Source organism: Pseudopodoces humilis, chromosome 1 (genome assembly GCF_049639895.1).
Source record: "Pseudopodoces humilis isolate 2021_Gansu_Grassland_sample_001 chromosome 1, ASM4963989v1, whole genome shotgun sequence".
NCBI lineage: Eukaryota > Metazoa > Chordata > Aves > Passeriformes > Paridae > Pseudopodoces > Pseudopodoces humilis.
In genome coordinates this window covers 60,213,938-60,730,575 of record NC_142200.1, presented here as the reverse complement: position 1 = coordinate 60,730,575, position 516,638 = coordinate 60,213,938, and the positions used below count along the sequence as shown (strand labels likewise).

General features: G+C 38.9%; 7 protein-coding genes across 15 annotated transcripts; 4 read left to right on the top strand and 3 right to left on the bottom strand.

The window, feature by feature from the left end:
* The first annotated feature begins 45,009 nt into the window (after window positions 1-45,009).
* On the top strand, window positions 45,010-157,060 carry TMEFF1 (transmembrane protein with EGF like and two follistatin like domains 1). The gene is made up of 10 exons (XM_005517457.3): window positions 45,010-45,256; window positions 111,367-111,476; window positions 115,482-115,611; window positions 121,221-121,247; window positions 131,984-132,080; window positions 143,609-143,757; window positions 144,593-144,658; window positions 149,861-149,984; window positions 154,149-154,307; window positions 155,977-157,060. Exons 1-10 carry the CDS (start codon window positions 45,010-45,012, stop codon window positions 156,059-156,061), a joined length of 1,194 nt encoding a protein of 397 aa, XP_005517514.2. The 3' UTR covers window positions 156,062-157,060.
* Window positions 157,061-157,350: 290 nt separating this feature from the next.
* CAVIN4 (caveolae associated protein 4) lies at window positions 157,351-172,537 on the top strand. The gene is made up of 2 exons (XM_005517345.3): window positions 157,351-158,125; window positions 170,435-172,537. The coding sequence occupies exons 1-2, from the start codon at window positions 157,715-157,717 to the stop codon at window positions 171,092-171,094; spliced, it is 1,071 nt and encodes a 356-aa protein (XP_005517402.2). The 5' UTR covers window positions 157,351-157,714; the 3' UTR covers window positions 171,095-172,537.
* Window positions 172,538-172,628: 91 nt separating this feature from the next.
* Window positions 172,629-323,694, bottom strand: LOC102112159 (dynein axonemal heavy chain 5-like). Its single transcript, XM_014255866.2, has 77 exons — window positions 323,585-323,694; window positions 323,284-323,470; window positions 320,489-320,589; window positions 318,828-319,016; window positions 318,645-318,719; window positions 316,155-316,241; window positions 315,015-315,086; window positions 314,350-314,451; window positions 313,243-313,429; window positions 312,327-312,492; window positions 312,120-312,213; window positions 310,888-310,986; window positions 309,392-309,573; window positions 307,455-307,568; window positions 306,578-306,779; window positions 305,071-305,166; window positions 304,187-304,357; window positions 304,005-304,094; window positions 303,375-303,530; window positions 302,288-302,427; window positions 300,482-300,633; window positions 298,744-298,951; window positions 298,018-298,105; window positions 297,776-297,899; window positions 297,489-297,652; window positions 296,280-296,372; window positions 294,943-295,146; window positions 293,147-293,227; window positions 292,659-293,063; window positions 292,395-292,513; window positions 290,607-290,743; window positions 289,392-289,554; window positions 286,797-286,908; window positions 286,351-286,479; window positions 284,766-284,965; window positions 284,509-284,662; window positions 281,960-282,226; window positions 281,638-281,766; window positions 281,022-281,237; window positions 279,232-279,378; window positions 277,331-277,503; window positions 274,236-274,414; window positions 266,913-267,100; window positions 265,512-265,706; window positions 259,654-259,788; window positions 258,450-258,639; window positions 255,780-255,997; window positions 254,574-254,885; window positions 249,467-249,556; window positions 249,146-249,382; window positions 248,476-248,643; window positions 244,390-244,596; window positions 242,808-243,137; window positions 240,894-241,100; window positions 240,564-240,806; window positions 239,737-239,891; window positions 237,418-238,082; window positions 235,950-236,230; window positions 235,365-235,580; window positions 232,631-232,798; window positions 225,517-225,735; window positions 222,813-222,989; window positions 219,310-219,504; window positions 217,915-218,070; window positions 217,460-217,642; window positions 214,250-214,420; window positions 213,438-213,816; window positions 212,066-212,337; window positions 210,054-210,218; window positions 206,072-206,339; window positions 203,996-204,117; window positions 202,489-202,836; window positions 197,776-197,964; window positions 190,179-190,311; window positions 181,626-181,834; window positions 176,571-176,792; window positions 172,629-175,233 (listed from the first exon to the last, which is right to left on the bottom strand). Exons 2-77 carry the CDS (start codon window positions 323,444-323,446, stop codon window positions 175,015-175,017), a joined length of 13,962 nt encoding a protein of 4,653 aa, XP_014111341.2. The 5' UTR covers window positions 323,447-323,470; window positions 323,585-323,694; the 3' UTR covers window positions 172,629-175,014.
* Window positions 323,695-324,806: 1,112 nt separating this feature from the next.
* Window positions 324,807-350,491, top strand: EXOC3 (exocyst complex component 3). Of its 2 annotated transcripts, none has more exons than XM_005517344.3 (13): window positions 324,807-324,921; window positions 327,653-327,837; window positions 331,618-331,837; window positions 333,559-334,240; window positions 338,672-338,789; window positions 341,239-341,364; window positions 342,875-342,975; window positions 343,485-343,595; window positions 344,326-344,476; window positions 345,204-345,326; window positions 347,646-347,807; window positions 348,958-349,085; window positions 349,525-350,491. In XM_005517344.3, the coding sequence occupies exons 2-13, from the start codon at window positions 327,694-327,696 to the stop codon at window positions 349,694-349,696; spliced, it is 2,238 nt and encodes a 745-aa protein (XP_005517401.1). In that variant the 5' UTR covers window positions 324,807-324,921; window positions 327,653-327,693; the 3' UTR covers window positions 349,697-350,491. The 2 variants fall into 2 exon arrangements, with proteins under 2 accessions (XP_005517401.1, XP_014113390.1); XM_014257915.2 differs by having other exon boundaries at window positions 324,809-324,874.
* A 1,101-nt stretch (window positions 350,492-351,592) lies between these two features.
* On the top strand, window positions 351,593-361,187 carry PDCD6 (programmed cell death 6). 2 transcript variants are annotated; one of them, XM_014256124.2, is made up of 6 exons: window positions 351,593-351,702; window positions 354,606-354,667; window positions 357,745-357,789; window positions 358,758-358,910; window positions 359,600-359,709; window positions 360,641-361,187. In XM_014256124.2, the coding sequence occupies exons 1-6, from the start codon at window positions 351,617-351,619 to the stop codon at window positions 360,737-360,739; spliced, it is 555 nt and encodes a 184-aa protein (XP_014111599.1). In that variant the 5' UTR covers window positions 351,593-351,616; the 3' UTR covers window positions 360,740-361,187. The 2 variants fall into 2 exon arrangements, with proteins under 2 accessions (XP_014111599.1, XP_005517399.1); XM_005517342.2 differs by having other exon boundaries at window positions 358,758-358,916.
* Window positions 361,188-361,293: 106 nt separating this feature from the next.
* Window positions 361,294-392,239, bottom strand: LOC102111982 (uncharacterized). Of its 6 annotated transcripts, none has more exons than XM_088052023.1 (16): window positions 392,212-392,239; window positions 391,915-391,990; window positions 390,850-390,918; window positions 385,798-385,831; window positions 379,002-379,052; window positions 377,043-377,120; window positions 374,058-374,194; window positions 373,376-373,495; window positions 372,811-372,841; window positions 370,780-370,801; window positions 370,221-370,245; window positions 369,330-369,368; window positions 368,131-368,232; window positions 366,949-367,054; window positions 365,678-366,529; window positions 361,294-364,901 (listed from the first exon to the last, which is right to left on the bottom strand). In XM_088052023.1, exons 1-16 carry the CDS (start codon window positions 392,226-392,228, stop codon window positions 364,846-364,848), a joined length of 1,815 nt encoding a protein of 604 aa, XP_087908149.1. In that variant the 5' UTR covers window positions 392,229-392,239; the 3' UTR covers window positions 361,294-364,845. The 6 variants fall into 6 exon arrangements, with proteins under 6 accessions (XP_087908149.1, XP_087908156.1, XP_014111584.1 ...); XM_088052030.1 differs by lacking the exon at window positions 392,212-392,239 and adding an exon at window positions 392,071-392,202; XM_014256109.2 differs by lacking the exon at window positions 392,212-392,239 and having other exon boundaries at window positions 391,898-392,202.
* Window positions 392,240-399,520: 7,281 nt separating this feature from the next.
* AHRR (aryl hydrocarbon receptor repressor) lies at window positions 399,521-482,603 on the bottom strand. 2 transcript variants are annotated; one of them, XM_005517341.3, is made up of 11 exons: window positions 482,485-482,603; window positions 463,561-463,632; window positions 456,614-456,795; window positions 426,800-426,900; window positions 411,562-411,651; window positions 410,139-410,268; window positions 408,565-408,698; window positions 407,060-407,259; window positions 405,264-405,382; window positions 404,169-404,310; window positions 399,521-401,683 (listed from the first exon to the last, which is right to left on the bottom strand). In XM_005517341.3, the coding sequence occupies exons 2-11, from the start codon at window positions 463,620-463,622 to the stop codon at window positions 400,564-400,566; spliced, it is 2,280 nt and encodes a 759-aa protein (XP_005517398.2). In that variant the 5' UTR covers window positions 463,623-463,632; window positions 482,485-482,603; the 3' UTR covers window positions 399,521-400,563. The 2 variants fall into 2 exon arrangements, with proteins under 2 accessions (XP_005517398.2, XP_087915432.1); XM_088059306.1 differs by lacking the exons at window positions 426,800-426,900; window positions 456,614-456,795; window positions 463,561-463,632; window positions 482,485-482,603 and adding an exon at window positions 414,449-414,542.
* Window positions 482,604-516,638: the final 34,035 nt, after the last annotated feature.

The following is a 516,638-nucleotide window of genomic DNA, read 5'->3' as shown; positions in this document are numbered from 1 at the left end:
ACACATTTGATTGTGTAAATAGAAGCCTGAATCTCAAATGCCCTGGCTCAGTTAGCAAAGGTGGGCTGCCAACTTCACTAGGTTAACACTGGGCTTTTCAATACTGATTGCCTTCATCTTTTTACTTGAGCCAACCATCCAACACTCTTTTGCAATGAGAAAATACGTGGTGAAGAATGATGTTTGTGGTAGCAGCATATTCTCTCCAGTTTTAGGTGCAGTGTCCTGTAAAAGGGATGTTTTGCTAGGATGACCTTTGTTGTGGCTCTTTTATTTGGGCTGAACACGGGACTGGATTTATGGTTGGCCACCCTTCCCTTTGACACAGCCTGCTTCTTTTTTTGTACCTTTGTCCTAAGAGAAAAATGATGCCACTTCAGTTTCTATATTTTGAAAATGGATTGTAATAATGGAAATCATAGCTGCTTAATGTACTATTGGAATAAATTTCTGGAGTTCATGTTACTTTGCAAAGTGAGGGCAGTTAAAAGCGGGGTTCAAAAAGCATGTATGAGCGCTGTAATTTTTACTGTATTTTTGGTTCTCTGCTGAATACAGAAGAAAATTGAAAGGCATGCTTTTGTGAAGTTGTCTTCCTAATCCCAAGTTTAAAATCAGTTCTCAAGCCCAAATGCCTTTGAAATCACTGAAGCTAATGAGCACTCAGCATCTTAGAATCTAAGCCTGCTTATTTATATTCTTCAGTCCAGATCCAGTGTTCCCATACCATTTTAAAAGCCTGTTTTTAATGTAAGCTTGAGTTCTGACCAGTAAAGCTTTTATGAATCCCATTAATGTAATGCAAGAAGTAAACCTGTTCTGACACAAAGGCTGGCTCACAGATAGAGTTGCTTACTGCATAATCTATACATTAAAAGTATTGCTGTATTTCTCTCTGGCACCTTCTGGAAAGAAATAGCAACGTGTGCATTGGGTAGCTCTTGGGACATGCCACAGCTGCTTGTTTACATTCTGCAGAACAGATAGTGTCCAAAGTGTGTTGTACTAATTATGCCTAACCAGATAAACTCTAAAACTGCATGTAGCACTTATTACACATTAGATACACTTCTTGTAACATTTCTAGAAGTAGGAGACCTGTTATTGGTCTCATGACTTACTTGTTTTGATAAACTGTTACACTGATGTCTGCAACTCTTGTTAAATTTTTGCTGCCTCGTGGTGTGTTTTTTTCAAAACTATGATACAAAAGTAACCTCATACAGCGAACAGATGCCACAATAATGTTTAGCATTATTGTCTGGCTGGTCTGTATTACATTTGGATGGTATAATATCTCTTGTGAAATAGAACACTAGTAGATAACTTGAAAACCTGGCACAGCCAGGGTTTTCAGGTTTTTTTCCTATCAAACTAATTTCCTTTGAACCTGAAGCAGCATCCATCAGATCTTGTCAGCAGAACAATGAGGCACCTACTGTATATTGTCAGTGGAATACCAATTAGCCTTTAATTTTACCACACGCCCAATCGAAAGAGCTATTGCTTTCACATGATGGCAGAAGGTCATTAAAACAAATGATCTTGCTGCCAGACAATGACAACAAAACCACAGCTCAGTAAGTAGTGTATCTGTTATTGGCCACTGACAGCGCACTAAATGCTGTGCTGTACTCACTTTTTCATTCTGCCTTGATTCAGGTGATCTGATGGCCTGAGAGCTATTGATAAAACTGTCTCCTACCTTAAACTTTTCAGATACAATTCTATTTGCCTGAAATGTTCAAGTGCACAGGTACTTTTGATGTCATAGCTGTCAAATTCTGTACCTTTCCTTTGCTTTCAGCCATGCTTGCTGGTTTTGCTCTTAACAATCTTTTCCAGGAAAAATAGCAGCCTGTCCCTTAATGTCCTGAATGTGTTTTCTTCAGCCCTGCAAAGCAAGTGCTGGTGCATTACTTAAGATGTCACAGTTTGTCTGGGTTCAGTCATTGGGATTCTCTGAGGTGTTACACTTCATATTCTGCTGTGAGGTGTGGGTAGTTCAGTGCTCTCTTCTGTTTGGGACATAAGAGAATTTCCAAGTTTTAGCTTTCTCGTGTTTCTTATCCTGCTCACTCCTGAACTTTCCTCTTGTAAGGCAGTTGCCTGTTTTTCTTCCTTCAGCTTGAGAGCAAGCTTCTTCACAACATTCCATAGTAATACAGTTCCAAGTGCATGACTGGATGATGCTATTCACAGATCTGAGTCAATTGCACAAAGCTACTAAAATGTGTTAATGTTTATACATTCAAAAAGTAACAAAACTCTATGTACTGATAATATATACTAATTCTCCTATCATTTATGCTTTTAAGATGTCTGTGCAAAAGTAAAACTGAGGAAAAAAATTGAGAATAGAGCACGAGAACATTTTTTTGTTGGCATGACAGCCAAAAAAAAATCCTTCTCTGAATGTAAGAATTTCAGTTCAAGTCTTCGTAATTTTTTTCTGTGCTGAGTTTTTTCACTGATTTTGCTCAACAATATTATCAACACTGAGAACTCCTGCAGAGCTGCTGCATTGGTAGCAATCAGAATAAAAAGAATTTTTACCTTGGCTGAAAAATAATCTAGGCACCAAGTTTGTAATCTTTTTCTGACTAACTTCTTAAAAGGAAAATTTTGCACTGATGCTCAGTTGGTCCTGTGTGTGGTTTTTGGCCTGTCTGTAAATCAAGTAGCAAGTGAGTATCCAGAAAATGAGTACTGTATAATCATTAACCCAATGACCACATTTCTTCACCCTCCTCCAGGGATGAGAAAAGTTTATTTTCTATAGAGTGTCACTGGAATATTTTTACCAGGGAAGAAAAAAAAAGGTATAGCAGTTACACAATTCAATTGTAGTCTCTGAACCTCCTGGAAATAATCCCCTCCTAAGTGGTGTCCTGAGAAAGGATGGTGCATTCAGTCTTCTTGATTCACAAAACGCAGAGATCAGATGTTTGGGTTGGACATCACAGATACATGACAAACATTGCCTATACCATCTGCTGAAACCAGTCCTCCATGGGTGTCCCTGATGGAATGGGAACGTGCTGATGTAGTGCAACACTATTAAGTCTGATTTTTCACTGAGGGGCGTTTTAGTTGCTTACCTGAAGGCGCTGACCAATGCCCAAGAATTAACTTGTACTGACTCTTACAAGTTGGTGAAAGGATGGAGCAAAAGTGAGACCTGAAGTGAGAGAAGTTCTGTCCTCCAGGGAGAATGTTTTAATCAACAATGTAATTTGTGAGAAAAGGAGAAAGGTGTTTTTTCATGATCTCATTTCTCACAGTGCTGACTCAAATTTGGCAGATCATAAAAGCCTTCAGGTGTTCTGTGTGCTCTATCTCCTAAGCAGTTACAGCTTAAATCATAGAGAGGAATGGAGACATGTAAGAATTTACATTTAATGTGTGTGTTTGGTATAAAAACCTTAATATCTACCTGTTGTGAATTCATGACTCTATATGGAACTTTGTTTTCTGGTGTCTATTTTAAAAACCCTAAGGTACTGCTTATTTAATGCCTTTAGAAATGAATATCACTGTTAGTGTCTTTAAAAAACATTTCTAATGCTTGCAGTTCCAGGGGAAAGAAAGAAAGAAAACTTGATTCACATGCACTTTAGTATTTCAGAAACGAGCACGGAGAAGGCCAAATATGACTTATCATAATTGTTAAAAAACAGTGAGCCCAATGTTGAAAACAGGATTGAGTGACTAAAAGTCTCCATTCTTTCAAGATTAAAATAATAATAAAATTTGGCTTCTGATATCAGATGATTAAGCAATCTCTACTTTCAGGGTTTTTTTTGCAAACATGAGCCTGGAAACTCAAAATAGGCTTTTTCAAATAACTCAAAGTTGAGCACCAGATATTTCTGGACTGTATTTCACACTTTATCATGTAATTCTGGACTCATGATAAAATCTCCACAATCTCTAGCTCTGCAGTCAGAAGCTGGAGAAGGCTCCTATAGAAAGACAGAAAGATGCAAAATGAAGAAAGATATAATACTGTATTTAGAGCAATGTTTTCTGTATTATTTTCTGCAGAGATTTCCCTCATCACTTTGTCTTGTGACCTGCATATTCCAGTTATCTCTTATACCTACTTTATGCTCCTTATACAAAGATGGTGTGATTCTTGGGGTTGTCCTTTGTCAGGGTTCAGACTTCGGTGATCCTTTTGGGTCCCTTCCAACTCAGGATGTCCTGTGATTCTATGTTTCTTTATCTGAGTTGTTTTGATGTATGGACAGCAGGTACGAACAAGCTCTCTGCTTTATGAATAAACAGCACACGAGTCTGCTCTAGTCAAAAAGCCAGGGACCACATTAGCAGTCCACTAAGTCGGAACTTGTCTCTCAAGACTTCTTGAAGAGCTTATTAATTCACAGTTGGTGCCAGACACTAATGCAGTCACATATATGTAATGAAAACAAGCTTGCAACTGCCCACAAGGTTACACAAAGATTAAAACTAAACTCTTTTTTGTGGGCAGCCCATTTCAGGCTCAGTAGGTTTGGGAGCTGAAGCAATTTGAATAGTCAAATATGTAAGTAAGCAGTCGTACATACATATGTGCATACATATAAGTGTTTTTTGGGATGATTTAGTTGAAGATGTAGAGGTATGAGTTGTCAGTCATCCTCTTGACTCTAGGTAAGATCTTCCTGTCCCTTGTGTTCACACCTGCAAGGGGTTAAACCACTGAGTCATTATTACTGAAAATTTGTTCAATCACCAAAGTAATGGAAGCCCTAGTGTTTGACTTCGTGCCTTCTGGCAGCAGCAATTTATCTTTATCTCGTGCCTTAGTCAGGAATCAAACTGAGGGTTGGGAAGGGTGATGGTAGTAGTCCCAGAACTTGTTAAAAACTTGTAGCTTGATGAGTAGTCGAAAAGATGGATCAGACCATTTACTTAACACAAAATAAAGAAGTGGAGAATCAGAAATTAACCTGACTTCTGAAGTCTGGTACCTTCTGAAGTCTTCCTGGGCCCTACAAGCCCTAGACAATTTTGTTTCACAGTCTTTTGAACAAGTCTTTTGTAAACAGTCATATGTGTCCTTTACTTTTGCTCCATGGTAACCCCTCAGTCACCTGATGTGTTTGGTTGCCTAACTCAAATAACAGAAGGTTCTGGACATTATTCTTCCTCATGCTTACTAAAATAAAGTAATACACAACATTGTTACCAAGTGGAAGAGGAAGAAAACTGTCGCTAATAGAATAATGGCAACCAAATGGCATTTTTGAATAGAATATTATTTATGGAATACCCTAGCTATCCAAATCCTACTGTAAATAACATTGTTAATCATGAAGCAACTCTTAATTTAAGATGTTAATTTTCACTTTTCTATGGTGATAATTTCATGCCTGAATGCATATCCTACAAGTCCATGTAGGATGGATATTGTTCATTTGAAGCTGAGACACAATGTTGGGACAGATTCTCAATAATTATTGTTCTATATATGTGTAGTATTCATTCTAATTATGGACAGCTGAGAATGCAGCTGCAAAATCATCATATCCTTCAGTTTACTGTCAGTGTTCATTACTGGAAAGGTCTTTTAATTTTTAGAATACAGTATTTTAAACTCTCTTCCTTGTATCTTTCCGCAGATGTTTTGAACATTATTTTCAAAAACTAAATTTTACTGCCTCCGGACACAATATTTTTATATTTAGGGTCCTTTTTGTGGAAAAATAGTAATTTTTGAAGAATATGTATGCAAACATTTTAACAAGGCAAAAGCTTATAATTAGGAACTGACAAGCAGAGAGTTTAAACAACTCTACAATCTTCCTTGAAAATAGATAAGTAGCAAGCAAAACCAGAAAAGCAGCTTTAAAAGTTGCTGGGTTTGAAAGCTTTAAAAATGGTAGAACAGTAATGAGTTTAGACCAGAAGGTTTGTTTCTCAACAGTGGGGAAAAAGACAAATATTGTGCATCAAAGAAAAGAAAAAAATGCTTCTGCCAATCTTTAATATTTTGGATACTGTAATCTTGTGGAAGCTTTAGTAGGTCTCCATTGTTAATACCTAAAACTCCGTTTTCTTTTTCTTGCAAATAAATCTTCTAAAAGCAGTTTATCTGTGGAGTCTTTAACCACATTTGAAATAGTTATTTTGACTGAAAGCTTCTTTACAGTTATAGGAAAAACATGGCTAATAACTCTTTCCCTTAAAAACATCAGTTCCTTTGCTACTGTTACAACTGTGTAATTTATGATGTCTCTATGTAGAAAGTCTGATGGTTTTAACACTTCATACTCCAAAAGGGACAAAGCAGCATTCTTTTCCTTTCTATCTCTTCTCCCAAGGTAGTTTTGCTTATGGTGTGCATTGATCCAAATCCACAACTGTGGATCTGCAACTCAATTCTGTGGACTTTTTCTCTCAGTAAATTTTTATATACACTGCAGGATTTGTGTCTTACAAATGGCATGTTTTACTGTTTCCTTTGAAGCATAGCCTGTCTTCCAAAAGCTCTTTACTTGAGCCTAATTTAAGCCTGATTAAATGTGCAACTGTTTGCATTTGCCTTAATTTTTATATAATTAAAAATAGTGTTTTAAGTCACGCCAATAAAGGAGATTAATAAGTACATTAATCAGGGCTATTCCAACCTGTAAAATCCACATGATCAGTTATGCAGCACATATCAGGCTACGCTGGGATACTGTGTTCAGTTCTGGTCCCCACAGCTTAAGACACATGTGGACTAACAGGAGAGCATCTGAAGGTGGGCCAGGAAGACAACAAAAGGTTTGGAGAACCTGACCTCTCAGGAAACACTGGAGTTAGTCACCCCCTGGAGACAAGAGGGCTTGGAGGAATCTCATCACAGCATTCCAGTACTTAAATGGTGGCTACAAAGAGAATTCCCCTTTTTATTCCCAGAAAAAGAAAAATTCCAGCCTGTCAGAAGCCTGTAATCTTTGGTAACTTACCAAACTAAATGTAAGCACTGCATTTTCAGTCTTCAATATAGATAGTTTTTTAGAACCATATAGTCAAAATCTGCAAGAATATTTTTTAAAGTAATTGCTTGACATAATTATTTCATTACCATATAGACATTGTGATAGAAGGAGTAGCAGCCTCTAATACAGTTTGTCTAGTGCTTTCTGTAATAAAATAAAATGGTTATAACTTTTAACAGCTCCACTTCCATCATGATTAGCAGCATATTTTGGGAGCTTGGCAGGAAAGAGTCTTTGAGTTAGAAAGGTGTCTTTTAGTGCTATTATAAAAATTTCTATAGCATTGGCAGAATTTCAAATTGTCAGGAGTCATAATTTTTCCCACATACTGTATATTGTACAGATTAGAGTTTTGCACTTCCTGCCAAAACCCTTGACATCTGAGAGCGCTGTGTGTATATTAGGAAACCATCCTAAATCGTCATTCTGTGCAGAATTCAAAGTCTGAATGGATCATGAACCAAAGGAATCTTTTCCTGTTTAGAAAGCCTGTAGGGAATAGGAACTGATCAAGTAATTAATTCATTCTATACCTTGACATTTTGTCTTCGGTATGATCAGTACCTTTGACTGCCTATTAATAAAAATATCTCTTCGTTCACAAAGAGTATACATGAGCTTGAGCAAGAAGACATCCAGGACAAATACACAAGCTACCTGTGAAGTTACACAAGGAAAGCATTACTTAGAGATCCTTGGTTGTTTAGCCCACTAAAACAAAACTGCAGATATAAATCATCTTTTAAAAAGGAAGAAACCCAAAGTCAGTCTGGCATAGTTTGGAAACCTTTTTGTGGACCTAATAACTAGTTATTGTAGGACTCCAGAACATCTAGTGATTTAATTTCCCATCTTAAACTAATGACATCATAGACCTCTGTAGATCTCCAAGTTTATATTCCACTAATATTTATTCCTCCAATACCAAGAGGCTAAGTCTGCTGATGGAAAAAAATCAGGAAAAAAAAAGATTAAGGGAGATAGCAGGCTGTTATAAATCAATCTGACATTTAGAGAAATCTGAGTTACACCCATCAGTGCATGCACCACAGCCAAAAATTTCTATCTGATAGTGTTACACAGTTTTCGTCAATAAACTTGCAGTAACTTGAATATGGAGTGGCTTTTCTGAATTATAGGATTTGATTTTTCATAATCATTGTGGAGCTGTCGTAGCAGTAGGGGCTCATTTCTTGTGCTGAATGTATTTAACACGCAGGATCACTGTAGAGTAGCTGTAGCTGGCTGGCAGGGGAGCTCAGTATATTAACTCATGTGAGTGCAGCAGCCCAGGCTCAGAACCAGGGTCAGAATCACTCCCAGGCAGGTCCCACTGCCTGCTTCCAGCAGGACCACAGACAGTTTATTGTCATGTGCAAGGTGCAGCATTCTCCAGAAAAACACTTCTGTAGCTGACCAAGCCTCTGGAGATTCATTGTGCTGCTTTATGTAACAAGAAAAGATGCATGAAGTTTTACTTTGTATATACTTGTATGTTCAAGTGTGATAGGATCTAGTGATTCTCAAAGAAGTTGCAAAGGAAGTATTGGCATTTGGACTGTGACTGCAAGGCAAGCGAATGTCTAGCTGCTAGTTACCAGTCCAGGATCTGTGCAGTTACATAGCACAGAAATAAACACCATGAATGTAGTAAGAACAGTTCTGGGAGACAGGACTGCTAAAATGATGACTGAGATAATGCAAAATATAGGATGAATTTGTGTAGCATTTTGAGTCCCAGAAGCGGCGAGTACATTACAGAACAGCAAAAGATCACAAAAAAGTTATGTGAAATGTGAACAGACAAAAAACCCCTTTTGTCACAGATTATATTGGTAATGATATGCATCAAATGTTTGAACATTTTTCATATCTGAAGTAACAATTTTCAAAGCAAAGCAATTTGAAACTAGTCTAAACCCTTACTTAGGCAGATTCAATGTGTCACGAAAGCTGCACGATTTTTTAGAAGTGAATGAATGAGCTAAACCCAGTTTCCTGTTATAAAAATTCTTAATTTTTGGCCAGAGCCTCACCATATGAGAAGTCCTTTCTTGCTCCTACCAGTTAAGTTTATTATTTATAAAGACACTTCCAAAAAGATGTAGCTTGTCTTCTACACTGGTGCATTATTGTCTGATATATTCAACCTATTTTTCTTTGAAGTGCCACATTTAAGGTCACCAAATAATTTTCAGTTTTATTTAATTAAATTTTGTAATTCTCATTTAGAAGCATGTGCTCTGGCCTATAGAATTGATTATGGATAAATTGCCAATTACTTTTGGACACAGAGATTGAAAGTGGTACAGTGATTTATTTTTCAAAAGGCCCAAGCAGCATGGACAGGTAACTGATAGAGTTCAATGGAAATGACACACATGACACAGCAAGGTGCATTTGGAAGTCCAGATATGCCCTTCTCTGCTTCTTTGGGCTGAGAGTTTCAAAAACACTGATGTGCTGAAGTGAAATGGGTACTGCTGTGTAAATGTGGCCATAACTTTGCTGGAGAGAATATTGGTCTCCAGACAGCTTGTGACAAGTTCATGCTTCTTCAGAAACTCAGTGCCAAGTACTGCTTCTCATAGAAGAGCTACTTGTATTCTTGTCCAGTCTTAATTTATATGATCTTTCCTGTACTTAAGAGATGCTGGTTACAACTATATATATGTAAAGAAAAAAAATAGTCATTTCTTTGAACATTTTTAGAGACTTGTTCTTCACCCACTTCATCTCCTCAAAGACTCAAGAAATATATTACAATCATTAAGTTTATTTCCCAGAAATTTCATTTAAATAACCATCAATTTCTCTTTACCAGTGGTTTATCAGAGCAGATTTTGTAGCAGTTTTGATAACTAAGACAAATATAAACCTCAACCAGATTAATATAAACTTCTAATTGAATTCATGTCATTTGTCCTTTGATTTATGGTTTTTGCAGGTTGTATGTATTTGTATTTTTAAACATTCTTGAAATACCTAAATTAATTCACATAGAGATATAAGGAAATTATATTATCCTTCTGCATCTACAGAAATAATTTTCTCCACATTAGTCAAGGTTTAATTACAGTGGTGAAGGTTTTTCTTCCTACACATAAGATATTGCACATTTTAATAGATCTTATTATTTGAAAGTGTCTCTTGAAATTCATCATTTTTCATAATTTGACTAACTTTATCTCTTTCACTAAATTAAAAACCCAGTTGACTTTTTCCTAGGTTTTTTGTTGGTTCGGTTTCCAGAGCTTGAAGTACTAAAGATCCTTCATCTTTTATTTTTGTCTTTGATGTAAAAGTTAAGCAGGCATTTGATTGACCATCTCTGTTTAGCTTTGACAGAGACTAAGAAAAAAAAAGGAGACCAAAGGAGCCTTTAGAACATTGACGTTTGAACTTCCAAGGATTAGTTGCTTCAGTGAACTGTTTTCAAAAGCTAATTTCTGAAATGTAACTCAAGGAGAAGTATAAGGTATTCTCTGACATTCTCAAAAGGTTAAATTGGAAAGGAAACTGCACCTCTGCCTGATGTCCTGGTAAATGGTGAGGGACGACACTGGCTGAAGTAGGAATGTTGCTTTTAGTCAATACAAGCTTTAAGTTTTGTAGTGCTTTCGGTATGAAAACAGTAAGTATTCAGAAACATGTTGCTTTGACTTAATGTGGATTGTGAAGGAGGAAATGTTAAGTAATCATTAGGTGTCTGTAAAGTGACAGTGGAGACAGGACAGAATCAGAAGGCCATTGTACATGAAGAATTAAAAAAAAAAAATTAGAATAATTAATTCCAGTGTTACGTGGAAAAAATCAGTGCAAGTGGAATAAAGTCTGAGGAGGTGATTCAGATCTTACAACCCACACTCTTTATAGTTCTCAGTGCTTAAGAATACGTTTACATATCTGACTCCAGTTTAACACCAGCCACTTCCTTCTTTCACAGAAAATAAGACTTCCAAATACAAATGCAAAGCCCTAGTACTTTTGTGAATCTGATTCTGCTCTTCCCTCTATATTCCACTATCTGTAAAATCAATATTGTCTGCCTTGGGTTAATCTCATTTCAATATGGTACAATGATTATGGAAGGGTGACAATCTGTAGATGGGATTTCTCAAAGATTAAAGAAAAGAAGGGATATCTTCAAGTAACCTTACTGGTAAATTAGGAGTTTTTAAGCAGCACAGGGAAAACAAGTGATAAATGGTCCATTGCAATAAAAATACCAAGAAGTTGTATTCATAAAATTCAAATAAGAGCTGGTATTAACTCAGTAATTCTTTCTTGCAGAGCAAGAATTGCATAATGGGAAATTTTCTATATTTCTTGCTTGAATTCAGCATTGCAACTGCTGGTTTGTCCAGGCACCTTTTTTGTCTGAATTTTATTCAACAGTGGAACATGTTGAACGAAAGCTGGAAGATTGCCTGAGAGTGTGAGCTGTTCACAAATTAATAGAAATTTGATTAATTTTTCTATTGGTGTTAAAAATAAAATCCTTATTATTGTTTTCTGTGCTAGATATGCTTTTGTTTTTAATTATGTCATAAGGGTTTATATGACTTATGCTTTGAAACTCAGCTAATATAAATCTGATACTTAAAGAAAATTGTCTTATATTGCATTTATTATTCTAGAATGTTTTTTATTCTTCGTCACCACCAAAAAAAAACCCAGTTTACTAATTTCTGATTGCAGTGTTATTTTTAAGTATTAAATATACTCAGCTGATATGTTAGTTGGCTTATTTTGTCTTTTCATCACATCTATATATAAATCAGCAGTGTTAGGTTTACAGTCAAGTTTTATTTTAGTGCTCCCATGACTTATAAGAAGGTAATCTGGTAAGGTACCTCATTTGTATACATTCTGTATAGCTTTTGCTGCAAATTACAGATCACTTCCTCTAGGTTTCAGTTGCACTGGATTCACTGAAGCTTTAACTATCCATCCTAATTATTTAGAGACCCTTATGGATAGTTATGGCCTTGATTAGTATAGACACAGACAGAATGATAAGTACAGAAAAATAATACAGAATGTATAAGGTAATAGCAGGGAATGTGTATTAATCAAATTACAGAAAAATTGAAAATTGAAAAGATCAACTCAGTATGTCATGAAATTTAATCCTTAGATTTTTTTCCTTCAGTATAGTTTTGAATGCATCCAGTAAAGTGTTTTCCACTATTTATTGATGAAAACTATTGTACTACCTGAGAGTTCATAAATCCCATGTACATTTCATTTTTAATCTTTTTACTCTTCGGATAGTGATGTAGGTTGTAAATTAGAAACATTCAAAGCTGACAAAGACTTGGCTTAAGAAATTTTAAACAAAAATACATCACAAACCTTGAGTTATTCTAAATCATTATAGCCTTGAGGCTCCCTGGATGTATACTGCAGCATTTCTAAAGACATTCTTGGCAGCAGGAAAATTGCAAATTACCTTCAGGGGTCTCCCCTGAGGTCTCAAAGAAATTATAGGGAGAAAGGTCAGTTCTTCTGAGGGCCTCCAGTAGGCATGCATAAACTGGCATTATTCAGAAGTACTCACAGAAAGCAAACTCACAGGTACCAAACTGATGACTCCACAAGAGCTGCTTGTCCAATGGTGCTTTTAATTTTCCTGTTACCCCAGTCTGCCTGAGTGTCCCAGTTACACATTCCCCAGGTCAGTAAGTTAAAAGAATTCTGTTTCAAAATAAGATCATTTCTGCACCTAGAAATGTGGGATAACTGGATGCTGCTATTTTAGGTAAGGTTTGTAAGAACTTCCTGCCTTACAAGTTGACTGAAGCTCCACCAGGAAATAGAAAGTCATAGCTCACTGCATGCTTGTTTTGGAAACCTCTCCTCTCCTCCCCTCCCCCCCCCTCCCCTCCCCATCCCTCCCATCCCCTCCCCACCCCACCCTCTCCCCCCCCCTCCCCTCCCCCCCCTCCCCTCCCCTCCCCTCCCCTCCCCTCCCCTCCCCTCCCCTCCCCTCCCCTCCCCTCCCCTCCCCTCCCCTCTCCCCTCCCCTCCCCATTGGACTCAGAATGCAAATGTACTCACACTCAAAACATCCAGTTCCATATTGTACATTTAAAGGAAACTGAAATTTTCACTAGAGTTTCATTTCCCACTTTGCATAATGTGTTGCTGATCTTTTGCCTCTAGTGTTTATTCCAAAATTTCTCCTCTGAGGGGATGTAATGGTTTTGTTAGTAGCATGGTTATAGCCTGCTGCAGATGTCTGAGTTTCCACTGCAGGTTAGCTCAGAATGAATTTTAGGATCTCGTTTCTTACCTTTTGTGCTGTTTTTGAAAGTGAGATCATTGAATCAGAAATTCATGATTTTTTTGTTGGCCTTTTTTTATTATTTTTTCTGTACATGGGGATCTCTAGCCCACAGATTAGTTGGAACCATGGCCTATGTATAACCAAATAAATGTATCTGCCTAAGATGATAGCCTGAAACAGCTGCTTTGAGAGGTGAATTGAATCATTCATGACAAGGATCAAAAGCTACTTCTTTGACACCTCCCTACAAGAGAATGCTGTCCATGTGACAAGCTAAACCTAAGCACCAAGGAGCTAAAATGAAGAAACTTTCCTGTTGCAGGCAAGGGGAGAAGAAACAGCTCATTTTCTTGAGAAGTGTCAATAAGAATGCTTTCACACCTTCTTTTCTGAGCAGGAAAGAGGTGTTCTCTGTCAATGTCAAAATCTTCCCTGAGAGTGGTATACTAGCTATTTTCAGTTTGATAAAATTGATCATCTACATTACTGCAATGTTTCTTAAGGTAAATAAAAGTTCAGTTTCTCTCACACAGCCAAAACCACATTGAAAATCCATACATCTTTGTCCATTTTAATGTCTCTAAGATTTAGTAGAACATGTCTAATTTACAAGCGTTACAATTTTTAAGAATAGCTGAACTTTTAGCTCAGTCCTCATAATAAATGAGGATTTTAAGCAGATAAACCATTAATACTAATGGGATTAATTCCCTAGGAGCAGGAGAAAAAAAACTTCAAGAGCTTTCAGAAAATACCTTTTGTTTTCATAATGTAATTAAATTGTAATTAAAGTTGCATTATACATTGCTAATTAAAGGGGAAAACCATCACTAACATTACCAATTACTCTTTTAAATAATATTAATATGAAGAAAATACTTGCGCTTCAATTTCCTTATACTAAGCATTTCAAACACGATTCTTTCAGAACAGAGAGGAAAGCTGTAGGCACGATCCACTTTTCATGCTGGGATCAGGATAAGAACCTCTGAGTCAAAATCATGGAAACCACTTTAAGGGCAAGTGTGGGATATGTTTCTGTCTCTGTTATTAAAAAGTAGTGGTGGCCTATATTTTTTTTTCACAGCAGCCTAACTTACTCCAATTTCTTTAAATTTTTGGGAGGCTATTTATATTTTTCAAGGCTAGAGTGTGGACTCTTTCAGGCAGGTGTTGCATGTTTCTTCCTGTTTACACCACAACTACTGCACTGTGAATTCAGGCAGAATACAAACAGCCCTTGAGACTTTCCCCAGACAAGTAGGTTCAGGTTGAGAGAGACATGTCATTTCCTACAGGGCACCCTTAAAAAGTTCCTTTGGGGAGTTCCCCTTTGTTCTGTATAAACTTAGAGGGATCAACTCAGTGGCAATATCTGCAGCAGCCTCTACAAGGATACAAGCCAGAGGTGGGGTGGTTTGGTCACTTGGCCTTCTGTACTGCCACTGGCTATGGGGGCCATCTTCATGGTAAATAGTATTATGCCTTTAGTGCATTTATGGAACAGCTATTGCCTCGTTTCTGGATTTCATACAACTTTGTTTTTGGCTTTGTGACCTGCTTAGTGCCATAGGAGTGCAGCTATTTGCTGACTGCACTTTACTCTGTAATGGAGATGGGGTGAGGACTAATCCATTAATTTAATGGAACATTAAGATGAAAACATTGCAAGCCATAGAATCTCATCAGGAGTCAGTGAAGAAAGGCTGGGTTGTATTTACAATCATAAGCTATTTTCATTAGAAATTTCTATTTATCAAGGCCAAATTTTTCATGCAAATGTATAAGATTTAGAGACATTTTGGTAAGGCATATTATACAGGTGTTACACAGAATTTCTGATCTGATGGGTAAAAGTTCAGGTCTTCCTCTTCTCTGGGTCAGCCTGGTCGTTTTTGTTTCTTCAATTTTTTACCCATATCTGAGTTCAGACCCTGAACTGGTAAACTCCACCAGTACCTGGGAGGCGGAAGAAACAACAGCTAGACTAATGTGCTTGGATGAAAAGAAAGAGTGAAATTTCCCAGGAAACTAGACATGAATTAGCACCTCTGTAGATGCAGTCTGGTGTTTTGGATTTCTCACTCAGGCTAGGGGGGTATAGGTGTACCCTCAAGCTAATGAGTGTGGGATGTGTTCTCTCCTAAAGAGAGAAATATATAGCTGAAATAATTAATGTCTGTCTTATTTATCTTGTGTGGGTTTCACCCTACATTTTACACTACTTATGTTTACCAGGATTCTTTTAGTTTTCAGAGAATTTAGCACTTCTATCAAGCTGTCAACACAAGATGTGTCACATAGAAGGGGAGGCTGGTGCCCATAGTGCAGGACCAGCTGTGTACCTGAACTCCCCCTGTCTCAATCAGCTGATCCAGGTGCCCTGTGGCAAAGGCAGCAGCCAGCTGTGAACAAGGTGGGAGCCAGCAGGGCACGGAGAATTGCTTCTTCCATCTCCTCAGCCACTTGTGACACCACAACTGAGGGGATGCCTCCACCCTTGGGGGTCCCTGCCACGAGATACTGATGGGGCCAGCTGACGGGCCTCCAAAGAGAGTGGAGAAGGGATTGTAGTGCCCTTGGAAAGGGATGTCATGGGGGCTGTGCCACTGAACATCTGGAGGAGGCTTGATCCTCTAGTCTGCTGGTGACACCAAACAGGGGGGACTGAAGCTGGCACTCAGATTGCCTTTAGGAACTTGGCCAGGACTGGGAGGCCTGGGAGTCCAAGACTGCTCCTGGGGCTGGTCCCCAACCCTGCAGGGACACACTCAAGATTGTGTGGGGAGAGGAGAAGACTGGTGGCACAGCGGGAGTTTCTGAGGCCTGGAAAAACAACCAGTGTGTCATTCCAGATGGGTGAAGGAGAGGGATGCAAAGTGTTTCTTTAGCAGCTGTAATTCACAGCTGACTCACGAGATTGGATTAAATGACCAGAAGTGACTGGCAGGCATCATGAGGTCAGTCTCACCTTCCAGAGGCCAGCAGTTTGTAAACCAGGACTGGCCACACTCCCTGTGTCTTGGAGGCAGCCCAGGAGAGCTGTAACTATGGGACAGCTTCCCAGCTCTCCCTGGGCTCTGTGCCTTAGTGAAATGGGCAGAAAAGTTTAACTCTTAACTCTTTGCCCTCAACCCATCCCTACTATGTTTTCATATTATGTGTCTTTGGTAGTATGTCTTATTTGGAGCTGATAATTCCTATGCAACTCAATAATTTCTCTCTTTGATGGTTTTGACCCCAACTGAGCTTCACCCATATGGTTTCTGAAGCAAAAATGTGACCCTGTCATTAGACACAGAGAACAGGAAGTGAGGAAAAGAGTTTTAGGGGAAGGATGCCAAGTTCAGCTTTCGTTTGTGTTGAATTTAAGGGTTTGTCAGATAAAGATGTGGAATTTGGGAGAAGACAAAACTATTGTTAGAGAAGAAAAATTGAAAGAAAGTAACTGAAATGGGGGCCAAGAGAGGAAACCTGTGGATGAGGATGGTATCACAAACCAGAAAATAAGATGTTGAAAACAGTCATCATTGAAGCTGCACAAATGAAAAAAATGCCCTAGAGAAATCTGTGTATGACAGAATTTCTCCTATGTTCAACTTCTATTCCCTTGGAGAAGTGCAGCAGTGGGACCTTTGCTTGTTATGTTTAGTCTCAGTTTAAGTGGAAGTTAGTCTAGATTAAAGACAGGCTGAGGAATACAGGCTGCCTTGGGGATCACAGGCAGAGGCATCACTTGGCTTAACTGGCCATAGGGTGATGCTGAAGCAGACTTACTCCTGGTTAGAGTCACTGCACTTTGATCTACAAAATTTGTTCTTGTTATTGTAGAGTCCTTACCACCCATTAGAGTATGAGGAGAATTGACCCAGATCAAGAAGTTCATTGAAGGATGTATCTTTCTGGAAAATACCATTTGCACTATAAAATGCTTAAAAATGACAAGTCCTTACAAAAAAAAGAAAGAGGACTTTTTAACTTTTGCTTTGAAAAACATGGAAAATTTTTTCCAGAAATTACGTATGTTGATAGCCCATGAAAATAAAAAATGGAACTTCTGCACATATGCTGGATTGAAATTCAGTGCTGAGGAATAATGTTCTGCAAAAGGGAAAATCAGAAAGTGCCTAGGAAGCAAATGCATACATTTAGCATAATATGGTCTACACGTAATCTATATCCTAGTCACTTCTTCCCTAAGATTACAGACCTGTATTCGTAAGCTTTCAGACAGTGCCTAATACAATGAGGTTACAAAGGTACTTGGTTCCTCTCAGTATTACTGCAATGTAAATTTTAAGTTGTACTGAGATAATGGTGTGAGAGTACAACGGATTGAGAAGTCAAATATAAAAAAATCAGAAAAATACCAAACTCATGCCTTTAAGCCTCCATGTACCTGTTTGACCCAGCAGAGCAGGAACAGTCTGCAGCTTCCTGAGTCCTGGTTTATCATGACCTAGAAGGCAAAGTCAGGAGGTCTCACAGCAAAGGCCAATGAACACTTCAAAGGAGCAGCTCTGCTTCATGACAATGAGCTCACAAAGACCAGCAATGGGTGTGCTCTTTGTCTGGGGTTTTAACAACACATTGCAAATTCTGTAGGATGCTTGAGTTGGGTATTCAGCGTGTTGCTGCCTCATGCTTCTAAACCCAAGCGGCACTTAACACCAAATACAGCAAATAAGCAAACTCTGTGTTAAAGCATTAAACCTTCCTTGTGTGAAATATCCAAAAGAACTCACAATCAGATGAGCCCTCACCTCCCTCCTCTGAAGAAGCATATCTCCTGGTGGAGGTGTTGGCCGACCGGCAAGGTCCGATGATAGACCTTCAATAGCCAAGATGGCTGCCTTCTGGTCGGTGTCATTTCCGGTTCCGGAAGTGTGGGAACCAGAAGAGGCCGGATCAGAGGAGGTGGGACCTGTGCCAGGGAGGGGCTTCCCAATGGAGGAGGAGGATCCCGATGCGGGGGCAGTACCCGACACAGTGGTGGTACCCGACGTGAGGGGAGGACCCAACGCGAGGGTAGGAAAAGGGGGAGGTGGCAGGATAGGACTCAAAATGGCAGAACTGCCACTTTGTTGTGGGTAATATGAAAGGAAGGGATTAAGGAAAGGATTGAGGGGCGATGGAAAGTGGGTTAGGGCAGAGTCCAGGGCGGTATGGCCAGTATCATCCTGTGTAAGGGACAGAAAGGAAGCGGAGATGGCAGGCGGCTGGTGGCTCGTCTGTGCATTAACACAGGCTCCATCTCCCACCTCATTCTCAGGAGTAGTGGGATTAGGGACACAAGGGGAGGAATCTGAGAACTGGGAAGTAGGGCTTGAACATGAACTTTTAACTTCTTCATAAACCAAATGAAAAAGGGGATAAAACTTAGCTACCCTTAACTTTCCTTCTGTTTGGCAAACATAAAGCTTATCTCCAACTTGTCACACTGTATTAGGAACGGTGAAGTGATGACACAGACTCTCTAGCCTTGGCTGCAAAAGAGAGCAAGTTTTATTCTTCCAGATCTTCTTTTATAGACAGTTCCAAGCAGGTTCAAACAGGTAAAACTCTCATTGGTCATGAAACTAACACATCACCATCATGGGACAGTTAGGAACATTGCCCCTTGACCCTTCCTTACAAGTAAACAACAAGGAACAAACAACACCTGCAAAGGTTGATTTCCCTCTCCAAGGACTGTTTGGACTCCTTCTTATGATTTCTCAGGCCAGAGTGAAAGAGTTGTGTAGTTGACTTTCCCACATGCTTAAGCTAGTGCCTGAAGCCTAAAAATCTCTTTTTGATTGAGTGTCTCAGATTGAGACACTGTCAGCTGCCACACCAGCTGAGTCACAAAACCCCAATGAATAAACAAAATCTCTAGAAACATCAGGAATGTTTTTAAGTATCCAACAAACAAAATGTTTTAACTCCCTTTTTGAAAATGGTTTTCCTCTAAAAATAAGAACTTCCCTAACCTGTATATATACATTCCATTCAGACATGCTAAAGACAATCCCCTTGGCTGCCCTGGATGTTACAGGGTTGCCCACCCACAAGACTTTAAAACACCCAAGTGAAATGGCCTGTATCCCGGGCAGCTGCCCACCAACTCACCTCTGGCGGGTCTGGGAGCAGGTCCAAGTACCTCTTGTGGGGTCATCTGCTGAGTCAGTCCTCTGGTGATGTGGAGGTTGCCAATTCCAGAAACCCTGATAAAACTCAGGACTTGTTTCTGGGTGGTGGTTCACCCAAAGGTGTCTTGCTTCCGATGACAATGGACCAGCCAATTCATCACCAGAGTTGCTCTCAGGGACCTCCGAAAATGGTCCCTGTTCGGGCACCACTTGTGTTGTGCAACAACATGGCCTGAGAGCGACTAGCACTTCTTCAGCCCAGAGTGCACAACTGAATCTTTATGCAGATGATTAAGGTGGGGGACGGGTCTTTGTATGGTACTCCAGGAAGGGTTTATTTATTGAAGAGGGTCCAGGGACAAAGACAAAACTGGGTGGAGAGTCCAAGGTTATATATGGGAAAGAGGGGTCAGATCGGAGGGTCAGGGTCCAATGGGAGCCAGAAAAAATGGCGCAGAAGCAGGGTTAGGGACAACAACAACAAATAGGAAAAGAGGGGCGGAGGACTGCAGAAAACTGGGGCCAATGGGGATTGAGGGAAGGGAGAACATTCTAGGAGGTTTACAAATAAGGTAAACAAGGGCTGAACAGGGTGACAAAAACTTGGCAAACCAGTGGGGGAACAAACTCAGCAATACATTAACATATAACAGTAAAGGTCTGTGGGAGAGAGGCCTTCTCTCACCCCAACCTTGGGAGGTGTTATTTGTTGCTTCCTTTCCAGGATTAGGGTATGGGGATTTTAGTCATAGGCCCTTGGGCCTCCACATACCCCAACATAAAACAAACCAGCAGTTAAATAATCCACAATATCCAAGTGAATGAGCCCATTATGATTCTGAGATTTGGCAAGTGACTTTTCAGGTGAGCATATAGTATTTTTTCTCCTTTTCTTGAAAAAGCTCATAAATCCAAAATGGAAATATTCACTGTCTCTTTACATGAACATTCTTGTTTTCTCTAGTTATGAGGCTAATAAATCTGTCAGTTTAAGACAGCTTGTCTGATGGCCATGGACAAGCAGAAAGTTTTCCCAGCACACTAGGAATCTTGACCAGGGACCATATGCAAAAAATCTCTTATAATTTCTGTCTTCATGGAAAAACTACACTGCAGAGAAATGTGTTTCAACCTTTGCATTAAACAGTTTGATTTCTTTCCATGAGATCTTCTAAGACTCAGTGTGTTTGTTTTCGTTTCTGGAGTTATTTATTTTTTTCTTAGTGGCTTCCTTGGGGCAGCCATCCAGTGCTGCAGGTTTTTTACCCCTTTTTTCCCTGACATGCTGAAAGTTGACATTGCCAACAATTACATGTGCTATATTGACCTTCATACTAATTACTCTTTATCCATTAATACTCCTTGAACATAGTTATCACTCTGTAAGTTAATATGCTGCCTGTAAGCATCTGCCAATGGGCTGCTGATGTAATGAGTATCTGTTTGACTTACATATCAATTTGCTTTGTTATTACTAGAAAAAAAAATTGATAACAGTTACAAGTTACCCATATTCTCTGCTTCTAAGCAGGAAAAATAATGTTGCTGCAGAACAGCTGATTTTACTCCATAAATTCTATCAATTCTGTGAAGAAAGGAATGGCAGATGCTGTGAGAATAAGAAAAAAGTGCCATCTAATTCCTTAATAGTCACTGAGACAGATTTTGCATTTCATTTGAGCAGAAATTGAATAATCTCAAGTTTTTGTAGCACATCAGAAGAAATGTATTTATCTAATAGTGTCTTTTGAACACAGCTCTGTAAAAACACTGTGAACTGAGAAATAATTTGAAAAATAACTTGTATTACAGTGTTTGACATAGATAAGTCTACTAGCACTTTCACCAATATTATAATTCTAATGAAATTTGAGGAGTGTAGTTTTCACCCCCAAACTTACTAAAATTACAGGGAGACCCAAATGACAAATAAATCCAATGTAGAATGAAATATCTGAATTATATACCTGTTACTTCTTTTGTTTAAAACTATACATAAAAAATTAAGTCAGCTTATATGATAGTAAGGATAGTAATAAAACTAAAAAGAAGCATAACCTTTTTAAAGCAAAAGAAAACCAAAAGAAAACCAAATTATACAACTGACCCTGACCATGTACTAGAGATAAATTCCTGCAGAAGATACATGTTCTATTTGAAAAATTCTAGAGGAGTTCATTAAAAGATTAATGAGGGTTATTTTAATGAACTTTTCTAAGAAGAGATTAGCAGTGGTAGCTTTTAGAAATACAATTTTCTTTGCCTGCAGCAGAAGCAGAGTGCCTGAGTATCATCAAGGAGCACTGAGCATCAGCCTGTGACTTGTGACCAGTCCCTGAACTGTGTCTTCACTGACTGAGAGCCTCAATTTAACATCTTCCTTTTCCTATGCACTGCTGAAAAGGCGAGCAAAATGATCAGTTCCTAATTTGCTCTAGCATCCTCCATGGTTGAGAGATGATTGTGTTGCATCGGCAATGATTCCTTATATTTTCCTTTACCAGAAGTTGGAGCATAGGTGCATTTGAGATGCTGGAAGGATTGTCTTCTACATCTGCCAGTTCTAGTCCTCTTTTCCTTCAAGTATGCTGCACACTACTGGGCTGAGCAGTGAGTTGTGGAGAAGTGAAGTAGTGAACTCTCTGTGGAGTCAACTGCACGGTTTTCTAAGAAGATAAGACGATGTTAAAGGCTTAAGCCAAAGATTAAGTTCATCCTACATCTCTCACAACACAGCATTCTCTGTCTTTCCTACCCACTTTTTCCTACACTGCTTTACACAGCTTTCTCCCTCTAAAAGCAGCTGCAGTGGCAACAGGAAGGGACAATCTACTCTATTTTTTCTGTTCTGCTGCGACCAGCAGCATAGCAGAGAGAATTTTAGGACTTTGTAGTTGAGGCAGTGGAAGAAAAGCACTTCCTTCACATTCTTCAGTGGGGCTGGTGAGTAAGTATGAAGGTTTTAGGGCACATGACATAGCATATCTACCTTTTCTACAGTAATGTGTGATCTGCCTTACTACATGAGGGGCAGAAAGCAGTGCTGGGTTATAGCCATGAGCTACAATACATATTGTCTTGCCTCACAGAGGTTAAGCAGATCAAAATCCCTTTAGCATTACAGGATAAGCTAAAGGGTTGAATCTACCTAAGGAAATATATGCAAAGTGCGACTTGTTATATTGTTTCACCATATCTGCAGTCTCAGTCCTTGGTTCATATTAGGTTGTTGGTTTTTTTTACAAACTTGACAGCTGTGATGAAAATTAAGACTGAATGTGGGAGAGGAGAAAAACCTGTATATAATAAGAACTTTAAAAGATGAATACTGGGCAAGTTCTATATATTAAATACTGTAAAGTAAGACTTAGTGAACATTGAGAAAGTAAAGCAGAACACAAAACGTCAAAGCACGGTATTTAAAATTGTCAAAGGCTATACTGCAGAAAACATGAACACTTTGTTACTGATAAATGCAATGGAGTCTAAAAGTCCAGCAGGCAGGCTTTTAAAGAGAATTGCAAAGTTTTATTGTTATGGCATGGGAATATTATGGATATGAGAGAAAGCAGGGTGGACCAGATGCAGTGTTTGTTATATATATGCTTACGCTGAAAGTGCAAACAGCATTCACTGATATTACATTATGTTTACAATATTGCAGAATAATATGACATCATCCCATAAGCATAATGTCATTACTGTCTGCCACAACTGAACTATAGCCAGGATCTAATCCAAAGTTCACTGGTTATCAATAAAAAGACCTTCAATGACATCAGTATGCTTAGGATCAGTTAGGACAGAAATGAGGGAATGGCTTATGCCCTCCAGCTTCTAATGACTTATCTAATTAATGTTTGTTTTGCTTGTTTGCAAAGACCTCTTAGAAGTGGTTGCAGCAGCTCAATGACAACCAGTATGTCCCGTGCTATGGAAATATATCTGGATATACCCAGCCCCTGCCACAGGCCTGTGTTACTACTAAAAGAGTGAAGAAGCAACTAGATCTTTTCTACTACTGAAGTACCACTAAACCAACTGTCCCAATCCCTGAACACATTTGAATGGATTCAGTGTTTCCATGTATCTTTGAGAGGACATACATAAACCTAAGGTGAAACCAGCATTTGAGCCACTACTTGACTAATACCCATCTCCTGAAAAACACACTGGAGCCCAGGCTAAGGAATTGGATGATATGCAGAGTGTGATAGCTAAATTCAAGCTGTGTGATAGCTAAATTCAAGGAGCTGTAAGATTGAATCCAGCTGTTAACCCAGCACTGCCAAGTCCACCACTAAACCATGTGCCTAAGTGCCACATCCACATGTCTTCAGAACACTTCTAGGGATGGTGATTCCATCACTTCCCTGGGCAACCTGTTCCAGAGCTTGACTACCCTTTCAGTGAAGAAATCTTTCCTAGTGTCCACTCTAAACCTTCCCTGGTACAGCTTGAGGCCATTTCTTCTTGTCCTATTGCTGTTTCTTTGCAGAAGAGGCTGACCCCTGTCTGGCTGCAGTCTCCTTTCAGGTGGTTGCAGAGTGGTAAGGTCTCCCTTGAGCCTTCTCCTCTCCATGCTAAGCACTCCCAGCTCCCTCAGCCACTTCTCATCAGGCTTGTGCTCCAGACCCTTCCCTAGTTCCATTACCCTTCTGTGGACATGCTACAGCACCTCAGTGTCATTGATGTAGTAAAGGGCCCAAAATGGAACACAGGATTTCAGTTATGCCAAATCCTTCAATGGAAGTTCAGCCAAAGCCACTCTGTTTAGGGGAAGAAGAAAGAGTCGCCTGGAGATGAAGCATGTTGTGTCATCTGTCCTCAGGCAGCCAAAGAATGGTCCTTGGCCCTGTTTTAAAACACGTATCCTCTAAGAATATCAGATTTATCAAAGAAAAATCTATATGAATAGGTTAGCTGTTTATAACCTTCAAGAAATGAACTTCATGCTGCTGTTGTCAATGCAATAGAGACTATATAATGATTAAGAGCATGGAGAAAACTTTCTTGCTTGCCTACATTAGATTTATTCTACTGCTATGTCATTATGCACATAAGTCTTAGAAATGAGAATTGTGTAAAACTAGTTGAAAATGAGAGCTCAGCAACACTGTCAGAAAGTTTTTACCACTGCACAGACATCCCATTGCCTCCAGAAAAGGTTATCACATTTAGTGTCATATGGAATGAAAAGAAAGTAGCACTTTAAAATGTTCATATAGGATATTTTTGGGCAGGAAATGCATGAGGTCTGGCTGTGCTTTTAAAGACAAAAGCACGCTCACAAAGGGCTGTGAACAAGATAGCCTCAAAAGCATGTACAAATATGTGTGACGTTTAACTGGTGCCTTTTGGGAGGTTGGACTCAATATTGTCTTAAATGAGACGCTTGGTGTTAGACATCAGACTGAAGTCTACACTGCTACACAAACTGAATTTGCACATACATTAAGGTTAAAAAACCAAAGTATCCTATTTCCTTAAGGACCTATGGAATTTCCCATTTGCCACCAATAAAAGAAGGAAGCAGTTGAAAGTGTGGCTTGCATTTGTCCCTTGAAGTGTTGTAACAATTGTTTCATCAGTTTCGTCATACTATCTGTCCTGTTTTCTCTCTAATCATGTAGAAACAAATTGTTATTTATATTCATTAAAAATAACATTTTTAATGTGTGTAAACACTAGCAGGGATCTAATTTCCTAAGGTGGGAGTTCAGCATGCTGTGAGTTTTAATAAAGCTGGTATTACCAGCGACTTAGTTCTCTCAAGTGCATAATCTTTTCCTTTTAAAATGTTAATAATGACATCTTTGTTATGAAGGTTCCCCTTCTTCAAAGTCCTACTATTGCTCTCTACAGATCTGAAATATTTGGTGCTACTTTTCATACAGCAGCCCTAACGGAGGCAGAAAGGCACATGGCCTGTAAAAGAGCCAGTCTTATCTGTAAAACTGAGGACTTTCTGCCCAACATAACGATGGCTCAACATGGCCCATCTGTTCATGGACACCCACCCACTGGACATTGCTTGCTATCAACCTAAATTGCAGCTAGAATAATGTGTCAGGGCCTCAGCTTCCACCTGCTGTATCTTCTCTCCTTGAAGTGGATAAGGGTATCTAAGAGCAGGGCCATGAGTCGCTTCTAGCCAGAAGGAAACACAGAAGTCTCTTAAGCTGCACCAGCCTTGGCTTTTAGCTACCCAGTGCTGGACTGCAGGGATTTAGGGTTTCATTGACCTCAAATATGTTAAACCTAATGTGAAGAGCACAAGCCTTTTCCACAACAAAAAAAAGAAAATCAGAACAATCTTTCAGTTCAGAGGGCTGTAAACAGAGGGTGTTGCCCATTCTCTTTTATTCAAAAACCTGGAAGAACACCAAAAATGTAATGGTCCACAGAAGAGAGATGCAAGACCAGAATCCAGTGTCCTGCTCTGGCTGACAGTGGGTAACTTGTCTTTTCTATAGCTAGAATGTTCTCCTTGGCCAGGATATGTGCAATTGTTCTGTGCAAATTAAGACAGTGAGAAACAAAAGGGAGCAAGAAGGTCCCATCTAGACTAGTTTGTAGCAAGGTTGCACAGCTACACTGCATGGGAGAGTGTGTATAAGACCTTGACTACCTGAGCAGTGTTCTAGATACCAGGATGGGTCTGCATTGCTTCAGTTTTATCCACAGATGTAAGATCTCTTTTCCAAAATGTATGTGGACAATGTATGGGATTCTGGGTTACTTTTATTTCCAGCTGATTAGTCCCCTACATATGTGCCTGACAACATCCCTCTGTTACCATCTGCTCTGATCCCAGCTCTAAAGCTATTGTGTCCCTTTCCAATCCTTCTGGCTGTCAGAGGCCATATCAGTCCATACCACTCTGCCGTGCATCAACCAAACCCTGTTTTCCAACTGCATGCTACCACTTCACCATTTCCAGGCCCCAAGGGTCCTTTTTTATTCTTTACCACATATTCCTACCTTCATAGCATCCTCTTCCATTTTGCACATCCAAAACTCTACTTTCTTTACCTTCCCCACCTTTCTCCCATGTGCCAACAAGTCTGCTCGCTCCATTTCAAGCTTCCTGCCCCATTACTCCATGCAGAAGTGCAGGTATCAGTATAGAGCCAGTTGCTGCAGGGAGTTTTGCTGATGTTTGGGGGAATTGGCAGCTGCCATACTTGAGAGGGAAGATTACAGATTCAGGAATACCTTGCTGAAGGATAAGAAATTATTATGCATCAACTGCTCCTAGCAGTGTCCTTGGTCCACATTATTTCCTCATGGCGAAGCAGAGATGGTCTGTCTCTTTGTAAAAGCATATCACATCTACTCTAGGGTAGGAATGTGCCCCTGGGCAGTTACCAGGATAGATTTTCTTCATATGTCCACCCAGCTTTCTTTATTGTCAAGCCAAATTATCATGCACCACATGACTGGTTAAACTGGTAATATCAGGCACCACTTGATCTTAGCACTCCACTCTTCTCCCCTGCCCATTATCAGGACTGGGGTCAAGAGGAGAAACTAAAACAATTTGCAGAGAATAAAACAATTCCAACAATCAGAAGAATGATGTGGTTTATGACTAAGGAGTGACATGGAAAAGAAATGCCTTAGCAGCATGTGAAATGGTTTGCAGAGTTGATGTAAATTGCCAGCATAGCTGAACCCTTAAGTGTAATTGTGGTACTAATTGCCAGCTGAGCCCTGAGCAGCTTCAGTCTTTACTTAGGCAGCTGAAATGGCAGTCAGTAACAACTTGTGCATCTATGCAATAAAATATCCTGTATTTAAATTCTGAATGTCATGACAATTAGAAAGAAAAACACCCCAAACCTGGAAATGTGTATGAAATTTCTCTCTGCAACAAAATCCATTAGAAAAAAAAAATAATTGTAATGTGATTCTCTGGCACCAGCTATTGATACTGATCCAGAATAGAAATATGAGTGGTTTTTTTTATTATTTTATCTACTAGTTCTAGCCTGCTTGCCCTGTTCTCTTTAAGAATTACGTGGAAGGGCCACTGTTATTGTGAAGTAATTGTCTGCAGTCAAAATTTAACCTGAGATACTGAAAATCTTTGCATACTTTTTATGGATTTCATATTACATTCTCATTTCTTAAGATGAATGCTGCCTTAGTCTGTAAGCAAAATATGTACAACTTGCACATGGTTAGGAGAATATAATTAGAATATAATTATCTCCCTGAATATAAAATGTGTTTGTGTTGTTATGTGTCAGTTCGCAAAAAGTGTGATACACATCTACATTTTCAGAATGACTTTGTTTCAGACAAGGAGGAGATTCTTCATAATCTTACAAAGTTGTCTCAGTCCACAAAAGGTTTTACAAACCTACATAGATTCCTCCATTTGAAAGCAGAGGTGATGGACATTTCATATAAAAGTGGATAAAAGGCTATGCTGGTTTTGGCTGGGGTAGAGTTAATTTAAGTAGAATTATTAACAAATATAAGTTTCTAAAATATGAAGATGGAAACAGCTAAAGAAAGTTGCATCTCATATGACCTAGAACCTTCAGAAACCTCCATATCTTTCTTAAAGTATGTGCATAAACTGACTCCAGATTTATTATAATTCTGTACACCACAGAAGCCACAAAATCCAGATGGGTTTGCTTTCTTTTGATCTAAAATGATAAAATTGATGATGACTCATATCTAAGAAGTGCAATATTTCTGACTCAGCATTGAGGATTCAGAACTATCCTACTGATAGAAAAGTTAGGTTTCCAGCACAGATGAAACACTGTCAAGTATAAAATAAGCAAACAAATGCAAAAAAAATTTCTGTGTGCGGTAATTAAAATCTGAGTCTGAACCTTATGAGACCTTGGAATAAAGGCAGCAATAACAGGATATGTACTGCTTACTTGGGGATGGTGAGATGCAGAAATTACAGGAGAAGTCACAAATGGAAGGCAACCAGAGGATTTACTGAGGAATTATGGGGGGGCTTGTACAGCTGGATCCTCGAGGGGTCTGCTGCTTGCTGGCCCCCTTCCCCATGCTGCTGAGGATTTACTGAGCAACCTCTGTTCCAGCTCCGTCCATCTGCCATCATGTCCACAGTGCCCTGGCAGAGGGATTGCTCTTGAATTTTTCACAAAGTCACAAAGCTTGTCAGCCACCACTGATCCTTTCTGTCATAGAAGAATGGAGATAGCCTACCTAAAGTTCAGTTCAGCTGGAAACTGACTGATCCTACCAGAGGCTTTTGCAAGCTTTTCCCCTTAGGTTTCTTAAGATTTTTCACAGTGTGTATTATAAGAAACACTAAATCTTTCAACTGAGCCTCTGTTGATAAACTTAAAGTATATTTATTTCACCTTAAAATACATAACATGCTCTGCAGATAGCAGAGGTTGGGTTAGGGAGCATGCCTGTATTTCCAGTCATAGTCTCAAGGCAACATCAAACTCCCATGAACTCAGAAGGCATTAGGATTCATGACAGCATATGATTTAGGTCTCAGCTCCCTAAAATTTTCTGATTACTCCTTTCCAGTCAGACAGGGATGTTTTCTGGTTGTGGTGAGTTGACCTTGGAGGGCTGTCAGTCATACAGTCAGCAGATCTTTCCCTCCCCCTACTCAACAGGATGAGGAAAAAATTAGATTGGAATAACTCATATGTCAAGACAAGGACAGGGAGATCACTTACCAGTCAGTTATCACAAGCAAACCAGGCAACTCGGGGGAGATTAATTTAATTTATCACCAAATAAAATAGATTTGGATGTTGAGAAACAAAGAAAAAAGCTACAATTCTCCCCCACTTCTTTCCAGGGTCAACTTTGCTTCTTCATCTCTGAATTCCCTTCCTTCCCCTCAGCTCCAAGTAGCACAGGAGGATGGGGAATGAGAGCTGCAGTCAGTCCATAAGCCCTCATCTCTGCCACTCCTTCCTCCTCTCTCCTACTCCTTCCTCCTCTCTGCAACGCCTGCCTCCTCACACCATCTCCCTGCTGCAAGTGAGATCTTTCCCATGGGCTGCAGTCCTTTAGGATACTCCTGTTCCAGTGTGGGCTCTCCATGGGTCACAGTTCCTTCAGGAAACATCCAGGTGCTGTGGCACAGTGTCCTCCAGGTGCTGCAGGGTGGATACCAGCTCCAGCACAGTCCTCTCTGTGGACTGCAGGAAAACACCTGCTCCACTGTGGTCTTCTCCAGGGGCTGCAGCGGAGCCTCTGCTCAGGCACTGGTACCTCCTCCTACTCCTTCAGCTCTCCCCTCAGGGCTATTCATCTCACATTTTTCCTCAGCCCTCACTGCCAGGCAGCATTTTACCCTTTTTAAAATACATTTTCTTTAAGACATGACCACCTTGGCGCAGCCATGCCATGCAGTGGGGCCATTGGAGATGGCTGGAAAGGGCTGTGTCCAGCACGGAGCAGCCCTGGCCACTCATCACAGAGGTCCCTGAAGCTCTCCCTGCCAGCACCTGAGCACCTGCACCCTGTACACATTTTCAATTTCTTTCCAATTCTCTGGTCTTACTGTGTTTTTAACCCACATGTTAGAGCCCAAGTAGCCTACAATCCATGAGTAAAACTCAAAATTACCTGAAGTAGATAAATTTAAAATAAGTAAGATACCTTAATATATGTATTAAATAACTTAGCAGCCCCTATATAAGAGCCTAATAAAATTCAAATATGATCTGAAAAGTCAAATTCAAAAACTTTTTTTAGAATCTTGGAGCAGAGAAATGTTGATGTTTGTGTCATGGCCTGGCACACAACTGAACAAAGGAGTTAACATGGGGGAGGGGGGGGATTGATTGTCCTGCACATCTGCAGGATTTTATAATCACAGATATATTGTCAAAATCAAGATAAGATTTTTTATCTGTGTGGTAAAGTACTACCTTAAGCAAAAATTAAAAATTAAGCAAAGCTTAAAACTGGCTCAGATAAGATACTGCCAGCATGAAGGGAGTGTTGCTAAACTACATAGACAATTGCTCTGCTAAAACCCTGAAAGGCCAAAACACCCCAAAAGTGATGAAAACAAGCAATTGATTTCTGCTTGTAATGTTTTTGTGCTCCTTTTCAAGGGCTTGAGTGAAAAGCTGTGCTTCTTTCCCAAAGTGCCATGGTAAGATAAATAATAAATAAACGGCAGTGTTTGAACCCTACAACTGAGCAAGTTCAAGGGCAGAGAGAGAAAGCGAAGGAAAGGAACTGGTAATCCAGGATTACACTCTACAGACAAATGGAAAAATTAAAGTTTATGTAGGGGGTGTGTGGCTGGTTTCCTGTCATTCAGCCCCTGTGGGAGCAGATCTTTCAAGAATGCATCTACTTATTTTTTGCAATCTGACTTGGTATGAGTACATCACATAAACATTTTCATAAGTAACATATCACAATATCATCCAGAGTCATTAGTGAGGTGTTGCAGTACGCTGTGGAAACTTTTGCTTCAAGTAAAAGGGACCTTCCACTTCAGATACACGTTTTATGGTGGCTGATAAATGCTAGTTCTCTAGACAGTGCTCATTTTTGTCAGGGTCAGGCCTGTGTGATCTTGGAAACAGAGCTGGGGTGAGGAGTGTTGGAATAGTTAGTTCAAAATCAAAGGAGGAGTTAGCCACATCTGCAGATGCCACGCATTTGTGCTTCCTGTCAGCTGGGCTTTGGCTTCAATGGAAACAGGATGATCAGGCTTTGCAGAACAACTCTTTAAACATGTATTGATACAACTCTGTTGTGCAATTCTACATTGTAAGGTGATAGCAGTACACTGGACCTTTTCTATCGTTGCCTTCAGAACAGAGCAAAGCTCACAAGTTGTGCCATTTGCTTTCTGTGGGCTCACATGTTGTGTTAATAAATATTAAATGAGTAAAGCAAATGTTCATACTTTAAGCTTTTAAGCTTTTAAGTATAATTTAAGCTATTGTGTTTGTTAGTACACATCAGTAGGTTAGTCTTCTCCTCTCTTCTTCACATCTACCCATCACTTCAATACAGCGTGGGAACCACAGATCCACAGCTCTTCAACCAGCATTTTATTTTCACTATCTTCCTCCTGGAAGCACACCTCTCAGTGGAGCAGAAAGCAGCAAACCTCCCTGCAGAGAAATTATACTTTCCAGACACAGAAAACACAGACATTTACTCTCTTTTGGGTGTATCTACCTTGTTGAGTTTGGATCACTAACACAGTCCCAGGGTGCATCTCGCAGTTCCCCTTAATGGTCCTGCTTTGATTCCATTATGTAAGTGTCCCTGAACACATGAATTTGATTCCTTTTGCATAAAACTAAACTGGAAGGTGAAGTCCAGATGCCAATAGGTGTGATGCTCCTGGGACCAACTTTAACCTGGCTGAAGGAAGATGGCCTAAAAGGCATATTACCTATTACCTATTACCTATTACCTATTACATATTACATATTACAAGGATGAAAGGTGCTCAGAACCAGCTGCTTTACAGATCTTCTCTTCCTGGCTGCAATGCCTGCTAATGTGAACACAGGCTTGTGGTGACCTTGCTTGACCTTGGCAATTTATTGCCAAGTTTTTATCTCTGCATCTACAGATGTGACTTTGAGAAACTGTGAGCTCTGTGAAGTGAGCAGGTACAGTGTGTGCAGTCAGTTTGGGGCACACATCCTATCAACCAAGGAATATTTGTGTGCTTTGAAATGGCAAAAGAGTGATGGCTATTTGGCATCTCTCCCTCCTCCATGCACAATGCTGTTTTGAAGTGCTGGAACAGCATAAAAGTGGTTTTCTAGTGTTTTAAGAGATTTTGTCTCTTAGGTTAGACAAAATAAATTATATGTAGAAGGGGCGAGGGCTTGGAAATTGATAACTTGTCTGTTACTGGCTTTTATAAAGCCGAAAAAAGGGATCCTGGTTTTTTACTCAAGGCCAACCCTGGCACCAAACAATACATCACAGAGAAAGCACAGTTCCTTAAATACCGCTACAAGCCATTTTATAATGAAAAAATGCTGGTTGTTTCAAATAAGGAGCTCATTGCTCCATGCCTTACTATGCAGAGTTTAAAATAACACAACAGAGCTTGGTGTTTCACTTCAAAAGAAAATGTTGCTGTGCTGAAACCATAATTGGAACCTTACTACCCAGAATAAATTACCTAAGTTAGGAGCAATTGAGGGGTGGTGGAAAGATGCTACAACAGAAGTTGCATGTCTCTGTGAATTAGAATGCTCGTTGTCACAGCTTTTATTTTAAGTGAAGCAGACTCTAAGCACTGGATTTTTAAGGATAGTTGGGCAAGCTGTTGACATTTAGACCTCAAAATAGTCAGACAGGCTTTCCAGAGAGCCCAAATGTGGAAACTGCTGAATGCTGGGCTCTCTCAAGCATGAGGCTTCTCTAGACTTCAGGGCATTTGGAGGCATTAGTAAAAAATTACCAAGACTATTAGTCAAAAATACCTAGGACTTACCTAAATTTCCAGATGTCATTCCTCAGTTTCCTTGTTCCTACTCTTCCAAGTTCAGCTTTCCCAAGGTAGTCTGTATATCAATACACAAAACATATGCAGTAGCTGGATGAAATAGTAGATCTGGATCTAGCCAGGACATTGATAAGGGCAGCACAGTATCTCCAAATGCAATAGTTTTTTTCCCTAGATGAGACTGGCCTTTTGTATCTTATGAGTCAACAAATTTATAAGTAAGTCTTTGAGCCTACATATGAGCAGAACCTATTTTTATATCTTCATATTAAATTCCTCCTAATTGCATATTATATTTCCTTTTCTAATTGCATTTTTATAATATTAAAAAGATTACTTATTTTTTAACATAGCTTTTGCTGTATCTCATTAGTCAGATAGCTCAAATTGATAATAAGACATTTGAAATAGCAACATCATGCTGTTGTACTGCTGGATTACTTTATTTCTCTCTCCTAGTGGAAAAACGTCCTTTTATTATCAGAAATGTATGTTCATTTTTCAAGCCATAAAAACAAGAACCTTTTGAACCAAAAATATAAATTAGTTTATTAATAACTTATCTCACTTCTAATACTTTATTGGGAAGGCATATCACACGTCATTCCTCCCAGATAGCATAAATTAACAGGAGCCTTTTTCTCTTACTCTCACAATACTCTATAGAAAATGGAAGCAAATCAGCTGTATTGTTTTCTTCTTAGATGTCTTAGAGCATATGATAGAATTATATTGGATTGTTAGTTATTTATCATAGGTATTTGAAAGCTGCTTTTCAACTCAGCACCTAAATGCTTAAGGGAAATAGATTTTTTTTCAAAGGGATAGTTGTATCATCTTTGTAAAAAACACAAAGCCAAGTCCACATAAGGGTTGGTTGGGGGAAGAATTTTCAAGCTCAAACCTTTTAATCTTACAGTAATGTAGGAAAAAAAACCACCACCAGGACAGTGATATTTTAGAAGAGTTTATAGCCTACAGGAGTCAGTCTGCAAATAACGAACATGTACAGCAATAGTTCTCTAATAAAATATATGCTCAAGTGCACTTGTGCTGTTCATCATCACTATGACTACAATGTTCCTCACAGTTCAGCGTCTTTTGTTTCAATTTTACACTGAAATAAATCAGAGATGTGATAAATTGGGTTGTCTGAACCTGTGGCTCTGGTAAGCATCAGCTATGGTGCTTCTTGCCATGCCAGCTGTGCCATGGCCAGTGTCTCAGATGAGTGGGGATAACAGCTAGGCTCCCTGTTCAGGAGCTTTCAGACTCTTCCCAACTCCAAAAATGAAGTCCTACATGGCAGATGAGGTTTTCTTTTTCTTCCTGGCCCATTTTTTGTCTTGCAGAGAGGGTTTTCAGGAAGGCAGTGAAGGATGTGGCTTTGACAGCTCCAGGTACTGCAGGTTCCCAGAAGGCAAAGAGAAGATGGATTTTGATCCTGCCTAGTGGTGCCTAGTAAAAGGAGAAGGACACCAAATCCACCTCCTAGCCAGGCACATTGATTGTCCTTTTTGGTTTTCTTGGTACCAAGACTGTCCTTCCACAATCATGAGTGGGTGAGCAGCATGACCTCAAATTATGGGCTGTGTCCTGGAAGAGGAACAAAGACCTGGATAGAAAACCCCATCCTGCGGGTGTGGGAGACTCCTGTATGCTGAGGCTGTGAAAAGTGCATGTGCAGTCTGGAGGGCAAATTCAAAGTGCCTTGTTTCTTAATGTGAGAAGAGTTTAACATTTTATCCTCAGTTACACTGACCGTATTTGGCTCTGAGCTCATCCAGCAGCCATGCCAGAGAAACTGTGATATTGTACAGCATAAGGAGACTTTAACAGCCCTTCCACCATTTGTTCCCAGGGATAGATAGAATCCTGCTAGAAGTGGGTATAATGTAAAAAGATGGCATGTATAGGAAGCTATTTCAAGCAAGAGCCCTTATCCCCAGCAGTGCATGCCAGGTGCATCTCTGGGGGCATTGGCACCAAAACACCTGATACATCCATCTGGAAAACATACTTTCCTGCATGCTAAAATGTATTTCAAAATAATGTACATAAGTAATATAGATGTTGCATATTTCAAACACCTCAGATGACAGAGAGAAAAATGGAACTGAGAAACTGTGATATATGTCCTCTTGCTGAATTTAAAACATTATGCTGAATAAATAGAAACATTTCTTATTCCAAGAATGGAGTCTTAAAAGCAGATTAGATGCTACATCATTACTACAAATTCACTTAAACATTCTTTTAGAAATGAGTTATCTCAGTGATACTGGTTACTAATCAATACGAGATTTAAAAAATGCTCCATAAAATTCAACTCAACTATCAAAAGCATCTTATTTTTCACTTCCCATCAGCCTTCATGTGAAAGTTCATTGTGCGCAGATTGAAATTCAGAACACGGTTCAGAACGAGTTCGCTTTCCTTTGGTAGCAATCCTATTGTCAAGCTCCGCACGATATTCAGAATCATGTTGTGCTATTCCTGAAGGAATATAAATATCCAGAGCTGTGTCAACAATAAGTCCACTACAGACCATGATAGCGGGCATAGAAAGCGCTTTGGTAAAATATGTCTTTTTAGAGCAATCTGCACTTTTTGTGGCTCTGATGCAATTCCATTTCTCTCTTTGTAAAAGGAAGAAGTGCAGCAAGTTCAGGGTCTTGTGAACTAAAACTCCTTTCATCATCTCAAGCATCAGCATAGCATGCATGACTTGATGAAGAACAAAGGGATTAATGTTATTCTGGAAGTTAACTATGACTCACGTCAGTATCCACAACATCATGTCTTTTGGGGAGGGAGGAAATAATCAAATATGAATAACATTTCATGCCATCTCTTGGGGCTGCACGATAGTCATATAATTTCTCTCTTGTAAGATGGAGTCCATCTCTCTTAATAGTTTTAGCTGGTGCTTTCATATTGATTGATGTATTTCAGACAATTTAGCTTGGTCCCTACTTACAAGCAATTAGTGCCACTTCCCGACACAAAACACATATCCTCGGGCAGGGAGAAGAACTCGTTTGAACCTTACAAGCTTAGAAGCAACCTGTGATACAGACAAAATTCCACATTCAAAAACTGTAAGAAATTGAGACTGTACTGCAATACCTACTGAATCTGCACCCTAATGCTGTCCATATTTTCTGGAAAACAACTCCAGCCACTAAGCACAGAGCAATACTGCTTCAATGCTGTGTGTTGGATGTGTTTACACCAGCCATGAAAAGGAAAAGGTAGCTGCCCTCCACACTCCGGTTGAGAAACTGGGTTATCTTAGGAGACAACAGAGACTCCAGGTATTTAGGTGACTTGGCAATGAGGTTTCATCTCTACAGCAGTCATCTGTGCCCATGCCAGGTGGCACAGCAGCCCAAAGAGGGAAAGCTCTTCAACTTGGTGATGTCCTGGGAAGTCTGGAGAACAGTTTCTGGCCACTGCAACCCACCAAAATTGTGGTTGGAGTGTCCCAAGGAAGCAGCTCAGTGTTTAAACAAGTTCTTTTAATCTGTCAGAAGCAGGTGGTCTTCAAACAAATGAATGTTCATTGCAATATATCTATCTAGGGAAAGAGACACATTTCTCGAGTGGAAGCTGGAACAGGAGACACTGATGGCTACAAACAAATCTTGTAATTCCAGTGAGTCTAGAGATCTGCTCTATCTGCAGACATTTCTATTCATCTCCTATCTTTCCAGGTAGAAATTTCACTATTCATATGAAGAGATTACTTATTAAATCACTCTGTCAAAAAGATTGGAGCTGGATTCAGATCTTTATTACAGTAGTATAAGTGATGGAAATGCTTTGTACAGTTCCCTTTAAAAAAAAAAAAAAAGACAGCAAGCCATTGTGAAATCATCCTAATTCACTACAAAAACTTTATTATGCAGAAACCAAAAATGCCATATTTCCAGGTACACCCTATTCAAGGTGCATCAGCTGTCACTTGTCACACAGAGTGACAGCTCACCCAATAGATCTTGTTCTTTCCTTGAACACTTCCATCAGACTGACAGAAACACATGGAACAAGATAGCGGATGTTCTGGACAATCTAAATCCTTAATAGTCTCATATTTATGGGAACAAATGCAATCATATTAGACAAGTTCCTCTGGAAATGTATTCATTTGGCTTTATTATCCACCAAAGGAGATTTCACAAGGTTCTGGAAATCCAATAAACCTCCCATTTATAAGTCAGGGCTTGCAAATACTTAGAAATGTGTTCCATTGGAAAAAGCGTATTACTATGTTAATGGACACATACTGAGCTTCCATGAGTTTCAGAAGTTCTTTCTGAATTTTTATGGAGAAACAAGAGAAGTCTATATCATAATTTAGGCATGTCATTACTCTAGACCATAGTATCTCACTAACCTTATTGTGCTTTAGGTTATAGTTGGCACCATTCTTCTTTTATATGCCACAATCACTGTTTAAGGTAAAAAAATACAGAGTTCCTCTTTCTCCTTGACAGTTCTGCTTTTCTTCTGCTTTTCTAAGTATATTGTTACATATTAACATAATGATAATGTAATTGCTTTTGTGCTTGTAAGAATTATATATAATGTGGATCAAGAACAATGCAATCTGTGTTGTGTAAACATTAAAATAACTAAGGAAATTAAGTTTGGACTGTTTGGTAATGATACAAGGGTGAGAAATATAGCTGTTCATAACAATGCGTATGGCTATGCTTCAGAAGGCTAACTCTATAATGATAGGAATCAATGTACAGCATGATGAAAATGGTTAATAAACTACAAAAAATTATGCAAAACCGAGTATGAGAACAGCAGAAGGCTGGAGAAAAATAGACTGAGAAATGCAATGAAATATAACAATAAAGACAAGCTTATGTAATTTTGAATTACACCCTGTCACAAGCACAGGGAAGTAATAGTTCCTTTCTGTATGACTTCAGTGGGCTGACAAACTGTATGCTACATCCACTTGTGTGTTTCTGCAGCAAAAATTAAAACAAAATAAAACTGACATTACAGAGGCCCTTGACAAAAATGTTTGAGAATATTTTACCATATAATATACTACTAAAACCAGTCATTGGGGGCAATTAAACACAGCATAAAACATGTCATTCTTTAATCTGCTTTTGCATTTTGATTAAGAATTGCAGATAACAATGTGAAGGGTATTCTCAAAGCAAGGGGTATAATTGGCAAGAGCCCTAGTACTCATTAACTGAAGATTAAACTTAAAGCGAACTGAATACCCATCTGATGCAGAATAGAGAGCTGTCAGGGCAATGGAGAACAAGTTCAATGAAATATTTTATATTTTTGTCTTTGAAGATGCCAAAAGCTAGAAGCAGGATTGAAAAATTGTCATGATTTTATGAACACAGTGGAAAACCTGCAGAATTGAATCAGGCATGACCTTCCTGGTACGCCCTGGCACACACAGGTTACTGTGCTGGGAATTAGCTGAGTTTAAATACAATTCACTAACAAAGAACCAAAACAGCCTGATCAATGAGTGGCAAAAGCATTTATCAGCATCTGGAAATCACTTTTACTGATCAGCAGTTAGTCTGGAAGTATTTGAAGAAGAAAGATGCCAACAGATTAGAAGAAACTGAGAAAAGGGTAACAAACTGATTAATGTACTAAAGAATTGATTCATTAGGAAAGATTAAAAGATGTGAAGGTGCTAAGTGACAGCTCATATTTTATTGTATAAACCCAACAAGAAGAAAAATTGTTTGGAATAGATGACTGAGAACAAGTGATATGGGCAAACAAATTTGTGCCAATCTTGAGAACGATTTGAAGCTTCCCCTACTGTTCCTGCCACCACTCTGAATAAATGTCAACAGAAGGTGTTAGAGTTTGGAGGAACTCAAGTGTGCTGGAGAAGCATGTGTTTGAAACTGGGTTTTGAAAAGTAAGGATTTTGTTTTGCAATGGCTGCAGAATCCTGTGTCCTGTGGTTGCTGCTAGAAAAAGAAATCTCTCACTGTCCTGGTTTTCCCAGCAGCAAAGTGGGCTCAGTAATATTTCTTGACTCATGGGGACATTGTGACAGGAAATTCAATGAGAAGAAATATATATTCAGCTTGATTCTTAAAACTCATCTTTATTGACCCAAATGGACTTTTAGTCATGCCTTTTTACTGAATAAAGATATCCTGGGAAAGAAGAGGCAAAACAACTGCAAGAAGAGAAAAAGATCTGGCACCATGGTGAATGGAAAGGGGAAAAGCATAAAACCTAGGGAAATACTGAAAAATTAAAGATTAAAATTAAAGGAGGGGAATAGAGAAGAACTATAGGAGTGGGGTGGAAAATGTAAAACAGAGTGGCATTGTACGAGGGAAAGAGTTCTCAGCTTCCCAATAATAACCAGCCAAACCAAATAACCACCAAAAATTGGTGAGACATTGAGGCAGCTTTATGCACTGGAAAAGGACAGAGCTGAGCAGGGCAGCAGGATGCTGGGAGGGCAGTAAAAAGGCCACTGCACCACTGCCTGTGTTGCCTGCCCCAGAGCCTTGATGAAGTTACATGCAAGGGAAAGGGCACAAGTAGTAATCAGCCTTCTCTCTCCCAGCCCTTGGGAGCAGCAGCGTCAAGCCCACCTGAGCCATACTGAGCTCTTGCCCTCCCCTCACTCTGTCCTCATTACTGTGACAGCAAATTCAGTTTGGCCTAAACTGGCTTTTTTTTTCCCTTAGCTTTGAGTGGGGTTAGATAATTGAATCACTTGATCAAGCACCTGGACCAAAATTTAGACATGTGAAACTTTGACAGAGGGCAAGTATTGATCTGAGACTGGTGCCACATATTTAATCCTAGATGGAAAGGAGCAAGAGTACTATGCTAAATACTCCTGCTCAGCCAAGAGCCTTCCAGGCAAGAGAACCTCTCCACAGTTATGTTTGCATGGTAAGTGTGGCAAGAACAGCCTGTGAAGGGTGTGCTGGATAGACTCCCAAACCTGACATCACTGTAAATCCTGGGCCATGCACCTGATTGTCGAAGAACTCAGGAGTAACACAGAAGAAATTCTGTGGTGCTGAAAAAAAATTAATTAATTAAATGCAAAGTTGAATAGCTAATGAGATGTACATGAAAATAAATTACACAGCCAGTGACACGTGGTTCTTTCCTGGCTTTTCAAGCATTTTATTTTATCAGAATACACTGGGACTATATACTGAAGAGACTTATTCGTATTATGCACCTTGCAAATACTGAAGGTGGCAGATTTAGGTAGGTGTCATTTGAGATTTTCAGCACAAACCCCCTAACAGAGACAGATAAACAAGTTCAACTATGGGATAAACTGAGTACTTCTGATCAAGTAAAAAAAGTAAAATAGATTGTATGAGAGAACTCCTGAGTCTTTTGTCAAGGCTGATTCTAGATTTCATTAGACAACATCTCTGATTTAAAAGCAGAGGCAATGGGCACCAAATGAAACACAAGAGATTCTCTCTGAACATCAGGAAACACATTTTCACTGTGAGGGTGACCAAGCACTGGCATGGGTTGCCTAAGGAGTTTTTGGAGTGTCCATCCTTGGAAATATTAAAAATAACTTTGGACACAATTCTGAGCAATTGGTTCAGGGTGGCTCTGCTTGCACATGGTGAGTTGGACAAGATGACTTCTAGAAGCCACTTCCAGCCTCGACATTTTTGTATTTCTTTGATTCTATGAACACTGTTCCAGTTAATACCCTTAATATTTTTTATGTTTTCTTTACAAGTACAGGAGTTGGGAAGGGGTTTTTTGGGTAAGAAGGAAAGTTGAGGCTAATAAGTACAATTCTCTGGCAAAATACCTGGCAAGAGCAGGATTCTGTCTGATGCACAAGGCTGCAGGAGGCTCCAAACAATGCTTTGATGGTTTCACTAAATTATAGATCTCTGCTCTCCAAGACAAAATGAAACAGTGCTTTCACAATTAAGTGTATCTGTATTGTATCCAGATCTCTAGCAAATGAAATCACTCTCTCTGCTCTGGCAGCTTCTCCCTGTTTGTTCATATTCCCTGCTTCCCTTTGGTTGTACATCTTCATTTCTACAACTACTGGAGAAAAAAACAGGGTGGAGGAGGGCAGAGATTGTGCATCCTTCAGCAGGGGACTTAAAAACTGCTGGTGGTATTCAAGAGCTCACCAGAGATGACAATTTTGAACAATCTATATAGCTTCCTACTTTCACAGAAGAGCAGTTGGAGGTTAGCAAAAGTGAATTTGTTGGGTAATTGCAATAAAGTTACATTTACTTGCCAAAGATGGAAGTTACCAAATGTGGCAGAGTTTAGTGCGATCCCAAAGACACACAAGATGTGTCATTTTGTTGGTGTGGCATTCCCTCTGTCTGCAACAATTTGCACCGCAGAAGCAGCTTGTTCAAATTCTTTCTGAATTATTTTTCTTTTAAAGCTGGCAGGAAAGTGTTTAGATTTTTCTTTTAATACATGTATCAGAGAACAGAATAGAAATGAATACCCAGCTGGTGTAGTGTGAATTTGCCAATCGAGCATGACTGTATCACTCACTTTAAACTAGCTAGAGATGCTTCCAGACAGATAGCACTGCTCAGATGTGGCTTTTCTAGATAAAAAATGGCATGTCATTCATCCCAGGAGTCAAAAAATTACAACAACAACAAAAAGCCAAAACCAAATCCCATAAGGTTTACTTACAATCTATCTGGACTTGTTAAAAGCTTTCATTCTAAGGGCAAATCATGTCTGACAAATTTGGTGTCCTTCCACAATGGAGCAGTGGTGGATAAGGGAATAGCAACTGGCATCACCTATCTGGACTTACGCAAAGCATTTGACACTGTCCTGCACAACATCCTTGTCACTACATTGGAGAGACATATTCTGATGGATGGACCCCTCAGGGGATAAGAAATTGTCTGGGTTGTCACATCCAAAGGGTTGCAGGCACTGGCTCGATGTCCAGTTGGAGTCCAGTGACGAGTGATGTTTTCAGGGGTTGGTGTTGGGACTGGTGCTGTTTAGCATCTTGGTTGGTGACAAGGACAGGGGATTGAGAGCACCCTTGCCGATGGCACCAAGCTTTGTGGTGAGCATGACACACTGCGGGGAAGGCATTCCATTCACACTGACCTGGACAGGCTTCAGAGGTGGACCTGTGTGAACCTCATGAAGCTCAATGAGGCAAAGCACCTGGACTGGGGCAATCCCAAGCACAAATTCAGGAAGAGAATGGATTGAGAACAGCCCTGGGGAGGAGGATTTGGGGGTGTTGGTTGATGAGAAGCTCAGCCTGAGCCAGCAATGTACACTTGCAGCCCAGAAAGCCAAACATGTTCTGGGCTGCATCAAAATCAGTGTGGCCAGCAGATCGAGGGAGGTGATGCTCCTTCTCTACTCCATTCCTCTGAGATCCCACCTGGAATACTGTGGCCAGCTCTGGGGTCTCCAGGATAAGAAGGACGTCACCTTGTTGGAGCAAGCACAGAAAAGAGACACAGAGATGATCAGAGGGTTGCAGCACCTCTTCTATGATGATGGGCTGAGAGAGTTAGAGTTGCTCAGCCTGGAGAAGAGAAGGAAGACCTTATAGCAGCCTTCCAGGATCTGAAGGGGGCTTAAAGAAAGATGAAGAGGGTCTTGTTACAAGGGTTTATATGGATAGGACAAGGGGCAGCAACTTTAAACTGCAAAAGCACATGGATGTCCCATCCCTGGAAGTGTTCAAGGCCAAGCTGGATGGGTCTTTGAGCCACCAGGTCTAGTGGAAGGTGTCCCTGCCCAAGGCAGGAAGGTTGGAACTAGATGGTAATTAATAGAAAGGAGGTTCAGAATATACCAAAAAGATGATTACATAATCTTGAGAATTGGAATAAAATAAATGGAATGAAATGCAACAATGGAAAAGATACAGTCATGCACTTAGACTTATAAAATATTATTATTATGGGCTGTAAAGACAAATACAAGGAGTAGCCTGTATTTGTCACTCACAGCATGACATGACCCATCAGTGAGATTCAGTCATATAAAAAGCAGACTGGTTGTATTAGAAAAGGTAATTTTGGAAGAAATGAGGAGAGACTACCTCCATTGCAGAGACTGGCAACAGTTTGTGAAAAGCTATTACAAACTGCAGCTATGCTGAAGAGAGCTGAATCCAAACTTTATCTAGTGCACTAAAATCTGAGTTACAGAGGCTCTGTCTTACAGGAGACTAATAAAATGTACTGATAGGTTAGACCAGCAAAGAGTGGCTATGACTGCTGCCTATAAATGTATTACAGATTTAGATGCAAGGGAAAGAGAAATGACTGGCTGGAACACTGGATGGCACAAGGACAAATGAGTATGAACTGGTCTTGGACATATTTGAGATGAGGGCTGTTCTGGTCCAGCCCTTCAGCAAGAGGTACAGGAAAACAGCATATTTATTGTAAGATGGATCTAGATGTGTTTATGGAAGGAGTTATACAGAGCATTTGCTCCTACAACAGGAAAATACTACCTTCAAAACATCTGTGCCAGTGCCATGACCCAGAGATCCCAAAGGTTTGTCTGCTTAACAAACCAGACAGCAGTATGCAAACCTAGAGAGCTTTGAGCATCTTGGCCAGTGTACTTCAGCAGCCCAGCTTCATCAGAACCAGTTCCATTTGAGCTACTGTGCCCCACCTTATGGAGAAGCAGAACTCTTCGCACATCTAGCATCACCAAGTAATCACAGAAGAACATTTTCTTGGCAGATGCAGTCAGTGCTGAACCCCTATGTCAAAAAGAAATTGCTCTCTCAGTCTTAGTAATACAGGACTTTGTCTTCATTGCTATTTAAACAATCACAGTGCCTCCCCAAAGCTTAATCCTGGATTTATGGCCAATAAATCAAATTACTCAAAGGTCTCCTCACACAAGAGCTATACCTTCATGCAAGCCAGATCTCCTCACACAAGTTCTACACCTTGCAGCCCATCAGCAGTGTGTAGTGGCAGAGAGATCAAGGAAAGAGGCATGTTTTGCTCCTGAAAAACAAATGGTTTGCACAGTGGATTAAAAAACACTCATGAAACGTGAACAACTGAGACAGGAAAAAAATCTCATTGAATGTAAAGCATCGTCTTGTGTTTTCACTATGAGAAAAACAGTCACTGGGCTGTCAATCTACAGCTTTCAGCCACACAGAAACATGCTGAGCATCTGCACTCAAGATATGTGCCTGGTACCTTCTACGTGTCCAGTGCTTCTGACCTCTGAAGTGTCTCCATCTAAAGGACTGGAAAACATGTAGATAGTAAAAGCACTCTTTTACAAAACTCACTGCCTTCACCCTAAACATATTAATTTACGTAGACCGGTACAAATGCTCCCGCTATAAATGCCGGGCTTCCGTTCAGTAAAAATTAAACACGACCCTTACAATTAATAGAAGAGATGGTCTGTCTCTGCTTTCTTTCCCAAGCCCACTCACGCCGGCTTATTAGTGAATAATCAAAAACCATCCCGGACAGTGACAAACGCTGTGCCAGCGGTCCTCCTTCCTCGACGCCCCTGGGAACGCTCTCTGCTCCATTCACCCAGGGGTGCCATCCCCGCACGCCTGTCGCCTGTGCCCGCAGCCGCCCCGGGACCCTCACCCTCTCCCCGCGGGGGCGGCCCCGCCGAGAGGGCGGGCGCTGCCGCCGCCGCTCGCCCTGCCCGCCGAGCGAGGAGAAGCCCCTCACCTCCCCTCCGGTCCCGGGGGAGGGGGCTGCCATCACGTGTGCTTCCTCCCCCTTCTCTCTCTCTCTCTCTCTCTCTCTCTCTCTCTCTCTCCCTCCTCCTCCTCCTCCCCCTCCGCGGCGGCGGCGGCGGCAGCAGCAGCCTCTCGGCTCCGCTCCCTTTGTTGCAGGCGGAGCGGCGGCGCTGCCGGGCGCCGCGCACAAAGGAGCGCGGCCGGGGCGAGGCGGCACCGCGGGCGGACGGGCGCGGACGGAGCGCGGCCCCGGCGGGCACAGCCCTGCCCGCGCCCGGGCGGCGGCGGCGGCAGCAGCGGGTCCGTGCGGCCGCTGCGGCGGGGATGCTGAAGGTGCGCTCCGGCGCGGCGGAGAAAGGAGGGTCCCGCCCGGGCGGCGCCGCGGGCTCCGGTTGATGCTGCGGGCCTGCCGCCGCCATCCCGCTGCCGCCGGCGCTGCTCCTCGGCCGCCCCTCGCCATGCTGGGAGAGAGCCCGGTCGCCGCCCGCCCGCTCCTGCGGGCGGGACCCCCGCTGGCGCTCTGCTACACCTCGGCCCTCCTGGTGCTCGCCCTCTCCGCGCTGCCCGCCGGCCGCGCCTCTCATCCCTTGCCCGGCTCAGAGTGCCAGGGCGGCGGCAAGGGGAAAGGCATCAACTGCTCAGGTAATGCCCCGCCGGCTCCCGCCCCGCGCCCACCCCTGCGGGCAGCCCACGCGTGCACGTGGAGGGAGGGCTGAGCGCGGCCCCCCTGCTCCGCCCGGCCCGGCCGGGCGTGCCGCCGCGGGCGGGGGAAAACAAAGGAGCGGCGCCCGCCCCGGCCCCGGGTGCGGAGAGCCGGCTCTCCGGCCGGCGGGGAGATGCCCCTCTCCGGGGCGCGGGGAGCCCCCTCTCCGAGGTCTTCCCGCTGAAGGGAAGGGCTCTGCCGCCGCCTCTCGGCTTTTGTTGCTCCCCGCTGCCTCCCGCCGCGGTGCCGGCAGGTGCGCGCCGGCCGTCCCGGGGGCTGCCCGCATCCCGCCCCCTCCTCCGCCGTCCTCCCCCGCCCCGTGCCCGTCCTGCCGCTAGCAGAGGGTGCGAGCCGTGAGAGCAGCCCCTGATGGCTCACACGGGCTGTTTCTTGCGTCTCACTCTAGATGTGAGCAGCCCAGACCCGGGGTAACCTCTCCGCCCGTCCGTCTGCCGGCTGTTGTATAGATCCACTCTGGACGAGGTGAAGGCAGCAAAATACCCCGTGATGTGCTCAGAATAAGCTTTTTTTGGGTTCTTCCCTGCTTTGGTTGCATGATTTATGTATAATATACATAATTACATGCTGGTATTATAAGATTGCAATGTGGTTTGGCATGACAGCAGCGCGTTTTGTTAGATTTTGAGGGATATGATAGTTATGAAGTAGAACAAAGTAAATACATACAATATAAAGTTTACACGGTTTGAGAAAGATTTGCCTGTCTTCTAAAACTACTATTTAAAAAAGGGATTTTTTTTTTCTCTGAAAAATGGCTGTGCATGCCTCCTTATGCCTTTTAAAATGATAGGTTTATTCCACTGCACGAATAGCCAGCGAGAGCTGTGCAAAGTGCCTTCTCCAAGGTGATGAAGGTTTCTCGCCCTGTGCGCAAACCCCCACCCCCCACCCCCCGTTCCCATTGTCTTCAGAGTGATTGGAAGGCAATTTACGCGTTGGAAGGAACTGTCGGTACCTTCCAGGGTTAGGTCCCCAAACTGTAGCAGAGGTTTCAAGAAATGAGTGAACGGAAGAGTGATCTTCCTCCCAATTACATTTTACAATACGGATAATGCTGCTAAAGCAGGCTATCAAATTCGCAGACCAGCAAACTGTGGCAAAATGGTCTTGCAATATAATAAGTCTGCTACACATTCTTGAAATGCTCCTCTTCATTTTGCCCAGTTTAGATATACGCTGTGTTAGTGTGTGATACCACAATGCTACTGTTTTGCTGCTGCTGCTGCCTGACTTTTCATTCTATTTGTACGAATATGATGGTTATTTTTAAAGAGAGGTTAATAGGTTAATGTGTCACTGGCGTTAGCGGCTTACCCATCAGAGACATGTGGGTCATTAAACCATGGCATGAACATAAATCAGTGAGATTAAATATGGAAGGCTGCTGAAATGTATGAAATGAGGAAGTTTCTAAGATGATGTGGAGCACAGGGATATCATTATTTAGAAACCGTCACAGAAACAGGGCTTTCCAGCCTGGAATTAGGAAACCTTATGCTATATTGAAGGCATTCAGCATGGTTTGGTTCTGCTAAAAATAGGCACGAGCAAATGTAGGTGCTGTATACATACTTGTGGCAGCCACTCTTTTCCGGGTAATTACAAAAATATGGAAGGAAAAAATTGTTTTAAATGCAGTAGTCGGATTCTGCAGTCAGTGTGTTAACTGTTTCATGCAAAATGGCAGGGTTTCGGCACTCAACTTTATTTTGAAAGAACTGACATCAACACACAATATCTGGGTCAGATTTTCCCCTCACTTACCTTTGCACAGCTTCATTAACTTTTACTGAGGGAGCTACTCCCTGAAAAAGATGAGTTTCCTGTATTTACGCATGGGGCCAGATGTTGGCATTAGCACCCTTCTCGGTGGACTGCTACCACGTACATTGCTGTGTATACTGAAAGTTAAACTTGAGAATGTTACTACTACTTCAAATGAGTAGACTCTAAATTGCTTTCCATATTCAAAGAAGCAAAATGTTTCTTCTTTCTTCTGCTGGTTTGCAAGTTTAATAAGTGTGTTGTTCTGACCTGCTGCCTTAACAGGTTTTTTGCACTTCTTGAGATGGTTCCGGGGCTGGTAACATTTTATCATTGTTAGATTATATATCTACCTTTATTTGTTATTTCTTTTCAGAAATGCTGAAGTCCTCTCCTTTATTGCTGCAGAATATGCTGCTAAAGAAAGTGTTTGCTGTAACAAAAGAAGGTTGCAAGGTGGAGGACACAGGCAGACAACATGAACATTAAGATGGCTTTTCCAGCCTTGATTCTACTCCTTTGGCACATGCATTGCAGCTTGGCCCTTTGTTAAATTATAATTGCATCATCCCTGGCCAAGGGAAGAACATTTGATAAAGTGATTAGAGCAGGAAACAGAGAATTAAGACGTATCTGGAGTTAATTGACAATGTGGATTTGCGCAAGTTTGTTCATCTGTCAATCCATACTTTGCTAAGCTAATGAAATAAAATAATCTTGTTTTACCCAGAATTAAAAACAAACAACAACAACAACAACAAAAGCTATTTCTTTTTGGAGAAGAGAGTCCCCTAGGCTAGTGTTTTAGACATGTTATATTATTCCCTGCACTACCTGTAGTCTTCTTTAGTAATATTGCCAGTAGTCCCTGACTGTCTGTGTGCTGGTGGTGTGATGCTGTGCTCAGGCTCTGGGGTAGCTGTGTCCTTAGTGAGGTGTCTGTGAACTACAGGGGGTTATTGAGCATCCTGTGTGTGGAGGTAAGTACAACACATAGCTCCTTCCTGAGCTCCTAATCTGATGGTGCTCTCTGGAGACACAAACTGGGCATCGTCAGCTTCGGTTTTAGTCTGGTTGGAACTCAGGTGTGAGATATGCTCTGGTCACCTGTGGAGCCACAGGGGTTGTACTTGGATCATAACTGACCAAATGCTGCAGATTTAGGTGGAAGGTACACAGACTCAGTGTGAGATATTTCTGAGAGCTCTGGTGTGGATGTGTACACCTGGGATTTTAATTAACAGGTATATGCTTGTGTTGTAAGCCTTTCCAGGTGCTGTTCCCTTATGTGAAAAAGCAGTCTTGCTAGTGCGCTGCCCCTGATTTTCTGAAGATCTCTCTGAGTGAAAAGGTTAAAGATAAAGTTGTTTCAAGATAGTTTATTGAGGATTGAATGAGCAAGATGAGATCCTGTTTAAGTGCAAATATAGCGCATTTGTTTTCATTACTTTCTTAGATGCCTTTGTGTCTGTCCTCCAGACCCTGTAGCAGGAATCCCCCAGGCTTACTATTGCTAGACACCCATTGCTGTTGTAGCTGTTTTTCCTTAGGTTAAAATGGGGTATAAAGCTACTCATATCTGGTATGTCTACACTTAAGGTAAAGCCTGAAGAGAATTAGTGAGTTGGCCAAAGTGAGTTTTATGTGCACTATTCCTCACTCCAAACTATTGTGTTGCCTGAAGCTTGGATCCAGGCTGTCCCCGCTGTAACAAGGGAGAGTGAACACAAGCATGTAGCTCCCTTGGCCCAGTCCACGTGACAGATGTGACCGTGGATTTTGGAGGGTATAAACCTCAGGCACTGCTGGTCTCTGGAGCTCAGCCGTGGCTTCTGCCTGGGCTCAGTGGGGGCTCTGTGAACCAGAATGAGATGTGGCCTCAAGACTGGCTTTCATCTGTGCTTATCAGCTAGAACAGACATACCCTTTGTGCTTTTTGCTCAAATTAAGTGGATGAGGGGTTTTGTTTGGTATATCATTCTAAGTTACACAGAGCAAAACTAATTTGTGCTAAAGATATGCAGCCATGTTGGTGAGAACATTAAGAGCAAGTGATGTAAGAGGCATACAGGTTCAGGTAAATCACTGTATTTTAAGAATTACATGTTGTTTTGTGTTTGCATAGTTACACTTGATCTGAAATGGTAGACGGGACTAGAATAATTGGTTATTTTATCTAAGATACTATGAGTTATGTTCCTGTAAATGAATTATAACAGTCAAGCCAAATAAAATGTGATGTGTGTTTGTGCCGATTGAACTTCTGAAGTAAATGATCTAAACTCAGTCAGGTGACATGTCACTTTGAGAAACTATCATAAGACATGAATATAAATCAACTATAAGCAAAAAGTAAAAACAATTATTAAAAAGAGAAATTAAAACTCGGACGCGAGCATGCATATATTTGTTTCCCTTTAGTGTAATTGCCTAGACATGAAATGTCCTTGCAGTACAGATTCTTTTGCTGATTAAAGAGCCAAATGGTAATTAAAGTAGAATTGAAAGTGTCAGAATAGCAGAAAATCATCTTGTAACAGGTGTCACTCCATCATCGTCACTAGTGGGAACTGGTAGTGTGATGGAGCAATTGAGGCTTGACTGAGGGGATTGGATTGAATCCAATTTTCTTATTGGTTTTTTGAAAAGAGGAAAAAAGAACCTGTGTTTGTTGTGGAAAATACTGCTTAGGAAACACTCTGTACCAAGATCTCTCTGGTAATTCCTATTAAGGGGAAAACAAAGAGTCTGGTCCTTTTCTTCCTGTTGATGTAAGAATAAATATTTTATATCTTGTCAGTTTTCTTCTAGGGTTGACAGTAGACTGGATAAAGGAGAGAGTTAATATTTACTTGGACTTGGAAAAAAGGAAGCTGTGGCCAAGGACTTTGAGTAGAGAGGTACAAATGCAGAGAATCCCACTGATATTGACAGGAGTCTGTACCCTTTTCCTCTAAAGAGATCATTACATTCCACCATTGATCCATCATCTGAAAGCACTTGTGACTTTTCCAGCCTGCGGTCAGACTTTGGCCAGGGTCCAGACAGTGGCAATAGTTCCCAGGATAACAGTAGCTGTAGCATTTGTGGAAGGAAGAATGCTGAACATCAGGAATGTTGGAAAAGGGTCTATTCTTCTGACTCGAGGCTCCTGCGTGTCCTCCTCACTAAGTCCTTACAGGCTCTGTGGAACAAGAGTGGAGTTAAGGGACATGTTGGTATTATTGAGGTGGAAGCCTGTCTTTTTCTAAACTGACTGTAATGCTCAGTAGAACTGAAGACCAAGAACATTCTTTGTAGAAGTACTACTTAAAAAAATTGTTCTATCCCAAAAATAGCTTTAGATAATAAGAAAATTATAATTAAATGATCTGCTGTAAACGAAATAGTCCCTTCTAATTGCTGTAGTTTATTCCTAGATCATCTTGAAACTCTAACAATTCAGAAATATGGAGAAACAGAGGAATAAAAAGAGAGAGTGTGAAAGAGTGGAGCTGTATTTTGTGGAACTCCTGTGTAAAGAAGAGCTTTTTTCACTAAATGAGTTGATAATAAATTTTATTTTATGAAACCATTTCTCGGTCTTCTTTGTATGATATTTTTCTTCTACAAATGGATAAGAAGTTACAGACAAAATGTGATTAGGAGTAAGTTCAGCAGTCAAAACTGTGATCTGATGAAATTAAAGTTTCCTGGAGAACCTGAAATCTGTTTATTTGTCTTGATGAACAGCTACAGTGTATCTTTGGTTCTAATTTAGTTCACAGATGGCTTCAGGGGGATGTGAAAGCAGAATTATTTAATCTTATATTATTAGGACAGTATCTAGTGGTGCCATTAGTTGAGCCATTAGGTATCCGTGATTTATGGATCATATGTTTATTGGGTTTTTTTAAAGGAGAAAAAATTCCAGGTCTTTTTTTTCTCTTCAAGATTCTTGCCAGGGAATTTCTGTGTTCTGTGGAGCAAGATGCCAGTGAAAGTCTTTGCTTACAAGAGTACCTGAAAGACTTTAGTTCTCGCTGACCCGGTTACATCCCCAGACCTGGCTGGGGAGCTGGTAGACAGATCAGGCTCTGCATTCATTTGCATATCTATTGATGTGAATTCCTCTGTTTAAGAGAGCAATTTAATGTTACACTGATATCAGTGTTCAATTTCTTTTAAGTTGCCCTAAAACTGCCTCACTGGTCATAGTGTGGTTTCTGAGGAGGCAGTGTTTGACTAGCAAATCAGGATTTATTTTAGGATAATTTAAATTCTCATTATAGCAGACAATTTCTAAGGACTGAAAAGGCAGGACTTTTCTGGTAATAGATTTTGTGTTACAGAAACAGGGTTTAAAGGATCTGGTTTAGAAAACTAAACCCTTGTAATACCTCTTTTGATTTTATATTATAAAAATAAACTTAGTTGCAGTTACAGCCTTGAAACACCCACATTATATAACTATGTTCAAGCTGGCAGGATCCTCATCCATGGTTCAAAAACTGTTAATTAAGACCAGCAGGAAAACATGTAAAAAATAAAGGAAGAAAATCTAGAACAAGACAAAACTCTCAGTAATTTTTCTGAAGTGATCTGACAATTCTTGGTAGTTGCTCGGTCTTCTCCACCTTTTTCTACCAGGCTGAGACCTCGGCGTGCTCCTGTGTATCTTAAACAGGTGCAAAACTCTCTGTACTTTTGTGTAATGTGCATGGACCATCCCCTGGAGAGCAGCCAAAGCAGAGAACGGGTACAGTGTCAACAAACAGACAAAAGGGTGTTCAGGACATGAAATGGTTCTTCTCAGGTCTTGTCTGGAGGCCAAAACTTCCTGAAATCTGGCTCTGCCTGGCTGCAAAGCTGTAGGCAGTCTCATTCCAGTTGCCTGGCTTGCTGGCAGGCAACAGCCGTGTTCCTCAAGGAAAGGCCCTGGGGCATCTCCTGTGCCTCACACAAGTCTCATGGGATTCATGTGGAAGCAGATGGGGTGAATGGGGGCAGTCAGGCAAGCCAGAGAGCTGGATCTGTGCAAACTGGTTCATCTACTCTTGATCACGATAATGTGTTCAAGGGGAACACAAAATGCTTGTCTTTGAGGGCTCCAATTTCTCTATCCCAGATTCAGCCCTGTTTCCCAGACTTTTCCACCCAGCTTCAGGAGTCTGACACATGTCATTGTTCACCTGTGGCTGACAAAAAAAAGGTTCTTTAGGAAGTGTTTTAACCAGCCTTAGTTATTTACTGATGAGAGCACTGCAGGCGGTGAGGGAAGAAGGGACACAGCCCCCCGTGAAAACATGCTGTCACATCTGCTTGCCTATGGCAGTAGAAAACCTCCTGTAAACACACATATTTCAGCAGTGGGTGACAAAGTGTCCTGTTGCTTAAGCCTGAAGTGTATTGAGGCTCTTGTTGTACCTCACAAGAGATTTACTTGCTTTCTTTTCTATTCAGAGACTCTTCACATATAACTACAAAGAATGAGTGTTTGGACAAATATCATTTGCAGAAGTGGTTGTATTTCCTCTAAGATTTTGAACTGAACAAAATTCTTAGCCAAAGCAACACAGAAGCTTAAGAGATGGGACAGTTAAAGGTGTTTGTGCATGTGCAGAAAGTGTCCAGAAAAGTCTAGGCATTCAAAATAAAGAAGTGCTTTGAAAATACAAGTTTTAATCCTTAAGGGTGTCCATAAAACACATGAACAAGGTATAAAGTCTTTAGCTAGTTGGTGAAGGTAGCTAAAATAGTGCTTTCAACAGATATTTCCCTAGAAAGTTTGATAAAAAGATAGTGGCTGGATAGCAGTTTGTTGTGTTAAAAATTCAGGGAAGCGTTGATCTAATGAAATGTTTACATTTTGCTAATTAGTATTGACTCTGATTGTGTGCTGCCTCTGCCTGATCCCTCTGGGAGAGACAGAGGTCAGTGTGTTGTGCCAAATGGGTTCTCCAGAGCAGCAAAGAGCAGCAAAAGATCCTTAGACTAAAGAAAGGGGTGCCCTGTCCCCTCCCCGTGCAGTGGGCAGATGAATGGTTCTTTTCCTGAAGCACCGTCTCTCTCCCACAGCTTTTTCTTCATCCTTCACCTCTCCCAGAATTTTGATGAGATAATTCTGTGAGGCAGAGCTCTGTCTTGCTGTCTTGATTGGAAGTATAATTTTATGGAAGTATCATTTCAGGGTTATAAAAGTGAAAATAAAACGGGCAGGCTCCTGTTGAGGTTATAGAATTGTTTTCTCATATAAAACATGGGTTGGGAAGGCAATTTATTTCATTGTATTTCTTCTCTGTTTTAATTCCAAAGGATGTCCTTTTCTTCACTTGTGCAGGTATTTACACCTAAAAAGGATGTCTTTGTGAAAATAGTTAAATGTGTTTGAAATTTGCAAAATTGGTTCTGTGCTGTAAGAAAAACCCTTTTTCATGTGAGAAGCAAGTGGCTATGGTAGGGATGAAACAAAAATTTTGGCTAGAAAGCACAAAGAGCAGATACTTTTTCATTTGTTTTGTTTTATTAATGAGAAGAGGTTTATTGTCTCAGTGCTCTTTGTTAAAACCTGTGTCTGCAATATGGAACAGTTATCCAGGTGAGAGAACACAACCTCACATTTGCAAGTGATATTCATGCTGCTGACTGAACAAACAAAGAGGATCACTGGATCCAGGCTCCGAATTTGAGTGTTTTGGATGATTTATCTACCAGATGGTAAATGCAGTCCAATGTAAAAAATTAGTCTGGGAGCAGGGAATCAATCATTCAGCACACTGATCAGCAAAGGGATTTGGGTGTTATAGTAGAAAAATTAATGAGCTGGCAATCCACTGCAGAGCAGCATTAAAACAAAAGATACTACACTATAATAAAAGGGTTCTCACCCAGAAGACAAAAGAGATGAACATCCTGCTTTATTAGACACTTGATAACCCTAATCTAAAGCAGTGCATTATATACCAAGCCCCTTATATTATTCAAACATAATGACTCAAAAATTCAGTATCAAAATCTGGAGATCAGAGTTAATTTGAAAAAGTGAACTGCTTTCACAGTTCTTTCCCAAATTCGTATGCCCTTCTGTCACAGGAGTTACTTACTAGTATTCTGTATTATGGTAATAGATATTTCTGTTCCATTTAAAGTCACCCTACAGTGCATTCAGAATTACTTAATGAAAGATTATAAGATACCAATACTAGCTTTATGCCATGATTACATCTTTTTTTAAAAGTCTTGAAAATGTGTCCCTAGTCTCTTTCAGTTACTCAGGCTACAAGAGATCAGAATAGTCTTACCACCAAAAGCTCTTCATGACTTTTCTCTGATTTTTTCTTGTGAAGCAAGAGTCTCTATCTAGAAAAGACTAAGGAAAGGAGACTTCTGTGCTCATTTTCCACTTTTAAGGTGTTTGGGTTTTTTTGGTGGGTTTCTTGTTGAGTTTTTTTTTTTGTTGTTGTTTTGTTTTTTGGTTTTTTTTTTATAATTATAAGGATTAAGTGCTAGATAGGCTGTATAGGAAATGGCATGCTCTACGGGCTGCTTCTGTTAGGGAGGAAGGGCCGCAGCAAGGTCTGGCTGTGCTGCTGTGGGGCCACTTGACATGGGTGGAAAATCTACCTGTGGGTCTCCTCTCCAGGGACAATGGGATCAATGCATTTCAGTGACTGCAGATAACTGAAAGAAATAGGTTGTAACATGTCTCTTTTCTACTGGGGAAAGCAACCAGAATCTGCTGTTATGTGTCCTCTGTGAGTAAATGCTTTTATTTCTGAAAACAGTAAAAAAGATTGGAGACCTTTTTGCCATATTGGCCTCTGATTTTGGCCTTTTCTTATTTGGCTTGTTGGTTTTTTTTCCTTGGGGCTGAAGATTGGTAGGTTGATAAACAGCTAACAAGCACACAACAAAAATCTCATGTATATCATGCAAATCTAATACCCAAATTGTCTTTCATTTTCTTAGTATTTATTAGTATTTCTCCATTAATAACTTATTAAAAAAGATTTCTACAAATGGGGGAAGGGAGCTGATGGTCTGACTGCCTAAACAGTAGAGCAAAGCCCACTACCTAAGGATTTTTTCCAGAATTGCTAGCCACTGACTAAAATCAATGGGAGCTCCCAGATCATGATCCTTGTGAAAACCAGATTTCTCTTTTTTCAGAGTAAGGAGTAAGAACCTGTAAATTTTGGTCTCATACAGCTCTACAGACTGGAGGTGTAGAAACAATGATATTCCATCTGCTTGCAGCTAAAGCTGTACCAAAGTCATTTTGTCTACAAATGTAGACATTTGCTACATTAGACAAAAAGCTCAATTGTCTACATTTCTCCAAGCCACATGGACATGTTTACATCCACTTCAGCCTGGATTTACTCATGAACTGTACCTCAGTCAGTGTTTGTGTACCCCAGGACTGAATTATCCTTTTATTCCATTTCAGAGGTGTGGGTGTGAGACAAAAGGCAGAATTCACTCATGTGCATATTTACCTGTAAGTTCATTATGGGTTTTTTTCCCTCCTGCTATATTTACATGAAGATTTGTGCTGGCTGAATATTTTTTCTGCCATTTCGGGTGTGCACAACACTGCTAAAGACAGCTGACTGAGGCTGTGAACTGAGTGTGGCTGTGGCCCTGCATTCAAACCAAAAACACAGATTAAATTCAGATTAGTAGCGACACAAGTTCTCCCAGTGCCCCAGCAGTGAGACAATGCAGAGCAGGGATGAAAACGTGCCTGGTGCCCCTCCTCACCCCATCCCCCTGGTCTGCCTGTCTGTGCCTCGGGGGAGGATGAGGTTCTGCTTCTTGCTCACTTGGCCAGCTGTCAGAACACCTGGCAAAATCAAGATGTCCTTTGCAGCATCTGGGCGAGGGTGGATGGACAGCAACAAGTCAAAGTTCCTTGATTCTTTGCTGTCCACCAAGTAGTGGCGGCTAATTTACGGCAATTAGGAAGTCTCCCTCAAGATCTGTAAGCTGACACCAGGTGTATTTTGGCAGTGCCTGCTAGCTGTGCTCCCTAGCCCCAGAGCCACTCGTGAGCTCTCTAAGCCAGTGTTCCATTTGCCGAGGGAATCCCCAGTAGGCAACCGTGAATGATTTCCACCTGCTTTGAACTGTGTAAGTGGCATGATGGGAACAGGGAGAGGAGGATGAATATGTTGAAAAAGAGGTGGCTTTCTGTCTGTCCCTTGTTTCTGACCCTGGAACGCTGACCATCATGGGTCCAGTCAGGTCCAGTGGCTTTGTCCAGCTTGTCGGCGTGGTGGGCTACAGAGATGCCATCAGGTCCAAGTGAGCTGGAGTTCCAGCAGTTCTCCACAAATCTGGTGGCTCTTGCAGCCCTGTGCCAGCCATCGTTGCCAGAGGTGATGAAACAGGACAGCATTCCTTGCTCTATGGATGCCATGCTGTAGCCCGACAATAAACTCCCAGCCCCCGAAAATCCTTTCCAGGCTGGCAAAGGGGCTTAGCAGGAGCCCTGGGAATTGCATTTCTCCTGGTGTTTCAGTATGGATAAACAAGCAGGCAGAGAGGAATTATTAGCTGTAGATTTATCTGACAAGAATGCATACAGGAGAAAAATGTTATTTCAGTAAGCTGAACAGTGATTTGGTTTTTTGAAGTGTAATAGAGTCGTTAAAGTTTGAAAGGAAGGGAGCTGGCTCCTCAGGTTCTTCCCGGCTTCTGTAACTTACTGGAATTACCAGAACTCATTAAGAAACCTAAATGATCAACCAGGGGCTTGTTTGTTTGTTTTCTCCCTGTGACTTTTATGTGGCTGGTTATTTTGTTTCTTTTCCAGTGGTTTTCTGACTGTTTAATTACAGTTTTCAAAACTAGACCTAAAAAGCATAGTGTATGGGTGTTCAGAGGAGAGAGTTTCTGCAAACCTAATTATGCTCCAGCACCATTCATACTGCTAATGTTTCAGGGATATTACCCAGGAGTTAATTTATTTCCTTTTTCTGTATACAAAATAGGAATCTAATATTATTTTACAAAAGCTTGTGGATTGTAAGAATGCACCACAATGATTTTTTAATTTATAGATCTGCTAAAGGATTTTTAATGAGAGTGAAGTGCAAGAGGAAACTGAGGTTTACATATTAATTTGGGAACGATGAAATCTAGCTGTTACATTTTAATCTCTTACATGGAAAATACCCTCTTGCTGGAATTAACTTCTATTTAGTATTCCGAAAGTGAAAAGGTAATTAGTTCTTTGAAATCAGTAACCACTTAAGATATTTTTATAAATTCTTGATTTTGATAAAGACTGGCAGGATCTGTGGTACATTTCCCCCTAATTAAGTTTTGAAGTGTATCCCTGTTGTCTTCTTTTTGAAAATGTCTGTAGCTTTAGAACATGCAGTGCTGGCACTAAATTCTTTCAGACCACAAATAACTGCAACAACATTTAATTTTTTTTTTTTTTTTTTGTTAGATAACTCACATTTAGGTAAGCCAATGTTTCATTTCCTATATCTAGTTAAGTTCTTCAACTTGCAAATAGCTATTTCTTTCTGTTCCTGTAAATAGAACATTCCCACAAAAGAGCTGTCATATATGCTGACTGTCATGCTGACAGTGTGTCGTCCCCGTGGCTAGGAGAGATCTGCCATGGCATTGAGCCCCCTTGGTCACTGTTTCTGCACTCAGGCCTATGTCCCATTTCTTTCTGATTGATCCCACCATATACAATTTTCTTAACTCTGTCTTACCAATGGAGTTAGAAATACGTTTAGAAATACGTTAAAGAGAATAGATATTAAGAATGTTATTGTAAGCATTCTTACAATAATTTTGCTCTTGAACTTTCTGTATTCAGAAATTTCCCTCCTTGGCAACATAATCAGAAACTTTTTTGCATATGTTTTCAAACATCTCTAAAACTTACACATGGGCCAGATTAGTCAGAAAACTGTTTTACTTTTTTTTCTGTTTTTAAATTTTTTTTTGGTTTTATCCAGACTTTAAATCTGGGCAAAAACTTGGGTTTTAGGGAAATAGTGGATTAGGGTGCTTAGATTTTTTAAATAGAACTCGATATATTCAACGAACAGCTTCCACTGCTGTGAATTATTGCATCCCAGCTTGAATTGCTTTGAGGAAAAAAAGCATCCAGACCATGAGAAATGCCCAATTAATGAACATGTCTGGAAAATCTGATTTGAGAAACTTGTCTAGCATTGCACAAGAACATAAAAATTACATTTGCTCAAATAACATTAATTCAGGAATCTTTCTGTTTCTGAGCACTTGATTTGCACTTTTAGTATGGCTTTGCTTAACATAAGTTTCTTCAGGAAAAAAAAAAGAAGGGAACAGACCTCTCCACTAACAATTAAGGAAAATGCAGACATTTCTAAGGATGGACTGATTTTTAAGTGGCTGTGAGGATAGCTAAGACCATTATATCCTGGCAGAGAATTCTCACTTGAATTAACGGCATAATGGGTACCACTGGAAGTAGTTCTCTATCAACCAGCCACCTGAAAAACAGACATGGAATCTTTCCACATATTTACTGGAAAGCAAAGACCTAGCAACCCTGGGCTGTCTCTCCAGGCTTGGGATCCCATGTTTTCCAGTGGCTGTCTTTTATCCATCCTTGTCCCTTCCACTCTGTGATCCCTTTCCTCTAGCTTTCCTGTGGTTTTCTGCACTTGGGCAAGGAGATCACTGAGACTACGTGAATGTGACAAGTAGGACAAGTTTGCAATACATATTGCAATACATGCAATACAAGTTTGCCAGCACTGTTTTTTGGTGCTGAAGCCAGAGCTCACCTAGGACATCATTAAAAAAAGAGTGCATGAAAGGTGGAGCCTGTGACCAGTTTCGCTGGTGGTGCATAACACATAAAACACATAAACCTCTTACAGCAGCTTAAAACTTCAGGTGGGCTGGATGTATTTTCACAAAGCAGAATAAAATGTTCTGAGCCTGGGAAATCATACCTCCTTCACTGCACCTCATATCTCAGCTCCTGAATGCAAACATGCTTGAACACAATAACACAATGGCTACAATTTAGTTACTTAAAGAAAACCCAAACTACTGAACAAAACACTGTGAATGCTCCTGCTTCATTCTTAAAGACTACACAGCTGGAAATTTTCTATGAAAACAATGAGCCTGCATGCCATGAGCAACTTAAAACTTCATCTTACGATGGAAAATGTTATACACCATTAACTAAAAATACAGCTCCCACCTCTGTGTATTATTGCAGCTTTAGAGTTAGGAAGTTTCATTCAAATCAAAAAACTCCACATTTGCCTGAGAAGTTGTTCAGAAGTTAGAAAATAAGCCAAATACCCTCATTTTCATGGGCATGTTTCTGAGATTCTTTCACAACTTATCGTACAGAAGCTATGTACAGCTTTTTTTTTCCCAGGGTGAGTAAGACTGTCTCATTTCTTACTATGAAAGGGAAAATTATAGGAGTGAAACAAGTATTTATTCTATGTATCTTAAAAATATCAGCTGAATAATATCATTAGATGACACTGTAAAAACTTCTGCAGAGCAGGAAGGGAAAGTTGTAGTTTAGTTTTGAGGAGTGGGTTTGTCTTGGTTTTTAAATGTGACAGAAATCCCACTTCAAAGAATGCTTTTATGAGAGGGGGTACTGAAGATTGACCCTGACAAGGGTTTCACCTACTTCAGCCTTCAATGCACCCTGCCCTCAACTGGCTTTTTAGCACCAGCTAAAAAGTGCAGCAAAAGTTTTCAATATTTTCTTTCCTTAGTGTTATTTCCTAGTTCTTAGTGTCACCATCCAGGGTTCAAGAAATGACTGGACATGGCACTTAGTATCAAGGTCTAGTTGACAAGCTGGAGATTTGACAAAGATAGGATTTGATGATCTTGGAGGCCTTTTCCAACACAAATGATTCTGTGATTTTGTGATTCTGTGACAAGTACCAGATGTGACAAGGCCATGACGTGCAGAGCAGGAAGGGATTGCAGGGAGGTAGAGTCCTTGACCTGGAGAAGGCTCTCCACCTGGAGAAGGTCCTGGAGCAGGAATGCCAATGCCTCATTGCCCAACTGGCAGGGCAGTGTGAACTCCAGAGGCCAACCAAATAGGAAGATAAAACCTTTAGAAAAAAGTTTTTACGTCTTTGCTTGGCTAGAGGGGCATACATGTATTTTACATATGGATTAACTTTCAAGTGGGTGTTTGGCCTTTCTTCATGAACTCACACCCCTTAGTGAAATTTTAATTTCTCCCTAGCTTGGACAGACCTCATTACAGACATAAATACATCTTATGCCACAAATTTTCATCACTACATTGAAATAATTAATTTCAGTATATCTCTTCCTGCAAAATGGGCAGAAATCTTACAGAATAAAGAAGTCTGACAGAAAAAAAGAGTTTGTTCATTTTTTTTGAGCCTTACAGACTACAGCCAGCATAGAAGCACTGCTTATGATTAATTTTCTTGTTTAATTTCCCTTGTTCTTCATGTTACACTTCACTAAATATATTTACTTTTATTCCTGCCATTACACATGACAGAATCTATCTGCACAAAAGGAATTTTAACTGCAAGAAAGGTTTTATAGACACAGAGTGAAACAGCAAAAGATGAGGCAGGAATCTAATGCAAGATGTTAGGCACTGTTGTTCCCCAAATTGAGGAGCAATTAAACTTTTTATTCCACTAAAAATGTGAAATCTGAAAAGTAATATGGTAGCATAATGGGAAGCATCTCTTAATGGGCTTATGCAGTTATTGCAAGTTAAAAGCAGTTGCATGTTTGGCTAACAAAATACAGGGAATACATTGTCATTAAGTGTCAGTGATAATGCAGTCACGGGAACAACAATATACATAAGCCTCACACAGCTATTAAATTTGCTGTATTTTCTTGGAGGAGCAAGAAAACAAGACACATGTATAGGGAAAAGAACCCCACAGGGTTGAATCAACAAAGCATGGCAGCTAAAAAAGAAGAGCAACTGAGTTCACTTTGAATGGCAAAAACAAAACAACCCCAAACAAACCAAAACATAAACCTTTTATCTCAGAGGAATCCTCTTTTTCCTAGTTCACATCTCTGGAAACACTCTTGGTGGGAAATTTTAATCATCTAATCAAACAAATAATAGAAACGTTAATGCTATTTAACCTGCTGAAACTCATTGTCTCTTGGGGTCTGCTTCATCACCTGAGCTTACAAGATCTGCATCTGCCAGCTTGGCTCATGAGCACAAACCCCAAGAAAAAAAGAGCTGTGTTTCTAAAAGAGCTACAGGAACCATCTCCACTTTAGCAAAACAGTTAATTCAAAATGCTGTATAAAATATACAGGGTTGTTTTTCCCCTTTGTGGTTATGGAAGCAGCCTTTCCAGGCACTGGACAGTAGGGAAACCGAGGACACAGTGGCTGCTCCATCCATCCTGCCCTGCCTTGCAATCTTATGTGTCCTGTGTGTTTGCCCATGGTAACTTCTGTCTCAGCACAGGCCGTGGATGAAGGTGTCCAAGGGTGTTCCTGCTGTCCCTGGCACCTGCAGCATGCCAAGCCATGGAGCCTGGCAGTCCAGTCTGTTTGCAGCCAATGGGTCCATCCCATCCGTACTTCCTTAGCTTAAAAGAGGAGATAGTATCACAAGTCTAATTACAGTGCACCTCTACTGCTCTCCCTTCGGACTCTTCCTTCATGGAAGAGAGAGGAAGTCAAGCACAATTTTCCCTTGAAAAGTCCATGCTGGCCGTTCTTGCTAGTCATCTTCTCGTGTCTTCAGCGATGGATTAGAGGAGGATATTCACCTGGGGCTGAGGTGATGCTGACCCACTAATTACACCCTGGATGCCCTTGTTTGCATTGCTTGCCCTTCCACAAAGATGGGAATAATGTAACTTTTTCCTTGTCATCAGGGAGCTTGCCCTCTGACCTTCATTTCTCACAGCTGATTGGCAACAGCTTCACAGTCACGTCAGTCAGCTCTGCCAGATGCTTGGTGAAACCTGGCCTGGTGGATTTGAACATACCTGGTTTCCTCTAAGTAATCTCTAACTTATTGCTGCTTTGCTGTTGACTGGCCCTGTGTGTTCTGAATGGGGTTGATATTTGCTGGGTCTTGGGAACAGGCTTTGTCTATGAAGACTTGTAAGGAAGGACACTGAGTGGTTCAGCCTCTTCTTTGATGCCTCTTACTTGTCTCTTCCCCATTCATCAGCAGACTCACATCTTTCCTGACCTTCCTCTTGCAAATAGCATTCTGGTAGACTCGTTTCTTTTTAACCTTAATGTCTCTTGCTAGCTCCAGCTGGGCTTTTGCCTTCCTGTTTTTGTGCCAGAGTGCCCTGGCAATGCTTTTGTTCTCCTCCTGTCTTGCCTATCTTTATTTACACTTGTGTGCTCCCTTCCTTATTTTCAATTCATTAAGACTCTTTTCAGCCAAGCGGGCATGCTGCCAGAAAGGTGAAGTCAAGACAGGGAGCAGTCAGAGCCACATAAAGGTGTGCTTGTGAGAAATGCAGCGGGTGAACAACTTCTCTAAAGGCAATAGATTTAGGCCGATGAGGGCAAGGACTTTAAAATAAGACATAGTGTTGTCTGTCTTTGTCCAAGAAGAGGACATTGATTGAAAGGAGATGAGGCTGGGTGAAATGTCAGACTGTTTGTCCTGCTTTTCAGTAAATTTTTCATTTCACGCTAAACTTCATATTACTGCAGCCACATTGCTACCAAGCCAGCTGTGCACAATTCACTGTGTGGAGTCAAAAGTGGAGAGGGCTGCAGGAAAGTAATGAAAGCAGAGAGCTTTCCTAGGAAATGGAATAGTTGTGTGTGTCCATGTAGGAAGAGTCTGCTGAAGGTCAGTGTGTAAGGCAAGACGGAGAGGGCAATTGTCTGTGTATCTGAAAAGGTGTGGCAGAATGGCAGGTGAGAAAAGCTGTTCCTCAGAGAAAAGGAATTTGAAGATTAAGAGATCAGAAGGAAGAGTTCATTATTAAGTCTGAATCAAGGGACTGAGGCAGGATAAAACAAGTGAAAAAGGAATAGTCTTCAGTCAGAAGTGAACAGACACTAAAATTGCTCGTTCAAGGTAAATGCTGAAGAAAGAGGAAGAGGCAAATATAAGGACAGGAAAAATAGGAATCACAGAATTTGGAGACATCAGCCTGGAAAGAGTGTAAAAAATCCTGCTGGCCTCCATCAAAGGAGAAAACGTGGTGAAAACAAGAACTCTTCCTGGCCATTAGAGAGCAAAACTGGATCATTGGGAGACAAGAAGCAGTGGGTGGTTGTGAGAAAGGAGGCAGTGAGGAGGGGACAGCCCTGGGCAGGAGAGGTTATGGGCAGCAGCCAGGGTGTTGGACAAGAAACTGGAAAAAGGGTGTTATGGCAGGAAGAAGAGAGTGAAGGATGGCATTGCATCTAGCTGAGCTGGCTAAGTGAAAGAAAAAGTAAATAATTAGGCAAGAGAAACATATTGAAGATTCCTGAAAAAAACACCTACATCAGGAAGCAGGAAAGGGCAAGTCAGTTCATCAAAAATATAATTTCTTTCTTCTTTTTTTCTTCTTTAAAAATCCAGAGAACTAAATGTTCTCCCTGCTAGAGGATATTTACCCAAATTCTTTTATCAGATATTGCTGTTTCCCCTTAGAATTTTTTTTTCTCTGTTTAACAGACCATGAGGAAAAATGACAGATTAAGCCCCTAATACTGAAAATATGCACGTGCTTAATTCTGCAGTTATATACTTATGTTCTTAACTGTTTTGTTAGATCAGAGCTGAAGTGCTCGACTGCTTTAAATATTGAAAATGAAGATGCTTTCAAAAGGATTTATTACTGTTTCAGACTTAACAGATATGGATATTAGATCAAGAATACTTTAAAAAAAACCCACCCTGAAAGACTCACATAATTTTTAATTTGCTGTGATATCTTAATTCCATATATTTATCATTAATGAGATTTTTCAAAGCTGAAATTACTTATCTAATGGTTATTGGTGCCTTTTAAAATCTCATAATTAATTTCAGAAAAATTAAATTAAATCACAGATGATACTGGGCTTAACATACAGTTACTGGATCAAGTCTTTAAATTTAAATTGGCCAGGTATTTTTCTGGTTTGGAATCAGAAATAGGGAGCATGCCCAAGCTGTTTTTTTATCATTCACATTGAGTTCATTCAAAACATTTAATTAATGATTTTTGATTAAGATTTTTCATTGGAACATTTAGTTATGCTTTCTAGTTAAAAAGCAATTATATTGTCAGGATTTTCTGACCGCACTTTTTTCCTAGAATACCATATTAAAATTAATGAGATTTATATGACAGAAGATTCTAAACTCATTTGGAGGCCATTCTACTTCAAAAAAATACAGTTAATTTTTGGCTTTATTTTCTTAGGTATTGCAAACTTTTGATCAAGAAAGTTAGACTGGTGATGAAGAAACTGTGCCCTTTTTTCCTTGCATACATGTTGTTTATGAATATGAAATCACCCAATGTTATATTTTTGTCCCCTGGTCTCTATGGAGAAATGTATGGCATAATTTTATACCTGTGACTTAGAAAAATAAGTCTTATTCCTCTTTTCTTTTACTTGGTTATTTCCAAATATGTTATGTTATGTTATTACACTGTCAGAGCTTAATGTAGACATGCTGATCCTCACTGCCTTTTATCTTGATAACAGCAAGATGTTCTGTGATGAAATTTAGTATCCTGATTTGAGATTCTCAAATCAATATATTTACCCAAGAATATATTATGAAGTGGACTTTGTTTTAATATTAAAATTATATGGTAAAGTTTAAATATACAAGTTGTTTTTTAATCAACTCGGAAATTGCTATATTGTTTTATGTGTTACAATATTTTTCAGAAAATTGGTATTACTTTCTGTCCAGGTCTTAAAAAATAATGGGCTTATAATTAAATGCCCTTGCTGTCATTCTGTGTTTTGATTTGGTCACTTTGTGGAAGCGAGACACCTTGTTGCATAGTAGAAGTGTGAGAGAATGCATGTTTTGGAAAAAAAATTGGTAGGGTAAAAAATGAAGAAAAAAGTGTTTCTATTTTTAGCAAGGCCCTTTTGTGAAAGGTAATTTTTACAGATGTGTTTGAAAAACATACATGAAATACAGGAGGCACAGTTATGAGTTCTTCAGCTCCTGGGGAAACACAGTGTCCTGGTGTGCTGTCCCAAAAGCAACGCAGGCCAGTGACAGATTAATCAGAAACTCTTCTAGCTGAATATTTCTCCCTTGAATGCATCTGCCAGACTGAAAAAGGATCTCCTAGTTCTGGAGGAATTTTGCTGACCCATCCTGGAAGCAGAGGGAAAGACGTTTTAATGAGTGTCTGTTTTCCTTCCCGTTGCACAAGGCCATCTGGGTCTGACTCTACTCCCGTAATTCACGCTCCACACTCTGAGGAAGACAAAGCAAACGCTTTGTTGGTGTACCTGTGGTGTGCATACAAGGATTTTTATGTTAGGCTTGTCCCTGGGACAGCATGATTTAAGTTGTCTGCCATTCGGGCAGTGTTTGGGTTTGACTGAGAGGTCTGATGGATGAATAACTTAGTGGATTAGTGCTGGACAGAGGGTATGGGCATTCTGTTGTATATAATTTTTGTAGGGTTGCCTGAAACACATGGCCTTGTGCCCATTAAGGAACATTCTCCATGTAATGTGCTCCAATAGCAATATACTAGATTACCAATAGTTCTGCTAGTGTACTACTGCTAACAGTATCCTGTGCATATGTTAGCAGAATTATGGCAGAAACAGGATACATCCTTGAGCAAGAATATTTCTGGTAATATCTCTCTTTGTGAGAAATGGCCTTGCAGGCTCTGGGAAACGGCTCATTGCTGACTTCAGGCACTGTCCCATCCTCTGGCAACAGCTCTGTGCATGAGACACATGCCAACATCTCCAGCTTTTCACAGAGGACACAAGAGTTCAAAAATTTCCTCTGCAGCTCATTGCTTACTTGATCTCTCCAGATCTTGTAGCTCCTTGTGGGCTTTTTTTATGTCTGTCTTGCCACCCATTTTTGCCACCCTTTTGCCCTCTGAGGAAAGCCTTCTCCTCGTCTTTTCCTCCTTATGTTTGGGATATTTCAGGCTTATGGACAGAGAAGATTAAGGCAGCCCTTCAACTTAATTTTCTTCTGCTAATGTGTTGCTGTGACAAGCCCACAGACACGGTATTTGGGTACCTGCCTGCTGTACATTAAATGAAATTATAGCATTTGTCATGTAGGATCCTTCCCTCTTCTCTCTCCATCGCCTGAGGAAAATTGGATGCTGATTATATTGCCATACTTAATGAGCTTATTAGTGAAGCAAAAGTTGAGGAGTAGAAAAACACAGAGAAAAATTGGAGGACCAGATATGTCAAGGCAGTAAAACTGTGTGAGGCAGAGTATGAATCCTGTCAGCAGGAGATGTAGCACCTTGGCAGGAGGAGGAGCATGCTGCCTCTGAGTCTAAGGGGTGTCACAAGCACCATCATTGTATCCAATGATACCATGCAAGAAACAATGCCTTTCCTAGTATTTGAGTGTTCAGGCATGCTCTGTGTTTGGCCATCATCTTCCTTCACCAAAACTCACTTCCAAGATCTTCTTGCACTCTATAATCATGCCTGTTCTACATTTTTTTGCCTTCCTCATCTTGCACAGAAGCCGACTTTCTTGTGGCAGGGTGAAGACCTCTTGCTGTTTGTGAATTACATCAGAAACATGCTTTCCTCTCTGTTTAATTGAAAGTGATCTAGCAATCAGGGGATCAAGAGAATTTCAAGCAAGATTTTGCTTTCCAGTGCTAGGAACAGCAAGGGGAAGGCACAGTCATTGTGTCCTTGTCCAAGAAGCATGCTTAGTCTGGGATGAGTGAGAAAGTGGAGTTATGATTTCATCCATCACTTACACTCAGTGCTGCCTTCAGCTGCTCTGGATGCCCCTTTTAGTCCTACTGCTAAAGCTGCAGTGTAAAGTTACTTGAGTCATTTTAACTGACATCCCCTTATGCCCTCTCTGAAGAATGTGGGGTGTGTGCAGGTACTTACAGCAGTGAGCAGATATTGATTGTGGCTGTATAGGGAGGGTATTTGGGCAGATTCTTGTTCCATACCCAGCCTCCTTGGGCAGGTTGTGTGAACAAATAAACATTACGTCTCTCCCTCTCCTCTCTGTCCCTCTCCAGACCTCAGAGAGCTCCAGACAGATTTGTTTTACTGTCTGGAGAAACATCATTAGAGTAGCTGGGTCCTGGAGACAGACACTCCTAATTAGGGGGGTGGTGTGGTTCCCTGCCTGCTCTGCTCTCTTACACATGTCAATAGCACGTTCGCTCTCTGTGCAACAGTAGGACAGAAAATTCCTCAGCACCTTAGGACCAGTTTCAAGGAGGATTTTAAACAATGAGTTGGGCAGGTTTTCCTACTATTTCTAACAAAAGCTAAGGGAGTGACTATTCCTGCACTTCAGTTTCATCCCTACATTTTAGTATTTCATGTTTATGAGAGGAGATTTAGATGCTATTGTCTACATTTTTTATGAAGTACTAAACATGCTCTCTTCCCTCAAACGTGTTTTGATAAAATGGAAGAAAAAAAAAAAAGCCAACAAGGCTGCAGTTTGTGAATTTAATTGTGTTGTGTCAAATATCCACAGAGGACTTGTATAAAAAATGTTATTTGCTTAGCAAGAAATGCAAATATTTTATTTAGAAAAAAATGGTAATAAAAAAAAATAGACAAAACACTAGATTGAAATACTTACCACATCAATTTACTAATGTGTAATAAAGCATACCTTTTTTTCCTAACTCTTCCTTGTAGTGTTGCTATTATTTCATAAGGTAATAAATGCGTAGTCTACTAAGTACTTTTGGGGAAAATGTATCCTTACAGAATTTACATAGCACAGTAGTCCTGTGAACTTATATTTATTGAACAATTAACATATAGTTCCAGTTGATATAAATAATTGTGTCTAATACATTAGTTTTAAATTCATTCAGTTGTCAACAGAATATGTGGAAGGATACTCATTGAACAGTACACTGCTGGTTGTGTTAAATGTGCGATTACACCAAGTTTTGCATTGCAAAAAGCACACACAGCATTTTTATAGGGCATTTGGATGGCAAAGGACTTTGTAAAACTAATTATTTATGGAAAAAGTGTTTTCTCTGTCTCTGAAGGTCTGTTTAATATTATTTTGTTATCTTATCTCTTTAAAGACAAATTCAAAGGGAATTGGAAAGATTTTGTGTATTTCTTCCACCTTAGTCTCTCACAGAGGATAATATTTTAAAGCTGGATTTTTGCAGGTAGTCTTTTGAATACAGTCAATGAAAATATTCAGAGAAATGAAAACAGCATTATTGCAGAGTTGCAAAATTCTCCTGCAAATAATAGCGTTTGAATATTTGAGTATTGAGCAGCTTCAATGTAATGTAATTCAGATTATTGCTGGTTTACAAACATAAGCCTTAGTTAAACTCTTTCAAAGCACATGGGGGTGCGTGTATTACCTTTTTTAAGCCAGGAGAAATTACAATTTTAAATAGTCACAAAGCATAAAATAGGAGGGAAAACAATCTGAAATATAATTTTAAAGCCAAAAGGTACCACTATGGGCACGTAGCCTGACCTCGCATGTGCGTGGTCTAGACTTTCATCCAGTAATTCCCATATAAACATACATAATTTCTGTCTGAGCTAAAATGTGGCTTTTGAGAAGACATTCCAACTTGATTTTTAAAGACTTGAACAGGCAGAGCGTCTGCCAATCCCCAGGTACGCTGTCTCAGTGCTTAGTCCTCCTCAGTGTGAAATCTACTCCACATTGTGGCTTTGAATTCTTTTGAGCTCCTGCTCCCAGCAGCCGAACCTTGTTCTTTTGTTTCCTAAATTAAAGTGCTCTCCACTGTCAGGAGCCGTCTTTCTGCTGAGGCATTTGCGTACAGCATCATCAGCTCCTGAGCTTCAAGCTGACACAGAGGTCGCTAGAGCTTGACACCAGGAACTGCGTAGCCGGTTTCCAGCTCTCTGAGACCCGAGGAGTAAGCTGTGCTCCGTGTCTGTGGATGTGCTGGAGGTGCTGTCCCAGACCCCACTGCCACGGGCCACCACAGGGCTCTGGGGGTGCACGTGATGGCACACCTGACTCAGCATGCTCAGATAAATGAGCACTGATGTTTAGTGCATGCGTGAAGCTTTGTTTGAACACAAGCAGCCAAGGTTCAAGAGCTTTGTCCCTGAAATTTCTGAATGCTGCAGAGCAGAGTTCCTCCTCTACTAGTCCTAGATGGGTGGGGGGCTTGAGACCATTTAACTGCCTGTGTAAGGAAAGCCTTTGCAAATCTCTTAAATCCTGCTTTGTTGCTCAGGTTTGGGGGCCCCAGCAGCATGGGCTGGAGAGCAAAGCTAGAGCAGGTGGGTGGATGAGGAGAAAAGGTGAGTGCCAGGGGCTGGGCTGAAGCTGCCAGAGAGGCACCACCACATGACCAGGGCAGTGGGGAGAGGCTGGAAGCAGGGTGTTGTTGGTCATCTTTGCTTCAGCAAATCCCCCAGTGATGGAAAGAATATGCTCATGATTCAGGGGAGTGATTCAGCTGCCGTGCATGTGCTTGGAAAATGTCATTGACATGGCTGAAAGGTCCATGTTAAGCACTGCTTTGATGTCTCTTCTCTCAGAAAACCAGGGGCGGTCTCCCTGCCTAGAGGTGGCTGTGGCAGAGGAATGCTGCCCTGCACAGAAAGAAAAGGGAACTCGACACAAAAGGAGTTGTTGGTGAGGTACAGATAATAATTTTTGTTTGTACATGACTGATAAAGACGAAAGCATATACCTCAGACATGTACGTCTTAGGATAGTGTATATGTATATACTTGGGCTTTTAAAAGTGCCAGTTTCACAAAGCTGGTAACACTAATTAAGCTCTGAGGAAAAACTATTTTCATTGAGCATGCATATTCTTTTTAAGATTAAATGCCAAGTATGCTTTACCAAATGCTTGAATATATTTATCCATCCACAGTCTGGTGCAGAGGGAAGGGAAGCAAAGTAAAGAGGTGGATTAAAGTTTCCACAGGCACATCAACAGGTCCACTTGTACTATTTTGTTTAATTGCGTGCATGTTTAATCATAGAATCATGGAATATTTATGTTGCAAACTACCTCCAGAGGTTGTCTAGCCCATTGGAGTGTGTGTGTATACACGTGCATATATCTGTGTATTTTACACATATGTGTTTATGTAATGCAAAATGAGGATGTTGACACAAGCTCATGTTAGCAAGAATTGTGGTTGGAAAAAAGGAAGCAAGAAGACACGAATGAGAAGAATTCAATGCCCAGTAGAGGTAAGAGCACCACAGAATGTTTTCAAGGCACAAGAGGATGAAAAAACCCCCAACCTAACGAAGATATTTTTTCATTACTGTGTGGACAGAGCAGAAAATTGCCACTAGTCGTACAGAAAAGTTCTCAGCTTAGGAAAACATTCAATAAGAATTTTGTTTTGAAGTAAAAAAAAAAAAGCCAAATGATACATGTATATCAAGAAACAGTGAGAAGGAAGTATCTTCCTTTTCAAAAGTAACTAGGGATAATTGTAAACATTACCTGATAATAGTTTCCAGGCTGTTTGTAAGTTTGAGTAAGGCTTAAAAATGGGCATGTTTCCAGGATTCTTTCACCAGTATTTCAAAATGTTAGATGGGATCCTCCTCTGGGAAATGCTTGTTATCCACAGCAGGACAGTTTTCCAGGAATTAGGAGGCTAGAGTGGTGGATGACTGGGGAAATGTCATTCCAGTGCAGCTCAGGAGGGCAGCCCAACTGGACACATGTCTCGAAGATCTTCATGTCCTTTGATCTAGGAGACAATGAATAAGCTAAGCAACTCAACAATCACTGAGGCAAAGTTTTTGCTTTGGAGATTCTGGGGTTTTTTTCACTCATCCCGAATCTCTTAGTAGACTTCTATCGAGGTTTGCCTTTTGAGGGCAGAAGTGGGAACAGGAATGTCAGTTCCTGTTAGCTACAGATTTCAAACTCATTTTTTTGACCTCTAAATCCTCTTCTGAGACATTTTTACCATGACAAAGCTTCCTTTTCTATGGACATGAACAACATAATTTCTTTCTTTTTACCACCTTTGCCCAAGACTTGGTATTGTGCTGTTAGAAGCCCTTTGGGAGTTCAAGGAAACTTAAGCTACCAGGGAACACAGATCACTTTGCAGTTAAACTTCTCTGTGTCATTGTTCACCCTTTCATCTGTTGTATGACCTGTGGAATTTATTTGGGTGAAGACTATATTTTCTCTATTTTCTCTCAGACCATTGATAAAAGTGTAAATGGTGTCAGGCTGAGAATAAGTATGAGAGCATCTCATTGAAAATGCTCCCTCAGGAATCACAATCCCTGATTTACAATTATTGCTGATGTATAAGACAAGAAGTGTCACAGATATCTGTATAAGATTTTTTAAAAGTAATTCTAAATGAAATGCTTTGCAAAAGCCTATTTACCAACAGAGTTGTCCTTCACAAAGGAGAAGTAATCTCACCAGAGACAGTATCAAGTTTGCTGTCAGTCATAAAACTGTCAATTCACAAAAATAAAAATAAATTAAGTAATTAAGATCTCAGCATACACATTTCATTGCCCATTTGCTGTTTTGTAATGTTTCCCAGGACAACATCATGAATTGTTAGGAGTGTATGAAGCAGTATTATTTGTATAAGGAGCTATTATACAATCTCTCCTGATTAGCTTGTCCTGTCCTTAATTTTCATTCTGCCAAAAAGAAGCACTAATCCCCTCTGGAGCTTTCTTGTCCTTAGCAAACTGAGCTAATTCCCCATGCTGAGGGAGGACCTGATCCGAGGCTGATGTGAATTTTCCCAGAATTAGAATAGATTTTGTGAAACAACAGCAAAATTTGCTCAGCTGTCTGGAAAGCAAGTGTGTCCAGCTTTGCATGTCACTTTGCATGCCAGTCAGCCTCTCGACTGAAAGAAGTGGCCCATGAGGCACAATACTCAGTTGTGGGGGGAAAAGGGGGAACCAAAGCCTGGCCATCAAGCTGGTTCCAGCAGACAAAAATCAGTATTTCCTGCAGAATTCCTCTAGTATGATCATGAAAGTGACAATGCAGATATTGTCACTTTAAATAAGAAGAAAGAGGTGATAGCAGACTGTTAAAGAGACAGCATGACATAAGAACCAGATACATCTAGAAAATATGGTGCTGCATGGATGCCTCTCCAGGCAGCAAGGAGAGTCAGAAAAGCCATCCAGCCTTTCCCTGCAACTGAAGTCAGCAAATCTCCTAGCAATCTAATTTATGCCCTAAATTTTGTGAGGAATTGGTTTCAGCTACTTCCAACAAACTTCAACAACCTGTCTGAATTTCCTCATGACCTGGAGACTTTGTATGGACCTCACATCTCAGTTTCCACAGCTGTGTTTGAATAAGCTTGCTAGTCAGCTACCAGCACCTTGTCAAGACTTCCAAGCACTGGCCCTTCAGCAAAGGCTGGAAAATGAAATTCATGGTCCCTACAAAGCCAGACTAAACCAGACAGAGACAGCCTCACCAAGTCCCTTTGCTGAAAGCAGAACACAGGAATTTTCTCCTTGGATATTAGACCCTCCTCAGTTGCTTCTTCTGTTGCTTAAAGAGGAAACTAAGCTGTAGTTTAATATATAGTCCAGAATGCTGACATAGTTTGCAATAATGAGAGCTGGAAAGTCTCAAGTCTCTTAGAAGTGAACAGACAAGATGACCTATGATGGCCAAGAGAAATACTGGGAATAGAGAAATCCAAAACAAATGCAGTGAATTTTAATTTATAGCTCCAAACAACATTTCATTAATTTCACAGCAGTATGGGAAGGTTTTATAAGCTTAAGACTGGATATATAATAGATCTTGCTGCTATTTTTCTTTGCCATTATCCTTCTTGATGAAACCTACTTTCCTCACTGTCTCATAGTAGCATAAAACATCTACCTCTATTTTGAGAAACTGGAGGATATTGGAATTTGGGTATTGGGTAAATGGATTTCCCAATCAGCTTCTGTCCTAGTAGATATCAGTTGTATTAAGCATCTCCAGGACTGGACTATCACATAAACTGTTCCACTTGAGATAGAATGAGACAAAAGTTGCTTAAACCCAGTGGTTGAGAGCATTTTTACTGCAAAGAGACAAGTCAGTTTAATTAGAAATTTTTCTTTTTTTTAAAAGCTTCTTATCTGCATAAATCCTTTATTCCTAGTTTTTCTTTTCTAGGCCACATCTGAGTTGAGCATGAGTCTGATGAAGGTTTTTGTGCTCCTGTCTTGAAAACCTGAAGAATAAGCATGTTGTATTTTTAAGCAGACGCTGCCTTCTGCAACTTTCTTCCTTTAGATTTGAAGGTAAAGAAAATTCCTTGAGGTCTTTTTAGAGCATTCTGAGAAATTCCTTGAGGTCTTTTTAGAGCATTCTGAGAAATTCCTTGAGGTTTTTTTTAGAGCATTCTGAGACTTTTGATGCTGGAGAGAGCCTGAAAAGAATATGGCTGTGGAATGAATGTTACGAGTTATACCACGGTCTTCCTCTGAGCGGTAATTATGATTATTTTACAATACAAAAAGCAGCTGAAATGATGAACCAGATCTGCTTTTCTCTCTTGTTCACATAACAAAAATGTGTCTATTAGCCTTGTCCACGTTCAACCTTCCTCAGCCTCCTGTATCAATCTACTTTAGGATACCATACAGCAGAGAACTTATTCTTAAGTGAATATTTAGATACTATACAAGAATAAACCTGTCAGAAAAATGAGCTAATTATAAATGCCTCCCCTGTAAACCAGCTATAATTTAGGGAGTTTGTGTATAAAGGGAATAAGAATAGGAAGGCACCATGCTCAAATTAGCATTTTAATCTTTACTTTAAAAATTGAGTGCTGTTGTTCCAAAGGTTTTGTTCTCACCTTCATCGTAACCATTCATCCTGGCTTTTAAAAAGAGTAGGTGTGTGAGACACAGAGTTCTTTTCTTCAAAGCTAACAGCTACTTTTAGGGGACTGCTTGCAAAGATGTTTAAGGCTATCTGTTCAATAAGCAGACTATTCTGGTGAATTATGATGGCAGGAAAAACTATGTGAGAGCTTCCCAGGCACCTGGGAAGACGAGAAGAGTCATCAGTGAATCGGTGGAGGGGAGAACCTGCCAGAGTCGGTTCAGTTCCCAGCAGTGCTGCTCCCTTGCCGTGTGCCTCCCTCTGTCTTGATCAAAACTAGAATAATCCATCAAGATTTCTGATCAATACTTCTTAGCCAGTGCCGCTGCTGCATTTACTAATGGAGGAAATTCAGAGAGGAGCATTCCAGGTTGCAGATGGCTGTTCCTGGTCAACGTTAGCCACGTTGAAGACAAGATGTTATGGGTTGCAGTGTGCCTCAAAATCCTAATCTGCACAGGCCATCTGCTGTTCATTTTACTTGTCTATAAATAGGCTTAATAAAGCAGCTGACATCTTGAGAAGGAAATGTGCACTCTTAAGGGAACGAAGTTTTTGAGTAGGAGGCGCAGCTCTTTCTGTGTGTGGGTTTGATAAGGAATTGCGAATGCCTGCAGCGGTGGGTACCCATAGACGCTGTCCTTCTCTCAGCACAGACAAGCCAATGGCCACAATGTTGGGGAATGTTAATCCAGCTTGTGGAAATGTATGAGAGGGCAAAATACAACCATGAAGTCTCTGATCAGCACCTTCCGTTTTGTTCGGAGCAGTGTGCATCAGGGAGCCTCAGGGTGCTAGCGTGGCATTTTATTTTCACGTAGTCATTATTTGCAGAATTGAGCGTCTGCCTGCTGGTTCTTGAGAAGTGATGGCTGGAGCTCAAAAAATGAGGAACACTGAGAGAGAGGCCACAGAGGATTGACAGAGAAGTTTGGTGTTCTGTTAAGCACTAACTTTCACTAAACAAGAAAATAGCATTTATAAAACCACGCTGTGAATTTTGTAATCTAAAGATTTTTACCAGCCGGTATTTAAAGACAAGGCTTTGAAGGTTAGACTTCAGCCTCAAGACATCACTAAAATTCAAAAATTCTGTGAAGAATAAGGCAGATTTTAATGTGTTTTCCATAATTTCTTGAAGCTTCTTCTAACAGGTTTCTTTCTATCCCCAGAGTTAGTTTGACCACAGCTTAACCAATTTACAAGTGTTTGTAAGCTCTCCTATGTGCCAGCTGAGCTTCATAATGTCCTCCTGATCACTGCTGTGCACTCCATCTACACTGACCCTCAGCCAGAGGACCACCTCACATCCATGTCACCCCTCTCTTCATAATTAAAGTAAGTAGGAGGTTGTGTGCAGAATACGTATCTTGCCATTATAGTGGGAAGTTTTATCAATCCATCTCCTTTTCAGGAAAAAGGTGCTAGATATGTTGGTGCTAAATTTCCAGACAAGCGATATGTTTTTTATTGAACACAATAGAAATGCAGTAAAACAAGAAAGGACTACAATAAGTGCAGAAAATAATGATAGTTTAAAATCAAGTTACTCTTGTTCACACCAACACTTAAAGGCTTTTGAAGTGCTGTGATGCTTTTATCTATCAAGGTGAGCTGTTATCTATTTATGTAGCTGTAAACTTTCTTAGATGTTTGGTAGTGTCTTTTTTAAAAGCAGTTTTGTACTAAATCATGGGAAAAAAATAAAGATGCAAAATGTAGGCATTTATTTTGTCCTGTGAGAGTAAAAACACCCCAAAAAAACCCCTCCAACCTGCCATGCTTTTTAATGCCTGTGCTATTAAGGATCCTGCCCTTTGACACGAAGGCATGAAATACTGAGCAAATGACACATTTATATCCACCCCTTCCACCTCAGGGATGGGGAGGCAGTCACTCTCTGACCTCCCACTAACCCAGTGCCTTTATCAGACCACCACCACTTTTCTTTCAAAACCCCCTATCCCCATCCCACCTGCCCATCCTCACCTGTCCTTTCTGTGACCTTCTGTCTGTCAAAATCCCTGACATCTAATTCCCAATCTCATCCTTCCCCTCACTGCTCTCATTAATTTGCTTCTTCTCTCATTTCTGCTCAGTTTAACCCTTGGCTACCATTTTCCTCTCTCAGCACTGTGTGTTAAAGCATCCAGCTCTGCCTTACTCCAGGCATATATGTCAGCCATGTGCCCCCACAGAAGAATCTCAGGACCACCCAGGGACCTGTTGCTGGAAATATTTTCTTGTTTTTCCTTCTTTCCTCTGTCACAGTTTGTCATCTGCACACTCAGGTCATATGTCTGCATGCCTTTCTTCAGAGCAGGCACCATCAATTCCGTCTGTCCTCAAAAAACCCTTTTCCCTCCCCACAAATAGTCTTGTTCTGAGCCTTCAAGACTGCCTGACCTTTCCCCTCTTACTTTGTTCAAACACAACTTTCCTGAATTCTTCTCTGTGAATTTCTCTCACTGAGGTTTCTAATGATCTGGACAAATAACCTGAACTGAGTTCTGTATCTGCCATCAGTCACTTCACTGTGGTAGCTTAGAGTCATTGTAACACCTACCTTAGCTTAAAAAAATAGAATTCCAGCAAATGGCCTTTTTATTTTTTTATCTTCCCCATGCCCTTTAGTAATTTCATCTTCTGCTGGTTGTCTTCATGCAATATCTTCATGCATATCTTTTGGTCAATTGTCCATCTATACCCCATCCTCCAGCCAGCTTATTGTGAGCCTTACATTTTTATGGACTCAGGATCAGACTCTCAGTTGCACAGTATACTTCCTTTCCTCTTGATTTGCTTTCTTTTTCACCAGAGATCCTTTCTCTTACCTGGATTTTATTTCTCATAGGGTTTCTTTCCTCTGCTATTCTCCATCACTTTCTGTTGATGCTGTTTCTTGAAATAACAGTAGCAGACAGCTCATGTGTATGGGGAGCAGTAAAGGATTGTAGCATTCTCTGGGAACCTTTGCGGGAAGCTTGTCACAAACAGATATTAAGGACCATTCAGGCTTGGAGTGGGCTTCTCTTTGTTATTACTATTTCTTCAGCACACCCCCCTCCCCAGATTTAACCCCAGGAAGCACAGTGAAAACTCCCTTTCTCCCCTCTGCTGGTGTTCCATCTGCAACTCAGCACCATTGCCCCCACCTCTGTGACCTGCACATTTAGGGTCTGTTTAAATCCTGATAATTACTCCCAAAAAACATTTACCCTGGCTGGCCTTTTGTCCCTATTCCAACAGAAAAACCAAGATCTGTGTGTTGCCTTCTGTTTCACCCATTGTAATCTCTGCTGACACCTCCACCTCCTACTTCAAAGCCCCATGAAAGGCAGCCGTCAATATCCCCTTTCTTGCCTGTCATGGTGACCTTATTACCTCCCTCTCTGAATCCTTGTGCTGACACCTTTGACTGCCTCTAGCTTAAATTTCTTGCTCCTTTGTCTTTGGGCCTCCCATAACTCTTTCCCTAGCCAAGCAGATTCCCCTTCTTTTTGTCCTACTCCCATCTCTTTCTGCTCAGACCCTTCTGCCATTCTCACTCTCCCTTCTCCTTCTCACCCTCTCCCCTTGACCTGGGCTGCAAGGGCCTCGATGGTATTGCTGATTACACCCATTCATAAGAAACCTTAATGCTTTTTTCCTCAGAAAAAAGGAAAAAAGGTTTGGGGTGTTCCTGCACTTCCTCCCAGGGCCTGACTAGAGGGACCTGATGGCTTCGCTCTGGTCACCTTGCCCGTCACTCATATTCCCCTGCTTGGCCAAGGTACATACATGGGCAGCCTTAGGGAGGGGATTCTCTTCCTCTGGACTCCGAGGTCTCTAAGAAGCACTCAGACAATGCCAAAGGAGTTTTACTAATTAATCATGGCAATTCAGTCATACAGATGCCAGGGGTGATTTTGACTTTGAAGTATTTGGTTTTCCCTAAGGCAAAGCTAATTTCCCCACTGTCTGCACTGAGTTCCAGCTCAGGACGCCACTGCCAAATCTGAGTGGTGTTTCCTGTATTGGAGCCTTTTGTCTCAGTGATGAATAGCTTCCCACAGTTTTGAAGTATGCTAATTGTGTTGTATATTTTATAGTTTGCTCTATTTGCATTTACAAATCAGAGTTCAGTTATGGATGCTCCTTCCATTGAGCTAAAATAAATTAATGCTTTTATAGTCTTCTATTTTATTCTGTCTTTTAGTCACATTGTGCTTCCTCTTGTGCAGAACTGAGTGCCTTAAAACCTTCAGGTAATTTCTAACATATTTGGTCTCCTTTTGTTTCGTGTGAATGCATGAAAATCAGAAAGGTCCTAATTGTTCTGAAGCTTCCCTTTCACCCCTCTTCTGCAATAAGGTCTGCAAAAGCCACCTGCGATTTTAATATTTTGCTGGTAACTACTCGTATCCTTTTGCCACCTGAGAGATGTCATGCAACGATATATTGAGCTGCATCTTCTGCCTTGTATCTGCAAATCCCTCAGCGTGTGACCTGCAGAGGAGAGGGCTTGGCAGGGTTCCTGCAAGGTGAGCAGCGGGTGCCAGTGCAGGAGCTTGGCTGCAGCCATGCACAAGCAGCATGTTTCTAAAAGTTCCTAATGTTACGTTATGATGGTCATGCTTTATCAAATTCATATTTACTAATTTGCTTTAGTTTTTATCTGTATTGAAAAATGTGATTTAAGGGGCTTCAGTGATAGGTTCCGCAGGACTATGTTGAAAATTGATTGTATTTTACAATGATGATAGGGTTTTTCTGAGACAAAATGACATTCAGTAGTACCAACTGACAAGATACTGTTTTTCTTTCTATATATATATATATATAATATTGGTAGTTTTATGCTTTGCTAAAGGGCTTAAACAAAAACAATATTACCCCTTCATGGATGCTGTCCAATTTTGTAAAGCTAAAACAGCCACTAACTCAAAGAGTTCCTTGATGAAATTAAGTCACTGGAATGTCTTACATTTTCCATGCATTTTTTTTTTTATGTATTGAAAATGATGTTTACAAGAATCTACTAATTTCCTAATTACCTGCACCTTTTTGAAAAACATTCTTCTATCAAAATGTTGGGATTTTTAAGATATCAGTCATGTGCTCAGCCTCTTTACGGTACTATTTTGTATTGTTTCCCTCCTTATTTATTAACAGTCATAATTTCTCACTTGTATTTCTTCCCCCTTCACAGCCACAGTGAATTTATAAGAGCCCTTTTGTTCTCTGTAATCACTTTAGCTGGCATTAAATCATTCTTCTTTTCTGCTGCCCTTATCTTTTCTCTGCAAGGCTTAGCCAATTGTAGCTTTCTTTCATTTTTCCCTCTTTCTCTGCCTCCTTTTTCACTTTCATCTGTGAGCAGCTCCTATGGAAACAGTTACCTTCCATCCTGCTTTTTGGAAACTGTTGTTTTCTGCTCCTCACACAGGTTTGCATGCAGAATTTTCAAGCCTTCTTCCGCACTCCTGTGTTTGACTGCTCCTCACCTCTTAGTGACTTACAATAGCACACATTCGAGAACTGATTTTCATCTGCAAAGTCCTTTATAAAAATTAATTGATGAATAGTAAAACATTCTCTGACCATGTTCTCTTATCAAATTCTGAGCACTCTGTAGATCTGCTCCATGCACTGAAGAGGTGAAGTAACTCATGAATATTGCCCTCAATTCTTCCTTTTATCAGGCAGGTGTGTCCTTAATCCTCAGGGACGAGCTCAGTCTGACCTCAGTTCAGGGCGAACAAAAATTTAAGGGAAACTCAATTCCTTTCAGGAGAGGTTGCCCGTTAAAAGCTCAGTTTCCAACTTGTTTCTGGAGCTAGAAATAAGTGCAAACAAAATAAGATGGAGAGAAATGTTCAAATAATTTACCTGCTTCTGTAGTTTTTGATTTAGTTTTGAAGTAAGCATTGATTATTTACTTTTTAATGGTCTTATCAAGAATGACTTTTGGAGATAAATGCCTTTGAATGAGGATCTGAATGGGCACAGATAGATCCTCTCCAGTATGAATACCTGCCATTCAGACAGGATGAATCGCTTTTCAGAATTGTGCGGTTTCTCTGATCCGCTGCTACAGTTGGGAGCAGCCAAGAATACCAATAAAAAAGGGAGACTTTCTGGGAGGATGTCAGAGGTACTCTGCCTGTGGTTAACTTCCCAGTTAAACTTCTAACCTTCAGAGACACTGACCAGCAGAAGAGTCTTCTCCTGTACTTCCTTCTCTGCTGGTTTTGTTTTGGACATTCTGAAGGAAAAGTCTTAAAGTACCACAAAAATTGCCAACAGCTTTGGAGAAGTGAAGGTAATATCACTCCTTCTTGGCAGAGCCTGCAGAGATTTGGGTTTCTCTTCCACACTGTAGATTTGGTATTTCTCAACAGCATATGTTTTGGCCAGAGAATTGTTAACTGAATAAAAAACTTCCCACAAAGAGGCCACCATTCCAAAGATAACTTCCATTTCCTGAGCTAAGGCAAGCAGCTGAGGCAGCCCTCTGAAGGCGGAGAGATTTCATCCAGCCCTTAGCGAGAGAGAGAGGCTCTCAGCCAAGGATATCTCTCTCTGAAAGTTGGGATCTGATCTCAGAAAGGGGCTCCTGATCCAAACTAAATCCACTAGTTGCCCCCACTTGCTGTGCTTTGATTTACATCATGGTGTGGTTGTGCTGAATATGCACTGGATTCATTTCAGATAAAACTGAAATGAAATGTGCACTTAAGGGTTGCCCCAACAATGCTCCAGGTGCTAATGGTCATTCTGTACCTGGGGCCATCCCTGAGCTCATCTGAAATGTCAGCTCCAGGGAACACATGGCATCGAGTTCTAAAGACCAGATACAATATTTTTGCAGATCCTCCTGTTCCTTCAGCTCTGGAAGACTGAAATTTAGGACAGTGCTATCTAATAAAAATGAACTGGCTTTTAGCCATGGTTTCTAGAGTCCTGAACTCGTAGAAGTATTTTGCTTCCAGTGTACTTTGTGTTTTTCTAACAGCAGGTTTAATATGAGCAAAGTTGCAGAAAAGTTCAGCTGCCCAGAAATAGTGCCATATATAGGTATGACAATATTAGTGGTGTTGGGTCAATCTCTAGCTTCCAGGTTTGTGATATTGTCACACTTCTGTTGAGTGCAGCAGGTAGTTTCTCTGCAATTTCTGGCCTGAAATGGATGGTTGGGTTTCATTCAGGAGAGACTGGACATTTTGTGTAGCAAGCGTACTTTGAGACATGGGATGACTATCACATCTTCTGTGTGAGATGATAACAAGTTCATTTTTCAGCATGAAGTATTTCCACTGTTACTGGGAGCAATTGTTTTTCACTGCCTCTCGCTGTCAGTGAGTTTTTCACTGGCTCTGACATATTTCAGGATCTCATGAGTGGTTTTTCCATCACTGAAGATATCTGCCTCCTGTTAGATAGTGAAAATTATGACAAGTACCTTGCACACAGGGTGCCAGTTTTGGTACCACTTGTAACAACATTCCTGCTTGCTACTTAGCAGCAAATTTAGGCATCTTAATATTACAGTGCATGTCTGCTATTTTAACAACTGTGCTGCCATCTCAGGAGGCCTACCTTCATTTAAAGTACTGCATCCTTTTGGTATTCCTGGGAATCTCATGCCTTGTCTTTCAGCCCCATGCAGACCCCTCAGATACCTTATAACACCTAGAGGCCAGTGACTAGGTAGCTAGGCCAGCATGCTTTTTTAGGAGCTGGTTATGAAAAAGATCTCCAGAATCTCTCAGGCACACTGGGGAAAAGAGGGGTTTGCAGGGTAACACATGGATTCAAGAGGATGAGCGTGAATGTGACTATTACAGGAGTCATTTTCTTTCCCCTATGATTGTGTTCCATATTAGATGAAACATTTGGCAAAAGGTGTTGCACGAGTCCCCAGGGAGATAATGTTTATCCCTGAATTACCCAGGCATTACACATTTGGTGTCTCTCTAGCTCTGCCTATTCATTACCAGTAGCTCATGCACAGCTTGGCAGCAGCATGGAATCCCCTGTTTGTACTGTTGGTCTGTACAGCATATCGAGACTTTAGATGAAATTAAGTTTATGGCATCATAACAAGCTACAGTGCTTCTTTACTAGAAGAGCAGATGGTGCTTTCTGGAAGGAAAGAGAAGTGACCTTACCTGCTAGCAAAGGCTTTGCTGCTCCATCTTGTGGCTCTGCTCAGACTAAAAGGGAGGGTCAGAACTTAGTCTGGGAGTTTAAAAGTTTTCTCAGTGGGACTGTGGGAAAGGGAAGCAGTGTTCAAGACAGCAGAGGGAGTACACATGTAAGCAAGCTCTTGGCACTGGCTAGTTTAGCTATTTCACATCAGCATCCTTGTATGCTTTGAGGGGGTCATAGGTAGGAAGTGTATTGGTGACTGCAGAATACACCTGTGCCAAAGTGCCTCAGTGTGACCCCACTGGTTCAATCAGCTATATGAAGATTTTAGAATCATGTGCTTTCCTATAGGTGTGAATCAAAATCCTCTTGTTTCAATGACAATGGACATTTGGAAGAAGAACATTTTCCAGAAACTACTGATTTTTATCATCTCTGTCACTTTGTGTGTCTTTTACCTTTTGACTTTGAAAAAAATCTGGCTTGTTTTAGTGGAATACCACAGGGGTTTGATTATGTTTGCTAGAAATGAGGTGGGAGTCTAGATGTCCATTGGAAAGTTCCATAGGGTTTGCTTGCAATTAGATGCACATATAAACTCATTTAAATATTTACAGGCACGCTGTAAAGAGAGAGAGAGAGAGAGAGACAAAGAGAGAAAATAAAGACTTCTCTAATACAGACTTCTCTATGTCACATATTTTGATGATGTTTTCTCAAATTTATCTATCTTTCTCAGACCATAAGAATGCATTATTAAGATTCATATGTTTCTGCACAGCCAAAAAATTAGTCATATGTCAGGGAACAGAATTTCTTAATATATGGAATTCACATTCAGCATCAAAAGTAACATTTTATGTATCAGCCTACTGCCTCAGGGCCCTTTCTTTCTTGTTTTCTTGCTTTCTTGTTTTCTCTGTCTCTTTCTCTCTCACCAACTTCTTTCTTTTCTTTCTTTTCTTTTTTTTTTTTCCTCTCTGCACTTCTATGAATGTGTACCTATGAAAGCCAGCTCTGCCCTTTACAAAGCCATTTTATTGTGAGTTAGCTGCTCTTCATCTACTGGGAATATGCAGGCTAGTTAATATTCCTTTTGTTTTACAAGTGGGAGACAGAACATACTAACTAATATGGGCACAGTATCAGAGAACAAGAAGACAAATGAAAAAGTAATAAAAGAAAAGATATTTCTAGCCCTCACAGAAAAAGCTCATAGAGATGTGATAGAGAAAAAAAGGGAAAGAAGAGGAAATAAACCAAAATGGACCTTTAAAGAAAGGAATTGTGCAGATACATATCTTGATTTTCGGAAGTGTTATGAATTTTTTAATTAAATTGGATCTTTTAAAACATGCAAGATTTACAGTTCCCTCATGAACAGCGTTATCAAATTATGACAGTTCTTTCCCCACTTTACACTCTCAATAGAGCTCAGCAAGAATGTATTTTCTCAATTTAAAAGCTTTCTTATTCTTATCTTAAAGATAAAGCTTGAAAAAATTTCAAAGCTTAAAATGAGGATAAAGTGGCATACTTTTACTTAAATTTTCTTGAAAGTGCTGCTGGTAAATACTATTATTTCTCATGGGACCAACGACAACATATTCTTGAAGTGAGATTAGTGATAGGCTGCAGTACTATTAGTACTATCATCTGACACCTTATCAAAATAGCTATAGACCATTAGTAATTTCACCAGAAATTTAAAATACACTGTTGTACTGTGAAAAGGAAGAAGATAAATCCAAATCAAGTGAGATAAATTGAAGTTAAAAGCAACTTCTCATAAGGTTGTTCTAACAGAAAGGAAGGAAAATTGTATATATAATATAAATGTATATTTACATCATGGTGTGTACCCTTAATAACTAACATAAAGGGTAAAGACTTATATCTGACAATAATTCTGTTGAATTGAATTAACCTTACCCCAACTCAGAAAATCACCACTGATGGAGTTTAACTTTTAACCACATCAGTACTTAGCACTAAACCACATTAACTCATTTATCTGTATGTGTTGAGCTTGGGAGAGCCTGAGGACTTGGTGGTGAATGTTGGAACTCCTGAGTTACCAGAAGCAGAAACTGCCCTTAATACAAAGAAATTTGAAGAACCTGAAAAAAATACTAAAAAAAAAAAAAGAAGAGAAAGAAAAGGGTAAAAAAGGAATTGTTCATGACTCCCAGAAACATAATTCTGTGACTTCTACTGTTATTTCCAGCTATAAGCAGGTTTCCTTTAACATGAAACTTGCACTTTTTGAAAGTTTTGAAGGTTTTGAAAGTGTGTACTTTCAAAGTGCAACTTTTGAACAGCTGTTCCCAGCTTTGACCAGCAGCTGAACTAGAGCTTAATGCCTCAGGTTTGGGGCCTTTCACTGCTTGTCATCTGTGGTTTCATCTGAGCTGTTAAGGACATGGTGCAGGATGAAGGAGAGTCATGTAGCAGCTCCCACCCTCTTCCTGGAGCTCAGGGGCCTTGCACATGGCAGGGAGGGTACTTGGTCTCTTTCCCATCACCCGTGACTGGGGTGGGACTATGCAGTCTTCTCAACCACACTGGCTCTGGCCATGCCTGGGAAGACCAGGGAGACCAGAACAGGTCTGGGACATATTGTTGGCCACAATCTCAAGGCCACCCAGTGCAGCAAAACCAGGGAAGTGTTTCTGCAGATATAAAAATGACCACCAAACATGATTGTTTACTGTTTTGTTTTGTATTATTTGGGTATGAATCAGCCTAAATAGTGCCAAATGCATCACAAAATGCAAGCCTTTAAAAGCACTGGCACTGCAGTATTCCCCTTATTTGATGCCATAAAGCATTGTCTGTGGTTTGCTTCACTCCTCATACTGCATGCTACAGCCTCCTGGATCCATCATAGCAGAGAGGTTTGTGTGGCTCTGCTTTAACATCTGATACATGCACTGCTTACAGAAATGTCCAGCTGGCAGAGTGTGTGTCTTTCCCTCTGATATTTTGAATTTAGGATGTCAGCTACTCCATCCTTATTCATGGACATGATGAGGAGTTTTTCAGAGGCCCTGATTGTTTAATATAACATGCTTACTGCGACACATCTGATTGCTATTATAGAAAATGTCAGATAATTTATTTTCATTTTTTTCCATCCAAAAAAAAAAAAAAAAAAAAAAAGAGCATTTTATATCAAGAAACATTTCAATAGCTTATAGACAAATGGACAAAATGCACAAATGTCAGATGCACAGATCTGAGCTGTAGGGACATGAGCTGAATAAAACTCTAGTTGCATTTACTAATGCCAGATAATTGACATGATAATAGAAGACTACAGATATGGGTATTGTTTGTATTCTAACCCTATTTTCTGTGATTTTCACACTGCAAAGACTATTCCAAAAATTACATCCTTTTGGTATTGAGGTTAGTTTTACAAATAAATTGAGATTTGGGAACGACAATTCAAATTAGCACTAAGGTAATGTTCTGAGGGAGGTTGATAAAGCAGATACTGGAAAACCTATTGCATTTACAATATGATTATAGTAATTTACCCAAGATAACAAAGAAGCATCTCTTTCACTTTTCTGTGATTATTGTAGGGTAAATTTTGTATTGTAAAATACAAAGATTTGTTTTCCAGTCTTATGATTATGGGAAAAGTGCTTACTTGCTTTTAAAATAAAATAGTAAGCTCTAAGAATGCTTTTCTAATTAGGAGACACAATATATAATGGCATAATACTTGAATGATGGGAGTTCATACAAAAAGACTTTGCTTTCTGTGAGTCTTTTTATTTAAAGGTTAGTATGAGCATTCCTGATGAATTTCACTGAGGTTTTATAGACAAGCAGTTGCTTCAATTGGATAATTCCATTTTTATTTTCAGAGGAACAAAATGCTAAAATAAGCCAAAATAATAGTGATTGTATAAATGTGAAAGAAAAAAAATTGTTATTCAAAGATATTTCTTTTGGATGAGTCAGTTAAATGTGAATGGAAATGTAAATCTACAGTTCAAAAGCATTTTGTGAATTATGTTTTCTTGAAAAAGGAAGCCTCTACCTTTGACAAGACAATTTGTAGGAGACAGATTTTTCATGGCTTCTGTTATTGTACTCTAGGAGCAATAAAGAGGCAGCTGGTGTCCTCTCTGTCAGTTCAGGGGCTTCCAGTCTCGGTGTGTGCTGCAAAACAATATCAGCAGCACTCACAAATACTCCACAATCTAAGAAAGATCAGCTGAGGTTCAAGTGAAAGGAATTTCTTCTTTTCAAAACCATTGGCATTGTGCACAATCCATGTAGGCACAAGAGAGAGATTTATTCTTAGCAAAACAAATGCTTTTTTAAACTTTTTTATTTGGGAGTCTGACTGCTTTATCCAAACCTGTATGCCTCTGAGAAATTGTTAAAATGCTAAAATTGCTATAAGCTTCTTACTTTATAAACAATGAGAATTCTGCCCTCTTTCCACCATCCATCTTCATCTTGAAATCAAGAGAAGAAGGAATTTCCCCCTAGTCTGGATTTCCTTTAATGTTTCTAGAGCCTTACAAGTTGCCCCAGTCTTGTTTTATTGTTAACGCTGAAATACTATGCTTAGAAAACTGCTTTATTTTTCAATTGTAAACATGAGAAATTCCTTATTTTCTCTCTTCCCACACCCAACCCAACATATTTGGCATAATTAAGCAAAGGAAAAATGCTGGTTTAAGCATTTTCTGCTTAAGATATTTTATTTTATTATTACTATTATTATTATTATTATTATTACTAAGATTCTTGATACCATAGTTGCAATGAAAGCAGCTTAAGTCTTGTCCTTCAAGTGGTGGGAATTTTATCTTCCTCAGTATTTTATGGTGTTTTGGTTGGCCTACTTCTACTCCCATTGGAAATTGCCCAGAACATGCTTTATAAGATGCTGCTGATGGAAGAACTGGCAAGCTCTCACTCCATTAAATGTTGCCAACAGTATCTTCTCAATCAGAATTCAAGTTTCTTTTGTAACAAGTGACTGGAAGAACATTTTTGTCACAACTCTTCAAGTAGAGGATTAGGTGGTACTGATGCTGTCTGTGCTCTCTTGTGTAATTCTAGGGGAAGCAGGACAGTGGACTGAGAGGCATCAACTAGTTCAATCCTCATTAGTTTTCTGCACTGCAATTTCCTTCATGCAAATAGCAATTCATGCCTTTTACCTGGCTTTCACATGTCAACCCAGTACCACCAGCACTTTCTTGCCCTCCTTCCTTCATGGGAAACACTGGGTACCTTCATCACCACAATTTCTTCCTCTCACCCTCCCAAGAGCTTTGTTTTTCAGCTTGTACCTCGTATTTGGTTTTGAGAAGTGACTTACTGTGTGCCTTAGGGTGGAGCATTCCTGAGTGACCTGCAGGTCTGTGCCTGCCTATGAACTGCAGAGTTGAATACTTATTGTTGATGATGGTGGCAGCAATGCCTGGCTCCTTCTGTCTGTACCTAGGGTATAGGAATGGCTGATGGTTCCTTATCTCTAAAGCTGAAGAGAATTGAATTAATTCAAGAGGGCCAGGGTGTCTCATGGCTTTATTCCTGTTGATGGTGGTCAAACAAAGCTAAATAGATAATGCCACAGTAACTTACCATTATCTAAAATAACTTTGCTTTGCTGAGATTGAACAATAATTAAACACAATAGTTAGAATCTAATGTCTTTGGAAAAAAGGTATGGGGATTGTAAAACCCATTTTTAACATCTGGACACCTCCAAGTTAGCTAGAAGCTATCTTTTTTGAACATCTACTTGGCAATTACTCTGATAAAGCACTCTATTAGCACAGAGGCTGTGTCCAAGGCTAGTATTTGGTTTCAATTCTGATCCAAGAACTTTTGAAGAACATCATCTTTCCCTCTGAATAACATCATAATTTCCTTTTAAATCTTCAGGGCTTTAGAAAAGCATCTCATTCTTCAGCAACATATCTCTGTTATTACTAGTCTTGAGCAAATGCTGACATTTACACTGTGTTGCATGCTAGCTTTCCAATCTCAGGAGAATACCTTGCAGATGCAACACCGTGCAACACAGCACGAGAATTCACTGGAATACTGTAACTCTCTATAACCAGAATATAATCATATATTCAGGGAGAAGAAAGTATTAAATGACACTGCATTATTTTACTGGAGAATAGGTTTCAGCATTCATTTATTTGGATTTAATACATTTGTAATGGAATTCTGCTTTACATCAAACACAGTGAATATTGAATTATTTAGATGGGGTCAAATTATAAAGCATTGTGATAATTTGAAGTTCTTACTTGTAAATGAAAAGACTTCTTAAGCTTTTCAGGCAGTATGCAATCCACTTCAGCCTTTTAATAATGGTGACCTGTGCTTCTTTACACTCCTGGGATTTTGAAAAGGACATAGTTATTCTCCACCCTTGAATGTTACCTGTGTTGTATGAGATCTCAGACAAAATATGTTATTTTTCTGTTTCACATTTTCCTTAGTCTCTGCCTCACTGCCTTTTCTCAGCTGTTCTCTGGCAGGTAAGGAAATGAGTGCTTCCTCAGAGGTGGGATACTGTTTTTTCTCCTTCAGAGAATGAAGGGAAGGGGTAAGGAAAGACATGCATTCTTTTCACCTCTACCTGCAAAAGCTTGCTTTTGTTTATACACTTGGCTGGGTGAAAGAAAAAAACAGAGTTCAAGGCAAAACATCTTAGAGCTTTTAAAGTGGTGCTATTGATTTGTACTTTACTTGACTTACATGTAAGAATACATGGAGAGCAGACAGGGCACATCCTGCCTGGAACTGACCAGAGCACTTTCAGGCTCTTTTTCTCAGACTTGAGATTCTCTTGGTGTCATCCAGACACAAATATTTTCATATATTTTCATAAAGAAAATTCAGTTGGGCACCCATCCCAAACTTTTAAAAATGGAAATAATTGCTACCAGGATGTCAAATGTATTCCTAATGTAAATGGATACAGCTTCCAACTTTAGCTCAAGAACTTCTCCTTTTAGTCAAGTTTACCACTAGTATAGGTTCTTCAAATATACTCATGCTGTTTATATTTGAAGTCCATGGGAGTAAACTGGCCAAGGAGAGCTGTTGAAAATCCCACTGGAACCCAGAGAAGGATTAATATTGAAGTTCCCAAAAGGAAAAATGAAAACAAAGGAATATGTTGTTGGACACTTAAAATGTTCCCCAGCACTTTCTAATAGAAAAATGTGATAAATGATGTGCTGTTAAAGGAATGTGAGTAGCTACAGAGAGATTTTTTTTAAGACCAACGATACAGAACACTCTTAGACATACAACTTTGAACACTGCCATTCAGGAAGGCAATGTGTTTGGTTTGTTTTCATTTTTTTTCACTTGTTTCTCCTATCTTGGAAATTCCTAACACCACTGGACAGTAACTTCTTAAGAAATCTGATTAATATAAAGAAAACAAGCCTGGAAAATTCTTCAATTAAGAAAAAAAAGAGGCAAAGAAAGTAAAATTAAGGATGAAGGAAATCTCTTGAGAAAGCACTGCAAGAAGTTATGCCTGATGGAGCCTATCTCCAACAGTTTGCCCAGTCAAAAGGACATTATCTATTTCAGCACTTTTCTTTGAATCTCACTGTTGCCATGTTGACTTTACAGCACAGATCCCATAGTCTTTGGTTTTGCCAGTGCTTTGGTATATCAAGGCCATGCCTCTGGGTGAGCTGTCTTTCAGGAAGGACTCTGCCCCTGAGAAGGGGTAGCTGGGGGGCACTCTGGGGACTAGGGCTGCTGAGCAGTGGTGAGCTGTGTCCCATTTACTGCAGGTTGTGTGTCTGAAGTAGGGACCATCTTCCTCTTCTGTAAGAATCTTTGCTTTAAAGTAACTAGGTAGTCATATCCCAGGCTTTCCTGAACATCCCTTTTGGTTTTCCTGACCTGGTCCCTTCTGCTTAATGACTTGTGCTTCCTTCTCCCCATCTCCCCCCCACCTTCAATTCCAGATTGCTTTAAAAGGCCTAAACATTTGCTTGTGTGGGGCCAGTGAATTACCAACCTGTTGTTATTTTTGCTTTCTCTGTGTGCCGTGGCATAGGGTGCTCAGTGAGTAGCAGCACATCTTCTAGGTGGGGCAAGGAAAGATTATCACTGTTACACTCATAGAGGGAAGACCCTTATTGAAAAAGGAGATGAAACATAAAGGTTGCAGTTTTTTTCACCTGATTAACTGTCATGGTATTTTATTTTAATATCTCTCCCAGTATTCAGAAGTTATGGTTGAGGAGATATTATTTATTTTACTCCCTTTGTCTTCAAGTGCTTATGACTCCAGAGAATTTACCTCTGGGCTAAAATGTGTTTATGGCAAGGCTTTCAGGTGGCTTCACTTAGGGTACCACTTTATACCATGAAAATCTCATTGAAACACCTGCCCTACTGTATAATATTCTTTGACCCTAAAATTTTAAGTCATGCTGGAGTTGCATTTAGTAACTTAAATTGCAAAATGATGCTGGGAAAGTATCTTCATTGCTTATGTGAAGTGGTTTAGTTTCAATCATTTGTAACATAATACTGATGACATATTTGATGGATCTTCATATATGAAAGCCTTTCTCTGTGGGGCCTCAAATACTGAAATTCAGTTCAGGCATTTGTAGTCCTGAGGACTCTACACTTCAGACCTCTTGTCTGAACTTCAGGAAAACATGGTCTCATATTTGCCACTAACTTACCTTTCAGCTTTATGTGTAATAAATGCCTGCTTCTCCTTTAGTCCTTCCCACCAGTTTTATTCCATATAAAATCCCTAGATCATGTATTTGGCTTAGGATGTAATGTGTCACAGGTGGCACAGAGATATGTCTGTGACAGTGCATGTGGTGAATGCTGAGGGAACTCAGAAAGCTGGAGGAAAATCCAGCTGAATTCCATCTTCCCCACAGTGGAAGGAGAGACTACCCTTTTCTATTATTGCCTGAATCATTACGATGCCGGAAGAATACTTTAGTCATACTGTGTTTATCTGTGGGTAAAGAGAAGGCTTCACCTTCTCCTTCTTGCCATTTGGACTCAGTTTTAGAGAGGTGAACTATAGAGGAAACTTGCACATATAAATGTACAGATGCAGTGCACCATCACTTCCTTATAAAGAGTGTCCCATAAATAAAACTTAAAAATATTATTCTAAAACCTATTCTGATACATGCATCATATGACTGGTTATTTTACCTTTTCGTGTAAAGGTGCACACTTAGAACCAGGAGCAGCATGTCTCAGTTTTCTTGTAATGCACACCAAGAGAGCTTGAGAAAAGCTCTCCAATGCCCAGAGAACCTCCAGGCCTGATTCAGGTAAGCTGTGAAGCACAAGAATCCATGGCTGCAGCTTCAGCTGTCTGAGAATTCCTCTCTCTCCCTCTTCCTTTTTGAGTCCTTCCCTACTTTTGTTGCCTTGCTAGAGAAGAGGCATGGTGGCTGCTCTGGGCCAGCTTCAGGAGGTCACTCTGACATCACAGCATTGCAAGGAAAGACTGGTGTTTGCTTTTTGTAGTGCCCTGCCAGCGTAAGGCAGTGTAGGAGAAGACTGCAAGTGTCTGCCCTGTTGCTATAGCATGCAGTGAGGATCTCAGCCTGAGCTGGGGAAACAGCTGAGGAGGTGGAAAACCAGGGAGAATTGTGTCAGGGCTCCTAACGGGGAAGGCAGAGGAGGATGAGGGAGTGTCAATCAGATGTATTTGGCCAAAATGGTCAATTACTTCAGCAAAATGCTGGTAGAACCAGGCTGATGGACTGGAGCTTGGCATAGTAAAAGAAGCAGTGTGGTGCTAGCTTGAAAGCTGTGCTCCTACAGCAGTGAATTAACTACCCAAGTGCCTCCTGGGAGACAGCCAAAATGCTGCCAAAATTATGCCAAATGGAGACCACAAAGCAGCATAGATTATATCCCTAGAAATTTTTTCTTTTCCTCTCTAACATCCGTGCTGAGAAAATGTTTATCTCTGAGTTGCACTGAGAGGTGGGAGTGGGAATGGACATGGCTAGAAGTGCATGTAGTAAAAAAAAGAATAAAAATAGCAGTTTGGGTTTTTTCTTTTTCTCAGGAGGAAGCTAAACAGCCTTTTTAGAGACTGTGAGACTCTTAGTGAAAAGAAGCACAAATTGTGTAGGATAATTTAGAAGATTGTGACTTAAATTTAGTTTCTGACACAACACTAAGACTTCGTAGTAGTTTCCAAAAAGTCTTTCCTCTTTCTTCTTTGAGGACACTGGATAATAATGTTATTATCTACATGGTGTTTTTCAGCCAAATGTTTCTAATTGCTTTACAGCTGTAAACATCAGGAGTCTCATTGTACAGCAGCTGCAGAAAAACATGCTGAGTTCTGCTACATATTAAGGATTACCTTTGAAAAGGAAAACAACTGTGTTTGGATTCCGTTTTTGCTACACGAGAGCTAGGTTTGATGTTTTTCATCTTCTTTTGTTGTCTCTGAACTTTTTTTTCCATTCTATGTTCCTTTTGCAATGATGGACCAGACAGCACATATTATTAAAAAGGCACTCTAGATTATATAGTGGCATAATAATGTACTCTGGTTTATGCTTTGTTCTCTTCCTAGCAATTCATAACATTCAGTCTAGGGCGTTTTACCACTATTAAGTACAGACTTGACATTTTTGTAAAACTGTCTATTATAACACCAGCATTTTGTTCTTAAATGGTAATAACAGTCTCAGGATGTATCTCTAATATGTATGTGTAAAGAAAGTTGGATTTTTCTCCATATGGTTTCCCTTTCATTTATCTGCATTGAATTACATCAAGCATTTTATAACCCAGTCATTCAATCTTGTAATGTTTCTTCAACTTTTCCATTAGCCATCTGTTTTAGCATCCTGACACAATCAGAACTTCCCACCCTTTCCAATCTTACAGGAACAGATTGAAAAACAAGGCTGAACACAGATATCTCTTGACCCCACTGGCTACATCTTGCTGATCTGAAAGTGACTGCCCATGGACTAATGTTTTTGGGGGGTTAGCCAACCTTTTCTCCATGTGACCAGCACTTTGGTGCATTAGCATTTTTATTTAAAGTTTTTGATGAAGGCTTTTATCAAGTGCACATTTAGGCATCTGGGGACCTCCCTTGTCCACCTGCTCCTTTACCCTTTCAAAGGAGTCCAGCAGTTTTCTCTGGTACAGATCCCTTTTGCAAAGTCATTCTGGCCCTTCCATATTTGTTTTGTGATTCTTTTTCTGCTTTAGTTTTGATATTTTGACTGCTTTTCCGCTAATTTGCCTGGGAACACTCTACAAGAACCCTACATAAATTGGGAAACTGTAAGTTAAGCAGTCATCTGGTGCCAAGCTTTTGTGTATAAGGAAGGAATCTCTCCCCAGTGTTCACAGTAAACACTCAGGCAAAAAAACTGTGTGTTTTGGGTTTTTTTGTTTTCTTTTTTCTTTTTTTTTGTGGCATTTTTGCCTTTTCTGAAGGCTCTTTCTTGCTCTTTGGTCATGGACTACCAGCCACTGTGTTTGTGGACACTGCCTTCCACATGACTGACTGTGGTCCTGTGTGTTAAATAATGATTAGAAATATCTTAATGCTGTAGTTTGTGGTTTCCCCTTTGCTTCTGTCATAGTCTTCTCTGTTCTCAGTCATATGGAACCTACAGGAGGGATCCTTGACCAAAGGATTTTGGATCTAAAATAATCTGAACTGTAGCAACCAGGTGTAAAACCAGTACCCATTTCCATTTTCTCCTTCCATGATTTGTTGAATTCCCTGGGAATTTTGGAGGGTTAAATTGTCTGAATTTTCACTCAGATGACAGAGCAGAAACACTCATGAGAGCTACTGCAGTCATGAACCCCTGGTTATCTATACTGGGGGGCTGGATAGAGAGTGCTGGGAGATTCTCTTGTGCCCTGTGTTCACATTTCCTTAAGCAGCTGAGGCATGTTTAAGGCATGTCTCAACTGCTCGGATACAGAAGCTGAGAGTGTTTATATTAAGTGTAAATCCCACTCACATAAAAAAATGCATTGTTTAATTTTTATCATAGAAAATATGTAGTAGAAAGCTATTGCAAAAAGATGCTAACAATATATTAATAAGATAAAAGTTAAAATATAAAGAATACAATTAAAAAGTTGTAATACTGAGTGAGCAGCATTCAAAGAATCCTCTTCAAAGACCATTTAAAACAGTTAAGGCCCAAGATCTTTAAGATTCTTTAAGAGATATTTAAAATGTCAGACACAGGAAGCATAAATACCATAATGGTGAGGAAAGGCTGCAAGAAGTATAACATTTCAGGTACTCTGAAAGAGAAAAAAATTCTCCCATGTTGAGTGCAGAAGTATTTTTATATCCGTAGTTTGTAATATATTGTACAGTTCTTTGGTTTCAGACACCAATGAAGTTAGATCTAAAATGAAGATACTGGGAAGAGGAAGGGAAATGTTACATTTATTTTTAATAACGTATCCAAAGAATTGTTTGAACCATATATAATAGGTTAGAAAAAGGGCTCAAGAGACAGATTCAGAGAATGTCACCCTCTTGCTACTTAGATAAAGTAATTTGTGCTCGACTCAGGGAAGAAAATTTGTTTCAGTTCTATAAGACATAAAATACAAACATAAATTTCACCCATGCATGTAGAAAATATGCTCTATTTGCATTCAGTGCTTCCAAAGACAGATATACTGACCTATCATTGCCTATAAGTTTAAGGATATATGAAGTAGACTCTTGTTGCATAATTGCATTTTCATATAATTGCTTTCTTGCTTCGGGTTTGCTACTGTCTTTATTGTCAACATTTGTTTTTAATGAGAATTGGTCCCCTAGTTGGAACTGTAAGTTGGTTACTATAAGTATAGCCTACAACCACTGTAATCTATTTTTATACTATTTCTTACTTATTTTCATTAAAATCATTATAATTACTTTTTACTCGCTCTAAATTGCTTTTTGCAATACCTACCCCTGTCCAGTTTCTTCTCCAAAGTATTGGGTGCCAATGTGTTCCAGCCTAAGTTCCAACATGGAAGCTGATCCTAAATTACTACAAAAATTAGGATGAGGTGGGAAATCTAAGAAAAGAATGGTAAGAGGTGGACAAAGAAAGAGTGAAGTTGAGCTAATTCACAGAAAAGATAGAATAAAATTTCCCTACCCACCATAGTGGGTTTTAAATGGCTGATGGTTTTTACACCATGCTTCTCAAAGATGAACTTTTCAGCTCATTTTGTTTCTAACTTGTATTTTAATACTAGCATTGAATTATGGATCCTTTCAACCATCTTAATTATGCCAGTTCATGGTTATTAGTGAAAATGGGACTTTGTCAAAGGTGGGTTTTTTCTTTGTATCCAAAAATAGGGAAGATGCACACTGCCTTACAATAGGGTTGGAAACAGAGAGGATGAGGGAACTCAGCTGATCACTAAGTCTTGCAGTCTTGCCTAATTTTAAAGGTCCTTTCCTTTTGCTGAAGGATGCTGTCCAGCTGAGCAATGCAAGATGACTGAGGTTATTATGAGATGAAGAAATGAATAGGATAAGGAGAGAAAGAACATATATTTGGATCTCTCTAGGGCGTCACAGTTCCTGAGCTATTTAGAAGAGGTAGAGTTCAGTCCCGTATTCCCTCTCCCCTGCATGCTGAGGGAGTGATCCCAGGGCAGCTTTGGTTCATGTGCTCAGCACAGGAGCCACTTGTTGTTCTCCCTGCAAAGCCATGGCTCAGGCATCTACAGTGCAACAGCCTTGGAAGCCAGCAGAGGGGTTTTGCATAAGTGTATCAATAAGTGTCGTGCGATGGCATTTGACACAAAGCGTTTGGTTCTCTTGTTAATGTGTTGTGTAATGGCTGTTTCCAAAAGCTGCATGAGCTGTGAGGAAAGGCATGAAGTTCTAAATGCACGAAAAAGTGCAAAATTACATGACACCAGCAAAAAAACTCATAAAAGACTCATGCTGTTTTAAACACCGAGTGCTTCTAGCCCACTTTTTCCCCCCAAACCTTCTAAAAGTTTTCACCAGCTGTGAGAGCTTTTAATGAGAGACTAAAGCCTAATAAAGATATTAAATTTATGATTTGGAATGAGTTTTAAAAAGATAACATGGCCAGTAAACAATGCTGAAAACTCTTATTATGAGGGGCAGCTAAGAGGAACTACTGAACCTCTCCTAAGAGTTTTTCTTCTTGTTTATTGTTAATGCTTGGCATCCTTTATCTGACTCTTGGCACTGCTCTCCATTATCTATTCTTTCTGTATTTTGATCTAACTGAATTAATATTTACCTTGCCTTTGAAATGTGTGTTCATCTGTTTTAAAGTCCTATGGACATCTTAGGTATTACAGAATACATATTAATAGTAATTTTGAAGTCCTCCAGTGGCACAATAGCAGATTTGTGTTTGATATCTTAATGTTTCAAACAGTCTCATGTAGACAGGATGTTTTTCAACAGCCACCATATTATCAAGAGATGAGCCCCAAACCAGTTTTTGTGGGAAACCCATGCACTGGGACATGAATATAACAGGAACAGAAAGTTGATCAAGGGACTGCATAATTACCCATAAGTATCCAATATGGTGTCTTTATAAAAGTTAATAAAATGTACTAAGGAAGTACTAAAAATGGGCTAAATTTCCATGGCATCTCTCTGTAGTGATCCTAAAAGAGTATGGAAATGTGGCTTCTCTAATAATAGTTTTTGTGACTTTTTTACTATTCTAAAGGTATATCAGCTACGTCTCCAGATTTCAGAGTGTTCTGGAAGAAACACTGTTCTGCACAGTGGGTATTACAAATGTCTGTGTCTTGTGCACAAGGGCTGAGCTCAGGTGCAGACATGGTGCTTGGGAATTAAACACTTTTAGAGTGTCTCTTCACATTGGAGAAGGGAGCTCTTTCAGTCTAATTGTGGGGCCTTTTGAGCCAGACTGCTTTAAAGATGTGCATTTAATGGACCCAGAGGCCCCAAACATATTTCATAGAGCATTGTGCGGAATGAAGAAGAGGAAAGAAAGAGGTGGCCCATGGGCTGTGCAAATATCCCCTAGAAAGTCTGAGTCTTTTATCTGTCAGGAGAAACAGTGAATACTATTTTTTTAAAAGTTTAATATTGATAAGTGTAACTGGCCTTTGAAGTAGCTATTGAGTCAATACATGACTCCAGATATAATTCAGGGGCTTTGTTCTTCTCCCGACTTTGTACAGCAAAAATAGGAACAGAAGTGATCATTTGAATAATGCATGGGGGATTATAATGGTATATACAATTAAAATTCAGTATTAGAATATACACTGAAACAGAATCCTTCTTTTAGTGTCCATCTTCACTATTGATTGAATGAGCTACTGATGTGCACATTTTAGTGTCAGGGCCTGCCATACTCATCTTGGACCCAATGCATGGTGTGTTTTCCCATCCACAAGTGTACAGTGTGATACGTCAGGTTCATTTTTATACTTTTATACCATTGTTTCAGGCTATGATTTAGAATTATATAAAAGCACTACGGCCAATATTCATTAAAACAATAAAATGTTTCCAGTTCTGTATTTATTTAAAATTTCATAACATTTTTACGTGAAGATCAGACACCAAAAATATGGTTTCCTATCTGAAGCCGCTCCCAATTTTTTATACATTTCAAAGAAGCTGTTAAGCAGTTGGCCATAATATTTAAAAATACACCAGCTCTAACTGTTGATTGAAGAGCTAGTTAGGATGCAGGTGGTAAAAAACATTGTGTTCTCCTTGTTGATTCTGTTTCAAGTAGTAAACAAACCTCAGCAGATTTTATTATTGGGGGTATCCCCAAGTAACTGGAAGTTTTTGCAAAGTACCACCCTGCTTTGTCACAGGCTGAGTGATAGCAGGACGTAACGCCATTTAAGAAGTAATTCCTGGTTCTCTTCAATATTTAAGGCATTCCACTGCTTATCAGCTGCAAATAAGAAGTAGATGGAAAGCATATGGCATCTGTTGCACACCAGACCATGCATTTCAGTACTAGGGAAATTACAAAACTAAGGAGGAGCCTGGACATAAAAGCCCCTTTTCCCCACCTATAGCAGATTGTCAGATTTCTAATTTAAAATTTTGTTGGAGTTCTGGCATACTGCCATCTGACTCCACAGCTGCAACAGTGCAATAACTCTGTCACCTCTCTTAGAAAATGTTTCTTGAGAGTAAATTTAATGCCTAGTGAAGTGTTGAATTTACAGCTGCTGGGAGCAGAATATAATGTGTAAGAGATGGCCATGAGGCCCTGCTGATTTCCCTCAGCTGGCTACAAGTAAGGTTGTGTTTCTATGAAACTGTTGTGAACAGCATTAGGGAATTGGAGGGAAGATGTTTCCAGTTACTTGTTTCCACAGGCCTTTCAGTAATCCTGTGTACGAAGAATTGATCAGCGGTGTCACTGGAGGTCTTGCCCAAAGAGCTTGAGTGAGATTATGGAAAACATTCATAATCATTATCATTGCAAGAAAACTGTTTTCTGAAACTTTTCCTTTTGCTTCAGCTCTTTCAGTCTCTATTGATGTTGAAAATGCTGGTGCAGACAGGCAGTGGTAGTGCTGAATCCCTCACCAAGTGTTCAGCTCGCCTATCCCCTTATTTATTCAGCTGAAGATGGTGGCCCACCTCTACAGAGCTGCCAGAACAGTCTCCAGCACTGAATGAGTATTTGTGACATGGTAAATGCTTTACTGATTTTCTCTGGGGAAGGCAAGGTAGACTCTTCCAGATAGATAATGGGTGTCAGGCACTACTAACTTGAATTAAATTTGAAATTTGGTTCTGGAATTAAGACCTTTCTATCCTGTGATCACAACCTGAAAATTTTGATCTGTAATCTCTCTAGTGTGAAGGTTATGCAGACGTGAAATTTACTTTTTTCTTCAGAAATTTGTGTATAAGTTTGGCAGGCTCTTCCACTTTTGCAAAGTTTGAAATAAAAGACAATAGAAATAAGACAGGTTCACAGTTTTCAGATCTTGCTAGAAGTTCAAATCCTTTGTTGTTGCCATCATCTTCTGATGACAGGTGATATGCTGACATTACTGGAAAATGTCAGTTGGATATTCTAGGTACAGCAGGTTTTTCCCCATGTTCAGTCAGCCTTGAGCTACACTCATAGCTGAGCCTTGCAGGAGTGGTTTCTCTTACAATTTATGCAAGGAATTGATGAGCTCCTGAAACTCTTAGTTGACTGGAAAGAGTGAGGGTGTAAGACAAGGTGTCTCCAGTAGAAAACTGGTCCTGAGTTTACAGGGACACCCCCTGCTCTGTCAGAGGAGATCACATAGGGTGGAGCTGCGAGCATAGGTCCTTTTCCTCACACCCTCACAAAGACGGTGTATTTTCTGAAAAATAGTGTCTGTATTTGATTTAATCCAAAATTGCCCTCCCCTTTCCCCCCCTGTCCCAACCTCCTTAGGGCAAAGCACATCCCAAAAGCTTGTTCAGGCTCCTCCATACCTTCATGTGTTGCTGCACAAGAGCCAACCCCCTACAGGGTTGTGTTCCTGAGCAAACAAGAGTTTTTCCCATGGGACTATGAGACACATTTCTGGGTTTGCATGGCACTATCTGCATTAGGCTCTATCACAGCAGAACAGTTTGAATTCTGAGCAGTGATTATCACCTATTTGAATACAGCAAATGAGTCCTGCAAGCTGCATTAATACATCAACATAACTCTTTAGATAGCATTAGTAGCCTTAGTGAGTTAGTATTCATTTTTTCTCTCATTTTTTAAATTAATCAACACGTACTGCCTAAATCTTTTTGTGTCTGCTCCATTTTTGGTGCTCACAATCATTTTCTAGCTGTGGTGTTGAAAATATTTCTATGAAAGGAAATGCAGTGAGAGTGAGAAAAGATAACCTTGTAGCAAAACAATTGGACAGGGACAAGTGCTATTGTGCCATCCTGCCTTGGCCTTGTGTTGCTGCCTTGGATAAATCCTTCCCTCTATATATACTTTTCTTCCTCATTCACATCCACTGAAAGGGAAATGATATTTTTTATCACAATTTGTATCACAATTTGTATGGCTTCTGTGCTTATGCTGTAAGTAATGGGCTGCTTCTCACCCATGCCTTTCAGAAGGGAGATCTGATCTTCACTGCAGCCTCTAGGTATTTCACATAGTGGCTAATGATAGTAACTGGGAGCAATGAGTAATATCTAAAATTTAAGCTATTTGAAGTCACATTATAGATTTCTGCCATCAAATGGTCTTGCAGACAGCAGCAGTTTCCCTGTAGAGAGTGAATAATTAAGATTAAAACACTATCTGACAACTTTTTGTCAGACATTTTCTTCTGCTTTTAAGGGAAAGTTTCAAATATGGGAAATAAAGAGTGCTTTAAAAAATTTCTCCACTCTATAATTCTATTTCTTCACTCTATAATTCTACACATTTGTAACCAATAGACAGAAACCTAAGTCAAGTTAATTGTTTTCTGCATAAAAATCAGATGCTAAAAAAATTGCTTGTGTCCTTGATTCTACGAGCACTTAAGGACATTCTTTGTCTTGCACATGATCTGTTCCATTTACCTTATTTAGATATCACAAATGCTCAAGGTTGAGTCTCTGTGCAGGCATTTATAGGATTGGAGCCTCAAATTATGTATGCCGAATGGCAAAACACCTTTTCAAATAGACTTGTTCCTCATTGAACACCATTTTGCAGAAAATAGTATTTTTCTAGAAAATTCAGCAAAAGACACCTATTTCTCATGGGGTTTGTAGCTGAGAAATGCAAAGACTTTCCATTCCAGAGAGTTTTCTGGTTTTTTAGCTCTAAAGGAAAAATGTGATAAATGGAAACGTAGGAGGGAAGGAGTAGTAGAATAGGAGCCAACAATGAAGACTGAAAATATTTTTTACTGAAAATGTGGGGTTTGAATGCATGTATATATATTTATTTCTCATTTTTAAAATATTTCTCCTTTTTTCCCCAAGAAACATACAATTTTTGGCAATCATATATAATGTGTACAATATGCAGAGCATGTGTAATAACCTGAGTTGTGCAGTATAATCTATGTCAGTGTTGTGTTGGTTCATCCATGAAAACCTATCAGTACCCTCTAAGTGCTTTCCATTATACTTGGGTGATATTTTAAAAAAAATAGTTATTGAATTTATTTTTAGTTTTTTGAAATAATGGCTCCTAGAAGGTCATGACAACCTGCGAGGCTGTTCCACAGCTGTGAACACGGTTTCTGTGGAGCTTTCAAGGACCAAGACCCAAACATCTCTCTGACACTGAAACCACAAGAAGAATAAAGGAAAGTGGGGAGGTTAATGAGTAATTATAGTTGTCTATGATTTCCTCCCAAATGTCTTCAAAATGAAATAAAACAAACAAGAAGCCAAGTCACTTCCATAGCTTTGCTTAGAGGAAAGTGTCACTCCACATACAGAGCTCAGTTCTTTTCATGCTAGGACTCGAAGACAAACCTAGATTGACATGATTTTGAGAGTGAAGAAAATACGTGGGCTTTGTGACAAATTGACATATTTCTGATGTGATTAAGTTTCTGCTGATTTCAGCCCTTTTTTCAATAATGACATAAAACATCCTGATCAGGTCCTTTAAACCATTATTTACCTCCCTTACTATTGCTCACAGAGGCGAAGGCTCCTTTCTCTGGCTGCATCCTGGAGCTCTGTAGGCAGTGATCAGGTGACTGACATGGTTATAGAAAGTCTGCATCTTCTTTGCATCAAAGCACTGCTCACACCAGAGCTTGCTTCTCTTCTGTTGTAGAAAAAATGGAAGTGAGGAGCAGAAAACAAAAGGAGCTCAGGAATTAGCACCAGGGCGAGGTAGAGCCATCAGCCATCCATTCCCCCCACTGGTATGCAAATACTGTAATTCTGGAGACCCGATAGAACATGACACCTCTATTTCAGCTCTTACTGTGGTGAGCTGATCCTTGAACTCTGTGCCTTTGAGATTTGTGCTAGGAATGGGATCAGCATTTGACTACCATTATTTTCCAATTTAGAAATCAAATTGAGTTATATATCACCTGCAGATCAAAAAAGAAAATCCCTGCAATGTTTATGGAAGATTATTAGTTGCTTTAGTGTCCATTTTTACCACTATTTTACTTGGTTTCAGGTTTTTCAGGAGTATATATGATGGCTCTGTTGTTTCAGTGTCTGAACAGTTTGCCACTCCTCTACAGGCTTAGGGAAGTAACAGTCACATTTACTTCATGAACAGGACTGAAGGGTTCACCTTGGTTTGTAATTGGCATAGAGGGTTTTCTTCAGGACAAGGATTCATTAGCCAAAGGTATAGCTGTCATGGGAGCACTGTGCCTGCTTGATGTGTTCTTGTTTGTAAGGGCAATGATGCTGGAAAGCCAGAGAAGCTCCCCAGCTTGGGGGGCAGGGGTGAGGAGAGAAGGAAGACCCTTAGCAAATTGCTTGTAAATGTTTCGGGTATTTGACCATCTACTCTGCAAACTGAGAGACAGAGAAAGAAAACAAAGGAACATTAAGGGAGCAAGGACAAATAAGATTTTCCTACTGTCTGTAATTGCACATGCTGCACAACTGTCAACAGTATAATTTACCCAAATGAAAAATTTCCTAGGAGTCCCATTAGGTGTCAAAGGCTGGTGAAGTGTAAGAGCAGTATTTTTAAAGTTAACCTACCAGAATAAACCCATTTGTATAGGCATTAGCATTCAGCAGCACAAGTATCCTGAAAGTCCACATGTTTACAAGATCCAAGTTTAAATTTCTGAGTCTCAGTATGGCAAGGACCTTGACAGTGCCATGAGTGGAAAAGAGCCAATTAGAGCCACTTATTTGCATGTGTTTGTGAAAAGAAAAACATCACATGTGTTTGTGTTCTTGTTGCATGAGCCTTGTCCCAGTGTCATGGTTTTAATCCCAGCTGGAGATTAATCACCGTGCAGCCACTCCAAATTTCCTCCAAAGCCCCCGTGAAATGTGGAGGAGAATCAAAGTAAAGCTTGTATGTTGAGATAAGAACAGTTTAATAATTGAAATTAAAGCAAAATACAGTTATAATAGTAAATAATAATGATAATAAAAAGGGAAAAAAAACCAAGCGATGCACAATACAATTGCTCACCACCCACTGACTTATGGCAGACCTCCCTTCCTGAACCCAGATCAGCCACCCTTCCAGGTAATTCCCCCCAGTTATATACTGGGCATGATGATCTGTGGTGTGGCATATCCCTTTGGTCAGTTTGGGTCACCTGTCCCAGCTGTGTTCCATCACAGTTTCTTTTGTGCACCTCCTCAGTGGCAGGGCATGAGACAAAGAAAAAAGTGACCTTGACTCGGGATAAATGTGACAAAACCCCAAAAACATCAGTGTATTATCAACACCATTCTCATTCTGAATCCAAAACAGCACTGTAACAGTTACTGAGATTAAATTAACTCTACCTGAAGCTGGGACATGCCCTGAGTTCCCCCAAATGGCAGTGGAGACAGTAGACTTTAGATCCCCTTTCTCTAAACAGCCACTTGTAGGAAGATCAATGTCCCAGGCCTCTCCTGCTGTCAGATTTGATTGAAATTGCCCAGTGAGTGCAAAAGTTATAGGAACATGTCTGGAAAGTTGCAGCTCTTGCACAGCCTTGGTTTCCTTAGAGACTGAAGATTGATAATATATGTTTTAATCAATCTTGCTGTAAATATGCTACATGATCGTGTTCCTTTTCTAATAGTTTATTTTAATTTTATGTAAAAATATGCAATGACATGCTCATTTTTTTATAATGGCCTTGCATAATCATAGTCAATAATTTTTTTGTAGTAAGACATATTCTGCTTTGTAAGCAAGTTTTGAAGTCAGTGTCCTGGATAGCTGCTGACAGAGAAGCACACCAGACCCAGGTGCTGAAGGCCAGATTGCTGTACTGCCTGACCTTGATACAAAAGTGTTTATAGAGAGAAAATAATTCCAGGTACCCACCACATCTATCCCTGTCTCTAACCAACTGCACAGCTTGTTGATTTGTACCATTTGATTACATATTCACTTAGAGATTATATAGGATTTCTGAAACATTGTCAAAGCCTTTAGTATAAGAAAGAAGTGCCTTAACTTTCTCTGCAAGAACTTTATTTTTTTCCTTGATGGAAGCAAAAATGTACCACCAGCTGCACCCAATATTTTGATGGAGCTGTCATAAAAACATTCATCGTTATGGCACTTTTCCTTACTTTTTTCACACTGAATAGAGTTAGTCTCAGGCAAACTAGCAATGTGAATATTGCAGTGTGGGAGACTCTCAGGTTCAAAGCCGGTCTTGTTACCTTGCTGTGTGAGTGCTAGTTGTTAAAAATTGCTGTAGTTTCCTATTGTGTACAAGAATACTAATTGCTTCAGCAGCATGTATGCATTCAGTTTTCCTCTGTTCAAAAAGGAGACTATGGTGATTTGAAATGTAAAAGTATAATCATCCTAGATAAATTGGACAGCACTTAAGCAATCAAAAGCTAATGCAGTCTTGTAAAAGTAGTTTTAGAGAAATATTTCAAGCTTTATTCACTCAGATAGCATTTTCAAGAGCCAAAGCACTGCTTTATTTTTCCTTTCTGCACAATTGAGCATTAAATATTGCACTGAGACACAGCAAAACAGGTTTTGCTATCCTCTAATACTGCTTAAGACTGTTTTCAAAACAGCAGATTTCCCATCAAACAGACAAGACATCCATCAATTGACCAATTAAAAAAATGTGGGGGTATTTGTATGCTGCTAGATCACAGTTGTCTATGTTTTTTTAGGGTAAATTAATTTTAAAATTTTTGGGGTTTTTTATTTCTTTTTTTATATGACCTCTTGGTTATCTCAATGAATTGTTTTCTTTTAATTCAAGTTAGAAAAAAAATTATACCATATCACATAATGAAAAGGACATTTAAATTACTTTTGACTGGTTTAATTATTTAAAGCTTACATTTGTTTTAGATTTTCTTGTGTTACATTTTCATTTTTCTCTTTTTCTTCTCTGATTGCCTTTATTTAAAAATTCTTTTTGTTGTTCTTCTCTTTCCACTCTCTTAATTTTTCTTTCTACATTCTTAATTTCTTATTTTTTTTTTTTGTTAAACTGTCACCTCAAATCAGTGGCAACAGCCATCTTCAAAGGGGATATGCAGTGTCTGAAGGGCATCCTTCTTCTCCCTGAATTATTTCCCAGTAGTTTGTCCTATTGTCTGGAATTTTTTTTTTGAAAAACATAATTTTTCATTTGAACAAGATGGTATAACCCATTCTGTCTTGCTTTGCCTTGTTTGACATGAGCAAGTATTATTTGGACAAGTAATTGCTAATTTTGTCTGAGGAGTTTTGTCTGCTCTCTTTTTCTTCACCCATAACCTATGACAATTTCTGAGAAGAAAATCAGCAGACATAAACTCAACAATGCAAATTATTGTGATTTACATAATCCACAACTGCTGAAACATGAGGATAATAAAATGCACTGGAAAACATAATGCAGAGGTTGTTTATTAGTTACCAAATACATGGTAAACTCAGGTTTTGTCAGCAATACACACTTGTTTGGGAAGGTTACAGTGTTTTAGAAATATTTTATTCTCTAGCTGATGAGGCAAGAAAAGCCACTTTCTCCTTTGATTACAGTGCTAAAGCCAGCAATGTCCCAAGGAGGGCAACAAGGATGGGGAAGGGTCAAGGTCCACACAAGGAGTGGCTGGGACCACTTGGTCTGTTTAGCCTGGGGAAGAGGAGCCTGAGAGGAGACCTCCTCGTGGTCAGCAGCTTCCTCAGAAGGGGAAGCAGGGGGACAGGCACTGATCTCTTCTCTCTGGTGAACAGTGACAGGACCTGATGTAAAGGCATGAAGCCGTGTCAGGGGAGGCTTAGGTATTTTTAAGGTATTTTTCCTAATATATACATTTCCTAGATATTAGGAAGGTCCCACAATTATGCTTTCTGTTCGATACCTGAGTGAAACAGCTCTGTGAGCATGACTTCCTGCAGGAATGGCTGTTCTGGATGTACTTTGAAAAGCTGTGGGATGGAACTGAACTTGTAGATGAAGAAATCTAAATGTAAATGTTTATGTATAGATGTGTGCATGTGAGCTAAGTGTCTGAACCAATGTCAGAGTCACTGTAGGTGATGGAAATCAGAAGTGACTGAAGCCACTGCCAGATGGGATGCTCGTGTGTCTGCAAGGGATCGGTAGGATTTACAGGAGAATTGTGTCGTTTTGTTCTGAGCTGGCAGCAGGAGGTGAGCAGAGGTATTCCAGGGACATCCAAAATACTTGCCTGGATAATCTTTTTTGCAGTGCCGCTCAGACTCACCTGGTTGAAGTGGGAAGGCTGTCCTAAGGAAGCATGGGATCAGGGGTCTGGCTCTGAGTATCATCTTTGTTGTGTGGCAAAGGTTGTGACTGGCTGGTAAAGGTTTATTCAAGAGCTTGATTTAAGACTCAGGTTATTACTGTACTGTGTGAGCACCTCAGCTTTATATTTCCCTTTATAAGGGAAATATTTTTTTTTGTGTTTATTTTCCCCCATTGAATTCTCCATTAATTTATAAATAATATGGCAAAACCAAACCAAACAAAACCAAAAAACCCCAAAAACAAAAACCCAGGGATTTGCCCAAGCCAATCCAAAATCATAAGATTGATTCCCAAAACTGAGCCAGTTATAGGTTTTCTGTTCATCAGATTTCGCCTTCTGTGACTCATCCAGCCATAACATCACTATCTCCAGCATACTTTGTGTGCTCTAACACATCCTTACACAACATAATTTCTCCTGAGTCTTTTTCCAAGCCAATGTTGACTCTATTAAGCTGTAGAGTTACAGACTTTTTACGAACTCTCCCAGGTCTATCCATGTGTATGTGTCTATGTATGACCTCCATGAGGGGTCATACATCCTAATTTAAAGCTTGGCTTCACAAAGAACAAACTGTTTGGAGGACAGAAAACCCTTGCCTTTCCCCTCTAATGCAAATGGTGGCAATTGCTTCCCCTTTTTTACCAAACCCATAGGTCAAGAGCAAAAGGCAACAAGGGGTCCTGACACCTCTATTGTTTGGAATCTTACCCACAGAAAGAGAAAACAGATAGACAGGCAGCCAGAGAGAGTTTTTTTCCCTCAGCAACAGCTGCAATATTCACATGCTCACTTTTATGTGGTAAAAGTATTTTTGGGTTCCCTATATCCATTCATCGTTACTGTGTACTATTGCTAACCCCAGGAGAAACATGAGTTTTGAAAAAGCAAAGCAAACAGATTTTCTCATCTTAAATTTTACTTTATTCTTGAGGTATCCAGATGGAAGAAATATGTCTGATGGACTTAAAGCTACAAATTTGGTTTCATCTTCAGGTTCAGCATTTTGACACATGTAATTTACCTCTTATAACAAGATCCTTATTTTGAGGCCACAAGCAAAAAGCCAATCTTCAGCTGCTTGTATCAAGCTGTACTTCACATTCTCTAAAAGGAGTCAAAATGGAGAAGGTTTTCTCATTTTTAGCAATGTAACAAATTTTCACAAAGTGAAGTCTTCTCAACAGAGAAAAAAAGGCAAACCCAGAAGACCTTGCTGTGGGTCTTTGCAAGCTGCTCTGTGCCAGTCAGGCCTCACACAACCAGGAAGTGTATTGGCTGAACAGATACTAGCAAATCATTTTTAATACCTCATTTAAGGCCTTTGGAGATTAATTTTATCATAAATTTGGAAGCCTGATTTAATTGCGCTAATTATATTTTCTCTTGGGAATTGATGGATTACTACCTAGCATATTTTCAGTGTGTGTAATGAATCACACTGAGGCTTTCTCTTATTTATACCTACTGAAAGTCAAGGAAATGAGTTACAACAGGCATTAAGAAACATGCAAGAAATTACCCTAAACTGTTTGCTACATATTCTTGCTCCTCTCATGGATCTATTCTTACGATGATGATTCTGCTCTTCTGGAAATAATTGCAGAAACCCCATTTTAATTCTTTGTCTCTGGGGAATTCACTGAAAAGAGAGCACATTTCAGACATGCAAGACATCTTCAGTTCCTCCTCACATCACTCTATTAGCATCCATCCACCCATCCGCGTGTATTCATTTTTTAACAGAATGCTGTAGGTGCAGAAGTAATTATAGCCACCACACTTCCCGGTACTTGTGATTCCATCAGATGTAATCATGCACATGTCAGAGGCCTGATTTTGCTGCTGCTACAATTTGCCTCTGAATGGAATAAGGGATTAGGTGTCACAGAATAAAGTTCATCTATCAAGTTCAAGTGCCAGTCACCAGGATATCTTGTTTTTTGTGCAACTTTGAGCTAGCAAGGTCATGCAGAGACCAGGAGACAACATGATTTTCCAGTGTTCATTTAATGCCATAAAGCTTATAATCACTATTTATCATTTATGTGGATAGAAAAACAGTCTATGCCTAAAATGAAGTAGCCATTAAATGCACAGTGTGCTTTCTGTCCTCTCAATTTCTCCTGTGGAATTAAAAAAATGCCCAAAAGTATTTTTTTTTCTTGGGGTGAGGGAGGTTCACAAGGGCTAATTCTGCACCCCCATTCTTCATATCCTTTCTTATAGTTTTGTTCTGAAATCTTCCCCTTTCTCTCTGGCTTTTGCAGGCAGAACAATAGCTAAGCTATGAAAAAGTATATCTCAAGTTCAGCCTCGAAGCTGAACTGCTATCTGGCCTCTCTTTCTGAGCCCAGCTCATCCTTCCCCTCTGCAGTCCCTTGTCCACCACTGTGGTGAAGGTGCTCCTTTCTGGATGTCTGTGTGCCCTCTCCACACTGGGGGAGCACCAATACTGAGGAAAGGCCTGCACTGCACTGCTTAGGCAGTTGGGCATTGTGTAGACTGCCAGAAATCCAAGCAGGAGTTGCAGCTGCCAAGGGGTTTCTTCTGCCAGTGGGGAGCACAGGGTAGGATGTTGCAAAGCAGAGTCCAGCGTGCTCAGCTGAGAGTTGAGCAGGGGGGACCAACATCTCATTATTTTCCTGACCTGAATAGCACTGTATTTTGAAAGCAGTACATGCTGTAATTTGACTGTATGGTTATTCCTATTTAGAATTGCATTTTCTCAAATGTGGTATCACCTAAAGGTGGACCCTTCTTTCAGATATGACAGTCATTTCCCCTTAATTAATTCTGATAGTTTGTTCATCTTTGTGGAACAGATCTTCGTGAAGAGAAAGAAAGGCACATTTCCTTCAGGAGCGAGTTATGAGCACATTAAATTGAAAAGCTGCAATGTTCTGTCACATTAGCTTGGTCCCTACAACGCAGCAGTCACGCTTGATAAGTGGCGACATTAAGAATAATATTAGAGAGCACAGCACAGGGTTGTGATGGCAACCAGAATACCTATCTGCCCATTGTTACAGACCTTGCCCTTCTCTTTTATGCCTTTGGGAGTGAGGGACATATAGGGGGAAAAAGAATCAATATGTTTCTCAATTTTTTCTTGTGGTTGACAAAAAAATATGTGGATTATAACTGGACTTTCCATTGAGCTGTAATCCTGTAACTTCAGTGCCATGAAAAAATACGTAATTATGCTATGTTAAATATAGCATATGAGGCAAAAGTGGTAAAATTTATTGCAGTAATTATTGTTTATTTGTTTATTTATTTATATGAACAATATGTGTGGGTGTATAATGTTACATAAACACATAGGAGCGGTTTTCCAGGGTGTCTATCACTGTCATACCAAAGTGCTGATACTGCTGTGAGGAGGAGGCTGATTGCCTATTTAAGACTTTTAAGTGGCAGCGAGGATTATTTTCTTCTGCTTTTGACCTACCTTTCCCCATTTCTGAATGGCTGGTGTTCAGTTCTTTCTTTAAGCCAGTTTTCTGGATAGGACTTGCTTATTAAAAGTCACAGGCATTATTTTAAATCACACCGCTGTCAGCGAATCTCTTTAGTGGATCATACTTGCTATAGAGTCCTGAAGGTTTCTGGCTTGAACTGTAGCACAGACATCTTTGAATGATATCCTCTGATTTCACTGCACACTTAACAGTGTCAGGGGGTTTTTCCAGAACCCTTGGTGCTATTTTCACCTTTTCATTGGAATCAATAGTACCAGCACTGTTCCCACACAGCCTGATGAGGTCACATTTAGGTGGACACCGACCACTTCCATTAGCCCACTTGTGCTTTCTTTTGCTCTCTTTCCTATATATAATTCAAATCAAATACTTATCTCAAAAGAATGTATTTATTCTCTTTTTAAACTAGCCTTGGACTGTGATGTCCAAAAAGAGCTTGAAGCTAGTTAGGTGACCTTTGTGCTGGAGCTAGTGGTTATGCATTTAATGTGTTTCCTTGGTTTCCCTCTTGCCAGCTGTGCCCGTGCTGCAAACTTACAGTGACAGGAGCTGACACTTGTGCTCCATATTTTTATGCAGGAGCTAAGACACAGATCTCTGGTTCATTACTCTGGCTCCTACAGTGCAAGCAAATTATAATAGTTTAAACACAGTTGGCTTTATTTTTAAGTCTGGAGGATAACAGTGGCCATGGCAGAGACTGGAAAAACAGGCAGGGAAATTCTGATGGTTCAGCTTTTCTACTTCCTCAGGACCTTTGTGGAGAGTAAACCAGAAAGAGGTAGCAGGTGAGAAACATGGGCTATAACCTGAGTAAAGGTCCTGACTCCTACCAGAAACAACTTCTGTGGAGAAGGGTTTTATACTGTGGCATCCCCATGAGGTGAAACATGGAAGAGAATTTGGGTAGTATAAACACATGCTTTCTCTGTGTCTGCTTATGTGGTGAACCAGCATTTACCTACAACCACTCTCCTAACCAGGCAAAGCTGCCTCTGGGGAGCAGGACCTGCCCCTGGAGAGGAGTCCAGAGGCAGGGCTGAGCCCATGCAGGGCAGCCTGGGGAACAGCTCTGGCATTTTTCCTTTAATTTCTATATGGGAGTAAGGCAACAGAGGTGCTCAGAGCGTTTAAGGACAAGGCTCAAAATAACTCATCTTACAATTTCTTTTCTGTCTCTTTTTTCTATTTTTCTGCAGAGTTAAATGTAAGGGAATCTGATGTAAGAGTGTGCGATGAATCGTCATGTAAATATGGAGGAGTGTGCAAGGAGGAGGGCGATGGCTTGAAGTGTGCGTGTCAGTTCCAGGTAAGGGCTGCTCACCTTTTCGTTTGCCATTTCTGACAAATCTTTCAGGTGAAGGGAAGTATTTGTAGAGTCACTGCTTTAAAAATTCAGCTCAGCAACAGGCTTATGGGCTCTAACCATAAACTCCTTTTTCAGTGGCACTGATTGGATCAGATAAAAGCAGGGTCACCAGTGATCATAAAGGTTATGAATTAGAACAATTAATTAGTCCTGCTCAGGAAAAAAAATAAATTATAAAAACATCTTCTGAAGTTTTAAAAATAAGTAAATAGCAGGTTCAATTTTTTTGCTGGTTTTTGAGCCTTTAGTTTGCAGTTTTTATAACCATCATGGCAATTCTTCTCCCCTCCTGCCACTAACATTTTTAGAGAAAAAACAATGCAGCAGTTTTTTCTTTTCACAGTTTATAACCAGGACAAATGTATGAAATATTATGTACAAGACTCACGGTAAAACCGGAAGAGCTGGCTGTGTTATCAGCAAACCCTGGAGTGGGGTGTCTTTCAGTGATTTAAAAATAATTGTGTGTTCTGTTTTCAATAAATAATAAATCAAGGGGAACCAGAATAGTAGTGGCGCGTATATGATCTTACACTGGTTTTGTATTCCAGTGTTTCAGAGCTGGCTTTTGATAGGGTTTTGAGTTCACCTGTGCTGGGGACATTGTTCTAACTGCCTTTTAAAGGGAGAAAAAATTCTTATAAGAAGAGGCTTTTTCTTATGTCTCAGTCTGTCTGTAACACTTATTTATGTAAAACCAAAGCTCTGTAATGATTAAAAAAAAAAAAAAAAGAAAGAAAATAAATTCAACCCTAGGATATCCAAAGGATTAATTTCTTTTCTGTAGATGGTAAATTTGGTGACTTCCTAATAACCAGGTCTTGAAGACATATAAAAAAGAACTAGTCCATGTGATAAACTGTTCCTATGTTTTGAACAATGCATTTTTTGAAAAAAGCATTGTTTTTAAACTACTTGCATGTTTACTTCTTGAAAAATTTATTCTATACTATTAGGAAAGAAGTCTTTGGCTGAGGAGAAGACAGTGTGTTTTTCAGACATAGCAGGCTGAAAATCTTCCTGTAACTCTCAAAGTTAATTTAGCTTACTCAATTCGCTAAAACTAACAGCACCAACATATCCAGGCAGTAAACACCCAACCCAAACTATTAGGTTCCTCATATGCAAGACTATCTGAGAGCTAGCTAATTTTTTTCTGATATTGCAAGGTTTTGAAAGGAAAACAGACAGGTCTGTGTATAGTGGTTCCACTGAAGAGGCACTGAAAGGAAGATGTGGGAATATCAGCCTGTTCTTTCAGAAGTGTGTTTCCTATTCATCACAGAGCTGGATAACTGTGACACTGGTCCCATCCAGGAAGACATTTCTTATGTTGTTGAGACTGCAATTTTTAGAAAAATGTACCCTAACAAGAGAGTTGCAAAATCAAATTGATCTGGGATCCAGGTTATGATCAGGTGAGATGCTCCTGCTGGAGGGGAAATCACAGAAGCCATGAATATGCTGAGTTGAAAGGGACTCACAAGGGTCATCGAGTCCAGTTCCTGACCCTGCACAGGAGAGACACCCAAGAGTCACACCATGTGCCTGAGAGCAGTGTCCAAACACTTCTTGAACTCTATTGGTGCTATGACCACTTCCCTGGGGAGCCTGTTCCAGTGCCCAGCCACCCTCTGGGTGAAAAACCTTTTCCTACTATCCAACCTAAACCTCCCCTGACACAACTTCAGGCCATTCCCTCGAATCCTGTCACTGGTCCTGCCATAGAGAAGAGATCAGTGCCTGCTGCTCCTTTTCCCCTCATGAGGAAATTGTGACTGCAATGAGGTCTGCATGACAGAGGGGCACAACTAACCACAGCCACCCTTGAACTGAGGCCAAGACCAGTACAAACTTTCTTCAGATTAGGGAAAATGAATGACAAATTTCAGTGTTGCTTGAAACAGCTGTAATGTCATGGCAGAAAGAGCTCTGCAGGCTGAAAGATCTTTTGCTGTATTTTGGATGAGTTTTACAAAACCTGATTGAAAAGCTGATCAACACCTAGTGAGTGTGTGTGGGAGGTAAGATGGGGTAAAGTGGGGTGAGGAGAAGGAGAGACATGATGGGGCTCTTTTCCAATCTCAGTAAGAAAGGCTTGAAAACAATCAGTTTAATAAGATAACTGCTTTAATAGGACAGAATAGGAAAAGGAGCAAAGTGAGGAAATCTTTCAACCCATTCAGAAGTTGGAAACTCTGAAATCTCACAGCACTGGATGGAGCTCAGATGGATTTTCCCATGGCACATTGTGCTGAGCAGATCCTGTGCACGAAGAGATGCTTTCCCTTTTGGCCATTTGAAGTATTAGAGGAGTTCCTCACAAGAAAACAGCTTTAATCTTAAAGGGCTCTCACAGAGAAGTTTGGGCTGTACTGTACCAAATCACTAAAGGCTTACCAAACAGCAAAAAAGGAATCGCTTTACTTTTCATTTTCTATCCTCAGGACGGAACCTGCAAATTTAAAACATCACACAGAGACTTAAGGAGAATTGAGAATTATCTATTGAAGAGAGAATTATCTATCAGAAAGTATTGTCACCCTTGGAAGTTGCCTGTTAATTATTCTCTAGAAATGACTGTTCAGTATGGCATGTGACAGGACTAGTGGCTGTGGTTGAGTGTCTGAGAGCTACTCACTATGGGAAAGTATTACAAAACTGTTAGAAATAAGTTTCAGAGCTGGCAGCATGATTTATTTCTGTCCATACCTGCTTAGTTCATTCTCAGCTGGTAATCTATGGCAGGATGACAAAGGATTGGAGGGTAATACCCTTCAAAATTATGTTTTAAGATTTCAATATTTTGACCTTTATGTATGTCAAAACACAAAGAAACTGTTGTGGGAGAGGCTCTCATTTGGAATTTGGAGAAGAAACTTGTATTTTTAAGTCATTTTAACTTAACTAATGTTATTTCTGCATGTACTCTCACGAGTTGAACTACACCAGTTTAATCATAAACTTTGTGTGGCTAAGGAATTTGGTAGCTACTCTGTATTTCATCATTGCTTCTTGGTTTTCATATTTGGTTGGGTTCTTTTTACATTGGGGTGTTGAAGATGCAAAAGGTGTCTGTCATTACAGTTACCTCTGCACCCCCAAACAGAGCAATACCTTCTTTTCCAAGCTGTGAGGCAGGGTCTGGATCCCCAGTTCAGCAGGAAGCCGTGCAGCACTCTCGGATGCTCGGCAGATTGGTGGTCCCAGCAGCTTAATGCACATTATGTATACAAGGGGTTTATAATCCATTTCTGTTAGAGTATAAGAAAACAGCAATATGTAGGTAGCTTCTGCAAGAGCTACTCTGAATGATAAGTTTTCCTTTCTTCCTTTCTTTCTTTTTATTTGTATCAAATTCTACTAAACTGAAGATTTAAATTTCTCAGTGTAGTAATAGAAAAGCATTCTTATAGTTATTGACCAAGTAAAAGACTCATGATGCTCTTGAATTTAATGAGAATGGTGATTGTTTTCCACCTCCTTTATAAGACTGTTCTGACCAAGGAGGTCAGCGAATCTCCCCTTAAGCATTGTTCTCCTTAAATTCTCCTTTGCTCAGTTTCATTCCCCTGTGCCTAGTCATACTTTCTTGTATTATCTTGAAGAAGTTCTCTCCTTCCTCAGTGTTTATCCTTCAAATACTTCTAGATGCCTGACATATTCCCTCTAGCCAGTAAAAAGTCCCACCATAGTTATTTTGTGCTTTTAATCTTTCCTACTGAATTCCTATGTTAGTCCATGTGGAGTTAGACTATTATTTCAGTGATCCAAGAGGAATACATTTAGTGATACTGAAAAACTAATATGTTTCAAATCATTCTTTAGCAAAAAGCGCTATAAGATGCTGTTAATAACACAACTATCTTCCTGTATATTAATATGCAGTTGAGATTAATCACTTGATTTCTGTATGACTAGGTTATTTTATAATTTCTTTTCCAGTGTCACACAAACTATATTCCAGTTTGTGGATCAAATGGAGACACTTACCAAAATGAATGCTTCCTCAGGAGAGCTGCTTGCAAGCACCAGAAAGAGATAACAATGGTATCAAGAGGACCTTGTTATTCTGGTATGTAAAACATTACTTTGTGTCACTAATGAATGATGTGTTATGGTTAGCTCTTTAGTTTTTCCCTTAATTCCAGCAATTAAAATTTTCGTGTTTTGCATAGAATGAAATAATGTGGGAAGCCCAAGTGCTCTTTAGGAATGGAACCTTTGGCTAGACAAGAAGTCTGATATATCTTCTGATATGCTAACAGACTAATAAATAAACATCACAAGTTGAAATATTTTGTCTGAGAAAATAGATTTGAATGCTTCTGTGTTGCTTATAAAGAGGCCTTGATATCCATTGAAAGGCTTTCAACAGATTTGGAGTAGGCTCCAAATTAGCCATTTCTTTAGGACTTTTATTTCTTGGATAAACAGAACTAGCATGGCATCCAGCAAGTGACACTGATCATCCTGACTGCGCTCTACCTATTATCCAAGGCATCATCTTTGACCTTGGGTCATTACTTTGAAAACATGCATAACTTACAAAATCATTTTACCTCATATTTCTAGTGAACTTGCCTTTTTTGTCTTTTCACACATTTAAAGCATAGATTTTCCACCTTTTAAATAAATGGGACAAGTTTTCACTGTCATGAATATTACAACATGCTCTTAGACAAAGAGCTTTAACCACTTCAGAGGTGTTCTGAACCTCTGGGTAGATTCAAAGCTGGTGATACCAGACACATGGCTGGCTTTCTCAGAATGAAATTAAATGACTCAGTAGTGTAAACAACTGCAATCTTTGGTACATAAATAACACACACAAATTATTAAGCTGTGGGACATCCCTCATCTTTGGATATAGAATGGCTGCTTGGATTAATCTAAACAAGGTTATATCTATATGGTGGCCAAAAGCATGACCATGGGTGAGATGCACACTCCTTACTAACTTTATGTTGGTTAATTGCAATGAAAATTTAGAGTTGTCAAGCTGCAGAATCTTATCTGGAAATAAGGATAAATGCACGTGCAGGGTACCTAGTCCAAGTCCTCACTGCTGCCGGTCCCAGTTACCTCACTTAAACACAGCATATTTCACACCAGTGGGACTAAAGGCCTTTGACTACAGAACAGACCCATCCTGAGGTCTGGGTCATGTTTACTAGGGTCCAAAATAATCTGTGTTGTTGGTCCTGATACTGAAGGAAGCCCATGCTTTGTGCCCAGCTCAGAAGCATAATTCCAGCATCTCTCAGGCAGATGACTGAATCCACTGTCTTTCCCAATCTCCCACCTGTAAATTATCTCCAGATGCTGCAGAAATAGGGAAAAAATGCAATCTAGTTTTAGAGGACTCATATTACTATAACAACACCCAAGAAATATGAAGGTTTGAACTGAGGATATATAAATAAAGAATATTTTTTAATTTCATGCCCAAATCATTTTAAGAAATGGACACACAACATGAAAGTTTCTTTCTATCACTGAAACAAAATTCTAGAATAATGTTTTAGGAACAACAAAAAGTGTTTGTTTATATATGCATTCTATTCTACTAAGAGAAAAATTTCAAAATGAAAAATCGATTCTTCTCAGCCTCAGGTTGCTGGCAGCTAATTACTACATTATTCAGCCAGTACAGGGATTTTTTTCCAACCTCCTCTCCTTTTCTTTAAATTCTACATAAAACCCAGGAAACGCAGCATAATTTTTTAGCACTTAGTGTAACAGATCAAGAAATGTGCTGAAACACAGTGCTCCAGAAACTACTGAAAACACACTTGTGAAACAGGGGTTCTGATTCTGGCTGCATACTGCACTTACACCGTTGCAACCAGAAGTGCCTCAGCAGAGCTCCCCTGGAATGGTACCTGCTGCTCCCTGAGTGCCTGATGTGCTTTGGGTGGTGTGAAAATATTGGATCAGCCATCATCAGGAACCTGCCAAGACAGTGACATATTTGTGCTCTTGATCTGTTACACATATAATGAAGAATCAGATACTCAAATGAAAAGATATTTTGTAGACCATTAATTTTCACTGGTTGTCTTTGAATTTGCTACTAAAATATTTTGTTCTAGGGCATCTTTGGGATGCAAGTACAGAGTCACTGGTTTCCTATCATAGTTTTGTTTTTCTAAAGCAAAGCTTCATCTGGTGGGGCACACCCAAGACAACAGGATGAAATTCCTCCTTAGTGTTGGAACAACTGTTTAATATTTAAAGTATATCAGACTTCTGAATCTCATGCAAGAGTAAAATATTCCCCGATTGTTTGGGATTGATACCTTCTGTAGCTATGGCACTAGAAAAAGCTACACTGAGTGATTTAGTCACTAAATCATTATTCTGTTTCTTGGCAGGTAATATTTTGATTAGAATTTTACAGACATAGGTGATTTGCAGTGTATTTATTTCCTTTGTAGGAAGGCTGTCAGAGTTTCAAGATTCTAAAATAAACAATGTTTAAAAAAGAGCCAATTATAGGTGCTTTAGAAATAAAAAAAAAATGCAGGTTTTGATGTTAAAAATGGTTGCTTAGAGAAATGAAAGAGAATGTATGGCTGAAATTTTGAGTCTGCATATAGAGGTTTTAATATTGATCTTGACTGCTGCCAGATTTATATTATATGCACATGAAAATGTAACCACACAATGATGTAGTACTTGATTATACTTGCAGTTTCTCAATGTACTGTATATGGATGTGTATTTGGAAGCCACAGTCCATTGCTTTCTCTTGGGATTTCTAAGTAAAAAAAAAAAGAAAAAAAAGAAAAAAAAAAAAGAAAAAATGAGAGTAAAGCTATTTGCAGAACTAGAAACAAGCACTGGTATTATTCTCTTAGGAGTGGTTTATGAAGGGTCTGCTTGCTTAAAATTTGTCAGTGGACTGTTCTAAAAGGGGAAGAGATGGCTTCAATCTTCGTGCTACTTGGAGTTAAAAGCCATCCCCCCTGAATGATAGAGGCTGCAAGTGTTTTTGGTTTTGGGGAATTTTTTCTACCTCTGCACCAAAGCAGACCCACAGTACAGAAATGGCTCCTGTTCAGAAAGAACAAGAAAGGATTCTGACTGTAGCTGAGTGCTTACAGCTTTCAGATGCTGTGTCTGATCCAAGTCCTTCTTTGTGTATTTTATCCAGAAACTCCTTATGGATAAAAGCAGCTCATAGCAGAAGCCTGTATATTTGTGTATTAGCATATTTTTATAGAATCATGGAATGGTTTCATTTGGAAGAGACTTTAAAGATAATCCAGTTCCTTCCTCATAGCCCTGGGTAGAGATATCTTCCACTAGACCAAGTTGTTCAGAGCTCCATCCAGCCTGGCCTTGAACATCTTGAAGGAAAAGGCACCTATTTGGTAAAGGGTGGCTTAAGTAAAGATAGACGTCATTCACTCCTCCTCTAATTACTGACCAGTGGCTGGGGGAATGCTGTTTGTGCCCAGCATCTTCACTTCTTTGAGCATCTCTCTTGACAGATCTTGGTGCATGGAGACAACTTTTGAAAACCCTGAATTCATTAAGGGCCTGAAAAGAGCAGGGCTGCTTGTCCAAGTAAGCTAGAAAAAAAATGCTACTCTTTTAACCAGCAGCTGCCTGGGAAAATCAAGGAAAAGAAAAGGAATCAAAGGAAAAGAAAAAAAGCAGGAACACCAGCTTAGTTTAGCATGGTTACCCTGGAGACAAGAGTCCTAGCATAGCTCTGAGAGAAAAGTTGAAAATGATACAGTGTTATAGAGGATGACACTTTTTTTTTTTTTTTAATCCCTTTTGAGAACGGGAAGTCCAGAGAAGTAGCAATGAATGAATCTATCCTGCTGCTGTGATGTCCTGCCAGGTGGACTTCATGTATATCTATTGAGAGGGATGGTGTGAGCATCAGCTCCATGATTTACAGGGTGCTTTCCATGTGTGGTACCTGCCCTGTCCCACATACACAGGATTTAGCCAGAGCCCCTCACAATGGAGCTGAGCAGCATTTCTCACCTCAGGGGAAAGGAAAACAGTCAGAGACTGATAGCTGGAAATAAAGTCACAGAGAAAGTCAAGCTTCTTTGAGACACTTTTCCCTTTGTCTTTCATATGAACTTGCTCATATTTGTATGTCAGCTTCCTCTCTCCCAAAACAGCTTATGACACAATTTGACCACCACAAATAATCCTATATATTAACCCATATAAGTAAATTATGCTCCTTCAAATTTCTCAATGAAGCGATTCTGCATCATAAGGCATATTTCTCAGTGACTCAACAATGTCATTTTTTATGGGATTGCCTTCTTCATCAGTAAAGTGGGTCACTATGGACGGAAAAAGGAACCTTCTGGTTTTTGCATTAATTTCTGTAAGGTTATGAGCTCAGTCTGTTAGGCACCAAATAGCGATATAGGGAGAAAGAGAGGAAAATTAAGGCAAAAGAAAAACAAATCTCTATTCCTGATACTCCACGTGACAGAAGATTATTTTTAATGTATGAAGTGACCCAGTAACGTGGAATTTCACACTTTCATCCACGCACTAGAGGGAATTATTCTTAGAAATACAGATCCTTAAAGAAAAGCAGGGGAGGGAACTGAGCAAACTGAGGGTTTGGTTTTTCCTCTGATGTGAACAACAATCTCATGTGTGGAAGATTCCCACTCCTCTCTCTGTCTGGCCTCCTTCTTCTTTCAGTTTTTAGCAAATAAATTCAGCTGCCTTCTCCATCACCAAAGCAGGCATGAAAGGAGAGGTGTGGGATGAGCAGAATGCATGCTGTGCTCCTCTCCTCAGCTTCTAGAGAAGCTAATCTAATGGGAATGGGAAACAATTCACTGACAGTATTTGCCATTCCAGTCTCTCCTCTTCTCCTTTGAGCAAGAAAGACAGAAGTTCTGTGACTCAGTTCATGTGTTTAAGGGCTTGTCTTTAGCACTGTGCTAGCTGAAGCCTGTGCAGTGTGCTGCCCAGCGGGATGCGCATGCAAATCTCTAAACAGATCCATAATGATCTGAAGCAGAGTTACTTGGCCAGGGGTGGTGAAGAAGCTCAAGTCCTGCTGACACTTGAACTGCTAAGGCAAATGGGATCCAGTTGAAAGCTGTCACTCACCAGATGCTAATCCAGTCAGTCAAATGTCAGTAAAATAACAATGCCATTAGAGCATCTTTATACAAAATGATTGACTCAACTGACAGAAGCTATTTTGCCATTAGATGACTTAAATCAACTTCTCTTGGAGGACTGGTTGTCTTCTGGAGGTACTTTTGCAGCCAGGTGACTTATGTATTGAAGTACTCCTTGAAGTGCCACTCCCAAGGCTAGAGGGTAAAGAAAAATAAACATTCCAAAATCAGACTTTGTTCTCTTCATGTCTTTTGGATTTAACAAATTTTAGTCTCAAACGGTTGAAAAAAGGCTAAGAAAGATATTTGGTTTCAATATTGAATAATGCTGTTCCTTGAGTAACATCTTGACAGGGAAGAGAGAGACTAGGGCACAGTGATTATGGACAAACCATATTAAAGGACCTTATGTGGGATGTTTGTTTTTACAGCTGGCTCATGAAATGTAACATCTGTGTAATGTTTTACAGTGACAAGTTCCTGAACAAACAGCTGCTCTTAGAGCAATATTTTCATTTGGTTTCTTTCTTTTTTTTCTCCCCCTCTGCTTCTTTTTCAGATAATGGCTCTGGGTCAGGAGAAGGAGGTGAGTACCAAACTCCACTTATCTTTTGTTTTGGTCTTTCTTTTAAACTAATATGTGCCAGTTTTGTACATGTATATATACACGTGGCTACTCTATAGCACATGAACTGAGGTGAAATTATGGCACTTAAAATAAGCTTTAAGGTTGCAGTGTTATTGGTCCATCTCAGAACAGTACTGGTAGAGGAATAGGTTGTAGTGTACATTTCAGCAATATTGTTCTTTCAGATTTGACCTATATAATTTTTCATTAGTTACCAGAAATGTAGTGCAATATTTAGATCCCTATTTCACCTGTATTTCTCTCCAGAAAATGACCATTCACAATAAATTACTTGCCATTTTTTCCCCCTGCATTTATTTCCTTAATGTCTAAAACATTTAGCTGTTACCTTACACTTGGTCAAGCTTGTTGCCTAAGATATAGAACAATTGCATTATGATATCGATTTATATAAAGGATTTTACTAAAGTATTTTTTTTTCAAAGCTGTATATTCAAAGAGGGGATGTAGCACAGCTGGTGGTAGTAGAAGTGTTCCCATCTTTCAACACATCTTAATCCTCTTCCAAGGATTAAATAAAAAAAAAAAAAAATCTTAATTCTATCCTTGATACTACTAACAAGAATACATATAGAATGAAAAATGTGAGACACAGATATATACAAAAACTGTTTTGCTTTTAGGCTTTGGCAGTATTAAGAAGGTGTTGCATTTCATACTGATGGGACTGAGTTTTAAAGTACCATAAATCTTGTATAACTACATGAAAATGTATTTTTGTGGAAAACCATCTATGGCATCACTAAATGTAAATCAATTTAGCTAAATGTAACAGTTAATTTTTCAAAAACCAGGAGCTAGCTCACTCTTTCTTCCTGTAGGGGGGTGAAGGGGGGTGTTTCGCTCCCACTTAATAAGCTGCTATCAGTAAATTCCTGGGCTGCTGCTAGCACAGGGTCATTCTCACCTTTGTTTCCTTTGGGGCAGTGTCTGAAGGAACAATTTTCTGCTCAAACACTTCCTCTTCTTACCTCCACAGGTGACTTTTCTGATGCTTTACACTCTTCCCCCAGCTCCGTTTGCTTCTCCTTCCCCCTTTCTTAGCCAGCCTGTTATACCACTATGACGGTCCCTGCAAGCCAGGTTTTCTGGCCTTGATAATGTTATGCAGTAGGAGACAGATAACAGTAATTTAGTCCATGTTTCATTTTTATTTTTAGAACAGTTTTAGAAAAGTTTGAATGCTGTTGAGACTAGTTTGGTTTGAGGTTTATTTTCAGTATTTTCTATCTGCATACAAGAATCCTGGTTAAAGTCCCGTGTAAATGTTACTGTGTTGATCTGGAAGGGACTGGCAGCTGACTGATAGATGTCAGGATTCTTTGGGTAACTTTAAGAGCAGTTTGGAAAAACGTAGGCCAGAACATGCTGTTTTGTTGGCTGCTCACTGAAGAGGTGAAAGGTCCATGTTCAAATATACCCATTCCTTGATTTGGAGCAGGAGGCTGAACCCAAAACCTGTGGGGGCAAGAGAGACCCACTTTGTCATTGCTGTTCTTTTTGTTCTTACTTGAAACTTTTATTGAGCCTAGGACAAAGAGTGGGAGGAAAAATTCGTGCTATGGAAATGCTTTGTTAGCTGGGGCTCAGCATGCCACTGCATTTGAATTATTCATGCAAAACAGAATGCCATCGGTTTGAGAGGTTTGATGGTCCCTCAGTACCTTGCAGAAGTAGTTGGTGCATTGTCTTGGGAGGTGGAATATGTAGGTTCAGTTCACTTCAGGCAGAAAGAATTGAATCTGGTTCCTTTGGCCCCAGGTCAGTTTCTGCACTGCCTGGGTAAGAAGGAACAATGTACCCACTCTGTCCTCCAGCAGTTTTGTGACATTAGGCCTTCATTTACTGAGGTTTCTTCTGAGTGCCTTTGGGCCAAGTAAAATGTTCCTTCTTCTGCTCTGTATGAAAACAGTTGGGTTTAGTTCTTAATTTTAGGTTAAGGATAAGGAAAATTAAATGATGAGACATTGAAAATCCTGCTCAACTTTTCTTACATGTAGGCTATTTGTGACACATGGAATTATTCCTGTCCCTTCCTTGCAGGTGCACCTTCCTTGCTAAACTGGGCACTGGGTAATACTTTTGTGGAACAGTTGGTTAATCTTCAGCATGTTGAGCCATTTTCTGTGTCTGAAAACAATCCTTCAAAATAATGGAATCCACTGCTGCTTTGGTTATTGAACTCTGGTCTGGCTAAAAATTCAAGGATATTTTTGTAATTGGAATTTTTTTTTTTTTCATAATTCAAGTAGCTACATGAATTATGAAAGTAATTTTCATGAAGTTGTTACATGAAAACATTAAAGAGAAGTCTTACTACAAGTTAAGGGAATTCAGAAGCAAAACCAGACTTCTAGAAGGGTGTTGGACCTATTGAGGATGGAGATGCATTGTTTGGAATCCAAAGAAGAAGAAATTATAGGAACCCAGGCAGAGGGTTTAATCTCATACTCTTGGATAAGGGTGCTCAAATGGGAACCTAATTCCCTGGGAAATCTCTGTGCCCTGTGGGACAGGTACAGCTGCTGTTTGGAAGCACGAGGAAGTTCAGTGGAAGTGGAAAAATGCAAGGATAAGTGAGAGAGAAGCAGTAAGCAAGCAAACATACTAGCTTAGAGACTTGTGTTTTCTTCCTAGGGTCTGCATTTCCTGATGTTAATCACAGAATCAGTGTTTGCTGTGTTTCTCAAACATGCAATTAACGTGGTTGTGTATGCACCAGTGATGCTTGCACACATGGAATGGATGAGGACAGCTGCTTGTGTGCATTCAGGAGGCATTGCAAGTGCTGTGCAGATGCTCTGTTTGCTGGTGGATTTTTAACTTTGAAAGAAAGTACTGGGAAAGCATCCGAGTCATGCTCTTCAGTTGCCATAGCTCTGCCTGAGACAGACTCCACTGCTGAAATTAGCTGTTGGTCTCATGTTTAGCTAAGATTTGTGCTACTGATTCACACTTTTCTTTTTCATTTTCTGCATTTCATTGCAGAATAATCTCATTAATGATTCTGAAAATTGACTTCATGCAGATTCTACCTCCTACTCCCAAACTGTATGATGTTAATGCATTCCTTTCTACATTAAAAAAAAAAAGTAGCTTTAGAAACAAGAAAAAAATCCACAAAACTCCTCTTCCTCAAAGATCGTTTCAGACAATATCTTTCCTTAGTAGTTACCATGTGCTACAAGAAAAGAAAGCCTAAAGACCATGGAAGTGCTGGTTGACATTCTCCACAAATCATCTTTGCTGTTACAGAGATACTAGATTTTAGGAAAATAATTAAGACTGGGAGAATTTTTTCAGTATGCCTGAATGAGGTGAAGCCATATAATTTTTAAGGATGACACAATTGTCTAGTTGCCCTCTGACATTCTGAATGAGCTATTTCCATTTTCTATGCTCTCTTAGCATTGAGCTGTAATAAAATGACCCATTTTTCTAATTTAGAAGTCTGAAACTTCAATTAGCGTAATAAAAATTGTAGTTATGAAACCAAGCAGTTGGTCACTTGTGGCAATGGGTATCCTGAACCACTTCTAGGAGGAGGATATGATTGTCAGTTCAGAAATGAGGGAAATTTCAAAAATCTCAATACTCTGCCATTATGTTTCACCCCTAGAAGGCAATGTCAGAGAGCAGAGACTCAGACTTTTAAAGAGTTGCCTAGCTGGGGTCATGGCTAGGTCATGGGGTCATGAGGATGGTGGGATCCTTTAAATTTGCATCTAAGACTGGGCTTCTTTCTGTATTTTCTCATGAATCATTCTACAATTTCCCTGTTCTGAAGAATGCAGTCATAAAATTAGGCCCTTTGTCTAATCAATATTTTGTTAGACTTTGAGGCAGAACTGGGGAAGGTACAGGCTCAGACTTGTGCTCATCTCTGCCAGTTGTAAATTGCAACACTATTTGACCTGCTGGATGTATTTCCACAGCTTGCAGATTGGGGCACAGAAAATTGTTCTGAGGCTGTCACATGCACATAAAAAAGTAGATTGCCAGCTCACAGCTGTGGTGTTGACTTTGTGATAGAGTAAGGCCTTTGCAAGAATGTGTTGAAAACCATCAGCATTTGTTACATACACCATGAAAGAGCTAACAAATGGTAAAGGCTTTTCAAGCCAGCCTCTCAGAAACAAATCACTCTCCTAGAAGAGGCAGGTTCTCTGCTCTAGTAATCAACCAAAAAGGGTGAGATTTCTAAGTGTCCTACTATGCCCATAACATTAATTTTTAATTCATTTTGTTCAGTGTTTGTCTGTGTACCTGAGCAAAATGCCCTTTTGATATTAAAAAAGTTGTAATGGTAGTTTGACAGATGGTACCCAATCATTTCAGGCTTTTAAACTAAGGAAATAACATGCTTGCAATACATATAGCTAAGTTAATTATTATTAAAATAATTTGTTTTGAATTTCTAATCCCTCTGAAATTTAATAGCTGAAGTATCTTGTGATGAACGTCTAGCAGATTGCATTTAGTAATTAATAAATTGATATACAGTATGTGCTTTTTAGCAGGCTGCCATCTGTTCCTTCCCCTCACTGGGGACAACACTTATCCAGTAATTGTCACACAGTCAGGGTGGAATAAACACACACAATTTAGAGCCTCGAATATTTTCTATTTTAATTTGTAATTGTGCCACTGATTTGTTTTAATGTGTTTTAATATGACTTGCAGAAACTTGATGGTGATTAGCACCCTGGATAGGAGGTAGCATCATGTCTTTTAGCTATTCCTATAATGGTGTGTGACAGAAAGATTTGAGTGCAGATTCCATCACGTGGCTTGTCACTGCGTATCGCTTTAGCTTCAAATAGCCCTATTTATTGCTGTCAAGATCCTACTCGATGGAGGTAAAATTAACACTGAAATAAAAAAAGCAAGAATTGTTGGTTTTACAGCAAATGTTCATAAAGGCAGAGGCAAAGGCCCTAAATGTTCAGGCATTCTATTGGTGGATACTTATTCTAAGCAGGTTTTTCAGAGATGCTGGAGCATGCTTGGAAGGATGCTGGAGCCAGAGGCACATAAAGACCAGCTCCTTTTCCTTCTTGCACGGGATATGTAGCAAATGAGGACAGATTCGTCTTACATACCCTGCACTGGGCCTGCAGAAAGGCATCCAGTATGTTCATGAGATTGTGGGACAACTCCCTTGGCATCTGGTGACTTTCATGTCCTTTGTTTTCTACCATCATCTAGTCATGCTTATTTCCCCTGGTGCTTACTCTGAAGCTGTTGTGTCTTCCTTTGGAGAAAAAGGATTTGCATTTGAAGCAGGGCACTGTAGTGAATGGGTACTCGAGCTCTCTAACTGGAGGCTTCTGCAGTGTGAAAGCTGATCCAGTCTTGCAATATGCCAGCTTTTCCTGCCGTTTTCCACGGTGTCATATGCACAGAAGCAATCCAGAAGTTCCAGTTCTCAGGCATGTGGAATCCCTAACACCTCACAAGGGCAGTGGTGGTAGGGAGCCTTACAGTGCACGTCCTCACCTCCTTAGCTTATAAGAGTACACATTGTGATTGTCATAAACACTGGGCAAGCCAATCACTTTGGCTGGGCTGTGATTAGGGAACCAATCTTCAAAGTCCCCTCCTGCAGGCACCTCAGTCATAAGCACACCCAGCACTCTCCTGTCAAGCCTGTAATGCCCGTTCTTGCAAAATCCAGTTCCAAAGGCTGGTGCCTTTTCTGAGGCGTGCTTGAAGCAGCAGTGTGTGGTGCACACTGCACATGGAAAGCCACATATAGATCTCTGATGTACCAAGCCAGGCTCTGCTTCTAAGCCAGCTGTGTGGCTGGATAAGAAAGCAGGACTTTGCACACTGCCAAATATTGCCTTTGCGCACGATGCAGCAGCACGGTCAAGAGAATTCAAGGCATTACTTGCCAAAACTTTGGGAGAGCTAAGGGTAGTGTTGCACTTGCTTTAAATATATACTTACAGACAAAAAAGAGAGGATTTGCAGCTTTGTTTCAAATTATGGGAACAATCTCCTTTTTAATTAAGTGCGTCATTAAAGTTGCCCTAAAAGCTAATGGAATGTAAGATAAGTCACTAAGCTCTGGAGTGAATTGCAGTCCTTAATGTGCAGTTCTGTGGACTGTGGTATTTTGAGAGGAATTTCCAGTGCTAGCTGTACTGAGGGAATCACAGTCAGAAATCTTTTTCAGATTAGTTGATCCCATAAGATACAGTAAAAATCATTATGATCCCAAACCAGTTAGGAAGTGGTTTTCAGAGGGGCTTTCCTAGACATTCTATCAATGAATTCTATCTATGAATTCTATCTATACATGGCTACTGAGGAGGTGCAGCTCCCCCCTCTTCCCCACTGGGAACAGTGATAAATACAAATACACAGCATAGTTCCCTTTCCAAGCTATGCCTGAGGGCAGACCAAACTTCACCTTGACACAGATGGATGCTTTTGCTTTAAGCCTGATTGAAAGCCTTCAGCAGAAACCCAGCCACATTACTATTGTAGGAGCACACAAATGAGTTGCTGAGGGAAGCAATTTACTGCTGTCCAATTCCTCTAGAGCTGCTGACCATTGGCAGGCTCCTACCCTGCAGCTCCTAAGATATAACTGGCCATCTTCTGCAGAGGAAAAATGACTCGAGGAGAAGTGTTAGGGAGCATGGCTCAGAGAGACAACTGGGAGTCACTGATCTTGTCTTTGTGCCTTGTTTCTTTTGAAGGACAGAGCATTAATGAGGCTCTGCCCTGAAACATGTATGGAAGCTGAAAAGAGAGGGAAAATTAACTTTCACTCAACATCAAATTAATATGTCAAGAACAGAATTAATCAAGATACCAACAAAACCAAGAAGAAGAAATTCTGTAATCATCTATACATCAATATTAGAATCTTGCATAATAAACAAGAGGAGCCTGAATTGCTCATTTGGGAGCATATTTTGACCTAATTGTTATTACTGAAACCTGCTGGGAAGATCCGATTGATTGGAATATTAAAATTAATGCCTACAACCTATGTAGGAACAATCAAATGTGGGGGAGAAAGGAGAGGGGAGAGGCAATATGTGCAGGGATATATTGCCTATTTGGAGATGTTTACACCAGAGAAACATGCTCTCAAATATTAATGGGTTAACATATTTTAACAGGATACAGGTGTACAGGTCTGCTACCAATTCAGGTTGAAAAACAATATTCATCTACTCTGTATTGGTGGGAAAAGCTGTGTTTTCTTGAAGGACTTGTATTCTAGTCTCCAGCCAGAACAACGTTCATTTTTGCGGTAGCCAGGAGGGGGCATGAGCAGGACCCAGAAGTTATTCTGTACCACTTCACATCATTGCTGGGGGCAGGGGAAAGGCAGTCTTTTTCTGGAAGGAATTACTCTTTTCTGGTCAGGGCAGCTTGGCTGCAGTTGGGTTGGGCTCTGCAGTGAGGATTTTAGCATGTGAATCACTCTCTCTTCTGCGAACTTTTGTCATTAATATTGTTGCTGTTACTGTTCATTTTCTTATCTCATTGCTATCTCCAGTAAATTTTTCTTGCCTTGACCAGTGAGTTTTACCTTTTATACCTCCAATTTACCTCTCCATCCCACCACATGGGGCAAAGGGGAGGGGAAAGCAGAGCCAGAGAGCGGCACATGATTTGGAGATTTTTGCTGGAGATGCTGAATGGGGGGGTACCATTCCTAAACAACAACAGGACATCAGTCTATATTATGTGCAGTGTCTAACACTGTTACTACTAGAATATAATGCTGCTAGCAGTGAAAGATGCTTCTGAGTATTGTAGGTGACCAATATACATGCTGTCCATCAAGTTCTGATCATGAAAAAAACAAAAGTCACACTTCTTTAAAAACAAACTTAATTTTAAAAGGTAGAGAAAACAATTTTAAGAAGGGGGAGAAGGACACAGAATTTTACATCAAATAGTATATAGAAGCAATGAACAAGTAGTTGTGGGCTATGATTCTGAAAATGAAAAAGTATTGGGACATTCACAGGGAGCAGAACTGGAGCTCAAGAGGAAGGGTGTGTGTATTGCATATGCTTGTGTTACTTCTTTTGTTCCATTGCAAAACTGAAATGCCAACAGTGCAGTAACAGTGCTCAGTAAAACGCTCTGGTTGCATTTCTAGTCAAGTCAGATAGTATAAATGGAGTATGATAAAATATTTTCCATGCTAGTGGTACCACAGAAGGATATCAAGCACCAAATGTTGAATAAGTGTTTCGTAATGAGCAGGTTTGCACCTGAAAGCTTTAAAAATGGGTGGTAAAGAATTCTCTAGGCTGTTGATGACTTTTTGTCTCTTTTTCTTCAGTAGAATAATAATAAATAATATACAAATATTTTCAGAAAAAATAAATATCATGATTGGGAGACAACAGCCTCTCATTCTGGCACCTATGAAAAGCACAGCAGTAAAATAGAAGGTGGAAAAATCAAATGAGTACAGAATTAAGTGAGGGGGAAAAATATTAATGCCAGTCACTATGAGTTCATGGAAAACCTTTACTGAGAAAATTGCCATTTTTTAAACTGATTTTTTCAAGAAAGGCATTTGTACAAGAGAACATTTTATTTAAGCGTACCACCGCAGAGCCACAGCCTTTCTCAGTGAAATGTGATCTTTAATCTCCCAGAAGTCTGAGTAACTAGAGAGCACAGCATCCACACAGTGCACATCTAACGTGAAAAAATACTGCAAATCAATAGATCATTAAATGTTAAGGAGTTGGTAGAAAAGGAGTGTGTTTCTAGAGACTGTTCTTGGCCTTGTGACCCCTTCCACTGGTGACCTGGGAGCAAATCAGTCAGCAATGATTTGGTGTGGATGACAGAGAGCAGGTCACTGAGCTAACAGGATGCATAAGCAGGCAGGATTTTAATGTCTGAGGACAGTTATCTGTGGCAAGTCCAGGACCTAGGTAATGTTTCCTTGATGTCAGGAAAACAGCTCGCCTGCAGACTGTTGACCCTGAAAAGTATTCATTGGGGAATAAAGTGGATAATAAAGTAAATATGATTGTCAGTGCAGAAAAATGGTCAAAAAGTAATATGACTGTTGGATATTTAAAGTGAAGAATGTTACAAATGGTATTTGGCTTTGATGACAACTTTTCTGGAACAATATGTCCAGTTCTTGTACCTGTAACTCCAGAAAGCGTCAACTTGCTGGCAAAGGGCATCAAGGGTCATAAGAACAGACAAGGAAGTGCAAGTACCATGAATGAAAGCAGTGCCATATGTTTAACTTATTCAAACTGTAGGGGATCATTTATTAGCATGGAAAAGTGAAATCTGACACTAAAGGACATTTTAAAATGCCAAACGTAGGCATAGGAATGTGGCACCTGAAAAGAAGGAGAAATCAAATAAGATGTGCCTTTGTAACGATAAAAGCAGCAGATGACCTCTACTGCAACTTGATAAGAGTGGTGATAGAATTTGTGCAGCAGGAATTTTGTTTGATAGGTATTAATCTCTGGAAAAAGCACAGCATGCTTTAGACAGAGGACAGTTAGCTTGCAGGTCTCACCTGCACTATTCTTCATGAAATCACAGCCCCACAGGTCAGAGGTCAGAGGGAGAGATTCCCTGTAGCCAAGATCTGGGGAAATTAGGAAGAGCTGTTGTGGATTTCTTTTTCTAGTTTGTACTTACAGAATGTAAATTCAGCTGTTTCACTGGTGGTGTTTGATTTACTGTTGCTACAGCACATAAAGCTGCTATGAGGAAAGGAATGGAATCACTTTGATCTCCATCCATCCGGCAGCCTTGTGCAGTCAGCTGTGCACCACCATGATACTGTGATACTTTAAGTGGATCTCAACTCCCTCTGCAGATTTCTGTGGTTCTTTTCCTTCCTTTTAAATACCTAGCTCTCCTTCATCACTTTGTTAAAAATCAAAATTGAGAGTGGCTAATGTTAGTGAAACAGTAAGAGTATCATTTATTTCCCTTGTACTTGGTGAAGACTTTTGATGCCCTTGTCAACAGTAAAATTATTGTTGATGTTTTTAGGATCAGAATATTTGAGATGTTGACTTTACTTTTTAGGACACATAGCATTTCTTCCAGGTTCTTGTTAGGATGACTTTTTTCGTTTATTCCAATAGAACTAAACACAGTAGTCTGGAAAATACACCACAGCATATGTGACATATGAGCACAGTCTAATCTCATAGTGAGGAATCAAAAAGGGTAAAAAAAGCAAGCAGTAACCTTGCATAAGGATATCTGTAATTAAAGACTGTCACAGAAAATAGTATTTAAATCCCCAGTACCTAATATTCAAGGACATCTACAGGGACAGGGTTTATACATTAACAGTGGCAATTAAGAGTAAATGTGACTGGGATTCATGTCAATGCCAGTTATGTGCCTGGTGAAGCGGGAATAAATAAAAATGACTGAAACAAGAATAAAGGAAGAGCCAATCAATGAACCATTAGTGTTTTCAGGGATGCTTTTCTATCACTGGTACGGTTCTACCAACTTCCAATTGACTGATTTTCATAAAGGGAGCACTATTAAGGTTAATAGCTTCAGTATATGATAGCTGTATGTTGACAGTATTCCTGGAGGCAAATGGATTTAGGTAAGCAAAAACAGAGTATAATTTGAAAGTCATGCTGTTACTTTTTTTTTTTTTTTTTTTTTTTTTTTTTCAGAGTATGAAGGCTCTGGGACAGAAGTTCAGAGAAAACACTCAAAATGTGGAGTTTGCAAATACAGGGCTGAGTGTGATGAAGATGCAGAGAATGTTGGGTATGTAATGTTTTCCTTAACAATATCACTGAACAAAACGGAAGAAATGTTAAAAGTACATGATTATCTGCTCCAGTAATAATGTGTTTGATACATGTCTGTAAAGAACAAACCATCTGCAGTTGCAAAGTAGTGGCAGAAAACAATAGAGAGTTGTACTGGAAAATCTTTTAGCTAATATTTTTTAAACAAAGACCCTTGATTTGTTTTATCCTGCCAACAAAACAACTCAAAAACCAAACAGGAATGCAAAATAAATACTGATTATTCAACCCTGGGATTTTTTTCTGTGTGTTCTCCTTGTTCATAAAGTGTTACATGCAGTTATTTCCATCGGTGCTAACCTTGGACCTAAATGTGAACTGGGCACTTAAGCCAGTCAGATCTTCTGACCTCACTGTGACATTTGATCTCTTACATACACCTAGGGGGAAATGAATGGAAAATATTAATTATTGTCAAAGTTCAAAACAAATTATCAAGAAACAAGAAGCCTTTAAAGACAATCCATAATGCAGAAGCAGATGTACCAAATTTCCTGCTCAAGATACATGGTTATATTACACCCCAGCTTTCCAGGCTCTGTGTGGCTCTCAGAAATGGCAGAGATATCATGAAGGAAAGGGCTTCTTCAGACAGCTCCATAAGGCTTTAAGGGGTTTTTAGGCAATTAAAAGAAGTCCTATATGCTGATGGGGTTTTGTTTTCCAAAACCTTTGTCCTGGCAGTGGCCACCAGTGTGGAATAAGGTTTACTGGGATCTGGGCTGGTGGCAGTTTTGCGGCTGCAGACACAGTGCATGAAAGTGTTTGAGAGACCTGCAAATGGTACATTTTTGTATCCAGGGAGGGAACAGCATCTCAGACCAACAGTGCCTGAACATCACCAATCAGGGAAAACATCATTCTCCCTTTTCTTGTCTTCCAGCTGGAATCCATTTAATGTTGAAATATGTCTTAATTGCACAAGGTTTTATTACAGGGTACCAGCATGAAGACATCTCAGGCAGTAAAGCAGCTTAGCACTAATATTCAAGATGTGTATTCAAGATTAAATTGTAGAATACAAGGGAAAGCAAAATGGTATTAGTGCTCATGAATTCTAGCATGACACTTCACATTTCATAAAATGCTATAGTACTGAAGCTGGCTTGCTCTTTCTAGCAGGGAGACAAATGAGCTAGAGCTGTTTTTTGTAATACTAATAATCTTTGGAACATTGCCTTGGTCTGCTTCATTTATGACTGGAAAGATTGTATAGATGAGATATATATAAATATGTATATATGTATATGTGTATATATATATATATATATTTGCTATATACACTGAGATCTGGTTTTGGGTTTGGAAAATAAATCCTGATTCCACTTCAGTAAAAGATTGCCTAGTCTTTCTGCACTTGCAGATCTGGTATTCCTGCAGCTATATAGTATCTACAAAAAAATTAGGATAAAGCTGAAGAGAGCAGAAGATTTGTTCTCTACATTCTGCTCATATAAAATGAAACTGGTTCACCTCTTCTTGACAACAGGTGAAGAGTGCTCTTTTGCCTGTAAGATTTCTTTAATCAGTCCTCATTAAAGAAATAAGTGGAAACAAGAACTTTTATGTAAAAAACGCTCAAAAGTTAGAAAATATTCCCATGTTGGTTATTTGTAATTTATTGGATAATATTTTTCAATTATATAAAGGAATTTAATATAATTTATTTTTTTTCCCTGTGCCTCTAGCCATTAAAACAGTCCTCAGTGATATTCACTGTTTAGTCACAGATAAATCAGGGTCTGTTAACACAGATTGCCTTCACAAGGCTGATTTTGACAAATCAGCCAAGTTGACAAGTCACAAACTTGCTAAAGTAGAATATAGGAGTTGGCTTATTTTTTTCATAAAACCAAAACAGTTATTTACATATACATGTAATATTCATATATATATATATATATACACCCTTTATAACTGTTTTAACATCTAATTTTAATTCTCTTTCCTGCTGTTTTTCGGTGTGGGTTTTGACATCATAAAATTACATCGTGACATATAAAGTTACTGGCAACACAAATATCTTTCATTAGGCATAAGCATTGCTAGTCTGAATTATCATTTAATTCAAATTTGCACTGGATTACAAACACTAATTTATAGCAAATCACAGGACACCCTAATTTCATAAAAATATTTTGGTTTGATTTTCCTTTTTGAGGCATAAGAATGGCCACTGGAACTTTTTTGGATAGTGTGGTAATGTCTACTGAACCACACAGAAAGAGTACATTTAGTTCCATTCATGTAGGTTTATTAGGCCTGGACAGCCCTTGTTTGCACCTTGTGATGTTAAGACACTTAACAGAGTGGCCCACGAGATAACAGAAGGCATTTAAAGAAAATTCTGCTCCATTATAGTAACTGGATGAGTTAGCTGAACTGCCCCCTAATGTTATGTAGATAATCTCAAGCCATATTTATGATACAAACAGTTAACACACAGTCATGAATTTTTTCAACCTCTTTTCCAAGCTGTGCAATCTGAGACTTTACAAACACCAGCTCCTTCTGTTCCAACTGCTCTTGAGAAGCAAAATAGTATCTGTGCAAAATGGCATCTAAGCAAAACACTCCTCATTTACCAATAAAGAAATTAATTTATGGGTAAAATGTTTAGTGAATTGGTGGGAAGGGTGCCACACATGACACCGCATGTTGAGTGGTTTGAGGTAAATGAGCTGGAATTCATGAGGAACCCCAGCACCTGCCAAAGGCCAGCCACAATGGCTAGGGAGCAGAAAAGGCAAATTTTCTCACAATAATGGAAAAATCCTGTTAAAGACAATTTTATTCCCTGCATAATGTGGTTTCTCCTTTGGGTCTGGAAAGCTATGGGATCCTATGCCAAAAAATGGTAGCACCTGACGCTTTCAGTGAAAACTGTAGGGTGATCCTTGCAACAGAGAAGCAAAAGACCATTTGTCACTTCCTGATTTTTTAGAGTTGAACTTGCTGGTCCTTAGAGTTGTGTAAGCAGGTCCTTTCTTCTCAGAGGTGCACAGTGATATCATGAGGGGAAATAAGCACATGTCAAAGCATGGTGAATTTTGGGTTGTCATAATAGAAAATGTTGCCACCATGAGGGTGGTTGGACATTCTAACACCATGTCTGGCATTTCCATCCATGGAGATGGTCTGAACTTGATCAGACACAACCTTGGGACCAACTTTGAGCAGGGGCTGGGATAGATGATCTCTACACATCCCTTAAACCCAATCTGTGAATCTGTGTAATTACCAAATCTAGGTGCACTTTAACAGCAAATTTAAAGAAGATTGGTTGTACGGAGTTGGGATACATGCTATATAGCAGATTAGTGATGTTAATTTTTTATTGCTCTTAAATTGTGTTTTCCCCTTTGAAAAAGTCACAGATTGTTAGTTTTCATGCTTGGTGTTAAAGCATTATGGCTATCTCTTGATCAAAAATGGTACGTATGGTTTTATTGTACTAGAGCACACATAGTTTGAAGAAATCAGGCTTTGCATGGGGCTTTAGATTTGTATCTTCATTTTGTTTGATTTCACAGAAACATTATCTGTCTAAACCCAAAGTGGTTACTATGCATAGTAAGCTGAATGCAAAAGTATAAACAACTTTATACTTGCCACTGCCTCTATGAAAAACATCAGCGTTGATTCTAGGTGTAGTTCAGACACATAAATAGAGTCTGAGGAGAGGATTGTCATAAACAGCACACTTGGAAAATTTGTACTCAGCTATATGCAAAATCAATAAATTATTTCTTTATCTAAACTCAGGAAGGAATCAGGTTGAGGAAGCATCACAGAAATATATTTCTCCATATTTTTCTTCTTTTTTCATACAACTTGAAAGTATTTTAAAGAGTTTTTGATCAATCTTTTCAAGGGCATGGACAATCACTTGTGGGTGCACTAGTCTTAAATTGCATAAACACATAACATGTCATTTGCCTGAACAGTGATTTTCTGTAGGTCTGAGGTAACAGGATGCAAAGAACAGGACTCACATGGGTTGGGTGGGACTTTCTTCCCAATAGTGACAAAACTGAAACAGGTTTTATATATCATGGGAAAAGCTGCTGCCTAACACCATTCAGTCATGTCTGCCTTTCTCCTCTGACCATCAAATATCTCTCTGGCCAGAGGCTTCCTCCTCTTTGTTGAAAAGACATTTGTCAATTATGCAAAGCAGTGCAAAATGTGTGCACAAGAGGTTGGTAGACTTATACTCTTGTGTGAGAAAGTGGCCAGAAACCCAAAAACATAGGTAGTATGAATGTGGTTGTGTGTTTTCTGCTGGAATTTTGAATTAGAAATGCAGTCGTGTTGAGAAGTGGACATGGAGAAGGCAGCACAAAGCTTGGGGACATCTAGAGCTGATGGGGTAAATTCTGTAGGTCACCATCACAAATATATATGGCTTGCTCTTGATATACCCTGAGGTATCCAGACTTTCACTGGGCTTTTCAGTTCTACTGACTGCTCATGAGAATAACAGATCATCCTATCAGTACACAATCAAAAGATAGGATCTCTAGAGGGTCTGGGCTCCTGCTCTGCACTGCAACCAGGGATAATTCACTCATGTGAGCTCAAGAACGTCTCTGGAGAGCTCTGACCATCTCTATGAAGAAAGGTTTCACAGCTGAGTGTACCTGCTCAAGGGCTGAATTTCTCTCTGGGATAATTTCCTTGCGTTCAATCAGAATTTCTTTCCTTGCAACGTGCAGCTTCTGTCTTTCACTCCTCTTTGTGTACCTCTAAGAGCCTCACTCTCATCTTCTCCATAACCCCTCTAGGGTTGCTGGTGACAGCAGTCATCTTCTCCAGGCTGAAGAGGTGCAGTGCCCCCAGCCATTGCTCACAACAGCCCACACTCCATCCCTCTACCCATCGCAGCATCTCACCACTGCAGCCTCTCCGGTTCCTCTGAGTACTTGCTGTTACCAGTGGGTCTTCAAACAGGACAGAGTGCTTCTCATTGGACCTCATGAGTGCTGAATGGAGGACAAGTCACCTCCCTTGCTCTGCTGGTGACCCTCCTGTGACACAGCCCCCCAGCCTGCTGCTCCCCTGGACCCTCAGGTCCTTTTCTGCAGAGCTGCCTCTCTGCTGGTCCACCACAATCTGTATTGTGGCAGTGTGACAGATATCCTGTTGTCTTCAGACCTCTGGAGGTTCCTCCATCTTGTCAAGGCCCCACTTGAGTTGTTATCTTTTTTTTTCTTTTTTTTTTTAATCTTTGATAAGGAAATCATTAACTTAAAAATAGCCTCACTGTAAAAATTCAAGTTTATCATGTTCTCAGTTTTACCTATTTTTTTAGCAGATGAAATATGGAAATGAGATTCTGAGCACATTCAGTCTTTTTTTTTAATAAGTGTACTATGCTGTCAAAGATATGTTTTGACTTATAATGTAGATTTTCAAGAAAGATTGACAGCTGATCCCCAAGTAGACCTTTAGAGATTAACATTTTATGATATTTACTTTGGAAAACAAAGATGCCTCAGCAATATATAGATTCAACTGGACTATAATTTACATAGTGTCTGTTTTCACAAAGGCCAAACCAGAATTTCAGAAGTCTCTGTATTAACAGTTAGAAATGCCAGTGTGGACATTTCAAAGTCCTATTCTCTGCCTTGTCTATATAATTTGTCCTCCAGGGAAGGATTTGGCCTGTTTGAAGTCTGGCATGAAAGTTTATGCTTGCTTCTTTTGACCACTTTTTCACTCATTTACCAACTTTTTTTTTTTTTAATTAACATTTAGGGTGTGATATTGTATGTAGGTATTCATAAGGAAGGGGATCTAAATCCTGTGTAAATGTAATTCACAGCTTTCTGATTCAACAGGAAAAAAAAAATCCTGAGTATTTGTGTACAAATAGACAATAGAGAAAATCAACCTAAACAAGGGATTTTAGATTGTGTCATGGGATTATGAATTATGAAAATCTGGGTGCAGAATATTCTGATATGAGAGGAATAGCATAATGGTCTTTTTGCTATATTGGCTATCAAGAAATTGAATAGATCCTGGATGGGTAATAATCCAGGTCTGGTTTTTTAATGTACATTTGCAGTGATCTTTGCAGCAGTGTGTGCCAAGCCTCTGAGGGTTCCTATTATTTGAGGGTGGAGGGAGGGTTAGGCTGCTTCTGAGAGAGCAAACATTGGTTCACCATGTATGCTGTGAGAAGCTCACTGCAGTAAAGACTAAATTTCTTCAGTGGTCAGAGAGAGCCATGGCATGAAAAAGGGGATGTAGGAAAAGGGATGTTTGGAAAAAATGACTGAAGTTTATGGTATTCAAAGGGTGTTCTGGATTGCTGGGCAGAAGTAAAGACGAAGTCTTTTAAAAAGTTAAAGCCAGGCACAAAGAAGCTTTTTAAAATGGAATTCTACTTCTCTTGTGCTATAAAGGGTTTTTAAAAAGCACACCAAAAACCTGATGAAGATTCAACTCTAGTCAAATAAGTAGAAAAATCACTTTGAAATCCAGATTTTCTTAGTTCAGGTTTCATCTGGGAAGAACTGCACACAAGGGAAGAAGCATCAATTTGGCATAGTTATATTCTTAACAGCAATTGCAACACCCCTGCTATTTCAATTCACCTAAATTTATTCCAACAGGCATACCCTTATCCATCTGTGTGCATTTCACACACTTTGTTTTACTCTAGTGTTTCCATTTTACATTTGTAAGCAGATGTGTCAATGAGTTGGTGAGTACCTGAGAACACTCACTGCTGTCAGCTGCTGGGAAGGGATAGCAAGCAGCACTCCCTGTGAGACCAGGCCAGAAAAATACATTTGTGAGCAAGTCCCAGGTGGGCATAAATGGAGCAGCCTGATCTGCTGGTTGGAAATGCCAGTCTCTCCTGGTAACCAGGCCTGCTCCACAAGTCAGTCATGCTTTTCCTTTCCTTTTTTTTTTCTCTTTTCTTTGAACCTACCAGGCTTTTTAAGCACACAGAACTTCCAACAGACCACATACACCTTGAAGCTTGAAAACAAAAGAGAGCCTTGAAATGTGTTCTGATCTCTGGGGATCTAATTAATTTACTAATAGCAGCAAATGCTCTTGCAGTCTGAGCCTGTCACTTCATTTTACTAAACACATTTGCTTTGTTACACCTAGTAGCCCCTAAAAAATGAGTTGTACATCCTCATTTTTTGCCTATTAAAACCACAAAAAAATCTGTTTGGTTTAATTATATCACTTTGTACTTCCTTGAAATTCAAATGCTTTTCTGTTTAACTAATGGTGTTAATGAATGACATGCATGCAACTTCTAAAAGCACACTTTCACAGCAAGCTGGTGCCTTTTTTCTTAAGGTGTCAGTTCTCTGATGACAGGTGAGAAATTTCAGGGATTTTTTCTGTACAGCCTAGTACATTAGGAAAGCATCTGAATATATCCTGTTGACTTTACTGGGCTAAGTGAGAGAAATGATGTGTTGAGGACAATAAGCAGGAACCTCCTCCAGCAAGACGTCAATTTGGCATTAACTATCTGCTTAAATCCTTTCGCTTAAAACCAATAGGAAGGTTATAGTGAAGAAAATGTTTGTAGAGCTCTCACTTCTTTTATTCCAGTGTGGTTTTTACAAACTTTTCCAGCAAAAATTTGAAGCACTTATTCACCTCTTTCTCATATGAAGCATCAAGCACATTCAAGATGTCTTTAATACACAATTCTGTTAAGTGACTTTACCTTAAGTGACTCTTTTCTTCTGAATTTTACAGTTAAGATTCACTCTCTTCCTGGGTGCCCCTCCTGTGCTTCTCCCATGTGCCCCTGCTCCCCCTTCATGGTCTCAAGCTTTTCCTGCCCTGCCTTTGTGAGCAGCTCTCTGCATTGTCCTAATGCTCTCCCTGTGCTCTCTCCCCAGCAGGAGAGAGACTTCAGGGAACAGATTACACTATGAGACTGCAATTTGGTGTTCAGTTTCAGTCTTAGCTGTGAAGCAAAGCAGTCCTTGGTGCCTCTTACAGGTTCTCCTGCTTGCAAAGACCTCTGATAAGATTTTTGTCCTTTAAGATACCACTTTTAGCTCATTCTCACTGTCTGCTGTGTATTCTCACATACTTTGTGTGCTTCTTGTATGGTCTGTGGTACAGTTCAGACCTGTAGACTCTGCTTGGTAGCCTTGAGTTTTGACTTCTGCTTGGCTTTGGCTTCCAAACGGGCTGGTGGGGGAAGCTTCCACCAAGCAGTTGGATTTCCTGACATCTCAGTACCAAGCTATTATCTGCCCTCTGTAGCTCTCTGGTACCAGGATATAAAATATTTTCAGTATTTCATAGTGGGTTTGTTGGCAGATCTTACAATACTTTCCTGAGCAGCTCTTCTCTTTCAGTCTGTGGTGGTCCTGTCCCCTCACAGGATCTCAGGATTGTTTCAAAATGTTTGATGTGCAGCATCAGAGCAGTGACTTGCTCTCCCATGGTTTTACCTTCCTTCACAAACACCAAGCAGTTAAAAACAATATTCTTTTCATGTTTTCTGTCAAGAACAGCACTTCCCATATGTCACTGCTCTCATCTCATGATTTGGAGCTTCCCGCAGTCCTGACTGTATTTTTGGTCTAGTGGATAGAAACTGTCTATGAGCAAGGACAAATTCACTGCACCCTATGCAGACTCTCTGACAAGCGCAAGTTTCTAACATGTGCTTGTGACTCCCTCTCTGCATCTGTGCATCTGCACTCTCCCTACTGCATCTGTGGAGGCCCTTTTCCCTTCAGACCATTGCACTCAAGCCATGCCCTCTCCTTAACTCATTCTCTTTCAGTCCTCTGAAAGGCTCCAGAGGTTTGTGTTGGAATAAGAGTTTCAATCTTTTATTTTAGAGTGCATCAGTCCAGTTCAACTGTTCATTACCCCACAGTGTACTTAAACCACCTGCTTTTACATGTCAGACAGCTCTGCCTAGTAACCAGTGACTAACTGGCCAGGGGAAGGCTGGAAGTAGCCCTTGGCATCATGGCCATAGGCAAAGAAGTAGCTAATGGCACCAGGCAGATAATCAGATACATGAGGAGGGGGGTCAACATGTGATATTTCTGTACATTGAAGAGGTGGTTAGAGATAAGACTGAGACTGTTGATCAGAAAACCAGGGTCAAGAATTCATAAGCACTTCTAAAGCAAGAGTCTGACAATTCTGAGAAAGTAAGCAATTAATATTAGATGTTAAATCTAAAAGCAGCAAAGCATGGAAGCATAAGCAGTTTCCAAGCAGTTCCAACTGCAGCCTGTAATGTCACCATGAAGAAGAAAAAGGTATTTTCAAAACTCGGCTTATTTGTCACCAGGAATGACAAAACCCAGCTACGATCATGATGCTACAGACATCAGATGGTGACTACAGGCAGATTTAAGGGAGAGCAAAGGTATCTGTCTACACACAGCCAGTGTCATACAAATGAGGACCAGCTTTCTGCCAGTTTGTGACAATAAATATGCATGACTGCTGAGCCATGAGCCTTTTATTTGTATGTAGTAAACCCTAATAAACCCCTGATTAGTCTTAGCATCATGTGGGAGCAGGTAAACAAAATAGTATTTCCATCCTGGTTCTAAGGTTTACAACCATTACCATTTCTAGTGAGAAAGATTATCATCTGTTCATTGTATTGATATTTAGAGGCTTCATTAGTACTTGGAAGTAGGTCCCTAAGATGTGTAGAGACTCATTACTGGGGCAGTTTTTCACTGTCAGTAGGTGCACTTAAAAACCTGTTTGCACTAGAGACATTCTGTCTAGCAACAATATGAAGTTCACAGGCATGGAAAATTACCTGCAAAATGAGCATATTTAAATTAAGCAACAAAAGGTTCTCGCGGAAGAAGAGGAAGCGAGAAGAGTCTGCTGGCCATCTTCAGTGTTTCTGAAGCATGGAATTTGGTTCTGCTGCAGATTTGTTACTAGCTTGAGGCATACATTCATCTGTTTAATAGTTTAGTATTATCTGCAACGGTGGGAAAGAACAAAAAAAACCTGGTAAGCTGGTAGCTTGGATGTTTTTCCCCATCCTGTGACTTACAAGAGTGGATCAAAATGAAGCGGGTGGTTACTCCTGGCAGTCAGACAATGAGCCCCCTGTAGAGCTTTCTGCCAAGGAGAGGATCTTGTGCTCACTGCCACCTTCTCAGAAGGTGCAGAGTGGCTTTCTCACACTCGTGACATCAGGAGGAGCTTGACTGAGAGCTGGACATGGTTCCCACCTTGCTCTCCTCCTCATTCTACAGCTACACTCCTTATTTTCCTCACCCCAAAGGTGGAGATGAACTTGCAGAGCAATGCAAAACATACACAGAAAATTTCATTCAAAAATAGAAGTTCAGTTAGAAAGCAGAATATTGATTAAAATAATCAGGGGGTGTGAGGCATGGAAGGTTGAAAAGTTTTCCTGTGCCATTCACATATGTAAAATTTCTGGACTTCTTGCTGGGGCTACAAAAGTATCTAAACATGAGCAGGTCATAGCCCTGTCTGAGTCTTTGGCTGTCCTACTTCTGTGTGGTTAGGATGCAGCTACACGCTGGGTCTTCATTTTTCCTGCTTTCATTTTACAATCCCTAGCTGCAAATTGTGTGGAAAATGATTCATCCTAAACAACCAAAATGTTAATGGGATGCAATATGAAATAATTCAGATTGCATAATCCTGTTTTAAATACAACATAATAGACCTATTGTTAACTTTCAAGGGTATGAATGAAAGTCTTGCTGAAATGCCACAGTTAACCGAGCATGTTGAGTCTATGCAGCCTTGGAAATAGAACTTTTTCTATTGTCTAAGAGAAAAGGGATGTCACCCTGAAAACTAAGCCCTCTGATCTTGTTTCCATAGTTTCAGTTACTTTCCCAGGGAAGAAACATAAGTTGTTCATCACGTTCCTTCTAAGAAACGTCCTTTGATGGACATTTCACATGACCAGTGTGCTTGGGAAGGTGGTAACTTAACTATCCAGTCCCTGGTCATTGTCGAGAATCTATAAATACTGGAGTCAGAAAATAAAGTTACTTCTTTTTCCTGTCATGCCACTGAGACATGTTCATGTGAATCATTCCGTGTCCTTTAGCGACAAAGGAAATCCTTTTTGTTTTCCCCCTCAAGGATCCTGATGCTGAAAAATGTAGAATATTCTTCTGGTTTTGTTCACACTAGAGAATAAACACTACAAACTGGTTCTTCTTAGAATGTGTTATCAATTTTCGGGTGTGTTCCATGAGATTGATATGTGAGTAAAACTACAAGAAACATTAATACATTTTTGAAAAGCACACAGAAGCATAAATTCACAATTTTGTACATTCTGCTCGGAAGTCTGAGATGCCAACGACTTCTTCAGCATCCTCATGCAGCATGGTCTCCTCTCCTGGCACTGGTGCATGAGCTAGTGCTTACTTAGGACTTAAAGTGACTTAACTTTTGTTTGCTGGTTGTCAATTTTGTTTTGCTGTATGCTTCAATTAACAGGTGTGTATGTAACATAGACTGCAGTGGATACAGTTTTAATCCTGTGTGTGCTTCTGATGGAAGTTCCTATAACAATCCGTGCTTTGTCAGAGAGGCATCATGTCTGAGGCAAGAGCAGATTGACATCAGACACCTTGGGCACTGCTCAGGTAGGATTAATATTGATTTTCTGGTAAATATAAATTCTGGCATAATTGGGCTCTTTCAATTTTTGGTCAGATGTCACTGCTGCAGTTATCAATGAGCTCATCACCTGTAATTTTGAGTTCCCCACACTACACACATAGTGCTGTGTTTACTTTTCCTTTCTTTGGCTACTGTTACCTGGAAAGACAGGAAAAGCTCTTGGGAAAATCTAAGTAATAATCCAACAGTTCTTATGTGAGGGGATAGTAGGGGAACAGAAGGAATATAGGTGTGTGGGAAATCTTTCCTCTTGTTGCTGTGGGCTGTAAAATTTGCTTCCAGTGTGAGTTGGGTTGGGCCTGATTGCACAAACTTTTACCCATTAAGGGTCTTTTCCAATCAAAGTGATTCTATAATTTCTTTCTCCACTGTTGAAAATGTCCACTGAAGCCCTCTGTCTACTGCCTTGTAGCTAACCCTGTCCATAAACCTTCATGTTTAGGACTTTCTCATGGGAATAACAACTTTCTACCAGCTTTTTGCCAGCTGCATCTAGACCTGTAACTTGAGCTGTTCCAACACCAAAACAGACTGTCACCAAAATAACCTAGGTCCATACCACTGAAAAGTTTTTAGTTCAAAACCTAAAGTGTGCCGTATGTTGGTCTGGGCACCAGCGTTACCAACAAGGTGTGATACCATCCTGGTTGTCTGCGAGGAAAAATGTAGGAGTGTGTCCAGCTTTACTGCAACTTAAAATAGTTTTTGAATATTATTCTGGCTTATCAGTGATGTACACACAGTGGTCTGGAAAGTATCCTTTCCTGATAAGTAACCATGCATGTATTTATCACCTAGAAACAGATGACACAAATGCAGTTGGAAAGAAAGATGACAGCATGCAGTATCGGCCAGAAGTGAAAGGTACGGTGAAGACTTTGTGCTTTTTGGTTATGGCTTCACAAGATGGGAAAATAGAGCATGCAAGTCTCTTCTAGTCTGCCTTACAGCTCTGATTCCTGTAACTGACACAGACCTGTGAACAGCTTCTTTCTTATAGCTTGTTGCAAGGCTAGCAGGAAGATGTGCATGATCTGTGAGTTTTTCCTGCTGTAATCCTCTAAGATGCCCAGCTGCTCAGTACCCTGTGCAGTGGTCACAGGATTGGACTCCCTCCAAGTGCTGTGAAAATGACTTTACTGGAAGACACCAAGCTGTGACATTCCTGATAATATACCATAGCGCAAGCCTCCCTGCCACGTTCCCATCTTTTCTGTTAACTTCTGGGGAAAATGGATGATTCTGTATTTGTTATGTTGTTTCAAAATATTTTCAGTAAACTAAAATGCTGAATCACATTGGTTGAAAATGTTTCACCTACATGAACCTTACCTTACCTTTTAATAACCTTTAATGGCTCAATTTTTTCTTCATCCCTGCTAATCAGATGATCATACACATCAAGTATCACTCCAATGCTTTCTTTAGACCTCCTGTTGCTAGTAACACACTTGAAAATGCCCTTCTTGTTATCTTACACAACACTGGCCAGGTTCTGTTTTAAATGAGCTTTGGCCTTTTGTGTCTTCCTCCCTGCTCATATGAGCCACAGCTCTGAACTTTTCCTGTGAAGCCTGACCTCTCTTCCAGTGGCCATACAAATTCTCTTTCCTCTTGAGCTCCACAAATAGTTCCTTGCTCAGTCAAGCTGGTCTTCTACCCTACTTGCTTGACTTACAAGCAGCAGAATTGTATGCTCCTGTGCTTCTAAGGGCACTTCTTAAAACTTGACCAGCACTCATGGACTGCTCCAAAACAGATTGCCAAGGTTCTCTGCTAAAGAGTTCCATGAATAGCTTAAAGGTTTAGTCTACTGAAAAAACAGGCTAGCAATGCCAGTGTCCTTTTTTCTCATTGCTCTGAAAGCTCAGCCATTAAACTCAACCATTTCATGATCACTATGGCCAAGACAGACTCCTAAAATTATACCCCCTATGAGCCCTCTATTCACAACAGCAAGCCTAGGAGAGCTTGGCTCACTGAGTACCGCTGACAAGAAGTTATTTTCTCCTGCAAATATCAAGAAAGTCCTGTTCATCACAGCAATATTATATTCCCAGGTGATGTGTGGGAAGTTAAAAATCTCCCATAAGGACAAAGGCAAGCAATACAGAAATTTCTCATAATTACTTATAGAATAAGTCATCAGTGCTCAAATCCTGGCTGGGCACTCAGTAGTAGACATCCACTACCACGTTTCCTTGTTTTCCATCCCTCTAGCCCTCACCCAGAGGCTCTCAACCACATCAGCACTAACTGTAAGTGCTCTACAATCACCTCTCCCTTACATACAACATGATACCTCCAACTTGTCTGCCCTGCCTGTAGGTCCTGAACAGCCTGTAGTCATGCACCTCAACACTCCACTTGTGGGACTCATTTTTACCAATTCATGCAAATACCAGTGATATTGTAGCTCTGGGGGCTGACCAGTGCTTCTGGTTCATCTTGTTTGTTTCTCATACTGTGTCTGTTGGTGTTCAAACATCTCGAATGCGCTCCTGAGCTCTCCATGTTCCCAGGAGCAGTACAAGTGTTCCCACTAGAACTTGCTACCCTCAGGTGATGCCATGTGACTTACCTGCTGCAATGGTGTTGAAATCCCCTTCCTCCATCAATTCTAGTTTAGAACCCTTTCCATCCTGCCAACTTACACCCAAAAAGTCATTTTACCTTTCCTGACAGGTAGTTCCATCAGGCCCCAGCATACCATGTCTCTTCCGTGATTTAAAATCCCAAATTTTGGTGGAAACACCAGAGTCCCAGAGCAAAGTATTGACATCCTGGGCTCACCTGTTTTTTTCAAGTTTCCCCTCATTATTGGGAGGATTGAAGGGAAACACTCTCTGTTTTCCCAAATTTTTTTAGCGTTGTCCCCAAGGCTTCTGAAATCTCATTTGATTGACCTCAGGCTTTTTGTTGCTACATCGTCATTAGTGGCCATGTGAAAGAGCAGGACTGAGTAGTACTCTGAAGGTTGCAATAACCTCTTCAGTCTTGTGGTGACATCTCTAGTTCAGGTCTCAGGGAGGAAGAACACTTCCCTGAAAAGAGAATCTAGTTTGCAAATGGGTGCTTATAGGAAGGAATCACAAATAAAAATAACTCATTGTTCTTTCTCCTCAGTGCTGGTCTTAATGCAGGTTTTGTTGCAAGGGCTTGATACCTTCTCTGTTAGCTCTGGTCTTCAGTTTTTTCTGTCATTATATTTGTTTTGTACTCCCATGGCTTCCTTGAGTAAAGCCATCCCACCATGGCTTTCAACATACCTTGTGTTCTTCTTGAAAAGTAATTCAGTGCCAAAAAGCTTCATATATTTTTCTCTTTTCTCAAATTATCTTATTTTCACTGCATACGATGTACCAGTTGGAGTGATTTAATGTCAATTTTCACTTACATTATGAAAGTATAAAAGGCACCAAATGCAATATACATCTTACTATGTAATGTAATGAAACACCACTTTCAGTTCCTATTCCAAAGAGGTAACAGACTTTTATTCATTGCATGTAAATTGCCCTTGAAATCTAGTTAGTGGAAAAACCATTGTATATAATTATTATTATTAATGTGTATGGCTTGTGTGGTCTCACATTCAGCAAATGATGTGCATGAAGAGAGTATGCTTTATGAAAAAAGGTTGTTTTGAAATTTTTTTAATACAGTGCTCAGGTCTCCTTAGATAGTGAAAGCCTGAAGTGAACTTCTTTGAATTGTTTTTTTAATCTGGGATAAGAGAAGAGTCCACCCTCCAACCTGTTTGCTTTTGCTTTCAGTTCCTGTGAGTTTCCCTTGTTAAACCCTATTCTCTGAACGGATAATATATTTTAGTCTCTATAACTGTGACCGTCTCCTCCTGCAGTGCAAGTGACTACCTAAAGTTCCATCAGAAAGGTCTCTCCAGATTCAGCTGGCTTCAGTGGTTTTGTTGTACCAAGATGAGCATCAGGGTTTCAGTTTTTATGCATGACTCTTCTTTCTGGTGAAGTATTTGAACTCTATATCCAGTCACTCTTTCAAGGCTCCTACACCAGTTAAATATTTTACTTTGAAGTTCTGAAGCAGTCTAGCAGGTCTCTCCAATTAAAAACAGATTCCTGTCAAAAGAGGGGGTAAATGTCTGTTTTACACTAGGAATCACCTCCTGCATTTAACACCTCCTTTCTTAATGCAGGTTTTGCCTCTGATCTGTGTGTGGCTGTCTGGCCACTTTTCAGGGGACTCACCTTTCAGTTTTCCACTGGGCCTCACATTCTGTATCAGTACATGTATTAAAACCAGATATGATGCAGCTCTCTGAACATACTAATATAATTGTAGCTCATTACAAGGTTTTATTGGGACCACATATGACAGTAATTAAATTCTTGGAAAAGGAGGGAGATGATAGTTTTGGGATGAGACACACCCACTCTTCTCCACTTGGACATATTGTGACATAGTGTATTCCATCAGTGCAGTGATGGACACACTGTCAGTATTAGTCAACGTTCTTCCCTTGTATCAAGTCATCTGTATCTTCAAAACAGCCTGAATTAAAAGGTTTCCTTATATCTAAACTGCAATTTTTTGGAAAAAAAACTAAACCAGCAGCATATCTCTTTTATTTTTTGTCTTGTAAAAATACATTCTCTTTCTTGCTGATGTAATTTCAAATATCTGCAATTGTATGAGAGATTTCTTCTTCACACTCCCTTTTGCTTTATAGCCCTTTATTTGTGAAGCTGTAGTCTATTGCCATGGAAATGAATACAATTCCATAATTTCGCTCACATCTTAAGATCCCTGTTCTTCAGAGAAGTTCATTATGAAATACCAACTTCTGTGTTTAGGACTTCTTTACTGAGAAATTTTTTGGGGAAAAACGGTTGAAAATGAACACAGCTTTGGATAGTTTTGGTAACATGACAGAAGGATGAAAGATGTTGGGGCAGAATGGAGTGCCTTTCTGTGCTGGGCTGAGCTGGACAACAACTAAGTGCCCACCAGTTGCTTGCTCTATCTCAGCTTCCCCCAAAAAGATGGAGGAGAGAATTAGGAAAACACACATGAGAAAAACTCATTGGTGAGGCTAAACGCAGTTTAAGAAGCAAAGGGGGGGAAAAAAAGAGAAAAAAACCAAGTGCTGCAAGTCAGTCACAATATCCCACCAGCTGACTGATGACCAGCCAGCCCCTGAGCAACTGCTGCCTTGGAAATATCAAAACTATAGATTTTATTGCTGAGCGTGATGTCATATTGTGTGGGATATTCCTCAGGCCAGTTTGGGTCAGCTATCCTGGTTGTGTCCCCTCCCAGGCTTTTGCAAACTCCCAGTCTTGCTGAGCAGAAAAGCAGAGTGAGAAGCAGAGGAATTCTTGATGCTGTGTGAGCTCCCTTCAGCAAGAATGTTTTGTTACCACTATTATTTCAGCCAGAAATCTAAACCACAGCACTCCATCAGCTGCTGTGAAGGAGGTTAACTCCATCCCAGCTGAAACCAGCACACCTCCCAAAGGAATGTGTATTTTAAACACATTTCAATATTTTTAAATTCTCTCTCCATAAAAATGTTTCTTGGAGGAAGACTGCTATTGAAGTGTGCTTGATTTCAACTTTAACAACCAGTGGTTGTTAATCAGATCAGGGCTGTATCAAGTGGTTTTCTCCCCAATAACCATAAAATGTGGTTCAGCATCTTTCTAATCCTTTTTAGAGGGTTCTTTTTCATCTGTTTACACATGGGAGAGCGCTTCCTCTATCTATTAGCTTTTTGCCCCAGTGCCACTGGACAAATCTTCTGCTCATCTTCCTGCTTTGGTTTGTTTCTGTCACGAACACCTTTCTCCTTTTTGAGAGACCTGATATAAAAAGCATATTTAGATGTCTCCAAGGATCATTTTCCAGCGCAGTACATTCTAGCAAATCTCTGTAGATGCCTCTGAAACTTCCCCCTTAAGCCTCTGCTTTATTATTCTCTATTCCTTTATTCACTGCAAGTTTTTAAGGATATGCTATTCTTGGTTGAGAGTTTTAAATTAACATCATAGACCCATGTATAATTGTTTATGTATATTTCTTTTCAAGATGCCAGTGATCAAAGAGAAGACATTTACATTGGAAACCACATACCTTGCTCAGAAAGCTTCAATGGTTATTGTATACATGGAAAATGTGAATTCATTTATTCCACTCAGAAGGCTTCTTGCCGGTAAGTCCTTCATGTCTCCAAAATGTGACTGAAATCCCAGCAAAACTTAATGAAAATATTCTCTAGACATAATGTCAGGATGTACCACTTTGTGATATCTAAGAAGTGGCACAGGAGTAGTGTCCCTGTGCTGTGGGCAGCACCCAGCTGCTCCAGACAGGAGGGAGATAGTGCTCAGAGGAGAGGCTCAGTCAGTCAGGTACATCAAAACCTGAATCCCTCTGAGGAGTGTAGCCTCAGTGTTCTCTTCTTATTTTTAACTGCTAAATCATATCCAGAACTAAAAAAACCAAACAAAACAGAAACACATTAAAAAGGCCTTTGTCTTGCATGGCTTCTCTCTATGACTGTTCTTTCCCCACTGACCTCTCAGCCTGTTCTTACACTATCTGCACATTTTATTGTTCCTGTCATAAACTCTCTCTAGAGAATCAATACCTTATTTTTAACATTTATTACCCTTTTTCACAATAATAGGCTTCATCTAGAGAATAAAAAATTGGAAAATATTTTTTAGCCCACACCTATTGTCTGCAGTATAAACTAGCAACTCAGATCACTCAGTATTAAGCCCATCAGTGTTTCCCAGAATATATGAATGTTCCTTAGCTCCCAGATAATTTTTTCCTTTACCTTTCACCAATTGAATTCTGTATCTTTGTTTTCTTCCAAATTAAAATTATTATTATTATTATTATTATTATTATTATTATTATTATTATTATTATTATTATTACATTAAAGTTGTTTATAGCATAAGGCCACTTTGTAATAAGATGCAGTGCCCTACTTATTAGGAGGTTTCACTCCTGAGCTTTTATCTTGCAAACTTGTACTTTCAGATTAATGTGGCTGAAACTGCTATAACTCTTCGCTCTCCTTTGCTTTTGAAACTTCAGCTGTAAATCCATTGGATACTTTCATATTTTCTCCCTTGATCCTTATTGATTGATGATATTTAGGTGTTTTTTGCACTGCCAAGATTTAAGGGTTTCCAGACAGATCAGAGAGCAGGAAGTCCAAACAGCAGAGCCAGTATCCTTGTCAACTTAAGCACTTGAAAGCTTCTATTATTTTTTTTTTTATCATGCAAGACTCTTTCTTGTTTATTTTCACCTTTCCAATAGGACTGTTTTGGTTTTCCTTTCATCTGGAACCAAGACAAATCAACATGGCTTTGCTTCTCTTGGAAAACTGGGTGCATCCCCAACATCCTCTTGATGAGCATTAGGCAACACTATCTGGTTACAGTACTCTTTTGATCTAGAACTGTACTTAACACAATTTATAATGCATTTATCTCAAAAATGTTTAAAGTAGCAATATTTCAAGGAAAACATTCCTGTCTGAATTAATTAATTTTTATTTTCCCAGAATTTTTTTCTGTAAGGTGTTAATCTTATAGTAATTTATCAATTTATGATTCAGTGTAAATTCAGATATTTATAATTACTCGAGTAAGAATTGATAGGCAATGTTTTGATGAATTTAATTAATGTATCATACTTTCAAATTCCATTTTATAGTTACATTTACTGTTACTGCCTTTGGCTATATATTTAAACAGTCTGAATAGTATCTCAGCACTGTGCCTAGCACAACGAACCTCATGTGGTTCCAGTCAAGAATTTGTGACTATCAGTTCTTGACCCTGAGTATCAGATCTCATTTGGATTTTTCTTGGCTGTTGAAATACTGATGGTCTCATGCTTTATGCATGTTTCTTACTGGAGCAGAATTATTAAGGAAACAAACAGTTTATAAGAGACATCAATCAGCCACAGTAGTCGTGTACCCCTACCAAAGAAAAAAATTCTCTCTTTCTCCAGCAAGGAAAATATAATGATGAATGCTAAGGGTAAATTGTTATTTTCAAGTGCTTTCGGTTCTCATACACATCTAGCATATACACTGTTTAATTTGGTCCTCATTTCCTGGTAGCGATGTATCGGATGACCTACGAAACAGCAGAAAATACTTGTGCAGAGTGAATTCTGCTTTCACTGAGGGCAATGAATCTCCTTGCTTATTGTAGAGCAGCCCTCCAGGACTGCCAGCAGGCAGGTGGGTGGAAGGTTTTGTAGCAGTCAGTTGCACAGTATTGAGTTTAGCAGCCTCTGCACAGATGGGATCAGGTCTGTCTCCTGCTGCCCCCCTTGTGCAGTGCAGTTCTGCCCTGTCCTGCGTCAAGGACACACAGTCCAGCCCTTTAAAAAGAAATCTAAACTTCTTTATGTTAAATCAATTAATTGACTGATCAGCTTATTTTGATAAATCCTCGCTGACCTCTATTGATCTATTATACTTAATGCTATATTATCTTGTTATACATTTATGCAGCAGAATGCTTTAAAATCTGTTCTACTAGTTTAGGGTAAAAAACTAGTGCCTGCTACTTTGTCCTGCCATGATGTAATTCTTAATACAAGCACTTCTTCCCCTGAATCTGCAAATCTGCATTCAGTGTTTCTCAGAGATAATTTCATATATATATATATATATATAATAATAATAAAAACATTTCAGTGTTTCTGGGGGAACATCTTTGAAATTCTTTGTGCCTCCTCTGCCTTGTTTTGCCTCCTCTGCATTAAAGCAGCTCTCACATTGATAATACTACATCTGCTAATTTCTTTAATGAAAAAAAAGCAAAGTAACAATAAGATTTAAGTCCCCTTCCTTTTTGTGTCTTCTTGCATGATTACCAGTGTGTTCACTGTCCTCATTCTTGTATGCTTGTACAGTGTTCTCTTTATTCCCTTCCTGGCTACCACTGGGCACACTTACAGTACATGGAGGGTTTTCTTTAACAAGTCTTACTGGAATTTGGTTCATACCTGAACCAAAACTCCTTACACAGCAGCTCATGGCTGGAGAAAGTAGAGTCACAAGATTATGAACATGTAAACCCCAACTATTATCCCTGCATGCAGAGGGGGATTAGGAGCTGCATTAGCAGCTGTAGAAAGGTCTTTGGTGTAATTATTTTGTTGCTCCAAACAGAATTAATTCCTACCCTAGCACAAAGCTTTTGAATGGATGAGTCTAATTTTGTGTTGTGTTCAGGCTTGTCAGATCCATTTTACAAAAGGATTGTTACTCTGCCTGCATGTGAGTATTTATCCTCCAGCTCTAGAGCTGGAGGCCAATTGTATGATTCAGTTCTCCATATCGTGTCAGTCAATTCTAAAGGACAGCTGTACAAGGAACTTGCTCAGGGTTCTAAGTGGTGGCCTTTGACTCTGCAGACTACATCTCAGTGTTTTGGGTGGCCTTTTCTTGTGCCTCAGCCTCTTTTGCCTTGAGACATGAATTATTTCAGTGTGTTTGCACTGGCACATCTTGCATTTCCAGTACTCATCACTGCTCAGGAACAGCCTCTGCTGAGTTTCTCATTGAGCAAACTACTGCTTTGCACAGGCAAGTTACCATTTAGAGAGCAGCTTCTCTTCTGCTTCCAGCTATTTCTCCCCCACCCCATGCAGATTGTTTTAGATTCTTCTTTGAGCTCTCACTTGAACAGTTGTGAGCCATTGGGTTTTCTAAGCTGACCTCCATCAAATTCTGGCTCAGCCATGAGGCAGAAGGGGGTTTGGTGCTGTTCTTGTCCAGTGGATTTTGCACAATTCCATTTCTCTAGGTTGCAGCTTGAATAAGGGGCTTTTTCAAGGTGGATTTTCAACCCATATTTCAAGGTTCACGGCCTTCCTTTTCGTCACTTCTGTCCCATGTTGACAATGGAGCTGAATGAGTTGTGCTCTCTCTGTTTTTCCTGAGCATGGTGCTTGTATTTCATTTAGCCTTGTCTACTTGTCTTCCAAGTGTCTACTGGTTCCACCCAGTTGCTTCACTCTTCCTAAATATTGTACCAATGCAATAATAACCCAAGTATTTCTTTTGACAAATCAGGACCTTCCCCATGCTGGTGTGTTTTCAGAGGGCCACTAGTAACCTTATCAAGAAAATGCAGAGCACATCCACCTGCTCTGTCTCTTCTCTTGCCACACAGAACCAAACCATTCCCTAACCCAAGCATTATCACACATGCACCTTCTCACCAGCTCCTTCTCAGCTGGTGTCCCCTTGGATTTCTCATTTCATCTGCAAAATGATTGGAGTGCTGTCAAATTACAGATTCCATGAAATATTCCTTTTCTTTTTCAGGTGTGAATCAGGATATACTGGGCAGCACTGTGAAAAGACAGACTTTAGTATTCTTTATGTTGTCCCAAGTAGACAAAAGCTTACGCATGTCCTTATTGCAGCAATAATTGGAGCTGTACAGATTGCCATTATAGTTGCAATTGTCATGTGCATAACCAGGTAGGTAAAGACAAAAACAGTGAAAAATTACACATTGTATGAATATAACTTTTCTATATTTAATTATATGATGCCAAACATTTTATTTGCTTAATACCCACTTAAAAACTACCTAATGACTGAAGCAGGATGATTATGTAACATCCTATCTGCCCCTTTGTTTCTTTGATCACAAACGACAGATTTGTTTGAATTCAGAAACCACCAGTAACCACTCTGAATCTCCAGACAAATACGCACCAGAACAGATCAGCCTTGAAACAAATCCAAGAGTTAAGCTGCTGTGCTAGACCTTTGCTGGACTTATTGAAGCATTGCTGAAATTTTGTGGAAGTTATGATCCCCAGCTACCACTCAGTGAAACCAGAGAGGCGGACAAGATGATGTTTCCTGTGGTACCACTGTAAATGGTGTTACACAGAGAAAGAAGTACCCCCCACACCATATACACTTTCTGAAAATTAGTGTGCAATCTAATCCCTCACTTAGACACTTACTGTAAGAATTTGTTTTGTGAAACTTAAAGACACACAAGCACAGAGTTCAGGTTTCTGGGTTGTCTGAAATTCTCATGGTGTGTAAAAACTGAGATGAGAGCCATGGGTTATTTCTGATGACAAGGCATTCAGTTCTAGAACTTGAACCAAACAAGCACTGAGGTGTCTGAGATAGATTAAGGATTACTTAGTTACCTTATAGGTACATGAAGTATTTAAGTCTTACACTTGAGCATCCATGCCACAGTTTGAGTTTTCCTCCTCAAGTTGTCCTTCAGTTTTTCAGCTCCACTTACATTGCGCCATAAAACTTTCTGCTACTACATTATTTTACAGCTTCTCAATGCTATAGAGGGACACCCCATGAATGAACAATACAGGCCTTTTTCCCTGTATCCCTTATAAAGTTCCACTTAACAGACACTAGCACATGTATAAAACACCACCTGCACATGTGAAAGAGTTACTTGGCTCATGCAATTGATGTCATTCCCTTTTTCACTCAACATCCTGCTGACCAAAGCAGGGGTGTGGAAGGCTATGGTTCAGCTCCTCTTTTAGTCTCTGTATGACCCAGCTCTTAGTCTCTCACATCCCAACAGGACTGTTCCATCATTCATTGCCTGGCTGAGTAAGAGTCACTCCATTCAGGATTGCTGGCTTTTGTGAATCCTTTTAGTTGTGTGTTTGGCCCCAAGAAAGGGATCACCGAAGTCACCCCACAGAGAGACCTGGGTGGGCTCTGTCTCATGGGCTGCTGTGAGCAGCAAGGCACCTGGAGGTCCAGCACTTCAAAAGGCTGATTGATCCAGTCTCACTATGCACTGGGTTTTAAATATGAAATATGTATAAAGTACATCTAATGCAATCACTTCCCATGGAAGGTGTTTGCTGGATCAAGGCTGAAGGACGTAGCGCCTTGCTGGTTTCAGTCTTGGGGTCAAGCAGGGCTCCCTTCTGAATGATCTGGGGTCCTACAGACATTCCCAGGTCACAGTCCAGTACTGAAGAGCAGGAGTGTCCCACTTGTCAGCACAGATCTTAGACTCCTTGCCATCTTTAAGTACAGAAAATTAAGTTAATGCATGATTGCTAGGCTTAATTATATGTGGCATATATAAAATCAGCCCTCCTTTCCTATTTCTCTCTTTTTTTTTTTTTTTCCTTAACAGAAAATGCCCTAAAAACAATAGAGGACGTCGGCAGAAGCAAAACCTAGGCCATTTTACTTCAGATACATCATCCAGAATGGTTTAACTTAGTGCTTTTTATACCTACATTGACCATGTGATGTACATTTTTATTATATCTTTTTTTAAAGAATGAAAATATTTATTTCAGAGGCCTTATTTTTGAACATTTTTAGTGTAACAATGTTGGTCTGTATTCTGAAAGCATCAGCTCTAACAGCTATGGACTGTTTTAGTATCTTTACTTTTATGTTTCTGAATACAGTAGTTCATTTTCTGTATCTGTATCACATGGTTATATAATAGACTTGTGCTTTATCCATGGAATGTAATATTTTTGGGAACACAGATTTATTCCAACAATGGTTGTAGACTTAAAAAAAGCCCCAACAAACCAACAAAATAAGTCCACATTACCTAACAAACAAGGCATGAACTAAAGGTAAAAATGTTTACAGCTTACTTTTCTTATGAAGAACTAGAAAACACTGTGTTTAAATACCGTAGATATTTAAATGTTTTTGGAAGTTAGTAACTGATTTTTTAGACACTGCCTATCGCATGAACTGTGAAGCTGTGTGCTGTGTGTAGTTGTAACATATTTATAAAATGTGTGGGCTGGGTCTAAGCACTGCCATCTTCATAAATAATTCCAACAATTTATTTTTAAAGACAAAAATTATAAATTTCATAATTTGGGAAGTTACCTGGCAGAACAGATGGCACAGGTCCAAAAGAAGTAGGTCTTAGTAGTTTTAGGTATTGTAAAAATTGGTGTTAAATAACTGAACACAAATAATTGGAATAAAGCCTACTTTATCACTGTTAAAACTGTTTTAATACTTCTTAAACTTTTTTAAAGAAAATACATGTTTTAACACCTACAATACAGATTGTATAGTGTTTGTGATTAAAATAAAAAAGAAATAAAAATGAATTAATTACTAGTGCTCTTGTACAGAGTATTTTCAAGAGCTAAAGAAGTCCATCCAAATTAGTCTGCTGGTCATAGTTATATTAATAGACTGTTAGTTGTTGTTTGAAAGATCCCAAGATAAAGTGTGAATAGGACGTGTTCGGCTGTTTTAACATGTAGTGTAGGCTTTCAGAATTTTGCATGTAGGATTTAATAATTTGTTCAATTAAAAAAAAAATGCTTTCAACATTTTGAACTGGAAAAGCATGTCACAATACAACGTTTTCACTATATTGCCTCTGGTTTAGTGTGTTTATTTGTTACCCCAAGGGGGAATTGCAGCACGTTGAAGACCTGAAGTTGTTTTTGCTGGAAAAGAAATAACCGTGCTAATTTTCCTGACCGCTTTTTGAATTCCCTCAGAGGAAAGCACTCCAGTAACATGAAAACAAAAGTAGATCTTTAAAAATATGCAAGTTTGCTTAATTAGCAAGTTACTTAACTTTCCTGGATTAACACTAATAACTTCATCGGTACAGAAGCGTGACCCTTTAAACGTATGTTCCTTTCCAGATATTGCTTCCTAATTTTAGGGGTTTCATGTTGCTGAAAGTATCTGAGCAATGATGTGTGGATATTTTGTAGTCAGAAGTATTTGACCAAGCTCCAGGAGTGGCGTTTCACGCCCTACTTTGAGCATCGCCGGAGCCAGCTGTCGCCCTGGCTCCCTGCAACAGCGCCAGAATCGTTCTGGCAGGATCACCGAAACTTCGCCTCCCTCCAACCTGGCTGAAGGCAGGCAAAATGGATCGCCACGAAATCACCTCGGAGGCTGACAAAACACACCAAAATCGCCTCTCCAGCGTCATCGAGGAGGAAGAGGAGCAAGATGCAGCTTACACAATTGTGACAGTCCTGGACAAAGTGGCCAACATTGTCGACAGCGTGCAGGCGAGCCAGAAAAGGATAGAGGAGAAGCATAGGGAGATGGAAAATGCCATCAAGACCATCCAGATTGACATTTTAAAGCTTGCCCAGGATCATGGCAATACAGGCTTCACGGTGAACAAGTTACTGGCGAAAACCCGCAAAGTCAGCTCCACCATGAAGGAGGTGCGGGCGCGCGTGGAGAGGCAGAGCACCAGCGTGCGGAAGGTGGAAGCAAAACAAGAGGAGATGCTGAGAAAAAACAAATTCCGGGTCGTGATCTATCAGGTAACCATGAACCTTATTTCTTGTGGTACTGTCACTTTGCCACCTCCTTGGTGACTTCTGGTAGGTGCTGGTTAACAAAGCAAAAGATGCGGTCTGTCCAATATAGGAGTTATTTTATGCTTTTTTTAACGCTGATCTGTGCTCCCCAATGCCTCTCAGCATGAACCCACTGGCAGCAGCACACAGGGTCTATTATTAGTGTGGGTAGGCTTCTGAGCCAGTCGTGTAAGATTAACTGCAGATCAGCAAGGACTATTTGCTGCCTCTCTGAAAGGTAATATGAGGCAGGCCCTGTAAATCTTGTCATACAAACCATGCCTGACATTCATCTCTGTTATTTTTTTCACCGTATTAGGTAGAAGTGCAAATAGCAAACGTGTTTTCAGGCTCTCTGAAACACAGACTTTCTTCTAACACTAATTTCAAAACATGGCTTGTTTAACTTGCAGCATATGCCCATGCTTTCATACTGCTGACAAACTGAGAGTTTTTTGATTGTCTCACTGTATAGCAGCATATGTACAAGCTAAAGCTCAGACCCACTAACCCCTCACAATAACAAATGAGTATTTGCATGCTCTACCTTGGAAATGGTTTAACATAGCACTGTTCTTTCACAGTGGGCAAGGAAATCATACAGTTTCTTTCTCTGACCTTATTTTAGGATGTCCATTGTACTTTAAAATAATTGCATTTGAAGAGAAGTTTCATGAAACAGCAAGGCCTCACTTGCACCCATACAAACAGTGCAGACAGTTCTGGGGTCTTGTCAATGAGGGCTGTGAAACACATTTGTTTAACGGTCTGATCCTGCCTTTGCTGGAACTTCCCAGCTTCCCAGGTCAGTAGAGAGTGCTTTATCTTTTGCCAGGAGCATAGTTGCTCCTTTTTTATCAGCAAGTCACCAAAGCTTCTTTCGAGTGAGTTGTATTCCTCATTAGGTGTTCTTGAAAATACCACCCGTCACGAGTAACACAATGCACCCCCATCACTCAGCTTTACGCTCTGGTCTTGCATCTGTTTGTACATAAATAGCATCATTTGCAATGAATGGAGCTGTGTGTTTCACTGAGTTTATTCACCACTATGTACAGCTGACAAATGCCTCTTTTTAACCCAGCTTTCTTAAACAGTTCATTTTCCACTACTGGAAAAAAAATAGCTGAAAAAAGGGAAAAAGCTGAAGGTAGGGAATATTACCTGTTTAGTGTTATGTTAGTACCGTATACAGCCAAATTGAGCCTCCCAGATTTTCTGACTGAATGACTTACTACAATTGTTTAGTAGAAAATACATACCAAATCTGTTCTATTATTACCACTATTGCAACCTGCATCATCATCATGGAATAGAAAACAGGCACTTTCACTTTTTGCTTGCAAATAATTTCCCAGCTAAAGGTAATAAATACTACTTTGTGACTTCCCTGGTTAATGGCATAATGCTGTTTCATTGATGGGCCTTCACCTTAATGACTGCAGCAGAATCGATGCTTTGAAAATATTTGTTCTTAAAACAGTATTCATTGCATGTTGTAAATTTTTCTGCTAGCAAGACATGAGCTGTTGTTTATTTAAAAATATAGTAAAATATGTTCAAAATTGATTTACATGCAGATGTAAAGAACAGACATTGATATTTTCAGATATTTCATACAAAAGGTGGCTCTCACAATGTGTACTTTCTCTAAGAAAGACACTTCACCTTCAGTAGAAGTTTATGGTCTCTGCTGGTTTTGTTGGACAAGAATGGCCTGCACCCTGTTCTGTGTGTTTAATTCTTAGGTGGTTCTTTTCAGGAAGGGAAACAGCATTTTTTGTTGTCTTTCTGGCTTCCTCTGCCTACAGCGGCTTAGAACTGTCAGTGAGAATATGAGTGACTCCCTCCTTAACTTACATCCCTTTTGTAAGGTAGATTGAACAACCTTTTCCCCCCTTGCACAGAGGAAAGGTAGATATGTAGATCCCCCTAGGATCCACCATTTATCACCTTTCTGGAGAGGGATAACTGCAGCACTACATGAAACCTGGAATGCTCTAGGTAGGCAAGGGTGCACTGTAACTTCAAGGCACAGGTACATTTATGAGAGTCTCTTTCAAACAAGTGCAGTGATTTTCACACTGCTGATTTACACCAGAGTGCTGCAGTGCCAAGACCTGAATGACTGGAGCTTGGCTAGGATGAGTGGGAGTCTGTTATTAGCTACGGAACCAGCGTACTCCCTGTGCTATACGTTACAAATGGATATAACCAGGTTGTTTACTCTGTGGCTGTGATTGACGACTCTTCTCTAGTGAAGTTTTTTTTTTTCTAATGAACTGTTTGGAACATTGTGGTGGGGCCAATGACCCATGTGCTGCTGGCATGGAATCCTTACACGGGTGAGCACATGTGGGTTTTACTTTTAACTTTTGCCAGAGCATCAGCGTATGAAGAAAGAGGAAACACCAATTAAATACTAAAGATTTTCTTTCAAGTGGATAGCTTTGATCTTATCACTGATGGAGGGAGTAGGCAGGTTGAAAAGGATCATTGACTGAAGGAGATTGTCCCAAGAGATATCAGCAATGATGAAAGGAGTTGGTGATATCCTCACATTAAAAAAAGACAAAGTGATCATCCTTGAGCAGAATGATCAGGGAATTGAGAGCATTCGTTTTCAGAAGGCTATGTGGTTGAGGAAAAGATTTGGTAGCAGGCAGCTCTCCTCCCTAGGCTGACTGCACGATTAAAAATGCCAGGTTACTTCAGACTTCAGACTTAGTGAAGTCTTTGACCCTGGAGTGCTATGTGTCCTGAGACTATAGCAGGGAATAGAAAGGATGTTGTAGGTTGTACGGGTCACTGCTCATTTCTGTTCAGGTTAGTCTGAATAACCAGCTGTAAGAGCTATCACTTCTCTGAAGTCAAAGAGCATTTAACAGTTTAAATCATTCTGACTAAATTATTCAGAAATTAAAGGGGATTTTTATTTTTCACCCTGAATGAACTTGTTTCAGGTGCTTTTCTGCATGTTCTGCAAGTCCCTATTTAAATGAAACTGTTCAAGCACCAGGAAGTCCATGTTACTGTTACTGGGCTTTTGTCTATTATTACTTCACGTAAGCACCATAAATGAGTAACTACTTCCTATGAAGGGATATGTGCATTTGTTTCACTCACTGCTGTCTGACATTTAAAATTAGTAGACTTGGCATAAATCAAGTAAGATTATGGCTTGACTGACCGACACAGTAGGGTTACAACTGGTTTGTTTGCCCTGTGGTTGCTCCACTGAACACACTGGGAGAGGCTCACAGAAGTGGCCTTGCGTATGCCACTGGTGTTATGCAAAAATAAGTTAAAATGTGTCTTCTCTTACCCACTGACATTCTGTGGTTATGATGACTAGGACAGTAAGAATGGTGAGATCAAGACAGGGATAATAATCCCAGTAAAGATGGAAAATCTGAGGTGGAAGCAACTTCATCTGAAGTGGCAGTAGAAATCAGGATGTCAGGAACTCAGGAGTTTGCCATTAATTTGGTGCCATTTGGACATAAGAATGGCAGGCTCAAAAATGGCCCTGCAGAACAAAATCCTTAGTAGCATGGAGTTAAATAACTCAGCCAGAGCAGCTTGTGCTAGGTGGCTCATATTTGCTCATTTTTCTGTTTTGCAGAAACATGGGAGGTCTTATTCTTTCTCATATTTATGTACCTGGTATCTTATCTCATAACAGATAATCTGGAAAAACAACAGGTGGCAGTGCATTGTGTTGAAATGTGAAGTGGAGCTTGCAATTGGTTTCTGAAAGTGTGTTTCTAAGGCTGTCTTTTTCAACTGTGTAATATCTCCTTGAAAATCTTGGTGCAGAAAAGGTGTGATATTAATAAAATGTGCTCAAAATTAGAAGCTGTCAGTTCATAGAAAAAAATATAGACAAGAAACCAAATTACTTTTACAGCTGGAATAATGCTAATTTTAGTGTACACGGCACTAATTCCTGTAATTTTAGCTCTGATCTGAAATTATAAATGGATGTCTCCAGTCCTGGAGATGACAGGGTCTGGACAAAACTGCCTCCTAGAGCTCACGGGAAGAGAAGAAACCTAAATTTTTATTAAAGTATATCCTGAAAACTTAACGGGAAAAAAATGGTGTGAATTAACTGACTACCTCCGACAGCAGAACACTGGTCTCAGCAGCCCAGTCACACAGGGGCTTTGTTGGAGTCTTGTGGCAGAAACCTTATAAATATTTTTACAGCTGGGATAGGTAATTGCCTTGCTGAGAATACAGAGAATAAAACGAACCCAATGATTGTGTCAGAGAGTGCCACGAGAGCCCTTTGTTTGGACTGTCAAGCCCAGTGCTCCAGTTCAAAGTGCAGAGCTGGCCCTGTGCTGTGCAGCAGACACTCATGGAGAAGCTATCAATCAGCTAAAGAAAAGCTGTGTTTCTAGTGACATGTTTGCAAGGAATGAGGTGAAAGGAAAATTTAAAAAAAAAAAAAACAACCCAGATGTTGGGTTGATGATGATGATGTTTCTGTGTTCCTAAAATGAAATAGCTAGCATATTTCACAGGACTTTTTTCATACCAGATTACAAACTGGACTCAACATCTTTGGATCTGGTGCCCCCAGACCCATTCCTTTGGGATGGTCCTCACAGGGGGACTGGCTGTCCTCAGAGCTGCGATTGATTATTTCTCCACCTATTAGCACTGGGTGGAGGAAACAGCTGATCTTAGTTTACATTTGCACTGGATGCAGCTGTTCAGGGCTTCCCTTGGGGTTGCTCTGCAAGTCAACAGAGGAGTGCAGTTACAACATGAGCCTCCTGTGTTCGTGCCTCTTTTCCATGGTCCTAGAGGCTGCTCGGAATTGTCACCAGGACCTGTGGTTGGCTGCTGTGGGCACATGCATATCTTAGAATGGAATCATAGAATCACTTAAATTGGAAAAGACCTCTTGAGATCATCAAATCTAGCTGTTCAGAAAAACTCTTCATTCCTGAGGCACAGATTTGGGAATGGACTTGACTGGGAACATGCAGTTGGAATTTATATTCTCAGCACTATGGAAGATAGCTGAACCTTGCAATTATTCCTTTAGTACAGGAATAAAGTTGATCAAAACAGCACAGGAACAGATATGTGAAGTCACAAACAGGAAATTTAGGATCTGGGACAGGACTCTTCTTGCCAGGCACTAATTAGACATCAGTAACACAGATGTGTGTACATTTGGCCTGTATACTCCTTTCAAATAAGAGGAGAGAAGTGTGTGGAACCTGATTCTCCCAACCTGTTGCGGACATCTGCTTCTGGATACCGTTCCTACAGTACAAGAATCTGCCTTCCCCCTGTAGTTAAAACGTTGTCCAGAAATGAGTTCATATGGAGACACATCTGCTTGGGCAGACAAGTTCAGCAGCTCCTGGTAACTGGCTTTCACTTGTACTTGAGAACTCTTCCCTGCTCTAGCTGACTTGTAGGAGCCGTCAACATGTGATGGAAGAATGAATTAATCAAAACATTACCAAATATATTTTTTTGTCTTATCACACTTTGTGATGTTTTTCCCCCTTCACTTACAAGGGGCTTCCAGAAAACTTGGAAATGAGAAATTTCAACAGTTTGATTGCAAGCCTGCAAACTGACCTGCAGACTTTATTCCCTGGTCTAGTTCCATAAAGCAATAGCAGAGCAGAGAAAGTGTGAAGCTTTTGTTTTCCCCTGAAGCTGCAGTCATCCTTTTTATGCATCATGTGGTAGCCTGGAGCCAAGGGCTTCTCCACTGATGTGGTGTAACTGGGAGCTGGCTGCTCATTGACTGCTGCAAGCCACAGACAACGATTATGGGAGAATGAGTTCCTTTGTAGTCATTGGATGCTGGTGGTTGAATTAATGAATTTCTGTCAGAATTTTAATAAAAGGAATGTGTAGTAGGCTTCACAAAGGAGAAATTAGGGGAGTTGACCGTTCTGACCAGGCTGGTTTTCCATTGTGTAAAAATAATTCTAAATGCAGCAATAGCACTTAGCCATAAAGTCTTATATGCCGAAGTGTTTACCTGATAAAATTTCTTAGGTGGCCTTTTAAAATAATCCTGTTTCTCTCTCATCTGAGTGGTTTTTTGGCCTGCTGTCAGAGATTCTGAAATGACATATTTGCAGAAGAAATGAGGGGATCACTTGAGATTTATAAAGCTTCACTCTTAACTGTTAGAATATGAGTAAAAGTACTGGATGATTTGTAATTGGTTATTCATCAGTGGTTTCTTGTAGATTTAGAGCACAATTTCAAGATGTTTTCCTGATTTAACTTGGCTACCAGTCTGAATAACAAATCATTCATCCAACATGCAAATTTCTGAGATTTGTTTAAAACATTGTGGCAGTGCAGTTTCCTGCCCATAAGCTGCCCATCACTTGCATCACCAGTTGTCATAGACACAGCAGCAGTGCCAGAGCAGGCACTGGGTAGCCTTTGACCATTTTGCTGCTTCGTGCTCTGCTTCAGAATTGTCAGGTGATCATCAGTGAGTCCCATCTGTGCTTATGTTAATCATCACCTGCACTTTCCATGTCATACACCCCAAGGCTGAAAGATCATTTGCTGTGACCTTTTCCCTGTGCAACACAATGACTCCAAGTCATTTCATCAGTCTCTCCTCCCTTCTTATGCTGTGAGCAGTTTCTTTAGGACTCATTTTGAGTCTTGATTTTATATATACAATACATATATATATATATATATATATATATATACTTATATATATATGTGTATGTGTGTGTGTGTGTGTGTGTTTAGATATATTAAAATGAATTATTTATTTGGTCATTCTGATTTTCTGGGGTTTTTTTTTTTTATTTTAAAATCCTTATTCTGCTAAAGTGTTGATTGAAATTAGGTAATAGTTGAGAGATAATAACTGCTACATTTATTGAAGCTGTTTAGAGTTTTCAAGCTATTTGGAAAGAGAACACAAAACCAGTTTGTAGCACTTCTTGTAAATATTTACGTGTAATACAGTGTATTACCTTTTTTTCTCTCTGACAATTTTGGAACCCCAATCTGAGTTTTGAAAAACAAAGCTTTGAATACATATACCAAAAAACAGGAAAGGGCAAGGGATGTAAAGCTCTTGAATTGGCTACATTCATTAAAATATTCCTTTATTTTTTCTTTTCAAATGACATAATAAAATTGTGACTGAAACTATCATTAAAAATGCTCATGTACTTAAATAAAGCCTAAGTATTGTTTTACAGTGACATTATGTTGACGCTTTGCTTTGCAAATCAAGTGAACTCTAAACGAAAAACACACATTTTCTTAAGGAAAATAAAAGTACTACTGCTATTAATTATTGATCCCATCTATGCTCTCAAAGAGTGGAAATTTAGCTGATAAGGTTGCGAGGGAATCTTTTCAACAACCCTCTTTTCTTTTCCCAGCCTCACAGTCCTTGCTGAAGGCATGACATTCTTCCAGCAGCCCTCTTTGGCTTCCTAGTGCAGCAGTAAGTGAAGGCTGCTTTTAGAGCCAACCTGATCTTTGCCAGGAAACCACGGCTGCAAAATACCTGAGACATCGCTAAACAATTTGCTCTGCCATTTCACCCTTTCTCTTCCCAGAGAAGAGGAGAGCCTGACTGTGCAGGCAGGGTTATCAAGGAGGCACATTCTGAGACAGCCTCTTTTCCCTTGCAGGTTTCAATTATCTGAGCATTGCTGCCTTGAGAGTCTCACAGTGTTGATTAGAGGCATTGCCACATTTAAGATTATTTACCTCCTGGTTTTAAGGTTTCAGTGAGGTGGAAAAGTCAGCACGTTTTCCTTTGTGTGGAGCAGGTGCATTAGCCTGCCCTCATAAATGCTTTACTATAGCCTATGGGAAAAAATGCTACTGCTTTGATCCCTTCCTTGTGGTTGGAAGATGCCTGCATTGCCTGCAAAATGGTCACTGTTCCCTCCCATGGGTGCTGAGCAGCCAGAATTTTGGCAGCTGATGGAAAGTTTGAGCTAAAGGAGGGTTTCAAAAACACAGTCTATGTCCCCTTGAATTTTTTTTAATTGTGAATGAAACTGAAATGAGAGCAGGGGGTGAAAATGCCTGTGATAAGAGTCAGACTTTGTTAGGTTTCAATATTCTCTGGCCCTGGAGCCTTCTGTTCAAATCAATGCCATGCTGGCCTCCTCCTGGCCGAGGCTTACTTATATATGTTTACTTCATATTCAGCCAGGCCCTTAAGAACTCAAAATGCTTTGGCTAGGCATATTTGAGAGGTTAAATACTCAAAAAATAGGAAAAAAAAACAAAGTACATGTTTAAGATGCTTTCTTAGCAAATTTGCCATGCCAGGAGCTTCACCAGCCACTCCTGAATTGTGCAATTGTTTCTGTTACGGTGTTATACCTTTAAGTTTTGTCTGTTTAGGTTTTTTCCTTAAGTAGTGGATCTAACTACCCTGCAAAGGTCTCCAGGATTTTCCCTTATCATTCAACCAATGTTTTCAGTCCCTCCTTTGTGACCACGAAACCTGAAGTCTTTCTCCTATCGGGCTTCATGTCCTTCCAGCCCCATGAATTTCTCCAAAACATTTTGAGTTCCAACACACTATCTAGTCTGACTGCTTTCTCTCCTATCTCCTCCTACACCCATTCATAACACACAACCCCTTTTCTCAGCATCCTTGTCCCCTCACAACCTTCATATCTACAAACAAGGTACCTGAGCCATGATGTGCTTGCTTGCAACAGATGTCAGCTTGGTGGGGACAGACAGAATGACTCAAAACCTGGCCAGCTCAGCAGAAGAGCACTTATTTCTTTGTGTCAGCACCCAGCTCCATTCTCAAATTGGTGGAAAATGCCCAAATGTTTCTGTGTTAGTGGAGGGGCCATGTAAGGGTGAGAAGGTGGGAGATGCATAATGTGATCATGTGTGTTACACTTCTTGTACAAATGGAAGACAACTTCCAAATCAACCACTTACATGACAGATTTGCCAACTTTTTTCTTGGAAGAGAAGGAAAAAATTGTTCCACTTGAAAGGTCTAAGTCTGTTTCCAGTGTGTTGTGTGGTAGATAATTTTAAGGAGATTATGGCCAATGAATATACCAGTACCAGTGTGAGCACCCTCTGCAGGTGCTCCTTCTAGGAGGAGTAATGAAAGAGAAAGAGAATTCTCAGCTTCGACAGATTTGCTTTCTGATTCTGACCTGTGCATGTTTTTGGTGTTTGCTAAGTAGATGAGGCAAGCAGAGTACATGTCCTATGCATTAATCTATATACAGCCTCTATGATTGCATGCCTCCCTCCTCAAAAACCATGTTAAAAATAATTGACTGCTTGGTTTAATATTCTATTGTGAAAGAATCTCCTGTCCTCATTTTAGATCCTCCTTTACCTCCCATGAGTGGTACTGTGGGTCCAAGTTCTTCCTAGCAAAATGCTTAAGTAGATTTTTAATAAAAAGCTTAAAATCAGCAGCATCAATGGCTTAACTCCCTTCTCACTCTTCCCTAAAAAACTGGACTGCCCAGTCCTGCTATTCCCAGTCCTATCTGCTTTATAGACAAGGAGAAAGCTCTCACCCAATTTAGAGCTTTGTTCTGTGCTGCTGAAATCAGTAGGTGTTTGGCCTTTTGGTTTTAGTGAGCTTATAAAGGAGCTGGTAGCTATACACTTTGACTCTGTTTCCCACCTGGTACTAAAGCTTCTTGTTCCTGCCTTAGGAAGGATGAGCTCCTCTCTTCTCTCTGCCCCACAGACAGATAGCTAGCGATAAGAAATTAGTTAGGAGCAGGAGAGAGAAACAAAGCAGATGAAAAAGCTCACCCACTGAGCCTAAATCACTGGATTTTTATTCTCAAACCTTCCTAACATGCTAGACAGGCTCACTAATACTTTCCACTTCAGCAACATCCAGAAATCTTGAGAGGAGATAGAAACTCACACTAATGTTTTGCCTTGCTACATTTGATTCTGCAAGATGTGTGCAGAGACCAAGGAAAAGAAGAAAATCAAAGATTTGGCAAAATTTATGCTGAGAGTCTGTAGCAGAATGAAAATGTTTCTCAGGATCTGTGGCTCTGGTCTCCTTGTCTCATCTACAAGATCTTGATCTCACATGTTCTTGCTCGTAACTTTTGATTCTAATGTGTTTAGGAAAGCTAAAGTGCTCTCTTCTGTAGATAACAGACTAAAAGTAAATACAATAAAAATCTGGCAATTGACAAAAAGTACAGACAAATTCTTCCAAAGGAAGACAAATATTGCAGAGAAAATAGTGTCTCTGCCTTCCCTCCTTTTAAAATGTAATTTTCTATGAAATGTATATTCCTCTCCCCATATTTCGTTCATGTCTGTATGTACTGAAACTTCAGAATATTCATTCTGGAAATATTTTTGCTACCATTCCAGCTGAAGGAATGGGGTATAATTTAAAAACTTTGAGGAATTGCTATCCAGCTGTGTTTTAGTTAATTTTCAGAAAAAAAGAGATTATGTTTATATGTAGAAGTCTTTATATAATTAATGTTAATTTGCACATGTTAATGAAGATTATTAGCAAAGCATTGTAGTTTTGTTCCTGCTGATTTTGACAGATGAGTTGAACAACATTCTGCTGTAATCAATGTAACATAATTTGTCCCTATTTTTTCTAAGCATTAACAACTATTTTACTGGAGGGTTTTTATTGAAGCCAAGGCAGGATGAGAGTCTCTTAAGTGGGCTTTATCTGTCAAATAGCTCAATGTATGTTATTTTATGTATTGCTAGCACTCAGTAAAATAACATGACTCACTACTAATGAGTCACTGTGAAAAATGACAGACATCTTTTTGGCTGGAAAGAAGTTCACAGCAAAATATTCAGTTAGCCTTAATTGCTGTTCATGGGTTCACAGCTTTAATATCTCTCCTATTGTCTACATTAGGATAATACTAAGGGCACAGTCCTGTCACTGCCATGCCCCAGAAATCAGCTGCAGTAGTTAGTACTAAAGGGAAACAGCTTAGGAAAGTGTCAGACAGCTGTTTGCACCCCAAAGGGCTGCTCCTCCTGGGAGAAGAACACAGGCACGTGCATGGAAAACACTGGTAGGAAAGAAGGGGGTGGCATTGTCCATCTCACACCCCTCCTACAAGTTACAGTTTTTCTACTCTGCATACACTGCACTTCTAGATAGAAGTGATTCACTGATACTGACCCACAAATTTGTACTGTCCATGCAGATCAGGGAAAGAGCTTTCTTAGGAGATTCTCCCTGTTCAGATAAATCCTTCACTCCCATCAACTTTTTTCCTTTTTTTTTTCTCAGATGTCCTTAGCCACTAGCTGATTCTTGGTAAATTTTTTGTTTACTGTGGACAGTTTTTGGAAGTTTTCCATGTCTTTAAGCTTTGAGCCTCTAGCAATTTTTCTTTAGAGAAGCTGCATGAATTCCTAGGGCTAAGATATCTAGGATAGTCACCATTTCCAAGCATGCTGCTGATACACATTAGATGTGTCATATAAATATATAATTCTTCATGCTCAAACAGGCCACCAAACTCACCAAAGGACACAGAGGTGCTTGCTCAGGAATATCATACATTTTCTGATGGAATTAATCAAGTTCACCTCAGCAATGGTTCAGGTGCTGAATGAATTGTGTGTTACTGGATTTACCAGATAATATCTCCATGCTTTAGTGATTTGTCCCCTAGTGCAGCCAGCACATGTAAATTAATATGTTTGGGTTAATTCCCTTCTGGGCTGCTTGCTAATTCCAAACAGTCAAAAATGCACAATTGTCTTTGTAATGGTAATAGACTGAAGCTACTCATATCATTGAGGCATTTGCTTGGACAGTGTGACAGTGTAGAGCTGATACAAGCCCAAGAGACTCTTTTTTGTCTACAGTTTCTGCTTTTATTGGTGAGGAATAATGGACCTAGAACTGATCCAGAGAAGCAGATAAGCTCAACCAAGGAAAAAAAAAAAAAGCCCTAGACAAGTCTGCTCTGAAAACCATTAGAGGCCAAGACATATAGGACCATTGCATTAATTAATGTCAGGTAGAACCACAGTGTAGAGAAACCTTTAATCAGGCATATAATATCTTTAGAGAACTTGGTAAAGATTTCTTTTGCCATTTGTGTTATGCAGAGATTGAGTGCCATGGTACAACCCTACCTTACCTTGTTACAATATAATATTTTAGTTAGCACTGATTAACTGCAAGCCAACCAAAAAAAAAAAAAATATGCTTGAACCACCATCTTTTTGAAACACACTTGCTGGAACGTGACTCTCTGCTTTCATTCACAGGAGGAAACCGAGTGTCCTTCATCTCTTTCTGTTATCAAAGAGATGACAGCGGGTGAAACTATAGAGGATGACTTCTTCCCACCTGATGATCTGTCTTCTGATGAAGAATATTATATTGAAGAAAGCAAAGCAACCAAGTTCAAGAAATCAGGCATGAGGCGCATTGATGACATCAAAAAGGCATTTTCAAGGGAAAATATCCAAAAGACAAGACAAAATTTTGGCAAGAAGGTAAACAGGCTTCAAACTAGGATAGTGACCCCTGAGAGGAGAGAGAGGATCAGGCAGTCAGGAGAGAGACTGAGACAATCTGGGATAAGGATCAAGAAAACCATTTCACAAGCTGCTCCAACAAAGGAGACATTCAAGATCCATAAAAAAAATAAAGAACGAACAGGAGCCGAAGGTCAGGAGGGGATCCAGGAAGCCAGTGTACACATCACCTCTGAGCTCCCAGCAGCAGAGCCCTTCACTGAAGAAATCTCTTACACAGAAGTGATCACTAAGGTAAAGAAAGACAAGAATAGCGCAACAAAAGGTGCTTCCCAGTCAACTGAAATAGGGGTGACCATCCCAGAAGTCGTCCTTAAGCAGGAAAGAAAAGAAGGAGCAGGAGGTGATGACGACGTCCCTTTGCTAGACTTAAAGCAATCAGTATAAGGAGTCAATGAGCACACACACCATACTGTCCTCACTGAGCAAGAGTGAACACAGTATGTACTCACTCAGCTTTAGAAAAACGTGTGAATTTGTGTTGTATCACAAACCCCTGTTGGTGTTGTTCTGCCATGCCCACCGGTGTCTGTAGTGTTGTCTTCCTGACAAAAGTCAAGCCATGCGAACTGAATGAAGGGGCTCACCCTCCGTCTCGGCGTGTGCCGACAGCCATCGCTAACCCAAATAGAACTCACAATGTCAAAGGGAGATGGGAATCTGCTGCATTTCCAAGATTGATTTAGCAGTCACTTTACAGCCTAATCACTCTCATCGTTTCATGTACAACAGTATAAAATTTATTTCCATTATCTTGTATCAACTCATCTAGTCAGAAAACAATAACAAAGCTATTACTTCATCTTAGCAAGAGGAAGAACTGTGGAAAATGTCATTCAGCTGTACAAATATTACCACTTAAGGGCCCTCACAGAAAAAGCAGGAGGAGCATATTCCTGCTTTACCCACAGTATGAAAAAATGTGGCAGAAATTATAGGGTTTTGAGTAAACAGTTTTTTCTTACTGGAAAATATAAACTAAAATGACGACAGGTTATCTCCAAACTTCTGGAATAGGAAGGTTCATTGTAAGTAAGCAATGTGTTTTGTGCATTTATGGAGTAAGAATAAAAAAGAAGACACATTAAATATGGAATAACAGGATGAAAAGGGAAAGAGGTATTGTTTTTATGTTTTGGAAAGATGAGATTGTGAGAAAGGAGATAATATGAAGCAGTAAAAGTGGAATAAAATGAATGCGTAGGTTCTGGATAAATGGAGAGAAAAATTAGAATATTATAACTACAGTTTCCTTGAGATCTTTTAGAAAACTATTATTCTTTACAGAGGATCACAGGGTTTATGAGCATAACAGATCAAACAAGGGAATTGTTTTGTTTTCCACTCTCTGTGTTTTTTCTGAGCTTTGCTGCAATTAAAATCTATTTTACAAAGTCACAGATGTACAGGGCCAATCCATAACCCAATTCTTTTTTTCCTATCATCATCATTATTGACCAGTCACAGCCTCAGGGATTATGAGACAGACACCCTTTGGACTATGGAATGCTGTTTATTTGCAACTCTCAGGAGCCAGCGTCCTGACATCAGATATGTTTGTAAACATGACTGCTACGTTGACATGGGGTGCAGGACTGTATTGCTCTCTTCATTCTTAAATGGAGTTGCCTTTAAAGCACTTATCTAAAGCAATGTTAGTCATTACTATCTGTGTGAAACTTGTACAATATTGCCAAAAGCTGTATAATTGTATTTAATACCTTGGGTTCATTTTAACAGAAGAGCATAACTTGGTTATCTAAATACATTGTTTGACAACTTCCAGCTAATTGTTAATCTATCACTCAAATATAATTAGTTTGATTTCAAGTATTCTGCCTGCCAGTTCTTTCATTTAGATTGGTGTACATCCCACTTGAAGTGAAACAGCTCTAGCAATAGTAACTAGAGAGCACTGGTTGGGGAAGGTCAATGCTTTACTATGTCAGTGGCATTTCAAATCAAATTAGTGTTGCCAGATTGGGAGCAGCAACTCCACTGAGTGGAAGGACAGGATAGAGCAAGAGAAGAAGATGGGTAAAGGAACACATTTCAGTCAATAATAAATTGTTCATCTCCACTCTACTATAATCACATGCAAAAAGGAAAGAGCATTTTACTTGTCAGATATACAGAATGTTTTGTTTGGTGTTCTTTACCAGTGATCAGAAGCCTTTTTGAAGCAAAGTCACTTTATGTTCTTCAGTTCTGTATAGCTATCTTCAGTGAAATACTGTATGATTTTTATGGTTCTTCAGTAATATGGTCTGCATTCTAATTCTGCAAGATTTGGCATTTTTCTAAACTGATAAACAGGGTTTAGTTATTGAAATGAAAATGTTAATGTTCAAATAAGCTATTTCTTTACATTTTTATACAGCAGAACACTATGTGCTAGAACATAATTTGCTATAGATTTTCTTCATATAGCGTTTTGCTTGACAAAGAAAAGAAGTGATACAGTTTCCATGGAACACATGATGTAGCATCAGGTATAACCTCGATCAAATATATTTTATTTTAATATTTACTTCTAGCTTCAGTTGGTCAGAGGATTATTTGTTTCACAGCAAGCAGTGAATTCTTCAGGTGTGCAAAGTATTTCAATGTACATTTTTTATTTTAAATTTGCATCACTGTTACTGATCTGACTTTTACGTGAACCAAGAGTTCAAAGTTAAATTACTCCATATCCCCTCATAAAGGTAAGGGATGGGGAAAACTCTATGGTTTGCAGCCTCAGTTTCTGTGGAACAGCACAGATCTTTTCTACTTGAAGTCTCCCTCATATTTTTCATAATTTCCAAGATCAATGATCACTAAGCCGAATCCTTCAGCCTTCTCAGAAACAAAATTCTCAATGAAATTGGTTGATGTACAGCTGCACTGCAGGGAGGTCTGGTGTATATTTTTTGAACAGTTGGTTTCACTTGAAAAGATAATCTTGCCAGCACTGTTGCTCCTAGCTTAGTGGAAAAAAGGGACCCTGTCCCTGTTTTCTCTGTTTTCCAAGAAGAAATCTGGCACTCTGTACTTCGTTGTGGGTGTGAGTGTGAATATCAAACTTCCTCGTGGAATGAGCCCTGCAATTGCTAGCTGCAGAGTAAAACTGGCTATGAAAGAGATTAACTACTTTCTTAGACACTTGCTATACAAAAATTAAAAGTGTTTACAAGGAGAAAAAAAAATATTAACGAAGTCCTGACTGCAAGTCTTTCTTTCATAACATCCAACAACAATTTATTTTGCTTCGAATTTGTACTAGTGAAAGAAGCCAAACACATTTTCTGCCAATACCCATCTGTCTATTAAAAGACAAGTATCAATCATCCTTCACTTACAGGGTAGATAGCTGTGGTGGTTAACACAAAAATAGTTCAACCATTTAGGTGAAGTATGGCCTGTGTGTCGTCTTCCTTTTTTAAAACTAAACTGATGCAAAATACAGAACAAAAAGCACTTAAGAGGTTTGAGTTTTCAGGATTCGGCACAAAAGCAAATGGAAGGAGTATTAATAGAGCCATAATGGTGTACATATATGTTTACTCTGAGAAAACTTTAAAACCTTCCCTCCTGCTAATAATGGGGGATGTGCAAACCTTCCTTATAAGTGGATATAGGTTTAGAAATGAGTTAATAAGTGCAAAAAGCATTTCTTGTGCAAAGATAAACACTCCTGTTTCTATGATTGTTTCCATTAAAAAATGACTTCAAGAAAATGGTCACAGCCATTAGTAAAACCACCCAGCAAGCTTAGAAAAGCAAAATCATAGGAACTGTGCATTGAAATATATGCAGATAAACATAAAACTTCACTATGCATTTAATTATCTTGTCATTACAGCTTTAATAATGTTATGGATGATGAGATTTTAACTACAAAGTTAAATTTAAAAATAATTATATTATATTATGAAAAATTCTTGTATTAAGATGAAAGATAACATCTACAAAAGAACCACCATAAGATGTCAGAGCAGTTGTCACTATCATAAGCACTTTTTTATGTAGTGTTTCCATTATGAGCAAATTAGTTGATTATATTCTCACTTGCTTTATAAGAGTTGCCGAATTTACATCTGCAGCTGTTTTCCCTCTGATATTCCCAGGATAAATAAACTCAGTATTTTTGCTGTGAACAGAGTAAACTGATCTATGTGCAGCTAACATAATCTCTATGTATCGCCTGCCAATCCCCATCCCCCTGTGAGAAGGTAGACACCACTTTGACAATAACAATGCAACACAGGCTGCAGCTCAATCCTACTTGGTGGTTCTTTCTTTCTCTCTTTCACAGCTGTCTGTCCTTACTTCGAACTGCAGAGCAGTGCTACGCCCCTCAAAGTCCAGTGATCAGGATTCTGCACTGTTTTCAGATACAAAGAGAAGATGTACGTCAGGTCTGTTCTCCGAGGCTTTTTGTAGACGGGGCAGGAGTAGACATTTCCGTATTGCTTCCTTGGGTCGTTCAGCGCTGTCGTGCTAACAGCGTACACATGGACTACAGGAAGGCTCGTGAACAGCACCTGAGAATGTTAAAAGATGCACAGGGGTCAGCATTAGGGAAGCAGGATAGGGCATCTGAATTCTAAACACTAGAACTAGAATTAGTGATGGCCTTCAGCAAAAACACCTCAGCAGAGGTACACATGAGAATACAAGTCCTACACTCACTACTGTGTTGACACTAACTTCAAGCCCATGGCAGCTCAGGGACAAGAGCCATCAGGAAGCCTGTTGGAAGGAAAGGAAAGCAGAAAAGCAGAGACCTGGAAAACAGCATGCTGTGGAGGTAGATGGAAAAATGTCAGGGTGGTTCCAGGAGGAACAGCAACCATTGTCTTTTTTCCCTTCCTTTGCCCCTTTCAATGATGTTTCCCATTCTTTCCCCACCTCCTTTTTCCTGAATGGCAGGACTGGAGCTACAAAAACCAAGCTGCAACTAGCAACCCTCCTTGTTACCTCTGCACTGCTGACTAACTTCTAGTCTGGAGCTTCTAACATCCAAGGTGCTTATTGGGTGTTTATCCAAACTAGATCCTCTCAGATCTCCCACCAAGATAAAGTATTCATTGTCGGGGGATAAAATATACTCAGATCCTACTGAACATTCCAGAACACTTGAGTAAGTTCCATGTTTAATGGGGTCTTTTGACAAACCAGGCAACAGAAGTTAGAGCTGGCAAAGTTTAGTTTGGAAAACTTTTCTCTCAGTCAGACACAGAAGTGCTCTACCTATGGACAGGAATTACCTCAATTCCAATCCCAGGACAGTTAGCACTGGCGTGGAAAAAGTGTACAAGTGCAGACAATGACAATTTTCCCTGGAGCGTGACTACAGTATCTAATCATTACTCCATAGCTAGATTTTAAATCTGCTTAGTCACATCAGTGAAATGTAACTCAATGCATGGATAACTGAGCATGACCCAGAACTAATACTTTTCCTCATATTAAAAAACAAACACTAGGGATTTCTAGTCAACCAAACAATGACCTCCATATCAAACGTAGCCCAGGGCTTTGGAAGATTTGATAAGGTCCCCCTTGGTCAGTCAAAAGAAGACTGACTGTGGGGGTGCACTATTTTATTCAAACATAACTGTGCTGCTAGGGCCCCTGAAGCCAAGAAGCCCAGCATCTGGTCTGCTCTAGTGCTATGCATCCTAAATTCATTTTCTGACAGGAGCCTTTTTGTTCACTTCTGGTAGGTAAAAAGCCTATCCTCTTCCCAGCACCACCAGTGTTGGTTACCCTCTTAAAACCTGTTCTGAAAACACTGCTGCAGGCGCTCAGCATACTTCCTGGTTTTCCCAGAGCACATGCATTATGCCACAGCCTGCTACACCCACTTGATCCTTACCTTTGGTGCTGACTCCACCAGCTTGCTGTTCCTGCGGTCCCAGCCTGCCCCTTCAAGGAACAGACCATGTATGTAAACCCCACCAATGTCAGCAGGAGGAGGACCAACAACATCTTCTTTCATCATCTTGGTCACCTCACTGCATAGAACAACGCTGTCCAGTTCCCACCCTTTGGCTAAATTCATGCGAGTTGTCTCTTGCCTCATGGCTGTCAGGAATCCCTAAGGAGACACAGGAATATGACATAGTGGATTTTTTAAAAGCCTTGAATTTAAACCATTTACAACTTTTTTTTTTTTTTTTTCCCTATGTAAGTGACACCAGCTGTATTAAAAATTTCATGTGCATATAAACTAAACTTGGTAGTGTAAATCCACTGGTTTTCTACACTTTCTAAGTACCATGCATCCATACATAACTGGTGTGCACATGTTTGTGTTAAGCAGCCCCCAAGTTGGCCTATTTAACATATCAGAAGTGCCTGTATATATCACCTCTCGTGCCTTTTTTACAGCCAACCAGATGGAGAGAGGTTTATAAGGCTGACAGATTAATGTGTTTTGAGAGATTCCAAACACAGGTAATTTCTAATTTCTCTAACACTGGCTATATTATTCATCTTTTATTATACTAACATTGTAAGAAATGCTTTTCAGTCAACAAATAAGCATTTTACAGAACACGAAGTACCAGCTGGAATCATGCCATTAAATACTGAAATACCTCTGACACTTTGCTCAGTGAAGTCTTTATATACTGCAGTGCTTTAGACAACAGCAAGTTAAACACAGAACACTCCAGCAGCACAGAATAAAACTAACTCTTTGTTCTAGAGAGCCACAACCTCATATGATGTTGGTATAAACTATCAAAAGACAAGCCAGGCTGAAGATGCTGGTCAGCTTCACTGATACAGCTGTCCACAGGAAAGCACAGTGCAGTACCTAGGAAGTGTCTTAGTCCATAGAGATGGGAGGAGAGACTCCTTTGCTGTTCCAGAGGTCATGCTGTAGATGTGCATGTTATTTTACCTTGTGGAAACCCATTTGTGTATCAAGGAGGTGGACGAATAAAACACAAAACTGAATATGCAAGAGCAACAAAAAGGACACCTAGGAAAGAGTAAGTTTCCTGACATATTTCAGAACAAGGAACTAAAGCACCTGGAGACAGAGAAATGGGGGTAGAGAGCCACATGAGGAACACACAAAGGTGGGAATCAGTGAGTCAACAGCACAACTAGGAAGAAATCAGGATGGGAATGAGGGAATTGAACGAGGGAATTGAAAAAGATTTTTGTTTTTTTTCAATATTCACAGAGCAGGATGCTCTGTTGAGCTACCATTAGGGCCACATTAGTGTAAAGAAGTCAGATGTGGGAAAATCAGCAAATTGTCTACTGAGCACAGGGACCAGTCTCTGGCTGATAGGACTGGAGTGCTCCAAGCACTTGGTAGCCATGCAATACCCTTTAAGTTATGAGACAATGAGGTGACTTTCACTAACTCAGATGTTTCTGCTAACTTACACCAGTTGCTTCTCATTAATATAATACCAGAGACCCCAGGACAAGTGTTTTAAAGAGGTTTTGTGATAGCACAGATAGTGGTAATTGCATTTGAAGTAGTTGAGAGCTCCAGTGTATAGCTGAGGGAGACAGGATTAAAGGCCAAATTCTTCTATCAGAAATACCATTAAATGAAAGCAGAGTCCTTGCAGTAATTTGTGGAATTTTAATTTGTAGAAACATGCTAGAACTACTAGTTTAAAATACATGAAGTGTTCACTGCCACGGAGGCCCCAGAGGGCTACTGGATCCCAGATAAACTGAAATATTAAAGAAAGAAGAGCATGAAGAGGACAGAGCCATGACTGTATTAAGGGAATCAGTTCAAAGGCACCATGGAAACACTGGAATAAAAGTAAGCTCCAAGCTGTGAGTTGTCTTCAGGGATAAGGTTTAGATAGAAGATTATTTCTACAGTGATGGCAGGACCTATACACTTTCTACAGTGGGACTTTTCATGCTTATCTGCTCATTTGAATGAATCCTAGACAGCGTTTGAAGACTGCAGCTGTGAGCTGGAGGCCCAGCTGGGTGTCCCAGAGTGGGTGAATGGCACAACAAAGAGCAAGACAGATTCAAGTGGCTTGAGGTGCCACTGTACAGCTGAGGCTTTGACTCTGCCCAAAATCCTCTGTCAGGGACAAAATGAACCACTTGCCGTGACATGTTTCAATTTCTGGTCATCCTTGCCTTTTTTTTTTTTTTTTTTTGGTTTGGTTGGTTTTGGTTGGTTGATTGGTTAGGGTTTTGGTATTTTTTCTTGTATATGTGTGTTTGCCTTTTCCTGAATTTCTCCCTGTCCAGCTCACTGAAGCCTGCTAAAGCTTTGTCCCTTTGCCTTTTAACAACTCATGTGAACTAACTCTGAACCTTCTAGTGAGGGAAAAGCAGGCACACATGGAAGCTATGACAAAAAACATGAAAATGATCTTGCTCTCAGAATCATGTTCTCTCCTTTATCTTACTTTGGAGGTTCCTTGTTCGTCACTTACTTCGCAAATTCTGAGCAAATTATAGCAGGTTAATAATTATTTGTGATCTAATTAAGTGGACACTGAGGAATGGAGGTATTGTACTTCATAGTCTGATTAGTATTCACATTACTTTGTCAGTATTCACATTTACCTTACATCTAAGGGTCATAGAAGTAGGTTGAGGGTTGATTATGCTGAGTACTACACAACCAGAAAGACAGTTTTGCCTCACAGTGCTTAAAATCTATATTTAGGACAAGTGACAAGAAGTGGATACAGAGATGCAAACAAGGAAACAATAAAACAGTGTCAGCCACTAAATGGAAATTGGGAGTTAGAAATGAGAAATGCCTAATGTCAAGTTTTTGATGAAAAAAATCCAGTAACATCATATTAAGTTCCAGGAGGGAAGAAAATTCATGGCATTTCTTGCATTGTCCACCTCAGTTATCTTGGCCCAATGCAGATACACATGGGAAATCAGGTTTCTTCTACATAGAAGTCTGAGCCAGCCCTCATTTGTATTACTAAAAATAAAGATTAACTTCTGTGAAATTACTGAATTTATCCAAGTGTATAAACAGTCCAAGAGAAGGCAGAGTCTGGTCCTATATTATTTTTTATTGCCAGAATGCCTCATTTTCCCAGTGCTATAAATCTACTTTATTGCCTTGTGTTATCAGTGGCATTTATCCATTGACTGTGAAGCAAACAGTGAGATATATGCAAGCAGGCAAATGACTTAGGAGCTGTATTTTATCTCACAAATGAAAGGATTGCTCTGACAACTTCTCAGGTATTACAAACAAGCCATTAGAATGGCAGCACTAACACCTCATCACCTCAGCTTGTTTGAGAAGTCAAAAATCAATTTTCTTAACACATGAAATACTGATTTTAAACATGGCAGTATGACTATTAACAAAATAATAGTTAATTAAGTAGAAAATTGGCCTTTGCTCAGGTGAATTGCTTTTAGAACGAGCCACTCCCACAGCCTTGGTTACAGAAAATGGTGACCACAACAATAACCATCTGATTCTCAAGCTTGTGATTGTCAGCACAAATAATTTTTTTAATCTCTGCACACAATGTATTTAGGGACTTTAAGAACTAGGGGTTATGAAGTGTGTAATTTTTGTATTTCTAGAGGCTTTCTCATTTACTACAGTCTATTAAATCACAATTTGTTTGGGGATATTTTCCACTGATTATTTGGCAGCTCTTTTCAGAAATCCAGTTATTTTGATCCAAAAAAATGTAGGATGCCCTATCTGGGCTGGCAAAATTTCAGAACTGACATAACCCCAGAGCACAAAAAAAGCCAGCTGAAATGTCCAATACAAAATCTCTATCAGCTCTTGCTCATCTCTAGTGCAAAAGCAAACACCAGCACAGCCAAAAACCTGTTAGGGTTGCATCCAGCCTGATCACTGCAAAAGTTACTTTGAAGTATTTTAGAATGCTGCTATCAGCATGTTGTTAGCAAACCAATTGTGGAAGCATAATTATTTTATTAGAATCCTACTCCTCTCCCTCATACTTGAGAACACTTTGCTCAGGGACTCAGTGAGCCCCCTTCCATGCTATAAAGTTGTAACCAGCAGACAGCTGACATGCACAGGACAGATGATAGATGGATATTTCCCAGCAGTAGTCCTGAAGAATATTTGCCACTGTTACTTTCTCTATTCTAGGCAGCTGTTTAAGCTAGCTTTTGCATTGCTAACAAGTACTGAGATTAAAATAGATCTTTAAAATAGCTCTTTCCTAAGGCTTCATCGAAACCTGTTGGCTGGATACACTCACAATGACTCATTTCCACAACTCACACTTCCCACAAACATCTGTGAATCATAAAAAGCTTTAATGAATGTGGATAGCTCTGCAAAGAAACTACACATCATCTAGGTACGTATACTTTACTTCTTTTAACTCTGCTCTCAGCTGTTCCCTTTTTTGTGTTTCATTTCATGCCAGGTTTTTTATTTTAGATGGTGCAGACAAGAGGCTGTATTTTTTATATGTCTCTGCAGACCATGTCTGGCACAATTCTGGGGTGGTATGAATAACAAACCTTCCATTTCAAGGAACTGATTTGCAAGGATAGAGAACCAAGTCCAAATCTCTTCTTCCTATATCACAGTTCTGGAACTTATCTCGTTTTGTACTCAGAAGGTGTTTCATGCAATAAATAAAAAACCAATTAGTGTAACAGAAGAGGCAATAAAAGGAAGATTAAGTTGAAATGTGAAAGCATGTACTTACCTAATTTCCTCACTATAATTAAAGCAGCCAAAATATATATTTCATTATTTCAGGAGCATTGTTTTGTTCTAGCAAAAATTTCTTCAGTAGATAGTGAAGATGTTTTATCTTATATTTATGCTAAAAAATTAATATAAATTATTAATTGTGACTTCACATAGTAAATATTAAATCAACTTGAAGTTCTCCCAGGGTCCAATTTAACTGTAACTCAAAAGTTATAAAGGCCAACGTGGCAATCTTACCTGTGGATTAAAGAATCCTGTCATCCAGAACTGGTTTGGACGGCCATCCTGCAGCCAGCTGCTGAACTGCTGGTTTCTCTCAAGAAGCTCAGTAAACCAAAATCCTAAGGTAGTTGACTCCCAGGAAATCCTAAACCACAGTTTTGGAATTCTAGCATCATAAATATTATCTAAAGCATCTTGCAATTCTTCTGACATAATCATGGTTCCTGGAAAATATGTAAAATGTTCAGAATGAACTTTCCCCTAGCTTGCAAAGGCAATTAAAACTTCCAAATGATATTCCGAGTCTAATAAAACCTCTTTTGTTGTGCCTTAATTGCACACCTGTAGCACTGCAGTCTTATCTGTTTGCAGTTAATTTGTTCAAAATTATAAGCCTTGATTCAAAGCTAAAGGCGATAAGATAAATGATGTTTCTTCTGTTGTTTTGATCAGAAACAAAGATATGTTTCTTAAACAACTTCTTCTCCCTTATACATGTTATTTATATTCATTATATTCACAGCGTGTCTGGAATGTGATTAATCATTGAAAACTTTTTTATAAATTTTAATGGATCCTACATGCATGATCAATGATAGAGATACACTGTGTAACTCATCTACAGCCTAAGCATGTACTGGCAGTGATTATATTCATGAAATTCACTGTTATTAATGAAAACTTTGTACATTTCCATTATCAAGATTCTCAGTGGGAAAGTAGCAGGTAGAATAAAGCTAGAGGCAAGATTTATTCTTTTGGCAGTGCATACTCACGTCTTCCATGCATAGTGCTGTTCTCTCCACTAGAATGTTGGCGTTTACTAAGACAGTGATTTTGCAATGGCACTCACTCAATTCCACGTGCTAGAAGTTCCTACATCTTATGTACTCTCCACAGTACTGGGAACTGGCACAGGGCCATGCCTCAAGATGACTTCTCTGTTCCAGAAACTGGTGATGTTATTCTCTTATACAAACTGATCTGGTACCCCAACTTTGATTAAATATTCATATAAAACTAAAGTTCAATGTATCCTCACATACACAGCTGCTGCAGTTGCCACAAGGACAACATGAGATACCAAACAGAATTAAGTGGCTTCCACCAAACAAAAACTGCAATGGTCCATGTAAACATACCCATAAGGAAATGTGGCCTGTAAAAGGAAGGCATTTCAAACCCCTTCCTTCCACTGAGGTTGACAGGGCTTCAGTTGAGGGGGAGGAAAGAGTATTTGGAAACCAAACACCAGCTTAATTTTGAAGAATACAGCGTTACAACCTAAATACTCCTATAGCACTGTGTGCAAATTTAGTGCTTTCTACAATATATAAATGGCAAATAGGCCTTGATTACTTCCAGCAGATAATGAGTGATCTGTTTCCATTTATATGCACCTCTCAAATTCTTTGAGAAAATCATTAACTTTTATAAAACTGTAAATATTAAAAAATACCACCTATCCTTCTTTGTAGTCAGGCTCAGAATCACATTCTGGGGTAGCTAAGAGACTTCTATAACACAGTTAATGAACCTTCTCTTTGGGTATTAATCTTCTCTAATATATAACCAAGAGAACCAACATTTAAGAAAGAAGCCACTTCATTTCTTCTCCACTTTGCTTAGAAAAATGTAGTATTAAACCAAATGCTTTATTCACCTTATAGAGACACAAAAAGTGAGGGGAAAAGTCTTGAAGTCTCCAACTTCAGAGCAACCGTACTGAGGACACAAAACAAGTGAGGAGCATCTTGGTTTAGCCCTGGGGATCACTACTATTGAATTGAGAAAGAAATAACTCTTTCAGCTCTGGTTATTCCTTGTTTTCAGGCTGATACATTCAACTTTCTCCTTTCTTTCTCTATTCTTCTGTGCAGGCTGGAGCTTTTCTAATAGGGAGATACAACCAGTCCCTGCCCTGAAGCATTGTGAAATCCCTTAGGATGTCTGCCTGCTATGACTCAGAGCAGCTGTTGGGAACGTTAAGCCAGAGTGTTCTTGAGGATGAGGTATGTTCACAGCTCAGGCCATGCCCATATATCTGAACAAATATTCCTAGTGAGGGGGTGTCCTCTCTGGCAGTAGGCATCCAGTGCTTGAATTTCAGCACTAAATGGCATCTGTGGGTGTTGGGATGCATTCCTGCAGCCAAAATACTCTGATCAAAATAAAAATAATTCACAAAATAAAATAATAGTCAGAAATAAAATCAGTACCACTGGAGAAAAATCGTGCCATCTTTCTGGGCAAAAGTGGTACAGGTGTTTGAAAAACTATTTTTGTTAAATTGAATAAGTAGTACAATGCCATAGGCTTCTTATATTTAACTTCCAAGAACCTCAGAGCACTGTACTATATGAAGAGACTGAACGTCCTATGAACTTAACATGACAGGCTCAAATGCTCTATGAATCAGACAGGCCAACTGTTTATAACTTGGTTATTTTGGGGGGTTATTCCACGATATTACTTTTCTTGAATGGAATAAAGCCCATCGGAAAATGACTGATGGAGGGTCAGGTCAGTTAAAGAAAAGAGGGCTTTTCCATACTTCAAAAATAATATCTACTATATCCACACTGCTTGCACAGTATACACAGTTTGGAAATGAGGATTCCCCTTTTTGGTTGCCCTAAATTTATACCATCTCCCTTCAAAACTGCATCTAAATCTATCCTATTGCTGAGCAGGGAATAACCCAAATAAATCTTCTCAGTTCTGAGGATAATTCATTTTTATTGGTAATTAAAGTAAATAGTCTGCTCTTTTAAAGGGATCTGGTTTTAGGGTGATCCGTTCAACAGATATAATACTTTGAATAGACATCAGGAGCTTGCACTATTTCTTGGAGTTGACCCTTTTCACTATCATGCCTCCCACAAACTAAATCTGAAAACCGTGGAATTTGTAAAATTTTGATCTGTTTTGAATTTCACATTTATGAAAGTGTCTATCTGGACTAAGAAACTTGCATATCTCATTTAAATGAGTAGCTAAAGTTAGGAACAAAGGAAGGACTTCAAATTCCAGCATGAGCCAAAGAAAGCCTTGGTCCACTGACTGATTCTTTTCCCACAGGCACAGAATGTAAATCAAAAGTATCAAGAATAATTATGTAGGATACAAATGAGATGAGAAAAAGCTACTTTCTCCATCAAGTACAGTTCGCCAATAGCTGATATCATTATAATAAAATCGGAGACTAGCCCTGGAGACAATACTTGCTAGACACTGCATCTGTTAAACTAGCCTGAAGAGTGCAGAGGAAAAAGCTCAGTGAAAGCATCAATCCATTATTGACTGTCCCAGCTGCAGCCCCAGAAGCTGACCTTTTCAGCCTTTAATCCCCAACCAAGTTTGCCTCCCAAACAACTCGCTTTGTTCTTGAAGCAGTCACACCTTGCCTCCACCACCAGGCTCCAACTTCATCTTCTATGCTGAACATATTGAAAGGAAAATACCAACTTGTTTATAACTTCCTAAGTTTTCCTCTCTTTCTGCCATGTGGCAGCAGCTAACACTTGCCTGTGTTTTCTCCAAAGGTTTTTTAATTATTCCACCCAAAGGCACAAGGTATAAAAGCTAATGTATGTTTTCCCATACATAAAACTATTTTTTTTCCCCACCAGATTTAGTATGGTTCTGCTGGCTCTGTGACCACCACTGCAGTGCTGGTAGAAGTCACCTTCTTTGCTTCAGGCAGTTCTTTGGGTATTTTTCTCTTTCTTCACTTGCAGTACTTGGGCACTTAAGTATTTAGAGGTAATTCCCAGGAAGTTCTCAGAAGCTCATTTAACTCCACCACACTGTTTTAATCCCAACGCCCCTCAACAGTTTGTTACTTTCTTTTGCTCCATCTCTAGAACAGGAAATCAGGCAGTTGAGAGCTGCAATGCACAACCCTTTCTCCATGTTTTACTTGTAGACTGGTATTCTCTCCAGCTGCATCTAACCTTTGCCCCTGCTTTGTTTTCTCTTAGTTTCCCACCTATTTTTTCTGGTGCAGAATCTTCTGATTTAATTCTTCAAGTCAGGAGAGATGAGAGTGACTAAGAAACTTGAGTAGCGTGCAATATTTCATATAGAAGAGCACAAAAATCCTAGATTCTCTTCAATAGCTAAATCCTTCAGTCAGAAAGATGGCAATTTGAAAGTAAATTGTTATGAAAGTTTACCATCTCCAGTACTAAATGCTCTTGGCTGAAGAGTCCTTTCCATTGAAAGACTGAAAATAAAAAGTTTAAAGCTGTAATTTGAAGAAATTTGAAAATCCACACACAACTCTGGAAAAAAGTCATACAAATCACTGCCATGCGTTAGAGCAATACAACAGGCAAATAAACTCTATTCTGTAGTTTGTCCTTAATATGCAATGTGTTTCACTAAACAGTTGTCCTGGCCAGCATCACGGCAAGCATATGTAACACCTATTAAGAAGTTCAGAAATTATGTGCCACACTGTGAAAGACAACAGGAGGCATTTTGGCATTCTTATCAGGATGAGAAGTAAATAATGGATGATAGCTGCTGAGCCAAGAGTAACTACACCACAAGACACACTAGACTGACTCATCCCCTTCATTTCTCAAATGATCTCCCCATTGTTACATTCCATTAATGTCTTTACTGAGTGCTCTTAATCATTTTCAAATAAAATCCTCATCCAAAAGTGATGAATCCCTCACACACACACACACACACAGTAGAACTTAGTAGGCAAGAGCTCAAGATCTTTTAGCTTAAAATTCTATTACCACTGTCAGCAAGCCAAACTAAAACTATGTTAGTGTTAGCAGTCTTATACCATTATGAGTCAAAATAGAACTTAGCCAAACAGGGGGAATGAGTCCATACTTCTTCCTTTCATGGGAAATTACCTTTCCTGTGTACTCTGGCAAGACTAGCTTCCTAAGCTTCACTTTTTCACCATGTAGGTTAAAAGAAAGCTACCACTTTTGACTCTTTTGATCTTCATTTATATCCCTCTTATAAGGTGCTACATAAAATTAACAGAAATTCCTTGCAGCATCATGATACAAATGCTACTTTCAACTTCATGGTGTTCTGAGTTGTAAAAAAGCAGTGAATCTTTACCTTGGGCTTCACACACGAGCTTGTGTAGATGACATAAAAACCTCACGTAACCCCTGTAACATATGTAGAACTACATTGCCATAGAAGAACTGTATTTTCAGGAAATGTGTTATCAGGAAAGGACTTCTCTCTCCTAACTCTGCAAATACTGTACAAATAGCAGTGGGAGTTCTGTGACCGTGTGGCATATATATATAACATGAACAGATAAAAAAATCCAAGGCTTCTCAGACATTCATGAAGTAGGCAATTTAGGCAATTCCCAAGGATTGGTTTGAAAACACAAAGCTGTAAGGTACCAGAAACCAGAACCAAGTGAATGGAGTTTTATGATCCAGGTAGAACCTAGATATAAGTAAATGGGTTAACCATTTTTTCTTTCACAAGAAGCCCTTAAATAAGTGGGTTAAAAAGAATAAGGATTAAAATCAAACTAAAAGCTGAGCTTATTTCCACTGCCAAGGATTCAATACCCAGTTTCAGTGCTACTAAAAGTATGCTCCACTTCATTCATGGAAAACACTCCCACAGAATCTCTCTTCTCACTTTCTTCACCAAGAAAAGGCATCAAAATGCTTACCACTCTTATTCAGTGCATGGAGATATAAAGACAACCCCACTAAATCTTGCAGACAGGCCACATTCAAACAAACAAACAAACTAAAAGGCTAGGAATAACTGGATGGGTCATTAGATTTTATTGCATTTAGAGACGCTATCTTCACTAGTGGGAGAGGGAATTTCAAGTACCCACTTTACAATAAAGAGTGGGGGATTAGCATTCTGTGCCAGAGGCCTCTACACTGCCAGAGGCAGGAGGTAAGCACACTGGAGCTCTACATCTTGGATAATGCCCTACAAAGAATGGTCATCTTCTGACAGGGGCTCAAGATCTGCTGCTCATAATGCAGTAAGATGTGGCATTTTTGATGCAAACCCCATGTCCTACTTCTCCTTGTCTCTGAAAAGTTTTCTCTGTTTTGAACATGGCTTTTATTTAGGGCACTCAAGAGGGCAACCATCACTGCCGTGTTCTGATTTATGGTGAAGCTCTGTATTATGCCAACTGTGAAATAAACCCTGGGCAATCAATAAGTAATTAAAGCAGAAGTAATGGCTGGGACATAAGTGAGAGTACAAAGTGCAGCTACAATATAATTACTACAATTTGATCCAGAAAAAGTATCCCTCTGGGCAACAAAGCTTATTGGTGGAGATGCAAGCTTCTGGGGCATATTTGCCAACAAACATATTGGACACATGCTGAGCATCCTCACCCCTCCCAAAAGCTGAACTGCTTAATCTGCCCTCTGGATGGAGAGACAAAACTGTGTCTGAAAATTCCTTCTACATCCCTCGTGTTCAGCTGCACATGGGCTCTCCCTGAGGAGGGCTTTACATCACCTCAAATATAACTTGGTGAGCAACATCAAAATAACAAGGTCCATCCATTCACATCCAAACTGCAGAATCAGATATTCAGACTTCCTTTCACAACCTAAAGACACACTATATTCTTAAACACCAAATTGATTTGAAATTTTAGGTCTGCTAAAAGTGGGTGCTGGGGCCTTAACAAGTTTGTGAAGCCAGAGCCAGATACATGAGCAGGGCAGATGCCAAAAATGACACAACCTGTTTAAGCAGGCACATCAGTTTACCTCATTGTAAAGAAAATGAAGCACCTCAGATGACCTGAGACTGCGGTTGACTAGTTTTGGGAGAGAATCTAGTATGAGATAGTTTGTGGTTTTCCCTTTTGCTGAGGTAGAGTGCCTAAATGTTCTTTCTATCCCCTAGTTAACAGTCTACCATATTCACTTGATATAGCATGAACATGCCAGAAGCCATTAATTGTTATAGTTAACTATACATCCAATTTTGTTTTCAGAGCAATTTTTCACTATATTTAACTCGCCTGTACGTAAGAAATTATGTTTTAGAGAATTGCATAAAAGTTAAAGCATTAACTTGATTAAACATCTGGCAGAGGACTGCACCCGCTTTGGAAGTGAATGTGAAGTGCAAATAAATTATGTTACTCATCCACCCCTCTGCAGAATATTATACATTTTGAGAATTTAAATATATCTGTCACAATCAAGGAAAGATTAACACTTTCTTGGATGGAAAATATTCTTTTTATTTACTTGAAAAAGGACTCTATTCACATATAAAAGGGAACTTTCAGCCTAGGAAGAGAGGACAATTGTTTCTTCCACCTTGATCTTTGCATAGGTTATTACAGGATATGAAAGATTATTAGCCTTGGACACATTTATGAACCTCTTTCCTAGACTCAGATTATAAGCATGAGGTTTCTGAAGCAGGTATTGTTGTCTTACTATATCATACAAATGATAGGGAAAAAAAATTCCTTTTGATCCTTACATAATAAAAATACAAATTTTAAAAAATTTCCCCTCATGAAAGACATTGTCAGAACACCAGTAAAACCGATTACAGTAATACTGTCAGCTATGTCAGAAGGGACTAATTCTGAGGCATTCTGACCTGCTCCTTGTGAGGACAGTTTGCTGTCTCAGATATTTCTGCCTCTTTGCTAGAGACCAGCAGACTTGGGTGAGAGCTTTGCCAGTGGAATCGACCCCATTCCTGCTTCATTTTGATTTGCTAATTCAAGAAGCTTGGCTCAGCAGCAGTACACTTTCCTTCCTGGGTATTTCAACTCTTGCAGATGAGTGAAATAGGAAGTGAAAACAAAAAGCAGATGGCAACATCATTATCCCTTCTTTTTCCTCGCTCCTTTTCTGATCAAATTTTCCATCTGCTTCTAGTTGCCTCTACTCTTGGTTTATCTTAACTTCATTCACCATTGCTCACTTTCAGCCAAATGCTCCTGTCTCTGAGAGATAGAGTGCTGCTTACTGCCTCCTGTGATGCCTAAAAGAAGTGTGTGTCTCTCTCTCTTTTGACTGACACTGCCACTCACTTCAGCTTCCTTTTAGAGGCAAGCCATTTGGTATAACCAGTTTCACAAAAATGTCAAATTTCACCTTAAATTAGAGTCTTTATCACCTTGCCTCCTGAGTTCCCTGTCTCTCAATTACTTAGTAGCAACACTTCTACCTTGTTCTATATCATTATGTCTCAGCTTAATTTCATAAATGACTCTAGTACATGACCTGTGGACTTAATCACACAATTCAGCTCCTGTGAGCTCTGTAGGATCCTAGAGAGAATCACAGAAGTGAGGCAGTGCTGAGGGTCACAAACTGCTATCCTGGAACACATGCATGCAGAATAAATTTAGGTGGAGTGTTAGAGATGCAATCAGGAGTAGAATTAGTGGTCACATGATAAAGAGAGAGAAAAAGAGAACAACTGTGTGAGGGAGGGAACAAAAGAGAAAGTAAGGAAATTAGGAGAAATATTTATTTATTTATGATATAAGCAACTGCTAGTAATAAATATTGCACCTTAATTAAATTTTTTGATATTGCAGCTTACCATCAATAGCCAATTTGAGATCAGTCAGTGTAGCTCGAACTCTGGATATAACAAGTTGCATCCGATCAATTTCTTGACGGAGAAATATGTTTATGGGCTGAAAAGCTCCCATCTTTTGAAGCTGGGCCTTCACCTAAAAAAGAATAGTGCAATGACTATAAAATCTAATCTCTTGTTTCCCATGCAATAATTCTTGAAAGCAAAAACATTTTCAGAAAAGAAACATTTTAGTAACAGATGGCCATTCAAGTCCTGTGCCAACTGTAAGATTTAGCACACTGTGACTCATTAGCTTACCAGAACGAGCTCCTCCATCATTCTAAGAAGGAAAAGTTCCCTCTTTTTGAAGGGACACAGCAGTTCCTTCTGTCCTTTCTAGGCTGCAGGGTCTTAGATCTTAAAATAAAGAAACCCACATGCTATACAAAAGCACTGTTTGATGGTAACTTCTTTGTATTTCCAAACTGTGCTGGGTGAACTTTCTCACTTTTTCTTGCCCTGCTGAGCTGAAATAATGCAACAAATGGAGTTCCACTTAACAAGCACAATGATATGTAAAAGATGCTACTTTCGGTAGCATGTGACTTGTTCATAAGACAAGATGCTCATGGATACATTACTAGAGAGGCAAGATTGCCAGAAATAATACAGATGCCACAGAAATCTGTTACACCATTATGTGCACCATTTTGCAAGTAGAAGCCTTTGGCCTTTTTAGTTTTTAAGGATAACAGTTTCTCTCAAATTCAACAGAGAATATTTTCAAAACTGAATCAGTTGTCTGTGTTGGTTAAGGACATGTCATAATAACAGCAGCAATAGCATTCCCTGTCTCGCTTTTGCATATGATGTGCATGGAATGTGTTTCAGACATGCACTGCATGTTCTATGTATATCAAAGATCAATGTATACTACAGTGCATGAAAGAGGGTTTAATGGCACCTGCAAAAATCATGGTGCCTACACCCATACAGTACCAGAATTCTTGATTTTTCTGACTTACAAGAGTTGTACCCCACTTTTAGAAAGCCAACAGCTCATATATCTCATTGTATACATTTTTATGTATACTATACATTTTATACAAATAATAAACATTACTAAAGATTTCATTATAACCATGAATAGCAAATTTCTGCAAGATGAATATCATACAGCAGATGAGTAGTTAAAATCATTAGTATAAATATGCAAATGCTTTGGCAATTTCCAAATCTTGAATTTCAACCCCAAGCCAAATAAAATACTTTTTCTCAACTTTCTATGCTATCCTCCTTGGGAGAGGGTTATCAGCAAGGTTATACATCATATTTTAATCACAAGGACCCATGGATTTGTCAGACAGAATGTCCAAGAAATAGGTGCCAGCCAATTATGCTAATGTTTTGCAGTGTGACAGTACATTTTACAGACTGAGTTAATATGTCCTGCCTGTGAAAGAGAAAAAAAATACTTAAATCAGCTATTACAAGACTAGAGCTGAGGCAATAAAGTTTTTGGGTAATCCACACAATGAAGTATTCTGATTATTTCGTACAAAATCCAGGGAAAACCTCTGCTTTCTGAAAAATTCACAGCAACTGGTAATTTTGCTTCTTGACAAAAAGTAAAAAAGTTTGATTTATTTTTTCAAAATACTTAGAAGTCTAGTGCATTCCACTAATAAGAAAGGAATTACACAGAATATACTCTATGCATTTTATCCTTTAAATAAGAAGCACAATTTTATTTCTAGTATACAAAGCACGTGTTCCTTCTGGGAATCATTTAGAGGAAGAATTCTCCCATTTAAGGAAAAATTGTATGGGAGATGCTATTAAAGAGGCTATTTTCCAAAATATTAATATTTATGAATCTACAAAGAGGACATGAAATAAAGATTCTAAAATATTACTGCACTGATAATTGTACAATTTAACTAGTGAATTCTCAGAACTTGCACATTCCTCTGATTTACTTTCAGGCACCTACAAAAATACCCATAATGTGTTGAATAATGGAGCTAACCAATAAAGCAGAAATTTGCTAATCCAACCTAGATATGCTTATAGCACTCAGTCTGGAGCACCAAGCATAACCAGATATCAAAACTGAAAAAAAAATTACATAGTTCTTACTGTATTGTATACAAATCAGTCCTGATCTATGGTGAGATTTACTGGGTATAACATAGTGCATTTCTTGGAAATCTTGTTGCTAAGATTCATTTCAAGTACAAGCACTGAGTATGATTAAGTTTTGTATCAGGATTCTTCTTATCAAGCAGTAAGTAAGTACTTATCAAGCAAGTAACACATCCTGTGCTCTATTTATTAGGACATAAAAATATGGATACCGACTCTCAGAAAAAAAAACCCTTAAAACACTAAACTCATTAACCAAAATAGCTTTTCTGAGATTAATATACTAATTCCATAAAGCCCACTTAGAACATCCCCTTTTCATTATGCAAACAGCTATCATCTAACATAAAACAATGTGATTTAAGAAAGGAGCTACTAAAATCATAATAGCTTTGCCTACATGATTTTGCAATGCATATATCTACTGTGTCAGATTCCTTTATGCATATTTCTTAACTGTTCTCAGGTCACCAGTTTTTTGTCAGCACATACTTCATAGGACTGTCAGTAGAAAAGCAGTTGCTGAATTCCTGCCATGATCATTGATCAAGTTTCTGTAGTAGTGACTGCCTATGGTTTTCAGTAAATGCTATTATTTTCAATCAGACTTAGTTACTTGCTACATTCTTTGTCAGCAGAAATGGGAAGTCCATCACTCTGTAGATGGATAAGCCAAAGCCCTTTTCAAGGGATGTCAAGGACCCCTTCCTTGTAGTACATAGGGAAGCAGACAGTAAAATATGTAGAAAATAGAAGAAGCTCTAGAGCTGGATGATCACCATATCTGATAGTGTTGATAAATAAAGCAGAGACACATTACAGAATCATCTATGTCAGTGTTTCAGTTCAGACCCTGAATTTTTTTATTTTTGTGGGGATTTTTTTGTAGCCAAAAACCTGCACTGAAAGCTAGATTCCAGGCAAAGGAATTCCAGACAAAGGTCTTAGCTTCACATTAAACTAACCCAAAAGGTGTGTTTCAGGGACTCTTAGGTGCTTCAATTACAAATGGGTTCAGCCTACAGGCCCATACTAGAGTTAGACCAAGGCAATTTCCCCAGAAAAATATCTAATGAAGGCCTGGGGTCCTCAGACAAATTCTTATTTCCATGCAGTGCTTGCTAATGTAGCCATAGCCTTAGAGAAATTACAGCTAAATCAATACTATAAAATATATTTAAGGAAAAAAACCACTGCAACTTGCTATTCCCTAGAAAGCTGTATTTCAAGATGCAAGGATCATTTTCATTGTAAACGTCTCTGTGTGACAGGCTGACGTTTATTCTTGCACCTGTCTTCACTCACACAGACTGACTGGACCTAATAATTTTACCACTAATCTCCTGCAACCTGTGAGCCGAGACCCAGAAGCAAAAGGTGTCATGAAAGCAGAATTCTTACTCAGAGAAAAATGAGGACAGTTTTAGGTCAGGAGGAAGGTTTATTTTGCTTTTCCATCACCCATGTCAAACAACAGGCTGAGAAAGCATGCAAAGGTGACTCATTTTGCTTCTTCTCTTTTGGGTAAGTTACTTGACTGGTGAGAAGCATTACAAGAGCACAACAAAAGAAGTGGCATATATCATGGGGCAAAATGGTTGCCCTGTTTTGAAAGTTGAGACTGAAGTCATTGCCGAAGGCTAATAATTGGGAAATGAAGGCCTCTCTGTGACAGCCTGAAATTTCTCTGGATTCACAACGTATCGAGAGAAAATACAATCCGGAGCTCTGAATGTCAGCAAATAATTGGTTTTGGTACCATCTGTCCCTAACCCAGTCTGTTGGGGTTGTAGCTCTGTGCAAATTCACTCTGTGCTTTCTAGAGGGAGCCTCAAGAACTGATCAAAGGTAGCAAAGGCACCTGCTACTTTCCCTGAAGAGAATTTGCTTTTAGTTACCTTCATTGTTTCCAAAATTTTTTGTTCCTTTTCTCCACTGATAGTATCTTTATACCTAGATTTTCAAAGACTAACATGTCATGGCATTACTGGAACACAATATTATTCTAAAATCAAATGCAAGCTGTGCTGCTAGGACTAATGAATATCCCTCTTTTTGCTGATCTTTTCCAATGAGGCATGCACATAAACTCTTTTTCTGACACATTCCCCCGTACTCTTGCAATTTAGAATATTGGTTTTATTTGTTTCACATATATTAGCTTAAATAGTAACAATGTCCTGAATAACCAAATGTTGACTTAAATTCACAAACAACAGAAATAATCTCATTCCTTTTTTTTTCCTCAGACAATGCAGGAAGCAATTACATAATCCATTTCACTCCTTATACTTGCAAGCATAATTCTGTTTGCCATATTGTAGCTTCTGCCAAACTCTGTTGCTTCTTCCCTCAGAGAATACCTAAACTCTCCCTTCTTTTCTATTCTGATCAATTAAATTCTTGGTTTTATGTTAGTGAGCATAATATTATTTTTCTATTTTGTATTTTAGTCATTTGGGTTTGGGACATTTTTCAGTTTATGCAAACCTGCATTTAAAAATTTAGCTTTCTTTACAGTTCACTCCAGCCATATCCATGCTTTCTAAGAGGTTCCAGAATAATGGAGTGGCAGTTCAGATGAGAAACATATTTGATATAGATTCTTTTTGCTTATTGTGTATATGTGGCCACACTTCTGGCACATAAGCAACACATAAGATATGGAACTGGGCACTAATGGCAGGAAAGGGAAATTCCACTACAAGAAAGATTTTTAAAGGCCAAATCAAGTTCTAAGATGTAGAGAATGAGACAGATTCTAAAATGCAGAGGAAGAGACAAAGGGTAAATTCACTAAGCAGACTGAAGAAAGAAATATTGAAAAATCACGGTCCAGAAGAAACAACGCCAAATCTCATAACACTACAGAAGTAAAATCTGTAGAAGTTGTAGTGCAGCTGAGATAGCCAAGGAGATATACAGAGGAATACATTATTAGCAATAAAAAACTCTTGGAAAACAAACAGAGGATATTCTCTAGATGGTCAGAGCAAAGGAATGACTGCCATGTTACAGAAACAAAGCATAATTTTTGGATGTTTCCGTGGAAAAGTACTGTGTCATCCATCAGTAGTGCAGACTGAAAAAAAGGTGCGGGATGATTAATCAAAGTGTAATTCACAGATCAAGATGCACAGAGCCTTAGAAAATTAGATATCCCCAGGAAGAGGTGGTATCTACACTTACTGAACTCAGAATGCATCTACAAGAAATACAGAAGAAAAAAGTATATCCAACAGCACATCCTCTGTACAAACTCAGATCTCCTTGGTTGATTCATAAGGGGACAGCTGTCAAGCAAATTAAAGCAAAAGAAGTTTCCTTTGAAACTCATAGAAGATGTAAGAGAAACAGTACTGAAGCAAAGAAATGTTAATTCTGAGCATCATTGTAATGATGATTGCTCACAAGAAAATAATACCCCTCATGTATGATTGGCAGACCATGAGAAAAGATAATAGTTTGTCATACTGCTTGATGATGAGAGTGAAACAGCAATGAAAACAATTGGTGGTGAATTTTTTAATACAGTCAAGTGAAACAGTATGCATTATACTCAAATACAGCAGTAATAGAGAGAGGCAAGAGTGAAGGATGGAACATCCAAAATAACCCTTTCACACCCTTTGCCCTTAACTACAGTCCCTGGCTTCAAAACTGGTGGTCTCCAAAGCTAGGACTTGATGAAGTGACTGAAGTGGGGAGGTATTCCCTATGTGTGGTTTGTGTGCATAATCTCAGTGAATATAGCAACAGGGAAAGAAAGTGAATGAGCCTAAGATTCAACAGAAGAAATGTCAGAGAAAAACAGTATTTGATCAAACCGTTTTGAAGCAAAATTTGGATTAAATAAGTATGTGTGCATTTTACCTGACTAAAAGGTACTGCATAGATTTCCCAGGGGTAGAACCTGAGGTTAAGACTACCCTTCGGTTACAATGTAAAGTGCAGTAAGTACTATTGATGTTTTCCAAGTATTACAAATTCTTCAGGAGGAAAAAGTTGGCAGCTTAACAAGGGAATGAAGAAATAGTCCTTTGGAGGATTTAGCAAATATATTGTAAAAACTTAGCTCAATACACATATTACAAATATGGCAATGCATATAATTGCATACATACAATACATGCTATCCAGGCATTCAGTATTTTACTGCAACAGTAAATGGAAAAAAAAATAATTAAGGAGCTGAATGAAACTAGAAGAATCTGGTTCCATAAAAAAGCTTTACTCTGATTGGAAGGACAAGGGAAGAGGACTGAGAAAAATTTAATGTGTAAATGATAGTTGTAGATCCAACATGAAAATTATTACATTTATTAAATTATGAATTATTATTGCACTTACTAGATTTAATTTTATTTTCTATTTCTAATATTTATTCACTTTTAAATAATAATATGAAAACTGGAAAACTGACTCCATTCTTAATCAAATTCTAAAAAAAATTATTTATATACTGTCATTAAGACTCAATAAGAAGGTGACCAAAAAAGGAAAGACTCAAGTAGGGATGGATGGAAAAACAACAGCATGGAGATAGATGGTAGGAAACCTCGCCTCAAAATGTTGCAGACCATAAGTAGCTTGACAACAGGGTAATGAAAAGAGAAGTTCCGAGCTGAATTATGACAGTACAAAAGTGGCTATTTATACAAGACATATTAAATCTGAGATTAATAGTAGAAGGGAAGACAGGAAATATTGCCGGGGCCCCAAGACTATTAGTTGTTACTTGAGGTGGACTTTCTAAGTTGGCCAGAGAAGAAAATACAGCATGCATAGCAAGTTGTAATTCACAGTGAGCATTTTACAAGCTTGAACTACGACCTGGGGGGATTGAAAAAAAGCACTATCAATGCAAAACAAAATTGTAAAGAATAAAGTCGTGGAAATAGAGGTTCTCAATATTTACTGTTCACGAAACACTCGGCAAGACAGTAGAACCTACTTATAAACTGATGTAAGAGTCTCTATGCTGGATTTTTCCATTAAATGGGTCTGTTAACTAAAAATGCAAAAAAAGCTTGACAAAGATACCTCTTATGGCTCAGACCCCAAAAAATCTGGAGCATGAAAAGGTCAGTGATAAAATTCACTCTTCATCGTGGTGGTGTCATAATGGGACTAAGTAAATTGAATGCTGTAATCACTATAGGATCACCAGAACTTCAAAAAAGGCACCAGGCTCCTTCTGTAAGCTACTACGGAAAACAAGAACTTTCTGAAGCCTTAATGGGTCTTCTGAGTTAAGGTGACTGATTAAGTGGACTGTGGCATTTGAAATATATATTTCTGACATAGGAATATTTTAGATAATAAACCAAAACAGACTTATAAACCCCTATGCATAATTTTAAGAGCTTTTTAAAACACATGCCAGTTAAATTTAAGAAGCACAATAAAACTTATAAACACAAATGTATATACATGCATACAAAAAACATCTGTTTTATGAAGTAGCACATACCTCATGAGGGTTATAATCTGGAGGTAACTTCTCTAGCATCTCATCAGCAAGATGCTGCACCACTGCTTCCCGGGTTTCTCCCCCTCTAGTACTGCTGTCTTTGGGCTGGATGCTCACTATGGTACTAAATGTCTCATTAGCCAGGTTGGTCTGGTAAGTTATATCTGCATTAGGGTGAAGTCCAAATACCTTAAAGTAAAAGGTATAAAAATTGGTGGGGAAAAAAGTGATTTTTCTTCTTAATTATATACATGAGACAATGCATGAAAATGGATAAACAAGGAAGAAAATTCTCAGCTCCATAAAACAATAGATATGAACAAGTCAGTGGAAGTTCTCCCCTTTAAATGGCCAAGGACCAAACCTGAATTACATGAAAACATTAACATTGGCTGCATATGCAATAGTGTTTTCATTCATATCAGTGGAGGGGTTTTTTTAACTGATCTCATTATCTTCACAAGGATCATGCTGTGGAATGCTATCAAGGGGTGAGAAGATTCCTTTCCTTTGGTTCAGACTAGAGCCTGTTGGAAATGTCTAATGTGGAAATTGACCCCTTAGCATTAGTTCTTTTGTCTCTATGGGTCTATCACTGTTGTACCAGCTCAATTGGATGCCCCTGATTATCTGACCAGTCAATACTCCTAACATGGTTTTGTACTCAGACTCTTAGGCTCATAAGTCATGGTGAACAAAATAATGCCCACATCTGAAGTACCTAAAGGTGGTGATATATTTAGGATATTTTATCGTTTAGCTATTTTGGTTGAAGCTTCCCCCTCCTTACTTCTTCTGAAATTGAATTATTTTATTTAAGATACAGCTAGCACAGAATTACTGCAAAGCTGCCCTTTGTCTGAATGATAATAGCTTTTTCAGAAACTTCCACTGAAATATCAGTAAGTCTGTAATTGTCAGATTGACAATTGCAACTCCTCTCCTGGAGGAATTATATGTACTGTGACTTATTTCACCAGCCCTCATTTAATTATAGCTATTACATATCTCTTACAAACTTTGAACCACTGATCTGACAGTGAGGAAGGCTTGCCCTCAAACTGAACAGAAAATCAAGCAATCTTCTGTTTCTCATTTTCCACATTTTTTCATACAATGAGTTTTCATATTTTACATTACATTAGAATTGGTATATTGCAAGAGGACACTTTGAGAAACCAGTATTTATATACTCTGAGGATGGAATTAAAAGGGCCATTTAATATTGTTACACTTGTAAATCTAGAAACTCAGGGACAAGGGATATAAGTGGCTGCAGCACTGCCAAAGCCAGCAAAGCTGCACTGATTTACACCACTTGGGAATCTTATCCTTACAACAGCACAAAGTACAGACCTAATACCACATTTAAGGGTGTAACTATAATAGCATGAAGGTAGATTCCAGATAGGATTTAATGTTTTGCAAATAGTGGTTTACTCAAACTGATTATTTAGAGCTGTAAAAAGAGAAAATACCAATGCACTTTATTGCACTTATATTCTATGTGGAAGGAAATACACATTTGAAGGTACATTCTTTTCTGCTTTTTCTCCTGCACAGTGAGGGCTTATTTGTTTGGTTTTGCTCTAGCAGATTTTGTGGCAATACTATAGCCCAAGTTAGCACCATGAAGAATATCTGCTATATCTGTGAATGGAGCCTTAGTCCAAGGGCTAACTTCAACATTGGAACAATATTAACAAAGAAAGGGAGATATGGGAGACAGATCTGGTCCTATGGTTTTATGCAAGTGATGCATGAAGAAGAAAGGAAAAAGAAACCAGTGGGTGGACCAGTTTTCTGAATGTCCTGTGTACTAATTAAGGACCCAAATATCTCACTCTTTTTGGATCTTTTTGATCCAAAATATCTGGGAATGTTGTTTAAAAAGAGAATGTTGAATTCTATCTTTCAGGGTTTCCCAGCCTTATGAATCATCAAAATCAATTTCTAAAGCTCTACACTCCTCTGAAATCACTCTATCATCCCTTCCTCAACTGGACAGGAGAGAGAAGTTACAACAGAAAGTCCATGGTCTGAGATAAAAAACAGGGAGAGATCAAACTCCAGTTATCATCACAGGCAAAACAGACTTGACTTGGGAAATTAATTGAATTTATGACCAATCAAATCAGAGTAGGTTCATGAGAAATAAAACCAAATCCCTAAAACACCTTCCCTCAGCCCCTCTCTTCTTCCCAGACTTAACCTCATTCATTCCCAAATTCTCTACTTTCTCCCTCCTGCTTCTGTAGGGAGACAGGGAGCAGGGAACAGGACATGTGATGAGTTCATCACATACTGTCTCTAATTCCTGCCTCCTCAGGAGCAGGACATCTCCCACTCTACTCCTGCTCCAGCATGGAGTCCCTCCCCCATAAGAGAGTTCTCCATAAACTTCTTCAATAGGCTGTAGCTCCTCCTGAACTGTTCCAGCGTGGGTCCCTTTCACAGGGTGCAGACCTCCAGGAACACTCTGGTTCAGAATGGGTCACCTGTGGGGTCCCATGGCTTTGGCCAGAAAATCTGCTCCATCACTCCTCTCCATGATGGAGTAGGTCTTGCAGGAACCTGTTCCAGCATGGACTTTCCACAGGGTCACAGCCTCCTTCAGGCATTCATCTGCTCCAGGGTGGGGGTCCTCCATGGGCTGGGAAGGAATCTCTGCTCCAGCACCTGAAGTACTTCCTGCCCCTCCTTCTTCACTGATCTTGGTGTCTGCAGAGTTGTTCCTCTCACATATTCTCACATCTTTCTTTCACTGAAGGCTCATGTGCAGCTTTTTATCCTTCATAAATACATTATCCCAGGCATCCCACCACCACTGACAGGTTCTGCCTTGGCCAGCAGTGGGTCTGCCCTGAAGCCATCTGACACTGGCTCTGTTGCACATGGGGGAAGCTTCTGCCAGCTTCTCACGGAAGCCACCCCTGTAGCCTCCTGCCACTGAAACCTCTCCATGCTAGCTCAATACACCGAGTTCGATTGCCCTTCTCAGAAGACAGTGTTCATTCTGCTCAGAGGATGAAATTTCATCAAAGGAGCAAGGACACTGCAAGCACACTGATTCAGTCTTTCTTAACTAAAAATGGAAAAGGAGTGAATCAAGTATACACTGCTTGGACTAGCACAGTATCCTTTGTGAAACTAAGAAGATTGGGAGATTAAAAGGTTAAAGGTCTTCATGAGCAATTTTGACAGATTTAAGAATGACAGAAGAAAGCCACAGCTTTCTTCCTAACAAGTGAAAATGTGAAGGACAAAATAGATGTTTGCATTCATGGACTTGCTTCTATTTACATAAAAGCCAAAGGTAAAATTCCCCTACCTCAAACCATACATACAGATTTTTTACGGGAATCAAAACACTTTAAAAATACATTGCAGCATTGTGAGATTGGTTCTCAAGTGCTTAAAAAAGCAGATCCTTGAAAGCAGCACCTGAAATCTGATAGAGCCAAGGTTCGTACACTGATAGGAACCACTTCATGAGCTGGGCTCAAATGGATCCCACTGATGCATTATCATGTCTGCATTTACACTGGCTTGGAAAAGGTGCATCATTGCTGGCACAAATACCTTTGCATTCTGCTTTCACAGTCTTCAGGGATTCAGAACTTTCCAAGCTTATTTTATGACCTTGGAAACTTCTCACCCTCTCAGCCAGCATATTATCAGTAAGTGAAAACCAGTTTTTTCTGTTCCACTCCGTCTATTTAATTTTAATAGAACATATTTCCAATGGCATTTATCAACTTAATAGAAATGAGACAGAAATTCAGACCATTCACTTCTGTTTCAATTTTCCAGAGCATTCTCTTCTGTTTTAGTTTTAACTAACTCCATCATGCGTGTCTGTACTGGAGGGAGCAGAAAGTCTCCATCCTCCAATCACTATGACCACTGTGATATGCACACGTTGGGTCATGTAAAACTGGTTAGAGCCAGGAGCTACCCTGCACCCTACCCGATCAATTCATGGCAACATCCATATCTTTCTGTTGTCAAAATGGATCCCTATTATAACTTGCAAAATTAAACCGTAGGGCTTTTTAGCTTTCATTGTTTCTAAGATTTCATGTCTGCTCAATCCCATAGAGAATTGTGAAACCACAAAATAGTTTGGTTTGGAAGTGACCTCTGAGGGTCATCTGATCCAAATCACTTGCTCAAGCAGGGGCAGATACAGCAGGCTGTGCAGTACAGTGTCCAGTCGGGATTTCAATGTCTACAAAGATGAGACTCCACAACATCTCTGGGCAAATTCTTCGTGTTTGACCACCTTCACTTAAGAAATTGTCCTCTTGTTCTCAGACAGATTTTCCTGCTGTTTAATTCATGTCCCTTGCTGCTTGTCCTTTCATTGGATATTATCAAAAAGGCTCTGGCACCATCTTTACAGCATTCCAACAGGATTTTATATACATTGATAAGAATGCTTCAACCTTGCTGTATAAACCCTCCAGAATATAATTAGGGTTGCTAAAAGTCCTCCATAACAACCAGGACCTGTGAATATGGGACTTTTTCCAATTGTTTGAAGAAGGCCTTATTTACCTCTTCCTGGTCAGCAGATCTACACTGAGTACCTGCTATAATGGTCTGCCTGCTAATCTTGACCAATGCACACTTGATTCTGAAAAAAACCCAAAAATCTCATTAAGTTATTCACCTGACAAAAACTCCCTTTAATATATTAAAATATTTTACCTCTGGTGTATCAATCACTGGCAACTGCTCTATGTGCTGGAGATAGTCTTCCACTGTATTGCCTTTTGGAATAACGTAACCTTTGTAGAAACAAAATTTTTCACTGAACATGTGCTCTCCAAACCAGACTCTTGCATATGTGTTCAGCAGTGCCTTGTCGAGGTCATCGGTTACGCGGCCACCGTACTGCACTTCTCCAAGCATGTAGCGAACACAGCTCCAATTCACTCCATGCTTGATACCCACATCATTCAAATGGTTCTGAACAAACTGCACACTGGCTGCAAAGTCTGCCTGATTAAATTCGTAAGGAATATTCCAGCCCAATGGGCCAAACTTTCTTCTTTCCTGTAAAATAGTTAGAATTAAAGGTAAAACACTGGTAGATATAAATTGTGAAGAAAGATCAAGTGCAGAAACATGAAATATGTTAATATGTTAATGCAGTAGTCCAGCTGTAATTCTCTTTCACTAACTTTTAAAAAAGAACATTTAACAAAGACAAGGCCAAACACTTGATTAATTATCTAGTAGCAAAATTTGTACAAAAAATAGGAATATCAATATTTTCACAAAGAAAAAAAATCATCTTTTTAAAGTATTTTTTAAATCTCTGAGTCTAGAACTATTGCATCAGAATTTCAAAAATTAAGCTACTCTATGATGCAAGGGTGTCCAAAATCATCAGCCATGGTCATTGTGTCTTCCTCAGGACTAGATATATTCCCATCACTGCTGTGTCTGCATGATGCAGATTCAAGTAGGAAAAGCTGCTTCTTAGTGAATCATTTACAGACTCAGCTGGCAGTATATAGCTTTTAGGACAATATCTAGTAATTCCTAAATTTTTCACAAAAAAAAAAATTGTTCCAAAGTGATACAAAGAAAAGCATACCACAGACTTCCACTAGATCATAATATATCAGAGCATAGATGCCACAGAGGTAAATTAACCAGGCTCCAAATATAAGTTAAGGATGAAAAGTTGTGGTTAATCCATAGAGCACTTTCTTCAGTGGAAGTCCTGAAAGTCAAGACCCAAATTCTGCTTTCATTTCCTCCTATGGGTTTCAGAGCAGAAAGGATTTATATTCACCCTCTTATACCTTCTTATTGTAAACACTGCAGTTTAAGGCTATGGTTTTCCAAACCATAAATTGTAGTTTTATTTAGTATGTTTTAATGATTTAAAATATTAGTAAAAGTCCAGTTAGTTGAAAGACAGATCACCTAGTCATTGTCAAGGACTTTAATAGAAGAGTAATTGACCACTGTTTGATTGTCCTTTTTTTCTCCTGAAATACATTCATTTTGGAGGTACAGGATCAACACGAGCAAAATTGTAAGTTCTAACACAGTTGCAGTAATAGATATGTTGTTTTCTTTCTTATTTCATTTGTGTTAATTTGCCAACATGGGACGTCACTTGAAAAATGTTTTTCCTTTAATAACAAGGTTCATTAATAAACTGGCTTTATGACAGAAGAGAAGAAATATGTTTTTAAACCTGAACAGTTGTGTGAAGAAATGCCACAGCATACAGCAATGGTTTCCACTGTGGCATTTTGCTCGCTCCCAGCAGATCCTGAGTAATAGCTGAGTACGTTCGTTTTAAGCCAGCTTTCACACCTAGAAATTAAATACAAAAATGTAATACATAAGTAAAAAAAAAATGCATGGAATCCATAAGTCCATAAGTCCAACCTCTTAAGCATAATTCTCTATTCCAATTTGCAGTATCATCTTACTTATATCTTCAAATAGTGTCTTAGAATCAATCAGCTGGTCATAGCAGGCAAACTTCAATAATTTGTTGTTTTAGGTAGATAACACAAAAACATTAATTTCAAGAGTCTGAAAGGAATTAAAATCCAGTAATCCTATTCTAAATGTTCTCAAAAGCAACTGAAATAGAAACATAACTATTTAGCAACTATATGGCAATAAAAGAGATACCTAACATCATATAAAACACGGCACAGGGTATCCAAGAGTTTGCTTTGATATCTTACTTACAATATGAGATTTGAGTTTTATTTAAGATAATTTTATTTAGATTTGATTCCTATAAAAATCTCAAAATTCTGTATGCAGGTTCTCCATCTGGCCCATAGGCACCAAGGTGACGAGATGAGACCCTAAATTCCTAGTGCAAATCTAAATATTTATGGAGGTTTGTTTGAGCACTGACATTTCATATCCCAGGAACAGCTTTAGGCAGTTGATACTGATCCAGTCTCAGCTTCCATGGAGTACAGAAGCTCAGCTGCTCCCAGATGTTTTCAGGCAGTGCTACTCAAGCATCCTTTGCCTTGGGCAGACAACCCAAGCATGAGTTACTGACATCAGGCCCCTCTTATGATACTTTCCACCTAATCAGCTTCATACAAGTCTAGAAGGGCAGATTTTAAGTTCAGTGAAAAGATTGTCCAAGTCGTCCTACTTCCTATGACACAATAAAAGTACTTTTGCTTTTGTTCATACTTCACAAAGATCCTGTAGAGCAATATTGAAACATAGAGCTTTTCAAAATATTGAATAGGTATTATAAGAGAGTTCCAAAATCAAACAAATGTGTCTTATTGTGTTGTGCTACCGATGTGGCGGGACAGTCTCAAGAAACTAAAACTGTCTATATTTCATCCTGACATAAAATTTTACACTGGGCTTTCTTTCAGCTGCTAAATGCAAGTTGCAAATTTGCTATAACTTGGCTTCAAAAATAGCCTCTTGGAGCTATAGGTTGTTACCATTAGAATGATCAGGAGGGGGCCACTGTGCAATAAAAAGATGCTGAGCTCTGAATTGAAAAGGGGGAGAAAATAAGAGGAAGAAGTAAGAAATTTTTATCAACAGACTGACTACCTTCTCTTGAGATGGAATATAAATGCTGAAACAGCACGTGTTTCACATCAAACATTCTGTAGATATCCTACTGATGTTCAAAGGAAGCTAAACACTGAAATAAGAGGTTTAAATGTCTGAAGCTTTAAATAGGACCTTGGATAAAAATTCTCAGCTCCTACTGACATCATCAACAGACACCAGTGGCAACACACACACACACACACACACACACACACATAAATATATAAAGGGTATATTTATTTATTTGTAGGCATTGATAAAATACCCCTTCTCTCCTCAAGGTTTAACAATAATCTTGGCCTCTCCTCCCATAGCATGTTCTCCAATCCCTTCAGCACCTTTGTGGGTTCTCACTGGACTCATTCCATTCATGTCTTTCTTACACCCCTATTAATACAGAAACATGAGTCCAAACTCCCAGTTAAGATGCAGATCTCCTACTGTGCTTCTGCACCTACTAGGTTAGGAAAGCTGCAGGCTTAGAGCTCAGAAAGCATGAGATGAACACCTGAATATGAGGAAACATCCTGGAAGTGAGGAAAGATCCTGGGTGTAAGGAAGTGCATGGAGACCCAGACGACATGGGGATGCCCAGGAACAGTAATGTCCAAGACCAGCAGCTTCAAGTAGCTGCACAGTGAAACCAAATTTACTTTCTGCCCGAGCTTCCTGGACCAGCAGCAATCTCTCCAATGGGAAGGGAAGACATTCCTACCTTGAGGAGATTCATTGGTAAATTTTATAGAGGACTGTAAAAGATTAATAGGAAACTCTGGGTGAGCCTCTGTAGTGATCCAGGTTCTGAAATCTTCACTCAGAGACTCTTTTGTTGTGATGGTGTCCATTAATTCATGAAGAAATTCCAAGCCAAGGTGGCAGTTCTGTAGAAGGAGCCATCCTCCATCTTGCATGCACTGATTTAGCAGGTGCCTTGCATGGACTTCCTGGCCCTGACCCATTGAAATTGCACGACATGGAATGTTCTAAAAATAAAAAAGAAAGTTTATTTTATATGCAATTCCTTAGAATTATACATGTGATACATTTCTTCCGTAGATACATGTGTAGTAACATTCTGCCACAAAGAAAGTCATTAATTTCAATGGGGATTAATTATAATAAAACAGAGTAAAGAAAACAAAACCAAAATAAAAAAGCAAAACCCTTCAAGTTTCCCTTACCTTCCACCTGTTGGAAGAAAACTACACCTACTGGAAATAATATGGTTTTGCTCATCTAACAAACCCTGTGGGATAATACAATCTGAAACATTTTTTCAGCTTTTTCAATATGTTTTCAAATAAAGCAAGACATAAATACAGCCTGACCATTCTTTTTCCTATAATGTACTATCTTGAGATAAGCAGATATTAGGGCTTCAGATAATAATTAATGCTCAGTGTCAACCAAAGAATTCTGGTGACTTTTACTGTCTGAACATATATGATTTAAATGTCGATGAAGCAGGTAGGACAGGAAAGATTGGTTCACATTAAAGCATTACTCAGGAAACATCCTGTATTGTTAAATGGCAGCCACAGATTCAGAGGATTCCAGTTTGGTAATCTGCTAGCTGCAGCACATCTAGGGCAGATCTAGATTCAGTAGAGAGAAATGCAACCATAGAATTCTGGAATTTTATGGCATCTTCTCCAGGGGCTATGGGAAAGTAAAAGCAGTTGTTCAGAAAACCAGAGGAGGATACAAGTTCTCACAAAGGGATCTGAAAAATATGAGGCTGAGATTAGGACCACATAAATCTGTTAGTAATGAGCAGAGCAGGCAGATTCTCTCTTGCTTATTGTTCTTGCTACTCCTGTTCTTTTTAAGTCTGGCTCAGGTTGGCTGCCTGACTCCTGCCAGGGAAAACCAGAATTATCAAACCCAGTTAAACATATTATTCTGCATACATGTTGAGGGTGAAAGAATTAATAAAGAGACTTTGTTTCATGGGCAGTTTCATATTTAAGACCTACAGCTGAGTATCCCTCATGGAGCGAGTGATGAGCTACATTACCAATCTGGGCTTATCTTCAGCTGGCTGAGAGTTACAAAGGTTAGTCTTGACCTGTACAGCTACTCAGCTTCTCTTACTGTGAAGCAAAAAGGAAGGAAGACATCCACTCCTAAACATCAGGGAGGAGGCTGCCCTACTTTGGCAGGAGAAGAAGGTTAAGCATATGGACACAAACTGTGCTGGGTCATTTGGCCTTAGGGTCAGAGAATGGGCCCTGACCTGATTTTCCAGAAGAGTATAAATACAGCTGCTGTATATGATCCCCCATATCCTGGCAAGATTTAAGGACATGAGAATGCCAAAGACAAGAAAGCAGTTAAATCCTACTCTCACTCAGATCAGTGAAACCTGAAACTGTAGCTAAAGGAAGCAAAGCTAAACAGCCAGTGAAGCTGGCTATGTGCCAGAGAACCAAAAAACTTTATCTTTTCTAAGATGCATCTGAGTACAGCTAGCACTCTCATAAGTCAAAGACTATGACTACCCCTGCATAAGAGTGCATAAATATTCAGAAGGTACATTATTCCCTAACAAAGCATCTACTCATAATTTGCTCTTCTCAGCAATGTTACCTCTCAAATGTACAATCATTAAAGGTTATAGAAACATCGAGAGAAGGGAAGAAATCTTTTTCACCATGAATTGTCCTCATTTTACTCTTTCTGAAAGAACTCTATCAAATGTCTGCATACAGAGCGTTTCTTTCAATAGTGAGTCATATCAGCATATCTATGTCATCTTAATACATTGCTATCCAGATGAAAATGCTGGCATTTTAGTCACTACAGTGGCCCTGACAGTTCTGTTGAAGTTTCTGTGCATCATTCTCTAAAAAAAGAAACTATCTCTACAATTTTTTAAAAATCTGATTTTAATGAAGTCGAAGTGCTGGCATAAGAAACTTCATTTTAATCCTGAAAGTTAAATTTTCTCACCATCTTAAAGTGAAAGAAAAGGGGGCATAAATTCAACTTGTTTTAAGATAGAGCCTGTTTGTTTATAAAAGAGATTATATAGCTCAGTAGTCACAGATATTGTTCTCATTTCCCTGGGAGAAGGCCACCTGAACAACTAAATTTTAAAGTGAAAAATAAATTCTGGACACAAATTTGAACATTACCAACAGCAGATAGCTGATTTATACTGTTAATATCATACTTAGAGGCACCATCAGTACTGGAATTCAATTTTAAGACTATAAATTATGACTGCAAAAGGGAAATAATTGAAAAAAGAGGTCCAAGTTTTTTGTCATTAAGGAAAAAATCCCAGCAGCACCACCACCACCCCCCTTCAAGATCAGGTTCCAGGTACAACTAACCCATATTAAAGAAAGCAGAGAAATCCCAAAGAAAGACAGGAACTAAGTATAATTTGTTGACATACTAGCAAAATAAACACAAAGCTCCCTTAAAAATGTTTATGAAAACTAAATTATTTCTAGATATGTGTTTCAAAAGCTAAAGAATTGTTGAAATGCTCAACTTCCACATTGTTATATACATTTTTATTTTTACAAACATCTGTGTTTAAATTTTCTTTTTTTTGGTGGCATTTGGATGGCTTTTGTAAACTTGAAATGTTTCTATATGCTGTGTGATTAGGTCTTTACCTAATCAAGGGATTAGAAAAGGACCTTGCAATTAAAGAGCTGTTGACTTTACAGGTGACACTAGAGGTGAACTTCAGGTTATGACAGCCTAGCTGATGCTGCCTTGTTCATAAACCATGTGTGAATAAACAAGGCAGTCCCTTTAGCTCGTTCACAACCTCACTTTCTATTTATTCTGTACACATTTCCTGAAAGCATGAAAACATATGAAGACTGTCCAGTGCAATATCCTTTTGGTCTGACAGCAGGCAAGAATCAAATTAATGACTTCAGATTTAAGATTCTTAAATTTAAACACTAACTGAGAGTTTGGTCATAACTTAAGCCGTCTTCAACACAGACAGCCAAATAAAGGTCCTGATTTTCAAACTGAATGAGCATCTCCACTTTTAATTAATAAGCTAAAGAGATTTGTGAGTCCTCCCCACTTTTGCAAGTATGTCTTACTCAGCATATACTAAAATCCCGAGCCATTAAATGAAGATGCATTCTAACGAGGAGGAAAATTTATGGAGATCTAAAGTAAATAACTTCTTCTTGGGAAAATTTTATATGCTGCTACATTGTGAACCATAAAACAGAGCACAGAGTGACTTAAAGTTATGCTGTTCTGTAGGAAATGTTGAATGCTTCCATCAAGTGCACAGATTGAATGCTAGGGTGTTAAAATTAGTTTCTCTTGTCACCATATTTACGATTTTTTTTCTGTATCTTCTTGAAATCATCATTACTGTCAGCTCCTACAGTGAATGCAACACAATATAAACCACAAATGTTGCTTTGTTCTCATAGCTCAGTACATTTACTAGGTAGTGGACTATCATAGTCTGCTGGATAAAGAGAGTGGTCCCACTGGAATCAAAGAACAGCTAAAAGCGTGGCTTCAACATTTTCATTTCCTAATAAATGCTTTTTGGCTAGTGGTCAAAAATTAACTTCCAGAGAACACTAGTATGAATATAAATATCATTACTTGAACAGCATTAAAATGTGGAAATATGACTTGTAGGGCAAAGAAGAGTTAAAAATGTCTTTATCAGCTCTAGCAATATCAGTATAGGAGGATACCTTTGATTTTGCAAGACGTTCTATATTTTCAGTAGGGTCAGACCCCACTGATAAAAGGCATGTCAAAGGTGTTCGACAGCCACTTTCTGTCCACATTGCTTCCATTTCAAGAATAAATCCTTCTGCATATTTCTCTCCAAGAGATTCTGCAATGTAGTGACGAGCCTGGAAAAAAAAAAAAAGTTACCAGAAAAATGTATCTATCTTTACCTTTTTAAATTTAGCATTAATTAGTGATGTGGGAGTTACCAATATCTACATTGGAGGGCAATGACTGTCTAAACTGTAATTTTTCAACTTTGGTCCACAGGAGGCAACCACTGAAATTCTCAGATAGCAAGCTTCAAACAAAGAAGAGAAAGAACTCTGCTCACGCAACAGCCATCCTGTGAACACTGTTCCTAGAAAATGCTAAATGGGGTTTTTTAAAGAACTGAAAAAAAAAAATCCATGCAGAATAGATCCAGTGTCAGCTCTGAGGACAGCCCAGATATTGACCCTATATTACTGCATGTCAAAAGTTGGTGGATAGCCAAACAAAAGAGTTTCTCTTTACCAGTTCCATTCTTAGGTCCCCTAAGTATGTATTGTTGACACTGTCTCTACAGCGTAGTGGATTAGCTCTGACCCAGTTACAATCTCCCATATATCTATTGGAACTTCAAACAAATTCTCCTGTCCAGTGGTTATCCAATTCAAGTCTCTTAGGCTGAATATCTATTTCTACAAAACTCAGCTCAGACTTGATCCTTAGAGGTCAAACCTTCTTTATGCCTCATTTTTTTTCTTTTCACAGACATTTTCTAAAAGAATTTCTAAAGCTACCTTAGTGCATGAAATTCTTTTTTACTGAGGTGATTTCCTAGCTATGTAATGACTCTCACAGATTCTGCAGCATGTATGATGAAGAGAAGCACTGAGGAAAAAGGTGGAGTGAGGAAGATGTTAACTGAAGGGGAAAAAAACTCTCAGTCACACACTATTAAGTGTAAATTTTATCCTAGACAGGTAAAATTTCTATTACTTGGGAAAACACAGTAGGAAAAGAAGAGATAAAGAAGAGATTAACAAAAGAGATCCCCTCTCTCCTCAAAAATCAAAATAATGACCTTTTCTTGCAACCATTGTTCAGAGACATCCTTTTTCAGAGAGGATTGTGCAAGACAATAACAAATAATTGATAAATGAGTTCACAGATCAGCAGTAGCAGGTGTATTATTTTTCTCTGTTTAAATTATGGCAGTTGGAGTTCCCATACTTCTCTCCTCCGTACTGACTGAGGAGCAGAAAATGAAAAAGAGTGGAGCGAGCCTTGTTGAAAAAGAGGCCCATGAAAATATGGTGTCCCTGAAATACAACACAGATGCTATCACAGCATGTAGCATGTAAAGTTAAGATAGACAGGAAAGAAAAACTACTACTTTCCAGTACAGAAAGGAAAAAAAAATGACAAGAGGGTATTCATAGGCTCATACATCTCTTTTACACCTACGTAGAGAAGAAAAATCAAAATATCACGAACTGTGGAGAAACTGTTAGTCTACTGCAGTTTCTTTTATGACATTTGCCATGAGGCAGCCTTAATTATTACTTTCTCAGTAGAGAGGGTAAGTAAACAGTTTATCTGCTGTTTTAGTGCACCTGTCATAAAAGTGAATTGTCGTTTTTTCACTGCTTCTGTGAAAAAGATCAGGGATGTATCTTTTGATTCACCAGAGGAATGCAACTTCCTTACAGGTTTCATGACTTGACTTTGAAAGCACCACAAAAAAAAAATTGGTATTCTTGCAGCTCCAACACAATTTGTTTCATGTTCTGCTTCCTAGTTCATTGCAATTAAATGAGTGTTCTCACACATCTTTTTTATGAGCATTTCAATAACTGATTTTTCAAAATAGCTCACTCTGCAACGCATATTATGGTAACAAGAAATTCAGAAAACATAAGTTTGGAACTAGCAGTTCTTCAGGAGAGGTCACATGGCATAACCACTGTACAAAAATGTATCTTACTTGGGCAACAGTGTGATCAGGGCACCAGCTGCGGACAAGGAGCAGTTTATGGAATTGATCCAGTAAGCTGTCATAGCCATCAGGAATAACAGATTTTTCAGGAGCTTCTTCATCAAACCAGGCTTTCCAAGACTTCTCATTCTTAACAATTTGCACCAGAAGTTGATTGAAAGGGTACAAGCTAGATAACTGCACAAGATTGAGCCATGTCGTGTCAAGGATCCACTTTTTTGGTTTTGGTTCCACAGAATTCATATCCAAGCTGGCACCTCCTGCAAAATGAAAAGTATTATAGACAAAAACAAACATTGTTAAACAGAAAAACAACAAAGTAATAAAAAAACATTTTTTATATATAATTCAGGGAGTAACATTTTATGTAAACCAGGATATGGAGACCTAGGATTTGCATGGAAGGAACACTTAAAACCTAATATCCCACTAATTTTTGTGCTGCTTCTACTCTAACTGTAGAGCTGGAATGAAACATGACCACCTAAAAGGATACTCAAACCCAGTTCTTCAAAGCAGATGTAGAATGGTTAGTCAGACTCCTTTCATCTTTACTAAAGAATAAGAAAGCACATGGTGCATTCATTTCCAGGACTGTGCAACGTCAACAGCCTCTTAGCTCAACCACCACTCAGCCTCGTGCCCATTTGCACACCCAGCACAGCTGAGCCACAGCTGAACAGTAACTCAGTGTTTGCCAAACAAACTGGGGTGTTTGGATGCCAAGCACCTGACTGCACTTGTCTTTGTACCAGATTGTGTTTATCTTATCTTGGAGACAGAGAGGCCAACCCCCATTAAATTTTACAAACCTTACTCAAATTTTTCTTTGTCATTGTCTCTGAGCAGTGACATACAGTGGTGACATAACTCAATGCAATATAAAAATGTTTTACAACAGCTAATAGACGTCCACTTTTTTTGTGCTAATAAGTCTGGTACAGCATTCATGTGCCTGCTCATCAGCCATCAAGAGAGCTTTTGCTGATTGTCTACAATCTCACAGACACAGATGTGGCAATTCGAAAAAGAGGCAGACAGTAGAGACTGTAAGTTCTCTTACAAGTAATGGACTTTCTCCCCTCCCCCCCCCCCCCCCATTCTGCAATGTATAACAGTTAATATAATCCTCATCTAAACATTATTTCGGTAACAAATAACCTATACTGCTCTTGCTTTGGAAAATTTGTCCCTCAATCCTTTCTTGCACTGTAAATGCTTTCATTCACAAGTTAAACAAACAGCAGATCCACAGGATATAACACGTTGTTAATGCAAGTACTGCAAAATCTGCAAAATCTGCAAAAAAAATATGAATTTTGCAGACATAAGTAAACAGGAACATTTTTAGAGAAATTACCTTTGATCAGTGTCTCAAACTCATTGTGTGAAATTTTCTTGGCCTGCAAGTCAATCTTCAGTGCCAGAAGCAATGTGAACAGGAACCTGTGATTTTCATACAGCCCTCGAACTGTGTACTTGAAGACTTCATAGGTGAGATGCTCGATTATATAAACTACCCTTTTTGCTGCAGTTTGAGATTTCTGAGATCTTTCCACTGATAGGTCAAAAATGCCAAGGAACTGCCCTAAAGATGTTTGGTACATGACATTAATCATGCTCATTTCCACAATAAGGAAATAAAGGATGCTACCACGACCTGCCACAGGCCGATACTCTTCACGTGCAGTATTGATTTTCACCTCTGTCTCCATTGCTGTGTTCAATTTTTCACTGACCTTAAAATTAATGGAAAAAACCATGAAGATTAAGTTGTATTATGTGGTTTATACTAAACGAGCAAAAACAAATGGTCTTGATTAAGATCACAATAATATTTTTAGTTGAGCTTTGCTTCCCTCTGCCAGTGTTTCAACACAGACATTGTGTCTTCATGTGTTGCAACTGTCACAATGGGAACTGATTCAAACTCACACCTGCAAAATATGCCTGGAATATAAACAGTATCCAGATAGCAGTTTAATTTTGCAATTTTTTATGAACAAAAAATTAGTGTTTCTACTATTTATTTGTTAAGAAGTCAAATATTATATAGTGGCTCTGAATGGAAAAAAAATAAAACAAGAATGAATAAAATATATACATACATCTTTATATATAACATCTTTAAATTACAATTAAAAATGTATCTGCAGTATATTCAAAATTCACCTCTTCTGCTGTTGTTTTAGTGATCCTTAAGACTTCTATCAGAGACTCATCTTCAACCAATGAGCCTTCTGTACTGGTTAGACGGCAGAGAAGATTATCTTCAAGCTCCTGCATTTTCCTCTTGTGGTATGTCACTTGTTCCATCAGTTTGATTCTTTCTGCTTCCAGTTCCTATATTCAAGAAATTTGTCATCAAAGAAAATTTAACATCGATTGAAAGGACAATTCCTTATAAAGACAAAGAAAACATATGATTTCATGCATGTCAGATTGGGGACTTTGTAGTCTTTCACATAAAATTCTGAAATATTACTAAATATTTCTGTACGAAAATATTTTATATGTATGCTGAATATATATTTTAAAATAATTGATATGTCTCCTGTGTTTATTTGATTGATGAAGGAGAATGAAAACACATCAGAATTACCAGGAAAATCTTCCTCATAGTAAGCTGCACAAACCACTATAGATAGTTTCCAATGGCAAGTGACAAAATCCACATTACATCAAGTACTTAAAATTAAATCAGATAAAGGCCTGAAAGATGCTTTGTATGGATGGATTTACATTGTAAGCAAAACTGACTGGATGACGTTTTCTATTTCTAATTCCTACGATTCTGTGATTTTGAAAGATACAGTCCTCTACTGCTTATGAAGCAGGAAATGCTACAATTATTATCTATGTCATATGGATTTTTTTGCCCTTTCTACAAGACAGATAATGACAAAGGAAAAAAGGCAGAGAAGTCAACAGAACACCAAGTGAAATGAGGCATCTATATGGCACAGTCTACACAGCTCAGGGACACTCTTGCTGGCTGTCTTTATTTAATCAATCAAGTCAACCTTCATATCTATATATCTCTAGATCTAATGATCTATAGATCTACAGATATATATAGAGAGATATAGATATAGATATAGATATAGATATATAGATATATCCTAAAAGGACGGTTAATAACAGTCTAACTACACCTATGGCTTTAGTTTATTTTCAGTTTTGTCAACATGTCAAGCTAGAGAAAAAGGAGATGTACAGAGTTACACAGTACAGGAGAGGTTCTCCTGTATTTCAAAGAAGTGAAAAATTTCTTTATTTTCACAAACTTCTCATTTGGAAACCCGTTTGAAATATATTCTAGGGCTACAGAGTATAGCTCTGTGAAAGCTACAAGTAACTGCATCCCAAAAGATGGGAATGGCTTAAGCATCAGTAACTCATCTTTCTACATTTATTCCTCTTTCTATACGATTATTGAAAAAATAAATAAATAAATTAGAATTACACAAAAAAAATACTTCTACAAAACACTCAAAAATACATTTAACTGTATACTTAAATTCCACATAAGGATGTGGTTTGTTTAAGATCAGACACTTTACCCATACTATTTATAAGCCTGTAAAAGGTATTGTTCAGAAAATTAGCAAATATACCAGGTGCAAGTTTTTGTTTGCAAGGGAACTTCACAACCATATTTGTAACATAAATAATAGTCGTTCTGAACACAAATAGCGGCAGCAACTTCGTTATCAAAGTACAAAAATATGCTGGGTTTTTTTCTATATTTACAGGATCAACGTATAAAGCTGAGAAGAATAAACACTTCTTTGATCATATTTCATTGATCACTAGAGAAATCTTTAAGAATGTCTTGGTTCCTTTAATCTATTACTTTATCTCAGCGATCATAAAGTTGTCTCTTTGTAATAGAAAACCTGTTCTTCAGAATCTCCGTTCATGTTGTGTCCTCTCTTTGAACTAAATTTTTCAGAATCCCATTGGCTCTATCTACACCACAACATTCATCTCTTACTGAGACAGAAGAGACAGAACAGCCACGATGTCTTCATATCTGCTAAAATAAGTTTAATAAATGTTGATCCGCTGCAACCATGTCCCTGTGCAGCAAGTTATGCTGATACTAACCAGGTTCCCTTGCAACTCTCTTCAGCTGATGTACAGCACTGAAGAAATATTTTTCAGCTACTGTATTTCAAAATGCAGTCTAGGTGTTGCTATGTACATCCAATTTGAATTCTCTAACAGTTCTGTCCAAAAAAAAACCCAAAAAAACAAATCACAGAGCAAGAGGGAAGAGGAGTTTTATATGTAGGTCATGAGAAACCCATTCCACTTCTTTCACTTCTATCTTGATTTAGACCTCTTTCTCCTTTCAGAGGTTAGTCAGAATACTCCCATTCACTCCTGCTGATGCTGTTCAATTTTGCTTACAGAATCCTACATCTACTGGAGTAAAGATTAAAAGTTTTGCATCTAAAGCATTTGTCCCACTCTATTATTCCCCAGTACCTGCTGTTAGTATTTTTGTTTTTCATGGAACAATTCACAGGAAGTTTGTGCATTATAGTGATTTTCCAGCCTCTGTGACTGTCAGACTGAAGCAAGGACAGCTTAATTCCAGCCCTTACTTTAGTAAAGGCTCATTTTGAGCAAAGTGGAAGGGTGTTGGCTGGAAAAAATGACAGGACCACTGAAGAACACTGGTTAGAACATGCTTTGGGGAAAGTCAAAGGAAGAATTAATTCCCTTAGGTAGGCAACTCCTCTCACATGAGCAAGCCTACCTGAGCTACTTACTGAAAGCATCAGCTCTGCTAATGCAAATCTCATTTTTTTTTTCTCTCACCTGAGAGAGGATTTTCTTCCTTATATTAACTTCCACATAATCAATGCAAATTTTAGTAAGAACAGAGTCAAGTCAGTGTTCAGGGCTCCTTAAGAATCTTTCATCTCCTTGCACACTAGAGCCTGGCTGGCAAAAGTAGTTCAAGTTCATAAGCCTTTTTTAATGTAATTCAAATTAAGTTTAAAAAGGAATTCAAAAATAAAAGAGATTTCTGACTGAACAAGAAGTCCTCTCCATACATGAAGGAATAAAACTGTTTTATGTATGTCATGTGTATGCCTGTGATGTATTTTTAATGAATAATTTTCTTTCTTCTCTTTCCAAAGCCAGATCTTAGAATAAATGTTTAGGTTCCCCCATTCAATTAAAAAACAGCTCCACATTGTGTTTCAGCAAATGCACAACCTTTAAACTTTCATTCACATTTTTGTTCTTGCATTTAATTTGAACCAAGCCACTGAATATGTATGTACTCCTGTTGCAGACACTGAACATTACTATATAATAATGCAGATATTTGCAGTACTATTCCAGTACTGCAAGACTTGATACCTGCTTTTCTGTGAGAATGACACGGCCAAGGAGCTGATCTTCCAGCCCTTTCATGGTAACAGTAAAGTCAATCACGGTTGTTCTTGCACTAATTTCTGGAGTATAAACAGGATTAGCCACCTTTGTTGTCATATAGAGGGTAAACCCCTTCGCCAGATCTACCTCCTTGTCACCTACTTTCACCTGAAAATAAAAAACATTTCTCAGTTTTCAAAAGCTGAATTCAGAAAAACTTATTTTTTCAGAAAAAAAATAAATCTATGAATTCTTCTTTTTATGTTTTCACTTACACTTTTTAAACTTTCTGATTAAGAGTAAAAAAGTCCCTCAAACAACCCCATGAGTTTGCTACTCTTTTTCTGTTTTAAAGGTACAAATCATGTCAGTATTCAGACTACCCCATACCCATCATCTGTCCTACTGGGTTTTAATTTCATGTCTACAATCCATCTTACTTTGTGTGCTGAACCAGATTTTATGAAATTTTTTTCCAAGATGTTATCTAGAGCAGGATCAAGTTCCTCCCCAATGTCTTCAATTAAGAGAGGTCGGCCAAGGGACAAGCAGTCTTCTATATGACTTCTGAAGAACTTGTGGTTCATAGCTGTAACCTAGGAAGATTGAGGCACAACACAGCATGCATTTGAAAGTACACACAAAACAGCACAAAATTGATGGCAGCTATAAAAAATTATACCATCCTGTGGTATCTATACAAATGGCTGCATTTTAGGGACCAACACTTGCCTCTGCTGACATGAACGGAAGCTTTGCTTTAAACGTAGGAGGATAGGAGATCACATTTCTTTCTTGTTACTTATTTACTTATTTATCTGCATATCTATCTAATCATTTTAATATCTTAATGTCTCCTAAATATAAATAGTTTTATGCTTAGAACACTAATGTGAAGTAGGGAAATATGTATGGAGTTCAGAAAGGGAGCCAGTGTTACATAGGAGGCCTGATCATTCAATTTTCAATTCAGTTCCACCAGTCTTTAAATCACTAAAAGTAACACAGACTCCTTTCCATTTATTTAAATTTAATATATTTAACATAATCCTTTAAGATGATAATTGAATAGCCTTTACAGGCATCTCTTAAGTCATGGTTTTTGGGTGGTTTTTTTACCAGGAAAAAAAAAAATTAGGATAGACACGTTTTTAAAATAAATCCTTGTCTTGCAGGCAAAGCTCTTTGAATAAGGTATAATTAAAATATCCAGAGGCACATTACACAGAATTTAACCAGTATATAATTTAAAAATAAATACTGCGTTCCACCACTCTGCACTTTTTGTTTGTTATAATGTAGGCACATGTGTATCCACCAAAACAGCATATTGCCTACATTTATTTCAAATTCAGCTGAGGGATAAAGCTAGTGTCTGGGTGACCAACAACATAACACTAACAAGACCATAGCAAATTGCAATATCCCAGATGTAAGCCATAATTGTATTGTGCACTTGTGTATTTAGAAACTTGACATAACTCTTTTCCTACTGGACTTACTGGGGAGAACTCAGATACAGAGCAGGAGATAAAAGTCTCCAGAAAGGTGGAGAATGAGAAACGACCTTACAACCTTTTACCTCCCTCTTTGTTTCTTTTTCACTATGGAAAGCAATTAAAATCATCATAAAAATAAATATGCCATAACATATCATTCCAAGCTATTTTGCCCTGTTATTGATACCCTGATATAGAGTATGGGTTCTGCATCAGTCTTGTTTTAGTTTCTGCATATCTGTATACCACTAAACACCAGATTCAAATTACACATGGTCAAAGTCTGATGACACAAATGACACACACATTTTAAAAAATTACAAATTAACTATTTACCTGAAGTCCATTATTCTTTTCCTTATTTTTGATCCAGCTTTTTCCTTGACCTTGTGGATCAATCAGCAAAGGATATCTAGATGCTTTTGTGACAATAATGCCATTTTGAATTGAAAGGTCATCATTTGGAAGACCCTGAAGGTTCCATTCACCCACTGTAGCATTGTCAACAAGCATACCAGTAAGGTTCAAGTTCTAATAGAAAATATGCAATTACAAAATTAGTACCAGCAGAAAACATGTAAATACAAAATTAGTGCCAGTTAGAGGAGCTAAACTAAAACATCTGCTGGGTGGTTTTTCTTCTTATTCTGATCAGAATGCATGATAGGGTATATTTGGTAGTTATTGCTTACTTTTTCTTTTCTTTAAAGTTCAGTGGCTCTATCGTTGCAGTTGAGCAGTAATGAAAATAATTTCTGTTGAGGCTCTGATGTCCATCAGAGAGTGTCAAAAAAAACTCTGAAGTCAGTTTAATATCTAATGACAAACTGATTTTTTTGCCATTTTTGATGGCAAACTCTTTTCCTGACAGTTCAAGTGGAAGTGTCATCTTGCTCACAAGAGCTTCCACCTGCTGGAAAGTGCCTTCCAGGTACAGGATGGCTGTGGGAGACTAAGAGAAGAAGCTATGGATCAGTAACCATGAACTATCATGAAAGGTTATTGCTGCTAAGTTAAAAACCCTTCACAGTTCACATACTCTCCTAAAGTCAGATTTGCACTTGTCAACTAACTTGCTTTATGTTATTCACTATGAAAAGTAACTGGCCTCTCAAAAAGGTGTGTGTGAAGAAAACCGTGCTGAAAATAGCAAACCAAACTCTCCAATTTAGAAAAGCATCTTAGTAAGGATTGAGAATTTAAAACACAATAAAATTGAAGGGTTTTTTAATTTGCTCCTTATGTTTTTCATTCAACAATTCCTACTTGTAGGCTTTCTCTAAAAACATGTTTAAAATAAAGACATGTAAGAAAGAAAGAAAGGAAGTAAAAGCCTGCAAATCTTGCAAGAATCACATAATTCAGCATCTGAAGCCTAAAGCAAAACTTCAAATACTGTGAGAGTTGTGATACAGTCATGAGACCTAATGATACCACTGGCTTCAGGATGCCAAAGCTTTTTTACCCCTTTGATTTTTTTACTGCTAAAATTATTGAAGACTCACAATGAAGCAACAAACCATTCTCAGAAGACAAAGAAATTTTAGGAAACAAGTTTCCATTTGTGCAAAAGACAAAAAAACATTTAATAGGCAAATTTTTCAGCAATTAGAAACCATGTTTAGCTCCTTCAGCAGACGAGTAGGATATTTGAACTTTTTCTTACCTACAGCAATAAGTATCAGTCATCCTGCAGCTCTGAAACTCAGCTAATTTAAGTGCCTAACTAAACAGATAGGTGGCTAATTTTAAACAGATCTTTCTAAATTGTTATGCCTAAATGACTCATACACCCACGGTCAGTTAGTTTGTGAGAAAGCAAGGCAGACATCAATCCTTTTGCTTGAACTGCAAAGCTGCTTTCCTTCCTGTTGTGTGAAGCATCAAGAAAAGCCCATCTTCTGCCTTTTGTGAGTACTTAATTCCCTGGGGAAAATCAAGACTCTCTTAAATACACTATGATGGAAATCATAATTCTGTTTTTAATGGGAACTGTCTAAACAGAACGGCAAACATGTTTTGAAACTCATCAACTATGGTATTCTCCATCTAACTGAGACATATTGGGAGGGGGGAGAATAAGCAACATGAAAACTGTAATAAAGTATTCCTCAAATTTTCAAGGATGTAGCCAAATAGGATTGTGGTCAAAACGCCTTCATGGAAGGAAAATTTTAGTTCTTTAGGTATTGCTTTCTTAGGACATTATATATCCAGTTTCTTATCCTTAAATGGTGAGAAACTTGATAGATATTCCCCAAGCTAAGTAGCTTTTAAGAACATTTTGTACACGGAATTTGAGAAAGAGCCTCCCTGGGATGATTGTATGTAGGATAACTCCCATGCCACACTGGTTAAGAATCTAGCCTGAAACTGCACTGCTCCTGGTACTTTATTAATAAATCCATCTTGGCCTTTCATATTTTTTATCATCAGCAGCTTTCAGAGAATTTTACTGGGCGAGTCAGAGTCATTCATCTTTTGGGCTGGATTGTACGTTTCACTCTGTCAGGTCAAGGTTAATCAGCATTACAAGAATTATGCTAACCTAATATAAAAAATAATAAAAGAGATATTCACAAGTAACTTCTAGGAAGTGAACACTTTTCCCCTTATGGAAAGATGTCTCCTTAGTAGAGATTTTAAGTGCCAAATCCCAAAAAACCTGAAATGAAGATGCAGATCTACCTTTAGCTGTTTCACAATGATACAACTGTACACAGGTTGCTCAGTAGTTCACAGTACTTTCCAGCAGCAACTGCTCTGTCAAAATCTTTGACAGCTGAGAACAGGAATTGTTTGAGCTTAATGCCTTAACTCCTGTGCTGAGAGGAAGAGAGAGTCCCTGAACTACTTCTCCAACCTTCACTGCTGAAAAATTGTACACAGGTACTCAGAAAACCAACATAGAAGACAACATAGATTACTCAGAAAGACAGTTTTAATTACTATGGCCTAAATTCTGCCTTCAGCATGAATATGTCTTCCAGGTACAAGGAAGAATATTAGACTGACCTCCTAAAAGTCATGGAACAGGAGCAAGGCTGCTGCTGGCCATGAGCAAAGCCATGGCCTGCACCAGAACATCTGCCAGGTCTGGCACTCCTGAGGCAGATAATGGTAAAAGTAAAGGACAAGATTAATGCAAGGGATTCCTGCCCTGTGTCATAGTCTCACCATGCTGGTTGCTCACCTTAATAAAGGTAGAATATGAAGTGGCATATTCTATGGAGGAGATACTGCAACGTCAGCCTCACTGGAACAGCCTCAGTGGTGACAAAGGTGCATGGATTTAAAAGCTAACATTGGAGCAAGCTGAAGTGATGAAGCGCTGCAAACCAAGCCTTGCAAAATGCGGGGTTTCTTTACATCAATAATTTCTACAAGACACTTCAAATTAAACTAAATTAAATGTTGTGGGTACACAACAGATGGCATGACAGGAGGGTATATACTGATAACACACGGAAGTGCAAAGGTGATGTTTCCTCTTATGAAAAGGTAAATGTATTCTAAGTTGATAAATTTTACTTTGTTTCCTGTATTATGCTATTTCTCCCAGGGCAGCTGACTTCAGACAGCATTTCTCTCTCAGATTTGTCCAAGCAGTGTCCTACATACAAACTGTGAAATGCCTGACAGTATAAAGAGGAATTTAAAATGTATTGGTTTAGAAGCTCAGTTGTCAACTGTTCATATTTTTTATTTATTAAAAATTTGATTGAATGTGACAGACTGTATATAATCTTCCAATTATGTACTTTTCTGGAATGAAATGCTCCGCATGTAATTTTTCAGCAAGGCAAAGAATAAGGTCAGAACAAAACATGAATACTTACTTTACTATATGGAATCTTGCTATTGTCCATCTCTTTCTTCCACAATTGGAGTAGCAAATTCCTGTACTCCTGATTGAAAGGTCCAGAGTAAGAGAGAAATCCGGTGGCCAGAAGAACATTCCCCACCAAATTAATAATTTGATTTTGAAAGGTTTTGCTGCTTGCTGTCCAACGAAGCTGTATGTAAAATATTAAAAAGAAGTTAGCTTGAGCAGACACAAAACTAACACAAACATCTAACTTAAAAATTTATCTCTTTCTGTTAAGTGATTTTTCTTCAAAACAGGAGTTCCTGTTCCTGGATTCCTTTAAATCATTCTTTTCAGAAGTAGAAGTTTGGAAGTGATGGCAACCACCTGACCAAGTAGAGAAAAAGCATCTTTGCGAACAAGCTGGTCAAACTGGTAAGAGCTTTAAAGGAGGAACGAAGTGGCAGGCAGAGGAGGACCAACAGTCATGTGAGGAAGTGGAGGACTAGGCTGGCAAACAAAATGTGTGGGATGAGATTAACTGTAGGGACATTGCAATTAACAAAACAGGTCTAACGGAGGACCACCCTAAGGATACCCACATAAAAGTGTCCACCAGACAGAATGGTGGGGACAGCTTTTATACTGCTTATAGAACATTAATTATCACAGCTGGGCACCTTTCTGAAGTGTTTCTACATGAATGTACACAGGATGGAGAACAAAAGAGGACTCGGCATGTGGTTCAAGAGTCATGATATGATGGGGGTTGTGGGAACATGGTGGAAAGTCATCCACAACTGGAGAGCTGCACCAGCTGTCTATGGGCTTCTTAGGAAGGGCAGGCTGGGAAGGTCAGAAGAGAGGTTTTCATCCATTTGAGAGAACAGTGAAATGCATGTGCTCAGCATGGTAGCCTTGAGGATGGACAATATTCCATTTGGGAGCTTATAGGTTAGCATCAGAAGGAAGATCAACATGGGAGATGTGTCTGTCTGTCACAGACAACGTGATTAACAGGAAAAAGATGAGGGCTTTTTCAGTCAGGGGAAGAAACCTTGCATCCACAGGCCTTGGGCTACATGGGGAATTTCAACAACCCAGTATCTAATGGGGCAACACAGAAACACAAGCAATCTTGAGGTTTTAAGGAAGGCATTGACAAAATTCTCAACACAGTCAAGTGAGGATTTAAGGAGGGAAAGGCAGTTTGCTTAACATCAAACTTGCAGATAAAGAATTGATCGGGTATATAGAATCCGGGGGCAGCCTTGGCTGCTTAGCCCTGAACACAGAGAGTGCAGGGGGAACTTGTATACATGTATCTATGTGTACAAATACATGATGGGAAGGTGTAAAGAGGAAGATGCCAGACGTTTTTTTCACTGGTACTCTGTGAAATGACAAGGGGCAATGAACACAAATTGGAAAATTAGAAAGTCTAATTCAATACACAAAAAGTCATTTTATTTCAGTGACAGTGGTCAAAAACTGAAATAGGTTGAAAGGGGAAGTTGTGGAATTCTTGAAGATACTTGAAACCCAGCCAACAAATACCCTGAGCCTTGAGTAGAGGGGAAGGAGGGATGTGTATTTTGGGTTAGATGATCTTCAAAGGCCCCTTCCAATTTCAATTATTACATGATTCTGCAATTTCATAAGTATTATTTTTTAATGTATTTAAAAATTTAAAAATAATAAACTAATATTTTTGCTTATTCCTTCCTTTACAGATTGCAGTTCCCTTACAATCACTCTGCATGCAATCTGGATCAGGACCTACATGCTTCAAGTTTAGAAAACACACATTTAACCCAGTGTCAGTTTTGCCCAATACTCCAAGTGTCATACAAAGTTTTTAAATTTTTTGTCTGAATTTTCAAAAGTAGAGTGGAATAACAGCTCTTACATAACCTCATAGCACAAGGCTTCAGAGAACCCACAATAAGACATTGTAATTTCCTATTTTTGTGTTGCTTTTAAGTTTAGAAAAAATATGATAAAGAATCTAAGATTTCTGACTGATGTAATTTGAAGGGAAACTATGCAAAGAAGTATTGAAGTCCTGGCCTCAGAGGACACAACGAAGTTAGAAGTAAAAACTCTCATTAATTCTGACTTTGTGTGAAATCCATGAAGGAATTAACAAAGCAAATAATAAGAGAGGAAAAAGAGTATCCCTCTTCCTCCGAAACCCTTAGGACTGAAGCCAGAAAGATCTGCATAGGAAAGGTAAATTTCAAGCTTGGTGTATAATTCTGTAAAATTCTGTAGCCCATAATTCTGTAAAAGGCTCCAGTAGAAATCTGAGCTTCAATTATCATTCAGGAAATTAGTCAAGCTTCAAATTTGTATTCTTGTATACTTGGTGAGAAAAAGAGAGTAATCCTTCTTATAAATATTTTAGGGTAATTATTTAGGTTAAGCCTAATTCCTCTTCTTACTAAAGCTAAAAGGAATTTGGCTCCTTGGCTTTAAATCTGAACTTTATCCTAATATGAGTCATATAATATAACATAAATCTTCATAGAGAAGAATTAACACAAGAAATTGCTTTACTTTTTAGATACATTAACTTCAAGGAAAACTACCTTTCATATAACTAAAAAAAGTTTCATGTGATATCAAGATGTCACCACGCCTTGAATTTTCTGAGCACTGCTACGATCATAATGGAGCTTTCTCAAAACTGCACACCTACTTTGTGCTGGAAACCTACACACATGTGCTAATACCTTTTCTCCCCCCAATCCTTCGATCAGAGCCGTGGCATTGTTCATCTTCCTTCGGCACGCCTCAGCATCATCGAGCAAGGCCTGCTTCTCCTTCATAGCAGCATCATACATGGCTTGTACTTCATCCAGTTCCTTTTGCTTCTCATCCAGCTGATTTTGTGCACTATTCAGTTCCATTTGGGCAGCTGAAAGTCTTCCTTCTTGCAAAGCTAAATTTGCCTACAGATATTTAAAATTAAAGAGTAGTTAATACTTATTTTTTGGCAGAAGTAAATGACATTCATTTAGTGGCACATACTGTACTGTGTTTGGTACTTCTAAAAATAATACATTTTAAGATGACAGAAATTTTTTGTTTTCTTTTTACTTCTGGAACAGAAGCATAGCATTAAAGTTATTTAAGACAATCTTTAGATGTTTTAATAATATTTTCAGAATGTTCTATTGAGCACACAATGACCAATGATTTTAAATCACAATACACTTGAAATAGCTGTATACTAGACATATGAGGCACCATATACAATGGGTTACCTTATATATATGCCTACTGTAATACATTCACAGTGCAAAAGAAATTTTATATTGTCTTCATTAATTATTCAGTAATAAAAATTATAATAGAAACTACTCTTCTGCTCTCTTTTTCCATCAATTATTTCTACAACAAAAATATAACAAATTTTCCTCCTCTGGAAAGTAGAACTCTAGAGACTTTTTTCTGGAGACATATCTCTATAAATTTGCATGATGACTTACCAGTCATTTAAATGTGGCCTCTTAACTTTTATACTCCTAACAGGGTTGAAAAAAATATTCTGTGAATTCAGAATGTATTTCCATATACATTTGCAAAGGATTAGAGCCTGACAAATTTCTTATGAAATTCACACTTACAGATAAAGGTTGTTTCCATTTACTCTGAATATTTAAAAGAGCTTGTTTAAATACCATGTATCTTATTTCTGGTTTTTTTCTTCTATAAGAGTTATGAAGATGGAAACCAAGGATCTGTAAAATCTGTTTTATTACGAATATGAAACTTGACACTCGCATTACATCACACCAGAAGAATAGCAGTAGAAACATCTCTTCAAAGAGGTAACTCCTAGTTAACAATATAACCATGGGTTGGGGTCTGGTCTATTTTAAAAGAGTGGTTAGTGAGCAGGGAATTAGAGAAACACATATGTATTAATCAACAAAGTAGGTGACTAATATCTATGTACATTTATGTTGCATGCACGTGTATTGGATACAGGTAAATTCCATGTATCTGTGTCATGTATATTAGCAATCTCGGTATATGTACACAGTATATGCTAGAGAATAGCACTGTCAGTAAAATTTCATATACTGTAGCCACCTGCTATGCTGATAGATCCTAGAGATAAAAAAATATTTTTTGGAATCCAGATGAACCAGTAAAATGTCTGCCCGCAAAATTACCATCATGTAAGAATGCTGAAATATTTTTACCTCACTTTTTGTAAAAAAAACATTAAAGAGCATCGCCTAGAAATAAACACTGCTCAATCAGTGAGTCTTGATTAAACCCAGCTAAGCAGATTGTGGAACAATTGCTGTTATGTTTTAGTGAATCTTGGACCATTGGGCAAATTTCCAACCGCAAAGGAGTTTTTAGGAGGTGGAGTAGTGTTACTGTGCCCTGCACCGGGCGAAAAGGTAAGATACAAGAGACAGAGATACTGCAGGGTTCCTTGTGCATCTGAATAAGAAAGGCCTGACAACAGATGGCTTAAAAAGACAACTGCCTTAAAAAGATTCATAAGAAGAAGACAAACGGTGAGTAAACTTTACATCCCTTCAAATGCTGGGCACCCCACATTCATGCAGCATCAGAGAGAATGAGGATAGTTTTGCCTATGGCATCCTGTGCAGAGCAGCCCATGAAGAGAAAACTTTCTCTTTTGGCCATTCAAACTACCTTAAACACCTCTTTTTATTCTGTCTTATTAAAGCAGATGCCTCATTTAGCCATCTGCTGTCAGGCCTTTGTCAGATCCAAAAGGATACCTGCCCCAGCCCTCTTCTACCTCCCCCCACCACCTTCCCTACTGCAGAGCATCCTTGTATCCTTAAATTCTCTGAGGGCTAAAAATGGGAGTCAAACAATATTATGACATACTGTTTCAGTCCCAGCTGACCATTGCTAAGGTTACACAGGAAACAAGATCCTTGGAGGGCTGTGATGAACAGCCTTGGCAGAACAGCTGGAAAAACAGAGAACTTACACCTGGCTGTGTGGATTCATATAACACCTTGACGTTTATCACAGCAGAATGTGAACTTCAATGGAAAAGGATGGGCATGCGAATTCCCAATACATATGAAAAATGATGCCTTGTAAATATGAAAAGTAGGTCTCTGTGCAGCAATAAGCTGCCCAGAAAAGTGCAAAACAGACTTCCCCATTCTTAAAAACTCTTAAAAAGCTATCAGCTTTGAATATGTATGGACAACAAAGCAGTATTTCAGACATGAGTACAAAAAAAAAGTATATTGTATTCTAACCTGAAAAAAAATCCCTAAAATTATTTACACAAAGCTACAGATTTTCTGGAAGATGACCTATAATAAGAAACTATTTTACAGACAATTTGACCAGAATTCTCAGCCAATTTAAGGGTAATCATAACAAAATATAAGACATAATAATACTAGTTTGATTTACAGGCTTATTGATCATATGTGATGAGAACAGGTTAGTTGCATGAAACTGACAGTCAACATACCATGATTTCTATGTGATTTCTGAAGGCAGAAACACTACTTGTTTCAGATGACCCTTTGAAATCATCACTATTCACTTTATCCCTGTTTTTTTACCCCAAACTGGAGTTTTCAAAATTTCATGGGTACAAACACTGTTTTTGTATTGACATCACTGGCAGGTTGGCTGGCAGCCTCCCATAGAGAGCTCTGCCATGAAAGCAGGAGGCAAGTTCTGCTGCCAAAGAGAATCTTCTGCACAAGAAGACTATTACAGCTGCAATCAGCTCCAAACAAATATCTCCAGCCAATATTAGGCAGGAAGGAAATATGTTTCCCAGCCACTAAGAACCACTGTGGCCTTTCTAATTTTATGGCATTGCTCTGTGAACAAGTTTCACACCCTTCATTTCATCCCTCTGAATTACGCAGCAAAGCAAGGATACACAATTTGTTCCAGATGGATGCAGTGTGAAAGCCTGAATAAATGGATTTTATGCAGATGAATTGTGAGGATTTAAGACATGAGGTCTGCGCTCCTGGAGAAGTGATGCTATGCTGGAAGATGCCTGGGCTTATGTGAGAACAGCAGCTTCAGCCTTTCCTTGCCTTTGGCATTGTGGGGAACCAGACAGACAATCCTCTCAACACCAGCTCCAGCCAGTGCTGCTACCTGCTCTCTGCATCTGTCTGCGTGGGGCAGGTACAGAGACAGCACCTGCACCAACAAGGGCCACCGCCTAAAGAGCTAAGCAGCTGTTTTGACTTCTTCCAAGCTGCCCTCAGAGAGGACTTTATAGCAGGTGTTGAGATGTTCCTGCCCCTTTTCAGATTTTTGCGTTCCACACAAAAACAGAACAAATACATAATTACAGTCACAGCTATACTCTTAAATGTAACATGCACGGGACCTTTCTCTGGTACTGAGGTTAACCAGCATAAAAAACCTCACATTAAACTCTCCCAGACTCTAAAACAGTGTGACTGCATGTTGACAGCCTTGTGGAAATGGCTCTTGGACCAGGCTAGAACCTGAGAGGTGCCCACAGACTACTGAAAAATGCTGTTTAGCCAAGACCAAATCCACACTGGAGATAATTCTAACAATTTACCAGTGTAAATGGTCACTTTCCAGGGCCTAGAAAAATTCACTAGTACTATTTAATTTATTAATATTGACATAGACATTAAGTTTCTTACTGAATTATTGCAAACTCAGTTTTGCAAAGTAACGAGTATATCTGACCCTGATCCAAGGGAGCAGTTCAATAAAAATGACTTCTCCAACAAAAAAAAAACTCCACACATTTAAAGCTATTCCTGCTCTTGAATAGATTGCCCAGATCAACTCCAAATCACTCTGAAGAGCAACTGCTGCTCAGAAAATTCAGGAAATGCTACTAGGAGAATCCCATTTAAAAAATACTCCAAAACTATAGAGTTCACCACAGGTAAGGATGATTTGGAGCTGTCCTAGCACTTCTCTTCTTAAGGAATTTCAGCTTTCAAAGTCCATTGTTCTTACAGTGTTCTTACAGCACTCAGTGATGCTGGACTAGGCCAGAAGGCTTCTTGCACTTGGGCTCTGTGACTCTGCTGCTGACCTTCTGGAGATGTGCTAAGTGCCATCTTTGCCTTTTGCTTCAGTCCTGGTCTGGGCACATGGCATCTGATTGAAAACTCTCCATGGAAATGTAGTCTCAAAACTGCCCCTGTCCCAGATTACTGCAGATTTTTCCTATAAACGCTCAGTTGTTTTTGGATCAACTTTCCCAGAGACTCAATATCATGATACACTTGTATCCCCCATTACTTAGGGAAAGATTGTAAAAAAGGCAATGACGTACACAGATTTTGCAGACTTTTCAAAAAACAGTGTTTTTACCTCCCCAATACAAATTTTTAAAAAATACATACATTTATACATGCACATATGCATACACATATAGGTATGTACACATGCAAACAGATCCATGCAAGAGTGACATTAATAAAATCTTGGCCTCACTTTCTTTGCTATCACTGACCATTTTTTGGGATTAAAAAAACCTTTGAAAGGCTCAGAAATAATATCCCTTATCTACTTCTCACAGTCTGTACTATCTAGTGAAAGATTTTCCATATTTTCTGTTCAGTTACATGTCCTGACCTCACTCTGTTTTGTTAGGTGATCTAATCCTCCCCTCCACCCCCACAAAGTATTTGCTTTCCTTCCACATTTATTGTGGGCCTTGAATTCAGACATGCATGCTTGTTTTCCTGCCTAGTGGGCATCACCTTGTCAAGGACATGCTTATTTAAATGGACAACTATCAAATTTCAACACTCCTTCATTATTACCTCTTCTTCAGGTGCAAGATTTCCTTTCATTGCCTGCTATGGTTTTTAGTTCAGCATGGAGACAAATGAAGGTAGAAAAGGCAATAAAGTCTCATACTTAAAACTGAGTTTGACAGGGACAATCCTCAATATCAAAAAGAATTTATAAACTGTAAACAAACTTCCCTTGATCACCATAAGAACCTAAGGAGAACTTAATGAAAGTCACTGGAGACATCCTTAAGGGAAATTGTACTCCTAAACACAGTATTTTAATTGGAGGCTAACAGTATCACAGCAAAAGTCAGGGCTTCTCCATTCTGCTCTCATATTCTTCAAATAATGGATAAGGAGCAGATGGTGTTTCAAAATTCTCAGGTTAATACAGCAGGCTAGTTTACTGGGGAGCAATCTGGGGAGGAACAGCAGATCCTCATGCTGAAGGTTTACAGGAAAATCTAACTAAAGATCCTTGGGTTGCAGGTCATTTATCTAAAGAATGCCAGTATCCATTTCTAGGAATTGGGTAATTTTTGCACACTGTACTTACTAAAATATAAGTCGCTATTAATTAGTTTTCACAGATTGTCATATTTAAGATAAATGAGGCAATGAGTTTCACTTAAGACACAATTTAAAAATATATTGAATCCATTTTGCAGGTGTTGAAGGGGATTTATATCCTAAAACAGCAGTTAGGATAAAGCAGCTTGATTAATTCATTCAGTAAACCTGCTTTTAGCACTGGATGGATTACCCTGGGTTAGCACTTTATGCCATTTAATTGTACATTTATTTTCAATTATTTTCTTAGCATCACTCCACTGCTTCCTGCAATATCTCCTGCATACTTTAAACACTTCCTCCCTCTGTCATCTTCAGTTTTTAAAATATTTGTGACTGTCGCTATACCTAACAATAGGCACAATTTTGCCAAGATATGTATGTTTAATTTTTTATCAGCTACAGTGTGACAAGAATGCAAATACTTTAACACAAAGCTAAATTTTTATGTAATCCTAAATCATATATATTCAAATAAAAACTACAAGAGTACGTTTGCAACTTTAAGGGTTGCATTTGCATATAAAGCCACTATTTCCCCCAGGTCTTGCTCCCTTTTATGGCTCTCAACAGTAACATTTCAAATTCTGTTTTCCTTAGTGAACATCCCATTATTCGAAAAGGAAATAGCTACTTATATATCACAAAAATATAGCATTCTCTTGAGTTACTTGAATAAAAAAAAATATGCTTTAAACATATCTGAATCAGATCTGTCTAGGTATGCTGAAAGATTTTGCCAAGAGTTTTGACTGTACCATTGATACAGTGGCTTATTCAATAGCAAACCAAACACAAGTGCAGTGGAAGCATAACGGATTGGATGTATTCCTTCAGAAAAGAGCCATGAAACTCACTGTGGGAGCAATGACTATAAATCATTACATAAATATGCAAAATTCCTTCTTTTCAATATGGTCATAAATGGAACATGTCCAAGACAATAAAGCTATCTGTAGGAATGCACACAAGGCTGGCTGATCCCTTTCTGCTTCAGTCCAATGTTTCAACAGAGTTCCACACCTCGCAACTACTTTCTTTATTACATATGTACGCTTCCATGTAGTAGCTTGAAACTCCAAAATTTTTTAGGGAGATGAATTACAGCTAAGTTCCTTAAAGAATGCTTCTGTGCCAAGACTGGTCTCTCCCCTTCCAGATTCTACCAAGACCACAATGAGTAGGTTCCTTCCCAGGCCAGTAGGACTGAGGAGTTTTCTTGAAGCCATAGTGCCTGGCACCCACTCTGAGGACAGAGAAGGTATCATTATCTCCCATGTACAGCTAGACTGACTCTCACTGTGTTCACACAAGTAACAAGGTAGTTGTGTGTAAGAGGAAAAAGTTTCCAGGACATATTAAATCTCTGTGTGCTTGATTTAACAACCAGGTGTGAAGAAATAAGAATCTCTTTTTTAGCCAAAATAGTATGACATTTTTTTTTTCCACTTGACCATATTAATCTCTCAAAAAAAATCAAATTATCAATACAAAATACCTTAAGAGGAAGAACTTCTTTATTAATACCGTAGAAGTAAGCCATTGCTTGTGTCCATGAGCAAAGACCTGCTACATTTCCACACACTTTTTTAGCAGTCTCAAGATTATAATCCTCCATATCCAAATAAGGCTCTAAAAGCTCCACAGTTTCTTCTGTAATTGAATCCTAGTCAATGGAAAGGAAAAATTATTTTTTTAAATGGGTTTTTGAATAAGGTCTACTCACAGAAATATTTTTATTTTAAAGCCAAGGGGTATCACTTCTTACGGAATAAATCAACAAAGCAACACGGTTGCCTTTCACTCTTATAATGTAGTTTTTATATTTTATATTTTTTATATTAGTAGTTTTTGTGAACTCTTGAAAATAACTCTTACTTCCATTGCAACAGATTGACTTGAGTTGGCATTTAATATCCCTATTTGACAGATAAGATTTCCGTAGCTCCATGACAATTTAAGCTGTTCTATGTTATTGCTGCTAAAACACTGCACCTTCTTCCCTTTCCCCCTCAACCAGGTGTCCTCACCCCATTTTTAATACCCTCGCCAATGCTCAGTGATCTAATTTGTAAACTGACAGAAATATAAGTCAGAAATCTACTGATTAATTTTCTTCTGGTTTAGCTCCATTAGCAGGCTCACCGTGGCATCAGACTGTGAACACAGCTGAAGGAACCAAACATGCAGCTTTCAGAAGGAAAAGGGTGAAACTGCAAGGCAGAGTCTTCACTGAAGCTAACCCTTTTCCTTAACCATAAAAGAAATTTCTTTCAGCTGTTATTCTAACCCCAGTTTTATTTCCCCCCTTTCATAATCTGCTGAGAACATGAAAAGCCAGATCTTTGATGATGGTGGTTAATCTATAATTATGTAAGTGTCAGAAGAAAATGGAATTCATCTCCTTGAGCAAGGCAGAAAGTAGAAGAGCTTATACAGGCTAAAAATGACTGCTTAACAATAGACATCTTACGAATCTTCCCCTTTTTTGGCAATGTATTAATGCCTTTCTTTTAATGCATCTAAAAATCATCCACCATTCATACTGCCAAGCAATTTACCCTTTTCTTGTTTTTCTGCACAGCAGAAAGGACTGCCTTGTACTTATCAGATCCTTAGCTACTCTAATAAAAAAAGATATTCTCTATATTACTTCCCAGATCAGCCATGGTGGTGTTTTCATTATGATCATTTACTAAAATATAAAATAATGCTGGACAAAAATTTTGACTTTTTTATTCTCCTACTCAAAATAATGAGCTAACAAGCTGGCAAAGGTAAAGCAAAGATTAATCAGCAGTGGCCTAAATCTCTGCTGAAAAGCTTGGAAAACGTAATGCTTTTCCTTTTAAGTAATTAATTTTGAACTCAATGGACTTCTTCATCCACTGATTTTCATTGCCTAAAAAATATTAGGAAAGAACAAAAATCTCACAAACAAGTAAGCTGCGTAGTCTACTCAGAGGTCCAGACACAATGAGCTTTCTTGTCATGTACACCCAAAATGAGAAATGGGACAGGAGGACAGCATGTGAAGGACTCATCAAGGAGTGAAGTAGTCCAGTATTCTGAACCCCACATTCATCGGTATCACTTCCTGCAAGAACTTAGCCCCACAGAAATTGTTCTGACTCATCTAAATTAAATGTGCTGCCAACTACCAGCAGGAATGCATACACTACTAATAAGTGCCAAAACTGGAAGTCTCATTAGACAGAAGCTTGAGTAAGGAGTGCATAATTAGTCCTTTATCTTAAAACTAATTTTCTCTTTCTGTTTAGTGAAGATAAGCACTTGGAAAAGTGACCAGAGTGACAGCCCCAGGAAAAAAACCGTCCACAGAGGCAGTGCAAGTTTCCACAATATGGCTCTCTGGGAGAAATGGCTCCTGGGGATAGTGAAAATGATCTTCACAATTAAAACACTCCAGTAGCTTAGAAAAGACATCAGCAAAATGCACAGCTAAGTAGATTAAAACATCAGTGTACAAATGAAAGTATGTTCTGCAACATTGCAGAAAAGCCAGTTTTTGCTGAAATCTGCTTGGTCTATTGGATTATAAAGTTGGGCTATGATTCTGCCATTTCATATTCTTCTCTAGGTCTTTTTCTGGTCCAGCTACCTGTGACAACTTTCTTCTCTTCCCTATAGAGAATTTTCCTTTGTCTCACAGCTCAGTGAACCTTGCTGCAAATCTTTCTGTCCTGACAGAAATAAAAACCTGTTCACTTTTATTTTTCTTACAGTTGATAGTAATATTAATCTTCATTTCACTATTTTTTCTAGTGAAAGAACCCTGAAAGTTCCCAAATCATTTCATTACCTTTCCTGCTCACTTTTTTGTTATTTCCTGCTAGCTTCCTAGCAAATTGGAGACAGACAGGCAAACAGGCCTGGTAGCACTGGAGAAGGTGAGCCATTTGAAAAACCAAGAGTGGGCCCTTTTAAGGCAAATTCCTACTTGGAAGCAGGAACTACTTGAATAAGATAACACTAAGCTCCTCAAGATTTGCTCTAGAGCTTTGGATACTTCTGTCTGCTAGAAGCCACTGTATGGCCCAGGAGAAAAATTACTGAGATAATGGACCATGAAAATGAAGAAGTATAGTCACAAAGTATCTGCAACTATTGATAGACAAAACTGTTTCAAACTGCCTTTGATGGTAGAAGACACTTTCATAAGAACTCTGAAGATGATTATTGAAGCAGTAGTGCCCCTACTAATTACTTACCTTCTGAAAAGTAAGCAACATGCTAAGAAATCCTGAATTGTTCATTAGTTTCTGAGCCTCAGTCCACGATGGTTTCACACCTGGGCGGTCGTGATCTAGAGTCACTGAGTCTACTTTCCTTTGGAATAAAAGCAGCACGCAGTCCATGATCCGCATTATCAGGTGAGGAGGTTTACCCAGTTTGCGAACAGTTGCAATGTCAGAAGGTTTTATTGTCTGAAAAATTGTAGAAGAAAGTAGTCCATTTATTTAAGCAGTCACATGATTGCAAAGAATTATGTTCTTTTTGGAGGACTGTATATGTAATGCAACTGCTGCAGGTTTGCAGGTCACTCAGAAGCAGTACTGCAGAAAGTCCCTAAAAGTAGTCGTACTCTGTGACTGCTTTATTACCTGACAGTAGAGTACTGCCCATCTTACCTCTTCCCCTTTTCAGTTTTCAGGGTTTTTTCTACAAGGAGTTACAGGCCAGTGCTGTTCTTTCAATCCTCTTTCCCCTCTGTCCCCACATTAGAAGTACAAGCCATATTACTGCACATAAAAATCATTAACTACATGCATGTTCAGAATGTATTTGCTTCTGACCTGCAGCGCTGCCTTAGCTTCTTCCAGTGCAGGTCTTGCAGCTTCAAGCTTCTCTTCTGCTGCTGATTTATCAATGGCAATGTCATCCACAATAGCCTGAGCCTTGTCTTTTACTGTTTGCACCTGCATTTTTACTTTTTCTGCAGCATGGGCTTTCATAGTTACTTCCAATAAAACTTCATCAGCTTTTTTTGAAGCTAAAGCCAAATCTTTCTCCTTCATAACCAGCTCTTTGGAGAGCTGATTTACAGAAACCTCAGCTTCCATCAGTTTTGCAAGACCTGTGGTGGACAAACTCCATTTTAGCAACAGGAAGACCTATGGACAGAGTAACCTTACCAAAGCAATGTGTATATTTAAAATAAGTCACTCAGATTAATACTTAGGACTGATCCTATTGGTTAAACACCAAAATTAAGCAGGGGATTTTTTATTATTTTTTTAATGCATAAAAGCCTTCAGAATCTGTCACTTGATCACTTGATCACTCGTTTATATTCTTATATATGAGATGAGACTAAATATTAAACACACACACAACAAAAAACAGTGTGGCAAATTACACTCTTAACAATTGTGTGCGAAATTCCTGAAATCCATGAGAACATAAAAAGTGCTAGGCTGCACTCTGTACAAAACAAAGAAGAGAAACCTGGCAATGAAAGTGAAGACACAAGGAGTAAGCTGAGCTTCTAAATTCAACATTACATGAAGGTCCAGATGAGATGGGGAATCTACAGATTCCTGAGCACTGCAATGCTCCAATAATTTGAACAAATTACGAGAAAATCTCTTAAGTATAAACATCCTCATATATAAATGCATGCATCTAAGTGCATCATATATATCTTTCCAATTCAGAAAACACTATATTTGTTCTTCCATACAGCCAGCCACTCTTTACCTTTGGACATACGTGTATATAAGTCCGGTCTCCAATTGTCAGTGGTGGGAGAAAAAGCAGTTTAAGTTCACATTCACTTCAAATCAGCATTCAGTTTAGGAGACTGTTTAATTGTTTACCATGTATGATCATGTGCAGGGCAATAATTTTGAAATTTTACCTTTGGCATATACCTGTTTCTTTACAGAATTCTTCAGAGGGACTGAATGTGAGCATTTAATTGCCTTTTCTCAGATTTACTCTTGGCATGCTTACATGTGAAAACTAGGAACTCAGTAGTTTTTTTGAAATACATGTCAAAGCAGGAGTTTCAGGCATTTAACTGCTAACCAATACTATTTCCATTTCCCAAAGTTCTCTTTAATCTGCACATTCATAAAGCTCATTGAAACAAAACCTCTGCATATTTTTAATCACACACAATGCAGATGAAAATATACGAGCCTGCTTCCAAATGAACGCGAGCTCACAATCTAAATCCATGATTTTACATCCTTTTCTTTAGATTCTTCTCACCCTTTTAAAACAAAGAAAGAAACAAAAATCAAGAAGCTTTTACAGTACCTGTTCTCATGCGTTCAGACAAACTCCCAAGACTGGCAAACTTCTCTTTGTAAATAGCTTTGTAGCCTCCAATGAAGGACAGATAAGATTTTGGTGTCACAAAAGTTCGTCTCCTATATCGTTCAAAATATTCATCACATTTTTCAGCTACAATATCTTGAATTGTTCCCATGGTGTTAACAACACTCTGCTTCACTGCATATGTACACTCAATATGGTAAGAAGCTAAAAAATGCTGTGCAACTGCTACGAGAGCATCTTTAGGCCAATGCTGGAACCAGTCCATGGTACAGCCTGAAATCAGACCTGGAAATTTGAGTGCACGAGTTCTGAATTTTTCCCCAACAGGGGAAAAACAAAGAACCACATGGAGGTTATTCCGAACTCGAGCAAGAAAGTAATTATAAAGATTTTCCGCAGTGAGACTAAGCCTTGGGCACTCTTTCTTCATTGCTGGAATCAGGTCTTGTGTGATTTCACCTATTTCATCTCGTGCAAAAAGATTTGAGACTTCACCTGAAGCCAAAACATTGTTCATGTACTCAAGAAAAGATTCATCTCTGACTTCATTGTCCGTGAATATAAAGACAACACCCTTTCCTTTTTGCCCAGCAGTGAGGTACAACGTTTTCAGATCATCCAAAAGGTTGTTGGTGGCATATGTTCTGGAATAGAAAAGGGTTAAGGAAAGAGAGAACAAGAATCACAGATCATTTTAGGAGGTATGCATCATCTGGATCAGCTTCCTTATGGCAAGAAAAAAACGCTAGATAAGAAATTTATACCATAGCTCCTGGTTACATTTTTTAGATTTCTTTTTCTTAAACATTTTCCCAAAGTGAATGATCAGTAACATAAATCATGTGAAATGAGGTGAAGTAAATAAAATAATGTGCTGGGAAAAAGTATGGTGAGAGCAGTACTGTATCTAAGGCAATTATGATGCTGTTTTGTATCCCCATGGTTTGTAGACGTAAATTCTTTATTGGAAATAGGCTAATACAGTTGGATTAAGTTGTCAAGTAGGTTCTGATACCTACAACTATTACGCAAATACAGCTGGATTATCTTCTGAAGATACTGAGAGCAGGTTAGAGGAAATCATTAAGAGACATGAGAGAATTAAACTGAGGGGTTTATTGTGTTACATGATTTAAAACTAGAATAAAGCCCCAGATATGATGTTTGAACATTATCACTTGGGCTGATCAGCTCTTCTGCAAACGGAGATCATGCCTGGTTCTTTTGTTATGTGTCTTATAGCTGGTGCACAAAGTAAGATTCAGTTGAAGACCATACAAATTCAACTACATATTTCAGATTGTGCAATATAGAATGAAGTAATGTTAATATAATGGCAGATTTTTTCCCTAGCCAAGTAAAGCTGAAATTAGAAACTTCTTTTCTCTGTAACCAATCTCTTATTTCCAAGAATCTCTTCAAACTAGTAATAATTCATGCAATAAACACACAAACCATTCTTCATATATAAATATGCCACACAGGAAGTGTCCCAATTGTCTTTCAGCTCCATTTAATTTCTGCTCTATAAATACCTGTAAAGCAAGCACTAAAACAATCCAACTCTTCAGTTTGTGTTCAGCTATAGTTATTACAGTGATTTGTGGTATTCTGATAGGAACATAAGAATTTCTCTACTGAGTCAGAATAGCAGTGTATCTGGTTCAATAATCTAACACCAGTTATGGCAAATGATACTTAGAACATGAGCCAGCATCCACTCTTCACTACTAATTTCATTCTTCCTCCATCCATATTCATTGCCATTATTAGTATTTGCCTAATTAATCTTGGAAATCTAGGAATTCTGTTCTATAACTTTGGGTTTTTTCTTTCCCTCCTTATTTTTGCTCTCAATGTTCCTTTCTTCTGCTTCTGTGACACAGGAAGAGATTGTGATGTATTTCTTTATCTTTCCTTTCATCAGAAGCATCATAACATTATTCATAGACCTGATATGTCTCTCTAAAGAATATTTCTCAGCATTTTAAATAGTTTGCAAAGGAGAATACACTGCTGGTCTTCATTGCTTACCCCTGTAAACTCTATGTCAAAAGGAAGGCAATAGCTACTCCCTTTCACTTCAGGTTTCTATAAATTACAGAATTCCAGCACTACAAAATATAAAGTCATTGACAGAAATTGTCATAATGCAGTCTGGCTACATAAGACCAGAAATGTAGTTTACAATGAGGGATAAAATGTATGAGAGGGTTGCATTGCTTTAAGTTGATTGTGAGGAGTTCATTTCTATGGCAAATTAAGGAGCAAATGTCCATTTACACTGCATTGTGTTACCTTGTTAAAGTAATCTGAAAGCTCTCATATCCAGCAATGTATGATGCTAGTCTGGTCAGACTCTGTTTTCCAGATCCACCCACACCCACCAACAGTGCATTTCCTTGTGGAGTACGAATAATCCGTGATATTTTAATCAAATGGATGATTGCATCCTGTGTATTGAGAGAAAGGGGAAGAAGAGATGCAAAAATGAAGCATTGTATAATCACCTAGAAGCATGTCACCAGGCAACTGCTTCCCAGCAGCTAGATGGCTTCTCTGGAGCCTGTGCCAAAGGCTTGGTCCTGTACTCATCAAAATCAACAGACTTCCCCCTGACTTCAGTGGGCAGCAGGGCTAGCCCAAGAGAAATGCCCTTGTATCAAGCTTGTATGAAGCACTGTCATATGTGCAGTTTGTCATCAGCAGAGCTGAGGGCATGCCCCTTAGGGGACAGAAGGAAAAGCAGAAAGAAGTCCTCTAGCCTTCTAGCTGACCTATTTAGAAGCTCTCTACACAGACTGACAAAAGTAAAATACTAGTGCACTGTAGGCATTTCTTATTCGACTGCTGTAGTTATCTTGGGAAGAGAATTAATCTGAAATGCCCTGAAATTCAATCAAACCACCCAATCTAAGGCTGAAGAAAGCATTCTGCATCAAGACCATTGACAAGGAGGTGACTTTCAGGAAAGCAAGATGATATTCACAGTGTGCACTGTATAAACAACCTAGTTGTTCTGAGCTATCTCCAAAATAACGTGATAGAACCACACAAGATCTATGTATCACTAAGTGCAAAAGACCAGGCACTTTCTGTATTAATACTATTACAAGCAGTAATACCTTGAAAAATACTAAATCCATCTTTGATCCTCTGACAGTTTCATTGTACTGTTGCATGAACATCTGTAATCTTTCAGTCAAGTAATCCAAAGATGGGATAGGCTCATAAATTTTAGGAGCCTTCAACTCTGCATCATCAGGTTCATCTCCAGCAGCCTCCGAGACATCACGCAAGAAATCCACAAAGTATAATTCTATGCATTTACCTCCAAATAGATTTTGACCGTGTTCCTCAGAAATAATCTACAACAATATATTAAAGATTGCTTTAGTAATGAAATGTGCCATTGGCCTCTTTCTGTGGCAAATACTAAAATACTATTTGCTTACCTTCCTCATCATATCTTCAAACCAGTCTTTATCACTTTGGCTGATGAACCTGTCGGCAATAACACGTCGACACTCATGTTGGAATAAGGCTACCAAAACACTGGTGCTCTGGCAGACATCAGAAGTAACTGTAAGTATTCCTTGCCAAATACGACTGAGGTCTCGTAAATTGAAGATGTAATGAAATTTAGCTGGAGTTGGTAACATCTACAAAATAATGTCATGAACTATATTCAAATAACTGCTAAACTAAAATTAAAATTAAAAAAATCTATTGAATTGAATGTTGAATTCAATTGAATTGAATTCTACTAAATTCTATTAAAGTGAACGTGGATATTTTCACAAACTTCACTCCTGAGTTAAAGCAGAAATACACACTTGGCATTTAAGAGGCAACTGTAAAATGAAGAAATGACACTAGCAACAACCAGCTCTTTAATTTCACATAGATTGCATTTGAGTTTCTTTGAATGTTTTGAGTCCCAGGAACATGCACTGAAGGGTAGCCAAGACAGGTAAATTAATGATGGCACTGAAGACCACAGTAAAGCTGTCAGTATTGCCTGTCCTGTGGTGTTGCTCCTGCCCTTTCTTCCAGAGGGAAGGTGCGGGAAGGGAAGGGAAGGTGCGGGAAGGGAAGGTGCGGGAAGGTGCGGGAAGGTGCGGGAAGGTGCGGGAAGGTGCGGGAAGGTGCGGGAAGGGAAGGGAAGGGAAGGGAAGGGAAGGGAAGGGAAGGTGCGGGAAGGGAAGGGAAGGGAAGGGAAGGGAAGGGAAGGGAAGGGAAGGGAAGGGAAGGGAAGGGAAGGGAAGGAAGGGAAGGGAAGGGAAGGGAAGGGAAGGGAAGGGAAGGGAAGGGAAGGAAGGGAAGGGAAGGGAAGGGAAGGGAAGGGAAGGGAAGGGAAGGGAAGGGAAGGGAAGGAAGGGAAGGGAAGGGAAGGGAAGGGAAGGGAAGGGAAGGAAGGGAAGGGAAGGGAAGGGAAGGGAAGGGAAGGGAAGGGAAGGGAAGGGAAGGGAAGGGAAGGGAAGGGAAGGGATTTGAGAAAACAGTATTTTGAAAAATATTTACAACCTACCAAAAGCTACATTTTCTCTAGGAAATGGAGTTAATTAGTAGTAATAAGTGCCAATTCTGTTGAATATATTGGTCAATAGTGAATAGTCAATAGTTTCACTAGAAGTTCCTCTATTTCTCTGTGTAGATGAACTATAGGTCTACAGTGAGTTGTTTGTGAAATTCTGACCAATCTTTTCTGGACAGCAATTTAACAAATCCCTGTCTTTCCACCACTCTGCTCCACTTTTCTCAGAAGAAGAAAAAATTTGACACACATTTCTATGATGCAGTTTTGTACTTTTCAAATTTCATTCAGTACCTAATATTTTTTGTCTCTTTCAAAGCAAAATTTGCCCAGGAATTGCAATCAAATATTTTTAACAGTCTGTTTGAAATGGAAAAAGTAAATATTTATAGATTACTAAAGACCAGATTTTATTTGCTTTTTAACTGATTCCCTCTCTGCCAAATTTGATTTCTTTCCTAAAATTCAGATCTTTAAAGTTTCTCACAATCCCAAACAGCTTTACAGAAGATTCCTATCTAATTTTTAATTTTCCCTTCCTTGTGGTCTCAACATTTTCTCAACTGGAAGATCTCTCAACCTTCCTATCACCAGTGCTTACTATATTACATGTATATAATGTGATGCTTATATCAGCTACTGAAGACACTGCATGTGATCAGGATTTTCATCACTGAACAAACTTGGTGCTGAGGGCAACCAATTCAGAACAGAGGCATCAGCCAGCAGTTACACCCTTAGGTCACAGCTTCACAATATGAACTATAAATGCACACGACATACAAAAGGCCTGGGTCAGATGTTTCAAGATGTTTGATAGATGCAATTTTACCTTTGCTTTTGTCATTTGCCAAACCTTTCGACTCGTAGATACTAATGCTGAAGCCAGTTTACATACTTCTGCAGGGAAATGTCGTTGTTCACAGAAATAGCCTTCAGCTATTGTTTGAAATATCTGATCAATAGAGGAAGTAGAAGGCAGTGTGCAGTTGAAGATGGTGAACTGGCGTTTCAGGCGTTGTGGGATGTCATTCCGACCTCCCCCGGGGTGAATCATAGCAGCTACAAATTGGATGTCAACCACACTTGTGAATTCCCCTGGCTTCTCCAAACTGTAGAAACCTTTCTGTTCCATCAGCTGTCTTACAATCTCATTGGTGATCTAAATATAGCCAAAAACAAAAAGAAAAGGAATGGAGAAGTTCAGTGTTTCAAGGTTGTCAACATGCAACAGGGCGACCAAGAACTCAGATGCAGTTCATTGGCTGCTTGTAACCTTCATGTGCTACATTGTTGTGGACATGAAGTCAGACATTCAACTGAATTGACATAATTTCAATTTAAAACAGTTTATTCAATTTTCAATCCAGACTATACCTTCAGATTGACACAAGTGCTCAGATAGTGACAAAGAATGGTTATTTAGCGCAATGTGTGGTCACACGTCTACTTGCACTGAGTGGCAATGTACTCATTGTACAGAGCTCAGGGAAAGCAGGGAAATTGCTTTTTCTCAGCAGAATTTTATTTTTTATTTAAGTTATATTTTCAGACCTATATTTCATTGGAGGTCTGTAAGTATTCTTTCATCAATACCTCATGACAGCTTGCTAATCTTTAACATCAACTGTGATCATAGAATTGTTTAGGTTGGAAAGGATCATTTTATCATTGAGTCTAACCATTAAACTGGTACTGCCAAATCGACCACTGAGCCATGTCCCCACGTGCCACATCTACACCTCTCTTAAATACCTCCAGGGATGGTGACCCCACCACTTCTCTGGGCAATCTGTTTCACCACTTTTGGTGAAGAAATTTTTCCCTGATATCCCATCTAAACCTTCCCTGGTACACATTAAAGCCATTTCCCCTTGTCCTGTCAATGCTGACCTCACTACAACCTCCTTTCATGTAGTTGCAGAGAGCAATAAGATCTCCTCTGAGCTTTCTTTACTAAAGGCTCAACAACCCAAGTTTATTCATAAGTCTTGCTCTTTAGACTCACCACCAGCTTAGATTTCACATAATAGTAACTGCAATGTAAAGTCAAGAGCAGATCAGAGAAAAATTTCTGTTTCTTGGATTTGCATGCTTCCTTTCCCAGACTAGTTCTCAGGACTGCTAGTTTGGAAACCTTACTAGCTTTGTATGCAACCAAACCAAAAGGCTTAAATACTACAATGATTGCACCAAGTGGTTTGACACTGTCCTTGATCCTTTGGGACTGACAGCATATTAGTCATGTCAAAAACTGGCTTGGGGAAATTGTTTTTAGTAAACATGTTTGTTCTAATCCATATTATGATACCTTTTTTCTAACCTGTTCCATTTTTTTCAACCCAAAGATCAGTATTTCTATCAGCAACAATGGTAAGACCACCAACTCCCAAATGTTAACATTTTCCTTTTACCTGATCACCCCATTCATTAATCAGAGGCATGTTGATGTCATCAATAAAAACAGTCATTTTCTTCCCTGCTGGAGGACCGTGCGTAGCGCCCATTCTTTTGCCTATGTAACTTTCTATGCTTCTTTGGAACATATGTGGCAGAGTTGCAGAGGAAAAGTTCAGGCATTTGGTCAAGTGAACATCGGGATCATACTTGCTTGTGTAATTCTGCAAGATAAACCACTTTTAAAAGTGCATAAATAACTCCAGGTGAATTAAGACAAAAAGGAGACACAGATGCTCAGCAGCCCTGCAAAAATCTCATTCCTGGTATTAAATTCAAAGTCTCGAAACACAGTTTGTTTAAGATAAATACACCATCTGCAACTTGAAATTCAAACAAACTGTTGGTAAATGTTTTGCATAAATTTTTTAAGTATTAAAATTTATAAGTTCTTAATAGACTTCACTAAGTATTACAACAAGTAGATGTATGCCAACTCAAGATGCAAATAAAATTTGCTTTAGCAATTGTCAGGATTTTTCTAAATTTAACCTGTTAGTGATGATCCATTACAGCAGACCCCAAGGAACAAGAGAAAAACCAAATCCATTTTCATGTGTACACTACAAAACCAAAATTCTTAAAACAAAAGCAGTGTAAAGGAATGGCAGTGTAAAATTAAAACCAGCTACATCACACTTAATGATAGCTATCTTCTCTTAATGAAGAAAGTAATCCTTGAATTTTATGAATATGTACAATTCCCAGACCTGCTGAGGATGCCCCAAAGCAACAAAGTTCCACTTTTCATATTTAGCGAGGTTTTTTAATAAAAATATGTAACGCTGGAGTCACACCAAGGGATATATGTAGAGAGAGAGAGAGAGCATAGAAAATATTTTGTTTAGGAGAAGTCCTGGAGCTTAGAAATAACACTAAAAATTCTATATTTACAACATAATCTCTTTTTATATATTTGATTCTTCTGCAATGATGACAAAGTTGAATATCATTTAAATTCTGTAGAATTAATGTTCCCATTTTGGTACCTCAGAAAAATAAATTTTTATCATTGCTGATGAAGAGGTCTAAGAACTCCAGTGGGACATACACTCTGTGTGACAACAGAAAAGAAAATACAGCTAGGGCACCTCAAAATATTTTGATGAATGTTTTTATTTTGTTGATACAGTGATATCAGTTTAAGAAAAGGTTCCCTTCAGAAATAGTTTTTTTTCAGACCTCACATAAATGACAACCTACACATGCAGTGTATATGCAACAGTCCTGTCTATGGTATGTACTCTTCACAGCTGAGGGGTTGGTGCAGGTCAGTGCTCAGATCTCTTCTCAGGGCTCCAGCAATTTGTACAAAGCTCATGTGCCAGGTGCAGGTGCCCAGGTGCTGGCAGTGGGTCTGTGGGGCAGCCCCTGGCAAGAGGAGGACAGGGCTTTCCCTGACACAGACAGTTCCAGCCACCTCCAGTAGACCCACTGAAGACACTCAGCCTGTGTCAGAAAGGGCAAAACTGCCTGGCAATTGAGAGAGAAGTGAAAAAAAAGTGAGAAAATCAGCCCTGCAGGCACGAAAGTGAGAGCAGAAAGAGGAGCAGGAGGTGCTCCAGCCCAGATTCCCCTGCAGCCTGTGCTGCAGACCATGGTGAAGGAGGTTGTCCCCTGCATTCCATGGAGGTTCACAGTGCAACAGAGATCAATCTACAGCCCATGGAGGACCTCATGCTGGAGCAGATGGATGTCCAAAGGAGGGTGTGTCCCCATGGGAAACCCATGCTGGAGCTCCTAGCAGGACCTGCAGACCCATGGAAAGAGAAGCCCACACTGGAGCAGGTTTGCTGGCATGACTTGTTCTCATGAAGAACCCGTGGTGGAATAGCTCATGAAGAACTGCATCCCATGTGGCAGGTGGGAGCAACATGAGGAGGAGGAGAGAGAGGCAGAGTGGAGCCGTTATGGACTGACCACAGCCCCCATTTCCCATCCCCCTGCACTGCTGGCCGGGGAGGAAGTAGAGGAGTCAGGGATGAAGGACTAAAGGTGAGCTGAGAAGAAGAGAGAGTTGCGAAGAGGGTGTTTTCAGTACTTGTTTTTCACCATCCAATTTTATTTTTAATTAGAAATAAATTTTAAAAGTGATCCCCAATTCAATGTTTTTCCCATGGCAGTAATTGGTGAGTTGAGGATCTCCCTGTCTTTACCTCAACCCTTGTGCTGTTGAGAACGGGGAGGCAATCAGCTGGGTAAGGGTCTTGCAGCTGGCTGAGAACAAAAAACTGCAACTATGAATTCTCAACCATTTAAAAAACACATTTTGTGTTTTATTCATTATGCCATTTCAGAATGTTCTCATAGTAACAGTAATATTACACAGTACAGAAATGAGAAGTATCTTTGAAAAAGAAGAGGGTATTGACTAGGATTACTTTTATTAGTTAAGCTGTCAGAGAATTTTCAACTGTCCTTTACTAATTTAATATTAATTTTTGAATTCTTTTGCAATTTGTGAATTAATAGTACAGAGAATAAAGGTTTTAAATTAACATTCCATTTTAAGTTCTTTATTTTGATTCATACTGATTCTTTATTCAACACTGAAGATTATTCCGATTAATTCAGATTACTACCTGAAGTGTTCTGTATTAAGACTCTTTTACTTTTTCATTAAATCAACTGTTTATTTCTGGAAGTTTCCACAAGGTGTAGTAAAACAAAATTCTACAGAAGATGAAAGCAGAAGGGGAACAGTTGTGAAGGCAGTTAACACTCACTCCTAACCTTACATGAGATCAAATATCTGCTGGCATTATGCTCCCCTGTGTAAGGCACATACCCTGCTCTATAGCACAGACTCAGAGTAAGCAACTACCAAGAATCAGTTCCAAATATTTTTAGGGACAGGAATGGCAGCTCAGCAAGGTTGCCAGTATTTGGACAAAATCCAGTATGCAGAATATCAAGACCACCACCCAGACCCCGCCTCTTCACTTTGCTAAAATAGTTCTCCAGCTGGTGCCAGGAACAGAAGCTGACATTACACCTGTTGGCATCGACAGCTAGGCTGAAAAAACAGTATTAATGGCTGCTGGCATGGGTACAACTCGCTCTCCATCAGGGCTCAGAGAGCACATGGCCAGGGCACACAAAATGGCTCCAGATTTTAAGAAAGCCAAAGGTCAATTTAGGCCAGTGTTTTTCAGCTGTTTTCCAATTCAAGACCTCTGCAAATCCTCCAGTGGAAGTACAGATGCCTGTATAACTCAACTGTCCCAACAGTAGATCAGTTTTATTTAGCTACCTCTCGTTGATCAAAGAATCCATACATTCCCCTGCAAAACACAGAAACCCTCCTGAAAAAAATTATGCTTTCATTTTTTTTAAAAAAGGGATGCCAAGTTTGGTGAGACATCTGGGTTTGTTCAGCATTTTAATTATTGACTTTTCTGTATTAAGTGATTATTTTTTTTATCTCATATGATTAACCTGCACCACTTTATAACACAGAAAGTGTATTTGTTAAACACGCATTTGTTAATTTAATAGCAATCCTGTTATTTCCTTCTAGAGAAAGAACATATCATTTTCAGTGAAGAAATTGAGAGACCATATAATAAACAGTAAATCTACCCTTTGAAAACCACCATTACTAAAGAAGGAGTTCTTTTTCTCTCTCCTGTTTGGCTTTTGAAGAAAGGCTGCGCAACAAGGGTGTACAAAAGTTCAGTTCACACATAGCACCACTGACAGAGTACAAGAAAATAAAAAACCCTCCAAGAATCAACATTTTCTTAGCAAAATCTTCTGTTAGACTACTCAGAAGAAACGAAAGCATATGAAAGAGGGTTTATCATCTGACCTTGAGGTCACAGTTAGCAAAGTTTAAAAGAAACTTTTATATCCAAAGTGTAAAAGATTTGGGTTTTTTTGCTTGTAGTCCATGTGAGTATTGGCAAAATGCCTCAGTAGGAAAGCTAGTATGTACTCTGAAGAACAATCAAACTACTCTTAACTTCAACTTAACATTTGTGCCAACATTATTGCAATGTTATGGTACTAATATATTACATACATTTTTCTGTTCCACCTACCTTAATCGTAACAGTTTTTGCTGTTCCTTGTTCCCCAATTAGCAAAACAGCTTTTCCTTGCCTCATTATAGTGTGCATCAGAAAGTCTGTTCGGACACTGTCTATGTTTGGAACTAGAATGGAAGCATATTCTGGTACTGAATCTTTAGGATAAATATATTCAGGGACCTGCACAAGAAAGACATGCAAAAAGTTTGAGAATTCCTATCTTCCTGCACAATCACTTTGGATCAGAGCACAGAATCAAATGTACTTCATAAAGTTTACATCAGCAAAACTTTTCTCCCTGAAAGCCAAGTATCCTTCCGTAATCAATCAGTATCTTGTCATGCTTTTCTAAAAGTGTGTTCAACAGGATATTTTCATTCCTCCAGTGCCTGATAAAAGCTTTTCCTTGCTGGAATTTCTTAAAGAGCAGAATGATAGAGGGTGATACAGAGTTAATTTCATTTCTGGTCTACTTCCAAAGCTCTTTCAAATGCACGTTTCTATTATTTGCTGAAGATATTTATGGGGAAAAGAAAATATATGATTCAAAAAAAAAAGCTCTTGAGAATTTGGTAGGGTTAATCTTCATAACCAAATTATGTATGTTTGGAAATAAAATGTCTCTTCTCAAATACATCTTGTGTACCCATTAAGAAAGCTTATCGTGTTGCAGTATACAAACCTTCTTTGACCAGTGCTCCCACTGGCCACAGGCATTGATACCAAATTCAAACATGGTTTCCTCTCCATTTACAGCTGGAAGCTCTTTCACTGCAGAGTGCTTCCGTAGGAACAGCTCCATTTTCAGCTTGTCATCTGGCTCCAGAAGGGCTCCAGCTGACCACATCACAGAGAAAACAAATAAGCGAGCAATATGTTCCTCACTGAGCTGCTTCTCGTCTCGGCCAGACAGCAAACCCTGCAAAGTGGATGCAATACAGAACTACTGTCCTCCTTGAACCAATCACAGAATCAGAGAGAGAAAAATAGATGTCATATCTACCTGTAGGAGGTCAATAGCTTGCTTGATGTACATACATTCTAAAATTGACATTTTTGGTGTCACAGCAGAGAAAACAAAATCCATCACATCCTGGGAAGAAAAAAAACATAATTTAAAGATTCCCTTTACCTGTTTCAATGGTATGATTTATTCTTAGATGAGATCAATTCCTTATTTTCAAATATATTCTAAACTTTATTTCCAAACAACAATTTTTCCCATTTCTGGGCCTATAAATATTCAGATTTTGACCATGAATTTTTTCTAACAATAGCATATTAGAAAAATAACTTTGATGCATCAGAGACAGCAGAGCTACTCATATAAGCTCCACAGAGTAATTTCCTGAAGAGTAATTTAAAGAATGCTTTTCAGTTAATTCAGGGATCTAGCTGCCATTTGTGTTCTCCACTGGAGATTTTAATCTACCACTGATATTTTGGAGTAGGAAGATAAAAGCAATGATGATACACATATAATGCACAAGCTTACCACTATATAAATTTCTATCTGTCTGATCTGTTCTGACTACACCATGCTGTACCAGTCCCTCTTGAAACCAGTACCCTTGTTTTCCTGTAGAATCCTGGCAAGATCCAAAAAACAATTTTTGAATTAATTTTAATGGAAGTTGAACTTCCCTCAGGTTTCTTCATAGTGATGGCTACCATATCTGCCTTTGCCAAGTGTTTTGCAACATCTTGAGCAAAGTTTCAAATTGATGTAAATCTCTCTGAGATTTGCAGTGCAAAATTTTAAAATATCAATTTCCATCCAATAGGATAGACTGATGTAAATGATAACCTACTTCCACCTTCATCCAACAACCTGTAATATAATGTTCTCCCTATGAGTTCTATTTGCCCTCTTAATCTTTGGAAATCAACACTGGCCACTCATTCTGGGAAGTGAAAGTATAACAGGGATACTGTGGGAGATAGCAATTCTGGAGGAATTCTGTTTATAGATGTCATGTTCTGTCAGGGAGAAAGCTAAGACAATGAAAACATTCAATCACCCAAAGACATAAACAATTTCCTTAGATACTTTTAAAGTATCACTGAGCTGTCTATCCACATGCTCACCAGCTTTGTTTCACTTTTCAGTTTAATTTTTGCCACAGGAGTTCTCCAAGTGCCCTATGCTGATATTTATTGTCACAGAGAATGAATCACTATTTTTACCCATCCTCCTCAGTTCCATCCCACTAGAATACCAGGTAACACACACACAACAAAAACATATATTGTGATCAAAAACTCACTTAGGCACCTTAATTTAGAGCAGGGTTTATGGATAAGTGGTCTAAGAAGGCAATCTGAGTGTGGGCATACACAGAATGATGGAATAGGTAGGGATTCAAGGGACCTTAGAGGTCATCCACTTCCTTCACCCTGCCATGGGCATGGATGACACACACTTATCAGGTTGCTTCTTTTGTTATTTCTTGCTGACTAGCACAAGCAATTCCACCTCTGTGTGCTGCCTTTTTGTGGCTTTCCCTCAAAAATGCCTGGTTCATTCCCAATGGTACGTAGGGTGCTCAGCTGAGTACGTATGGGTGCCACAGGGCAGTGCCCACAAGCACTGTGGGAAATTCAAATCGAAGGCTTAGAGAATTTGGAGCTAAATCTCACTGATATTCAGCTTCTTCATCTGTAAAATAGACTAGATGTCTCATAGGGCACTGTAATTTGTTTAATAATTGATTTGAAACACACAAAATAAAGATATTTCATGCGTCAAAGTATTTTTTATTACCAAGAGCCCAATTTTCACCAGAACTAGTTTTATAGTACTTATGATTCCAGTGAGATTTCTGTAGTTTATGAAGGGTATTTTAATGTTTTCTTTTTCTTTGAGTTTATGGGGAAAAAATATCAGTTCCATATATGCTAGTATTTTATTTGTACTACTATTTTTAAAGCAATACATGGCTCAAAAAAAGGATGCAGAATTAACACAGAAATTTGCACGATTTTTTTGGATGGGGGACTGGAAAAATGAGTTGGATTATGACAAATACAAATAAATTTTTAAGAATTTGAATCAGGAATTTGCTATCCTTTACAAGAAGACTGAAAAACGAAGTCAGATGCTAACAAAAAGTATGAAAGAAAGATTCTTTTGCACAGAGTACAATCACTATAGAACTCACTGGACTACAGAACACTCTTCAGGACAAGAAGTTGGTAATGTATTCAAAGGTTTAGACAAGCAAAAAAACTCAGTAATAGAAAGTTATTAATGCTTGTAATATTAATTTTAATATCAGCATTTAAATATTAAAGGTAAGAAACTCTTTGGATTCTATATCCAGCTCTATGCTCCAGGCACAGTAGCAGCCTTTACACAAATTGGATTAGTGTGAGATTTAATATGGAGGAAGAAAATTAGTCACATCTGAAAGTTAAGTTGCTACTACATTTTTTTTTCATTTAAACAATACATAGGCGTGCTGAAACTTATGTTATTCACATAACATCCATCACTGGTTTGAACTTCACACTTTGCATACCATCTCAATAACAGCACTCAGGTAACTATTTTAATTATTTCAGTTCTTTGAAACTGTCTCAGATAATTACTTCCATCAGCTAAACAATTCTGCTGCTTACAGGTAGCTGCAACATTCACAGACCAGGAATTGGCAGTGGAGCTTCTAAATTTAAGAGAGACTTTTTATAGAGACGGGAGTTTATTTGAAATTTCTGCAAAGCAGGAAATGTTGCTGAGAAGAAAAAACTGGGAAAGGGAAAGTCAAACCCCTCAATCACTGTTCTAAAAAAAATACTGTGGAAATAGAAAGGACTCTAAGATCATCTAAAATTGAAATAAGGTTGAGTTTGGAGGTTTGGTTTTGGACTGTTTGTCTTTTTTATCTTAATTTGCTTTTTTTTTTTTATGTATAAAAAATGGTGACTTACAGTGCCATTTATAATGTACATGAAAACAATAAATACATTACTTCCACTGATTCACAACTATTATTCTCTGCTCTTTTCTCCTCCATTACTGCTACCTGCTGCACCTTTACTAACAATTATTTTATCCAACATGAAGACTTCCAGTGACAAATATTATTTTGATTAGCATAAATAATCAGAGTGTTTTGGAAGTAAATTAGAATTATTATAGCTTTTGTCTTACATCTATTTTAGTTGAGTTTAGATTAAATTTAGAAAGTCTCTATATGTCTACTTAAGACTGAGTCTCCTTGGTTACTACATTTCCTGAGTATATTTACATATACTCTAATCTCCATGTTCTTTGAAAAATCAGATCTTTGTAAGATGTTTATATCCATGTTTTTCTTAATACTAGCATTAAATACACCAAGGTCTATATCTGGGGTTTGACTACCATTGTTGATGAACCTTATTTCAAAAATTTTCTTTTTGAATTTTATCTTTTTTTTTTTAATGTGGCAGAAAATAACAGCTATAAAAAGAGCCATATAAAACAAAAAGTATTGTTACTCTCATCTGTAAAATCACTTTTATTACCTCTATTATTTGAGAAGCAAAGACAGCACATTAAAAGTGAAAGAAAACTGCCAGCATGACAGCTTTCATTTACATTTTGATAGTTCTAAATGCAGCCTTCAGCACTAAACTAACTTCATATTTCACTGCATTTTCATTTTTTAATCTAATAAAATACATATTTTTCTGGACTTTATTGCTATTGCTTCAGGCTTGGGCATTTTAAGTGTTGTCATTATGTTTTCAGAGCAAGTTGTAGCATAAAATATAAATAGAATTGTGGCAAAGAAGCACTAAATTGACCCACATATATATTACTTTGGAAGCATATTTTAAAACTCATTATCAGAATTGTTTCTCTTGCTGCTGCAGTAAATACTATGTCACATCATTATGTTCTGGAGGTAGAACAAAATGAATAGCTTGTTAAACATTAGTTTTGAAGTAAATGTGCACTGAAATGAAAAGTAGAATGTTAGAAGACATTTGTTAACATTCAGGGCATTCTAAACCTATATCAATCATTGCTTTTATCATGATCTATAAAAAGCTTCCTGAAATGTCACTCAAAGTTCATTAAAAACTGCTTTTTTTAAAATGTAAGAGCAATGAAAAATATTACAGGAGAAACCCCTGTGAAATCCAACACCAATTACCTGAGTAAACAGGCAGGAGCAAGCTGATGGAAAACCAAGGTATGTTAGAAGTTGCATTTATTTCACAGATATTGAGGGAATCAGAATATATAACAATGCTGAATGGTTGTAAAGACATAAGTATTTCTCTTAAAATATTCAAAAGCAGAAGTAAATATTTCAATATGATCGAAGAAGTATACTACTGAGATTATGCTTTTATACCTATTATTGAGTACAACAATCTATAATATTGCTGGAAACTTTCTAATGATTCAGTAAGGTAAGACCAAACAGAGGGGGAAAAACATTCAGGATCCTTGCTTTGGATCTACCAATTGTACACAGTTTAGTCAGACAATGTATCAAAGAGATGCAGTTTCAAAAATTTCCATTGGAACAGAAACATAGATAATAAAATCAGAAGAGACAACTGTAGTCAGAACTTCAGAACTATAGTCCGAGCTTCAGAACAGCAGAGAGCACAAAAATACCCTGGATTAATTTGAATTATAGAATGTCTTTTTAGAAATAACTTAAGGGATCAAATGCATTCCTGTGGCACCAGAGTAATTCTAGCTCAATTTCTTTCTGAATTTACTTCTTTAAATTTAAAACAAAATAAGTTGTTTACCCACTTCCTTTGTGTATCCTAACAATAATTGAAATTGCAGTATTAAAATTACAAGCAAAGAGAGTATCTGTTTTGCCAATATGCATTATAATATAATCACAGGTGTAACAATTCATTGACAACTATCATATGCAGACAAAACAAAACATTCAGATTATTCATCTGTTATAGCTTCAGTCATTTATTAATGATAGGGATAATTTTCTCTCCTTTTTTAATCCTTGATCTTTAGTTTATTACATAAACAAAGAAATGCAAATAATTGAAAGAGCACTTAGGAAGAAGCAATGCTTCATTAAAAAAACTAATAAAAAAATGCAAGATTTTTTTTTCTGACGTAGTTAATTGAGTACCTGAAATACAGCATTAAAGCAATTCCATAGGACATTGGAGTATGTATCTGGTAGTGTCCGCAGCCAAGCCCTTAAAATAGGCTTCCAGTCTAACACTGAAGAGCTCATGAAGATCATCCCATTACGAGAAACTGTTGCAGGGGAAGCATTGTCAATGTTGTGAGGTTCAAAAATAATTTTGCAATTGGGGGACATCGGAATGCGATCTCCATTGGCCAAAGTAAGGGTCTTATTATCATCCAGAACAGAGTTCAGATTTTCAATCCATATTGCATCAACAGGTCCATCCAAAACTATCCAGATATGCTCACCCTTAAATAAAAACATTCAACTTTACCTACATTGACCAAAAATACACATTCATGTAATATCAGAAAATTAATAGATATAAATAGTGTCATAATTTGGTACTCAGCAAAAAAAAGCATTATAAACATGCAATTTTTGTAATTTGCTCAGTGATTTTAATTCTTCTTTTGATATCCTGTATCACACTAAAAAAGATATTAAGAAACAGCAACAAAAATTAACCTGTGCTGTACTGAGCAGAAAGCTGTATCTTTCTTCTTCAAAACTACATCAGCCAACCCAGCATCCATCAAGACAGATGAAAACATTTCTCATTAAATGCAGTCATAGACACAGACACAAAGTCAGTCCTTGTGGGATGCTACCCAAATATTTCAGGTAAGGTGGCCCATTTTCCAAGCCAGAACTGGGTGGCTGTTCAGTAGATGTGAGTGTAATTATGATTCCTGAAACATGATCTGCAGGTTTGATAAGAGAATTGGGAAAGGCCTACATCGGTTTCTTACCAAAGCCTTACATTCTGATATAACTAGTGAAATAAAGTGGCAATGACTTAAAACCAGACAGAAGAAAATTTACTTTTCTGTCCTCACATCAAAACATGAACACACCTTGTTTTTATGTTTGAACTGCTTACAGAAGGAAGCAAACCAGTTAAAACCTTTTCTAAATTAATTCTGGAACCTCAAATGCTTGGGAAGCCTAGTGCTATCTGGGATATATATGTATACATATATATAATTCTGACTCTTGTGCACTGAGCTCATCAGACAGAAGCAAAATTAACACTGCATATTCCCATTTGACTTTATAATGGAAGACCTTTCAGAAAAATGACAGGTAATGACACCTTACGGAAACAGTATTAAATGTCTATCATGATACAATATCCATTACCTTCTTTGCCTTTAAGGTTTTTCTCCATAAGGTAGAGAAAATACCATCTGTCCAGTCATTTGTAGCAACATCAAGGGTACCGAACATCTGGGAAGCTGTGATTGCCTTTGGGTTCATTCTCATCTCTTTATGAGGAGCACCACAATCTGTCATTGCTTTCATCAAAATATTAATGCATTTTGTCTTTCCTGCACCAGTTGGACCTAGAGTCATCATACCTTAAAACAATATAAACATGGTTTAAAATGAAATGTCAATGTGTCATGCTACCATTTGATGGTTCATTGCATCAACAATCCTTGTTTTATTTTTAGCAAAAGCCAATACAAAAGGATGTTTCTCACTCCACTTAATGTTGATTGAAACAGAATTTGAAACTATTATTTAAACGCCTCTATAAATGTCTCTTTATTATGATAGGCAAGCCTATGTGGGTCTGCATCCTCCCTCAGGCAATTCTTTTCCATTTTCTAATGGGACAACACAACTGCCTTTTGATGTTTGCATGCAATGACATGGACATGAATGGCAGTAAACAAATCCAGAAATTTCTAAATGTATCTAATGAGAATGAGAATCTTCCAGGGATTTACAAAATCAAGTGCATCTTTCAGATAAAAAAGTAACAAAAATATGTACCTGCATCCACCCATGCTGGCATTTTAATAGATCTTTCTTTCATAAAACTAGTTAAGAGCAACCACACTTAATTCATCAGTGTATATATGTTACTAAAAAAATAAATCATGTCTTCAACAATAAATTGAGCCTACTGTTTATCTTCTTTAGTTATGTTTTCTAAATCACCTACTCAATAGGCCCAGAATCTGTCCAAAATCAGATGGGACATTCAAATTGAGAATTCCAAAGTAATTTAAGGGACCTAGTTAAGTCCTATCAGTCCTAAAGGCAAACTGGACAACATAATCCTTAGCTGGTTTTGAAAACTTCTTCAACAGAAGTATGGAACAATCACTAATCCAAATAATAAACCTAATCCAGTACCATGCAGATTGTGTGACGTTTTCTCTAAAACTAAAGGGAACTGTATGTGCCCCAAAACAATCCAAGGACTCAGAAAATCACTCACTCATGCCATATGTGGGAAATCTAATACAAACTCTTCAGTGTTAACCAAATGGCTTTTCTGCTGGTTCAGTGATATTTCAACCAAAATTGTTATGCCAAACAGATTTCAGGATCCATGCACTGAATCTCTGTGTGTGTGTGTGTGTGTGTGTGTGTGTGTGTGGGTGTGGGTGTGTTTATAAAAGCACCTCATGTGCACATATGGCCATATTTCTCATTATTTGATATCCCATGGTGACCTCTCCATAAGTTCAAGTTCATGAGAAGGACAAGCGGAAGTCAGGAAAACATAATCTTTTTCCCTCAGTGCAGTAACTTTTGTCATAGAAAGTCAAAAAACTTTTGGCCTGAGCATCCAACTGTTCGGACAATTGGAGCTGCATTAATAGCTGGGAATAGTAGGGATGTGTGGAGGAAAGAGGCATCTAAGCAGAATGTCATGGTGGATCCTGAAGATTTTTGGGGAACAGAGGAGCTGTAGTGTCTCAGAGATCAAACAGTTTCTTTTAAAAGGAAGACACATTTAATCATGACTGAAAACATTTAAACTTCCATGGTTTCTATACAGAAATCTGGATGTAAATTAGTAAGTCTGCACAGCACTAACCAGCTCTTTGGTCTAATCAATAATCTGAATTAAAAGTTTGAGGCATTAAGGACACAGACTGTGGTATGTGAATGAGTATTTCCTTTCATTTATTTAATTAAAGCTGACTATTATTATGACAAGAAAAGGGAGAATAACAAGGATGATGTCTTTATAAATCTTTGCTGGTTTAGTCACATTTCCTTAATATTTTCCCCTTATCATACTAAAAAGTCATTAGTTATAGGTTAGGGGTATGGGGGATATTTCAAAGTAGGAGTACTTTTTTTCCTCTGAGCTATGAATGCTAAACCTGAATTTAGCCATTTTAGCTAAATCTGAACTACAGCCATTGATACCCTTCCTAGGATAGGATAAACTTTACTCAATGGCTTTTTCTGCACTGTTAAAGTGCATTTTCATAGAATCAAACAGTGGTTGAAGTGGGAAGGGACTTTTTGAGTCCATCTTGTCTAACTCTCTTGATCCAGCGGGAGGAAAGCTTTTTTCTCCTCAGTATAAATTGCAAGAATCGATCGCAAAGAAAACACTTGGAATTATATCGCATGCATGGTAGAATATATCAAAATGAAGGTTTGAGAAATTATTTTTTGCAATCTTCTCAACATTATAATCTGAAAGTAACATTAAACTCAAGCATCATGACTGAACTCCGTCTGAGGGCAACAATTGTTCGCAGAACATTGAACAAAATTGCTGTTTCTGGATTTGAATGAATATATTTTAACTTGTTCTGTAGAAATTTCAATCACCAAAGGCCACACTCATACTCCTCATAGAAATGTAATACAACGAAGGATTGCACACAAAAAAAGGTCATAACAGCTTCCTAAGCAACCCACATAGGCTTTAAAAACTACATCTGCTTAAATTTTTTAAACGTTTTTCATGAAATTAATCTGCATTCTAGTGGCAGATAGTGTAGCATAGTCTCAAATAGAGTGCAGTCTCAAAGCCTCATCTAGCATGCTAACCATGTCGGACTCGTTGAGTTTCATAAAGCTGAATGAGTTTAAGTAGCCATGGTGGATGATTAATAAGCCCTGCTTCCTCTGTCTGTTTTTGGATGGCTGACTGTAGTTCAGGATACCCAGATTTATCCAGAGTAATTCCAGGGAATAGGTCATTAATGAGACTCATAAATAGAGGTTCATCTTCATCCACCTGTCAAGGATAAAGTAGGGGGAAACACATTATTTATTTATCAAAATTATTATTATAGTTGTAAACAATCTTTAAGATAAGCCATTTAAAAGATGGCAGTGAACATCTTACCTCTTCCGAAGCAAATATTATAATTTTCCATCAGTTTTATGAAATGAGTTTCATACAATGAAATCACAAGTAATTTCTAAATTAAATACTTCAGGCTGATAAAAATGTCAGCAACTTAATACAGTTTTCTTCAATGTATACACACAGAAATTTCTTCATTTGTTACATAAGTCAGCAAAATTTGTTCCAATCATATTTTGCCTTAGAATTTTTATGATTTTTTCTTTCTGTAAATCACTGAAGTGTTGCCATAGGTTTGAGCACATGTACCAACGTGCTGAATAGATTAACATCAGAAACAGAGTAATTGGTTCCATCACAAAAACTGGTTCCCAAGGTAAATACACAGAGTCTAGACATGCCATAACCTTTAATCACAGCAATAAAAATAAAGATGAATGCTTTAAATAGTATTATCAAAAGATGTTACACTATACAAGTAGGTATTAGCTGCTTCCAATTACCTCACTTAAAGCAATCCTTATGATGTTCTGAAAAGGCAACAGACTCCCAAGAAATGTATAAATTTAAATTCTGGATTAAGAAGGATCTTTGGTGACATTATTAAGAGTTAATACAATGTATTCTTCACTTCTCTCCTTAGGGTAAAAAGAATTAAAAACAAGAGCCAATTAGAGGACCAGCTAGATCCCCTAGGATCTCATGGTATTTCCAAAGATTTTTTCAGCTAAAGCTTATGATGTGTTTTCCTCTATTTAAAAGATAAATTGTGCTCACACAGCAACTGTATTCTGATTCTCAACTCACTTATAAATCATATTAAAAACTGCAAAATAATGTATTCAAGTGGTGAAGAAAAATAGCTTTTCAAAGTTCATAATAAAGACCCTTAAAAATGCAAACAACAGACTCTACTGGGGAAAGTCACCAGTGTTACAGTACCAGTTTGGAGAGGTTCATGTCTCGCAGAACTCTCATTACCACAGTTTTCTCTGGCTCTTGGGGATTAGATCTTTTCACTGCTCCAAGTGTTCTTAAAACAGACAGGATATTTCTAAGCCCAAAGTCATAGTGAACCTTGAAATAAAGCATAAACAAAATTGGAATTAAAAGATCAAATAGATCAAAACAAAAATCAAGAGAGGACTGAAAATTAAATTCACTAAATAAATAAATGCTATAGAAATTCTCAATATGATTAAATTCACAGTGCTTCATCTTTCCAAATAGATTTCCAATTTTGTTATTATCAAATCCTGGAGATATTTTCTAGTGTTGTATGTCCATACAAGAAAGTGCACTTTCTGGTGATACAGAGCTCACCCCATTCACCCTATTTCCCAGGCTGACAAATTGGAACAATACACTGTGTAAATCCCAGATTTTTCAGCAAGAAAATTATTTGACTTTACTGATTAGTTTTGCAGATGACACCAAACTGGTGAATTAGATCACAACTAGAGTTCAAAATTACCAAGAGAAATTCAGTACATTATCTATGTGTGATACAATTAAATAAAGACAAGTGCAAAATACTAAAGATGGCAATAACCAACTGCATGAATAGGGTAACAACTCTTCTTCATAAAGCTGAGAAGCAAATCAGGTGAACAAAGCTTTGCAGAAAAATATTTGACATTGGATTTATGCCACGAGATCCCCAATGACTTATCTGCAATTTTAGTAGGCAATAAAAATACAAATGTCCTTTTTAGGACAATTGAAAATATATTTCCATTGTAGTTGACATTTCTACACTGTGACCAAAAGCTAGATTCCACATTTGAAGATGAACCCTACAGAAGAGAAATTTGAAAAGGAAAAAAAAAAAAGTGATCAGTTGACTAGAAAACATATTGTATCAGGAAAAAGTAATACAGAATCTACTGTAAAAGTAGGAAGAGTGAATATGTAGGATGAGTGATGACAAAAGTCTTCAACACACAAAAGATACCTGCAAAGATGAAGACAGGAGGAATAGAAAGGAAAAGTAGTAATTTGTCTAACTATAACAAGTGGGATTTGAGTTAACTTTTAGAGGAAAATATTGTGACCATAACAAAAATGAAACTTTGGATCAGGTTGCCTGGGAAACTGCAACCTATCCATCAATAGAGAATGTTAAGAACAGTGACAAACATTTATAGCAAATTATTTAATTAAGAATTATTTTTTCTCCAGAAAAGTAACTGAATAATTCCTCAAGGCTCTGCCCAGCCTCATTTTCTATTATTTAGTCAGGTGCCAAGTTGTTACCAGTGAAAAATTTAGCTATGAATATATAGCCACGTACTGCCAGGAAATCTTATTTGCAGATGGAAACACTAACACAAAAAGATTAACAACTTTGTGTGACATTGATGAACTCAGACATCACCTGACTTCATCATCATTTAGTAAATGACATGTCCTAGTGAAATGCCCAGAATCATGATAAGGACTGATATATTTTTTTTTCTCCATGCTACATGACCATCATTGACATGCTGGAATGAGTTCAGCAAAAGATGACTAAGTGAGAGGAAAGGAGGTAATGTCAAAATTTTCAACAGAGGAAATTGCAATGGTTTGCATAATGAAAAGATTCTTCACAATAAAAGTGGCCAAACACAGAAAAGGTAACGAGAGGCTGAATATCTCCATCCTTGGAGATATTTAAAACTCAAAAAGTGTCTTAGCAACCTGTTCTGATGTGCTGAGCAATAAGCAGGACAAGGTGACCTCTGGAGGCCCCTTCAGATTTATACAAGTCTGTGACTATAGAAGTGGTTTCCTTGTTAAATTTGAAGAAATGCTTTCATACCTAACAGAAAATTTAAAGTTACCTTAAATGACTTTTAAAGACAGAATTTCTAGTGCCTTCCAACTGACCTACATGATGGGTGGTCCAAGGTGACCATAATTTATTTACCTTAACCTGTACTCTAGTTTTACAACTGCTTTGCCTTTCAGGAATGGCACAGAACAGTCAGAATTTACTGGCAAATATGGATTATGTGTTATTTCTTTGCTACCACTTTTAACAGCAATCTTTAAAGACTTTTTTTTTTTTGCTGTGCCTGAGCAAAATGGACTGCTGTGGTATAGCTGATGCTCTTGAAAGGAAGAATTAAGAATCTGAAAAAAAAAAATCTCAGTACTAGAAGCAGGGTTTGCTGCATGTGGAAAAGTAAAAAGGGTTTATCAGTGGTTTGCTCCAAATTAAAACACCTTAAAAAGATGATTCTCAGAAAGGAATTATTACCTTCAAGCTCTGCTAGGTTTTCCTTTTCAGTTTCTGTTTTTCCCTAAGCTGTATGAGACTGTGGAAGGAGGTTCTAGGAAAGAATCTGGTAACAAAGCCAAATAATTCACTTTTAGGGCTCTGTCAGAATAACTCTTTCACAGGCTTGTGGACACCTCGGGCTTCCTACATTTGCTAAGGACTATTCTTTTACTTTACTGTTTACTGTTTTTCTTTACTGAAGGAGATGACAGTCAGTCAGGGTGCCCTTGGCTACTTGTGAGTCAGAGTTCCTCCTTCTACAGAGTCTGAATTTGTGTGTGTAAAATGTCTGGAAGACTTCATGTATTCCTTTTGGCAAATCCCTTTTAGATTTTCTGCGAGGTAAGTTCAGCTGGTGAATGCTTGTTTGCTTTATTTCCTTCTGTTGATATACTGCATTTGTTGAAACAGGCAGTGTTCTGCCATTTCCTATTGCACTGGTTCTTTATGTGACCCTGATCTTTACAGTCAACTGCCTGGAAAACCCAGCATTACTTAACTTGGAATGTCAAATTTACCATTAAAAAATTGAATAAATAAGTTCCATTAGGAAAGAAAGATTAATACGAATTACAGAATCACAGAATGAACAGAATGGTTTGAGTAAGAAGTGACCTTAAAGATGATCTACTTCCAACCCTCCTGCCATGGGCAGGGACACCTTCCATTAGACCAAGTTACTCAGACTCCCATCCAACCCCGCCTGGAATACTTCTAGAAATGGGGAGTCCAAAAACTCACCAAGCAACTTGTCCCAGTGTCTCATTACCCTTTACAGTCAAGAATTTCCTCCTAATGTCTAATGAAATATGCCTCTAAGAAAGACTGTAATTTATCAGTTTTCAGACTACACAGAAGCAATTTATGTCCCACTGTACTCTTAGAAATATGTTCAGTCTATGAGACTCCCATACCTAATCTGATGAACTCATTAGATCTCTCTCTATGCAATCACATATTGCATTAGATGTATTCCCCAACCTACAACAAACTTCACAAGGAACTTCCACAAGACTTTCAAATTATTTCATTACTACTGCAATAACACCACACATTCAAGTGAGGAAGTGATGGACCCAACTGAGAAGCAGAAGATCCTGTCTGTGGTGGACAAGAGAGATGTCAAGGATTGTGGAACAGTGTGGAAAGTGACCCTTTTCAAGTGCATGTGTACAGAGAGTTGAAGAGAACAGCAGAAGCTCTCACAGCAGAAGGAGGTGATAATTTGTTTGCTAAGGCATGCAGTATGACAACAAAACAGGGAAAAATTACAGCTTGGTGTGCAGGTCCAGGGTTACAGTCAAACTAGGAAATGTGTGGGCATAGGTATAATGGATGGATACAGGTTCTTCAGGAAGGACTAGACAGGATGGAGAGATGGGAAATTGCCCTTTAAAGTGAAGGAGTGGGAACATTTTCCCTTAGGATGGCTAAGGAGCCAGTTGAGAGAATTTGTCTTAGAATTAGAGGGCTCAACAGCATTGTGGCAGATGTCTGCAGCAAACATCCTGATAAGGAAGAAGCTGATGAATCTTTCTTTCAACAGCTGGAATTAGCCTCATCTTTGCAGGCCCTGATCCTCAATGGGGGCTTGACACGCTCCAATATCTGTTGGAAGGGCAACACAGCAGGGCAGAGCCATTCCAGAAGATTTCAACACAGTCTCTGATAACATCCTCACAGACAAAATGGTGACTAGACAAAGGGGTCAGACATTTCAACAGCTTGACAAAAGAGGCTGTGCAGTGTTTATCCTTGGAGATATTCAAAGGTCATCTAGACAAGATGCTGAGCCACTTGCTGTAGCAGATCTCGCTTCGAGAAAAGGTTTAGCACCTGTTCACCTCCAGAAGCCCCAGAGAAAAAAATCAGTTTTTCTCTGATTTTATGACTGTATAGAATGGATTTAGACAAGAGCAGAACTGTCCAAAGGGCTGCTCACTGGCACAAGCAGGACAAACTAGCATACTACCCTGGGCTTGCAGAAAGTTGTGGTTCATGCTATGGAGTAAAGTGATCCATGATATGACACATGATATAAATGGTTACAACAAAGACCACTATAGCAGGCTTTTCTGATGGATACTATAGAAACGTTAGGTGGTCCTGTATAAACTATAAATTTGCATGAAATACTATTCCCCACAGATATCACGGCTTACTTAGTAAGAACTATGGAATTAAAGTTATAAGAGAGATATAAGCATAAGATGCAGATATAAAATTGTGATGTAGCTCAGTGTAAGGGATGTGCCCATGTGCACACCCAGAGCACTTGGTCATTAGTTTTCATAAATAGCAAGGAACTCCCTTGCTAGCATCAGCATATATGAGGCAAAGGACTGATCTGAGACAAGGTGATTGAGCTACCTGCCTTCACAACAAAGCATCTGAATAACTGGCACAGTATTATTCCCAGTGGGAATTTCAGACAATTTTACAGAATCCTCCTCCTTAGGCCAACTGATAAGGCTTACTTATATGCTTCAGTATGCTGATTTACAAGATAAATGGAGAATCACCTTATCTCAGAGGCTCCAGATGGCAATCTCTGCTGAAGAAATGACCAAACTGCGCAGAGAAACTCTGCACCCATTGTGAAGGTGCAGTAATCATTGTGTATAAAACATTGTATACCCTTATGATAGTTAAAATAAGTTTTGTACAGTTAATTTTTGCTTAGGTGTGTGCATTAAATTTTTAAGTACACTGTCCATGGGTGAACCAGTTCCAGCATCTGTGACAGCACAAAACAAGCAAAGCACTTTTGCAGAGTTAGAAGTCAAATTTCTGATGCCTGTTTATGTGCCTTTTTCACACTGAAGCAAAGAATCATGTCCTGGACAAAAAAATGACCACACAAACTGAGGCAGTAAGAAAACGTCTCACAAAGGCCAGGCACTAATAAATAAATAAATGGTAAGAACTGAAATTATATCACAGAGACTGTAGTCAATTAGCACAGGTTCATCACTACCCAATCAAGGCATGCATTTGAGCCACAATTTATCTGCTGCTCATATGATTTCTCATTGGGACCCTCTAGTGGACAGGTAGCACAGGGAATTCAAAAGGCAAGAACCAGTTTTGTTTCTACCTAAATACCCCTTCCCAAACAGAACAGCAGTTTTCTGTTTGTAGTAGTATTCAGCAAGAGAGAGAGAGCCTTGTAGGTGCTCTGCAGTTATTTACAATTGTTACTCTGCCTCTGAAATAGTTCTGGCCTTCATAAGTGAAGACATTGATAAATGCACACTCCTCAAGTTCAGCACAGCAATATACACTACTCCTCATAACTTCTCCAGTAACTGCACTCTGTTTAAGAATCACAAATCAAACTTCCTATGCTACTCAATTTTACTGTGAAAAATAAAAACAACATGATCATTTCAGACACTGTTTCTGGAACTTGAAACTGAAAACCCTAAAAAATGTATAGGCTCACGAGTGTGAAAACAATTACATATTCTATGCAAGTATATTATCTCCATATCCTTTCATTGACAGCTTACAGTCGAACAAATATTTCTTTTACCTGTTTAGATAACTGCTCTTCACAGAGTTTGTAGAGTGTATAGAATTTTTGACTAAGGACTTGGTTGTCTCGGAAACCAGCACTTGCCAACTTGACTCGCATAATAATGCTACGGTCAGGCACCATCATGGCAACCGTGCGAAACTGAATCTTCAGATTTTCGGGAAGTTCCTGTCGTCCTGCATAGCCAGGGTTCTGAAAGTGAAATTTATAAACCCAAACAATATATAATGACAGCAGGGTAGGAAGCTTTATCTTTCCTGATTACCAGTCATCAAACAGAGGAGCACATGCAAGATTATGAAGGATAACTTGAGCATGCCACAATTAGACATCAGTACACAGTGGCCTCAATACAGCAATTCATGAAGGATGAGATATTACACATTATTTGGAGATGTCCAAGACTCACAGATATAGATGGACAACCACTTACAGATCTTGCTGGAGCTTTTTTAAATGGTTACTTCCTCAGAGTCTTGATAGCTTTCCAGTGCTGGAGGTTACTGTCCTCTGTGAGCATTCCCAGACCACTTCAGCACCAAGTCAGTCAAGCAGTGCAAGCCATTTCCGAGTATAATTTAAACTAATGGATCTGACCTTTCACTGAAGATGTCTAAGTCATTCATATGAGTACTGCATGGCTCAGTTGTGACAACTGTAGTCACTAGCTGTGCAGTGGTAACTTCTTAATGTCTTTCAGCTCTTTCCAACCTGTCTTCCCCCTGGCCTTTGTATGGCACTTATTTGCCCTCTTTTTCAAATTACAGTGATAACATTAACACTTTTTCAAAGGTAGGACCCCCTAAAATAAAGACAAAGGCTTCTATTTTGAGTTGTGGGTATGTAAGTAGCTAAGAAGGGAGAGCTATAAAAGATGATTTTAAGGTATATTCTTATACTTTCCTGCTGCTTTGCCTCCTGCACTACTAGAAGCAGTCCACAGGCACCAAAGCAAATCTTCAGGAGGCCAGTGAACCAGAGAGAGTGGTTTCCCTCAAGTGCTGTCTTCTAGGATTGAGGTCAAAACTTCTTCACAGTTGGTAAAATACTGACCAGACCAGTTACAATAGTCCTTGCAGTGGTCAATTGCTCCTGGTTTATTTTGACAGACTTTGACTGAAAATATGTGGGGTTTAAATTTAATCTCAATCTGTGCAATATTTTACTAAAAAAATCCTTAAAATACATAGTTAATGATAAATACATGCCTCAAGTCCTAAGATCCAGTTAAAAATATAGACAAGAGAAAATTATAATTATTTTATCAAATTATTGTTCAAGTTTAATTAATTATTTTCTAACAGACAGTTCCAATACTTCAAAGGGGAAATTTTGATAGGAAATGGAACAGAAAAGATTTTTCACAGTGATTCCATTTACACGTATTTACAGACATACCATAGTCAGAAATATACCAAATTCTCTGTCCATGTCAACGACGTCACCATCAGTGAAGGTAAACTGAAGTTTCTTTTTTTTCTTACACTGAAGTACAATATATATCTGCTGAGCAGCCACTGATAAAACTGGAAGTTCAATGCGGTTAAATTCATCAAAGCAACCCCATGCACCTGACTGAGCTAAACCTAAGAAAAGCAAAATGGGAAATATTCTCTTAAAATAACAGATCAAACAAGAATAATTTATATACAAAATAGAGCATGTTCTATACACCTTACTGTAACATGAGAAGAACAGAGAACACACAGAATAAAATGAGGAGTAAAAGCTCAAAATAAGTTGGGCTGTGCATTAATGACACTCAGAAAAAGTATCACCCCTTGAATGAAAGATATGTAAACTTCTTTACAAAGAATCCCAGACTTCTATAGCAACCATTAGGCAGAAAGTGTTAATTAATAATGTATATAGTAGCATAAATGTTCATATATCATGGAATTCATCTATGCAGGGAATGAATTTGTCAAAGGTGAGCTTGAGAAACACCTACCTAAATTAAAAGCACAAAACCAAACAGAGACCACTACATTTCTGACAGAAGCATTTTTTAACAATTAATTCATAGGTAAAAAATTACTGGAGATTAACATTCTACTGCTCAAAAGAGAGGAAAGAATCTGTTGTTACACTTAGAACTGTTACTTGGAACAGGCCATGGAGTTTTAGACAGACAATAGTACCCACAAACAACATGAAATTGGCTTTTGGGAGAGTCAAGTACTCCTTCTTCTGTATCATGCTAATAGGATTGAAATAGGAGACTCTACAGTGGCAGCTTTCCAGAGCAGTAGTGGGAAAGCTACATAATTCCCTGTTTTTCCACACCCATTTCACCAAAGGTAGCAAGTCTGTGCAGGAGCTTCATGTATGCCATCCCTCCCTTCCCAAAGACCTCACTGGACAAGTATTTCCAATTGCCTGGGTCCATACTTATAAATGTTCAGAAGTGTTTGAGTCACTCCACTGACTGGTGGAACTCAGCTTGGCTTAAGCAGTTTGAAAGCAGTACTAAATGCAGAAATAAAGCACATGTCCAAGAAAAGGCATTTGTGTGTTTGCAGTATTGAATAACGATACCTAAAGCTCCCCTGAATCCCCCATACTTCATATGGCAATGCCTATAGCACTGGTAAAATAAATCTATGAGCAGTTTATGTGAAAAGTTAATTCATTCAGGACTTCAGACAGTTCAAGAGCAAGTATTCAAAAATCAGTATCAATACTATGAGGACATACTCTTTCACTTTGTCTTGCTTTCTTGTTGGATCTTTATTTATCAGTAATGGGACAGGGCTGCAGGTAGGCACTCCTTGAGCTTTTTATTCAGCATCAGCCTCATCAGTACAAGATGAGACATGTAAGACGTTGAAACCTTGTGCTATTACAACAACAGCCAAATTCTCTTGGTTACAAGGCCTTTTTAAAAACTTTCTAGCCAAGAGCATAATGTTAAAAGCTTACAAGCATTTGCTTTAGCCAATCATTAAAACTACACATACACTTTGTTTCTAACAGTGCCTGCTTGTTATAGTTTAAAAACAATGGATAAAGCTTCATTATTAAATTTATATTTTTCTATTATCTTGTTATTATATTTTCTAAGGCCTATCTCTACACAGTTCAAAAACATGGCCTTATTGTTTCCTGTCCTTGCATATCTGTACTCTTACATTCTTCTGAGATCTGCTTTCACACAGCTTCTGAGAGTTTTCTAGATTTTCTATTTCCCACAATTTTTTTTGCTCCCCGATTGTTCTGTGTAAAAGAGCTATTTAAAAAATTAAAAACATATAAAGCTTTGCTCAACCTAATCTCTGGTGTCACCTCTACTCCTCCCTTCTGTTAATCTAGACTCCTTTTCTATTTCCCTTTCATTTTATCTTTCATATCTTTTCTTCTCTTGCCTTTGCTCAGCCTGTTCTTCTCATAATATGCTACATCCCTTCCCTCTGCTTTTCCTTGTCTGATCTTCTCTTGCCCTTTAAGATTTCCCTCCAAATGCCCTTAATGCCACTTTTATGTTTCTTTTCTGACATTCATATTTTATGTTTTTTCATGCCCATTAACAAATTCTTTTATTAATGTTGCATCAATTGGTCTTCTTCACCCATGTAATTTTGGAAAAACAAAATGAGAGGAGTCAAACCAGGTCAAAATCAGTGGCAGTAGAACCAAAATTGGCTTCTTAAGGCTTGATTCAGTCAGGACAATACAGCAGATCTCTCATGAAACTTATTTTAATTCCATATGTAACCTTCCCCTAAACTGCTTATAATTAATTTCTGTGATATTATAAGGAAAAAAGATGCTCCAAAGGAAAAGAATCTGAAGAGAATGAAAAGTTAAAGGACTTAATTAAAATAATTAAGAGCAAGTAGAATATATACAAATACCACAATGCCATAACAATACACAGATTAAAGTAATTCTATCTACAGTTACCAAATTTAAAACATGAGATAATCCTACTGTGTCACTGTTGGACACGATGTAGAAGCATGGGTTCATTCAAAGCACACTAGAACGAGTTGCTAGAAAGGGTTTGTATTCTCTGAACTTTTTAGCTTTTATAGGGTCTCACTCTATAGGTTTAACATGATTGGTAAAGAAACACCACCTTCTGTCCCATTGGTAGGACAAGAGAAAAACACACTATCTACAGTTGTTGCAGAACTGTTTTGAGAAAGTGAACTTATTTACAGAGATAGACTTTGAGTGAGAGGGTTCTCTAGAGACTTTCCCTCAGGTACAGATCAGCTACTGACAGGCTGTAATTCTCTCAGGCTCAGAGAAATCTACACTACCGTCTTTAAAAACAAATGAAGAATGTTCCTTGAGTTCATTGGTGTGGTAGCAAGTTCTTTAACTGATGTTCCTCTCCTTTTGTGAGGAATATCTGGCCCCTGGATGCCCTCAACAGCCCTTCCAGAGGTTTCTATCCAGACTCTGTCTTCCAGTCCAGGAGTTCCACTGTGGCTCAGGCAGGTCCGAACTGTATCGTGTGCAGGGCTGTGCACTGTCCCATCTCCTCCTATCCTGAATTACTGAATTAACTTCTTGGAGGAGCCCACAGCTCCACAGTGTTACACCCAGTCCTGCCTCCTGCTGTTTCTGACTAAACTTCCTAGACAGATTCTGTATCGAGCTGGCCATTTCACGTTGTCTGATGTCACTGGACTGCTGATGGGAACAAGCTGTCAACAACCTGCACTGTGGGTCTGTGCCCTGCCGAGCGAAGTCCCTGCCCCTGCCTTTGTGCTGATCACCCTGGGCTCCTCATCTTACCTCATGGAGCTGCCCCATTCTTGCTGCTCTCTGATAAAAAACATATTGCAGAGATTTTTCGAATTAATTTGCCCCCTTTTGTAATATGTGTTATATGACTCCTAGGAACCACTCCAAAAAGAAACCAAAGAAAGTGAGGTTTTTCTGCTTTGTTTCTTAAACATAAATATCTATTTTTTGGGATACAAAAAGGAAAATCTCTAAAGCTGGATATTCTTTAATTAAGAAACTTAGTTCCATATAATATAATATCGTCTCTTACACTTATTGTCTGTATCTTAAAGGGTTTTGAAAGTAATTTCTCTATAGAATGCTGAGGTTCATTTCTGACCAAATAATTTTTCTTTGGGAAACTAAAAGAAAGTTCACTTGTTCTGTGATGCCACCTGCTGCATGGAGTTAGGAAACCTCATTCTCAGACAAAGCCAATATCCCACAGCTTTGAATAAACTCAATTCTGGCAAAATTGTTTCATTCTGATGGTGTTGAAAAAGGAAAGAAAATACACATATATGCTAGAAACACACACAAGCAAAGGCACAGCAAGCAAATTCTCTGCTGCAAAACAGCTCAGAGTCAATATAATTTTGTCATATTGTGAATTAAATTATGTTCCCATGCTGAACATATGATGGTTATCAAATACAGAAATGGAGTAAAAGCAGCAAATAAAGGACAGGATTAAAGAGATCTTTAATTATATCTGAAAACTGTGGCAATACCCCTGCCCCAATCAGTACAGATATCCTACAAACCTGGTTCTGAAATGATGAAAGAATCTCACAGAATAATTATTAGCCTCCAGACTATAACATGAATATCTGCACTGCAGAGCCATATCTCTGTATTTTTCCACATTTTTTTCCCCAGATTTTACATAGGAGTAGAGCTATAGTGATATAATTCCATGGAAATGTTACTGAAATAAAACTCTGTCTAGACAAAGTGCAACACACAAGCAGCAAACTAAAAAGTAATCACTTGCCCTGAAAGAATTTACAGAATGCCAGACTTGTGTATTCAACTTCTGAATTAAAATAAACATAAAAATCTTAGGTTAAATATTGCATTAAATACAAATCACAAAAAGTTACTTCAGGTAAGACTGGAATTGTTTGACTGTAGCTATAGAAAACAGAACCAAAGCAAACACAACTTTTATACCCATCTAGAGGCAACCACAGACAAAAGGTTTCCTAAAGGGTATGCACCAACAATTTTCGGAAACAGTGATGAAGTATCCCTGGTTTGGTATTCATGGGCAATTTCATCACTAAATTTGATATAAGAGAAAACTTGAAAATTCGTCTTCCCACTTGCATCCCTGGTACTTTCTCAGGTTACCTCTGGTCCAGTTGAGGTGACAATCTGAATCTAAATTTGGTTCAAATTTGAAAAACAAAACTATCAAAGATCAAAGTCCAGGCCTTGAACATAACAACTGGATCATCTGCTTATGAATGTCTTGAATCTCACAGAAAAATAAAACAGATGGAAACAGGGAAACAGGAAGACCAAACCTCAGCTCTGACCCAACCAGAAGAACTTCACATCATAATTTCATAGTATACACTATATTCTATATTAGTTATCTTATATTTCTCTATTTTTTTTTCTTGAAATTAAACTTCTTGTCTTTGCAGCAGAAGTCTGGAAACATGCCTGCAGACAGCACACCACCACCTCTCCCTGCCTCTTTTCTCCTCACTGCTAAACCTGCTAATGTCTCATGGCTTGACCCACTGCACTAGATAAAGTGAAAAGTTTGCATTTGGAAACATTGGTGATGGAGCACCAAACCTATCACAGACGTGGAATTCTGAAAAATTTCCCATTGTGAGCACTGAAATACGTAGTATGTTAATGAGAACTTTCTTATATGTCTGCATGAAAGTGCTTCTTCAGCTGAGAAGAATTATCCTTCTTTTCCATTAAAGACCTCGTGTGCTGTAAAGAATCTTTATCTGAACTCACTTTGCCCTTTATATTAAATCAAAAAGAGCTCATTTCCTTCCATAACTTCAGTATATCCACTCTTCAAGAAATTGCAGATATTCTAAAGACATAAAAAAGGTGATTGCAAGCCAGGCCCTTCCAAGTAGTGACACTAAATCTAAAGCAACTGACTTCAAATGTCCCTTTCACAAATGAAAGCATCAATGACTTATGTAAGAACAGAATCTTACTTTTGCTCCCAGACACACAACAGCCATATGAATGCTGAAAATCCCCACCCTATTCAGGCTCTATTCTGCTGGCTCTATTACCCAATTTCCAGGCAAATTCTCTGAGAAGCAAGCTATGATCCCACTTGCAAATTTACTGAAGTAAGCCGTCACAGGCATCATGGTTGCTTGAGCAGCAATTAGATGAGTTCTATAAACTCTATTTCTTTTAGCTCATACTGAATACCAGCGTGCCATTAAATGAGGCAGCCAGAGAAGGACACATTACACAGTATTACTTTGCTTCTGCAGCATATGATGACAATACTACATGTAAAATGGTCAGCTTATAGAGAAACAACAGAAAAAGAAAGCTGAGCTCTAAAACTAAACTTGCACTTTTAGACACAGAAATTGTGTCCAGTTTTAATTAAAAAAAAAAATTACAAGCTGCAATGATCACTACTGCCTCAATCTGAAATGGGAAAGGTTAAGTTACCAGAATGCTCAGGATAAGAGGACAGAAAAAAGGCAAGGATACAAAAGTAGGTGTCTGAACTGACACAAGTCACAAACAGTTTAATACAAAGAAGTGAAATCACCATGGAGTCAGAAAAAGAGGTGTTTACGTAAAGAGATACAAACATTCTCACAGAAGAAGTAGAGCAGAAGAAGACAACAGCTTGGTGACATCAAAGACAAACCCACTGTAAGGAGAAACAAAGGCTGACATCTCCCTTACAGACTGATGACTGCAGGAACAGCAGAGACCCAGCTTGTGCTTGGCATTATGAGGATACTCAAATAGGGTATCTATATAGTATAAGTATAAAATGAAGGTACTCCCAGGCCTCCTCTGTCTAATAACAATGAGCAAAATAAACCTGTGACACTAAAGGTCTGCACACACCATAAAAGATGTGCAAGTAAGACTCAGCCCAAATCTGTGAGGGTTACAAGAGGTGCTTTGAGAAACCTGTGGCCTTAACTGAAGGTATTCACATGCATAGGTGGTTCAGTTTCTAGCTCAGAAATGTTTCTCTGTTTAAAAAATCATGGCCAGCTTTGCTGATTTCTTAATTGATACTAAATATTATCCCTAGGTTATATTTTATACTTCAGGAGACATCACAACAGTGAAAATTTTGTTTATGATACCTTGTGTTATAGTTAAAAGCCTACCACTCACAGAAAATGGTGGCATTCTGTGGTATGTCAATACATTTATAAACACAGCTACAAAAAATAAAACAGACCATAATAATGAAATCGACACATTTGGGATCACTAATCATTGTTTGCAAAACTAAATTCAAAATTTTGCTAACCATGAAGAGTTATCAGAGTTTGACCACTGTGTCATTTTCCTGGTTTCAAAAGAGTCCTATAGTTAAATAAGACACTGCAACACTTTGCATATTTCTCTGCCTTGCACAACATTGTTAAGCTTCACATCTGATTGTCTTGTTTGACACAAAAATAGCAAATCATAAATATCAATCCTCTCTACGTGGGATGGGTGGGATAGAGGCATTAAAAAAACCCCAAACAGTAGAAAGGATTAAAAGGGAAAAAGAAAAGAAGACAAAGATGGGAAACACCACTGAATAATATTCAAACAAAAAGTCCTGGAAAACATGCAGGAAGAAAGAGGGAAAAATTCAAATAAAATCAAATATCAGGTAAAGTTAATGAGTGCCTAAAAATAAGAGGAAACGGAGATGAAAATGCCCTTGAAATCATTGCCTAACTCACTACGGAAGGGGCAAAACTTACAACTCTAAAATGAATAAAGCAGGTATTTTCTTACCTTTATAGATACGACCGAGTCCTCTGTAGTCCATTTGGTCTGAACAATTGAAAACAACAACATACTTTCCCAGGCATTTGCCCATGTCTTTAGTTGTCTCTGTTTTCCCTGTCCCGGCGGGTCCTGCTGGTGCACCACCCATACTCATGCCCAGGGCCTGTGCCAGAGTGATGTAACATCTAAAAACAGAACAAACAGATCTGTGAATCTTTTCCTACCATTAATTACTTGAAGTCCATCAATGCAACCACAACAGATGCATTATCCAGATCTGGGGAAGGGGGCAGAAATGTATTTCCATGTGGTAAGTCCTCAGTCACGCCCCTTGCACACTGTGAAGCTGAGTTACCAGGACCAGCTTTGCTCCATCTGCATCAGCCATGACTGCAACAACCCAGGAAATCCACAGGACAGCTCTAAATGCTGAATACCAAAACACTGTAATATTGTGATTTTCTCAGACTATCATACACCCTTCTTCCACCACAACGTGTGCTCATTCTGCAGCACACAGAGCCACTGGGTTTCTGCCATTGCCTGCTCCGTCCTACTGTCTCCCCAGAGCACTCATGATGGGCTCTCTGATCTGGCAGTAGGAAGGCACAGAGGCTGGAAGCACCTCCTGTTCCTGACATTTCCACAGCAGCACATCAAACCAAAGCAGTGCTGCCAGTCATGAGAGGCCTCTGAGTTCCAGGAGAGCAATGGATGAGAGGAAAGTTTGCAATGGGAAATGGAGAAAGAGGAGGAATCCATGAGACTTATGACCATCTTCTGCTTCAGCCTCCATCCTGGGTTGAGATCCTCAGGTTTAAGTCTCAGCCTTCCCAGACGGTGTGGAGGTTACTGAAGGGTGTAAGGAAGCCTGTTGTTCTAACCTGCAATGCTCCAAAATCACAGGAGGCACATTTTAGCACTGTGAAGCTCAATAGCTTTATGATGGATGTGGGGAGATAAAATGGGCACTGGAAAATATCCCAAATGATAGCACCTAGTATGATTTCTTATGAAACAACAGAATACTCATTCTAGTATAATAGCAGTAAGAATGTTTTAACACCTCATTACCCAGTGATTAGTTAAGAGGCCATCATTTAACACATAAAAAATACCACTCCTAACAATTCTGCTACTGAAAATGAGGTAAGGACAAACCGACTACATAGCACAGGTTCTGTATAGACTTTTCCCTTCATTTTTGGTGTATGCCATGACATGGACTGTGTCTGATACGATGTGTAGGAGCATTCAGTTTCAGTGCCATTATCTTAATGCAATGTACTACCAGCTGTGTGCATTTATCATGTGCTTAGGGAATCTCTCTGAACATGAAATCATTAGCCAAACAGCACTTGACTCCAAGCTGATGAATGGAACAAAGACACCATTACCTGAAAATTTGCAGAAGATCAGACAATTCCATGCAGCAGTATTATAAATAGTAAAATGGAAATAGCCCATAAGGGGAATAAAGTCTGTTGCTGTGCAGCATCGCCTAATATTTTTATTATTTATTATTTTATTTATTATTAATATTATCTACCATTGTTCACATGGGTACATAAGTTTCCCATGTGAACACTAGGAAACATCTCTGCTTCAAATACCCGTTCAACATGTGACAGTGGGTAGTCTCCAATCCCTGCAGCTTTGTTTGGCTCTTCCAGGTTTGTCCAAAGAGAGATATGCATGTTCTTTCTGTTGTTGTTGTTGTTGTTGTTGTTATGGTTTAAACTCATTTAAAAGGCTTGTTTTCTTAATCATGTCACCCTGTGCTAATTTTCAATCTTGTGAGACACAGCACCTTGTAGAATCGTAATGTATTCTATGTCCAGTTCCAGTCTAGCTCCTGGCTCTGCACAAAACAAACCCAAAAAACCACACCACGTGCCTGAAAGCCTTTTCCAAATGCCTTTTAAACTCTGGCAGGCTTGGTGCCATAACCACTTTCATGGTTGCATTTTAATTCTGGAAATAAATTTTGAATGGCAACATTTTTTTGATACTAGCTCTCCTAGTGGGTAAAAATATTTTCAGTGTGTTAGTGCTGCCATAGCCACTAATCAACTTCATGTGTACTGTTGCAAACAAACCTCTGTCTAACACAGGAACAGTAGGGTGCATAACAAAGAATTTGGGAGACGTGTGTTAATTATTAAAAGCCAGGTATCCACATGCAGAGGTTTGTCTTTCTTAAATAGCTCACAGGGAGTAATTTTAGTTCAGAAATAGGCAAAAATCTGTATTTTCATTAATAAATAAAATCTAGTAGGACCAAGAATGCAAAGACAATTCCAATATTAACTCAAGATGGGGCTTTGAGCAAACTGGTCTAGTGGAAAATATCCCAGTCCAAGGCAAGGAGGTTGGAACTAGATGCTCTTTAAAGCCCCTCCCAATTCATTCTATAATTCTATAAATGGCTGAAAGTGCAAAATATTTTGACATTTGTATCCACATATAAAAGAACAAGCTCTGGCACAGCAAATACATCTGACTCTTGCCTCGCTGAAGCACCAAGCGCTTTAGGAAAACAGACATCTGATGAAGGTTATACTGTGCTGTATAACTAATTCCCCAGCAATAAAAAATTTCACCTTATGATTGCCCTCAGAGTTTTTATGTGTTTGTAGTCCTGCAATTCTCCACAGGCCTTGCTTAAAACCATCCTGGCACTAGTTATGCAATGCTGTCTTGAGTTACTGCTTTTTCCTACAGGGTGACTTCAGAATAATCACTTGCTGTAATTCCAAAGTCTCGCGCAACTACTTGCTTATTGAAAGCAGTAATACATTGGTGTTTAGATTGACTCTACTTAGGCTGGTGAAATGTATGGTGTTCAGGCATATTTATCTCGAGAACAAGTGCGTTTTTCAATGCCCATCACAGCTCATTTACCTCAAGCAAGCACTCAAATTCAACCTGCTTTCGATAGCTGAATATATAAGCACTGGCCTCTGCTGTTCACCGGCGATATTGCAGCATTGTAGTGCAACCTAAGTAATTCTGACGCATGAAAATTAAAATAATTAAGTCAAAGGAAGTATTAATAAATCTTAGGTCCAGTACTATGTACTTCATTCCTTTTAAAATACCTGTCAGTTAAGGGAGTTATAACAAGCCTGTCTGTACAGCCCAAGTATTCATTGCAGTAGGTGAACTCTACATCAGTGATTTTGATAATGCATTTATCCAAGTCTTCAAGAAAATAAAATCGAGACTGTTTTTGCCATTCAAAATCAGATGGAGATTTAATGTTCATACGGACCTATTATGGAAAAGAAAAATCATTAATACAGAAATGAATCAGTAACAAATTAATCTTAAATTCCATACAGGAAAAAAAAAGTCTACTTCATATAAATTCATGACCTTGAAGAACGAACACAGAATCTGTCAGGAGCCAAGACACCCAGAATTATCTTTTCAAACCTATGTCTATGACATGTTCTGAATCTTCTGTCCACTTTGATTTTCCTCAGATTTGGGCACAGAGATTATGAATTGTGTCTTACAGAGATATTGAAAAACAGTCATGGAAAACACAAAAAAATGACCAGTACTGGCTATCTTGCATGATAACTGCACCATTACTCACAGAAATAGTAGATTGTGCACAGTATTTGAATACATTGTACAGACATCTGAGTGCTTGTTTATTAGGTTTGTATTTTTCAGTATGAACTTGCCACACACATATTTAGATTTGTGGGGATTAATAAATTCATTATTATTGACACTGGATCCCAAAACCACTGGCCTCTTACAGAAAATATTGCCCTGGTTATTGGCCTTACAAACACAGTGTAAGGTGAAGAGGAGGTTCTGGAAACTCTGCCACTTCCCTCTCCTTTTTCTCAATCACTAAAGGATGTACTTAGCAGAGAATACAATGTTTTAAGAAAGAAGGCTATTATTACATATAAAATTTAAGAACCCTTTCCCCAGCTTTCCTCCTGACTTTTTATTTCATATACAAAACCTACAAATTAAACCAATTTTCCATAATTTTATTATAACGTGACATTAAATTGATTAATAAAATAGTTATGAAGATAAGTTTAATATTACAGACAGGGGACAAAACCCCATGCTTATCTTAGAAGCCAGCAGTTTTCTTTCTAGATTTCAGTACTTTTCTTGATTGTTGCCTATTTTCTTTACAAATGCACTTAATTTTTATCTTCCTAACATATATGCATAAATTAAGCTTTCATTATAAAATTATTGACCTTTGCATCATTCAAGCCCTTTTGAAGTATTTTACTTCCATTTTTATAACTATGCTTTCATTTATTCAACATCCTTATCTAAAGGAAGCCTGATGCAACTCAATTATCAAAAAAATTAAAATATTTGTTATAATCATTGCTGCTATCCTCTTCAAATATATGAAGCCTCACTGCTTTTACCTTTGAATAACTATTACCTTAAATCAACACATAGGCTGGATCAGAAATCACAAGATGGACAGGAATACTACAGGGAGTTTTTTACATTTACATTTCAATCAAATAATGCATTAAATTTTCAAATTGAGAGGATAGTTTAATTTTAAAAGTTAAAGTCTTTTGCTCATGGTGAATTTTTGCATGATGAGAATAATAACCATTTAAAAAACTGAAGTCTAAACCTATATAACACCTATAATAAAAATTATATATTAATTTTATATAATAATATATAAATATATAAAATATATAAAGATATTATATATAATATATTAAATGCATATAATATAAATATATAATATATTTTTATATATGAGTCTATAAATATATGTATATATATATAAAAAAATTTAAATAATCTATATAAAAACTCACCCTTCTCACTGCATTGCATCTATATTAAATCAAACTAAATCTGATATTCTCTATCAGAGCAGTAATATCAGAGTTATTCAAAGAGAATAGATTCAAGGTTTGCTTATAATTTTTTTATATGTGCAAGACCTTCCATACAGAAAGACCCTTGATGGTTTTTCAAAACTTACCAAATCATCAAAGATATCCTTCTGGTGCACATGAATGGTGATTAAAGTTTCATATTTTGTGCGCTCCATTCTTGTCAGATTGTGTGTTGCCATGTCAATCAACTCATTTAAAAGTTCCAAGAACTTCTGATTTGTTGTGTGCATTACCTTTTCCACAAGCAAGAATGATCATATTAATACAAACTCAATTTTTTTTTTCCAATATTTGGAATTTAAAAATTAAAAAAAAAATAAAATTGAAATATTCAGGCTTATAATATCCATATTCTGCTTTGTATTTATTAGGCTTGGAATTCTAAAGTTGGATTTGCAGACTACCTTCCATTCATACATTCCTACCCAACAGAGTACAATTGGGTTATATCTAGATGAGCAGGTCACACTGTAAGATTTTATTCCAAGACACTTGCTTCTTTTACTACACATTACATTTTCAGCTGACTGCATCCCTGCGTATATTCAGAACCATGAGTCAATGATTTTGAGTAGTATATATCCACTCAAGCTGAATGTAAGCTTTAGGGGAAACAGGAACCTGAAGATCTGTCATGTCCTTTAACCAAAGGAAGGGGGAAACATACCATAATTTTAGATGCTCAATAATAATTTATTTTTTGGTACCAAATCTGTTACAAAGTTCCACAAATACTGACTATACATTACTGACTTAGGTAAATAGTATCAGCCTCTGCCAGTGATGCTCCTGGTACACAAGTAAAAGCACTGAGATTTAAGAAAGAGCAGCTCATTTATAGCACTGTTCCAAATGTGTGACAGAACAATCACACTAGCTTTCTGTAAATACATGCAGAGCCTAAAATTCACACAGTTTGATGAGAAAGAAATGCTAAAAACATTGTTAAAACTAACAGAGAATTAAATAACCTCCACATCCCCCAAACACACACATGCAATTCAGCCCAAAAAACCACAAAAGTTATCTTGTTAATGCAAAAGAAATTTTGTACCTAGTTTTTCTATGAACTAGAGTGGACTTAGTCCACTAGGTTTAAAGGCAGGTTTACACCCTTTTTAAACTTTGAACAATGAAGAAAATGTAGCAGCACATGGTTTTCTCCATAGTCTAAAACAGTCTAAGTCCTTACTTTCATACAGTACCAAAGTACAGCATGGACTTTGTCCTGCATTTACTTATATAGTAGGATGTTGTTACTCTTTCTTTGTTCTATCTCACTGTATATTCCTGATTAATTGCAGTTTGCGGCCCTTTAATTCACATCCTCTCTTCTTTCATAGATTCACTGTTAGGAATAACACTTTGGTTGTTAAGAGCATCTTCTCCACGTGCTTGAGAGTAAACCAACACCTCCTGAAACAGATTCTATTCTTCCCCTTCCCTAAAAAAATAGTTCATCAACTGAAGGATGTTATACATTTGGATAGAGTACAACAATGTCCACAAAGCAGTTACTTCCCCAAAGTTCAGGATTTTTTATTTCTTTCCAAATTTGATTTTGTGAAAGTAACAAGATGAGATTCCCCATATTCCCAAACTAAGAAACTGTCCCTTCCCAAGATGATTGCCCTAACAAAACAATAGAGAAAATCGCAGGATTAGGAACAATTCTAAAGCACATGCTGGGGCATAATGAGGAGGTGTGACTCCTTAAGACATTTTTATTGTTCTGTTTTCCTGTTAGTTTATTTGCTATTCTGGGTAATTTACTGGTACTTTGTGCTTTTTCCTACATGTTACTTTTAACTTTTCACAATATGTACTGTTACAAACAATGCTTTTAATAAATCCCCAAAGATTCATTAAATACTACCTTTTTGTCTGTTTTGGTACTGTTCAGTGCCTTCTCTGCATCTCTGGTCCAGATAATTTGAATTCCCAGAAGTCCTATTTGTGCAGGAAACATTGCCTGAAAGTCATACATCTTAAATTCTGAATCGTTAATGGCCATTGATGCCTGTCTAATGATGGTGTGGATTGTTTTCCTAATCCCATTCAGCAGCTGACCTAACCAGAATTCCACATTGCCCTGAAATAAACAAGAAAGTACTTTTAGAGAATTAGTTCATGAATAATTCACATGGAGCAAGAGCTCTACGTGACTTCTTTCCCAGTTCTTCCTATTCCCATTTCTGTATTTGTTATTCTCTAATTTTTAAAATATTCCTTTCCTCTTTCTGCTCCAATGCCCTGCTAGAGATATGTGATGGATTTGGCACTTCACAGCAGTACTGCTGAGAAAACAGGTAAAGCAATCGTTACAAACTGACACAAATGTCCTGTCCCTTCTACTCTTTGCTCTTGCTGTTCACATTGGGAGGTTTTCATTCAGCTAGTCAAACAATAGCATGCTGCAATACTGTCTGCCTCTAAAACATAAATCTACTTTAAATCAAGTCATGAAAAACTGCAATATATAGTTTCATTACCTGAGCTAAAACTGGTTCGATAATATTGACCTGTTCTCCTTCTTGAGATTCAAACAATAAAATCTGGTCGTAGTTTTTTTCATGAAATCCCACTCGATTAACATTGTCAAACAAACTTAATAAATGTGCCTACAACAGAATCAGAAAAAAAAAACCTTTATAAGCTGATCTATCATTCTTACTTTGTCTTTAAGTGCTGTATTAGCATACACTGTAAATCTTTCCATAAGTGAAAGAAATTCTCTCAAATAAACAACAAAATCTACCACGGTCTTCACTAGTAATATTGACCATAAGAATACTATTGCTTTATTGCTTGTACCTGAATAGTATGGGAATCAGATGCTTGACCAAGGATTTCCAGAAGAGCAGGGTCAGATACAAAAAAAAATCTCGGAAATATTAACCGCTTTTTTTCCAAATAGCCAGTCAGTGATTTCTGACAGATTTCCAACTGTTCCAGCAAATGTGGTAGCAGCTGTGCCAAAGTCTCATCTCCAACACAGCACTGCACAATGTCTGATGTTTCATGGGCTCTCTGCATAATTCTCTGCCATGACTTATCAATGTTCTGAAATCTTCTGGCTTCCTGAAGTACATGATAAATGCATTAGATTTTCCTCATGTTTGTCATATTCTAAAAATTAAACAATTCTATCAGACAAGGTAACAGTTTAATATTTCCCTTTCTGTTTAAGTCTTCTTTGGAGGAATAATGTATGAATATTTATAGGCATGCTTATTATTGACCAGAGTTTAAATTGCAAGAGAAAGAGTACAATGGGACAGCTCTGGAAATGTCTTACTTCATGTTGGGCGCCAAAATTTTCGACATAAAAGGATTCCAACACAGATGAGAAAACTCAAAAAGCAGCATTCTCAGACATTACAGACTTCCTAACAGCAATACACAACGTCATGTAAGCTGTTAGCAGCAACACTTCATGAACAAAACCAGTATGCACAGTCTGAAGCTGTGTATAGAGACAGTCTGTACATTACAAGTGTCGTAGGTGAAGAGAGACAAATTCTCAGACTGGAAACTGAAAAATAAATATTTTTATGCACTAGATATACTGACATTAAAAACTCTTTCTTCACCTACAACAAATGAAATCATAAATTATCTGAGAGCTAGAAGAGACCTTAAAAGAAGATCCACAGCAATTTGTCTGTCACAAGGCAGGATCATACCAAAAATATTTATATGTCCTGTGTTTAGTGATGCTCAGTGATGGAGATTTAGAAGCCTCTCCAGGCAATTTTTGCTACTGGTGACTCTCTTCTATTATCTAAGCTACATCAGATAACAAGAACAAGGTTTATTCCTTCCTGTTGAGAACAGCCCTTGAATAAAAATATACATTAAAATAAAAAACTTATCACTTCTTTGCTTCACTTTTTCCTTTTCTTCAAGTCAAACAAGTCTGGTTTGTTGAATCTTTTCTTGTGCCTCATCCTTCCTGGATAGTTCCTCATTCTTACCACCCTCTTCTATGCTCTCTCAAATTTGTCAGTGTGTTTCTTTGGACAAAACCAATATTTTAGTTATTGTTTGGTTATTGATGTTTATGCATTCCACTCCTCTGCATTTTGCACATCAGCAAGCTAAAATGCATTTTCTGGTAGTACTATCAGAGACAATGGCAAAAAACCTATCAAAATATATGGCAACTACTGGTTTTCCTCTACCCACAAAGCTTCTTGCCCACCCTAAAAATAAATTTAATTTGTTCAACATGTTTTGCTTCTAATTAATTAATGTTGACTGAACATTATTCATGTCCTTAATTTCCAGATGCAAACAGTTACTTGTTGCAATGTTCATCCAGAAATTGCAATTAAGCCCACTCCTCATTACTCCTTCACCAAGCTGTTCCTTCTCCTCCGTCTTCAAAGACAGCCACTACATTTGGTTTTTTTCAGAATATTGGCTCATGTATCTATCATCCTTGGAAGAAGTAACTTTAGCAGCATTTGCTCATCTGCACAAGGTGCTTATTGATTCTCTGATAAGCACTAACAACTTAAATATATCTCATGGAAAAAAAGAAAAATTCTTATCTAAACAACAATTAAAAAATCTTTCTTTAGCTTATAAAAATTAATCTTAATTTGGGATATCGTAAGCCTTTAATTATAAAATATGTGTTCTGAAATAAATTAATATCTAATAATTTCCAAATAATACCAGTTTTGTTTAGTTATACCATTTGATCCAGCACGACTCAACTGTGGTGTGTTAGAACTGTGTGAAAACCCCTCATTAGGAGACACAACAAAAAGGATGATTTTTTTCCCTGCTATTTCTCTCTTGTTCGGATCATTCCTTATATCTTGTGCAGCTACTGCCTTGGAAGGTCATCTGCCTTTTGAAGAGGTTGCAATGTTCCAAACAGATTAGCACATGTGCAGCTCCCAAGCCTGGCAGCATGTCTCTGTGGGACTTCGTTAAACTGAGTCCTAGCAAGTACAGAATTCATATACAAAATCTGTCATTCTATTATTACAGCTTATAGCCTATAAACATGTGCACACAGGAAGAAAGGGATATTTGTACATATGGCAGAAGCGATAAATCAGTTTTGTGCCATTAAGTAGTTCTGAGTCCTGTACTAATTCACTAATATTGCACGCTGACAGGAACGTGCAAGCTTGAATTGCAAACAATTGTATTCCTGTAGGTTTCACCAAATTCTAAGCAATCTTTACACAGACAGATCCTAGTTTGGCAAAGCTTCTCCTGAACTGCCTATGCACAGCCCACAAATCTTATAACTTATATATATATATGTTATATGCACTGGCAAATAAACTCTATGATGTGGCTAATCTCCTGGTACAACACATTATTATCATACATCAATATACCTGAGGTAGTTGTTTTGCAATGTCTCCACCAACAAACACAGCTTCAAGGTAAATCCAGAGGTTCTGTACAGTAATCCAATTTTCAATTATCTCTGCAGTATTGGTCAGCTTTTGAACCCATTGTTGTATAGTGGACTTAAAAGGTGCATTATACCTGCATGAACATGAGTTAAAGGGAAGAAGAATCTAAGACGATAATTGTTTACTCAGGGGGTTGGTTAGATTTATGCAGTATGTACATTTATTAAGATTTGTACCGGTTGCTCATCAGTGACCCCAGCATCATGAGGCTATCTTCCACCAAAGCTATTTTCTCTGATATATCTGATCCTTTCAGAAGAAGTTCTCCACGAGTTTTGAATTGGCTGAAACTGAAAGCATAAGTACTCCATTCACTGATGATATGCTTCAATTTTGCTTCAATATCCTTTTCTTTCACAGCACTGATGCAGATATCCTGTGTAAAATTAAAATAATAAATTACATTCATCTAAGGCTATTATAAAGCACATTTATAAAGACTATTAAAATGTATTGGCTTGATCCAGATCTCAGTGTAAACTCAGGCTAATGAAAATATACATTGAAACAGCTCAAAGTTATCATGTTTAAAACAAGATTATATTCTAGTACTTGTAGCAGGTACATTTAATGGGCTATACACCATCCTCACTGCTACTAGCATCTTACACACACAAAATTCATTGAGTCAGTGCATCTGCAGAAACTATTTGCCTCTCTGTATGTATTAATATTTGAAATCATATAAACTGATAGAGGGGTTTAAAGAAAATAAACACTGCCAATCAAAACCAATAAATATTCCAAGAACATTCTAGACTGACAACATAACTGTGCGTTACTTCTTAAAGATGGTGAGGACAGAACTGTCATAAAGCTGGTTATTTCATCAGAGATAAAAAGATCAAACACTCAGACTGGATCCCAAATTCTGGTTCAGTAGTACATCAGATTCTATCACAGGTATAAAGTGTTTCCTGAAGAGTAAGGCTGGAACTCTGAACTTTTCACAAGGAAAGAGAACCTTTCTTGTCCAAGAAATTGGTACAGCAGAGGTTTGATTTAATGGTTTTCCCTTAAAAATGCTCATTTTTGGAACAAGACAAAACAGGTCACTACTTTGGAAATCATATAGATTTAGATAAGTGACCATGGAACTGAAATTAGAAACTGTTGGAGTTTTACTTCTTTAGTTTTAGCTATGCTTTGTTCTTGTAAAAGGCAACAAGCATGAAGACACTTGCTAGGTAACTTCTGTCCCCCAAACAGAGGAGACAGTGGCTTTATAGCTTGTGCACACTCCATATGCCTGCTCAGCTATCTGTGCTCTTGTGAAGGGTCACTTTTGAAATACAAAACTTCACTCTTCTTAAATCCCATATCCTCCTCCACTTTCACTGTGTTCCAAGGATTTTTAACACTTAACAGGATCAGTCTTACTGTTTCTTTCTCTCTGATTAGACATTTAAAGGGAAGAAAAAAATATATATATATAGGCAGACCCTAAATCAGAAGATCAGAAGAATCATATTACTCTTAAAACAACAGAAGCCCTCCAATAGAAGGATTAGTTCTATAAACTATTTGAAAACATCTATGTTTTCAAATCTTTTCCAGAATAAAAGGGAAATAAACTAACCATCTGTGCCAATCAGAACTACCAAACTTCACTTTTTCAAAGGAATTCTCCAACTAAACCAATTTTTTTTTAATGTTACAAATCTGACTAGAAACAGGATTTCAAAAGCACTCGATCACAAGTTAAAAATTACCAAAAAAACCAACACAGCCAAACAAAACAAAACAGAAAAGTACATATACCTCAATATCTTCTTTATGTTTTAATAAAGGGGCATCCATTACATTTTTTAAAGTGAAATTTTCAGAGTCAACATCAAAGTGGTGCCCAGTTACTTGTGCAATTTTTTCCCAGTGTCTTGACAACATTGCCTAGAAAAGTCCATAGGAATGGGGTTTTTAAAATTTGTATTAATTTTAGGTCTAGAATGATCACATACTTTTGCAATGCATCTATTAAATAAATAGGAGAGTCTTGATTTCCATTTCACTGAAAGCATTAATAGTTATTCTAATCACATTACAAAGTCTTTTGTTTTATTTTTCTATAACTAAGCCTAACTAGATTTTTTGCTATAAATACAGCTACTTTTATCTATAAAAAAGAATTATGGAAAGCATCTTGTAACATGGCCTTCAATAGAGTTTCTCAAGTGACTCTTATCTCCAAATTATTATGCTGAACATACTTTGTTTTTCATCATTTCAAGCAAAGGACAGCTCTCAGTGAAGCCATCAATTTTTTTTTTTAGGTCTTGAAAAGCTTGCCATTCCTTCAATGCTTTCGGTAATTTTCGGACTCTTTAAAAAAGCACAAAAAGAAGAAATATTTAATTCTTAATAATCACCATCCACCACTTAATAGCACAATATATTGTCATTTTTCAATGAGCTGACCAGTAGACTGCAAATAAAAATCCAGTTGCAAGCTGTCAATGTTATATATAGCTAGTCATTTGTGACTGCAGGCATGAAACACTGCTAAAGACAACACAAATTATACTAGAATGGTTTGGTTTCTATTTCAGTTTGAATTAAAGGAAGTTAATTTCATGTTCAAACCCATACCTGAAATTAAGTTCCTGCAGTGTCATTGTTTTAGTAAAATTTGAAAATGCACCTGATATTGTGAAGAGGTAAAAGGATTAAACAACATATATTTCCCCAGCAAAATAAAGTACATCCTAAACTAAAACTAATCTGCTTGCAAAGAGAAAAGTACTTGTTTCAGTCAAACAAGTCTTAAGTCATATCTGGTTTGTATGAAAGATATTCAAAGCAAAATATAACTTTATGCACAATTTAAGACGAATCAAATTTCAAATGAAGAAGCTCCTGTACTGTGAATTGTCACAGCTCCTCTCACTTCTAAACTAGTCATGCCAATTTTCATCTGCCAAAACTATGGACCAAAGACTGAGGCAGTTCTCTTACAGCTCAATTCCAGAAACTGAAAGCTGCACAAAACCTGTCCATAATGACAAATTCCTTCAAAAAAATTCTCCATTTTTCACAGTTCAAAACCAGACAGAACTGTCACACAATGATGGAACATGTGCAAATTCTTCACTGCTTGCTGGAAAGAGGGAGATGAACATATGCATACTGTCATGGCACTACAATAACTGCAATAGTCTTTCATCTTGAATCCAACAGTAGATAGCATTAAATATGCTGGAGAAAGGCATTGCAGAATGGAAAATTTATACTCTGCCTTGTACCAAGAAGGCTTTAAGGGGCAGTTCGTGGCTACTTCTGTCCTGAGGCTTAGCAAGTGACATCTAATAAACTTGTCTGAGGATGGCTGTTAGAAATGGGGTATCTTAGCTTGGCAATGAAAATGGCAATTTTTTTAAAAAAATTTGAGCGACTTTTTCCTTTTTCTTCATCTCAATAATATCTTCTAGAAGCAAGTTCCATGAGCTGCACATTATGTTAAATAATCACTCCATTAATCAGGTTTACATTTCTGTCCTGGATTAACTGGACATTCTCTTTCCATTGTATTACAGTAAAATACAAAAGGAAACTTCTCTCCAGCTGTTATTATAAACTTCTATAATGCTCTCTAAATATTTATCCTTCTTATCTCTTTCTAATTGGATTAATTTTTACCTGCAGCTTTGAATTTGATGAATTGGGGGTTTTCTTACTTTACTTTTCATGATTATAAGTTTTCTATTATATTACTATTTTTAAAAGGTAGCAAAACAAAATTACATTAAAGAACTATGCATACCTTTACAACCAGTGTAAAGCAGTAATTGTACTTCCAGCATTCCTGCTTTTTTCAAAACACAGCATACCATCTTAGCTATTTCTGTGAGTATCTCCTGTATGTTGTTTCAATTTCTCTACCTTCAGAGAGAATAGCTTGATACAATGATGGTAGGAAACTTCCAAAAGAAGGATAGTACTGGGCTGGACTTTTATTACAAAAAAACCCATTTACTGCCTATAGGTAGTCACACTGCTCCAAATATAGCTCAACACTTGAGAGGAAAAACAAAAATTTCACACATGAAGTTCAAAGAGAAACACATAAATGAAAACTATTGCTATGCAATGGCTTCCTTCAGGGTTCTGCAGAAGGAAGACTTTCTGCAAAAGTCCTGCAGCCCGTAAAATACAATTAACTGCAGAACATATTATGATGCATATTTCAGAATTCTACTGAAATGAGATGAAGATTTACATTGTCCAAAGGCAGAAGTATATATGTTTCACATATATTCACTTTTATTAATTTTAAAAAGGAGGTTGGGTTAGGTTTTTTCAAATTAATTAGTAAAAGTCAGTTCAGTCAGTTTCTTGTGGAAAACATTATTGCTTCAAATTTCATAAATAACTCCTCAGAATTTAGCATGGCTATCTACCATTCTTGAAATAGCAGTTACAATTTAGACAAATGTGCAGAAGTAACCAGTAGGTTCAAAATTAGATCTAATATCATAGACTAACAATTAATTAGCTGTAAACTAAATCACTGAGAAGGTACTGCATAAGATCAGCTTTGAAAGTTAGTTATACTTACAACTATCTTGACACAGGTTTGCGCACCTTGTTTATTCAATAAGCTACAGCCTACCATGTCAATATACACCAACAAGCCTCAAGTGACTCACAAACCAGCTGCATATTGCACCACAGTGCAGTTGTGCCCAACAGTGAGCATGAGATGGACCAACATCCTTCAGTCCCTCACAGCAATTTCCACAAGCTAATTAAAATGAAGAGCCAGAAATAAAAATTGCACATACTTCACCAAAAAAAAAATAACTTACTTGCTTTGAAAGTCCAGAAGTTCACTGTTAATTTTTTCAATATTTAAACCATTCCAAAGCATTTCATTGTATCTGTCGATACTAGAAGTAACTGCATCATAAAGACTGTAAAGTTTCTGAAGCAATGAAAGTTCACGTTTAATTTTGTGAAGTTCAGGATACTCTGTTTCAAATTTTAAAATCGGAAATTCATGAGTGTTAATTAGGTATTCACGTCAAATGTATTTATGAACATAAGACCCAATGCATATCTAATAATGCTATTTAATAAATTAATCAAATCTGACTTGCTGTTTTCTAGATAGTGTCTAGGAAGACAAACTTTTCCACTTACATTATGGAAGAGCAACAGATTTTGATGCACAGTAATTGCTTAGATCACTGATTTTTTAAATCAATATTCTTGTGTAGCGTAGGTGTAATCTTATAATTGAGGAAGACAATGTTGAAAAAGTGGATGAAATGGCAATGAAACACAATGTAATTTTAGACAAGAACTAAAATATCTCCCTATGTCCAATTTACACTATTTACATAAGAGGCAGAGTTTGAGGATGATGGATGTGCTTTCAAATTAAATGTATAGAATATATTAGACAATAAAACATTTTAAACAGACACCCTTAGCAGAAACATTTTATTTACTTTCTTGAGTATCTTTTGGAATTCCTAGTAAAATATATTTAGATTTTGGATTTACATATGTCCTCAGACAGGAAAACGTACTCAATTTAGCATGCACAAATTAAAGTGCTTATCATACATTCTGCTGTAGTTCACACCACAGTCTTCCAAAGGAACTGTGTCTGACTAGGAGACATAAGGACATTACAGATCAGTTGCACAGCCCAAGGGAATTCATTATGCAACTGGAGCAGGGACAATTTGAGTACTTTGGCAACATGTTTCCCAAATTTGTATGGGACAGAACACTGGCAGGAAATGTGCTTAGCTATGAACAGAAAAAGTAGGAGAGCAGAGCATCTGTACCCTGAGAGCAGTGCAGTATTTCTCCACCTGATGTTAATGTATGTGCACACCGAGAGCCAGTTTCCCCCAGCTGCTTTTCATAGGAAAGACTATAATAATTTACTGCAAGGAATTTTTCTGCAAGGAATTTTTCTGCAATTTTTCTAAATTTACATGCATTTAGCAGGAATCACAAGAAAAAATTAATAGCTTAGAAACAGATATCCTTATCCCCTGAGAAACTACCTGTGATGGGAAGACCAAATAATTCTTCCCCACCAGAAAGAGAGAGATACTTCTTCCACAGTTCATCAAATTTGGCTTGAAAGATCTGTAATCTGTTACTTGCTTCATGGGGAGGAATATTGTCCTCACTGGGGCCCCTGTAAAAGCCAAAACAAATTCAGTGAAATTCTCAACCATACAGGTCTCACAAAGAAGCACAACAGAACTCATACTTACTGAACATTATGTAATATTTTTTAACTTTTTTTTGGTAAATTTTTACAAGACACTAAAAGAGAAAATGTAGCACATATTCAGTGTACCAAGATTACATATTCAATAGTCCCTGAAAGAAAACCCAATTTCTTTTCTAATAAAAAAATTCATCTGTGTTACCATACATCTTACAAACAGCTAAAGATCTGCAAATGTTTTATCTTTGTTATTTCCTGCTTCTTCCGTAAAACAAATTTTAATAATTATTTTCATTGATATTTTAAAAAGGGAAAGATGCAAATACATAAATCAGGAGTGAAAACTGTGTAGTTGGCACTAGAACCATAATTAAGTAGTCAGAAAAATATGAGAAAAAAATACCATTTTGCCTAATGAGCACATCTCAGCAGTAGGACTGGGTGCAATTCCCAGATCTCACATCTGGGACCACTTCTTGGCCACATCATAATATTTTGGGATGGGAAGCCTGTCATCTTCTGTTGTGCCATGGTTATTTCTAGAAAGAAATTCAGGCAGATGGGCAAAAAGCAGCAGGCTGGCTGCTTGGCAAGGGAAATGGGACCAGGAGATTAAAGTGGGAACACAAAGGCAGCCAAGGCATGATCTCACAGAACCTGAGCAGGAAGAGCAGGGCCCTCAGGTTGGTAATCAGGTTCAAATGATAGCCCAGGTCCTTAGAGAAGTCAACAATAATTAGACAGGACCAAGGTCAAGCAGGGAAGGTGAGTCAGTAAATCTGGGTTCGGGTCAGGTCTAGGGAAGGTAACCAGGATGAGACGCAGGCCAGTGGGAACCAGGCTGCTCTGAGGTCAGCCTCAGGAGCGAGTCTGTGCCTTGGGACCCATGTTCAGCTCAGCAGGGCCCATGCCAGGCACAGGCACAGCTGTGGCAGAGCTGGAGCTGCAGTCAGGCACCAAGCAGTGAAGCCTCAAGTTAAGAGCAGATCCCACAGTATGGGGTGTCAGTCATGCTGAGGTCACCCAGCAGGGCTGTGTGGGAGTCCTCTGTCACCAAAGGATGAGGGAAGCCCTCAAAGGTCAGGTATTGTCCTAGAGCCATAATGAATCACAGCAAGCCAAATCCTGGCTTTCTTTCCTTGTTGTTGCTGTAGGAGTGTCCAATGAACCACAAATATCCCACAATTTATATCTTCAAAAGTGATAAAGTAAGTTTAAAAGGCTGAATAAGATGGTGAATTTAGAAATACATAGAACTGGTATCTCCAGTCACATCCAAAACACTGCTTTAACACTTACTGTTAAATATCTCCCAAAGTGCTTTGTTGAGATGCAAAAACAAACTTTACATCTTGAGCTGGATTGAGAATTTATTTTTTTCCCCCAACCAATTAATTCTTATGGAATATCACTCACTCCAGCATTGAAGTTACAGGAAGGAATCTTTGATGGAAAGACTGTTCGCCCACCTTATATTAATCTGAAATTAGGCGTTTTTCCAGGTGTAATGTATAGAGCGATGCTGTGCTGTGTTTATTTTCTGAAGCCCTTTAGAGGCACCATTTTCAAACAATCACTAACAGAGTATAATTTTATTGAATCACAGGTCACCTACTTTTCAGCATATTCTTTATAAAATCCTGCAGTATCGATTTGGAATTTTTGAACACCTCTCAGTACATCTGTTTTCATCTCTGGCTGTACCTTCAGCAGCAAGTCCTCAACCTGTCGTGCCTATATGTGGACAAAGAGAAAAAAAACAGGCATAAAAGAATGAATGCAGAAAGCAAAAAATTAATTAGGTAAATAGGTTCATTCTGTCATTTCAACATTAAGAGAGCTGATACTAATGATTTGAGAAATAATATAACTACAATACCTGTGTGTTTAGGTTCTTCCAGACATAGCCCAATCCATCACCTCTTTCTGTATTTTCATCTTGAAAGAGCAGATTGTATTTATGAAGAACAGAATAAGATTCTTCTATATGTCCAACTGCCATGTCAATTTTAATTTCATTCTCTCGGATCTCCTTCAGTGCTTCCATTGCTTCCCGTACATCATCTAAGTCATGGATAGGTCTGCTTAACCTCTTGCTAACATTTTCAATGAAGGAATAAATTTCACCCACATCTGTGGCAGACTTTTTATTTAAAGCTAATCCAAATATTCTTTGTCTTGAGCGGCATTCCTGAATTAAAGCTATTTTCAGTGACTCTGTTGCAACTTCCACTGACTGCAGTGCACAATGATTGGGCAGTTCTCGGATTTTCATTTCCAATTGCTAAGACAAATACATATGTTCAGTATTTAATGTCACTAAATTTTTTCTGAACAGTTCATTTTTATTAAAGATAAAATACTTACGGAAAAGTATCTGATTTGAGATTGGAATTCAGCCATTGTTGGTTTAGTATCTATAAATTCCTTTACTTTTTCTTCTGGATCCTACTTAAAAAAAGTTTATTTTAATTACTATTTAGCATTGGTATTATAATAACCTAAAGGATGCCCAGCTGCCTGATATATTGTACAAACACAAAAGGTTCCCTCTCTAAAAGAACTTATGATATAAGCATTATTTAGTATAAGCACAAATTATTTTACTTCAACTGCCTTTCCTGACTCTTACTTTTTGTATAATACTCTTCAAAGAACTTGAAATATATAACTCAAAAACTGACACAAGTCAGGATATCCCTTATCCATCCAAATGTTACTACAAAATTTACAATGTAGCTGCTAAAATTTTGAGGGAAATCTTTCCATCCTAGTCTTCCTTCTGTCTGCAACCCCAAAAAAGCAGTTTACATTCTCTAACAGGTATTTAAATGGGAGGAATTGCACTCAGTCATCTTCACTCTGCCTGAAACAGCACCTTTAAACTGCAGTTTCTAGGTGCAGATGGCCTCCTGGCCATTTGAAGAAAATGGTTTGGCAGGGGAGGATGGATCTAAAGGGAGAGAGGGCATTTAGCTTGCTGAAGGTTGTTTATAGGCAATAGAGCACTGAGTATCCTTCCTTTTCATAAGGTAAGCCTGTCTCTGCAGAGGTGAGAAATCAGTGTCACCAGCTCAACAAATGTGCAAGGTTCTCAGTTCAATTACAAATAGATGATCTTCACTCATCTCAGCGACATTCCCCTGCAGTCTGCACCATAAGATCCCTGACAATTTGCACCTCTCTGGCCAATAATGAGTTACCAGCAATGGTTCCCAATAGTCCAACAGAGATTATAAAGGTGCGGGGAACAGCGCTGGCTCCTGAGGAATTTTAAGGAGCAGGTTAATTGACTGTTTTAGAAGATTTTAGTAAGAAAGAAACATTGTTCACCCAATCTGACTGTGTCTTGTCTGGGTGAAACTACATGCTACCAGTATGTGCTTAGCTCACCCAAACTAAGCATTAAGCTTTGGAACCTCAGAAGCCATGAAGAGCTGAAAATGCTCTCAGCCTGGACAGACGAGTCACTTAAGGGTTGATTTAGGAATGGGAAGTTAAAGAATACTAAAGCACCTTTGATATGTAAGACCAGTAGTTGTCCATTTCCAGAGCTGAATTTTACTACTCAGAATGTACTCAAGGTTTTACTTTGTGGTGAATCTCCTGACAAAACACTCCACAGAGCTTTACCATTTATGTTACTGGACCCACTCCCTAATGAGGAAAACTCCATCAGGGCAGATTCACTTCAGCTTTCAAACCTTTTTTGCTGAAAGATTTCCTAGATACAGGTCATCTCCTTTTTTTGTGAAGATAAAGTATCTCTCAGCAGTGGTTGACTGAGAACTAGTCCATTTAATATTCAGGAATAATTTTGCTGTCTCTAATTTCTAAGAGATTCTGTTCAACTATTCTTTTTCATAACACATGCAAACAAGATGCTGTGAGAAAGATTTATAAGCATATGAAAGCACAAGCTTGTTTATGCCCCAAAATTCTTTTTGTGTTCTTCTGCTTTCTTTTTTAGATGCTTTAATTGGTAAAGATTTGCAAGTTCTGGTCAACACAAGAGCAGACAGAGGAATTACGAGTGTATGGATTCTACCACGAAACCAATGCTTCCTACTGAGCACAGACTCCTTATACAACAAATATTTATTTTTTTTTACATATTTAGATTTTACAACACATCAACATATCATATTAAGCATGTAATTAACCTTGTTCCAGATGTCCGAAAATTCAGAAAAGGTCTTCAGAAGAACCAGTGCTTCAGTTTTAAGAGACAAAATAATTGTATTTAGTTGGATCACCACTTTGTTTACATCCTTATGTTCAATGATCTGTTTGTCTAAAGGTTTCAGTGCCACGGTCCTGGTGAGTTTGCTCTCATCACCTAACTCTAAAGCAAGAGCTTGTTCAACCTGGTATAAATTAAACAAGAAAAAAAAAAATGTCCACTAGTTTGTTTGGGGTTTTGTTCTTCTTTTTGAATTACAGAATGAGCAATGATGTTCAGATCATAACTATTTCTAGGAACAAACAGAAAGTGCAGAGAAATGTTCACAGGGAGACTCCCTGTTCTCAGCTTGCATTTTTACATAGTTCTAGTGTTAAAGCTGATTTTATAAAAGATTGTCATGCAGAGCTCTGTATTAATCATCTCGGAATTACAACAGTCAAATGTGTACCATATACAAGTATAGTTTTCTCCTCCTACATAGCTGCTAAGGTCCTTCTGCCTTCTTTGGTGTAGAATTACAATCTATTCTCATTCTTGGCCATAGGAAGTCCTGAAGGCAGTGCAAGGTTGTCTGCTTGAAAATAAGCTAACATTCTGCTTAACAAAACAGAGTTCAGTCCACTCTCTCCTAGTTCTTTTTTAATTTTTTTAATATTGATTATTATTTATTTGCAGGACTTGAATGTGGGTTTTTTTACCAAAATGACCTCATCTATTTTTCATGTCATATCAATAAAAGAAAATATTTTTTTAAAAGACACTTCTCAGCACAGATCTACGGACATCTATATCTTGTTCCCAGAGGAGACAATTAAGGCCACATGATTACCAGTACTATGCATTCTTGTCCTTCAACAAATTTCAGTTTCTATCTGAACCTCAGGCCTTCCCAAGGTTTTAGTGCTAATTTTGATGCCAGTTAAAATATTTGTGCTGTATTAACTGTAGTATGATAGTGCCATATGAAGGCTTGCAGTTTAATTTAAAGAGTTTTTGCCTGGGAAGAGCGATAATGATTTATACTCAGCTGGTAGAATTTACAGATAATGCTGGTTCTACACTATCATCATCATACTCGAACAGTATATTTGAAAGATTTTGTTAAAACAACTTTTGATTTTAATATTAGAAACTACCAAACATAGGATTTATGAACTATTACTGTTATGTTCTATTACTTGGCATAGAGATTAAAAACTAGGCTTTCACTTAACAGGAAGATCAACCAGGAAACAAGTCAAAGTATTGGTACAGAACATAATCTTAAGAAATATTAACATTTTTTTTTTTAAGTAATCAAAATAAAATACCCACCTGCTGCTGTTTATAATATAAGTAAGCAAATTTCCACAGGGGAATATCTTTGGCTACTGACAGTATGATATTTACTGCTTTGTTTACAGCACTCTGAAAAAAGCAAAACATTCACCTTGAGCTCACAGAAATATTATATGTGTGGCAGATGATCATCCAAACAATACCAAAGTTGAAAAATTATACCTCTATCTTTAAATGAAATATTCTAATAAGCGTGACATAGGATCACCAAAACACATTTGGTAAGGGGAAGGAGTACTCCATCGAGTCTTATCACAGTCATTCCAAGTTTATGTGGTTTTCAAACAAGAACATAAGAGACCTTTATGAACAGTAATCATGAATCACTGGGGATTATAACTTAGTTACAGTATTGTTTCCCTTTAAACTGTTATAAACATAGTTATGTGTTATTAATAATAGTTTTCACATTCACATCAGAATGCTTGAATATATTTGTCTGAATTTGTGATGGTATGCTCTATAATCTATAAGGCAGCTATAGAAATTATCAGATGACTTCTTCTATATATGGCATTTTAAAATCACACTTTGTGGCTTGATTTCTCACTGACAAAACCATGAAGGCTGCACATGTAACTTGAGAAATAACTCAGCTACTGATTTTGATGGTCACCATGCTAAATGAGAAATACAGAAATCAACTCCATAAACAACTAATACTCTGACTAATTTCAGACATCACAGGATATTGCAAATATGTGTGTAAGAATTTTGCTGAACTAGTGTAAGTTTAAAAGAGTGTTTAAATTTTTTCACAGTTTAGGGCTTCAGGCTGGTAGTATTTTTCTTTTCACTTCTCTACTGCTGAATGCTGATTTATGAATTATACTTTAAACAGATTTTAAATTCTGAAAAAGTTTAAAGAGACTGGGACGTCAACCAGGCTGTATTGATGGCATTCATTTTTTCTTTTTCACTCATTTTGAAATGTTTGCCTCTCAGTAGAGGTTTGTGAATTACTGAGTTACTGAGCTTTGAGAAAAAATGTTTCTTCTAACAGCATGTACAACAGACCTGCTGTACCTGTTTTGCATCCTTAGTACCCACTGTCATCATGAACTCAAATGTCCTTTTCTTCCCCTTCCTTTTAGTTCTTATACCAGACTTGCACAAAGTGCTTTAAAACAAGGCATTTATAAATGTTTTATCATAAATGACTGAGATGTGCAATAGTTTTGTTACCTGAATATCTTTAAGACTTGGTCTCAAAACAATATTTGCAATAGCCAGTTGAATTTCAGCTCTGAACAAAGGAACCCTGTGTGCCTGTACAGACTTAGTCGTCTGATACCTGGAGTCAATAACATGCAGTCGACGTCTTAAGGATTCTAAAGAAATCTTCATGCCTAAATAAATGTAATATTTAAGCGAGAATATTATTTTTTACCACAATAAACTGGGGGCGGGGGGAACAGAAATCTTAAGGTTTTATTTTAAAAATTAAATATATCTGAAAAAATCAGACTCACATCTGATCAAAGAGTCAGTATTCTTCTGACAAAGCTGTCCCATCAGGTTATAGCAGCTACAGGACAGACATTCTTGGCAGCGTGTTTTCTGCTTCATGTCAAGATGTGTACAGGCAAAGGAATCCTGAAGAGTGAAAGGGAAATTCTTACGAAAATAATCATATTATCCAGCATATAAATGAAATATCAAGTATATGACTAGGTTGTAGAAGGTCATAATGTAATTATTGTAGAGATCTTACCTCCAGAGTTCTTCCAGCATCTGCTTTCAGACTGTGCTTAAGAACATCTATAAGTTCATACACAGAGCATTCCACTTGTTGGCTCTGCCTACAAAAACAACCTTACAGTCACCCATGGGGAATCAAACATAAGGAATACCCTTTGTTATTTCCCAGACACACACCCCCTGTACCACTGCACTTGTGTGAAGGGAAATTCCCTTTCAATGTTTTGCTGTTTGTTCCTATTCCTTGGGCATGCAGAGATTTTAAAACATGCTGACTAAAAAGAAACCCATTTTTCAGATCCTATTATATCTGATTCAACTGGACTTCATAATAATTTTGTTTAAAAAAAAAAAGGTTTCTTCCAGCTATAGGTGATAAAACAGGTTTATCATGATGGGGCAGTAAGATAATCTGTGAAATGAGAATGATTAAAATGAAAACAAAAGAAGTATTAAGAAACAAGCAATTAACATGTGGTGAGATTTCAAGTCCTATCCATCTTCATTTTTCTTGCTACTTATAAGAATGCTATAGGAAAAAATGTAAGAAATGCTAAATAAATGCTAAATGCCAAATACTATGCTATCTCACAACTGCTGTGAGAGCTTCTCCCTGCATCCTAAGACTATCACTTTGCTCTAGACTAGTACTCTGTTACAATAACATTTTAAAAGTAAAGGCTCTACACATAAACCCTCCCAAAAATGACTTTCAAGTTTGTGCAATTAAGAAACCTACTGAGACAGTTTGGAAGCAGCAGAGATAGCAAGCTTTTCTATTTGTTCCAAGAAAGAAGTCACATCTGTAGGTTCATCTTCTGGCAAAACTATCAGAGCAGTGTTTGACATGTCTTTCAGAATTCTTTCAATTCTACATTCCAGGGTGTCAGACGCTGCTTTGACCACATAGTCCAACTCCCTCAGAGTACTGTAAACGTTCTGAATAACTAAACAAGGATAACAAAATGAAAACAAATCAATCCAAAACACAGATCTCTTAACTCTCATCTCCCCTTCTTCCCACCCCTTCCCACTTCTCACCCCTGCCTCCCCCCAGCTTTTATAATGAAATGAAGATTTAATGGCAATGAAATATGAAAGGAAGGCCTGAAACATGATGGACTTGCTGTACTTTTCAATCTTTAGATTAAACCATTTCATAATAAACAGAACAATATCCTTCAAAATGTCTCTTCTCTTTGGTAATAACATTGTAATGAAAAGGATCAACAAAATAGAACAGAAAACAGAAAGGATACAAATGCCCTCCTACATACATACACAGCAAATTTACCATTGTAATTAACTTAAAAATTAAATGGGTCAAATTCTCCCAGCCAAGACTACAGTCTTGTTAAACTATTAGATTTCTTCTTTCATATGTATCACCTAATTTACTTTGGAAACAGATAAACTTATTGTTTTAACAAATGTGTTTATTAAACTAAAGGTAAAATTTACTGTTCCTGCTCTTTCTGAATAGACTGGAAAAATTCTTCTCCTTTCATACTTCCATTGCAAAATAGAAAGAAATACAGCACCTGATGTCCTTTGCCACTATTATTACCATCAACTTTTATATATATAAATATATGTGTATATTTCTACTGTATGTAGAAAGAAATCACTACGATATCTAAGGCACAGCAGTGTGCCAGGGCTGTCCAAGTGCTGATGTTTTAAGTAAGAAATGTTATTTATTGCGACTAGGAAGTTAATGCTGGAACTTGTCTTTTTTATTGTCTAAAACAGAAAAGCAATCCAAAAAATTCCTTAGATTTTTTTTTTTTTTTTTTTTAATATATAAATTCAGTAGTCCTAAATCTATTTTTCTGCTGTGTCTCCTGAGTTTTAGTCTAGAAGGTGACTATGGACCCCCATATTTCTGGATGGAGTTCCCTTAGATATCACTTTCAGATTTAGACCGTACCTGTTCCTGTTTATACTGCTGCTTTTCCTTTTGAAGAAGAAAAGGGAAAGCCTAACATCAGTCAACCTCAACTGAAAAACTTATTTACAAGCATGAGTTATTGTCTTCTCAAGAAGCTGCAACATGAAAGTCTTGGTGATGGTTTTCTATATGCCCATTTCAATGACATTTTACAGCAGTTAATCTATTTCATGCTGCATTTGATAGGGTTAAGGTTGTGTCTTACTGGTAGTGTGGAAAATCTCAATGTCTAATAAAAAATGTTTTTTGGAAAAAAAATTAGGATTTGAGCAGAAATCTCCAACTTTGATTCCAGACATGTCACTTTTAGGATGTTCAGCACAAGTTAAGAAGATTTTTTTTTTAATATAAAAGATATTATTAAGACACCCATAGCTTTTTCCTTGTCTCACATTCTTGTAGCAGTTGGGCTAAAATTATCCACCTAAAGTGGTCAGTCCACAAACATTTTTTTCACAGAGAAGCAAAAATAAATGCAGGCACCTAACAGTATGAAGTACTCACCACTTCTTCTACTATTACCTACATTTATTGATGTTCAAAGAAGTCCACGACAGCTGCACCAGGCCCGGCGTAAGGGCATCCTCAACTTGTCCTATCAATGGCTTCATCAGCGGTTTCAGCACAACAGGGATCCTATTTAGATGTTCCTTGTAGCTGATCAACAGGTTCTGGAGTCTGATAGACATGGTCATGTTTATAATGTGCTTAATTCATATATTTGAAACACACAGAATTTTGGACACATTTTCTGTTAAAAACGTTTGCAAGTTCCGATCCTATCTTAACAATAAGAACCCTTCCCAGCTCTTCCTAACTCCAGACAGGCCTCTGTCCTTTCCAGCAGCAAAACCAGACTGAAGAACTAAGTACCTGCAGCAAAGTGACTGTGATCAATTGACAGAATTTTTCTGCAAGAAAAATTATTCACAATTAAAAAAAAAAAAAAAAAAAGAAACAGGAAATTGAAAACATGGGATTTTGTCTCCATCTTCTCATCTCACAAGTCGTGGCATGAAATTACAGTGCTTATAAGAATAGCTACATACAAACCACTTAGAACCCCCAATCCCAAAGAAAAAGGGTCCAAATTCTGAAATAAGGTTTACCAGTATAGTTCCATGAAAATGGAGCTACACAAAGAAATTACATAAACAAGAATTAGTAGAAAATATAATTCAAAGGTCAGATAATGGGTTCCTTACAACAAATGCTGCAAAAACAGCAATCGCTGTGTTCTGCACCAGATTAAAATCACAACTTTATACATAATTGTTAAAAAACAATAAACTGAGATAACCCATTCACAATATACCCAGAACTGTTTTCTAAATGTTGTTAATCAAAAATCTACATCCCCTTAATATTTCTTCTCTACCTGGGGAGTCAATATGAAGGTTTTTTTTAGAGTAGAAAGAAAGTTTGGATTTCTTATTTTTAATGCAAATATTTTCTGTACTTTTTTTTCCTGTTGGATGGCAAAATTTGGATGGCTGTTGTATTTTGGAGGTTTGTAGCAGAGTTTGCCTTGCACATTAAAAATCTTAGGTTAGTTGTCCTTAAACACTCCACACAAAATCAATGAAAAATGCTGCATTGTAAGACTGAAACACCGAAAATTTCAACAACAGAAAAAGAGAGAACAGGTTGAAGTATTTATGAAACTCTTTAATTTCATCCCTTTTTGTCCAATTCTAATTAAGAAATGAAGAACACTCCTCACAAAGCATTGCTTTTTCAGATTGAACATCCCTGTTTAGAGAGTTCTAGAATTAACAACCAGCATCCCTGGTGAAATGAAAGAATTCTTGCAGCAAAGATTTGAACTATTACAAGAAACAGAAAGAAATTATTTTAAATCAACAAAAATAAATTTAAATATTCAACCTGAGAGACCAAGTTATAACTTAGGCAATGTATTCCCTTTACACATGTTTGGGTTGTGCAGTAATCAAGTGATAAATTCCAGCTTATTTTTCTAACAAAAAAAAAATCTTCTGATGCTATGTGTAATATTTTGGAGTGTAATTGTTATATTAGAGTGCACAGATGCATTCTAACAATAATAATAGCAATACCTAGGAGCTCTACTTAGAGAGCAGGTGTTGAAGTAACAAAACAAAAACATGTAGGCATTTCCAAGTAACCAGATATGCATGTAAATAGGAACAACTGCATGTTAATATGGAAATGCAGGGGAAAGCAATTAAAATTCAATTAAACTCCATCAGAAAGAAAAATTATAATAAATCAAAAGCAATATATGCAACAGACTCAAAGGTAGGGATTTCCATTTGCAGATGAGAAAGAAATCCAAAAAGTGTTCACTCACTCCCTTTGATGTCTTTTAATCTGTTCTTCATCCGCCCACAAGCCAAGGACAACATCTGGGACTTCAAAATGCATTTTTCTCAGGTATTTTGACTCATAAAGTACTTCCAGGACCACTGGGTCTAAGTTTACAAATAATTCCTTCATGTAGCAGAGAAAAAAAGAAATAGAAAATAAGTCACTAGTTTGGTATTTACCCGCAGTGTGATATAACTGGATCATTTAAAGAGATGTAGATGGACTGGAAAGGATTTTTAAAATATTTACCCGTGCTTCTTCTTCAACCTCCTCTAGATATGTATAGGTTTCCCAAAGTATTAATCAACCAATATCTTACATTGTGACTCCTTCACTGTGCCCTAACCACTTGGCTCCCATGACTTCCCAAGTTTAATTCTAGCTCTTCAGCTACATTCTCTGGAATTTAATTTGCCTTTCATCTCAGCTTCTCCATCAGTAACTAGGGAGAAATATTGTGAAGGTTAATCTCTATACTTTTGGAGGCAGTAAATATTTTCAAGATGCAACATAAATTTGAAAACTATGCTAATAGTTGTCCATTATGGAATTTATTAGTACAGAGAATGCCACATGTTAAACATAATTTCTCTGTACTACCGCAGAAAAAAAATCTGTGAAATAAGAACGGTAAAATTTTCTGCCTCAACAATCAGTTTTGAAAGCAAATTAATGAATTATTGCCATATATTCAACACAGTGATATTGATCACTGCAGAAAAGACCATGACCTAGAAAACATTTCTTCCTTGACTAAAATTTTGGTTAACATAGAAAATAAACTAGGAAACAATATCTAAAGAATGTAGATAAGTCAGTAGTAGATATGTATTTGCTGGATACTGTCCTTTTTATACCCTGAATAAGACAGAAGCCTTATGAGGAAGAAAGTATGAGATGTATCATAAATATACACAAAAAGGAAAATATTTCAACTCAAGTAGCTCATTTTTTAACCCTATTTAGGTTAAGGTTACTTTTATGCTTTCTTTTCTATCCATGATGTGATTAAAGTAGCATGTGTAATACTAAATCATGTAACATTCATACAAAGAATGAATCATATTTACCTTGGTTTCTGGGTGCCTGACAAGTAAGGAAGCACACAGAGCATTCCTCGCCTGGTCAGCAAACCTGCACCAGGCTCTATAATAAATAAGCTCAAATTCCAAAAGAACTGCAGCCATTTTATTGTAGTTCTTGATAACTTTTTTCATTTCCATTGTCTGTAATTTAGGGGGGAAAACACAAAAAAGCACCACTTAAACAATTCCATGAGTCTAACACAGTAGAAAGGCTCTCCACTAGGCTTTTCCTCTCCACCACAGGAAAACTAAAGAAATCTCTAAATTATGCTGTTTTAGAGACAAGATAAGACTCAGAAACATAGCAATATATTTAGGAATTAAATTATTAAGTAGTATTCAACTTCTCTAAGCAGCATAACTCTTTTCCTGATTTTACTTCTCACTCTTGTTCATAGAACAAAGTTTATATTATGACATATACAAGGCACTAATGGCCCACTGAGAAAGGTATACAAATGATCCCACTATTGAATGAGCTTGGCTACAAGCCAAGATACAATAAAAAAGATTTAATAAATAGAATAGTGAGTGTAAAAGTATACAAGTAAATTTTCTCTCTGTTAATAACTTCCTTAACAGCTTAGGATAAATCCTCCTTTGCTAATTTCCAACCTTCAAAAGTGTGGTTTTCTTTTTAAGGGACATCATTGGATGGTCAATTTTTCTGAATAACTGCTGAGCCCACATAATCTTCCCTGTTACCTAAAACACAGAGGATATGAAGTTATATTTTGTCATCTTAAAAATAGTCAAGAAATAAAGTAGTTTTTTTCTCTCATTTACTTCATTCTTACTGGTGGTATATTACGTGGTAAAGGTGGATTTTCCTTTTCCTTCTGATAGAGTTTTTGAATAAACTCTAAGTCTTGGCTGTACTGTTGAAGAACAATGGTATACTTCTCATTTAAATCAATATTTTCTCCTATTTGTTCAAGCTTTATCAGAAATTCCAGCATCTGTTCAGTCTAAAAAGGAAGATGGAGCATTTACTTCAGAAGATAACAGCTCAGAAAATCATTGTCCATAAAGTATTCTATTAATTTAGAATATGCAAATTTGTCAGTCATTTTTTAAAAATTACAGAAAAAAACATCCCGACAAGTTTGTGAATTTTATTTCTATATTTCGTCCCACACAGGACATACCACTGTATAAACCAAGAAACTGTTATCACTACAGCTTGGGTATTTTTCTGACTCTCAAATCCTCACTGCTTTTTTTAGCAAACAGTTGTGGTAGAACACCTACACCTTTACCTCACACTTCATTAACATTTCATATCTGCTCAGGGCCTGAGCCATTAACAATATTGACATTAAGGAAACAGATGGCAGATGTTTATTCATTACTTCTGCCAGTGAAACAGAAATAACTTAGAAATGCAACAAGAAGCACCAAGATGAAGAAAGAAAATAAACTTCAAAATACAGAGCTATAAAATTAGTACGAAAAGATGGAACATACACTTGGGACCAAGTAAGAATGAACATTCCTTTACAGCACTTCTGCAAGCAACTTTTAGAACATTTGTAATAGGTTTGATGTCTTCCAACATTACTCAGGCAGCCACCAGCACAGCACAAGGCACTGGCAGCAATGAAAGAGTTTAGTAGGAGCTATGGGTGCTCGGCCCTTCTGAGCAGCAGAAGCAGGTGTTTGCATTTGTAGCCTTACTTACAGTTAGGGTCTTCTCAAACCAGGAATCCACAAATTCCTGGATAGATTCATACAATGCTGCAATTTGATTCTTAAATTCAAGGTAATCTTTTTCAAACTAGAATAAAAGCAAAAGAAAAAAATCATCTATAATGCTGCTTTTGCTTTATTTAAAAAATCCTTTCTGTGAAGATTTTTGGGAATCTGTTTTGTCTACCCTGTGCGTGTGTTCAGCACTGCATTAAAAAGAATAGGAACAATTCCAGCAGCAAAGGCATTTACACTCTAAGCAAAGCAAACAAAACACAAGCAGGGCTAGGTTAAATGATTAAAGCCTCATCTTCATGAACACCAGGGAGAGCAAAGGAACAGAGACAGGCTAAGGAAAACTCATAATCTCATCAGAAAGAAAAAAGCACATTCACCAGCTTCTTGCAGCCCTGCCACAGGAGAGTGCTCAGCTCACTGTCCAGGTATGAAACCCATCCAAGGCAAGCAAACTGTCAGGCTCTTCAGAGCACTTTGCAGACTAATGGAGGCTGCTACTAAATTTGGCAGCTCCTACAAGTAATTTGGGTATTTGTCTGTAACAATTTTTTCTTAAGAGTTCAAAATACTGAGGGTCTAACAAAAGGAGTTCAATGTCAACTTCTCTCAAAGAGAGCAGTGCACAAGCTTGGGAAGACAGTACAGAATAATAAATAAAAAAATAATAAAAAAGTCATTTTAACCCCTCCAAATTCCAGTGACTAGTAAACGCCCTCTTTCAGAAAGGAGCCACGCAGCAGGCATTACAGAAACACACAGGAAGTATTAGAGAAACATAAGCCATCAAAGTCAGAAGATAGCCAAAAGTGCTCCCGAGTTAAATGTTTAAGGGAAAGTTAATGACAGTGGTAAGCTTTAGTTCAGGAAAGCAGGAGAGCGAGTCAATACTTCTAGGCCTTCTATTGCGAGGCCACTAACTGCAAAACAAGCAGGCTATAGGTCAGGAAAAGCAGCTCATTTCCAGCATGTACAGGATTAAAACATGACACTGGAGCATTTGAAAAGCCACTTTAGCTTTTATCACTCTGTTCAGTACTGAGAGCAATATCATTCCCCTCTCAATCTAAAATGTGCAATTATGTGCCTTTACTAACTTTGCTGTAATACTGCCATTGATATTATTTTTAATAATACTGAGTAACACTTATAATCAAGCAAACTGTATTTGGTGTGTTAACATACCTAAATTAGTTCTCACTCTGCAGCTCAAAATATATGCATCTCAAAACAATCAGGCTTAGGAAAATTAGTTTGTAGCATTAACTATCACACAAAACCTAGTTTACAAAAAGTTAAAAAAACATTTGACGTAAAAAACAAATTTACCCTAACACTTTAAATTGTATTTAAAGATATGAGAGTATTGGTAGTATTGTTACTGTAAAATAATATATGCATTTTTATAATATTCAACATTCTTTGCATAATTCCAATGAAAAGCACAGAATTAACAGTGTCACACAAGTGCTGAATGGAAGTACCTCTTTTTTCCTGTGGTCCAGAACATCATACTGTTTGGATTTTGTATTTGTAGCAATGCTCTGGTATTGAGTAGTGATCTCGTCAATGCCTTCTATTTTTATATGCTGGAGCTCTAAAAGGCTTTCCATAGTATTGCTCATATCTGCAATTTTCTCCAAACGTTTACAGAAGGTCTCAAATTTTCCAAATATGTAGTTTTCACTAACAATAAAAAAAACAACAGAGGGATTTCTATGAAAATCTCTTTGCAACACATTTTTATTTAACACACTTATATTCTACCAGAGCTGCTATTAAGTTTCACACCCAAAAAAATCATATTGTTATGATTACATATCAACAAAAAAATTTTAAACTCACATATATAAACCACAATATGCTTAATCCTTACACGTTTCAATTAAAAGCTTTTACCACATTTCACAGGAATAACTCTTTCAAATAAGTAAGTGCAGGAGAAGAAAATGTGAATGCACAATACCTACAAATGCCTTATGATTTAAGTGCCAGTACAGGTAAAACTCTCCTTGGTATTTTGATAGAGAACCCAGCTAAAAGCTGACTGAATTCCCTGAGAGTGTTTTCACTTATATTCATGATTCAAATTTTTTAGGCTCTCATACCATACATGTATATTTGTATTCAGTTAATAAATGCATAAATTCCCCTGAAGTCCTACTGGACTTGCTGAATCAACAGGTGACTGGGAAAAACTTGGTTTACTCCTGAATAAAAATAAAAATCCACTCTGCAAGGTCATCTCCTGATTATAAAAAAGACTTCATTTTAATTGAATATTTAGCCAGCAGATATAATTTCATCTCATTTATAAATTGTACCCATAATTATGATTCAATATTGGAGTAAATTATTTACCTGATATCAAACTGCCTGTCACTTTCCTTTAGCTCCTCCCTAATTTTCTGAAAGGATGCTTGGTACTTTTCTTTGAGGAAAATGCACTGTTGTATCCTCTTTAGCAATTCTTGCCTGAGGAAGAAAATACAGAAGACAGGGAATCATCCTAAGGTCTTCAAAAGAGTATAAATAAAAATAAAGTATTTTTTGTCAAATATGCAACTTTGCAAAATAAGAACACAAAATTATGCACCACATGAAAAATACTAAAAATATGATGTTCTCAAGTCAAAAGTTTTTGACTTGAACCTGTTACCTAGACTGCATATTTTTATCTTGGCTTTTGTTGTCATCAATCCAAAACTTGCATGGCAGTCCACAAAGGATGTATACCAGGATAATGCTGACTACCAAATGATAACAGCTTGGCTGTTTCTCATCTTCTGTACCAAGTATTGATGATAGGCTTTCCTTCGTTTCTTTATTTTTTTTCTAAGCAGACAAGACTGGAGAAGTATTTTTCCATGCTAAAATAAGGATGAGAAGACTATTGTTTCTTTAAAAAGTTATGCCAGGAAGAATTTAGTTCCTAAGGCCATAGATAGCTACATCTTACACACAGTTGTTCATTAACCCTGAGGTACCACATGAGATACATGGATGAGGCATGGAAACAAGCCATAAGCCATTTGCCCAGAGCTGTTCCTCCACTTTGGTTATGTCTTTCATCTTCCAAAAGATTACTGGGAATTAAAATGATAGTGGAATTTATAGGCTGAAACCATTAACTGGGACAAACTTTTGCAGGAATAGCAGATTAAGTAAATGAGAAGAATGTCTCAGAAATAAATTCAGCTAGAATAAAAAAAAATATATTCTTTTATTTACATCAATTACTTAGAATAATCATAATCAGTACTTAATTGACTACGGTACTAATTTCTGAAAAATTCCCTTTATCTACACCAAAATACAGGAGGAATCAAAATTGTTAGATGTACATCTTGTAGCCTGTTACATCAGTGTCACTTTGACTTGGCTGGAATATAAGCAGAGACATCCTGACTATCTGCTTTGATGGAGCTTGTAACACCTTTTCCTTTTCATGTCAATATCCTTCATCTTACTCCAGTTACACTATTCCAAGAGACTATTCCAATTATTAATTTTCTAGTTGACAACTTCAGATGTCATGTTCATCTTAACTTCTCTCTGTGGTTTCCACTTATTTTTTTTCATGAAAATAATTGACCTGCTCTTGTAGTATGTGTTCTTCCTGTGTTACCTGCACTTGCCATCCTTCAGATACACTTGTTCTGCTGGTGATATCAGCATTCACCACTCAATGAATAATAAGTTTCATACAAACACCTCTGTGCTTCCATTTATGCTCATGCTTCATTATGTACAAGTAGCACTTGTACAAGTAGCTGTAGAGCAGCCAACTCATCCCTTCCTTGAAATGCCACACAATACAACTGAGCTGTGATTTTGGTCAATATATATATATATAAATTGTTCCCTTCCTCAAACTGACTTTCATGTCCAGTAATGGCAAAATATAAATCTTGGATGGAACTTTTCCAGTCTGTCCTTGAAGCTGTTCTATGAAGTATTTCAGGTCCCAATTTCTTAAGTGTGTTTTGGTGTAAAAAAATTGTGGACAGTATATCAAGTGTTGTATACTAGTATATATTACACAGTTTCCAATAATAGGATTTTTCAAAATAGACAGTAAATTTGCAGAGTACTTAATTCTATATAGAATTAGTAGTTACCAGATTAAATAGTAATTAAATTAATCAAATTAAATTAAATTAAATAAATATAGGTATCAGTGATTAGCAGGAGGACAAAGGGCTACTTCAATTTACCTATTAATATTCTTGATGATTAATCTGTAATTTTACTTCTAATGTCAACAATAGAAGATAAAATTATTAAAATTCTATCACCTGTCCAGGTCCCAGATTTTTGAAACACCTTCACATAGATAGGTCTTGCATGTGTTAATAATTTGGTTGGTGATTTTAAGAAACAGGGATGTCATGCGCTCTGACGTGTTGAAGTATGGTGATGTACAGTAGATCATACAGACAGTGTTCATTAAACTGGGAATGTGTTCCATCACTGTTACCTATAACAACAAAAAAAATGGGAAAGACAGAAATCTGAATTTGCTGAAGTTTAACACAATAAAAAGTGTGACAGCTCTGGGGATATGTTTATCGGTGGACAAACATCTTTTTGTGGTTTTGTCATTACAAAATGGACCATCCAATTCACTTGTGGGGAATTGTCTTGACCAAGACAAAAAGCATGGAAAAAGGGCAATGAATAAATGAATAGATCTTTTACAGATTGGGATCTTCCACAGGAAAACCAAGAGCCTCTATTCTGCTTGGCCATGGCCTCCAGTATAGGAAGGTGCTGTAATCTGCCTTGCAGAGGAACATACTACTTGAGGAAAATAGGTCGTACACTCTTGGAAAAATGTTGGATTTCTGTAGGAAGGACAACAAGAAAGTTGGCCTTTGCTCATTTTGCCTTTATCTGTACAGAAGAGAAATCCAAAAGGGGGAGACAAGGCAACAATAATTTCACATTTACTGGACGCTGACCTATAGTTTTCTGTCCCACAGAAATAATCCAGAGAAATCCATTCAAGCCAGATACACTGAGAACTCAGAACATGAGGCTGGTCTAGAAAAGGGTAAAAAATGGTATGGTATCTAAAAGTCAAGTCCAATATGGCAGAATAGTGAATATTTGCAAAAGAAGTGCAGTGTAAAACAGCAGAATGTATTCAAAAGAGATCAAGCTTTGAAAATATTATTCAGAAAAATTGTTACCAACTGGATTATGTGTAAATGTTCTGAACTATGGAAGCTTAGACAATTTTGTCTAGTGTCTGTATAGTTAAAATTCATGTTGTCACAAAAATGAGACCCATATGGTTATTAAAATAAGTTTTATCAACCAGGATGACAGTGCTATCTACAAGAGAAACAGTTTCTACCTGTAAAATAAGTGGAAGCTGACCAATTTCAGCTCAACCCAAGGTTTAAGATCATTTTATGACTTTTACAATAAAACAATCACAAGTAATTCCTAAATAAAGCATGCAGACAGAAGAGCTGCCATTGAGACCCAAGCTCACAAAGGCAATTCAGCTCATTATGGGGTTAAGAAAAACACAATCTAATGCTTAGTTTTTTCATATCCTTCAATTATCTTATGAAATGATAACTACTTAAAAAAAAAAAAGTATTATTACGTCTGGTTAATTCAAAATCAGTAAGCTCAATTCACTAATGCCTAAGGAGTTAAGCTGTCCACTAATAATTAAGTAAAAGAGTTAAATATTAAAAGGAAAAATAGCTTTTTTACAGTAACAGAAGCCCTTCCTTTCTCTTCTGAATTTCACATTAAGTGCCTTTAAAGTACTTACAGGTGAAGCATTGGCAAGTGGACCAAAAAATTTATCCAGTGCATACAAATACCTCACATTGTCTTTAGCTTCATTGGCAGCAATTGTTATACTACCATCCTGAAGGGATGAGAAAAAAGAAAGGAATAGAATTATTATTGTGAAAATTTTCTGAACAGGCTCTTTCTCTTCTACAGCACACAAGGCTATGATTAAATCTGGCAAACACATTCCCACAGAAGTGCTTTCAAATATGCTATTTATTTTTCACAAAAGAAATAACTGCTTTTGCATGCAAAAATTGATAAAACCTTCCAAGGTCAGCAACATTTTGAATGTCATTTAAAGGAAGTACTTATTTATACCTCCAAAACTTTTTCCTCTTCATGGTTCCAACTTGGATTTTAGAATGGTTTCAGCACGGGACCCATTCTACAGAACTTAGACAAGATCCCTGAGATGTTACTTCAGGAATCTTCCCAGCATTGTTTAACAAACATTTCTAAGGGACAATGAACTCACAACTAATATCTGTATATCCTCATGTTCATGTCAGGTGGAACTATCCACTACTTAGGGGGTTAGTTCATAGGAAGAAAGAAATCTAATTCATCATCCTTGGCTTGTACTGGCTCTGTACAGACACTTTTATCCAAATTCCATTTATCATAAAAGTCTGCAAATATGGTAATCACAAAATCAAAAACTCTTCCTGGTCTATTCTTAAAGCAGTAGAATACATTTTTAAGCAATAGAAGACCTACATTCTCGGGGTGGGGGTGGGTGAGGGTCTCATTTACTGTATATGATCTACGGCTTATTTTCTGGCTTGCCCACAATTCTGCCTGATAAGCTATCCACTTATATGAAGTAGCAGTCATGCCACTAGAAGTCCTCTCTCAACAATTCTAAAAGCATTATGATGGACTTTCAGACTACTACAGTTGGTCTGCACAGGGTTCAGCTTGTCAGAGACAGAAAAATGTTGTATTGCTGCACTGCTTTACTTTCATACAACCTATCCACCTGTAATGTTAATTAAAGACACATTACAAAAGCATTGACTTCAAGTTTTCTATTTAATTTCAGAATCATTGATGCTATGTGTGCCAACAAATGGATAACAAACCACAGCATAAAGCCAGCATAAACGCTCAAAGTTATTTTTATTTTTAGCATTATGTTCAGTTCTGTATATATTACAAATACAGTACTGTAATAATTTACAATTCTAATTAGCAAGTAGTAATTACCAGTTCCTTCCACTGTTTTAATGTCTTTGATCTTGCTGCCTGAAGAATGCTTATAATTTTCTTTACTCTTGAACTCTTGATCTCGTCTAAAAGGCTTTGAAGAAAGAAATATATTTAATACTCTCTCTCTGGAATAAAAGTTAACACTTATTTTTTAAAAATCTCTTTTTTTTTAAGATTCTGTGAGAAATAATGCAGGGATTTCACCTGTTAAATGATGACATTCTTGACTTCCAGTGTTCCAGCTCTGCAGATGGACCAACATCATCAGCTTCTCTTCTAATTTGTTCACTCTCCACTAAAACCTGTCTAATCTGCTTGGTCCAAATCATGACCACTTCTTCAAGTTTCTCAGTGACCTCTGTGTTAGTGCCTTCAAAACCATAGAATTGGACAGTCTTATAAGCACCAAGAAAAAAAAATACAGAAATTTAAACTACAGAAGCAAAGTGTTCTTGCCAAGCACAATCTGACAGTACGTAAACTCTGTATATTTGAATCACTGACCAGCAGGAAAAGATTAAGGCTGTAAGAGCAAGATGCACACATATAATTCTTGTGTGTACCTACTCTGTTACTACTGCATATCCTTTACAATGGAAGCATTTAGAAATACAGCAAGTTCATAAGAAATGGTAGAAAGCTATTGTTGAAAGAGACATAACTACTCTTTTTCTTATAAAAACACATATGTGAATAATTTTTTTTAGAAATACAGGTGTTTTTATTCACTTAGTCAGACAATATTGGATAGAATTTTCCCAGTATCAAAGGAAGTGAATAGTACACACACTAGTATATTGATTCACTCAGCAGCTACTTGGCCGGTAAACTAGGAGGGATCCAGACTGCTGCTTGCATAATATATCAAGTAACTATCTAATTCTTTAAGATCTATGAACTAAAGTATGGGCAAATGATTGATGGTCTTATAATTAAACAATCACAAACCTGGCAAAAGTAAGCAGAAAAATGTATACAGCTCAGGGAAGATGAACTAATTCTTCAAAGTAGATTTTTACTAACAACATAACATTAACAACATTTATTAATGACATAACATTAGTAGTGTTTCTTTTATAAACAGCACCATTGCATTTGCTCTAGTGTAGGAATTACTCACCTGCAGTTATATAATCACATGGGTTCTGTAAGTTTCTGACATAAATATCAATATCCACTTTTGTGAGCTGAATTTTATCTTCTATATTCTGTCTATTTGATGACAAAGTACTCACAAATTTATCCACTGCATACAAAAATTCTTGTATCTGGCTGTTCTTCAAGCCTTCTTTCACAGCTCCCCAGTTCTGATTTATGCAAAAATCAAAAAAGTGAGGGTCACACTTCCTTTTGTTTTTTGACCACAAAAGGCATTTTTCATTAGGAAAGTATTTCTAATTCATGACAGTATATAAAGATTTATCAACATGCCCTTTAAAATATACTCATCAATACTTTAAAGTGTGCATTGATTTAATTATTCTGTTAGACAAGAAGAGACAATCAAGCAAAAGGCTCTAAGAAATGAAAGTCTCTGACTTCACTCTGACTTGACTCTGAAGTCAGCTGTCACTGATTTCACACTGGGTTGTATTTTATTTAGTGTTATTTTTCTCCTTCTGAACAGAGAAAACAGACTCTAATCTCTATTTCTGCTTCTGGGGACAGAAAATGTGTATGGTAGTGTATGGTAACAGCACACACCACCCTCATACTCAGCAGACAGTGAACTTCTTTTTATTTGCCACCTTGGAATTCGTGTTTCCAGAGGTAACTGAACAAACTGTGGTGCTTTACGAGAACCACAGAATAAGGACAACTCAAAGAAGCTGGATATTCTGGATATAACACTGTTCTTGCTGTTCATGCTCCAGAATAAAGTCATGGACTGACCCCTTGTGTTGCCATAAGGACTTGACACTTCTTTCAATCCAGGTTTTTATTTTTCATAAAGTCATCACAGCTTTACCTTGGCATGGTTGCTGTGTTATATTCTCCTTTGTCATATTAATTAAACCTGGCACTATTGCTTGAAAATTAACACAGCTACATGAATTTCAAACATTTGTCTACATACAAATTGCATGAGTCTCATAAAGGCTTATATTAGACTTTTATTTTCTTATATCCTCTGTTCTAGGTCCAACAGATGTACAAACAGAACTGCAGCAGCAACATGCCTTACTTCCACATGTTCTTGAGAAAAATAGATGGATTGCTTGATTACCTGTTGGGATTTAAGTGCTGGTATCATGATCTGGGACAAGAAGAATTCCAGTCCCTGAAGGATATTGCCATTAGTACAATCAAACATGCCAAAATTCACCTCCTTTGGGAAGAAACAAAAATTAGCTCAATGCATGTTGACTTCTGCAGCATTACACTATTTGAGTGAAATTTAAATACATTCACAGTCCATAACTATGTAACAGAAATATCTCTGAAAGTCAGAAAAGGCTGTTACAGTACATTTTTAAACACAACAAGCTATGAGAGGCTGGAAAACCTTATGTTGGTTTCAAGAATTATCTTTATTTTAAAAGTTTAAAAGATACAGTTTAAGTGCAGCATTTCAATAATTTAGGCTCATTACTTAAAATCTTCCGGTTTAGGCCTCTATTCCCTATTGTCATTAAAATTTATATCTTAATGACTAATTAATGATTTTTATATAATTAAAATCTTGGGGTTTAATAATACTGCAGTAGCTAATTTATAAATCATTAGAATTTTACTTTATTACAAATACTTACTCTTATGAAAAAGAAATTCTGTCAATCATACAACTAGACATTTTCATGAAAGCATTCCCTATTTTTTTCTGACTCCAGTTGCACGATTAAAGGTCTGAAAAAATATGAACCTGTGAATACTGCATGATTTTGCTCTGACCTGAGAGACATTTGATGCAGTTATAACTTCATCTGATGTTCTTAGGAAAAATGCACAAGTTCCTGTAAAGTCCTGTAAATAGGACCAAATGCATACAATTAAAAAGAATACATGTATACAGTAATAGTAATAAAGATAGTGAAACTGTTTGCAGGATATTTGAAAACCTGTCCCTCTCAAATCAAATACTGTTTTTTTTCTGTCTGACACAAGGATGTCAAATATGCCCTTTTGGACAGACTGATTCAGTGTTGCACCTCTACTAAGAAAATGCAGTTCAGGGAGAGCTTGTGAGCTAGGCTATTTCCTATTATTGTACGTGAACTATGCTTTTTTATCTATTTATCCATTAAACCTAATAACAAACCTAATAATAACTCAACTTCGGCAAATTTGGAAAGCCATTCTAGTTGGCCCAATTGGCAGAGGAATGAACCTCACTCTTCTCTTGAAAACAAGGAAGAATTCTTCTGCTATGTCCTTTCTGGCATTACATTTCTGGCATTACAATGTTAACATAAGCTCTTTGGGCCTGATAAGAAACAACAGCAATAACAACAAAAAGGAAAACCAAAGCATCACCAGGCCTTATTCAAAGACCATTGTATATGAAGAGTCGATTTCCCCCAAAAGAGATTGAAAAAACAAAAAATTAATCAAAAATCCTAATGACAACTCTGAATATATTGTTGACTAATGTTTAGATATTACAGGGAAGAAGTTATTATAAAAGTTTGAATGGAAGAAAGGACTTATTAAAGGTATTATTTTGAGTAATGTGCAGTATTACTACATGAAAGGGCATAGAAAACCACTGAAGGACTGCACTTTTAAACCAGAAGTGCACAAGCCCTGGAAGATACTTAACATGCAGTCATTATAAAAATGTTAGGATCTGCAATTTTTAACAAGGATTTATTTGTCTTGCTCTCCCCTCAGACAGTGAAATCACTAGTTCTTTACTGGTGAAGGCCAACCTCAGCTCAAGAAATGCTGTGAGACCCTGAATTATGAGAACAGAGACTAAGTATTTAAATATCTATCCAAGAATTATGAAAAATTGTATGATACTGCAGAACTGTTATGTCTTTTCAATATTTTACTTTTTAAATGTCATCTAATGAATTTTTTCAACCATACCTCAGTAGAACCCATGGTAATAAATAACTTCTTCTGTGACAAATTGTTTGTTGACCCATCTGGCCTCAATGATGCACTTGACTTTTGCTAGCAATTAAATTATAAATAAGAGGTTAATAAAATAGAAACTACATCATACAAATACTTCATGCATTTGAATATGTGAATTATAACTAAGTTTATTCTGATTCAGTTTTTAATTCCCAGATAGAAATCACAAGGTTTGCATTATCTGGAGAATAAGTTTTGCCCGAATCCCAGTAAACAGTTTCACAGCCCCATTCTTTCAGAAATAAAAAAATAAATTAAAAAAAAAACCAAACAAATGAACAAAAACCCCAAAAAAAACGTAAAAAAACCCCGCCAAAAAACAAAAAAACAGCAAACAAGAAGGGGAAAAAGCCAGAAGAGATAACTAAATTAAATCTGAAGTGTTTCCTTGTGAAACTTCCTCTATTAAAACAAACTGAATATCTCACAGAAAGAATCATATGCTTGGTCTGCAAAGTCATAATGAAACTGTGAACGGGAATCACAAGCAATGCCATCATCTAGATCCTGCCAACAATGCAAGAAATTTAGTTCTCTGCCCATTTCTTTAACCAGACATCACAGAAAAACCTTCTCTGTGGGAAGCCTTGCTGCCACTGGCTCCTTTCCATTGAGATGTATCTTTAACCTCTTCTCTTTGAAGCAACAAAAAAGCTTAAAACTAATAAAGACCTCCTTCCCTCTAATTACGTGTCATGTATTTTGTAAAATAATCTGTTGAAACTTGGAAGAATGTAACAGAAAATAATGTGGGAGAAGCTTGCAGGTATATTTCTCTTTAAAGTTGAGGAGAGCCTTCTTCCGAGAAAGTCAAGTGTTCAGCTCTTGCTAGACTAAATATGTGATGTGTGATACACAGGAGTGGCTCCTCACTTCCACCCCAAATCAGCATCTGCTGACCCCCACACATGGTTTCAAGTGAACATCATGCACCTAAGATGGTGAAAAAGAGAGATGAAGGGATGAGAAGCAGCAGATTTGATAAATCCTGGTAAGGACATGACTACTAGTCAGGCCAATAGTTTGCCCTGCTCAGTCTTTTGTCTCCAAGAGCAACAGGGCAAGCACATCTAATACTGCTCTTAATTAAACTCCAGTTCTCCAATGTGCTTGATATCAAATTGTTGACAGAACAGTCAAATTAATGAGATCTCTTCACTCATGAGAATGTGGTGGAAAATGCTAGAAATGGCATTCATACTTTCTGTCAGAAATATTTTTATGCTATGCTGCTTCTGAAACAGAACTCTCACAAATTATTTTTTTACGGTTAAAGGGGTCAAAATAAAACACAATTAAATGCCGCAATGAAATGTTTCATTTAGCCCAGGCTGGGCATTTATTTCTGATTTGTCAGTTAAGGAAAACAACGTCAAGATTCTTTGTTTCATCTTGATTTAAGTCAGAGAACAAGACATTTATCCCAGAAATGTGCATGCCTAGTCTCACTGAAATGAAAAATTGATTAAACTGTTTTGACAGCAGAGCTCATTCTGTGCTTTGCAAAGTCTCTAAGCAATTCCAGTACCACTCAAAAGTTCTTTTAATTTATCTAGGCTATAATGATTCTGTAATTCATTCTGCATTTAACTGATGATCAAGAATTATCAGTTTTTCTCCTCAACAAGCCGGAAATACCACCACAGGGTGAGTTAGCTCTCCCTACCATGGCTCCTCACTGGCATAATTTGAAAGGACTTATGAAGGACTTCTGCAGTTCTGGAAGCCCACAAGAGTTGTGTAAGACAATGCGGAGGCCACGTGGCACCTTCTGATATCACACATTCAATGGATGCAGAACAAATTATTTCACTCTTTATGCAAAGGCTTTTCCTTCACAAAACTTAAAGGGAGAAAAATATAACTTGGGGACCACAATTGCTTTATTTCTAGTCACAGTTTTCAAAACTTATTTTCTGCAGAATGGGACAGACCTGAACGTGATGCCACCTTAATTTAGAAAGAAATTGCACCATTTTTACCCTCTTGAATGAGTGCTTTGTCCGTAGTGGAGTTGGTACAGTTCAAACCAAAAGAAAATAAACTGATTCTTACACAGACAGCTCCCCCATTCCTATAATACTTATGCTAGCTAATCTAGTATTTTAAAGTCTAAATACCATGAACACTTTGTCTCAATTATCTCTATCACTTTTGCAATCTGAATTTTTACTCTACTTGGCCATTTTTAAGTTTTCTTCTGTGAAAACAAGAACAGTATCAAACTATGCCACAAAGCATCCTCCAATTTTCATGTAAGCCAAGATGGAAGCATTTAAACAGTGAGGTCCAAGTTCTTTCCACACTGCCATAAATAGCAAAAAAAAAAAAAAAAGAAAAAAAAATCCCATTAAGATTTTTTAAATTTTGCAACAGTTATGTGATTTATTTTTTTTTTAAATGCAAATTTGCTTTTCAGAAGCAGTAATGGAAACATACCTGCAATACATCTTGGTAAAAGAAGATCAGCTTTTTAAGTCCACTAGGGGCAAAGAATTTTTCTATTAGTTCAAACTAAAAAAAAACCAAACAAAAAAACAATTGTAGTTAATTGTGAGATAGTTTCAAAACACTGAAAATTTTGGAAATATTTCTTGTAATAACAATTTAATTAATATTTACCTTGTCATCAGAAATAATAGTCTCCTCCACTTGCTGCTCACTCAAGTCTATCCCATCTGCTAATCTTGATATCAAATACCTGTGCCTTCCGTCAATCTGGGCTCTTCTCTCCTCTTTGGTTACTTTAGCTTGCTTGGCTAATTCTTTTCTGCTTTCACTGGAAAGCACTATACTTTTCTTAACAGCAGACTACAAAATAGAAGTTTGTTATAGAGAGATTATTTTTCCTCACTTAAGGTTTGTATTTTGTACTGTTGGTCTTTAAGCTGGTTTCATAAACTACTTCAAGCAGGAACATAAAAAAATTACATGTAAGGAATGTACAGGGAAAAGAACAGTAATAATTAACTTGCTAGGCCAGAATTATTTCTCAGTATAAAGCTGCTATGAAAACTACATATCTGAAACTCCAGGATCTCAGAACCAAATGTGGATCCATACTAAGGTCACAATACAAATATAGCACTATAACAGCTCTATTTCAAATCTCAGCTTTAGGAATCCAGGTTCCAAAATTCTGCATGTCCATATTCCAGATTAAGGATTGATATCTACACTGCCAGCATTTTAATATATAGTATCAAGTTATTACCCTAAAGGAAATAAATAAACCAAACCACTATTAAATCAGTTACCACAGGAATAAATATAAAATTGATGATTAATATACAGATCATATAAAGGTAGTAGCACAATTATAAAGAGGTTTATGTAAAAAAATAGTATTTTTCAAAATCTTCCTATCAGTGTGAACAAGACTGAAAATAGATATGGTGACTAATATTTTTAAGTCAACAGAAAATCTTAGTAAGCTATATGAAAAACTAAAGATTTGTGTAAATAAGTAACCACACTGATCATTTCCCTCTATACATAGCTCCCACTGACATGAGTGTCTGGGGTTTGGAAGTGTCTGAAGTGTCTCTGTATCTTACAGTTTTACCAGAGAGAAAAAAAGGTAAAATACATCACTTCCCAGTACTCTACATTAATTGGAATTTTAATTAATCAATCCCACTCTTAGATTAAAAAACAAAAAGGCTGGCCAACTTCCACCTTCGCTTCTTACCATTTGGTCTTATCCCAGACTCTGAACAGATGTTTTCCATCCACTCTTGTCTCTACCTACACCTCTTAGAGACCAGGAGACCGTGACCATATCTGAATACCTGTAGTTGTTGGTCAGTACCCTTCTGATATCTCTAAAAGCTGATTGTGATTCATCAGGTATTGTGATTCCCAACTCATCTCTATGTCAGTCTTTTATCACCTCTGGTTTCCATGTCAACAACTGGATCTGTTATTTTGCATAGGCCTTTCCTAATGCAGTGTCCTTATTCAAGTGTTCTTAAACAACATTAATTTTTAACTTGGCAAAGAATGGGTATTAACCAGTAGATGACAAAAAAAATACATCAAAGAACCCAAAATCCCAGCAACACACATAGTGAGCACAGAAAGTCAGTGCCCTAACACTGAAGACACTTTTGAGTGGTTCACTGTTCTTTTCCTTGCAATTAACAGAGACTGAAGGAACTCAGCTTGCTTCAGCATTAGACAAGCTTTTGTCAGTGTAGACTTAAAGAAAAATCTGTATAGAAGAATATTTAGTGAACAAAAGATAGTTGTGTCACTACGTGCTTTAGAACAAAAACACTTGCCGGAAGAACAGTAGTCAAAGATGATCCTGTGACAGCAGATCCTAGCTTGGTGCTCCATGTCTTCAGGTTCTCTCCATGTCTATGATATTTGCTTTCTGTCTCTAGTTAAAAGCAATTACAAGTTCTAATTATTCAAGTGCATCAAATGCATTTACAAGACCTGCAGTGTTGTGTCTTCATATTTGCTAGCTAACAACTCACACTGGGGAAAAAGATACCATTTTATTTCTCAAAAAATGACATTTACATCCCATCATTGGCAGCAAATAGGATCCCCAGTGGAGCATGCAGTAATGCTTATGAGCAGCTCCAAACTAAACTTCCATGAATTACTGTTTAATCTATTTTATATAAATAATAAGATTGTGACCAAAATTAGAATTCTAATAGCCTAGATTTCCATATAAATTTTCTATAAAATTGTATCTCTTTTTGCCTGATTAATATGTATACACAGAGTCATAGAATGGTTGAGATTGGAAGGGATACTGCTCAAGCAGGGTTACTTAGAGCCAGTTGTCCAGGACTGTTTCCATATGGCTTTTGAGTATTTCCAAGGATGGAGACTCGATAACCTCCCTGGGCAATCTGCAAAGTGCTTGGTCACCTTCACAGTGTTTCCTGATGTTCAGAGAGAACCTCCTGTGTTTCATTTCCCACCATTGCCTCTGGTCCCATCAATGGACACCATGGAGAAAAGCTTGAGTCCTTCTTCTTTACACCCTCCCTTCAGGCATTCACATGCACAGAGTAGAACCCACTCAGACATAGCTCTTATCTTTTCTTCATCGGAGAAGTGCTCTACTGCTTCCATCATTTTCATGGCCCTTCACTGGACTCTTTCCAGTATATCCATGTCTCTCTTGTAGTGGGAAGGCTAAAACTGGACATCCTATTTCAGGTGAGGCCTCACCAGTGCTGAATGGAGAAGATGGATCACTTAACCTGCTGGCAATACTCCACACTATCATCAGCCTCCTTTGCCACAAGAGCCATTCTTGGACCATGTTCAATTTCCTGTCCACTGTGAATCTCAGATTCTTTCCTGCCAATCTGTTTTCCAGCTGTTCAGCTAGTATTGTTGCATGAACTTGTTCATCCCAAGGCGCAGGAATTTTCTCCAGCCTCTCAAGGTTCCTCTGGATGGCAGAAGAACCCTCTGGTGCATTGGCCAACCCTCCCTTTTGTGTGTTTTTAGCAACCTTGCTAAGGCTACCCTCTGCCCCATCATCCAGATCGTTAATGAAGATGTTGAAAAGGGCTGGACCCCATACTGACCCCCGAAGTACACTGCTACCTTCTGGGCTCCAGCCAAACTTTGTGCTGCTGATTACCATCCTCTGGGCTTGTCTGTTCAATGTTTTCAATCCATCTCACTTTCTGCTCAGACAGCCCATACTTCAATAGCTCCACTATGAGGATCTTACAGGAGCAAAGGGAAAATTTAAATTGTAACTGCTCATCAGTGGTACTTTTTAACCTAGGAACAATCTGGCATAGAGAGAAAGAGGGTCCAACTGCAGAAGGAGTTAAGCTGTCTGGATGCAGGAATACCAGAGGCAGAACAATCCCTTTTAAGGGAGTATAGTTTCCCTGGGTGGTAAGAAACAGCCACAGCTTGTCTTGTAGCCATCCAGGAATGCCTGGCTCAGAATCTACCTTTGGGCAGCAGAGCTGGTGCTGGGGGTGGACCCAAGGCTGAGCTGAGGTGCTCCATGCTGATGCTCACAGGACTGGTGGTGGTGCAAGTGTATATAAGGAATTGCTTCAAGAAGTATCTTTGCAGACTTCCTGTAGAATCAGTTATGGTTTTAAGACCGTCCAATGCATTGTTCATTATTTTCTTATATATATTTCAGCACAAATGCGTGTTTAACCCACCAATAGGGGAACAATAAAAATTCTCAACAGGAGAACATCAAAAGCCTTACTGAAGAAAAGGCTTCACCTTTTCTCACCTCACCTTTCCTTGCAAATCAGTCTCACCAATCATTCCCTTGCTGAATGCATGCTGACTACTCCCAGTCATCTTCTTGTCCTTCGAATGTCTGGAAATGGTATCTGGGATTAGCTGATCCACCACCTTTCCAGGGACTAAGATGATGCAACTAGCCTTTAGTTCTCTTTTTTGCCCTTCTTGAAAGCACGAGTGGCATTAGCTTTCTTCATGGCCTCACACCCCTCTTTCCAGTTGCCATGAATATCTATTTATTCAGTACTCTCTAAAGTGATCTTCTTCTACAAGGTCAGTGAATACATAAGCAAAGTGGACATCAGTAAGGGATGCACCCACAGGCACAGAGGGAGATGACTGTGTTCAGTGACTTTTGAACTAATTTGATCTATTACCACTGCTAAAATATTCCAGCAAAATTATACCATATTATGTGTCATACTGTAAAGTATACTATATTATGGAGCACTACTCATTTTAATTCCTACTATGATTCAACATTAGGAAATCTGCTATGGTATCAGGGTTGCACTGTGGATGACCCTGTATATACATACATATATGTGTGTGTGTGTGTATATGTGTATATATGTATGTGTGCGTGTGTGTGTGGGTGTGTGTATGCATATATGTGTTTATTTATGCATACATATTTATTTATAAAGCTGAAAACAGCACATTCAGCACACACAGTTCTTACACTGGCAGATTCAGAATAGCACATACTCACCCAGTATATGTAAACTTAAACACTCTACTTAATAATTGGTTTATCATTTTGTTCTTGTATTTTTTTTCCCATACAAAGCTGACATGAAGTACTTAATATTTTTTCCCTTACCTTTTTTTATAGCAATGAGAGGTGGAGAGAGATCAATCTGAGGTTTAGAAGAAAGTTGTGTTGCTCTCAGTTGCTCTGATTCCTCCTGTGCAGAGTGACCATGAGAGGAACTGGGCTCATCTGGTCCCCCTAACTCGGTTTCACCTCCCAGAGTCTCCTCCATTTACACCAGCACACAGCAATCAACCTAAATCAACAATACAGGAAAAGACAACACAGTGTAACACTGTAATAAAGACACCTTCCTATCCCTGTTACAGCATCAGTCCGATAGACTAGCAAGGAAAGGGGGGAAAAGTACCTCTGCTTTCAGTCGGTGATTTTAAAAGAGAAGATCTAAGCAGTTTTCGAAATGATAAAAGCTTCTTTAAGGGTGCCTGTTACCAAAACTTTATTTCTAATTGCATAAATATACTTTCCCTCCAGCCAGACTGCCGCAGGTGGGAACTCACGCCCTGGGGGACAGGTTAAGCTCCTTCCGAAGCTCCTGCAGGCGCAGGTCCCGCTGCGAAACGCTGGGCACCGAGCGCCGGCTGCGGCACTGCTGAATCCCAAGCAGGTTTTTACCCCTGCCGTCTCTCCTGGGCACGGCTGGCCGCTGCTATGGCAACCCCTACACAAACCCAGCGAGCGGCCCAACCCCCGCGGGCCGCCTCGCCTGTCCCCATTTCCCACTGGATACAGCAACCCGGTGCTAATTTCTTAATTACCTGTCTTTTAAAAAGCACCGTAGTTTTCTCTCACGTATAAATTAAACCCTAAGCACGCAGCTTCCCTGAGCCTCGGCGACTGTGAGGGAGGTGCTGAGCCAGGGAAGGCCGTGGTGAGAGCTGCATCCCGATGGCCACACCACGCTCCCGACACATCCCCCGCTGGCACGGCAGCGCCCGGGGGTCTGGGCACGGCGTGAGGAGACAGCCGACACCGCGGGCTGCGAGGAGTTTCCCTTCTCCTCTGCCGCGAAAAACAGCTTCCACACGGACCTGAAGCCATGATGTGATGTGCAGTTTATCCAGCTTATCCATTTTCATTACAGAACCACAGAATCAGCTAGGCTGGAAAAGACCTCTGAGGTCATCGAGTCCAACCAGGTTGACCCAACCCCACCGTGTCAAGCAGACCATGGCACGGAGCCACATCCAGTCATTTCCTGAACACCTCCAGGGACGGTGACTCCACCACCTCCCTTTGGCAGCCCGTTCCAACGCTTCACAGCACAACCCGTGAAGAAATCACTCCGCGTGCTTCCTTTTTATTTCTTTTTTTTTTTTTTCCCCCAGACGACACCCACTGCAGTAGGCGACCACTCCCACCCAAAGCTTTAAAGCTTTAACATCTCACAGGAGTCTTGAAGTTAATTTTTTTTTTAACCGATTTCAGCGACTTTGAACCAGGCCCCGGTAGCACACACTGCGCCCCTTAACGGAAAAACTGTTAAAAAAAAATATTTATATATATATATATTAAAAAAAAGGAAGAGGAGGGGGAGGAGGCGGCGCTGCCGGCAGTGTGGTGCGCGTGCGCGGACGGGCGTGCGCCGGCGCACCGGGGGCTGTCAGCGCCTTCCCGAGCAGGGGCGGCCGCGGCCCCGGTAAGTGGCGGCTGCGCTCGCCGCCGCTCCCCGCCCTGTCCCCGCCGGTGAGCGCCGCCGCGCCGGCCCCTGTCGCGGGCTGTCGCGACCCCGGTCTGGCAGTGGGAAGCGGAGGGGGTGGGGGGCGGGATGGGCCGGGGCGTTCCGGGGAGCTCTCGGGATGGCGGGGCCGAAGGGGGTGCTGAGGGCTCGTCCTGCCCCGGGGCCGCGGCGGAGGGCGAAGGAGCTCAGCGTGCCCGCGAGCAGGGCTCCGGCCTTTGCCCGGCACGGACGGGCACCTGCTTGGGTGTGAATGATTCGAGCTGAGCCACCTCTGCTAGGGAGGAGCCGGGCGAGTCTGGGGTTGCTGGCCGGGGCTGCCGCCACTGCTTCCCCCGAGCTCTGTTCGGAGCGCTCGCTGCGTTCCTGTGGCCCAGGAGCTCCTCTGTAGAGGGGCAGGGGCCTCCCCTGGGAGCCTGCCGCCCGCGATGGCTCGCCTCTGGAGCGTTAGTCCCGCGGATAAAGGTGCGATTGCAGCTGGAGCCTTCCTGAGCCGTCTAGGGATGTAGTTTTGTTCCCTTCTGCCTCTGTTTTGCGCTGAGATTTATGTAGTTTTGGTTCACAGCTTCTGTAAGAAGTTGACGTGGCTTCCTGAAGTTTACTGTTCCTTTTGGGTGGTTCTACAAGAGCCTGGCTGCCTCGACGTGTTAGTTACGGTGTGCTGGCTTCTGATTCTGCTGACGAGGTCTGCTTGATGTGCTTGGGTAGTGGCTGTGTGAGCTAAAGGTGTAATTCTGCGGAACGTGTTAAGAGTTTTTAATAAGGGCAGTAATTCAGGATAAAGCTCCGCTGATGAATACCATTTATGTAGTAAATTCGTATTTAAAAGTGTCTTTTTTTTTTTTTTTTTTTTTAAATTTTAGGTAGAGCCCTTATAACTTGGAAATTGATTGAGCCAAACAAAACTGGAGTATTCATTCTAAAACACAAGTGATGGAAATAGATGTTGTATGTTTAGATGAAGAGTAAGAAATCAAACATGGTTTGAGTTAACCAGGCCAGTAGTAAAGACGTAAAGGAGTTTACACCATAGAAATAACTCTGGAATAAGTTCATACTTATGCGTGTAATTCTTGAAGGTACCAGAGATATGGAACTTGAGACATAGACTTAGGCTCTTACAGAATGGCTCACTGGCAAACCTTGCCAGGAATATTTTTTAGCCATAAGAAGTTCTAAAATTAGGAATTTCGCTTATGCACTACAGAATCTGGCTGGGATGTAATTGACTTACTTTATAATAGCCTGTACAGTCTGTGTTTTGGGTTTGTGGCAAAAAGAGTGCTGCTCACACCGTGGTGTTTGGCTATGGCTGCAGGGAGTTTGTACAGTGTGAAGGCTTTCTCTTTTTCCTAATCTGCCCTCCACTCCCCTTAACTAGGCTGGAGGTGGGCAGAGATTGAGAGGGCACGGTGGAGATCTCTGACCCAAACTGGCCAAAGGGAAATTCCCTAGTGTATATCATACTTAGCAATAAAATATAGGGGGGTTGTTTCCAGGGTAGTGATTATTCAGAGGTTGGCTGGAGTGTTTGCCTGTGAGGGGTCGTGAGCAATTTTCTTTGCTTTGGCTGTTACTTAGGGTTTTTTTTTAGGGGGGGGGGGGGTGTATTTCCTTCATTTATCAAATCTTGTCCCATGAGTTCTCTTGCTTTTGTTCTTTCAGTGCTGTGCACTTGGCATAGTTCCTTAGATCGCTGTTCTGCTGAGATTAAGTGATATGCTGGATTTATGAATGTAGACTTCTCTGAATATAGATATCTTATTTCAAGGAATAATATGAGTATGAGGGAGTATAATTTCTAGCTGTGGCAGCAGAACCTAAAATGTTCTGTTTGGTTGCAAGACAAAAGACATAAAATATTGGAAATAATTTGTAAGCTATGAGGAGCTCCAGATACATTCCTCAGAGGTCTGTGGACACCATGGTATTGCATCTCTGGTGATGGGATCCTCCCTATTTTCTATTAGTAGTTAATGAAGTTTGAGAGAACAGGTCTGCCTTGATGGACAGCAGATGTTACCTTTTCCTCATACTTGTTTGCCTGCATGTCTTGGCTTCACTAGAAATTCTGTGGGAGTCTGAGATGAAATACATGAATAATTTTTCCCTACACCCCTCATGGACTGGACTGATACTGTGAGAAGAGCTGAAAACAAGAGTAGGAAATAAAAAAATTATTCATTAGAAGCCTAAATGGAGGTGCTCTCTAGTTAAGTCTCTGGGTTTGGAGCTTCCACTGCTATGTTTCTTCCCAATTTTGGTAGCAAATTTGGTTGCAGGAAGACTGTGGTTCTCTCAGCTCCACCAAATTGTGGTTCAGGATGAGTTAGGACTTTTGCTTGGACTTTCTATGCTTGTCTTATTAGCCTTTTGGTAGGCCAGCCTACCTTTGGATTATCTCTTCCCTTCATAAAGATTTGCTGGTTTTATGGTGGTAGATTTTTTTGGTGGTGTTTTGTTTTGATTTTGTTTTTAATTGAAACTAAGAGCAAGGTAAAAGCAAAAACAGCAACCAAAAACATTTCAGGAAAACAAATGAGACTGAGTTAAATGCCTTAAAATTAAGTTCTTGTAGAATTCCAGTAGAATCTCTTTAGAATGCAGTTTAATGATACTTCTGCCGAGTTTCACTGCTTTTGTTGCCAAAATTAATTCTCTAGTTGTTAACTTTTGAAGGTCTCATAGCCATCAAATGAAAAAAGGTATGTTTTTAAAAAATGTTTTATTTCTTTTCAGTCCTGTTAAGTAATGAAGGCATTCTGAGGTCCTAATCAGCCATGGAGGAAACGGATAGGGAAGCAGTCGCAACAGCTGTTCAGAGAGTAGCAGGAATGCTTCAGCGTCCTGATCAGCTGGATAAAGTGGAACAGTATCGCAGAAGGGAAGCTCGTAAGAAGGCTTCGGTAGAAGCTCGACTCAAGGTACAAAGCTGGATAAACCTGAGTGTGTATGGTGTAGCATGAGTGTACTTTCTTTCTTTTCTTTTAATTCTGTTTTTTTTTTAATCTGTATTTCAGCCAGTTGGATAGTTTTAAACCAGGGACTTCAGTTTTTGCTTTGTGTCCAAACCAGAAAATCTGTGTCCTGAAAGTAATGCAAACTAATGTTGGACATCTTGCTAATGTTTTATTCAAGCATGTCAAGTATTCTTAGATCCTGTACCTTCTGCAGTTTATTCATGGACAGCTACCCTGCTGTGTAGTCTGTCAGCCACAAACCTTTGTCTTAGTGATTGAATACTGAACTTGTTAAAAAACAATGATGATTGCATCTGAAAAAGGATCAGTCAGTTACCCCTCTGACTTTTACATGGGTTTAGGGAAGACAGGTAAAATACATCACATTCTTGTCTCTTGTGGAAGTGACCCCATGATTTTGCTCCTCCTTTGCATGTGAACATGTGTGTGCATGCACATTCACACACAGGACTTAGTCTGAAATAGGAGTATGGTCATCCTGTGTTTACCGTCTGTATTTTACTGAGTTCTGTGTTTTCTACCTTCACTGGTATTAGCCAACAGTCATTTTAGAACACTGTATTAAGCACCTGGAGTTGAATCTTAGAAAAGTGTTTTAGGAAACATTTTCTCAGGTCAAAATGGCTGGTATACAGTGTATCTAATCTTACATTCCACTTAGTTTATCTTACAGCTCTTTAATGGCCCCTCCTTTGTAGGAGGCCGTACGAAGTAGAAGAAAGTCAGTTTTCTTTCACAGTGAAAAAAATTGGTATTTATATATAATGTGCTATTTATATATAACAAAGTGCATGTTGATTTTTGTAGCATAGAAACAGAAATTTTTCTGATGACTTGGACTGGGCTTTTCAGATTTAAGTCAGGAAGCATATAGAGCCTATTAATAACAGATCAGCTGTTTAGTTACTGTGATCTATTTATAATATATGAGCACAGTAATTTGCCTGACTGGTTCTACAGACAGTCGTGACTAAACTTTGTAAGTAAATGCCTAAATCCATTTTATAGCTGTTTTCCCTGTTGTGTGCCTTAAGTTAGTTCAGTCATCTGTAGGTGATCTGAAATACCTGTCCAAAAAGAAGTTCAATACCACTTAATCCACGCAGGATGCATTCCTGAAAAAGGGGCTGGTTAGTGATGCAATGGATAGAAAGCAGTGCTGATTTTCCCATGAGAATTACTCTAATGGATGGGAGCACAGAGAGGATGTAGGAAGTACTCTTGCTGTGGACTTAAACTGTATCTATGTGGTGTGGAAGATGGGGAGACAGACAATCAGGATCATCAGGCAGAGGAGTTGTTGACTTCTCAGACTGAATTGATTTTTGCTTCATCTGAGTGAATGGACACATGGAAAATCTTTCAGTGTGAACATGTTAGGTGCTTCTTTTTGACTGGATATGCTGCCATCTTTGTCATCGTTGTCTTCAGGAGAACCTAAATATCCTCTCTAAATCCTCTCACATATATTTAGTCATGTTCATTTCTTATATCCCTCACTGCATTTCTCCCCATGTAACATAAATTCTTAGGGGAAAAACTGCTTTGAAATATATCAAACTCATCAGTTTTGTGTATGAGACCAATGGCACTCTGTGAAGCAGTATTTTTGGGGTTTGGTACCAGAACTCTGAAATGATATGTGGAAGAGCACCAGACAGCATTGTAGACTGGTGCTTTTGAGTTCTGTAGTCCAGAATGTAGAAGAGCTGCTTGAAATCTCTTCCAGAGCCTGTAAAATTATAATAATTGGCAGACATTTTTGTTTGTGTTCTTAATCAATGGAAGAACTTCTTTGTGAAGAAACACTGTAGAAAGGGAAGTTTCTAGGTTGTGGGTGTTCCAGAAAACAAACTTGAATGAATCCTCTACCTTATGAGTCTTAGCTGCTGTGCAGTCATGGATTTGAGCCATGGGGAGACCATGAAGCCAGGATTCTGGCTTCATGTTAAAAGCTGTCACTTGAAAAGACGTGAGAAGAAAAGTTTTGAGCCCTTTTCCCAGGATGGCTTAGTTTTTTTTGCGTTTCTTTAATACAGTGATGATCTAAGCAAAGTCTACAATGCTGGGATAGGCTGGGCCATGCTTTGTTCCCTGCCCCATCACCCCATCCCCTGGCCCCAGCTGACTATTTGAAGACAAACTGAACACAGATGGATGTCTGTTTTTGGAATTTTCCTTGTCCATTTGTGTCTGAAAGACACTGAAATCCCTGACTGTTTCAGTTCAACACTATCAAATTTCTGCAAAAGATAAGTAGGCAAAAATTTGAATATGTAATACTTGGAAGAACTGCCTCAGAAGAAATTATCAAAGCAGAGGTATTGAACATCTAGTGAGATGTGATTTTTAAAATAATTTATGGTCAGCTGCAGAAGACTGTGTTTGAGTATCCTAATTATCTCAGTTCCTGTAGGGGAAAAATGTGTTAGTGCAGCAGTTCTATAGATAGAAACAGTATAAAAATGCCTTACTACTGCTTAATTGTGCTGTGTTTGCCAGGAAAATACATTTTTATCAATAAAATCAGCATGTTATAATTTGAAAGTACATAGACAATTTTAGTTTAAAAATCACTACAATTTTCTGGGACTTTTCCAGTACATTTAAAACACAGTAAATGTTTGCAGTTACCAGGATTTCCTCTTTGGCTTCTAGTATCCGACAAAAAGTTCCACAACTGTCCAAGCTTTTGGGCCTTAATAGTCTGGCAAATACGTGTTTTGAGCTTAACAAAACAATTAGTGCCTCATTTTCTTTACTAGTTGTCACAGTGGAGTTTTCACTGATGACTTGCTTGTCTTTTGAAGCCTGTTATTTCTAGTTGCATTTTCCACTTCCCTGATTTTACCTTCATCACGTCTTTTTAAAATGACATATCTAAAAAATGTGCTGTGGATGTGATCTGATTTCTTTTACTCAGATGTGCGCTATAATGCATTTTCTGTACGGTGTCTGGACACCTGAATATTCATTCATTCAAGAGGCCTAACAGCCTCTTTGAAGAGTCATTATTTGAAGTGTCACTTGTCACGAGACATCCATATCAATAACCTGTCTTTATGCCAAAATAATCTAGTAGTTGCATTGTTGGTCTGGTCATTGATGTTTCACAGCGTGAAAATTGTATTACATTTGGGGTTTTGTTGTTTGTTTTGACTGAGTTGCTTTAGGGGTTTTTTTTTTGCCTTCGGGAGCTTTTGGGGTTTTTTTAAGAATGTTTTAGAATTAAATTTGGGCTTTTTTAGAACATTTTCTGTTGTGAGTAAAAAATTGTAATTGCTTTAGTAAAATGCTTTGAAAATCTGTACATACCAAGCATTTTGATGAAACATCAACTTTCTTTGATATCCCCCTTTGAAATTATTTTATGAAGGAAATGCAAAGAAGTCTCATTCCTTTGATCCTGGTTTAATATAGATTTATAAAGTTTACAATCCATCTCCCTAAGCTCCTTTTGTTAGTTTGTGGGTGGACTAATTTGATCTAGGTCTTGCAAAACTAGATATAGCTTCAGAACGTCAAAAAAAATGGTATGTGGACACACACAACATTTTGCACACACAGGCTTGTGCACTTCTAGTAAATTGTAATATTTGCTTTTCTCTTTTTTTCTGCTGAAAATGTTGGATACTGAAATGAAAATTAAATATTGAGAAATGTTGAAAATATAAAACTAATGTAGATTAATATGGGTTCTTTCTTTGTCTTTTTGTTTGTAAGGCAGCAATACAGTCACAGTTAGATGGAGTACGAACAGGTTTAAGCCAACTGCACAATGCACTGAATGATGTGAAGGACATTCAGCAGTCTTTGATAGATGTCAATAAGGACTGGAGACAGAGCATCAACACTATAGAAAACCTCAAGGATGTTAAGGATGCTGTAGTACAACACAGTCAACTGGCAGCTGCTGTAGAAAATCTTAAGAATATATTTTCAGGTAATCTACTGTTCTTTATATAATCCATCACACACTGAAAACATTTTAATATGGTACGAACAGCTGAAAGGTTGTCAAGTAATGCTGAGATCTTTAAACTTCAATGGTAACAAAGAATTAAGGAAGAATGACCTACACATCACATACAGAGAAGTAACTGGTAACCATTTAATATAGATAAGGACTAAAATGTGCTGTAGGAACTTCTAGTCTGGCCATCACACACAACTCGCAAAGAAGTTTCTTGCAAGCAATCAGTAGCTGGGATAATATGTTTAGTATAAAAGAGTGAAATATAGAAGCAACAAATACAGAAAAAGTATTTGTAAAGTTCTGGTGTGTTGCCACCTGAGCTGGACACCTACAGTGAGCCTGTTGGGAACAAATAGTAGAAAATTATTTTAAGAGGCAAAAACATTTTGTACCACTGTATATCTGTGAGGGTTTGCAAAATGAAATAAGATTAATGTAATAAAATGGATACTGTAAAGATAATGTGATTACCTGTGTCATTTTGTGTAGCTGTGATGGAATTCACAGTGCATTCCATCTTGAATCATGGTGAATTCTTTGCCAGGACTTCTCTAATTATAAATAGTTTTAAGTATCTTACCCCTGTAATAGGTATCAGACTAATTTGATTTTATTTAAACAGTATTTTCTCTCCTTTTATCTTCTGATACTAATACACAAAGTGTACCTATAAAGCAAAATTGCTTCCCAGCCATACCAGGTTGATTAATTTACTCTCTGTGTGTACCTAACCTTTACAGTATCAGTTGTAGTGTGTAACTGAAAAAAAGAGAGAAGTGTTTACATGCAGTGTCTAGCAATTAAATATTATGCATGTTCCAGTGTGGAGTTGTTTTAGGGGTGTTGTTTTGTTTTACACAGATGAATGCAACTGAGACAATAAACCTTTGAGGCTTTCTGAGAGGTTTTTAGCATGAAGCATCTCCCTCTGGAGCTGTTAAACAGTATAGTTGTTTTGCTCAGAGATGATCAAATATTTTATGAACAAAGTGGTTTTTATCATGATTGAAAGACAGTTACACACAATCATTAGAACTTTTTGTGAGCTGACAGTTTTATCACTAGCTGTCTTTTTTGCAGCGACAAATTTTTCTGAGGAGATTTTTCAGTTCTCCCACAGGATCCTAATCTGCTTCTGTAGGATTCCTCAAATACTGAAAAATAATAAAGACAAAAAAAATCTTCTTAATATTTTAGCAGCATAGGTAATTATCCCTGTCCTTCATTTGTGCCTTTAGCAGGCAAAAACTGTTCAAGAAGGACGTAAAATGTGGCATTTGTTGGGTTTATGCAGCCTCAGAGTCAGCGAAGTGAGTGACTTTTAGTCAGGCAAGTTAAAAGTCTTTTATGCAATGTTTAAGGCCAGCACTGCAGTTTGTTTCATAGTAGACTTTCCAGCATTCATGTATCTCTTTTTTGGCATCAGGAGGAAGAGAGAAAATTGTGTTGGCACTATGATCTTTGTTTAGCCACTGATCAAAATGGAGCATTATAGTTAATAATGTATAAAGATACATAATATTTACTAACAATTTTTGAATACTTCAAAATAAATTTTCTTCAAAATATTTAAAAATTCCTACAGCCGTTCTCCAGCTTTTTTCCTAGTATTTTCATTGTCTTGTATTAATTATTTGTATTTTGATAGCAGTGTTGTACTCTATGTAGATTTTCCTTCTTCTTTTCAGTTCCAGAGATAGTCAGGGAGACCCACGACCTGATTGAGCGAGGGGAACTTCTGCAGGCTCACCGGAAACTGATGGATTTGGAGTGTTCTCGTGACAACCTGATGTATGAGCAGTATCGCATGGACAGCAAAAACACACATGACATGAACCTCATCCACACATACTTTGGGGATATGCAGAAACTGTCTGAGGAATTGGCAAAGCAGCTTTGGATGGTGGTTCAAAGATCTCTTGTTACAGTCCGTCGAGATCCAACCTTGCTTGTCTCTGTTGTGAGAATAATTGAGAGGGAGGAGAAAATTGACAGGCGCATGTTAGACAGGAAAAAACAGACTGGGTTCATACCTCCTGGCAGACCAAAGAAGTGGAAAGAAAAAATGTTCAATATTTTGGAGAGAACTGTGAGCACGCGGATTGAAGGCACTCAGGCAGACACCAGAGAATCTGACAAAATGTGGCTTGTGCGGCATCTCGAAATCATCCGCAAATACGTCCTTGATGACCTGCTCGTGGCCAAGACCCTGCTGGACCAATGCTTTCCCCCACATTATGACATTTTCAACAGGTTGCTAAACATGTACCATCAAGCTTTGGCCACCCGAATGCAAGAACTTGCTGCAGAGGATCTGGAAGCAAATGAGATCGTTAGCCTTCTGACTTGGGTTTTGAATACGTATACTAGGTAAGGCCCCCTTATCTTTTCTGTTAGCAGTGAGTGAGAGGAAACATGCAAAACAGTTTGTGTTAGTATCTGCATGGCTATTAACGTACAAAAAAATAAAACAGAAAAGGGATATGGAAATTCTTTACTATTCATTACATGTTTGGCTTCCTGGAAATCACTTCTTAAAAAACTTGCATTTTATAATATGTAATTTTCAGTTGCTTAAAATTTTAATGGAGTTAAAGACCTGCATGAAGCTACAGTCACCTTGTATTTGTGTACCAGTTTGGTGAAGTATTGGGAAGAATGGGAGACTGAGAGCTCGTGAGCGAAACAAAGTGTGTGTTGTGGTCACAGCCCCGGAAGATCTGTATGATTATTAACTTTCTATTGTTCTATTCTAGAGGGGGTGGGGCTGCTTCAGTTGCCTCATTACTGTTAAATGGAAAGAATGTGGTAACTTCCTTTAGGTTTTCTCTCAAAAACTGTGTGATTATTTGTTTATTTAGAAGAATTTCTGCTTACAGGTTGTTTTCTGTGATAGTCTTTTGTTTATTTCTTTTGACTTTTCTGATTTGTTGGGATAATATAAACACTGTGGATGGTTTGTTGCTTTTTTTTTTCATCTTCCAGGTAGAAACAGATCAAATTACAACTGTTTAGTTTTTGGCTGGTATGTAGTTACTAGAGCAACTGATTTGTTTGGGAAAAAGTGCTGCTAGCCTTTCTGTGGCTCATGACTGTAATCCTGTTCTGAATAGCTGGCATTGACCCAGGTTCTGTGCTGTGTGTACTTTTGATGTCTTCAGTTGCTCAATATCACTAATTCAACAAGTTTAGACAGTTGGTGGGTTTAGAGTATAGGACCATAAAACATATAGGTAGGAGAGAATACTGTTTTGGACAGTTCTCGTAACCAGCTTTAAGGTTTGTGTTCAGCACTCAGTGACTGCAAAGTCTATGACTTACTCTACACTGCAAAGTGCTCCTGGTATTTCTTTCCTGCAAGGAAGAATCTGGAGCACCCACTTGTGCACACTTAGATACCCATTCAGGGTATAAGAGAGATGCAGCCACTAATAATAAGCAGCTGAGTTAATTGGCCTTTTCTTCTTTTGAAGGCCAGAAGAATAATTCTACATGAATGAAAATCAGAGATATGAGAGTCCTTCTCATGCATGAGCTTGGCAGAAACCCTGCTCCCAGGCTTTTAATTTGTGTCCTGGGGCATATGTTCCAGTAAGGCAATTCTTGGTCTTAAAATTGCCCTTTTACCTTCTCCCAGAAGGCAGAGGAGATTGTTACTCAGTTAGACAGTCCAGAGCTAAAGGTGTAAATCTGTGTGTTCCATCATTGGAAGGGCAAAGGGAGGGACCATAGCCAGTGTTACCTCTATTTACAAAGCAAACAAATCTTACTGAAGCAAGTCATGTGGCTCGTAACACCTGGTGGCTGGAGAAGGGGAAACAGTGAGAGGACTAGGCAAACAACAGGATATCTGAGAATGCTCTTCTCCCTGTGTATCTGCATAACAAGTGGGATGGAAATTAGAAGAAGTACCTTGAAGGAAATAATTAAGGCTTTGACTTTCTGTCTTCTCTAAAAAAAAAGCCCAAGAGGGCAGTACAGGAATTGTATGCCTGTATATTACAATAAAATATTATAAATAGGATGATAATTACTGGAACAGGTTGCCCAGAGAAGTTGTGGATGCCCCATCCCTGGAAGTGTTCAAGGCCAGCTTGGATGGGGTCCTGAGCAGCCTGGTCTAGGGGGTGACATCCCTGCCTGTGGCAGGCAGGTTCGAACTAGGTGGTCTGTAAGGTCCAACCCAAACTACAGTCTGTGGTTCTATGAGAATTATCCGTTGTGTGTTGGTAGTGCATAGTGGGAGAAGAAATCAGCTCAGGTTTCTGTGTGGGAAAGTAAAGTTCTCAACAGGGTTATTTGCAGAGCTTATAAAATCACAGTTGCTGGACATCTTTTAACAATTCAATAAACAATTTTCCATATGGATATGTTTATTATAAACTAGGAAGGAGAATGGACTACCTGGCATCATAAGAACTGTGTATAATAGAGGGAAAATATCATTTTGTATTGTATTTGCATATTGCAGGTACACTTCAAAACCAACTGAGAGAATAATGACTGAAAAGAATCATTGAGGTTTTTTTCCATGTGATGAATTGCTAAGGTGATGCACAACTTTTTTCACTATTTTGCAACACAGGAAGTATAAAAGATTCATGGGGATTTCTTTATCAGAGCATGTCTACACAGAAGCTGTTTTTAGACTAATGTTCAGCTCACAGCTCAGAAATAAAGTGATGCCATATGTGGAATAATAGCCTTTAATATTTGAGTGGGAGTTTACTGTGCTAGGTGGATTTCTCTTTCATGTTTATGTCAATGAGAGTTTTGGAAACATACTGTTGTTATTAAATCTGTGCTGGGTTGGGACCAGGAATCTAATCTGTGTTTTAGGAAAGTTATAAGTCTTATAGATAAGATCCTGATGATCATATTCATAGCATCATTTTATAAGATACTGATCAAGTGTTGATAAAACTGCTAGGAGTTCACTAGGATTGCTATGGACGGTGTCAACAATGTTCACTTTAAGGAGCAGAAGGTATAATACTATACATATAGCTGGAGCCAGTATCTCTTTTTACCAGACAGAGCAGGATTAGAGGCAGAACAGAAGCTTTCTAAAATGCTGCTTTCCATATAATACAATTATGTTTGAAATTTCAACTTTATAATAAACTCCTTTTTGCAGTTAGGGGTCTTGTGCCACTTGGAAGAGGGTTGTCTGTCACTTATTTTCCCTTAGGCACTTTGATTGTAACAATCAGGGAAAAAGAAATTGTGTCTAGGAAGAATTTTTGTGTTGTGAGCCAGAGGTAGAAGCTTTTGGTCTTTGTTTTGGGGTATCAGGTGATGTGCTTTGAGAAAAGGTTAATGTCTCTGAGGCCTTGTGAACAGGGATGATGATGTATAATGAGGCTAGAAATATTGTCTAACATGGCATAGTGCCATGAACAGCTTCTCACATTTCCTCTAAATCAACCTACAGCAGGTCCTGCTATTACCTGTGTTCTTTCTGTAAACAGCAACAGAATGGAATTCAGGTTTCTACATAGATTGAGCCACTTAAAACAATTTCAATCTATTTTCTTACAAGCCAGGAAGATGCTATTAGTGTAGGATGTTCAGTCACAATAGCTTTTATAGTTTCAAATACAAGAATTTTGGTATTTTAAGTTGGTAGCTATAGTGGTTTTTTCCAGTGCTTTGAGATTTATTTTTTCCAGGAAGTGGAACCAACATGTGCTGACTCCCTGCATGTACCCAGAGAAGAACTTTGATTTGCAGAACTGGACACTTGTTTAGGAATTTAAGTTGCCATTTGTTTTTATAGTAGCCTTTGCAAATACAGAATTTGTGGTTTGCTTCTGAAAAGCACACTGCAAATGGAATGTGAAACAATTTATGTTATTATGATTGAATATATTTCCATCAGCTGTTAATAAAGCACTCTCTGAAGAGTGTGGGTTTGACTTATTGATTTTTTTTGAGCATGAAATATTAAGAGTTCTTGCTGTGTTGTGCTTTGGCATAGCTTTGGGGATTTTTTGATTACACAAGCCACTCTCTGTATGATCTTACATAGATGCAAAATATCACTGTAAAGTATTTTATATAATCCTTGTTAAAATATTTTGCTCTAATTTCTTTCAAATCCTATAAAAACAAGAACTTTTCTTTTGCAAGAAATTGCTCTTATACAGTACTTATGAAGTGCACCTTTGATTTGTCTTGAAAGATGCTTCTTCCTCATAGATTATCTATATTCTTTACCAAGACAGGAAACATAGGTAGCTTTTCTTTTAATATATTTTAATTTTTACATGGATGTGATACAAGTACCTAAACAGAAGCTCTTTTGATGATCTGAGGACAGTAATTCATACTTGTCACTGATCTTTACTGTTCTAAAATTCAAAATGTATAAATTGTCTGTCATCACCTCTGAAATTTGAAAGATATATAAAAATGTCCCCTACAAAGAGCCCACAGGCTGAACCTGTTGGCTTTTATTTCATTTCAGGTAATCATTAATTCTTGTACAAAAAAGTAAGGAATGCATGGAAAGGTCATATATTTAAATGTCTGTAATACATTTTATTATATCCTGGGCTGTAGCTTTTACATTCTGTTCTTTCATTCATATAGTTTGATTCACATTTCTTGTAAATGCATTTATTGTTCCAGTTGCTATTAAAAACTTTTTGAAATGTGTAGGTATTGGAAAACTGCCCTTTACAGTGAACATACAGAAGAAGTTGCAAAATTTTTTAGTTTTTAACGTTTTATGTCTTTTTTTTTAATAAATCTGCAATGTTTTTATTCTTTTTTATTTTTATTTTTTTTTTAATTCAGTGTGGAGATGATGGGAAATTCAGAACTGTCTCCTGAAGTGGATGTAAATTCTCTGGATGTTCTGATTTCACAAAATGTGGTAGACCAGCTTCTCAGCAAGTATATGTCAACACTCACTGTGAGTAATAACAGTGCAAAGACACACTCAGATGAGTTTATAGCTGAATTAGTACCTCAGTGCTGCTCCTCCTTCAAAGAAAACTGTGACAAAAATGAATCCAACACCAACACTTTTATAAAAATTTTCATATCCTATGTGTTTCTCTGTAAAGTCATAATCAGATGATTTTATATATGTAAATCATGACATTTCAAGGAGTAGTTTTGCCTTACAGACTGTTAATAATAATTTATTAGAAAGGAAGGAATACCAGTCTTTATATGCCTAAATCCATGGTGCTAGTAAGTTAGCACTTAAAAAGACACTATAGGCTGTTTGATCCCCATAGTAACTACATCAACATTTGATACTGATGTGATCTTTTCAAGGTAATCAGGATGTTCATGTTTGCCAGTTTGATTCTTTTAACAGCCTTTTTCCTTTCATGCCTGTTAACTGCATGAACATGATTTCCTTTTGTGAATGCCATTTCAAGTGTATCTTAAATATAAAGGCACTGCTTCTTTGTTATCCTAAGAGTCACTAGAAACTGGTCAACGTCATGGCAAAGCAAACATTATGTGATTGTCAGATCCACTAATTGTCACCAAGAGTGGATATTTGGGTAGTTGTAACTCTGGACTTGCTGTTCTTAAATTTTTCAATGAATTCCTATTCCTCCTAACTTTAGGAGCTCTGCCAAGCAGAGGAGGGGAATTTTTGTGCTCCTTTGGATGTGTCAGCTACTAAAACATTGTTGCTTCAGCAACAGCAACTACTTGGACTTTGGTTCATATTTGTGCGATGAGTATAATCTTGTAATGATTCAAGGAAGTTATCAGAAGAGGCTCTGCTTCCCATTAGTTTTATTAGGATTTTTATGCAACTTTGTTTTTCTGCACTTACCTTTAGGACAAAAAGCACATGGGTTTGTTTTCTCAAGCTACTTTTGCCTTGACTCAGGAAATGCCTTTGAATTAATTTTAATGAATTCACCTAGCATGAAAAAATATACCTATATTGGTTTTTTAGAATATTTTTTTCTTATATTCTGAAAAATATTATATATAGAATGTTGCTTTATTTTATTTATAGAATATAAATAAAGCAAAGTTGCTACTTTGTTAAACAGAGTGGATTTCTTTTTGCTGGTTTTAATTTTTGTCTGTATCTTTCGTTTAATGGGGAAAATACTGAAACTGGCTATTTGTTTCACTTCTACCTTATTTCTTTTGATATTGCTTAAAAGTGTTTTTAAACACAATGTAACTAGTTCTGTATGGCTAAGTACAAGTAATTTGGACTATCAACTTGAATACTGATGTTTACATCAACAAAAATGTTGTGAGAAATAAAATGCTAATATATTTAAATTTAATTTTAATATATAATTTTTAAATTATATATTTAATTTTTAGCAAATTATTTTTCCAATCACCTAAGCTTGAAAAAAAAGTCCTTATAAATGCTGATCTTAGGGTGAAAAAAGTCCCTGGGCTGCTGGCTTAAAAGATTAAGTCATGCAAGTCATATCTCATTGGAGCAATTCCATGCTTATGAGGAAGAAAGGTAGAGCATCATTTCATACAATTGAAGAGGGTGCTATATGGACTTTTAATGACCTTTCTGTTTGTGCCTACTGGTAATGCATAATTTTGCATAGTCTGGCACAGTAATATACTGTAACGTGTTGGAAAGAGGTACGAACATTTATATTACTACAGGTTTTAAGCAAATGTGAACAAAGCAGAAAAGAGGTAGAAATCAAGGAATCCAATTATATATTTAGCAAACATGCTGGTATTTACTCTTGTGAATAGGTCTGGGGTATGTGTCGCACAGAAAACTGGCTTAATCTTCTTCTAAACCCAGTTGTTCTTAATGTCTGTGTGCTGTACAGTGTGCTGGGCAGATGGGAGGAGAGCCAGCCATTGTATCTATCACTGTGCTCTGCAGCACTTGCGTTCCAAGGAACACACCCCACTTAATCTAATCCTGGGGTTTTGTCCCCAGCAGTAATGAGCACCAGCTTCCTAAAACCTAGGTATAAAAGGAAGTACAGGCAGATATGTGCTATTTCTCCTACATTAAGTATTACCCTAGTATTTTTAGCTGTGGAAAATTCAGTTTGAAACCTAAAGCCTGAGCCTTAAAAAGTTCATCCAAAATTAGTAAACATGTTGATTCTGACAAACTGACCTGCCCTTTGTGTTAGGAACACTCTCCTTCCAAAATGTGCCTAAGCTTCAAACTACACCTCTTGTGTTCCAGTACTAACCTTTGTTTTTGTCAATGCAAATTTTAATTTGTCTATTACCTATATTCCTGTAGGAATGGCAAGAGTGGTCAGCATTATCTGTTACTATGCCACTCTTGATTATGGAAATGACTGCTACTCTAGATACTGTTGTAAACGGTTTTGTGGTGTTAAATCTTTTCTTTCTCTTGGTTGCTTTATATAATGAAGTCTAACATCATTGGCTGGCTGCGAAAAGCACTGGAGACAGATAAAAAAGACTGGATAAAAGAAACTGAACCAGAAGCAGATCAAGATGGGTACTATCAGACTACACTCCCAGCTATTGTTTTTCAGGTATAAGACAACTTGGTTGTTCCAGAAAATCTCCAGAAATAATACATGGATTTGGGGAATGGAGAGGGAAGCCAAACTTCCTACAGTATAATTGTTTCTATGTCTTTTGAAGTATAGTGGATTTTTCCCTGTCGAACTGTTATTTGGAGGGGTTGTTTCTTTGAAGGCTTGTATCTATCTTTTTTATTTTAATGTTTAAGGACTTAGTTCTTTTATATGTGTAGATTAGAAACATATTTTTCCCAGCCTGTTTAGTTGATATCTATATTTAGTGAGCTGCTTTTACTTAGGTCTCTTGATGTAAAGCTGTAGTATAAGCCTACCAGATGAGATGTTTGTGACTTAATAGAACAGTTTTTTGTTAATACAGTGCTGAATTAGGCATGTTTGTTAATATGGTGCTGAGGTAGTCAGGCATGTATTTGTTACTATAAATTACTCATTATACAAACACATTAATACTAGAATAAAAACTTCAATTGAATGCTGAAACTATTGCTGTTTTGAACACTACTTCAGCTGACATGAATGCCTGTCCAAATTAAAACCAGAAAAGATAAGGCTGTTTCTAAGATATTTTTAAAAGGCCACAAAAATGCCCAAACCTGCACCACCCTGTTGTTGGTAGTGGGAAGTTTTGAAAGTGATCTTTATCAACCAAAAAAATGTCAGCTTATTATGCTCACTTTCCAATTTTTCTTTACAAATATTGTGTTAGGTACCTTCAATTAATATAGATTATCTCTTCTTCCTGCATTTGTTTCCCACTTTGTTTTTTTCTACCTTATATCAGGATTTTTGCTGCATTCTTTCACATTTGTATTTGTGCCAAGGTTTACTTCATCTAATCATTTTCAGAAATGTGTGATGTCAAAGAAACTGGTGGCTGATTATTGGCTCTAGTGATGTGCTGGGAAGGACTGCAGTGCTAAGATACATGTAGCAGTGAAATTTTCAAAATCATCTTAACATAGAAATAGCTCATGTTTGCACCTGACTTTGTATTCTTCCTTTCTAGTTTCCCCTCTCTGAAACATAAGTCACCTAGATCTTGTACTTGCTTGTGTTTCTGAAGTTTAGAGGATCCTTTATTTCACTAATGTGAGCTCACTACTTTCATATATGGAAGAAGCAAAGGAATTGAGTTGTAGGGTTATTCATTAATAACTGCAGGAGCTGACCCTAGAACTTTAGTACACTGTAAAGCCAAAGATCTACTGAATTAAAGAGATTAAGTACTGTTTTGCTGAAGGAAAAATGCAACTGTTTTCAGTATCAGGAGAACACTGCGGCATGCATTAATGGTTGTCAGTACTATGTCACACTTGAGGAAATAGTAGCTTTTGGTTTAGTCGTTGGGCTTGTCTGAAAAAAAACCCAACAAAGCCAACAAAAAAGCATATGCAGAGCTGGTGTTAATGAGGGTCTCCAAGACTCCAAGATAGGAGTTCTGTCTTTGTGTTACCACTGATAAAGGCCTCTCTTTATAATTAAACTATTTTTGTCTTAGATGTTTGAGCAGAATCTTCAGGTGGCTGCTCAGATAAATGAAGAATTGAAAACAAAGGTACTCATTCTATGTCTTCAGCAAATGAATTCATTTCTAACCAGGTAACATAATGTTTAAAATGCAAATGCTTTATCCTACCTCAGTCTCTCTTTGTTCCTACAGTTCCAGTATTTGGGCTTTTGTTTGGATGTTTCTTTATTGCTTTGTTTTTCTCCTATCACATTCATGCCAACCAAGCTTTTTTTCCCCCATCCTTTTCTTCCTTTTTTTTCCTTCCCCAATTTCACTACAGAAGTTCCTCTGTGCTGGTGAGTGGCACTTTCAGTTTCTGTCTACAAAATGCTCTTAATTTTTTGAGTCAGTTCCACTTCCTTTTGTATCTCAAGTTCTATAACTTTTTCTCAAAAGGAAGCGTGAAAACACCTCCTTGGCTGAATTCTGCCCAGAACAGAAAGACTAAACATTACATGAGAAACACACTCTTTATAAAATACTTCTAAATACCTTACAGACCCTTATGGAGCATTTGGTCCTATGGGTGTATTTGAGTTCTTACAGATTTGTTTCTTAAAATTTGTGTGTTTAAAGCCATTCCTTGTATGTGTTACAGGTACAAAGATGAAGCACAACTATATAAAGAAGATCATCTTAAAAATCGTCAGTATCCTCAGTGCTATGTTCAGTACATGATTGCAGTCATCAACAACTGTCAAACCTTCAAGTAAGTGTGCATGTTTTTGCAGTATCGTGAGAAAAATAGCTATTGATATTTCAGTTGTACTACTACCTCTTCCCAGAAACTTCTCTTCTGTATACAAAGAGGGTTTCAGTTAAGATAGTTTAGCTTACTAAACAAAGGCAACAGGTTTAAAGGCACTGTTTTAAGAGGCAGGTATTGTGATTGCTTTCACCTTTGGCTAGCAAAGCCATTGCTCCTCACCACTGAAAAATTACTTGTTATTTCAAGAATTTCATTGCCAAAGGAAAATTAATCTTCAGCTTCCAGAATTTGGAAAGGTCATTTCAATTAGTTTTTCTGGGTCTGGCCTTCTTTTCTTACATTGGATCTCTCACAGATCACCTTCAAGCAGTGTGATCAAGGTGAACTGAACTGGAGAAAAGTAAAGAGAGACTTTCTGTGAAGAGTATCAGAACTTGGCTCGTGTTTCAGTGATGAACAATCCAACTTTCTGTTAATCCGTAACTGCTGCCATTTACACATCTACACATCATCAGCAATTTGCTACCTACACACAAGTAGTCTACACTGACCACTCCAAAATCATGCTGAAGAGTAAATTATGGCTTACAAAGAAAGCAGCAGGCATTGTTTCCCCTTGCAAAAATAACTGCCTGCTGAGGCTTCTTCTGTGTTTGTACTCCAAAAATTTAATAGTTGTGCAATTGTGCATCTTGTGGATGATGAAAAGCCTCTTTTTTTTTGGTCACAGAGAGTCTATCATCAGTCTGAAGAGAAAATACTTGAAAAGTGACATGGAAGACACATTGTCAATCAGTCATGCAAACATGGATGCAACTTTAGACATCATTGCTAAAGAAGGCTGCTCTAGCCTGCTAGATGAAGTCTTCATGGATTTAGAGGTTGGAACTTTTTTCCTCAAAAAACACAGAAGTATTACTTAGAAAGAAAAAAAATCAGAATGAAGTAGTTGTGGAGCTTTTTGATTGCTAAATATATAAAACATGTTTTTTATATATGGGCTAGGAAAGTGTCAGTAAACATTAGTATTGTTCTTCACTGGTGTAGTTTGCATGTGGGAGACTGGAAGGTTGCTGAATTAGGTTTCATGGGATGACTTAAGACAGGTACTTTATATACAATGAATATTTTCTAGCAGATGTACTTAGTCTTATGTTGTTGAGTTGTAAGAATTGTTTGTGAAACTGCTGCTGGTATTAAGTTGTCATTGCAGGTACAGTTTACCTGTAATTAATATATTTAATCGATTCTAATAGTGGGCCCTTTCTGTCTGGTAGATTTCCATGTTTAGGAAATCTAGCTTCTTGTGCAGAATCCCTCAGGGGAAAAATTACTATTACAAAGAAATTGGGTGTAGTGTGGAGGGAAACAGGGCAGTTAGAGAAACAGTGGTAAATGGTGAAGAGAGGTGCTCTGGGACTTGTTAGATCTGCAATAAAATTTTGAACAAATATAAATACATTGAGTGGCTCACATGAGCAAGGATGTGGGAGAAGCAGAGTTTAGAAATTGACAACACTTAAAATTGTCACCCATTTTTCAGTAACTGCACTGATCTGATGAAACTGTCAAAAACCTGATCTGATCTCTTGTTTGTTACCTTCTCAGCCACATCTGAATGAGCTGATGACAAAAAAGTGGCTGATGGGGTCTAATGCAGTGGGGACTATCTGTGTCACTGTAGAGGATTATTTCAACGACTTTGCAAAAATAAAAAAGCCTTACAAAAAGGTAAGTGCAAAACACTCAGTGATATTTTGCTAATGTACTCTGTGCATCATGTTGATTTGGAATTTCTGAACACCATATGGAATTCAGAACTGAAATGCAGAAATTGCAATTGGTTCATTACTGGAAAGGAAAAAAATATTTATCATCATACTGCAGAAGTCTGAATCTACTGGGTTTTTTTTGTTCACAGGCATATAATATTGTCAAAGACAGATCTAAGTTGCAGTATTTAGTTCAGGAAACTTCTTGGCATGTTACTAGATATTTTTACCAGTTTGTACTTTTCTACCTCTCCTTAGAAGTTTGTAGTCAGATAAAATTAGCTCTTCTAAAACTAATTTTGCTGGTCTGACATTACATGGTCTGACATGGTTTTTTTTATAAATGCACATCAAGTAGTTCCTAGTTTTAATATATACAATGGGGCATAGCAAATTTGGTGCCATAAGGGTAAACAAATGTGTAGCTATGTTTAAAGTGCTCTTACAGCAGTCAGTGTGCTAGGTTAGATTTTTTTCACCCTTTGGTCTGTCAAAGGATATCTGGATTTCTCTATTGATAGAAACAAGTACAATAATGTGGAAGATTAAAGGCAGGTTCATGTAATAAGACAGCATTAAATGATTGTCAAACACTTAAGAACTTAATATAAGCTAACGAGATCAGTATTTAGGTGAGGTCTTTGAAGAAGCTCTTAGAAGGGCTTGAAAAATAGTCTCCAAATCATACACTTATTCTTTCTTACCTTAATTCTCAAAGTGATAAAGGGAACTGCTCAGAGTTTCTCTGATGACCTCTTAGCCTTCAGTATTTGCAGATCTTAGAGGTCTTATTATGTAAGTATATGTATTTTCAGTCCAGAAAAAGTGCACAAAATAAGTTAGGTCAGTCCTAGAATTAGTCTGTATCCATGGAATAGCTTTCTTTTCCAGATTTAGTTTGTTACTGTGAGGTATGAGTGCTTGGCATGTGTTTTGAGGTGTTAATACCAACCTCTGCAATCACATACCGTGTAGCATTTATTGCCACCTTGTGGGGAAGAAGCTTACAAGCTGATTCTTTGGCAATCAACATATCTGGTTTTCCACTGTCTTCCAGCACAAAAACATTTCTCATAAAAGATGCCAAGCAGATGCTGGACCATGCTTTTGTTTCCCTGATTTGTGATGGGATTTTTTCAGGTTTTAAAATATTCTTGGATAACGCTGTTTTGAAAGTACAGTTTTTAAAAGCTACCTCCAAGAAGACTGTATACCAATGGGAAGGACACAGTTCTGAAACAGAGGAAATCTGAATCTAAGGCATTCTGCTTTGCTGTTTTCCTCATGTGTAAATTGAATGCTCTACCATAGCACTGTTGGCTCTTGTGGAGTGTTCTTAGCTGTAGTAGAGCTGTTCCTCAGTTCCTTTCCAGCGGGATGGGCCATACATGTCAGCCCCCCACAGCCTGTTCTGTGAGGTTCATTTTTTTTTGTGTAATTGGCATCAATTCCACCAACACAAGAAAAGCTGTCCCTGAGCAACCACCTAACTCTGGTATTTCTGCAGACTCTTAAAAGCAGAATGTGAAATGGTATTTTCCATGTTCTGGATGAGGGTTGTGACTTCCAGTAGTTTGCAATCTGTCGGTTTCTCCCTTTTTATTTTTTCCCCCTTTTCTCTCTTTCCTGAAACCTTTTTTCACATTTTGACTGAAGAACATGTTTCAAGAACAACTTGAAACTAAGTTCGATCATACTACTAATAAAACATGATAAAAAGTTTGTGACTACCTGTTACACAAGCTTTTCCTTAATTGTAAATAACATTGCCACCATGCTTAAGGGCAAGAAAATACACCTGAGGACTTGCGGGATTTAAGGACTCTTGCTTACATTCCTGTTGAAAAATAAACATGTGAAGGTTTTGGAGTTTTAGTTTTGTTCTTTATTTCCAAACCTCAGCATTACTTTTGTAGCAATACCAGATGCTTCATTACCAGATGTAGCAGTAGATATTTCCCATAAAAAGACAAGTGCAGATCAGCAAATCAGTCAAGGAAGATCTGAGAAAGTGATTGTTCTTTGGTGCTCCTCAAAAAACTCAGGGAAGTTATTAAAGACATCTTGGATTTGTTGCATCTTGTGATTGGCTCATCATTAAGGAAGGAGAGATTTTCATTTCTGCTAGCACTGTGAAAATCTAAAACCACTCAATCTGTATTAGCAAAAATTGTATACTGGTGTTTAAGTACAAATACACACTATTCAAAGCCTAAAAATAATGGCTACATCTGCAGGTATCACTGGCATAATCCACCACCTTTTCCATTTCTTTCAGACGATGACTCTTGAGGCCCATCGGCGAGTAGTTGTGGAATACATCAGAGCAATCATGCTAAAACGTATATCTTTCAAGAATGCAGAAGAGAGAAAAGAGGGTGCAGAAAGAATGATCAAAGAAGCAGAGCAGTTCAGATTTTTGTTTAAGAAGCTTGCAGCTGTAAGTATTTGCTTTGGGTAGTGTTGTTAACCTGGTAATTTACAATAACCATACATGTTTATTGCTTGGGGAAAATGGCTAGAGATAAAACTCCATGACTTGGGAATATCAAAGATGCCAGCTGAGGGCACAGACGGAGTTTCTGAACACACAGGCCAGCTGCTAAAATTCCTGAGCACCCGTTTCTTCTGCTTTGTGTTTATACAGCTCTCTGCAGCTGAATATTTGAATGGCCTCAGAAAGATAGGTACCCTGAATTTGTAGAAGTAAGTGAAAGAAAAAAGCAAAAAAAAAAAAAATTAAAAAGCTGTCTTTGCTTTTCCTGGACAGAAGAAAGGCTGATCTGGCATCAAACACATGCCATTACTTATTACCTAAGGAGCATGCAGTGTGTTCATTTGAATCAATAAGACAAGTATGCTGACTCCATTTAAAGTCCAGTAGAAATAGAAAAGACAGGCTAAAAAAGGTATTTGAAAATCAATGAACAAGATAGGCCTAGAACTTTTAACTGCATAAGGAACAGAAAGCTCCTAGGGCCAAGAGATTACAAAATGCAAAAAAGAATGCACAGAAAGATAAAGCCTGAAAAAATGGGGAAGTTGATGGAAGAGATTGTGGAATAAAGGAAACAAACCATACCTGATTGGCAGAACCAGAGGACTTTGACAAGATGACTTTGATACTAAAATAGTCCAGAGTTTAAATAGACACAGTTCAATCAATCAGTTGCTGAAAGCTGCTTTGGTGGCCAGATGGCTTGAAGGAATCTAACAGAGGGACACTTTTGAAGAAATGTTTCAGAGGAGATCTGGCTTTCATGTCAGTTATTAGTAATGTTTATGCTCGTAATTACCCAAAGTTGAAGACAAGAATGTATCACCATGTGGATAAATAAAACATATTTTTGTAGGACATTACTTCCTTCACCAGTATTCTCAAAGTAGGTCTCTGAATGGAGAATATGGAGAGAAAAGGATTATGGTGACAATTCACAAATATTTTACCTTTTTTAATGTCTGAAAATTCAGCCGTTTGGGAAATGCAAGGGCATTGTCTGACAAGATATTAATTAAAGGATTATTTGTAGATTTGAGGGGTATTGGTATTGGTTAGGGGCATTTTTCATATTTTTTGTTTCCTTTTGCAGGGCTCTGGAGAGGACACTGAAGGACTCTGTGACATCATTGAAGCCATTGCAGAGGTGATCAAGCTGACTGATCCTTCACTGCTCTATCTGGAAGTTTCAACTTTAGTCAGTAAATACCCAGATATCAGGTATTTCTCTTTGCCCTCAGATTTGATGTGTATATATAGATAACATCATAATTTCCTTGGGTTTTGGGAAATTTTGAAATTCAAAACGGTGTGAAAATGTGTTGATATTTTTCATATTTTAGAATGTAACCACTTTCCTGTGGAAAATAATGTTAATGAACAATGTTTGTGAGCTGGACTGGGGGTAACAACTACTTAAGTACTGCAGAGGAGTAATTAAAATACTTCAGTTCTTTGTGTTGGGAGGATAAAATAGGTTTTAGAGTCCTAAAAGCAGCCAAAACAGTGCTTTATATTGAGGAGGAAAAACCAGTTCTGAGTGAGTAGAGATCTGACCTGCTGAAACTGAGTGAAAGGATTGCCAATTAAGTGCTGGTTTTGACAAAATCTTACTTGTGCAAAGCCTCCTAATGCCAGTTCTACCCTTTTCCTTTGGCAGGGATGACCACATTGCAGCTTTGCTGACAGTGAGAGGCGATGCCAGCAGAGATATGAAGCAGACTATCATTGAAACTTTGGATCAAGGTCCGAGCCAACCGAATCCAAACTATGTGCCAATTTTTAAAGAAATTACAGTTCCTACTCTCACTGTGCCAAAACTTCTAAAGTGATTGACAACTCTGTGTCTGTGTGTCATTACTGCTCTGGGATCAACAGGTTTGAAATATTTGTGGGCAAATTTGGCAATGCTATTTTGAGTGGAGTTCAGTATACATTGATACTTGCTAGGCATGTTTCTTTCTAAAGACTTGGACATGAGGAAGTGCAAGATTTGTGAAAGAAGAAGGATCAAAGGTCATGTTTGAAGAACGAAGCTTTTAATGGCATGGGGTTTTTTTTACTGACCTATTCGTCACAGCTGGTTTTGCTGTCAGGAAATACAATTTTCATGTGGACTATGTTTGCACAGTGCACTGCAATGCTATATAAAGATATTTATACCAAAACCTGCAGAGCTGTATTAGTGCTGGATATACTAACATGCATCACTTACAATACCTAAGCAGACTGCTTTAGAACTGTCTTTATATGGCACTGCATTCAGTGTTAATGTCAATCCACTTTCACATTATATTTTGTGTATGTACTTACTTTGGTGTAAAATAGTTTATTGCAGAAAAGTTAATTTTGAAATCAGTTTCCTGAGTTAAAGGACTGAATGAAATTGCTACAGTGCAATTTGATTATAGGTTGAATAAATAAATAAAGACATAAGGTACAATTTTTTTTTCACTGATTCACTAAAAACAGCACATAAAGCACACCAGTTCAATAAAATGTTAAACCATTGCTATGTTCAGCTATGATTCTTTGCATCCTTGTAGATTTACAGAGCATGTAAATCTTTTTTGTTGTTGTTTTAAGTGTGAATAAAAATTGGATTTAATAGTTTTCTGAGAACACAAGATACTGGGTTTTATTTCCACAGTATTTTCAGATTAGTTATAAAATACTCCTAGACAATTATGGATTCAAAATGCCTTGATGAAGGATATAATTTAAGGCATTATCTCTTAGTATCTGACCAGAGCTGTCAGAGGTACAAAGAAGACATGAGCCTACATTGTTTTAATTTAACATTCTGGAGTTTGTGTACAAAGTGGCTGTGGCCACCCAGGCCTTGAGCCATTCCAGCCGTGTCCCCAGCTCCTCTGTACCCCAGAAGGGGTATGTACAGGGTCAGCAGTTTGGATAAAGCATAGATCTGAGACTTTCTGCAGTGACAGGGACAGTGTATCCCGAGATGGTTCAGTAGAGCATTATCTTGCTGTCTCTGTGTTTCAGGGATTTTAGCACAGGAGGTCCTTGGGTCCCATGGAACCGTAAACTCTGCCTAAAAACTGTGGGTACAGGGAGGGAAACTTGTTTTTCAGATGGTTGTGTTAAACCCTCAGTAAAGAATTCAGTTAAAGATTAGTGAGGTGATACTAATTTGTTTTGTACTCTAATTCCATCCCGTCCCTAAATTTCTTTCCCTGTGTTTTTTAATCCTCACTTTGTGTAAGGGAATCCCTTCAGAGGCCTTTGTTTCCCTTTGTATATCCCTTCTTCCTCTCAGCGGTGGTGCAGAGGTATCTCTTTCCCCTCCGGCACACGCCAGCTCCCCTGAGTGGATCGGCAGGTATCGGTCCCGGGAACGGCTCCTGCCCTTGCCGGAACCTTCGTGACGGAGGGTGGCGGCTCGTGGCGGGCTGCGGCCGCCACTCCCCGGGCGCGGATCCCCCCGCCCTGCGCGCCGCGCTAAGGCCGTGCCGCAGCCCCGCCTCGGTGCCTCCCGGCGGCAGCGGCCGGAGCTCTCGCCCCGCGCCGCGGGAACGGGGCGGCCGCGCGCCGGCTCCGCTCGGGATTCGGCTCCGCTCGGGGTTCGGCTCCGCTCGGGATTCGGCTCCGCTCGGGATTCCCCTCCGCGCGGCGGGGCGGGGCGGGGCGCGCGCCCCCGCCCGGCCGTGCCGTCACGGACGCGCTGCGTCAGGGGCGGCCGGTGGCGGTGGCGGCGGCGGCGGCGCGCGGGGCAGGCGCGCGTAGGGGCTATGGCGGCGGGGTACCAGCACCGGCCCAACGGCGGCGGCGGCGCCCCCCTGCCCGACCCCTCCTTCCTGTGGAACGTGTTCCAGAGGTGAGCCCGGGAACGGGGCCGCAGCGGGAACGGGGAGTGCCGGAAGCGGGTCGGCTGCCGCGGCAGTCCGGGCACCGCGGGGTTTGGCTGCCGGGGCGCCGGGCAGCGCTGTAAACATCGCGGTGGTTTCCCCGTGGGAGGAATCTGTGATAAAGGGTTGAGGAGGAATAAACGTGGCTGTATGTTATAACGAGGGTAAAGGGGATTGATGGGAGCGAGAAGGTAACCTTGAAAGCGCTGGAGTAATTTTTAACCTGAGACTGCGGAAAGGACAGTGAAGTCTGGAGGGTCAGTGTAGCACTACAGGGCAGGCTTGTAAAAAGGAATCTGATAAATGTTAATGGAAGACTCTTAAAGACAACGAGGAGACACAGCTGCACCCGGGGAACGTTTAGGTTGGATATCGGGAAGAATTTCTTCTCAGCAGGGGTGATTGGACATCGGAATGGGCTGCCCAGGGAGGTGGTGGAGTCACCGTCCCTGGAGGTGTTTAAGGAAAGACGGGACGTGGCACTCAGTGCCATGGGCTGGTTGACTCGGTGGTGTTGGGTCATAGGTTGGACCTGATGAGCTCAGAGGCCTTTTCCAACCTAAAAGATTCTGTGAAGTATTCTCTTGAGTTCACCTGGAGCAGAGGGACCTGCAAGGGAATTAGCAAGCTTGTGCTAAACAAACACACTGGCAAGATCCTATCAGAGAAGAAGCCAGAGGAGATTTCCCAATTATGTCATGTTGAGGAAACTGGGGAGGTGCCTACGTTGGATCCATTTTTATGGGAGATGAGTCAAGACAGATCCTCTGACACAAGCAGCAGCAAGAAGAGGTTAAGCAGTAGACAAACAGTACTAAGTTTCTAAAACTGGCTGATATTTACGGAGTGACTCAGGGATGCAGCAGCTTACCTACCCAGCCTACTGTAAAAACTTCCTCAGGACTCGGCAGAGGCATGCATGAAGCCATTTATTTTTTTAAAGGGCTCAGAAAGAAACAGATCAACAAGCTGACTTCTGCACCAGGAAAATCAGTAAAAAAAAAATTTAAATAATGTAGTTAGGAGAGTTGCATGGGTTTTGTTGAAAATATTTTTTCTGGCAGACTACTGTGTAAATCCTGGACTGTGTTTGGTAAGGATTGGATATGGATATAATGGCTAGAATTGGAGCAATTGATATAATCTATATGATTTTCACAAATCCTCCCGATACTATCAAAAGGCCCTTGAAGAAATTCCATAAATGTGGAATGAATGGAAGCCTTCTTCAGTGGATGGAAAACTGACTGAAGGGTGTGTGTGTGTGGTCATGCGCCACACTGACAGATGGAGCTCTCCTGGGATCTTTATGTAATCTGTTTGGAAGCAGCTGGGAAAAAGAGAGTAAGTTTAGATTGGATGGTGGGAAGAAGTTTTATACTGTGGGTGTGGTGAGGCACTGGAACAGATTGTCCAGAGAAGCTGTGGCTGCCCCATCCCTGGAAGTATTTAAGGCCAGGCTGGATGGAACTCTGAGCCATCTGGTGTAATTGAAGGTGTCTCTGCCCAGAGCTGAGGGGTTGGAACTTGATGATCTTTAAGGTCCCTTTCAACCCAAACCATTCTGTAGTTCTCTGATTCTGTGAAAAGAGGGTGAATGGTCAGGAGAGATTTGCTGATTCCTGCAGTAACTGAGGCCTGTGAAAGTTTGCAGGAGCACCTTACAGTCCTGAATGACTGGGCTGTGTCAGCTTGTCATGGCCAGATCATGATCCCTGTATGACAGGTGATCCCTATATGTCAGGTGGAATCCAGAGTAGGAATGTGTTGTTCATGAAGAAAACCCATTCTAATTTTGCATAATTTTGTTTATAAAAGGAATGTGCTGACTGATGATGCTCAGGAGCAAGATAAGTAGGTCATAATGCATTTTCCTGCAAATATCAGCTTAGCACTTGGTAGCAGCTCATAAAAGGTAAAAAATGTTCACATTTACTAAGTACTATTTGCAAGTACTAAGACGAGAAACTGAGATTAAAAAAGGGAAATATCTATTTGTAATTGAGATCTTTGCAGTTTATGCTTGCAGTTTCAGTATTGCATGCATGTTACATAATTCTTGGAGATGAGGAAGGAGGCAACAGAATGAACTGGAAGTATTTAGAAAAAGGCAGCAAGAACTAAAGGAAATCAGCTTCTGTGAACAGGGATGAACTGAACAGGACTATGCTTTGGAGTTGTAATAAATGAGGGGAAATGAAAACAGTGAAATGGAAATGTCCTTGTATGAAATGTAGGGAAGTCCCCACCACTTTCAGATACCCTTCTAAAGGCATGATCATTCTTTATTTGTACAGAAATTATTTAATTCATTAATTTTGGCATAGAACTTGAATCATTAAGACAGTGGACTGTGAAGGCTCAATGGAAGCTGGAAACTGCCTGTGCTTTTTCCCCTTTGAACCCCTTTGCAGGGTCAAGGCCCCACATTCAATTGAGTCTTTCGATACTTTGGTCACATTAGTGACTTTCTCTCCACAGGCAACATGTGAGGGAGTCTGGGTGACAAACCTGTTGCTCCAGTTTGCGAAACAAATAGCTTACTACTGTGGCATTAGGCATTCTGGGGATATAACCAGCATGTGTGCTCTGCAGTTGTCTTAAACAGAAATAAATAAAAATACTTGTGCAGAGCATGCCCAAAACTGTTCAGTTGTCAATGTGTGTTTCTGTGTGTCTCTTCACTCATAAGCAAGTCTTGCAGTTTTCTTTGGAGCTTTTGTCATGTTCCAGAGACTTTTCAGGGAAATAGTAATATCATCTGGTGAGTAAGAACCAGAATGTCAAAGTCTTCAGTAAGTGGAACCTATTAGTTTCAGCCATATAAAGCTTACTACCTGTTCTTGTATTGTTGTTTCTCTTTTTTTCCCAGAGTTGATAAAGACAGGAGTGGAATAATATCTGATAATGAACTTCAACAGGCATTATCCAATGGTAAGTCTGTAAAGGAGCAGTGAGATAGTTCATTGTGAACTTCATGATAAATTTGTTGTGAGAGTGTGGTTACTTGATGCCATCGTTCTTTGTATGGAAGGGAGTGGGAAGTGTTCCTACCACTCACTAATTTCTATTTAATCTACAGCAAAAGGCTGGGAAAGGAAAAAAATTAACAATCTTTGTGATTTTTTGTTTGTTTTAAACTAAGTATCTATTGTAACTATTAGTGGTCTGTATTCTGAAGAATGAGGGCGTGCACATTCCTTTATTTTTCTCCCAGCTCTGCTTCCTAGAAATCATAACCAGTGATTCATATATTCCTTGCTCATCACTACTGAACCTTTGTTTTTTAACCAGAATCAGTGTATAACCTGGGCCAATCTGTTTACAACCAGCCTTTTCATTGTGAATCATTTATTCTTCATACAGTATGGTGCAGGAAACAAAGTATGTTGGGGGTTTTTCCTAACAGAGGAGAAGGATGCACCCTAGATCTAGTATTAAAACTTTCTAGCAGTTTGTCAGTTCCTTATTGTAATACTCTAACTAGGGTATTGTCAAATAACTCATGGAAACAAATTTTTTTTTAAAAAATGAATCATTTTTCCATAGCCTATTTTTACTTTTCTACCATGACTCAGGGTGGGTAGGGTTGTACTCTGTGGGGTTTTTTTCTGTTTGGAAATCTGAAAAAGGGCATATTCAGGGTGTTTGTCTGCCTTTGAGTCCACACCAAGTTCCCCTTGTCGCAGAGTTTATTCCTTTATCCCTCCTGTGCTTTGTGACTGAGAAGGGCTTAAACTGATATTGTGAGCTGCAGCACACACAGGCTGAAGGGCCCATTTTTGTCAGTAATTGCCTAACTTGAAATAAACGTATAAAGTTCTATTCAGTAAAACTGCAGTCTTGTAACTGAAGTGGATTTACTAGAAGATTTGTTTAATAATGTATCTTATAAATTAAAAGCAATGTGTTGTGGCTGCCAGACCTGATCCATAATTAAAATTATGAATAAAATCTTCAGCAAAAAGTAAGTTAAATTAAGTCATCATTTTCGTTTAGATTACAGTGCTGTTTAGAACTGTGAGAAACTGTAATTTTAAACTGTACCTGCTGTTTTAAATTTTATATATTTTAAATAACTTCTTATATGAACCTGCCATTTTTTATTTTACTTATTTTAAATATCTCCTCATATGATTGAATTTAAGGGTACTAGGCAGTGATGACTATCTGAGCTCCTTTCTTTCCTTATTTACAGTGTAGATTAGCAGTTTCAGTGCTTTGCAGTTATGAAGAATGCCTACCAAGTGTTAGACAAAATATTTACAGAACTGTAAGCTTCTTGCATTCCAAGAGATTCTAGACCTTGTACACCAAAGTCACTAACAATTCACTATATTATTTTCAAAATATATCCTTGAGTGGGTGATTGTGCATGGCTGTCCTGCAATTTAACATGGGCTAAAATAATGTTATATGTTTATTTCTAAACATATATGTATTTAAAAAGTCTGCATCATGCTTATTGACGTTTGAAGTTCAGTGTGGTTTTGACAATGTGACATTTTCAACCTGAACGTGAAGTTTATGCGGAAAAGAGTGTGCTTACCTGGGAGGGGCTCATCATCGCTTTGTCTGTTTGCACAATAAAATCCTTCATTTCCTTCTTGTTTTCATCTGTGCTGCTGTGGGAAGTTAATACTAGAGTCAGGAGAGGAGAGACAGGAACAGTCGAAACTGTTTATTGGAATAGGTTGAAATTAGTGCAGTTCACCTCTGGAGTTGCTCAGATTTCACTGTGGTGGCTGTGTGAGTCACTTGAATGTTTCAAGATGAAATAAGTTAATTTTAAGACTGTGTTTTTGCATTTTCCTCTTGTTCTGTTCAGTGTTAAATGCTGGCACCTTATTAAATCCATTATTTTTTTGAAGAGGCACACAGCTCTAAGGTACTGATATTCTCTGTCTAAAATACTGCTTCAGCATTTTCAGAGCCATTTTTCCTCTCCTCTTTCTCTGCTTACGTTTCTCTTGGATGTGCAAATAGCCACAGGGCCTGCCTACAGTGCAGGGCTCTCCCTGTAGAGTTACACCACTGCCCGTGACCCTACAAAGCCAAGGTGCCAGATCCCAGCTCAGCCCTTCTGCTGGGATTTGTGGTCAGCTGACACACACATCCCTGGGAGCGCCTCTGCAGTGCCCTCGGCTCACCGACTCCCTGGGTCCGTGCAGGCAACCGCAGCCGGTTAATTATGTGCTGCTTCATCCTCCTGGTTCCTTCACAGGCTCTGGAGAATCGATGGTGAAACTCTAGATAAGGCACAGGATTCATCTTTGTTTAAAGCTTAATCCTTCCTAGCATTTGGGAATGCTCTCAACCAAATGAAAACTATTTCATAATGACAAGCCTCTGAATACTCAGAGAAGTACAGATCTCCTCTCCAGATAATTACTGCTCAGGCCCTTTCAAGCAGCAACATTTTTTGGTCTAAAAATACTAACTCAAACTAACACTTAATTGTTTTAGCAGTGGAGGTGGGATTTGTACTAAACAACTCTAAACTGCAATGCATGGTTATGTAATGTTGGGAACCCTTTCTCTTTACTTCTGTCTGAAGCTAAATGCCCTGGAGTAGTCCTGTAAAAAGGAAACGAGCAGATGTTTTTTTACTGAGGAACAGATATGAGGCCTTGATTGAGTTACAATTTAGAATACTTTTGCTCCTGTCAGTAGAAGAGAGGTACTTCAGTTTAGATCTTGCCTTTTATCCAATACTTCCTGACAGCCTGGGATGAAAAAGTCCTTCTTTGATCTTCCAAGGTTTGTTAGGTTTTTTTGCAGCCTTAAAAGTGCTGGTTTCTGTGCAGTATTTGTAAAGCACTGGTTTGAAGTCATCTCTGAATGGTAAGACTTCTTTACTTCCAAGCAGCCTTATTTTTTTAATACACCAGCTCCATGTCACATAGCTCTGAATTCAATGCTCTTAACTGATTTGTTTGTTTGGTTTGTTGCCTTCTTTTAAAACATTGAGGAATTCTTAATTCTCAGCTAAGTAATTCTTTCTGTTTCAGGCACATGGACTCCATTTAATCCAGCAACAGTCAGGTCAATTCTTGGTGAGTGTGGTGTGACATAGTCCTAAGATACTGTTTCGTGATCTGTTCAGATGATTGAGAATGCTCTCAATTGCTACACTGGTTTTATTTTCCCTCTGAGTGCTCAGCAGTAGTAAAATTATTTTCCCTTTTGATTAAGAGAGGAATGCCCTTTGCATATACACATGTGCACTTGTCAGAGTAGCCTGAGAAAATGTTACTGCATAATTGATTAGATAATAAATGTAATTTATGTATGAGAAGATTTGTTACTTTAAATTTTCTAAAAAGATATGACATGAATTGTCTTGGGAAGTAGTTTTTCCTGTCTTGAATTTAAGCTTATGTTTTACTCCAGAAATACCAAACAGAAGCTTTACAATGCTTGAATTCTGTTAGTGTCTAAACTAATTGCTGGTAATGTGGAAGGTGATGGTGGTAGAAGGACGAAGATTTAATCACAAATCAAATCTTTTCTATCATATAGTTCATAAATCCAAGGACTACATTATTTGCTTTGTTTTAAATAAGTGTTCAGCAGCAGTCTGAGTTCCATTGCTGGGTGACATGCTTACTGTATAAAGATAACAGTATCAGTAAGTCAAATGCAGATGAACATCCCAGCACTCTTGGAAATTATGTAAGACTTTTTTAATGTGTCCTTAGAAAGGAACAGTCCACCCCTCTGTCCATTTTGATTTATCACTGGATGATCAATCAAGCCCACAGTATTTTAGAACTGAAAATTAAAAGCTAGGAAAAATAAACATTCTGTGATTTATTCTGGTACTTTTATCTTGCTTTATTGTTTTTTCCTTCAGTGGACGACTGCTTGCTTTTTCTTGGCAGAACTTTACAAATTACCACTTGCATTTTAGTAGTTTATTTTCTCTCTTCAGTACCTTCCACAGAGCACTCTTGCTATCTACTTAAGGTCCTGGCAGATCTTGCTGAGGAGTTTCATATGTGTTTCTTACTTTTTATTTCAGGCATGTTTGACAGAGAAAACAAAGGGGGTGTGAACTTCAATGAATTCACAGGAGTTTGGAAATACGTCACAGACTGGCAGAATGTCTTTCGAACGTATGACAGAGACAATTCTGGAATGATTGACAAAAATGAACTAAAGCAAGCACTAACAGGTTTTGGTAATTCATTAGTAATTACAGTTTTTATGACTGGGTTATGTCATAGAATGAGCTGTGTAGTGGTACTACACAGTCAGAGCTGTACTGCTCTGACAAATGTGACTAAAAGTGAGGCAGGTGAAGGGCAGCTCTCCTTTTAGGTACAAGGTACCTTTTAACAATGTCCTTGTCAGAGGCACATGTCTTTTAAAGTTCTTTCCTTAAACAGAGAAAAAGGAAAACATTCCACGCATTTCCTGACAAGTCCAGTTCCAGTCTCCTCTGTGACACACTCTGAGAGCATTACCAATGCTTCAGGAAAAGTCTGAACTTATAGGGTACTTGATAGAACTTGCCACTTTTCAAAACAAGGCCAGCTGTCTGTGCTGTGAGAGCATTCTGATGGCTAAGGAACTTTCATTTAGTCACTTCACTTGTAAGGTCTTGAGCTGCAGCCCTAAACCATTCCCTCATTCAAACAGTCACCTTAATCTGTAATTATATTTACTGTGACTCTGTATATAACTATTATAAAGCATGGGTTTTACTGCATGCATTTTAGTTTAATAGAGATGTTTAAGGAAAAAAAATCATTGTAACTCCTGTTCTCTGGTTTTGTTACACATGCCTGCTAAACAACCTTGTTCTTTTTATAGAAGGACTGCAGTAATTGAAACCTTTTAAAGTATTTCTCTTCTTCCAAGGTTACCGACTGTCTGATCAATTCTACGATATCCTTATTCGGAAATTTGACAGACAAGGAAGAGGACAAGTTGCTTTTGATGATTTTATTCAGTGCTGTGTTGTTCTACAGGTAAGAAAGGAGATGTACTTTGATGTCTAAAATTAATATCTTTTCTGAAGCTTTTCTGGTTCTCACCTTAACAGTGGATCTAGAACTTGCTTTTATTTATAACAGGTCATTTGAACTAAATATATGACAAGTGCTAGAAACATCTTCATGTATTGGTCTTCATTAGTAATTCCTTTGCATCTCCAGTAAATTTGATATAAGGAGTGAGGGATAAAAAAGTGTAAAATAGTATCAATGTTTTACAATGTCTGTTAGTTTAATACAGACTTCAGAGCTATTCCTGCAGGGAAAATGGTAGAAGTACAGGAAGAAACCTCCCAACCTTTCAGTAACACAGAGAGCGGGAACATGGAAGGCAGGCAGTTCCCTGTAAAAGTAGCATCTCTGTTATACTCATCAGTCACCTTTGTATTCATTTGTATTGTATCTGATATAAGATAATTATAATTAGTTACAGTCTTGAACTCTGCTAAAAGGCTTTGAAATGGAGTATATCACTCAGCTGATGTTAATGAAACCATGCTGGGTCCTTTGTCTATACTGCCTGGCATCTCTGGGGTTATAGAGAGACAGCTCAGATAGCAATGGCACACAAAGCATATTTGCCTAGAACATGAGATATGCACAAGGTATGCATTGGATTCTCTTTCCACATGACTCGGATGTTGCATTGGTTTTCCCCCTGCTTTAAAGACAGTTAAAAAAAGCTCTCTGGTCTATAAAGAAGTGCCTACCTACCTAGGTAGCATTAGGTATTGCATCATTATTGCAGTGAGCTGTCTTTGTGTATTAGACTGTAAAATGGCTACAGGGGGGAATGAACAGAAAGGGTTCATAAAGCTGTAGAAGCCCAGGTACCAAGGGGACTATGTGGCAGTCTGAACCTTCCCCCAGTACAAAAATGTCCATTATTTTTTTCTCTCCTCCGCAGAGGCTGACCGATGTGTTCCGAAGGTATGATACTGATCAGGATGGCTGGATTCAGGTGTCCTACGAGCAGTATCTTTCCATGGTCTTCAGCATCGTATGACACTGATAACCAGGAATCGCACACTGGCATTACACAGACTGGAGTTGCCAAATCATTCTCTACTGAACAAGATAACTGATGTATTATAATGGATGTAACATCACATTCTTAAATTTTGTATGTTGGTAATCACCGTCAGAATCTGTACTTGAGTTGGTTATTATTTTGTATTATTGTATGATATGACCATCTCTGCTTACTATAGTACAGAAAGCACAGAATCTAGATTTAACTGGTATAATGTTGAACATTACCTCTTACACATATCATGCATGGGAAAAATGACTCTTTAGAAATGCCAAATTAAAATAATGCTTGTTAGTTTATATCAGTTGAAAGCCAGAAGTTGCACAACATGTTTTGCATGTGCCTTACTTTTATAAGAGTTTAATGTATTAATTTTTAATACAGAATTTAAAATTAAGTAAAAATACTAGGTCAACTTTCAGTCTATATCACTTTTGTACAGCTTTAAGAGGATGGTGATTTTATTTCTGTATTCTTCTCTTCTGTGATTCAGGGATCTCTCCACTTGGGTGGCCTTTTTAAATTTCATTTTCTAGCTGCCTCCTTTTTTCAGGATATCCATGGGATGGCTTCAAATACAACTTCTTCACACCTGTGAAGAAGGTCATACTGCATCTCCCTTGATAAGTTCCCACAAAAATGAGCTCTGGATATGCTCCCTTTGCTTAGTTGTCTCATTTAACATCGGAAGTCTTCCTTTTTGTGCTGGAGCAATTATTTGAAGTGGTCTTGAAGTGACAGTCAGACATTCTCATAACTTTACATCTCACCATTTACAGCTAATGAGAGAGAGTAGAAAAATTCAAGCAAGACAATGACTGATTCCTGTCACACACCATCTCTTGCAGTAACTCTGAAGAAGCAACCAAAAAAAAGAGTTACTTCCAGATGACCCTGAGATTGGCTCAGATGGTCAGAGAATGGTACAAATAACAACAAGGTCACACCTTCAATCCCTGTATGGTCCATTCTCTGAAGAGCTGACTTGGTGATCCTTGTGGACTCTTTCCAAATTAGACTGTTCTGTGATTCTGCATCTCACCCACAGTAGGGTGTCTGGTGTCAGGGTAAAGGCAGCAAAGTGGCAACTATGCAACTGTTATCAAATATCTGTCATGCAGAAAAGCTGCTACTATTTGTCAAGTGTTAATCAGACCCTTTGTGACAGCTCAGCAACACTCTGAACACTCTTTTGGTGTAAAATACGTGGGGAAAAACCAATGGCCCCCATAGCATAAGCACACTGAGACAAGGAGTGCTCCCAAAGCACTTTGGGTGTCATCACCCAAAAGGCAAGGAACTGGTCTTGGGTGAGGAGGGAGATCAGGAATAACACCCACTCTTGGAAGCCACCTCATCCAACAGCTATGAAAGTTAACTTATGTTGAAGAAAACAAGGGAAAAAGATTTCCACGAGTTACTCTTTGAACCTTCCCTCCCTAAAAGGCTGAGATAATAACTATGTATGTCCTCTCCAGAAACAAACCAGAAGAACCCCAAACTTCTGAGCTTGAAAGAGCTGCCCTGGTTTTTTTCACACTAAGGAATCTGTCCCTTTGGATCATACACCCACATAAAATCCAGTAATTCTGGGAAGCATTTTGCGGAGTATTAGCAAGTCCAAGGTACAAACTAAAAAGCTGGAATCTGAGAAACTTCCCATGTTGTTTCCCCTGAAGGATGTCTCCATGTTCAGTTGGCCCTGTTGTATTTCACTGCCCTTGGTGCAGAACAGCTGGCTTCAGCACTTCCTAAAGGAGCATAACTGATGCAGAGAATCATCAAGGTGGCTCTGGTTTGGAACAGCTCTTGTCTCAGTGGGAAACATACTTCTAAATTGTCAAAGCAGGTACACCACAGACCAAGAAACTGGCTAAAAGTAGACCATTTATCCCCAATCCAAGACATGTTCCTGTCTGGATTTTTGTCACTGGCTTTTTAAGGAAATTGGAAATTTGCTCCAAGGGCTCAGTTGCATTCTGAAAACTATTGCCTCCATGCCAAAGCCTGTGATGTAGCTGCTTTGGTGCTGATAGGTGCCAGGTATCCAGTGCTGCTCTGCAGGCTATCAAGACCTACTTTGTGAAGTTGTTTCTTGAAGAAGGATTGGAGTCTAGACAGAGTTCTGCTCCAATTACATACTACATAGGAGCAAGATAGGGCAAAGGGTTTTCTTGGGATTAAGAAGTACTCAGCACTCTAGAGTTCCGGAAAGCTTTAGTAAATCAATGCTTAATTTGATAACTACTTAATTGGATAACTACTCCAACTCCATTTCAAAATGCAAAAACTGTTTCCCTAATGCAGGACTCTGCACAACAACAAAGGAGGGACAATAACTTGCTCAGAAGGAAAAAGAACAGAACATGTAGGTGGAAAGAGCATCTAAGCTGGGTGGAGGTCATCCAGCCACTGTATGCCACTAGGGCATACAGTGATGGCAGTAAAATCCAGAAGAGAGTGAGAAATGGGAAAAAGAGTTCTCTGCAGCAACCTCAAATGAAAAGGTTTTAGCTTGAATTGACAGAGTTGCAGCAGTAACATTTTCTAGCAACATTTTTTTATATAGTTTCGAAATTTTAGTTGCACTACACTTTCTGTGAGAAAAAACTATGGTAGTAACATTTGTGTAAATAACTTTAAATATAAATCTGGTAAATTTTAAATAATAACTGATCAAGTCTACGGACTTTTACATCAAAACTCTGGCAGACACCTGTGGTAGAAAAAACAATTTTCCCTTTTAAGCAAGGTTGACTATGTAATTCAGAGGAGAGAAGTATACGGCACAACTACAAGGTGTGTGACATTATAAACCACTCCAACACTTCAGTAAGTATGAGCACTGAAGGACACAGTGAACAGGAATGTAAAAGGAAAGTGGATCTCTTCAGATGCAGAAACAAAATAATGACAGAAGGAAAATATTAGGGAATTGAGTTTACAAGCTCAATAATAAATTGGTTTTTTGAGTTTTTATTAAAATTTACATAACAAGATCCAAAATTTTTTATGACAGCTCATGAAGACTAACCCTATTTCAGCACAAGTATTTAATGCACAGAGAAACAGTTCTGGCATGGGTGAGAAGAAAAATGATAGTCCACAATGCAGCAGTGAAAAGGAAAACAGACACTCAGGAGTAAACTGTCTCACTTCATTTCTTCAGCTCCATGTAAGCTGGTTTTAATTACATAAAGCAGATATCTAAAGCCAGGCGCTCATGAGCATGTGGCTCTGATACACATCATGAACTGGTAAGTATTACTCAGTTAGTATGACATTTTGTTTATTTATTTTTTTCTGTTGTTTTATCTGATTGCCTTATGGGTTCTATTTCTTAATATGCTTTTGCTAGTAGAAAGAATCAAGAATTTTTATTTTAGGTCCATCCACCAAATGAGTTTTTAAGACAATTTATAATTATTTCATTTTGAACAACATGATTAAAAAAATCTGCATATATTTCACACCATTTCTTCCTCTACAAAAATGAAACTAATATGCCCCATTACATACCAGTCCTCTAGTATAGATTACATGTTCCCCATATAACGTCACATTAAGACAGAGAATACCTTTGCTTTCTCTGTCTAAACAAATATAGTGTATCAATTTCTAAAAATACACTACTTATAAAGCCTCAAATTAATGGAACTGGCCTTGCATTTTAAGAAAAGTAAACCTGTATTTTCAATGCATGTGCTTCCTAAGTAGGTAACAGAAAAGTAAACCTTCCCTTCTCTTCTGAATTGAGAAGGGTATTAAAAGGATTATTAGCTTTTTGCTGACAGAGTAATTTTAACATTATATTCAAAAAATAACAAAATTTTTTTTCTGTAATATACTAAGATATAACAAATACTTTACAAAAAGCCTAAACAAAATAGTATGTTCACCCGTTATGTGCAAGTTCCTGTCCCAGCTATATTTCACATGTTAAAAACTTAAACCCTACCTCCCCTTTACCTTTCTCAAGCCAGTCAAACACAGAGTAAAATACAGTCTCTTTCCTGAAAGCCAGGTGATGGAAATTCTCAAATCTCTTCATCTGTTTCCAGTTCAGCTGTTGTTGCTCCTTAATCTTTCTCTCTAGTTTCTATTAGCACATTGATGAACGTCTGAATATTTATTTCTGGAAAGGGAGATAAAGACATTTAGAGTTACTTCTATCTCATATTATTTCCATAATACAGCATAGAGAATGTGAAAATGAAAGTTTTACTATTAAGTAGCTACCTAATTCATTAACTAATTCTAGTACCAGATATATAGTTTGCATTTGTCCAAACTCATGCCCAATGACAGCTATGCAGTAGCATACTCCCACTTCTCTTTAAATCCCTCTCATAATCTATTTCCAAAGGAGAAACTCTCATTTTAAATATTATATCACTATTCTCAACATTAATTACTGTTTCTACAGTAACTGGAAAAAAGAAATTGACACATAATGAACCAGCTCTTTGATAACATTTCTCCTGTTATCCCAATGGATTTTGATTCATTTGGATTATCTCTTATAATGTCATCCAGGTTTGGTTCTGCATGCATTCCAGTATTTTTTAATTTATGCCAACACATTCCCCTCCCATCACTGCAAACCTACCAGTGCAACTCATGATACAAACTGCTAGTTAAAAAGATGACCTAGGACAAACCTTTCACTTCAGGAAATTTTTGCGCTATCAGAATCTCCTCCCACTCGCTGCTCCATCTAGTTGCCAGGAGGCACAGTGTCCTCAGAGAGGCAACAATGCCTTTCTTCAGCTGATACAGACATGAGCAAAATGAGCTCAACTCCCCTGAACAGCTTTCATCCTATTTCTGTAATCTGAAATCTCTGCTAGTGTTAAAATAACCATGCTGATGTGACTCATTTCACATGATGCAAACTAATCACAATCTTACTTTGAAGTGCTGGATAATACGGAGCCAACTGTTTGAGCATCCTGGTCATTGTAGGTACATCCTTTCCTAGTAGTCTGTTCACAGTGTTGGGAGCAAGACCAGCATCAACTCCATCAAATATCTCTTCAGAGTTTCGGAACTGCTGGTGATCTTGGTACGAACCACTTCCACAAAACGAGTCCTGATGTGAACTCCAGTCTCTCTGGTAGCCTGATTTCTGATACCTGAATCCTTGACACCTAGATTCCTGCTTCCACTCATTCCACCTAGTGTCCTGGTGCCACCTGGAGCCACCTCTTTCTGAAACACCAGAATTTGCCAAAGACGTACAAGTATTCACAGACTCACTGTTCGTGTAACACGAATAGTTTTGTGAAGCATAGTTTGTAGAGTACCTTGCAGATGAAGGATATGAGGCAGAAGAACTGGGATAGGGTAATTCTTGGTCACTTATATGCCTTGAATCTGTACACGCTTGTTGATCCCTCCATTTTGTATTTTCCCTGCCAAATGAGAATCTGTTATCAAGGAGCTCACTTCCTTGCACATCACTGGATATGTATTCTGCTGAATACTCCTTCACTGGGCCAGTTGTGTATGAAGAGGCCCCAGCAACTGACACAGAGTTTCTGAGCTGTCTCAGCCATTCACTGATACCACTAACAGGATTATCAGGCTCAACAGCAGGAGAGTCCCTGAGTGGAGGCATCATTGCAAAGTCCTCAGATCTCAGATGACAAGAGTATGATCCATCGTATGCATGGTAACTGTTTGAGTGAGCAGGAGCAAAAGAAAAATCTTCAGAACACTCTTCATACTGAGACAAAAAACCTTGATTCCAGTCAGAACTTCCTGAATAAATAAAGAGCATTAAAAGTTAGTTAAATATTAAAATACCAACTGCAAATACAACTACTTTGAGATTTTATGATGCATCCTTCTGTTCTTTTCCCCTTTAGTGCCTTTATGTCTTACCTCAGTTTGGCATCTTTTCACCCAAAAATTCTAACAGTAAATAGATCATGAAGGGTTATTGCTTGAATTTCCATAACTTTAACTGCTATAACACTTCCAGGTTCAGGGTGAGAAAGGAATGTTTTCAGACAGTTAAGTCATTAAAGCTTCAGAAAATGATATCCTGAACTGACTCAGAGGGCAAAGACACACAGTACACCAGCTAAGAAGCACTATGGCTGGCCATAAAAGTATATTTTCATAATCTGTGCAGTCTCCAGAGTAAACAAACTAATAGAACAAAATATCTAAATTACCTTTGTATTCTCCATCTGGCCCATAGTGTTCTGAGATGTTTTCCCTTTCTGGAAATTTATCTTGAGGTACTGACATCAGTGGGCCTACACTGTTGGTGTAATTATCCTAGGTAAAGCAAAAGGTCAGAATGTCCGTTTGCGAATGCAAGGATTTAAGAACTTCACAAATTCTAAAAAGCAACAAATTTCCCATAGAAAGTTAGCAAGGTACAATATTAGGTGATAGCAAAGTCCGTATGAGGGGTGTGTTGTTACAACATTATACCACAATTTTCCGAAGTCTTATTTGGAAGAGGTATGTGTCTGGAGAACAGAAGGAGGTGTCTGGTGAAGAAAATGTCTCCTGTTTCAAATTGATTGCCTCATCTCTCTTACCATCACCTGGCTAAAATATAAAACTAGTGCATATGCAAATCCTGCCTCCATCTGGGGAATGCAGAATGGAAGGCCCAGCTGAGAGACTAAGCTACAGAAACAATATTTAACTGGTGTTAGTGGCAGCATTTGCACAGAGACAGTTACTGTAGCTCACCTGACATAGAATATACCATTGAAAAAAACAGTCTGAAACAGTTTTCAGAAAAAAACCCCACATCCTGAATTTTGTGAACCAGCTGCCAGAGTAATGAATCATTTTTTCAGATTCTGGTCATTCTTTGGACTCCTTTTTCCACAGGTAGTCAATCTCTTTGCAAAGAAGCTATGGAGGTTTGTAAGGAACAACAGATGGTCAAGGACATCTTTCCCTAGTCTTAACAGATTAAAACTCTCAACTGAGAGCAAAGCTACAAATTATGAGAGAGACCTACCCACAGGCCCATGAAAGGAAGAAGTGGCACATTTGGGTGGCACTTAAAGCCTCATTGGTCTTAGAACAAAAGCTATTAAGCAAGGGACCAACACAAAAAGGATGACAACCTGTCGTCGAGAAGCAAAGTGGTGCCCAGGACAGAACACACACACACACACACAGAAAAGCCAAAACAGACACATGATGATGGAATAATAAGAGAAACATGCTATGTAATTAATAGCTTTGTTACTTAGAAATTGCAAAAAACTAAAATTGAAATACATTTAACTGGGGGTTTTGACCCATGCCTGAACTGTTAGAGGCTGGCAGTTTAACCACTCCTTTCCTCCCAATGGCAAAATAACTTTGAACAAGATCAAGTTACTTACTGCTGCTCTCTTTTCACAAAAGGCCCTCAAAGCCTCCATGAGTTCCTGTGTAATGTGAACAACAAGTGTTGCTTCTGAGTCTGAGGTGATGCGAAAAGTCTCCTGTCGAAAAACATGGTTAGAATTGGTTATTAGGATGCTGAAGGGTCATATACACAAACAGATCAAAGTTATACTTTTGTTTTGGTATAACCAAATTTATACTATTGGTCAACATATGGCATATATGATAAATGTATACAAAAATATAAAAAAATAAAATTTGGATCAGAATTATGGCCTGATAAAAGGTAAAATGTAAACCTGGAATTCTCTCCTGTACTGTCAGTCCATAAACATTTTGTTGCCCTTTGGAGAAGGGCACAAGTCCTAAAATTTGTATTTTCTGTGTAGAAAATTGAATAAAAATAAGCTTCAGGCTGATTACTAAGTAAATAAATTTATAAGTGATTAGAATAAGTTAAAAGAATATAGGCAGTCTTTTGTAAGGAATAGCTCTGATTCCTGTAGATAAAAGTCAATTAACTACAAAGCTTTTTTGTAGTTTACTGATTATCCTTGGACTTGCTTTTTCTCTCTCTGTCTCCTTCTGAAGTCACAAGTAACTACAGCGTGGAAGATATGAAGCACACATCTCAAAACATTCTACTTCTGATCTGGGCGTATAAACACAATTTGAACTCAAAAGAAATTTTCTAATTTCTAATTTTCTAATTTCTAGGTACAGAACATGACTTATGTAAAATGGTAAACACAAATGGTCAGGTATTTTCATAAACCCAAAAGACAAACCGAGGCTTACTATGCCACTGACAACAGCAACAGAACTGACAAAACTTCCCCAATCACTCCAAGCCCAGCAGCTGTGCTCTCTCTAGCAGCCAGACCAGACTGGCTCCTCTTGCTCAGCATTATCAACAATCCCATTAGATATGGGCAGCCAGCAGTACTTGAGCACAATCAGTGCTGCTAATTAAAACTGCTTGTCAGGGTGGCTCCTGAGAGCTCACATTTAATCCAGTCAATTGTTCTGAGCTGAGCTACAGCTGCACTAACTTTTCAGGGCAGAGTCCACTAAAATAGAAATTAATGTTGCAGTGAAATGGGTTTGATCAGTAATAAGAGGCTCTTTCACAATATTCATTGCATCATACTGGTGCAACCTCACGACTCTCATCACAATTATTTTACATACATACCAAGAACTCCAGAGCTTTCTGTTTCCGAACAGGATCATTCTGTGGGATTGTAGAATAGGGGAAAAAAAATTTAAAGGACTGATTTTACAGCAGTTGTTGCATTATCTTGTACAGAACAGACATCTTAATCTTTTATTCAACAACAAAAGTCAACACGAAGAAAAGATGTAAATTTAGGTCAGAACCATAAACATATAACCTTAGATCCTCAGTATCAGTTAGCAGCTACACAAACACAACTGCTTTACTGCCAGTACCAGGAAGAACACCTACAGGAGCTATCTTTCCCAGCCTTTCTTCACTCATGAGCAAAATCATGTTTTAAAAACATGTTTAAAGTGTTCAGCTGCATTTAGCATAGTACGTGACCAGCCTGAGGCCTACACAACCAACTCTGCCACTAAGATAAAAACAAGGCACTTCATAGTGTTTGTCTCTAGAGCTAATCAGGACAGATGCTTCAGTGATCATTTTTAATTCCACCTTTGAGTTAAAAATAAGGATGGTGAATCTTTAGATTTATCTTAATATTTAAACCAAACTTTCTGTATAGAATAGTCTTGATCTGAAGAGGGACAAAACAGGGAAGAGGAGACTGCAGCACAGGCTGGGAGACCCAGCCTGGATACACTGGCTCTGAGACTCTCAGTGGCTTTGAATAGGATTTATGAGAGCTAAGGTGAATGTATTGTATTCTCTTCCACTCTGCTGTGACAAACACAAACCTCTGACTCATTAGCTCAATTCCTTCTGCAACAATATTAACAAAATAGTAAATGAAGCCAAAGAGTAAGCATTTTCCAGAAAAATTAAAAACGAGCATAAAGAAATGGCTACATGAGACACTTGTGGGTATGTGAACACTTGTGTGGAGTTACTGCCTCTACATACCTCATGCTTATAATCATCTTCCCACCTTAAAAGAAAGAAATTAGCAGCATTAAGATGCATTCTAAAAATTACTAAACATTAGATTTACTCATAGTATCTAGAACCAAAATATTTCAGTTTCCAAATTTATATCACTTAACAATACTGGATACCTTTCTCTAAGAAATAACAATGTTTTAAATATGCTGTAAAGGTCCTTATTCTGACTGACTCTCAAAGAGGCCAGTAGTACAGATGAACTTATTTACAAATCAGCTAAAGGAGATGACTAAAATAATGGTAAGTTGGGTTTTTTTCTTCCTATATAAACACCTTTTTATAAAACTTATTCAGCCAATGATATTCCACATAGAAAGGAAGCAGCTTGAAATTTCAATTGTAATTACTTTTTGAGTGCAGTATTTCAAAAGCCATAGCTACTATTTCCTCACAGACAAAAAGGAACAATTTACAGAAGAGACATAAGTACAGTGGACAAACAATAAAAAATATTTTCTCATATGTCATGTTTTCAACAGAAAAATAGATTTTGATCCTCCTGTGTGGGTAGTACTCTCACCTTGCTTTCTTCTTTGATGGGGCTAGAAAATAAAAAAGATTTATTAGCAACATCACAAGGTTTGCACTGTATTACTGCAACAGACACATTACACAAACAGAACAGTTAATGGCCATGAAGTGTTTGCAGTTTCTGTAAAGGGCAGGATTCAGCAGCAGATGGCACACACTGCCATCTTAGAAACCAACAGGCATCCTTGATGAAAAGTCAGTGCGAGACCTGTGCCCTAAAGGCTTTGCAGGGTACCCTGCAGCACCTCTGTTCAGGCAGCTGAATCCAACACAAGACTGTATGGAATAAACTGAGGTGGGCCTGTCTCCTCCATTAAAAAAAGTTTCAAGGTCTGCATGTGGTTTTTTTCTGAGTAAATACCAGTGAACACAAAAGCTACAAATACAATAGCTAAGTTTCCAACAAGAAGTTATGAGGGTTGGAATGTCTGATCATCTCATCTCTATCAGTGTATAAGGGGAGGGAGGGCTCAGCAAAACAAGACAGTCTAAAACAGGAACTATGCTTCAGAGAACTAGCTACTGGATGGTACTTATCACTGTTCACTTATCACTTACCACTGATAAGTACTTATCACTTATCACTGTTTAAAAACAGACTGGATATGGCTCTTGGTGCCATGTTCTAGTGTGCTGTTAGGGCATGGGTTGGACTCAATGATCTTGGAGGTCTCTTCCAACCTAGTCATTCTGTTGAATTCTGTTGTTGAATTATCACTTCTTAAGCATTTATCAACACAGGTGCTCCAGGATAAGCAACGGGACATGTAATAATTCTCAGGAAATGTGACAACATTGGCCCTACAAGACTGAAACACCAGGCTGAAAGACTTGTGCCATCATGATAACCAGCTCCCATTTACATGGTTAACACATGGTGATGAAGCTGTTATTGTCCATTTTGGCACTTGCACGCTAGTACATATCACCAAATGGCCTTTCTTATTTATATCCTCAAATTCACTCTCACAGTCAGAAGAGAGTTTTGAAATTTGCCAATATGATCTACTTGACAGTCACGCAGCTGCTAACCCAGTAACCATGATTTTTCTTCTAAATAACCAGAGGGATTTTTTTTTTTTGGAATTCACTTGATGTTGACATTACCTAACCTGAGCTTTCTATATTGAAAGGCACAACGCTTTTGCAGGTAATCTCCCTCTTGTCCATATTTCTAGAGTTTCATATCCTGTAGGACTGGGTGGGATCACTCTTTTTCATGTTCCAGATTGATATTTGACCACGTCTTCCACTTGTACAGAAACCTACTGGCTTGACTTGTCAGTTTACTCTGAACTGAGAATTACTGAGCTATTAACCAGGTCACATTCCCTCTTCTTAATAAGACACACTGAGATCAAAAAGATTTACTGCCACCTTGTTTTGCAGACCAACATTCAAAAGTACAAGCCACAGAGGCCACCAATGAGCAACCAAAAAAAAAAACCAAAAAAAAACCCAACAAAACCAAAAAAAGCAAGGATTCAGGCTGACAAGGAGGCATTCCTCCAGACTGGCATCATTAAGGATCTACAGCACACCTACAGTAACAAAGAACTCAGCCATACTGTACAAGGGAGGATGCTGGGTTTATGTTTGTGGGTTTGGTTTCCATCGCTTGTTCCAATGGATTTGTTAAAGAATGGTAAATTTCCACTTTCACCAGTGATTCAGCATGTAAGTCTTTTGATAGCAGGAATGAGTTGGAGGACACTTTATCAGCTTATTCTGAGAAAGCCATCTAGCACCATTTTTCCACACATTTTTACTTTCCTTGATGAGTAAATTACTGCAGTTATCATAAATACCTCTGGAACCAAGAAGTTAAAAAACATCTAAGGAAGTCTGGTAATTTCCTTCTTTCATTGCTTTAAAATCACAAAAAACCTCTGAAAACATTTTGTGGTACTACAAGTTAAATGTTTTATATCAGTCAAACCCTTTGAGTTCGCCTACTAAGTCAAATTAAGCCAAATATCAATTATATCAAATCTACTACATTCAACAAATTCAGACTTACATGAGGTAGCTGGTCTTGTGTAACCTTCAATCTAAAAATAGAGAAAGTTTCATATCAGAATGTTTCTAACTAAAATTTCATAATGACAGTCTCTACTGCAACTGCCTTTAAGAAAAGAACAAGTACTTTTATTTATGCCAATGTAATTAAATTGAATTCTTCACATACAGATAAAAACTCCTGTAAATATAAATGAAATTTGAGAGAAAATTTGCTTACATTTGAGAAAATTTAACTTGCAAAAATTAAAAATTATTGAAGTTAAAGTAATAAAATTTCTGAATCACTGAATTCAGACTGAACAATTTTCAATTTAAAACACCTAAAACCTTAAAAATATAAAGCTTTGACTTTTTTCAGATAAATTTCAATACTACTGTTCTTTTCCCCAGATTTTTCAGGGCAATCTAAAGGTAAGCCTTAGTTCAACTCACTACTACACTTCCTAGAAATGCACATAAATTTAACAAGGTTTGACAGCAGTACTTTTAAAATTTATTCTATCAAATATAAATGAACTGATAAAAGACACATTAACAGATACTTTACATTTACTTCCAATTACCTTATACATTTTTAATCCTTCGCTTTTCTCTAGCTCTCCTGCTATCCGTTTGAGAAACGAGACTTTGCATTCTTTTGCATCTGATGGTTTTCTCCTCATTTTATCTGGAAATTCTTTAGACTGTAAACAAAACCAGCTTGAAAAGGTTAATATCAAAGTTTATCACAATATTAGAAAATTTACACATTTCACCTTCTGGACAAGCTTCCAGAAGACTCATAAACATTGATCTGAATATTATCAGTTAATTTCTTTTCTGCAACATATCTAATCAAATTTTAGAATTACTAAAGGAGTCTTCAAAATAAAAAATGGATACCATGCAAAGCTTGCTACCAAAAGGAAACAACACCCTCTGTACCAAATCCAGCAATGCTATGGACATGTTGGGGAATAAAAAAGAATCACATTGTTTTTGGAACCTCATCCTAAAAGTAATCTAAACACTTAGGAACAGACTTTGGGGCTGAAATAGACAGGCAGCCCTGGACTGTACTGCCTCAATAGCTCACAGCATCAGAGTTCTTCATGTTGGTCTGACCCAGGGAGAGTCAACTATAAAAGTGTTAAAAATTCATCATGTAGGAGTTTAAACTTCAAATGATCTAATTATTTAGGGGAAAAAAAATAAAAGGGGAGTATCATAAAGAAACTGTGATCATAATGCAGCGAAATTACTCACAATGTATTCTCTTCTGTGTTTATATCCACTAAGATGTTCTATCATAGGTGCCACTTCTGTATTACATCCACACAGCCTGCACTCATAACGTGGCTCTCTTCTTCCTTCAAATCTGATTTCAACCACATATTCTAAACCTGTAAAAGCAAGAGTTACAAATATCTCTATTTTACTACAGACTACTGAAACAAATGCATTCTTTTTAATGTTGTTCATTAAATTCAAAATTAATCAATTTTCAGAATTTGGCACTCCTTCAGGATCACTTCAGTGCTTCTTTGGACTTACTACTCACATCAGCTAAATTTATCTCTTTCTAATGTCTTATTCTGAAAGGACATACACCATCTATGGCAGATTTCCAAGCCCACCAAATATATTTCATGCACCTTTACTTCTGTCTGGGATATTTTTTCAAGAAGCTAAGAAAGAAAATGAGAATAAGAGATGCCTACAAATGTCTAGATTTAAAAACTGCACCTAAAACACTTAGTCAAACATAATTTGGACAGTATCCAAGTCAAAGTAAAGACATTAATCATTTCACAAAACCAAATCTTTCATAGTCTGAAAATGTTCCATAAACCCTTAAGAATTACAAGAATGAAAATTGGATTTTTCTTCATTTTTCCTAGAAATTACTGAGACAATCCCTTAAAAGTATTCAGAAATCTTCAAATTTGAGGTTTCTTAACCTAGCATGAGAAGTTTTATTCTGAAAAGTTTGAATATAATAAATTTAAAAGCAGTTTAAAACAAATAGGCAAATCCTGTAGATGTTTTCCTTATGTCATAATTTCCAGTACTCTGTATTTGTGATGAGTTGATCCCAGCCAGCAGCCAAGAACCACACAGCTCCTTGCTCACTCACATGCACACCCCTCAGCAGGGTGGGGAGAACACAGGAAGAACAAAAGAAACGAAACTCACAGACTTAAAGACAGTTTAACAAGTTAAGGAAAGAGGGGTAAAAAACCCCCAAACCAACCAACATGCAAAAACCCATAGATCACTTCCCCACAAGCAGACCAATGCCCACCCACAGTCTCTGAACAGCCACCTTGGAAGTCAAACCCTGGTTCCCCCCGTTTTTTCTTTCTTTACCACAGCCGTGATTACTGAGCATAACATTACGTGGTACAGAATATCCTTTGTGCCAGTTTGGGTCAGCTGCCCTGGATGTGCCACCTCCCAGTTTCTTGCCCACCCCCAGCTTAATCAAGGTTTGAGAACCCAGAGTAACAAAACAGTCTTGATGTAGGTGCACTGCCAAGCAACAGGAAAAAGCACTAGGGTGTGATCAAAACTGCTTGTCACAAGTCCAAAACATACAGGCTGCTATGAAGAAATTCAGCTCCATCTCAGACCTGCTACAGTATCATACTGCTAAATCTTAACTCTGAAAATAAACTATCACCAAATGAACTGTAAGTGTTCTTGCAACTGAAGTGTTTTCTATTACAAATGCTTATAGTAAAGTATTAATATAAAAAAAGCCTAGCAATTTACTATGTGGAGTAACTACAAGACAACGCATTAAACAGAGAAATTTTCTGCTAATACTAGGAAACTTGCTACTTAGGCTTTCATCAGAGAAACTAGGCCATCATGACACACTTGGAATACTAAGGTCACTGACAAGCAGCCTTGCTTCTCTCCTAAGGGTTGCCTAATCTAGCAGTTAGAAAGCAAGCATTAAAATTAATCTCACTACTTCAAGTGTAGCCAAAGGCAGTGAGGAAAAATATCTCACTAAATAGAAACATCTGTATATCCCACCAGATGGAAAGCCACAAAGAACCACAGCTGATGACAAGTCACCAGTGACATAAAGTCCAGTTGGAGGCCAGAAGGCAGCAGTGCACCCCAGGGGTCAGTACTGGGTCCAGTCCTGCTCAAAACCTTCATTAATGATCTGGATGATGATGCAGAGCACAACCTCACAAAGGCTGATGATGACACATAACTGGGAGGGGATGCCTGATACACCGCAGGGTTGTGCTGCCATACAGAGGGACCCTGAGTGGCTGGAGCTGGGCTGACAGGAAGCTCAGGCAGATCAGCAAGGGGAAGTGCCAAGTCCTGCATCCAGAGAAGAACAAGCCCAGGCACCAGACCATGCTAGGGGCTGGCTAGCCAGGAAGCACATTGGCAGGAAAAGACCTAGTGGATACCAAGCTGAAGATGGGCCATCAAAGGCTGATGGTATCCTGGGCTGCACAAGGAGGAATGCTGACAGCAGGCTCCAGTCAGCACAAGTAAAGCCATTCCTGGAGTGCTGTGTCAAATTCTGGAATGCCCAGTACAAGAGACATGGGCATAAGAAGGGCCATGAAAATGACAAAGGCACTAGAGCATCTCTCCCATGAGAAAAGCTGAGAAAGCTGGAACTGTTCAGCCTGAAGAGGAGAAAGCCCAGAGGGGATCTCATCACTGTGTATAAATATTTGAGGTGAGGGTGCAAAGAGGGATCTGTTTCCAGTGGTGCCTAGTGGCAGGACAAGAGGCAATGGCACAACTGAAGCAGAAGATACTGTCTGAACAATAGGAAACACACTCTGGCTGAGAGGGTGACTGAGCATTAGAACAGATTTCCCTGAGAGACTAGTTTTTCACCTTGGAGATATTCAAAAGCCATTTAGACTTGGTCCCAAACGACCTCCTCTGTGACTTGAGCAGGAGTTAAAATCAGCATAGGCCCCTTCCAACCTCAACTATTCTGTGATCCGGAAAAAGCTTCTTTACTTAGATGGCTCCTTCAAGAACAAGTTAACAGTTAAGGAGGCCTTTATAATACCCATTTATAATTTATATTTATAATACCCCTTTATAATAAACTAAAATTTAAATTGTATGAGATAGGTAATTTATTAAATACATTTACAGAAAATTAAACAGTAACTAAAATTCCACCTTTTATTTCAAAAGAAAGCCATTTGGTAACAAATTCAAAAGCATACAATTTATAAGAAAAAAAAAACATACCAATTAGAGGTTCTTCTCTTCTGGGATCATTCATAAAATCCTTCAGATAGGTTACATACCCTGTGAATTTTCTCTTCACTGAAGTAAACAATACACACATAAAGAAACATTACACATTACATAGTTTAGACAATGTCTATGATCTAAAAGGAGTTTCTAGTGAGAGACTTTAGTGGTGACAAAATTCATTCCTACTCTGAGATGCAAAAGGAAAACAGGCAAGACCTCAGTCCCCCAGAGAATAAGTCCAACACTTTGTCTTCCATAACTATTTTATATACAAGGATTTAATGTCTTCAAGGAAAGAACCAAATAAGCAAAACAAGACTTCTAACACAATTCAGTTTACTGAGGAAAGATATCAAGTTCACATTCATAGCATGTCCCAGACTGTGTCAGGTCTCATGAAAAAAAGAAAAGCCGCCAACCTCCTCCTCCCCTTAAAACCCTAATACTCATACAGCATTCTGGGATGGGTTGTTTGGAGTTTGAAGTTCAAAAATTATATTGCCTTAAGGCTAACAAAGAGCACAATCTTCACTAATAAAGCAAATACCCAAAGGCTGCATAGACACGTTCGGTATAGTCCGGAGTCTGAACTAGCAGTGTTTCAATCAGGGCTCTATCTTGCTCCTCACTGAGTTTTAATAGCCTGTTTTTTGCTCTGCCTAAAACAATTCTAAAGCATTCCTGCTCAGCTTAGAACACCAGTACAGTTCAGCTAAATATACCTGCAAAACAATCCCAAACAGGCATTAAGTATATTCAAATGCTGGACATTATAAAAGACCATGTTGAAGCGTTAAAATACATATATTTAATCTGCAAAAAAAAAGTGCAGAACTAGAATTTATCTACCTAATTACATAAAACTGACCAATTAATTACGTAAGAGTAATTAACACTGCTAGTTTCTTCAAACTGAAGCAAAGAAGTAGATATACCACAAACACTGAACTGTTACTGTATTCTTTCACACTAGGATGTCAGGTTATGGCTAAAGAAACCCCAACCACAACTTCACAAGAAGAGGGAATTCATTATTCATTCTTAAATATTCATTCAATTAGAAATAAGCCTGTGCTGCCATCAAGTTGAACTCCATAACTGCACACAAGGATAAAACTTCACTAAGTTGAACCATTTAGATGAAAAACCTCTTGCAATTTAACAGTGCTACAAAATACCTCGTGGGACACCTCCTACCACAACGTGTCCCGTTCCAACCAAAAGTTCACAGTCCTCGTAAAATCCTGTGTTTTGGTTGGGGATTTTTGTTGCCTGAAGTGACATGCAGCAGTAGCATGTGACAGAGTTAACAGGTAACAAGTTGGTGCCACGGAATTCATCTCCATAGACAGACTTATCAACACTTAAGTGTGTGCATTTGTGTGCCTGTGCAGCAGCTCAGTGTGAGCTGGTTACTTCCAAGGTGACAGACAAAGGCACGTAATCTTTCAGAAAGATGCACACAGAAAAAAGTTAAAGGTCTCGTCAAGGTAAGAGCCACTTTCTTCTTGTTTCCTAACACACAGCTAAATACTCTTGTCTTAGTAGCATCTTAATAGCAAATAACCCATGCTGCTCTTGGTTTATATGCTTTTGGTTTGTCATGCTTTCACTGTATGCTGAACATGCTGCAATTTTTTTTATTGAAAACTTCACCAATTAAAAAAATACTAGTTAGGTTCACCACGATACTGACAGATAATCATGAAGACAGCAACTGTGTCTCCAGTTTAAGTCTTTCTGTAAAAAAACTTGTACCTTCATATTCTTCTAAGATCTTTTATTACATAAATTAACCAGTGCACAAAAGAAAAGCAATGGTTCAAATGCTTGGCAGCTTGCATTGCTTCTTTCTAGACCATAATCAAAACACCTGCTTCAGTCACCACTGAAATAAAACCAGCGATTTCAAGGTCGCATCTGAAAAAGGTATCATTTATATTCAGCTACCTCGTCTGAGCACTCGATACTTCATCGGAACTTGGATAAGAGCAGAAGAACCTAGGATAAAAGTTTGACAGTCAGATTACTTCTCATTTGCATTTAGTAAATACTTAGTAGATCATTGAAACATGTTACAAAATTTAACAGTTATCTTCATTTTGCAGTTTAATACAGGCCAAGTTTTCCATCTTGATAGGTTTTAATTTCATTGCTTTATCTCCCATTTCACTTCCCCATCAACACAAAATACCAAACACACAGATGTCACAGAAACCCAGAATATTAAGTTCTTATTTGATTTTTAAGTGCCTTTCATACTGGATACTTATTTTAATTATTCAGTATCATGCTTGACAATAAATCTCTCAACAAAAGCTTCTGGTCTAAATATTCAGAGCCTAAACACAATCCCAGACACAATTAATACAGTCATTAAACTACATCTTCTTTTACATAGGGGTCTGTATCTATTCCTAATCACTCACAGCTTCAAAGTGAACATTAATATGTGCACTTACACTCCTACTAGAATTTCTCCCTTGCCCCTCTCTACCTCAAATCCATAGACACACAAACCACCATGCTTTAATGATCTTGTCAATATTTTGTAAGTGACAGCATTCAAGCTTAAAATAAACTGATATACTAATACTCATTTGATGGAAAAAGTGAAAGTTAAATTATTAATTATTTGCACACATAATTCCTAATTTAGAAGTAAAAATGGTTTCTAGAGTCACAGCAAACACAATATGGTGCATTATTTTTTTTTTTCCCTCTTTCTGTATAAGACAGGGAGTTAAGAGGTAAGTATCAAAGCTGTAAATCAAATCAAGTCTACAAACATTTTGGAAACAACTCTGCAATATTAACATAAGGAAGGAGTATGGGAAAGTATATCTCCCTTGATTTCTTACAAAAAATTATGCATCTTTTTCAGTTAAAAGCTTCAAAGTATTTGGTAGCAAGAAGATTCCCATGTATTCTGCAAGTATAACAATTACTTAATGTCAGAACTGTTCAATTAGTGTCAGAAGCTCAAGTTAAGATTCCAGGTCCAGCATGTGCAGACAACACAGCCAAATGCTATATGATACAAACAGGTGTATGTGAAAAAGTGCTTTATTTAGTTTTCTTCTAGGAACAAAGTGAATTTACAGAGAATTGCACCAGAAGCAGTTCACAGCACATTCTACCTTAACATGGTTAGAGATTACAAATATAGTCAAGCTAAAAATCAAGTTGTAGTTGATGCTATTACAAAAGGGAGATTGATTTTTTTTTTTATTAGAAAAAGCATTACGTAAAGATCATTGATGCCCACAGAAGTTGAACAAAGCAGTTTTGATCTTGAAGACTCTTCCCCATTCAGCAACAGCAGGTTTCCAGGCTAACATTTAATTCACGCTTACTAGCCAGATGGCTTTGTAATGTTATGAATAATATATTTCTTAAGCATCTCAAAACCAAACCAAAATAGGATTTTCTCTAAAACATACCAGACTGAATGAGCTGAAAATCACCTGGTTTGCCAGGCTCAAAGGGAAACAATCAACAAAGCAGCCTCCTGGTGTTCAGTAAGCAGCAGAATCCCCCGAAGAGCAAATTCCAGGGCCCACAATGATGCACCTCCAACCAGGTTACTGATGTTTGCATTCATAAAATACCCTCAGAAAATTCACAGGCAACAGTAATTTAGGGGATACAACCAATGCCACAGCTTCAGCTGAGCGGGACCTTGGGAACACTGAGATAGTTGAGGCAGCTCACTGCAGAATATCTTATACCCCATTATCCAGGACTTGCAAGGAAGAATACTATCATCCTTGTTCAGTTCAAGGAGGATGTAGAGAAAGCAGAGGGGGCCCAGCAAAATGGCTAGCACAAGAAACAACCCAAGGCAAATAACTTATGAGCACAGGTTTGGGAGCTGCACTGTCTAAAGGGGACTAAGAGGAGATATAATAGCATGGATACCTGAACAGCAACTACAAAACATCCAGCCTTGTGGGATGTGACAAAAGTATTAAAAAGTAGGAGTCAGAAATAGTTGCTTCAGGTGCAAAGATTAGATATTAGGAAAAAATTCCTCTTCAAGCAGAGAAGCAACTACAGACCGATTAAACACAGGTAGCACACCCTCAGTCTGTGAAGATGTTCAAGGATTCAGCAATCTAGTGATGATCCAGCACTGGCTGTAGTCCTGCTTCAATCAGGAAGTTAGGAAATCACCTAATCAGTCTCAGGAAATCTCTTCCACCTAATTAATTTATTCAGTAAGAGCTATTTTCCAAATACTAGCTATGTACATGAACAAACAAATAAAAAAACCCAACAACTTCCCGAAAAACACTTTCCTTTCAATATTCAATTACAGAGTGCTGAACATATAAAAGGTAGAGAACAAAGAAACATCTGTATATGTTATTTGTAATGCACAAACATTCCTAATGACTGCCAGAAATGTAACAGCCATTTCAAAACAAAAGGGAGTTTCAAAACAAAACTGTCAGTTCAGCTACTCAGTATCAACAAGGATGTCCCAAGCTCAATGCCACAGATTCCCTTTTGAGTACAAAAGGGAAGGGCACAAAGACGCCAGATTCCACCACGTCGAAGAACTCCCCAAGAGAAGAGCATTAAGGTTGTTGAAAGTGTGTTCCATCCTATCCTTCTATTATTATGGCTTCTGAAAAATTTTCTCTTCTAGTCTCTAAGTCAGAATAGAACTTCCAGACTTTTCCTTTGAAGACTTAGCAGTAGTTATGCACCCAAAAGCACATCCTTATCCATGTTTACACTGAGCATAGAGGGACATGTTAAAACATATCAATTTCTTAAAATATTAAGTTGAAATGCTGATCAGGATACTGGTAAGGTTATCATTGATGAACACAAGGCAGAATCCACAACATTAGTGCCTTCACTGGAGGAAGAACTTGTCATCAGTGCTGTTTAATAACTGCAGCTTATTTTCACACTGGGTTCTTCTCCTTGACTCCATGTTTTACAGAACAACCATAATGAAGCTTTCTTTACTCATTGTGCCATTTACAGGTTTAATCTGAAGGATACAGATGCAGATAGATCCAGCAGCTAAGAACATACAACATCCCTTTTTACACTTTTCATTTGTACTGCCGTAAGAGCAGGACAAGCTACCTCTGCATCATACTGTAATGCAAGTAAAATTCCACAGGCTGTACAAAAAAAATGGCATTAATCCACTCCTGTCTGCCATATTCATTTCAGCAATAAAGCAAGGCAGCCCATCAAGGGCTTTAATAGAGCTCATACTCTGTATTATGCCTCTTGCCTGAGGCATGAGTTTACTAAGAATAATAAACCACTGTATTTTGCTACTGCCGAGTAAATGTTTGCCTGTGTGCACATTGGCATTGCCTCATCATTTAATGCCTCTCGCTCAAAGCAAAAAGCTTTCAAAACTTTTCTATTTTGGCCAATAGACCCCAAGAAGAAAAAAAAAAAGCAATGTTCATTGCACTCTGCTCCTTATGAACACATGGGCAACTGCCTTAAAAAAGAGCTGAAAGAAGTATTCCATCTGTCCAATTATATCACTGCACAACGAAATCATACAACTGAAATTTATGTACTCAGGTGTGTTTTGACTTAAAACTCTTAGTAAAGTCTCAGAATTTTGGCATCTTCTATTTCCGCATCTTCCGTTATGTTGCTTTCCTCTGAACTGCTGAAGAGGGAAAAAAAACCCATCCAATTCTGTCATTACCACAAAAATAGCTTAGGGATAGTTCTGCCATATGGAAACTCACATGGTAATGTGATGAAGAAAGATGCCTTTCTTACAGGAAGTGGAACTCATCCAAAAAACAAACATCTGCAATCAGATGCATTTCCTCACTTAACTGACTTCAAAGCCAACATGATTGTACAGTCACACAGGTTACATGCACTCACCACTTCTGGATCAGCAACTAACTTTTGATGGGTTCAGAAAGGATACATGGCATATCCCAATTAGAAACACTCAGAATCCAAACACTGTCTTTTTAAATTCTGGTTTACAAATGGCAGGTGTTTGGTTTACAAGGGAGGTGTTCTCCCTACTGACTTTAGATTTTTTTAAATTCTGCAGCAAGGAAGAAAATGCAGATGTTGATGTAAAACATTCTGAATATGTCCAGCCTCATCCTCTGAAGTACCTGTTCATCTTTAGACAATGTACATTTCAGATACTTGTCAGGTATCCTACCAAATTATTTCTAAGAAAGCTCATCCTTCACTTTCACAGTATTTTCTTCCTGGTTCTTTGAACTCCAGCTCTGTGAACACGCTGTCACATTTCAATCTCACTGGAACATTTGATAGCATGAACATTAGAACAAGCTTGCAGATCCAGCAACAATAACAAAATCATCTCAATCTATATACTGAAATAAAATTAGATTCATACCTTACACAGTGCCTCTAATTTAAGAATATACGTACTTTCCATGTTCAGTCACAAAACTTTACTACTGAATTTAGTAATTTTTTTTCATGCTTCTTTCATAGGTTTTCAAACAGTAAAAAAAACAAAATCAGCTACTAAAAAAGAAAAAAATAAAGGCTAGACAAATTCCTAATTTATTCTTCTGTATCAGTGACAGAGCACAATGAATTAACTGGATCTGCTGGAACTTGAAGGAGAATTATTTATATAATTGGTAATAAGCCCTGAGGAGAGTTCAAGAATTTCTACGTACATTTTGACTATATAATTCTACATTACAGTTTGTAACCTCTGAAAAGCTACTTAAGAAATAAGTTTTTCTACTTGTAAAAAACCCAAAGCAGCACAACTGAAACATACAAATAAATTTAATCAGGCCAAATTTCAGCCTTTTTGGACAAGTAAACTCTACCAGTGCCTTGCAGAATCTTCAGTGAAGATTCTTGATCTTCAGTGAAACAGAATGCAACAGATAGAGTAGAATAAAGGAGACAACAACAGTATTAATTTTTTATTGGAACTAAGTTTCTGATTGCTTCAAAATTATTGCCAAGGCAGAGAACTTTCTGAATAAAAGCATATCTTGCAATGCTTCTGACATGTGGTACCCTGTGAAGTTGGCACTCTTCCAGAAGTTACAGGTAACTTGCTTACCAAAGCTTCTAGATTCTTCACTTTAATGATCCGGTATTTTGACTTCTTCTTCTGCAGGATACATCCCAGTTGAAAGATTCCAAGTCATGACATTTCCAAAGATATTGTTTGTAGCATGCACACATTCTTAACCCATGGAATAAGTCTTTTTTCTCCATGGAACACGAAGACTGTAATACATACAGCACTGTTTTCTAAAGCCATAGGTCTTCACAACAGGCTCCTGCACTGCACCACTCTTTTCACAGTCTTGCTGCCACAACTTCTGTCCTCTTATGCAAGTCGCACTTTCTGCCACATGCATACCATACATTATTCCTCCAAAACCAGATTTTAAGATCTCTTCACTTAATGAGTATTACTTTTAACAATCATTTCTAACATGAAATTCAAAGGAATCTGTAGAAAGTGTCTTCCAGTAAAAGCCCTTGTTCTTGATCTGTTCTTGATGCTGAGGTGTAAATACAATTCTGCAGTGCTTGAATCCATTGGACTTTGAGAAGACTTGAAAGTTTTTGCAACTCTTCAAATTCTGTCAGAGCTTCATTACAACATAGCAGTCATGGCTGCCGAGGCAAAAACTTGTAACTCTTCTCTCACACTTGAATAACGTGTCTTGCACTAACTCCCTGAGCAGCAGAAAACCTTGAGAGCAGCTAATGACGCCCAGTGTCATAGAAAAGGGCCTCTAACCAGTATTTTCCCAGGCCTCTCTTGTGTGTTGATTCTTTAGGGTCCAGAAAGCAGTGAGCTCAGCCTGTAGTACTTCCCTCAGTACAGTACTGACACTGTCACTCTTGCCTGTGCAGATGTGTATTTTCAGGCACCTTTGATCAACTTTGTTCAAAAAGGCTGAGAGGTTCAAAGGTGGAATGAGCCTTGCTTCCTGGGAGAACAGGCTAAGAAGATAAAGTAGAAGTGAAAGGCTTGTTTCTTGTGTGACTGACTGTATAATCATTTTGGTTTTTAATAATCTCATTGATTTTTATCAGTATTCCCACATCTGCTCCTGCCTCTACTTTCTGTATGTCATACGAAGCTCTACAACAAGATTTTCATTTCCACTGTGACATAGGTATACAACACATTTTCAGTGTTTCACCACAACTCTTACTTTCATTGACATATGACAATCTGGATTCACATTCTCAATTTCTGGGGGAAAAGACACCCCAAAAACCAAATTCACCTTGTGTACATCTTTGCTCCTCCAAGTCCACTACAATAAAGAGAGGCAGAACATTCCTGTCATGCAGCCAAGCAGCTTCAGCACTGGTAGAGCTGCATCTGCAACAGTGCTGTGTTAGCCTGCTGATTCTCAGCATTCTGCCTGAAGCTCAGCAATGAGTACATCAAGCTGACAGACAAGTGGGAGACAGTTTAGCCTGGGAAGGTGAGAGACTAAAACACTGACTATACATCTCGCCACTAGACAGATATATAAATATTTGTATGTGAAAAGGCATAACTAAGGTTTCATACTCTAAAACAATTCTTTGCTCAGCAGTTCACTAGACAGATATCTCAGAAGAATGTTCAGCATAAAAAGAGAAACACAGTTATAGACATAAATCAGAAAATGAAAGTACCTGAACTATTAGAAAAGCAACAAAACAGTAAATCCCCAAGCAATATCTATCCTAGGAGGCTGGAAGAAAAAAGTATTATACTTACTATAGAAATTCCTGCGTCTCAGGGCTTTCTCTTGCTTTAATTATGAAGATGCAAGTCATCCCAAAATAAAATAAGAAAAAGAAATTAATGTGCTGCATCATTCAAAGGAAAATCCTAGCACTTCCAGAGAAGCCTTTGCAGATTAATTGCACTACAGGCCAAAGTTTCCTTCGTCAAATAGGAAAAATTAGAGCCTTTATAATTTTCTGCAAAAGATGGAAGTGCTGACAAAACTGTACTTACAGTTAACACAAGCTTACTTTCAAGAAAGCCCTGTTATTTAATATCGTTTCAAGAAATGATTATGGCTTGAAACAAAACATCTGAAGGATGCCAGGAAAACCTAAAGTATGATTACTGCTCCTAAGTTTTCAGAAGGTGTAGTTCCAACAAAATAAATAAGGAAAAAATAACAAAAATAAGGAAAAAAAAATCTCACCCCAAAGGGAAAAACTACCTAAAAGCAGCTCACCCACAATTTTGAGTGGATTTGGTTAAACCTTAAGGCTAGCTGAATCTCAGGAAAGATCATTCATACCATGAAGAACAGGAAGGGTGTCTTTCACTGGCTGAATTCAGAACAGATGACGGCTTTTTGGCAGAAACTAAAGAAAAGAGGAACTTAAACTCCCACCTAATAGCCAAAGCAATCCTGACTCATTTTGAGAATTTTCTGTCAAGTAAACACAAACTTGTCATTTACAAGAATGGAACAGTAAGTGTGATCATTCTACCACTACAGCAGCTGTCTGTCCAGAGCAGTCCATGGAGTTAAGTGCTGTATTTTCAGTATTCAGTGGCATGAAAGAGATGCTGGACATGGGTGTGAAAATTCAATAGGAAGCAAGACTGACACAACAGTTAATTGTCAAGAAGCCAAGTAGCTATACTTCCATGGCATTTACAATATAAGGGAAGTTACTTCGGTCCTGGTATTGCCACTGGCAGTGGATGGTTTTGTATAAATGAAGCAGGATTTCATAAGCTTAGAAATACAGACACAGTGTTCCTTGCAGTTATGCTGCTCCCAGTGCTTTTGTTACTCGTTCTCCAGTTTTACAACAAACAGCTGCTAATACCAAGATCTTCAGACAAGTGCAGAAAACTTAGCAACTGTGAGCTGCTACTCAAAGAGAATTTCTTCCTAACTATTCAGACAATCAACTTTGCACCTGGGTTACTGCCTTTGTTAATATTAGAAATGCAGTTTCACACCTGAAGCTAAAGGTTCCATTTTACTTATGTTCCCTGCTACTAGATCAGGAATTAAGATTCTCACACATTAGGTAAGAAAGTTATTCTCTGTTCTGGTTCAGGGATTGTAACAGCTGTTTTTGAGCTAAGCCTGTGAAAAGTTAGAGTAACTTTTGGCAAAGTGTCTAACTTCGAGAAGCCAAAACTCAAAAACTACTGGTTTTAAGAGTTCAAACCTTCCGTGCACATTGTAATCTGCACAAACTACTGTATAAAGTAGTTGTCCACACAATTCAAGTTCACAGATTATCAAACAGAACAGTTACAAGTGCATAGTTAAGTATTACAAGAACAGAACATAATTTTTCTTAAGCATACACAATCTTGAAATATATCAGATATACAAGGATATGCATGGAAATTCTACTTATTTTAATTCTTCAAGCTCATAATAAGCAAATCAAGTTTTGGGGTTTTGTTTGTCTTCCGTTTGGTTTTTTCCCCTCAAAAGGAAAATTCCACAATTTAAGTTTCTCTGGATCATGAAGATATGCTGCAGAACGCAACAGCATGCTTTTTGAGACCAAATATAAACAATCCAACAGCAAGGTAATTTTCCTGTAACTAGTTGTGTTAACATTCCAAGTATCAACACAATTATGTCTGACTGAAATATTTAAACAGCAATGGCTGATTTTACTGCCACGAAAGAGAACAGAAAAGTTGCCTACACATCAGATATTTCAACCAGAGGCTCTGATGCACAGCATTCGGGGTAAGAGGCAGAAGAAATAAGAACACTGAAATGGTAAAGACAAAGACTAACAGCTCTCTTCACAGATTTGAACACTCCTTGTTTCTAATGAGCCTGTAGAGTCTTGAATACAAGTTTTTCTCCTTCTGAGACACGGCAGGCATTTCTACCTATCTAACTCCAGATTTGGAGGGACGGCAAGGAAAAGTGAATCTTTGATAGAACCAGAACAGTCTTCATCTGTGTTCCACAGTTCACAAAATAGGCAATGCTCTTCTGCTGATAGCATACCTGCAAGGGCTGATCAAAATACATGGAAAAAATATGTGCCACTCTAGGATTTCCTTTCTAGCAAACTGAGCTATAAAATTAATGCATATTTACAAAACCAGAATAAATTATATCACATAGCATCATATTCCAGGTATATACACAGCAGATGTATTTTATTTGGGGACCATTGTCCCAAAAAAACTAGATTTTTTTTTTCCTCAGCTGTGGAAAAAAAACCAAAAGGGCCAAACAAACACATCTTTCATGTATTATATCCTCTACTACTCTCACAGGCCTGTTTAAATTAAAAGGACTAGTAAACTTATATAAATGTTGTTTTCTAAACATTTTATCATAATGGCTAAAACTAAAATTCACCTGTTTTTCAGAGTACCCAATATGAGCCAACTCCAATTTTAAGAGCCATGAATTATACACACATCTATGAATACTTTGGCTCATTTGCTTTTTATAACTCCCCTTCACATTAATACCTGTTCTGCAATGAAGTCACAAAACTCCATCATTGTGCAACTATACAGAGGTCACACAGCACCCAATGCACAAGATAGACACAGCATTGTACTGTGATCATCCCAGCCACACAATCTTTTGGTCATCAGCACCTTTTTAACAAGGGTCTGGTCTTATGAACTAACAGCACTAGAAAAAATTATGCAGAAACAACCTAGATAAATATCTTATGTACCTATTCGAAATCCAGAACAACCAAATTACTCAGGTGGAAAAACAGAAAAAAAAAAGAGATATAATAGCCATGTACACTGAAATTCAACTGAAGTATTCTTACAAATCTGTCAGATAGCCAAGCTTTACTACTGCAGCTATAAAAAAAAAAAACGAAACATTTTACTTTGAATAGCTATAGGAAACAGGCCAATGAAATGAGAATAATTTTATATACGTAGCATGTGTTTACATTTGTTTCTTCAAGTTCTCTTAATAACTGTCCTTCTGATGAAGGACTTCTTCCTGCATTTTTGAAATAACTTCTAGTGGCAGACAAGCACAGAGTATCTTTAACAATGCCATTTTAAAAACAAATGGGCAACTGTTAGGAAAAAGGCAATCTGACTGAAGTCATAAAAAATGGCTAATAGATTGGTCAGGCTAGTACTGTGGTTTAGGAAAAGAACTACTCCCTTCTCTCCATTTTGTTATGTTGTCAGGACATCCTCTGGTATTATTTTGAACGGGAACTCCTGCAGTAAGGAACAACTAAAAGCTATTCACTATCTACATCTACCCTGCATTAAAAATAAACACAGGCTCAGGACTTTTATAGTTATTCCAAACCTAGTGGTACAAAACCCTGAAATCAGTCTATGAGTCCTCATCTTTTTCCACCAAAGCCCACAACAGATTTCACAATTTAAAGAAAGAAACAGAAGATTACTGCAAAGAATGATAATGTGAGCTTGGAGAGTTATTCCTACAGCAATGCATCTGTGTGACTGACCACAACTCCACACACATCTAACAAAAATCCTGTTTTCAACCTGTCCTACTCTTGCTTGCTATCAGCTCAAAGACTCCACTAACACAAGCAACTTTGACAGATTTATCTGCCAAGACAAAAAAAATTTAAATTTGTCCCAGCGTACATCCAAACATGAAACAGAAGGAAAACTATATGGAGATTTTTTAATAAAATATATGCTGGGTTTCCTACTTTTTAAGGGAAAACCAGCAATACTTAGATTGCTAAGAAAGTTAGCTAAAAAACAAAAAAAGAAACAACCACAAAAGCAAAGCAATTCTTTGCATCAGCAGGAACATTTGGCAGGACATGAAAAATACAACTGTACACTTCTACTCGATCAACAGGGAACAAGAAAACTCAATCCTGTGTGGGGAAAAAAGGGGGGTGGAGAAAGTAGAGCCACTGACTCAAATAAGAATCAATGCTATTAAAGTGATCAGCAAACAGGGAACACAATACTATTAATGTCTCAATAGCAAAGAGGTGGGGAGATGCCCCTCATTTCCAAAAAAAAAAAAAAAAAAGAAGAGGGCACACCAACACTTGAGAAAGGCAGCCTTGCTGTTGTCTCTAATGTTCCAGGAAGAATAAAATGTCATTAAGAAAACATCAGAGCAGGCTCTTCAGTGTCACAACAATACAATCTGATGGCACCAAAGGAGTACAGACAACTGAGTTATGTCTCACCTTTACAGACTGAGGATGTGGTGGAATTGTAAACAATCATCAGCCAAGCAACAGCCAAAGGATCAGTCACACAGCATTTGTAAAAGCCTCATCTCTAAATATACCCTCACAGAACGGTGCCTAATCATTTAATGTCTTTGCTTGTTTTGTGCTTAAAACAGGGAGCTGCTATTAAGATGCTTCAAACTGAACTATCAAGTGTCAGACTTGATAGTTAAGTCTACATAACTCCTTCGGGAAATCAGAACTGGAGTTACTATCGAAGTAAAGCTCATTTTATTCAAAGTACAGGTGAGTTATGTAGACCTGGAAGACAGAACAGTACTTTTACCAACTGTGTTCAAAAACAGAAAGCTGAATTCTTTCACCACCTGTGGCCCCTGTGTAATTCAAATGTTAATTTCACAATTCACACACATTTACTTTTAGGTACAGCTGATGTTTCAAGTTGTGGTGCACAAAGTAGAGTTGTGACATTCCCACCTCATCTTTTTCTTGGGATATTTCGAATAATTATTGTTACAAATCTACCAATAAGTCAGAAAAGCACTTGAAGCCGTGTGAAATCAAGTAGTGAATTTGGAAGAGTCCCGGATTTATGATTAAATTTGCATATACATTTAATATGGAAAAAGTTTACCTTTCTATGCTTTGAACCACGATAGTGTGACTGAAGACTTATAGCACACATACAGGAAATTTTACAAACCTGAAAGAGAAAAATTGAAGGCACATCTTCAGTTATGCTACAAATATTCTGCCGCTGGTGAATCATAAATGTGAAAAACATCTGTTCCTACAGTGTAATTGTGTAATTCTCAAGGTCCTCTTTGGCTCAAACAGTACAGTTTGCATGACTTTTAGGAGAACAGCTTACCACTAAAATGTCCAGAAATAGTATGCAAACCTGTTTAAACAATACATGTTTAAATAAATCAGGTGGTAAGAAGTTTTTAAGAGTCGCCCCCTTCTGTGCTACCAGCACTTTCTGAATTCTTAGTTTTCTAAAGTTTTCCAAGCTGGAAAGTCAGCAAAAGGGACGATCGTGCAGTGACTAGAAAGGAACAGAAGCAAAATTACGCTCTAGAATAACTGCAACTCCGTTCATTGTTCATTCAAACCTACGTTAAAGGGATCAGAAAAACAATGGAGGAAGACACATGCATTTCATCAAGATCCACAGACACGCAGATACCATTGCAATAATTAACAGAAGCCAATACAGACGTACAAATATTTCTTAAAAGTTAGCTTTTAAAAAAGCAACGACTAGTGCATGCTAATATTGTCTATTTCCTTTACATACTGTCTTGTTATATATAACAAGATACGCTGTCGCAGGAACTTGAATAAGCCAGAAAAACATTCAGTGCTACAAAACCACTACAGGAATGGCAAACGTAACGCCTTCTGACACGGAGTTACAGCTTTTAGAGATAAATGAGCCTTTGCGACCGCCGATCAGAAATACTCAGCAGAGACTGGAAAGGCTGCAATTAAGAACCATTCACCGCACCCGTGACTGCTCAAGAACAACCTGAATTCACCGAATCCGGAGAGCAGCAGCTCTTCCAGGGACATCACTCCCCACATTACAGCCCCCCTCGCTCCCAGGTCTGCCCGGCACGCCTGGCTCAGCTCCCCAGTCCCCGCACGCCTTCCACTGCCTGCCCCGCCTGAATACCCACCGAAGACACACACTCACTTCGCAGTAAAAATGTTTTTCCCCAGGCTCCGCTTTGCCATTTTCTGCCTTAACTTCCTCAGGCGCGACGTTCATCCTGCACGGCCGGGAAAGAAAAATTAAAAAATAAAAACAAAAATAAAACCAACTCTTGCTCACACGGTGCTTTACAGCGACCTGGGGGGAGCGGGGGCCACGCCTCAGGCGGACGAGCCGGGTTATTATTTTGCTATTTAAGCGCTATTGTTTTATTCTATGGCTCAATCCACATCTTCCACCCCCGGCGCAGCCTCACACCATCCGGGAGCTCGCGCCCACCTCGCCCCCCACAGCATTCGTCACTTCCGGCACTGCCACAGCCGCGCCCCCAGGCCGGCGGCCATTGGCGGGCAGCCGCTCGCCTTGGCCAATGGGAAGCCAGAATCGCTCCGCTCTCCCGGCTGCAGGCCACGCCCACGGGCTGAGGCCACGCCCCCGGGCCCGGCCCCGCTCCCCCGGGCCAAGGGAAGATCCCGGGAGCGGGCCAGGATGGATAGTGGCCGGGTCAGGAGGAACCCCGGGAGGAGGTCAAGGAGAGCATGCTGGGATCAGTTGAGGCCAAGAGAGGATACTGTAACCAGTTCAGACCAGGGTGGGTGCCTGGACCTGTTTAGGATGGATACTGGGAGCAGTTCAGGCTGGGGTGGGTACTGGGGCCAATCCAGAGCAAATACTGGGAAGGGGGCAGGGAGGACAGCTGCTGGAACAAGTCCAGAGGGGATACTGGTTGAGGTTGTATCTCAGCTCCCTCCCAGTTGAGGCCAGGGAGTGCTGGGCCCAGTATGGGGAAAGGGCAAGAATACACACAGCAGCAGCAGCAGCTTTAATTTAAATGCAAACGTTTTATTTGAAAATGTCTCAGCTTTATGCTTCTGCCTGGTAATAAATGTAAAATATAATTTAAGAAGTATGCTTGAAAGTTCCTTCTAAAAGCAGGCTGAGGAGACAGTACAAAACACAACAGAAAAATGTGCCGGTTTTAAACAACATCAAATCTACAGGTCACTGCCTGGTTTGAATTAGCCACAATATCTTTTACAGGTATATTGGTGATATACCGTGACACCTATGATACTCCTATGCACGCAGCAGCACAGCCAGTGCTGCTGGTTGGGTTACACATTACCAAAGGTGATCCCACAGGATTCCCTGGGTTGCCTTCCCCAGGCCTGGAGCTGCACCTGTCTGTTGCTTCATCTCACCAGATGGGCAGCATTCGTGCCTCAGTCGCATGCCCCAGTGCAGGCATTACCTGTGTCATGTAGAACATTTTCAAATAGTGGTAGAAATACACCCTCCCCCAAAAAAAGTTTTGGGGAATCGTGGAGTGCCAGATACTACCAAATACACACTACCAGATACCAGTTTTGCCAAAACTGTTGGTAGAACTCCGTGCGCCTATTTGTTTATCATAGAACCATAGAATGGTTTGGGTTGGAAGGAATCTTAAAGGTTATCCAGTTCCATTCCCCCTGCCATGGGCAGGGACACCTTCCACTAGAACAGATTGCTAAGAGCTAGTCTTGTCCTTCACTGTGTTTCTTCAGGAGAAGCAGAAATGGCACTTTTAATACAGGATTGTAAGTGGAGTGTGGTGGCAGATGATATGCCTTTGGTGATGGTGTTATTGGTACCTGGACATTTCTGTAACAGTCAGTCTTTTACATGGGGTCACATTAAAATGCTTGATCATTATTTGTGGTTCTAATCTCAAAATCTGAAATGGACCAATTGAAAACACTGCACTGTACATGCCATGTAATGCTTCCATACCCTTCTTAATTAAAAAAAAAAATAAAATTGCAAATTAAATTGCAATTTCACAGTGAAAGAATAAACCCATGTAGAAAAAAATGAAAGCAAAAAGGAGAAAATTAGTTCCTTGATTTTTTGAAAGAGAGACCTAAAGAAAGATCTAAAGAAAAAGGATTTTTGTCTAAAGAAAAAAGGATTCGGCATTGTATACACACTTTGCAGCACTTAGCTGGGGGTTTCTTGGCAGTACAGACTCCTGAAAAGAGGATGTTTCACCAGCAGACCTTTTTTTTAGGTTTAGGGGTACAGCTGCTATTAGTGAGTACCTCCATCATATTAAAGAGGAGGGAGGATGTGAGGGATTGCACTTCTGCCTAACACTGTTCTTTTGTCAAAACTTTTGAAGTATGCCTAAAGTGGAAATAAAGCTACAGACACAGAAAACAGAAAGGATGGAGATCAAAATGTACAATCCTATGCAATCAAAAAGGTGGAAAAGCTAGAGAAGGAAAAGGGAATTGCCTTTAAGGAAGAAAGTGTTCTTTGGTTTTGTTAAGCTCAGGGAGGAGAGGGTGTGAGGAAGAACCCTTTCAGAAGAGGGAAGTTTGTTGACCATGAAGAGGAAGAATCTTCTTAGCTATGGTGAGAATAGAAACAAAACTGAATACTATTATTGAGAACTGAGATAACTTTTGCCTTTTTTAAGCTCTTTTTAGAAAGACAAAAAAAAATACAATATTTGATGCTTGCCTCTCCTTATTTCACATTTTAAATTAGCACAGGGAAGATATACATAGTCCAAAACCTTAAAAAAAAAAGGGGGGGGGAAAAAAAGAGGTTCAGAAGGGAGATCTCATACCCTCCTGTGGTGCAAAATTAGATGGTCTAGACCAGAACTTCACCTGATTTTTTTTTTACATAGCCTTTTAATTGCTGAAATACAATTAATAAGACCAGCCAAGCAGCTGATGTTCTTTCTATTGCCTCCTGCCACATCTTTATTTACCATAATTCTACCAATACAAATATGAAACTGGAGCTGTCCCTGGAGCCCTGTTGCATCAAGGAAATCTTGAAAAACTTTGGACTGCATAGTTAGAGCATCAGCTGCACAATTACCAGCAGCAAGAGAGTTAATGCACACACCGAATTTGCCAGAGTTTGGAAAACTAGCCCCAGGAAAGGAATAGGAGCACTTCATGCCTCTTATAATGATGTTTTCAGTCTGATTGGGAAATGTTTCTTAGCATTGGAATGACTCAATCCTTGTTTTCAATAAATTATTTTTAACCCAAAAGTTACAAAATCATTTCTACAAAAAAAAAAAAAGTGATTTCAGATCACAGAATTTTTAACAGTGGATGAAAAATTAATGCTGTAGTCTCAGAATAATTACACCTTGATGGCAATATATCTTTTCTCGCCCCAAAATTTGCCTTAACAATTTTTTTTTTTTTACTTTACTTCCAAAGTTCCACTCAAAGGAAATCTTTGCCTAGGCACAAGCATCTCCAGACATTTGGGTTGTTTTTTTTTAAAAGTACTGTGTGTGTTTAGAATATATTTCAGCCTGTCACTGATGACTTTGTTCAGAGGCATTTCTGATAGCATGGTAGGGAAATGTAATCATAGTGACAAGAACATGCCAGATGTCACTGAACCATGACAAAGATCTGTTTGTCAGGATGGTAGTGCCTATGAAATGTAGAGTATAAGCTACCCGGTGCAGTCTTCGTGTATGAATCTCCTTCAGCTGGATAAAAGCCTTGTGATTACATCCCGAGCATGGCCACCTGCACAATCTCTTGCTCTCTACATGTTACAGACACCTGTTTCAGTTGTGACACAATTTCTCATAGGACCTGGCAAGACCTAAAACAAGAAATTCCAAGGAAAGAAACTCCTGTTCTAGTAAGAAACTTTCTACAGTCTAGTTTAGGTTTAGGATTTTTGTCTCAGTATGATTAGAAAAATACTTCAATTTTGAATGTTCACACCCTAAGGGAGTAGAGAAACAGAGAAGATATTAGCAGATACAGAAGACAAGAAAAATAGAACACATCTATAGCCCTGATATTCTGAGGTTGGTTTTCTTGGTTAAGTGACACTTAAATGAAATATGTTAATCTTTTTACCACTACCTAAGGCAATATATGTACATGGGTAGGGGGAATGATGCCTTTTAACTACTAAATTTAATTAAAATGTAACACCTTTTTAAGACAATATAATGGGTTTCCTGAAATAACTACAATGAGTGAGGCTGTCCTATTTAAGTTCCAGTATGGCTTCAACACGAGTTAAGAAAAGCTTCTAGGCAGCAGAAGCTGGTCTTATCCCACATAATATTCCTTGCCTCAGGCTTGTTGCCTCTTAAGTATTTTAAGTACTAGGAATTTCCGGAAAGAATTGCACATGCCCTGTCGATCTCAAATGATCAGAGGATCAGCACCTAAAGTCTTACAGAACTGACTGATGCTCAAATGTCAGACTTCCCTATACCATCCAAAGCAGATTCAGATGTAAGAACTTTAAGAATACATGACTGTTCCAATGAAGGGAGGGTAAACCACAGACTTTGCATTACCATGTTACAATCAAACAGTAGAAAATTAGTCTTTCCTACAGTGAATTTAGGTACAGTCCCTTAATCTTTCATTTCCCTTGTTAAATCTCTGAACTGAGGACAACTGAAACAAGCTTATCACTCACATAGTGCTGCCCTCACTCAGAATTTTTGAAAGAAAATTCTGAAAGAGGAAGTCTTTGTTATCCAAAGACTTTAAAGTCAATGCAAATTATTTATAACGTTACCCACGGTGGAGGTCTGCCCCAGTTTCAGTCACTACATGAGTACAGGAAAATCTACTCTTTTTGCTGTTTGAGCTTACTCCTAGCTCAAATCATGTTGTTCCTCAGTAAAAGTAGTAGCTTTCAACAGTGTTGGACTAGCATTTGTATGGTGTTCAACAGCTGTCCACTGGCAGCTGAAATCAGGTCACATTCTCAGTAAAGACTTTGATCAGCAGCTTTAGCACTGATAATAGTCTGCTTTCTGTGGATCAAGTGACATCCCAGGGGGAGACACCTTCTCACAGCTTTTATAACTGCTCATCTTCCATACCAAAATATACCCTCATCAAAGATCAGGGAATTCATGAGTCCATTCTCCATGTCTCAACCTCTGGAGAGTTTATGGCTGAGGAAGTTTGAATGCTATTATCAGTCAGGCATTTCTTTCAGCCTGAATGCTCCAAGTTCCTATTAGGCAACCATTTGACTAGGCATTTCTTCTACAAGAATAATTTTTTATTGTTGCTACAATAAATGCATTGGGAGGCTCCTAAAATAGACTTTAGGGTTGTGCTGAAGGGATACAAATACCAGTTCATTAAGGCTAAAAGCTAAACAAACACCAGCAATTGAACATATCTTAAACCCTACTTCTCAGTGCTAGCTTTTAGAATAATACCAAAGCAGCAACAACCACTAAGAAAATGTAACCATTTGAAAGAACTGCTCTGTCTTCCATCCTATTTACTGGTCAGTGCCAGGGGGTCATTAATGTCTGCACACAAAAAAAGTTTTGTAAGATTAAATCAGTGGTAATTTAGCAGGGTACAATGCATTGTCAGATTTCAGTCCCAACTCAATCCAGGGCACATATCATGGGGAGAGGATGAAGGCAGATCCGTGCTTTATAACACAAATGGCAAGAGATTATTTAAGCATTTATTTCCTCTGTTCTTTCCAAGTACTTAGAAGGTAGTGGTCTTTGTTTGCTTCCAACAATGGTTAGCAATTGTCCAAAAAGAGGATAAACTGCTGATCTCTTCATGAGCCCAGTTCTTGAGAGATTGCTGTACTGCATGTGTGATAATTTAGACTAGAAGAAATTCTACTGATACCACATGTTTTCATGTGAGACTGAAATAAGAACTCAGCCACGAATTAAGTGGGCCAAAATCAAATGTGATGTGCAGGATAAGTGTGTTTTTCTTGGTTTCAGACTTTATGGAATAATAAGGAAACAAACTTGACTGCATTTACACAGCAGGGAGTCAGAAGGTGACATCTCACTTTTGAGTCACACATTCAACCATCCACCTAGAAGCCCATTACATCTCACATCTTAGATTACATTCCCTTACATGCAGAAGCTTCACCTATCTCTATAATATTGATCCAGATGTCTAAAATATGTCTGGGTTTGTTGGAAACATGAGAAAAATAATTCTAACTGATATGTGCCAGGAAAGCCTGAGATCAGATAGAGCTACGTCAACAAAAAAGAATGGATTTTGTAACAGGGAGAACTTTAGAGAATTCCTTTTGTTAGTATAAATTGCTTCTGCACTGAAGAGAGAAACCTGGTTGGTTTAATTCTCCCACTGTAGTCACAGCAGGTAATATTTCTAAGCACAAACAAGGCTTTTGGTGGCATAGTCCTCTACAGAGTTGCACATGGTGCGACCACTCCCTTTGTGCGAAATGGCACCAGCATGTCCAGATGAAGACGACAGTGTTTTACAGTCACATTTCATCAATTCAGATGTGACGAAGTGCAAGGCAGTGTAAAACAGAGCCCAGGTACTCCCATTCAGAGGGTTGTGGCAGTGATTCCAAGTGTGGAATTAAACAAGCAGCTTTTCAGAGGTCATGCAGACATGTCCTCCACTTGCCCCCAGCCATTGGTGCCCACACTACCCTGTCTCCCCATCACCTTGTTTCTGCGGGACAGCTGCACAAGGAGCTGGACTAGAGAATATTACAGGGTTCATAGCACAACCCAACAGCAGCTCTGAGGCACATGGCAGAGTATCTGGCACCAGCACATAAGCAGAGCCACTGCTATGTGCTGAGCAAAGGACTATGACAGCAACTCTGGGAGAGTCTAAAGAACTGCTGCTTGTAATTATGTAGATAGGGAAGCAATGAGGCAGAGGTTGTGCAGCAACACTGATTTATGGCAGCCTTACTCTGCACAAGGAACAAGTTTGCTTGCCCACAAGTATTTTTGCAGTTTAGCTTGAATTTATGTGATGTGGACAGCGGTGTACTGGAGAGCAGTGTGAATGCCACACTGCGGTCTCACTTCAGAACGGGTTCTGATATTGCATTGCAACCATTGGCAGGAGTATTAAAGTAAGGATATCAAGATTGTCTCAAATAAGAGGCAGCACATGGCCAACAGGGAGCTGATTTACCTCGGACACAGAAAATGAAACATTCTCATGGCTTGGATATGGTCAACCGGACAATGAGAGATTTAACCTGAGATACAGTAAGATGTTGTTGCTCCTCTTTACTGTCCAGTGTGCAGCATTTCATACCACACTTCATAAGCACTTAACTGGCATGCAGAGAATGCGTATCTTTACACCTGCCAACTCTAAAATACAGGCAGTAAATTCTGTCAGAAAAGATGGTCCATCTTCTTGGAGAAGAGCAGCCTCCCAGGTGCAGAACCATTGCACTACCTGAAAACTTCACTTATCCCACATATTTAAAGCATTTGGGAGAATTTTATGCCACTCATCTGGCATCGAAAGCCATGCCCTTTGTGACTAATAGACAAAGGAATACATTATAATTATTTATAACATTTTGAAAAAGAAAACATTCATTACAGGGCTTCTTTCAAAAAGCACATATACATACATCTAAGCTTTGTTTTTAAATGATGTGGTTGCTATATAGGTGAAGTTGATATAAAGTTGAAATAGTGCAATTTTAAAACAAAAGTTAGTGCAGAAGTCAAACTACAACAATAACAAAACCCAAAATATAACTTTATTTTTTTTTTTGTTATGGAAACACATAACTGTCTGGGTTTAAAGAAAAGTATATACTCTGTTTTCAAAAGCACTAAAGTGCTTTTGAAAGGTATACATCCACCTCTCAGTGAGATTAAGAGTTTATTTTGGGATCGAAACTAGGATGTTTTTGAAAATAATCTTAGTGTGGGATTTGGTTTTGATGTAAGGTGACAATATCTAACAAGCTGCTATCAGTCAAAGAAATACTATCAAGTAAAAAAGTGCATTTCCTTTGTTGATATTACAAGTAACAGCAAGGAAAATAATCAGAGAAATACTTTGTTCTCACATATACTTAACAGCATTATGTAACTTACAGAAATAGATTACATCCCATTGTTCAGTCTTTCAGCAGCAATGTGAAAGGCTGACGGCAATGAAACGAAAAAATATGGATTCTAAACCAATAATATTATCAAGAAAATTAGGAGTAACTTCAGTTTGAAGTGAAATAATTTCTAATGTATTTATGCAAGTCGTTGTTTTTACTAATGTGGTCCTTTTAAATTAAGAAGTTGTGTTGGGAAGCTCTTTCCTACAGCCATTAATTTAATGCTGGGATGAAGGAATAGCTGATCCTTCTTATAAGAGCAGAAAAAAAATTATAAAGCAAAAACTCCTATGGTAAACTGGCCACACTGAAGACCATAAACATTTTTGATTTGCACAGAGGCATCACATCAACTTGAGAAAAACAAACAGAACAAAGGAAACAGAAATTGCTAGACCTTGCTAATGAACTGCAGACGAGAGGAAAGGTGATAAAGAAAAATTATCAGGTATACCTGTGCAGCAAGTAATGATTATTTTTCTGTGCCTGAGGTTTTATATTTCTTTCTTCTTTCCAAAGATCACTAAGAGAAGGGCAGTAGCAGGGGATAGGATGTGTGTACCTGTGTCTTGTTTCTTTTCACACACAGGTGCACGCACACACACACACACACACACTCAAAATCTTTACACTGGCTTTTGATTTTAGCAAGTCATTTAACTCAGCTGGAAGAGAATCTACAACTTCTTGCTTTTAACATTATAAATATTTCAAAAGTTATAAAATCTATTGCAAAAATGTACATTCAGTGGTTTTACGAGGCACAGGACCTGCTAATGTATTTTCAGGGAAGCTTGCATGTACTGTGTTCTGTCCACTGTTGGACAATGGTGGAGAATCAAGGGGCTCACGCTTAATGGCTTGAACCAAGCAGGGATTTTTAAATTCACATGGCATTTTGAACCCCTCATTAACCTGCTCTTTCTCCTCCCCTGGGCTGGGGCTGTAGAAGTGGCTGTAGCAAGCTGTGTGTGGCAGGTCAGGCATGTTTTCCAAACACACGGAGGAGTTCTGAGGGCAAAATGGGGCCACCTCCTTGTTCCGTGAACCCTTGCAAGCTCTGTTCAAGTTCAGGTTGTTGGAATGGTTTGCTATGATGCATTGCCAATTATGGGGTGTATAAAGGCAATGCCTTGACTTCTGGCAGGGCAAGGCTGGCTCGCAGAGGTCCGGTTCTGTTTTGAGGTGCATTCTGTTGGGATAGCTGGACACCTGCTTTCTCACCGAGCCGCTCTCATCCAGCCAGGCTCGGCTCTGCGAAAGCAGGTAGTTATCGGCAATGTTTTCAGAATCAGAGTCGTATTCTGTTTTGATAGGCATCTCCAAGGGAATGGCTGTGTCATAGAGAGACTCTGAGGATATTAATGGTCTCTGCAGCTTCAGATGGTCTGTTGCATAGTTCTCTGCACAGCGCTGTTGGAGCCCCGAGTAAGACTGGCCATTTTCTGCACTCCCCCAGTGGGAAGGACAAGTTGACGCCAAATTTAAGAAATTTTGGTCTCTGTTGTAGAATGATCCAGCTCTCCTGTTTGGGCATGTGTTCAGTCTCTGGCTCATAGAACAAGAACTTGAGTTTCTTAAAGTCCAGCTACTGTTTGTGGTGCAGTTGTTTTGAATGCCTAAAACTGATGTGTTGGAACTGAGAGGTTCCTCTTGCATAAAACACTCACCATTAGTATGAGGCTCAAACTTCACTTTTACATTATCTTGTTCATTCTTCACTGCTGCCCAGTTAAGATGCTTCCACTGGCCCAGAGTTTCAATGGCACTGTTATAGGAAAGCCCCTCCAGATTTCCTTTCAAACTGGCAAAACCATTTAGTATCTTCAGCTGTTCATCTTCTTCCCTTTCAAGAACAGTAGAAAAAAGAAGTCAGTCAATCAGAGGTTTCTAAATGCTTGTTTTCTGGGATACAGAGTGGCTCAACATGCATTACAAGTCATACATTGTCCTCAATATGGGACTCTCGCACTCTTATGCACATAATCTTTGCATTTTCTTGAGAGAGCAAAAGAGTGTCCCTGCGTTTGGGTGTCAATGTGTGTGCACAGCTAACTTGCTGAGGCATTGCTTCATTTGAATTCTGTCACGCATTGCTCTTTCATTTCAGGTACACAGTTCAATAAAGACCTAAATATTGTAATACAATACAGTAATTCCCTTACACTTTTGTTCTTCCCTTAAAATGTATCTAAATAATCTTTGTGTGTAGAAAATTCTAGAGATAAAATACTAGTATCTTAAATGAGATATATTTTGTTAGCAAGGAGTTATTTGGACACATAAGAGCTTTCTGATCAGAATGACTTGAGGGAGAACTGTGGGGGTCTTGTATTTCAAGAACACAGCTAAGAGGAAATAAAATGCCCAAATTAAATAACCAAATAGTCACAGATGTTCATATTTGGTTCTATATGTCTAACTTAATTTATGTTGCCTTTTGTTTTCTAAGATAGCCAGTGAATTAATTTTCCATTACCTCCAGCTGAAGTACTCAACATTAAAGAAGAACACTGGCAGAGAGTGTTGCCTGAGTACTTCCATGCCCAAAGCAGATGTTTTCAGAGCTGGGGTCCAAATCCAGAGATTTAGGTCTTGAATCCACTAATGTACTGATTCCCAACTCTGCAGGGTCAAAGGGCTATGAAACCACCTCATCCTTCTCCAAACAAGAAGCAGACACCTCAATAGGGAACTGCATATGAGAACCTGAAGAGCTAATAAGGGGTTTAGAAGGCTTTTTCTTAGTTCACAATAGAACTTTTTCCTTGGGTATTGAATCAATGTGCAAGAAAAGGATTTTCCAGTAGAGGGAGTCCATGTTGTTACAAAGAGAGAACATCACACTGTAAAAATGTACACCACGAGAGAAGAATATTTTCTCTCTATTTTTTCTTTACAAGGCATTAAATATTTTCAGTCCACTGCTAAATATTCTTATTATTAACAGTATTAAGATGCAAGTGGTCTGATACAAGCTTGCTGCAGAACATGCTTCTCAGAAAATGGTCAAATTGGGAAGCACAGGACTGGACAAAAAGCAATAGCCAAAATAAGTTAAACCTGCAAATGAAGAATTTTACAGTGAAATAGTATCCAGTGAAAATTCTGCAAAAGAATCTATGTTTCCTGGAAGACAGAATACATTTTAACAACAACAAAAAAAAGTTGTACCAAATATAACATATTGCAGACTAAGACAGAACTGAATATAATCACCAAGGCCAACTTCTGTAATACTTCAGTCTGTGGAAACTATCAAGCATGAATGAAGGGGTTTAATCACTCAGAAAGCAAAAATGTAACCAAATAAACATGCTTAATTGCATAAAAGCAATTTGGAAGCAGAGAAACTAATGAAAGAAAAAGCCCCTTTTAACTAAATAGAAATTGATTCCTTAACACAAGATGATGTTTGTGCCATCCCAGTAAAGGTAAAAAGTTCCAGCATCCTCAGGTGGGAGCTCCCCTGCTATTCATGTGGATCTTGGGTGATATACAGCCCGCAAGGAATATCTACTCTAGAGGTGCAAAGACTATTTCAGTTATATCTTCCACCTGCAAGGCATTCTAAAGGAAAAATTCTTTTAGCACTGGGCCAGATGGTGGCTACATAAAACTCCTGGCCTCTGCTCACTGAGTCGACTCTCTTCCCTCAGACCAGCTTGAACAGATACTTCAACAAGGCCCACAGGAACTGGAACAGACAGTCCCATGGGGGAAGGATGAAAAGCCCATTTGGGACGAAAGGGCAAAATTCATCCAAGAAGTCCTCTCTGAATGCAAATCTGTGAGATTAGTTTACACGCCATGACTGAGCCTACAAGCAATTAGATGTATCTATCTACAAGCATACAATGAATATGAGTACCCTTCTTTAGATTTTGTTGCACATACACAACTAAAAACATGAGCTCAACTGTCTTACATGAAGGGAAAAAAAAAGGCTTAACATAGTCAAATGCTGATAAGCAGAAAAACTAGGGCACTAGATTTTCAGCTGCAATGTAAAACAAAACCCAAAATATATATTTTTTGTGCAAGAAACTAAAATATTAATGATCAAGTATTTTCATTCTGTGTTAGTGTATATGTATACTCAACTTTAGAAGACAAAAAGGCTGAAGACAAAAAATAAATATTGTTTAGGACTGCAACAGCCATTTCATATGTTCCAAAACAGAAATAGATTATCATATCATAAGTAAACTAAATTTTTCTCATTCAGCTCTTCTCTTAGATCACTACAGCCCTTTGAAAGATTTAATACAAAAAGAATACATTATTTTTCCCTATTTTTTTTTTGTTTTGGTACTGGAAAGTATACTTACTTTAACATTTGCTGTTGGGCAAGGACATATTCTGAACAACCACTTCGATACAGAAGTTGAGTGTTAGCTTGAACCCAGACCCAGTGATCTTCATTTGTTTGTACTTTGACTAGAGAAATGCCATTTTCTCCATTATTCTTTGCTATATAATTTAAAAGAAAATAGATGTTAATACAAGCAGTACTAATTTTTTGTTACCTGAACTGTGAATGTTCACAGATTTCTTTGTTGCCCTAGAAGCATCAGCATAGGAAAGTAAAAGCTAAAATATGTCACAAAATTAAGCGAATTACATCTTAAAACTAAAATTTGAGAGGCCTGGTAAGGCACTTAAACTGCAACCAAGGATTTTTCAGTATTACTCATTCCTTCTAATATTTTCCTCTCAATAGTAGTAGTACTAAACCCAAAAAAAACTGTTCATGAAAAACTGAGCTATAAGAGAGGAATGATTTTAAAGACATTAAAGATTTCCAGTAGATATGACAGAAGGAGAGTGCAAGTCCACTCAAGAAGAAGTTGCCCAGTGGGATAAACTTACCATTGAAATTGTATCTATTATAAAATCTGAAATAGAACCTAGACTCTCATAATTTTTCCACAGCCAAACATTGGGAAATCATGAGTCAAAGTTGTGGGCACATCATGAGTTTTGAAGACAATGCATTCTAATTTTCCTCTGTTTTCTAACCTTTGGGGAAAACTAACATTTGTAATATATCATCCAGTTTTCCTCAAAGAGAGATAGATATTGTTATTAATTATTAAGATTTTCACATAAACTTATTAAATTCAGTGCTGCCACTTTTAGGCAAGCATATGTTGAGTATTCTTTTACTACCATTTATTTACTACTTACTATTTACCATGATTGTTTGTTTCTCTGTAGAATTTCTATCCACTCTGAAATCACAGACTGATTCAGAATTATCTTTTGAGGTGGACAATTTTTTTGTATTTTTTAAAAGAAGAGGTGTTAAGGAGAAGAAAAAGAAAGAGCATTGGGGCCAAAACCTGAATAACTTCTCAGGAGAAAATAAAATACAAGATTCATTTATTACAAACTGTATATAATCTAGAAGTACTGAGCAGTACCTTTGATTTGGTTTTCAGCAATCTGTAATGCATTACTGAAGGCAGCACCTTCATGGTGATTGTTTCTTCCATATAATTCTGTTGCTTCACAAAATCCTGAACTGCCTTTTGAACTGGAGCTGCAGAGGGCAGAAAATGTGAAAAACTCCTTGTCAGTGAATGACAGCACAGTAGAATCACAAACTCTAAAAGATATGATCTTCAAGCTGGTGACCATTAGCAAAGGCGTTCGGTTTAAATATGTAACTGGCACTAAATAATTATCTTTTCCCTGCATCATTTCCTTGCTCCAACTAGTATGTGACTGGAGTTCTGTATTCAATTAAGAGGAATAGCTATGTTTAGGAATATTTGTGCTCATGATCTACTATATCTGGAAAAAGAAATTTCATCTGGAATTGAAACAAATGCTGTGTATATTCTGCTCTTCCTATTCAAGTTACGTTCGAGGTACATACGTCACAGTGACCAGCAATGCATTTAAGAGTTAGCATGACTTCAATTTGCAATAAGCAACATATGATTTGAATGTATTTCCTCCAATCTTTAGTTGAAAATGCTTGAATCACAGCTTTAAAAGGATGAATTTCTGTAACATATGCTTCCCTGCATTAAGACCATCCAGAAAAAAAAAAAAAAGACTATGTAAGTCTGCCCACCATCCTTGGCTACCACGCTTCAGGCCTGAACCAAAGGAAACACAGAAGATAAATGGTTACTTCATTCTGGACAAGTCCTTGGCCACTGTCTAGTCAGGTAGTAAAGCATCTCTATTAGGAGCTCAATTCTGATCATCGGTTAATTTCACCTGGGCCGCTGGAAAAACTAGCAAGTAGAACTGAGTTTCCAACTCTCTTCCAAAGGCCTGCGTAGTCCATTATATCGGACTTCCAGCAGTTTAGTTCTTCTCAAAAGGATGTATGCTAGAACCACATTATACATCTGGATAGTGAATACACCCATACACAAGCATAGTCTAATTAAAAGACAAATTATGATACTGTCAATCATACTGACGAGCATTTTCCTTCACAGCAATAGAACTCATTTCTGTAAGGTTATATTTAAGCAAATAAGGGAAAATATGATCCTAGCCCCAAACATCAACAAATTCTGCCATATAAGAGTAACAAAAATAGGTGTTAGGAAGGAGATGAGTCTGAACACAATCTGTCCTGATCTTCTGTGATTGCTACCAAATGATCACCCCCAAGCCATTTAGTGCAATTGTAAACTTATGTGTTCATAAAACTGCTGTTGAAAGATAAATGCGAACACCGAGTACAACTCATTAGACTCTTTGTGAACAGCCCCTCCCCCCTGCCCCCCCCCCCCACATATTGAGCTTTCTGAAGTTTTCCTTTTCCTTTGCTAGCTACCAAAATGCCAAAGTGGAAATAAATGTTTCAGCAGAAGATACTGAAATTAGAAAACTCGCAGTAAAAACACTTTTTCTCTTCCACTTTTGCAGACAGTAGACTGGCTTACTGCATTGGTAACTTCTGAAGGTTAGAAAGATACCCTAATGTTCCATTTCTAATATAAAATTTTATACATTGAAATATAATACTTAACATGTATTACATATAAAGTACAATATATTGCATTATCTTGCATTCTATTATGTTATAGTAATTGTATTATATTTATTTTGTATTCAATAGTTAAATCCAGATAAATTAGTCACTTTTCTAAGACTGAGTTTTAAAACAGAGATATTTAGCATAATTTGTGGTTTTTACATGTTTAATAGCTCATAATCTTCACTAAATGCCAAAAGACTAATTTGTAAATACTTTGTGTTCACTGCTGCTGCATCATCAGCTTTGTGTTTTGCTTTCACAAGCAGGCTTTTCATCTTCATCTCTGTCACAGAAGGGAGCAGAAGTGGTACCACTATGCAGAATAAGGACAGCTGAGGTGGCAATACTGTTCCTGATGAGGACTTCTTTCTTTGTCCAAAGAGGAACTTTAGTTTGCCTTGGAACTGCATTGTCTGGTATAAAAAAAACCAAAAAAAAACCAACAAAACACAAACAACTTAAGCATTTAGTGTATAAACATTTAAAATTCTAATACAATCTATGGACTCTGTTATTTAACACCAAACCCACTTTTGAATCAGAAATTAAAACTAGGAATTTCATTTTCTTCATATAATTTGAACCATGCCATTTCAGAGACAGGGTGGGTGGAGGTACTATCAACAGTAAGATGAGACTTTTGAGGCTGGTTGAGGTTTTTTCCTCTCTTGTGTAACATAGAAGTAGGAGTTCTGTTACATTCTGTTCACCAAAGCAGGCTGTGCACAGGGATGCAAACAGTTGTTTCCTCTGTACCCCCACTGAAGCTGGAACCATTATTTTTTCCATGCTCTGTTCCGTCCAGCAAGATGGTTTCTTAGTTTCTTTTCTCTTACTCTGCACTTTCTTTGGAAAGTATACGGACTGGCACAACCCAAAGACTGTGAAGACAAGTGCTGAGGGAAAAGATGGGCCCAAGATAGCTGGATACAGAGTGCATAGCTTGGAAGGAGCCATCCATCCCTGCCTCAAATCTTCGTAGTCAGAAGGCAGGGATCAAGTTAACAGCAAGCTGCTGCCTCTCAGTGAAAAAATTAACTACCAAAAGATGCCCAATGAAAAATCAGCCCGTTTGAGTTAGGCATTTTCCAGAGCTACAAGATTAAAGCAGGGATGCAGAAATGATGGCTGTTAAGACCCATAGCCTTCCAGCAAATGAGCATCTGAGACAGATCTTGCATTTCCCAGTCTCATGCTGATCATTTCATTTTCTTTGCACGTGCTGGAGTTTCCCCTAAGTAGAAACAGCATTGGTCTTTACTAAGGAAAGGGAGAAGAAGTGATTTCTAGAAATGAACCACTCCTAGTATGGAACATGCAAGAGACTTTCCAATTCTGGGTTTTATTATTAAAGGATTCTTTACAAAAGAAAAAAAAAATTATCCTTATTTTTCCTTCTTCTTAAAGTAAATACTTTGGGCTTAAATGTTAATTGTTGAAATTCAGACTCGCCACCCTTGTGTTTCGCCCAGTACAAATTGAGGACAGATATTGTTGAAAAGAGCTTAAGACATAAAAATTTTTTAAATCTTTCAGTTTCAGATATTACTTCTTTTCTCCCATCACTCTTTACACATTTTAGTATTTATCTTTCTGTGTTTCTTTTTAATACACAGCAAAAGAGAAGTGTATCCTGTCCATGGATTTCCACAATACTTACATTGAAGAATTTTTCATATGTGTCACACCTACAGTCATCTAAGCAAAGTTGTACTTACAAGGAATCCAGAAGTACTGTCCAACAAGCAGCGAACTCGACAGATGAAACAGCGAGTTAGAAAGGAAGAATAATCTGTTGTCATGCTGTCATTCTCTTGTGCTTTGAACAATTTACTGAGAATATATTCTTCTCCTAGGAACAACAGTGGAGGCAACATATATCAGATCACACTAAGAAATAATGAAAATGTTCTGTAGCCAGTTGAGGAAGCTGTTACGGAAATTGCTAAAAATTGCTTTATGGATGGGCGAATATTCAATGGTGTCATGTATGGATACATCTGCACATGCTCTACCAAAAGTAAAATAAAAGCTCTGCAATGGCATTTGGGTGAGTTTCTTCAGAAATTTGGACTTTATTTCCTGAGTTTTTGTGATTTTTTATGATGCAAAACAGGGTAACAGATGTTGCTGGGTTTGAGATCAGAGATCACAGAAAATGCATTAGACAGGAGAACAAAATAAGGAAAAATGCTAATCCTAGGGAAAAAAAAAATTAGAACAAAAAAATGGACAGTAGATGCTTAGCTAACATTCAGCTGTTGCATCTCCTTGATTTTTTTGTATAAGTGCACAGTTTTTGAAATATTTCCCAAAGGACACAAGTATTTTTGCGAAACTATGAGCTCGACCTGAAATTCTCCACAATATACTTTAGGACAAAAAAATCCAAATATTTGTGAATTTCATAGTTTGAAATATTAGTGCACGTTGTTTTGCTTGTTTCCTGCATACTTCCTACAAAATCTTGCAAAGCTCCTCAGATATTTATAAGACTCTTGTAAAAGACAGAAAATGTTTTACAGGAGATACAAGAAATTCCACCAAAGTTTCATGACTATGTTCCGAGGACTTTGCAGAGGTTGCTGAAGGATTTCTTGCAAGCTTCTCCCTGCTCATCTGGTGACTATACTTCCTAATTTATTTCCTCGGTTGCTACCTCACCTTCTGGTGAAATGCATACATTTTGCTGGGATCGGTAATTCTTTACAAGGTTAACAATCTCAATCTGACTGTAAATTCTGAAGGTGTGATTTCAGCTTAATAACTCGTGTAGGAGAAACCTTGAGTGCAGGCATCCAACTCCCAGCCTAAAGAAGTACAGCCTCAGAGGAAAAAAAGCATTGCTAAAGCTACTTGATCTTCAGAAGGCTCCTGTCTACATCATTTCGCATGGGAAAACAAATGGCAGAAAGTGATGCTGCCGCAGTGGTTCTGTACAGAAACCTTTTGCATCAATGAGAGGACTACTGATGTCCTGATCTATTGCCAACAAAAGTTTAGCAGTATGAAGAACTGATGCTGCTCATTCTGAGTGTGTAAGAATACATATATGCACATCAGAGAAAAGTAAAGGAAACAACTTTACAGAACCAGTGGCACACCCTACCTTATAAATGTCCAGGATCAGGAAGAAATATCATCTCTTTATGTCTCAACATAAATAAATGGCCACTATGCATCTTTTCAGTGAAGAATTGACTTGACATAGTACTGACACAGGCATAGGTGGAGTGCAATTCAACCTCTGTACAGTGGTGCCTATGTTTCCAATCAACATACACAATCCCACCTGTTTCTGACTGTAGTTGCTGTCCAGACAACATCTGGGGAGGATTCATGGCCCAGTGCAGTTGTCTACAAAAATCCTGGCGGTCATCCACATGAATGTAATCATATATGTTTTGGTGCATTACATCAGTCTGAAATAATTACAAGGAATGGTTAATTACTGACTGTAGGGGGGCAGCCACTTATCTTTAGATTGATACTTTGCTTAAAATTATGGCAGGTGTAGGACACCTTCAGAGCATTATGACTGAGGAAAGTTGTTTTAGAGGCCCCTACTTCTCAACATCTGCTTTTTCCCTCTCACATCCTAATATGTTTCTTTCTATTCTTAACTCTTTTGTACATATGCAAATATGAGTAATAGAAATCCAACTGGAAAGTGATGACTAGTGGCATCCCCCAGGGATTTATGCTGGGACAAACCGTCTTTAATTTCTTGACTGAGGAATCATGGGAGAGAATGCACACTCAGCAGGTTTGCAGAGGGTACCGGCTGGGGAGGGCAAGGCAGCTCCTTGGTGGGCTGTAAAAATAGGCTGACAGGAACCTCAGGAAATTCAGCAAAGGCAAATTTCTCTCTTATTTTTGGGTACCCCATGAAAAGAAAGAGATTAGCATATCAAAATGAGCCCAGGAGAGTGCTACCAAGACCCTTAAGAAGGCTGGAGTACATCCAGGAGAGAAGGACAGGGTTCGGCCTTCAGAAGGGAAAGCAGCATACTGCTCTCTACATCAACTAAATGAGCAGGGAAAGAGAAGACAAAGCCTGACTCTTCTCAAAAGAATGAAGTGAGAGGGCAAGAAGCAACAGACACAAGTAGCAACATGGGAACCAAGGACTTAAAAATAAGCAGAAAAAAAATTACAGTATTGATGGCTAAACACTGGAACACATCTTCCAGAGCAGTCATAGAAACTCAAAGCTTGATCAGTCCTGCATCAACCTACTCTAGGTTTGATGTGCTCTGAGCAGGAGGTTGGACTAGATGACCTCCAGAGGTCCTTTCGAACTGTGTCATTCTGTGACTTTAGAGTATATTTATTACACACAGACAATCGGCCTACAAAAGCGTCTTATACTGAAATTGAAAAGAAACTTCTAGCTAAATCTTATTTTCATAACTGATCATGTTTCTGGTAACAAAAGCTTTATAAAAGGAAATTGCAAGAAATAAATCTTCACCTGTAGGATTTACAAAAGAACCATTAGTCTGAGATGGCATGGTAAAATAACCTAATTTCAGTAAGTGCATGTCTAATCAGCAGTAGAAGGATAAGGTGGATAAGGTAGCAACAGTGCTGCATTTAAAAATAATAGCGGAAGTTATAACATTGACTATATATATATAGAGAGAGAGAGAGAGACAAGAAAGTCAATACAATGTCAGTGATTGAGTATTCTAAGTATTTCTCAATATATTTACCTGATGAAACCCTAGATAGTCCACAATTGTTGATGATGCATAGAATATCATTCCATCTGCACTCACCACCAAGGCAAAACCATTCAGTGACTGAAAAAGGAAAATAAAATACTTTAAAAGGTAATCAGAAGATAAAGAATCAAATTAGTATATACAATAATTTTAAGAATATCCTAGGAATGAAAAAACTCACTCTGCAAAAAGTTGGACACTAAATTCTTTCCTACCATGAAAAATGAGTGACAACCTGGAACATGCTTTCTTTCTTTTCTAAAACAGTTAAGATAGTTAATTACAGTATATTAACATTGCATATTACATTAGTAGTTTATTGTCTGCTTAATTGTCTGCATAATTATGTTTGCTCATTAATTCATAGAATTAAAAATTTAATAGCACATGTCAACTACTTTGTTTTTCCTTTTAATTTAAAACTGCACATTCCATAATAATTGCTTTGAATACATAGGCATTAATACATATAATAATATCCAAAGGGAAAATGAAATACATGTGCTGTTGTAACTATGACTTTAAAACTGGATGTGATTTTTTTTGTATGGCTTTTTTCTTAAGCTGCTAAAGAAATACATACATAGCATAATTGCATAAATGCAATGAATATAAAAAGTAGGCAATGAATACCTCACTGGTATAAAACAATGCTTAATCTAGAAAAGAGCTAAATTAATTCTTACTCACTTGGTGATGCAAGGAAAGCAGGATGGAAAAATGAGGATTAAATTAAATACATGATGCAAACATTAAGATCATGCTGCATGAGGACTGACTAATTTTTCTTCTCTTCCCTCGATAAAGGTTTGGTAACATTACTTTACTCCAAGGCAGTCTAGATTCTTTCATGTGGTGTCTTTGAGGTCTTTGAGATTACAGTTCAAATAACTGTTGCTGAAATACTGGTATATTATTATTATCCTTGCTTCACCTAACTTTCAATTTACTGATGTGCCTATTAATCCTGAGTTAATCCTGAAACACAGTGAGGACAGATTTTCAATTTCTCAGTAACCAGATACACTGACATATTTTTGTGAGCTTGGTTTTCTCTTTTTTGGTTCCTAAATAAGGACCAGATTTCCAAGACTGCTTGAAAGCTGTTCCCACTGTGACAATGGTGGGCATAATTTCAAGAGTTCAGTGCACAATAGACTGACCTCCTCAGAAGGTTTGACTCCCATCATAAATGTAGAGCACCTTTGGAAACGTGGCCCTGTGGAACCACACTTGGCCAGAGGCTCTGTGCCTTGAAGAACCTGTGAAACAATTACTTGATAAAAGTAGTGGAGAGCCTTAAATGGCTGTAGCAGCAGGTGATTCACTCAGGTCAACACTAACCATCAGTCAATGCTAAGAATAGTCAATGGCAAAGCTTGTTTTACTCCATGTCAGCTCCATAGGTACAAATCCTTTGCAGAGTAAGAGTGATCTCTGTCTAGTTGTGCTTGTGTACTAGTTATCCTTGTCAACTCTTCAAGCACAAGGACTTGTTCAACTGGTACTATTTCCTGCTCTAAAAAATGCCTCACCAACAGCAAAAGCAGCTCACCAACCAGAAGTTGGTATGTCAAGATTTCTGCGCCTTCTCATCTGCACCTCTCACTGCACTGAGGGGAACCTCCATGGATGGGATCTGTCATGTACATTTCCAACGTCAAATGGAGACAAGAAAACATTTTTGACAACTTGTCTCTTTGGACATTGTCGTCTTCACAACAATGAAACCATCAGTCATGTGATGTTAGGAATTTTATTACATTTCGAACATCTGGCAGGCCTTTTACTTTGGATAGACTAAAATTTTCCATAAAGATAATTGTAGGACACTTAAGGGAGCGCCTTTTTGTCTGTGGCTCTTACCATACATATTCTGAAAGACCTCGAGTCCTGCCCATGGAACTGGACCAGGTAGAAGTTAAGAACTTGAAAAATTAAAGAAATGTGCTTAATTTTAAGAAGTTCTTAAGCTACGCAAACTTATACACCAAGCCCTACCTGGAAAAGCTTAAACAATGACCACAAGGTCTGAATATTACCAAAGAATCCTACACACTAACATGCTGAACATCCTTAAAATGTACCCTCCATTGTCCTGCAGGCAAGCTGGAGTTTTTCAGACTCTGTAGGAATATCTGCCTTTGTCAAAGATTGCTTCTATGGATCAAGAGATAAATTAATCTATTCAAAAAATTAGTCTTCTTCAACATATTAGTACATGCTCTTTAGGCTTAGACACATACATAAGAGATCAGTCTCCACCCTTAAAATGTAAGACAGTGGAAAACAGAAATATTCTCCTTACACTTTTTTTTTTTTTTCACAAGGCTAGAGTCAGACTGGACTAGGTGTAGCAGCTTCTAAAAACTGGAAAGGGAAATGGGACCATGTGTATTTCCAAGGGTTTAGATCAGTGTACTGGCAACTACATCTGTGAGGTTGGAGGAGGTATTAAGAAAGAAGTGGGAGGGAGGAAGAGGGAAGAAGTGGAGGAAAAGTTCAAGGAGCCATGTGTTTAGGTTAAACCAGACACAAGTGTGGATTTGAAGCATGTATGTAAATGGAGATATTTCCAAACTCTCCCTGCTTTGTTTTCAGTTTGTTCTCAAAATGCTGGTGTCTTCATCTGAGGTTATATCTCTTAAATAAACACCCCCTGATTTTCACCACCCCAACTGCAGACATCAGATGCTTTGCTCTGCAAGCAGGGAAAGCAAAACCCACTTTGGTGCAAAAACAACTTTTATGGAGCCACATGACTCGGCTGACGATTAACACAAATTCCATGTCTCTAAATTCATTTTAGCTGAGAAACCTGCTGCTTCAGACACATTAAAAAAAGACAAGTTGGAAAGCAAGTAAAACTTCATACCAGTGAGTCTCATCCATGCCTGCAAATTCTTCTGCTTTCTCCATATTACCCTAAACTGTACTTCAGTGGGAAAACAGACATCTGTAGCACAGAAGGCACCCAACAGAGTCAGAGTTGGGCTGGGATTTATACTTTTCTTATCTGCTTATCGCAGGTGGGGACAAAGAGGAGGGTGTTACCATGATTACCCCAAGTGGGTAATGGTGATTGCACATCAGTAGGGAAATGCCTTTTCCAACCTCTCAGACAAATCTCTCAGGTACCAAATACAACTCGATACTGAAATCTTTTACAGTAAGACTGAATAGAGATTTTTCCATTTTTCTGGCCAGAAGCCTAGTGACTTGTTAGACTAAGTAGGAAAGACGGCTTCAGTCCATGAGAATGAGTGAAAACTGTTCCCAGCTTTTTTGTTCTAAGTTACCATGTCTCACATTAAACAGCACAGCAAAGTATATGGCTCCACTTATGATTTTTACACATTCACAGTTATTAAAATAAAATTCTTGGCAATAGCTTTCTGTCATTGTCAGTGAGCAGGAGGCTGCACAGGTGTGCTGTGTCACAACCACAGCAGCCATGTGCCTGGGTAATGGATAACCCGGAGAGATGAAACAGGAAAGAGGACATGGACCAGGGAATTCGCACTCCCTAATGAAAGCACATGTTTGCCCTGAACACTGAGGGGATGGCACAGAGAAGAAAAGGCAGCTCTACTCATTTCACTTTAATCCTCCCTGCAGAAATAATAGAAAGCCTAAATGGGGCTCTGGTATTTGGAGGGGAAATAACCAAACTCCACAACTCAATGGTGGTGTTATTGGTTTTGTGTACAGTAAGTGTCTTTCAATCAGTAAAATCCACTTGCCTCCTAAAATTTTTTGCAGTATTGCATATTCTTACACATGCACAGAGAGTCACATGCACACATAGAAACTAACACACAAAAGTACTAGTATGGACATTAAAACTTTTACAATAAAAAACAACTAACTTCAAATCTGCAAAAAATACATGGTTTTAAACTGCCATTTGTTAAACCATATGGATTCAATGATAGATGGAATTTCTAATCCAGGATAATAGCTGAAACATGTGAGACAGACTTAAGTATGTATTGTGAACATTTGTTTGTTTGTATTTGGCTTTTTAAAAACACTTACATGAGTTTTCTACATTGTACTTAAAAAATGAAATCATGTGGGACTTTTTTCCCAAATGAAAAAAAAAAGAGAACTTGGCACCAGATAGGGGCCTGTGTTCTTTTGAAAAAACATGTACATCCAATTATGTACTCACGAAAAGCTGCACCTGCTACTGAAACAAAAAAACAATCTGTCAGTTCAAAGAAAGTATGATATTATTCTGGTGCCCATAGTAGCTGTGAGATGAAAGTTATCAGTTCCTTCCATTAAGAAGTTTTTGAAACTTTATTAGTCAGGAGATTCTCTTTGGAAATGAAGGCAAATATTTTGAGGAAGATAGGACTTCCTTTGGCAAGATCCTTTATATATCCTGATTTATTTTTTTTCCTCATAGCAGAAAATCAGCCAGAAAATACTTCAAAGATATTTTGGTCAAGGTCATGGCATAGTAAAAATAAGGAGGAGGGAAAAAGAAAAAGAGAGAGAGAACAAGTTCCAATGCACATTTCTCTTATTACTATTCCTTGAAATAAAGGAAAATTCACTAGCATTAGGTCTCCAGAGACCATGTTACTATGGCTACTAAAGTACAACAGTCAAGGCCTGCAGCCATGCCTCGCTTTGAACAGATTTTTGAGTCACGCAACTTGGGTACTAAATTTCCAGGGTCAGTTGGCTCACAGTCTTTCTGGAACAGTTTCACTTAATAGTGGATCACTTGGTTTTGCATCCTATGTGGGATGGGGCCATTTTCTGGTGATCTAAATAGGCAGCTATTTAAAATCTCTGGAAATTATATACTTGTTCATGTCTTATGAATATTAGAAGGAAAATGCAGATAGTTAACTGTGTCTTCTGTCTTAAACTACATTGTTTAATGAATCAGTATTTCTTTCCAGTGGTGTATTCAAGACTTATAGTTGCCCTTCTCAAAAATCCCTCTGAATCCCTGAGGCTCTCTTTATAAGATAAAAAAAAAAAAAAAAAAAAAAAAAAAGAGGCTATTCAGAAATACCATATCTGGTGACATCAAAATATGCCCTTTGCTCAACGAGTATAGTATCTCTTACCCCTCTGGACTCTTATGTATTTCTCTGGTATCTACAAAGCAACTTCAAAAGGAATATTTCTGTGAGTAAGCACTATTTCATGCAAAGGAGAGTGGCAGAATTTTTTTTTTACCATTCAGTTTTGATCAAGGGATTGCGTGTGCAGATTAAATTTCAGGCAAAAGAAACAAAACAGAAGACAAATTTCCATCATTTGAGCCAGGGAAGGAAGTACTAGCTGAAGTCTACAGACATGGAGTTACATGGGAAGCCTTTTGGAGAGAAAGTGCTCAATCTGATAATCTTGTTTTCACAGACAGCAGAAATGTTTAATTTCAAATACAAAGAAATATGTATATATGACCATTATATATATGCCCATTTCACTCCTCCTGTCGCCCCAGATAAAACGAAGTTCATATTCCTGCCTGTTCCTTCATTTTCCTGACGTTGACCCTGGATATCACTTCAGGCTTCTTTCAGTATGGAAATTCAGCATCTAGTGCTGCACTACCAAGATCAACATTTTTAACAGTCATTCACAATGCCAGACAAATTGGAGCCTTGGCCCTCCCATTTACTGTCAGAGGGAACAGCTGGGCCATCTGAAAGGCACAAATGATTGTGAATCATTCAGCTGGTAAAATTTCTCATTATTCCATTTTTCAATATCCCCATCCCTTCCATGAAGGAATTAGGGAAACCTTGGAGATGCTTGTTTATATGCATGTCTTCAGTCTAACAAGGGAGCTGGAACACTGTGGCTCGTCAAGAGGCAGCAGTCAAAACCGGCCTCCTGGAAATCAGTTAGGAAAATGTAAGTCACTGGGCTCCGGTAATTGTGAGCTATAAACTTTCAAGAAAACATAGTAGTTCCCTGGAGGGTGAGATTGCAGTGTGTGCACACATGTAAACACATTTTAAACCATGGTGATGTTTTTTACATGCTTGATATGTAATAAGTATTGGACACAACCAAGAACAACTTTGCCTTTGAAGTTGTTTTAAATGCACGATGCAAAATTGTAAATGCAGTTTCTCTTCCATTATACATTCCTTCCAAACTAAGCTTTTATAACAAAGCTTGCTTAGTCTGTGTCAAGTCCTTGGGATAGGGCCTCTCTTTGTTAACATATACATGAATTGCTGGTCCCCAATGAATCTGGCATCTCAAAATGAACTACTCTGCCCAAGATGGGACTAGGAAACAAAGGGTGAAGCATCAGTTGACTTTGTGTAGAAAGTTGATGTGGTGCTTACTAGAAGGAGGTGCATCCCCATTAGATCCTCTTTTTTCCATGAGTACTAAGCACTGGAAAAGAGAGTACAAACCACACTTCCAGAGAGGACTAATAGCCTAAAGACAGGTTAGGGAAGATTTTGCTGATGCAAAAGTGAATTCATGGGTGACACTGAACACCTCAGTACAACTTTGTTATATGGCATGCTTGTTTAGAAAAAAATATTATTACCAAAAATGTTTCCCATTGATGACAATCTTTGGTGGATTTTTTCAGGTCTAGTAAAAATTTTGTTATTCTTTTCTTCGCATTACCGTTTAGTATTTCATATGGGAAGCAAGAATGTGAATGCTACCTGAGGTTAATGGATGGTATACAAGTACTAAAGACTACTTAAAATAATATAAACAGGAATATTTGAATTATTAATTCTAAAATCATTGGGGACAAAGCACATTTTATTTATTAATACATAGATACAGGTATGATGTTTGCTGGATGGTTAGTGAGTATGTGGATGAGTAATATATCATTTACCTTGGCAATTATCATGAAAGAATACTAAATTACAACATAATCATTATATCTATTTCTTTAGCCTCCTCATTAATCATGATGTTGAATTTAAAATTGTGCTCTACTAGTAATGGAACCCTACTGTCAATGCTCTTTCATAAATACTATGCCATGGACTACACTTGAAAATAGAAACTGTCTTTATATTGATTCATGCAGTTTCTCATTTCACTTCCTCAAAAGCAGATGTTATATTCACAGATGGAAGCAAAGCTGGGGCAATATCATATCTTCAGTGCAAGTTCAGCTCTTCGTCCTTTCTGAATTTTGCAGCTGCTCTGAGCCTTTCAGTCTTCTCTTCAACAATTTCAATATAGAAAATGCAAGCCTGATTAATTCCATTTGAGAAGACCCAAAATGAAGCATTAATTGCTCACTACTCTGCACTTGTAGTAACAAATTTAGTTAGGTAGACTTTGAAATAACAAATGTAGTAAGATTAGGCATTATCTTTCACAGAAATAAGTCACTGAAGAGAGTCTCAAATAATATTTATCCAACATGTTGGACAATTAGACATATGTAAGTACCAAATGTCTGGATTTTTTTCCAGTGTTATTTACATGTAAGTGCATCAAGTCCTGAAGAGAGGAAGCCGTCATAATATTCCATCCACAGCTGACATTTATTTGTACTTGCAAACTGTTAATGAGGATGAATGGTAGACATCTCTTTCTGAAAGGAATCAAAACCTAAAAGAGACAATGTTGCAGCCTATATACTGAAAACAGAATGTTATGTCCTAATTTCAGAGCACTCTTTTTCTGTGTATTTAGCACTATATATCACATTTTCTAACAGGAAACTATTTCAGGGGGTGGGGAGAAGAGCAAAACAATCTGTATTTCACATTCTGTTCAATAATATGTGCTAAACCAGCCTTTTAAAACACTATTTCAGGTCAGCAGAATTTTCATGGAGACTGGCGTCCCTGAAGTTGATTCTGCGAAGAGTTTTACTTTGTAGGTTATGATCTTATGCATGTTTTGTGTCCTGTAAGTATCCTGTATCAAACACACCCTATCCCATTCTGACAGCAGGGGTGAATCCTGCTATAAAGGCATTGTGCTGACCCAGAGAGGCAGGCAATACTTTCTCTAATCGAGATACCAAGTGGATGACAGCGGATCATCTGGAAAGGGGTAAGGATAGAAAGTAAAAGACATCTCCTCTAACCAGCAGCAATGGCTGCAAATCTTAGGATGCATTATAGACTAAATTAATCCTTCCCCAAGTCTCTTCTGCAAGCCCCTGCTTCGGTTTGAGCATTGAAGTTTTTTTACTAAGGCAGACAAAAAGTGAAAGTGGAATGTATTTGATATTTCTAGTAAAATATGTAGGGGTTTTTTTTAAACCTCCAAAACAAAATCATTGCAAATTTGCAAAAGTTCTCAAGACTGGACACAGTCTAGCCTGGACCTGCTTTCTTGCTCATCACTTAATCTTATTGAAAAGATAGCAAGGCTGAGCTTTTCTGAATTGAGAATGAGTAATATACTGAAAGCAAGTGTCACCTGTGAATACAGTTTAGGCTGATCATTTATAATTTCACTTCAACCAGTTGAAGACAAGTTAAACAATGTAGGATTGCAATTATTTAAAGTGTATTTTTGTTTCTTCTGTGTTTTGGGGTTTTCTTGCAATACACGACTATGCCATCTTCAAAAACGCTTCCTGAAAAGCAAATGCAGAAACTGGTATGAAGTGAACAGTGTGTTATGAATGTCTCTGTTTCGTGAATGCAAGAAGTCAGTTCTAGTAGCAGACTAAGTCCTGGTGCATCAGTATGATGCAGGGCTCAGATACCAAACCTATTGACTGGTGGAAATTGTTGTCAAGGATTAGCTCTGAAGTCAATGAGAGGAAAGAAAACCTAACAGCTGAAACAGGAGAATATGTTTTGTTGAGGAGGAAGTTATGTGGCCACTGGACTGTCTCCAAGAGGCACCAAAATAGCCTGAGCAGAAACAGAGGAAGCGGCTGTGAAAAGTGAGCTCGGGTGGAGTTGGCTGTGATGAACAGTCTGGAGACAGCTACAGTGGCCTGAAATTCAGAGCTGAATCCATGCCCAAAGCGTATTGATTCTTCACCTTAACACTGTGGATGGACAGCTGCTCTGTTCACTGGTACAACCACAATTTCTCAGCTAGCCCTCTCCGTATGACAGCTGCTTTGCCTGTATCCTGTCAAATGGAAGACACTTTCCCTGATGTCAGCACCAACCAGAAGATGGTAACTGTCTCTCCTCACCAGACACCTGTGATGACTGCCCGCTCCTCATACTCTGTCACACTGAACATAGTTTTCTAATCCTCTCCCAGCTTGCTCCTTCTCAATTATAATCCATAATTTTGTGTTGGAGAAGCTAAATACTAACTCTCATCAGCCCAACATGTCACAAAATCTGAAAAGAAGTACTTAATGGCATTTTCCCTTTCACAAAAAGGCTCCACACAAGCCTCTACACAAGTACCTATTTTTCCTCTTCAGATCCCTCCATAAAACTCTTGCAAAAGTCCTGGCAAAAGTCAGGCATCTCAAACACTGTGTGTGCTGGCAATTGTGGTTACCATTTTCCTCATTATTTCCACACAGTTTTGCCCACCAAAATCCATCTTCTATCACTTTTCTTTGTAGTTAAGCTGAAAATGTGAAGGGAGAGGACAGCATGATTTTGTTTTTCTCTGTCCCCCTGTCAAGCTGGATGGTGCCATCTCCTGTATTTCAGAAACCTCAGCACTATGGCAGCATCATGATTGTTGCAGTTGTAACAGCAGCACTAAAGACTGGAGGAGAGAGCAAATGGAATTTAGCTGTCACAGCTTTTCTATCCAGATTTCTTAGAGAAGAAGAAAAAAAAAAAAAAAGAAAGGAATAATCGAGAACATTAGTTATTTGTTTAAAGGGCAACAGAAAGGATGTTTTTTGCACAGAGCTGTGGCCATGCCAAATTTCAAGTCTGGATTTTAGAAATGTGCCTATTTGAAAAGAAAGGAAAAAAGGGACCAGGGCCTCTGAAGCGTTCCTTTGTGTTTTGCCTACGCCTGGCAAGAAAGAATTGAATGTACGCGTGTGATAAAATGGCACTCCTAACCCCATTTATGGGTTTTTTTAATGGATAAATTCTCTGTAAGTTATCCCAAGTGACTAAAGTCAGCTTAAATCATGTCATCTAAATTACTGGAAGAAGGTTCATGTTTGAAAACAAAGGAAAGCAAAAGCGTTGTTTGAGTAACTTAAAAAAAGTTATATTAACTGAAAAAAAAGCACTAATACCATGAGCTTTTTATAAGAATTTCCTATTTTGATGCTCTGATTTTAAACCAGTAAATTAAGAAAATGAAGCACTGTATCATCATCTATCAGGATTTACCTTAGAAGGACTGTGCTAGGACAGTGTAAGCACTATTGGAAGCTGAAAAGACATTTCAGACCAGAATAAACCAAAAAATGTCTCTTTCTACCAGTTTTTTATTCTGAAGTTTGTTCTGTGGTCATAGATCCATGTAGTCTCCATGCACTTTGTTGGACTTGCAATTTGCCTTTTCAAGTTTAAATTAAAAATAACAGGAAGAGGAAAAATATCTTGCTCTCAGACTGAAATTCAAACTGGAGCACCTTTTTCAAGAGCACAGTTTTATCAAGAACTGATTACATAAATCAGTTTGGAAGGAGGAAGTGGAATTACACTAACAAGTTTAAAAAAATGACAGGAAACCAAGTGGGAAAAGAGTTTCCTATGTTATTTCCTTATGCAGAGTGAAGAACAGCACCAATAGGATATTTTCTAATGTATCATTTTCCAACTCCCTGGGAATGAAACTTGAACTCTAGTTCAAGCTGTTAGTAGAGGCCACTGGGAGATACGTTCCAGTGCCAAAATGTGCACATTGACCTCTCCAGAGTAACTCCAAGAAAGATTATTATTTGCATCCATTTCTAAGGTAGCAACATAATGTAAAATAATATGCTTCAAACCTACATTGTGTCAAATCCTAAATTGTTTGCTTGCCGTAGATTCTTAATCATTGGTTTTGATTAAGAAGACTTGGGGTCTATTTGGTATTAAAGCTGTCAAAAAAAGACTTCATTGACTTCAGTGGGAGCTACTGAGATAGAACTAGAAATTCCAAACCTGCAATATGGAATTAAGAAATAATCTTTAAAGGACTTGTTTGGATGACAAAGTGTCTGTTCGGTGTGATACAAGACCTACACTTGATTGTGTTGTAGCTTTGCACCAGTACAAATGCTGCTGGTCCAGAAGCTAAATAACCTGAAGTGCCTCACTAGTTTTGCTACTTACAGCTCAGATTGGCAAAATTAGTCTGCATGTTTTGGTGGAACAAAAGCATGCCTACAAAACATGGAAGCTCAGGTTGAAAACCCAAACTTTACATGTTTAAGTAGCTAATGTAATGAAGCTAGGATTATTAATATCAATGGAGAATTGTAATGGTTGCACCATCAAACCTAGCTTTCATGGTTTTTAAGGTGTTAGTAATTTATTTCCTTTTTAAGTAAAGGACCATATGACTGTGATTTTAAGATATTTAAGATGCCAGGCACCTCAAAGTCTCTGTCTAAAAATTTAAGTAAGTAGTAAGCCTCTCCAGGTCCCTCTGCAGAACCTTCCTGCCCTCAAACAGGCCAACACTCCCAACTTTGTGTCTTGTGCAACTGACTAAGAGTGCCCTTGATCCCCTTATCCAGGTCCTTGATAAAGGTATTAAACAGAATGTACAGTGTCACTGAATAAGCAAGTATCAGGACAGTCTTAAGACTGACATCTTCAATGCAGCTATAACAAAAAACATGAGACAAAACCACAGAAATGTGATTCTTGTGCCCTGAAACCTTAAGAGTAGAAGACTTATGGAAATCTTGCCCTGAACTGTACAAAAGCATGGCTTGGAGCATCCTGAAAAGCAATATGGATCTTCTCTGAAAGAGTCTGAGCTGCCAGTGAGCATGGAAATGACAAAAAAGGCCATGTCTGGCCTTTATCAATATTCATCAGTGAGAAGGGAGCATGATAGAACAAAGCAGCCTTACTCTACTAGCATCTGTTCGAGAGTTGCCTGCATTGTCCATATTTCTTTATATTTATTTTGACATTTTGGTTATAAAACACTATTTTCACACCTGAAAAGAATTAGGTCCAGTACATTTGGAGACAGAGATGCCATAAACCCTATGCTTCAGCCTTCAAGAGCATAATAGAAGACCAACAGACATAATGAAGAAGAAAAGAAAGTCCATGAAAGCACCTCCTTAGCAGCAAGGGTTGAGACAGAAATCTGAACATCAATTATTCTTCCATGACAAGCAGAAAAACTGCAAGAGCAGTTGTGAAGTGATCAACAAAGCCCAAGTGACAATTTTAGCAGGGTGCTGCTTAGTGCACAAGTGCTGTTTACTCAAGGAGCAAATGTTGGAGGTGATGATGGGGTGATGCCTGATTATGTGTCATTAAGAAAGCAAGTCCATATAGAGCCTCCCTCTTAACAGCAGGCATTTAATTCTTCCAGTGATCAGTGAATAGTACAACACATGACAGTTACACAGCCATTTGGGATGGGCAATTACCTGCACCATAGTGTAGACTCTGAGTCTGGGCTTAAGATTACAAGCACAGCATAGCTGGGGGGAAGAGCAGGAGGTGGCAAACAGCCATGAGATGAATCCTGCAACCAAGGCTATTGCCTAGATACTCACCAGTGATTCATTATTTTTCCAAGTCACCGTTTTATTGTGTTTCTCCACCCCATCACCCCATAAACTCTATCTGGATTTGTTGACTGCCAATACAACTTATTTCCCCTTTTTCTGGTTATGGGTTTCTTAGGTATTCAGTAATAGGCTTCAGAAACTGTGGCCCTTTTCTGCCACAAGGCATGGGGCACAAGGGTTGCAAAACCACCTGTCTTGGAAAATATTTTGAAAGTGCAAAGTTAAAAGTCATTGCTACAGTCAAACTGTTGGAATGTGAAGTCTCAAAGGACAGTAAAGATTGCGAGAATGTGACATATTAAAAAAAAGCCCTTAATAAAATTAGACTTTAGTTCTTAGACCATTGTCTGCCTTCCCTTTAAAGGGAAACAAAGATGGCAAGCAAAGTCTCTCTTATATAGAAGAAAATATCTCAAAACACCAAAAGAAATTATTTATTTAGATACCTGCTGCGCTTCACTAAAAAGTCTTTGATAAACTGGTATCATTGTTTATTCTGTTATTGCTGATGAAAGCTATTTGATTATAGCTGTAAAAAATCTCCATAAAATCTTAAATAAAAAACACATGTTGTGGCAGAAGCCTTTAGAAATAAAAAACATTTTAAATATATTTTGAAGACAGCCTAATTCCATTGTTTTCTTTCAGGCTGAAAGGGGAAATGCTGCATTGTTCTAAGACTCAAGAGTCCCAGATACACTATTTACCAGCAATTAGGTACTTGTTATCCCATATTTCTCTCCATACATAAACTAGAGTGACTATACTCACTAGAAAAAAAATAATAGCAATTATTCTTGATTTTCCATTAACATTGCACTCAGGAACAGTATTATTCATGCATATTTTGGTGATTCAGGTTATTCTGTTTTGTATAACATAAAGCATCTAGGAGAGGTTGCACAGTGCAAGGTGTTGTCATGACACAGAAAGTGGCTTTCAACAGCTGAAAAATATCTTTTGAGAGCAAATAAAGTGGTCAGATTCACAAGTCAATATACAAAGAGCAGCAACCACAGTTCGCTTCTACTTGGAAGGAATCAGAAATGTGATATTTAGTTAAAATCCCAGAGTTCCTAATAACCAACATGGTGAATTTGGTTGAACAACATAAAAACCCACTTTTCTTCATGTGCCATAACCACTGAATGAGGATCCGAGCCAAGCCCAGTCCTCAGAGAACATTCCTGAGAAGCCCTAAGGAAAACTCACCCTCTTATTCTACGTCAAACATGCCCGTAAATGAAGCCTGGCAAGTACCTTCATATTAACATGCACTTAATCATCTGGTTAATGATCCACTCTAAGTATGATCCAGGATAAAATATCTCCCCTGTATTCAGAAGGAACGTGACTTCTGCATACCCTGCAGTAAGCAGAGCATATTTAGCAATAGCAGTCTCTTGTAACCTGCCCAAAACTGTGTGCCAGTGTTCTCTCCATGTACTCACAGCAGTCAGTTTGAGGATGCCTAATGATTATAACTTGTGGGCATGTAATGTACACACAACAAAACATAGACTAATTATAGGGGACCCTCTTTAAAATTTAGACACTCACCATATTTATCATTTATTCTACACCCCGTATTCCCTATTCATTGAGAATGGAGGTGGCTGCAAAATAACACCTGACAGCCAAACATCTTGCTTTAGCAGTATCAGTAATTAATCAGATGCCTCTCGGTTACTTCTTTTGAAATCTAAAATTAAAATCTTCTGAAATATTAAGAGGAAGGAAAGCAGGGTTCCAGTTTCCATTCCATAAAATGGAATTGAGTAACTTATGGTATTGGATCTCATACTAAAATGTGTTTTAATTTAATAGTATTCAGCAGTTATTTGCTGGAGGCTCCTATTTAATTTACATTTACATGCATCTCAGGGCTGTCATTAAATACAATTTTTATACCATGAATATTATCCTATCTAAAACAACTGTACATGTAATCTTAATCACATAGGAATTTACAAGGACCTCAATGTATAAAAGGCACTATTACATCATGTGTTTGAAATGCAGATGTATCTGGGATGGACTGCTGGGCTCTAGGCTGGTTCAGTAGTTCACAGCAGTATTAATTCTTCCTTTAAATTAATGGATCCAATTCTCAGTAACAGCATGGCCCCTTTATGCTGCTCTGCCAATATCAAATCAGCCTAAAGGGGATAAAAATACACAGAAGGGATAACTTTTGCTGACACGGTGTGTGTGCAGAGCACAGAGTTGAGGAAGTAGGATAAACTAAAATATCCTAGCGTATTCTCAGCTCAGATCAGAAACCAGGAAAGCTCATGTTGACATCCTCAAAATGTGGGCCAAGTAAAATAAACTTACAAGTGAAGAAGAGTTGTGAACTGGCCTGCTGGAGTTCACTGGTAATTTCAAGGGCGCAAGCAAGGGTGCAAGGTGCAATTGCCCAAATGGACAGTGATTGCGACTGTAATGACTGCCAGTCTTGCTCTTGCAAGAAGCATTCACAAGTGTGGTTCTTGAAAGACTCCCACAAAGACTGTTCAAAGCTGACACAAAATCATCAGCCTAAATATACTATCAAACTGAATAACTTACAGCCAGAAAAAAAAAACCCAGCATTTTTTCACTTACTTCTAGTAGAAGTCCACCTTCTTGTACAGCAGTCTTATTAGATATATTGTCTTCTTTTATCGTTTGGCCAGCTTGCTTCTTAAAGTGCTTTTCTTGAATGGCTGTTGGAAAGAGTTATCATCAATTTAGAAATCATAACTATTAGGGTCTCAACTAAAATTCTTGTTTAGGCATTTAACATGCATTGAATTTAATTGGTGGTTACTGTCTTTGTGGTCTGGATCTTGGTTACTGACAACTTTCTTTTCTTTTTTTTCTCCTTGTGCTGGAGATAGATACATATTTTGCAGTCCAGATGTTTTTTATATGAAATATCTATCACATTTTTTATTGAACATATTTTTTCCATTAGTCTGCTCTGCATAAAGCAACAACCAAAACCCACAGGAAAGAAACAAAAGAAAGTTAGCAAGTTGTTTTGTTTATAAAAATATGTATTATGACAATACAGAGAAATGTCTATATAGCTCAGAAGAAAAGGGAGTGAATAAGTTTCTTATTTTCACCGCTGACCTCCTTGACATCAGATTATTTTTTGTCTCACTTTACCCAGTTCACATCTACAAATTTCAGCCTGACTGTAAGATTCAAGGGAATGTTGTTAAACTGTTTCATTTTTACTCAGTTTTAAAGTTTGTTTTTAGAGGGTCATTGACTCCATGAAATTCATTAATAGTTCTCATTCTAGATTAAAATTCCACATATTTTTCCTACTAATAGGGGGAAAAGCTTATTCCTGATTAAGTTTTCATAGGAAACTCAGCTGGTGAGTGCTCTTCCTTCACATGCTTGATCTCAAATATCTTTGAATGCTGAAATTCTTCCTGTCAATATATCCTGCAGAAAAATCACTGAAATACAATCCCATTTCTGGGGATACTGAAAGAATTTCTGTTGAGGCTGGCATCACATGATTATTTGGCTTCAGCATCACCTAGGGAGTACAACAGGAACCTGTCTTTTATCACTTGATCAGTAAAAATTAAGTCAGCTTCACTCTATTTCCAGAGAAGGGCCATACAAATATCCTGGTAGCAAACAGAAATCGAGTTTTCTGGTTTTTCTCCTTTTCCTGGAGAAAATGAGAGAGGAGAGTATCCCAGTGATATCATCTGGGATGTCTGATATACATTTCTCCTTCAAGCCAAAGGGGAGCAGGCCAGAGGTGGTTAATAAAACAAAAAACACCTCTCTGAAAAAAAAAAGCCAAACCCACACCAAAAAATCCCAAAAAATCCCAACAGCTACCCAACCAATCAAAAAATAAAACCTCCTCCCCCAGAAAGGGTTTAGATGGCAGGAATAGTTTGTACCAAACCAGAATAAGAAGAGGAGGGAAACAGCAAGCCTCTAAATCTCCTGAGCCTGTGCAAGAGCGCTTTATCAATTTAACAGCCTAGTAAGGGGCAGGATACATCAGCATTTTACAGTACACGATGGCAACTCAGAATCACACCAACTAAATATTTGTGATGGTTTTTAGCTTACTTTGTAAATATTTGCTGAAAGTGTTAATGTCGGTCATTACCCCAAAGCAATTATCTCAAATATATAATTAGATGTAATAAATCCCTCCCCTGGGCATGGGAAAACACATCAGGAGAATCCCAAGCTGCTTTAAACAGATCCCTACCTATATTTTCCAGCCAAAACAATTTTGGGATTTCAGACTTGCAAGCTAGGCTGCTCTGAATAAAATATACAGATTCTTAAATCCGCATTTTCATTTTGGTGTACCCTTTAAGTTAATAGGAAATGGTTGCTTTTTCCCCCCGATCAGCTAGACCTTCTGCTAGGCCTGCCTATAAGAACAGACATAGAAGCATAGGTTCATTTAAGTTGGAAAAGTCCCTTAAGATCATCAAGTCCAACCATTAACCCAGCACTGCCAAGTCTGCCACTAAACCACGTCCCTAAGTGCTACATCCACATGTCTTCTAAATACCTTGTGACAATTTTTAAAAGCCCAACCCCTATTCCAATGGCCTCTTCCAGAGTTTCCCTCCTCAGAAAAGATGTTTTTGTAATTACTGACACGGTGGTTTGCCGTCTTTGCTCAGGTTAAAGGACAGACAGGGAGGAGTGAGAGGAAATGAAGGTTTATTTCTTTGATGCGCTCTTTTGGTGTTGTGAAAATTCCATCCGTTCAAACTTCATCATAAGTGGAAACTATTATTTTACCCAACTGAGCGGGCCAGAGCTCCCTGCCTGCTTGTTAGCCTTCAGGCTCATACAAACACAGCAGCAGAAGCACAAGAAGTGTTTGTTCTGCAACTCGTCTGGCTACTATAAATTCCATCTCCGAATGGAAAGTATTTTAATGTTATTTTGCCAGTTAGAGTCACCCATATGTTAGGCCACACACATCCGTTTCATAGCCTGCCCTTCTCACTGGCCTGACTGCAAGGAGACCCCCTGCACCATCAAAGAAAGACAAAGAACACCACTGCTCCAAGAAGTGAATGCTTCTCAGAGATGGGAACATTTGCTCCTTGCACCCAGGGCAGCAGAGCTGTCGCTCACTGCTCACTCTCCTTCTGCCTCCCCACACTGGAAATACTTGATTAATCCACCCACAACTGGGCTGATACTGCATTGACACCTCAGAAGAGAGGTGCTGGTGATAGACTCTCACCTGGGGAAAGCAGAGCAAGACAGGCAGAAAATCACACAAATCCTGAAAGAAATGAGGAGGAGGAGGAGGAAAAGCAAGACATGACAGGCAGATGAGGGAAACTTGCAAGATGTTATCTGACTAGGCAGAAAAACAGGGAAAAGAAAACAGAACAGTCTAACAATACCCCTGTCACCACCAAGAATCATGAGAGAGAACAGGACAGCAAGTATTGGTTATGATGGGAAGCTTGATAGAAAAGACCCTGATGCCAAGACAGCTGTGATCAAGCTTAGACATCTCAAAATAGTGTCCCTCTGGAGCAAGAGCAAAGCCTATGATGATGAAAACAAATGAGAGCTTGAAGAATGCAGGAGTACTGTCTCTGGTAGGCAGGGAGGAGCAAATTGCAGAAAGCTGAAAAATAAAAAACAGCAAAGGATGACTCAGTGACCTGAGGGGGAAATAGTCTGCTGGAGTTCCCATGTATCAAGAATGGAGCAAGAGAAAAGCTGATACTGCAGGCAGCCTAATGAATGCTGCTGGATGTAAAAAAAAAAAAAAAAAAAAAAAAAAAAAAAAGAAGAGAGCTTCAGCTTTATGGAGCTTTGGACTACTCACTACAGGAGAGGCAACCCTTTTGACAGTCAGCACAGAGTGCTCACCCATTAGGTTCAAAATCAGCAAACTGAAGAGATGGGAAGAGGAAACATCAGAGACCAATTTCTGAGCACAGTGTATTGAGCCTGCACTTCCAGAACATGAAATAAAACAGAAGATGGAGCTGTTCTGCCAAAGAAGATGAATGAGCATATTGATACCATAGGATGATAAATACCAGAGATACATGTACCAGGGCTGACAGTTTTGCAAGGTCATGTGATCCAGTGTGCATGGTGCAGTCCCATGCAACATTAAAAGCCAACAGGTCTGGAAATGCTGGGCCCTACAAAGGACAACACTGTGGAAATATACAGGAGAAAGGGGGCTAGGAAGAAGAGGAGGGAAAAAAAAGAAAAGAAATAAAATGGCCAATGCAATTTCCTGGAAGACAGGTCAAAGATCTGAGGATACTGCTTCAATTTCTAATCTGAAAACAGTGAAAGGAGTGGAAACCAAAAAAAATAATGTAGAGTTTACAACTGACAGTAAATTAATGGAGAAAAAAAGTCCACAGAGGAAACTACAAGATTGGCTGAATGAGTATGGGGCAGTCTTAGATAGGGCTGTTGAGCCTTTCACAGCTGCACTGTCTCTGCCCAGAACAATGTAAAAACTCTTTTAAGCCTCCGGTTCCGATAGGAGCATTGTTATCTGCATTTGCAAACACCTTGGCTTGAAAACCAAATCTGGAATATTGTAAAGAACAGAAAAGCTGCCTAGCACAGTCTATAGAAGCATTATGAAGCCAGCCATTCCCTTTCCCCCAGAAATAACAGAACATTTATTCATTGCAGGATACTCTTTAGTTCAAAGGGACGGAGATTTCAGGAGTCTCATAAAACCATACTTTTTAAACCCATGGGATTACATTCTCCAGAGTGTTTCTGTATCTCATCCTGCACAATCACAGCCTACATTCTTCAGAAAATAATCAGCAAAATTGGCTGCTAAGTTAGGCCGTGTAACAGACTAACATGGGGGCAAACTGCATTGCAGCTGCCCCAGGTGCCTGCATCAAGCAACAGAACAGGCAAGAAGTGAGCAGTGAAGAGAGGCTGCTTCTGAACTGAACACCTTGCCTGGGTTCGTTTGGGGTGTAGGAAGGGGACCACACAGTATTCTTCAAATTCAGGCTGGTGAATCAGTTTCAGGCCCTCCTACAAGGACTACTGGTTCTCTCCAACAATGGCCAAGGGATAAATTGTTTCTTAAAACAGGTGGATGAAAATAGCCAAATCCAGACTGCAGGTTCAGAGACACTGCTTTAAGCGCGCAAATCTTATGTTTGGTAACTGTTACTCGAAAGGAAGTGAGAACAGGGTCTCTCTTCCTGGATCTTCTAGCTGCAGGAAGAATCAGCTATGCGTGTTACTCTGAATACTAAGAAAACAAAACAAATTGACTCGGAAACACTCAGTACGAGCAATTCTGCTTAACAAACCTAGAGGCATGAACTGAAATGGTCTGTTTCCTCTGGCTGTGCTACAGAGAACACCGAGTGACAGCTAGGATGGGGGTCATTAGATGAACACTAAAATTAAAAAAAGCACAGCGTAAGGAACAGTTGTCATACGTTGCTGAACAGCACAGAAGGGACATTTGCACTCTGAAAGGCCACAGCACACAGGTTGTACAAATGCTTTGGGAAAGAGATTAGCACCAAAATGCATGAAAGCTGAATAAAAGCTATATGGTGCTTGGTCCTGTTGCGGAGGCTACCAGAACGCCAGATGAAATTACGCTAGCAGTAATGCAGAGTTTTTCTTCCCAACTTGGCGGTTTTCTCAGTCTGCTTCTTCTTAAGGGATGCTTTGAAATCTGACTTCCCTTTGAAGTTTCTCGAGTACAGCATGACATTTATTTAAGGTACAAACCGAACCCTTTTGCTTTCCAGATCCCATCCGCTCTTTCTTCCAGAACCACTGCTCCCCTTTCCCAGCGAGCCTCATCCACGCTAGAGGGACACCAAAGAGATGCCCTGGCCGGGCTGCCCTCCTCTCCCCGGGGCTGGCGGGGCCAGCTCGCTGTCCTGAGCCCCCAGCCCGTGTCGCAGCGCGTCCGGAGGAGCCCTTTTGAAGGCGGGCGAGGGGGAGGAGAAGTCCCCGCTGCGGAGGAGGCAGAGTGCTGACTAACCCCGGCCCCGCTGTCACGCAAGCCTCGCCGCCTGTCAATCTGCCGGCGGCTCTGACAGGGGCCTGGCCGCCGTTCAAACCCTTGCGTGCGAGCAGACGAGCCGCATTACCCTGTGAAGTATTTCATAATAACAACAGCTGTTAAATATTGATGACTCCTGGCAAGCGCTGAATGCTTTTCGAGAAGGTTAAGCCATCGTGTAATGGACCTAATTCCTCATTATATACTGTATCAGATATCTGGAAGTTGCCTAAAAAAAGCAAAGGAGCTTAGAGTAAAGGATCAGAAATACAACTCTCGTGCAGAAGGGAGAAGGGAGAGAGCCCGCTGTGCCCGCTGTTAAGAGTGTTTCCCCGAAGTCAAATCCCTTTGCAAACAGTAAAATATGCTGCCGGAGCGATCATCAATACGGTGGGTTTCACTATATTCCACTGGAGGGTTTTGTGTTTTTAGATATCATTGAAGAGCAGATAAACTTTCTAAAACAGTAATCCAGCTGCCAGCACTGTCTGTACGTAAAAGTACACGTGGAAATTATTTCTACAGAAATACAGAAAAAAAGAGGAGGAAAGCTGGCATTCCTATAGTCTTTCTACAAACATCAGCTCTGAGAGATGAGGCTCATTAGAAAACTTAGTGGTGATCTGACAATATGTTAAGGATGAAATCTCAGACAGGGTTTCCAGCAGGCAAAAAAGGGAGAAGGACAAGCCTCTTGCCTTGGGGAAGTCCTGGTGTTCTTTCCTCCAGTTCCCAGAAAAACATCCACTATCTTCTTCACTCTGCCCTCTAAAATCCATCAGTCTCATCTTTTGCCTCTTGACCTGACTGTCGAGCAAGGTTGTGTAGGGAACAGAATCGGTTTGGGGTCGGAACTCATGATCGACAGTCCTTGGGACGCAGTGGGATGCCAGGGCAAGCAGCACCGAGTAGTCCAGCAAAAAGGCAGCATCAGAGTCTAGGTGCAGGTGAAAGAAGACGCACAAACCGAGGGCTTCTTACAGAGGTCACTAGCTCAGGATATTTTTCTTCTTGCATGTGAAAAAGAGGTCTGTGTGCCTTTGGGAAATAGAGTTTACACGAGGCAAGCTGAGAACCTGAGAAGATTTGCCTGCAAATGTTCAGTGCTGCAGTGCAAGGAGTTCTGTGAAGATTTAGGAAAGTGGTTCATCTGTGGGGAGCCCAGGTCTGTTAACTGAGTCAGGATAGGGAATCACAAAAACTTAGGAAGTTGTTGGTTGGAAAGCACCTTTGTAGGTCATCTGGTCTATCTCACCCTGATCAGAACAGAGCTAACTTCAGCTAGGGAGGCTACTCAGTTTTTGTGTATTCCTAGCAATGGACCTTTCTCATTCCCTCCAGGAAAGCTTTCATTTTTTGATTACAAACAGGATTAATTTTGTAAGATGAGGAGTAGCTTAATGTTTTAGGTGAATGAACATTAGGTTAAATTCTGGATGGACATGTTCTGTTTTCACAATTCTTGGTTTGTAAATGTGTAGAATAATTTAAGAAAAGTTGAGAATGGTAAAGTGGCTTTTATAAAATGTGCATGTATATGGAGAATATGCAAAATAAGTTATTAACTCTTCTTTTGTTTTTTGAGGGTTTATTCTATCTGTATCTCATAAGAAGTCACACTTGTATGTCAAATTTAAATGTAGTCTGGGACTATAACATCTCCCCTGTCCCATAATTTTTGAGGGATCACAGATCCAAAGAAAAGCTCCACATGAAAGAAATTGTGTGCTAACTATACAAACAACAGGCTCAAAAGAACTTGTCTAGAAAACACTTTTCTTCTCTGTAGCTTACTGTTGCAACCTTTCTCTCTTCATATGACTCAACAGATGATCTCCCCAACAGACAGCCCTACATTGTGCCTTGGCAAAGGAGATATTTCAGAGATCTGTTTGCATCGCTGTGAGTAAATATTTGAGCTATCAGTTGGTCTGGTAGACTATACTGGCTACAAGACTGCTGAAGACATGCAGTCCTCTGAAATTACCCCAAGATATAAGACTTATTCCAAGTAACAGTCTTCCTGTTTGTCTCCACAATTTCATTTTATTTTCTACTACATTAAATCTGATGATTTGATCACGGAAACTTATTCATTTATAGGTTCAGTCCTGGGGCCTTAATTCTATCTGTGTACTATTCCATTCTTTAATTAAGCTGTAATATGTTATCTTGTTTGAGTATTTGCTTGCACACCCTTCTGAATAAACACAGAAAAGGTAAGTAAAAATGGGTTATTCTCTCAAACTACAAAATGGATTGCAAACCTGAGTTATCAGTAACCATGAGTAAGAAATCTGCAGACTACTTATTCCACTTTCAAATCAATACCCACATCATTCACAAAAAATTAAGATGATTCCAATACTTCTTCCTTACACCTTTAAGTTTTTTAATTACATGTCTATTAATCAGAATCATTATATCCAGCATAAGTTTAGGGTAAAAAAAAAATAATTTCAGAGAACTGTACTGTATTTAGAAAGTCTGTTTAACATTGGTTAGTTCCAGAGTTAAGGACGTCAGAATGTACAATAGATGTAGTTTTATATTTTCATTCATGACTTCACCAAACTGATCCACAATTAGCGTTAAGTGTATTGCAGTGTGTTCTGACCTGTTACACCCTGATTGCTTGAGTGGGATCTGTGGGATCTCAGCAAATGCCACTGATCATGGTATAGATAATATAATCAGAGGAACAGCACATCAGGACACATTGATTCTAGGATCTATGGACCATATGACCTATCAAATATACTTGAAGAGTTTCCCCATTCTTCAAAACATCCTTCATAATGGCTTCTTGTCTGAATAGCTGTTCATCTTTTCCCTTGTCCAGATATAATTTAAGAAATGGGTTCTCTATATCCTCTGAATTCCCAGTGTTTTCACTCTCTATGGCCCAAGAGTGTTGTACTCTTTTGATGTGGCTCATACTTTTTCATTGTTATTAGACCATTTTTTCAGGATTGATTCTCCCAATGAAAATAATACATCAATGGACACTGATGTCCACAGCAGAGGCAGTTGCCCTTTGAGGAGAGGCTACAATGGCTGTGACTTTTTACTGAGAAGGATGAGGTGAGATATAACAGAGGTTCACAAAATTATAAGGTCAGTGGATAAACTGAATGCAGGACTGCTGTTTGTCCAACCCCACAATATGAGGACTGTGAAGTGCCCTGTAACACCAGCACAAGAATGCTTTAAAGTAGACAAAAAACAGTAATTTTGAAGTTGAGAATACGAGGTTAGATGGACCACTGGTGTGACACAGTAGTGCATCTCTTACGTTGTTAGATTCTCACTGAAATGCCATGGCCTTGGCCACAAAATTTGTTGCAGACAGAAAATAAACAACAGATGCACAATAGCAGCATCTGTGACGTGAAACAAAGTATATCACAGAAGTGACAATAAGAAAAATCAGAACCTTATGAGAAAGCCTGTATGTGACTAAATTTAAGCATATGATGAAAAAGCAGCTTGTGACTAATCATTGCATCCAAAAACAACAAAAAACATCCTTTAGTGATAAACAGCCTATTGAAATAAACTTGAGTCTGAACCATTTTTCAGAAACATAAGTAATGAGACAAAAATCCATTTTTACTGGAAAGACAGCTAAGAGGAAAGCTATGTGTGTTCATAAGCAATTGAAGTCTACTGGAATCTTTTCCACTTTTGGAAAGGTGATTGTAAGAATTGCATCTTACAGAAGGAGTGCAATGAAGTCCTGATAACAGGCTTACTTTGAGAATATCAGAACGTATTTAGTCTCTATTGGCTACAGAAGATGTGCATCATCTTACCCCCTCCAATTTAGATCTATAATTTAGAGCACTTAGTAATCAATCACTGAAGGAGAAACTCAAATCGAAGATCAAGCATGAAAATAAATGCAACTAGGAAAATGCATAAGAAAGCATCTCTCCCCTTTCTTGATTAAAGCAACCTGAAAATGACTAACTCATGTGAGATTTACATGATCTTTGCTAGCCCTTTCTGGATTTGATAACCTCTTTTCCAGGACTATGATTCAAACGGACCATCTCCTGAGCTTCCACTCCTCAATTTCTTGTGCTTTTATAATTTTTGTTGCACCATTCTGCATGGAAAGACACAGTCTAAATTCACACCTGCTGTTTTCATGAGGAATTTAAGTCAGTATCTCTCAGAAGAGAGTTGAAAGAGCATGTGTCAGTAGACCAGTATATCATCCAAGAGACTGTCTAAAAATAGCCAATGAACACGATCTGGAGAGGATAAAGGAAACCTTTAAGATGAAATAAACACTGCATCTAAAATATTCACACTGAGACCTTAGTGCACAGGATGTGCATGTGTTACCCAGAAAACCAAATCTGGATCCAACAGTTTTGGAGTCAGGAATACTGTAAGAACAATTCTTTAATATCTGCTTTATATAGCAGCCTTACTGTGTCCAATATTAAAAGCAAAGGCACATTTGCTTTCCAGTGTACTTTAAAGAAGCAAACATGCTTGACAGAGGAAATATGGGAATCTCCACCTTTAAACTGGCTAGATATCACAGCACACTGCCGCACAACAACAGACACACACATCCCGCAGAACACAGCACTCTCTTTCTAAGGCAGAGCTGCTCTGCTTGGTCTTTTCTGCTGCCTGTGGAGGCTGCCACGATGATATTGATTGCATGAAGCCTTGAGAAGTTAAATCATATAATGTGCAGTGGGAAAAATATGCCTGAGAGGAGGTCCTTAAGCGTTGGATTTTCTACTTCAGGAAGTAAAAATACATGCTGAGACAAGATTAGGGCAAGTGAAACATCAGGGACATTATCTAAAAGTTTTTAAAAAAATTATTTCAGGGTTAATTTCCAGAATAATTTTAAAACACTGAGCTGTACTCCAGAACTTTTTGGAATAATGAAGAAAAACAGTAGCATGACAATCTTACCTAAAAGATCAAAATCAAGAACTATCTGACAACAGAAGTCAGAAACTGAACTGTCAGAAGCCTAAACTGATATTGTTAAAATCTCTGGATCTCTTAAATATGTTTTTATCCACATTAATATTTTAATGTATGCATTTGAAAACTAGCCCTGCAGAGCTACTTATACAGATGGACATTGTTCACAACTGAAATCCCTCATAAGACAGAGGAGACACTATGGTTTGTCCAAAAATAAATTCCTTTGCAGAACAGGAACCTTCTGTAGAAGTAGAAAATGCATGCACACAATGTATTCAATTACTACAATAACCTTTATTTTTCACTTCCTCACAAAGGTTTTGCTTTGCCTTTCCTGACAGTCATGTTCCGTACTCAGAAAAAGATCCCAAGCAGATGACAAAGACCCTAAACAGACCAGTAGTGGGCTTACATTTTCTCTCCCATACAGCACCAGAGAAATTAAGTTTCCTAAAAGTGACATGGTCCCTAGGTCAACAGCCAGAATTAGGACCTTCAAATTTTCTAAGTGTAATAAAAAATTTTGTCTTTGTAAAAGGCTGGAAAGGTAATATTTAAATGCTCTAAGACTGTAAATTTTCTCCCTGCTTTGATTTGCTTTTCAATTTTTAAAACCAGAGATTACTTAGATATAGTGATAAAATTACAAGGCAGGCACAGAGCTCTTATCAGACTTGTCCCATTTGAAGATAAGGAAAACCAATGTTCTGTATTTCAGAAACAAAGTCCTAGCTAATAAAATATAACCTTTTCTCCAGTTTCAACTTTTCTGTATGTGTCATTGACTTGAACAGGCAAGTCTGACTCCTATAAAGGTGCCTGCTGCCTTGCCCAAAGCAAGCTACAAAAGAAATAATGAGTATTCCTTATGGAATAAGGACAAGAATCTTGTACTTATTGAAACATATAGGATTATGGCTTCAACTTTCTAGTCAGTAATAGTCAATTGCAGCTTTCACTGAGTAATCAGTGCCAGGTGAATAGTGTGTATAAGGAGAACTATGATACATAAATTACTTCTAGTGCTTCTTATTCTGTCTCAGGTCTCTGGATGAAAAACAGTGATTTCTTACATAGTGATTCATCAGACCCGTTTTGTGCTCATCATGTGACATAAACAGTAGTTTCTATTGCATTTTCACCAGTTACAATATGATCTCCATTGGATATACACTGTGGCTTACTGCCAGAGTAAGTCAAATAACCACTGAAACAAGACTTACTAGGTCTACATTACGGAAAATAGGAGTAGGTTTAAGGCAGAAAGTGAAAACAACAAATTGTAAAAAGCAAAGATGATCTTGCACGTTTTTAAAAAATGTGAATTTTAACTGGAGGTAGTGCATACTCTAGAGCACACTTCATTTCAAGCCCAAGAATTTTTCATAGGAATCATTACTCTGCATCCAAAAGAGGAATGCTTTTTTTCCTGCCGGGGCAGATTTGCAGGGAGGAGGCTCATTTCTGCATTGCTGGTCTGGCAAGCAGCAGAGCTCTATTCCTCTGATCAAGAGATCACTTTCATAACCACTTTTCTGAGGTCACAAATGAGTCTGCTGCAGTCACGCAACCCCTCGCCTACCAGAGCTTACTACAACAATACAGGTTCACGGAAGCTTTTTAAAGAGGCAGCTCATCCTTTCAGCCCTCACTGATACAAGGCACACACATATTATTGCATGGGATTCCCCCAAATATGTCATGGGACTATTTTATTTCAGTCTGATCAGGGAAGAAACATATAGCTTCAAGTTTTATCTGGATGGAACCATGTTGCCTGAGTAGAATTAAAAAAAACCCTGAAGCTAAATAGCTCTACAATTATTTTAAATCATACTGGCACCTTTTGCAAATATTTAGTTAGCCTGTTCCTTTTTATTATCTTAAAGGTCCAGGTTCACCAAACAGGCGCTACTGTGAATTATGCTAATTAAGATATTTAAAAGTCATGGTAAACAGTCAAACAAACATTAGATTCAATAAACAGCAAATGCGATTGCCCTGAATTAAACATTGTCCTGCTGCTCTGTTAGAAACACAACCATACGGAAATAGTAAACCAGGAAACAGGCTTATGAGTTGATTCTCCAGGAATACTATTAAAGTACAACAAGTTCTAGTAAGAATTTGTTCCTAGGTCAGAAAAGTCTACTTTATTTTAGCTAAGTATCCTACAAATGACCAATATAGCAATCTGTTGCAAGAACATGCCTTGCAGGTGGTAGCTGGAATGACTTTGGGTAATAAGAGGCAGCGGGGAATTTAGAGAAAAAAGTTTAAAATATTTCTCCTCTTATGGTAAGTCAATTCTACCCAACAAAGTGGGGGCTTGGCCTATTTTCACAAGCAGTTAATGCTATGAAAGCAACTGTTGTTGTTTCATCATTAATTATTTGCACTAATTACCTGAAATAAAGTTTTCAAAAGTTGTTAAATTACTTTGAAGCCTACAATTAAAAAAAATTATGGTGGCTATATTGCTCATTGATATTTTGTGAGGATTAGTATTAGTGTGCAGACACATTTCATTTAATGGCAGCTCAAACAGGCTTGCCCAAACCAGCTTTATAATCCAGCTTAAATAAAGTAACAATAGGAATGAGGGCACAGCACTAAGCCTGCTGAGGACTCACAGTGTGGGATGCAGTTTGCGCACTGTCCTGCAAGTTCATTGCTATTATTAGACACACTAAACAGGTGAAAGCTTGTTGAGGTGCGCCCATACCTGTTACAGACAGTTTCAGGGATTTTGGAGGTGCACCCACAGGCTGTGAAGTACTCTTTTCTTCATCCAAAATGAGGACTTTTTACACTTTAGGCTTGACCTTGATGTGTATCTTCACCCAGCGGTAGGACAAGTCCTCTCCCCTTCTACACTGCATTTTCCCATTGACACAAAAGATGATGTCCCAGCTTTGATATTAAATTAATGACACCCAAAAATTTGCCTTATCTCTGCTCCAGGTCTGGCCTATATTTATGGAGAGGAATTAGGTTGGAAGCTGGACAGAGTTGTGGCTTTACTGCTGGCAGACCTCACTGTCAGAGCTCGGTGCACTCACATGGTAGAGGCAGGCTTAACCTCAGGTACTGAGCATCACTGCAGCTTCTCAGCTCAGTCAAAATGCTGCTGGTGGTGATGAGACAGAGAGACCAGTCTACAAAGGGAGAGTATTGACAGCCTCCAGAGTGACCTCAAGGGTAACAGTACCAGTGCAGACAAAGCTGCAGGCATTTTTGATGATAACTCACACTTTCAAATGCATTCTGAGACTTCTGAAAATGTTACCTTTAGTCTTATGTTACTGATTTGTGCCCGTTCACTTATCACTGCAGCAACTTCCCATGGAAATGAAAAATATACAGGATAAACTCTTGCCTAAACAGACTTTGTCCCTGTTTATGAACTTTTGCTAAAGCAAAAGAAGTTTATCTAGAGAAAAACAACACTGGAAACTAATGCAAGTATTTAATTAAGATGGCAATTTTTCCTTTCTAGCTATGGAAAGAGATATGTGAGAATGCTGTTGGGCTACCTTACCTATACAAACAAATTACATTGTTTTTCTGGAGGCAGTTGGCAAAGAAATCATTGCTAACTGCAGGAATGAGTTTATGAATGGGCATTTGAGGGTAAACAGCTGCTAGAACACTGCTGCTCAGCTCTGTTCTGCATGCCAGTTTGGCCACAGAGCTGATACCTAAGAAGCCTTGCCTTTCTGAGAGTCCTTTTTATAACCCCTATCTATTATATGATTGCAAACTATCTCTAATCTTTTTTCAAGAATATGACCTCTCCTACCCAAAGGCAGTGTGGTCAATTGCTCCATTTTCTAAGGAGATGCAAGCATGCAGCTAATCCATGTTTCTAAGTCCCACTGGATCTGCAATTCTAGAAGAAGAATTAGTCAGTAATTTAGTATAGTGAAATCAGGATAAACAATGACTTCTCATATGCCAATTTCCAAATAATAACTGCAAGCTTTCTTCACTCCCTCCACGGCTCTTAATATCTTGCACCTAGTAGTTGAAAGACCCATACATCACCTATATATATAAGAGAACACACATCCAGTAATTTGGATTAGCTGCAAATCTGCCTATAAGTTTTGGGTTTTTTTAGTCCTTTTGTGGAGTTTATTTAATCTGAAAATTATCCAGAGAAATGTAATAGAGTTCACTGATACCTCAACTAATAATCCAAAATCAAACCACTTCAGATTAGTGTACCATAAATCATTTTTTAATGAATAAATTGACTTTAAATATCTACTAAGATGTATTCTTTCATTAGAAATAGGTTTAAGCACTGTGACAAATTACAGTCATTAGACTCAAACCTAAGGCTTTCTGAATAACTCAGTTTTAAAAATTACAGCAAGCATACTCACAAAATCGCTTCTACCCTCACCCTCTTCCTTTTGCCCCAAAATACTGCACATACTTGAAAATGGCCATATTTTGCCTGGAAGAGGAGAAAAAGAGTGTTTTGCTACTGCAATGTAAATTAAGGTCTAGCTTGGTTAAAACTACTGAAGAGCGCCTGGAAATATGCTCATACGAGGCAGACTGAGAAAGACAGCAAATAGTGCAGCTGTAGATACTAGTTTAAAACTAATTAAGCTGTTTAGTCAGTAGCTGAGACTGAGCCTTCCACATGTGGTGGTTCAAACAGCCCAGCACAGCATAGCCCCTGCCTGATGTGCAGAATGAGAGAAGGAGCTGGAGTACCTAACGATTGCTCTCCAGCCACGGCAACAGAGCCGGGAGTTGATGGAATCAAGGCAGGATGGGGCAGGCTGGGAACGGGGCAGCTGGAACATTCTTCTGCCTGATGTATTTTCCATTGGCCAGATGTTCCCCAGTTGACATGAGCTGCGAGAGGCTGCATGCGCCAGTCCCGGAGGGTGTTCTGACCCCTGGGAAGCACTAAAGAGGCCCAGGCCTGCCCAGCATTGAGGAGGCACAAAGGTATTTCAAAGCTCTGATCTTCTCTTCTCCCACTCGGCCCCAGTGCCAAGCTCAGCTGTGGCGCGGGAACTCAGCTGTGGCGCAAGATTCGCTTTGTACATTAACCCGATGAGCTACAGTACCATCTGAGACCAACATGCAGTTAATTGCTGTGAGAACAAAACTTTGAATTTCCTGACCTATTCAAAGTTTGAATTTCCCATTCACTCCACACTCCCGTACTACCAGATGGTATACAGGGTGTAGCTTCAAAACTTCCTGCATCGGAGCATATGCAAAGAGAACAAGAAGAGATGAACTGCACACCCCTGGAAACCTGCTCTTTATTTGCAGAATGGTGAAATTCTAAATAAATCAATTAACATGCCCAAGCAGCCCCCATCTTCCAGGCAGATAGTGCTGGCTGAAACTCTTCCGCCCAAGCTATCCCTGCCATTGAGAGCTGGAAAAGCACTGGTTACAGGAGCTGACTCATCAGCTGACTAGCCCACAACCTCAGCCACAAAGGACCAAAAATGCTGGTGGTGGCATGAAGCGTGTGGGTGGGAGCAAGGAATAAGCAATCATCTGGCAGCCTAATGCAGAAGGGAGGGTTGACAACAAGCCATTATTTATTCCCCCCTCCCGCCCTAAGGCTCATCCCTCTGCTTCAGTGATTCTCATCATCTTGACGCTGTGGTAGGGCACTTTGTAGGGGAGGGAATGAAAGGTACATCCCCTCCCTGTGGCCCATGCAAAGAAAGCATCAGCAGGCTATCTGAGCTCACCACACCCAGATCTCTTAGGGCAAAAGGCCCTCATGGAGGAGAATGGAAAAGAGGTTTGCTTGTTCCTGCTTTCACCCAATAGGAGACAAGTACAATGTCTTGTTGGGAACATAAATAAAAAGAGGAGATCATTGCTTTCCCACTAAAGTCAGTGTGTTACTGAAGAGGAAAGATGGAGATCCAGTTCTGGAATGGCAGACAGCAGATGTAACCAAAAGTTTTTAGGAGTGGAGCAAGGAATATAGGAAAAAAGGGAGAATGTTGTAACAAAGATGGGAAAAGACAAGGGGAAAAAACCTATATGAAGAAAACAAGAAAATCTACAGAACAGGAAGATGCAAAAAAAAAAAAAAATTTACAAAGTTAGGTGGATTATCACTAAAAAAGTGGCTGGAGAAAAAGAGATGGAAGGGAAGGAAAGTCACCAAGTTTAACAGTAAAAATAAAAAGAAAAAAGAAAACTGGCAGATTTGATTAAAATTTGAAAGTACACTGATAAAATCCCCCAAATTATTCATATGTATCCCATTATCTCCATATAGATCTAAGTTAATTTCTGAGTGTTCATTCCCTCCAGCAGCCTATACCATTGCTAAGCTGGCTATAATATGGCTAGCTTGTCCCCAATTTAACTAGCACAAAACATTCTCCAGCCAAATTATTGGTGTGGTGATGGTGTGACCTCACACCTCCCAGGCTTCAGCCTTTCCAATGGCATTTTTGCTATGACTCTGAAAAATACATTTAACTTCAGGCAACATGTTTTTTGAAACACTGGGGCAGATTTTGAAAGCCTGGCTTGAATTACTCCACTAATGCCAAGGTTAAGCAAAACATAATAAGGAATTAAAGACATGACCAGTTGTCTTTATGCTTCCTCCCCAAACAAACTTGTTGTTTTCTGAGAAGAGACTTTTCGCCCAAATTTTGCCTACAGTAGGTCTTTCCTGGCAGGGTGCCTCAGTGGAAAGAAGATTAAGTTTCTCAATGTCCGCTTTTCTTGGAAACTTTCTGTTACATTTCCCAGTCTCCAATACAGGCAGTTCAGAGCACAGGAATATGCAACTTGAAAGTCTTCCCCAACATGTTTTTCACATGCTGTTGTACTCTTTGGTAAGAGAGTGATGAAGAGTCACAACACTGTAGTTTGCAGCTTTCCTCTGGCTGGACAAACCATACTAGCTGAACATTATCCTCAGAGAGTCAGAAGACAGAATATCTGCTGAGGCTACAATATCTAAAGTAAGCAAGCTGACCCCTGTGTGGAGATTGTGACTTGACTTGACTAGATAAAGACAAGATAAATAAATTCCTCTCTTCCAAATGACCTCTTGGAACTCAGTCACCCTGCATTAAGTGTTGCTGCAAGGGCTCATCTTCTGTCCAGAAACTGACTTCTCCTCCCAGCTCACGCTGACAGTGGTGACAATCTCAGTCACCCTGCTGATTTTAAAGATACTATCAGCTACTACCATGATACTTTTAAAGTATGATGGCAAAGTTACCTTCAAACTGACATTGTCTCTGCTTTCCTAATCATATGTTGGCAGCAACAAATGCAGGGTGCATCACTGTCCTGAAATAATATGGCATTTACTGCCAGACTTATTAAATATTTCTAAAGTGCTTGCTGGCATCAATAAAAATGAAGAATGTATGTTGCAATGTGCAACACCTTCAGACTTTCTGACGTGTTGCTGAGTATGTTTGGCTCAGAAGAAAGAGCTCTTCCCTCAGTGGGACTACATTGCTAGGGTTTAATACAGTTCTGGTGGTCCTGAAGAAGTGCTGAAAATAATCAAAATGTCTTGAACCCATCACAATTTGAGAGCATTCTGCACTTGGCATGACTGCACCTTTAAGAATTCTTAAAGTAATTGCAAACATTGCTAATTTCCTCTTACAAATATTACTTGCTGTGAGATGTACAGCCTTTTCCCTATACGCCGCAGTGTAGATGCAGTGTAGAAAAAACATGGAAAGAAGAAATGCAATTTCATTTTTCTCCATGTACTGCTGTGGTTCTTATAATAACATGTTAGAATATTCTCCACATAAATCCTTACATTCACCAGCTCAAGATACATTAAGGCTGATTGATTGATTGATTGATTATTTATCATCTCAAGAAATGTCTCCATAAAGCACCATTTACTGTGCAGTTTTCCCATACAAGGTTTGTAGGGGTCATTTGATGACACATTAAAATAAATTACTTGGAACAAAATATAGAAGGTTTGTGACAGGTTTTCATTGGCACTGATACACAACATAATACAAACACACAGAAGACAGGATTTTCTGCACAGATATTGAAATAGTCAGGGGAATATATAAGATTACTGTATTTTGCAGGTATACAATTAGTAAAGTGGTTATGAAGTCAATGGACTAGAAATAAAAACAAAAAAACTTAAAATATGTTGTGTTTTCATTTAGATCTGATCTTTACTTGTTTTCAGTCCTCTTAACTTTTTTCAGCTGTTTCCAATACATAAGTAGCCAATTCATATTGCAGGTTCAGAGGTAAACGGGAATAGAGGACATTTACTCATTATAAAAAATATTTACTTCCTGTGTACCTTCAACTTGATATATTCCATGGAGATATAAAGAGAATGCATTGAGGGGGTTTCAGCAGAATTTTAGGGACATGATAAGTTCATATGATAAGTATTTTGGCAAGACTGTTGTATAGCATCAAACTTTCACAAAAGTAATGATGAGCTTCTTTAAAGGTAGCTTTAAAGTCTGCTTGTAACTTCTCTTAGTAGGCATCCAAGTCTGCTGATATGCATTCTGCTTCTACTTGATGTCAAGATTTCAGAAAATTTGTCAGTTATACTATCTACAGTATTGCACCAAAAAGTGTAATAAAATTAAAACACAGGGAAGCCTGCTGTGCCTCATCTAAAAAAAAAAAAAGAATTTTTTTCATTAAAATTTTAAAAAAAATTAAAAAAAAAACTTTCATGGTGGGGAACTTTCAGAACAGTGATTAATATGTTACTTTAGATAGAGAAGTATCTGTGTTAGTCATATGGTATTTTCTTTCTAATAAAATGAAGAAGACACTAAACCAAATACAATTAAATGAAGACAAATCCTTCAGAGTGATCCATTGAGCAAAACTGTAGGACTATCATATAGCAAAGTGAGGCAAGCTTTACAAAACCAGTTCCTTACTCATATTTTATGTCTTGGGGGCCCTTATCACTCTTTACAAGCACCTGAAAGGAGGGTGTAGCCAGGTAGGGGTCAGCCTCTTCTCCCAGGAAATCATCAACAGGATGAGAGGACCCAGACTTAAGCTGCACTTAGAGGGGTTCAGGTTGGACATTAAAAAGAACTTCTTCACTAAAGGATCATTAAGTATCGGAATGGACTGCCCAGGAGGTGGTGGAGTCACAGTCGTGGCACATAGTGCTATGGTCTAGTTGACAAGGTGGTCCTGAGTCAAAGGTTGGACTTGATAACCTTGGAGGTCTTTTCCAAACGAAATGATTCTGTGCTTTTGTGATCCACATTGTATCAGAGGTCTCTGCAGAGCTTTACTATATGCTGTAGCCCTAAAGTCAGCAGAAGGAAAGTGAGAAGGGAAGCTAGGAGGACAATCTCCCACACTATTTACTAGCCTAAAACTATTTGTCTTCTTTGTCTTCAAAGTCCTATGCAACTACAATATGCCAAACTGAATTCCTTGTTCTGTTGGATAAGAGGTATTGTCTTGCCTTTAAAACATATCTATGTTTAAAATAAGAAACAAAGTAAATCATTTTCTTGACAGTAAAGATACACACTTCCTCTCATAGATGGTATCACTCATGAAGCTGAGAACAAGTGTAAACCAAGCCAAAGTTCATGCCAGGGGGAACGCTCTCCTACCTCCCATTCATTGTATCAGTGATAAGAACAAAACTATTGCTAGTATCTTCTACAGTCACTGGAATTGCTAGCAAGTTCTGATGTAAAAATGCCATTTTTCTTGCGATGAAAACCAATCTTGTATCCATATCCAAAAAAAACATGGGTTACGGTGGCATAAAACTCCAAGTTTTTCATTAGTCTCCAAGATCTAAACACAAGAGAATTAGATAAATGAAAGTCCATTACTTATAGCACAGGATAATGGAATTTGAGCCATGGAGGACTTTTTGAGAATATTTCAACAGCTGGTACCAGGCTGGGCCAAGAAGGGCCTTTGCTGCAGAGCAGGGATTAAGCAAACACAGTGCACAAGCAAGATGAACATCACTGAATACAAAAGACTGTATATCAGTCTCCTGTATTAGATGGACCCAGATTTTTCCTTGCCACTTGCATTTACCACATTTATTTACACATCCTTGACACATCCATTTATATCTATGCTACATGAGGTGCACAGTGTGAGTTAAGAAAATGCACTGAGCACAAAAGCCGACCAAATCAAAATGGTTAAGAATGACTGAGCAAGCTGGAGAAATGTGAAGACCCACACTCAATGGCTCAAAGTATTTTTGGGTACTTCCCCTAGCACAATTGTACCAATGTAGAAGCTGTGGTTTGTGGGAACACCTATAAAACCAGGCATTGTGTGTGTGGCTGATCACATGTCTGGTCCTGAGAGTACTCCTACTCAGTCAGTAGAAACTGTGGAACTCTACCAGTGCCAAATGCCCTCAGGAGAAATCTAACAAAGATTGCCCTCCTGTCACTTGTCTTTTCCAGCTCCCTGGTTTTCTAATCAGTCTTGATAAGATCAAGAGAAACATTGAAGCCTACAGGGATGTTCATTTGGATGGCATCCAGCAATAGAAAAGTTGTATGAGATACAGATCCAGAACTACAGGAGAAAATTCTGCAAGAAGGATCCTAATGATGGTGTGTTTCCCAAAAACAGCATAAAATCTGTGTAGTCCAGCCTTTCTTGTGCAGGTGACTAAATCATTCTAACAGCTCTGAGTTTGTAATAGCTCTGGTAATATAAACAATCCATAGCACATGACACAAGCACCCAAGGAGCACCAGAAAATATCTGAATCTTATTTGTAACTGAAACTGAGATCCTCCATTTGCCATTACTCAAAAAAATAAGTATTGAATTTAGAGTCAGTCTCAGAACACAACAGAGAACGTAGTGTTCCACAAACAGTTTCCCTTAATCTTCAAAGGTTACAGGAATTCAAGCAATTTAAAATTGTCTTGTTCTTCCTAAATACAGGTTCATTCTGAGGTAAATCCTGCTTGTAAATGAACACTCATCCTACAAAAACCATCTTGTTTGCAGGAAACTAAAGAGAAAGCTAGCCAGGACAAGGAGGTACACCCTCTTACAACAAGACACCAAGAGCAGACACAGTTCTCCTCCAAGAGTCAGCAAAGGCCTTCCAAGGACAGAGAGATCTCCAGGTTATGCAAGAGCAACTGTAGTATGAAGCAGCCTCAGTTATTTGTCACATGGTATGAATGGTGTCCCCAGGAAACAAGAGAAAATAGCCACCCATTAGTATAAGCAATATGTCCCAATAAAATTGTCTCCCTGGCAATTAAATATATTTTAAAATCTAGTCAAAAAAATCCAAAATAATGTTTGAAAATGGATAATGTAGAGGAGATTCAGTTTGTCGTGGCTTCTCAAGAAAGGAGTCCTGACAGGTCTCAGGGATGACTGAATGCAGCTATCCTGCTTGAAGCCTTGACACTTCTACTAAAATTTCACTGATGTTGTATTTTAGCACTTGATTAGACAATGATTTGCAGACAGTAGGTATTCCTTCAACTATTTACTTATATACTACTTATGCAGCAGAACAGTTTTTCCTTTTTTCACTTGCTATATTGCTAAAAAGATGGTAAAATTACAAAGCAGTAGAGAGTGGAAAATGTTTCTTTCATGAACAGTCCATTTTTGGCCAAAATACTCCAAAAATTGGTGAAATTTGAATATGCCAGTTCAATACAGCCACAGGAATAACCTAACCTGTAACCCACTCTGACCATGAAAGTTTCTTCTCAGTACAAGCCATTGAATATGCTGTCCTAAGAAACCTAAACAACCTAAATGCTTACAGTCTAATTAAGCTATGACTGTGGACTACAGCAATTCATAGGCTAAAGGCACTTTGTATATATTCAAAAAAGATAAGTCTTATTTCTCTTCTAAGAAAGAAATCATTCAGACATTGTGTTTCAGAGGACAGGACTGGGAATGTTCTAACTCAGCAGAAGATGTCTTTAAAAACCAGACTTCTAATTGTTAAAAAACTCAAATACATTGGGGAATTCTTGACTCAAAGTATAAGCTTCAACCATAACTAATCAGAGGAACACAACTTGAGTCCTTGATTTGTGTCTCAAAGTAAAGGTTTCATTAAAAAAAAAAGTTGTTTGAGGATAATCTGAAAGCATCTAATTATTTACATAATCGAAATCAAAATGTAAGTCATACCAAGAGAAGATTGGTGGGAATGAAGAGATGGAATCAAGGATGTATAATTTCCTCCTTGTTGTTGTTGCTGATTTAGGCATTTTATCCTGTTCTTATAAATCTTCCTTAAAAGATTTATTAGTATTTCAGATTTATTATTTTATTTTTCCTATATCTATTCTAAATATATCCATTTTAAAGGACATGGAGAGAGTCCAATGAAAGGACACAAAAATGATGAAGAGACTAGAGCACTTCTACGAGGAAGGGCTGAGAGAGGGAGAGTGCTAGAACTGCTCAGCTTGGAGAAGAGAAAGCTCAGAGTGGATCTCATCAGGGTGTATAAATACCTAAAGGAAGGGTGGAAAGAACAGCAAGGTTCTTTTCAGAAGTGTCCAGTGGCAGGATCAGAGTAAATGAGTATAAAGTGAAACACAGGAGGCTCTCTCTGAACATCAGGAAACACATTTTCACTGCCAGGGTGACCAAGCACTGGCTGAGGTTGCTCAAGGACACTGTGGACTCCCCTCCATTGAAGATATTCAAAAGCAATCTGGACACAGTCCTGGGAAACTGGTTCACAGTGACCCACCTTGAGCAGGGGGCTTGGATCAGAGGACCTCCAGAGGTTACTTCCATCTCCAACCTGTCTGTGAATCTGTGATTCACTAAGACTATGGTTTAAAACTAAAGGGAAAGCATCAGGCTACTGAAACTGACTAACGAATGACAGATTAATTTTTCCCACAGAAATGGAACCAGTATAGGCCATAATTGTAATAGTAAGCTCAAACATATGAACTTAGTTTCAAATCAGTTGAATATTGCTGTGGAAAAAATTTCCATGCTTATGTAAAGTAAAATCTAAAATACATATTTATACCAAAGAAGCAGAATTTGTCAATCCAGGCAAAAAAAAAAAATTACTGAGAGTTTGAAAAGAAAACTCTGGAAAACAGAATTATTAGGAAGAGACAGTGGGGTAGAAAGGGATGCCTGGGAAGCACAGTACATGCACTGCAGAGGAACCTTGGATCCTCAGACCAGGGGCTTTGGTTCAGGTAAGCAGCACTCCTACAGCATTGTTGGGTAGTATTACATTGCAGATTATGCACTGAAAGCAAAATCACTCTGCGCTTCCTTACCCATCCCAGGTTTTAAGACCTTAATTTTCTGTGCCGCTGGAGTGTCATGCATATCACACCAGAAACAGGTCTGCAGCAGCGGCTGGAGCACTAAACATTCAAATATTACAAGAAATAATAGCCTAAAGGGTCTAACGAATGAACCTGAGGAACCTCAGTCACAGTATTATGCTTCTGACCTAGGAGAGTAGCAGCCATGGACACTGTAGGAGGAGAACAAAGCTGGAACACATTGCAAATAATTGAGGATATTGAAAATCAGGCCAGCTGGGAGGAATCCTTTGTTGCTCTCTTCTTAAAAGGGATAAATTCAATTTCCATTAAAGGTAAGCATTGATGGGAATTAGATCACACCAAACACATAGACAAATAAAAGGAAATGGCCCACTAACATAAATGCTAAATCAGAAGAAAGACAGAAACCACACAGTGTGTGCGACCCTGAGAAAATCTGCTTCCCTCAGAAAATGGGAAAAAAATAAATAACAAACCTAAAAAAAATTGTACACACACACACACACATAGATATATATATAGATATATATATATATATATATATAAAAAACATTAAAAATGGTCTATACCATTAAAAAAGGTATAGAACCCATTAAGTATGTATATATATATGTATATGTATATATATATATATATAAACCATTAAAAATCAATTAAAACGTATATATATGTGTGTGTGTGTGTGTGTGTGTGTGTGTGTGTGTGTGTGTATAAGAGTTTTAACTGAAGGGGAGAAATGGGTTAGAAGAAGATACAGCAGCTTGGTGAAAGTGACCAGGAAATCCTGGAATGGTTCTTGCAGTAGCAGCAATCCAATCCACAGCACTGGAAGACAGAGGACCAACAGGAGGGAGATTACACCTGGAAAAATCTCAGAGGACACATAATCTAAGGGAAATAGAAGATGGATGTTTTTTTCAACTTCCAGTATACTGGAGATAAGTGTAAACTGTCTCAATGGCAGTGAAGAATGGGAAATGTAAGAAAAAAACACCTTAACAAAATCTTGAGTTCTTCAGTGACTGGAAGCTCACTGAAAATCTCTTTTAAAAATGAATAAAATAAAGGACAAATGTATAAGAAGAGAAACAGAAAAGCCAATGTATAGTATCAGATGCAGCAAGGAAGGGAAGGTTATAAAAATCATGCTGGAAGCCCTTTAACCATACAAGATTGGAAAAATAGTTTTCTGCTGCTCAGCAGAAGGGGAGCTACAGACAATGAAAACAAAATAGTTCAGTGTTTATTGCCTCTTTTTGCTTTCATCTGCTAGAATCACTTTCATGGTTGTAAAAGCTGAGATGCCACAAGAAATAGAAACAATTTCTTTTTCTACAGAAGTGGGGCTTAAACTGAAATAGGAAACTTTCAGCTTGGATTTTAGGGATTGTAAAGGAAGGTAAATCAGCCATGTTGCAGATTTGCAAACCTATTAGAAAATGACCCTCAGGTTAAGGCATAGCTTATTCTTTACTCAGGAAGGTTCACTACAGGCTTGTTTCCTAAAATTTTTAATTCTACATGGAAACAGATGAACTAACATTTGTAGACAAATTTCTCAAATTTTATTGTAATTCAGTTTACAATCCATATATAACTTTAGTCTAACACAGGTCAAAAAACATATCTCCATGCTTGGCTGTCACTAATTTTGCAAAGATCTGGATTGCAGTTTAAATATAAAACTTACAGAAACTTTTCAGATATTTATTCACAGAGTTCATCTGTGACTCTCTACAGTCCATATTTAGTCATCCATAAATCTATCAGATTTTTAGCTTTCAAAATCAAATGAAGTCTGGAAGTAAGTAAATACAGAGAAGGCACTGAAGTCTGAAGTAAACACAGGGATTCAAAATAATACATGAAGGAAATTTTTGCTGGGAAGACACTGCTTTTGTGCATGCATGCATGTCTCTGCTTTTGCGTGTGTATATGTGTGTATGCAAAAAATGTCCAGATGGGCAAAATAACAAGCTATTGAATTAAATTATGCTTTATATAAATTATGTAGTAAAGGATTTAAAATTAAAAAACTGATCCATATTGAGGTCTCTACATTTCCCATCTAAGGCTATACTCAACATCAACTATCATTTATCAGGAATGATTATGGCTAAAAGGTCTAACATTAATGAATGAGATGTTGAAAGAAAAGTTGGAGTGGCCTATGGATACAAGGTCAGTTACACTAAGAACTGAAAGAAGAGGAGCTATATAGCCCTAGTTGTAACTGTGTTGGTCTATCTAAATTGTTGTAGCTGGTTTCCTTACTAAGACTGGGAAACATAAGTTAGCTCTCTCTCAGAAAGGACCTAAGGTGCTATTCTTCTGATATTTATTTACTAAATCATTACCTGTACTAGAAGGTAGAACAAGTTGAATAAACAACAAAATGGGGTTGATTTTGAAGTGGAGTAAGACCACCATTTCCTCTCCAGTGGAAAAACTGAGAAATAAGAAGTACTGGAGGATGATGTATTGTCAAGAGTGGCAAAGGAAAAGAGACTACAATTAACTGAGATGGAACACGTCCAAGACAGAGGCCCAGCAAACTCAAGTGGTCCCAGACAGTAAGTGCCACTCCATGCTCACAGGAGCCCCACCCAAAGCAAATCCTTGTCAGGGCCAAAAGACAGTCACAGTTTCCTGTAGCAGTTGATGTCTCAGTCAGGTCTAACCCTGGTTCAGACCCAGCTGCTTCACACACGAGATCCAGTGAGTTTGGAAGGTTATTGCTGCAAGCCATTTTGAAGTGCTTATCAGGAAAATGCAAAATGACTAAATGCTATAGCTTCTGGGGAGAGGGGGTATTAATAGAGCCTCTGCCAACTGATAACAGAGATACGAAGAATCTTAAACAAGTAGACAGATGAATTGTTCTGAAGCAAAAGGAAAACATTTCTAAGAATGAGGGAGGGAATTCACCAAAATGACTTAAACTGAATCCTAGGAATACCTGTCTCAACCACCAGGTCTAAATATTAGAAAGTAACCAGGCCTTTGCTTAAACAACTCAAGTAAGATGAACAGGCCATATGCTTCAGGGTGCTAACCTCTAATGGTCACTAAAATGGGAATAAATTACTGATGGATGTTCTCTATGCACTAATACCAAATTCTCTGCAAAACCATTTTCACACTTGAAGTCAATATGGTGAGGCTACTCCCTCCAGGTGGCTATTGATCTTCATGAATAGGTTTGTGCTGGCACTGACTATGGCAGAGTAGCTACTAAAAGGACACCTAGTGGTAAATAAATGAGTGTGCCCAGAAACTGCTGGCATTGCTGAAGGTGTGCCACTGTAACTGGCATGGGAATTGCTGACCTGTTATGGGTTGAGCATGCAATGTTACATATGAACTTAGGTGTCAAGTAGCACTACTCATTTACTTTTTAAAATGGCAAACAATATTCTTAAAAGCATGTTTTAAAAACCTGAAATTTAAGCTTACCTTCCTCAAAACTCAGATAACAGTTTTTTTTAAGCAGAAGATGCACTGTACTGTCTGTCACACACTACAAAATCGAATGTGCTGAATCTGCACTGCATTCACCTTAGGAATATTGGATAGCTGAACAGAACTCATTACAGATATGTTTTCCCTGATATTCAAGCCAAATTTAATCTTGGGCAATATCATTCCTTGCTTCCTCCATCGTGCCACTCCAAAATATCCTGAGCAATTCTTTCCCTTGTCATCTTTTTCTCCTATGAAGACAAACAGCAGGAGAATATAAATTGTACACATTTGAGCTAACTTTAGTTTTTTGGGGGTTGTTTGGTTTTTTTGTTGACTTTTTTTTTGCCCATGCAACTTTATAGTTCATTTCTTGTCTGTGTTTGTTCCAAACCCTTTAATATGTACTAATGCCCTTGTGACCAAGAGATGCCCACAACAGAAAGCTCTATTCCAGATGGAGTCATGACGGTCTCTTGCAGAGAGGGATTATAACCTTCCTGGGTAGTGACATGCTGCCTCTGGGCAAAAAAAGACCAAAATCCACACTTAGCTTTCTTGTTTATGTCAACATATTGTATTACAGGCACAGAACAACTTGCTGACCACTGTCCCTCTTCAATTATTGTTTTTATGTTCTCTTTTCCAGGTTTGTCTTTTCTATTGAACACCAGTTTCTTTGGATTCATTTTCCCTGAGTGAATTAGTACAGATTTACTAAGCCAGTTTTCCAGATACATTTTTTTATCCAATTTTCTAACATCTCTGTATGCCACTGGTCTGTTCTCTGTCCTCAGAATGCTTATAAGCTTCCAATTTATTGCCACCCTTTGATTTAAAAAGCCACAAACAGAAATCCATTTCTGCTCTTCTCTTTCATCACAACAAAGATTGAAACACTGGGATGAATATGTTTGTTTACTTTTTTAGGTGACTTGCTACCAAAACTTTTCCTTTAAAAAACCCCCAGACAAACAGATTCTGCCTTTTTTCTTCATAATTACAAGTAGATCGTGATGTTCATGAGGGATGCGGCAGATTCTGCCCTTACACAAACAGTTGCAACCATTCCTCAGGCAGCTCAGTTTCCACAGCTCACCTCTCCCTCCACTCCACCCTTCTGAAGCTCCAGCCTGCCCTCTTGTCTTAAAATGCCGTGTAGTTTCCTTCCTTTACTATAAACACTGCTTTCTGTAACCTTAGTTTCATGATGTAAACATTTAAAAATAAGAATGAAGGGAACACAAACTATGTGCTCAATTAGGTAATTTGGGGATTAAATTAAATGAAATCTCTCAAAACATGGAACACGGAACATTTCAACATAATGCAGCCTGGATTTACTTGTTTTCCTTTTATCTCATCCCTTTAAGAAAAGGAGACAGTGGATCTTAGAAACTCCAGAAGAGTAGTAAAGGCAGCTGAAGATATTTAACTGCTTGTGAATGCAAGAGAAACGAAAGGCATGCTTAGAGGAAGAGGCCATAGCACTCAGGTATGTGTTTAAAGGGAAAGAGAGGCACTCTGTAAACTGCAGGATGCTGGAGGCTGGGCAACCACCTGCCACAGCTGACACGGGAGGCTCCTGCTATCAGTGATATCACCCTTTGTAATCTCATGTCAGCCTTGTAAAATGCCCTGCAGTCTGACAAAGTCTCTTCAAATTAGCATTTCTTTCATACTAAAATGCATTTTAAAAGTAAGAAGGCAACCAACAGATATTATTCTTTGTTTGAAGAAAAAATAAATTATATATATATATATATGTACACACTGTGCATCATACGGAGTAGTAATGGGAAAAAAATAAAGGAAAAATAAAGGAAAATAAAGGAAAAATAATGTCCATAAAAATATTTCTATTTATCTCTGCAGTCCACATATAAGTTTTGGTTAACTATACTCCTTCATACACAGGACATTTTTTCCTTTTTTTTTTTAAAGCAACTCTAGAGGGAATCTCCATTATTAAACCACTCATCTGGATTTTGCTCTTGTGAGCTCCTCAGCAACAGAAGAAACTCAAAATACCTTCAAATTTGGAATTGGAAATTCATTTTATGTCCATCTGAAAACGCATATTTTGCTTTCACTTTGTGTGGTGCCAGACAACTTTACAAATGAAGAGTAGCCTAGTACAGCTCTACTCAGCACTTTAAACTTTGAGTCTCTCTTACCCTGAAAGACAGTGATCATTTTGGCTTTTCAGGTGAAATCATTTCCTTCTGGCTTACAGCAAACATAGGTAATACAGTAGTTGGCTGATTTTCACATTGTACTTAAACAGGCATTTTGAACTTTCATAATAATAGCTTCAAATAGAGAATTCAAACTATTAACAGGTATTACATTTGCCCCAAGTTTCTTTCCCAGTTTAGTGCTTTTACAGTTATGCTTCCCCATTTTCTAAAGCCTGCTGATGAAAGATGGTTATCCCACTATTTGGTGAAAAACACACAAACTGCATAAGAGGAAATGAATGAAATTTCCAATGCAACATCCCATGAACAAAATAAGTTCAATAATAGATCTTTTTCCCCCCTGTGTTTATCAATATAAAACTATTTGTTACTTTTACTCAGGATTAGTACAAAGCAGCAATAAATTAGAAGGATTCTTTTAACGGGATGCTGAGATCTTAAGGAAACCTACCTTGAAAGAAACTTTTGACTCGGAGATAGCTGACACTAAGGCGCAAGACGGAAAGTTTGTCCAGCTTTGATACGATGTCAGGTGGAAAAGGAAGGAGGCTGGCCAGGTGGTCCAGTTCCGCATTCAGACGGTCTCTGTGTCTCTTCGAAGGATTGGATTTCTCATTCCCAACTGCAGGCCTTCTGTGGTGGAGAACACATTTTCGATTACCTGTTTTACTTCCTGAGATTGAGATGCTGCATGCAATTAATTGATAAAAGGAATACTTTTGTTTAGCTTCTATGAAAATATTTAAAGTCTCTGTCCTCTGACAAAAAGAGATTTACCATTCTGCATTTGCCATGGTGCAAAGACACAGGCTTTGTCATCTCTTTTTGTATCAGGCCAAAAGTGAAGAGCTCTTACTCAGGACCTCTCACCTTAGGGAAGTGGGTGTTATCTTCATGTTCTAGTCAATACCAGGAAAAAAATTTCTCATGTTTGTTGTAAAAATGAGGGGCAGAGCAGCAGGGGAAAATTACCATGACTAATGCATGAACCTGTTCAATACCTGCTGTATTCATTCAAAACATCTTTCCCATAGTTCCCTCAATTTAATGACTCAAAGTTAACCTGTGGGTCAGGAGATAATTAAGATAAAACTCTGTCTTTAGACATGAGTTTAAAAAGTATAGAAGGCAAGGTGAAGAGAGATTCTTTCCTCAAGCTCAAAATTCCTGTGTACATTCTCAGTTTTACCTTTCTACCTCATGAATAACAAATATAAGAATTTGGTTTCTTAAGAAGATTGATATTCCTCACAAAACATAGAGATTAAAGTTACTCAGCTTTCTAGGCCAAGCAAGTCCATCCCCATTTTGTGCTCCTCTTATGTAATGGACAGTACTAGAGAACCTAGAATAACTGTTGTGAAAATTCATTAAGATGAAATACATCACAAGTGAGGAACCTCAATTTTGGCATGTCCACTGATATTCCCAGAGAAATTGTAAGGTGTTCTCAAGAGGGAGTAAAGGAGAAGCTGGTGCATTTGCACACAGAAATGGGGACCTTATTTCCATGAGTGGAGTGCTCAGTGGTGAAGCACAGACCTGTCCATTAAGCAAGGAGACCTGAGTGGGAGGTTGAGAAGGTGGTTCCTTTCAGTAGCCAGCTTTTGCTGGACCCAGCACTAGCCAACTGCATTATCCAGGTGTGAGCTATGGGACACTGGAGCCATACATGGATACTCAGGAAGGGGAAACAGCAAGTAGGAAAACTATGGTTGTGCTAACAGTTTCTACTTTTACCTCAATGAACCCAAGGATCATAGTCTTAAGTAGCTAGCTGATGTTCCAGTGGACAATGAGAGTAAAAACTAATTATTTGTCACACTTTACTACTGTGTTTTCATGCTACACACATTTACTGCATTTTTCAATTATAAGTTTAATTTTGAGAATTAGCATTTCACAAGGTGGCTAAGGTGTTAAATTACAAAAGCATAAATTTTTCATTGCAGTTGCCATTCTAAAAAAATTGTGCTCAGAATTAGTAAAAAAAAAAAGATCAGTTTTTTGATGAGCAATTTTGTTTGTGTTCTCTGCTAACTGAAAACCTCTTAAAGCAAATCAGGTATGAAAAATTCATTGGTACTTTTGAGAAGCTTACTTCAGGGGAACAGCATCAGTGGACAGAATGGACAGAAAAACATTTGAGGTAGGTTTCACTGAAAATACTTAATTTCTGCTATTTCATTCAAAATTGCCAATACTAATATGTGGTTCTTCAACAACGCAATGATTTGCTTCCAAAAACATGGAGAAAATTTTGCTGATTGGGATAAATAAATGACTTTCCTGTATCAGAGAGAGGAAATAAGAGAACAAATAACGGAATCTATAAAGAAGGAATAGTGTTCTTTACTTTTTCTGAGCTAACTATTTTTTGCAGTAAACCTTGAGACCCAACCATCCTATGACACCAAACAGTTGTCTGATCTATGGAGGGCAGTAATCTTTTGGGAACATAGCCATTAGCTGCGCAGAAGCTAAAGAACATAAGCTTTTGTTAATCAGTCTTTACATCTGACAAACCAGCTGAAGCAAGGCAGCAATGTAGGACAGAAGAAATTAATTCCAATAAGGAAAATTAAACTGATAAGTTCAAGAGGTAAAAATTGTCAAGAGTAATATGAAATAGAAATAGAAGTTGTTCAAGCCTATTTACCACCTAAAATAGTGACTGCTCTATGCCAGAGAGGAATGGTTTGAAGCAATCAGGTGGTCTGCCTTTGTACTGAGTGCAAGGAATAGTTTTCTGGAGATGGCAGGGAATGGTGCAGAAAGACTATGGGAGAAAGTTCAGGACAGAGTCTTCCTGAAAACTCAAGGAAATGATTCAGTAAGGGAGTGAATCCAAACAAACAGGGGTTTGATGTAAATGGTAGTAAGGTGCCAAGTGGATGTGATTTTAAACAATGTGAGTTCCATGGAAAGGCTCTGTTAGCTAGCCATAAACAGAAAGGTACAGGCAAGGAAAATCTTCAGTGGGCTGCTTTGAGGTGAATGAAAATTCTAGCCTTTATTTTGAGCTGAAAGTAGATGGTGCTTGTTGTGTTCATGTTAAACTCAGGATTGTCAAACTGTAAACAGAGACAAAGGGGTCACTTGATGATCACTCATTTACTCTGCTTTCCATACAACACTGCTGTAGTTAAGGAGCACGTGTAATAAAAGCAATAAATCTGCCTTTTCTTTCTTCACATTGTTAAACTGCCCAGTAGTAACAAGTACTTGTACCTGTGCAGGATCCACATTAGCAGTCCCCGTGCAGTGGGAGCTCTGTGGGAGCTGATGCAGAGAACATTTTCTGTTCTGGTGGTACACAAGGCATTGAGCCATTTTGGCATTAGTGATTCGGTGTGCCCATGACACACAGACTGCCACTAGTGCAAACCAGTTTGGTGAGCTGGCAGAGGAATTTCCTGCAGCTACAGCTCTGTCTGCTGTTCCCTACCCTCTGCAGAACCCTACCCTGTTAATGGAAATTTCACTCTGAATGAGTTTTTATAAGTTTGTCAAAGTGTTAAGCCAGCAGAAGACCTGAGTGGAGAAAGGTCTAATCATTTACCATGACAGCAAGCTTTTAGTAAGAGAGGAAAGGGAAGAGAGACCATGAGATGCAACAGATAGGCTGAGAGCAAAGTAACAACAGATGATTATCATGAGTATACTGACCAGCACCCTCAGTCACTGAGCTGTGCTTGGACATTGTGTAGGAATCCTGGAAGAGCTGAGCTCCAGTGGCAGCCATGTATGTGTGGATGTTGACATACACACACATCTGTGTGTATCTCCTATAAACCAAAAGGACAGAATGAAAGAAAGCTGCTTGAAGGAAAGGCGGCCCTTTGCCACCTTCTGTGTCTCCTGTGTCTTCACAGCAAGGAAAGGTGGAAGCAGAACTAGTGGTCAAGAAGACATAACACCAGCAGAGCAGATGAGACGTGGGATAGTGTGGTACCAAGTAAGAGGAAGGGCCATGCCACAAAGGGTCTTAAATTGAGAACCAGGAAGCAGGAGAGAGGTCTGGAGCAGTTATAGATACACTCAGAGCTAGGGCAAGTGTAGTAGCCTTTAAAGAGCTGTAAAACATTACAATAAATGTTTTGTAGAGGGAGAGGGTTTTACAAGATGCCAGGGTTTGAGATGAGGAAGAGGTTGAAGTTCTCAAATGGTAACTGTCCTGAAGCTTTGCCTTAGCACTTTTAAGTATTAATTTCAACACAGTGATTTTAGCTTGTGGTTAAAGACAAGATCTCTTTAATTTCCAGATGCTTGAATTACCAGTAAAATGTTAGATTTCCACAGGAAATAAACACTCGGTAGAAAACGTTTCCTTTAGTCAAAATGCCAGCTGCCTGGCCAAAAAGCATATCTGATGGAAAATTTTCAATCTCCCTGAGCTCCAGGTGTTTGAACTGTGTCCATAAACACTAAAATTCTTTAGTGTCGATCACATTTAATCTTGTAGCTTGTTTGGGGGATTCTGGGCACAAAAGGAAAGCAGCTATGTTTTTTTAAATTTTCTTGCATGTATCAAAGTAGAACCCGAACCTTATATGTTATCTGAAGAATGGCAACCTAATGAAGGTAGTCTCTGCTAGTTCTGTGTAGAAATCAAGACTGAAACAGTAAAATTTTCCACACATTCTTCCACAGTCTTGTGGGTCTCTGTATTCTCCCATGGACCTTTTTTATACATTTTCATCACTGTTCTGTAAAACCACCTCAGAATAAAATTTCTGTGCTTGAAAAACATTCATGAACATAATGAATAATACCATTCTGTGATATTGTGACATAAAAGCCAGAGCTGTAGGAACACCACCTGGTTGACAGTCTAATCATGAAAAGATTATGAAGAGTCAGAGAGTTGGCTTCCTGGGATGCACTGAGTATGGGGAGATATAAATGGCCCAGTTGTTCTGCAGAGGGGAAAGCTGAACCTCTGTCCTTTAAATTCTGACCTTTGAAACCACTAATCCATGAATCCCTACTGAAATACAAGTATCCTGTTCACAGTGAGGTACCTGAGCTCACTTATCCTTTTGTTAAAAGAAAGGTAAATTCTAGAAACTATTTACATTAAAAAGAGAGGACTGGCCAAAGAATACCCATCAACTTTATTTCCTGTGAAAAATCAGGTTTTACAACTGAACAAATACTCCTTCCAGAACAGTATTCCAGTACTGACTTCCTGTCGGTATCTACCTTGATTCATTGGCAGAGTGATGGGGGGAAAGTACAAGAAGGCTGTGGAGGAGAAAGCTCTGTGCTATCAAACAGGAGGAAAAAGCTGTAACACAGATGATACAACATGAATTAAAATAATGGTTAAATATGCTGCTCAATTAATAGCCTTTGTCTACTCTTCTGAATTCCAGATAAATTACTCAAGGCAGCATAACAGTAATGTCAGAGTCCTGAAATGTCAGTAAGAGTAGCAGGACTGAAAAACAGACCAGGAAAGGAGCTCTGTCAGCCTGGGGCACTCAGAGCCTCTTTAGAGGAAAGTCCCCAAGAGAGGGAATAGGCACAGGAAAGGCTCACCAGAGTCCAAGCCCACAAACAGATAAGGTTTGAGGAAGAGACCAGTGTTGCTAGGAACTGAAAAATCATCCCCAGCAAGTGGTAAGTAACTAACCACAGAAAATGGAGTGCTGTCTCCAGTGTGGAAATTCAGTATTCTAACAATTCAAACAGTTCATTTTGCTTTAGCCCACGTTTCTTAATCAAAATTGTTTATGTCCTGGGTTGATAAGTTCATACTCAGGTACCTGCACTGCAACATCATAGGAAAGCTATTTTCAAGGCAACATTAGCTGCAAAGGTTCCCAAGAAAACTTGGTTGTGTAAAGTGAGAATTTGCTTCAGAGGGTATTAAAGCCAGAATTTCAAAATAGGCTGATGAGGTCATTTCTGTGATTTGTTAGCAGGTAGTTTTTTAGCCATTGCATTTATCTATAAGTGGTCTTTGAGAGGAGTTCTAGCTAGCATGTAAACTCCAAACATAATCTTAATGTTTCTCAAAGCAACTGAAAGCCTCCGTCCTTTCTCACAAAAGTAATGATCCGTAAACAGTTCTGCACAGAGGTAATTTAATGTACTGGAAATGTTCCATCCCTCTTGCAGTTGTTATAAAATCAAATATCTACATCCATACTGAAAGAGTAGTGCAGAAATCTTACACACATTTTGAATTCAACACTCGGGATTTTTGCAGGAAGAATAATTTCATTATCTTTGTCTATTGAAATATGATACATTTTATACTAAAAGAAACAATTTTTTAAGTGGGAACAAGTGGTTCATGAGTAAATACTGCCCAAAAATCCAAACAATATCAACAGATGTCATTAAAACATTCAGAGAAACTCCCCTTTGACTTTAGACCAATATGAACAATTTTAAGCCAAGTAGGTTATTTTTAGAACTTCTGAAAACTGAAAATAGGGAAATCTATTTTAGTTACCTTCTCAACATTAAATATTGTGTGTGAAGGCCACCAGTGCCAGTTCATAATTTTAACACAGTAAAAATGTGCGTTTCATAATCATATAATCAAGTGTAACACAGAAAATGTGGGATGATTACATTAAAAAGCTTTATTTCACAGATCGGTTTATGGCATCTGGAACTCATTTACATTTGAGTGATAGCAACCTTTTCCTTCCCCCTCCCATTTCAAGCATCTTGTAGTAACAAATTTCCATTGTACTTCTTTTCTTTTCCTGCTTTGCCTTCGTATACACAATTCCTCTCTCCCATTTTTCTCCTAATGAAAGTGATCCCATAGTAAATAGAAGCCTGAAAATTATGTGTTCTATATGCAAAAAGTGACTCACCAGTCTGCTCTTTCAGTTGGCTGAACTGACCCACTTTCCCAGCTCGCACATGTTGGACTCAGCAATGCCCCACGCAAGGCTAAGCCCAGGAAAGGGGAAGGGGGGAGTGCAATGCCAGTGCTCTGGTGCCACTCAACACATGGCTTCTCAAAAAGCTCTTTCAACAGGCAGCACGGAGCATGGAAGCACAAAGGTGGCAGCCACCCCTCCGACCCACTGCCCAGCTGACATTTAGCCCACCAGAGTGTTCTGCCTATGAAAGGGCACTGTCCCTCTCCACTCTCCATGGCAGCACCGTGGTACCCACCACAACCACCACTGGCCTCCTCCTGGGACACCTAGCGATGGGTAAGGATGGTCTGAGCCAGGCTTGGCATCCTTTTTGGAGACATCTTATCCATGAAGAGCCAGCCTCCCAGCCAGGGGTTTCTTATTGCAGAGAAGAAGATTAGGTCTCCCCTGTGTCAGTGGACCACAGAAGGAAGGGAACCATTCTTCCACCTCATTTCCAGCCCATATGTTTGGATGGAGATCCCTCCTGATGAATATGATACTTAACTGTTTTTGAATGGGTTTCCTCCTTTTCCTCCCAGCATACAGGCATTCCCCTGGAGGAATCATGGCTTTGACACTGAAAAACAAAAGGAATAGGTTTCTTAGTTTGGAGATTTCTGTGTTTCAGACTGCTGTACAAAATGACAGCACTGAGAAAGTTCCGCCAAGGAAAATGTTTTTTTCCTTGAGTGTGACATTCAGCAACACTAAAAAGAGTGGTGGCATTAGTTAAGATAGATGCTTACAGCTTATTCCAATTTCCTACCCTAATATTATTAGAATATTGATGTTTATGTTCAATTTTCATTTTTTTCCAATTAAGTATACTATGCATGATAGAAAATGGGTATAAAATATATCCTGTTTACTGGATATCCACCTTTTTTTTCCCTTCCAGGCTCATTTCTAAATTCAGCTAAACAAATAAGAATGAATAATACTACCCGTCATCTGCAGGGAGGATTTAACAGCTTTTAAAATACACAGGAATATTATCTCCATTACTGACATTGTGACTAGTAGGTTGCAATTATTCAAATCAGCATTTCTCCAGATCCTCACATCCTCATTTTTCAAGGCTGGAAATATGGCTGTTGGCAGCTCAACATGTGACACACGGTTTTGTGGTTAGCACTAGGACCCAATGCAGCGCTGACTGAGGTGACAATTTTCACACAAAACTTGGTCTTATTGATTTATTTGAGTATGTTAGCCTTAGAGACATTGCAGGATGGGAAAAAGTCTTTGCATTCAGTCTGTTTAAATCTTCTGGAGATTAGCTGAATATCAAAGTGTCTTGTTTTTCTGTCTGAAAGAATATTTTAGTCATGCTGAGTGCTGTTTAACAGTGAGTGCATGCTGCCAGAGAGGTTAGTATATCTCAAGAGTAATTGCTGCTTTGTGTAAGATATAAAATGAAAGGGGACTTCTATGTCACAGAATCAAATCCCATGCTGGTGAACGTGTGTGTCATGTAAAGCAAATAATAAACTTACTGAGCTTAATTTAAAAACCATTTAGAAGGGCTTTCTTCTTCATTGAAAGACAGCTTTCTGATAACTAGAAACCTCTCGCCTTCCAGCTTAAATTTGTTCATGGTCATTTTATGCCCATTTGTTCTTCTGCCAACATTGTCTTTTAGTTTAAATAGCTCTTCCTCCTCCATTGTGTTTACTCATTGGCATATTTTTAAATATCAGTCATATCTTCAGTCAGCCTTCATTTTTCTATTCTGGGACAACCCAAACTCTTTTATTTCCCTCTCATGTTATAAACTGTTTTTTCTTCCTATCATTTTAGGAGAACAGAATTGAGCCCAGTTTATTAAGCAAAATCTAAAATGTATTTCATACATGCAAGCACAGCATCCTTTGCTAAATTGAGATACCTTAGGTCTACTGTGTTTCCCTCATCTGGAAAATCAGTTATTGTGTCAACAGACAAATGCCAGGTTACTTTGTCAAAATCATTTATATCTACATTCCATTTTTACTCCAACTAACTACAGCTGTTATTTGTTCTCTCATTCTGAGAATTCATTCTGAAATTATGCATAATATAGAGATCAGACTACTTGTCTTCTCTCAAGTGCAGGTTATGGTGGAAACACCAGTCATTCTCCTGTTGGTGCAATGTCAGGCATTAAATTCTTTCAGAAATAGAACCATATTTTTCACTATTACTGGAATGATTTCCTGTGGTGTCAGATGGGTGAACTGCCTGTCCAAAGTTGATGAGAGATTTGATACAGTACAGTAAGTACTGCTGCAGGTTAAGATTGTGCCATAGCCTTTGCTTAGATAAAACCTTCTTGCCGCCTTCAAAGACCTTGTTAATTTGGTTTAATCTGCAAGTTCTTTTTCTTTTTAACAGTTGGCCAGTTTTTAAGGTTACATCTACTTTCACAGGTTTACTCCTTTAGTTGGAAGCTAAAATGGTGTGGAGATGCCAAAAGAACTGCAGTTTCTTCTGAGACCTTATATTTAAAGATAATTTCTTTGTGTTTGTGGTGATTGACACTGTTTGGATGCCAGGTACCCACCAAACCCACTCTACCACTCCCCTCCTCAGCAGGACAAGGGAGAGAAAATCAAACAAAAGGCTCATGGGTTGAGATAAGGAAAGGGGGAGATCCCTCACCACCTACTTTCACAGACAAAATAGACCAAAGTAGGGGAAATCAGTTTAATTTATTACCAGTCAAATCAGAGCAGGGTAATGAGAAATAAACCCAAATCTCAAAAATATCTTTCCCACACCCCTCCCTTCTTCTGAGGCTCAACTTCACTGCATTTTCTCTACCTCCTCCCCCTGCAGCAGAACGAGGGAATGGGGAATGGAGTCTGTGGTCCATTCATTGCACTCTGCCACTCCCTCCCTCTCAGGGGAAGGACTCCCCACACTCTCTCATGAACTTCTCCAACAAGAGTCCTTCCCACGGGCTGCAGTTTTTCACAAACTGCCCCAGCAAGGTCCCTTCCACAGGACCCAATCCCTCAGAAGCAGGCTGCTCCAGCATGGGTGCTCCTTGGGATCACAAGTCCTGCCAGCAAACCTGCTCCAGTGTAGGGTCCTCTCTCCGTGGGTCCACAGGTCCTGCCAGGACCCTGCTCCAGCACAGGCTTCCCATGGGTTCACAGGCTCCTTCAGGCACCCACTTGTTGTGGAGTGGGGTCCTCCATGGGCTGCAGGGACACAGCTGGCTCACCATGGGTTGCACCATGGACTGCCAGGGAGTCTGCTCTGGTGCCTGGATCACCTCCTCCAGCTCCTTCTTCACTGACCCTGATGCCTGCAGGGCTGCTGCTCTCACATATTCTCACTCCTCTCTGACTGCAGGTGCAGTTGTGCAGGCTCTTTTCCCCCTTCATAAACACATTACCCCAAAGGTGCTGCCATCACAGCCCTGGCCGGTGGCAAGTCTGCCATGGACATACTGGACACAGGGAAAGCTTCCAGAAGCTTCTCACAGAAGCCACCCCTGTAGACCCCCACTACCAAATCCTTGCAGGTCAAACCTAATACAATATTGTAATATTTTCATGTTCTGATTCCTTCCTGTCCATAATATGAATCTGTGACTCATAGTTCATGTTTCAAAACAGTGTCACATGCTAGACTTCCCTTCTCTTGCCCTCATGAGCAAAGTTAGAAGGAGGAGAAAGGCTTGAACGGCATAAATCAACTGAAAACTGAAAATTAAGAGTTCATTCAATTTCCCAAAAGGGCGACTTTGTTTTAAAACCCGTTCTGGATCAGTTGATTAGTATGTGACAGCAAATAGAAATAACTACAAAGACCTCAGCATTCAAACTGAAAACCAGGAAATAAATAGCAAACAATATGAGCTAGAATTTATGGAGTGCAAAATGCCAGTTAGGAAAGATAAAGTCCCAAAGGAAAATTCACAAATCACAGTGCTAAAGACAAAAGATAGTGTGCTGTTTAGAAGAATATTATGAAGAAAATAATTCTAAAAAGTGTGTACAGTTCTAATTAGATGGAGGTGGCTTTATGTTAGAATTGTATAAAAGGCAAGAGTGCTCTACAGATTTATTTCTAGTCTCTGAAAAGAAGGAGAATCATGCACTCCCATCAAACAAGAATAAGCCATGAACTCTTCAGGCTGTCAACAGGAACTTTCTACAGAATTAGAACAAAGGGTTACCACAGCAACATGGTATGAAGCACTGCCCCAGCAACTGAACACCAATGTCCTAGATACACATACAACCAAGAGGTGCTACTGCCACTACCACCAATGCCAGTAGTGGCATGTGGTTAAAATGAGTCTGAGAATGCACAGACAGGAATAAAGAGAGAGTCAGAAGGTTCATGGCTAATGGTCCTAAAAACATGTCTGAAAACAGCACTTGAATTTGTTGAGCTGCACAGATCCATAAACCATGAAAACATCTATTTTAGAAACTGAAGAAGAGCATGTATTCACAGTCCTACCTGGACTATGTTTTCTCCTGGTCACCTGTGAGCTCTTCTCTCCAGCCCTAGGACAGAACAGCCCATCTCCACCACTGAAGGAGGCTGGGGGCTCCTTCCCCTGCCAGCCCACCTGTCTCATGTGGCTGGGAAACAGGAAGATCCTGGGTGGACAGCACTCAACTGTTCAGAACAGCTGTGCTCTTTGCTTTCTCCCTGTAATGCTTGAGAGCCGTCACGTTCTCTCTACATGTTTGAGGTAGGATGAAAATGGACCCAAAGAAGCAATCTTCCACCACTCCAGCAGAAAGAAAAGGGTCTGACAAGCTTGAGGAGCTTCAGAAGGAGGAGAGCTGGGACCAAAAGGATCACAATTGCTAGAAAAGGATAGATGTGGACCATAATAATTTGCTTCTTTCAGATGCTTGTAATCACTACTGGCATTCACAATGAATCTCTAAACACTGGGGAAAGCTGAAGGATAACTGAAAGATAGCTGTATATTATAATATTCAGAGAAGGGAAACATAATGATCCAGCTATCCACTGGATGGCAAGACTGACATCCATCCCAAGCAAAATACCAGAGAAGCTGATAAGAAAAATTAATTACATCACTTAACAGAATTCCATGGAATATAATGCTCTTTGGAGTGAAACTAGCTTGCTGAGAAGTTATCATCTCTAGCTGACAGAGGAGTTCAGTTGTATTAGTAACTTAAGTTAGCAGCACAACATTCTGCTTTTGAAAAGCCACAACAAAACATTACAGTGCACAGTTTCTACAAGAAAATAATCTGTCAAGTGACAGAATAAAAGGAAAAGTAGTCATAGAGAAATCACTGCTAAATAGAAAAAAGTTTTATAAAGACCATAAAGACACCAAATTCAATGCAAACTCATTGGTGATAATATTTACAAAGTTATAAAAATTTAGAAGATTGATAAATAATGCTGAAGACACAATGAAACAGAGCAATCTGGAGTGCCCAGCAGGCTGTTTCTTTTTATTCACAATGTATTTTAATACAGCCAAATGCAGACACTTGCATCTCTGAATAGGGAATGCACGTCATTGATACTGAATAGGGACTGCATCCTGAAATGTGAGTGATTCTTGAAAAGAATTAGGGATCAAAGTGAAAAATGAATACAATCCATAGTTTGAGCTGCCAGGGAGGGGCTGCGGCAAAGGCAGCTAATGCAGATGCTAACCTAAGTGAAGTGGTTTTACATCTGTTTAAAGATATGATAAGACTGATGCTGGAACAGTGTGTACAGTTTGCATGTAAGTATTTTTCAAGTAATGTTAGAAACTGGTAAGAGGAAAGAAGCTAAAATAAATACTTGCAGACTGAAGAAATTTCTTTGCATAGAAAAAAAGATTTAGGTGACTTGACTAGAGTGAAGTACTTCCAGGGGAAAATATGAGTACTGAATTACTTAAATCTGAAACACAGCAAGCACTTAGAAAGTGAGGCTGAAGTCAGATACATCCAAATAAGAAATTAGGCATTAATCTGTAACATCATGAACATTTAAACACTGGAACAAGGTACAAAGGATTTAATGTATCCTGCTGTCTTGAAACCACTGTTACATGCCTTTTTGTAATATGCAGTTTACCCTAACAGAAGTTAAATTAAATAGAAACAGTTGAGTTGAATGCAGGCATATTCAAGGAAAAAAAAATACCTTTGGTAGCTATAGGAGGTCAGATTGCATTATCCAATGATCTCTCCTTTCACTAAATTTTATGAATCATTTCCTGCCTGAATGTAATCACATACCATGCATTCAGTGCCTGAACTACAAGAAAGGGCTGTGCAGACCACAGCTTCAAAGTGGAACAGTTACTGAAGAGGCAGCCTGGGAGTGAGAAGGCTGTGTGAGTGCTCATCCCCACCATGCCACAGCACCGTGGTGCAGATTCACCAGCAGAGCAAGAAGGGGATGGGGCTGGACTTGGAGCCAGGACTTGGCTCAGGATTATGTTGTTTCCACCTTTGGCAGGGTCAGCTCTGGAAAAAGACTTCCAGCCACGATGGCTCATCAACAGGACAGAAATCTACCTGCCTGCTCTCACTAAATTAATTGTGATTAGCACATTTGTGCCAAGTTTTCTGCTTCTAATGAATGGTGATGTCTTAGGAGAAAATATGGTAACAGTCTTGGATATATCCATGTAAATAGCATGTTTCTAGCTGAAGCAGCCCCACTTAGAAAATAACTGGAGCAAAGAATGCATAAGGGTTGTGAAACTGAGCCCCACAGCCAGAGTGCAGGAGCTCAAACTGTTTGGGTTATCATGAAGAACAGCAACAGAGAACTTCCGTACAATAAGTAACTACATTACGTAGGAAACAAACATTTCGTGACAAGAAACAAACATTTCTAGCAAGATCCAATTTACTGAACTTGAGGCTAATTAAATCCAAATAACAATTAAATTACTATCAAAATAATTTACCAAAGCCTGTAGAGGATTCTCCATCACTGAGCACTTTTTCATCAAAAATGTTTTTCTTAACAAAACTAATGGACCTGCATGGTAAGAATTTGTTGAAGGATGTCTGATGGTCCAGTTATACATGAGATTGAAGCAAGATCACTGTGGCTCTTTCTGACCCTAAAATTTCCTCTTCTGCCTCAATTATTTCTCCAGTGAAAGAGCAGAGGGCTAAATCTCAAACATGAGGAGTTTTTAGAAGACTAAAAAGAAGTATTTAATGCTTTATTTAGAGAGGGTGTTCTATAAGTACCAGCGATCATATGTTGTCTGACAAAAACACATAAAATCTCTTTCATTTCCTTTGAAAAAAATGTGTACAGATTTGGCTATGTTTGGGGCTTCTGGAAAAAAAAAAAAATCCAGCTTGCGTGTGCTCAGGAGCCTTGTTGTAGTCTGACAGTTATCTACAGCTTCTGCCTGAGCTGAGCACACGTCATCCCCTTCGTTCCTCCTACAGGCATCTGCACTGTGCATGTGCATCCCTGTGTGCCTCACAGGCCTCCCCTCCCAGCAGCAAAGGCAGCGCTGGACCTTCCCTCTTGCTCTCCCTCCCCATCCTGGTGCGACAAAGGACTCCAAATATCAGGCACAGGAACAAAGAGCCAGCCATGGGAAGAACTGAAGGAGACTGGGACAAGGCAGGGAGGGATACCAGGCAGTGTGTAGTCCTGACTCTCAGCATCCCTAAGACCTGCTGAGAGATGCTGCGCTCTAAAAGGCTCCGGAAAAGGATGATTCTGGAGAGCTGCTTCTGTATTAGCATTAGGAATTCAAAGTATCCACTGAAAATTTGGGGAGGTTGCCAGAAATAATGTGGCCAGCACCTCCCTACTGCAATCTCCCTTCCAGGTCTCTTGTGGGCTCCATTGCCTTAACTGCTTGCCTTACGAGAAGCAATCTGAGCACTGGGAGCCAGACTCCTGCCCCAGCTAGGGTTCCACAGGGGATGTAGGAATTAGGGCTGCAGGATGCAAGGCACACCAGTCCCCACTTTCTGGGAGCCTTGGTCTGTTCTAAAAGTGATGAGCACTCGGTTCTGCAGCTGGAGGCAGCCAGCACTGAGCTCTGTGCTTGCACCAAAGGCTGAGTCTTCTGGAAAATGATCTCCTGAGTGCCTGGCATCAAGTAAATGAGAATAAGTATTTCAGATTTATCACTTCTAACAAGTCCATATGTCTCAGCAGTATAATAAAGATTAATTCAGTAGTGGATTTGATGTTCTTAAATAGTAAAGTCACAATTATCACCTAACAGTCTGTGACAAAAATAATAGCAGTTTTCTTGCACAGGATTTGAACAGTGCATAGTGCAGAGCTGAGACTATGAGGTGAATGGGGATGATAGAAACAAAATACCCAGCTTCTATTTTAGTATGAGATTAAGTTTAGTGCCTGTCCACACAAGTGAGGAATTTAACAGCTGGACTCAATGTTCTTAGAAGTCTTTTTCAATCTAAATGTTTTATGAATTTATGTTTACGATGTTCTTAGAAGTCTTTTTCAATCTAAATGTTTTATGAATTTATGTTTACTCCTGGGTCTCCTAATTTGCAAGTGCTTGACTTTAAAACAGAGCAGCCCTTTGCTACAGGATGGATATGTAGCTACACTCTTCTTCTTTAGCAGAACAATAATTTCCACCATTATTCTTCCTTCACAAACAAGTTCATCAGGGGACTGAATTGTCTCATCAGCCTTTCTTTCTTTATATGTTTATATAAGAAAGCCTGAAATTAAGTTCAAGGACATTTCTTTTGAGCTTTGAGGATGCAAATAAATAACTTCTTTAAAAAGCTTAGATGCAGTTTTGATGGGTTTTTTTAAGTGATGTTTGAAAAATACAGCTGTTTTTAGAACTTCTAACATGCACTCTGTCACTTGAGGAAGTATACAGATGGAAGCACATACAAAAACACACCAAAGAAAATTAATAGTGGACATATGTCTGGTAAAATACTTTGTAGTTAGTAGAGTGATATCTAGAGTGGACTTTTCATAGGAAGGCATGAGCAGTGATGAAAAGTTTTTCTACAGCTGGGGCATTTAGGATATAGTCTGAACCATATGGATTATTTGATGACTAACAAGACAGTCAATTTTGCATTGCAAGATATCCCTCAGTAAGGATATTTGTGTAGCATGTTTCACTTTTAAACTCTCAGGAACATAATGTCTTTGAGATCTCTGTTCCTCTGTTCTGTTTGCTGGAACCTGACTAACAGGTCACAAGAAAAGCCGATGTTGTGAAAGCATGAGCATCATTTCCGTAGCAAATCTGACTAAAACCAGTAAGATAGGTCAATGAAATACTTCTACCACGAATGAGTAATGTAGCAAGGCCCCAGCTCAGCTGTCTTCTCTCTAGCTATCTAGGTTCAGGTTTTGGGAGCACCTTTATGCTAGCAACACAGAGCTCAGTGCAGAGAACAACTCAAGCATGTTTGTTAACTGTATACATAATTTCTCAAACAGGTTCTGCCCAGATTTATCTCTGTGCTGTCATGATAAGGCTTCTAGAGCTAATTAATTATTCAAGTTTATGCAGTTCATTATCTTGTCTTCAATTTTAAGTGAAGGATAAATATCCTTAGATAAAAGAAGATAACAATATCCCTTTGAATTAATTGTATCACTTTTTTTCACAAGACACATGCGGCTGTGCACTGGCTGCCTTTTGTGTTGTTTTATCCTCATGCCCCACTCCACCATATGTTCCACCATAAGGTGGTATATGCTCCACCACCCACTCACACACTACTGTGATGGGGTAAATTTGACATTAGACATTACTTGGTGTCACAGAACTAGCCACAGATTGCAAATATAATTAAGGACTGGTCCTCCAAACCCTCCTGTAAGTTCACTGGCATTCCTGGTGTTATTGTCTCAGCCACCTACGTCTTAATACCCTGCTTGTCATTTCATCACACTTCAGCTGTCTGAGGTTTGGGGGTCTCTTTGAAATACTAGAACAAGAATCTTTAATAAGACTATTTATCATCCTGCATCCATCCGAAGGACTAGACTAGAAGTGTGGTTGTACTGAGTTTGTGTGGCCAGGTTTTGGTAGCAGAGGGGCTACAGGAGTAGCTTCTGTGAGAAGATGCTGGCGGCTTCCCCCATATCCAACAGAGCCAATGCCAGGCTGCTCCCAGGTGGACCCAGCACAGGCCAAGGCAAAGCCAATCAGAGACTGTCCCTGTGATAACATATTTAAGAAGGGAAAAAAAGGTATTGTGCAGAATAAATTGCACTTGGAGGGTAAGAATATGTGAGAGGAGCTACTCTGCAGACACCAAGGTCAGTGAAGAAAGGGGAGGAGGTGTTTCAGGTGCCAGAGATGAGATTCTCCTGCAGAATGTGGTACAGTCTGTGGTGAGGCAGTGGTGCCCCTGTAGCCTAAGGAGATCCACAGGGAGGCAGAGTTCCACCTTCAGCCCGTGGAGAAGACACACACCAGAGCATCTGTGGATGCCTGACAGGAGGCTGTGACCCTGTGGGAAGCCTGTGCTGGAGCTGGCTCCTGGCAGGGACCTGCAGACCCATAGAGAGAGTGTGTCCAATGAGTGTCCCCCATGGTTTGTGGGGGATCTGTGCTGGAGCAACCTGTCCCTGAAGGACTGCACTCTGTGGGAAGGGACCCACACTGGAGCAGTTTGTGAAGAACTGTAGCCTGTGGGAAAGAGTCAGGCTGGAGAAGCTCGTGAGGAACTGTCTCCTGTGGGAAAAACCCCACCTTGGAGCAAAGGAAGGACTCCTCTCTTCAAGCAGTGGGAGAAACATGTGATGAACCGTCCATACCCTATTCCCTATCTCCCTGCGCCTCTGGGAGGCAGGAGGTACAGCTGGAAAGAAGGGAAAGGTGAGGGGAAGGTGTTTTTAAGATTTGTTTTACTTCTCAATATCCTGCTCTGAGTTTGATTTGTAATAAGTTAAATTAATTTCCCCAAGCTGAGTCTGTTTTGCCCATGACAATAATCGATGTGTGATCTCTTGCTGCCCTTATCTCAGCTCATGAGTCCTTTGTTATGCTTTCTCTCCGTTGACCAGCTGAGGAAGGGAGTGACAGAGTGCTTTTGGTGGGTGCCTGGCATCCACCCAGGGTCAACCCAACACAGTGGTGCAATTTTGGAGTAAATACAAACAGCGTGATGGGAAACCCTGAGTTATACAAAGGGAGGCTACAGATAGATTAGAGGATTGAATAGATGAGGTAGAACAGAATCACTAGCAACCATTTCTAGGAGTTTTCTCCTGTCAAGTCAAAATGGAGCTTAAATGGAAGTTTCATCAAGAAATAATTGTTTATCAAATTCAGGGAGACTCTCCACAGTAGCCAGTAAGATGGTGATGGTTTTCTGCAACTGGACCAAAATCCAGTTCCAAGTCTTTCAAAAAAGTCTGTCCTACACAATAATTGTACTCTCATTGCTCTGATTTCTCTCTTTTTTTCCACAAAAGGCTTCTTCAAAGATTTAAGTTGTACTCCAATGCAGAACAGGAGTAAATTATGTGACAACTCATATATTTTGAATATATATATATGTATAAAATATATAATTCATTGGTATCATATATTTGCATTTTTTCTGCACCACTAGAGACAGTGTGTAAAGAGACAAAAGTTGGCTCAGAGACACAGCTTGTCCTCTGAGGAGCCTGTGTGACAGCAGGATAACACAGCATAGCATTCTCCTTCAGTAAAGAAGCAAAAGAGACCTGGATCTAAGGCCAACAAAAGACTCCTCTAAAAGTTATGAAATGTATGTAGGACTAGGAAGGCAGGCAGGAAAACCTGTAATACACCTAGATGTAAAATCAGCTTATTCTGGAGAACCAATCCTATTCTTCTCCAGGCTTTTCTCTCCTTTGTTGTTCCTACTCAGTTATTCAATGAAAGAAAAAGAGTAACTGAGGATGAACTTACAAGAGACCCATAACAGAGGCTCAGCAGAGCTTAGGTATGTGAAGATCCAGAGGTAAAACAAAAACAAACAAAAAAAACCACAAAAAAAACCCCACCCACAAAACTTTCAGGGAGAAAGAAAAAGGTGTTTTTTCTGAAAGCTTGAGATGGAAAACAGGAATGCAGAGAAAAACTGAAATGAAACATGAACTATTTTCTCCTGGAACTCTGACAGTTATGTTAGCTTGATGCTTAAATTGACATTGTTATTGCTACTACCATTGCATTTCAGTGTCTTAAAATGTTTGTGCCACCATTGTAAAAAACACTTAGTTTGAAAGAAGCAGGTCACAGATTGGAAACACACACCAAAAGCCAGGCAGCCGTGTGCTGTTGTCAACCTTTTGCTCAATTCTTGCAAGTCCTCAGTTTAATGAAGTACATGAAAATCAGAATGGAAACTCAAAAGTTCCTGTTCTTTCAGATACTGAATCTGAAAACAAAAGTAATAATAAAACCTGATGTTGCTCATATTTTTTATATATATACAACTAAAGAAGTAACAATGGTTGGAAGGCAGTCTAGTTTTGTCTGCTGTGCTGACAAGGCACTACTCCATCACCTTGGTTTGGGTAAGTACTAAAATACAGTGCAGGTCCTTACTTACCAATGTATGAGGCCTATGCGTACATCATAAAGCTCAGCAAGGCCAAATGCAAGGTCCTGAACATGGGTCAGGTAGCCCCAAGCACAGGCTGGGCAGAGAATGGATTGAGGGCAGCCCTGGGGAGGAGCACTTGGCTCCAGGGAGACTTCACATGAGCCTTCCAGGACCTAAAGCAGGGCTACAGGAAACCTGGAGAGGGACTTTTCACAAGGGCATGTAGAGATAAGACAAGGGGTAATGTTTTCAAAGTGAAGGCAGGCTTAGTTGAATTGTTAAGAGGAAATTCTGTACAGTGAGAGTGGTGAGACACTGGCACAGGTCAGCTGGAGAAGCTGTAGATGCCCCATTCCTGGAAGGGTCCAGGTCGAATGGGGCCCTGAGCAACCTGACCTAATTGAAGGTGTCCCTGCCCATGGCAGTGGGGTAAGAATTAGAACCTTTAAAATCCCTTCCAACCCAAACCACTCTGTGATCTATGATCCTGTGTTTTCCTCTCCAGAAACAGAAATTTCTCCTTTGTAAGCAAAATATTCCCATTATGGGTTTCAGATCTTTGGATATACCTACCTTTTTCATTTGTTATTTGACAACTGCTGTAACTTTTTATTGTAAATACTTTTACTGTTTTAGAGACGTGTCCAGAGACAAGAAAAAAGTTTTAATACATTTTCAAATTACCTGCAGTACTACTCTCTTCTAATATTACTTATATCTGTTACTACCACAAAGTAACCAATATATAAAAATTAGCTCTCATTAATGATCCTAGCTGTGTTGTTTTTGATATGCTCATTAAGTTTTGATGATGTATTTTTAGATTTTAAAATATTAATTTTCATAAACAAGTCATGACTACAAGTATTTCACTTTATATAATTAGAGCAATAGATGGGGAGGAATTTGACCTCTTTCCTTCAAAATTCCCAGGATTTTGTTTTTCTCTAAGATAAAAAAGCAAATATTTTATCACAATTTTATCACATCATCCTATCACAATATCACTTGTCATAAAGCATTTGCTACTATCCAAAACCACCTGACACTTATAGAGAAGCTAGTATCAGATTTACTGATTCTCATCCACTCCTGAAAAGTAATAAACAGGCATTTTTCATGGAGTGAAAATCACAGGGAATCTCCCCAATTACAGGGTAGGAGAGAGCTCTTTCATCTGCTTTTGTAGCCTGTCTTCCTTCCCCAGTCCCTTAACACCCGTCTATCCCAAGACAGAAAGATTTTGTTAATCATTGCAAATGGGACTGAAAAGACCCTCAAGAGACTGTACAGAACATCATTCCCTGCTTCATACAGAAGCAGCTGTACCAAAACCATTCAGAGGTTGCATATCTGAGAAATGGCTTGTGAGCATGAAAGACTTGTCTGCTTTTTCTAGCTAAATCAATTGATTTAATAAAAAAGTGCCACATCTTTCTAGTCTTTTACCCACTTAGGCCATCATAGCTGTAACAACCCAGCTGTTAAACCACTCCCCAATGATGCTCATACTGAAGAAGTACAGTTTCTATGAGTACCCCAGAGATTTTATTCAAGCACTTAACTATCACTAAAATCACAATTTTTTTTCCCCTAGGTATGTTAAACTAAATTTTCCTTATTACAACACACAGTATGATTCTACCATGATTTCTTGTCCTGACATTAACCTACATTGTAATTGTAACCTACAATGTAACTGACATTACAGCTTAAATTCAACTAAGTTTGCAGTTAATCCTACATTTCTGATGATTTTTAACTTCTTTCTCTTGACCTTTCTTGTCTCTAGACAGAATAATTATTCTAATGTTGTAATTGTATTCTAATCTTGTAAGCGATATTTTTACACACCTGATAATCCCTTTCACTCTGCTCTGGACTATTAATTTTATTTGCAATTTTTTCTCAGGTACTCTGCTCCCAAATGAGTGCAATACTCCAGCTGAGGACCTAGCTGAGCTGAGCATCTCAAAGTAAATTGATGTACCTCAGAAAAACCATTTCTGTTCTAACACACCTTTTTTACAACAGTGCAATGCTAATGACTCACGTTTAGTTTGTGAACCACAAGAGTTCCTCTTCCTTTTCTCCTTAGCCATTCCCTATGCTATATTTGAGTACATGATGTATTACTGACTAAATATAAACCTTTGCACTAAACCTTATAGACTCATACCCTCGTTGGTTTTCTGGAGGCTGTGACTGTCAAAAATCACTCTGAATCTGACTTTTCCATAGTGCCTGAAACCTGTTTGGTGACCTCTGCAGGCTGAATGCCCACATGCTCTGGCCCCTCACTTGAGACATTCATGAAATAGGGAACAGTGTGACAGATCCTGTGGAGTACCAACCTGAATTGAATGGCTGTCCTCTCAGTATACCCTTCCAAAATCTCTAATGCCTATACTTGCCCACAAAGCAACCTCATCAAATTTTGTTTCTCTATAAATGACCTGAAACAACAAGAAAGCACAATGTTTGTGGAGTGATTCCTCATTTTAGGACAATGAAAGGGAGACTCAATCTGACAAGTGCACTAGGAGTTCTCAGATATCAGAAAAACACATTTAGGAGAAGCAAATTCTTGTGAGAGACAACAAGGCCAAGAAGAGCTGCCTTCCAAACAATACTGCCCTGAGTGTAAGGTAAGAACATAATATTTGAAGTTTCAGTGAAGAAAAAAGTTCAAGAGATTAGCATCATGACTCCCAGGGATCTGTACACTACCAAATGTAGCAAAGAGCAGCCAGGAAAGACAGTGATCCCAAGACTGCCATGCATTTAACTTCACTCAGTTTCAGCTGAACTGTTACAGAAGAGGGAGAAAGCCTCAAATGGTGGGTTTCTACAGTCCCAAGAAATGACAAGACTGGATTTTTTGTGAGCACATGCTTTCAGCGAGCTGAACATACTGAAATGACCACCATTCAGCATCAACACCAATACAGTTAAAGAGTAAGGAATAAATATCTAACAAATTAAGTGCACGGAGAGATATTGCTGTTGAATACAGAGCAATAGCTCTGGAGCACCAGGCAGCACTGCAGGCACAGAACAAACACGATTGCAAACACCACGTTTTGGACTTAGCTTCATATGGATTGCATCATGCAAATTATTTGTGTTGCCTGCAGATGCAGCCTTAATTCAAAAGCATAGACAGTATGGCCCAGCCCTCATGTGACAAGTACCTGGGTACAGACTAAATGCTTTGTTCACAAATGCTCATACTACAGACCTTCCACTGACAGACAGCTAAGCACTGCCACCCTGCACAATTTTACACAGCCATCCTTTGCTTGCCCTGTCACTGCACACCAGAAGGAACCTCTCAGAGGGAAAGGATAAGATTGAGAATAAGGTCTCAGAAAGGTAAAAGAGATCCTTGTGATTGTAGCTGCAGACCTGTGAACCTGAGGGTTGCACTTGAGTGAACAGCTCCTACCTGGTCTATGCTGAAATGGTTGTATCACACACTAGCACAAGGAACCTTGGGGTTTGGAGCTATTTGGGGTGCATTTAGTTGATGTTATGTCGGCATAATTTTTTTCCACCCCACCTGTGCAACCCTTTAAGCGCATCAGTTTGAGTTCTGTAGTTACCTATGACATATTTGAAATGTTGACAGCAGTACCACACAGACAGGACTTGCTACCGAAATCTCAAAGTTCAAGACTCTGAAGGTAAGTTGAATTAAATCCAACATGACTGTGAATGGCTCTGTGGGAGCTCTGGACTGACAGAGACATACTCCTAAAGCATTTCCGTCTCAAGATGTTCATCTGGTTCCTGACTCTCAGTCAAGCTCCTTGCAAAGCACCTTGAAATTTTCATTCTTCCTGCAGACCCAGAAGGGTCACTCCTCTGGAAAAAAAAAAAAAAAAAAAGGCCTAATTGGTACAGACTAGGCTGCATATTTGCCATCATATCCACCTTCTTTGCTTTGACCTCAGAATGTTTGTGGACATTGTGACCTGCAGTTTCCTAGTGGCAATTTGCACAGAGGGCCAGCAATGAAACTGCTTCTCTCAAAAGCAGCAGCTCCCGCTTCTGCTAACCGAGTATGGCTTTCTATATGTGCGTGTATATATATAAGTGACCTTTTGCACCAGCTGGTAGCTGACAGGAAATTAATTTCTGGGGCAAAGGTATTTGTCTGATTCTCACACCTTGTTGCAGAAGTGCCCTGTTCGGAGCACCAGAAAGTGCTGGACCACTGCAGAATCCTCCTGTCCCGCTTTGCCATGGCCATGTGGTGACAGTGTCCACCAAGCTGTCACAAACATGGCAGCTAGGCAGCAACTGTGTGGGAACGTTCACACTGGCAAATATCCCACTGCCTACCTCACAGCCAAACCATGCCGCGCTCTGCCCGTACCAGGGAAGCAGGCTGGAGCTTCCTGCTCTCCAGGTAAAGGTAATCCCCTTCAAGCGGGAGCAGGAAGGGTTGAGCATAATCCCCCTTGTGCCACTCAGGCAGACTGGGTTAGCAGATGATGAATTGTGGTTATTTGAGCTATATCTTATTCCTCATGGGTAAGCCAACTCAAATTGAAAACACCAACACTCTTCAGCAACAAGTTTGTGTGTGTGGACATGACTCAAATTAGAAGCAATGTCTGAGTTAGGACTACAGTTATTCCGTAGTGAAGACAATTCCATGTTATCCAACATCTCCTTCCTGGGCTTCAACTTTAATGGTTATTCAAACATTTCTTTAAAAAAAACGCCCTGGCTGACACTTCCTACCCAAACTTGGCAATTCCTTGAATTTTCCTCCAAAATCTGCTTTGTCCTAGCTGTCTCTGGGCACAAAGAGACACTCCCACATCCTTTACATTCCAGTTGGGGCTAATTGAACTCACATGTCAGCATGAGTCAGCAGTAATTACCAGGAATATTAAGGAAAGCTTTGGCACCGGACTTTGATAATTCAATAGCAGAGCCCCCATGTTCAGTGTGGATTGAGATTGGATCAAACCCCTTAAACACACGACAGCAAAAGCTGTATTGAGTTCTTTAGTCTCGTTTAACTACACATGGGCAGTTCCTGATACTGAAAGCATCTTTTTTTCAAAGGATATATTTTTTTATGTACCTACAGAAAGGAAAATCTAATGGAAAAATCATTTCTGAGTACTAAATCCTCCTCGCTGGATTTTAAATCTGTTTATACGCTGAAACCGGTGAATCAGTGTTAGACTGGCTGGCTGGTTTTTGTAAGCACTCGCTTTGCAAACAGGGCCTAGAAATGCATTTCCTCCTTACAATTCCTGAGCAGAAATCTGAATCAATGGGAGGCTGAGGTAATAACATACCTCCCCCCTCCCGTGGCTCAGTTGAAATTAAAATCCTGAAACCACAATAATAACCCGACTTTTCCACATACGAGTGTTCATTCCCCGGCTCTCTTCCTGAAACAGTCCCTCTCCGTACACCTTCACCCTACAGACTGTGTAGCCTTATGCTTCCAGAGCTGGGAGCTGGAGGTGTTTACACACTAGGCCAACACAACCCCTAAAATCCTAATCTTCTCCCTGACACTGAAGAACACTCAAACATACTTTTATGGTCAACTAAGGCAAAAAAAATCGTTTGTCACAAATGTACATGGACGCAGAGAAGCGGTGGATGCGGCAGTGAAAAGTGAGGACTGTCTCAGCCTGTGCTCTGGCAGAGGATGCAGGAGCAACTGTGCTAAAGTCACCATCAAAACCTAAACTGGAAACTCTTTCTGGATCTTTATTTCTACAGTAAATTTTGTTTTGATAGAAATAAATTATTGCTCTTGGCTGCAAATTAACCAAGTGTCTTGCCAGTGAAATTGGTATTGTCAGTCATTAAGTCTCTCACTTAAATAAAACTGTTTTAGTCTTAGCCCTGAATCATAATACTCTCTACGTGTTCATAAAGGAGAACTGTTTTCTTTTATCTAGTACAAACATATGTGCATCAACATTCTTCTCAACAGACTACTTCTGAACCCAACCAGATCATTCAGTTTTATTTAAATCCAGTCCTGGTTGTCTTTTTGAAACCTCCAATTACCAAACATCAAGCATATTCTTGTTTTTTTTTTTTCTGGAGGGTTTTTTCCTCTTTTTTTTTTTTTTTTCCTGGTTAAATAGTCCATCTCCCAGAAACTTGCTAAATTACACACAAACATTGTCTGTGTTCGGGGGGAAAAAAAGTTTTTTACATGATATAACTTGGTTTTATGCGATTTAAATTATTCTTTAAAAAAGACGCAAAACTACAGCTTCACCCAAAGACGTACAAAATTCTTGTTTACTAAACAGAATAATACCAAGTCAGAAAAAGCACCAGAGCCTTTCCCTCACTGCTTTTTCGCCCTTTGGTACGTCAAACTGAAACACAACAAGAATCCGTTGCGCAGAAGTTATAAAGCGCTCAAAATTATTTCCAAGTCAAGTACTGGCTGACCCTAAGGCAAACCCACCCTGTCCAGCTCCAAGCGAGTGCACCTGGGGCTCGAAAGAGGCAATGTGAAACTTTAGTTCACTTGCTTTCCCCTCGAAAGGTTTCTCGAAGCGTCAGTGGAAAGGATGTGGCCAAGGTGCCGCGGCGGAGACCTCCGCCGCCCCGGTTTCAGCCCTCGGGACTGACAAGCACCGCTCGGGCATCACCCCATCCCAGCGTCGGCCGGCACCGGCAACCCCCGGGGCTCTCTCCCGGGCGCTGCAGACCGTCACCGGCGCCCGGCGGGAAGAAGCGCGGCTCGTCCTGCGCGGCTGCGGTCCCAGCGCCGCCGACACGGGCGGAGGGACCACCGACACCCCGGACACAGCGGGCGGCCAAGCGGCCGGAGCCGACAGTCCCCCGGCTCCCCCGCACAGCCCAGGCTGAAGCCTGTCCTGCCGGCCGCGAGCTCCCGAGATGCAGCGACTTACCCCACGGTCCCCGCCACGAGCCGGGGGTGCGAAGTTTCTCCGGGCGAGCAGCAGCCCCCGGCCGCGGCGCAGGGCGGCGGGGGGGGGGCGAGCGGCGGGAGCGGGCCGGAGGGCGCCGGCGGTGGGGAGGATGCTCGGGCGCTCGTCCCTCGTGATCCAGGTGGCGGGCGGGCGGCCGGGGGAGGGGGCGAGCCGGCGCTGCCCGCTCGCACGCGACCCGCGCCCGCCGCGCCCCGGCGGCGCCAGAGGGCGCTGCTGCGGCGGCTCCGGCCCGCGGGGGGCGGGGGCCGGGCCGGGGGCCGCCGCGATCCGCCGGGAGGGACCCGGCTGCGGGGTCGTCCCCGCCGCGGGATCCACGGGGGAGCCGGGGGGAGCCGGGAGCCCGCTGCCCGCGGTGCACCTGCCCGCGCCGCCGAGCAGCCCGGCTGTCCCGAAAAGCTGAAAGGGAAAAGTGCCGTGCGGGTCCTTCCCCGCCTCGTGGATGTCTGGAACAGCCTCAGTGTCCCCTGCACCGGTGCCTCTGGCCCCCGGCTGCCGCTCCGCCCGGCCCCGGGGTCGCCGCGCTTGTGCGGTTCCCGCGGCATCAGCACAGCTCCCTCGGCTGCACCGGTGCCTTCAGTACAGCACCGCATTTACCGGCTTCTCCTGGAAGCCGAATAGCAGCTGGGATCATTTCTTTAACTAGCAGTGTTTGTTTTATTTCCCCAGAACGTTTTGCCGACGGGTTTCTGGTTCGTACTGGAAGCGGCGGGGGAATCCCGGTCAAGCGGCGAGGCCTTCTGCGAGCGGCCTTAGAAGCTGGAGTTCGGTAAGTACCTGAAGTGGCACTTGTATGGGAGGCTTAAGGAGAAGACAGACAAAACCGGAGCAGGCTGATGCCGAAAACTCAAAGTAACAAAGTGAAAAACAGTCCTCTTCTTGGTGAGGTTCCAGTCCTTAGCGAGGAGATCCAAACTTTGAACCCCCAGCAGGCTTCTGGGACTTGTTGCTGTGGGGACAAACTGTCTGCCTCTCCTCAGACATGGACTGCCGAGGTGTCCCTCCAGATGAAGATCCAGTGGCAGGTACCACCCATCAGACAGCAGTGCCATGCACCCACTGCCTTCATCCCAGACACAGTGCCTCAGCTTTCTGTGATCTTTATCCACAGGCAGTCCTCAGGAAATTGTTAAGGTATAGGTGGCAGGAATATAAGTGGAAAACACAGATTTTTCTTTCCTATTTCTGTAATACAGGAAAGCAAAGAATTTTGCTTTTGCTAACCATAGGCTAGTTTGGGCTGGAAGGCGTCTTTAAAGACCACCTAGTCCAACCCACCTGCAAGGGGCAGGAGCATCTTCAGCTGGATCAGGTTGCTCATCCAAACAGACCTTGAACATTTCCGTGGATGGGGCACCTACCATCTCTCTGGATGACACCTTCCAGGGTTTCACAACCCTCACTGTAAAACACTCTCTTCCTTTAATCTAGTCTGAACGACCTAATAGATGTTTTTTCCACTTGAAGTTCTACTCTCAGGTTGCTTCTTGTACAGACTGAATAAAAATGCAGTGCCTGAGCACTGATTTAGTAGGGAAGAAGGGGAGAGGAACAGGAGTACCAGAGAGTACTTGAGCCTTCTCCTCTCTCACCCTGGACAGCAGGTGAGGAGGGTGGTCCCAGCTCAATGGTCAGTCTCCATGGCTGCACTCATTTCCCAGCTTTCCCAGCTCTTCAGAGCTGTCTCTCTGGAGTGCCCTACCACCTGACCTCATGATCACTATTAAGTCTTTGGCTTGACTGCTCATGTCTTGGTTTTAGCAGGGAAGCTGCATTTTGGCAGGTGGACCCACATAATAAACCTCTATCTCCCTGTTGCCCATGTTGTTCAAGATGGGAGGAAGCCCAGAGCCCAGCCCTCCTGTCCTGTGCATAAAGATGGAAGAGCCCAGCTCACAGGAACACTATTGTTCCAGCAAAATAGAACCAGTCAGTGTTGTTGATTGCTCCGTTTTATCTTCCCAGACAGAGCCTTGGCTATAAAAATAGATGCAATAATCCACATGGACAGTTGCAATTGTAAATGGCATTCAGAAAGCAAAAACGGAATTCATAGTTTGACACAGACATATCCCCAATCCGTCAGGATGTGACACACTGGCAGCATGTCTGTGCCAAACTATGAATGTCGTTATTTACTTTTCCTCCGAATGCTATTTACGATTGCAACCTTCGCTGTAAATTAGTGTATATATTTTATATCGGACTTTTCTGAGTGGCTTTGGTATTGTCTGCACTTATTATTTTCAAAGGATTGAATGCAAGTTAGACTACTTGGGCCACAATAAATCTTTGGGGACTACAGACTGTGCTTATGTTAGGAGGATTTGCCAGCACAACCGTACCAACTAAATCCTATCTGGCAGAGTCAAGGCCTATGTTTGGAAAGAGAAATCAGAGGCTATCAACACTGAATAGCTCTCCACTAGATGGAACAATGGTACTTCTGCTGCCAGGCCATTGACAGGGAGTGATTTACCCAGAAGACAATTGGGGGGTGGAGGGGTGGAACCCAGAAAGCGCTGGATAATGGTGGGACAGTCATGGGACTGCTATTGTTCATTGCTCCTCCTGGTGAACTCAGTGTCACAGAGGAGAGCTGGGGAGCTAGGAGGTGTCTTGGTGTGTGAAGACACATCAGGAGTCATTGAACAGACATGAACCAGCTTTGAATTAGAAATGGTGCCACGACATGGTATTCAGGTTGCTCTAACAAATCTCTTCCTGAGCTTGTTTGACTGGGATTGGGGCCCCAAGCTGGCATATGTACAGCTTGGAATTTGGTCTCTTTTGCGCCTGTCTGCATTGATATGTCCAAAGACGATGGCTCAGATGCTTTATGGGAGCTTATTCCACATACAGCTGAATGACCAAGCCTACAGAGAGAATATCTGTGCTGTGCTCTCTTCACCCCCTGGATTTTACATTTTGTTAAAAGTAATTACGCTTGCCAGGCAAGAATTGTTTTTCATAATCTCATGCTGCTGACTGTTTATATTTATACCAGCTATGTGCAGATCATTTTTATACAAGTTAGGCTTACTGAACGACCGCCAGATACTTCTGTTTTCCTTCTTGAATTTTAATTGCTTACTTGCCCAGCATCTATTTTTAAAATGGAACTGTAAATGGAACAGTAACTTCCATCACTCACCATAGATGCAGCGGGTCACTGCTTTCCTTACTCCTCCTTTGCTCCTTCCTGCAGGGAACATGGAGGAGTTATCAAGGAAACTCCCCAGTCTGACCATTCATGAGACTCACTGGTAGTCTGTAACACCAGAGACTTTAACTGCTTCACCCACTTACTAAAATTTTCCTGAATGCAGTTTCAAACCAGGCATCTTTGATATATCAGTCTTCTTTCTTCCAAACTCATGCTTGAAATGTGTGTTCATTCAAAAGGCTGATTTGAAGACTGAACTTAAACTCATCCACACCTTCATTTTCAAGACCACATGCCATCAATTTCTCATATAGCCCCTTTTTATTTCTGGAAAATAATTATCAGGTTCAGTCTTCATCTGTCTTCTTATGGTCAGCATTATTTCAAGCACCTACACACCCAGAACATCCATTTTATCTCTAGTGTTGCAGCTTTTTGACTCTAACCAGTTTCTCATCTGTGTCCTTTTACTTATTTTTTAATGTTCCCCATTATTTTTAGACGATTGGGAAGGAAGATGATCATGTACAGGGAACTAGCAGAGAGCTGGAAGCCAATGTAATTTTCTTTTTGATCCTTTAACTAACACACGGTATTTGAAAAAAGAGACAGACATTCTTAATATTCTCATAAACACAAGCATTTCCTCATGAAGCAACGCTGGTTGCTTCTTATTCCTTCCATACTGCTTTTATAAACTCTGAATGTACAAAGTGATTGAAATGCACTCGGTCTCCAGATTGCCAGAGCTAGCAATTTCAAACAATTTCAAATTAACTTATTTTTGTTGAATAGTGTTTCAGAACTATGCTATTTCAAGGCAGGAAAAAAGGCATATGAGATGTTTGGATAACGTTCTTGTTAAACTGCAAGCTGTCCTCACTCTGGATTTAGCCCCCAATTTAATCAACTGATCATAATAAATTCAGAAGTGAAATCACAGCTAAAAAAACATCTTAATGACCAGATATTTTGTTAAGGTTTTGTTTGGATTATTTTTTTTTTCCGTGTTGTGCTTAGCTGGTGTTGGGTACCTCTTTAAACTTACATACTTCTAAGGATTGTCTTTATTAACCTCATCCAAGTGTGTTACAGAGGAACAAAAATTTCATTGTCTGAGCTACTTTTGCTTATATTTACCACTCCTTAGAAGGCTGCAGGTTGGTAAAACTGCTGCTCAGTGGTGCCTGGAGAAGCAGTGGAGCTGAGGTCTCAGATAGAATCACTTTGGAAGTGACAGTGATCTTGGAACCGAAGCTCACTCACCTTTGTCTTCACTTCCCCGCCAAGGGGAAAGTTGATTTTAGTGGGAGTAAGACCTGGTGTCTAGCACAGGAGGTGTTAGTGGGTGCCTGGAGAACAGAAAGACCTTTACAAGCCACCAGAGAAAAGGAGATGAAAAAGAGAAACAAAGTGCCTTAAGTGCAGAGAGCTCAAAAGAAGAATAACTGCTTATAATAAGATACTTCTTGCATCCTTCTCTGGCTTCTGTGTGCTCCAGTTCTGTTTCTACCAATTCCCCTGAGCTATCTTACTTAGAGGTCCATATGAAGCTGTGAATTGCAATAAAATGTGAGGAGAAACATTTAATTCAGTCATGTACAGACTGGAGAAAATGTAAAACAATGTTTAGAAATCTAAATTCTATTTTCCCAATGGAAGTAGGCAGAAAGAAAATGGTAAGAAAATATTTATAACAAAAAATCATGAGATACCAAGTATGTTTTGTTATATTATTCATCTATTGTAAGATATCATACAGTCTTGAAATCAACAAACTTGATTTCCTTAAGTATTTAAATAGAGTGCTAAAACAACAGGCAGAGCAGAGCCCTTACAAGGGCTTTTGTTGCATTATTGCTTATAAAAAATCAATCAATAACTACATCGTGTCAGTGAATTTTTAAGTCAGTTCATTCCACATGGTCCATCTTTCCTCAACCAAGGAAGGAAGGACTTATTGCTAAAAACAAGCAATAAGTCATCCTCATTCTTTTATTTTAATACTGTAAAGACTATTTGTTTTTATAACCAAATTGATTTAAGACTCAGTGTGGCTACAAAACATTCTAAACAGATGTCTGACTCAAAAGACACTAATATGCTTTCTTTCCACATTGTTACAGAAATTTACATGGGGTGCATGCAACCTGAAACCTAGACTTTTAAGCCCAAAGGAAAACACATTTAGAATACATATTATTTTATATATATAGATATAATATATATGTCTTAATGTATAATATATTATATATATATATTATTATTTTAAATAAGTATTTTTAGTAATGTACTCCAGTGAATAGAAAACAGGCTTGCTACACATCTCTGTAACTGAATTAAAAGCCACGCTCTCAGAAAAGGTGTTATGAAACATTGGATTTAGGTACAGAGGAAGTATCACTGTGTTAGTATAGTGGATTTTGTTTATAGCTATAGAGGGCTCAGAGTTGAGAAAATTTTGATTGACACATCTATGAGGAATGTGATGTGTTGCACAGCCCATGAGCTTTCATGACTGTGTGTAGCATTTCCTCTGGTAAGCTTCCAAAATGTTTCATCCTGAGAGATGCAATTACAGAGGAGCACCAAACACTTCTTCCATTGACCTTGGGCTCTGAGTTATGACAGTGTGGCAACCAACTTCAGAAAATTGCCTGCTGCCTTCCTGTCTGGTGCATTGACTGATAAAGCGGGAATTGCACATTCATCAGACTCTTCTTGAGCTTTTCCAGCAGAGGATTAGGACTGCTAAAGATGCTAAGCTCAAATCAAAGGGGGAAAAACCAACCACATTGAAGAGGGGAATCATCCTGATCTTTTTCTGAGTCCTGTATAAGATAGAGGGTATTTCTTCTATGAGGTGAAAGCTCTCAGGGATCTGATATGAAGCTACACAACTGCATCTCAGCCCTGCACACAACTCACTTGGACAGTGCAACCATAAGGAGCGAGCATGCCTGGCAAGAACCAATCCCACAGTGTTCCACCACTGATTCTCTGCCTCTCTTAACCTGCTCCTTCTCTACAGCCCTCAACAAGAGACTGCCTGAGAAGTGCAAATGAGGCTGTTTCCTAAAGGAGCCCCAGACATCTGAAGCAGAGTGATATGGGAACAAGTGTCAGGCTGTGATGTGGATGAGCAAAACGGTGGTGCTGGCCAGGGATGTCCTCAGCTCAGATCTCAGTTTTTCTGTGGAGAGCTTCCTGAAGCTCCTGAAGGAGCAGCCTTAAACTGCTCCCTCCCAAAGGGCAGCTGCCCATAAACTGAGGATAGGGCACAGCTGACTAATGCTGTGGAAGACAGAGATGTAGAGCAATGGTTTGCTCATGCTCTGGGTGTCCTTGTGAATTTCAATCTGTCAAAACAGCACTTACAAATTGTGTATGCTTGTGTACATGCATATGGTGACAAAGGGGAAGGTAGATACAAGGACATTTTGGTATTTTCATTGAATTTGAAATGTTGGCTAATGTAAACTGTAATTTGATGTCCAGTTTGAGCACCTGGACCTACCAGGTTCCTCATGGCAGATTTAGAGAAATAAAGGGATTGTACAACTGAATGAGAGCTCTTCACAATCAACAGCTTCTTGCCATCCTACCACAAAGTATAAATCTTGGTGGGGAGTACCATACAGTCTCATTTTCTCCCAGAAAATAGTTTGGCTGTAAGTATTTCATGGGCATGACTGTTGCTAAAATATAAGTATTACCAAGAGTGCAGATATTATGCACTGTGCTAACAATAAAAGTTCAAATTAAGGAAAAGGGAGAAGTTGAGACAATATTATGGACAAAATGAAGTTACTGGAGTAGACTGTGTTCCTCAGGGTTGTTGTAAGAGGATAGAGACAAAATTTTTAGATCTAAAAGTGCTTTGCGTTCTCAAGAAGAGGAGAATTGAGAGAGGTGCTTGTCAATTCTTGTAATTCTTGTCTTTCTTGGGGTTTGTTTTTCTCTTTCTTTCCTTCTCTCATTATTTATATTATTACTATAATCATCATTAGTATCATTATTATGTCTGGGGTTTTGTTTCAATTATTAAACTGTTCTTAACTCCCAAGTTTTATGTTTTTTTCTCATTCTCTTCCCCATCCTTCCGGGGGCATGGAGTGAGTGAGAAGCTGTGTAGGACTTAGCTGTCAGCTGGGGTTAAACCACAACAACTTGGTAGTGGTTTGAACACTTATGTGCTGAGAGAAATCAGTTTGGGGAGTACTGTAGCATAGCAGATAGGAAGCAGATAGGAAGGCCAGTGGGTATTTATGAATATGAGGTAATCAGACATCTTGACCATTCCTCCTCTTGGAATTTCTATCTGCACACTGCTGGAATCCAGGAGCTGGTAGTTGTACGTGTGCTTTTCTGTATCTTTTTTGTCCTCCTTTCTCTTTCTTAGTCTTCTAATTCCCTCTTCTTTGAACTTCTGAATAACTTCAAATTGAATGGGCTTATAGTTCTTTAATTTGAATGGGCCAAGTTAACTCTTTGAGATGTGTTGTATGTTAATTGAACGTTGCACTAAACCTTTTGCCAAAGTTTCTCTGATTTTCTAAAGCTGCCTATAAACTATTTTTGGTTGTTTTGACCTCTTGAGGGTATCTTGTCGGTATTTCTCCCATGCATCTAACTCAGGGTTAGATGAGCCCTGATCCCTGTCAAAGACCTTGTCAAGCGAGATGTTTGTGACCTTACACCTGTTCTCATGGGGTTTGGCGGTTCAGCTTTGCTATATTCCATGTTACCTCTGTATGGCCTTTTTAACTGCCATATGCCATTCAACCACCTCAGGTCCCTCTTCTGCCAAGTCATCTGGCAAGTTCAATACTTTCACCTTCCTCTGCTGTCATCCTTGGCCTTTCATTCTCTGTCTCCTCCTTCTCCTTACTTCAGACACACCTTTGAAAAATCCTGCAGTTTGTCCCAAAGGCCTCCCTTTCCTCATTCAAGCCAAGAATTTGGTCTTTCTTTATCTCAGCAGGTCAGTACATTTCAGGAACAGGCACAAAGCTTGTGCTTGGCAGTACAAGGCTCCATGGAAAAAATGCAGCCAAAGAGTTTTTTTCTGTTCCTTTGCCATCTTCTCCACTGTGATTTATAGGAGACTTGAGACAGTGATTGATAACTGCACTATCAAAAGATTCTGTGAAATGATACATACTGAAAACTCAGAAACTTTTCATGAAGTGATTTCTTTTGTGACTCAAAACGTACTTTGTAGAAAACAAACCCTTAGCCTATGCAGTGCTCTGCTCTTGAGTGTGTCTGTGATGGGGTTCATGGTGTGTTGGGATGGCCCATGAAAGCCAGGTACGTAGCCCTGCAGGAGAAGCAATGGCTAGGTTAGAAAGGAAATGCAGGGGAGATGCAGTGCTACAGGGACAGATTTGACTCCAGGTGATGAAGGAGGAATAAGGTGGTTTTTCCCTTTAGATATTAAATACTTCTAGATTTTATGGTTAATTATAAAACACACTTAATACAGTTAATTATGGAATTGCTTTGGTGGACGCTTCAGATATTGGGGACAAATTTTGGCATCCTCTGTAAATACAGGATGCATAGTACTAGCAGGTGTTGAGTATCTTGAAATTATCTCAAAGGAAATGAAGTATTAGTGTAGCAGATCAGCTGAACTGGATGGCACTAGACCTTTACACTTATTTCTCCAGCTCTGGCCACTCTGGCTGTGTCCCTTGCTTTCCCAGATACTCACCACCAGAGCTCGGGGTGGGGGTGGGATAACTGTCTTTTTTCTAAGTTTGCAAGAGGCAGAACTTGTACTCTCCAGAAATAAAGGAGACAAACGAGAATAAAACCAGACTGAGATGGCATAGTGTTCATATTTAGTTATTTTCACTAGGGTGCTAATTCTGATATTCCGGTAATAAAACAGATTAAAGTGAGGAACATATAGTCTTTTCCTTAGGGAATCCTAAGAAAATTCTTCTGGCACGTTTGAGCTTTGAAATCAGCATACCAACCCCAGGCAGAGAGTAGTTTTTACTATCTTCTCTGAAATGTTGCCGACAGGACAAGTGTTCTCAGGGGAAGGAAGCTGGCTGATGTTGGAGCAGGAGGATAGTGTGCCATCTCTCATTTCTGCAAAGTCTTGTCAGGCGTCAGCTATCTGGTGCACTCTTTCAGGAGAAATCATCAATCTTGTTTCTTGGCACTTGTTGTCTGTCATCAGCATCTCTTCTGTTGGCCATGCCGAAAAGTGTGGATCTGAATGAGTATACCACGCCAGCAATCCTGCCCAATTTCAGAGCTGGGAGACATGACAGGAGTCTTGCCAAGCGTGCTGTTTGCCTCAAGTGGTGTTGTTGGCCACTTTCAAATCCTTGATCATCATTCTATGCTGTAATGTCACACCTGCAGCCTTAAATAAGTATTACAGTGTCAATACCAGCAAGGGTACCAGTTTATGTGTCCATATAGGATTGCCTGTTTCATCACTTTATCCCAGGGGCAGACATCTGTTGTGTGTGATGACCAGGACCAGCTGAGAAACTCCAGAAGGATTTGCCAGTGTGTGCCTGTTGACTCCTAGATTGTGCAACTTGGCCATACCATAACAATGGTGGAACAGTGCCATCAGTTCACTTTGACCCCAAGGGTGGTAACATACTTCACATTTCTCCCTCCACCCCTCATATTCTTCCCATGAAGCAACAAGAGGTGCCATGCCTTGAAGCAAGAGGCAGTTGCAGAGTAGCAGGCCTTTACAAATGACTAACCAGTCTTTTAGGAGCCCTGTAGGAGACTACACTTCTGTGATTGTCCCTATGGATGGAGCAGTTTGTATGCTCATCATTCCCTGTGGATGGAGGGTTTGCATATCTCTCTGAGGCAAGAGATCACCTTGGGCAGCAGTTGGATTTGGTGCTGGATTCTTAGACAGGGGCATAATAATGGGACAAGAGGTTGTATCTGGCTCCCTCTGTCTTTCATAGGAGTTGGAGGCCTACATCAGCACTATTGCCAGAGTCACGGCGGTGTGGGAAGCTCTTCATCTACCATTCACCAGGATTCTGATTGTTTTCTTGTACTGTCTTTCCACAAACACTCTCTTTGAGTCTCCTCTATATGCCACTTTTTGCAAATTGAAAGCCTTTGCTTGCTTTTGAGTGTCCAGATGTGCAGATTAATTTTCCTGGTTTGGGAGTAAGAGGTTGAAGACGTCCTAAGCATTTTGGTATGTATGCCTGGAAATTGAATCCACTTCCTTTTACAGTTAACTACTGCAAAAAGGCATATATATAAAAGTTGATTGGTGATGCAGAACATAACACTATGGTTTATTTAGTATAAATCACAGAGTTATACTAATGATGAGAGGCACATATGAATGCTCTTTTTGCAAACTTGTTGATAATTTTGAACTTTCAAAACTTTTCTTATGTTGCTTTTCACCTCTGCTCTTGAGAGGCTCATCCTGTATATTTAAGGACAGAAAGTCACATGCAAACTCTGGTTTTGTTTTAGGTTCTTTGTGAAAGCAGCGAATACTAGAAAAAAATAATGGAAAGTAGTTATAATATTGTCACAGCAACCTGTGTTTTTCATGTGTTCTAAGCAATTGAACTAAGAAATAGATTTCTGACTAATAGGTAAAATGGCAAGAGTTCATCCCATTTCCCTCTTCCTCTCCTGCTCCAGCATGATCTGCTAATGTTATTTGCATTCTTGTAAGTTTTAAGGACAGATATAGTTAGTGAGGGACAGTGAACAATGTTGGCTTAAATCTTTGTTCTAGTTGTAAAGCTATTCTGTGGAACCTTTGGGGGAAATACGCTCCTAGAAATTTCAGTACAGTGATTTGTACTTTGTGATTTCTATTTTTTGACCAATAATTATTTATAATTAATTTACATTGTGTTGTGTCACCAGTTATTTGAGCAGGAAACATCCCATCTGATGGTTTGTAGTGATTCCCAGATATGGCTGAATTGAACTAAAAAGTGGAATAATACGTATGGTGTTTTGTCTGAATTACACTTTCTTGCTTTCTTTCCTGCTCTCATTTGATCATTGGAATCCAGGACTGCTTAAACTTTATTCTGCCTACTCTTTCACAAAAAGGGTGCTGTGATACAAACAAATCAACTTAAAAGCCAGGTTTCAGAAGGAATAGTCCTCCTCAGCTGTGCATTCCTGAATCTTACCTTTGTCCTACATAAAATATGGATTTTATAACTTGCCTTGAAAGTTTTACATTTTGACGGTAACTCTTGAGAACAAGGTGGTAGAAAATCAGTAGTTTTCCCCCTCCCCCCCACTTTTGAGGGCACTGCTTTCATTTAGGATTCAGGGAAATAATTTCAGGTAGGAGCTTATCTAATAGTTGGGTTTGTTCAGTCATTAGATGACTGAAGTTTTCAACTGAATGTAATTAAAGCACACAGTTTTTGCATGGTCAAGTGTAACTCTTTATGCTCTGCCAGAGCTTCAGTTATGATGATTGCTGTGGAGTATATGTCTTCTTTTGGTGCTAATGCAAGTGACTAGAAATGTGCAGTAAAATGGGGTGTTCTCTGAAATTCTTTTCCAGCTGTAGCCTTGTAACCAGCTGGCGTCTACTAACAAGCTCTAACCTGAGGTTTTTAGTGTGCTGTGCTCAACAGAGATGCTTTAGTATTTGTGAAAAGAACTGAAATGAAATCTAGCAGGATATTTGTGGGACTTAGATTTGTGTTCCTGTCTTGGAGATGGTATCACATAAGATGCTGGTAAGAAACCTGTCTCTTCTAAAATGTGATAAAATGCTAAGCATGGTTTAAAATGGTAACCTCCCTTTTAGCTTGCTTTGGTTTGTGGCAGAAGACCCCAAATGGATGTTGAATGCTTCTAAGTTTGGCTAAGAAAATTAGAGAAGGCACAAGTGGTTTAGGTTAGTAGTTTAGGTAAGTCTCCCTCTTGAGGTTGTACTGCAGACAAATTGCTGGTGCCATGGGTGGCAGTGCTGTACCACAGCACAGTACTTGATGTCAAGTGTGTTCAAATGGCAGACTAAGCTAGGCATGCTAAAATGTCTCCTATTCCCAGAGAATATGCCCTATTTTGAGATGAGCAGCTACTGGTGAATATGAAGAAGGAAAAATAGTTACATTAGCTTTTGTGATTTTTGTTTTGTTTTTTGGGGGGGTTTAGGGTTTTTAGGATTTTTTTTTTGTGTTGGGGTTTTTTAGCTTTCTGAAATCCTGTGAAAACAGGATGAGTGGAAAAATTTTGATTTTTTTATTGGGGTTGCTGCAAGTCACATGAGGTGTTTTGCCTTTTTTCTCACACTTGTTCTTAAAGCTTTACTTTGAAAAACAAGACACGTAGATTTTGCAAGATAAACTGGATTCCCTGTGTGACCTCACTGGCTACAGAGTAGGGGGGAGAAAGTATAGGTGTGTCTTTTATGGAGTAACTATAGCTTTGGTTATCTAGCCTTAGTCTGACTTGTCTGGTAATGGCTTCTGAACACTGGATACTGTGAAGGAGGGTTGAAGTTGTCTGTGTGATGGGGTAGCAGATGGCTTAGCAGGTACAGGAATCTCATGCATTTGGCCAAAGTTATTGGGCTGGCTGCTGCCTGTGGGGAACTAACCCTACTGGGAAGTTCTTGGAAGTAGGAACACCACGTTTCTTGAGGAAACCATTGTTGCATGGCTTCAGGGGCTATAGACATGCCATGAGCGTCATCGTGGATCCTGTTTGTTTCCTGATACTGTTTTTCAAAAGGTTGGTTTCCTCTTTCTCCTCCTTGGCTGGCGTTTTGTAAGTGAATCTTCCTATTCATCATGATGTTGTCCAGATCAGCAAGCAAAACAAAACTTAGCAAACTTCAGCTTAGTTTACCTGGCCTACTTCAAATGTCCTATTTGATGTGGCCTTAACTTGTATTGGAGGAAAAGATAAGTGTTGATTACAGTCATTGAATTTATATGTTCTGCTAAGAAGAGTCATCATGGTGATCAAAGTTCCATGGACAGAGTCAGAAGGGGAAAATGAGTAGAGGAGGAAAGGAGACCTCTATTCAGCAAGACAACCAGTTTGAGTAATTTAAAATTGATTGGATGGCATGGGTGGTTATGCTGTGTTACTGAACTTCCATTTTTTTTATTTAGGGACATAATTTCAGGTAGGGTTTGTCATGGAATGTAGTGGAACTCTATTGAAGAGAACTCCAGTCTCCTAAGAAAATTTTTACCCACTATTGAAAGTAGAATCTAGTCCATGTTCTACACATCTACCAGTTGTTCCTCTACAGGTACTCCAGCTAGAAAAGGGAGGTACTCCTTGTCTCCTTTTCTTCCAGTATTAGCTGACCATGGAAAGGAAACTAGCCATGTCCTCTTTCCAGTGCATTCTTTTTTCTGGAAAATCATAATCTGTGGTGGGGAGACAGATGCATTTGGCACACAACTACCAAAGCCTCAAACACAGAAGTAGGAACACTTCACAGATCTGAAAAGAGCAATCCATGATTGTGTCGTTTTCATGTGTCATGCTTGTTTTGCTCAGCTGTGAATGTTGGCGAGGAGACGGCTTCATTTCACACTTGAACCTCCTCTGCTGCAGATGGAAGTGTGCAGCCGCCTCCTAAAGTCCTGCTCCATAGCATGCATTACTTCTGCCTGTAGAGAGTACCTGCTGTTTTTACAATTTGTCATCCATCTTCTTCTCTGGGTGGACAGGGAAGAGAAGGATTAAAGCAGTGAAAGCTTGGAGAAGAGTAAGGGAGAATGGGTTGGGAAGAAAGTGATCAAAGCTGTTTAGGGGACAAGCAAGTAGACCTGTTTCCTTTAGGGCCATCCTTTATCACTACATCTGCTCTGTAACAGTCCCTCCAATCTATACAGGTGAGGTGCATGGTTTTAATGAGATTAGGTCAAATCTTTAGGTCAAATCCCTGCACCAGGACACTGCCTGTTGTATGCAGACCATGGGCAGATGACAGACTGAAAGCGAGGTTTCAGAAATTCCTTTCTCATCCTGTGTAAGTTCTTCAATAACCTATTAGAAGTTTTCCCATTATTGTTCTCAGCAAAAGAAGTCCATTTATTCTGGTCCTTTTCTCAGTAAAGAAAGACTCATCAAGGTAAGATAGTAAGTCTTTCTCTCCTAGAAAGACTCTTCAAGGTAAGATACAACAACTTCTTTAGAATTAGACAGCCCCAAGCTGCTCATTGCTCTGTGTTAATTCCTGTTTTTTCCTTATATTGGGGGCTAATACACCAAAGAGTGACAAGGTTAATTAAAACAACCTGGCAAAACTGTTTAGGGTAGGAGACTTGCACTAGAATGCCCTTAGCCATATTTGAAAGAAGAGCTTTGCAGACTGTGTCACTGGTAGCTGTCATGGTGTGGAAATTTTCTTGCCTTAGCAGTGCCAGCCTTGTGCAATAACACTCCCCATAGCTTTAAGGGTGACAAGTCTCAGCAGGAGGAAAAAATGGAGCAATGGTGATTTCTGATGGTGTTCTACAGCAATTTGGAAGCTTTCCACCTTCAAGGCTTCATTTCCTAGTATGGAGAAAGACTGTGTCTAGAATTGGTACCTCTCAGTGGTGCCACTGGTAATCTTACCTTCACTAATGATGTTGGGAGGGGGAAGCAGGAGTGGGAGATATTCACTGTCACTGCAAAAGGCAGACCTGTAAGACTTCTACTACATTCTTATGGCCTCTTTTCAAAATGTAGCTACAGCATGAGATCTGTCCCTGAGCAAATTGCAGAGACACACATTAACCAGCTTTTGAAACTTGCAGACTGCTACCAGCATCTCTAAGGGTGTCTTGCTCCTCAGATGACCTCTACATTCTGGTGTTTTTTCTCTATGGCATGTGCCATCTTTCCAGAAAAGCCTGTGTCACGTAGAAACTGAAATCATTGGTAGAAAAGAGCTCTTTCCCCTTCCAGCAGCTGACTTGCTTCTTGTGATCATCTATGGAGAAAGGATAGATGGCTCAGATCTTTGCCTAGGAAAAGGAGTGGACCATTCCTCTGCTTGTCCCAGGTCTCCTCCCACTGCAGTGAGACAAAGAAAAGAGGAAGCATCCAGTCCCTCTTGCATGCCAACTGGAGTGCTCTCTTTTCTGAGTCACCCACCATTAGGCCTTTGAGTGCTCTCTTCACATCCCTCTTATCTTCTAGTCCAGCCCTGACAGACAGTGTGGAAAGAATGTAAGTGGTGTCATTCCAGAAGTCATCCCCCACTGTCCTCATAGCCAGAGGAGAGGGTTTGAGGCATGGACTGTGTTGCTTTGGGCCTCCTTCGTCCCAGGCTTCAGGCTTGTCTCATGGAGTGCAGAGTTTTCCTGCTATGCAGGAAGAACAAGGCATCTGCTACAAGCCACTTGCCAGCAGAACTTCTATGAAGATTCATTTTCTGAATATGCTCTTTACTCTTTTCCAGTCTACCATTTGGGTTAAAACCAAGTATTTTTAAAGTATTTTTAAATTGGTCATCATCACATCATTTTAATCATAGTTAATGCCCATTCATACTTGCTTTGTGAGCTTACTGCTGAAGTTAGCTTTGCCAGCTTTTCCATTTGGTTTGTTTGGTTACATTTAGATAATAAAGAGTATATTACAGAGCAAACAAATGAAGGTATGTATGAAAAAGGAAGAATCTTATCAATGTATATAATTACCTGAAGGGGGGCTGCAAAGAATAGCCAGGCTCTCTTCATTGGTATCCAGAGGCAGTGGGTACCACCCAAAACACAAGAGGTTCCCTCTAAATATCAAGAAACACTTTTAACTGTAAAGGTGACTGAGCGCTGTCACAGGTTGCTCAGAGAAGTTGTGACATGTACCTCCTTAAAGATAGTCAGGAGCCAGCTGAAAATAGACCTAGGTAATGGTGTCAGGATGAACCTGCTTGAGCAGAGGGCTTGGCACAGGCAACCTCCAGAGGTCATCTTCCTTCCTCAGCCTTTCTGTGATCTGCTGTGATTTAAGATTCTGTGAAAAAGGCTCAATAAAACCTGTTTAAAATTTAGAATACTCACTCAAAGTCATTTCTTTCTGTCCCTACAATAAATTATTTGCAGAATCATAGTTTAAATGTGTCTTTTTATTTCAGTTAAGTATAGCTTGTATATTCTCTAAGGAAAATTTTGCTAAGGAGGAATTACAACTATCAATTCATGCCAGAATTCAGAATTTCTGCCTATTTTCTAACCATTTTGTCTGGATCTTCTTTGGTCACACAGTGCTCTACTGCACAAGAAAGAACAAACCAATTCTTTGATGAGTCACACTTATGTTTCTGTCCAAGTTCAAAGTCAATGAATCCGGGCTTTCTTACTACTCAGAAGGAATGGAAATACAGAGACAGAGATATGCAGGGTATTTCTGTGACAAGTGCGTCACTCTTTCCCTTAGTACATTTCTCCTGTGGTTTTTGTGGTATCCAATATGATACACACCATTCTCACTTTTGAGTGCATTCGGTTCATCTGATGCCTGGTCTCTGTCTCTTGTTTATTAATTGCACTGTTGACACACTCTGTAAACCTAAAAGCAAGGAATTTATCATGAAAACATAGGTATTATCAACAGCACAACAGTAATGCTGGGTACAGTGGTCAAAGAGTCAGATATCCTTGGTGGTTTTGTCTGCAATAGCTTTGCTGACGTATCAGTGTGGAAAAGAGGGTGAAGCCTGGTGCTGTTCTGGACATGAGTCCTTAACAATCCTTCCCCCAGGAATCACCCCAAGTCACCAGGACAGAGAAGGAACCCTTTACCTGTGTCTGTAGATTTGACATCTCTGTGTATCTGGCAGACCTCTCAGGGGCAGAAATTGCTATCAGGCTTGCAGAGCAGATGAAAATGGTGTCTGGAAAGACAGTGTGGAGTCAGTCTTTTCAGAACCGTATATTGGAGATGCCAATGGAACAGTGAAGCTACAGTGATATCTGGTGGAAAGGAGGAGAATTGGGACAGTCCTGTGAGGTGTATAGTTCATGCAGGTTTTGAAAATCCTGACCCCAGTTTTCTTGGTGGCACAGGAAGTGTCCTCATGCTTCCTGCTTAGACAAGTGGTGCAGTCTTTGGGTAAGGGTACCAATACACGCCAAGAGAGGGAAGGGAGAGCAGAGCTGGTTTGGACTTTCTCCTAGCTGGTTTTCACTCTCTCCAGTGGTCATGGCTGTAAGGCTTTTAGGAAAGAGCTCATCTACTATTAACATTAGCACCTAATAAAGCACTGAGCTCAGACTCACAGACCCTGCAGGATCTGACTGTTTGCATCGACCGTGTTTCCAACAGCTGTGGGTCTCAGGGAGCCCTATCAGCTTGGGCACAATGTCAGAATCAAAACACCTCTCAGTATTTATGAGGGCCTGCACATTGACAAGTAAGCTTTGTGAACAGTGAGGGACTTGAGAGCAGGAGGAGGAATCTAAGGAGTTCCCTTTGTGTCAGCATGGGTCCAGTGGACTGGCACAGATCCAGAGCTAATGGGCCCCTGCTGAACCCACCCAGCTCTGCCACTGGGCATCTGCATCCCATATACTTACCACTGTCTTTCAGTGGTAGAACACTTTCTGAAGCTACTAAATATTGTGAGACAAAGGCTGACACTGGTTCTCTCCCTGTGTCTTACTTTCCTTATCTCCTCTACTGATTGCTGTGTAGCCCATAGTTCCTTTGTCCTACTGTCACAGTAACCCCAAAGGTTCACATCCAGGATATGCTGCATGCTGCTGCCTGGTTGAGCAGTGAGCTAATAAGCTTTCCTGGATTTAGGTAAGCACTAGGTAATGACATAAGATGCTCAGGAAATATTGGGATTTTTGCCAAAGGTAACAAGCCCACATGGACTCAAGCTAATAGATGTTCATCTGACAATGTAGCCCAGGAAGAGCTTGGCTATTCTGCTGACAAGGATAGTATAAAATTTGTGGACAGCAGTAAACTGGCTAGCAGGAGCACTCCAGACTTACCCAGACAGACAGTGGTCTTTAGTTACTTGTTTACATTCTGTTTCTTCAGAAATACAATAAATATCAAGTTTCCACTCTTCTGGAACTTGAGATAGAGATCTGTCACATTTTTCAGTCTTGGCACAAATATCTTTATAAAAAACAAAAATTGGGGGTGGAGAGGGAGTTGAAACTAGAAAACTTGCCATAGATAGTTCTTCTGCTGAAATGAAGGAAACTGATAATATCTGTAGATTTGACTTTGTGTAGTTTGTGTAAGTGCCCGGACAGCAGGAGTCCACAGGTTCCTCTTTACTGCCCATTGTAGCCTTTCATTTTTCCCTGAAGTGACTGGAAGCAGAGAACAGTTTGTTATTCATTCAGTGTACTCTGCTTACTATTTATTCCTTGAAGTCTCACTCATGAATAAAAAATTCTTTGATATTTTTGTATATTACAAATATATTAGATCACAAAAAATATTTCTGTGTTTATGAGTTCTGCAGGTTTGAGTGTGTCATTTCTAATGAGATCCCAGTGGCCAGAGACCACAGAAAGGGCTCACTCATGAGGTGTATGAGCCTCTCTCAGGCTTCTTCCCTCTAACAGAAAAGCTGTGCCAGCTGCTGACTAGAGCAGGGTGCGTCTCAGTTGATACATGTTTGTACTGTTTGGATTACAGATATCCCATTAAAATAAAGGTCTGTGGGCCTAAATTTGTATTCAGTGATAGAGGGCCAAGAGAAGTGTAAGAAGAAGCCTGTGAGGCTTTGATGCCCAAGATAAAGGAGACCCAGGCAAGCAAGATGGAAGAGAGAGTGGAAAAAAAAAAAAAAAGAGTATGTCATTCTTTTGCTCATAGGCATTAGATGTTGATCCTGTTTGCCATTCATTTAACTCCTAAGAAAAAACTTTTGGCAGCCTTGGGTCTGTAATGTCCCCAGACAGCTGAAGAGGCTAGGGAGGCAAAAAGGAGAGTGGGCTCCTGCACTGATTTGGCATGGCCTGGTTTTTGGTAGCAGAGGAGGGCCACAGAAGTAGCTTCTGTGAGAAGCTTCCACCATGTCCAACAGAGCCAATCTCTGATATCTCCGAAGATGGTCATGCTGCTGGCCCAATTACAGAGGTTGGTAATGCCTCTGTGATGACATATTTAAGAAGAAAATCAGAACAGGGCATGCACATTTTTTTCCCAGGAGTAGTGAGGTGCCACTGCCGGGGCCACCCCAGCACAGCCCACAGCAATGCTGCCGTGGCCACCTCCATCTCGGTGCCCACGGCGAGCCTTGCCTGCCTGGCCACCCCTAGCCAGCTGCACCATGGGCAGAAGGGCAGGGGTGGTGGTGGATTCTCCTTCCCAGAGCCCCACAGGAGGAGAGGTATTAAATAGCACCAGCACCACGGTAGCCGCCACTGCCCGCGTGATGGCAGTGGGGCCACCTGGCCGGCAGCAGAGGCAGGACAAGCGATTCCCCAATGCAGAATCTGGACAAGATCCACTTCTCCCTTCTGCAGGATCCTGCAGGAGTCTTTGAATTGGAGGAACTTGTTGGCAATGTAGCTGCTAGCAGCAGCTTTTCTTCTAGTCAGAGAAGAGGAGGAAGTGAGGGCATGTGAGGGACAACATCATGGCATCAAGGTCAGCGGAAAACAAAGGAGAGGAGATGCTCCAGATGTCAGAGCCGAGATTCCTCTGCAAGCCATGGTGAGGACTATGGTGAAATAAACTGTCCCCTTGTAATGCATTAAATCCATGGGGGATGCAGAGATCCACTCACAACCCATGGGAAAAGTGCTCACACTGGAGCAGGTGGATGCCAGAGAAAGCTGTGAACCAGTGGTAGACACAAATAGAGAGGAAGGGCCCCTGTTTCCAAAGATAAAGAGAGACGCCCTTGCTTCCAAACTAGAGCAGCCTATCCTTAGAGGACTGCACCCTGTGGATGAGTGACCCATGCCACAACAGTTTGGGAATGACTGTTTGCCTTTGTGAGGGACCCCATGGCATAGCAGGAAAAAGACTTCTCTCCCTGAGCAAAGAGAATAAGATCTCGAGTGACAAACTAACCAAAACCCCCATGCTCAAGTCTCCCTGAACTGCTGGTGGGAAGGAGGGAGGGGCTGGGGAGAAAAAAGGTGTTTTAAAAGCTTGTTTTACTTCTCATTATCCTCCTCTGACTCTGTTGATAATAAATTTACTTTATACCTTTGATTTTGAACCTTTTTTGCCCTTAGAGTGTTTTCTCCAACTCATGAGCTCTTTGTTATTTTTTTTTCCCTCTCCTCTGCCCAGCTGAGAGCAAGAGAGGGGTGACCAAATGACTTTCATGGGTGCCTGGAATTTGGCCAGTGTCAAACCATGATGGCTGCACCAGGACTTCAGAGGTTGGGTGGGCAGAAGAGCCATGACTTGCCATCAGCAGTCACTGATGCTGCTCTGGTGGCCAGTGCTGAGGCTGCTGCCTGGAGAAGGAACACTGATGGTTCTAACCCCCAGCTCACCAGGACACATCCAGGCCAAAATGATAAGCTGGGAGCAGGGTGCAGCTGCTAGTCGTGGCAGCTGCTAGTGGCTGTCTTACCAACCATGCAGTACTGAAAGTTAGATTGGGTCAGGACGATTGTCTGGTTGTCTATTTTTCCCATTAGTCAAGCAGGTTTTCCAAGTTTATATGTTGTTGCAATTTTTATTTTTCCGGGGCCTCTTTCCTTGGGTCAAAAAATGTGTAGTCTAGAGCCCTTTTGTTTAGCTCTCAGCTTGAGAGTGGGAAAAAGTTACTCATGGTTGAGTTCTCCGCATATAATTTCCTGGGTCTATGAACAGTGACTGAAACTAGCTCTATTTAGGACATTTGTAGCAAGAGCACCTAGGAGTTGAGTTGGCAGGTACAGGTATGCTTTCTCTGAAAACCCAACACAAGTAGGAATGCTACCAAGAACTGGGGACTTTGGTTATTTTGTGTGTACTTTAGTGTTATCTGTGCTGATTGGCCTCCTCAGTATTTGGTTGTCTTTGTTTTCATTTTCACATGAACACAATGATGGTGCTTTTAAACTGAGGTATTTCAGGCACTGTCTTACGCAATTTGCTCTTAAACAGCTGAGACATGGGAGCCTATCTGTCTATGACAAGGATTAGTTTATTGCTTATTTAAAAGAGATCTTGAAAACTTGTTTATAACTGTTTACATACAACTTTTTCAACAATTCGGATTGCCTAAGGCTACGGCATGTTCCCTGTGCTTTATGTGCAGTGTATAACCCCCATGTGGCCTCAGGCAAATGGAGTGGTTAAAAGATTTATGCACTATGTGGGTAAACAAAATCTGGGAGAATTTCCCTGAGGCTTTGCCTGGATTGGCAAAATGGTGTGATTTTAAAACATGATAGTTAGTACCTGGTATTTCTCATATATACTGGCTTGATGAGGAAAAACCTGTATGAAAGAACCAGGCACAGCAGATGCTCACAGCTTGCCCTAACTAATGTTTTATAGGACAGCAACTACCATCACTGAAATAAAAACCATTTTTCCAGATATAAGCTGGAGCAAAACAAATACCTTGAAGACTTTCAAGAATTTCCTTGACCGGGCCATGCAAGGGACACACCAGACAGATGGAAATTTAGGGAATTTTTCTTTCTAAGTAGGAAGCAAAGAGTTGGCTGCCAAAATCTCCTGCGGGTTAGGATCCTGCCCTGACCCTTGTGGAGGATTTCCTGGAGCCCAGTATCAATGGGAACACTTCCACAGGCTGAAAAATTGGAAGATTTCACCTGCAATGTGTTTCGCTTGTTCTGGTTCTATGTTTAACCCACAAAAGCCTAGAATTTAGTGGAGTGGGAGTAGCCAAAGGAGGTGGAAAGCCTTGCTCACTCTTACTCGGCTTGCAAGCGAAGTATACAGCAGGCTATATATAGGCAGTGTGTAATACTGATTTTTCTAGGGCAGTGATTGATCTTCTCTCAGTGTAAACCAGTCCCTCATCGGCTTAGCCCAAAACGAAATAGAGAAGCAAAGGTGCTGCCTTGGCTTTCAGCACGGACGAGGAAATAAATTTCAAAACAGCCCCGTCGATGGCAGCGGCGCCTCCGACCCTTTTGCAGCATCCTTTCCCCGTTTTGGAGCCCCTCTCCGGGGACAGCTCTGTGGGTGCCGGGGGTGTCCGGGGGATCCCCACTGCCGGTGGCGCTGGGAGCCGCTCGCAAGGAGCTGCTTTCCCGCTCGGGGCTTGCGGGCTCCGGGCGCATCCCGGGAGAGCGGCGCTGCGGCCGCTCCCGCTCCTCGGGGAGGAGCCGCATTCCCGCCCGGAGCTCCCGCCGCCCCTGCCCGCGGCTGCCGCCCGCTGGAGGGAGCGGGCAGGCCCGGGGCTCCGGGCTCTCTCTGCACGGCCCCGGGCTCTCTCTGCACGGCCCCGGGCCTCTGGACTTTCGTTCTCAGCCACCCGCCGCCTCTGGATCGAGTCCATCACCGAGCATCCCCTGGAAAGGCATCTGATCTCAGCGGGCCGGCATCGGGGCGGGGAGCAGCCCCCGTTACCTGCGAGGTGTTTCTCACGGAGGGTTGGCTGCCCATCACTTCTCACTCTCAGGATTACTCTGTTAGAACTCCTTTTTTTTTTTTTTTTTTTTTTTTTTTTTTTTTTTTCCCTAACTAAAAAGCCGTTCTGCAATCCTTTTTATTCCTGAGGAGATTAATTATTCATCCAGCTCATAGTAGTTCACCAAATTCCAACTTACAGCCCCCAAAGACCTCTCCCATTATGATGGCTGGTATGACATCCTCTCTCACCCATTGCTTTGGGAGCTCCCATCACTTGCTCAGTTTCAACATCGGTGTGAAGTGTAGGTGTGAGGTCCAGCAATATTTTGTTGTCGCACTCTCCAGGGCTATGTGGGAAGGTAGCACTTCCATGTCTTACCTGTCACATCCTGCCTTTTTGTCTCCTTTTAATCCTTTTTGCTGGTGCAAGCACTCAGGAGCCCCTGTCAGATACCTGCCCCAGTGATCCAGAAACACTACTGACTCAGAGTGTAGGCTTTTCCCTGTAGCCTCTGCACACCAGTTCCAAATTCAGAGTTTTGTCTTTGCTTTAAGATACCTTTGTCAGCTGGCCCATCTCACAGAACAAGCCAGGCTGTATCATGTGTGTGCCCTGCCTTGTCACCACTCTTGGTAAAGTTGGTGCCAGCTATAAATGACAGTGATGACTTGCTCATTTCCTTCAAGATCATTCCTACTACTAATGCCTGTGGAACATCTCTAGAGAAATCTTTGACCAACAACTGCTTTTCAAGTGTTTTTATGCCTGTCAGGTAAGTAGATTTAAGGCCATTTAATTTGGACTGTTTCTTTTTCGTAAGTCATGATAGACTGAAGCAAGGAGTTTATCAATGCTCATGTGATTTTTATCAGTATTGTTACCTTTTTCTGTCACTTTGCCTAAGAACAAAACCAGATTTATTTGATAAGGTTGTGGTTTTTTTTCTGTAGAAGGGACACTAATTACACATAGCTTTTCCTCATGACCCTTTTCTCAACTAGCAACTGTCAAAGGGCCTCAAGGTTTCAGAATTTTTCCAGCCTTTGAGGATGAGTTTCAGTTGAGCAGTAATGGTCAGCCATTATTCCTTGGACTTTTTTAAATCAGGATTTTTTAACTCAGTGGAACTATTCCTTCTCTTATTGAAAATGAGTTAGGAAAGAAAAAGAGCAGACAGTTTTAAGTGAAGAGTGTCTGCTTGAAAACTATCAAACTGAAGTTCTGTCCTTACTTCTATATATAATTATTCTATTCTTGCGCTTCTCTTTCATATCTCATAAAAGTATTTGTGGTCTTCTGATCAAATGCAGTGGAAGAGGATTGCTGATATTTTTCTGTATCAATTAAAAACCAATCTTGTGTTGCTGTAAGAGAAAAAGATTGAGTGAGCTACTATTATTATTGTTAGCCCTTGACTCGATCTTCTCAAGTGTGGCCCGGCTAGCTCAGTGATGAGGTTTCTCTTCACTCGAGTTTCGAGCCAGCATATGTTTGTGGGGTTCACTGATTTTCTTCAAGAATCCAAGTCTATAGAGCGAGTAAAGAAATCAGGGGGGGACTCTCTCTCTGGTTTGCATTCCACAGTTTATTTCTGTGAAGGGGAATCCAAAGGATGAGAGACAAAGGATTTGGGGTTTGGGGGGGTCTCTTTTAACAGGGTTTCTCGGAGGGAGGGAACATCAGAGAGGGAACCAATTATTTTCTCAGTTAGTACATTTTACAAACTTTCTACAAATCAAGGTTACACACGCCAAGATAAGAAATAACAGACACTAACTTCTTCAAATGCCCACAAAGGTGTGGGAGTATTCTATACAGAGGGGCAGAGGGGGAGAGAGGGGGGGCTTGGTTTCCTGGCAACCCAGGGGGGAAAGAAAGGGAAGGCAAGGTAAGCATGCCCTCTCAGCTTCCATAGTTTAGAGGCATTCTGGGACAGGAAAAAGTTACAAACTTCCGTGTAGGAAAGAAGAGTTCTCTTCTCCCAACTCCGTGCTTTCCTGGGCTAAAGAAACTTCAAGCAGCTGGAAATGCCAGCGGGGTCCTCTCTTTACTCTATCCGGCCTCTCGCCGTGGGGCTGAGGAGAGAAACTTCAGTAACCATGGTAACTTGACGCCAGGTAAACAGGAGAAAGAGAAGCTGGGGGGGAATTACAACTAAAAGATGGGAAAAGATACATTTCAGGCTATCAACTACAACAAGCCCTTACCTTACTTGAACCAGATTTAAGATGTATGAGTTCCTAACTCAAGGTTATACATTGAGAGAGAGGGCGGCAAGCTAAATTAGCAGCTGTTGGCTTTAGAGCTGATCAAGAAAGGTATTTCTTCACTCTGCTTATATTTGGAACACATTGTTACTTATAGTTTACATAGGTTCAGAAATATCTTGCACAGATTTCTACAAGAAAAATCCATTAAAGATCATCATATACTAAGATTTCACTATGGTCTCACAGACACTCTGCCTCATGGAGCAGTGCGTGCTGTGAAACATTGTACACTCGCATTTATTTTAACTTTTTACAGGGCAGATGCTAAAAAACCCCTTTTGTAGGTGGGATGCTGGATTGGATGGAGCTGTGACCTAACCCAGAACAGCTTTTGCATGGTCTTATGTACTTGAACCCGCCTGTCCCTACAGTTTCATCCCAATTCCTCTGGGATGCACATTGTAATTATCACTGTGAGGTTCTACATGTGGCATAGACAAGACACCATTGGAAAACTGTCCCATACCGGCGTGACTTTCAGCACATGTAATCTGTGCAGAAAACCTGGAGAAGCAGGGAGAAAGGTCAGGTTATCCTTATCCACTTACTGCTCTCGTTCTCCTTCCATCTAAGCACTCGGCCTTGTGGGTTTTCAAACCCCACCCTTCATCTTGCTGCTCATGAGTGGGGCAGATTTTGGCTTTCTTGGATGTGTCACAACAAGGCTTAGTTTTCTGGATTTCTACATAGTCTTTGAACTGTGATTGTTAAGGTGCTCTTAGTAGGAACCAATTCTTTTTATTGCCCAGCAGTGCCCGACACAGGCTGTCCAAAAGCAAACTGCTGGTGCTTAACTCAAGTTCAGACTTGGTCAGTAGGTCTACAGCAAGAACATTTGAGAGGAACCTATGACTGTATCAGCACTTTAAAAGCCCAGATATGAAGTTCTGTAGTGAATATGTACAAAAGGTCTCATAAGCAGCACTTTCTCCCACAAAATCTGACATTGCAACTAAGAAAGTTTCTCTGTTCCATGCTGTTGAGTGGAGTTTAGTTTAAGAGACAGAAATAGCACAGTTGTGTGTAAATTAAATGACATTATTTGAAAACAACTCTGAAAGAATGGAGACTAAAAATCTCATCTAATTAATGTGTAACAATAGATGATGATTTATTGAATCCTCTGCGAATATACAGTTTCTATTGGCAATATTTAGATATGTCTTCTCAGAAATTCATAATTATTTATGTTTAGTAATTTATGATTAAACATTTTACAAGAAACAAGGCACTAAAATGTACAGTTAGTCATCCTTATTATATATGCTGTGAGTTTCAAACATATAGTACATTACTCTGGCTTAAACAATTATTAAATTTCCTCCCTCAGTGGTACTTCTTGTTGAAGTATGAGAATATATGTATTTTAGGGTCCTACTTTTTCTCCTTTTAGTCACTGTTTCCATAGGAAAAACAAAGAATTTGCCATGAAAATTAGCTACACAATAAAGATAATGAAAACTGCATTCATCACATTTCTATGTTCTCAGACATACTATCAGAGATTCTAATTATTCTAATTCTAATTATTCTAATTATTCTAATCCTTAGAAATTCAAACTATGAGTATTTTTAATTAATAAAAAAACAACAGTACAAAAAAAAATTTGTTTAAATGTACAATTCTGGAAGCTATTTCTGTGCATACCAGAACCAGCCCTGGTGGTGTCTGAGGCACTAATATACTAAAACAACACTTTACAACAGGTAAGGTGACTGGGCTGCCACCATGCTAGGAAAATCAGACCAACCTAGTGGCTACTACTTGGCTAAAAAGTAGGTCTTAATAGTGTATAGTTTTTAGCACAATTTAAAAAGTAAGCCCCTGGAAAAACTACTGCTACTAAAAGGGAAAACCACAAGAGATCCCATCTGATACTGCATTAAAATACTTAGTACCAGAAGGAGCAATACATGTTCAAGTATCTTACGATAAATAGCCCAGTACTTAAGTGCTCATTCTGTCTCAGATTCTTACTGACCACAAGCACAAACACAACAAAATGTAATTTTACATATTGTTAAAATACAACAGAATCTAATGTCACAGACAACATGGTGCAAAGAAACAGTGGTTTCCTAATTATTTAACCATTTATACAAAAAGACAATGAAGAATGTCTAGATTCAGGTTTCTCCTTGAGATTCTCAAGCTCCTGTGATGGCAATATTTTAGAGGTCAAATTTTTAATGCTTCTGCATTTGGACTGCAGTGATCCTGAGCCCCCTGAGCACACATGGAAAGATTACCACTTTCGGAGGTTTTTCAAAGGATCTTTGCAGCCTCCTTGATCAAACAAATTCAGGTGCAATTTCAGCACCAGTGGAATATACATGCAAAATAGGGCAAGATTCTGCTGGATAAAAAAAAGTGATGGTGGAGAAAGAACTACATGACACAACCTCAAATAATACCCTTGGTCACTGCCAAATTAAAGTGGAAGTTTCTTTTTCACCTTGGAGAGATAAAACTTCTCAAAACATGGCCACCATTAATGTACCTAATTAATGTACCATTAATGGCACTAATGTACAAGATGGTATTACTAGCAGAGACATCCATAACACATTTGAAAACATATTATCTCTTAAAGCATTTCCACTTCTTGGGTACTGTAAAAATAATGTTGTTAAACTGCATGATTTTTTGGAAGCATGAGGTCCTTAGCAATCCAAGTCAGTCAAAAACCCACCAGGTCAGCACCTCTGAAGAACAAGCCCTGTAAACTACATGAGTGCTGCTGGATGGTACCTGGTGGTAGAACAGCTTGTACATCTTGTGACTGGAAGTTCAGAAATGCAACCACAAAAAGAAGGACGTGATTAGGGCTACGCCTTTAGGTCTGTGGGAAGCAGAACAGACAGGAATTTCACTGTATTTGCGTTTTCTGATTACCAGAACCCTTTTTTCAGCTACTGTTGTAAAATGTCATAACCATTTCAAGCGTCTCAAGGAGATGAAGCTCAGATCTCTCATCATTTAACCTTAAATTCTTGAGGAAAAGTGGAAAATATAAACAAATAATGAAGTCCACATGTAGCTGAGAATACAAAATATGACAAAAATGATGTTTATTTCACAGAATGACTAGGTTGGGAAAGACCTCCAAGATCATCGAGTCCATCCCAGCCCTAACACCACAACTATGGCACCGAGTACCACATCCAGTCTTTTTTTCCTAATATCCAACCTATATTTCCCCTGGAGCAGCTTGAGCCTGTGTCCTGTCATTCTGTCAGTTGCTTTCTGGAGAAAGAGACCAACCCCACCTGAGTACACCCACCTTTCAGGGAGTTGTAGAGAGTGATAAGGTCACCTCTGAGTCTCCTTTTCTCCAGGCTAAACAACCCCAGCTCCCTCAGCCCTTCCTCACAGGTCTCGTGTTCCAAGCCCCTCACCATCCTTGTTGCCTCCTCTGGACGTGCTCAAGCGGCTCAACGTCCTTCCCAAACTGAGGGGCCAGAACTGGACACAGCACTCCAGGTGTGGCCTCACCAGTGCCAAGTACAGGGGAAGAATGACCTCCCTGCTCCTGCTGGCCACACTATTCCTGATACAGGCCAGGGGCCATTGGCCTTCTTGGCCACCAGGGCACACTGATGTTCAGACTGGTGGCTCATGTTCATTTGGTTGAATTTATGTTTATAGCTATGTGGACACAGTTGGCTTTATTTCTTTTTGGTTTTTTGTATTATTTAAGAATCTTGACAGAAAACTGCACCTATCAGACTGAAGCTGTGTTAATTTATTGCTCTTGGTAATTGAACACTGTCAGGGCATAATTTTAAATTTTCCCATGATTTGGAACATTTTAATGTACAGCAATTTTAAAAACCAATTGTTTACCACCCGAAGTTTTATGGATCACTGAAGTTGCCCACAACTGTCACTAGGTCCTTACTTGTGTTTGAAGCTGTGGCAGGATGTGGGCTTGAGTTTGCTGTGCTGTGGGGCTTGAGCTACTTTTGTCTGTGATGGGTATAAGAGAAGGGCCTAAGTTTATGCCAGTCCTGTCCCACACCTGATGGTCTCAGCCTGGCTCCCTGACAGCACACTTGCACCGGATTTACAGAAGTAGAATTGGTGGCATTTGGACCTGACTGAGAGCAGATATCAACATTCCTCTACTGAGGCCATGGCACAGTGTAGAGAAATTTCCTGGCTTCAGTGGGATTGGGGAAATGTAAACTGGAAGTATGCAACTTATTTATCAGTCTACTGGAGGAGCAAAAGCAAGATTTACCCCATAAAACAGTGTTTTAACTATCTGAGACAATGCACCATTGTGATCATTTATTTATTATACCTCTACATTTGTCACCTAACCAATTTTAGAAGGCACCTCAGTGATAGAATTAGCAATGATGGTTGCTCTTGCTGGATAAAACCTGTTATTTTTTTATTCAAATACATCCACCACTGCTGATTCGGTAACTGGAAAAGATGCTGAACAACTTAAGAATGTGAGCACCTTACCATGGTTCAACTGGCACCACCGTGTGGCTAAGTATATCCCAGTAGGAGTATTGCATTTAGAGGAAACAGGATAAAATCAGTAGGGGAAGACTTCTTATGCTCTCAGCCACCAAGTGAGACTTAACGCCCATTCCAGCCTCAGAGCCCTCATGCAGGCCAGCAATTGAAAGCAAATTAAGTGCATTTTGGAAACCAGTGTTGCTTTACTTGGCAAGGACTTCTCATTTTGCTTCATTTTAGACAGAAAGTTGGAGGTAAGGCAATATTTGTATTGGATATTATTGTTCCCAAAGCAGAGGTTGAACCTCTCTATTAGGTCAGCAGTGATAACTCCCAGCCTGCCAAAATTTTTGCCCTGGCTTAAATTCCAATTTCATCACATCACCTCCCTAATTTGCACTTTTCAGAGTCTCAGTATTCATAAGACCTTTTTCAAATAAATGGAATTTATGCTGTGTGTGTCAATTCAGACTTCACAGTCCATGGGATTAGAATTCAAATAGTTATAAAGCCAAGCAATTAATTGCGCTGAAGGAGAGATCAGTGGGACCACATAGGTGTCTAACAGAACAAAACAACTTTTGGCATAGCTTTGGTGAGAGTAACAGGTCAAATTTCAAAACTCACACAAAAACAGAAGCAGGATTCCTCCCCCTTCCCCCATTATAGTATGACACAGAATGTGTGGCAGGGGTTTATATGGGCAGTTCAGCTGGTCCATTTGTGGCTTAGTACATAATTTCAGGGCGTAACTCTAAGAAAAGAAAAGGGATCTGTACATGACCAAATAATGGGAAGAGCTTGAGTAGCTCATATGGCAACTTTTAAGTACCATATAAAAAATTAATTACTACTAAACAGGCATATAATTCCAGTTTCAAGTTCGGATCTCTCCAAGAACAGCATATTATAGATGAGAAGGAATATCTGAAGATTTGTGGAATACAATTAATCTCAAATTGTTCTGAATACAAACCCACTTCAACTCTCTTGCCAAACAAATTTGATTAATGAGGTGCTCTAACAGTTGGTTAGAGACTGAAGAACACAACTATTCTGAAGCTGGACTGAACAACAAAAGGAAAATAAACAAATCTTAGTCAACATTTTAAAAATTCACCTAAATAAAATAAGGACAATCTCCAAATCTGTCTTGCTTTATTTCTGTAAAAACAGAGACTTGTTTCTTTAAATACATGTATGTCTAGTGTAGGCTTTGTATCTAGCCAGCTCTTCATTAAGAAGGGAAGAGATTGCTTCTAACAATTTGAATGATTAATTAATTTATTTTGCATGTGTGTGTGTGTGTGTGACTGTTTTGACAGACTAGAAGATTTGGCAAAAAATACTTACTGATTCTTAGAGAAGTTGACTGTCTGTGTGTGTGATTCATCCACACACTCTCCTGAATACAATAGTTTTACAACCCACAGCTATGGAGTGGACAACCTTTTCCTTTTTCTTGCTGCATATCCTACACCATTTTGGCAGACTGTGTGCTGGACAGATTTCATGTGATTTTCCACAGTGTGTGTGCATGTATGTCTGGATAACTGTCCAACTTCAGTTTTACAAAGCCAGAGGTCTAATAACTCTGGTGGGATTCCTACGTGAAAGTAGCTACGTTTCTTATTGTCAGGCACTTGTGAATGCTATGATGGAGGTGTCCAGAGTCTCAGAGGAAAGACAAGTGAAGACCATGAGGGGGAATTGTTTTACATGTGTGACAATGTTACTGCTTGGGACAGCTAAAAGCTGTCTTCACTTTGCCTCATTCTGAAAACCAGCCCTTTTTTTTTTCCCGTTTTGATTTTGCAAGTTTGGAATTTATTACTAACATGACTGATGATGTTGTCAGATGCCTAATCCCTTCACCATCAGAACAGTAAAATTTTCAGAGCCACAGCTAGTACATTTCTATTTTATAGCTCTACTTTTAGGTCCAGCAATCTGTTCACATTTCTATGTGCACCTTATTTAGATACTAGAGAATTAAGCTGATCATCAGTACAGAAGTCAGTGTGTGATACCAGAAACAGAGACCACTGCTTGCTTTCACTGGAAAACATATTATCCTATTCTTACAGATGGCAGAGTAGAAGAAGTATAGAATGGTCATCTTCCTTTTCATCAAATGTAAAAAATCAAGGAAGAGTGACGATGTGTGAAGATACAGTCATCTGTCTTGAGAAGAAACAAAATAATAATGTGGAAAGAGAGGTTTCCACATTAAATCTTATGAAAGCAACTAAGGTGCATCAAACTTCGAAAACAGCAAGCTAGCTCAAAATATGAAATATCAGGACTACTTGTGCGGGACTTGTCTGGGAAAAAAAATCATTTGGATGTTATTTTAAGATTTACATGTAATTCCTCTACCCACAGAGCAGCAAAATACAAATGTGTAGCAGTTTATCATTTCAATGTCATAATGAGAAATACACCTGAAAAGATACTACATGAATGTGTGGCTGTACAGACTGTCACCACAGAGATTCAGAACAAAACTGGAACATCATAATGCAAGTAGGGAAGAAGAAAAAAGACACATAAAAGCCACTGTAACTACAGCCAGAAGAAAAAAAAAATACCTGCAAAAGATCATTGAAAAACACCTATGCAATCATACAAATCCTTGGGAGACTATAAAATGTGGTATTGGAAACACACAGAAATGAACACTCATTACACAAAATTCAGCACAACATCCTCAGCTGCACTTTATGCTCAGAAAAAGGCAGCCCTGAGCCATCTGTCTTTCTCTGGTCACAGGGCTGCAATGGGAATAATTGCGACCCTGAGTAGCAATAGTTCAAAATCTGAGTGCTGAGCTCAGCCACGCGAGGTTGCACCTGCTCTGTAAGGATCGTTGCTCTGAGAGTGCATGGGGAGGGCTGTGTTTTCAGCCCTGCCTAAACACATCTCTGCATTGCAGGAAGGAGCTTCAGAGAGAGGATCTGTGACAAGCAGCAAGTCCCCTTGCTCTGGTGATAAAGAAGCCTGGGTATCGAAAGAAGTAGAATAGATGTCAGGATAGGCTGTTGGTCACGATAAGAGCTTTCATTTGAAGAAGCTGTGAAAGGATTCCACTGAGACTTTTCAACTACTGAGAAAGAAGTTTTTTACCAGGAAAATTCAAACCTCACTTATGCAGAATCCCAGGGATTTAGGAAGAATCAGAATCACTTCCACAGCTTCAGCACCCTGCATTATCTCTGGTTCCAGTGAACGACTTTGTGGTCACAGATTGTCCTTCCAACAAATAACATGGAGCTGGAGTGGAAGAAGTGCTCTTCTCCATACAGGCCTTTCTCAATACTGACCTCTCTTCAAAATCCTCTGTTTCCTAGCCTGCGTGAGGAACCCAGAATGTACTGGCAGCTGTGTGGAAAAGGTAACTAACCATGCTTTTAGTGGAAAGGGAAGGTGACAGTAGAGGAGCACCCATTTCATGTTCAAATGCTGTGATATGGGCAGTCTGGGCAAGAGGAAGGAAAGAGCAAAACACACATCTCTGAATGAAACCCCCTGCTCATACTGCTGGTTAAAAAACTAAGGGTGAACAGAGACATAAGGAAAAAATGCAGGAGGAAAAAAAATCAAGAGATTAAAAAATTTATACTAGGTAACAGATTACCTCCAAGTAAAACAGCACCTGAAGCTAGGCTCATGTTAATTTGGGGAGCACAAAGGAATTCACCACACCTTGTCTAGAAGGCCATTGTTTCTCTACATAAGAATACAGAGGCTGAGAACAATAGCCACTACATATCTGGTACACGTTTTTGTATGGAGTTAAGAAGGGATCATTTTGTCCTGTGTAACTTTTAAGTTCATTCTTGACAAAAAGTTTTATAGCAAATTGAGAAAAGAATGGGGAATATTCCTCTTAAAATACTGCTCTATTCTATCAATGGAAAAACCTGGACAATATACATATCTACCTTGGCCAAATGGTTAACAGGAAAACACAATTATGTGAAAGTATTTGAATACTGTGAGAAAAAGGGGGAGAGAAACAAATGTACATATTGTCTGAGATGGCTATATTACATATAAGAAAAGTCAAACACAAGAAAAGATAAAATCTACTACCAGAGGAAGTAATTGCAACAAAAACAACAACAATAAAGGCAAAAATAATTTCTTGAGTAATTTCAATTCCATCACATTGATCACTTTATAAAGCCAAAGCCTGGCAAGGAGATACTTACTTCCTCCTGTTGATGTTTTAAATTTTTCTGTGTTTATCACCCAATTTTACAGCAACCAACGGTCAACTACAAATAGGAAAGCAAGAGCCTGTGTCACCTGTGAACCATCTATAGCCTGTACAACAAAACCATCTTGTATAATTTATGTTAGGTGTAACATTCCCATTCTTCCTCTCTGCATGTAATGATCATTCTTTCTTTCATACCTTCATCTTGGCTCTTTCTAATATTTCTCTTATGATCTCCTTTTTTTAAAATAGAACCTGAATTAAAAGGGTCTATTGTTCAGCCTAAGGACTGTAACTTTTCATCTCAGAATAAGAAAATACACCAAGAAGCAAGGCATTTTCCACTTAGTATGGTTTGAAAACATACTTACTTTAAAGGATTTTTAAATATAAAAATAAAACCATCCTTCATGAGCAATTGTATAACTTCCAGGAGTTGAAGCTATCCTTATCTCACATTTTGTGATATCCTCTCTAACTATTTCATAATTTTCACAGGGCTG

What these genes read in the sequence shown, in the direction of transcription:
- PDCD6 (XM_005517342.2), top strand. Translation starts at nt 351,617, where the DNA reads ATGGCGGCGGGGTACCAGCACCGGCCCAACGGCGGCGGCGGCGCCCCC. An exon ending in CTGTGGAACGTGTTCCAGAG is followed by an intron (nt 351,703 to 354,605) that starts GTGAGCCCGGGA and finishes TTTTTTTCCCAG; the next exon opens with AGTTGATAAAGACAGGAGTG. An exon ending in TCAACAGGCATTATCCAATG is followed by an intron (nt 354,668 to 357,744) that starts GTAAGTCTGTAA and finishes TTTCTGTTTCAG; the next exon opens with GCACATGGACTCCATTTAAT.
- CAVIN4 (XM_005517345.3), top strand. Translation starts at nt 157,715, where the DNA reads ATGGATCGCCACGAAATCACCTCGGAGGCTGACAAAACACACCAAAAT. An exon ending in TCCGGGTCGTGATCTATCAG is followed by an intron (nt 158,126 to 170,434) that starts GTAACCATGAAC and finishes TTTCATTCACAG; the next exon opens with GAGGAAACCGAGTGTCCTTC.
- LOC102112159 (XM_014255866.2), bottom strand. Translation starts at nt 323,446, where the DNA reads ATGGAGGAGACTCTGGGAGGTGAAACCGAGTTAGGGGGACCAGATGAG. An exon ending in GGGTCACTGATGAGCAACCG is followed by an intron (nt 284,663 to 284,765) that starts GTACAAATCTTA and finishes ATGTTCATGCAG; the next exon opens with GTATAATGCACCTTTTAAGT. An exon ending in ACATGAACCTCTCCAAACTG is followed by an intron (nt 258,640 to 259,653) that starts GTACTGTAACAC and finishes TATCCTTGACAG; the next exon opens with GTGGATGAAGATGAACCTCT.
- AHRR (XM_005517341.3), bottom strand. Translation starts at nt 463,622, where the DNA reads ATGATTCCTCCAGGGGAATGCCTGTATGCTGGGAGGAAAAGGAGGAAA. An exon ending in AGGAAACCCATTCAAAAACA is followed by an intron (nt 456,796 to 463,560) that starts GTTAAGTATCAT and finishes TCTCCACCACAG; the next exon opens with AAGGCCTGCAGTTGGGAATG. An exon ending in ACTATCTAGGGTTTCATCAG is followed by an intron (nt 410,269 to 411,561) that starts GTAAATATATTG and finishes TAATTATTTCAG; the next exon opens with ACTGATGTAATGCACCAAAA.
- LOC102111982 (XM_088052023.1), bottom strand. An exon ending in AAGGATTAAAAATGTATAAG is followed by an intron (nt 372,842 to 373,375) that starts GTAATTGGAAGT and finishes CTCTATTTTTAG; the next exon opens with ATTGAAGGTTACACAAGACC. An exon ending in TTTGTGAAAAGAGAGCAGCA is followed by an intron (nt 367,055 to 368,130) that starts GTAAGTAACTTG and finishes TGCTTTACCTAG; the next exon opens with GATAATTACACCAACAGTGT.
- EXOC3 (XM_005517344.3), top strand. Translation starts at nt 327,694, where the DNA reads ATGGAGGAAACGGATAGGGAAGCAGTCGCAACAGCTGTTCAGAGAGTA. An exon ending in AAGTCTTCATGGATTTAGAG is followed by an intron (nt 344,477 to 345,203) that starts GTTGGAACTTTT and finishes TTACCTTCTCAG; the next exon opens with CCACATCTGAATGAGCTGAT. An exon ending in TAAAAAAGCCTTACAAAAAG is followed by an intron (nt 345,327 to 347,645) that starts GTAAGTGCAAAA and finishes CATTTCTTTCAG; the next exon opens with ACGATGACTCTTGAGGCCCA.
- TMEFF1 (XM_005517457.3), top strand. Translation starts at nt 45,010, where the DNA reads ATGCTGCGGGCCTGCCGCCGCCATCCCGCTGCCGCCGGCGCTGCTCCT. An exon ending in GAAAGGCATCAACTGCTCAG is followed by an intron (nt 45,257 to 111,366) that starts GTAATGCCCCGC and finishes ATTTTTCTGCAG; the next exon opens with AGTTAAATGTAAGGGAATCT. An exon ending in AGTGTGCGTGTCAGTTCCAG is followed by an intron (nt 111,477 to 115,481) that starts GTAAGGGCTGCT and finishes TTTCTTTTCCAG; the next exon opens with TGTCACACAAACTATATTCC.